This window comes from Balaenoptera acutorostrata, chromosome 14 (assembly GCF_949987535.1).
Source record: "Balaenoptera acutorostrata chromosome 14, mBalAcu1.1, whole genome shotgun sequence".
Taxonomy (NCBI): Eukaryota; Metazoa; Chordata; class Mammalia; order Artiodactyla; family Balaenopteridae; genus Balaenoptera; species Balaenoptera acutorostrata.
The window spans coordinates 11,837,258-12,281,221 of NC_080077.1; the positions used below are offsets into that span (position 1 = coordinate 11,837,258).

The window sequence follows — 443,964 nt, forward strand, 5'->3', positions numbered from 1 at the left end:
GCCCGTGGTGCACTCCCTGCGACACCGGTCATTCACAAAGACCTTGCAGAGGCAGCGGAATTTTACAATATCACCTCACTAGTAAAACTTGCAGAGGACAGAATTAGAGGAGACAGCAAAACGTCACAGCTGCGGGTGACGCACGTGCACCGAGGGCTCCAGGGTCCAGGGGCGGAGCTCGCGCAGACCGGGTCCACCAGGCCGACGGGGGGCGGCCGAGCAGCTGGGCAGCCGCATCGGCTCTTCCTGCGACGACAGGGGTGCAGAACAGGCGGGTTCCTCTAAGGGGTCCCCCAGGAGCTGCACGACTGCCCCGCCGGCCCAAGCAGGGAGCCCGGCGAGAAGGCCACCATTTTGCGAGAACGGGGTTCAAGGAAGGATGTGAGGAAGACAGTGTCCGCAGCTTTAGAAATGTTTTACCTTTTCCCAAGATGCAACGATCCGCCATGTCGAGGAAGCCTGACTGTGAGAAAAAATCTGCTTTGTACAATTTCTCGAGAGAGGTCTGGGTGTGACTCCTTTTGTGCCCTCGAGGTGGGCGGTGAGGGACGGGGCCAGCTGTCCGAGGCCTGGCGTCCCCACTCAGGAGGCCTGCTGCCCGGGTGGGCGTCCCCATAGGGACCTCCGCTTGGTTTTGCCAAGGGCCTCTCGGGCCTGAGGCAGGGCGCTCCTGACTGACCCTTTTAATCACCGAAGATACCTGAAAGGACAACGTTCTTTTTTTTTTTTTTTTAATTTATTTATTTATTTATTTTTATTTTTGTTTGTGTTGGGTCTTCGTTTCTGTGCGAGGGCTTCCTGTAGTTGCGGCAAGCGGGGGCCACTCTTCCTCGCGGTGCGCGGGCCTCTCACTATCGCGGCCTCTCTCATTGCGGAGCACAGGCTCCAGATGCGCAGGCTCAGTAATTGTGGCTCACGGGCCCAGTTGCTCTGCGGCATGTGGGATCCTCCCAGACCAGGGCTCGAACCCGTGTCCCCTGCATTGGCAGGCAGAGCCTCAACCACTGCGCCACCAGGGAAGCCCAGGACAGCGTTCTTGTTGCTACATAAACAGACTGTAACGGAGCCTGGGCCTCACTGGTGGGCAGTGGCAGCAGCGCCATGGCCCCGGGCTCTGGGTGCCCGCTCGTCACCGTGGCAGCACCAGGCCCTGGTCCTCGGGGCAGGGGGTCTGCTCTCCCTCCTCGATGTGGTGGGTTGGTGGTTCCTCCTGGCCTCCGCGTGTTCACTGCTTCCCGGGCCTCCTTCCTGACCCGGCCCGGATCAATCGAGGCTTCTCCATTTGTCATTTCCAGGCGAGAGCCCTGTGCATCTTTTCTTTCCCCGTGTGGACAGACCACACAGTGTTTTTACTTCTTACAAATGCTTGAAAGTACTGCTGCCTTTGGGGCTGGTCTGTTAAGTCAGTTAAAAGGAGGTACAAGTTTTGCCTCGTGGGACCCACCCGAGGGCTCGGGCGAGCTGGCGCCCATCCCTGCCTTGGTCTTGCCTGGGATGGAGGTCGGGGCGGGGGTGTCTGTGCAACCAGCTTCTGGAGCCGAGACTCCGGGTCACGTTGCAAAGCCGACGTTTACAGCACATCGCAAACATCTCTTTCCCACTGGCTCTCTAGTCCTCTTGTGTAACTATGCACGTCTCCCTGATATTTCTGGGGCGTTGGGGACACAGCCTGCACGGGCCCTGCTCCCTGACATGACGTTGGAGCTACTAGGATTCCTTTGAAACCTTCCTCGGCTGGTCGTGCGGCCTGTCAGTCCGGGGGGCCTGGCTCGGAGGGCAGCTCTGCTGCCTGACCTTGGGCTTCTAGGCAGGTCTGGCTCCAAACGCTTCCAGAGGCTTCTCGCCTGTGCCCTCTTCTCCTTTGCCAGTATTGCCTGATGAACCAAGTTCTGCAGCAACTAGGACTTACCTCCTCCTTTTTGTAAGGTCTGTTGTATGTTGCTAAATGTTTGGCTTCATTGGTTTATAGCAGCCTTTCTATAGGGCACGCTTAGCCCTGCTGACCCGTCCTCCCCGGAGCCCATAGGGGTGGACGGCCCCTTCTTGGCCCGTGGGGCCCTGCTGTGACCTTGACATAATACATAGGCTTGTGGCTTCTTTTTTTTTAATTTAAAGATATCAAGACTTAATTCACTAAAATTTATTCTAAGTGGATATTTTTACTTTTGTACTTCTTTAAGTATCCATATTTTATCGGCTTACACTTCATGCCTAAGTTTCCCCTGAAAATAGCAAATAAAATTGTGTACTTGTGGGGAAAAAAAAATGTTTAGGGTAATGGTTAAAAATGAAGATGCTAAAATCAGAGAGAACTGGATTGAGGTCCCAGCTGCCCCTACTGCAAGTTACTTCGTTAGGCCTGTTTCCACTTTGTGTCAGGGGGCTTATCATAACCTACCTCATAGAGTGAGTCAGTGTATGATTTAATTGGACAATACTGGAAAAGTCCTTAACCTGGTGCCTGGATTATTGATTTAGGATTTAGAATTACTCTTATTATTTAGGTCAATGAATACTCATAATTATTATTCTCAACAGGTTTTTTCAAAGTTTTAGTTTTTTTAGGACAACTAAATAGATTCACCGTATGAAGATGCAGAAAGCTTAAGCAATTATTCAAATGATTCAAATCTCCTCCTGTTTTCATCTTAATTGTCTGAAAAATTTAAATGAAATATTTGAGTCAAAACTAGCCAAAAATTTGCTTCAAGTGGGCCAAGTTTGCCTACCAGAGCAGCCATAGTTACTGTTTAATAACTTACACAAAGTCAGAGAATGGACCAGGCCTATGCACAGCCACTCCTGGGATCACTAAGGTATGAAAGAATATTCTCACTGACCTCATGGGTGCACCAAGTGGGATTAGGAAGAAAATAGGGTTTATTCCATCAATCCCACAAAAATGTCTCCTTCATTCTTCATAGCCACATGTTAAATTTATGAAAATTCTTCCATCTGTGTTTTCTTAAGATCCTTTTCTTTTTTCTTCACCATCTTCTGAAAGATTGTTTAACTTATATGTATTTACTCGCTGTTCTATGTCTTCTATAAAAAGCTTTTTTCAAAGAGGGAGAAAGGAAGTAAAGAAGCTAAGTAGAGAAAACTCTATTAAAATGTTTTGCTGTATCCAGCCATCAGCAGCTAGGTTATTTTTCAAATTTACATAAGGATTTATTATCATCTTGACTGCAATCATGTAGAAAACGAATGGGGTACAAAGTACATGAGGCTAATTTAATAAAACGAGCTTTCTTTGCTTGTGAAATCTTTGAAGAAAGGAATCATTAGACAGAGACTTGCCTTGTTTTCACCGAGGTCAGGAGGCATGTCAACTTGGAGAAGTGCCTTTGGCGAGAAGTCCTTAATTAGAAATTCCTCGGGAGCTGCTCCCAGTAGGTGCTTCGTAAGACGAAAAGACAAAATAACTTAGCAGGGAAGCCCTTACTAAAGGTAAGGTTACAACGTCCAGGTTCAGGTGAATGAAAGAAACAATTTGCTGACAACAAAAGAGCAAAGCTGTCATGATGGGGTGCTGGATTTTGAATGAAAGTCTCTCCATCATATTAGTAGTAAGTATCATTTTTGTTATTTAACTTTAAATATATACATTGACTATCTTGATTCTTAGGATAACTTGTATAGCGATATGAAATAAGTTCAAGTATTGCTCTGGTTAAAGGACTGAAACTTGTTAGAAAACATTCAATAGATCTATTTAATTTACCCTTGCAGAATCATGTAAGTCATGACTTTTAAAGTCAAGTAGTTTGCTTTTGCATCATGTATGAATGTTTCTCTAAATCGAATGAAGGCTTTGAATTAGACTATGAAATTGGAATTTTTCTAGAGTACTTTCTGAGTTGTTTTTAAAGATTTCCTCCTTCTTGACATCACTGACTTAAAACGTGATAGCAATGTTGATTAGGATGGTTTTGTACTTTTCATTAATTTCCTTAAAATATACCCATATGTGTTTAAAGTCTTTTTTTATAAAGTTAACAATTTCTTACCATTACAATCACTGTTAAAACACTAATCTATGAGAAATAAGCACTGTATATTGTGGTTGATATTGAGAAGCTCTTCATTTCACTTTAAAAGAAGAACCCCAAGAACCCCAAGTGATTTTGAATAGAAGAAAAGGTTGAAGACAGTATTGATTGGTTCTTTTTTCATTCTACTCTAGCTCTCATGGCTGGGAGTAAATTTATATCTGTTTATTGACACATTCTGTTGGTATGAAGAGGAAGAGTCTTTCCTTTATACACGAGTTATTCTGGGAGTAAGTAGATTTGGGGACTACACATTAATTATCATTTCAGAAAAGAAAATGCATTCTATTTTCCCCGGCTTCCTTGTTTTCACTGTATCTCTTTCTTGTGTGTTTATATATGGGCAGTCAACACTGGCTTGGGCTCGAGCATCTGCAGTGTGCCTGAATTTTAACTGCATGCTAATTCTATTACCAATCAGTCGAAACCTCCTTTCACTCATGAGAGGGACAAGTAGTGTGAGTACTAAATTATTTGAAATAATTTCAGTTGTTATGATCTAATATGTGTCATTGAAAACAAAGATGTGCTTCACTATGAAATTCCCAATAATCCTGGTTAGATTGAGGTTTGTTTCTCTGTAGTGAGAACACAGTGACTAAAACTGAACGTCTGAAATTGGTACATCTGATTTGTCTTTTGCTTTTGCCATTGACTCCCTACACGACATTGGACTCATTGCTCAACCTTCCCCTGATGCGTTTGCTTCATCGGAAAAGAAGAGCTAATAAGATTGACCTGACTCATGAAGATGGAAGTATTATAACAGCTTGAATTATTACAATTTCTGATTAAAAGGAGCTAAATAAGTAGATGAGCCAAATGCACTAAAGAAGCATCTCTCTGAGTTTTCAGCCCAGGAAAACAGTCACTGTACATAGATTTTAGTACGTAAATTTTAGCCCCTGCCAGACATATTGGGGCATTTCCTAATTATGTAGATTTCACCGTGTTGGGTACTTACCTGTGTTTCCTGCCAAACAGAATAATGCACTGTACAGAAAAATAAGACCTTCAATAACCCTTCTAGACTACATAATTTATTATATAATCATCTTCATAATTTTATGAATATTTAGTTGTAGATGAATATAGAGCCTTTCTTTGTGTAGTAAGGAATAATTTATAGACTACTTAAACCATGTCACTGAGGATGATGGTTACCATCTTCATTTTCTAAATTAGCTGAGGCATGATTATTAGCAGGTTTATTCTAGAGTTTTGGCTTATAGCCAGGCAACTACTGACTCAGTCACTTTTATTGAGTTGAAATTTCAGCAAAGCCAGTAATAACCATTTGATTTTGCTTGTTTAATTAATGGCCACTAATTTTTGTGTCATGTAGCCTCACCTTCAGTAATTTAGAGACAGGGCCTGAGTCTTGCTTTCTTAACTCTTATGACACTGTTATTGCTATGATTTTCCCTGAATAAGACTTTTAATTTTTGTTATTCTAGTGCTTCAGAGGACCATGGAGGAGGCAATTAGACAAAAATCTCAAATTCCACAAACTGGTTGCCTATGGGATAGCCATGAATGCAAGTAAGTGCTTGTTATTAATTGCCTGATTAATTTTATAATACCTCCCATTCACTTTATAGTTTTATTTCCTCCCTGCCAAAGACTCACCCTTAGGTAAAAGAAATCTTTGCCTTCCATCTGACCGTCCAAACCTTACATAAATGGATTTTTAAATTTCTGATTTATACACCTGCAGTCTTCCCTACCAAACCTTCAATTTGTCAAGGAAAAGTTTATGAAACTTCATTTTCATTTCTGAATAATTAAGCTTGTTGATAATACCATGGTAAAAACCCACTTGAAAAATGAACACCTTGTTAGTCACTATAATTCACATCAGAAATAAAATTGACCTATACCCAAAATCTCATTCAGTCATAGGAAAATGACTATCAAATGGTATTATGGGCAATAAAAAGAAAAAAGAAAAGCAAGATCATGTGAACAAGGTTCTGAATAGTACTGAGCTAGTGGATATAAAAGGATCTTGAAAAGATATGAAGCTTTATAGGTATATAAAGTGTTATCACTATTTCTTGAATAGAAAACAAGAGAATTCAAGATAAAGGCACTAGAAATTAGCATCAAAGGTCAAGGTTAAACTCTGGTGAGGAAGAAAGGAATGGGCAGTAACCAACTGGCTTGTGGTTTTGTTGGGCAACAAAGACATTGAAATAAAAGGCTATCTGAACAATAAAGAGTTATGATTCAGGACTGTTTACCTCAAACTAATTTAACAATAAACTTTTTCTCATTTGTTTTTATCCTCTCATGCATAAAAAATAGCAGAGTAAAAAGAACACTCAAAACAAATGTGGGTTTAATTAAGCAACAAGACATGACAGACGGTGCCCCAGTGCCAATTAGCACAACTTTGGGTGTGCGCTGAGATGTGTGGGGAGAGTTCCCTACCGGCTGTCTTCAATGCCAGATTAAACCAACCCCGGAAACGTTTGCAAAAGGTCTTTGGGGTCTGTTAAGACTTAAGCGTAAAAATACATCATGTCTTAGAGAACACTAGCGAAAGGATGGAGGACAAAGAACAGGGCTAATTCATGTTTGTGTTCCAAGGCCTGCAGTAGCGCTGAGTATATGGAGGTGCCAATAATCTTTGATGAATGAGTGAATGCGGGAAGGAATGAAGACTCAGGGAAGCAGATTTCAGCTCAGAAATGGAAGTCTTTGCCAGACCTTGAAAATTGTCTAAAATTAGAATGAGGGTCCCCTGAGAGTGCTGAGTTCCCTGTTGGGGGAGGTGTCCTAGTGGAATCCAAATTGCTCCTTGAAAAGCACTTCAGAGAAGGAATTCAAGGAATCTCTAGGCTTCCTTTAAAATCTTAAGAATCTTTAATTCTGTATTAAAAGAGGAGATGAAACACAGTACATGGCAGGAAGAATATGATCACTCTGCAATAGCTTTAAGGCAGAATTGGATTCTAAGAGAAAGTTACAAAGATATTACAGAGAGAAGGAACAAAAAACCCCACAGCATCAAAACAATCAGAAAAGAAATCAAAGAGTAAAGGAAAATATGTATTATGCAATAGGTTTCTCCTTAAACCTTTGGGTATGTATATTTCTTCATCTGGAATCATATATCAATAGTATACCTGCATCAGTGATGTGTACTGAATATCTCCCTCCCATGTGCAAGATACTCTGATAGGAGCTGTAACCTTCTGAAACTGGTACAGTCAGTAATGTTTTCAGAATGGAGTATAATTCATAGGGACAGCAGTTGACTAGAATCAGATAACCAACTTATTTTATACCCCTGCTAGTGATGGGTTGTGTGATCTCGGATAAGTTCCTTATGTCCTCCTCTGTGGAATTAAAAGAACAATAATTCGGGCTTCCCTGGTGGCGCAGTGGTTGAGAATCTGCCTGCTAATGCAGGGGACACGGGTTCGAGCCCTGGTCTGGGAAGATCCCACATGCCACGGAACAACTAAGCCCGTGAGCCACAACTACTGAGCCTGCGCGTCTGGAGCCTGTGCTCCGCAACAAGAGAGGCCACGACAGTGAGAGACCCACGCACCGCAATGAAGAGTGGCCCCCGCTCGTCACAACTAGAGAAAGCCCTCGCACAGAAACGAAGACCCAACACAGCCAAAAATAAATTAATTAATTTAAAAAAAAAAAAAGAACAATAATCCAATCTGTCCATCCTTGTAAGATGCGCAGACCATTTGTCAGGAGTGGACCTCTAGGAAACCGACAGACTTCAAGGTCATTCACTGCTGCTCTTGCAAAGAGAATCAGATCCAAGTTTAACACGGCCAGCAGGTTCCGCTCATCAAGCCCCGCCCACTGGCGCTCCTCCTCACCTCTCACCGCACCCCTTTGCTTTTCCCTAGCTCCTGGTGGTCCCTGAGCAGTCTGTGCCTTTGCTCTTGCTATTCCCTTTGTCCAAAATGCTTGTCCTCTCCTTCATGGGGTAAGTTGTTGCTGTACCCAGGACCCGTTGCCTGGCCAGCTTTCCCCTGAGCCTCCAGGTCTGGGCTATTGGCCCTCCTCACCTGCGGGTCCAGCCACACCTCCTGCCATATAGTACTATTTCTCAGACTCTGATCACCTTAAAATTTGCGACTGTGCCTTATGCCCCTTGGCTTTCCTGGTCCCGGTGCGTAATAGGTCCTGAACAAATTCGGTCAAACCTGAGGATGGGTAGAGAAGTCAGCTAGCAGGCAAAAGAGATCAAGAGAATTACTGGAAAAAGAGACAAGATGTGAGAGTTGCGGGAGTCGCCAGGGAACCGGGAGCAGTTTGGGGTGGACCAAAGACAGAGTGGGCAGTGAAGAGATTCAGAATGACGCCAGTCATCCAAGATCATCAGTTCGCCTTCTGCTATGACGAGACAAAGCAGGAAGCTCTTTCTCCTCGCCCTTTCCCTCACAGATCCCTGGAGAGAATCAAGTATTCTCTCTGGCCCTCTTCTGCTTGAGTCCCCACTGTTTGCCGGGCTCCCAAACATCTCCCGGGGCTGTGCCAGCAGGGTCTGACTGCTTCTGAGAGCAGATCCTCCTCATCTCCCACCTCCATGGCAACCAGCAGCGCTGCGGTTGTTTCCATTCCAGGCAAAGGCAGGAGGGTGGGGAGATGGCTCTCTGCTTCTCCCAAACCCTGACAAAGCAATTATTACATTTCACATTAACTACAAAACGCGGCTGGCAACTGTGCTTTTAGGAAAAAAAAATGCTAAGCCCTGGTTTCATAGATATACCTTTGCTTTTCACATTTTGTCCTTCCGGTGTATTCACTTGGGAGCAGCTGAAAATGTCCCCGTGCTTATTTTATTAGCGTCGCCCATTATGCTGCTTTTCAAATAGCCGACTGGCTTAATAGAGGTGTGTAACCTTGGAAGAAGTGCATCCACATCGAGGTTTGCGTGCCAGCCTCTAATTTCTCATCCATTCCCCTATAAGTTGAACTGCAGGCTTTAATTGGTCAAATCATTAAAGGATGTAATTAGGGCCTTGTGAAAGTAGGCTGGGGATGAGGAGGGAAGAGGCAGACAATGGTATCCATAATCAAGGGCATCGCCGAAAATGCAGTGACAGGAACTCTTCTTCCTTTGGCTTCCTGCCTTCCTGCATGCCTGCCTATGATAAGAGCTGCTGGAACCTTCTTCAACCACTAATAAATCATTTTCAGAGCCCTATAACCTCACTGGTATAAAAATCATAGTTTCGCAGCTTCTCCGTTATTAATGCAGATCTTTCTGGGCTCTCTGGTCCACAGTAGACCTTGAAGACACTTCCAATTGAATAGTAGTACTTTGAGCCCGAGCTTCCTTCAAGGGGTCTGTGAATAGTGACCAAGGCAGCTCTCTCTCTCCAAATTCTGCAGCTTGCATCTGCTAGGTTCCGGGGTAGACAGTGACCCACATGTAGCTCCTGATGAGTTGCTGATTAAACCTCAAGAAACAGAACACAGACAGGTTGAGAGAAACGACCTCAGAATCGGGGTGCTAAGAAAAAGTGATTTGGAGGCCTCACCACAGAGAACAGTCCCAGAGGCCCAAACTCTTCAGGACTTGATCCCAAAGGAATGGCTACTAGTTCTGCTTGAGGCACGGGGAGCTCCAAGGAGGCTCTCTACCCCGTCCTGCCTAACATGATTTAATGTGATTTACAAATGAGTGGCATGCACAGGAAGCCAGAGAATATGTGTATTCTTGCAGAAATCAGACCACAAATTTGAAAGTTTGGGGCCAGATTCTGAAAAGCAGAATCAAGAAACACAGCCAGGATTTGTCCCAGTGTCCTTCTTTCTAAAAGCTGCTTAATTAGGAGGTGACTAACTCCAGAATGACTGTTATCACTGACAGGCAGGCAGAAAGGTAGCAAGAACTGGCCACACTTCCAAGATTCTCCCTCAATTACACTCCCTTTGATCTCCTGAAAAAGAAAAAGAAGGAAAGAAAGAAGGGAAAGGAACTTTCTCAGGGCAACTGGCTCTAATTGTAGCCTTTATGGTTTTTTTGTTCACTCTTCAATAAAATCTCCTTATGTGAACTCAGAAGTTCACACAGCAATTAAATGTGCATTTGTAGTGTGTCTAAGATTGTGGCTCTCTTTTAACTGTAAAAGTACTTTGGTAAGAAAATAAAATTGTGGGAAGACCCAGTCACAGCATCTTTTCGTCTGGCATTAAGGTGGGATCTGGAAATGCGTACCTTGGGCTCTTCCAAGGGCTTTGGCAGAAAGTCCCCAGAGGCACCAGGAAGAAGGAACCTGTGTAGTTGGTGACACTGGATTTGCCGTAAGACTTAAGAAACCCCTTTGAGACAGTGTTGATTTTGAAAACATATTAAAGCATAAGTTTCATGTTTGCATTGCTCTCATATTGGACTACAGCTCCCTTTTAGATGACAAATACTCCCAGTTAACTTCAGATGGAGACACAGGAGCCAGACAGCTGGAAGGGAGCCTAGACGTCAAGGTTTAGTCCAATCCACACATTTTACAGATGAGAAAACAGGGACTGAAAGAAGTTAAGTAACTGAGAAGTATCCTCTTCAGTATTGTTTCTCCTACATGCTCATATCAAATCTAGTAACATGATATGATTTTGATGACTAAGAAAGAGGAAAATAAAACCATATCACTATTTTATCACATACTTGAAGCAACCGTCACTGTAAATATAGCATGGCTATTCATATTAAAACAACTAAAATGTATAAAGGGAAGAATAGGAAATATAATGTCTGAAAAAGAACAAAATCAGTATCTCTCCTGGTATCTATCAAGTCCCAACAGTCCTGGATTTGGTAGCTGGGATACCTTTGGTTCCAAGCCAAGATCACAGTAAAATTAGGGTCTGATCTAAGAGGAAATAAAACATTTAGACAAACAAAATGGGCACAAGCAGTATCCTCTCTGAGAATTCCTGAGATAAGTAAAATAAGATATTCTACTTTTTATTTTCTACCTGTGAAAAGAAAACAAAATGGAGGTAGCTGGAGCAAAGGAACATTTAAGACATGAATTTTAAAGTACATAAAAAAACTGGAAAGAATGATTTTCAATATATTCCCTCAGGAGCTACCTCTTGCAAAGCATCTTGGGTTTTCTTATACTACGTCATTAGTTTCTTCAGCTCTGTTATGGGAAACCTGGCAAGAAGAATAAATAAAGAGTTCAATATCTTTGCTCATTCAATAAATGTACTTAAATTTAGTTTATCAGTGTCAAATTCTCATGTGGAAATCAACCTAACAGAAAATAGATTGTGATCAACAACTCATTACATGGGAGAAAGATGTTATAGAACGTAGACTATAAAAGACCTAGAATTTATCCTGTGTTCCATTTCTGACCATCACATGTGGATTATGTAATGGTAAATACATCGCTTAATTTTTTGCTTGAAGCTCAGTATCTATTTCTGTAAAATGGGAACAACTGCTCTCTGTCTGGTGTGCTTTAGTCCACAAAGGGAGAATTGAAGAAAGCTAGGAGCAGAGGAGTGAGGGCAAAGGGATATAATGTAAAAGGAGTATTTACACCCACCTACAAAGAGGACTCCAAAGGTCATGGTCAGTCATCAGTCTTAGGAGCTATTTGACTCTAGATTAAAGACACCAAGTGAGCCATTCAAAGAGTCTAGCTAAGCCCTTAGGAGAAATTCATTTTCAGTAAACTGTAAGGGTATAACAATTATTGATTAGTGAAAAGCAGTATAACTTAAAGGTCAAAAGATGGGGCCCTGGAATCAAGCAAACAGGGTTTTATCCTACCTTTGCCATTAATGGACTACAGGTCTTTTAACTTGTTATATACTGGTCTGTAAAGTGGGAACAAGATTAATACCTGAGGATTACATGAGATCATATGCCTAAAGAATTTATAACAGTGTTTGCGGTATAGTAAGTATTCAATATATGTTAGCTATGAAAAATATTACCTGTTTTTTTCAAGACTTTAAGATACCAGAAAACAGCAATTAAAAATACTGGACAACGTTTATGTTCAATTTAGCAAATAGTTCCTATTTTATATACAGCATATTGCAAGAGACTGCTGCCGGGTAAGCTTTTCCAGCTCTGTGGACGCTAAGACCAAACAAGGCAGCCCCTTTGTAGATGTGGCCGCACATAGTAACAAATGGAACATAAGGAGGAAAGACACTGCCCCTGGGGTGCTAACCTCACCAAACCCGTAGGGAGACAGTCAACAGCACAGACTCAGAAACACTATAATGTGCTTTGCCTTCTTAAGTGAGCTTCAACCAAAAGTATATTTGCATTGATTTCTAACTAAAAGGCTGTAGAAAAATGTGCTAAAACACGTATTAGCAGGGAAAACACTACTCCAACAATGTTGTACGCAGATTGACTCCCTGGACCTTTCTCCGTTTCTGTAATCTTATGGTCACTCTGCAAATCATTACTAAGGACAGCCCGGTGCTAAGCATGTGCCAGGTGTTGAGGTTTCAAGATGAATGAGTCTTGAGGGGTCAAAGTCCATCAAGAAACGCAGGTATAAATAAATACTCAGAACCATAATATCTGGGAAATGTCATCAAGGTATGACATCCGTGCTTGTGGAACCGAAGAATGCTTGAGAAGAGAACTTTTGAATTGGGTCTTAAAGCGTGAGGACTACTTTGCAGGGCAGAAGAGGGAATGGCTCTGTTCAAAGAAACTCAGGTGGCAGAGAGAAGAGGCTAAATAGAAGATGTCATTTCTAAATGTATCTGATACTGGGACCAAATGCCACCGATATTCACAGAACTTTCTCCTGTTCCTTTTTCCCTCACTCCCCATACCTCAAGCCACAACTTACAGCCATGGAGGACCCCAGAATTCACCCACAACTGTAGAGATTTATAATAGTAGTAGCCTCTGCTGCTTTTCACTGTGGGTGCAGGAAAAAAAGAAAAACATATCAACTGGGAAATTATCTGTACTCTGGGTAATGAATTCTCATTTCACACTTGAATCTGATCCCAATGGCAAGTATCAACTGGCCACCCAGCAGGGCTTCCATTGGTAGGAAAAGACTCAGGATGTCTTTGTCTGGATGTTGTGACTGCTGGCTTCCCCACAGATTTCAGAAGACAGGGAAGAGTAGCATCGGGCACAGACTTCTTAGGCTGGATGATGCTGTGTTCTGAGCTTCTTCTCTTCATTTGGAATTTAGACATCACCAACTCCCAGAATTAGAAAGCTGAATTTTCTTCTTAAGGATATACAGAGAGGCTTAGTTCCATAAATACTGGCTTATTTCAGTCTACTAGGAATAACACATGCAAGTATATGTGTGTATGTGTACATGTAGGTATATATATACATGTACACTGAATTGTATAAAGTAAGAATAAAAAATATAAAGTCTGAAAGAGAACAAAAACACTATCTCCTCTGGTATCTATAACGTATGTCGTATGCATATATATTAGTGTGCATGATGCACAGTATTCTAAAAAAATGCTTTCTTATTTCTTGGGAAAAAAGGTGTGTGTGTGTGTGTGTGTGTGTGCACGCGTGTATAGGATGGAATACATATATATATATATATATATATATATATATATATGAAATTAGCTTGTATATCATAATATCTATTCCAGGTCCAGAATGATTATATGTTTATAATTAAATTATGGTGAATTGAAATTTAATTTATGTGAATATAATTAAAATGAATGTTGTGAATCATACAATATCTTCTGAAGTATTTGATTCATTCCATTCAAGACACTGGGAAAGATGCACAGATTACTCTTCCTTAGATATTGCAAAAACCAGAACAGAGAAACTTGACCAGATAGGCACTGAGTTTCTGAGTAACTACCAAGGAAGAAATCCACATGGTGCATGTCCCATGTCATCCCCGGCCCGTAGCCATCCACATCTTGGCGCATTTGTGTAACCTGGAACACTACCACTGGAGCCAATCGCCGGAAGCAGAGGGACTTGCAGCTGCACTTTCCAAACTTGGCGACACCCCAGATGAGACCTACCTCAACCCCATCCGGACCTTCCACACAGTGAGTTCTCCTTGCATGCCACCTAGCTCCTCATCCCCCAAATTCTTCAGGAATACTGTATTTCAAAAGCTTTTAATGAAACAAAAAGCTAGAGAGGTTTTTATGCCAAATGCTAACATCAGTTTCACCGTTTAAGAAAAGTTATTTTCTTCTGCCATCGGTGTTGCTGAGAAGTTACGAACAAGAAGAAAAACCGACGCCACTTAACTAGTTTATAGCAAAAAATAGTAAATACACCTAAACAAGAAATGCAATAACCTGTTAAAACCCTAACATTTAAATTTTTTCAAGTAGCTCATGATTAGATATTTTTTTGCTTATGTTAGAATCATAAAGAATGCGAAGTGCCATCCAAATTCAGGCAGGAGGAATTGGATGTCTTCATTGTCAGTTTGCACATTGTTTTCTGGATCCCTTCTCCTGTGCCATTTTTGGCACACGGGTGACTAGCTAGTTTGGCAAATCTGATGCTGGGCAAAGCGGCTAATTCCAGAATAAGACCCGCATGGCCAGTGACATCATTAATGCTAATTAGCTGTGTGCCCATGTGGGAAACAAAAAGAATACCCAAAGTGTAGCCACAGAAATCCACCTGTAAAGATTAAGACATTTCTCTCCTTTAATCCACCCTCTACCTCTCTCTTCCTGATTGATTTAAACGTTTGCTATGTACTACCTACTATATTGGAATACGTATCCAGCATGTTAACGAAGCTCAAAAATCTGTATTGCCCAAGAAGAGCCCCAAGACAATACTCTCCAGAATGGAAATTTCTCCACTACCATCTGGGCCATCCCTTTAAGTGACCCTTTTGCCCACACAGCCTTATTCGAAGAAGCAAAATTCAAAGTCTCTTTTTGGGGAAATTCTTCCATGTCATGTCCTCTAATTAGCTTAAGATGATTTTGAAAAGCAGGCCACTGATCAAGTAGAGCTACATTTTCTTAGCTGACAACAATTAGAAGCTACAGATGCCCTAAGCTTGTGGGAATGGAATGCCTTTGGTGCACTCATTTGAGCTGCAGGATTTGTCTGGGCATCTACTGGGGTTAATTCCTTTCCCCACTAAGGCTCCGGAAAATTCATTGCAATACACACCTGTGAATAAATCTCAACATTTTGAAGAGACTATGTAATAAATAGCACTTATTATAAATATTTTTAAAGCAATTTAACAAGATGATTAAGCTACTCCCTATATGGTTATTTCGTAATTTTAGAAGCAATATACTATCTAAGTACTAATTAAGTTCAGGAAACCCTCTAATTTGGGATATTTAGAGAAAGATGGGTATCAGTAACACAATGTGTACATTACAGAGTATTTCTAAAGAGACACAGTGGAATTGTTTAAGAGAATCATTGCAACTGAAACCAGTCTATAAATATGTCGTGACAAGTGAGAAGTGAGGATTTGCTTTAATAAGCAAAGATGAATGATTTGTAATTAGCACGTCATATGATGTAAACGGATTTCTAAAATGCCTGAGTACACTTGAAAAAAGTCTTTAAAATGTTTTACACATACCCCTTTCAATTTTATTTCCACTCTTTGCTCTATGAAGAAAAAATAAACAACAGAGAAGTCCCTGTCCAAATTACCTTAAGATCTCAAAGCAGCCCAAATTAATGAGATTTTACTGACAAAAGATATAGTGTGAGTTCACTGAGCTCATTGTTGTCTCAAAGATAGTAACACAATGTGTGAATACTAATGACTTGGCCAGAACATGGGAAACTCACAATAAAAACAAAATGCTCTGCGATTCACATTCTAAAAAGCTATTTAACCATCCTCTACACTCACAGGGCAGAATTCTGGCCTTTTGGCAGGGTCTGTCTGATAAGGATAGCTGTATCTTTATTGATCACCTGGGATTTACAAAGCCTTATTCCAAGCCTCCTGAGGTAACATGAAAGAAATGCAAGTCATGGTCCTTCCAATTAAAAAGCGAGAGCAAGGAATAACTGCCAGGGGAACAGAGTGTGCAGCTGCTTTATTAGGAATGCCCCTGAGGGACCTCTCCAAAAAAGTGTTTATTAATGTTAAGATGCAATTAAGCATGGACATTCTCATTTTTATTTTAAAAATTAAAAACTTGAAACAGCTTTATTTTGCAGTATTGTATCTTAAAATGCATTTTCATATATTGTCCTAATTTCAATTCAACATAATAACTTTGACATGACAGTTGATTTATACAGATGGAAAAAAAAATGTAGTTAACGAAATGGCATTGGGCAAAATTTGAGCAGAGTGAATTTCCACCCTCAGGTGGAGTAGAGGAAAGGGCAAGGAAGTTCCCTCTAGAAGTGTATGGGGATGCTTTTCAAGGCTAATATGCTTCTGATTAGAACATTTTGAATTGCTACCTGCTTGGACTCTCAAATATTGATCCTAAAATGGAAAAACAGGACTGAGACCCTAATGTCATGGTGCTTGTTTCTTTTAGAACACAATCACTGAGTTGCTAACGACAGTCGCGGGTATTACTGGCCTGTTGATCTCTCTGGCTTTGATCTTGATCATGACCTCTTCCACCGAGTTCATTCGGCAGGCGTCCTATGAGTTGTTCTGGTACACACACCATGTTTTTATCATCTTCTTTATCGGTCTGGCTATCCACGGGGCAGGGTGAGTCTTTATGGTGCTCAACGTGTAAGATTTTATCTCTGTGAAACTCAAAATAGTCTTAGAAAGTCTTTTGGATGGAAAAACATGACATGCAGGACTAATGGACACATAGAATGTATGAAAAAGCACATTCACTGTGCCAAACACCTTTTTTAATAATACTGAAAATAAGCAACATAGATGGTGAAGGATTATATTTTTCCTAACTAACTCTGTTGGAGAGTCTTGACATGTATATAAGAATTTTAATGAATGCTGAGTAACAGTAGATCTCTGTTTCATTCAGAACCTATTTCCACGATCCAATTTATATGGGATTCGTTGGGATATATATTTTTGACACCCAGAGTTTACTTCTGCTTGACCAAAATCATCCCAGTGTTGGAGAGGGGACAGTGTGTGAGATGGCCAATCTGGCCTAGGCTCTGCCACTAGTCTTCAGAGTGACCATGTGCAAGGCTTTCAATTCCCTGAACCTCAGTTTCCCTGTCTGACCTCTAGGAATCCTTTTTCCTCAAACATCCAATAAAATGTTGTGCTGGCATTCAACACCCGCCTGATACTCTTAATTCCTTCATCAGGAAGCTAGAGCAGCAGCACCTGAAGTATAGCACCTTCAAAGATAATGTTTTCAGTTCTTTAAATATTACCAAAATGGCTCTAGACCAATTAACCAATTGATGTCTGTAAACTAGGTTGTCCCATATTAATTATTTCATAAACTGATGCCCATTTTTCCCATGTTAAATTTTCAGAGTACATTTATGTATATGCATGATCAATTTGACCTTGAAAACAGTCCTGCCCAATAGAGACGGTGCTGTTATCCCCATTTCATAAGGAGGAAACAGATGTTCAAAGGGTTAAGTGATTCGCTCAAGATCCCAGGACAAATAAATGGCAGAGTCAGACCCAAGACACTGGTCTTCAGACAAACAAACCTTTACTCGTAACAAGCCCTGAAGATTGGGTCTCTACTTTCGTGAATAAACCATTCCTCGACACTTGCAAAACTGTGCCTGGTGATATTGCAAAGCCCTGTATGGCTTGCCAGAAGTTCTTCATCTGCTACCCACACTCACAGGATCCCATGTCCTGCACCTTGTTCTGCCACCACGGCAGCTGCTGAGTGCAGGGGTGCTGAGTCTCAGAGGTGGGCTCTGTTTCTGCCCAGACCTGGAAGGGCAAACACAAGGCCAAAGAGGCGGGATGGCCGAGCAAGTCACACACCACGCGGTGACTGTGGATCCCATGCGGGGCCCTCTGGGATCTCTTATCAATCCGCACCTCCCAGCAAGTCAACTGCGTCCTCCAGTCTCCCTCCCACACTAGAAGCACCCCTCATCTCAGCCCTCCACTTCTTGAAGGGGGTCGGAGCAGCTGCCACTGCCTCTGCCCAGTTAAGAGCTCCCCCATCATCTGTCAGCTTGTCTGACACACAGACATTGTAGGAGGAAGAATTGCCCCGGGGGTGTATTTTACCCTAAAGAACTGGCCATCCCTCTGCTAATCTTTAGAAACCTAGTCAGTCAGTGTTCATATTGACGCTGCTGCCTGGCTAAGGGCTTTCTAGCCTCTTTTAACTTTAAAATACCTGCAATTGACTCTTCTGAATGTGCCATCCCTCACCCTGACTTTCTGTATTTGGAGGGTGGGGTGGATGGTATGTAGTCCCCCAGCCTTCCACCCCGAAGACTGTCAGGCCTTCCTTTCTCTGTGGGTTCTTCTGCCGGTGCCAGGGTGTTAACCCCTGTAGTTCATTTGAGAGGCTCTTCATAATCCACATGTGTCTAGAAGAACTCTTCACAAAAATTACGCATGCATCGCCCTGATCCTTCCTCCCCGGCATTCACACCCTGGTCCATTGTAGAAGCACAAGAGGATTTCAATGGGCAGTGTTTCATCGGAGATATTTTTTAATATCCAAATAACATTTCATAAGATGAAATTTTTTTAGTCATTTTAACTTAGTTGGAAGGCTTATTTTGGGATAAGGGCCTCATTTAATCTTCTCAGCGTGAAGTATTCTACAGCTACTGTTTACAGCAAAAAGTAATTTGCAAATTCTGTACAAAAATGCCAAGAAGGATTATTGGAATGTGTTAAAGCCCACTAATCTTCTTATTTTGGGATGGCATAGATGAAGACATAAAAAGTTTTAAAATTTTTAAAAAGATACCTACTGCATTTGAGAAGTGTTCTGAGGTTCCTTTAGGTAAAATAAGAAATGTTGTCTAAGGGCTGAGAACGAAGGTGTTAAAATTTACAGATCCTTTTCCTCTGGCTCCTATTTTTTATTCACCCTTCCTCTGTCTGGGCGTCATTTGCTCATGGGAGATTCACAGATAGTTTTGCTCATCTAACTCAGTGGGATGTTATCCAGTTTGGATGACTTCCATAAAACAGACTGGGACAAAGGCCAGGATGGCAGTTCTCCAGGCTGTTTCCAAGGGCATTGCCATGCCCTCCTCCCAGGACCTACGATGCAAAAGGAGACGTGTTACTCCACAGGCTACCCAGGACCTGAGCTGTGTCATGCTAAATTTTCTCTGTGAGGATCATGTTCGTCAAAAGTTAATCCATGTATTTTACTCACAAACTGCTAGGAATTGAGCAACACCTGGATTTCATGACCTCAGCATCACATGCTTCACAGCCTGTGCACCAGTGGGTAAAGGGAGGAATTTGTACCTAAGCAAATTGTCCAGGGTCAATGGGTACTGCATCTGTAGCAAATATAGTATAGCAGGATCAGGACTTCCCTGGCAGTCCAGTGGTTAAGACTCCATGCTTCCACTATAGGGGGCATGGGTTCAATCCCTGGTCACGGAACTAAGATCCCACATGCTGCATGGCACGGCCAAAGAATGAAAAAATAATAATATAGCAGGATCACAGGACTCTTGATCCAGTGCTCCATTCACGAATGCCAGCTTCCTTTTTCACTCTCCAATTCAACAATATCATCTTGAAGGCACATTTCACACTGACCTATTTTTACCCTGTCAAATACTAAGCCTGCTATCGGTCACTGGGAGGAAAAATACCATTATTCAGGGCACTTCTTTTGACTTCTTCACTTGATAACTTCTAGGTGCTCAGAAACAAACCAGGAAGGGCAGAAGTTCAATAAATTTGCAAAAGACCCAAATAGTACAAAGTTAGCCAATTAGCCCAAATCAGCAATCAGGACAAGATGCAACCTAATTAAATTCAACAGTCTACAAAAGGATGTGTTCCAACAATTTTCCTTCATTATGAATTCTCTAATACAGACACTTTCAATTTAACACAAGATAGCACCGAAGGGCACTTCTTTTCTGGTATCTTCAAAGTTACTCGAAGCTTCTTAAATTCCTGTTTTTAAAGATGCTCAGGGAAATACACCCCAGCCCAGATTTCAAGACAGTGGAAATGTTATTGCAGAGTCCGTCGTAGACTATGTATCTGTGGCATCACAAGACTGCACAAAATCAATTTCAAATTTGGCGGTTTTGTTTTGTTTCGTTTTTAATGGCAAGTCGGATTGTTCGAGGGCAAACCGCTGAGAGTCTTCTGCTACACAACGTCACCTTCTGCAGAGACCACCTCGCTGAGTGGCAGACAGCTGCCCGGTGCCCCGTGCCTCAATTTTCTGGCAAGGAACCTTCGGTAAGAATGAGCCCAGGAGCTTTTAGAAATAGCTGTCGCCACAGTTAAAATAGCTAGAGCTTTTATATGCTTGAAAAAAGAACAGCCCGTGTCACCATGAGACAAAGCCAACTCTTTATTAAGTGTGCTAATGGAGAACTCGAGTTATGGATCATTTTACGAGAGGTTGCCTGCCAAAAGCACTTTGTTCATTTTGAAATGTGTTCTTGCACTTACACTTAAATATGGATGGCTGAGAGGGTGGGAATTCAGAGCCCCGCAAGCACAGTCCTGTCTCCAGAGGAGTCAGAAAGCTGTTTGGCTCACCTCCCTCTGCACTCAGCTCCCTACCCCCTGAACAACTGCCCTCTCCATTCTGAGAATTAATAGCATCCCTTCCCAAATGAACATTAGGCGACGACCAAATGAGAATCATGCCCTCTTTATAAGCTTGCCTTCTTTCTTTCCACAACTTTCGAGATGGAAAAAATTGAGTTTACGTGCATTTACTTCCTGTTCTAATTAAACTTTTACTACTGAAATAATGAGAATATTAGCCCCAAATAGACTTAATCAGAGTAGATGATAACGTCCACAAGATCTCAAAAGTAAAATTTCCAGGGTATGCTGTAAGCATGACACTTGGTGGCGTAGATAAATAGAAACAGTAATTCTCTTTGGTACCCTCACAGGTCTTAGAACAATGCAAACCTTGGGGCAGCTGGGTAATGCATGAAGGAAAGGAAATGAAGCCAGCAGATTAAAACAAGGAGGAAACAAGTACCAAAAAATATGTATCATTAAACAATGGGAAGATAGTTTTCAGTATATAAATGGTGAGGATTCGGGAAATTCTGTCATCAGCATATGAAGAATATAATGATTGACTTTTTCGAAAATCCTTAAGTCTATTAAATTAAGCGCTGGATTTTAAGAGTGGAAACAGCTAGGAAGAATGTTTAAAACCGAGAGAAGTAGAATAGATGTGTCCATTAGACTGTGGTTCTTTTAATGGCCGGTATAGATTGTCTCTGCCTTAAACCCAACCATCGGGAGCCACTACCCAGCCTGCATATTAATGAGGAACATGAATGCCTCTCTAAAATGTTCAGCTACAGTGTCTCCATAAAAAAATCAATACTCTCCCACACCTCATGAATACAGACTAGAGCCTGCTCCCAGCCGTGTATGCTGACATTCACTATCATGAAAAGGGGGGAAGGTACCCACCTCTCTGTTCACTCTCCCCTGCTATACTTCCTTGCACACCCAAACTCATGTTGTCACTCTTTCCCATTATTTTTAATGGATCCTGATTCAAAGCGTGTGTGGGCTCTGTAATTACCACTTGGCTGAGCTGTACGGTGTTCTCTCTAATGTCTTAGAGACACTGAATCCAAAAGGCATCCCAAGGACAAGTGCCCTCGCTTCACTGCACCACACCTACCCCGTCTTTGCAGGAATCCATCTCTTCCTCTTTGCCTCTCTTAACTCGGTGCATTTTCATGGTGCTTTTCTCAATAGAGTATTTATCAGTTCACCTTTAGGGGTGTACGACTCCCATGGTAGAGCTAAGGATGCTTTGTACATCACCTCATGTAAACTGAACTGATCAAAGGAAACAGTTATACTTTGCAATCCCCTTTTCCCCCACTTGACTCACTCCCCCTTTCTACCCAAACTCACAGACACATGCAAGACTCCAGACTCTATAAAATTCCTCATGCAATCCATCTCAAAAGATGCCTGGTCTTCCTTAGCCAAAGAAGCACCTTATTTCATTTAACTGCAACATTAACAAATAATAATAGTAATAAGACTGGCACTTTTTAAATTACTAGGGAACGATGTCAATGGTATAGGAAAAAGCTTTTAACTGAGGTAGAATCAGTTCAGCAAACTTTTGCCAAGTGGTTATTATATTCTTGGCATCGCAGTAGACGCAGGATTCAGGGATGTGGTTTCTGCTCCTGGAAATCTTATTGTCTAGAAAAAGAGGCCATTCATAAGCACATACATAAAATAAAATCAAAGCCAGCATGTTCTTATTTCTGGTAGGAATGAAAAACCAGGAGTGAAAGTGGAGGAAACAAGTTTCATTACTGCAGCTTTTAAATCAACATGGTTTTATTTCTATCATAAAATACTCACTGTACCATGACTTTTTGAGTATTTTTAGAGAAGAAAAAATAAAGCTAAAAATCCACAGGTCTTTTAACATTAAAGAAACTTAGATACTAAATAGACCTGGCCCTTTATTTAATAGATGGAGAAATCGAGGTCCAAGGAGTTTTTATTTCTTACCTATGGTCACAAAGGGCATTCCTAGCAAAATCACATCAAGGAGCCAGAGCTCCTAACTCTGTGGCCATGAACTTTCACCTCTCTACTCTTCGACATTCATTCTGAATCTCTGGCCTCCTTCCACTCCTCATTTTGTCAGCTCTCTGCTGCTATCTACAACTCTATGCCCCCGACATTGTGTTTATCTCTGTGAGTAGAACTAAAACATTTAAGAGCTTGGAGGGAGCCCAAATAATAATTTCCGTCAATTCTCCCATTTTATAAAACAGAAAATTTGAACATAAAAAAACCCAAGATTTTCCTAAAGGCATAGGGTGAGGGATGGTTACCCCAAGACCAGAAGCCAGGTCTTCTGGGTCCCAGTCCAAGTTGTACCTTGCCCCTCCCGCTCTGGGCCGTGTCTCCTTGCTCTTGCCTATCCTGGTCATCACTGCTGGGATATATATCTTTGAGTATTCATCTCTGGCCATCCTCTCCCTCCATCCCTACCTTCCAGGGGCCCCAGGAGTATCACAGTGTAACTAAACTGGGCTTTGTCCTCCTGGAGCAATTTATATACTAGATAGAGATAGAGCCAAGGATTAATAGCTTACATTCTCCTTCCTGACTAACCGTACAAAGAAAAATAATCCATTCCATTTTATCAACATGGAAAAAGCAGAGACCATGACTGACTTGACACCAACAAAATGAAGTGTATGATGTCGCAAACTTTCTAAAATGGGTGTGGAAGATTACTTGTAAAAATACATAGAAACTATGGGAGTGGTTTTGCTAATCTGTCTCTAAGCTCATATAGAAAGAATTGCATCCTTGTTATCATTTCTGTAAATATCCAAGCCAACTCCAAATATTTTTTGGTTCATTCGAGCATAAGAGACCTAAAGATTCACTGCTTTGGTCCAACCCCATCCTTCATGTCTACCCCTTCCCGCCTTATCCCTTCCTCTGATCATCCTCACCTCACCCACAGCATAGGTGGACAGAAGGTTTTATTCTCTCTGCTATTCTGAACACGTTGCTGAACCCCACTGAGGCAGAAAAGAATAAGTGGGTCAAATTGCTTTGTGTTGCCTACATAAATCGAGCCTTTATCAGGCAAACAAGAGGCTCCCAGGGAAAAAGCACAGAAGGTTGATGTAGGTGAGAAAAAGTGCCATGCAAACAGACCTAGAAATAAACAAAAGAGGTTTAGAAGAAACAGGAACGATAACAAAAGCAAAAATGATGCTGAAGGGCTTGTGACCTGTCAACAGAAAAGACGGAGAAGGATAATAGATAGGGGAGTAATGAACAAGGAAGGTGATGAGTCAGTCGATGAGGTTTCAGTGAATACCTGAGTTCAAGAGAAGGGGACACCCTTTCTGTTCCTGAGTTAGGATTCTAAGAGTGAGGTCGGTGGATCTAGAATTCCAAGGAGGGAATTCGGGGAAGTTAGGAGGAGGCTTGGGTTCTAGTCCTGGCTCTCTGTGACCTCCTTCTGTGTCCCTAGGCAACTCATACTCATTCCCAGAACGTTATGTTATTTCTTCTTTAAAAGAAGAACTAGACTAGATTTCCAAGAACCCTTATCATCCTAAAATTCAATGAATTCATGAATCTCTAATAGTTTGTAAAGTACGTACCCTTCCTAATGTCAGCATTGGACAGAAGGAAGCATGATTACATGGGAAGAGCACAGGCTGGGTGGTCAAGGCCAGTTCATGTCTTCACTGTGCACCTTGTTTATCACCTTTGTGACCCTGGACAATTTGTTTCATCTTGCTGAGCCTTAGTTTCCTTTTCTGCCAAATAAAGAGAATATCATATGCCTCAGAAGGTTGTTTGATATCAAACCTAGTATAAATCTTCAAAATTTTTAAGTTCCCATTCCTTCCCTTTTAGGGGAAGCACACACCTAATGCTGTTACCCAACCCATGGTACGAGAGTAGCCTGCTGGTAAACTGATCCTCAGTAAGGCAGATTATACTCATAAAAGGTTAACACAGAATGGAAAAGTTCCCTGTCAGAATTCTCCAGACAAGTGTTGAGGCTTTTGCTCTGATTCTGTAAACCTAGATTTAAAGTGTTGAGGAACTGGGGACTTCCCTGGTGTTCCAGTGGTTAAGACTTCGCTTTCCAGTGCAGGGGGTGTGGGTTAGATCCCTGGTCGGGGAGCTGTGATCCCACATGCCTCGTGGCCAAAACAAACACCAAAACATAAAACAGAAGCAATATTGTAACAAATTCAATAAAAAAAGACAAAAAAAAATGAAGTGCTGAGAAACTAAGTTTGTTTTATTCCATATAACATTGGCTGCACACACATGTGTGAGTGTGTGTCGGGGTGGGTGTGTGAGTTGCTCTAGGCAGATCCCCCAAGTTGTGATGCATTGTTGGCCCCAAAAATTACTATTCGAAACATTTTTTATTGAATTTTCATGTCCTGTTAACTCAGTAATGTGGTTTGTAAGCCTTTGACTTTGGCTGAGTTTGGGAGCATTTATGACCCTATCATATATAAGATAAACATCAATCTGCTTTCTATTTCTTTGCAAACGCAATTATTTCTAATTACATAAAAGCATCATTGATCAAATAAGCATAAAAACCAATACAGAAGAGTTTAGTCTCTTAAATAAGCTTGTAGACTTCAAGGAATACTTGAATGTTATAGTATTTAATACAAGGAGATATCTTGGTTGTTGATAACTGGCCCAAACTTAAAGGAAAATGTCTGAACTCCATCGTGTTACGTATTGATTGGTTCAAATTGAAGATATTTGGATTCTATTTTCATTTCCTTTTCCTCTCTCTCTGCTGCTCTCTGCAGGCTTGGAAATGGGTTTTAGGCCCTGTGGTCTTGTATGCGTGTGAAAGAATAATTAGGTTCTGGCGATTTCAACAAGAAGTTGTCATTACCAAGGTACGCATGTAGGTTTACGTCTGAATAAAAACCTGAGTGTAGATGAAAATTTTTTATTAGCCCAAGTTTTTAATTTGCCATTTTTATTGCAGAACCATCTGTAATTTAGAGGCTCATCTTCTGTTCTAATAATTTCTTGTATCCTGTGCATCTTTTAGTGAGGCTAATTTTACTGAAGACAGGGGTCAGGGCTCTGACTGGTACACAGAATTCTGATAAAGGTTATGGTACAGCCCTGGAATCATCTGTATTTCTCTTTATTTCAGTGTCTCTCTAGGAGGAAAACGCAGGAGGGCTGAGTATGCTTTACATGGATCATAGTGACTTAGAGTATAATCACTTCCTCCACAGCATAAAAATACGAATGTTGCAAACGCACAAATAACGTACATATATTTTCAAATACACACACTCTCACTTGGAACCACTAAACGGAAGATGCGGGAACAGGCACCCTCAGGTTCAAAGGGAGAAAGGGCACTGGGGGGTTCAAAATGGAGAGGGAGTGCCCTGCCCTAGGGAATGAAGGCATGGTGGTAATATTTTCCAATCTTGCCATCCCTCCTCACAGCTCTCCAATTTTTACCTCGTGCTGGAGGAAGACCTCAGCAGATAGATCAAGAATACATGCCTAGGAGGACTTCCCTGACTGTCCAGTGGTTAAGACTCCACGCTTCTACTGCAGGGGTTCAATCCCTGGTTGGGGAGCCAAGATCCGGCATGCTGCGCAGTGCGGCCAAAAAATTTTTTTAAAAAAGAATAAATGCCAAGGAGACTGAAAGCTTACCCCAAACTCTCCCCCTAGTTGTTTCAATCTCTTAAAAGAAATTCTCTGCTAACCAAACCCATGCAGCTTTGCTAATACAATATTAACAGAATACTCTGTCTCTTTAACTGTCTTCATGAAAGCAGATGCACAGAAATTGCTTCATATTTCTGTTTTAAACTGCTTCTCTGTTGCTGTTTTTAAGTTAAGCACCAAAGGATATCAAGCTGTATCAAGAGCCAGACAGTAAAACTTCTGGAAATCTACTCGAGCTGTTACTAGGGAGACCATTTAACAGCAGAATCAGAACGAGTATCAGTAGGGAGAGGAGAAACTAATGATTAAAATGCTGTGAAATTCTCTTCTGAATGGAAAAATACTGTCACAGTATCTAGACACTAGATTCTGCCCCCTTATACCTCCTGCCACAAAAGAAGACATGGGAGCCTGGAAACAAGAGGGAAGTCTAAGAAGGGAAATTAGTTCATTGTCTCTGATAAGTAGCAAGTTATAGAGCTCTTTAAAAAGCAATAGCCTTTGCATCACGCTTTCTTACATCTAAAACTCAGAGCCTAGGTAGGAGGTTGGACGAGACTTGACTAAAACCACACCAAATGAATAAAACATTTCAGAGTATGAAGGCTGTTTTTTACTTAGAATGAAGAAATACGAGGGTTAGTTCACAAAGAAGCAGGAAAAGATGCACATCATTGAAAACAGTAACAAACTGGACCTATATTTTAAAACACGAAGTTAATTCTGTGGCTATTTTGATAACTTTAAGCATAATTAAGTGCTATGGATGATATGCTAGTTTATATTCTCTTGGGCCTGAAATTAACTGTGCTATCGAAATCGTGGCCACTTGGGACAAACAGTCACGTGCTGGACACCACTTTGTCCCTGGATGCAGCTGCCCAAATTTCCTACCTAGCACGCTGAAGGAGGTCAATGTCATTCTTGCTGGAGTTGCCATCACTTTCATGTCCGGGTTGGAATGATTCTTGGAAACGCATAATGAATGGTCTATGTCAATTATACCTCAGAAAAGTTGATATAAAAAATTTAAAACCTTTGATGGAATGAAGGCCATTGTCTTATTATTTAACCTGAGTGAAAGAACCAACAACTCTCTTGCTGTGATTTAGGTGGTAAGCCATCCATCTGGAGTGCTAGAACTTCACATGAAAAAGCGTGACTTTAAAATGGTACCAGGGCAGTACGTCTTGATCCAGTGCCCATCCATTTCCTCGCTGGAGTGGCACCCCTTCACCCTCACCTCCGCTCCCCAGGAGGACTTCTTCAGTGTGCACATCCGGGCAGCAGGAGACTGGACAGAAGCTTTATGCAAGGCCTTTGGGGCAGAGGGACCGGCCCTGAAGGAGCCCTGGAGCCTGCCAAGGTGGGAGCCCATTTCTTTTTTATGTGTAAGTTAGAATATTATTAAAAATAAGGTCCTTTAGTGCATCAACATGCTAACAACTTCTGCAGTATCTTATTCTGTATGGTAAATTTGAATCCATTTATAAAATCTGAGAATCTCTATGAAAAAAATATAACTCAGTAGATTTCCATTAGGAGCAAGTACATTTCTTTAAAAAACAAATGTTCAATGAAGACAGGTGATGATCCAGGGAGAGGAAACATTTTGCTTTCCCAGGTCCAAAACATCACTTTGGCAAATTATAAGCAGCTTGTGATGAGTAAGGTAGCCCGGTGAACTTTTTGCTGTCACCGTCCGAGGTTTTTCAACTATATTTGTAAAGTTTGGTCTTCGTAAAAAGGATGCTTTACAGTCCAAATTAATCTGGCAGCCTCCATACACTGGAGAAAGAGCTAAACAATTAGACTAAAGCTCAGAAAATGACAAAATAATCTGAGAATCAAGAAAGTTAGTGGTGGTGTGCATTGTCAGTCCCACATGTGTGACTGCAAAAAGCATTAATTAACCTCCACTGTGTGCCAGAAATACAAAGATGGCAAAACATTGCCTCCATTCTCTAAGACTTCTGAGACCAACACTGGTGTGCAAACAAATGATTTAACTTTGCTACAAGGAAGATGGGTAGACCTGAGAAAGTGGAAGAGCACTGATGCCATCTGTAGTTTCCTAGAGTTGTCGTAACAAAGTACCATGAACCAAGGGGCTTAGAGCAACAGAAATGTATTCTCTCACAGTTCTGGAGACTGCAGGTCTGAAATCTAGGTGTCAGCAGGGCCGTGCTCCCTCTGAAAGCTGTAGGGAGGAATTCTTCCTTAGCTCCTCCCAGCTCCTGGTGGTTTGCCAGCCATCCTTGGCGTTCCGAGGCTGCGGCTGTGACAGTCCAATCTCTGCGTCTGTCATTACATGTTCTCCCCTCTTGTGTCTGTGTCTCTGTGTTTCCGTGGTCCCTTCTTACAAAGACACCAGTCATACTGGATTAAGGGCCCATCTTCCTGAATGACCTCGTCTTAACTTGATTACATCTGCAACAATCCTATTTCCAAATAAGGTCACATCCTAAGATAGGATTTCAACATATCAACCGGGCTAAACAATTGAATCCAAAACAACATCCTATTCAGAAAAGCCTGGGCATGCAACAGAAGTCCCAGTGTCCTTGGCTCCTTTTAGTAAACAATGGCTTAGAATCGATTCCCACTCTTGCTGCAGGATTGCCCAATAAGCACTCAAAGCCCATGTTTCGGGACCCAGAAAAACAGGGACACACACACAAAAAAGTTGAGAAAAACTTTGTGAAGGAATTTGGTATTTCAAAAGAAGCATCAAGACATCCCCTCTTCTGCCATCCTTGGAGGGTATCAGGAACTGCCAAGCAGTGGCCACGGCTACAAGACTTCGGGTGGTGAACCCAGTAAGGACACACTTAGAATGGAACTTCCTGAGGGCAAGAGGTTGTCCTCCTCTATACGTCCCATGCCTAGAGCAGTGTCTGACACGTAGTGGATACAGAGTAAATATTTGATGAGGAATGAATACCTGGACCCAATATGGCCGCTTCAACTCATTTAATTTAACAAATATTTACCGGTGGTAAACTAGGCACCAGAATAAATTTAAGGCACAGAATCTACTCAGCTTATTGTCCCTCCTCTGTCTTCCTGTGGGACACTGAACTGTGACCGTGTAGCCCTGGACTTGCTTGTGTTGAGTGGGCGGGAAGAGCCACAGTCTTCATTTCAAACACTGGTGCTAAAGAGCAGTGTGATGATAAACCAAGTACAAACATCATCTGTTCAGACTAGAGCCCCAAGTCACAAGACAACATCTGACTATTCCATTAAGACCTTATCCTTTTTATCATGGAAAGGAAGCCATGTAACAGAATTCTGAGGTTCAGAGTGTAGTGTGAATACTTAAAATCAGGAATGAAAGTAAACACACATATGCACACGCACACGCACACGCACGCACACACACAGGTCCCAGCCCTCCCTTGGCATTGCCAAGGTGGATACCTTCATCCTATTTGCTGGCCTGGTTTTTGCTCTGAGTGTATACAGTTGTCTGGCCTATCGACCAACCTTCCTCTTCACAAACCAGCTCGCATTTCATCCAGTCCCCCAACAAGAGCTTGGGAAGTGTTTCTCCGCAGTCGTTATGCATTCTTTCTTTTTGTTTTATTGAAGTAGAGTTGATTTACAATGTTGTGTTAGTTTCAGGTGTACAGCAAAGTGATTCAGTTATACATGTATACATAATACCTCTTTTTTTCAGATTCTTTCCCCTTAGAGATTATTACAAAATATTGTGTACAGTTCCCTGTGCTATACAGTAGGTCCTTGTTGGTTATCTATTTTATATACAGTAGTGTGTACATGTCAATCCCAACCTCCTAATTTATCCCTCCCCCTCTTTCCCCTTTGGTAACCATATGTTTGTTTTCTATGCCTGTGGGTCTATTTCTGTTTTGTATATAAGTTCATTTGTATCTTTTTCTTAGGGTTCCACCTAATATCGTATGATATTTGGCATGCTTTCATCTCCAGGGTGCATCTTCAGCGCAAGGCCTGACATGATCTGGCCCCCAGACTTCCCTGGGCACCCCTGCCCCACCTCCTGCTCCCTCGCTCACTCATCCATTCTTCCAGCCTCTTGCTTCCCTCCCACACCGAGCACGCTCTCCTCAGTGCCTTTGCCACTGCAGCTCCCTCTTCCTGGCACACTCTTCCCCCGGTCTCTGCTTGGCCGCCCCCTCACTACCCCCAGGTCTCTGCTCTAATGTCTCCTATTGAGGCCTTCCCTTCCCGTTTCCTGTGATCCAGCAACCCCGACAGACACTCCACACTCGTCTTGGTCACCGTGCCCCGCGCCTTACTTTCTTCCTCTCCACCTGACACACTAAATACCTGGTTGTTTATTTGTTTACCATTTATCTCCCCACGCGAGAATGGGGACTTTATCTCTTTGATTCACTTTGTTGTCCCCAGTGCCCAGAACAGGCCCTAACTCTCAGCTGGCACTCAATAAATATTTACCGAGTGAATAAAAATGAGTCGTTGTACACAGTGCAGCTTCCCTTCATTTGTTAACTTTGTTTGACCTCTGCCTCTATATATGTGTATGCATACGAAACCCCCCAAAACCTAGAATTTGTTTAAATCTTCAACACATGACAAATCAGAATTTTATTGAACTTCCTTCGATGATTTTACCTCTCAACATTGTTTTAATTTTGGATTAAATGAAACAATTTAGGGAGAGTACCATAATTTTTCACTGCTTTGCACCCAGAAAGGATTTAATCCAGTCCCAGGAACCTGTGAGACAAGCAGTGACTGAGGACCGCAAGAGGAGATGCAAAGCTTAGTGAAGAGTAGGGAAGCTCTTCCTCTGAACTCAGGAAAAAGGACAATGCAAGCTCTTTTAAAAGACTTCGCATTAACAGATACACACTACTATATATAAAAGAGACAAACAACAAGGACCCACTGTATAGAACAGGGAACTGTATTCAATACCTTATAATAACCTATAACGGAAAAGAATCTGAAAAAGAATAGATATATATGTATGAAAAAGAATAGATATATATGTATGTATCACTGAATCACTTTGCTGTACACCTGAAACAATGTAAATCAACTATACTTCAATAAAAATAAATAAATAAGATAAAAGACTTCACCTTCTGAAGTAAAATGGAGGAATTTCTCAGAGTCTGTGTTAGAGTTTTTAGCGATTTAATCTACTGCCCAGAGCCAAGGGTTCCAGCGTCCGACAGCCTAGGTTCAAAGCCCAATTTTGCATGGGATCTTGGAGGATGTAGGTAACATCTGCCTCAGTTTCCTCATCTGTAAGATGAAGATGAAAATAATAGTACATAAGTTCTGTTTAGGATTAAATATGACAGTCCATATGAAGCCCTTAGCATAATGTGTAGTAAAAAAAAGAAAAAAGTTAGCTACTATTGTTATTGGCAAAATAAGAAAGGTCATCTACCGCAGAGACGACAGTGAAAGTGCTGATGACACGGGAAGGACAACGTGGATGAATAAAGTTCATGGGTTCAGAGAGGCAAGACGGGAGGTTGATGAGGAGGTGGGCGGGTGGTGCTGCTGACGGGAGCAGCAAGGGCCAGGTGACGTGGCTGCTGGAAAGGGGACTCACTTCTAAGCTGCCGTATTAGAAACTGTATCCACATCAGACAGGAAGTAACTGAGTGAACTTGACAAACGAGAATTTGTGCAAAGGAAGCCAATTCAACATTGTGAGAGATGGAGATATTTTGGTACAAAAAAGAACAATTGGGGTGTCATGATAGCTAGATCAACTAGTTTAAGAGTTGAGAGGCAGGAAAGGGAAAACACGTGGTTTGTTTCTCAGGAAGGCAAAAGGCATGAGTTGTCAGAAGACAGATCCCAGTGAGACACGAGGAAAAACTGTCTAATACTTAGCCCTCCCTGCCCCTCTATGGAACAAGGGGCCCTACAATTCCACGTGGGAAAGTGATGAGTGATCAGGGATGTGAAAGGAGGGAATCTGTATGAACCAGGAGGCAGGACTCAATATTTCCTCCTGCTGCTTCCAGCTTAGATTCTCAATTTTAATTACGTAGAAATTTGTTTATTATGCATTTCTATGAATTATATGACACAATTCTTCTTTGGGTTTAATTGTTATCTTTTAGAATCAGTGTCAAATAAATCCCAAATACAACTAATTATAAAAACAATTAACAATAAGACATTTTAATCGTGGACCGTTTCATATTTTTTCTCTGTCTCTCAATTCCCCTTATCTATTTATAAAAGAATCTACCGTGGGCTGAGATACTAACCCTTTCTGATTGATGACCTTTTATTTTTTTTCTTCTATTTCCATATATCAATATGTAATAAAGCCTTATTAATTAAGATTAACTTGAGGAGAGTTAATTTGAATTGTTAGGAGGTCTGGCATATGGAATATTTTAAAATAAACCCAATTGAACTTTCATGAACACATAGTAAGCCCAAAAGGGGCAACCTCGGGTGCCTTCAACAGACACTCCTTAGGGAATGGTTATGAATAACTTAGAAGCTTCTTAATTAGCATATCTTTGTTCATATGTAAATGTGTGCTTTTGGAATAGTTGAGGTTATTTAATACATTCCATTGACTGAAATATTTTAAACATTCCCTTTACAGTTTATTCAATAAATTGTTATTGAACAACTCCATGTAAGGTGCTGGGATGCAGTGGTGGGCAAAGACAGACATGGTCCCTCCCTCTGCAGACCTGAGAGTCTAGTGACCAAACAGACACAAATTAAGTCATGCACGCACACACACACACACACACACACACACACCACCCAAAACAACTATAAAATTACAACTGTGATAAGGACTACAGAGGAGAGATGCATGGTGTTATAAATTATCTAAGAGGGGATTTAACCTAGTCTAAGAAATCTATGAAGACTTCCCCAGGGAAATGATAATTGGGATAAGACCTAATGGAAGGGTAACTATGAACCAAATAAGAGGATAGGAGAGAACTTGGGGCAGAGCGTTCCAAGTGATTAGTTGGATTATCACGTGCAAAGGCCCCTTAGCCAAACAGGGTCCTGTGTACGTTAAGAAACAAAAGAAAAGCCAGTGTGGAGAACTGGCCATGAGAGATGGAGCAGAATCCGGGGTCAGTCCATTTAGGGCCAAGTTAAAGACAACTGCACTTATTCAATGAATATGCATCATCCTCATAAAGAAAAATTTGCTAAGCAAAGACAAAACATCAGTGCAGCCCCTGGCCTAATTATCACAGATTTTTGAGTTCGCATAATCTAAAATAATGAGTTTTAGAAATTCCCCACAACTGACAAATTATTCCAAAATTATGTTTATTCCAAATGAATGGCTTCCATTAGACTAAAATTATATAAACATACGAAGAGGTGGGAACGGGGAGAACTGTATTAGCGAAAGGACAGATAAGCCTTCTAAGCCACCTTGATGATTCTGTTTTTTCCCTCTGAGGGCAGGTGGGGAAAAAAAGGAAAAGAAAAGGCATCTTCTACCAATCTTCATGATGCTTGAAGGCAAAACAAACTCTTGAGAACTGTGCCATGAGGCCGGCCACCATATCCCTACACTATGTGTGTCCAAATAGGGCATTCTCAAGCACAGAGCCAACTTCCCTGCACACATTTGCTAGCACATCCCATACAAAGCACTGGTCTAGGACGGCTTTATTTTCAAGAGCGGAGTGTTCTGAACGTCAACGGCACACTTTGTGATTGCAGGCTGGCGGTGGACGGGCCGTTCGGAGCTGCACTGACAGATGTGTTTCACTATCCAGTGAGCATGTGCATTGCCACGGGAATAGGGGTCACTCCCTTTGCCGCTCTTCTGAAATCTATCTGGTACCAATGTTGTGAGTCACAAACCCAGTGGAAGCTGAGCAAGGTATGGAAAATATCACCAGCTTACCCTTCCATGAATTCAAAGGTTCCACATCCTTCTATCTGTCATCTGCCGATTCCTGGGCAGGGTTTTAATTAACTATGAGGCATAAACTCAAGGATCCTTAACTATACTTATGTTCTTAAAAATCTCCATTCAGTATTACATTTATGAGAAGGGTTATGTCTAATCTTGTTAAAGATGACAAGACATAAATTTTATTGCTTCATTGCCATGACAGGACATGTAATTGCTCATGTCAGTAAAATATGGACAGGCTGCAAATGGCTATGTGACCGGCCTGCAGTGAGTACTATTAACAGGCAGCCTTAGACTCGAGCTTGATACTGTGGTTGCAAGTGTACGATTCAATATCTTCATCTCGTGGGCTCGGGGTCTTAATTGAGAAGCAAAAATGCCACGGTTGGGATTCATTTGTCTGCTTGCCTGGTGTTGCCATCCAGCTCCAAATCTCCTTTTTGTCATTTCTTGTATGTTCTCTGACTAGCTGCCTCCATGGTTCCCTTGCTCCCTTTGTGCATCCCGTGTTTGAACCCTCTTAAGATATCAGCAGACACTAGAGCAGCAGGAGAAAGGGAGCCATGCTGACACTAAATGGTGTCAACTCAGGAGGGCTGAGGACGTCAGGCCAACTTGGTTCTGGTCCTGGTTCTGCCACTTCTCTGATTGACACTTTGGCTGCAGTTTCCTCGTCTATCCCAGGAAGATGCTTGATTAGGTCAGCATGTCTGTGGGACGTTAGTCATATGAGAGGGTCCACTAAAGAGAATTGTGTAGTGAAATGATTTCAGAAATGCTGTCACAAATCCCCCTTTAGAAGATTCACATCTTCTGCTAGCCTATTAAATAAGTTCTGCAGAAAAGAACCTCATTCAGTTTCATTTCACCCACCCTTCCCAACCATATTTAGCCATGGAAACTTTCTTCATCTATCATTCTTTAAGAAATGGCACTTTGTGAAGCACTGGGGCAAGGCCAGAAGGGAAGATCTCTACAGGTGGGGCTTTCTCAGCCAAGAAATTAGAGTAAAATTAGTTATCATTTCATGAGTTTCCAAGTGACAGGTGCTTGACATATGTTTTTTCATTTTATTTTTATAATCTTCCCAACAACCTTAGAAAGTAGATAGCACAAGCTCTGTTTTCCAAATTAGGACTCTGAAGCTTTAGAGAGACTAAAGTCACTTCCCTGAATATACACTGTTAATGAAAGGCAAAAATCAGGGTTCGAACTCAGGTGCATCTGGCTCTCTGGTTTGACATAACCAACACATGGTAGGCATGGCTTCCACATACTGTATTGTAGGAAGACTGTGGGATTCCTGGTCAGAGAATCTACCTCAGCCTGATTCCACCCTCACTAGAAGCATCACCCTGAGTGCACCAGTTCACCTCTCGGAGCTAGGTTTCCTGATATACACGATGGGGAAATAAGAGTCCATATCCATCAGGGAGTTTTAATACCAAATAAGACAAATAAATAATGTAGAAACATTACTGTGTAAATGTGTATAAGATTATATTAAATGTGCATTATATCTGCCAAAGATATAAATAGATTACTAGTACTACTACTAATACTAATAGCCTAGATTAATCAATCATTGACTACCTAGAAGGCAGGGAGTTAGGCATTTTACACATACTATCTCACATCATCTTTACTTACCACTTTCCCATTTTACAGATGAGAAAACTGAAGCTGGATCACAGAGCTAATAGGAATGATAGAATCATATCATTGAATTGTTATAATACCTCTTTCAGATAGTAGTATCCTCAGATTACCAGTGAGGAAACAGAAGCACAGAGAGCTAGTAAATATCAGAATGAGAGTTTGAATCCGGGTTCTTCTTAAGCTAAATCCCATCTTCTTTTCTTTATACCACAATAAGATTAACCAAGTGTTTTAGTCTGTTCGGGCTGCTATAGCAAAATACCATAGATGGGGTGGTATACCATACATACAACAGAAATGTATTTCTTACAGTTCTGGAGGCTGGGAAGTCCAAGATCAATGCACCGGCATCAGACTTTGTATCTGATGAGAGCCCACTTCCTGGTTTATGGACGGTCATCTTCTAGCTCTAACTTCCCACTGCAAAAGAGGGCAAGTTTTTTGGACACTGATGGGCACTAATCCAATTCAAGAGGGCTCCACCCTTATGACCTAATCACCTCCCAAACTCCCCACCTCCAAATACCATCACACTGGGGATTAGATTTCAACATATGAATTTGGGGCAGGGGGCACAAACATTCAGTCTAGGGCACAAAGCAAGCAAAACAGACACTGTTTCATACATTTGGACCCCACTGCAAAGCTTTGTTATGGTTTATGTTGATTTCCCCATCTCTGTAAGCTCTTTCCTCTTGCTGTCTACCAAGTCAGACCCACTTATAGCAGCAGCTCATTGCTTCATGGTTCTCACTGTACAAAAGGTCACATTATGCTTCACATGGAGATGGTGATGGAATTGTGTGTCTCACTTTCATTCACTTATTCACTCAATGAGTATTTATGCAGCACCTACTATGTGCCAAGCCCCGCTCGTACTGACTGAAAAGCCTATCACTCTCCTCTCACCAGACTCGCAATACCTGACCCTTCTCTCAACATCCATTACCCCTGTGCTGTTCTGCTTTTATATCATTTATCCTTCTTTTTTGTTTTAACGTTCACAAAGTACTTTATTTCTCTTAACAGATTCTGAGCTCCTTGAGCGTGGCTTTTCTCGGTATCTCCATTATTAGAGAGAGATATATTTATATATGCACACACACTATAAATTTTGAATAAATCAATGAGTGAATAAGTGTCCACTTGGCCAAAAGAATTAACAAATGGCTTCTGCACAATTTTCTGCAAAATTCTAGGTTACTAAGATTAATTTTTTTTAAATTTAAACAAAAGACTATTAGTTCAGCAACTTTATAATTAAAATAATACATTCCAATTATTTTATCACAAATAGGAAAATTCTTCTAAGAATCCACAAAATCTTAAAGTCCATATTGGAACCCACAGAATATTAATACCACCTTCTCTCTCACCATTTCATTGTTATTCCTGGGCTGTTTATGGGTTTTCTCAAAGCTGTTTCAATGGGAGGGCTACGGAGTTACCACAACAGTATAAAACAGGGGCTTTGATCTTTAGTCCAAAGAACAGAAATCATAGAATTGGAAATAAAACACAATGTTTTCATGACTTATAAAAATTGGGGGTAATATTGAGACAACCCTCAACTGAAAATAAAAGCAGGAGTTATAGTATATGGGAGAAAAGAAGCTAAAAGCGTGGAATCACAAAATTGAAAGGGCTTGACCTCCCAGTTTTGCATAGGGCAATACTTAGAGTGGGAAGTGATTTGTCCAAAGTCCCTACCTGGCTAGCCACTGAGTCAGGACAGGAGCCTGTGTTTCTGGTTTCAAAGCTCTTTTATGAAAGAAGTGAGGTTTCATGCTACAGAAAGTTCAGGCTGAAAATCACACTTGACATCCACTTCCTCAGAATCTGCATGCTTGAGAAAAAGCTTAGGAAATTTCTCTGTTTTAAAGCAATTCTGTGTTTATTTGAGTACAGCTACATTAGGCTTATGTAACTAATATTTGTCAGGGCCACCCACATGCTTTTGAGACATAAATACTACTCCTTCCACTAAACTGTCAGCATCTCTATAATTTTTTAAGTGCGGGAGAGCAAAGCAGTACATTCTTATCTAACAGCATCTTCACAATTATAGATCTGGGCTATAGTCTTCAGAGTGTTCTTTTCTGCCACAAGGAAAGGGGAAAAAACAGCATAGAGGTTCAGAGCTGGAATTTTAAGCTTAAATAGTTAACTGCAATTGGTTGGGATTTTCTCCCTCCTGTGTAAAAGTTGGCATAAAGGCAGTCGTTTTTACAAACAAGCCTTATATTGCAAGTCTAGAGTAAAATATTTGCACCCAAGTTTTCTTAGTTGTGACCACTGCAAACTACATCTCTTTATCCTCTCCTCTATCACATTATTCTAGAACACTTCTAAGTAAAATGCAAAAGGATATCCAATAGGACTCCTGCATCTTCTTTGGGGTCATATGTAGCACTTTCTGTTTGAAGCTGGCGTTTTTCAAATTTTTTCTAGCTATGTGTTATTATTAAAGATAGTGGGGAAGAGGGGCAGAGGAAGAGAGAGAAGTGGTTAGGAGGAGACTTCCCAAGAAGGCAAAATAACGATAAATATAATGATGCCCTGCTGTGAAGAAAATGGGAAAAAGTTGTAATATATTAAAGGGATATTTCCAACCCAAGAGTAAGAGCCAAACTTCACTTAGTTGGAGGCAAATGAGAACACAACGGTCTTTTGGGATGAAGGAAGGGGGTGTGAGCGGCTGGGACATCCCTCTGATACAGTACGGAGGAAGCTGAGGGTTAAAATGCCCCTTGGGGATGAATGTCCCCCCAACTCCTGCCTAACGGGGATGATTAATTCTACATCACACTCAATTTGTGAAAAGAGCTCTTGAAAAAAGTTAGGACAGTTTGCTTGTGCAAACTGTCAAAATGATGAATGGAAATAGGTGTGTACAAACCGGGAGGGGGGTGCAGATTGCTGACATAAATGTATTGGCCTCCACATTTTAGTTCTCCTAATATCACAGCCGTGCAGTCAGAACCAAGAGAACAGCCAACTGGATGATTTGGTTCATTTTCTTAACTGCATATGTAATCTTCAGATGATAATAAAATAGATTCTAGAAAAACTGAGATAACCTAATTTCTTCATAAATTGTCTTCCTTCATCAGCTCAATAATACATAACCGTGATAATGAGTATTTATAGTGTGTCCCGCGCAGAATGGCCTTTGGGTTCTTAACCTAATATAATAAACAGATAATTCAAATAAAAAGACAGCATGGGCCAGTGGGAACAAGGCAAAGAGGCCAAGAAAGGCAAAAATCCATACTCTCCTTAAATATATTAATAAAACAAAGGAGGGCCTGCTCTCTTTTCTAATGAATGAAAAATGCATTTAATTTAATCTGTTTTGAGAAATTATTTACTTTCACTTTCCCTCACCCTGGCGCCCTGGCTACTCCTGGAATTGATCATCTCTGGTAACCGCTGAGAGTGTCCTGATAAATTGAACCAGGGAACATGAGGCCAGCTTGCATCTCCAGGAGACACACGTGCTTCTCACCTTTCACTGGGCAGCCTCAAAAGACTCCAGTCCCCCAGGAGGTCTCCCCATTGCCCTGTGGGGAAGTGACCAGTATTAATATTTTTAATATCTTGGTTTATTAACCACACAAGCCATACATGACTACAGGGTCTTTGTAAAAGATTCAAATAAAATACGCAGTCAAAAATCTCAATCAGAACGGACTTGTGGTTGCCGGGGTCGGGCGGGGGGTGATGGCGAGGGATGGACTGGGAGTTTGGGGTTGGTAGATGCAAATTATTACATTTAGAACGGATAAACAGCAAGGTCCTACTGTAGAGCACAGGGAACTATATTCAATATCCTCAGATAAGCCATAATGGAAAAGAATCTGAAAAAGAATGTATAATATATATATATATGTACAACTGAGTGACTTTGCTGTACAGCAGAAATGAACACAACATTGTAAATCAACTATACTTCAACTGAAAAAAAAAAGAATGTGTAAGCATGGCTTTACAGAGAGGAAAGTGCACTGTTCTGGGGACTCTTGCGATGAAAGATATCAAGACTTCATTTAGCTGTGTTTTTTTTAAACCTCATTTCTGTTTAGAAATAAATTGATTTAGCAGTTTGAAAAAAAAACTCCCTTTATTCACCTTCCTTCCCAAATTAACCACCACCACCACTTGGCCCTCCAGGGTTCTCACCTGAAGGGGTTGAGCACATCTTATTCCATTCCTTTCCTGCACTTTTGTGTACACATACACACCTACATACATATGCAAGGTGTTATTTTATTTTTACATAAATAAGGATGTGGGGATGGGGAAGGAGGGAGAGAAAGAAAGGTGTGCAATTTGTGTTTTTGTTTTTCATTCTAACATGGCCTGGAGCTCCTTCAGGTGTCACTGCCTATTTATTGACTTTATTTTATTTAGCGCCTTCAGTGAATTCTGTAGTATGACTATCTCACAATAGATTTTATCATTATATTATTAATGAACATTCCAGTTGTCCAACAACTATAATTTGAACAAACTGAGGCACAATAAACTTTAGGCCCCAGTAAAAGGGCAAAGCAGCAGCATAGCCATGAAATAGTTAACATTAAGGATAATGGCTTTAAAAAAAAGTCTTAAGGACTAAGAGTGATTGACAAAGGCTGGTCTTAGTCTTACAATGGATAATGGGAAAAACAGTTTTATAATTTTATTTCTTCAAAACCAGATGTGGAAGCCACGTTAGGGAAGCTTCTCAAAACTAGTTGCTTCAAAATCTGTTTGCTATTGTCTTCACCCACGATGACCTTGGTAACAGCAACCACAACATAAAAACCAGGACAATAATAGTTACCATTTATTGAGGAGGTATTATGTTTTCTAAATATCAGTCTCAGTCTTTATCTTTTCAAAGAGAAAAGTTCTCTTTTTGGAAAATAGTCATGATTGCCTCCATGGAAAGTCACCATCACCCTCCCTGATTGAAGCTTCTATCAGTTCTGTTACATTGTATAGGGAGTGTGGAATCTTAGCTCAGGCTACTATAACAGAATACCAAGGCTGAGTGGCTTAAAACAACAAACTTCTCATAGGTCTGGAGGCTGGAAGTCTGAAATCAGGGTGCCAGGATGATTGCTTTCTGGAGAGGACTCTTCCTGACTTGCAGATGGCTACCTTCTTGCTGTGTCCTCACATGACGAGAGAGGGAGCTCTGGTCTCTTCCTCTTCCTATAAGGGCACTAATCCCATCATGGGGGCCCACCCTCATGACCTCATCTAAATCTAACCATCTCTTAAAGGCCCCATCTGCAAATCATCACATTGGCAGTTAAGATTTCAACACACAAATTTAGGGGGGATGCATGCATACCATAACAGTGGGGAACATAGAATGCTGCCCAGGAGGAGGCAAGGTCACAGTGCAATCCCACTGGCCTCCTAGGGGGAGCTGTTGGTCAAGGTCAAGGTCAACCCTGGCACCCAACATGGATCTTATGGTACCTTTCACTAGTGAATGGGTTCCTCTTTCAGAACTACATCTTTATGATCAATACTGAGGTTTTGAGACCGGTGCTAGAGATTTTGGTTTCACCTCCTGTCAATAACCACCATCTCTATAATTCAGCAGTGACGGTGGACACAGACCCCCAAGTAAGGCAAGTGTCCCCCTTTGCTCTCTAATATAAACATGTGGCATTCATTCTGTAAGCTCCTCCAGATGACAGTGAGGTAGTAGCAATATCTCAGCTAACATCTCAGAGCACTTACTGCATCTTTAGACTTTGAGCTAAATGCTTCCATGAAACCTGTCCTTTCATCTTCAAAATAATCTCATGGATTATTGTTCTGTGTTTTTGTTTTTGTTTTGGGTTTTTTTTTTTTTTTTGCCATTTCAATGTGTGATAATCTAGACTCAAATTACATAACCTGCTCCCAGTTACACAGCTTGAAGGTGGTGAAGCCAGGAGACTAGGACAGGTTGCAGGACTCCAGGCTCACAATGTTTAACTACTATGTTATATTACACCTTCAACCTGCACCCTCATGTGCAATTTCCTTCCTTAGAAAGGAAAAAGCCCCTTGGGTGCTCTGGGTGATAGATAGATAGATAGATAGATAGATAGATAGATAGATAGATAGATAATTTTTGTCTCCATTCCATCCTCAGGAAATTGATTTTGGGTCTAAAGAAATAAATGCAGGTTGTATTTGAGGATGTGTCCTCCGCTGTGTTTGTGGGTACCTATCCAGGCCATGGCACGGGAACCTCTGATGGAAGAGTCTGGCGCTCTGGTAGTAAAATAGATAAGTAGCTTTTCTTATTTCATTTCCTGGAATTGTTTATCCAAAAATAGCATGGGGACATTTCCTACTGGGCCCAGATGACCTGGTCCACACTCTCTTAAAGAGAAGCCGAGGCTGTGGGAAAGGTGGGGATGAGCTGGAGCTGAGACCCACGCCCCCCCCAGATTGGCCATGGCTGAGTTTATCTGGTGGTTCGTGCTAGGAACGATGTGACAGCGAAGGCCTGTGACAGGCCACATGCATACAGAACTCCCTAACCCCATAACAACGTCCTGGAGCGGTGCCCTACAACATCTGGGGATCCATTAGATCTACAAAAATGTGTGGGCTGAGTCCTGTAAAAGAAAACTTCATTACTACAGAAGATCAGAACTTTTTCATCATTTTACTGAGGATGACTTTCTGTGTAACAAAACCTTTTAAAGTTACCTGAGGTATTTTAGGCCTCTGTTATCCACTATAGAATTCTGAAAGCCATGCTTTATACAGGTAACCGATTTTAGGGTGGTTTTATTTTTGGAGACTGAGGCGGGGCGAGAGTTGGGAAGCACAGATCACAGACGTGTAGCCTATTGTTTGGGACGTTTGTTCTACCATTGACCAGACCCTTCCTACTGGAGGAAACACAGAGGTGGGAAGCCTCTGTCCCTTCACAGTGAGCGACCCTCACTATTAGAAAGATGAAAGGGAGTCAAAGTAAATGTGCTTTTTCCTCTCTTCAAAGTCCGTTTTCTTCTTTTTCTGCCCGAAGCACTTCACCGGAGCCCATTCGGTGCCCCTCCATTGCCTCTTGCACCAAAGCTGCCCAGTGTCTCCTGTAAGTCAGTTACAGAGGGAAAAGCACACAAAGCCATTACAAGGAAGCAGAATGTATAAAAGGCTTGGCGAACCCTCAGAACACTGACACACAGCTAAGCCACAGGAAAGTAAGGACAGGAATGATTTCTGTTCGAAAGAATAAGGGTCAGTAAGTGGAGGAAGCTAAGATGTGATTGTTTTTCAAGTAAGGGTGATTGGGACTGGATTGGAAATTGACAGGTTTTTTTAAAAACACGATTTTTTGGTTTGTTGTTTCAGATGAATGTATTTTTAGCATGTTTCTTAAAGAGTGAAAATAATAGAAAATAAGTCATTGATGTTTGTTTTATACCAAATGCACCATTAATATTCTTAGATCAAACAAGCTACTAGGGGCAGGAAGTGGGGGGAGGAGCATAGGTGAGAAGGGCATTAAATTCAGTTAGTTGGTTTTTATTTCCACAGGGAGCAAAGCGAGTTAAAGGCAGGGCTAAGAGTTTGAAAGAGTAATTTAAATGAGGCACTATACAAGGTGGAAAGAAAGAGGATAGCAGTATTCATCACCTACATAGGATATAAAATCAGCCTCTGGCCTCCATTCTTCCTTCCTTCCCCTACCCCTCCCCGATTCACCGCCCAGTCTATAAAAATGCTGCCAGAATGGTCGGTCCAGGATCCTTCCTCAGATGACATCATTCCCCTGCTGGGCACCCTGCAGTGTCTCCCCACCTCACTCAGAGTTAAAGTCAGGATGGCCTCACAGCCCCCATCTGCACCTCCCCGCCTTCCCCTCAGACCTCACCTCTCGCTGCCCACCACCCCCTAGTCCCCTCCACCAGCTCCTGGCTCCTCTCTGACAGCTCCCACCCCGGGCCTCTCCCCTAACCATTCAACTCTCTCCACGTCTTGGATTCAATATCCCTCTTTCCTGGTCCATTTGACTCAATATTGCAGGACTTTGCAGTCTGCCTTTTTTTTTTTTTTTTTTTTTTCAGAGTACCAATCACCCTCTGACATAGGGTTATATATATTTTAGTTGTTAATTTATCATCTTTCTTCTCCCTCTAAAATGCAGACGCCATGAAGACAGGGAATTTTTGTCTCCTTTGTTTGCTCTTCTAGTTCCAGAGCTGAAAACAGTCTTGACACAGAGTGAGCATTCAGTATGTTCAGTACATTCAATTCAATTCTGTGAATCAACAAGGCTGAACACGATCATCAGGAGGGAACCACTGACTCCGTTTTACAGCTGAGAAAAAGCTCCTTTCGGGGTAGGGGAGCTAAGATACCTAGGGATTATTATTAGTCCTGAGATTAATATTCCAAGAACCCTTCCAAGCAGCAACTGTCCAACAAATATGTAGGCTCTAAGCTTTTGTTCTTCTTCAGTATTAATTTCATAAATTCCTGCACAAACCTGGAGAGAATAGGCAAGATACGTAGCCTTGAAACACGTTCTGTGATTTCTTTTTCCTCATGAATATGATCTGTTAATTAAATCTCGCCTGTAAATTTCATTATATGATGATGGTGAGCTTGCAGCCTGGCGGGGGAGGGGAGGGTGAGAACACTGGCTATTGGAGACGATATTTCCTGGTGGAGATCAAGGTCGGCCCCCTCCTCTATCTGGTTAACCAGCATCTCTTTTGGGAGGGGGTGCAGGAAAGAGCAGGGGGCTGTAGGGGGTAGGAGTGTGAGAAAAATAGGAGAATTAATAGATCTATCTCCCATGGTTTCTTCTAGATACAATTATCTGAAACTCAAAGCACAAAATCTAAGCCTTTATTTTAGCAAACCCAAACTACTACTCATCACATGCCATTTGCTAAACACAGAGAGTTAAAGAAAAAAAAGAAAAGAAAAGAAAGAAAAAAGAAATGTTCCTCAATGTAAATTCATTATAGCAGTTGACACACAACCTCTGCCACCACCCACCAGCTTCCTTGGACACTGATATGTCTGGCTGATGGGAAACTTCTGGCTTGTGTGGCTTGATTCTGCAATTACCATAATCTCCACCCTCCGGAGGTCATGGCTGGTGAAGTGGATTAGTGAACAATCCTTTGGGTCTCTGGAGAAGGTTCAAATCCAGAGCTTAGGTCATAAGTGAAGATGAAGGGCGTTGGTCTAACAGTTTATCCCCCTTTGGGAAGAGTGAAAGGCACAGCTAGTTATGATTATTAACCTCATTCAGAAGAAGCACAGCCAGGAATGGGGTAAATTGATCCTCATCCAGAGAAACTGGCAACAGCCCACAGGCTCCTGACTCTGAATTCATTCTGGGCCTTTTCAAACACAATGTGAATTTTTTCAAAAGAAATCACAGTGTGACTATTTGTTCACTGGCAGAGAGAAGCGTGTTATTTTGCAGAAGTGCCCATTTGGGCTCAAATAATTTAATGGAGATAAAGTAGTCTGCGATTATCAGCACATTATGAAAAGAGGGACAGATCTGTTTTCTTGCCTTCTCTCTTGCCAGGTGTATTTCTACTGGATTTGCCGAGATCCAGGAGCCTTTGAGTGGTTTGCCGATCTCTTACTCTCGCTGGAAACAAGGATGAGTGAGCAAGGGAAAACTCACTTCCTGAGTTATCATATATTTCTTACTGGCTGGGATGAAAATCAGGTACAGATAAGACTTTGAGAATGAGCAATATTATCTAACTTGTCTCATGATAGAGCAAAGAGAAGAGGAATAATTTCAATAATGATCTACACGGTTATCTAGCAGCATGAAAGTATTATTTTTATGTTCTTTAAAAGAAAAAGAGAATAAAATAAAACCAGATAAGAAAGAGCTATTCAAATGGTAGCAATAAAAGCTACAGTTAATTTGCTGAGGAATAGAAAAGAAGATTGGAAAAAAGGGGTTGGTTAAAGGGAGAAAACCCCAAGTTTGGAAATCCAAGAAAAATTATGTCATTAAAAGTTGCATTTGGGGCTTCCCTGGTGGCGCAGTGGTTGAGAATCCGCCTGCCAATGCAGGGGACACGTGTTTGAGACCCGGTCCGGGAAGATCCCACATGCCACGGAGCAACTAAGCCCGTGTGCCACAATTACTGAGCCTGTGCTCTAGAGCCTGTGAGCCACAACTACTGAGCCTGTGTGCCACAGCTACTGAGTCCGCGTGCCTAGAGCCCGTGCTCCGCAACAAGAGAAGCCACCACAATGAGAAGCCCGCACACTGCAATGAAGAGTAGCCCCCGCTCACTGCAACTGAGAAAGCCCACACCCTGCAATGAAGACCCAATGCAGCCAAAAATAAAAAATAAATAAAATAAATAAATATTTTTAAAAGCTGCATTTGAAATTTAGTAACATCAAGCAAACATTATGGATTGGCTATATTGTCTCGTTGAGTTCCGAATTGGTTCTAATTCTATGTTTTGAGCTGTTCAGAGTTAAACAGAAAAAACTGACAGGTGTTGACATTCAGCATTTTGTATTGTAAACCATGTGAGTTCCTACAAAAAATAATTATTATGAATACATGATTTATCTAGAGATTTATTTTTCTTAAGGCATTCTTAAAAATTGTGTGCACGTATGTTTATTCACCTAAGATCAAAATGATCTTCTGTTGGGGCAGGTGTTCTGCTGTGTCCATTAATATGTATTAATGACATATTAAGGTTGAGTTTACCAAAAATAATGCATATCAAAATATTGCACTATGGTACTATTTCAGTGTTGATAGTATTGAATGATAACTATTACATTTCCAATCTTTTCTAACTCCTCAAATATGGAAGGTAACAATGAAGTGATTACTAGATTATGACATTTATGTCCTAATCAGCACTTCTGTGACAGCTACTATAGATATTTAAGGAAAGTGTGTTTGAGCCAGAGATTTGCATTAGTTACTAAATTTACAAATGAATGCACTCCTGAGAGCCTCTCTCTCTCTCTGTCTCTTACACACACACACACACACACACACACACACACACAAATTGGCCCTATAGAACATCACTGTAATTTGACTCTGTGCTTCTGCAAATGAATAAGACTTTGCTTGAAATTCAGTAGCTAAACAATTTTTTAGGGTCTTATTTGCAGTCAGCCTTACATATTTATTCCTCTGGGATACTCTGAAATAGAGGTTTCCTGGGAATTAGGCTCGAAACATCTTCATGAATTAAATAATGTTAATTATATTTTCCAAACAAACACTTTTTTCTTATTCAAATGGGATTTTTGACTAATGATCCACTTGGTGAAGTACAAACACAGCCTTTGTCTTCTGCTTTCTGATCCTGTGCTGGCTCTTCTGCTTCTAAAGTGAATCGATCCCGAGTGTCCATCTAGGCAATCCCAATCACTTGGAAGTTGCAAGACTGAGGCTCTGTTTGATTTTGTGACAACACAACTCTACCCCATCCCATCCCTGCCACTTCCAAAAGTACGCTGTAAGAGATACTTTTCTTCTGGATACGAGCAAATTAAAATAGACATGTTCTTAAATTTTTGCCATGACATGTTGGAAATTCTTGAGATGCTTAAATTTCAGGACAAAATAATTGGTACATGCTGTCAGTCAGGAATCAAGAGGCTGTTTTAGAAACAGCCAATTGCTAAACTGAATTCAACAACCTCAAAGTGGCAGAATGACAAGAACAGAAGGGACAGATGGAAAAGGGCAAATTATTATTATTATGAAGGGCAAATCAACAGGGTTTGGAGATTAATTGAACACTGGGCTGAGAAATATGGAGCAAATATAATTCCAAATGTTTGAACATCAGTGATTGGTAGCTGGAAGGTACCACGGACGGAAGTGGGAAAAACTCTTTTTTCTACTGAATAATGCCCAAACTTCTTAGCAGATATTTCCAGGCCCCTCCTGACCTGACGGCAAAACCCACTTGTTCTATAGAATTCCCATCATTTTCCCCTGGCACCAGAGCCACCGAACAACACATGTTCTCCCATCACACCAAGGACTTTCTTGCTTCCATCTCCCCTCATACTGTTTCCTTTCCCTGACATGTCACTCAATGCTGTCTGTCCCTCCTGCTGCCTACTTCATGGAATCATCCTTTCAAGACCAGTCCCCACTAAGGCCTTCCCCAGTTCTCTTAGTCAAAATTACTTGGGGCTTCACCAGAGTAACGTGCTTACTTCTCCAGAGCACTTCGCTTCTGTCTCTGGTAAAGAAGGGTGGTGGTCTGAATCAGGGCATAGAAATTGTGTACATGGTCTGCCTCTCCCTCCAATGACCAGTGCCTCACAGAGCAGAGACCTTCTGTCTGTCTTCTTTGTACCACTCCATTCGTAGCCCTCTGCCTGCCTATGGAAATCACTTAACAGTTGTACGTGGAAGTAACTTGAAGTCACAAATTATTTGGAAAGTGAGATGATTCATTTTGAGCTATGGTGGTCAATTTGAAGGAACAAAAAGAATTCTACATAAAAATATGTTTGGGGAGTTTGAGATGAAGAACTCTACTCAAGCAGGAAGATGAAGGCTTGGGAGAGAAAGTTTGAATTCATCTTTGTAGATGATGCTAATTGGATTGTGAAAATGGAAGCTCTTTGGGGAGTAGTGTTCCGAAAGAGATGCAGAGAGCTGAGCTAGAGACTGGGAAGGCAGCTACATATCAAGACAGGAGAATATGATAAGAAAATAACAACTACTGTTCCTTTCTTGAATCAGAGAGAATTAGAAGAACTAGAACTTTGTAATGCAAACAGAATCAAGAAGAAGCAATGTTCAGCCACATGGTGGAGAAGCCAAGGAAAATAAGGCCTGAGTTGGTCATTAGATTTGGCACTTAGTCTAAAGGGAGTCAACTGTCTCTGCCTTCTTATTCTGCCCACTGCTGGAACCAGCTTCCTCTAGAGCACCAATCCATCCTACTGTTAAGCAAAAGGCTGTGGAGATGCAACACTGCCATTCTAATCTGGAGGCCAATACAACTCTGACCCTGAGTTCCAGTTCTGATAATGGGGCTTCCGCCAGTTTTCCAGGCTCTGTCCTCAACTACCACCTCCGTTCTTATCCCTGAACTCTTGTCTCATATTTCGTGCTTTGAAAAACTTGCCTAAGAAGGGGGTCCTGCCCCACTCTTGCCAGTTTTCCCTCTCTTGCCTGGAGTCCTCTTCCCAAATTCAGTTCCTGTAGTAGCCCTGCTACCTAGGCTCAGACTTGCCTGGTGCCCACTTCCTGCAGCCTGGATATCTGAGACTCCACCAAAGTCTGCCACCGTCTACTGCCTGTTAGGGTGCAGCCTCCCTACCCCTGGCTGCTTTCCTAGACTGATGTGAAGGCCAGCCGGGGAAGCCAGTCTTGCAGCAGGATCGTGGGGTAAGAGTTGGGCCCAGCAGGGCTGTTACCCATACTGGTCAGAGGATGTGAGCAAATGAAGCACCAAAGGGTAAAAACCCACGAGCTCAAGAGCTGTGGTGGGGTCTGAGCAGAGCAGACACATATCCCAGGCGGTAAGAAGCAAGAATCCTTCTTACCTACCAGAGTTGAGCATGGGCTGAAACAAATCATAGCAACTTAAAAAATCATCACTAGGCACGGCTATTCCCCAGGCTCTTATTTATCGACCACTTGATGCCTGGGCGCTTTCGTGAAATTTGAAGGCAAGCCGTTGGCCACAGGGCTCCAGCCATGCCCCTTGCTAGTTCTGGCCACCTCTCTGCTTGCCAGACTCAACATCCTCCCAGCACTTGAACCTGGACACAGACCATTTCACCCCAGTAGGCAGATCTCACCGTAAAATCCAGCTTCACCCTGGGCGTTTTCTATCACTTTAATCTGTCAGGGCCCTTCTCAAATCCCCAGGATTTACTGTGAAGTGAATGGGGACAGAGCTAGAGATTACTTTTTGAGAAATTCGGCAGAAAAAAAAAAAGGAAGTAGCTTAGTGCTTGCTTTCCTTTACCCCTTTTTGCTGTATTACTCTCATCCTTTCAAGAAAAATCTTCTTTCCAGGCTCACGTTTCTGCACATCAACCAAATAGAAGGCACTTTGTTTCAATAGTGCCCAAGGTAGACTACAAAGAATTTCCTATAAAAAGTTGTGTATTAAATCTACAAATGAGCATAATTACTTCATCCTTCATTTATTAGAGGTTCCTTTTCTTTTTCCTCCAAATGTCATCTGATACCACAATTTTTACTTTAGGCCTTTCACATAGCTTTACACTGGGATGAAAATACTGACGTGATTACGGGATTAAGGCAGAAAACCTTCTATGGAAGACCGAACTGGAATCACGAGTTCCGGCAGGTAGCCTACAGTCACCCCAGGTAAGGCAGCTCTCTCTCCTCTGCCTGTTGGGAGCCTCCGTGGAGAGACAAAGGCTCCATTGCTGCTGGAATGGAAAGTTCTCGCACAAACCGGTTAATCTGCAGCAGTGGGCATCTTGTTTAGAGATAAAGCATCCACCTTAGAAAAGGTGGTCATGGGATATTTCAGGAACCACAAACCTCTGCTTGAGCAGATTACAACATCTGACAATTATCAATTCCATTGAAATTTTTCACACTTAAACCCAATCGAAGATGGTATTTCTTTATTCTGAAGTTTTATTGAAGTATAGTTGATTTACAATGTTGTGTTAATTTCTGCTGTACAGCAAAGTGTCTCAGTTATACATATATATATTCTTTTTTATATTCTTTTAAATTATGGTTTATTACAGGATATTGAACATAGTTCCCTGTGCTGTACAGTAGGACCTTGTTGTTTATCCATCCTATGTATAATAGTTTGCACCTGCTAATCCCGAACTCCTGGTCCTTCCGTTCCCCACCCTCCCTCCCCCTTGGCAACCACACATCTGTTCTCTATGTCTGTGAGTCTGTTTCTGTTTCATAGATATGTTCATCTGTGTCATATTTTAGATTCCATGTATAAGTGATATCGTATGGTATTTGTCTTTCTCTTTCTGACTTACTTCGCTTAGTATGATCATCTCCAGGTCCATAAGATGGTATTACTTTTTTTTTTTTTTTAATTAATTTATTTATTTATTTTTGGCTGTGTTGGGTCTTCGTTGCTGCACACAGGCTTTCTCTAGTTGCGGGTATTGGGGGCTACTGTTCGTTGCAGTGCGTGGGCTTCTCGTTGCAGTGGCTTCTCTTGTTGTGGAGCACGGGCTCTAGGCACACGGGCTTCAGTAGTTGTGGCTTGCGGGCTCTAGAGCATAGGCTCAGTAGTTGTGGCTCATGGGCTCTAGAGCACAGGCTCAGTAGTTGTGGTGCACGGGCTTAGTTGCTCCACAGCATGTGAGATCTTCCCGGACCAGGGATCAAACCCGTGTCCCCTGCACTGGCAGGCAGATTCTTAACCACTCCGCCACCAGGGAAGCCCAAGATGGTATTTCTTAAACTCCCTGTGCCTTCAAGAAATCTTGGGTGAACACAGTTGACCTCTAATTACTCAACTGGAGAACTCATTTATGCCAAACTGTAAACTGTATCTAGCATATCTAGCAAAGCAGACAAAACTACTCTACAACCAAGCAGGGATTTGGGGTGGTAGTAAGGACCCAGGAACTGGAGTCCTAGTGCCTGGGTGTAAATCCTACCTCTGCCGTTACCACCAATTTACCTTGAACAGGTTATTTAGCCTGGCACTGACTTAGTTCCCATCTCCTTAAAGTGCAAATAATAAAACTGTTTACCTCCTAGGCTTCTGTGAGGATTAAATGTGAGAATACTTATAAGGAGCCTAAAACAGTGCTTTGAGTTCAGTAAATGTTAGCTGCTATCATTAGTATTATTATTTTAATTATTACTATTACTATTATCATTATATGTAGAGGAAGAAGAGCATTTGCTCTGGGACTATAAGGCAGGACTAAAGGCTGATTCTAGAAGATTCTAGAAGATACTGGCTATGTGACCTTAGACAAGGCCTCACTGTAAAACATGAATGATTCTATGCATCCACAGTGCTATTTTCATATTTTAAAGATGTATAGTATGTTGAAGAGCTTCATAAAGGACCATGCACTAATATAAATAGTTATTGTCGTTATTATATATCGCCTAAATCAGTCTTTGTTTCGAACCCAATCATCTACAGATCTTGAAAGTAGCCTGTCCTAATACTGTCTTTGTTTAAAGAATAGTTTCCACATTTGAGGAAAGTCCTGGAGGGAGCAAGGGAGTGTGCCACGTGGACAACTGGGAGAGAGCAAAAGGGCAGCACGTGCCAAGGCCCTGAGGCAGGATACACTGTTCCTGGCATGATCCAAGAGACCAGTGAGGTTGTGGAACACAGCAGTTGAATGAAAGAGTAGCAGGAGAAGGCGTTTAGGAGAGACAACTAGGGAACAGTACAGGTCATTTTATTTGGATTTTACTCTGAGAGGGGAAGCTACTTGAAGGATTGAGCGGAAGAGTGAAATAATCCATCCATTTTATGTTTAATTGGATCCCTCTGGCTGCTATAAGAGACGAGATTGTAAGGGGCCTTGGACGGAAATGGAGAGGCCAGTGAGGAGGTGGCCTGGATTCGGGGGGCCACGGTGGAGGTACTGAGAAGCCTTTGGATTCTGGATATTTTTTGAAGGTAGAGCCAGCATGACTTGCTAATGGGTTGCATGGGAAACATGGCCCAAGCTAGAATGGAGTTCCCACCAGCCGAGGTGAGGACAGCTGTAAGGAGTGGTTGGCAGGCACGGGATGTCAGAAGTCCAGTTTCTCAACATGTTTAGCTTTAAGACGCCTGTTATACATCCAGGCAGGGATGTTGAGTAGGCAGATGAATATGAGTCAGGAGTTCACGGGAGAAGTTCAGATTGGAGATACGTGCTTGGGAGGTGTGAGCATATAAACTGTGTTTGGGGCCATGAAACTAGATGAGATGGAGAAAGAAGGAAATATAGATTGATGAGAGTTCCAAGAACCACAGTGTTTGGAGGATAGGGAATTATATTGTCTATTTGCAGGTTATGGAGTTCAATATATATTACTCATCACTATTTTATTAATCATGTTGTTTAGGTCTTCTGTAGAACCCATTTTCTATCCATTTTATCAGTATTGAACCAGTAACAGTAAAAAAAAAAAAATCTACTAAGGTATTTCTGACTCATTTCTCATTTTCTGTGATTTCCCTGTTGTCTTCACATCTTTCCCCCCAGTTCTGGCACTGATGCTTTGTGGCCTTCCTTTACAGAGGTTATTGCTTCATTAAACTTTTTGTAGTTCCCTAGCATTTTTCTGCTCTCTGGAATACTTTTCTGGTGAATATTATTCCTCTTTTGGTCAATTTGAATGCTGTTTTATACTTTTTCTTATATTCTCTTTGTGGCAGAACTATTCTACTTTTTTAAAAAAAATTGTCATTGAATCTGTTAGACTTCCCTGGACCAGCTATTTGAAGGAGGTTTGGTGAGGAGGGAGGTGTGCAGGAGGGACCAAATGGCTGCCCAAGGTTCATAACCTATCCAATTCCAGGGGCTTCCTTTGTGTGAATTCACTCTGACCTAAACTGTCGTGCGCTGTGAGGCCCCCAGCCAACCCTTCTGCACCCTATGCCCAGGCAGCCTTTGGGAGAAACCCTGGATCCAAAACAGTGTTCACTGCGGAGGCTCTGAACCCCTGACCACACCATGCCAGTGTCAGCCCAGGGAAGAGACAGAAGGAGTGCTTGTGGGGACTTACTCCTGATCTTGAATTGTCCTGAGAATAAAAGACTTCCAATGGGAAAGGCCAAGAAAAGCTTAATCTTTGGCTTCAGGGTTAAGGGAAGGAGCGAAAGGGCCAGCTGTACTACCTCTTCCTCACCTCGGGCTCAGCTTCAGATGCCCTATAAGAGCTGGCCAAGCCCCGTGATATTCAGTAGCTAAACATTTCCCTATAAGAGCTGGCCAAGCCCTGTGCAAGTGGCCTTGGGACTCTGCAGGCACCACTCCTGAAACCCAGCTGCTTCATTTCACCTCTTGCCTTGACTCTTGCTGACATTTGGTCTAGAATCCGATTCTCGCCCTCCATCTGTCCAAATGTGGTGCTTTGAACCCATCCCGGCTTCTGGAGCTCAGAATCCAGTTCCTCTGTGCTCCTTACTCAACATCCAGTCTGGGCTCTTAGACTCCCAGCCTCCTCTGAGCCCCGAAAGTCACCCTTCATCTCACACCCATCCGGTACTTCTCATCCAGAGGCAGAGACTGGATTATTATATCTGCAGTTTCCTTTAAAAATTATAGGTCAAAAACTAACAAAATGTTACAAGCTTCTATGTTACAATCACATTGGTATTTTCTCCTTTTGGAAAAGTAAAAATCTATTCATCTGATAAATGTTTTACACTCAGTTTTCAATTATCATGGGGTGAATGTTCCCACGTTGCAGGCTTTTGGCACAGACACATATATTTTGGTTTTTAAGTTTTTATAGATGAGACTGCCCTTTGCTATGATTGTCCCTCATTGACTCCTCACACTGTATTTGTTTATTTGTGTTACACATGAAGTTTGCAGCCCAGTGGGAAGGGCTTTCAGACCAAACCATTTAACTATCTCCCTTCCCTCAGAAAGGTGTGAGCCAGAAACACAGCATCAAGAGACCGAGAGGGGAACTGAGTTTGCACGCACTCTATCTCCAAAATTATATTGCAGCGTGCTGAAAAGTGAGTCTGTCTGATTTTGCAGGGAGTGAAGAGCAGAGAAGAGTTTGAAGGTGGGAAAACTATGTAGCTGTCACTTTTCTCGTTGCCCTTGTGAGGAGTGTTTCCATTCCTTTTCAAAAGCCATAATCAACGTGTAGTACATAAATGTATCTGAAGCCCAGTTGAATCTTTCAGCACAGCTGAAAACTTGTGGAAACTCTCTCTTCCTAATGGATGACTTCATCTCTTCCAGAGTAGAAGAAGGCCCCAAGATTTGGATGTCACTGAATCAAGCCTCTATATCATACTCCCTAGCCCCAAATTCTAAAAATAGTGTATTTGTAATAGATTTGGACTCTAGAACACTGCAACTTGTTATATAGCTTCAACTGTCAATGTAATTAACATCAGACATGTGTAGGCAAAGATCAGTTATCATTTTACCCATGGAATGCCAGATGCCTGGGAAGAGACAAGTCACCAGTAAAAGGCTTAGCACTACTCTTCCAAAAGACCTTTTAAATGTCCTCCTTAAAGTTTTGTTTTCTGCTGTGTAAAGAAGATTTATGTTTAATGAACTTTTTAATGAAGAAATCTTAGAAAGAGAATGCCAATAGAATCTAATTTTTAAAAAAGAAAATCTAATATTGAGAAGTATTTCAATATCCTGGCCTTTGTCCAGATATAAATAAAACACACAATTCAATTATTGTTCTGCACAAAGGACAAAGTCACATTAGTTTTCCTCAAGATGGTTATTAAAGAGATAAACGGTATGTTTTCCCCTGATTATGTCAAGGAGATGTTTGTTCCCTCCCAAGCCTTCTTGGCTACTCTTATAAGACAGGTCTGTCCTGTCATTAGCTCAGACCTCTTGGCAAAGATGGGCCATAAAGAATTGGTGGATTTGTTCGTGGCCTCAGAAAACGTTCTTTGTTCTTGAGGGTCTTTGAAATAGGCTGTCAACCATTTCTACTCATCAGCATGAAGCCAAGGATTCTTAGGGCTTACTCTTTTAAGAACATTTACCTGTTCACTTAAAGCTGGACCCTGTTCTTGTTATAAGAAGAAGGAGTTGAATCAAAAGAATAAAGGGAAGAGGGGCAAAAATGTTTTTTTTACAGAACATGAAAAACAGCACCAAAAATAAAGCTTGAAGGGAAGCAGATCAAAGAGAACAGTGCATGCTGTAAAGGAAGCAGAACATTGCAATAATAACAGTAATAGAGAAACAAATTGATGGGCATCAAAATGAAAACAAATAAGGAAAGGGAAAGAAAAAATTAAAAAGAGATCAAAGACCAAGAGTAGAAAATAGGAAAGTATATTCTGTTGTTTGTATGTGCAATTAATTTTCATAATTGTGTCAGCTGTATTACAAAAACACAAGTATATTTTTAAAAGAAAATCAATAAATAGCAAGTGGATATGTAAAAAGTAAGTCTTTTACTGATACGGCTAAACTCACACACATGTGACAATTGTTGTATATTGCTTAAGTTAGACAAGCACAGAAAATTACTCTAAACACAAAAACAATGGAAATTATTGTCTTAATTAAAATATAATAGGTTAATTAAATACATACAGTACATACACTGATACCTATGTCTTATTAATCTTTAGAAATGTGTATCTTATACAAAAATAGAAGTTATATATTTCATTTTTTGTAGATGTTCTCAATATGTTCCCAAGCTTTTGGCAAATGTTCAGAAAATCAGGAAATCGTTTCCGAGAAGGTAGACAGAATGAAAATAAATATATCTTTATCACATCTAGCTACTTTTTTGATAAACACACATTATGCGTGTACCCAACCTTCTGGATTTGTAGATCAGTTGTTTTTAATTAATTGAATAAAATGATTCCATGACTTCAGTCTTCGATCTTACATTTCACGTAATATTTATAGTTTGCCACTTTTGACTTACCTACTAATAACCTCACCATGCCTTTTAGGCATAAAACTTTATGCAACTAATTACCATAAAAACTTTGAAGGTTTGGCCATTTTTTTTCGTAACTTCAGTAGAAGTGTTTCTTTTCTCTGGAAGGACAAAATAAAGAAGAATACTACCATTTGTTAGAACAGCACAACCCAACCCAACTGTGAAGGAAGGTGCCAATTTACCATAAGACTGGGAGCTTCTAATCCATGCTGCATGAATGTATTTTAGACCACCCATTGTTTTCAGAAATGTAAAAATACCTTTATACTAAATCGAGTAAATGTGTCCATCTGGAACCACATTTGCTTGTGTGCACACCCTCCAATTCTCATTTGTACGTGCATATGTGCAAAATGTTTTCAAATGATATTTTTAAGAAATTAACATTCTGATTATAGCACACAAGTCTGCCTATCTAAAAGGATATCCTAAACATTCCTTACATGACTAAATTGTTCAGAATATTCAAAGAAATAGACTTAAGTGGAAATCCCACACAAAATAAATTATAGCTTCATAAGAAAAAGAAAACCACCATAAACTTACGACTGGATATTATTAGCATACGTAAATATACCTTTGCACCAGAGGACATCCAGCCCTCCAGTTGTAATCAAGTGAAGATTCAACGAGAATTACTGGCATTATTCCATTTGTGGTAGGTGGGATTAGGGAGGTGGGTGAGGACAAGGTGGATTTAACACTATTCTGCAAATTTTCTTTGGTGATATTATCTATCAAATCATTAGATATGGCAAAAATATTTGGATATTTCTGTGTGAAGTATTTCAGTGTGAAGGTGTATATTTTTTAGTGTTTTATCAGAGTAGGGGAGGGGACAAGACTGGCAGAAACATGGCTCTACCATTCCCAGGGATCCAATGCTACGAGTCAACTGCTTTCATTTCTCTCCCCTCTTTAACCATGACATCCTCAAGGGCAGCAACTTTATCTGTGCTCCTCAGAGCCAAGCACAGTAACCTGCTTCAGCAAGTGAAGGGGCCCCAAGAAGGATGAGGAAGCTAGGACAAGAGTGCTGACTCGCCAAAGAAGATGGAGTCGGTGGGAAGAGCAAGAGGAGGGTCTCAGCCGTGAGCAAGCACCATTAGGGACGCCTGTAGCCCCTAAGCAACAACTGAGTAATTAGCATGCAGAGGAAAGTAGTAGAGCAGGCTGCTACAAATCAATTGGGAGATGGGTTTAAAAAAAAAAAAAGGCCAACACAATTATCATCTGTGGTTATGAAAAAGAAGGTGTTGTACAAAATATAATTATGTGTTGAATCATTTGGAGGCATTTCTAATGAAAAACATTCTCTAGGAAAGATTAACCAGAAGTTGTGTCCATTGTCTGACACCGAGCTTGTAGCTCTTGTTGTCTTCTTTCTAAGCCTCCATAAATCCATGGGAAGCTTCTGTTTATCGATTTTATTTGCAGAATGCACTCAGGGCATAAAGTAATTTGATTTTTTTTAAATGGGGTTTAGGGTCTGCCCCTACAGGGTTATAATTTACCAAGCATAAAAGCCAACACAGAAAAACAAACATACAATTTAAAGAGAGCAGGGCTCAAGGCAGCAGAACCTGGGAAGCCAGCAAGATGGTGGGATTACTCCCAAGCACACCCACTCTCCCATATATCTGCTGGGCGGAAATCTCCTGGGAGGTGACATTTCGGCTGCCTTTCAGGCATGGCATCGCTGAACTGTTATGAAAAATGCATCAAGCCCACAAAAAAAGAGCACAATAGTTATTTAGCAAATAAGAGGGGGACAGGAGGATTTTCTTTATGGTTTATCAGAGCTAAAACTAATGCTGTTAATGTTAACCATCTTTGCAGCTTGTGTAAAATTTGTCCTTTTCCCATGAAAGTCAGCAGCCCAGACTGACCAATGCCGCTAATGTTGTCCCTAATCCAGTGCCTCCCGTGTGTGCAAACTCTGCGGCTTGCAGGCTGTAACTGAAGAATAATGCCTTGTGTTTTTATACTTCTTTTAGAGAGAATCTTTTCTTTTTTTCATTCTGAGCAATCGTGGGTAATTAAACTTTATAGAAGAATTTTTTCTTTACCAACACCATTAGGGTTCTGTTGCAGTTGTCCGTTGCCTCATAAAAGAAAAAAAAAATGCTGCCGCATCTGTGCCTTAACCAGTTTGTGGGGCTTCTCAGCTCCATGCTTCACAGTAAGCCTTCGTGATGAGAAAGCTCCATACTTGAAACCACAAACGCCGAGGAGGGGAAGCAAGACAAGCCAAAGAATGCCATGTGTGGGGACAGTAATGCAGAGAGAGCTAGTGAACCACTGGCCCTTCTGCCTTAGTGGAAGGTAGATGATGAATGGCCTTTGTGAGACTTTTTGGTCATTGCATAACCATGACAGTCACATAAATACAGAAACGTGTGTACTCAAGCTGTGTAGTGTAGTAGCCACAACGTCACAAGAGGCAGGGTGACTGTGAACTGCTGTGGACACCAGTGGTACACCTGGCAGCCAGCAATCAGAATCCTTTGAAATGGAGTCTTAAAGGCAGAGCATCAAAGAGCATCTTCACGATCTGCAAACAGTCACCATGGCTGCAAACGAAAGGGCGATCTTCGCCTGTTGGGAATGGGCCAGTGGGCAATCTCTTTGGTGACACCTACACTAATGGAAAAATATCACCACCCATAACAATGTCTTTGAATGTAGATGCAAGGATGCCTCAGGGCAGCAGACTCCCCAGTGGGAAGCGTTTTGCCTGACCCGTGTATCATTCAAAATGTTGCAGTCCAGAACTCAAAAAACCCAGCGCAAGCGTGCTGATCCAGGACGTCTGTAATCACTGCTGGGTCAACAGCCCACATCGCATCTTGCGGTCAGCCTCGTGGAGCGGGCAGACATCGTGTGGGTCATAACGTAAGACAACGGTTCCCAAGAGCTCACCATGTGCTAAGTCTGGTCTAACCCTCACAGAGGCACTAGGAGTTTGGCATAGAACTGTCCCCATGGAGAGATAAAGAAAGGGGGGCTTTTAAGAGATGAATTAACATGCCTTAAGTTTCCCAGCAACGAAGTGGTGGAACCAGTAGCACTCTTAACCGTTGCGTGATGTTTCCATAAACACCTTGAAAGTGCTTCATTAAGTCATAAACATAATTTTTCCAGTGGGCAATACTTTCTGAAAAAATATTTTCTCAAATTTAGCCATGGGAATGATGTCTTTAAAAATAATACTTATACATTTTAAACATACTGTCATTTACAAATGAATCCACTTGATAAGTTCCTTTGAAGCTAGAGTTTGAAATGTAATTGAACCATCAATTTCTACCATGGATATTATGGTCCTGGGACACATAATTAAATGTGGATTCAATTCATGGCAGGGAATCATATTAATATACAAGCTAAGAAGAATGAGACTATAGAGGCATTTCCCAACAAAAACGGTCTGAGGAGGTAAAGGTGGTGTAGTGAGCTGGTCCCGGAGTCCAAGGAATTTCTCGAAGACAGTGTTCCTCAAAGTGTAGCTCATAGTGCCATGTGCTTTAATGTCACCTAGGGGCCTTGCTAAAAATGCATTCCTTGGATTCGAGCCTGGGACTCTATGTTTTAATAATCTGCCTAGATAACTTTATGCACAGCAAAGTATGAGAACTTTTGATCCAGACTAGAGCAACTAATTAAGCTTGTGCCAGAGATTGCAAAAATACTACAAGGAATAGTACAATGCAAGATAAGGGGAAAACATGGTCTCTATAAGTCCCTGTAGAGACCGGCCCCTCCCGATTTCCAGAGACAACCTGAATCCTGGTGCTGACTTATTGTTTATATATAACGAGAGCTGGCAGTTGTGTTTACAAGGGAGTTGAGCAGCCCTGGGATAGTCACTATATGCAAAAGTACCTCTTCAACACTGTTTTCTGAAAGGCCATAATTAGAGATGACAACTTTGGGGTGACTCCATTCTCAGCAATGTGATTTTCCTTTCCAACTCTTCTTTTTGACCTTCCTTGAAAAGTAAAGTAATTCCAAAGGGAGAAATAAACTTAAGTTGCTAGAACTTTTGTGTAAATGTTATCAACCATGAAAAGGCAGGGTTGAATAATAGTAATAACTAACAATTTTAAAACCTTTTGGAATGCATCATCTCATTTTGCTTTGGATAAAACATACCACGTAGTCGTTATTATCTTGGCTTTAATCATGCGGAGATTGAGGTTTAGAGTCTTACTCAAGACCACGCAGATAATAATGAGCGGAGCCCTTTATTCACTCCTTCAACAAACATGTATTGAGTGTCTACTGTATGCTAGATACTATTCCGAGCGGTAGGATTACAGTGATGAGTAAAACAGACCAGGTGCCTGCTCTCAGGGAGCTTGCATTCTAATCACCAATCCAAGAGGTGGACCAAAACTCCAGGCGATATCACCTCTATATTGAAACGCCCTCACCTGCCCTCATGGCCCCTGCCAGCCTCAATCTTCTTGGTCTCACCTACCTGTGTGATGCAGGGCATTACAGGACTCTGGGAACCTGTGGGAGAACGTGGTACTGAAAGGAGGAGAAAAAAGTCTAAGAAAAAAGGAAGTGGGTGGAGAAAAACAAATACATAAAGTCACAACCGCAGCTACTCACTGTCTGTATCATTCTGTCTCGGCTCCTGGCTGGCCTTGCCCTGTGTAACACGTTCTCCCCTTGTCTTACCTCTATTGCAGCAGTAACATTGGAGTGTTCTTCTGTGGACCCAAAGCTCTCTCAAAGATAATTCAAAGAATGTGCCGCTTATATTCATCAGCTGACCCCAGGGGCGTTCATTTTCATTATAACAGAGAAAGCTTCTAGACTTTGGAGGAAAAAATCCACATGTTGTGTGAGTGGCTACAATCATATAGGTCAAGAGTCGGGAAACTTTTCCCATAAAGGGCCAAGTAATAATTATTTCAGATTCCGTGGACCATATGGTCTCAGTGGCAACTACTCAACTCTGCCATTACCAGCACCAAAGTAGCCCCAGGACCTCAACAAATGGGCATGGCTGTGTTCCAGCAAAATTTTATTTATGGACACCGAAATCAAATTTCACAGTATTTTCTTCTGTCATGAAATCTTCTTTTGATTCGTTTTCAACAATTTAAAAATGTAAAAGTCATTCTTGGTTCGTGGGCTGTCCAAAAAACGGTGGGCCAGATTTGGCCTGTAGGAGGTAGTTTGCTGAGCCCTGATATAGGTCATCTTTCCCAAGCTTGTTTTCGTGCTTAACAATATGTCCAAGTGGAGACCAGCATGGCTGCTTGGCTCGAAGCCTCCTTTAGAAGTCATTTCAAATTTCATCTCCCTGATGGCAGAGACATCTGCCTTGTATCCAAACCTGATCTTTTCTGCTTTAAACTTAAGCTCCTTTGTGCTTTTTTCATCCTCTATAGATCTGAGAAATCACCAATGGAGGTTATCTTTCACAAAAATCCTTTCTATACTTGAAAATGATAATAAAATCATCCTTTACCTATCCCTTTTCTAGTCCAAACAATACTGAACTCTTAACTTTTCAGCCTAGGATATATACCCTAGCACTTCAATCATTCTTGTTGCCCTTCTTCAAATCCATTTTCATTTCTTCACATCCTTTTAAAATGTGTTGACTAAAATGAGACATAATGTTCTAATCGAAGCATGACTAGTAGTGGCTAGAAGTGTGATTTTTTTTTTTAGAGCTTGTGTGACATATGCTTTTCAATGCAACTAAATTCTGTTTGCCTCTCTTTCTTTCCTTGATTCCACATTCTTTCTCACTCTCTTTTAACAAATCTTTTTATTACTATCACATTTTGATCTATGATCATCTTGACACTTATACCCCAACTCAACTTCTGCCCCACAAACATACTGGGATTTTTTTTTTTTTATACTCACACTGAGCCAGTCTTTCCATGCCATGCAACTGTTTTACCCCCAAAGTGTTCACAAAATAATCCTCATAGGGTATAGTTTTCTCTACTATTATCAATTATTTTTTTAGAACTTTTCTTTCTAATATTTTGAGATTGTTTTCACGTCTAGCACCAGTGACTAATACTGGTATTTAGCTCAGGAATATCTATAGATTTAATTAGTGATATCTCAAACCTTTTGTTTAGATGTTCAAGCTTAGATTCTTTTGTTTGGATTCAAGTTATCAAATCCAAAGAACTCCATCATGAATTCTTGTAACTGCCTGTTACTGTGGGCACCCACTTGGGAATATGTTAACGATAACTAGCCATTGAGAATGGCACATTACCCTGTACTTTCTTCGCTTAAAAATAACGTCATATACAATGAAACAAAAGCATTTATTGAAATTAAAATAGACTGTGTTTTACAAGTGCTTCTTATCTTTGTAGACTGCCATTTTGCCATAGAACAGAATTAAATTGGTGTGACATGATTTGTTTTTACAAAGTCAGGCAACCACTTAAGTTCTTTCAGGTATTTCTAAATTATAAATTGATCATTTCTTTTACTTGATCCTCAGATATTCATGTTGATTCTATAATTTCTAGGGTATATCCTTAACTATATTCTAGGAAAAAGTTGGGTATATTCCCTGATGTCTCAAAAATTATTTCTACTAATTTTGCATTGGAATTTATTAGTATCTTTAAGTATTCCTTGGTGAATATTATTCAAACACTAATTTTAATATACCCAATCTTTCTGTCTATTTATTTCTCCATTTAAGCTTGATTCAGGCTTTACAACTAGGAATTTCTGCCGTCAAATGTATATATCTAAATCTTTAGCAGGAAAATTAAATATATTAAAAGATTTTCTCTTGATCATATTCAGTTATTACTTTTCTTTCCCTGTCTATTTGTAAATAAAATGCACTCTCTGGTCAACTAATTTTGTCTAATAAGTATACTTGTCATTAAAAATAGATTTCAATCTCTGTACATTTCTCTTAATTTTGTTATAAACCTAAAACTGTTCAAAAAATAAAATTTTTTGTTAAAAAAAGATTTTGCTGCATTTTAAAAAATCTTTGCTGTTTGCATCCCTTTTTAGTTTTGAGCTTTAGGTTACTTCTCTACATACTATGTAGAATCTGACCTATCTAGATAGAAAAATTACCAAAAAAGTCAGTAGATTTCTTTAATGCAGCAATAATCAAATAGGAAATGTGGATTTTTTAAAAAAGGAAATACTATATTCAAAATAGAAACAAAAATGTAGCAAACATAAATTTATTTAACAAGAATTATGCAAGATGACTTGATAATGAGCAAACATTTACAGAGAGATTTTTAAATGGTTAGAAATAGCATGTTCCTAAATAGGAATATTAAACATACCAAAAATATTGATTTGTTCCAAATTAATTAATAGGTTAAATAAAATTACAATCGAAAATTAAATTCTCTTTAAAACTTTTTGACATGGTAGATATGCTAAAGTTTACCTAGGAAAATATATAAGCAACAGAGAAGCAAAAACATGTGAGAAAGAAAAGAGCAAGCAAAGGGAAGAGAAGAAAAGAGGAGAGGAGAGAAAGAAGAAAAGAACAGAACAGAAAGGAAGGGACGAGAAGGAAGAGAAAGGAAAAGGAAATTCAACATCCAGAGCATCACTGTAAAACAGAAGACTGTAAAGTAACCAGAGAGAAAACGCTGTTACTTACAAATAAACAACAATAAATTGGACAGCTGCCTTTCAGAAGCATCAGTAGAGACCAGATGATACAGAAGTAATATCTTCAAAGTGCTGAAGGAACACTATTGAGAATTTTGTGTTTAGTGAATTTACTGGTCAAAAGTGAAGGCAAGGGCTTCCCTGGTTGCGCAGTGGTTAAGAATCCGCCTGCCAATGCAGGGGACACGGGTTTGAGCCCTGGCCCGGGAAGATCCCACATGCTGTGGAGCAACTAAGCCCATGCGCCACAACTATTGAGCCTGTGCTCTAGAGCCCGTGAGCCACAACTACTGAAGCCCGTGTGCCTAGAGCCCATGCTCCACAACAAGAGAAGCCACCGCAATGAGAAGCCCACACACCGCAACGAAGAGAAGCCCCTGCTCGCCGCAGAGCGAGAAGCCCGCGTGCAGCAACGAAGACCCAACGCAGCCAAAAATAAATTAATTAATTTAAAAAAAATAGTGAAGTCATAATACAGATATTTTCAAACAAAAGAAAATCCTGTAATTTATCTCCCTCACTGAAACAACTACAAAAGGATAGATTTAAGGAAGGAGGAAGTTCAGTTAGTGAGATACAAAAAGCAGTGATGAGCAAAGACAGTGAGAAATATTTTGTCAAATCTCTAAGCATTGGCTGTAAAAGAGAGAAATGATTATTTCAGAAGGAATGCTTTTAAAAAGCAAAACTAAAATACTGGATGACGATAATATGGAAAATGGGAAGATGACACTAGAATTGAGGGATTCTAAGGTCCATATAGAATTGTTCAGGAGGAGCCAAGAAATATTGACTAAATGTAGCCTTTTATTAAGTTCTATAAATAACTTTAAAAGGGATAACCTGAAATGGATTCCCTGCTCACCACCATTCCTTGTAATATAATTTCTCTATTCTTGAGTTTTTATTCAGCCTAAATGACTAATTTGTTGAATTAATTGTCAAGCAATATGTTTCAAGAAGGACTCATGAGTGTTATAGTCCCTGACTTAGTTCATATTTGAGAATGTCAGTCTGTTGCTTTTTCACTCAACTGACAGTTGGTTGCATCTGGTGCTCTTAGACCATATTCTTTTCCCCTCAGAAGTTTGCAGTATTACTGTGGTGTTTTCTGTCATCTAATATTGCTGTGGTGAAGTATGAGGCCAATTACATTCTTTTCCCTTTGAAAATAAATTCCCTTTTTTGCCTAGATGTCTAAATAATTCTTCTTTATCTTTGAAGTTCATAACTTTTTGGTAGTGAATACTTCATACTGATTTTTCCTGTATTACAGTGTGCTTTTCTGAATATTTTTTCTTCATTTCAGGAGAATTTTCTTGCATTAGGTCTTTGAATACACTTCTATTTCCTTTGTCTTCTTATTTCAGAGACTTCAGTTATCCCTATACTGGATCCTTTTTCTTGTATATGAATTTTTCTAATTAATCTCATTGTCTCTTTAATTTACTTGTGGCTTCTCCTATCTTCTTACTGGTCCACAATCTCTTTCTGAAATGCTTAGAGCCATATATGTTTTGGAATTCAAAATTATTTTGTATTGTAGAAAATAAATGTATATTTCATATATTGCATAAACTCCCAGTAGAATCAGGGGCAGCACCCAGCACTCAAAAGCTTTAATGATTTTCAATGAAAAGTATAAATATGAATATTCAAATTAAGTGGGATAAATAAAGATTTTAAGTAACTTCATATCTGTTCAGGACAGGTTATGCTGCCAAGTAGGTGACCAAGAAAAACCCTCTAAAATTCTTCATTTTTAAAATTTTGAAAGTTCAGCTTAGGGAGAGATTATGGGCTTGGAATATGCTTTCAGTAGTAAATATTACTGTTTACAATTTTTTAATTAGTTCTGTGAAGAAGCTGTTCGGAGCCCTTTGCTACTTTAGACCTGCAGTATCTCTGTTGATCTCATTTTGTTGTTTTATAATTCTGTCTTTTTTTCTCTTTCTTATTAAATTAATGTGCTCATTAAGTTCTCCATTACATGAAGGAATATTGAGGAATTACCTGAGTTATCATTTCTACTAGACTTGGTTAATTCATTCTTATGGTTGTTTTCTCTTTTTTCCTGTAGTATGTCTACAAAGTTGCTATGCTCCTTGTATTTTTTTTTTACCTTGTTCATGTTAGTTACTCTGTCCAGTTATTTTATTGATTCTTCCATATTATGAATACTTTCTTGGGGTTTTTTTTTTTCCATGCCATCTCTACAACCACCTTTCTCTCCCTCTCTCTCTTTCTCTCTCTCTCTCTGTCTCTCTCTACTGTAACAGCTTTACTGAGGTGTAATTCACAACCATAAAATTAACCCACTTAAAGTGTACTATTCAGTTGTTTTATATTAACAGAGTTGGGCAAGCATCACCACAATCAATTTTACAGCAGTTTTACCATTACAAAAGAAAACCCATATCAATTAGCAGTCACTGTTTAGAATGTACACTATATTCACGTACAGGTTTTTGTGTGAATCATGTTTTCTCCTCCAAAGTTTGGTTTAGCCTGAGTATTTCATGTTTTATCCACTTTTCTGTCATCTGAGAGAACAGTAGCTGGGTTGGAGCAGAGTGTAAGAGAGGAGGGAAGCTCAGCTTGGGTGGTGTACAGACTATCTTAGATTTCCTGGGCTCCATTTTATCTTCTAAGAGTATACTGACTGTCTTGTGTCTTGGTTTACTCCAACTAACTGGGCGAGGGAGGGTGTAGTGTATTTCCATGGGGAGATACTCCCAGGCTTCAGGCCATTTTGGGGGAGTTAAGTGTGAAGCTTGGATCTGTCTCTTCCAACAGGGAAAGTCAGCTCTATTGATTTCTTTCCCTCTCCATTCATAGCTTCCTAGTGGAAGAGGAAAAAGATAAGAATACCCTTTCTCTTCACTTCTTTCCAGAAATAAGAGTATTAGTGACTCAGGAGTGAAGCTTCAGAGGAGTAGAGTGAGGTAGAAGCCAAGTCATACTGTTGGTCTCCTTTCTGCTCCAGAATCCTCTGTGCCTTGTCTTGTGCACAAGTTTTTAAAACTTATTAGATTAGATTTGCCCTTTATTTTGTCTATGGGTGAATGTGTGTGTGACTGTGGCAGTATCAATCTACTCTCCGTGGTTGAATGTCCACAACGGTCTCTCTTAACGCACTCCAATTGGATTGTTTATCTCCACAGCTATAACTATTTTCAAGGGACATACCTGCAGAATGTGAAATTCAGCTCTTTTTTATTGTTAGCAGCAACTGAAACAGTTGACTACTTCTCCCTTCATTTGACTGTGGTGATATAGTAGCCCCTTAGTTTTCTTCTCAGGGTCCTCTGTCCAACTTGGAGTCTCCTAGGACTTGATCATAGTTCTTGCCTTCTTCTGTCTCCCCTCTACCCTTGACTGATCGCATACATTGCCGTGGCTTTGAACACTGTTTGCTGATGAGTTCCCAATTTAAAACTCCATTATAGACTTCTCCTTTGGATTCCAGTCTGATATATCCAACTGCCTGCTCCACCATTGGAAGTATAACAAGCATCTCAAATTTTACATATCCAAAACCAAACTCTTTATTTTTCTCCTCATAATCCTGCTCTTCCATGTTTTTAAGTTTCAGTTAATGCCACCGTCCTCTACCAAAATGCCTATGCTAAAAATGCTAAATACATCTAAGTCATCTTTAATTCTTCTCTTTTTCTCATCATTCCCTCAAATCCCTATCCCAAACCACTGTTTCATCATCTTATTTCTCCATCTTTTCCTAAAAACATTTCAGGAAAGCATATGTAGTGCTTTCATGACCTCAAATATGTACAATAGACACTTCCAGGTTAGTGCTTATCGATAGTCCAACTTCAGGCAATCTGTCCATACTTATAGGCAAAGCTGATCCACATATAGGCACAAAGAAAGGCCTGATCTTCAGGTTAACTAGTCTTTCCCTTCACTAAGAGGTGGATGACATCCTAGTTGTGCATTTCATCTACACAGGTCACCTTATTACCAAATAATCTAAAGTGTTTTCTTATACATCTATCAGCCATTATCATGCTGGAATTTTTTTCTCTCCTCTTTTTCTTTTTTCTTTTCTTGAATTCTTAAATTGTTCTCCCTATCAATTTTCATACGAATTCTGAATCTAAGTTGCTTTTTCTATTCTCTCCCTCAGACTGAACAGAAGAAAAGCTGCTTTAACAATTCTTTATCAATTCCAAACACCTTCAGTTTATTACAAAACTTCCTGATTGATCTTAAAGAAAACAGCTCAATAACGATCCAGTCTTGATTTACTGATTCAATTAAATAATCCACTAACTAAGGAAAGGACAATCACCATTACATTTTTTATGTGACAATCTTGTGCCACATCCTCCAAATCTCTAGCCAACTTAACTCAAAATTTAAATTTATTTTTTTAATGTTTGGAGTGTGTAGAAACAGCATCAACAATATATGGTGCCAATAAATAATTCTGGCAAAATGCATGAAAACTTTACCAAGAAAATTATGAAACCCTATCAACCATATCCTCATCACACTAACATGAACAGAGGTGTTACCCCTTTGCTGCCCCACCACCACCTTGAGACTGTGTGGTGGGGACCTGCCAAGTATTCTTGCCCTACACTAAACAGATATCTAGAAAAGGTTGAGAAGAAGGGCCTGGGGAGAGGGCGGGGAGGGAGGTATCCCAGAACTAAGATTGCTGAAGAAAAGGATTCTTAAATCTACATATAAAGTCCTGGGCAAGTTCCCAAAAGGCCAGTGTGTAAAACCAACCAGAATCAACAGCAAATGATTTGAGACTTGTACTCTGGTGAGGAATATTATCCAGTTTTCAGATTGGCCTCTGGGCTGCACACAAGTGAAGCATACCAGAATAGCATTGCAAAGGCTTTAAAAACTAAATTGATATTGGAACCACAAACCACAAAAGTGGGCCAGGATGTGTGTTCTGAACCCAAACCTGTTAACTGCCAGCTAAAATAGAAGATCTAAATAAGAACCAGAGTGTCATAACATTATACTCAAAATGTGCAGGATACAATCCAAAATTTTTGTCATACGAAGAACTAGGAAAATCTCAACTCAAATGAGAAAAGAAAATCAACAGATGCCAACACTAAGATGACACAAATGTTGGAATTATCTAACAAGAATTTTAAAGTAGCTATCATCAAAGGTTCCAACAGGCAACTGCAATCGCTGTGAAACAAATGCAAAAATAAATAGTCTCGGCAAAGACATAGAAGATACAAAAAGAACCCAATGCAAGTTTTAGAACTTAAAAATATAATAACCAAAAGAAAAAACTCACTAGATGGCTTGTGGTAGGTAGGATAAGGCCCCAAAATGTGCATATCCTAATCCCTAGAACTTGTGAGGGTCTTTGGCAAAGGGGAGTTAAAATTCTGGATGAAATGATGGTTGCTTTGAGATGATCCCCTTGAGATGGGAAGATCATCCTAGATTATCTGGGTGGGCCCAGTGTTATCAAAAGGGACTTTAGAAATGGAAGAGGGAGGTAGCAAAGTCAGAGTCAAGAAACAGAAGTTGGAATGATGTGATGGATGGCTCTGAAGGTGAAAGGGGCTGTAAGCCAAAGAATGTAGGCAGCCGCTAGAAGCTGAGAGAGGCAAGGATACAGATTCTCCCCATGACCCTTCAGAAGGAAGCACAGCCCTGCCAACATCCTGATTTTAATCCAGTGAGATTCATGTTGGAGTCTGACCTAAAAAAATTTAAGACAGCAAGATAGGGTTATGGAATTAAGAGATACAAACCGCTATGTATTGATATAAAATAGATAAGCAACAAGGATATATTGTATAGAACAGGGAAATATATCCATTATTTTGTAATAACTTTAAATGGAGTATAATCTATAAAAATATTGAATCACTGGGACTTCCCCAGAGGTCCACTGGTTAAGACTCTGCGCTTCCACCACAGGGGGCGTGGGTTCGATACCTAGTTGGGGAATTAAAATCCCACATGCCTTGCAGCACAGCTAAAAACAAACAAACAATGTTGTAAATCAACCATACTTCAATTTTTTTAATTTTAATTAATTTAAATATATATATGTAAGATAATAAATTTGCATTATGTTGTTGCAAGGTGCTAAATTTGGGGTAATTTGTTACAGCAGCAATGGCTAACGGATACAGATAGAAAGGTGCAATGTTATCAATGTGTCAATTCTCCTCAAAACAATCTACAAATTCTAAGTAACTTCAATCAGAATTCTGAAAAGGTTTTTTATGAATCTTGATAGGCTTATTGCAAAAAATATATATTTAGAAGAACACAGGAATAAGAATAACCCAGACGAAATTAAAGAACAAGAATCATCGAACATTTTCCCATAAAGGGCAAGAAAATAAATATTTTAGGCTTTGTCCACCTCTGTCATGTCTACTGCTTTGATTTATGATTCAGTCCTTTACAGATGTAAAAACCATTCTGAGCTCAAGGGGTGTATAAAAACAAACCACCAGCTAGATTTGGCCCATGGGCCATAGTTTGCCGATGCCAGAATTAGAAGGACGTGAATAAGCCTCACGATCGTATTGAGAAAAAAAAAAGGTGTAGAAGAATAGATATAGTGTGGAACTACTCAAATAAGATTATAAAACATGAGAAACAATATTACTTACTCATACACACAATCACATGCATGTAAGTGTACAGAAATGCACAGGAATTAAATTACGCACCCCATATTCAGAACACTGTTTCTGATAAGAGGAAAAAGACGAAGGACCTCAATAGTCTCAGTAATATTTATTTCTTAAGTTGAATTTTTTAATATGTATTACTTAAGCTGTAATTTTGTATGCACCTGGTATATTTCATAATATTAAGACATTCTTGGTAGCTTTTTGCTCTGCTAGGCAAGGGATGACTCCTCAAGTTATCAAGGGACATAGGGATTGTCCTCAGTGGATGGAGGTTGCCAAGTTCATCCTTCTTGAGGGTTTATGCACTTATCCCATATAGTAAAGATAAGGGTTTGAAAACACTTGGTTTTCTGGAACCCAGGCAAGCATGTTCAACTCATCATTGTGTCTGTGTCAAGGAAGCCTGGCTTGTCTCTCAACAATAGATGTCTAGAAATTTTCCAGAAGTCTGTGATGAAAGAGACCCAGGCTGTCTTAGCCTCTCCCACCACTGCCATCTCCCAACCCACATGATCACTTGCCCAGTCACTGTGGGATGCGGATTTTTAGGACAACACACCAAGATCCTCCAGTCCACAAAGATGTCCTTTTCTAACACTCCCTGTCTTGGCCACCATCACACAGTATTGAATTCTAGGACCCTCCACTCTGCTTCTATTCATTTACTTTCTTCAAACCCTGGAGTAAGTGTCAGAATATGGTAAAAACACAATATGGAAAGAAAATATGAGAAGGGATCTGGCACAAACCCCCCAAACTACAGCAGTTTGGGGGCCGAGAGACAGACCCAGCCTATGTGCAAGAGCAGCTGGGCAGGAAGACAAAGTGTAGTGCCCAAAGAAGGGCTGTGGGTTGGGCAACGGTGGACATTAAGACTTCCAAGAGATAGGCATGTCCCAGGAAGGAAAGTAGACCAGGGTAGTAGAAATCCCAGATGGGTAGCACATTGGATTGAGGATGGAAAGTGTCATCAACAGGAAGCTTCACACCCAGGAATCAGAGTACCGGCTGCAGGACTGGGTATCAGAGGCAGAGGTGCCTGGACTTGACTGAGGATGGCAGGGTAGCGAGAACCAAAAGAGAGCTCAGTTCTCAGCAGTGGAGCACACAGGAGCCCAGGAACATCACAGGGCTCTGGGGTCTGGGAAGCTGGGATATTCAATTCCATGGGATGAAGCGATGGAGCTGTTTAAATTCTGCCCATCTGTTGTCTGAATTGGTCCAGGAACCAGGGCAGAGCTCAGCCTTGCGGTGAATGGCAAGACCCAGCCTGGCTCCTGTGACCTGGGGAGAGTCACAGGAAGAGAAAGGGGAGGGCAGTGCCTGTTCCTCTTCTTCTTACGCTTGTCAATCTCCTCCCCGCTCTCCCTCCTGTCCCCACCCAGGTATTAATTATTTGTACTAACATCTGCAGCACATTGTTCAGATCCACTGCTGGTACAAAGAAAGAGTTACAAAATAAAGTCGTGTTATTGTATTTTTTTTAAATGGTGCATCTTGGTTTGAAAATTGCTTAAGTTTTGGAAATGTCTCTCCATCCAGCATGATTAATGGGATACATACAGGAGAGCAGCAGAGTGAGTGGAGAATTAGAGTTGGTGCCAATTCACCTCGAGGCATTTATCTTTGCTTTTTTTTCCCCTGGTGCCTGCACTGAGCCTGAGGGTAAGCTGACACTTTTTTTTTCTTTTTTAACAAATTAAGCTTCATTTTCCTTTTCGCGCGGGTGTTAAGAACCTTGAAAGGAATGAGCAATGTCTGCGGCCTCCAATACCAGCTGCTGTGACAGGGAAGAAAGAGGTGACAATGTCCCACAGATTCGGAAAGATTGTTTTAATGGGGCTGTGGCAGAGGTAACAAGCACAAAGATACTGTGCTGCCAGGAAAAAGCAGGTTCTCTCTTCCCCCAGCCTCGTGCTACATGATGTAACATTTAGCTTCTGGCTTAACGTGGCATCTCTTCCCGGCTTTGATTTATTCCCACTTTTGCAAATCACAGAGGTAGGAGATCTCATAGGAGATGCATTTAGAGCCGTCGTTATGGTTCATTGAGGAGCCAGGTTTTATCCCTACCAGAGGAGAATCTCCTGCATAGCAGGGTGAGTGACCTAGAATAAAAGGAAAAAAGGGGGAAAAAAAGAGAGACAGAGAGAGCAGGAATGTAGATGTTGCGCTGGGATGAAATTGTATTTACCTTGATTGAAAACTCTTTTATTATGAACATAATTTAGATCAGAATGGAAAACAGAACAAGTGGGCTCCTTGCCTGGACGGGAGTGTCGCTGAGTACACGGCCGCTACACTAATGTAAGTGCATATGTGATGACTGTTATTGTGTTTATATACGAAAGCACTCTGCTCCGTCAGAGGAAATGAAAAATATCTCCGTGGGTTTGCTCAGTCAGCTTCTTTAGCAGAAAATGCTTGGAGGTGTGGAATAGTAACAGTGGCCGACATGCAGAGTCTCAAAGAACTGTGCAGGCTTACCTGAAAGTCACATGTCCACTGGAAACAGTGAAATGCTGACCAGACCCTGGCATCCCCAGAATAGTTAATCCTGTATTGTGACTTGGGCGTAAGTGCTCCTTGAGCACGAATTATACCCACAGCTGATGAGTTGGGCAAAATAATGTGTAAGGCAGCAGTACTGTCTGCAAGGAGCTTACAGTCCAATTGAGCAGGCAAAACAAATACAGATAGAGAGATAATTAGAATGGCGGGGCGGGGGGTGGATTTCAAATGAATTACTGAAACGATCCAAATTCTAAGGGGAATATTCTAGGAATTTAGCCACTCTCTCCAGAATGTCTGTGAGTATGTGTATATATCTATACATATACACCTATATATTAACATTTTATTTACATAGATGACATATGTTTTTACCTTTTTATCCTAACACACTCAATTAGGAAGTCTCTTTTTCCTTATTTCTAAGACTTTCTCCATGTCAAAGCTACACTCCAGACCACAGAACTGAGAGATAGTGGAAGACTTTGTCTTCACGTCCCACTCTCCGCAGCATAAAGGAGTCTCTAGATGTTTTCCTTGTCAATTCAAGTTGTAATTGACGCCCCCCCAGCCATGCCCTCCCCCCATCCCCCGCACGGTGTGGACTAATGCTAGTGCTGGACGCGAAGTAAGGCTCAGAGGAGGGCAAAGAAAACAATCAGCTCCGAGCTTCCCCCTGTGCTAGAACCATGGAATGATGCTAAAGGTTTCACCTGTTATCACATCTGATTCATGGAATTTCAACAAGAGCAGGGGCCTTGTCTTATAATCAACACTGTATCCCCTCTACCTAGAGCTGATCTTGGCAGATAGAACATGCTCAGTAAATATCTGTTGAATGAATGAATGAAGGAATCTTTATAGCAAACTCTGTGAAGTGTATCATTACCTTATCTTACTGATGATGAAACTTCAACTCAAAGATTGAACCATCTGCACCTGGTCACACAACACATGGATACAATTACCTGTATTCAAGACTAATTAGGTCTGACTCCAAAGGCCAGCTTCTTTCCACATAAGCATTGTTGCTGAAAGACAGAAGGCCCAAGCCTGACCTCAAAGGGCTTACCATCAAATAGGGAAACAACACTTAGCATGTACAAGACGAGAACAAATGGCCCAAGGTAGGATGTGATTAAGAGAACGGACTGCTTGTGCAAATGCTTTTCCTGAGCCCTCCTCACGCTCACACAGCCCCAGCACCCTTTCTCTGGCAGCAGCTACTAACCTGCTTGCTCCCACATCTATACCATGAGGGGGAAGGAAACTAATTACTAACACACTTGGTTTTGTCTACCCATGTTTTCCCAGGGCAAAATAACTTACGAGTAAGAATGTAAACAAACATTTTAAACTTATGATACCAGTTTACACAAACTTTTTTTTCTGATTTTGCTCTCATAAATTTCTATCAGATGGGTCTGGAATACTCAGAAGAGTTCTCTGCCATTTTCCTCTCTTCTTGTACCAGCTCACTGTGGTGACATGTATTACTTACAAAAGGTCAGCCATGCCTCGGACCTGAGTTAAAGACACTGCTGACAGGAGACAGGAGGAGAGGGGTTAAGCACATAGAATCTGGGGTCCGATGCTACAGTCCAGATGCCAGTGAAATGTGTAAAATAACCACAGTTGTGAGACTCAGATGATAAAAAGATCAGACTGTTACCACTTTAACCCAGTGATAAATTTTAGTGTCACTAATGGTGCGACAGCCAGAAATTAGGTACCTCCCAATGTAATGTAAAATGAAATACACAGCAACGCCTGTGAAGCATTCTTGCTGGAATGTTCAACCTAAATCTAATTGGGCTTTTCAATACAGGGGATAGAGGAATAGGTTAGATGACACCACAGAAAACAATCAAACAAATACAGAAGGAGGGACATTTTAAAGATAAAAGACCTGCTCTCTTCAAGCCAAAGTCATGATTTAAAAAAAAAAAAGAGAGAGCAATGTTGTACTGTAAAAAAAATGAAAGGGAGGATTTTCTAGATCAAGAGATATTTAAAGAGACGTAATAGATGTGACAATTTAATTCTGGTTTAAACAAAAGAGCTATAAAGACATTTGTGGAGAAGAATTGGGGAAATTTGAATATACACTGAGTTTTAGATATTGGAGAATTGTCAAGGATGATAATAATGTTATGGTTATGTAGAAAATGTCCTTACATTTTGGAGGTGCATACTGAAATACTTAAGAGTGTAACGTCGTGATATCTGTAACTTAAAGTACTTCCGCCAAAATAAAAAAGACACCAGTGCAGAAAAGTATGAATAACTATTAAATATAGATGATGGGGACTTCCCTGGTGGCACAGTGGTTAAGACCCCGTGCTCCCAATGCAGGGGGCCCGGGTTCAATCCCTGGTCAGGGAACTGGATCCCACATGCCACAACTAAGGAGCTTGTGTGCCGCAACTAAGGAGCCGCAATTAAGACCTAGCGCAACCAAATAAATAAATAAATAAATTTTAAACATAAATGTAGATGATGGGTTTATGGGTAATTTTAATTCCAACTTTCTACTTTTTAGCACATAAGTTTTCGTAAAAAAGAAAATTTTAAAGAATGATATGATGCATGTGAATTGTTCAACAGAATTCCTGGCACTCCGTAAATGCTTATTAATATTGGCTTTTACTACGATTATTGTTTTTATTATTTCCAGCTGTCAGTGCTGCTACCGATGCCTGCCAACATTACCATGAAGTCCGCTGCCCCCCAAAGCCCAGAGCACCGGTGTCAGTGTGGACTGCTGTCTCCAGTCCCTGCCTAAACGCGGAAGCCAGTGTTGCTGAGGCCTGTGCTCTCAATAACCCGCATTTTGTTGTTGTTTTTTAGATTTTGGTCATTCTTAATGCATCCTTTTCCCTGGAAACTGGACCAGAGAAGAGTCTGTGTGGTGAGTCCTGGGCTCCATTCAGCCAACAGCTATGAAGATACTGATGGGCCAGCTGTGTTGGAGGCGGTGAGGGTTGGAGGAGGGAAGGGTCCCGGCCCAGGCTTCATCTTCCCCATGAAGAGACACCAGTGAATTTGGATATATTCCTCTTCCTCGCTCACTCTTCTCCAAGAAGGAGGATTGTTTTATCTTACTGGCAAATTCAGGAGCAAGCACTTAGGCATGGACAGTTCAGCCCCTGCCTGTGCAGGACACATTATGTGTTAGGCTTTCCACATGCCAAGGCTTGCTGGCAAAGGCTCTGTGCCTACAGCAGGAGCCTGCAGTGTCACCTGTGGTTGGCTGGATGTTTGTCCAGTTCTGAGATTCAAGATGGAAGTCCACGTTGCCACTCTAAAGCCATGTTCTTCGGTATTACAAAAAAACAACAACAAAACACCAAAAAAACTGCTATGTTCTCCTCCAGCTCCTTATTCCACTTTATTGTTTAGTTTCAAAGCAGATGGAAGAGAAAAGGAGTGTTATATGTCCATTTTCTCAAACCCAACATCCTGGGCCAAACACTTGAGCTTCTAAATTTCCTACTGAGGTAAGTTCTTTCCCAGATCCTAGATACACATTCTACACTCTAAGGCATGCAGATATGCCTGGGAATGCCTGAATATTAAGAAAACACAGTTGATTTGGGATTTCTGTTGTATGTGTTTTAACTAAGCTCAATATACTAGGGATTAGTAAGAATTAGTAAGTATAGAATTAATAAGTCCTTTAGTAATTACTTTTTCTATGGTCTGAGGAAAATGCTAAAGTTAATCTTTTTTTTTTAATTTATTTATTTATTTTTGGCTGCGTTGGGTCTTCGTTTCTGCGTGTGGGCTTTTCTCTAGTTGCAGCAAGCGGGGGCTACTGTTTGTTGCAGTGTGCGGGCTTCTCATTGCGGTGGCTTCTCTTGTTGTGGAGCACGGGCTCTAGGCGCTCGGGCTTCAGTAGTTGTAGCACACGGGCTCAGGTTGTTGTGGCTCGCGAGCTGTAGAGCACAGGCTCAGTAGCTGTGGCGCACCGGCTTACTTGCTCCGCGGCATGTGGGATCTTCCCGGACCAGGGCTCAAACACGTGTCCCCTGCATTGGCAGGTGGATTCTTAACCACTGCGCCACCAGGGAAGTCCAACTAAAGTTAATCTTGAAGTTGAAATGTCTATGACATACTGGATGCCCTTCCAGTAACCAGCTCAACCTCTTCCTTGCCTAATAATTTCAACTATCAGGAGATATATTTCCTAGGAGGATACGTCACCAAATTCTTAAGGTAAAACAACTGATACAGTGGATTTTGATACGAGCAGAAAACACCTAAACGTAAGCCAAATAAACTAAAGACAATGATTTTTAATACACTTTTAAATGTGGTAAAATATACATAAGATGTATCAACTTAGCTATTTTTTAAGGGTAGATCAGGGTTGTTAAGTACATTCACATTATTGTGCAACCATCACCACCATCCGTCTCCAGAACTCTTTCATCTTGCAAAACTGAAACTCTGTACCAAGTAAACGACTTCTCATTCCCTCCCATCCCCCCAAACCCTGGCTACCACCATTCTACTTTCTGTCTTTATGAATTTGACTATTCTAGGCACCTCCTATAGGTGGAATCATACAGTATTTGTCTTTTTGTGACTAAAGACAATTATTTTTAAGTGGCTTCTTTCCTGTGTTCTGCCCATCACTTATGTACACTTGGCCATGGGTATTTGCCCAATAACCCACCCAGCAATTGTACCAACACATAAGCCAGGCAATTTTACATTCAGAAGACCACCTCTTTCCACTTGACTTTTGCATTTAGCAATCACCATGTCAAATCAAGCCTCTGTGCCATAGCCTGTTTTCTTTGTTCAAAGTTAAAGTTGTAAGATCAAAACACTCTCCAATTTGTCTGTACCAATCTCTGGAAGCCTCCTCAATGTGGTATCAGCCTGGGTCATGGGCAGCAGACACCAAAAAGAGGGACCAAAGCCAGACTCAGAGAGTAAAAATAAGCAGTCAGGAGTCTGGAGACAAAGCCATCAACAAAAGATGAATGTCAACAGGCAACATCACAGACAAAGAAGTCTCAACTGAAGGAAGATCCACTGTGCATTTTCAGTAGCTCCGCTGGAGGACAGCAAGGTGTCACATGTGTCAGAGGGTGCCCTGTACCAGCAAGATGTGTCCAGTGTATAAGGCATATTAAGAAAATATTCTATATTCTCTACTTTTATTGTTTAATATTAAAATAAACTAAATCATATTTCTTAATCATCTCATTTCTACCAACAGAAGATAGCAAATCCAAAAGCTAAATGGAATCTCACTTAATTCAAGTGTTATTTATTCTACTTAAACACCTTGCTTTATATTAAAAAACAAAAACCCAGGTCTGAGGGCCAAGAGGGAAGAGAGATCTTTTGTCTTGGATAGTTGTTTCTCTTATGAAAAGTGATTCTGGGAATAAGAAGTCAAAACCAATTTGACCTTTGGCCCTGAAATAGCACACACTGAATATCATGAAACCATAATTAGAAATAGTGTTCAGGAACTAATAATAATGTATTTTTCAAACTGATATTACTGTATATAAAACTTTGTGATTAATTCTGGGTCCCAGAAGAATTAATTGTTTCTCACTTGGGGAAGAGTCTGCCTTTCTGTGCCTCAGATTCTTCATATTCTTAGTCAAGGCAGTAATTTTCAAAGTTCAAGTTTCAGAGTTCAGAGTTGAAGTCCTGACAGACATAGTCATTTTCATAATCACTGAAAAAAATCTTCCATTAAAGAATTAAGCAATTAAAACTTGACCTTACTTCATATGAAAGTGTCATGGTCCTGAAAATCGCATCTCTATATGTCAGTTCTTATATACCACTTGGGCACATCATTATTCCTAATATACAGTTTGTTACAGAACCTCAGAATGTTGGAGACAGAATTGGAAGCCAACTACAACAAATTCTTCATTTTTTAGTTGAGGAAACTTCGGTCCAGACTAGTTTAACTCAGTTAAGTTCATGTAACTAGAATAAAAATTCCCATCTCTTGAATCTTATTTCAAGCTATTTTCCTCACACCAAATAAAAATACCTAAATAGTGAGGAAAGAAATTGGTCTTTAGTTAGAATCCAACTCCTAAGACATTTCCAGAGTCCTCTTGCCTGACCAAATTTTTCCAAGATGAAGGATGCTAGTTTCGGATAGGAGCTAGTTTCATTAGTTGATTAGACAACTGGCTCAAAAATAGACTGTGTTGGCCATGATCCATGTACTGAAATGCCTATCATAACACCTGTGGTGCCCTTCGTAAAACAAGCTGCAATCCCTGGGGACAATAAACAATTAACAATTATAGGGACTTAATTTGAATCATGCCTGGGTCAAATTTAAGTTACAAGGCAAACAGCTTCAGTCCAACCTCCTGAAGTAAGGTAGATTCTATGATAAATTTTCAAGAGAGCAGATTTCCAGAGTCTGAATATATAGAGAAGCTAATGGTAAAAGGAAGAGATTTATAGATTCACCAAGAACCAGGATATCTTTTGGAAAATTAGAGTCCATACAGAAAAGAAAAAAAAAAAAAAAAAAACTAGGCTATCATCTGAGGTAAAATAGCACCAGACTGTTAAGGTTACTTTTCAAATTTCAGAAAGTTTAAGATTAAGAAATGGGGAGAAAAATGGCTAGAAACATAATATCTGAGTTATCCAAGATTCAAATAAAGCAATCAAGGAGGAAGTGCAGAACATATCTGAGAAAAATAAGGATATTAAAATAAGGATGCTGCAACCTAAGAACTAATAGATGGGAGAAGTGGTGAAAGACCAGTTCAGTGTGCATAACTGCTTCAAATAGACATTAAAGACTTACCAGACCAAATGGCCAGATGGAAATACATGGTAACAAATGAGGGCTGTGATATAATTAGCAAGTAAGGAACCAGATAACCTCTTGCTGCCAAACAAAAACTCCCTATAGGAAGAATATGGTGTAAGCACACGGGAGGGGATATGGCTTTGTATTTTAGGGCCTCTTAAACAAAAACAAGTTGCAGAACTTTATGAGCAAAGGAAATGTGATAGAATCACTGGGGGTAGAAAGCGCCATACTTAAATATCTAGATCAGAGTTTGGCAGATAACCGCCTGTAGGCCAAATCCAGCCTGTATACAGCTTATTTCTGTATAACCTGCAACCTAAGTGAAGTTTAAAAAGGAAATGTATTGTTTTAAAGGCATCATATTAAAAATAAATGTGCCTGAGTAGAAAAATATCAGTGATGTCATACATAGCAGAAAAGATGCAAATAAAAAAATTTTTAAACTAAAAAAAGAATCAGGACACATATCTGAGGAACCAACCCCAGTATTAAAATACTTGTTAGAAACAGGGGAGCCAGAAAGATAGCAAGAGAATCAATGAGACCAACTGAGTGATGATCACAATATAAAAAGTCCATGCAGGTCTGAAAAGGAGATAGCAGAATGAATCATCTTATAAAGGAAAGCATTAGTGACAGTGTCACTCCTAAATTAACTTTTGAAGCAGATCAGTGACAGATACAAAATCAAATAGCAATAAATAAACTAGATGTCTTGGCTGAATCAATAATGCATTTTGTCACAATTTTCTTTCCCAAACTTGAGTAATCACTGGAAATAAATGGGCTCTACCCAAGAGTTTAGAAGACATTCAAGGGTGAAATTTGGGATCCACTGAAACTTGTGTAGACAGATCAATTTAATGGAGCTGCTAATGTGACGAGCATTCACGAGTAAGGACCAAAGGGTATGATTCCCTGTACATTTAAGAAGAAGATAATCTGCAGAGTAAGGCAAGATAGCTTCTGAAAGGGATATTACACCTCCCTAATATTCTGATGGAAGCATGCAATAAATGTCCTCCATTTAAATACTCAGTAGGCCTGGGTGGGATACGAGTCCATGAAAAATTATGCATATTTGATATTTCTAATTACAAAAGCAATATTTATTCTTTGTAGAAAATGTGGAAAACACAGAGAAGCAAAATGAATTCAATTAAAATCATCCATAATCTAGCTAACCAGAGATATCCACTGTTGATATTTTGCCATATATTATTTGGGACCAAACACAGAATTTAATTAACTGTTTTATCTTAGAAGAGAACTGACACTGGCTCCCAAAAAGGAGAGAAGGGAAAGGAAAAATATTTTTTAAATTGTGCCAACTCACAAATGGATGCTAAGATCTTAACAAGAGACTGTTTACAATAAAATCCTCAGGTCTGCACATGACACTAAGTTCTTTTTAATAATGAAATATTATGCCACTTATGCAGAGGAAGCTGTGAAATTTTCACAAGACTGCATATGGGAGCAGAAGACTGGCAGATGAAATTCCTTATAGGCAAGTATAAGAGAATACATTTAGGGAAGTGTAAGACCAATTATCCTAGAAAAATGATGTATTCCAAGGTTTTAGTCACCATCTAGAACATGGAGCATGCCATCATTACAGACTGTACCTTAAAGACAATGTACTGATTCAACTGAAAGGCTTCCCTGGTGGTGCAGTGGTTGGGAATCTGCCTGCTAATGCAGGGAACACGGGTTCGAGCCCTGGTCTGGGAGGATCCCACATGCCGCGGAGCAACTAGGCCCGTGAGCCACAACTACTGAGCCTGCGTGTCTGGAGCCTGTGCTCCGCAACAAGAGAGGCCGCGACAGTGAGAGGCCCGCGCACCGCGATGAAGAGTGGCCCCCGCTTGCCGCAACTAGAGGAAGCCCTCGCACAGAAACGAAGACCCAACACAGCCAAAAATAAATAAATAAATAAAGATTAAAAATCATGCAGAAACCAATATTATACTCTCAGAAAGAACTGTATATCCACAGCTAGAGTGCTCTGTGCATTTTCAGTCCTGCCTTAAGAAGGGCCAAAATAATTCAAAGAAATGATCAAAGCAAGATAGGGGTAGGGAATTAAGAGGTATATTCTATGAAGAATAAAATAAATAAGCTAAAATGATGTACAGCACAGGAATATAGCCACTATTTTATAATAACTATAAATGAAGTATAATCTATAAAAATTTTGAATCACTATGTTGTACACCTGAAACTAATATAGTACTATAAATCAACCATACCTCAATTTTTTAAAATGCTCAAAAAGGTCAAAGAAGTGAAGACACTTGCCTATGAGAGTCGGTGATTGTAATTGGTATTCTCCAGTCTCCAAAGTCTAATTGTGATAGCTGAATTCTAAATGAAATGAAGTCTTTAAAATAGTGATATTTCCAGATTAGGTGACGCTTCTCAACCTGGGGTGCATGGACTTTAGAATGGCATGCACATTCTTCTATACATATGTATTTACATATATCTGTATGTAAATACATATAAATAAAAATTGTATATATTTATGATACATATATATTTCTCCTGTTGATCAGATGCCTAGTTACCATCAGATTCTTAACAGTGGTCATAACCCCAAAATCTCAAGAACTAGTGGTCTAGATGGTAAGGGTATGGATTCAGTCACTAATTCCTGGGAGCAGATCTTGAGGCTTGCAAGAGAAAGTTTTAGAATAAATCAAGTTGTGTTTACCCCATGAAAAATAAATGTGAGGAACTCATTTCCCTGAGAAAGGCTGTGGAAGAAGAAGACGTACACTTATGAGACTGTTTGAGGGAGATGTTTTAGGTAGATCTCTGAGTTCCTGATATTGGGGCTCCGTGAGGGCAAAGACTGAGGTCTCTTTTGTTTGCTGCTCTATGCCTAGTGCTTAGAACAGGGGCCTGGCACGTAGTAAGCACCCACTAAATACTTGTTGATCACTCAGGAGCTAGTGGGATCTTGCTGGCGCCATCAGAGGTAGCGCTGCCTGAATGCAGGGTCTTTCGCTGGGTGGCATTTCTGACATTCACAAGGGTGAGGCTCTTTCCCTCCTTCTCCCTTTCCCATATCCTCATCTCATTTTCTCACTTGATCATCTACCACCAGGAGGGCATCTAGATTGTGGAAGAGAACAGGCACCACATCAGCAAAGAACCTCATTATTTTGGCCTTCGAAGAAGACAGGAAAAAAAGACCTAGAAATGAAATATCAAAGAACTTATGAACATAAAACAGGTACCACTGTTAAATAGAACACTGTCAAGCAGATTAATTAGTTAACATTTGGAAAGTGCATTGAAGATGAAAATTGCCAAATAAGGGCTTTGCATGTTGAATCAGTTTCTCATTTGTTATAACTGGGTGGCATAAGAAACAATTTCACTGCCCAAAATGGGCTGTAGAAGGTCTTTGGCCCTCAGAAGACTGAGCCCAGCATAGCCCCGCTTTAGGATTTAGGGAGAGCATCTTCCCCCAGTATCTGCGAGGTTACAGCTATGGAGCTACCATCCCTGCTGTTCTCTGCTTTTGTTTGCCCATCCCTCTGCTACAGGCCTCTTGCAGGAGGCCTCTTAAGGCCAAGTGAAGGCTTTATAAATAGCTTTGTTAGAAGCTTCCAACCCAAATTTAGATTCTGTTAAAATGGGATTTTTAGCCAACCTTCCCTGGATGGATGGAATTCCATTCTTCTACAATATTGAGATATTGAGCTATCCAGGTATTCTTGAAACCCAGTAGGACGAGAGTCAGAGCTCAGCACCAAGAACTAGCTTGGCCTGTGCAGTCAGAACAGATACTCTCCCTGGAAGCAGGTGTCACTGAAGAGAGAATCCCGGATCAGAAATCATCCAGACTGGGTGGCTTATAGCATGTGAAACCAAATTCTTTCAGTATAATTTATCTCTGAAAAAAAAAGGGTTCTCGAGCTTCCCTGGTGGCGCAGTGGTTGAGAATCTGCCTGCTAATGCAGGGAACACGGGTTCGAGCCCTGGTCTGGGAAGATCCCACATGCCGCGGAGCAACTAGGCCCGTGAGCCAAAACTACTGAGCCTGCGCGTCTGGAGCCTGTGCTCCGCAACGAGAGGCCGCGATAGTGAGGCCCGCGCACCACGATGAAGAGTGGCCCCCGCTCGCCGCAACTGGAGAAAGCCCTCGCACAGAAACAAAGACCCAACACAACCAAAAATAAATTAATTAATTAATTAATTAAAAAAACAAACAAACAAAAAAACTGCAAATGAGTTTAAAAAAAAAGAAAGGATTCTACATGTTTGATGTAGTTTTATCTATTTATACAGGATTTTTATTTTGACCAATATTTGTTTTGATTTACTTAAGTTTTAAGATCCCTCCTACTTCCAAAAAGAACTGAGACAGCTTATAGATTAAAACAAAGTACAAAGAAACTAAAGCAGCCGGGGAGAAACTAGGACAGATAATGCATTCCTATGCTGGAATTCTTAGGACACAGTGAATATACTTTAGTAAAAAAAAAAAAAAAAAAAAAAAAAGTATTGGAACTGAGGTTAAAAAATCCTGGGCTCTAGTCATAACTCTGTCCCTAATGAACTGTGTGGTCTTATGCAATCATTATTCCACTGGCAAAATAAAGTCTCTCGAAGTCTTTTAATGTGATCTTTTAAAGTGTTTAAAGAATAACGTTCTGGCATTAGTATGTCAGGCAAAATGGAGTGGGTGAGGTTGTAGAGGGAACCGTTAAGAGATTGAAGTGTAATCCAGGTCCAGCAGGGATTAACAGTAGAAAGGGACAGAAAAGGAAGCAAAAAAAGCTGTTTAAGGAAAACTTGACAAAACTTGGAAATTGACTGGATATGAGAAGGAACAAGATGATTCAAAGATACTGTGAGTGTTTGTGGCTGGGAGCGTGATATCGCTGTGAGTAGGAAGAGGAAAATATTTCTAGGAAAGGAAGTGCAGCCAGGACTGCGCAGAGTGAGCTTGTCACGTGGAGTCTGTGATGACCGGAAGCCGTCCAAGGGAAATACCTGTCGTGGAGTCATGTCTGGTGCCAGCTGCACCCAAGGCAGGAGACACTCTCTCTGAAGTCATTAGTACTTCAGTGAAGGAGCAGATGAGCACAAACAGGAAGTGTACAGGGGAGTGGAGTGCGGAGAGCTGAGTCTTAAGTTAAACTGGTTACTCAGTACCAACCGAGCATTTGTTTCTGTCATTAAAGGGTTTTAATTTTTGCTCTTCTCAGGTATGTCCAATCCCATTCAAAGAGAGTGCCCGCTGGAGAAGACAAGCAGAGAGATGAGAAACTGAGTTTCTGATGGGTGTTCATCTGGTCTGATTGGCTGAGTTGTACTCTTCTAGCTTTCTTTCGCCTTTTATTGGATGGTACCACTTAGTCAAAGGTCCTCTTCTGAATGCACGTTGACACCGGGCAACCTGGAATTTCCTGAACTATGTAGGTAGACTCAGTGTGTTTCATCCAACTGTGTTTTATTTTCATTTTCCCAAGCCTGCCCCTGTCCATTCCAAGCTCCCGTGCTTCTAAGAGTCATCTTTTGTGCTGTGCTCACTGCCAAGCTTCTCCAGAAACCTTGGGCAAGTTAAGTCAAGAGTTTGTTAAGGTCTCTTTCCTCCCATTTATCAAGGGCAATTGCACAGATCCTGTATTCAACCCCCGTGATCTCTTCCCCTAGAACAGTACCCAACTTTGTTAATCCTCAGAGGCAGGTAGATAGTTCTGGGGTTTTCCATTGCAGGATATATACTACCACCAACATAATAAATTATAGAACAATGTACTAAACTACCAAAATACTCATCATCAAAAAAGAAAAGCATTTTTTATTTTCCTTTTAGTCTTTCCCCTTCTAATCTCGGCATCAAACATACCATAGTAAAAAAGAGGTAAATGTGTTTTATGTTAGAATAATAAGCTTCTCTGAATATAAACTGGATATCTTTTTGGTACGACAGACATTTATATAACATATATACTAATATATTATTATCAATATATTATAATGGAGTATTTTCCTGCAGGGTAGGCTGTAATGTATATGTCTTAGTAATTGTAAAACTTGATGTCACGGAAATCTAAAACATTTTTTCAATAACAGAGTATAAATGATATTTTTGAAAATTTATTTATTTATTTATTTTTGGCTGCACTGGGTCTTTGTTGCTGTGTGCGGGCTTTCTCTAGCTGCGGCGAGAGGGGGCTGCTCTTCGTTACCGTGCACGGGCTTCTCATTGCTGTGGCTTCTCTTGTTGCGGAGCTTGGGCTCAGTGGTTGTGGCACGTGGGCTCAGTGGTTGTGGCTCGCGGGCTTAGTTGCTCCACGGCATGTGGGATCTTCCTGGACCAGGGCCCGAACACGTGTCGCCTGCATTGGCAGGCGGATTCTTAACCACTGTGCCACCAGGGAAGCCCCTATAAATGATACTATCAATGTAGTTGATGTTAACATTTGCTAAACCAGCTTTTCTAATGATAGTCATTTATGACACAAATACAACAATAAGACCAGACATGGGAAGAAATAACGTGTGTAATAGAAAAGAAAGGAACACCTAAGGATATAAATTCGACATGATTTTGGCTTTCTTGGAGAGTTGTCAACGGTAGAACATTACTCCTGGTAGCTCTGGTGATCTAGGAAGAAGATTCTCCCGTCCACGGTTCTCAGTTACTCATGAACTGAAGTCAGTCAGGAACAAGTGGACGCTCAGGTCGGTTGGAGAACAGAGCAGCCGCAGCAAAATGGTTCTTCTCTCTGCACACTCAGAGGGCAAACTCAGAGGAACCAGTCTAAGGGCCGAAGACAGGGGAACTCCACCCATGAGATAAAAGTAAAAGAGAGAACGTGTGTGTTTGAGACAAAAAAAGAACAGAGTTGTAGGAGTCTCCAACGGAGAAGTATTAACCTTCGGAAGAATGAGATCCCTGTATTTCTCACTTCTAAGAATTATTTGCACCATCTCTGCCCTGACATATCATCAAATATTTATTTTGAATGTAAGTGGAAAGTTCTGAAAGTATAAGAGGAAAATTGCTAGAATTAGAACCAGTCGGTTATGTTGTCTCTATGCTACTTCCTAGCCGTGTGGCATGAAGCAAGTTATTTAACCTCTCTGCCTGTTTTTTTATTTGTTTTTTTTTCTTTTTCTTTTTCTTTTTTTATCTTTCTGAGCCTGTTTTTTTTTTAATCAGTAAAATGGGAATAGTAATTATAATGTGTCCCTTATAAAGTTGTTATCGAGATTCATGAGATAGTGTAGCTAGAAAGAATTTTGTAAATTTTGAGTGCTATGCCAATGGAAGTTATTAGCAATTCTCTAAGACCAGTGGCATGTATTTATCTATTTATGATTGATATTGAGCTCAGTTCACTTGGGGATGAGCAAGCTCACTCAGGCAGTTGTGGGGGTGATTTGGGAAGAGTTCCACCCAGCGTTTGGCGAGACAGGGTCTGTGGAAGGTGGCAGTGAGACTGCAGGAGGCTGCACGAAGGGGATCGGCTCCGTAGAGGGTGTCTCTGTCTGACCCTGGATTCCAATGGCCTTCCAGAAGTTACAGTGGTAGGGGTTTGGTGCCTATAACAAATGTACCTCTGGGTGGCTTCCTTGCTGGAGAAAAGGGGGTGAGAACTTCACTGATCAAGCGCTAATTCCCACCTCAGCCTGACCCCAGCTGCCACTGGGTGTCATTGTGAAGAATGACTGCTGGAGTCGTTCCACCCAGACCCTCTGGTGTCCCTGAAGGTCTCTGCACAGGGGTCCTTGGTCATCACTAGTTCAAAGGGCTGTAGACAAGAAAAATGGGAACAGTGACCAACAGGGTCTTATGTTTAGTTAGCTTATTTCATTCTGCTGACTCAGCCCGCCTCTTTTTTTTTAAATCTTTCTTTCCTTGCTCCAGGCCTTTCTTCTCCATGTTTCTCCTTTTTGTAAACTCTCTTCCTTCCTTTGGACTTCCCTCCTTTTCTCATGCTTTTAAATCATTCTTCTCCCTTTCCCTTTCCCTTTAAATGGTCATTGTATTAAATCAAAACATTTCAATATGTTGAATTATTTTCATATAAACATATTTTTGTTTATATGCTCTTTAGACTCTCTGTTCTTAAAACATATAAACAAAAATAATTTACAAAAAAATGAAATTAGGTTCATTTATTTAATGTAATGATCTTTTTTTTTTTAAGTCAGAGGCCCTTGATAGGAATTTGAACTTGAAGCAGTTTTAAGTGTTAAAAAGTCCACAACTGTCACCACAAAAAATTCCTGAAAAACTCCATCATAAAACATATCACAGTAAAGCAGATTGTATCATCCCATAGAAACCAGTTTGTAATTAGGGGTTGTGTTCTTGATCAAGGACTTAAATTCAATAAATCATAGATATGACCAACAATAAGTCATAAAGGAAAAGACACAACAGTAAAATTTTATAGGCATTTGAAATAGTAAAATTAGGCCCCAGGTCTTATAAAATGAGCAAAAGTAGAGCAAGCACCATGACTACGACAGGACCCTAACCTGCTATTAACTACATTGATCACATGAAAATACAACTTGACCTTGTCATAAATTCGACTAAAAATTAATATATATAATGGATATTAAACATTTAATTAGCAATAACTTTGTGTGCTGTCCTTGACTTGAGAAAAACTTTCTAGGGAGCCTTTGGGTGAGTTGAGCCTCCTTACAAAGCCAGCTGGTGAGCAGGGACTAGGGCAGAGCGTGGTGTTGGCCTTGGATGGGGTTCTGTTTTACACTCTTATTAGTCACTGAGACAAGTGAACATCCTGATTAAATTTGTAGGGGAGGGACTTCCCTGGTGGTACAGTGGTTAAGAATCCGCCTGCCAATGCAGAGGACATGGGCTCGAGCTCTGGTCTGGGAATATCCCACATGCCACGGAGCAACTAAGCCTGTGCATCACAACTACTGAGCCTGTGCTCCAGAGCCCGTGAGCCACAACTACGGAGCCCGCATGCCACAACTACTGAAGCCTGCGCGCCTTGAGCCCCTGCTCCGCGACAAGAGAAGCCACTGCAATGAGAAGCCCGCGTACCACAACGAAGAGTAGCCCCGTCTTGCCGCAACTAGAGAAAGCCCACGTGCAGCAACAAAGACCCAACACAGCCAAAAATAAATTAATTAATTTATTTATTAAAAGAAAAATTTGTAGAGGATGTTCCACAACTTTAAGATCTTGGTTAAAGTTAATAAGCATCAGAAGCTGGAAAAGTGGACGGACCTTAACAGAATGAGATTCAATAGGGATTTATGATGAGATTGTCATCTCAGTAGAAGAACAAACCGTGTATCATTATTATCAAAGAAACATTTCCTGAGGTCTCATCAAGCTAGGAGAAATACAACTGTTGTGTAAGAGGTTTAAAAGTAGTAAAAGGGCTGATCCTAGAGAAAGTTAATACCCTAAGTTAAAAGACATAAATAAACATAAAATAGACACATTTTGTAAGTATAACACATAGACATTAAATAGTCAATAAAAGCAGTAACTTAAGATTTGGGGGTTCCCCTAACCCCTCTGCCTACTGTAGCAGAGCACACAGCACCTGTGATGTCACCCAGTGTGACAATAGAGAGTGACATGGCTGTCTTCCTGCTCTGTGTGTTCCTTGTGTCTTCCCGTTTTCTACCAAGCTGACCAATAACAAGCCCTCAGTCAATGTTTGTTGAATGAAAGGACAAATGAACTCTGTTTTTCAGTGAGAAGCACTTGAGTAGGAGTCAAAAGCCCGGAGTTCTAAACCCCCCTCAACCGCTCACTGCAATTGGATCTGGAATAAGTTCCAGTGAGGAGGTCCCTCACCTTTTGAACGCAAAGGACCACATTTATTACTCCTTCCAATGTTGGGCTCATGCCACAAAAATATTGGACTGCCAAATCCCTTTCATTAGGCAATCCTTTATAGTTTTCTCTTGAGACAACCAGCGTTAGCACACTAAGTCTAAGATTATTGCCAAGGGCTGAAAAATTACATTTTTATAGTCTATACAGTTTATCATTGGTAAATAGTCCCCTTTTTAAAGGTGAAAACAGATCATTGCTACCCTTACATTACTATATTCAGAGTCTCCAAGGTGAAAGCAGTCTTGATGCTATCTGTGGGGCCTTCTCATCCTAACTTTGAAATCTGAATCATTTGGGGTGAGGACCTAGAGAGGAAAAAGCTGGGATATGATTAACAGTCTACATCCAAACATATGTAATCATGGATAATTATTTGTGAAATATAGGAAAAGTGAAAACAGGGTAAGAAAATATGAAAGGAATTATCTATTTAAATAGAAGTAAAAGGGATGTACATTTTTTAAAAAATCTCAACAGCAAGCATTTCCACGCACAACACAGAATTACCCAAAGAGACATCAGTGAATCACATGGTCCTCTAGAAGGGACTTGAAAAACACATGGTCCTCCCTCACCAGCCAAAGGGTCAGGAATCCATTCCATGGCGTTTCTGACTGGAGGACGCCAGCCTGGAATTTGATGAGTGAGACCCCAGGGCAATGCCTCCCAATCCAAATGCAGATGGAAAATACCTTAATCATGAGCTATATTCTCAGACGATGAAGAGTAGAGGGGAAGAGGAGCATAAGAGAAGGGGGAGAAGCAAAGCCACAAACACCGCCTTGCTGGGAGACGCAGGAGGAAGTACTGAAATGCCCCCCTGGAATCTAGAGGGAAAGGCCTAGGACCACAGCACACTCTAGGTCGTCCCCAGGTGCGACGCAGCTGCTGCAGGACTGGGAGAGCTCAGGAAACACGCTCTTCCTTGCTCCGCCTGAGCTGCCCCATTCATCCAATGGAGACAGCCATCTTGCCTCATTCAACTGGGGTGAAAGGAGGCATAGGTACTTTGAAAAGTTGAAAAAGTTGCTAAGCTATGGCTTTTAAGAAAGGAATAAACAGCTCTGTATATCTGGGGTGAAAGAGCACTTTTGCATAAAGGCTGGGGTGTGGGCTGCTGGCTGCCTCTTTAGCCCTACGACGCTCTGATCCCGGGGCCGGGGATGGCGGGTTCGCAAACCCATCACCTCCGGTGTTGTTGCTGCGCTTAGGAAAGCAGGCCTAGAAAGGGGAGCCTTTCCTGACAAGAGCTTTAAAAAAAAGAAAAAGAAGAAGAAAAAAAAAGTTTCCAAATTGTTCTTCCCTTTAAAGTACTAAGAAAAAATAAAAGAACTGAAAAAAAGGAAGACAGAAATCACAGAAGAAAATAAAAAGATGAGGGTAGATTGGAAAATGTGAAAAATGAGGGAAGAGAATAAGAAGGGGAGAGAGGAAAAGATCAGAGAGATAAAAGAGATTTGTGGAGAAGAAAAAAAAAAGAGAAACTGAGAGCAGATACAGGCCAACTTGAAAAGAAATGGAAGAACGTGTAAAAAAACTGACTTCACTGAGCACAGGAATAAAAAGCAATGCCAAATAAAAGGCAAAAGAAAAAAGCACTAAAATGAAAGAGCTATCAGAAAGGGAAAATGTCACGTAGAGATAAAAGAGATTTTTTAAAATGGGGGTAAAAAAATCCTCCAAACATTTTTATTTAGTTAGCCAAGGAAGAATATGAATTCAAGAGGATAGGGAGATAAGAAAAGAAATGACAAACAGTCATATAAGAAATTAAATAATATTAAAGAAAAAAACAAGGAAGAAAGGACACAAATGATTTTGGCAAAAGAGAAACTCTTATATAAGAAATTTCAGCAGCTAAATTAGGTTAAAAGCCCTTTGTAAACATCGTCCTCAATCAAAAGCATGTATTGAACTCACTTTGAACCTGGCAAACACAGGTAGGGAGAACACAGAGGCCCTTTAAAGAGGAGCCAAGACAAATCAGAAAACAAAAGTAGTTAACCTGGAATAAAAGCTCCAGGGCACACAAATCAGTCTTTTATCCTGTCACCTGACACAGAGAAGGCATTCTAAAAGTATCTGTGGAATGAATAAATGAATGAGTGGATGGATGGGTGGATGGATGATGGATGAATGGATTGACAAATCTATGGAGCTTCAGGAGCCTCCTGTGTGTCTATAACTCCTGATGACACAGAAACATTCTCTGCTCCCCCAATGTTATTCCCACCCCAATGTGGAAACTCCTCTTCCTCCTTTGTTCTGCCAGCAAAAATGACAAAATCTCTGTGATCCATGGTCTACTCACCAGGGAGTCATCCCAGCCCTATTTCCCATTAGCAGGGGAGAAGGGAAATGGTAAAAGTTTTTAACTTTTCAAAGCATTTCTAGAATAGCTCATTTTATCCCTGGCAAGTTGAGTGAGGCAACATAATTATCTTTCATTAAAATCAACTTTGAGAAGTCTAGTGGTCATTTTAATGACCCCAGAAAAAGAAAACAATACCGGTCATGGGATAAGAAGGGCTAAATTGTAAGATTCCCCCAACACCTGAATAAGAGAGATTTCAGCACTACTGTGATTGAAGACAATTTAGCTTCACTCAGGATTCTTTGAAAAAGTGAGAGGTTAGCTGGGTTTTAAAATTTGAAAAAAACAGGGCTTGAGGATATTAGACTAGGAAATGGAAAACACACAAGCATGAGTACCCACAATTATCGTACACTTAAAGCGGTCAAAATCAACACTGAGAATTCTAGTGCCATTTAAGTGGCCTTGAATGAGGACCCAAAAACTCTCTCCACTCACTTCAACTGTTTTCATAATAGAATCTACTTCCTACCTACCAAAGCCTAACACTAAATTTAGAGCATTTTTTTTTCCTTTAAGCGTTACCCTTTATAAGGCAAATACTGTGATAAACCTAGGGAGACACTAAGCAATAATTTAAAATGATTAAATGTGTATCAGTCTCAAGCTTGAAGTTATATAACTGCAAAGGATAGTTACAAAATAGAGTTTGTATTGCAGGGAGTGGTCCTAAGACCTGGCGAATTTTTCATCATTTCCTTGAGAGCCAGAAAAGCAATACCAACAAGTATGGCCAAGTTTCAAAAGAGCAAATCAGAGCTAGACAAATATGTTTTTATGTCATCTCAGAGACTTTTAAGTTGCATATTAAGTATGGCATATTTAAATAAATGCATTTAAATTTACGGCATGGTAAGCCATGTTCATTTCAAATTGTCAAGAAATGCATTAGTTAAATAGCATAGACTTGTCCTTCTAAAAAATATAATATTAAATTGGGAAATATTTTAAATAGGATTTTAAAGAGTTGCTCATATTAATGGAATTAATTACTGAAGGTTGTCATGTATACTATCAAGTTTCTTCTCTGTTTGAGAATAAATGGATTTCCTTTCATGTCTGCTTTCTTCAGATCGGAAATAATCCAGGTGTTGAGAGAGCAAGTGGTATGTTGTTACTACTCTAACTTAAAAAAAATCAAAATATTAATATCAGTTTCTAAAGTGAGTACAATTATTTAATTTATGTAATATGACTCATTTTCTAAGCTTATGCTACTGGAAATGGATATTATTATTCTCTTCAATTGAGCAGAGTTTAAACTCAGACTCACATATAAATCAGGGTCACAGAATCAGAAATTAAGATGGTTATACAAGAAGAGAATAATACAATGTTCTTGGAATTTGAAGGAACCTTGGCAATCATCATAGGTGCTTAATAAATATGTCAATTGGAAAATGTTACCAATAATGAAAAAAACTGGATTTTGAAAAACAGTGCCAGTTATATGTGAATCCATCCTAATCACTGGCTATTTTCAGCAATTCCTGTTTAAGTGGTCAAACTGTTTTTTGCAGTGTAAGGCAAAGAGGAACTGCACAATAACATACCCATGAGTCTGAATGAATTTTTGCTGTTGAATTTGTTGCTGGAAATCACTTTTTAGTGGCCACAGTCTCCTTCAGGAGCCTCTTAATGAGACCTAGGAGGAAAAAAAAGATCAGAAGATGATAAAAAAATGAAACTGCAAATGGTTTGCAGTTAGGCTGAAATGGACCAGAAACATTGATCCACTGACCTACCTAAAAGGTAAAACATTCCCTGCTACAAAGTGGACCTTTTCTCATCAACTTTTTAATAGCTCCTTAGGGCACTCTTTAACGCCACATAAAAAGTGTTTGCCACAGGAACCCTGGGGTACTAGAAGGTTGTAAGTGACGAGCTAATTCTCAGAAGAGTTTTGCCTATATTGGATCACCATAGTATCAAGTGAAGAGTGCCACAGGACCTCAGAGCCCTTTTCCTGCTGAAATTTACTCAGTCATGATCATCCTATCATTTTTTTTTTTAATGAAACAGAAATAAGTAAGTTGGAACATTCATCCCATACTGGGAAGCCAAACTATATTCATTTATATTATTTTATTATTTTTTGCCTAGTTGGCCATGTCTGCTTCCTGTTTGGGTAGTGAATGGAACATACTGACAGATGTGGAAGCATGATTCAAAACTCAACCAGGGCAGTTTTTCCAAAAAATAATTGAAGACTGCATTCAAGCCTGGCATATACATAGACACCTGCTGTATTTGCGTAGCCCAAGCTTACAGGAAGTTTAATCAATCATTTTCTGTGTGTAGAATTATCCAACCAGAAAACCATTACTTATTTCGCCAGAAAAAATAGTTTTGTTTTTCTTTGCTGCTGGATTAGTTGCATCCCATCTCCCACTCACCTCCCTCCCTCCACCAGCAAAAAAAAAAAAAAAAAATGTTTATGTCAAAATATATGGATCAATGTCTCAGTTTATAAACAATCTTGGCTTATTTTTAAATCTCCAAAAAAAGTAGATTCTGTCACTTCTTTTGCCAATATGCATAAAAATTCTATCTTCTGTCACATACCCCTTCATTTATATTTATTGAGTGTTCCTCACTATGCCAGGTGCTAGGAAACTAGTAAACAAAAGAGAGAGACAAATGTTGATTAAATAATCATAAAAAGTATGAATTACAAAAGTATGACTGAAGAAGGTGCTATATAAAAGGATAAAACAGGGGAACCTGATATAACTGTAGGTCTGGAGTGGTGATGGGTCAAGAAAGAAGCAATATTTGAGCTGAGATTTTAATAAATAGACATTAACCCAACAGAATTTGGGAGGGAGAGACAAGAGAGGGAAGAGAAAGTTGCAGGCAAGACAAAAACAACACGTGCAAAGGCCCTGGGGCAAGAGGGAGAATGCACATTGAAGAACAGAAAGGCTTAAGAGAATGTAATACAGAAAAAGAGTGAGAGGGTTGAATTAGCTGAGGCTGGAGTATGTGAGTTTTTGCAGACTTCCTAAGGAGTTTGATCTTCAAAAGCAACTGGAAGTCATTCAAAGGTTTCCAGATTCACATTTTTAATAGCTCATTCTGGGTACAGTATATTAGAGTGAGGAGGTCTTTCAGTTGACTTAAAACAGGTGACAGTAGTACCTGCTGTAAGGATAACAGTGAGTTAGAGGGGAGTGTATGCATTCCGGAGATATTTAGGCAGTAAAACCCACAGGACTTGGCCTTGTTAAATGAATACATGAAAGTATTAGTGAATCAGTCCTCAAAACAGTTCACATTCATTTACTCTTCCCACTTACCACATTGACTGAATTTTAGAAAAATTCTCTATACAAATGGTAATTTTTAAAAAGAGAAAGTATAAAGTACATCCAACATTAGTGTTTTATGAAAAAGAAGGCATGAGTCCTTATATCTTATGGACCTTATTTCAGGTTATAGACAAACCGTCTTTAATTCAGTTATTTTTCCCCTTTGAATATTTTTGCAAGAAACTTTCCCAGGTTTCTAATTCATTCCCTACATTTATTAACATGTAAATGTTAACAGCCTTCAATTTAGAGCCAAGCTACAGATCACTCTTAAAGTGTGTTCACCAGAACCAGCCTTTGTGGAAGTAATAGCTATTACTTTAAAAATATATTTTTTAGAAAGGAAACAATGGTTAAGCAATATTCAACAAGTTTCTTTACTGAAAGGCTTTTCAGAGCCTTTAATGTGCTAATATGCATTATGAATTTCCAAGAGAGAAACAGGTAGCACATCCCAACTCACGTGTCCATGGAATGCCTTCCACTGAGTATCTCAGGGATTCCATAAGAGCCTTTGGGTAAAGAGCTATATACATATTGACTCAGTTCCTTGAACAGGGTTTTGCATGAAACAGGTCTTTATAATTTGTTAAATGAATGAAGATGTAGATTACGACTTGCAAACTCTAAGTCTCAAACAGAGAGGGGGTTGGCAAATGTCCCAGGTCTCCACTGGGGGCAGCATTAGAAGGACAGCCTCTTATTACTCAGTTTCCAGCCAACTTGTTGACATGAAATATTCCTTTTTTTTTTTTTTTTTCCTTGAGAAGCCAGAATTCTGTATTTCTGCATGAAATTTCGTATTTAAAAAAATGTTTAATGCTATAGGTCAAACAGAACATATAGGTGACCAGTTTTCAACTTCAGAGGGCGGTATTTCTCCACTTTAAAGCAAAATTACAGGGCTTCCCTGGTGGCGCAGTGGTTGAGAATCTGCCTGCTAATGCAGGAGACACGGGTTCGAGCCCTGGTCTGGGAAGATCCCACATGCCACGGAGCAGCTGGGCCCGTGAGCCACAGCTGCTGAGCCTGCGCGTCTGGAGCCTGTGCCCCGCAGCGGGAGGGGCCGCGATAGTGAAAGGCCCGCGCACCGCGATGAGGAGCGGTCCCCGCACCGCGATGGAGAGTGGCCCCCACTTGCCGCAACTAGAGAAAGCCCTCGCACGAACCGAAGACCCAGCACAGCCAAAAATAAATAAATAAATAAATAAATAAATTTTAAAAAAAGCAAAATTACAATGAAGAGTCAGGACAAGCAACTCTAATGGAGCAACCAAGAATCCTTCTGTGAAATCCACAAATGCTTTCCACCCTTGTAAGGAACCCACAGTGTCCATTTGAGGAACATTAACTCCTTCATTGCCTGGAGGTATCATCAGAAGCCCGAAAATAGATAACTCACCAAATGATACTGTCAGACCCTGAAAGAAAGAATTATTTCATTTAAATCAGCACATTTTCTCCCTATTGAGGAAAGATCAGGTCATTCAGGAATAAATAGCAACGGAAGAGCAATCGCATTTGAGAAAGAGCGTTATTGTACCAGAGACCACACTTAGAGCAGCACAATCAGACCAGAGTTTAATTACAGGTGGGATTGTCAGATTGTTTGTCTGTTTTGCCTAAAGGAAGTAATGTCACTATTTAAAAGACAGTCAACTCTCAGGTATTTAGGATCTGATTCATCATTTTATTGGTGACCCAACCCCAAATTTTGTCCTTTCTTACTTAGAATACTTGTCCATTTCAATGCTAATAGGTGCAGACAAACGCAGACTTATCAAGTTTATATGCCTTAAATTGAACCAAAGATACACACACATACACCGTACATACAGCATTAAGTATTCTGTCGGGGTTTTTTTTCTTATTTGTGTTATTGCAGTAATGGTGCTTTATGGCTTATCCTTTGCTTAAAATTCTATTTGTATACCTTTTTTATCAGTTAGAAGTCCAACATGAATAGTGGGGGGAAAACATTATAGCACTGGCATGTTTCTATTTTGTAAAAATCAATTGTATTTTTAAATGAAGTGTAAAGTTGAAAAAGTGAGGGTTTTTTTTTTTACTGCTAATGGAACCATATATATATAACAAAACCTCTCTAACTAGAGATAACTTGTTTCATGACCTCAACAATCTAAAACATATCCAAGAAATTGAAATTGAACTAATAAGTCTATGAGAGCCAAAACAGATGATAACAAAAAATAATACCACGACCTCATGTTGCCACAGTGGGTTTTCTTTAAATCATTTTGAAACACCTTCATAAATATAATCTCATTTGGTTATTCTTAACAACATTGTAAGAAGGAAAGGGTTGGCAATATTATCCTCATTTTTCAGATGAGAAATGGAGGGTTACCATACAAGATTTCATCCAAATCAGGACATTGATTGAGGCCCTATTAATAATGACGCCAGAACAACAAACATAAACTGGGACGATCCCAGGCAAACTGGAACATACAGTCACCCTAGAAATATGGTGGCTCAAAGCCATGTCCTTCTCTCAGAGCTTATTTGCTCCTGTAATAGCTGACATGCCCCCCCTGTGAGGCAAGATGCTACCTGTAGCTGACAGGTGAGGGGTACAGAGTCAGCCTAGAAGGGCAGGGTTGGACCAGGAGTCTAACATAGATGAATTAGGCCAGTGGTCCAAATCATGGTCACCAGGGCACTTAATGAACTTGTGGCTAATGTCCGATTCAAATGTCAAATCAGTCCTCAGATCAAACACAGTGCCCAGACTCTGAGTCAGGCAATGGAAGAGTCCTCATAGCAGGGCTTTGTTCCCCAGTATTTCCAGTGAGTAACTACTCTGTGTTTGGGCTATGGGGATTGGTCAGGAGGGATAAGAAATGACGGAGAAAAAGACAGCAAAAGTCAAGAAGGTAAGTCTGAGACTATTAGAGGTAAAATTCAAAAGCAGTCCCCAATCCCAACACAGAGGAACAGAGCTTAACATTTAGGGATATGGACTGGGCATGTAAGCTGGAGCTTATAGGGAAGCAGCAGCTCTTGGGGCATTCACCAGGGCTAGGGACCTGAGGACCAAATATCAGATTTAGAGCACTAATACTAAACCCAGGAATGAGGCTTCTAATTTCTGCTAGGCTGGCAGCTAGGGGAAATCTTCAGAAAAAAGAAAGGAAGAACAGAGAGTCTCATAGGAGCCCCAGTTCTGACCAGTTCATCACCTGATCATCTTGGTTATTGACAGCAAGTGGCGAATGGGATGCTGCTGGACCCAGGCATTCTCACAGTCAGAGACCTGCTGACCAACTGACATCTGGGAAGAGGCAGATGCCCTTGAATGAGTGAACAGAGACCTGCATGGGTTAAGCAGGATTCTGAGTCCCAGTAGTTCCTGAGGGCCCTTGGTTAGATGGTACCTAATGGGCTTCTTGGCTCTAAAATTGGTTTTAAATGGTGAACCTTAACCTTCTTTTTCACAAAGCTTAAGTTATATGCTGTTTAAAAAGGTGTGGCCATATGTAATAGATCTTAGAAAGATGATCTGTCCAAAATAATTAACATGGAAAGACTTTTTGCTTTAAGAGTAAGCCCCCTGGGCTACTCAGAAGCTTCAATTATCCAGACTGAAGCATTCAAACATGTCTGAGAGCCCGAATTCCAGTGCAACCGAGGACTGTTTTGCTTAAAAAGATTAGAATCCCTCCAAAATTAGCATATATCTAAACACTTCTTAGTCTCCATTTGAACTTCCCACTACTGAGTTGTGACGCTTGGGGTAGCTTCCTGAAATGCTCTGGATCTCCTACTTTCATCTGGAAATGAGGGGATTAGACTCCTGAGATCAGGGGTCGACACACTATAACCCACCGGCTAAATCCAGTCCGATATCTGTTTTTGTTAATAAAGTTTTATTGGAACAGAGACACCCTCAGCCATTGACATATTGTCCTTGGCTGCTTTAAATCTACCATGGTGGAGTTGAGTAGTTACAACACACACTGGATGGCTCACAAAGCCTAAAATATTTATTACATGACAGAATATTTACTACTTTGCAGGAAAATGTTTGCCCTTACCTGACCTAATTATTCTTGATTTTATAAGTATAGACAGACAGATATACAATTATGGAAATCCATATATATATAATTTTAAAAATGTTCCTATTATTGGTGATTTCACTACCTCAGAGGTTAGGCTTCTCATTTATTCCCCGTCTCTCTCTGCTTCTCTCTAGCATTTTCTTACTTATCACAGCAATCACCTCTCACCTTGCTTGAAAGATTCTTCCTATCGCTTCATTTTGTGTCTGCTGTTCTCTCCCTGTCTCTCTCTCTCTCCCCCTCTCATTAAAGAGAGGGATAACCCCATATAACTAACAACCCCATATAACTAACAATGCTTCAAATTATTTTAAAAAGACAAAGGCCTTTGAAAATACTGTGACATGGTCTTTAAAACAAAGTAACCTGGTGGCGCAGTGGTTGAGAATCTGCCTGCTAATGCAGGAGACACGGGTTCGAGCCCTGGTCTGGGAAGATCCCACATGCCACGGAGCAGCTGGGCCCGTGAGCCACAGCTGCTGAGCCTGCGCGTCTGGAGCCTGTGCCCCGCAACGGGAGGGGCCGCGATAGTGAAAGGCCCGCGCACCGCGATGAAGAGCGGTCCCCGCACCGCGATGAAGAGTGGCCCCCACTTGCCGCAACTAGAGAAAGCCCTCGCACGAACCGAAGACCCAGCACAGCCAAAAATAAATAAATAAATAAATAAATAAATAATAAATAAAATTTAAAAAAAAAAAAAAAAAAACAAAGTAACTTTTTAAAAATAAAGCAAACAATACCAAAGTGGAGGAACTCTCTCCCTTCAACTAGCTCTCTTTCCTTTCAACGTCCTGCAGAAGGTCCCGAATGCACGCCCACCCACCTCAGTGTGTGGAAATGTCATGCTTGGTTTCCACAACTTGTTTCTCTGCTTTCACCTCATTCTTACGCCTTCAACTTTAAATTTCAGCTCTCAGTTTTCACGTTTATCTGCTGCACTGCTTCCCAAACCAGTGTCCCTGACCTTTCCCACATCACTTCCTGCTGCTTATTTTTCATGTTTTCATAGTCTCCTGATCATAATGGAAGTACTTTGGCTAAATCTTCTCTATCTGAAAATCTCTCCTATACGTTTGACTCCTTTTTTCTCCTAAATCATTTTAAATCACATCACAAAGTTCTATTTTTACCTTTTCTTTAAATATAGTTACCTCTGAGCATTAAAGGACTCCCACTTCTTTCCCTTGAATATCCCTGTATCGAATACCCACTTGGGCTACTAGTTATTTATACTTTAGCAGTCAGCACTGGGGCTCCTTTCCCAGTCTGCTGCCATTAGGAGAACTAAAGCAGAACGTTGAAACAAACCACAATGTGAATTTTTCTCTGTAGTGAATCTGAGAATGAGCAATCAACTTCCACTGATAACACAGCTCCGTTCATCCCATAATTATAGTCATGCCTGCTGTAATGCGGTGCTGGTGAAGGGAGGAGATGGAGGCAACTGAGAAGGTCTTTGTGCAATTTAGTTGAGCATCACTCTTTAAACCGCATTATCCACACTGACGATGTATATTCAGTACTCATCAAAAAGGGAACTAAGACTTGGGCAGGAGCATTTTAATCCTGCAGCACCTCAAATGCTATGTAGGTTCAGTAACTAAAGATAAAAAACTAACCTTGACCACTCAGTGTATGATAGTTCCCATGAATGCTAACTACTTTCTAGAATTATCTCTTGTAATCCTGCCCCAAACCACTGCCTATGTGCTTTAGGTTGTACACTGCACAAAAGTAGCAAATCTAAGGAGACTGTCACATCATAGCCATCTTATGATTCTGTAATTTTTTTGTATTTTTATCATAACTTTGTTAACTTCAGAGATGAGTGAGCTATGTATTTATTAAGGCAGTTTTGTGGCAGATGACTATAAAATGTCTTTTTTCAATAGGATTGGAATATTATCACTGTCTGATTGGACTTACGAAAGAAGAATACGTTTGATTATTAAAATATCTTGATGATCTAGCAAAATTCAAAATAACCTATGTTTCTAAATAAGAAATTGCTTTTCTCACTGAAGTCCTGCTTTGTATCTTAACATTTTATAAAAATCTCTATCAGCGTCAATACACTGCAGTTCACATACTCTGCCATGTGTTTTTTGTGCGAAGTGGGATTGTAGAGTTCCTATTTTAAACATGTAGGCACTTTCATTATGATACAAATAACTAGGTAGTAACTAATATTAATTTAGCATTAATAATATACAAAGCGAGTATTAAATTGATATAAATTAGAGATTACTATGCAATGATCTGCTAATTACATTAGAGCACTTGTTTGTTTGTTGCTATGGAAATTTTGTAATTAACTGCTATTAAACTTTTGGGCTTGTTATGTATCTTGTATTTTTAAATTTAATTTTTTAATTATTGTGATTAAAAATTCAAATCATGTATTATATTGTTGAATAATTTGATTTCTATTATTTATTCAGAATTATTTTATGTTTGTATCACTGTAATTAATGAGAAAAATATACTATACTAACTTCAAAAAGATGTTTTACTTGAGAGTGGGAACCTTTCTCTAATTTAGGCCAAGATGTCCTGTGAGCTAGCAGCAGCCCTGATTCCTCCACCAACCCTATGATGGAGAAGATATTATTTTTCTCTCTTTACACATGAGGAAAGAGAGGCTTAGAAATGTTAAATAATTTGCTCAGTGTCAGAGATAGCAAGTTATGAGCACAAGAATAAGCTAAAATGGGGAGTGACCATGTCTGTTTTGCTCATCACTTGGATTTCTATGCTTAGCACAAAGCATAGGCCATTAAATTCCTTTTAAATGGCTGAAAGAACCATGTGGCTTTGAGCAAATTACTTAAACTTTCTTAGTCTCTCTTTCCTCAACTGTTAACAAAAAAAAAGGGTAATAACAATACCTGCCTCAAAGGTCATGGTGAGGCTTAACTAAGAGCAGCCTTGTAAAGAACTAAGCACTCAATACATGGTAGCTATTCATGCCATTATTTCCTGCAATGTCCAGGGGCTACAAGAATTAGTCTCTATTTGCAAATTGGTTGGAGTCCTATTAAAAACAAGAAGACATTCACACAAATAATTAAAGCGCTGCAGAATATGAGTTTATCAGATTAGCCAATAGAAGGCCAAGCCTAAGGCAAAAAATGTGAAATAACCAACATTCAGGACACCTTATGTACATTTTCTCTCCCCTGGGGTCCCTCAGGAGCCCTACTGCTTGAATAGCTGGCGATGTGGAGTAGGTTGGCTTGAGAATCACCTCCTCAGTGTTGTCCTTCCTCCCTCCACAAGGGGGACTCTACTCCCTCCTCCAGTGTCCTCCAGGATGGGGATCTGTGTGTGTGTCCCTGCAGGACATTTGGTCCTGTGCAAAATGTCTGTAGGACATTTGGTCCTGTGCAAAATGTCTGTAAGACATTTGGTCCATAAGACATTTAGTCCATACCAAAGGTCCTTGAAATTTTTTCCTATCCAAAACATCCTTGAACGTGTTTGGTCCATGCCCAAAGGTTTTAGACAGGATCAAATTTCAAGGACCTTTTGTCTCCATGGCCATTTGGGGCAGAACCAAATGTCTGCTAACTGTGTGTGCAGGAAAGCAGGAACCATTTGAAGAGTCAGTTGTTCCTTTCCATTCTTCCTGCCCATCTCAACTACATTAAGTACCCAATTAAGGTTCATGAATGAATGAAAGAAAGGGGAATGAAATTACATACAAAACAGCAGAGATGTAGAAAAGACAAGTACGCAAGAGGAACCATGGGGAGGCAGTTCGCAAGTCCAGAACATAAATCTGTTCAGAGGGTTTTCAAAAGATAGATCAAAGGAAGTAAAACCTCCACCAGGGGCAGCTCTGGTCTGTTTAGCTATCAGCCACTTCATAACTTACTTGCAGCCCCTACCCTTGGATCTGCTTTGACAGGAGATCTTTAAATGTTGGGGGGAAATCACTTAACTGCTATCTGATTCTTCATCTGTAAAATAGAGCTAATGACACTGACCTTCCTCCTAGAGCTATTGTGTGGGATAATTAATTAATAATTGCAGACTCTTTTGAGAGTATAAAGTGCGACATAAATGCTAAGCATTATTTCCATACAGTCTCTGCTGGCTCTTCGAAAGTGCATTCTGGTCCCGTGCCTTTGATCTGCTGTTATCACCTGAAATAGAGCAAACAAAGCCTTTGTGTCATTAAGCAAATGCATAATGAATGCTATTCATTGTTAAAGGTTACTTAGCGCTCTAACTTTTTTTTTTCTTTTGAATAGGGACATTCTCCTGTGAGAGGATTATGTAAGCTAATAGCTAATGTATCAAAGGAAAGGGGAGAAAAGAAGCAGCCATGGCAACCAGAGCCACGAGGCCCACGCTTCGGCCTTCAGAGGAAACCTGTGTCCACCTCAGAGGGAGGATAAGAAAGAAAACCAGAGGGGAAGATAAGCAGAGGAGTCAGTGGTGGCAAATGGCAGGCCAGGGCCTGTGTCTCCTCCTCCCACCGTCTCTCAGCTTATCGCATTGAATACAAGATGCCATGTGCAATATTTGGGAGGGTGAAGGATTCATGCAAGAGTCAAGTTTCTCCATCGTTGCCCTTTTCCACAGGCCCCTCCATCTTCACTGGTGCTTTACTGGGGAGATTGTTTTGCTTTTGAATATAACCTTTTCTAGAGATAGAGGTGGGCAGTGCTGTGATCAGAAAGCCTTTATCCACCCCTGCGTTCCTACTGATGCTCGTTTATCTCCACAGAAACGGACCTCAACTCGAAGCCCTGCAGATACCAGTGCAGTTCATTTACTCCAGAAGCAATCGTCCCAAGGTTTTAAAGGTAAGCTAGGTGGCCTGATAGAGACACACTCTCCTCTAAAATGGGGAAAAGCTCAAAACTTGTAGATTGGTTCCTTTTATTGGATATTAAAATATTGGAACAGAATTACAATTCCCTTATGTGTTTCCTTTAGGTTTAGACCGAAGAAATATCGCGTTCATTGATTTGGTTTAGATTTTGCAGGTTTAGACTTTTATGCTCCAACGCAGTTTTAAGGTATTCGGTTATTTTACAAGTTAAATCTTTAAATGTTAGGGTTAACTTTTAAACCATGTTTTTCAAAAACTATATAAATTTACAGTGTACTCCTCTCCCTCTTTTCCTTTAAATAATACCCAAAACACAACTCTCACGTCCCCCTCTATGTTTTACTGCCTTGACTATAGAGATTTTATGTCTCTTATTTGGCATTGCTGTTTAGTGTCATTCCTCCGTAATTCTGGGAGGTTTTGCTGACCTGATTTTATTTCAGTATCCTTTGGAAAATCTATCTTCACTATGCTTAGTTAACTCAAACTTCAGCACTATTGGAAAAAGCTAGAAAATCTTTCTTAATGTGGAACAAGATCACCACCAAGTGGCCAGGCTGGGCATCCCTCCGTGCATCCTTCCAGATTCCGCCCCCCCACACACATTTTTATTTCATTGGATTATATAGAGCAGAAGTGTCCCTAAAGATAGCTAACCCAGCCCCTTCATTCTTCAGATGAGAAAATTGAAGGTCAGAAAGGTGAATTTCTTTGATCAAGCCCACAATGCCTCATGACATGCTACACTCTTCATTTTTTCAACATCAGTGGCTCACACCTGGGATTGAACTTCAGGGTCAACCAATCCAACCCTCTATCATACAGATGGGGAAACTGAGGCACAGAGTAGGGAAATGGCTTCTCAAGGATCACAGAGCTGATCAAATTTGGACAAGAACCCAGCTTTATTAACACTTAGCCTGGCAGTCATTCTCCTACTAGACCAGCCCCGTGTAAAAATGTTTTCTTTCGACGCCTTGATTTATCATAACTCTAGTCTTAATAGGTGACAGCAGCATCTGAGAATGAAGTGGTCAAGTTTTCCCTTCTTCAAAATAAGTCCACACCAGGGGAGCCCTTTGAAAGGCAAACTTCATTCTCATGAACGAACTGTTCCTTGTGGACAGGTGTAAAAATATTTCACCACTTTTGTTTATATGATATTTAGGAGGTGATGAATTTCAGTGAAGGGAATTAGAAATTCCAAGTGTATTCTTTTGGCTTAAGGAAAATACTTACCTCTAGCTCAAAACGTCTTGATTCTACGGTTTGACTGCAGGCATTAGAGAACTCTCTTTGGCAAGTTGGGAGGAGTCCTCACTGTCTTTGAACTCCCTTCCCTCTAACTTCAAAGTCATTGTAATAAAATAAGAAAGGTCCACAACACTGAGGATTCCTTATCGCTCTGAAAAACTCTGAGTTGCTAAGTTCTCAGGGGGAATAGGGTTTGCACAGGGCAGCAGGTGCTGTGCGTTCCTGCCCCACCCCGTGTCCCTGTGTCCTCCTAAGTTTACCTGCAGCTGTGATTCCAGGCGGACTGACAGCTTCCCCCCTCCACTGCTGTCCTGCATTTTGAGGGCTTGGGGGAGCTTCCCCAGCTTCTAGTGGGAAAACTATGAGCTGGGCTTCACAAAGTTTTTCAGCGTGTCCTCAGCGAGATTGAGGCTTAGTTGTCCTAGAGCCCTAGCATTAAACTACTCTTTAACCACATTTAATTAACTTTTCTCCCTTTCCCATCACAGGTTTCCCATTTCCTCCTCTGTGCTTCCTGGAATTACCTCCCATATAAACTACCTGCATCCACATCCTTGCCTCAGGATCTGATTTTGAGGTGCTACAGGCTACGATATTCATACTGTAAAGAAGCCCTAGTTCTGCCTTGGTGGCGGGACTGGTCCTCTAATAACAGTGTCTCCCAGTGTCCTTCAGCCTGGCCCTTGTTCCTGCACATGGGCAGATGAACCGTGAAGCTCAGGAAGTTGAAGCGACAGGCCTCGACTTGAGCAAACCTCTTGCAAGGCCCTGGGAGGGTCCCTGGAAATATACTCACATGGTTGTGCGTTTTTGTAAAATTTGCAAAAGTAGGCATTTTAACCACAGTTAAGACCATTGTCTCTGTCCAGGTGATATTCTGGTGGCCAAGACCACTTTGGGAGTCTGGCGAAAGTGGAAAGTGAGTTAGGAATACATATTTTAATTGAACTTTGGAAAGATGTTTTAGAACATTTCAGTAAAACAAATGCAAAATTATAGACTCCTGATTTGTATGAATATGGAGTAGGCTTTCTGTTATCTTTAAATGTGTGTATTTAAAGAACTGAAAGAAAATTTAGATTAAAAAATAGTGGGTAAGAAACAAAAGCAATAGAGTGATAAATAGAGCAATAAAGTCAATAGAAATTATTCTTATATCAAGAAGTGAATTGCAGGGCTTCCCTGGTGGCGCAGTGGTTGAGAATCTGCCTGCCAATGCAGGGGACATGGGTTCGAGCCCTGGTCTGGGAAGATCCCACATGCCGCGGAGCAACTAAGCCCGTGAGCCACAATTACTGAGCCTGCGCGTCTGGAGCCTGTGCTCCGCAACAAGAGAGGCCGCGACAGTGAGAGGCCCGCGCACCGCGATGAAGAGTGGCCCCCGCTCGCCGCAACTGGAGAAAGCCCTCGCACAGAAACGAAGACCCAACACAGCCATAAATAAATAAATAAATAAATAAAATTTAAAAAAAAAAAAAAAAAAAAAAAAAGAAGTGAATTGCAACCCAAAAATTCATCATATCAAATGCAGTAATTTATTAAGAGGAATAAATAAATTGAGTAGAAGTAATGAATAGGCTTATGGATTGTTTGATAACCCAATTAATAAAGAGAAGTGAATCATATGAATACATTGGAAAAAATTAAATATCTTGATTATTTGACACCAAATACTGACATCAGTGACTCTAATACAAACTCATAATACGTCATTACAATGAGGATGCCTATGACAAATTGGTTAACGAGTGTCATCAATTCAAAGTATTTAAAATTAGACACGGCACAAAAAAACTTGAAATGCCCTAAAAATATACAGATCATATATGCAAAAAGCTTAAAAGAGATTTTCCAAATTTGACAACAATCCTAACTATTTATATGATATTGCCAATAATGAGTTTGAAGCTGCAAGAAATGTTTCTAAACTATGAAAAATAAAAACCAAGTTTTAATCAATCAGAGTGGATCTCAAAACCTCCTCATATGAAAAAACCACTGAAGAGTTTGCTTCCAAAAATGTCAGGGAAAAATTATGAAAGCAGTTTGAAAGGAGTTAATTCGTAAAAGCATTACATTACTTTTCAGATGTTGTGATGTTTGTGCTATTTGTCACGCTTGTAATTTCTTTCATTATTCCAAATAAATAATGACTCTCATATCTAATTTTGTATTCATAATTTTGTATTCTTTTTCTTAAAGAAAGCCTCCCAAGTTGTATTAGCTTCCATATCTTCCCAAGACTCCCTCTAACAGTGAACATGATATACGAGACCTTAATCCTGCAACAGAAAAGAAGCAAAATGCTCTGTCTTCCACTTAATATACCAAGAATGGATATGTATCATGAGACTTCCCAAAATCAATTCATTTAAGAGAGTGAGAAAACAGTATATGATCTTTCTGTTATGACATGGATCATTATATTTTACGATAAATTAAGTTGGGACTATATACATTTATTCAAGAAAAGAATTACCCACCTACTATATTTGATAGTGAGCTACCCTGCTGGCATTTCCAAAACTTAGAAAGAAAGAAAAATGTCACATGAGTTAATCATCACAGGGGAATGAAGGAAAACTGACAGAGACCTTGGAAGAGTAGACCCCGATACACTTCTTAGGCTTAGGGGCCAATAAGAAAATAAGACGGTGTGTTACAAACTGCAGGTCAGAATCCATTATTGAGCAGTAGAAACTAATATATTGCAACAATCATTTTTTTAGAAAAAAAAAAGAATAGACTAGTTTAGGAAATAGATTGGATCACACATAGTTAGGTTAAGTGTTCTATGAAACGTCTGCGTGTGACAGTATGTGTGTACAGGGTTACAATGTAAAAGGCATTTTTTACTGTGGATCACAGTCTAAAAAGTTTGAAAAGTATATAAAAGGGATATGGAGTGGCTGCAGATTTCAGCATAAGAGAATAAGAATGACAGAAACGGTTACCAGAGTTCAGGTTGATTATTTGTGGCAGATTATTTGTAAATTCACTGGAATTTGGGAGGCATTTTTAATAGAAATAATAGTTAAAGTCATGATTGGATTCCTGAGTGAAACCACAGAAGCTTATTAACTCAAAATATAATATATAAATTATAGTATGATATGGTACAATGTGATAAAATATGATATGGTTAATATAATGACACTATGTAATATAATGAACACAATACAATATAAATTAATGATTACAGTTATTACAGCCCTAAGCCAGCACTCTCATTTCCCTCCCCATTGTCTCTCCCATGTGCAAGTCTCATAAGCAAACTGTTTTTTATATAGTCTACAATTACAGGATTTCAGTCACAATACTATGTGCATACATTTCAAAACACGATTTAACATTTTGTAATGATAATTTAATACTTTGTTTTGCACTGCCACTTGATTTGGTTTAATATAACTGTTACCTAAACCTTTCTGCCTAATTAGAACCACTCACCCTTGCTTGCCCTCACAAAAGAACAACAGAAGTATTGAATAGGCTAAAAGGAATAAGGTTTTTAAACTGGGTATGAGTAAGACCAAATGACACATTTGTTTTAAAGTGTAACATTTGTAATTCCAGCCTTAAGATAATCCTCTGATGTTAAAATTGTCAATGTCTCTAAATAATGAAGTAAAAGAATAAAAAGTCAATATGCAACAGCCAAGCTCAATAAAAATCTGCAGAAGAGAAAGTCATCTTTCATGACAGCCACAGAATAATAAATAGGCAGGTAATCCTCTGAGCTTACTTTGTCATATGTTACAACAACAATATAGGAACTACATTCTAACGGTTATTTGACTACAGTACCATAAGAGTATCAATAATTCATATGTTGATTATATGTAGCTTGATATAGATCTGCTAGATATGTGTGTTCAGACAGGAAGAGAAAAGGGAAAGAGTATTAACATTTATGAAGTATCTTCAATGTGTTGGGACTATATTTGGTCCATTATATGCATTATCTTATGAGGTAGAATGATACATAATATTTTATAATATGTTAATATTGCAAAAATTTTTGTAATGCTATAAGTTATCTGTTACTATACTCATAAAGATACTGTACTAGTGTTCTGTTGCTACTGTAACAACTTACCATAAATTTGTTGGCTCAGAACATAAATTTGTCTTCCAGTTCTGTAGTTCAGAAGGGTGAAATGGGTCTCACTGGACTAAAATCAAGATGTCACCAGGGCTGTGTTCCTTTCTGGAGGCTCTAGGGAAGGACCCTGTTCCTTGCCTTTCCATCTTCTAGAGTGTCCCCACACCTTGAAGGTTTTACCCGCTCGGCTCTTGGCCTTCCTCCTCCATCTTCAAAGTCAACAATATTCGACCACGTCCTTCTCACGCTGCTTTGTCTCTGGTTTTCTTTCAATTCCCTCTTCCACTATTAAAGGCCCTTGGGGTTACATTGGGCTCACCCAGATAATCCACGATGGGACAGTTTAGGAGAGGGGAAGTATAGTATGACAGAGGAATATGGTAACTTCAACAGCAGTCTGAAGGCACTGGGCTCCAGGTGGGCCGCAAGGGAAAGGATAGGGTGCCAACAGACCTGCCCTGGCCCTTCTCCTCTGACCAAGCCTCTCCATCCTTCTTCCTTCGGTTTTCACCGATCCCTTCTCAACCGGAGGAATAGGCAGCCAGCTGCTGTGAATAAATTACAACTCACTAACTCGCACCAACAAGAATGAGGATCCCAGGCCAGGTGTGTGCCCACCGGCACTGCCATCCTCCTATGGCCTCGGCCTACACTCTTTGGTCTTTGGGGCTTGAGCTAGAGATGCGCAAGGAGAGGGAACCTAGAACAGAGAAAGAAGGAATAGATGTGGCCTGACTGAGTGTCTAGTCCACCCCATAGTCCCTTCGCTGGGGAGGGACAGGGAGCTGTCACCAAGAGGCCCAGGGAGACCCATTTACTTGCTGTACACACAGGCTCCTCATTCACAGAGCAGTTTGTTCCCACGTAAATTTTTTAATGCATGGAAAAGCCTTAAATGCAAATGTATTCATATTCACAGTTTTATTTATTCTTAACCTTTTTTTCTCCCAATTAAATGTTGAGGCTTAAACTAATAAACAATTGATATAATATAAGCTAATTATTTTTGCAATGCCTTTAGCATATGTTGACATTTTCTTCATTCACAAAAAGATTTGCTTTATTCTGTAGGAAAAATCCCTACCCCCAGCTCTGAGTCATCCTGAGCGGTAAGGGTTGCCTGCTCTCACCACCTCATTAGGATACTTGACAACAGTTCACAGATCTTTGGGGATAATCAGCAGGCTTTCAAATACTGCCTGGAACAGTGGTAAACACTATATTTTTAAAGAATAGTGTAACTCTTACATGGTTCCCTCAGGCAATTAGCCTGTGTTGCTTGCCATCATTGCCCTGCTTCCATCCGCAAAGAATAAGCATTTGGTAATTCCTGGCCACATTTAATTTCCTCTGAAAATTCCCACATGACAGAAAGATACTGCTTTTTGTGGCTTTCAAGTCTCTTTCAGGGAACTGTAAAATGACAACCTTTTAGAATTAGCACTTTTTCTGTAAATAGACACTAAATTACTTATACCAAACAAAGTCACCTATGCATTTTCATTAAAATAATACTAAAATGATAAGTAATTTTCCTATATAACCATTCTGGGATTTATGAGGGTTAGAATTCTGTACTATAGTTTAGTAGAAATCACTTGTAGTTCTTCATCTGCAGTGATAGGTGGGGCTAGGAATTTCTGTATTAATTATAATATTTTAGCATATTAAAATTTATATCTAGATGAAGCAGATACTTCAAAGCTTCAAAACTCATGAAACTGCATATGTCTCTTTTAAGGTATAAAACTGTTTGCATTAATATGTGAAATACACTACTAAAACACCCCCTGCTGATTTCATAGGCTTTGCAGGGAGTTATGCAAAATTTTCTGAAAACTAAAAGACTGAGGATGAGATATTTATGATGATAAAAATTAGATCTCAAGAACTATTAGAAACTTGGAAGATTCTCTTAAGGTGGAATTTCTAAATTCAGTTCAGCAACTATTTAATACACACCAGAGGTAAAAGAGCCTAGCAGAGTCAGAAGACTGGAGTTTGAGCTGTGCCCTTGCTACCAGCATAGCAGGGCACACTGAATATCTTTATAAACCTCCACCACGGAACTGAAATGAGAATTAACTGAAGTAACTGTTTTGGGAATAAAAGGTCATCACCTCTCAAATATTGATTATAAGATGGCATGGCATCAGACAATAATTCTCATATTTAGATGTGGAAACAAATTCTTAGGAATCCACCAATTCTCCACGTAAATGTGTTTTTGCCCTTTAAATTTTTGTTTTGTTTTTATGTTAATGTTAATCTTTTAAAAAGTTCATGTGAGCACATTCTGGATCATCTGAATACCCTCCTTGTAACTGCCACGCAACATGTGTACTCATGATAGCATTAGTGCCAAGTAATTTGACTTCATTTGTTTCGAAGCTAATGAAAACAGACACAAGCTGACTTAACATGTAGCTTTCATGTTCCTGCAAGAGAAAGGCAAGCGACAATGGCAAAACTTCTGAACGAAGATTTGGTGGTAGTTTGGATCCAGAAAATTGATGAGAAAATTCAATCATTGCGTGGTACACTACAGCATTTGGCAAGCTGAACTTAAAAAAAGAATCCGCCAGTCTGCAACAAGAGCAGTGATTCAACATCATGCATCATTTGTATTGTTTTTGTAGCTTTAAATATGTATTTACTGTAATTGTGCTTTAGTCATATGAAAACTATAAACTTAAGTTTATATTCATATTCAGAGTCTATATATATATTTTTTAAATTAGAGCTTTTTTTTTTTTTAAACTTTGGGTTTATTTATTTATTTATTTATTTATTTATGGCTGTGTTGGGTCTTCGTTTCTGCGCGAGGGCTTTCTCTAGTTGCGGCAAGTGGGGGCCACTCTTCATCGCGGTGCGCGGGCCTCTCACTATCGCGGCCTCTCTTGTTGCGGAGCACAGGCTCCAGACGCGCAGGCTCAGTAGTTGTGGCTCACGGGCCTAGCTGCTCCGCGGCATGTGGGATCTTCCCAGACCAGGGCTCGAACCCGTGTCCCCTGCATTGGCAGGCAGATTCTCAACGACTGCGCCACCAGGGAAGCCCCAGATTCTATATATTTAAAATAAGATTATAAAAATTAAAATTAACATACATTAATTAAATAATTAACTTTAAAATAATTTAATACTTGAGGGGTGTGGCCAAGATCAGAACTCAGAAAAGAAAGAACTCAGGTTGTCTTCTCTCTAAGTCAAATGACCTCATCTCCCTCTATTTCTTCACATAAATAAGGATAATAATCTCATCCACATAGGACTGTTGTGAGGAATAAATGAAACAATGAATATAACTGTGAATGAATACCTTCCCAGCCCTTACTGTGGAAAGTAAGGGCTCTGAATCAAGAGTCTAGACTTTCAGCCTACATTTCTATGCCACCTTGGGCAAATCACCTTACCTTTATGGGAGTCACTTCCCAATATTCTAAAGCTAGGAGGTAGATCAGGTCAGATTATCTTACAGTTCCTTTTAATATAGCTATAACAGCAGGTGGTTGGGTTTTCCATTGGGATTTCAATGGACTCCTCATTTCCAAATCATACCCACAGTTACTTGGCTTTCCATTAGATTTATTTTAAACTTACTACTCTGAGAAATATAAAATTTTATGATTCACTTGTGACCAATGAGCAATTCACAAAAAAACAGGGTTAGAAAAGCTAAATTCTCCCATCTATCAGAGAGATTTTTAATATCTTTCTTTGCTTTGTTGTTTTCCATCCTAGGCAAGTCATATGACCTCTCCACTGCACTGCTTAAAAAGCAGGCTCTGGACACAGAATTGTGAATTTAAATCCTGACTCTACCACTTTTTATCTGGGCAGCCTAGGGCAAATTGCTGAACCTCTCTAAGCCTTTATCTTTTGTAACAATTAAGGAGATGATGGTCCTAAAGCACTCAGCTGTGAAGCCTGATACTTTGGAAAAGCTCAGTGAATGTTAGCTATTATCAGTATTATCATGTTTAATTTTCCTTCCCTTTCAGCCTTCGTTTTCCAGTTGCTACAAAGAGAGGCTTGCAGGATGAAGGGGCAATAAGAAAACTCTGGGGAGCTATGCAAGAGGCGACAAACAATACTCAATTCGTAGGCAGATTAGCAGAAAGAGCAGCCACCACACGCGTCAGGAAACTTAGATTGGATCTGGGTTCTACAGTTTTCTAGCTTTGTGAGTTTCATTAAGGTATCTCACCTCTCTAAAGTTTTTGTTTCCTCCGCTCTAAACGGAGGCTAGTAACATTTACCCTATTTATTTCACAACACTGTTAGTGAAAGGTTCAAAAACAAGTATTTGATATATACACGAAAACAATTCCTAAAGCCTGAAGTACTGAACAAAGCGGTTTTTCTAATTGATGACATTTTTAAGGGCCAGGACTTGGGTTCTACTCTGGCTCTCTCACGAACCACCTGTACTGATGTTGTTTAACTCCTCTGGGCCGCATTTACCTGCCAGATAATTATAGCTGTAACTGCCATCTTTGACTGCGGCTTTACCACACAGCATGCACTGCTCTACGTTCTGGATCTACACACCAGGAGACCTATCTCAACGCTACAATTTTAAAGCAGACATTAGGTTCACTTAACAGATTAAAAAAAAAAAATAGTAACAATAAGGCCAAGACAAGTTAGAAACCTGCTATCCCGCACCTGCACTGCTGAGGTAAAACACCTAACCATAAGAGAGTTATTAGCAATCAACAGTTTTGCCTCTAATCACCTGCGACCCCTCACAGAGCGGCTGTAGGTACGCCCATCCACCAGGAGAACTTCATCCACCAATCCCTGGATCCGCCCCTCCCCGTTCCTGCCCAGGCCCCGCCTCGCCCGGCCCCCCGGGCCGCTCTGGCCACCGCCCAACCACTAGAGGCCCGGCGCCGTAGACGCCTCCCCCGCCCTCACGTGCGGAAACCAGCGTGTACCCAGACCGCACCGCGCTTAACCGGACGGGGAGCATGCGCCATGTGTGCGTCCGGACTTCCTGTTCGCGTCCCATCGCTTCCGGCGGGGTATGTCTGACCAATAAGGTAGGCTCGGAGGCGGGCTATAGTTCTGCCCGGCTCTTCTCCCGCCTTCACTTAAGGAACCGCGGGGGAGGACCTGCGTGAGACCTGTGCGGCCAGGCCGGGGCTCATGGCCGCTTCCAGGACGCTCGGCACTTTTCGTCTCCCGCCGTTGCCCACGATTCGAGAAATCATTAAGTTGTTTAGACTGCAAGCCGTGAAGCAGCTATCCCAGAATTTTCTCTTGGACTTGAGGCTGACAGGTGGATGGCTTATCAGTGCTCCCTGGATGTCTTCCCCCCGCGTCCCTGGGGCGTGGGTCGGGGGGGGGGGTGTCGCGCGGACCCTGCGGGCGGGTGACGGGGGTCAGGCACAGGCGTGCAGTGGACTTAAGTCAGGCCCTTCTGCCGCTTTGAACTGAAAGAACTCCGGAGTCCCGCCGCCCGGGGAACCTGTGGAATGCGTTGTTTGCTCAGGGGTGTTTGCCGTGGGCTTTTGGAGGCAGGTTGTGCGGACGCCGAGCAAACACTAGGCGTAGAAGGGTTCGCGTTTCCTGAAAGGCGGTTTTGGAATTCGAGTCTCGGTGTGTTTACAATACGAAATACACTGCACGTGCTGACTAGATTGGCTTTTTATGCAGTTAAATTAGAGCAGGGATTTTATCAGTAACAACGTCGGAAGAGTGTCAGTTTCATGGGCTTCGTTATTTAAACGTTTACCTGTTGAGTCTAAAATCCTCGAGGGTGCAAATACTCATTTCGTAAATACATATTAAACCAGCCCCTATGTGCTAGAGGTGAAGATGGGATATGGGAGTGAGCAAGGCGAAGTCTGTCCCCAAGGAGCTTACATTTTAGTCAGTTTACATTCCCACTCCTGAAGTCACGTTTTATGAAGTAACATTTAAAGTACAATAAAATTCACCTGTTTGAAGCGCACAGTGTGATACATTTTGACAAGCGTGTATATTCGTTTAAGCTCTACCACCGTTTCTGAGTGCTGGTCGTTCTAAAAGATGAGACTTCCAAGAATACGATGTATATCAAATATGGCCACTAGTTCACGGTTGGAATACTTAACGTTTCTGAGGTTTTGATATTTCAGTCTGTTTGGCCCCTCTTCAGAAACTGAAAGGATCAGTAAATCACACCCCGAAAGTTCATTTTCTGTTAAATGAAGTACAGTCCACAAAGCATGGATAGGATGTTTTATTTTTTGGACATAGAATAGCAGTGTGGACAGATCGGTAGCAGTATAACTGGGTAAAAATAGCTTAACTTGGTTTCAGTTTTCTCATCTTTTAATTCGAGGAGAGCTCTACTATAAGAGCTTTAATAGGTTACCCACCTCTCAAATTCTTTGCTCCTGGTAGTAACCAGAACCAACCTTTTCTACTAGTCATCAGCTACATTCTAGGTATAGAGCCCCATTTTCAGGACTGAAAATACAGGTCTTTATATTTCCAAAAAAAATCCTTCATATACATTTTTTCATGTGAGTCTTTATTCACCTTTAGGAATAAATTCTGGAATCTAGGTACTATTATTCCCTCTTCTATAGGAACCAAAGTGAAGGGAAATTAAGGTACTTGTGTGAGGTGAGAAGCTCAGGTGTGAGCAGGGCAAGATGGAAACCCAAGCGTAGTGAATTGACAGTGCCTCTTTGATAGTCATTTGTATTTGAATGTTTCTGAAAAGTTTAAGGTGGAACGACTGTCCTACCTACTGTGATAGTTCTCCATTAAAAAAAAAAAATGAGAATATTAAATTCACTCCACGATACCTGTGCTTAATGCAGAATCTCTGTTCCCTCCGAGAGGCATTGGTCTTTAGTGGAGGAAGGATTGGCTTTAGGATTTACACCTGAGCTGGGGTCCCTTCTCTTCCATTTGCTTTCTAGGTAATCTCACCCAAATAAAATAATAAACAAGGAAACTGGGAAGTGTAGAGAAGTTAAACTAGGATAGTAGTTCTTAGTTAATGTGCTGTACGGATTTGCTGTGAGAAAGCATGTAAAGCACCTATAACAAATAGATGGTCAGTGGGTGCAAGTTTTCTCCTGGCACCTATTAAAGAGAAAACTATTTTTGGATGGTTGAGAGACTTTTTTTTTACTCTAAGCCTACAAGGGTGGGTTATCAATAATGGAAGCAAAAATGAGGCTGTACAGTATTAGTGAACAATGCAGTGAAGTGCTGGTATGTTTTCAGTGGCCAAATTTCCACTATCCCAAGAAGCCCAGTTGCTTGGATTTTAATATCTCAGTCAATAAAACCAGTCTATTGTTTGTTTTTCCAGAAGTGATGGTTGATTGCAGTGAATCCTCAGTAATCTGCTTTTCCATGATTTCTTAAGGTCTGCTAACTTAGAGAGATCGATTAATTAAAAAATTAATTTTCTCGTATCAACTTGCACGTTTGGAAAGCTTAAAAAACCTCCACTGCTAAGTGTCACTTTTTCCTGAAAATAACCAAGAATTCAAGTTTCTGCAAGTCTTATGAGCTAGGAACTTGCTGCCATTGCCATATTGACCACCAACTAGATACCTGCTGGTAAAAATAGAGACTGCCAGCACTTTTTGCTTCTGGATTTTTAACTAGCAGCACCGTGAATTCTGAGCGTGAAACTTGTCTTGCTTATTCAGATATTCAGTGTTCAACAACTGTAGAGAAGTGGTGTGTGCTTTTCCAGGCAGTTCTTCTTAGGAATTGATTGGTTTGGCAGAGGAACAAGTAGAAAAGACCATGTCGGCTAAATTTACGTTAAGGAAATTTGTTATGGTAATCTTGTTTTTATTAAGGGTTTGGTACAATTCACCAGTTATATGGTAGAATATTGAATGGCCACTATATGTTGGTTTAGGTTGAGTGTTAAATAATCATATAAATATTCTATATGTTATATATAAAAGATTAGTTGATTGAGTAATTGCTGATAAGAATTTGTGTAGATTATTTTTCTTTTTAAATTCCATATGTTGAAATTTGCCAAGGTAATCGACTGAAACTTTCTTTTCTCTAGATAAAATTGTAAGGAAAGCTGGCAATCTGACAAATGCTTATGTTTATGAAGTGGGCCCTGGGCCTGGGGGAATCACAAGATCCATTCTCAATGCCGGTGTTGCTGAGCTTCTGGTGGTTGAAAAGGATAGTCGATTTATTCCTGGATTACAGGTGAGATACTTGGTGTCTTTTTTAGGAGGCAAAAACTCAATATAAATCTTCAAACAACGATCCTTAAACCCCAGGGTACCCAAGGATTCTATAGTTTGCTCCTCCAACTGCAGCTCTCCAGGCTTCGTTCCAGAGATGCTGATTCCATAGTCTGGAGTGGTATAGGAATCTGCATTTCTGGCCAGCATGCCCACATGAACTGTTGGCCACAGCTTGAATAAACCTGCTTTATGCATTGATACCAAATAAACTAATTGCCTTGTGTGACCTTTTTTTATCTACTAATAGCTGTGCATGTCATGGCCCATTCTTTCAAAAATAAGTAAAACTAAGTAATGCCAATACTGACTTCTGAGAACCTCATTTAAATTCAGAAAATCATTTCTACAAGCAAAAGATGAAGACATATGCCTCATTGAGAGAGACTAATCGTTAAGCTTAGGAATTTGTATAAGGATTTTTTGAGTGAAGAAATTAAGTTGTGCCATTGTACATGTAGAGTTAAGATGAGGTTTAAATGAAATGATACCTGCATCTAAAACAGTAGGTGATGTCATATGGGAAATATTTGAAGGAATTGGGTGTGTTTCAACAGGAGAAGAGAAGCCTTGAGGGAGGGGATTGACAGCTGCCTATCAAAGGTTGTGGTGGGGAGGATCAGCTTGTTTTGGTCTTCTCTAGAAGAGAACTAAAACAAATAGGTAAGAATTGAGGGAGGCACATGTGGATTTAAAATGAGGAGGGACTTATATTTTTAAAACAGTGGCAAACAGTGGAACAGATTATATCAGGGATCTTGTAAAGGGAATTCTTCATGGGAGGCACTTAATGCCCTTAAAAGGGCCTTTGTTTGATTCCTCTGCAATTCTGAAACTTTAAAAGAGCCCTTAGCCTTTAGTTCATATGAGTAGCAATTTATTAGGCGAGTCCAGCAGAATAATAAAATTATCTACATTGTTACTTTCATACAAGAGGACAAATTGGTTTAAAATTAGGACATTCTGATGCTTTTGTATGTATTAATGGACGAATGTTTAATTTCTGTTAGAACAGTTAGAAAAAATTTGTTTGAAAATCTAGGGCTTTGTGTTCATGCCTCTGAATTTTTTTTAGAAAGCTAGTGATTTTTTTCTCATTATTTTGCTATTTCTAGTTTTTATGCTTTGAACAATTATGTATTTAGTTTCATCTAATTTTGCCAGCCTTTATTGATAGAATTGGTTTCAGATTTATAACTTTATTTGAGGAAAGAGCAGTGTATCAGTGGGAGGTGGAAGTGATAATATTGTTATTTTTGGTGAGAGCATAAGATGATAAAAATAAACTGAATAACACTGCGTAATTCCCTGCAGGTTTATTTATCTAACCCTTTTGTGGGCATAGAGAAGAAGACTCATCTGACTTTTTTCCCCTTAAAGGGACATCTTAACCCTAAATCTCACCGTCTCTTACATGTAATTCTTTCTCATTAGGCAGGGAGGTGAATCACATTTCTCATCGCCAGCTTAATTTATATATTCTCCTCTCTGATCTCAACTAAAGATCTTTGAAGACAGACTAAAAGACAACTGTACTCTTCTCTTCTCACCTGCCCCCCCCTCCCTGCCTACGCAGGTTCCCGCACTCCTAACCTCTGCCTTGTTTTATTTGTCTCATGAGATTTATTATCGTCTGACACACTATATGTTCTTATTTGTTGTCAGTCTCACCCCGTGGAATGTAAGCGCCATGAGGGTAGAGATTTTTGTTTGGTTTGTTCCCTGACATGTAAGAGTGCCTGGCACTCTTACATGTCAGGGAACATGTAATAGCAGGTGTTCAGTAATGTCTCACATGGGAGATAAAAAGGTGGTCTCTCTGTCTTTGTAGGGATCTATCTAATTAGCTGATTAAATGTGTTATTTAATGGTGAAAGTGAATAATTGTGTAGCATTGATTATCAAAAGAGTTTTGTACTTTTTTCCCTAACAATGAAGGTTGATTTCAAGGTAAATTACTGTGTAAGAAATGTGTATTTGACTTCTTTTTTGTTTCTGTAGGAGAGGCAAAATTAATTTTTAGTGTCTTATATGCAGGAAAGGAATTTACGTTAAAAAGAAATGTTGGGTACTAAAATATCAAATAGACTTCTTTTTCCTGTAAAGAATGTTTCATGTAAAACCACTTTCTTTTAGAGGTACTAAATTAATCATAAAACTCAGTGAAGGCAGAGGAGAGTGATCTATTTTAAGGATTCCATTTTAGTGATATCTAAGCTAATAGAATTACTTTTTAAAGAAATTGTAATAATTTATAAAATGTCTGCTAGCTGAAAGTATGTCATTTGTAGCTTAATTCAATTCTTAAAACATTATCACGAGGCAGCCTACGGGAAAGAACATAGTGATAACATAGGTTTCACTATCAGCATGTTGTAATGTAAGAAAACATGTCTAATACGTGGAAGCATTATAGTATGAGTTTGTAGCGAAGAACAGACTGTTAGCATCAAATGGCCTGTGTTTGACTTCAGGCTCTACTGTTTACTATTTATATGACTTTGGGCAGGTAACTATCTCTCTGTGCCTTGGTTTGCTCATAGGATTGTTATGGATTAAATGAATGCCTTATCTTAGTGGGCACTCAGTACAATTTTTGATATAAGTAATCAATTATCATCCCCATGCCTTGGGCACTTTTGTAATTAAGGATTGTTTATGAGACTGCTAATCGGGAAAGAGGTGTAGGAAAACAGTAATGTTATTCCTTTGGAGCACTAGAAAATCCCCAGGGCTGTGGAAACATTGGGACTTTCTCCAACTCATCAAACTAGTATTGGACATGTGGAGTTTCTTTCTCTTATTGTGGTTGCATTTTCTTGTGATTGTGCATAAAACTTAGTTTTTATCATGTACAGTTTATCAGGTTTTTTTTAATTTGATGCTTTTTACACCTTAGTTTTAAAATAATTGGCCAAAACTAAGAATTTCTCCTACATTTTCTTCTGGATGTTTTATCTGGATGTGGAATCTAAAAAAACAACAACAACAAAACAAAAGTGAACTCGTAGATGCAGAGAACAGATTGGTGACTGCCAGAGGCTGGGGGTTGGGCTTGGGTGAACTGGGTGAAGTTAGTCAAAAGGTACAAACTTCCAGTTATAAAATAAGTCCTGGGGATGTAATGTAGAGCACGCTGACTACAGTTAATACTGTACTGTACATTTTAAAGTTGCTAAGAGAGTGAATCTTAAAAGTGCTCATCACAAGAAGAAAAATTTGTAAGTGTGTGGTGATAGTTTCACAGTGTACACATATATCTAATCATTATGTTGTGCCCCGGAAACTAACATACTGTTATATGTTAATTGTATCTCAGTTTTTTAAAAAGTTGAATGCTAATTGACTTGAAAGCTTATTTCCTGAATAATGTACAAATTCTTAGAATCATAAGCAACATAAGATCCAGTGGTTTTCAAAGTTCACTTGACCCTAGAACAACACGGATTTGAACTGCAGTGGTCCACTTATACACAGATTTTTTTTTCAGTAAATACATGCAGTACTATACGATCTGAGGTTTGAGGTTGAACAGGTACAGAGGGCTGATTATGGGACTTGAGTAACTGTGAATTTAGGTATTCTCGGCAGGTCCTAGAACCAATCGCCTGCAGATACCAAGGGATGATTGTAAATGGGAAGGAGGAAAATAAAATCCCTCCAATTTTCCAAGTGTTGATTAAGTAGAGACCTTAATTTAGTAGTTAGAGTGCCTCCTGGTTGGTTTGCTCCAGGTGAGCCAAATTATAAACTCTGCCAGAACTTGCTCTCCTCTTGTTCTAAACATTCCATGACAAAACAAAAATAACAGTGAAAGGCAGAAGTCTCACTTTGATCTTCTTTTTGCACAATGAGAGGAACATGAACCTTGAATATCTACAAATCTACAGTTTGGAGTAAAATATTACAATAAATCTCTATGAATCACTAGGTAATACTAGTTCCTTACAATGAGCAGAAAAATTATGAAGGTATCTCTAAAATATTTTCAGTAAGGAAACTTGTTTAGACACTAATCTTAGCGAGATCATTCTAACTCTAAATTCTCAAAGTGGAGTCAATATAATTTGCTTCCTCCTTACCCCATCTAAGTGCATGAAATTTTAGCACTTAAATTTAATGCATGTTTCAGAGTCACAGTACTTTGAGAAATTTTAAAAAAAAAATGCCAAAACCCAAACTAAGAATTTCTCCTGTCTTCTAGAAGTTTCATAGTTTTAACTTTTACATGTAGGTCTGTGACACATTTTGAGTTAACTTTTGTGTATATTGTGAAGTAAGGGTAAAGATTTTTTTTTTTTTTTGCACCATTTGTTGAGAATATTATCTTTTCCTCATTGAGTTGCCTTGTTACTATTGTCAAAAATCAATTAGCTTTATGTGTGTTGGTCCATATCTGGACTTCCAATTCTGTTTTATTGATCTATAGGTCTGTCTTTTCACCAGTACCAATCTGTGTTGATTACTGTAGCTTTATAGTAAGACTTGAGAGCAGGTAATGTAAGTCTTCCAACCTTGTTCTTCTTTTTCGAAATTGTTTTTGCTATTCTAGATCCTTTGCATTTCCATATAGTTTAAAAATCATATTGGCAGTTTCCACTTAAAAAAAAAAAAGCCTCATGTGATTGCGATTGGATTAAAACTGTAGATCACTTTGGGGAGAACTGGCATCTTAATAGTATAGTCTCCTGATCCATGAATAAGATATATTGCTCCATTTATTAGGTTTTCTCTAATTTCTCATGGCCATGTTTTATAGTTCTTAGTAGACAAGCCTTGCACATCTTTTATCAGATTTACCCTTAACTATTTCATATTCTTTGATACTATTGTACATGGTATTGGTTTTTAATTTTAACTCCAAGTTGTTTGTTGTTACTATGTAGAAATACCTTTTTTTTTTTAGATATTGACTTTGTATCCTGCAACCTTGCTATACTCACTTATTAGCTGTTTTGTAGATTCCTTAGTATTGTCTGCATATATTAATATTTCATCTGCAAATAAAGACAGTTTCACCTCCTCCATTCCAATCTATTTGTCACTATTTATCTTCATCTTGCACTAAGACCTCCAGTACAGTGTTTAACAGAAGTGGTAGGAATAAACATCCTTGTCTTTCTCGGGTCTTAGGGGAAAAGCATTCAGACTCTTACCATTGAGTACGATGTTAGTTGTAGGTTTCCTGGATCTCCTTTTTCAGACTGAAGAAGGTCCCTTCTGTTCCTAGTTTGCTGAGAAGTTTTTTGTTTGTTTTAAATAATGAATGGATATTGGATTTGCAAGAATACTTTTTCTGAGTTTTTGAGATAATCGTATGGTTTTCTTTTTAATTTGTTAATATAGCGAATTATATTTATTTTTCTAATGGTAAATAAACCATCTGTAGAATCTGTAATGATGTCACCTCTCTCATTCCTGATGTTGGTAATTGGCATATCTCTCTTTACTGATCAGTCTGGCTACAGAGTAGTCAACTTTATTGATCTTAAACAAACAAAAACAGCTTTGGAATCGCTGATTTTTCTCTGTTGTTTTATTTCATAGATTTCTGCTCTGAAATTTTTGTTCCTCTTGCTTTGGGTTTAATTTGTTCTTTCTGTAGTTTAAGGTGGAAACTGAAGTCATTGATTTGAAGCCTTTCTTATTTTCTTATAGGTGTTAGTACAATAAATTTCCCTCTCAGTACACCTTTAGGAGAATCCCACAAATTTTGATATGTTGTTTTCATTTTCATTGCATTCAGAATACTTTCTAATTTCCTTTTTCTTTTTAATATTTTTTGAGATATTAAAGAAAGACTTTAGCTCCAATTTCCCTTATAGTTTCTTATTTGACTTGTGGATTATTTAGAAGTGTATCATTTAGTTTGAAAATTTGGGGGCTTTTCAGATCTCTTTCTGTTATTAATTTCTAATTCCATTGTAATCAGAGAACATACTTTGTATGAGTTGAATCATTTTTTCTTAATTCAGACTTGTTTATGGCATATGGAATATGATCTGTCTTGGTAAACGTTTCTTGAAAAGAATATGCATTCTGCTGTTGTTGGATGCAGCATAAATTTCAGTTAGGTCAGTTGGCATTACTCAAGTCTTCTGTCTCCTTAGTGATTTTCTGTCTACTTGTTCAATCATTTATTGAGAGAAAGGTATTGAAATCTTGTACTCTAATTGCAGATTTGTCTGTCTCTCCTTGCAGTCCTATGAGTTTTTGTTTCACCTATTTTTAAACACCGTTTTTAGGTGCATAAACATTTAGGATTGTTATATCTTTGTTATGGATTGGCTTGTTTATCATTTTGAAATGATCTTCATGATCCCTGGTGATATTCTTTCTTCTGAAATCTACGTTGTCTGATATTAATATAGCCATTCCATCTTTCTTTTGATGAGTGTTAGAATTGTATATCTTTTCCATCCTTTTTACCTATTTCTGTTTTTATATTTTAAGTGTGTTTCTCATAGGCAAGTGTGTAGTGGGTCTTGCATTTTTCCCACCACTCTGGCCATCTCTGCCTTATGTATTAGTTTTCTATTGCTGCTGTAACAAATTACCACAAATTCAGTAGCTTAAAATGACAAATTTTTCTCTTACAGTTCTGGGGGTCAAAAGTCTAAAAGCAAGGTCAGCAGGGCTGTATTCTGCTGGAGGCTTCAGGGGAGAATGTTTCCTTGCCTTTTTCAGCTTCTAGAGGCCACCTGCCATCATTAGCTCATGTACCTCTTGCTTCCACATCTCTACTATTGCCTCTAATCCTCCTGCCTCTCATCACCTTTGTGATTACCTTGGGCCCACTTGAATAATTTAGGCTTATTTCCCCATCTCAAGATCTTTAATCACATCAGCCAAGCTCCTGTTACCATGTAACATAACATAGTCACAGGTTCCAGGGATTAGGATGTGGATCTTTGTGGGGCCAGTAGTCAGTCTACTGCAGTTTATTATCTGTAACTCTGTATTTTATTATTTGAGTGGTTTATTGAAGGTGTATAGTATACATCTGTCTTTAACATATCCCAGTCTATCTTCAAGTAATTACGTATACCACTTCACGTATAGCATACAGATCTTACAATAGTATACTTGCATCTCTTCCTGCCAGGCCTTTGTGCTGTTGTTGCTGTATTTCTCCATATGTTGTAAAGTTCACAATACAGTGTTACTTTTTGTTTTAAAAGTCAATTCTATATTAAAGAGACTTAAATAATAAGCCAAAATTCTTACATATTTACCCATGTGGTTACTACTTTGAGTGCTCTTCTTCCATATTTCTATTTAGTATCATTTTCTTTCTACCTGAAAAACTTTCTTTAGCATTTCTTGTAGTGTGGATCTCCTGGTAATAAATCTTTTTTAGAATGTCTGAAAAAGTGTTTTATTTTTGCCTTTGTGTTTAAAAAACATAGTGTCAGGTTTTTGGGTTTTTTCAGTGCTCTTAAGATGTTGCTCTGCTATTACTTGTGTTGTTTCTGACCAAGAAATCTGCTGTCATTCTTATCTTTGCTTCTGTCTTTTTTCTCTGGCTATTTTTAAGATTTTTTTCTTTATCACTGGTTTTGAGCATTTTCATCATGATGTGTCTTGGTGTCATTTTCTTCATGTTTCTTGCCCGTGGGGCAGTGAGAGCTTCTTGGATCTGCAGGTTTTCCTGCACTTCCTGTTATCCAGTGTCTGAATATTATTGCCTCAACTATTTTGTCCATTTCTCGTTTAAGGCAAAAGAATGTATCTGGTCTCCTATATTTCATCTTGACCAGAGTAAGAAGCTCTAGGATTCTTCCTAAGCGTTAAGTTCTGTGTTTTATTTCATGGAATTTTGGAGATAGTAAGGCATTGATTATTGTTTGTATTACCTCTGGGATTTTATAATAGGTAAACAGAGTGATTATTTCTTCCTTGGTAGGCAAAGTAGAGAGTTCATGGCATTGAGAATCAAATAGGCTGATGTTCAAATATCATATATGTCACTTACTAGCTTTGTGACCCTGAGCTTGCCTTTGAATCTTTTTTAGCTACAGCTTTCTCATCTGCAGCATGGGAATGATAGTTATCTTCTGTGGTTATTACAAGGATAGATAGAAATTTATGTAAAGAGCTTGGCCTATTGCCAGTAGTCAATAAATGGTTGCTGTTATAATTATTCTCCTTCCCTGTCGTCTTGTAAAGGGACATATAAAGTAATCTAGTCATCCTGACAAAAGGAGCTGTTTTTAATCAGAGGTAGTAGAATTTTGAAATTCTTTCATTGCTAGCAAATTTTAAATAAGGAGGACTTTCTGTTGTGATAATTACATACTTTACACATGTAAGCTACTTGATGTAGATATAACCGTAGTCAATCATAACATAGACAACACTCAACCAATTAGCAAAAGGTGACTTACAGCCAAAGTGATTTCCTAGTCCACTGTAAGTCGTAAGTACAGAGATCAATGCTAGAAGCAGACCCACTGACAAGAGCAAGAAGTAACAATTATTACTGTGGCAGAAAGGCTATAAAAAGCAAATATAAAACTGAAAAAAAGCACAGCACTAAGGGATCATAACCATTGAGGCCGTTGCTCTACAGGCAACAGTGACCCAAGTCATCAAGAAAAGGGTGAAATTGGGTGCATGGTTCTTGGGTTAGGAAGAGAATTGTGCAATACAGTTTAGAAAGATTTCCATCTGTATGTTTCTGTTTAAGAAATGTTAACACTTAAAGGAGTTACATTGGTTGAATAGGAAATTTATTAAATCAAACATCTAATTCCTTGATGAGTCTGAGTAAGTGAGTTTCTACTGTACATGTTCTGGTCCTGTTTAAAAAGCAAAGCAGGCTGACTTTTTGAAATCATGCTGTAATCTTCACCCTTAGAAAAGTCATTTGTAAAATTATCTTAAATTCCTTTTGAATAATAGCATTAGTCTTTTCTGTGTGTTCTATATAATAAAAAAACTTTTTTTCACCTATTGTGTTTCATACTGTAGATTCATTATTGTATAGTTTGCCTAACAGTTTTGTCCAGCCCTTATTTCAACAGTGTTTGGGTTCCTACTTTGTGGCAAGTTAGAAAGAAGGTAATATCACTGGGCTGGGTAATTAATCCTTAGCCCACTGTACAGTGTTGGCTGCCATGAGCCCCTCACCATGAGAAGGTGGCATAAAACATACAAAATGGCTATTTGATACAGTTTTTTGTTCTCAAGGAATTGGTAATTGGGCATAAGTACCTTATAATTGGGTGTAAGTTCTTTCCTCATCAAATTAGATCACCAGCAAACTATCTAGTTAGACCATAGCTCCTTGCCCCCCACATAAAGCATTCACTAAGACTTTGACTTGTCAGAGGAGAGAGATTTTTAGGTGACCATGTGAAGAATACGTCTGCATTTGTTTTCTCACTTTTATTAAAGGCATTCTCTATTTGTTCCTTGTACCCTTTGCAAAACTTAATACCAGAAAAACACATGATCTCTTGGAAACTGGATATAATTACTTCCAATACTGAGTGAAAATGATATAATTCAGTATGTCAGCTGTGAGATCTAACATCTCCAGGATTGTTACGATGTAAAGCTCTCACGATTTACATACGTGTTTCTCCTATCATGGTTTGGCTTGCTTTCTTCTTTTACAGCCTTATTTAATGAATATTTTTTACTCAAAGCTTACTCATGCCTCATTTTGGAAGAATATAGGATTGGAAACTAAAATAAAAATGATAGAACAATTTGAGTGTCTGTATAAATACCCATTTGGCTGTAATCAAGTGCATGCATTCATAGTCAGCTGTGCCTTTGAGCACATTATGAGGCAACACCTCCAGTGTTTTGAAGTGTTATTCTTGAAGGGTTGTAATAGTGATCTTTCCCACCCCTTCGTCATTCCCCAAATATCATTATGATAATGAAAACATTTTCCTCTATTACTGGTTAGTTAGAAGGTCTTTCTGTGTCATTGCTGAATATCATCAGGTGTTGAAATGGCTGCTGTCTGTAATCATACTGTCATTTCAGTTTGTATAACATTTTTTTTTTCCCTCCATAATTGCTTCAGGGCCTTCCCATAAAACTGAACACCAGCATTCATTCCTTCTGCAGTGGGGAGTGGGAAAGGGGAAGATTAAGCTACAGAGTGGTCCTGGAAAAGGTAGACCTTTTAAAGAACAGGACGACTTGCTGTTTCACTGACACTTAAGCCTGAAGGGGAATCCAAAAAAAAAAAAAGCAACTTTAAACTTAGGAAAGGAAGGTGAATGTGTATTGCATCAGGTTTCTGGTATGCAGCTGTGTGTGTCAGTGTGGAAAAAATTAACATTTCAAACTTGGTTGAGTTATCAGAGCATGTAAATTAATGCCAAAAAGCCAAATTTACATTGACATTGTGAAACAAGCTTTTAGTTCTGCCTCTTCGTTTTTGGTATGCTTATTTGTTTTAATTATGTGAAGCATAATTATAGAAAAAAATTTAAAAGTTCTTCATTGATGGTAAATGCTATCATTAAATACACAGTTTTTATACAGTAAGAACCTGTCCCATAGAGAGCTATCTCCTTTTTTATTTTTATGGTATATTGAGGTTATTATATTTTCTAAGATTAATTGTCTGGAACTCATCAGATTAAGTTTTAGCAAATCATGGTAACTTAAAAGAATCCATAAGTACATTAATATTAGAGGTACGCGATTATTTTTGCTAAACTACCATGGCTAGATGTATCGAAGTAGATGATTCCCAGACTTAAAATGTTTAGCCTCTAATTAGTAAATGCTTTTCAGGTATGCATTTCTCAAATTCTAATTGATTTATCAGTGAAGTAGATCTTTGCAAGTTTCTGGACCCTACAAATTTGGGAGCCCCAAATCTCACAGGCTAGGAGAGGAGTTTTCCAGCTTCACAGAAAACTGCCATTTGAGCATTCACTTATTCATTCGCTTATCAAATATATATGAAGCACCTACTATGCACTATTGCAGCTGCAGGGGATATTAAGGTAGATAAGAGACAGGTGCCCGTAAGGGGCCTATGTTGTTGCAGGGAAAAGAAACTTAAATACACATAATTGTAATACACAGTGCTCTAGAGAAGCATGTGCAAGGCACATTGTTGACCCAAAGGTGTGAGTGATCTACAACTGGGTGCCCTGGTCCATGTCTCCCCTCTGGCTTCTGTGGTGGTGCTTTCGTCCTTCCTCAGTTGCCTGAGTTAGTGAAGAGGAGAGTTAGGAGAATTAGTTAGCTTTAATTGAGCTAGAGAAGAAGGTCCAAGGGATGCTCAGGGCACAAGTTCCTTGAATTGGAGCCAAGGTTCTCTGAGCTCCCTGAGCTGAGATTTAATGTGGGAAGAGGGTTACCTCTTCCTTTGTAACCTACTTTAGATGTGTTTGTTTTCATTGATTTTAGTCACTCCTGCATGTTGAGCTTTATAAGCTCAGGGATTGCATCTGTTTTTTTTGTTGTTGTTTGTTTTTTAAGTAAGGACTTCAAGAATCAAGTTTTGTGTTGGGTCCAGGGCACTTAACACAATGCAAATTTATAGATGGCTTAGCTGTAAGGCTCTTTTTAGTTAGGTGCCAGTGCTTCAGTATTGTAAGAGCATTTCTTAAGATGTGATGCGAAGGTGGATGAGATGGAGGAAAAAAAAAAAAAAAGATAAAGGAAAGAGTACTTTTTTCCTTTATTTATTTTTCTTTTTTACTCGGAAAAACTGAAGGAAGAGGAAGGAAAGCAAATAGTGGAAGGTAGAAATAGGCTGGGAGGTAGCTTTTGTTAAAACATTCAGGGTAATTCATTAGGTTGAAAGTGCCTGTGGGTCAGAAGTACTTTAGGGGTGCTCTGGTCAGGGGAGTGATTCAGAGTGCCATGTACAGCTTGGCGATGGCACGTGACTTTCTGCTTGTTGGACGCCAGTCGTCGATTAAGTTAAAGATCTTGGTAATATGTAGAATCCTTTGTATATACTTAGGCTACAAAGATTTAGTTGAACTAAGTCCATCTTTCCTATGATTTGCTCCTAATTAATTCTCAGTATTTCATTATCATGTCCTTAGTCTCTAATTTATTTTTTATCAATAATTTTTAATTGAAGTATAGTTGGCTTACAATGTTGTGTTAATTTCTGCTGTACGGCAAACTGATTCGGTTATACATATATATACATTCTTTTTTTTATATTATTTTCCATTATGGTTTATCACAGGGTATTGAATATAGTTCTCTGTGCTACACAGTAGGACCTTGTTGTTTATCCATCCTGTATATAATAGTTTGAATCTGCTAACCCCAAACTCCCAATCCTTCCATTCCCCACTCCCCCTTCCTCCCTTGGCAACTACCAGTCTGTTCACTGTGTCCGTGATTCTGTTTCTTTCAAGATAGGTTCATTTGTGTCACGTTTTAGATTCTACATGTGTTATCATATGGTATTTGTCTTTCTCTTTCTGACTTCACTTATTAGTATGATAATCTCTAGTTGCATCAGTGTTGCTGCAAGTGGCATTATTTCGTTCTTTTTTGTGGCTGAGTATAGTATTCCATTGTATATATGTACCACATCTTCTTTATGCATTCATCTGTCGATGGACATTTAGGTTGTTTCCATGTCCTGGCTATTGTGAATAGTGCCACTATGAACATTAGGGTGCATGTATCTTTTTGAATTATAGTTTTGTCTGAATATATGCTCAGGAGTGGGATTGCTGGATCATATGGTAATTCTATTTTTAGTTTTCTAAGGAACCTCCATACTGTTTTCCACGGTGACTGCACCAACTTACATTCCCACCAACAGTGTAGGAGGGTTCCCTTTTCTCTACACCCTCTCCAGCATGTTATTTGTAGACTTTTTAATGATGGCCATTCTGACCGGTGTGAGGTGGTACCTCATTGCAGTTTTGATTTGCATTTCTCTAATAATTAGCAGTGTTGAACATCTTTTCATGTGCCTATTGGCCATCTGTATGTGTTCTTTGGAGAAATGTCTATTTAGGTCTTCTGCCCATTTTTTGATTGGGTTTTTTTTTGGTTGTTGAGTTGTATGAGCTGTTTGTATATTTTGGGAATTAAGCCCTTGTGGGTCACATCGTTTGCAAATATTTTCTCCCATTCTGTAGGTTGTATTTTTGTTTTGTTTATGGTTTCCTCTGCTGTGCAAAAGCTTGTAAGTTTGATTAGGTCCCATTTGTTTATTTTTGTTTTTATTTCTGTTGCCTTGGGAGACTGCTTAGTCTTTCATTTAAAAAGACAGGTAAGAGTTGAGTTTTTGCTAAATCTGTACAGAAATACAAGTCATTCTGAGGGTCAGAATTAAGATAATGTATTATTTGTGATGTTATAAGCTATTGTTATACTGTTATCTGCCACTATCCCCAGTCATTCTTATGTGTTGAAAGTCAGACACCACAGTTGCCTGTTGCAGTGGACACAGCATGCTATTAGTTCATTAACGATCATTCTTAGTCTGGCTTTTCAGATTTATTTAACAATGCACAGACTTGAAGAAAAAAAATTAGTTCTACTCTTCTCCAAAGTGTATGAGCTCATTTTATTGACCTTTTTGTAAACTAGATGCTTTCTGATGCAGCACCTGGAAAACTGAGAATTGTCCATGGAGATGTCTTGACATTTAAGATAGAAAGGGCTTTTCCAGAAAGTCTCAAAAGACAGTGGGAGGATGGTAAGTGACTTTGGGTTGGTTTTCTTATTTTCTTTTGTAATTATTTAGATCACAGATATTTATGTTACTTATTATACATTATTAATGTTTATTATATATTTATATTAAAAATTAAATGAATAGAATTAAATAGGTAATGTGCATTGCAATGTTTTTCTGCTTTTCCACTTTGTTCCAAAGTAAGATAAAGTAATTTGATTTTATAATTCTAATTTATTTACCCGATATTTTTCAAATATTTTGGGTTCTGTTCAAATAAACTTTCCATTTTTATTATACCATATAAGGATGGAATGAACTATAAAGTGTTACTTTTTCCAAATGGTGAAAAAAGAAGTGTTTTAGGGAACCAAGCTGTACCCACACCTTTCTAACTTTATTTCCATTGTCTTTCACATTCAATGACTAACCAAGGCACTCTTCATTCACAGACAGTGTTTACTGGGTACCTGCTATGTGCCGGCTCCTTGGAATACGTAGATAAATGGGGTGTGTTTCTTGCCTGTGAAACCCCTCAGAACACCTGGAGGAGCGATTCTGGCATGCCCCCGTGGCTGCCCCCCTTGTCTCTGGCCGCTGCACGCCAGGCTCCTTCAGAGACACCAGCGCTGCCCGTCTCCCCCTTTCAACCCTCTGTCCTCTTCTCGGCACCAGCCTTCAGGTTTCTGCCTGCCCAGCCCGTCACAGACACAGTGACAACCGACCTAACTGCCTGCTTCAAACCATCTCAAGTTCCCTGGCATTAATCTGACTGTTACTGTCTTCTAGACGATTTCTCTGCTCATGTCTTCCCTGATACCAGGCCCTCCTATTCCTCCTTTCACAGTGTTGGGAGCTTTCTCTAACTGTTCTTTGCTGGTGGTTATTTTTCCACCCACATCTTACATGTTGTTTCTGCGATGGGGGGGGGAAGGGGTGGAATCTGCTGTTCTCATGCAGCAGGTTTGCCTGGATTTCTCCTCCCCTGTGGTCTCACTTACCACGTATATGCTGCACACACTTAATCTTCATGTCCAGCCTGTATCCCCTGCCTGGGTATCTGACAGCTTCATCTGGGTGCCCCGTAGGAACTTTGACCTCATCATGTCCAAAGCAAATGATCTTTTCCCTCAAACCAGTTCTTTTTCATGTTTTTCCTAAGCCAAAACCTGAAGACTTTGACTGACTGAATAGTAATTAGGTAGAATTTTTTTTCCTTGATAATTCAAAGCGGATTGTGAGAAAACATTGCTTCTGAAGAATAAATGGACTGGAAAATACTCAGCCATATCTTTTTGTATATTTTTGTTTGATGCTGTTAATATCCAGTTTGATTTTACTCTTAGCTAAAATTGTATTCAGAATATATTGATGAAATAATCATTCCAAGTTATTTTTCTTATGCCAACCAGATCCTCCAAATGTACATATTATTGGAAATCTGCCTTTTAGTGTATCAACTCCACTGATTATCAAATGGCTTGAAAACGTTTCTCATAGAAATGGACCTTTTGCTTATGGCAGAACCCAGATGACTTTGACTTTTCAAAAGGAAGTGGCAGAGGTAAGTTTTAACATTTTCTGGCTATTTTATCATGTGATCAAATTACCAAACAAAACAAAAAGAATGTGATAATTTGGAGTTGAGAAAGGGAAGGGGGCTGCATGTCTTATTATTCAATAGATAGACTTTGATTCAGCTAAGCCTGCTAGGCATTCCCATGGCTGGAGTGTTCCAAGTTTGTCTCTCTAGAAAATAAACCCTCAGGGCAGATGAGAGCAGTTTTTGAAGTGCAGAGGTTTAAGGAGGGAGTCTATAGACTATAAGCATTTTTTAAAAAATTTCATTATGACATAAATACGAAAGAGTATATAATGTATATGCATGGCTTTGTGTATGTATGGCTTAATAAAAAGAACATATGAATCTCTGCCACCCAAGTCAAGTTAATAATTAAATGACAGACATCTTTGACACCCTCTTGTGTACCTCATTCTGATTACATCTCCTGTCCCCCACCTGCTACCAGGATAATCTGTACCATGAGTTTGCGAATTATTATTCCCTGCATAGCTTATCGCATAGATTCTTATCTGTATAATTAATATACTTTAGTTTTGTCCATTTTTTAACTTTATACAAGTGGGTTCATACAACGTGTATTCTTTGTATTCTTTTTATCCTGATCTGCTCATGTTCATAGCTGTAGTTTATTTGTACAGCTATTTACTACCCACTCTTTGACTATTTATCTATCAGATTTATCTGTCCATTTTTCTGTTTTGGGACCCTGCATTAGTTTTTTTTTTTTTTAATTTTTTAAATTTTTATTTATTTATTTATTTATTTTTGGCTGTGTTGGGTCTTCGTTTCTGTGCGAGGGCTTTCTCCAGTTGTGGCAAGCGGGGGCCACTCTTCATCGCGGTGCGCGGGCCTCTCACTATCGCGGCCTCTCCTGTTACGGAGCACAGGCTCCAGACGCGCAGGCTCAGTAATTTTGGCTCACGGGCCCAGTTGCTCCACGGCATGTGGGATCTTCCCAGACCAGGGCTCGAACCCGTGTCCCCCGCATCGGCAGGCAGACTCTCAACCACTGCGCCACCAGGGAAACCCCCTGCATTAGTTTCAGTGTTTCATTATCACAAACAAAACTGTCATGAATGTTCCTATTTTGATGTCAGCTGGTGCACATAGGCAAGATTTCTTTAGGGTATAAACCTGAAAGTGGCAATGCTGGATCATTCTGCAGCTTTAAATTTACCACTCTTTTTTGCAGTGTCTAATCCGTTGTTAATTTTACTCAGTTTATTTTTCATTTCAGATATTGTATTTTTATCTCTAAAAGTTTCATTTGAGTCTTATTATATCTTCCCTTTCTCTCATTATGTTCATGCTTTCCTTGGCATCCTTATGCATATGTATAATATTTGTAATGGCTATTTTAAGATCTTTACCTACTAATTTCATTACCTCTGTCATTTCTGTACTGTTTTACCAGTTGACTTTGCCCACCCTCTTTGCCATGGGTGCCATTTTTCCACTTCTTTGCAAGCCTGATAATTTTTGACAAGATACTGGATATTCTGAGGTTTTTGTTTTTTTAATGTTGGGGATGCTTCTGGCATCTAGTGGGTAGAGGTTAAGGATTCTGATAAACATCCTTCAGTGCACAGGACAGTCCCCCACAGCAAAGAATTACTCAGCACTAACCAGCCCAAAATGTCAATAATGCCACAGTTGGAAAAACTTTGTTTTAGAGTATTTGGCTATAAAATCCATCACAAAAATGTAGGACCCTTTTGTGTTTGTTAGAAACTCTAAGATGACATCCTCTTTTTCCTGAGGTCCTAGTCATCTCCTCCTCGTGACTCGGTTAATTCTCTTCTGTTGGTTTGAATTGAGGCCATGCTAATAGTTCTCCTTGTTTTCTTTTTTTTTTTTTCAAACATCTTTATTGAAGTATAATTGCCTTACAATAGTGTGTTAGCATCTGCTTTATAACAAAGTGAATCTGTTATACATATACAATATGTTCCCATTTCTCTTCCCTCTTGCATCTCCCTCCCTCCCACCCTCCCCATCCCACCCCTCTAGGTGGTCACAAAGCACCGAGCTGATCTCCCTGTGCTATGCGGCTGCTTCCCACTAGCTATCTATTTTACATTTGGTAGTGTATATATGTCCATGACACTCTCTTACCCTGTCACATCTCACCCCACCCCCTCCCCATATCCTCAAGTCCATTCTCTAGTAGGTCTGTGTCTTTATTCCCGTCTTGCCACTAGGTTCTTCATGGCCTTTTTTTTTTTTTTTTCCCTTAGATTCCATATATATGTGTTAGCATACTGTATTTGTTTTTCTCTTTCTGACTTACTTCACTCTGTATGACAGACTCTAACTCCATCCACCTCATTACAAATACCTCCATTTCATTTCTTTTTATGGCTGAGTAATATTCCATTGTATATACGTGCCACATCTCCTTTATCCATTCATCCAATGATGGACACTTAGGTTGCTTCCATGTCCTGGCTATTGTAAATAGAGCTGCAATGAACATTTTGGTACATGACTCTTTTTGACCTATGGTTTTCTCAGGGTATATGCCCAGTAGTGGGATTGCTGGGTCGTATGGTAGTTCTATTTGTAGTTTTTTAAGGAACCTCCATACTGTTCTCCATAGTGGCTGTATCAATTTACATTCCCACCAACAGTGCAAGAGGGTTCCCTTTCCTCCACACCCTCTCCAGCATTTATTGTTTCTAGATTTTTTGATGATGGCCATTCTGACCGGTGTGAGATGATATCTCATTGTAGTTTTGATTTGCATTTCTCTAATGATTAATGATGTTGAGCATTCTTTCATGTGTCTGTAGGCCATCTGTATATCTTCTTTGGAGAAATGTCTATTTAGATCTTCTGCCCATTTTTGGATTGGGTTGTTTGTTTTTTTGTTATTGAGCTGCATGAGCTGCTTGTAAATCTTGGAGATTAATCCTTTGTCAGTTGCTTCATTTGCAAATATTTTCTCCCATTCTGAGGGTTGTCTTTTGGTCTTGTTTATGGTTTCCTTTGCTGTGCAAAAGCTTTTCAGTTTCATTAGGTCCCATTTGTTTATTTGTGTTCTTATTTCCATTTCTCTGGGAGCTGGGTCAGAAAGAATCTTGCTGTGATGTATGTCATAGAGTGTTCTGCCTATGTTTTCCTCTAAGAGTTTGATAGTGTCTGCCCTTACACTTAGGTCTTTAATCCATTTTGAGTTTATTTTTGTGCATGGTGTCAGGGAGTGTTCTAATTTCATACTTTTACATGTTCCTGTCCAATTTTCCCAGCACCACTTATTGAAGAGGCTGTCTTTTCTCCACTGTATATGCTTGCCTCCTTTATCAAAGATAAGTTGACCATATGTGTGTGGGTTTATCTCTGGGCTTTCTATCCTGTTCCATTGATCTATATTTCTGTTTTTGTGCCAATACCAAACTGTCTTGATTACTGAAGCTTTGTAATATAGTCTGAAGTCAGGGAGCCTGATTCCCCCAGCTCCATTTTTCGTTCTCAAGATTGCTTTGGCTATTCGGGGTCTTTTGTGTTTCCATACAAATTGTGAAATTTTTTGTTCTAGTTCTGTGAAAAATGCCAGTGGTAGTTTGATAGGGATTGCATTGAATCTGTAGATTGCTTTGGGTAGTAGAGACATTTTCACAATGTTGATTCTTCCAATCCAGGAACATGGTATATCTCTCCATCTATTTGTATCATCTTTAATTTCTTTCATCAGTGTCTTATAATTTTCTGCATACAGGTCTTTTGTCTCCTTAGGTAGGTTTATTCCTAGATATTTTATTCTTTTTGTTGCAATGGTAAATGGGAGTGTTTTCTTAATTTCACTTTCAGATTTTTCGTCATTAGTGTATAGAAATGCAAGAGATTTCTGTGCATTAATTTTGTATCCTGCTACTTTACCAAATTCATTGATTAGCTCTAGGAGTTTTCTGGTAGCATCTTTAGGATTCTCTATGTATAGTATCATGTCATCTGCAAATAGTGACAGCTTTACTTCTTCTTTTCCGATTTGGATTCCTTTTATTTCTTTGTCTTCTCTGATTGCTGTGGCTAGGACTTCCAGAACTATGTTGAATAATAGTGGTGAGAGTGGGCAACCTTGTCTTGTTCCTGATCTTAGTGGAAATGGTTTCAGTTTTTCACCATTGAGGACAATGTTGGCTGTGGGTTTGTCATATATGGCCTTTATTATGTTGAGGAAAGTTCCCTCTATGCCTACTTTCTGCAGGGCTTTTATCATAAATGGGTGTTGAATTTTGTCAAAAGCTTTCTCTGCATCTATTGAGATGATCATATGGTTTTTCTCCTTCAATTTGTTAATATGGTGTATCACATTGATTGATTTGCGTATATTGAAGAATCCTTGCATTCCTGGGATAAACCCCACTTGATCATGGTGTATGATCCTTTTAATGTGCTGTTGGATTCTGTTTGCTAGTATTTTGTTGAGGATTTTTGCATCTATGTTCATCAGTGATATTGGCCTGTAGTTTTCTTTCTTTGTGACATCTTTGTCTGGTTTTGGTATCAGGGTGATGGTGGCCTCGTAGAATGAGTTTGGGAGTGTTCCTCCCTCTGCAATATTTTGGAAGAGTTTGAGAAGGATAGGTGTTAGCTCTTCTCTAAATGTTTGATAGAATTCGCCTGTGAAGCCATCTGGTCCTGGGCTTTTGTTTGTTGGAAGGTTTTTAATCACAGTTTCAATTTCAGTGCTTGTGATTGGTCTGTTCATATTTTCTATTTCTTCCTGGTTCAGTCTCGGCAGTTTGTGCATTTCTAAGAATCTGTCCATTTCTTCCAGGTTGTCCATTTTATTGGCATATAGTTGCTTGTAGTAATCTCTCATGATCTTTTGTATTTCTGCAGTGTCAGTGGTTACTTCTCCTTTTTCATTTCTAATTCTATTGATCTGAGTCTTCTCCCTTTTTCTCTTGATGAGTCTGGCTAATGGTTTATCAATTTTGTTTATCTTCTCAAAGAACCAGCTTTTAGTTTCATTGATTTTTGCTATTGTTTCCTTCATTTCTTTTTCATTTATTTCTGACCTGATATTTATAATTTCTTTCCTTCTGCTGGCTTTGGGGTTTTTTTGTTCTTCTTTCTCTAATTGCTTTAGGTGCAAGGTTAGGTTGTTTATTCGAGATGTTTCCTGTTTCTTGAGGTAGGCTTGTATTGCTATAAACTTCCCTCTTAGCACTGCTTTTGCTGTGTCCCATAGGTTTTGGGTCGTCGTCTCTCCATTGTCATTTGTTTCTAGGTATTTTTTGATTTCCCCTTTGATTTCTTCAGTAATCACTTCGTTATTAAGTAATGTATTGTGTAGCCTCCATGTGTTTGTATTTTTTACAGATCTTTTCCTGTAATTGATATCTAGTCTCATAGCATTGTGGTCGGAAAAGATACTTGATACGATTTCAATTTTCTTAAATTTACCAAGGCTTGATTTGTGACCCAAGATATGATCTATCCTGGAGAATGTTCCATGAGCACTTGAGAAAAATGTGTATTCTGTTGTTTTTGGGTGGAATGTCCTATAAATATCAATTAAGTCCATCTTGTTTAATGTATCATTTAAAGCTTGTGTTTCCTTATTTATTTTCATTTTGGATGATCTGTCCATTGGTGAAAGTGGGGTGTTAAAGTCCCCTACTATGATTGTGTTGCTGTCAATTTCCCCTTTCATGGCTGTTAGTATTTGCCTTATGTATTGAGGTGCTCCTATGTTGGGTGCATAAATATTTACAATTGTTATACCTTCCTCTTGGATCGATCCCTTGATCATTATATAGTGTCCTTCTTTGTCTCTTGTAATAGTCTTTATTTTAAAGTCTATTTTGTCTGATATGAGAATTGCTACTCCAGCTTTCTTTTGATTTCCATTTGCATGGAATATCTTTTTCCATCCCCTCACTTTCAGTCTGTATGTGTCCCTAGGTCTGAAGTGGGTCTCTTGTAGACAGCATATGTATGGGTCCTGTTTTTGTATCCATTCAGCCAGCCTGTGTCTTTTGGTGGGAGCATTTAATCCATTTACATTCAAGGTAATTATCAATATGTATGTTCCTATTCCCATTTTCTTAAATGTATTGGGTTTGTTATTGTAGGTGTTTTCCTTCTCTTGTGTTTCTTGCCTAGAGAATTTCCTTTAGCATTTGTTGTAAAGCTGGTTTGGTGGTGCTGAACTCTCTCAGCTTTTGCTTGTCTGTAAAGGTTTTAATTTCTCCATCGAATCTGAATGAGATCCTTGCTGGGTAGAGTAATCTTGGTTGTAGGTTTTTCTCCTTCATGACTTTAAGTATATCCTGCCACTCCCTTCTGGCTTGCAGAGTTTCTGCTGAGAGATCAGATGTTAACCTTATGGGGATTCCCTTGTGTGTTATTTGTTTTTTTTCCCTTGCTGCCTTTAATATGTTTTCCTTATATTTAATTTTTGACAGTTTGATTAATATGTGTCTTGGCGTGTTCCTCCTTGGGTTTATCCTGTATGGGACTCTCTGTGCTTCCAGGACTTGATTAACTATTTCCTTTCCCATATTAGGGAAGTTTTCAACTATAATCTCTTCAAAAATTTTCTCAGTCCCTTTCTTTTTCTCTTCTTCTTCTGGTACCCCTATAATTCGAATGTTGGCACGTTTAATGTTGTCCCAGAGGTCCCTGAGACTGTCCTCAGTTCTTTTCATTCTTTTTTCTTTATCCTGCTCTGTAGTAGTTATTTCCACCATTTTATCTTCCAGGTCACTTATCCTTTCTTCTGCCTCAGTTATTCTACTATTGATCCCATCTAGAGTATTTTTAATTTCATTTATTGTGTTTTTCATCATTGCTTGGTTCCTCTTTAGTTCTTCTACATCCTTGTTAAATGTTTCTTGCATTTTGTCTATTCTATTTCCAAGATTTTGGATCATCCTTACTATCATTATTCTGAATTCTTTTTCAGGTAGACTACCTATTTCCTCTTCATTTGTTAAGTCCAGTGTGTTTTGAGCCTGCTCCTTCATCTGCTGTGTGTTTTTCTGTCGTCTCATTTTGCCTATCTTACTGTGTTTGGGGTCTCCTTTTCACAGGCTGCAGGTTCGTAGTTCCCGTTGTTTTTGGTATCTGTCCCCAGCGGCTAAGGTTGGTTCAGTGGGTTGTGTAGGCTTCCTGGTGGAGGGAACTAGTGCCTGAGTTCTGGTGGATGAGGCTAGATCTTGTCTTTCTGGTGGGCACGTCCACGTCTGGTGGTGTATTTTGTGGTGTCTGTGGCCTTATTATGATTTTAGGCAGCCTCTCTGCCAATGGATGGGGTTGTGTTCCTGTCTAGCTAGTTGTTTGGCATAGGATGTCCAGCACTGTAGCTTGCTGGTCGTTGAGTGAAGCTGGGTCTTGATGTTGAGATGGAGATCTCTGGGAGATTTTTGCCGTTTGGTATTACGTGGAGCTGGGAGGTCTCTTGTGGACCAGTGTTCTGAAGTTGGCTCTCCCACCTCAGAGGCACGGCCCTGATGCCTGGCTGGAGCACCAAGAGCCTTTCGTCCACACGGCTCAGAGTAAAAGGGAGAAAAAATAGAAAGAAAGAAAGAAAGAGGCTATAATATAGTGAAGTAAAATAAAGCTATTGTAAAGCAAAGCTATACAGACAAAATCTCACCCAGAAGCATATACATATACACTCACTAAAAAAAGGAAAAGGAGAAAAATTAATATCTCCTGCTCCCAGAGTCCACCTCCTGAATTTGGGATGATTCGTTGTCTATTCAGGTATTCCACAGATGCAGGTACATCAAGTTGTCTGTGGAGCTTTAATCCGCTGCTCCCGAGGCTGCTGGGAGAGATTTCCCCTTCTCTTCCCTGTTCGCACAGCTCCTGGGGTTCAGCTTTGGATTTGGACCCGCCTCTGCGTGTAGGTCGCCTGAGGGCGTCTGTTCCCCGCCCAGACAGGACGGGGTTAAAGGAGCAGCTGCTTCGGGGGCTCTGGCTCACCCAGGCCGCGGGGAGGGAGGGGTACAGAGGAGGCGGGGCGAGCCTGCGGCATCAGAGGCCGGCGTGACGTTGCACCAGCCTGAGGCGCGCAGTGCGTTCTCCCGGGGATGTTGTCCCCGGATCCCGGGACCCTGGCAGTGGCGGGCTGCACAGGCTCCCGGGAGGGTTGGTGTGGAGAGTGACCTGTGCTCGCACACAGGCTTTTTGGAGGCGGCAGCAGCAGCCCCAGCGTCTCACGCCCGTCTCTGGGGTCCGCGCTGATCGCCGTGGCTTGCGCCCTTCTCTGGAGTTCGTTTAGGCGGCGCTCTGAATCCCCTCTCCTTGCCCGCCGCGAAACAAAGAGGCAAGAAAAAGTCTCTTGCCTCTTCGGCAGCTGCAGACCTTTTCCCGGTCTCCCTCCCAGCCAGCTGTGGTGCGCCAACCCCTTCAGGCTGTGTTCACGCCGCCAGCCCCAGTCCTCTCCCTGCGATCCGACCGCAGCCCGAGCCTCAGCTCCCAGCCCCGCCCGCCCCGGCGGGGGAGCAGACAAGCCTCTCGGGCTGGTGAGTGCTGCTCGGCGCCGAGCCTCTGTGCGGGAGTCTCTCCGATTTTCCCTCTGCGCCCCTGTTGCTGTGGGATCCGCGCTGATAGCCGCGGCTCGCGCCCTTCTCTGGAGTTCGTTTAGGCGGCGCTCTGAATCCCCTCTCCTTGCCCGCCGCGAAACAAAGAGGCAAGAAAAAGACTCTTGCCTCTTCGGCAGCCGCAGACTTTTTCCCGGACTCCCTCCGGGCTAGCTGTGGTGCGCTAACCCCTTCAGGCTGTGTTCACGCCGCCAGTCCCAGTCCTCTCCCTGCGATCCGACCGAAGCCCGAGCCTCAGCTCCCAGCCCCGCCCGCCCCGGCGGGGGAGCAGACAAGCCTCTCGGGCTGGTGAGTGCTGCTCGGCGCCGAGCCTCTGTGCGGGAACCTCTCCGCTTTGCCCTCCGCACCTCTGTGGCTGCGCTCTCCTCCGTGGCTCTGAAGCTTCCCCCCTCCGCCCCCCGCAGTCTCCGCCCGCGAAGGGGCTCCTAGTGCGTGGAAACCTTTCCTCCTTCACGGCTCCCTCCCACTGGTGCAGGTGCCGTCCCTATTCTTTTGTCTCTGTTATTTCTTTTTTCTTTTGCCCTACCCAAGTACGGGGGGAGTTTCTTGCCTTTTTGGAGGTCGGACGTTTTCTGCCAGCGTTCAGTGGGTGTTCTGTAGGAGCAGTTCCACGTGTAGGTGTATTTCTACTGTATCTGTGGGAAGGAATGTGATCTCCGCGTCTTACTCTTCCGCCATCTTCCCTCCCTTCCCTCTCTCCTTGTTTTCTTAACTTTTGGATTTGTCCTTGGTTTTTTTTTTCTCAGCTGACATGATTATTATGGTATTTCTGTTCTTCAGTAACACAAAAGAAATGCAAAATACTATGTACTCTGATTCTTTGGGGGTAAAGAACAAAGGAACAGGCTGAAGAGGTGGGGTAACATTTTCAATGACTCAGTGTCAGTTGTGCTTATTAATAATAGTGTTGCTTCCACTTAACCGTATGCAATTATTTTTCTTTAACAAAAAGTTGATTTTAGTTAAATTTTAATATTAATATTGAGAAGAGTTTATATTGAGTCTGCAATTTACGGAATGCTTTAGAAGTGTAGATAACACTGCTCCTCTGACGATTTTCACATTTTTGCAAGTGAAAGTTTCAATGGGAGACTAAGCAGCATTCTCTTATATAACCTCTGTTTGTTCTTGACACTGTCATATTTGTAATTTTGTATTTAGCCACAGAAAGCACTTTTAAACATTTGCTTGGCTTGGCTTTGTGAGTTACAGAACAGAAATGAGCGTGTTCCTCCTAAGACTACAGGGTGTAAATTTAAGAATTCAGCTCACACATTACGAGGCGTGTAGACAGTTTAAAGTTACAGCTCATAAAATAGAATCAGACTGTGTAGCAATAAATGAGGCCTTAACAAATCTCATCTAACCTCATAGATGATGAAACTGAGGTTCCAAATAGTTTAATGTCTTCCAAAGGTTGTGGAGCTAGTTACAGGGAAAGCTGAACTTGAACACAGGTCATATGTTTTCTGCTGAAGTCACGATGCTCACGTTCTTTCTGTGACCGGACCTATGGTCTTTTCTTTCTGGGTCCAGCATCAGCCTCTTCATCTCCTGCCATCTCCAGGGGACCCTGACTGGTTAATGGTCACATCCCTGGCAGGGAGGGAATCACCTCTCCATTAATTATCTCGTTCTCATCGTCCCTGGTGTTTGGCTGTGCAGCTTCTCAAGTGTAAGCCTAATTTTTCTCTTTGTACTTAAAATTATTTTAGATGAATAGGAAAATAAATAACACTGTCCTTGTGAATTCTTTGACCCGTTGTTTTTCTTATATTCAATCAGAATTTTTTAAAAGCTCAAGGGTTAAGAGTTTTCCTTTTTACTGAAAAATTACCTGGTTTGATTCCCTGGGCTTTTGCTTTTCAAATCTATCCTGTGATGGAGTTTGAATTTTCATAGCTTTATCTGTAATACATCTATCAAAGAAACATCAATTCATGTTTGAATGGTTGATCGACCATTTAACTCATGCTAGCGTTTAATGAAATCTCTTTGCAGAGCTTTCTGGTTTGTGGCTTGAATTTTTCCTTAATAAATTAGGGACAGGTATGTGTGCTGCTTTCTTCTAAGTTATAAGATAGGATTCACATACTTTCATCTCCACAGCCTGTGTGTATTTGCTACAAAGATTGGATGGGTTACATTGGATGGGTGTCCATCAGGACACCCCTTCCCCTGGCAGAACTGGATACGTAGCACTCTAGGTGAAATATATTATACTTAAATGTGTCTTTATAGCAAATTAGCTTACCATCCATGCCTCCCTGGTTTGCTTTTTGGTTAAAGTGATTTTTAAATTCTCTTCAGTGGGAACACACCTTTCAGATGTAAAGTAAAATACTGGAAGGAAATCCAGGATGAGATAATTTTTTAAGTCTGGGCATTTCTTTTGGTTTATTTTCTAATTTTGTGATTATGTTCATGCTGCATTTTAGTTTTACACAACTGCTTTGAATTGTGCCAGTTTGCACAATGCATTTTAAAAATTTTGAATCTTATGCCAGTGGTAAAGTTCCTTTTTTCTTTATAAAGAACTAGAAATATTTTTGACCATTTGATCCGTAAGCTTATTCTTTAACTTAAATCTGTACTTCCATTATTTGTCTTTGTTTTTGGTATTTGCATGAGAATATGTACAGTTCTTGGCTCTACATGTTAGTAAGGAAGAATTTATTTTGTTATATATACTGTAGCAACTCATCACTTGTCTTGAACTTGACTTCCCGGTAATTTTAACTGTCCAAATACAGACAAGAGCCAGGTAATCTTTACTTTAGTAAAAAGGGTTGAGATGAGGGATGGCTTCTAAGTAACAAAATATGCTACAAAATATACGGTTAACTTTGCCCATAGGAAATTTTCTCAGCATCTCAGATTAAAGCCTATTTTTAAATCTTACCTAAGGCAAAGCTTTTACAAGCCAAATTATGTGGTGTTCATGCCCACAGCTGGTTAGAAGCAGCAAAGTATAAGGGACTATTAGAGTTTGACACGTGACAGTGAAGCAGGAAAGAGAAACACCCAGCACAGTAAATATATTGGGTTGGCCAAAAGATTCCTTTGGTTTTTAAGTAAAAATAAAAGACACATTTTTCATTTTTACCAAGAACTTTATCGCACAATGTACTCCACTACCTTCTGCCATTTTTCAGGCAACTTCACAATTCCATCTTCCCAAAACTTTTTATCTTTTTGAGCAAAGAACTGTTCCAGGTGCCTTTTACAGTCTTCCAGGGAATTGAAATTTTTTCCATTAAGAGAATTTTGTAAAGACCGAAATAATCGGAAATCCAAAGGTGCAACGCCTGCTGAATATGGCGGAGGAATCAGAACTTCCCAGCCAAGCTGTAACAGTTTTTGCCTGGTCATTAAAGAAACGTGGTCTTGCATTGTCCTGATGGAAGATTATGCGTTTTCTGTTGACTAATTCCAGACACTTTTCATTGAGTGCTGCTTTCAGTTGGTCTAATTGGGAGCAGTACATGTTGGAATTAATAGTCTAGTTTTCTGGAAGGAGCTCACAATAGAGGACTCCCTTCCTTTCCCACCATATACACAACATCACCTTCTTTGGATGAAGACCAGCCTTTGGAGTGGTGGTGGTTCATTTTGCTTGCCCCACAATCTCTTCCATTCCACATTATTGTGCAGTATCTACGTTTCATCACCCACCACAATTTGTTTTAAAAACGGAGCGTTTTCATTACATTTAAATAGAGAATTGCATGCGGAAATACAGTCAAGGTTTTTTTCACTTAACTTATGTGGTACCCAAACAACAAAGCATTGAATATAACCAAGCTGGTGCAAATGATTTTCAACACTTGATTTGTATATGTTGAGTATGTTGGCTATCTCCTGGGTGGTATAACGTTGAGTTCTCAATTTCTCGATTTGATCACTATCAACTTCAACTGGTCTACCTGACCGTGGAGCATCGTCCAGCGAGAAATCTCCAGCACGAAACTTCACAGACCACTTTTGACACATTCGATCAGTCACAGTACCTTCTCCATACACTGCACAAATCTTTTTTTTGAGTTTCAGTTCCGTTTTTACCTTTCTTGAAATAATAAAGCATAATATGCCAAAAATGTTGCTTTTTTTCTTCCATCTTCAGTATTAAAATGGCTACACAAAAATTTTGATAAGTTTTTTTCAATGCACACTGATATGACAGCTGTCACAATCTAACAAATCTGTTTTGAATGTAGTTAAAGACAGCTGAGTGCTACTAGAGCCATCTTGCGGTGTGGGGGGTAACAAATGAACTTTTGGGCCGACTCAGTAACTCAAAAAGTGCTCCGTCTTTGACTGTTTAGTAGTACGGCACAGCCCAGGCATACCTGGCCCCAGTATTATTCCAGTAATTGTTGGTATTTGTAATGTGGACTGTATCATTCAGAAGAGATTTAGAATGTCCAGGGAGTTCTAAGAACATAGAGAAGCAGAATACATTTTAGAAAAATAAGTATGCCTAATTTTTTTATCCACCACTCAGCTTTGTCCAATCTTAATGTATTGCCGTATTTTTCATATATTTTTTAAGAAATAAAATAGATATGTTTGGAGCCCTCTTCTATCCCCCTTTTCCCTCCTATGAATTGAGCTGTCTTAAAATTGATATTATGCCCATGAACATGTTTTGCTTGCTCTACAGATATAGATAGATAGATATACACATGCACATAGAGAGTAAACAATAAGAAATAATCTTTTGAAGTTTTTACGTGAGTGGAGTCATACTGTACATATTTTCTGTCAATTATTGTTTACTCTATTTGGGATTTATGTTGGTGTCTCTTGTTATTCATTGTAACTATTATTTAGCATTCCATTGTCAAAATTACCACAGTTTAATTATCTACCTATTGATGGACCTTTATGTTTTTCCACTTTTTTTAGGATACTACATATAATGTTGCAGTGACTATCCCTGTACATATCTCCTTGTGAAGCAGGTCTCTAGGATATATTCATAAAGGTAGACCTAAAGGATCATAAGGGTTTACCCAACTTTAGCTTTAATATATATATTGCCAGATTATAGAACACAGTGCTTGTACCAATTTCCCCTCTCACTAGCGGCATATGAGAATTCCTGTTGCTCAGTATTGTTGCCAGTATTAGGTTCTGTCAGGTTCTTTTTCTGTTGTTTAAATTTTGTTCATTTCGAGATAGCCTCAACCACCAGAGGGCAGACAGCAGAAGCAAGAAAAACTACAATCCTGCAGCCTGTGGAACAAAAACCACATTTACAGAAAGATAGACAAGATGAAAAGGCAGAGGGCTATATACCAGATGAAGGAACAAGAAAAAACCCCAGAAAAACAACTAAATGAAGTGGAGATAGGCAACCTTCCAGAAAAAGAATTCAGAATAATGATAGTGAAGATGATCCAGGACCTCAGAATAAGAATGGAGGCAAAGATTGAGACGATGCAAGAAGTGATTAACAAAGACCTAGAAGAATTAAAGAACAAACAAACAGAGATGACCAATACAATAACTGAAATGAAAACTACACTAGAAGGAATCAATAGCAGAATAACTGAGGCAGAAGAACGGATAAGTGACCTGGAAGACAGAATGGTGGAATTCACTGCTGTGGAACAGACTAAAGAAAAAAGAATGAAAAGAAATGAAGACAGCCTAAGAGACCTCTGGGACAACATTAAACGCAACAACATTCGCATTATAGGGGTCCCAGAAGGAGAAGAGAGAGAGAAAGGACCAGAGAAAATATTTGAAGAGATTATAGTCGAAAACTTCCCTAACATGGGAAAGGAAATAGCCACCCAGGTCCAGGAAGCGCAGAGAGTCCCATACAGGATAAACCCAAGGAGAAACACGCCGAGACACATAGTAATCAAAGTGGCAAAAATTAAAGACAAAGAAAAATTATTGAAAGCAGCAAGGGAGAAACGACAAATAACATACAAGGGAACTCCCATAAGGTTAACAGCTGATTTCTCAGCAGAAACTCTGCAAGCCAGAAGGGAGTGGCATGATATACTTAAAGTGATGAAAGGGAAGAACCTACAACCAAGATTACTCTACCCAGCAAGGATCTCATTTAGATTTGATGGAGAAATCAAAAGCTTTACAGACAAGCAAAAGCTAAGAGAATTCAGCAAAACCAAACCAGCTCTACAACAAATGCTAAAGGAACTTCTCTAAGTGGGAAACACAAGAGAAGAAAAGGACCTACAAAAACAAACCCAAAACAATTAAGAAAATGGTCATAGGAACATACGTATCGATAATTACCTTAAACGTGAATAGATTAAATGCCCCAACCAAAAGACACAGACTGGCTGAATGGATACAAAAACAAGACCCATATATATGCTGTCTACAAGAGACCCACTTTAGACCTAGGGACACATACAGACTGAAAGTGAGGGGATGGAAAAAGATATTCCATGCAAATGGAAATCAAAAGAAAGCTGGAGTAGCTATACTCATATCAGATAAAATAGACTTTAAAATAAAGAATGTTACAAGAGACAAGGAAGGACACTACATAATGATCCAGGGATCAATCCAAGAAGAAGATATAACAATTATAAACATATATGCACCCAACATAGGAGCACCTCAATACATAAGGCAACTGCTAACAGCTATAAAAGAGGAAATCGACAGTAACACAGTAATAGTGGGGGACTTTAACACCTCACTTACACCAATGGACAGATCATCCAAAATGAAAATAAATAAGGAAACAGAAGCTTTAAATGACACAATAGACCAGATAGATTTAATTGATATTTATAGGACATTCCATCCAAAAACAGCAGATTACACGTTCTTCTCAAGTGCGCACGGAACATTCTCCAGGATAGATCACATCTTGGGTCACAAATCAAGCCTCAGTAAATTTAAGAAAATTGAAATCATATCAAGCATCTTTTCTGACCACAATGCTGTGACATTAGAAGTCAATTACAGGGAAAAAAACGTAAAAAAGACAAACACATGGAGGCTAAACAATACGTTACTAAATAACCAAGAGATCACTGAAGAAATAAAAGAGGAAATCAAAAAATACCTAGAGACAAATGACAATGAAAACACGACGACCCAAAACCTATGGGATGCAGCAAAAGCAGTTCTAAGAGGGAAGTTTATAGCTATACAAGCCTACCTAAAGAAACAAGAAAAATCTCAAGTAAACAATCTAAACTTACACCTAAAGAAACTAGAGAAAGAAGAACAAACAAAACCCAAAGTTAGCAGAAGGAAAGAAATCATAAAGATCAGAGCAGAAATAAATGAAATAGAAACAAAGAAAACAATAGCAAAGATCAATAAAACTAAAAGTTGGTTCTTTGAGAAGATAAACAAAATTGATAAGCCATTAGCCAGACTCATCAAGAAAAAGAGGGAGACGAATCAAAAAAAAAAATTTTGTTCATTTCATGAATATGAAACTGTATCTCATATGGTTTTAATGTGCATGTCCCTAATCTGTAATTTACTTAATAGTTTATGGTTATGGTTCATTTGGGTTGCTCTTACCATATTTCTCATCATATTTTCTATTAGTTGTTTATCTTTTGATTATTGAGCTATAGGAGTTTCTTCTAAACACTAATCCTTTGTCAGATATGAGTTTCAAATACCTTGTCTCGGTCTGTGACTTACCTTTATAGTGTTTTTATTATACAGAAGTTTTTAATTTAAATAGAAAAAAATATATCAGTCTTTTCTTTAATGGTTTCTGCTTTTTCATTATTATTATTTTATTTTTAAACATTTTTATTGAAGTATAATTGCTTTACAATGGTGTGTTAGTTTCTGCTTTATAACAAAGTGAATCAGTTATACATATACATATGTTCCCATATCTCTTCCCTCCTGCATCTCCCTCCCTCCTACCCTCCCTGTCCCACCCCTCTAGGTGGTCACAAAGCACCGAGCTGATCTCCCTGTGCTATGTGGCTGCTTCCCACTAGCTATCTGTTTTACATTTGGTAGTGTATATATGTCCATGACACTCTCTCACCCTGTCACATCTCACCCCTCCCCCTCCCCATATCCTCAAGTCCTTTCTTTAGTAAGTCTGTGTCTTTATTTCCATCTTGCCACTAGGTTCTTCATGACCCTTTTTTTTTTTTCCCTTAGATTCCATATATATATGTGTTAGCATACTGTATGTGTTTTTCTCTTTCTGACTTACTTCACTCTGTATGACAGACTCTAACTCCATCCACCTCATTACAAATACCTCCATTTCATTTCTTTTTATGGCTGAGTAATATTCCATTGTATATACGTGCCACATCTCCTTTATCCATTCATCCAATGATGGACACTTAGGTTGCTTCCATGTCCTGGCTATTGTAAATAGAGCTGCAATGAACATTTCGGTACATGACTCTTTTTGAATTATGGTTTTCTCAGGGTATATGCCCAGTAGTGGGATTGCTGGGTCGTATGGTAGTTCTATTTGTAGTTTTTTAAGGAACCTCCATACTGTTCTCCATAGTGGCTGTATCAATTTACATTCCCACCAACAGTGCAAGAGGGTGCCCTTTTCTCCACACCCTCTCCAGCATTTATTGTTTCTGGATTTTTTGATGATGGCCATTCTGACCAGTGTGAGATGATACCTCATTGTAGTTTTGATTTGCATTTCTCTAATGATTAATGATGTTGAGCATTCTTTCATGTGTCTGTAGGCCATCTGTATATCTTCTTTGGAGAAATGTCTATTTAGATCTTCTGCCCATTTTTGGATTGGGTTGTTCGTTTTTTTGTTATTGAGCTGCATGAGCTGCTTGTAAATCTTGGAGATTAATCCTTTGTCAGTTGCTTCATTTGCAAATATTTTCTCCCATTCTGAGGGTTGTCTTTTGGTCTTGTTTATGGTTTCCTTTGCTGTGCAAAAGCTTTTCAGTTTCATTAGGTCCCATTTGTTTATTTGTGTTCTTATTTCCATTTCTCTGGGAGCTGGGTCAAAAAGAATCTTGCTGTGATGTATGTCATAGAGTGTTCTGCCTATGTTTTCCTCTAAGAGTTTGATAGTGTCTGGCTTTACACTTAGGTCTTTAATCCATTTTGAGTTTATTTTTGTGTATGGTGTCAGGGAGTGTTCTAATTTCATACTTTTACATGTACCTGTCCAATTTTCCCAGCACCACTTATTGAAGAGGCTATCTTTTCTCCACTGTATATGCTTGCCTCCTTTATCAAAGATAAGGTGACCATATGTGCGTGGGTTTATCTCTGGGCTTTCTATCCTGTTCCATTGATCTATATTTCTGTTTTTGTGCCAGTACCAAACTGTCTTGATTACCGTAGCTTTGTAACATAGTCTGAAGTCAGGGAGCCTGATTCCTCCAGCTCCATTTTTCGTTCTCAAGATTGCTTAGGCTATTCGGGGTCTTTTGTGTCTCCATACAAATTGTGAAATTTTTTGTTCTAGTTCTGTGAAAAATGCCATTGGTAGTTTGATAGGGATTGCATTGAATCTGTAGATTGCTTTGGGTAGTAGAGTCATTTTCACAATGTTGATTCTTCCAATCCAAGAACATGGTATATCTCTCCATCTATTTGTATCATCTTTAATTTCTTTCAACAGTGTCTTTTAATTTTCTGCATACAGGTCTTTTGTCTCCTTAGGTAGGTTTATTCCTAGATATTTTATTCTTTTTGTTACAATGGTAAACGGGAGTGTTTTCTTAATTTCACTTTCAGATTTTTCATCATTAGTATATAGGAGTGCAAGAGATTTCTGTGCATTAATTTTGTATCCTGCTACTTTACCAAATTCATTGATTAGCTCTAGTAGTTTTCTGGTAGCATCTTTAGGATTCTCTATGTATAGTATCATGTCATCTGCAAACAGTGACAGCTTTACTTCTTCTTTTCCAATTTGGATTCCTTTTATTTCTTTTTCTTCTCTGATTGCTGTGGCTAACAATTCCAAAACTATGTTGAATAATAGTGGTGAGAGTGGGCAACCTTGTCTTGTTCCTGATCTTAGTGGAAATGGTTTCAGTTTTTCACCACTGAGGACAATGTTGGCTGTGGGTTTGTCATATATGGCCTTTATTATGTTGAGGAAAGTTCCCTCTGTGCCTACTTTCTGGAGGGTTTTTATCATAAATGGGTGTTGAATTTTGTCGAAAGCTTTCTCTGCATCTATTGAGATGATCATATGGCTTTTCTCCTTCAATTTGTTAATATGATGTATCATGTTGATTGATTTGCGTATATTGAAGAATCCTTGCATTCCTGGAATAAACCCCACTTGATCATGGTGTATAATCCTTTTAATGTGCTGTTGGATTCTGTTTGCTAGTATTTTGTTGAGGATTTTTGCATCTATGTTCATCAGTGATACTGGCCTGTAGTTTTCTTTCTTTGTGACATCTTTGTCTGGTTTTGGTATCAGGGTGATGGTGGCCTCGTAGAATGAGTTGGGGAGCGTTCCTCCCTCTGCTATATTTTGGAAGAGTTTGAGAAGGATAGGTGTTAGCTCTTCTCTAAATGTTTGATAGAATTCGCCTGTGAAGCCATCTGGTCCTGGGCTTTTGTTTGTTGGAAGATTTTTAATCACAGTTTCAATTTCAGTGCTTGTGATTGGTCTGTTCATATTTTCTATTTCTTCCTGGTTCAGTCTCGGCAGGTTGTGCATTTCTAAGAATCTGTCCATTTCTTCCAGGTTGTCCATTTTATTGGCATACAGTTGCTTGTAGTAATCTCTCATGATCCTTTGTATTTCTGCAGTGTCAGTGGTTACTTCTCCTTTTTCATTTCGAATTCTGTTGATTTGAGTCTTCTCCCTTTTTCTCTTGATGAGTCTGGCTAATGGTTTATCAATTTTGTTTATCTTCTCGAAGAACCAGCTTTTAGTTTCATTGATTTTTGCTATTGTTTCCTTCATTTCTTTTTCATTTATTTCTGATCTGATCTTTATGATTTCTTTCCTTCTGCTAGCTTTGGGGTTTTTTTGCTCTTCTTTCTCTAATTGCTTTAGGTGCAAGTTTAGGTTGTTTATTTGAGATGTTTCCTGTTTCTTGATGTAGGCTTGTATTGCTATAAACTTCCGTCTTAGAACTGCTTTTGCTGCATCCCATAGGTTTTGGGTCGTCGTGTCTCCGTTGCCATTTGCTTCTAGGTATTTTTTGATTTCCCCTTTGATTTCTTCAGTGATCACTTCGTTATTAAGTAGTGTATTATGTAGCCTCCATGTGTTTGTATTTTTTACAGATCTTTTCCTGTAATTGATATCTAGTCTCATAGCGTTGTGGTCAGAAAAGATACTTGATACGATTTCAATTTTCTTAAATTTACCAAGGCTTGATGTGACCCAAGATATGATCTATCCTGGAGAATGTTCCATGAGCACTTGAGAAAAATGTGTATTCTGTTGTTTTTGGGTGGAATGTCCTATAAATATCAATTAAGTCCATCTTGTTTAATGTATCATTTAAAGCTTGTGTTTCCTTATTTATTTTCATTTTGGATGATCTGTCCATTGGTGAAAGTGGGGTGTTAAAGTCCCCTACTATGATGGTGTTACTGTCAATTTCCCCTTTTATGGCTGTTAGTATTTGCCTTATGTATTGAGGTGCTCCTATGTTGGGTGCATAAATATTTACAATTGTTATACCTTCCTCTTGGATCGATCCCTTGATCATTATGTAGTGTCCTTCTTTGTCTCTTGTAATAGTCTTTATTTTAAAGTCTATTTTGTCTGATATGAGAATTGCTACTCCAGCTTTCTTTTGATTTCCACTTGCATGGAATATCTTTTTCCATCCTCTCACTTTCAGTCTGTATGTGTCTCTAGGTCTGAAGTGGGTCTCTTGTAGACAGCATATATATGGGTCTTGTTTTTGTATCCATTCAGCCAGTCTGTGTCTTTTGGTGGGAGCATTTAATCCATTTACATTTAAGGTAATTATCGATATGTATGTTCCTATTCCCATTTTCTTAAATATTTTGTGTTTGTTATTGTAGGTGTTTTCCTTCTCTTGTGTTTCTTGCCTAGAGAAGTTCCTTTAGCATTTGTTGTAAAGCTGGTTTGGTTGTGCTGAACTCTCTCAGCGTTTGCTTGTCTGTAAAGGTTTTAATTTGTCCATCAAATCTGAATGAGATCCTTGCTGGGTAGAGTAACCTTGGTTGTAGGTTTTTCTCCTTCATCACTTTAAGTATATCATGCCACTCCCTTCTGGCTTGCAGAGTTTCTGCTGAAAGATCAGCTGTTAACCTTATGGGGATTCCCTTGTGTGTTATTTGTTGTTTTTCCCTTGCTTCTTTTAATATGTTTTCTTTATATTTAATTTTTTTCCACTTTTTTAATAAATTTATTTATTTATTTATTTATTTATTTATGGCTGCATTGGGTCTCTGCTGTTGCATGCTGGCTTTCTCTAGTTGCAGCGAGCAGGGGCTACTCTTCGTTGTCGTTCATGGGCTTCTCATTGTGGTGGCTTCTCTTGTTGTGGAGCATGGGCTCTAGGCATGCAGGCTTCAGTAGTTGTGGCTCGCGGGCTCTAGAGCACAGGATCAGTAGTTGCGGCGCACGGGCTTAGTTGCTCCGCGGCATGTGGGATCTTCCCGGATCAGGCCTCAAACCTGTGTCCCCTGTATTGGCAGGAGGATACTTAAACACTGAGCCACCAGGGAAGTCCTGTTTTCACTTCTAAGTTCTTTTCCCTTTGAATTCTTGACTTCCTCATTTTACTGTAGTTTACAGGTATTGTGTCCTTTATAAATTGAAGGTTTGTGGCAAACTTGTGTTGACCAAATCTACTGGTGCCATTTTTCCAACAGCATTTAATTTGCTCACTTTGTGTCTCTGTGTCATATTTTGGAAATTCTCAAAGTATTTTTTTTTCACACACACACACACACACTGTATTTTATTTTTACAAGAGATAAATAGACTGACACCAAGCATTGTACATGGATGACCACAACAAAAGCAACAATGATTGCAATTACCAAACATGAAACACACTCATACTATGTCATAATATTGACATTCAGTCCAGTAGTCCTCCACTGTAACAGCTCCTTTACTTTGCAGTGAAAATTGATTTGTATATTCTTTGCCTCTGAGTCCTTGTGGGATTTTTTTTTTAATTCAGACAGAAAGTCACAAAAATTATACTCATCCTCATCAGTTCACTCAGTCCCATGTAATTAATTTTTTTTCATCTTGATCTTTTGTTAGCACTTTTATGAGTTCATCAGTTTTTCATTAGAGTTCTGAAAATGCTTATTCATTCAGTTCAGCAGTACAGTCAGTTACCAGAAACGTGTACTTGTCAGAGTCTTTTCCATGAATTTCTTGAAGATGAAACCCTTTTATAGGAACATATTTGCAAAATCATCAGAGTACACCCAGAACTGTGTAAATGACAAAAGAATTAAAAATGACCACTGTTAAAGATTTGATGAAAGTTCATAATAATGCAGTTGACAAGAAAATTAGTTGTTTCTGAGATATACATTTTAAAGTAATAACTAGGATTATTACTTATAACATTATACCAGAACATATAAGATTTTTAGAAATTTCATGTAATGTCTGAAACATTTATATTAACATATTTCCATACAAATAACCCAATGAAAGTTTAGTATTAGTTGTTTTGTTTGTTGTGTTATACTGCAGGTTCTTATTAGGCATCAATTTTATACACATCAGTGTATACATGTCAATCCCAATCGCCCAATTCAGCACACCACCATCCCCACCCCACCGCAGTTTTCCCCCCTTGGTGTCCATATGTCCATTCTCTACATCTGTGTCTCAACTTCTGCCCTGCAAACTGGCTCATCTGTACCATTTTTCTAGGTTCCACATACATGCATTAATATACGATATTTGTTTTTCTCTTTCTGACTTACTTCACTCTGTATGACAGTCTCTAGATCCATCCACGTCTCAACAAATGACTCAATTTCGTTCCTTATTATGGCTGAGTAATATTCCATTGTATATATGTACCACAACTTCTTTATCCATTCGTCTGTTGATGGGCATTTAGGTTGCTTCCATGACCTGTCTATTGTAAATAGTGCTGCAATGAACATTCGGGTGCATGTGTCTTTTTGAATTACAGTTTTCTCTGGGTATATGCCCAGTAGTGGGATTGCTGGGTCATATGGTAATTCTATTTTTAGTTTTTTAAGGAACCTCCATATTGTTCTCCATAGTGGCTGTATCAATTTACATTCCCACCAACAGTGCAAGAGGGTTCCCTTTTCTCCACACCCTCTCCAGCATTTGTTGTTTGTAGATTTTCTGATGATGCCCATTCTAACAGGAGTGAGGTGATACCTCATTGTAGTTTTGATTTGCATTTCTCTAATAATTAGTGATGTTGAGCATCTTTTCATGTGCTTCGTGGCCGTCTGTATGTCTTCTTTGGAGAAATGTCTATTTAGGTCTTCTGCCCATTTTTGGATTGGGGTGTTTGTTTCTTTAATATTGAGCTGAATGAGCTGTTTATATATTTTGGAGATTAATCCTTTGTCCGTTGATTCATTTGCAAATATTTTCTCCCATTCTGAGGGTTGTCTTTTCGTCTTGTTTATGGTTTCCTTTGCTGTGCAAAAGCTTTGAAGTTTCATTAGGTTCCACTTGTTTATTTTTGTTTTTATTTCCATTACTCTAGGAGGTGGATCAAAAAAGATCTTGCTGTGATTTATGTCAAAGAGTGTTCTTCCTATGTTTTCCTCTAAGAGTTTTATAGTGTCCAGTCTTATATTTAGGTCTTTAATCCATTTTGAGTTTATTTTTGTGTATGGTGTTAGGGAGTATTCTAATTTCATTCTTTTACATGTAGCTGTCCAGTTTTCCCAGCACCACTTATTGAAGAGACTGTCTTTTCTCCATTGTATATCTTTGCCTCCTTTGTCATAGATTAGTTGACCATAGGTGCGTGGGTTAATCTCTGGGCTTTCTATCTTGTTCCATTGATCTATGTTTCTGTTTTTGTGCCAGTACCATATTGTTTTGATTACTGTAGCTTTGTAGTATAGTCTGAAGTTAGGGAGTCTGATTCCTCCAGCTCCATTTTTTTGCCTCAAGACTGCTTTGGCTATTCAGGGTCTTTTGTGTCTCCATACAAATTTTAAGATGATTTGTTCTAGCTCCGTAAAAAATGCCATTGGTAATTTGATAGGGATTGCATTGAATCTGTAGATTGCTTTGGGTAGTAGAGTCATTTTCACAATGTTGATTCTTCCAATCCAAGAACATGGTATATCTCTCCATCTGTTGGTATCATCTTTAATTTCTTTTATCAGTGTCTTATAGTTTTCTGCATACAGGTCTTTTGTCTCCCTAGGTAGGTTTATTCCTAGGTATTTTGTTCTTTTTGTTGCAATGGTAAATGGGAGTGTTTCCTTAATTTCTCTTTCAGATTTTTCATCATTAGTGTATAGGAATGCAAGAGATTTCTGTGCATTAATTTTGTATCCTGCAACTTTACCATATTCATTAATTAGCTCTAGCAGTTTTCTGGTGGCAGTTTTAGGATTCTCTATGTATAGTATCATGTCATCCGCAAACAGTGACAGTTTTACTTCTTCTTTTCCAATTTGTATTCCTTTTATTTCTTTTTCTTCTCTGATTGCCGTGGCTAGGACTTCCAGAACTATGTTGAATAATAGTGGTGAGAGTGGACATCCTTGTCTCGTTCCTGATCTTAGAGGAAATGCTTTCAGTTTTTCACCATTGAGAATGATGTTTGCTGTGGGTTTGTCATATATGGCCTTTATTATGTTGAGGTAGTTTCCCTCTATGCCCACTTTCTGGAGAGTTTTTATCAGAAATGGGTGTTGAATTTTGTCAAAAGCTTTTTCTGCATCTATTGAGATGATCATATGGTTTTTATTCTTCAATTTGTTAATATGGTGTATCACATTGATTGATTTGCATATATTGAAGAATCCTTGCATCCCTGGGATAAATCCCACTTGATCATGGTGTCTGATCCTTTTAATGTGTTGTTGGATTCTGTTTGCTAGTATTTTGTTGAGGATTTTTGCATCCATATTCATCAGTGATATTGGTCTGTAATTTTCTTTCTTTGTAGTGTCTTTGTCTGGTTTTGGTATCAGGGTGATGGTGGCCTCATAGAATGAGTTTGGGAGTGTTCCTTCCTCTGCAATTTTTTGGAAGAGTTTGAGAAGGATGGGTGTTAGCTCTTCTCTAAGTGTTTGATAGAATTCACCTGTGAAGCTATCTGGTCCTGGACTTTTGTTTATTGGAAGATTTTTAATCACAGTTTCAATTTCATTACTTGTGATTGGTCTGTTCCTATTTTCTGTTTCTTCCTGGTTCAGTCTTGGAAGGTTATACCTTTCTAAGAATTTGTCCATTTCTTCCAGGTTGTCCATTTTATTGGCATAAAGTTGCTTGTAGTAGTCTCAGGATGCTTTGTATTTCTGCGGTGTCTGTTGTAACTTCTCCTTTTTCATTTTTCATCTTATTGATTTGAGTCCCCTCCCTCTTTTTCTTGATGAGTCTGGCTAATGGCTTATCAATTTTGTTTATCTTCTCAAAGAACCAACTTTTAGTTTTATTGATCTTTGCTATTGTTTTCTTTGTTTCTATTTCATTTATTTCTGCTCTGATCTTTATGATTTCTTTCCTTCTGCTAACTTTGGGTTTTGTTTGTTCTTCTTTCTCTAGTTTCTTTAGGTGTAAGTTTAGATTGTTTACTTGAGATTTTTCTTGTTTCTTTAGGTAGGCTTGTATAGCTATAAACTTCCCTCTTAGAACTGCTTTTGCTGCATCCCATAGGTTTTGGGTCGTCGTGTTTTCATTGTCATTTGTCTCTAGGTATTTTTTGATTTCCTCTTTTATTTCTTCAGTGATCTCTTGGTTATTTAGTAACGTATTGTTTAGCCTCCATGTGTTTGTCTTTTTTACGTTTTTTTCCCTGTAATTGACTTCTAATGTCACAGCATTGTGGTCAGAAAAGATGCTTGATATGATTTCAATTTTCTTAAATTTACTGAGGCTTGATTTGTGACCCAAGATGTGATCTATCCTGGAGAATGTTCCGTGCGCACTTGAGAAGAACGTGTAATCTGCTGTTTTTGGATGGAATGTCCTATAAATATCAATTAAATCTATCTGGTCTATTGTGTCATTTAAAGCTTCTGTTTCCTTATTTATTTTCATTTTGGATGATCTGTCCATTGGTGTAAGTGAGGTGTTAAAGTCCCCCACTATTACTGTGTTACTGTCGATTTCCTCTTTTATAGCTGTTAGCAGTTGCCTTATGTATTGAGGTGCTCCTATGTTGGGTGCATATATGTTTATAATTGTTATATCTTCTTCTTGGATTGATCCCTGGATCATTATGTAGTGTCCTTCCTTGTCTCTTGTAACATTCTTTATTTTAAAGTCTATTTTATCTGATATGAGTATAGCTACTCCAGCTTTCTTTTGATTTCCATTTGCATGGAATATCTTTTTCCATCCCCTCACTTTCAGTCTGTATGTGTCCCTAGGTCTAAAGTGGGTCTCTTGTAGACAGCATATATATGGGTCTTGTTTTTGTATCCATTCAGCCAGTCTGTGTCTTTTGGTTGGGGCATTTAATCTATTCACGTTTAAGGTAATTATCGATACGTATGTTCCTATGACCATTTTCTTAATTGTTTTGGGTTTGTTTTTGTAGGTCCTTTTCTTCTCTTGTGTTTCCCACTTAGAGAAGTTCCTTTAGCATTTGTTGTAGAGCTGGTTTGGTTTTGCTGAATTCTCTTAGCTTTTGCTTGTCTGTAAAGCTTTTGATTTCTCCATCAAATCTAAATGAGATCCTTGCTGGGTAGAGTAATCTTGGTTGTAGGTTCTTCCCTTTCATCACTTTAAGTATATCATGCCACTCCCTTCTGGCTTGCAGAGTTTCTGCTGAGAAATCAGCTGTTAACCTTATGGGAGTTCCCTTGTATGTTATTTGTCGTTTCTCCCTTGCTGCTTTCAATAATTTTTCTTTGTCTTTAATTTTTGCCACTTTGATTACTATGTGTCTCGGCGTGTTTCTCCTTGGGTTTATCCTGTATGGGACTCTCTGCGCTTCCTGGACCTGGGTGGCTATTTCCTTTCCCATGTTAGGGAAGTTTTCGACTATAATCTCTTCAAATATTTTCTCTGGTCCTTTCTCTCTCTCTTCTCCTTCTGGGACCCCTATAATGCGAATGTTGTTGCGTTTAATGTTGTCCCAGAGGTCTCTTAGGCTGTCTTCATTTCTTTTCATTCTTTTTTCTTTAGTCTGTTCCACAGCAGTGAATTCCACCATTCTGTCTTCCAGGTCACTTATCCGTTCTTCTGCCTCAGTTATTCTGCTATTGATTCCTTCTAGTGTATAGTTTTCATTTCAGTTATTGTATTGGTCATCTCTGTTTGTTTGTTCTTTAATTCTTCTAGGTCTTTGTTAATCATTTCTTGCATCTTCTCAATCTTTGCCTCCACTCTTATTCCGAGGTCCTGGATCATCTTCACTATCATTATTCTGAATTCTTTTTCTGGAAGGTTGCCTATCTCCACTTCATTTAGTTGTTTTTCTGGGGTTTTTTCTTGTTCCTTCATCTGGTACATAGCCCTCTGCCTTTTCATCTTCTCTATCCTTCTGTAACTGTGGTTTTTGGTCCACAGGCTTCAGGATTGTAGTTTTTCTTGCTTCTGCTGTCTGCCCTCTGGTGGTTGAGGCTATCTAAGAGGCTTGATGGGAGGCTCTGGTGGTCTATATTTAATTTTTGATAGTTTGATTAATATGTGTCTTGGCGTGTTTCTCCTTGGATTTATCCTGTATGGGACTCTCTGTGCTTCCAGGACTTGATTAACTATTTCCTTTCCCATATTAGGGAAGTTTTCAACTATAATCTCTTCAAATATTTTCTCAGTCCCTTTCTTTTTCTCTTCTTCTTCTGGGACCCCTATTATTCGAATGTTGGTGCGTTTAATGTTGTCCCTGAGGTCTCTGAGACTGTCCTCAGTTCATTTCATTCTTTTTTCGTTATTCTGCTCTGCAGTACTTATTTCCACTATTTTATCTTCCAGGTCACTTATCCGTTCTTCTGCCTCAGTTATTCTGCTATTGATCCCGTCTAGAGTATTTTTAATTTCATTTATTGTGTTTTTTTTTTCATGCAAAGTATTTTTGCTTTTTATTTATATGGAATCAAATTTATTGTTTTTTTCTCCTTTTTTTTTTCACACACACACACTGTATTTTATTTTTACAAGAGATAAGTAGACTGACACCAAGCATTGTACATGGATGACCACAACAAAAGCAACAATGATTGCAATTACCAAACATGAAACACACTCATACTATGTCATAATATTTACATTCAGTCCAGTAATCCTCCACTGTAACAGCTCCTTTACTTTGCAGTGAAAATTGATTTGTATATTCTTTGCCTCTGAGTCCTTGTGGGATTTTTTTTTTAATTCAGACAGAAAGTCACAAAAATTATACTCATCCTCATCAGTTCACTCAGTCCCATGTAATTAATTTTTTTTTTCATCTTGATCTTTTTTTTAAATTTAGTTACACCCTTACAATTTTTTTTTAAATTTTATTTATTTATTTATTTATTTATGGCTTTTGTTGGGTCTTCGTTTCTGTGCGAGGGCTTTCTCCAGTTGCGGCAAGCGGGGGCCACTCTTCATCGCGGTGCGCGGGCCTCTCACCATCACGGCCTCTCTTGTTGCGCAGCACAGGCTCCAGACGCGCAGGCTCAGTAATTGTGGCTCACGGGCCCAGTTGCTCCGTGGCACGTGGGATCCTCCCAGACCAGGGCTCGAACCCGTGTCCCCTGCATTGGCAGGCAGATTCTCAACCACTGCGCCACCAGGGAAGCCCTTGATCTTTTGTTAGAACTTTTATGAGTTCATCAGTTTTTCATTAGAATTCTGAAAATGCTTATTCATTCAGTTCAGCAGTACAGTCAGTTTCCAGAAACGTGTACTTGTCAGAGTCTTTTCCATGAATTTCTTGAAGATGAAAGCCTTTTATAGGAACATATTTGCAAAATCATCAGAGTACACCCAGAACTGTCTGTAAATGACAAGACTTAAAAATGACCACTGTTAAAGATTTGATGAAAGTTCATAATAATGCAGTTGACAAGAAAATTAGTTGTTTCTGAGATATACATTTTAAAGTAATAACTAGGATTATTACTTATAACATTATACCAGAACATATAAGATTTTTAGAAATTTCATGTAATGTCTGAAACATTTATATTAACATATTTCCATACATATTTCCATACAAATACAAATATAAGATTTTTAGAAATTTCATATAATGTCTGAAACCTTTATATTAACATATTTCCATGCAAACACAAATATAAGATTTTTAGAAATTTCATGTAATGTCTGAAACATTTATATTAACATATTTCCATACAAATAACCCAATGAAAGTTTAGTATTAGTTGTTTTGTTTGTTGTGTTATACTGCAGGTTCTTATTAGGCATCAATTTTATACACATCAGTGTATACATGTCAATCCCAATCGCCCAATTCAGCACACCACCATCCCCACCCCACTGCAGTTTTCCCCCCTTGGTGTCCATATGTCCATTCTCTACATCTGTGTCTCAACTTCTGCCCTGCAAACTGGCTCATCTGTACCATTTTTCTAGGTTCCACATACATGCATTAATATACGATATTTGTTTTTCTCTTTCTGACTTACTTCACTCTGTATGACAGTCTCTAGATCCATCCACTTCTCAACAAATGATTCAATTTTGTTCCTTTTTATGGCTGAGTAATATTCCATTGTATATATGTACCACAACTTCTTTATCCATTCGTCTGTTGATGGGCATTTAGGTTGCTTCCATGACCTGTCTATTGTAAATAGTGCTGCAATGAACATTCGGGTGCATGTGTCTTTTTGAATTACAGTTTTCTCTGGGTATATGCCCAGTAGTGGGATTGCTGTATTGTGTTTTTCATCATTGCTTGGTTCCTCTTTAGTTCTTCTACGTCCTTGTTAAATGTTTCTTGCATTTTGTCTATTCTATTTCCAAGATTTTGGATCATCTTTACTATCATTATTCTGAATTCTTTTTTTTTTTTTTTTTTTTTTTTTTTTTTTTTTTTATTTTTTTTCCACACACACACACACTGTATTTTATTTTTACAAGAGATAAATAGACTGACACCAAGCATTGTACATGGATGACCACAACAAAAACAACAATGATTGCAATTACCAAACATGAAACACACTCATACTATGTCATAATATTGACATTCAGTCCAGTAATCCTCCACTGTAACAGCTCCTTTACTTTGCAGTGAAAATTGATTTGTATATTCTTTGCCTCTGAGTCCTTGTGGGATTTTTTTTTTTTTAATTCAGACAGAAAGTCACAAAAATTATACTCATCCTCATCAGTTCACTCAGTCCCATGTAATTAATTTTTTTTTCATCTTGATCTTTTGTTAGCACTTTTATGAGTTCATCAGTTTTTCATTAGAGTTCTGAAAATGCTTATTCATTCAGTTCAGCAGTACAGTCAGTTACCAGAAACCTGTACTTGTCAGAGTCTTTTCCATGAATTTCTTGAAGATGAAACCCTTTTATAGGAACATATTTGCAAAATCATCAGAGTACACCCAGAACTGTCTGTAAATGACAAAAGACTTAAAAATGACCATGGTTAAAGAGTTGATGAAAGTTCATAATAATGCAGTTGACAAGAAAATTAGTTATTTCTGAGATATACATTTTAAAGTAATAACTAGGATTATTACTTATAACCTTATACCAGAACATATAAGATTTTTAGAAGTTTCCTGTAATGTCTGAAACATTTATATTAACATATTTCCATACATATTTCCATACAAATACAAATATAAGATTTTTAGAAATTTCATGTAATGTCTGAAACATTTATATTAACATATTTCCATACATATTTCCATACAAATACAAATATAACATTTTTAGAAATTTCATGTAATGTCTGAAACATTTATATTAACATATTTCCATACAAATAACCCAATGAAAGTTTAGTATTAGTTGTTTTGTTTGTTTTTTTATACTGCAGGTTCTTATTAGGCATCAGTTTTATACACATCAGTGTATACATGTCAATCCCAATCGCCCAATTCAGCACACCACCATCCCCACCTCACCGCAGTTTTCCCCCCTTGGTGTCCATATGTCCATTCTCTACATCTGTGTCTCAACTTCTGCCCTGCAAACTGGCTCATCTGTACCATTTTTCTAGGTTCCACATACATGCATTAATATACGATATTTGTTTTTCTCTTTCTGACTTACTTCACTCTGTATGACAGTCTCTAGATCCATCCACGTCTCAACAAATGACTCAATTTCGTTCCTTTTTATGGCTGAGTAATATTCCATTGTATATATGTACCACAACTTCTTTATCCATTCGTCTGTTGATGGGCATTTAGGTTGCTTCCATGACCTGGCTATTGTAAATAGTGCTGCAATGAACATTCGGGTGCATGTGTCCTTTTGAATTATGGTTTTCTCTGGGTATATGCCCAGTAGTGGGATTGCTGGGTCATATGGTAATTCTATTTTTAGTTTTTTAAGGAACCTCTATATTGTTCTCCATAGTGGCTGTATCAATTTACATTCCCACCAACAGTGCAAGAGGGTTCCCTTTTCTCCACACCCTCTCCAGCATTTGTTGTTTGTAGATTTTCTGATGATGCCCATTCTAACAGGAGTGAGGTGATACCTCATTGTAGTTTTGATTTGCATTTCTCTAATAATTAGTGATGTTGAGCATCTTTTCATGTGCTTCGTGGCCGTCTGTATGTCTTCTTTGGAGAAATGTCTATTTAGGTCTTCTGCCCATTTTTGGATTGGGGTGTTTGTTTCTTTGATATTGAGCTGAATGAGCTGTTTATATATTTTGGAGATTAATCCTTTGTCAGTTGATTCATTTGCAAATATTTTCTCCCATTCTGAGGGTTGTCTTTTTGTCTTGTTTATGGTTTCCTTTGCTGTGCAAAAGCTTTGTAGTTTCATTAGGTCCCACTTGTTTATTTTTGTTTTTATTTCCATTACTCTAGGAGGTGGATCAAAAAAGATCTTGCTGTGATTTATGTCAAAGAGTGTTCTTCCTATGTTTTCCTCTAAGAGTTTTATAGTGTCCAGTCTTATATTTAGGTCTCTAATCCATTTTGAGTTTATTTTTGTGTATGGTGTTAGGGAGTATTCTAATTTCATTCTTTTACATGTAGCTGTCCAGTTTTCCCAGCACCACTTATTGAAGAGACTGTCTTTTCTCCATTGTATATCTTTGCCTCCTTTGTCATAGATTAGTTGACCATAGGTGCGTGGGTTAATCTCTGGGCTTTCTATCTTGTTCCATTGATCTATGTTTCTGTTTTTGTGCCAGTACCATATTGTCTTGATTACTGTAGCTTTGTAGTATAGTCTGAAGTCAGGGAGTCTGATTCCTCCAGCTCCATTTTTTTGCCTCAAGACTACTCTGGCTATTCGGGGTCTTTTGTGTCTCCATACAAATTTTAAGATGATTTGTTCTAGCTCCGTAAAAAATGCCATTGGTAATTTGATAGGGATTGCATTGAATCTGTAGATTGCTTTGGGTAGTATACTCATTTTCACAATGTTGATTCTTCCAATCCAAGAACATGGTATATCTCTCCATCTGTTGGTATCATCTTTAATTTCTTTCATCAGTGTCTTATAGTTTTCTGCATACAGGTCTTTTGTCTCCCTAGGTAGGTTTATTCCTAGGTATTTTATTCTTTTTGTTGCAATGGTAAATGGGAGTGTTTCCATAATTTCTCTTTCAGATTTTTCATCATTAGTGTATAGGAATGCAAGAGATTTCTGTGCATTAATTTTGTAACCTGCAACTTTACCATATTCATTAATTAGCTCTAGCAGTTTTCTGGTGGCAGTTTTAGGATTCTCTATGTATAGTATCATGTCATCCGCAAACAGTGACAGTTTTACTTCTTCTTTTCCAATTTGTATTCCTTTTATTTCTTTTTCTTCTCTGATTGCCGTGGCTAGGACTTCCAGAACTATGTTGAATAATAGTGGTGAGAGTGGACATCCTTGTCTCGTTCCTGATCTTAGAGGAAATGCTTTCAGTTTTTCACCATTGAGAATGATGTTTGCTGTGGGTTTGTCATATATGGCCTTTATTATGTTGAGGTAGGTTCCCTCTATGCCCACTTTCTGGAGAGTTTTTATCAGAAATGGGTGTTGAATTTTGTCAAAAGCTTTTTCTGCATCTATTGAGATGATCATATGGTTTTTATTCTTCAATTTGTTAATATGGTGTATCACATTGATTGATTTGCGTATATTGAAGAATCCTTGCATCCCTGGGATAAATCCCACTTGATCGTGGTGTATGATCCTTTTAATGTGTTGTTGGATTCTGTTTGCTAGTATTTTGTTGAGGATTTTTGCATCTATATTCATCAGTGATATTGGTCTGTAATTTTCTTTTTTTGTAGTGTCTTTGTCTGGTTTTGGTATCAGGGTGATGGTGGCCTCATAGAATGAGTTTGGGAGTGTTCCTTCTTCTGCAATTTTTTGGAAGAGTTTGAGAAGGATGGGTGTTAGCTCTTCTCTAAATGTTTGATAGAATTCACCCGTGAAGCCATCTGGTCCTGGACTTTTGTTTGTTGGAAGATTTTTAATCACAGTTTCAATTTCATTACTTGTGATTGGTCTGTTGATATTTTCTGTTTCTTCCTGATTCAGTCTTGGAAGTTTATACCTTTCTAAGAATTTGTCCATTTCTTCCAGGTTGTCCATTTTATTGGCATAAAGTTGCTTGTAGTAGTCTCTTAGGATGTTTTGTATTTCTGCGGTGTCTGTTGTAACTTCTCCTTTTTCGTTTCTGATTTTATTGATTTGAGTCCTCTCCCTCTTTTTCTTGATGAGTCTGGCTAATGGCTTATCAATTTTGTTTATCTTCTCAAAGAACCAACTTTTAGTTTTATTGATCTTTGCTATTGTTTTCTTTGTTTCTATTTCATTTATTTCTGCTCTGATCTTTATGATTTCTTTCCTTCTGCTAACTTTGGGTTTTGTTTGTTCTTCTTTCTCTAGTTTCTTTAGGTGTAAGGTTAGATTGTTTACTTGAGATTTTTCTTGTTTCTTTAGGTAGGCTTGTATAGCTATAAACTTCCCTCTTAGAACCGCTTTTGCTGCATCCCATAGGTTTTGGGTCGTCGTGTTTTCATTGTCATTTGTCTCTAGGTATTTTTTTATTTCCTGTTTGATTTCTTCAGTGATCTCTTGGTTATTTAGTAACGTATTGTTTAGCCTCCATGTGTTTGTCTTTTTTACGTTTTTTTCCCTGTAATTCATTTCTAATCTCATAGCGTTGTGGTCAGAAAAGATGCTTGATATGATTTCAATTTTCTTAAATTTACTGAGGCTTGATTTGTGACCCAAGATGTGATCTATCCTGGAGAATGTTCCGTGCGCACTTGAGAAGAACGTGTAATCTGCCGTTTTTGGATGGAATGTCCTATATATATCAATTAAATCTATCTGGTCTATTGTGTCATTTAAAGCTTGTGTTTCCTTATTTATTTTCATTTTGGATGATCTGTCCATTGGTGTAAGTGAGGTGTTAAAGTCCCCCACTATTATTGTGTTACTGTCGATTTCCTCTTTTATAGCTGTTAGCAGTTGCCTTATGTATTGAGGTGCTCCTATGTTGGGTGCATATATATTTATAATTGTTATATCTTCTTCTTGGATTGATCCCTGGATCATTATGTAGTGTCCTTCCTTGTCTCTTGTAACATTCTTTATTTTAAAGTCTATTTTATCTGATATGAGTATAGCTACTCCAGCTTTCTTTTGATTTCCATTTGCATGTAATATCTTTTTCCATCCCCTCACTTTCAGTCTGTATGTGTCCCTAGGTCTGAAGTGGGTCTCTTGTAGACAGCATATATATGGGTCTTGTTTTTGTATCCATTCAGCCAGTCTATGTCTTTTGGTTGGGGCATTTAATCCATTCACATTTAAGGTAATTATCGATATGTATGTTCCTATGACCATTTTCTTAATTGTTTTGGGTTTGTTTTTGTAGGTCCTTTTCTTCTCTTGTGTTTCCCACTTAGAGAAGTTCCTTTAGCATTTGTTTCTAGGTCTTTGTTAATCATTTCTTGCATCTTCTCAATCTTTGCCTCCATTCTTATTCCGAGGTCCTGGATCATCTTTACTATCATTATTCTGAATTCTTTTTCAGGTAGACTGCCTATTTCCTCTTCATTTGTTAGGTCTGGTGTGTTTTGACCCTGCTCCTTCACCTGCTGTGTGTTTTTTTGTCTTCTCATTTTGCTTATCTTTCTGTGTTTGGGGTCTCCTTTTCACAGGCTGCAGGTTCGTAGTTCCCGTTGTTTTTGGTATCTGTCCCCAGTGGCTAAGGTTGGTTCAGTGGGTTGTGTAGGCTTCCTGGTGGAGGGGACTAGTGCCTGTGTTCTGGTGGATGAGGTTGGATCTTGTCTTTCTGGTGGGCACGTCCACGTCTGGTGGTGTGTTTTGGGGTGTCTGTGGCCTTATTATGATTTTAGGCAGCCTCTCTGCTAATGGATGGGGCTGTGTTCCTGTCTTGCTAGTTGTTTGGCATAGGGTGTCCAGCACTGTAGCTTGCTGGTCGTTGAGTGAAGCTGGGTTTTGATGTTGAGATGGAGATCTCTGAGAGATTTTCGCCGTTTGGTATTACGTGGAGCTGGGAGGTCTCTTGTGGACCAGTGTCCTGAAGTTGGTTCTCCCACCTCAGAGGCACAGCCCTGATGCCTGGCTGGAGCACCAAGAGCCTTTCATCCACACGGCTCCTTTGCTTTTTGTTTCAGTCTTGCTGGCTCTGGGTCTTCTTGCCTTGAGTGACTCCGTGGGCGGACTGTCGCTCAGAACCCAGCACCGGCGCCTCCTGTGGCGGCCCTGGTCGGGAGGCCGCCTGCTTTTTCATTATTAAGAAATTCTTCCTTACCATGGGAGTCATAGATATTTACTTATAAAAATTAAAAATTTTTCACTTACTGTTAATTCACTTGGAATTCATTTTTGGTTGTGATGTGAGATATGGACCTCCATTGTCCTCCTTGTAGATTCCTGTTTACACCAGTATCGCTGAAGGATCCTTCCTTTTCCCACTGGCAGCTGCTACCTCACATCTATCACAGTTCAAATGTCCACATGTGCTTGGGTCTCTTTCCAAGGTTTTTGTTCCATTGGTCTGTTTGTACCTCTAGCAATACCGTACTGCCTTAATTTTGATATCTGGCAAGATGAATCACCCCCACCTCATCTCCACACAGCAGCCCCTACCCCCTGTTCCCCCTGCTACTGATGTTCTTCAGGAGTATCCTGGCTGTCTTGGCCCTTTGCTTTTTCATATAAAATTTATATGGAATTTAAAGTTCTTTTTAAAAATCCTTTTGGGTTATTGGTTGAAATTGTATTTATGAGTTAATTTGAATATACCTAATTTTAAAATAAAAATGTTTGGGTGCTTAAGAGAATAAATTCCTAGTTTTTTATAAAAATTAGTTGTCAAAAACAGCCAATTCTTCAACAGTTCTGAATATTCAAGGTTTTATTACATTTAAATAAAGAAAAGCACACCACTGAAAACTTTCATTCAGATATTGGGGTAGTTCATAAAATTAACGCACCTTTAGTTCTTCATTATTCTTGCTAATTTTTTCATTTATCAGTATTTATTGATTACTTGTTTCATACAGTATCTTCATAATATAACAGTGGTTTGAAAATCCCAACAGCCGTGGTAGGGAAGTTTTCTTATATGATTTTTTTGAGTGCACTGTATATGATATAATTCTTGCTTCTTAGATGTACCTCAGTTAGTACTGGAGGAAAATATTCTCCATGTTGGCTTTGTATCATGTCAGATAGCCTATGCTTTTAAAATTTATCTCAAAAAATCTACCTAGTGTTCATAGATAATGAATGAATTACTTGCTAAAATTCCTTTGTGCCCTTGTGCAGAGACTTACAGCCAGTACAGGAAGCAAGCAGCGTAGTCGCCTTTCCATCATGGCCCAGTACCTCTGCGATGTTCAGCACATCTTTACAATTCCAGGTCAGGCTTTCATCCCCAAACCAGAGGTGAGTTTCTTTTTGTTTGTTTTAGTATACCAGAATTAGGATGTTAATTGTAATCTTTGCTCCTGTGAGGATATGTCATAGGAAATTATCTCTAGAATCTGATCTTATATGCAAACCGTACCATACCTTTTTCTTTACCTCTCCTAAATGAGAACCATAAACATCACAGTATGAATAGTTCTTATTCTAATTTTCTTCTCCTTCTATAGTATGACCAAATGTCTAGGTTTATCCATGTTGCCCTGGTGGTGCTATTATCATTATTATTATTATCCCCTTTTACCCTTAAAAGTATCCCAGTATTTAAGATGAGTTATATGGTCACCCAATACTCAAAAAAAGAAATCAGTATTTCTTTGTGATTTCTGTTGGAGACTTCTAACTAAAGTTACATCAAACATTATTTATCTGTTTATTTTTATTGAAATATATTTGATATTTAACATTGTATAATTTAAGGTATACAACATGTTAACTTGGTACATTTATATATTGTAATATAGTTGCCATTGTAGCAATAATTGGCACCTCTATCTTATTACATAATTATCCTTTCTTTTTTGTAGTTGAAGTAATTAAGTTCTAGTCTCTTAGCAAGTTTGATTATAATACAATATTGTTTATATTAACTGTACTGTGCATTATATCTCTAGGGTTTATTTACGACTCATTGTAAGTTTGTACCTTTAAACAGCTTCCTGTCCCCCCCTCCCCTGGTAACCACCATTTCACAAGTCTGGCTTTTTAAAATTCCACATGCAAGTGATAACATACAGTACTTGTCTTTCTGTCTGACTTATCTCACTTAGCATAATGTGCTCAAGGTCCATCTGTGTTGTCACAGGTTGTTGTGTTGTCAGGGTGTCCTCCTTTCTTATGACTGAATAATATTCCATAATATATGTTTATAAAATATACACCACATTTTCTTTATCCATTCATCTATTGATGGACATTTAGGTTAGTTTCCATATCTGGCTATTGTAAATAATGCTGCAGTGAATACAGAGGTACATGTATCTTTTTGAGTTAGTGTTTTCATTTTCTTCAGATAAATACCCAGAAGTTGAATTGCTGGATCATATGGTAGATCTGTTTTTAATTTTGCGGGGAAACTCCATACCATTTTCCGTAGTGGCTGCACCAACTTACATTCCCACCAGCAGTGCACAAGGGTTCCCTTTTCTCTACATCCTCACCAGCACTTACCTCTTATCTTCTTGATAGCCATTCTAACAGGTGTGAGGTGATATCTCATTGTGGTTTTCATTAGTATTTCCCTGATGATTAGTGATGTCCAGCATTTTTTCATGTACCTGTTGGCCATTGGGTTATCTTCTTTGGAAAAAAGTCTATTTAGTTTTTCTGCCCATCTTTTAATCAGATTATTTGGGGTTTTGTTGTTGTTATTGAGTAGTAGGAGTTCTTTTTTTTTTTTTTTTTATTAATTAATTTATTTATTTAGGCTGTGTTGAGTCTTCGTTTCTGTGCGAGGGCTTTCACTAGTTGCGGCAAGTGGGGGCCACTCTTCATCACGGTGCGCGGGCCTCTCACTATCGCGGCCTCTCTTGTTGCGGAGCACAGGCTCCAGACGCGCAGGCTCAGTAATTGTGGCTCATGGGCCTAGCCGCTCCGCAGCATGTGGGATCTTCCCAGACCAGGGCTCGAACCCGTGTCCCCTGCATTGGCAGGCAGATTCTCAACCACTGCGCCACCAGGGAAGCCCAGTAGGAGTTCTTTTTATATTTTGGGTATTAACTCCTTATCCAATATATGATTTGTAAAAATTTCTTCTCATTCTGTAGTTTGTCTTTTCATTTTGTGAATTGTTACTTTTTCTATGCAGAAGCTCTTAAGTTTGTGGTCCCTTTTGTTGATTTTTGCTTTTGTTCTTTGTGCTTTTGTTGTTATATCCAAAAAAAATAATTGCCAGGACCAAGTGGAGGAGTTTATTTCCTACTGTTTTTTTCTGGGAGTTGTGTAGTGTCAGGTCATGTGTTTAAGTGTTTGATCCTAGAAAGGAGTCCAATTTCACTGCATGTGTTTATCCGGTTTTCCCAACACCATTCATTGAAGAAACTATCCTTTCCCCATTGGGTGCTCTTGGCTCCATTGTCAAATATTAGTAGATCATATAAGCAAGGGTTTAATTCTGGGCTCTCAATCCTGTTCATTGGTCTATGTGTCTGTTTTTGTGCCAGTAACATACTGTTTTTTGTTTTGTTCTGTTTTGTTTTTACTGTAGCTTTGTCGTATAGTTTGTAATCGGGAAGTATGATATCTCAGAAAGTGTGATGCCTCCAGCTTTGTTTTTTTCCTCAGGATTGCTTTGGCTATTCAGGGACATCTGTGGTTCCATACAAATTTTAGAATTCTTTTCTCTATTTCTGTAAAGAACACCATTGGTATTTTCATGGGGATGGCATTGAATCTATAGATGGCTTTGCGTAGGATGGACATTGTAATAATATTAATTCTTCAAATCCATGAGTATAAGATGTCTTTCCATTTGTGTTTTCTTTGATATCTTTCAGCAAAGTCTTGTAGTTTTCACTGTACAGATCTTTCACTTCCTTGGTTAAATTTATTCCTAAGTATTTTATTGTTTTTGATGCTATTGTGAATGGATAGTTTTATTTCTTTTCAGATGTTTCATCCTTAGTATATAGAAATGCAGTTGATTTCTGTATGTTGATTTTTGTGTCTTGCAACTTTACTGAAATTGTTGATTACTTCCAAGAGTTTTTTGGTTGAGTCTTGGGGATTTTCTATGTACAAAATCATATCATCTGCAAATAGTGACAGTTTTACTCCCTCTTTCCCGATTTGGATGCCTTTTCTTTGTCTTGTCTAATCACTCTAGCTAGGACTTACAATACTCTGTTAAATAAATAAGAGTGGTGATAGTGGGCATCCTTGTCTTGTTCCTAATCTTAGAGGAAAAGCTTTCAGGTTTTCTCCACTGAGTATAATGTTAGCTGTGCTAATGTTGAGTGTATATATATTTACAACAAATGTTATTTGTTGTTTGTGGTCTTTATTATGTGGAACTATGTTCCTTCTATACCCAATCTACTGAATGTTTTCATCAGGAAAGGATGTTGTAATTGTCGAATGCTTTTTCTGCATCTAGTAAGGTGATCATGTGATTTTTATCTTTCATTTTATTAGTGTGATGTATTACATTTATTGATTTGTGTATGTTGAACCATCCTTACATCTCAGGGATAAATCCCACTTGGTCATGGTGCGTGATCCTTTTTATGTGTTCTTGAATTTGGCTTACTAATATTTTGTTGAGAATTTTTGCATCAGTATTCATTAGGGGTATTGGTCTATAGTTTCCTTGTGGTAGCCTTATCTGGCTTTGGTTTCAAAGTAATGCTGGCCTCATAGAATGAGTTTGGAAGTATTCCCTCCTCCTCTGTTTTTGGAAGAGTTTGAGAAGGATTGGTGTTAATTCTTCTTTGAATGGTAGAATTTTCAAGTGAAGCCATCTGGTCCTGGGGTTTTCTGTTTTGGGAGGGTTTTGATTACTGATTCAACCTCTTTGCTCACTATTGGTCTGTTCAGATTTTCTGTTTCTTCCTGATTCAGTCTTGATAGGTTGTGTGTTTCTAAGAACTTATCCATTTCCTCTAGGTTGTCTAATTTGTTGGCATGTAGTTTTTCGTAATAGTCTTGTATGGTTCTATGTATTTCTGTAGTCTCAGTTGTAATGTCTCCTTTTTCGTTTCTAATTTTATTTATTTGAGTCTTCTCTTTTTATCTTAGTCTGGCTAAAGGTTTGTCAATTTTTTAATCTTTTCAAAGAACCAGCTTTTGGTTTTGTTGATTCTTTCTATTGTTTTTCTGGGCTTCATTTCATTTATTTCCACTCTGATCTTTATTATTTCCTTTCTTCTGCTAACTTTGTTCTTCTTCTAATTCCTCGAGGTATAAAGTTAGGTTATTTGAGATCTTTCTAATTTCTTAATATATGCATTTATTGCTGTAAACGTCTCAGAACTGCTTTTGCTGCATTCCATAGGTTTTAATATGTTGTATTTTCATTTGTTATTTGAGATAATTTTTTATTTCTCTTTTGATTTCTTCTTTGACCCATTGGTTGTTCAGAAGTGTGTTTAGTTTCCACATATTTTTAGATTTTCCAGCTTTCTGCTTGCTGATTTCTAGTTTTATACCATTGTGGTCAGAAAAGATAGTTGGTGTGATTTTCATCTTCTTTAATTTTCTGAGATTTGTTTCATGCCCTATCATATGATCTATACTTGAAAATGTTCCATGTGCACGCGAGAAGAATGTGTATTTTGCTACTGTTGTGTGGAATGTTCTTCATATGTTTAAGTCCATTTGTTCTACAGTATGGTTTCCAGCATTTCCTTGTTGATTTTCTGTCTGGATGATCTATCCATTGCTGACAGTGGCATATTATTGCATTGTTGTCTATTTCTCCCTTTGGATATGTTAGTACAGTAAGTCCCCTACATACGAATGAGTTCCATTCTGAGAGTGTGTTCATAAGTCCAATTTTTCCTAAGTCCAACAAAGCCTAGGTACCCAACTAACACAATCAGCTCTATAGTACTGTACTGTAATAGGTTTATAATACTTTTCACACAAATTAATACATTTAAAAAACCCACAAAAAATTTTTAAAAATACTTTTAATCTTACAGTACAGTGCCTTGAAAAGTACAGTAGTACAACACAACAGCTGGCATACAGGGGCACGTTCGCATCTTTGAAAGTTCGCAATTTGAAGGTTTGTATATAGGGGACTTACTGTATTTGCTTAATATATTTCAGTGCTCCAATGTTGAGTGTATATATATTTACAATTATTATATCAATATCTTCAAGATGTATTGACCCTTTTACCATTACATAACAACCTTGTTTGTCTCTTGTTATCATTTTTTGGCTTGAAGTCTATTTTGTCTGATACAAGTGTGGCTCTACCCACTTTCTTTTGGTTTCCACTTCCATTCCTTCACTTTGAGCCTATGTGTGTCTTTAGAGCCGAAATGAGCTTCCTGTAGGCAGCATACAGTTGGGTTTTGTTTTTTTAATCCATACAGTCATTGTGTACCTTTTGATTGGTGAATTCAGTCCATTTATATTTAGAGTGATTATTGCCATACAAGGATTTACTGCTGCCATCTTACCATTCGCCTTCTGGTTGTTTTGTATCACCATTGTTCCTTTTGCCTCTCTGTTTCTGTCTACCTTTCTAATGTGGTGGGTTTCCATGGTCATTTGCTCAGTCTTCCCTTTTTTATCTTTCATGACTCTACTCTAGAGTTTGGCTTTGTTATTGCCATGTGGCTTACGTAAAACATCTCAGAAACAAAACACTTCTTTTTATGCTGATAGCACCTTATCTTTGTCTATAAAGTTTCCACCCTTTCACTCTTCCTCTTTTATATCTTTGATATCTCACTTCTTATGCTGTGAATTCACTGAGAAATTGTAATAGCTATATTTATCCTTAATATTCTTTTCCTTAAGCCTTTATGCTATAATTGTGGTTAACACACCTTTCTAATATAAAGTTTTCTAATTCTGACTGTTTTTCACCTTTGCAAGAGTATTGTGTACTTTCAGTTGCTTTTATGTCATTATTAGTGTCCTTTTATTTTAGCTTGAAGAATTCCTTTCAGCATTTCTTGCAAGGCAGGTCTAGTGGTGAACTCCCTCAGTTTTTGTTTGTCTGGGAAAGCCTTTATTTGTTCATTATACTTGAAGGATAACTTTGCTGGATAAAGTATTCTTGGCTGGCAGTTTTTATCTTTCAGCACTTTGAGTATGTCATTCCATTCTCTCCTGGCCTGTAGTGTTTCTGCTGAGAAATCTGATAGCCTAGTGGTGGTTCCTTTGTAGGTTACTTTGTTTTTTTCTCTCCCCTGACCGCCTTTAAGATTCTTTCTCTATCATTTATTTTTGACAGTTTCATTATAATGTATGTTGGATAAGGTCTTTTTGCATTGAGGTGATAGCTTCTTGGACATGTATGCTTAATTCTTTCCCCGGGTTTGAGAAGTTCTCAGCAATTATTTCTCTAAATACATTCTCTGCTCTCTTCTCCTTTAGGAAGACCGATTATTCTTTTTTTTTTTTTTTTTTTTTTTTTTAAATTTAAATTATTTCTTTATTTATTTTTGGCTGTGTTGGGTCTTCGTTTCTGTGCGAGGGCTTTCTCTAGTTGTGGCAAGCGGGGGCCACTCTTCATCGCGGTGCGCGGGCCTCTCTTGTTGCAGAGCACAGGCTCCAGACGCACAGGCTCAGTAGTTGTGGCTCACAGGCCCAGTTGCTCCGCGGCATGTGGGATCTTCCCAGACCAGGGCTCAAACCCGTGTCCCCTGCATTGGCAGGCAGATTCTCAACCACTGCGCCACCAGGGAAGCCCCGATTATTCTTATATTTGTTTTTCTCATCATATCTGATAGCTCTCCTAGGCTTTCTTCACTTTTTAAAAATCTTAGTTCTCACTCCTGAGTCATTTCTAAATTCCTGTCTTCCAAGTTGCTAATTCTTTCTTCAGTCTGATCTGCCCTATTTCTTAAGCTCTCTAATGTATTTTTCATATCATTCATTGAATTCTTCAACTCCAGAATTTGGTTCTTTTTTAAAATTTCAATCTCTCTGGTAAAGAACTCCTTCTGTTTACTCATTTTATTCCTGAGTTCATCGAATTGCCTTTCTGAGTTTACTTGTAGCTCATTGAATTTCATCATAACAGCTATTTTGAATTCTTTGTAAGTTAGATTACAATATCCTGTGCCTTTGAGTTTAGTTACTGGAGAATTATCATTTTCTTTTTGTGAATACCATATTACCAGTTTTTCATCGTGTTTGATGAATTGTGCCTCTGCCATCTCATTTGAAGTAGCACACTTAGTTTTACTTTCATTAAAAGACTGGCAAATAGAAACCCTTCTTTTGTTTTCCAGGAGGTGGCGCTATAGCTCAAGTTTTTGGTTTCTCTTGACCTGATCTGGCTTTGGGTCTGCACTCTGAAGGGGGTGTAAAAAAAAAGTTCGGTAGAAAAAGTCGGTGGCAGAGCGGTGGAAGGTTTGGGCTTAGCACCTGAGGCTCTGAGTGCTCATAGCCCAGGTCCTCGAGTGGGGGCCCTACCCCTTGCTGAAATCCCAAGGCAGACAGCAGAGAGCAGCACCTTCCATGCACTCTGTTATCCCTGTCTGCCTCTTTCCCTTTCCTCTCCCTTGTCCCAGTCATGGAGGTCCCTCCTTAGAAATCCAGGTGCTGCCGGAGAGAAGCAGGTCCATCTAGTTGCGATCTGTGCAGCCGGGAGGTCAGTTACTCGCCCCTTTCTCTTTCCACCTCCTCTGTGAGGGAAGTCACCACTGTCCTGGTGAAAGCCCAGCACGTTGCTGTGTTGCTCTAGGGAGGGAGGGGGACTCACTCCCGAGTTCCTCCTTCTCACCTCCAAGCTTGTCTTTATCCTGCTCCGGTGGCGTGCCTGGCTCTCCCTGTGTCTGGCTGGACCTCCGCAAGTTCTCTGTCTCCCTGAGCGTCTGCTGCGGTTTTCAGTCGCCAGTTTCACTTCCCCCCGCCCCACCCCCATCAAGGTGCTGAGTGTGGGGCAGGCTCACTGCCTTCCTGGGGTCCACAGCCCCCTTCCCGGTCCTGTCTGTCTACTTCCTGAAGCACAGGTGGGTGGAAATCTCCTGGTTGGTCCGGTGTAATGTGCAGAGGCACCTTTTTCTGTTCGGTTATGAATGATGAATTGTATATAAAAGGGGAGAGAAAAAGAGACAACTCGCGCTGCCAGGATGCTGATGTCACTTTAAAGATCCGAACATTTTATATTTGTCATGATTTTTCCCCCACTTTTTTGAGAGACCTTGTTTTGACAGTATTACTTGTGATCAGTCATCTGTGGAAAAATAGTTGGATATTAAACTAGACTCTGACTATTATATGCTAATCACAGAAGAGTAAGTGCTAATTACAGAAACCAAGCTTCTCTGACAAAAGTACAAATCAGTAAGCCAGTGTCTAGTTTAGCAGAAGCACTGCTGGATGAGTTACTACAGGACGCGTGCTATAAAAACTTACGTATTTCTTCATTGAAGATATACTGAGCCCCAGCCGCATGAAAAGCCCTAGCTAGGCAGAGAGGGGGTGGTGACAGGAGTGGGAGCCCAGTCAGACATCTGCCTTCAGGGACTGCACAGCTAGTGAGGAACAGATTTCTTCTTGCTGAAACTCTCAACTCTAAAGTCTTGCAAAGTTTCCCTTACATTATTTGACATTCGCTAATATAAGTAGATACCGTGAAAAAATTATGTGGTTTTTAGACTTAGGTATAGATGTAAGTTATAGATTTAGAATGGAGCCCCTGACCAATAGTGTTTGACCTGTTTGTACAAATTGAACCGTGATCTGAGGCATCTCCATGGCCTTTGCTGCCACCTTCCACGTCCTCTGCCATGTTGTCGACCACAGTTAGCCATGCTTTCAGGTGACTTTAGGAATTCAGTCCATCCTCCGCTTTTATAACAGACTTAGTTGTCAGCTTTTTCTAAATCAAGGTCAGTATTACCTCCCTTCAGCATCTCAAGCTTTCAGGTATTATAAATGACTTCTTCCAAAATAATAGATCCTGTTAGATCCTAGACAGAACTTAATGACTGGAGATACAGATCATGATCAGATTTAACACAGTGGTGCTCTCAGGGACTTTTTATCCTCGAATAGGTGGCCATTGTAATGAAGAACACCAAGTCACCATGTAGCCTCTCTTCTCGTAGTGCATGTATATGTGTATATAACGTTTTCAATAGTATAGGAGCCAGTTATATCAGAAACCACTGTCTTTACTTTTAGGCTTTTAAAGTTATGGTGATTGCTGTAATCCAGAATCTTTAGACATCTGAATTTTACCAAGGGTTTCTCAGGGTAGATATTAGAATATTTTTAGTGGAAAGTTTCTAACTCTTTGTTTTAGTTACCTAGTTGAGAGTAATTGATGGTGTTTAGAGGTTGTTGTCAACTTTATCTTTGATTTAGGGATAAGATCCACGTATAGTTAAAGTACTTTTCCTCCAGGATTAAGGTCTTATGAAACTATTATTTGTTAAAAAGCTAGCTGTGTCTTTGATTCTCTTTTTGTTGAGGATGTTTGCTTTTTGGCAAATTAAACATACTCATAGCAATTTTCTGTATGTGCTTTTTCATCATGTTGTAAATACTACATGCAGAGGATTTATTTTTAATCTAGGAAAGCAGTTTTCAAAGAGGAGAGAGAATGTATTATGATAAAGGAAAACAATAAATCAAATGATTAAATTTTAGTTGTAAAAGAATATGCTGCTGCTCTGAAGTAGTTTTACCATATTAGGGCAAATCAGGAATGCTCTGAGGAAAGCCAGAAAATATTTGACTGATAGTTACATTGAGCAAATTTTTAAAAATTCATTTTTTTAAGTAAGAAAGGGGAAGAGTTTGTACAGAGATGATAAAAATAACAGTACACGGGTGTCCCTCTGGCTAAACCCTTTTAAACGCAAGAAGAGAAAGTCATAAACATAACACAGGTAAAATATGCTCAGAAAAAAATTACTAAAATTCAATGCTTATTCTCAACCAAAACTCTTAAGAATAGATATGGAGAATTTCCTGTGTGATATTAACAAGAAGGGCTTATTTATAACCATCTTAAGATTTTTCCTGTGAGAATCAGTTAACCCTTCTAATTATCAGTCTTTAAATTAACTAACTTAATCAAGCTTTAATGGCAGAACTCTCACTGCTGTGGAGCTATTACAACTACACCCTGCTCTGAGTAGTTGAGCTCAATTCTTGCCAAATTCTTCCCTCTCATTAACTTCTCTAGCCCAGTCCCCAAAGTTTGAACCCCAAATTCTTTTCTATTTACAGAAAATACAGCCTCTTAGGTTCTTAAAATTAGACTAACTGGTCTACTCTAATGTTTCTTAAACTACTAGAGTTTGTAGTATATGGATTTTTAAGTTAGAATTTTTTAAATTTTGTATTTTAATTTCACTGTTGAGATCATAAAATTATTTTACCAATTAGAAAACAAAATGTCTCTTTTGCAGTGCAAATTCACAGTTGAAAAATGCTTCCATGAGAACGTAAGACTTGTTTCTGAAGTTTCTCAAGCTGGCATCTGAAGACCCCTGAGAACTCATATATTTCTGGGGTTCCACAGTAATTTTTATTTCAACTAGTCTGCACATTACAGTCGGCCCTCCGTATCCACGGGTTCCACATTGGTGGATTCAGCCAACACCCAGATTAAAAATAGTCAAGAAAAATAAATTCCAGGATGTTCCAAAAAGCAAAACTTGAATTTGCCAAATATAGGACAACTATTTATTTACATACCATTTACATTGTATTAGGTATTATAAGTAATCTAGAGATGATTGAAAGTATATGGGAGGATGTGTGTAGGTTCTGTGCAAATGCTATGCCACATTATATAAGGGACTTGAGTGTCCTCTGATTTTGGTATCTGTGGGGTTCCTGGAACCAGTCCCCCACGGATGCTGAGGGACAACCGTACTCAAGTGTGAGAAATCCTGAGCCATTAGCTAGTCCCTCAAAATTCTCTGTCATCTTTTTTCTTTTATAAATTGTGGTCATGGCTCTGGTGATTTAACATCCTTCCCACACCACTGTCCTGTACCCCAACCTAGTAGAAAAGTCACTTAGGTACAATCTGAGAATTGCAACAGGCTCTTCTGATTGATACAACAGAGGCAGTACACAGTAGTGGAAGAACTAGAAGTACTTTGAAGTCAGCTGGACCTCCTGGAATTCCAGCGCTCCTAGTTATGAGAACTTGGTCATGTTAATAAGCTGAGTTTTAATACATCAAATTGGGGCTATAATGCCACCCTTGAAGGATTGTTGGTGAGGAATAGAAATAGTCAATATACAGTGCCTAACAGGAGTATCTCACACAGGGAGGCAGTCAGTGAACGGTAGATCTTACTGTTATGATTATAAACAAATATTTATGGACTAAGTTGTTATCCTGATATAATAATGTGGATTATAACTTTTAAGACATACATATAATTTATATATAGTTTTGTCTATTTAGAAGTATGGCACGTGGAGCAAGTAACTCCCAAACATGGTAGAGATTTAAAGCATAAGTTGTGTCAATACAATCTTAGATGAATTAATGATGCTACGCCTGTGACATAAAGAAAAGGTCAGCACTTTGGGGCATCCACGCATGACCTTTGAGAACAGCATCTTAGAAGCTTTCAGCTACGCTTGCCCCCAGCTATTGAGGCCTCGACCTCTGGTGAAATGAGCTTAGTAAATGGATGGGTCCACATAAGAAACAGCCATTTTTCATGCTTTTGTGTCTTTTGAATCTGATATTGAGGCTGTTACTTCTGCTGTCTGTTACCCTGTATTTGAAAATCCTTTGGACATAAGGTCAGAAGACTAATATTTTTCTGCTTAACTAATATTCTTTTGTATTTGGTCTGGCTTCCTAGAAGCAGAGATTGGGGTAAGGATTTTTGGGAAAGTGATGTATTGAGGAGACTCTGATGAGAAGGAGTGAGGGAAGCAGGCCAAGGCAGGGGGGAGAAAAGCTAAGCGAGGATATTGTTTCACTTGGAGACTTAGCTTCAGCCTGGTCCCCCAGGGGTCCCAGCATAAGGTCTGAAGGGGAGCTCTGGGGCACAAATTGCCCCACAGGTTTTGTCCTCCCTTGAGGCAAGGGGCAGCTGTTGTACCATTGTCAGTCGGTCTGGCTCCTGGCCACCTCTTAGGGACAGTCGGTGCCCTCACCTTGCAGTAGAGGCAGCTCCACATCTGTGAGCCATGAGCACCCAGCGCTCAGAACAGCTGGGGGATGGGGGGGCGGGGCAGTGTGGCACCAACAACGGCCTCTGTTGGTCTCCTCCAGGAGACAAAGCTATCAGATTCCTTATGCGGCCTTCTCCGACTTGGTTGTGTGGGAAGTTCTATACTACATTTCATGTTTAATTGCTTTAGCAACCTTCAACCAGGATTATTTAATAGCATTCTTTCTCTCTTCCTTTTCTTTGTAATTTTAACCTTTCTTCTTTATCTTTTGGTTTTTCTATTTATTGGGCCAGCAGTTTTATTGTAAGTTGACTCAAATGCTTTTTGAAAGTGGATGAGTGTAAAAGAAAAATAAATATGTAAACTAAAAACCAGTTTTATAATTGGAAAAAATACCTGAGTTGTCCTCCTTAAAAATCAGATAAAATAAGTGTTGAATAGAAATAAGCGTATTTACTGTTACAATCTAATTTAACATTAGTTATGCTTTCATATGTATTCAAGAATAAAATAAGCAATAAGTATTATAAATCCAAGGAAGGAAGAAACAAAATTGCATTTTTGCAGATGACACTTTTTTTATATGTATAAAGCACAATGAAATGAACAAAATTATTGGAGGTAACAAAGAGATATGCAGCAGGGTTCTACAGAATTATAGGCTATGATGGAAATCCTCAAATGTCAATAAAGTTAGTATATTCTCAAGTCATATAGCTAAAAATATAGATGGCATTTGTTTAGAAAGTATTTTGACCGCTCAAAAGGAATATATACTTTCTATTTTTTTTTTTAATTTTAAAAAAATTTTTGGCTGCGTTGGGTCTTCGTTGCTGCGCACGGGCTTTCTCTAGTTGAGGCAAGCAGGGTCTGCTCTTCATTGCGGTGTGTGGGCTTCTCATTGCGGTGGCTTCTTGTTGCAGAGCACGGGCTCTAGGGCTTCAGTAGTTGTGGCGCATGGGCTCAGTAGTTGTAGCACACGAGCTCAGTAGTTGTGGCTTGCGGGCTCTAGAGCACAGGCTCAGTAGTTGTGGCGCACGGGCTTAGTTGCTCCGTGGCATGTGGGATCTTCCCGGACCAGGGCTCAAGCCCATGTCCCCTGTATTGGCAGATGGATTCTTAACCACTGCGCCACCAGGGAAGTCCAGGAGTATATACTTTCAATGCCTTCCTAATTCCCATGTGAAATCGTACCTTTATTTTAGCTATTCTGTTAATATGTAATGATGATGATACAGAAGAGAATGATCTACCAAATAAAATAGGTATAAAATATTTTAGTCTGTATGTCTGTATGCACAATTCAAAATTATTTACTCACATAAAAGATAACTTCCCATTTCATGAGTTATTAATGTACAATGAAGTAGCCTTTTTCCCCTTTACCACTGTATTATGAACAATACCTAAGCGTAAATGAACTAATAAATTGTTAGAAACAACAGTGTGCAGTGTTACCTTTGCACATTAGAAAATTCAATTTTTATTTTCTTATAAAGTGTTTGAATTACATATCATAATTTAACATCTTTTAAAGCATCCTTTATTCTTTAAGAATTCTTTTCACATCCATTAACCAATTGAAGCAGCTCATTTATAAAAACATTTTTGTTAACATGAGTCAAACCTAAAAGAAAAAAAAAATGACAACTTGAAAGTAACCTTTATCATCTAGATACTAATCAGTGCGATATTAAATGATAGGGGTAAATCAAAAATGATAGAGGTAAGTGAACTTAATCTGGAGAATCCTCTTATTAGCAGCCAGAATAGGGCAGTTCTTAAGCCATTTTAAAACAAGCTCTTCTTGTTTTCACTTAGCTTGTACTTGATGCTTTAAAAGTCCTGGAGGTTTCAGTTTGGGTTTGGTTTGGTTTTGCTTTGCTGCGGTAGCATTTACCGATCTGTAGCATTTACCAATTTCTTTTCTTTATTTCTGCCTAATCTTTGAATGCCATATTATATGGAGATATTTTTCCTAAAATGTCAACAGAGCCGGGAGATCACAGTAGGCGGGGACTTGGGGTGGCTGGTTTGGGCATCCTGTGAAAGAGGCGGACAGCTCTTCTGTGCGTCGTCAGGCGTGGGCACATAGAGGGGCTTGAAAACACAAGCGGGTTACCATGGGGTCGCCGAAGAGAGGGAGCCAAAGCAGATGGTGTCCTGGGTTAACACCAGGACAAGGTGCTTTTTATACTTGGCCATGGAGTTCTTTTATAAAATCCAATGAAGTACCAGTTAGGAAGATGTACCAACAATTTATCTTAAAAAGGAAAAAAAAAAAGCCATCAATTAATTGCCATATTAATATAATCAGAACCTCTTTCCATTATAAACCTTTAGATAAAACATGACAACAATAATGGAAAAATCGTCTAAAACAGATATAATTGTACACGAAGTTTGTTGGCATTTTGAACAACTTCATTTTTTAAGTATTTTACATTCTTTGTAGAGAAAGGTAAGCACAATTCTTGTATTTAATCTAAAATAAAGACAAAAATCACAGCAGGCACCTAAGTCATGTGCATCACACGGTTATTCACACATAATCCTTCAGGCTGTATGCTGAACGGTCCTCTGGCTGTGTGATGGAGACGTGCTGCTGCTTGGATGGGTGGAGCCAAGCTTCCGAATTCTCTTTTATACAGGATGTGCAGAAAATCATGCCAGAGATAAACAGCAGCATGGCCGAAATGAATCCAATGTAGACAGCTCCTCCGGGTTCATGTTTGTTGCTTTCTGGAACCGTCACATCCACAAAGTTTGCTATGATCTCCTTCGTGTACCACACCGTCGGTATTAAACCAGAGACCCCCGCAGACAGGAAACAGACTCCCCCAGCAAAACAGGCGTAACCCTTGGTTTCCCTGTCCACTCCTAAACGAGTGCATTTCATCCCGATTGTGGAAGTGCAGATCCCCACAGCAGACAGGACACAGGCCAGGACCATGGCGGCCCGGGCGGCCTGCACGTGGGTGGGGAGGGCCAGGACGGAGTACTTCAAGGTGCAGCTGAACATCCCGGTGCTGTACCACGTGCAGTCCATCCACAGCCCTTGCAGCTGCACGATGGCTGTGATGATGCTGGAGCCCGCATCCACGTGCACCTTCCAGTTGGGCAGCAGGGTGGCCATGAGCACTCCAGAGACCCCAGATAAGGCCAGGGCAAAAGCAAGGAGCTGGAGACCCGCCGAGGTCATGACGTCACCGTTACCTTTGTCCTCCTAGAAAATCCTGATGGCTCTCGGTCAGAATTGTAGCTATTTCTGTACGGTGGAGAACCAAGTAACAAAAGGCTGGGGAAAGAAGACAAAATCAGGGTTGAAAGAAAAAAAAAACAAAAAGACTTCTGTGTACAGTGGGAGCTGAGAACCCATCTGAACAGGTCCCAGCAGTGGATGAGGGCACTGCTTCCCAGGAGCAAAGCGCACACCAGGCCCCCAGAGGCCGCCCTTGTCCTGAGTGACTTTGCTTGGGTGCTGCTTGGTACATGGCATAAAGGAGCGGGCTGTCCACTTTGTTCTTTTATGTAAAATTTAAACTCTACTGAAGTTGTCTATGTGCCTTGTTAGGAGATTTAGACATGGAACGCCAGCTGTAGGATATCTGATATAGAATTTTAATAGTATTACAGGTTTTAAAAACTTATTTCTAGTTAAAGTACTCTATAGGTAATAAGGAAGAATAGTTTAAACCCACCTGTTAAAAATGATTTATAAATATATATTAGAAAAGTTTGAAGCACTCAAAAAATGATTCTATTTTTAAAAATGTATCGGACACTCTCCGTGTGTCATTCACGTGGCCCAGGTGAATTGTTTAAGAAGGAGAAGAAAGTAGTAAAAGAAATCAAAGCCACTGGCATAATTATCTCTAATTTCCAGCTTGCAAAATCCTTACCTAGGTGAGCAGTTGTTTCCCTTCAGGTACAGGTTACTCAAAACTGAAACAATTAAGCCACTGTCTTTTGCTTAGGAGAATGTGAGATCCTTTCTAGTTGGGACCAGAATCGTTCCCTGACCCAAATGAAGTAGTCTGCTGCAAAACCGGTTATTCAAAACGATTTAGAAGTAGTGACATTGAATCTTGCAAATACATACCAGCAGTAACCACATTATTATTTGTATGAGAGAGATTCAAAAATAATTTACACTTTTTTCCTTCCTCCCTTCCTTCCCTCCCTCCCTTCCTCCCTCCCTCCCTTCCTTCCTTCCTTCCTTCCTTCCTTCCTTCCTTCCGTTTCATAAGAGGGAAAAGATAGCACTTCCTTTGTGACGTGCTGTGTTTTAATCAGGCAGTACTTACTGCTTTCTTTGAGGAAAGTATAATGGTTTCTGAAATACAGCAATATTGACCTCTTTGTGTTTCTGAATTAACATTTGAGTGATGTATTAGAATGGCTCTATCATGATTCATATATTTGTCACAAAAGGCAGTATGAGCTCTGAATCTAAAGCACTTGGGTCACATCTTGGCTTTCCAGAGCCTCTCTGTGCCTCAGTACTCTCTTCTGGAAAGCAGGGAGGATTATAGTCTCTATATCATGGAGTTAAGTACATGAAAGAATTTTAAAGGGTGTAGAACAATGTCTAACCCATAGAAAGTACTCAGTAAATTACAATTGACATTGTTATTAGTATTTCTAAAATTTATATTATGTCACGTGACAATTGATATTTAATGACATCTGGATTTTTTTTTTCCTCTTCCTTCCTTAGGCCGATTTCATTTGTTTTCATAGGAACTTAGAGCTGAAAGAAACCATAGATGTAATCTTGGCCATCAGCGTTGTTTCAGATTAGGACACTTAGGTAGTAGATCACCCCACGCCACACAGACCCCAGCGGCAAGATCGGCAGTGCCCACTTCCCCACCTCTTCCCACCTCACTGCACCCTGCACCCTTGTCCCCCTTTACCACAGTAATTCCGGGTGAAATCCTCCTGTGTACTTCCTGTGGGAAGCAGGGAGAATGCTACATCTAGAGACAAAGCACCGTTAACCATCCCCTCACTCACTCCCTTTCTCACACAGAAAAAAAGACTCCAGAGGGAATTAATAGAGCAAATGAGCAAATGGCATAGCTTCAGAGACTCACCAAGGAGGTTGATGCCTGGCTTTTGTGAAATATCTGCAGTAATGTGAATCCATGCCTGTGTTACTTTTAATACAGTTGTATAGTTTAATGTAGTTATAACATTGGTTCCCTAAGAGGTTAAATCCTGGGCTATCTGAATTCCATTGTTCTATTTTTGTTCATAATCTTAAAATGTAAATTCTATAGTTTCAGGAGATTTCCCTGAGATTTTGAATTCTTAGAGTCAGTTTCACTATAAGAAGCATCAGAGTGCCTTGGCTTTGCCTGCCATCCTACAGTTCCTTCTTTTTCTGTTTTCCAAATTTCTTTTCATATCTGAGACCAAAATAGAACGAAAGTTAAAGTTTCTAGAAAAAAAAAAATGAAGCACATGTTTATAATTTCATAATAGCTGTTTTCAGGTTTGGGTTTTAACATTTCAGACTCCAGCCAGCTCGCTCAATTACTGCCTGCCCGGACCATTTTCGGCTTAAGGGGTTCTTCAGGAGCGAGGCTACTGTTAGCGTTCCCTACGACCGTCTCCTTTCTTTCTTTCTTTTTACTTTGGTTGAGTAACCTTTATGTGCTGATCAGTCTCTGCTCAGCTTCCCAATTATAACTCTTTTCTTCCCATTAACCAATACATTTTATAAATTCCAGTGTAATTCAGACTTGGAGACAGCTTGTTCATCTTAATTAACAAGTGCTGGCAATGATAGATTACAGATGGCCAAAATCCGTGTAAACAACGTGACATTGCATTCACGTAGCGTAGTGCTCACTTACTACTGAGTGTTGGACTTCAAGTGCTTTCTTCTGCATGGAGAACTTATGCAGAAAGGATTTGTTCTCCAAAATGAAGGTCACTCTTTTCCCTTTATAAAAATACACTGGCATCTTAGCTATATTGCTGTGAAATCTTTTTTTTTTTTTTTTTTCCCCTCCAGCCACAAGCATGGTACAGTTTGTGGCCTGTTCTCTCAGATTTCTGTCTCGTAGAGAATAAAGGCATACTTTGTTTCAGCGGTGGTGGTGGTGGTGATGGTGGTGAAGTACTGTGAAAGTAAGCATGGAAAACCGTTCTAAATGAGAACTCTCTCGGGGTTCCAAAATCTGTTGCGTATAGAACAGGACCTATAATGTTAAATTTATGAGCTATTTCCCAAAGAAGTTCTGACCTGGATTTCGTTAAAATGTAAAGTCAGTTTTCCAGACAAGATTTATTTATATCAAATCTAGTATTTAAAAACAGATTTACAACATACAGTTCAAACCAAGTTATACTTGAAGATCTATATTTAGGTCCCGAAGCATTGTGGAAGCTTCTCGTTCTCCATACCTTTTGTCAGCAGCCTTCAGTGACTTAACTCTCTTCTGTCAGCTGTCTTCAAATGAACCCCAATAAGATATGATGAAGAGGAGCCACGTACCTGAGGCTCAGTTCACAGCTTCTGAATATTAGTGATGAAGCTCCAACAGGTTAACTTGCAAGTAGCAAATAAAGAGCAACGTAGGAATCCGAGCGGGGAAACTGCTGGTGGTGCCAGGAGATAAATACCAGGTCCCCCATCTCATTTTTTGAGCTGGGGGAGAATTAAGAAAAGAGAGGCGGGGGAGGGAGGGAGTTGTTGTTACAACAGGCTTTGTCGAAACCTGAAAGCTGAAAATGCTTCTGTGTCACTATATACGGAGGAGGAATTATCTGGGTGCTCACAAAAAGACTTTCTTTTCTTTTAATATTTTAGTCCATAGTTATAATTTATTTTTGAATTTTTATCTATGTTGGAGGATACCGTTTATTATTTTATGTCCCCAATTAAAGAATATGGTCTGAAATATTTTTCACTAGACTGTGCTTTGCAAATGATAGTTAATTGAGACTATGTTTATTCTGGTGCTTCTGACTTGTCTGAAATCAAGATTTACAAAATTGGTAACTTTCAAACTAAACATTCAAAAGACAGTTTTATATATATCTTGATAAAAGTAAAAAGAAAACCCAGCAACAGCTGTTGACTAGAATCTGAGCAGTAAACCTACAAGTATTTTTTTTTTTTTGGCGGGGGCAGGGGGGGTATCCTGAATTTTCTATTAATCTTTCCACTGAGAAAGATTTCTAAAGTATAATAGATAGCTAGTGGGAAGCAGCCACGTAGCACAGGGAGATCAGCTCGGTGCTTTGCGACCACCTGGAGGGGTGGGATAGGGAGGGTGGGAGGGAGACGCAGGAGGGAGGGGATATGGGGGGATATATGTATACATATAGCTGGTTCACTTTGTTATACAGCATAAACAAACACAACACTGTAAAGCAATTATACTCCAATGAAGATATTTTTTAAAAAATGCATGTTTCGGTTATCTGGTTTTTTCTGGATTTTTTGTTGTTTTTAGTTGGTTTGTTTTCATCTTTTCTAAGTCTGGCATTTAGCAAGATATGTATTGTTTTCTCCTCTTAGAAATCTAATGCCTGTGGATTTGTTTTTTTAGCCATAGTGTTGTAATTTTGCTTTATAAACTTACTTTCTTATTTAATTTCATTGAGATATATAAACAGTTCTTTGTCTAAGTACTGAGTGAAGTAGAGTTGAATTTCAGGCACTGACACTAACAGCATTGTTACTACTGCTGTATCAAGAAATCCACCAGGGGCTTCCCTGGTGGCGCAGTGGTTGAGAATCTGCCTGCCAATGCAGGGGACACGGGTTCGAGCCCTGGTCTGGGAAGATCCCACATGCCGCGGAGCAACTGGGCCCGTGAGCCACAACTACTGAGCCTGCGCGTCTGGAGCCTGTGCTCCGCAATAAGAGAGGCCGCGATAGTGAGAGGCCCGCGCACCGCGATGAAGAGTGGCCCCCGCTTGCCACAACTAGAGAAAGTCCTCGCACAGAAACGAAGACCCAACACAGCCATAAATAAATTAAATAAAATAAATTTAAAAAAAAAAAAAAAAAAAAAAAGAAATCCACCAGATCCCTTCAGTGTCTTGGCTTGTTTTGCTCCTTGCCGCGGTTGTCGTGCAGACTCACCTGTGCTGGGGCTGACTGGTGGCCGGTGGAGGGGCCCGTCTGCTCCCAGCTCTGACCTCCAGCAGAATGCAGCTTGCTGAGGGTAAATGGGTTAAGCATGCTTTAATGTACATGGTTATTTTCAAACCCTTTTTGATTATTTTTCTGCCTTGATGAGAACACTAATCTTCTAGTACATTAGCTGCCTGTTTTAAAAAGGCAAACTTCTGAAATGCCAAGAACTTCCATTAACTACAGGCCTTTAACCCAAGGCAGAATTTCTTGTATAAGAAAGGAGCTAGAAAGTAGAGGTGTATAGAGAAATATAATTCATTGACATTATTATCTACTTTCAATGTGGATATTAAAGAGAATTAAATCTTTTAAGTCCTGAGGCTTCCCTAGATAACTCCTTGTTTATCTTTACCTTAGTTTAATGTCTCTTCTCCAGCCCTCCCCGCTAAACACCCAAGTTTTGTATTGGGTTGGCCAAAAAGTTCGTTCGGGCTTTTCCGTAGCATCTTAACAGTTGTAAAATTTTAAACATCCAACCGAATATGTCCAGCTGCCGATGTGACATCAGTGATAGACATCTCAGACCTAATCAGGGACAGAACTGAGCTCTTGACTCCCCACACCAATTCTCCCCAGTTTCCCAGTGTCCATTAACAGCAAACTCATCCTGCCATTTGGTAGACCCTGGATCTTAAAAACATCCTTGATTCCATACCCAAGAGCCATTCAATCAACAAATCCTTTTGTTTCTAAACTTCAGAGTAAATCAAGTATCCTACCATCCGAGCCCCTCTACTGCTTACTCTGGCTGAAGACCTCTAGAATGTAAACGGCACAAGGGCAAGGATTTCTGTCTTGTTAATTGCCAATTCTCCTGTGCCAGGAATGGTGCCTGGCTTATTGTAGAAGCATGATAAATATTTGTTGAATGAATTCAGAAGCTGATTTTGAGTATATAAAATAACAATAATACATTACCTTTACATGATTAAAAGTATAATTTTGTCCTTTTTTAAGAGACTGTCATTTTAAGTAATTTTGCAACTCTTTAGTTTTATAATCTTGATGTAATAATAATATCTACCATTTATAAACTGCTTCCTATATGCTAAGTACTGTTGAGGTATTTAATTCTTAAAACAAGCCTATGAGATAACAGAAATCCTAATTTTACAGGTGAGAAAACTAAGCTCCAGAGAAGTTAAATAACTTGACTAAGGTCCATAATATGAGTAAGTAGCAGGAATGTGGGATTCAGGCCCAGAATATTGTGATTTTTGAAACCCTTATATACTCATAGCCCTGCCCTGCCCCCATTTGGAACAGAATGTGTTTTTAAGTCTCATTATAATGAGTCGTTCCTTTCAGTGGTAGTCTGGATTAAGCTGTGGAAACAAATGAACTCTGACATCTCTGTAGCTTTACATATAAACATTTGCTTCTCACTCATGCCAAGTCCATGAATGACTGCAGAGTAGCTGGCCGGTGACTCAGCAGTCCCATCTGTTTTCTTTAAATGTTTTTATTTATCTGTTTTTAAGAAGAAATTACATGTGATTCCCTTAGTGTGTTTTTCTTAGTGATGATACTCTGGATAGTCAAGACAAGCTTTTCTTTTTCTTCTCAAAGAATCGGTAGTTTGAATGAATGTTTGAGAAGTAATAACAGTACCAAACCTTTGTGGGAAGTAGTTCTCCAGACCTGTCGCTCACCCCTGTCCACACGTGAGCATCGTCTAGCTTTAGAAAAGCCCTGAGGCCCCGGCCCCGCCCAGTGGCTCTTAATTCAGTTGTCAGGGGTGATGCCCAGTCAGTGTGTGTTTAAAATGCCACCCCCTTAATTCCCATGAAAAGTTAAGGTTCTGATTTTTTAAAAAACAGCAGCGTCTTTTCTCATTTGCTTTCTCTTCAACCTTGAAAGTAATTAAAGTTCAGAGTAAGATTAAGATAGTTACCTGTTCCAGTCCCACAAATTTAAAGTGACTGACTTCATCTTAAAATAATGTTTTTCTTCCGACTCAGTCGTGGGAAATTAACAGTATCGGCTGTGAGCACAATCAGTGCATGATTTCCTCCGTCTTTATGGTGATTTTAGTTTTAAAATAATGCTTCAGGCTGCCCGAAGGCTTTATCTTTTAGAATCGGTAGTTTGTAGGCTAGTTGATTATAGTGAGGACCGTGTTACAAATGAAGATGACTGTTCTCTGGTTGCTGTGCGTTCCCAAATGTCTCAAGAGGCCATCCTGGCTCCATGGCTCTGTGCAAGTCGTGTGTGTTTCTGCTTGTAGGTTGCACTGCCATTTGCTCTATTTATTTGTTTTGACAACATTTTGTTGCTCCTTTTTATGTCTTCATGTGAAAGGATCTTGAGGATTTGTTTTCTATGTCTTTATCACATTATTTTAGAATATTAAGGCTGTCTTGGATTTTGTGGTGACACTTGCAGATCAGCCTAGTTTTTTCAGCCTCATAAATAATGCAAGTATGTATTTGCTGTGGCCTCGCCATTGCATTCTCTTTGCACATTATTTTGAAGAGCAGGACTTCTTTTAAAAACGTCCTCACTTATTGGTAGCGTCTCAGATTGCGGGCTGAACACCCCTCGTCCAGGCCTGGCTCTCAGCTCACCACCCTCTCCTCCTCCTCCCTTCGTCCTCTTTGTCTTCCTTCCCTGTGACTCTCTCCCTCTGCCCACTGGGTCTCCTACATTTCAGTCCCTGCCCACACTCTAGGGTCCTCGGTGGGTTCATGTGGACTTTGTGATGTTGCCAAATTAGAGAGCTTGCATCAGTTTTAATCATTTCTCTTACTTACTTACTTATTTATTTATTTAAATTTATTTATTTATTTATTTATGGCTGCGTTGGGTCTTCGTTGCTGTGTGCGGGTTCTCACTGCGGTGGCTTCTGTTGTTGCGGAGCACGGGCTCTAGGCGTGTGGGCTTCAGTAGCTGTGGCTCAAAGGCTCTAGGGCACAGGCTCAGTAGTTGCGGCACACAGGCTTAGTTGCTCCGCGGCATGTGGGATCTTCCTGGACCAGGGATCGAACCTGTGTCTCCTGCATTGGCAGGCGGATTCTTAACCACTGCGCCACCAGGGAAGCCCTCTTATTTATTTTTATATCTCCGGTTACATACATAGGAGGTCCCCCAAACCTCCACGAGTTCAACTAGTAAAATCAGCATGTAAAGGAGGAGATCCAGTAGCTGTGGAATTCATCTTTAAAAAGACACAATGTCTTTCAAGTCAGAAACAGGAAGAGCAGGACAACATGAACACATTTAAAGAATAGCTCTGCAGATGGAGAGCTGGCCTGGGTCCTGAGGGCACAGGGACTAGGAGCATCTGGTACCCTGTACCTTGTGCCAGTGAGGGGCCGGTGGCCACTGCAGCAGCATCTGTATGAGTTGGTTCCCATTCCGTGCCTCTGCACAACCGTCTCAGCATAACAGAGCTTCTTAGGTGGTTGTTATAGGAAGGGGATGTACTGACTAGTCAACTTGAGTGTCTCTTTGGCAGTTACGACTCATTATGAATGAATATATTTGCATCCATATTTGTTTATCAATCTTTTCATAATAGTAATATTTATAGCGGCAGCAATTGAGTACCTTGTGAGTTTGCTTAGATTGAAACCGTCCCCGAGGAGTTCCCCTGTACTGTGGACGTGAAACCGGAGGTCGGGCCCTCGCTCTCGCCCCCTGGGCTGCTACAGCAGGGATCCTCCCCTGGCAGGGGCCTCCCCACCCGCACAGAGGGGGACACAGTCCTGACACAGTTAACACAGGCGCCTCCAGGTGCCGCCCTGTCACAGACACCGAAGTCACGGTTTGTGGGAAGGTCCTGGTTTCAGAAGGGTGTTTTCCCTGTGCTCATTCGGGAACTGCAGGCTACGAATGACAGAAAATCCTAACCTGGCGTTTGTGAGTTCTCGTCCCTCTTGTACTTTGTTTAGAATTAAGTGTTCACATCCCTGAAAGTGTTTCCTTTCTTGGGACCAAGAGACCCTCATTCACCTTGTTGTTGTTGCTAGTAGGCATAATTTACATACATACCTATATTTACATATACAATATACACAGTAGAAAGCTCTCTCCATCCCCTCCCCTCACCCTGGGCACCTCTTAGGCTTATTTCTCATCGTGCTGTCAGCTCACCCTGTCATTCTCTTACATCCTTGTGCTCTGAGAGGAAACACTGACAGTTTAAAATCTGTTCTTTTTGTATGATTCCAAGGAGGAAAAGCGAAAAACCATTCAGACATCTATGGGAGACGAAAGGTGTGGTGGAACATCTGCAGAAATAAATATTGTTTCAATAACAAACACAAATTGTAAACTTTAAAGAAAGAACTCTAGGTCCTAACAGTCAGTCTTCATGGAATACCTTGGTTTGGAATACCTGGAATGTTGTTGGAGTGTTTGAGTTGTAAGGTTTTACGGCGGAAATTCTGTCCTTAAATTGGGCTTGGGATGAGAATTATGGGTAGAATAAAACAGTTCTAGGAAATGTGATCTACATGTTTGTAAATATTTTGTTTTTCTACAAGATGCATAATTATAATAGCGTAGGCAGCAGTGACTTGCGACTGCTCCCCTTATTGGGGGGAAGTTGTAACTGCAGGGCCCATGACATTCTAATGGAGACTGTCCTTAGCTCGGCATAGGACCCTGAGGAGTAACTAGACACTGGTGGGTGGAGGAACCAAGCATCCCCCAGCGTGCTCACCTTACTCTCATCTCACCTGACACTGAGTGTGACTCTCCCAAACTCCTGACCCCGTGTTCCATCAAGTGGTGCTGACCTCCTCAGAATCGCTGGACCCTTCCCATTCCCGTCTGCACGAGTCTGTCTGAGACAATACCACCTTGAACTGTGGATCCTTCTTGTATTGTTCTTGGAGTCTTTCTGATTATTCCCTGTAGTCATTCTTTGTTCTCATCATTCCTTCTACTGTCTCCCAGTTATGGTTATATCTTGGCTAAATAGACTGTAACTTCCTAATCGTTTTTCCTCTCCACTGGCTTATCCTTTAATGGTCTCGAACACCATGGGAGCTCTTGAAGACCGTTTCTTAGATAATGGCCAGTATTGTTTCTGTACCTTTTCATACGGTAGTTACTGAGCTCTTTGGCATATTATGATCATCTCAAAGTCAGAAACTGGGCTGTACAGTCTTCGGTGTTCCCTGTACCACGTTGATTCAAGGTCTGACTTAGCAATCTCTCATATTTAAGATTTAATAGCTTCTTACCCCAGTTCTCTTTATGAGTCCACAGTGCTGCTGAGCTCATAACCAGTCACGTCCTAGACATCCTGGCCTGGGAAATGGGACATCCGCCTCCAGCCTGCCTGTAGCCAAGGCTGCTCATGTTGAGAAGCATAACCTTAGCTTTGTGCAGCATTGACTTTATAGTGGATTGGAGAGGCAAATACTTAAAGTCGTTATAAATCCTCTAATTTGAAATTTTAGTAGGTCATTTTGGTATACTGATAGGCTGAGTTTGGAGAGGGGCTGGCAACATTTAAACTAGAATTTTTAAGTGCATCTAGTGCCTATGTACTGATCTCTTTTTTGTAATCAAACCCTTTAATGGACTTAAAACTCAAGGAAAAATAATGGTTGTAATTTTAAATAAGCATTCATTTATGAGTAAAAAGCATTTTTGTATGTTACCATAGTTACCGAGCAGCTTTCCTGTGGTTCTAGAGAAAATGGGCTCTGTCATACAGAGTAACTCTGAGAAGTGCGTTTGGAGGCAGGAGTAGAAGAGAGGGTGGTACAGGTTTCCCAGAGAAGCAGGACATGTTACAGGAAGAGCCTTTTTGACGCCGAGTTTTATGTGGTCCTCCACTAAATAGTAACTATTTGATTGTGAGTGGAAATTTTCTTTTATCCGAAAGACACTATTAGCCAACTTAACTGGGTGTCAAAATTATAATCAAACTTTAGAAGTCTACCGCTACAGTGTATACGGGGTGCTGCTGTATTTATACGGGGTTTTAAAACTTTATTTAAATAAAAACATTAGACGTTGCCTGTATTTGCAAACATCAACTGTATCTCAAAGGAATAAAATCAGGCAAATAAAGATGAGGCCAAAATTTTAAATCCAAAGAATCTGGAAGTGGCAGTTTCTGTACTGGAAGGAGAATGCATCTATCCCTGTTTTTGTGCCTTTGGTCTTAATAGTATTTGAACATTAGAGTTTTGATATTTCATGGGTTTAGGGTTGGGTAGGGTTTAATTTTATCTCATAATTTACTAAAAGATTATTTTCTCTGGAGACTGGCAGGCCGCTCACTGTGGAAGAATCCTGTCAGAACTGACTAACTGGGAAGGATTGGACTGAAAGGGTTGAAGGACCTGAGTCATAGAGGGCTGGCAGAACGAGAGGTGGGGACAGGAATGCCAGCGAGCGCAGATGGTGGGAAGGGGTGGGGCGAAGTCAAGAGAATGGTCTAGAACAGTTGAGTTCACTTCTGTCCGTTTTTCCTTCCACAGAAGTGCTCTCACGTGAAGAAGCATCTTTCATCCCTCCCTGGAGGGGTGCCCCTGTCCACTTAATCCCCGAGTCACCTCCCCGGTCCCGGGTGCTCTTCAGGGACTCTCTTCTCTGTACCGACCGCAAACCTCTCTGGGACTCCTGGACCCTGTTCCATGGCACTTTTGTGATGGTCTAAGGAAAGTCCCGGCCTTTTAACCAAAACACTTACTTTCCCACAGGAATTATTTGTTAGTGAACTTGGAGAAACACATAGAACACAATTTGAAAAACTATTAAAATTTAATAAGAACGTTGAGATGGTCACTCTCTGCAGTGGAATCACAGCTCTTGCACCAAAGGTGTATAATCATCACTAAAATAGTCTGAAGGCTGAGGGACATTTCGGGGAGCATTTTCAGGCAGAAAGTCCTCTCCATTGGCAGTTTTCACTCGACTGCTTAGAACGTTCTCAGCGTTTGCCAGCCTCAGTGACTGACAATGGGGAGGAGGTCTGGTGGGGCGGCTCAGACCCCGCAGGAGAAACGCCACTCACACCTCTGAAAGCCCATCCCGTTGGCCATCTTTGGTCCATCTCGTCCACATAGTCTCACGTCATATGCCAGTATTTTCCCTCCAACCTAAAAACAAAAACAAAACAAAAACTTCCCCATCCTCATATATTACAGGCCCATTTTAAGGAGTTTTGTAGCCACAAGGATCTTTAGGAGCGAGTCCTCCCAAGAGAACATGATAACCCCTATGGAATTTGAAAATATATAATTCCTTCTGAAAAGCAGTGGTACAACCCACACCACACTTCATAAATTGCTGTACTTTCTTAGCCTTTGTAGACTCTGTGTGATGTTCTGAGTAGCAAGTTTAGCAATAATCCCTTAGCGACCAAAGCTTTTGTAAATTATGAATAGACTTCCCATTTCCTAGACCATGGTCTCTGCCAGGCTTTTGTGTGGGCGATAACTGCTTTGACTCCATTTCTCCGTTAGTCTTTACTTTCAGTATTTTTCTATTGTTATTTTGAATATATCCTTGTGAATCACCATAAGTCCATTTTTAGAATAGGGCAGGGTATATAAATCTCTTATCAGATATGCCTGAAAAGTTTTATTTTCTGATAAAGAATTTCAGCCACCGGATAGCAGCTTGACACTTAAACAGTAATATTTTTGGTGGTTTCCATTCTATTTGGATCCTGCCTGTGCCTCTTGGGGCATTTAAATTAAAGTCGCTACCAGAAAGTTATGTGGCCGTGCAGACAATGAGTATGAATTCAGTCCAGCTGATTAATCAGTGTCTCTGACACTCTGGGGAGTTTAGTGCTAAGTGGTCCCTGGGGGCCCATCTGCCGTGTCTCTCTGGTTTGAAGTCCAGCCTTATAGTCAGAACAGCGGCTGCAGCTTATCTTCTACTCATTCAAAAGCTAAATAAAATATTCTAATGCTGTTATCTGCCTACTGACTTTAATGATTATTTGGATGGATCTTAAAAGGCCACTGTAAAACTGCATTCTAAAATTAAGTGACCATCAAGCACAGGCCTAGTGGATGTCATTATAGAACAGATGCAGCCAGCTGTGAGTTCTCTGCGGCAGCTCAGATGCAAGCGTAGCATCTCACACGCCTGGAGAAAATGAAACTGAAGTCCACATGAAGGGTTGTTCGTGAAAACCATGCTCTTGATGACCTGTCCTCCTGTGTTCTACAAAGATAAATCGTTTAATATATTACACCAGGCAGTAAAATGTTTGTTTTCTGACCATGAAGGTGGACTCAGGCGTGGTGCATTTCACCCCCCTGACCCGGCCCCGGATAGAGCAGCCATTCAAGCTGGTGGAGAAAGTCGTTCAGAATGCCTTTCAGTTCCGAAGGAAATACTGCCATCGAGGGCTTGGGTAAGAACGCTTCTCTTCCTTTTCAGTAGCACCCTTTACAAACTCCTCAATCACCTTCAAAGATTAAGGACTTTGTTTTTATGATTGTTCAACCTGCCTGTAAATATTACTCTTAGTTCAGATCCTGCGATGAACAAACCTTGATGGCCACTGAGGAGAAAGCAAAATGTTGATTTAACCTCAGATGCCACCGAGAGGTTCTGTTTGGTTTGGTCGTAAGTACAAACTAAAACTGACATCACCCAGTTTATAGTGAGCCTGTACTGGGGAGGTCATGACCCCTCACTCAGGACTCAGACCATCTGAACTGTTTTCAGTCTCGACACTTCTGCCACTAAATGTGTGGTGTTTTCCCCAACACCGACAAATTTCCTAACTCTCCAGACAGCACCTGGGCGTCCTACAACTTAATTCTAGTCCGGTCACTCACTCCCTGGCATTAGCACAGCCCCTCAGCTTACGGGCCCAGTGCCGCAAGGCTGTCCCCACTTCAGTCGCCAGTCGCGGGTCCCAGGTCGCAGAACTCACTGTCATGTATCAATTTTAAAGGCTGCGACCCAGGAACTACCAAGTGGGAGAGAGGCACAGGGCACCGTACGGGGAGCAGGGTGCACAGCTTCCGTGCCCGCTCGAGGTTTCCCACCCTCCCAGCACCTCCGTGTGTTCACCCACCCCGAAGCTCTCCGAACCCCATCATTTGGGGGTTTTATGGAAGCTCCATTACCTAAGCAGGATTGATTAAATCATTGGCCTTTGGTGATGGAGCTCAGTTTTCCAGGAGTGGAGCTGAGAGGTCCATCCTGCAGTCACGTGGTTGGTTCCTCTTGCCACTGTTCCCCATCCTGAAGCTTTCCAGGGGCCACCAGGAGTCGCCGCACGAGCACAGAGCTCAGGTGTGGTTGAAAGGGGCTTGTTACGAGTAACAAAAGGTGCTCCTGTCACCCCTGTCACTCAGGAAATTGCAGAGATTTTAGAAGCTCTGTCTCAGGAACCTGGGACAAAGACCAGAGATATATTTCCTACCATCACACGAGCTAGTGGATTTTAAATGCTTTCTTTCCATCCAGTTGTTATATCTCTTGAAGCTTTTAAAGACGTACTTAGAAGAAGGAAGCAAATGTAACTTCTGAGTAGCCAGGACAGTGTCTCGAGGTATCCACATGAGCACGTTTCCATTCAGCAGCGGCTCCTGTGTTCTGCCGTGGGCGCCGCTCTGGCCAGGCCCTGAGGCGCATCCGGAAGCCCAGACAGAGAAGGCGGCCTAAGAGTCTGCGGCCTGATGGCCCTGAAGTCACCGCAGCAACGTGTCACGTCCGGTGACAGCCTAGAAAGTGGGTAATTAGGCCCAACTGTAGTCTGTGTACGAAGGCAGGAAAGTGTATGTGTATTTTTAAAAGATTTTCATCTAATACAGTCAACTTTAGCTGTTTAAGGGGGTTCAGCTTTAGTGGCCCGTACCTCTTATTTTCTAAGAATAGCTCCATTTCAGTCCTCTCATTCGTGAAGGATCCCTTTAGCACATGAAACTACTTTAGGCACAGCTAGACGGCTGCATCCTGAATCCACTGGAATCCACAAAGCACGCTCTTGAGGATGTGAGAGGGCTGATGGAAGAAACCTCACCCTGCCGTTTGTTGGCTCTAGTTAGTCCCATGTTCATACTTCAGCGGAGTCCTGCTTCTCTAGCTGGGGACAGGGGCGCCACTGGCGATCCTCGTGCTAGTCAGAATGAGGGCACCCCTGATACGCTGCAGCACCCCACCCGGCCCCCGCCAGGATGCACGACTTGGCAGGTAAAACACAAGCTGGATTTCACACACGGTGTGACCCCTACAGTTGTACATGATAGCTCTGATTCATGGAGGGAAAAAATGACAGAAAGTACATCCTACTTGTAGAAGTCCTGGAATTGGCCTGAGCCTGGAGTTGGCCCTAGTGTTTCCAAGACAACCCCCCAGCTAAGTGATGGGCCCCGTTTACTTCACATGCACGGGCCCCTGTGCAGATACGGACCACATCTTGTGACCCACTTTGACCTTTCGGTGTCCTTCAGTCACACCACACCACAAATCAGTCCCAGATCATAGTTAGAAACTATGATCAGACCCCTGCTTGCCATGAAACTGAACTCAGCGATCTCAGTCAGCTCACCCTGAGAACGTAGGGACACGCGGCTCCTGGTTGCGAGGACCATCGGCCTGTAAGAAAAAGTCAGTCTCCTCTCGCCACAGTGTCTTCCGAGTCCTCTGAGACTTGAGAGAAGAAAATAAAATCCAGGTGTAGCTTTGCAATATTTCAGTCAGTCACTTGTACTATTCATTTTAAAACAATCATCTGATTTAGACGAAATTTAAAATGTATACTTTGAATCAATTTTAAAGATGCTTCAGATATCTTAAAAGAGGAAAATAACTTTCTATTTTCACATGAACTGTTTTCTAACTTTGCAAAGAAAGGTCATTCTTTTGGGATGAAGAGGTCCAAAGGCTGGTAAGTTCAAGTTACAGAGAATCAAAAGTGCACCAGAAATAATACGCAATTTTTATATTAAAATGTGAGGCACAGCAAACTGATGTTTCTTTAAGAATGCAGCTGAGCATATGATAAATTTACCTTCAAGATACATGTATTGCTTGAGCTTTAGAAACTCTCTTCTCACGTGCACACACCTTGCAGGTCCGATCAGCTCTGCCTCCAGTGGTGGTTCGTACCTGCTGCCTGGGGGTGCAAGCAGAATCCTCCTCCGCTGGCTTGGGGTCCCGCGGGGCTCTAGGGAGTGGAAGAAGAGCCTCTGCAGAGTTGTCAGTTGTCAGAACCATGCCGGTTTCAAATGAGGGTAGAAGGAAGCATGATGACTGGCAGAATTTAAGTAAAATTCTGATTTTTTTCTCTTCCTTTCAGAATGTTATTCCCTGAAGCTCGGCGATTAGAAAGCACTGGGAAACTGTTACAGTTGGCAGATGTGGACCCTACTCTTCGACCCACCCAGCTCTCTGTCTCACATTTTAAGAGCCTCTGTGACGTATACCGAAAAATGTGTGATGAAGACCCACACCTCTTTGCTTACAATTTCAGAGAAGAACTCAAGCAAAAATCAGAAAAAAGGGGATGACAAGGAGAGTTACAGACTGTAGCTGCTACTTCAGGGGCTGGCAGCCAACTGGATGTTGATTTTCACAGTGTTGAACTTCTCATGTGTGTGCTCCCCAGTGTGACTTACTCCCCTTTTACAGCTTGGTAAGGAGAATAAATATCATCAAATAAGGTACAGTACAAGCTTTCTTTTAATATATATACTGCATAGATATGACATGTTTAGTATAAACAGCATCTATTACAACCTTACAAAAATGAAATATCTGCACATTGTACCCCTAACCCACATTAGAATAATTTAAATATGCTTTAAATAAAGCAGAACCTAATAGCTCAAAGAAAATGCCCAGAGGATTGGAAAAAAATGACCTTTCAAAAGCTATTAATCACAACTTCCCCACCCTTTTCCACATAAATTAATTAGAACGCAGTTTCATTTTAAGGATTCTAAGTCATTTTGATACCTGCTCAAAAGGGATATAAACTAAGTAATTTACAAATTCTGACCAGTTTAATCTAGTTTTCTGATCCACAATAAATTAAAATAACTTAAATCTTTACAACTATTTGTGGGAAAATGTATACTGCACAAAAGCCAATAATGAATAGTTTTTCTGCAATTTCCATTTTACCCCCAGTTTAAAAGTGAAACCAGCAACTTAACCCATATCTGGATTGACCTGTATTATGCCTTTCCATGGCTCTCTGTTTCATAAAAACACTCCTCGTTGACAACTGACGTTAAGCTCTGGACGCTGAATTCTCGCTCGAGAACAGAGCTGAGATCAAGGCTGGCATTTTCCGATTGGCTGTCCAGGGACTGGTGACGCATCTGCGCCTGCAGCAGAGTTCCCCTGTCCCTCTTGGTGCTGTTGGCTTTTCGTTTGATGGCGCAGAAGTGCCCGCGGACCAGCTTGGGCTGCCCGTCCTTGCCGGGCGGCTGTTCAGCTGGCCGAGCGTCCGGGTCCTCCGAGATCCTCAGTCTCTGGAACTGGATCTCGATGTCTTTGGTGGGGCTGCCCTGCTTCCCAGTCTGGGGGTCGTCCTCCTCCTCCTCCTCGTCGTCGCTCAGAATGTCGCTCTCTTTGATGAGGCTGTCGGAGAAGTCGGCCAGGCCCTCGTGGGGGTGTTTCCGGGCGTCCTCTGTGCTCCCGGCCGGGGGGCAGCCGCTGCTCTGGGTGCCGCTGCTCAGGCTGCCCTCGTCCGAGTCCAGCGAGCTGCCCTTGCCCGGCTCCCCGGGCCACTCGCTGCTGGAGGAGTTCTTAAGGACTTTTAAGGACCGGGATGAAGCTGCAGTGAGAAAAGCACATTTTCCCTTATGACAGAGGAACCCATTCCACAATGTGTTAATTTTTGCCTTGTAGGTTATCAGATTTAACATCTTAATTAACATTTTATCACCTCACTTCAATCCTGGGACTATCCTGGGACTTGGGCAAAAAAAAAAAATGTAGATACTGCAAATATGGACATTTTTAAATTTATGTTTATTTGAAATTTTAAGTTGGAATTTGGCATTTTTAGAGGACCAATTACCAGAGCTTAATGACTGAGAACAGTAAGCTATAAACTATCATAAGGGCTAGGATTCTTATTACTAATGAATAAATTTAAAAGTTAGTTTTACAGCTAATTAATGAATAAATTAGCTCTTGCTAATGAATAAATTTAAAAGTTAGTTGCTAATAAAATCTAGGTTCCTTTCTTTCACTAAAGTACTTTGTAGTTTGAGAACTAAGATTACACCATGTTTCTCTGCCCACCTTCTCACCTGTTTATTTCCCTTGCTGCTCAATTAAAAGTACAAAAATGCTTTTTCTCTCTCATGAGAACTGTCTCTGCTGGAATTTCTAGCCAACTTTGAGATTTAATGTGAATATTGAATCGTGTGTGCGTGTATAATTCCTTTCTCTTGGGTTGAAGGGAAAGGGGGAGCTCAGTTGTGTTTCTGCAGACAACAGTGTATTTTTGATGGCTATAGCTTATTTTGCCAATAGAGGAAAAAATAGAAAATATATGGTAAATTTGAGGAGGTCAAACTGTGACCAAAAAGAAGAGATACATTTTGTAAGACTAAAAACTAGATCGATGATATTAACAAAATAGTTAACATAGAAAGAAGGTTCTAAAAACTTAAGCTGAAATTTTAAAAACAGGCAGAAAGTTGAAGAACAGCATGATTTGGAATGTTTACCTGTGGACTTATTAAGAATGAGCATTAGCGAGCATTAGGTTTCTTGACCTTAATTCACTGAGTATTGACCTTCTAGAGGCCTTGCACTGTTCTGGGCACTGGGAATGCGGCAATGAGCAGAACAAAGTCCCTCGACTCCCGTACATCCCAGTGGAAGACAGACAGAAGATGGTAAGTGCAGACTGTGTCAGCAGGTGAAAGACGAAGGATTTGGATTGGGGGTGCTTAGGTTTTATAAAAGGAGGTCTGGGACCAAGCATGTTTAGGTTTCTTAAAAGGAAATAAAATTGCCGCTACATTCTCATGTCACCCTATGTATTGGGTGTCTGGTTTAGAGCTTACAAAGCTACCACTGATAATTTACAAAGTGATGACTTGCTGCTCTATTCTGAAAGCATACATCCTTGCAGAGGAGCTCGTCATGTTTTCCTGAATAAACCCAAGGCTAGCAGAGTTCTCACCTAATTTCGCTGAGACAGGAACGCGGTTCTTGAGGGGTACCAGGCGATCTTTACATGTTTTCTCCAGAGGTAATTCACACTTTATGTGACGCCTGAAGTTTTCCCTCAGAATAGATCGAATCACCTTGACAATGTTGCTTTTGCTTTCGTTGTCACTGGCGGGGAGAGAGAAAACATTTTGTAGTGTCTGCTGTCTCATCCTGCTTCTGTTCCACTTCTCCTGGTCCTCCCGTGGCGTGTGACTGCTCCCAGGACAGACTGACAGCAAGTCACACAGCTTCTGTGTGCCTCGGTCTCTCGTCATTTACAAAAGGAGCGAGAATTGATCGTTTTTGAACTTCCTTCAAGCACAAAGATTTGGATGTATATTTAATCAATGTATATTATTCTCCTAGAGCCGCAGTTGCCAGTTTGGAGAGGGTGGGTGTGATCCTGAAGTCATCAAAATTTAGGAGGGCACTAAAAATAAACCCACTTTTAAGAGAACATAATTCTGTCTTATGCCCATTGGCTTTAATTTTTGGAAGTCAGTAATACCTGCAGCACAACTGAAAGATGGTTTCTGGCCGTCCTTCTATTTCTGACTTTGTGTGGATCAGCTCCCATAAGGAATTATTTTCTGTCCCTGTGTAAAAAGAAACAAGGGGCTGCAACTTTGCCAAAGATGCTGTGGTAAAGGACACTTGTGCAGCTTAAAAGCCACAATTTAGTAACTTTTTTAAAGAGTTAAATACTCCCCATCCTGACTCTCATCATTTTCTTCTCTGGCTCCTTCTATGTATGACGTTCACAAATAGTTACAAGAAGTTAAATACCTTTTAGTTACTTTGTACACTCCCTGCTGAGGTTTCCCATCCATCTTAGTGCTTTCACCCGACCCTGGATTCCATCTCTCTGCCAAAGAGGTTAAATGGATCCCATTTTTCAACCCCATTCCTTAGAAGGAACAGTAGGATGTGCTCAGGCCCTTGAGGTAAAGGAGTCCAGCCCCAAACTCAGTCATGGTCCAGGAAACGAGCACTTCCAACAAACACTGAACAGGGACCCAGAACGTCACCGCGGGCCTCAGCCTGCTGTTCCGTTGCTTAACCAGAGGCACTGCCACCAGAACAGGGTTATTCTAAAAGGATCTCTGAACATTTTCCACAGTGGAAGATGTTTTTTCTTTTTTTTATATCACCTGTAATAAAGCTTAATCTTAAGAAATTTTCTGGTGTATCAAAATGTGTGGACCTTTGTTTCTTTTAACAAATTTTAGAGATAGATATTATCCCTAAAATTATTAAAATAATTAGAAATATTAGATATTAGGATATTAGAAAAATGTTGAAAACCATCGACAGTGAAAATAAGGAAACAATAGAGAGAGATATTTGGCAAAGAAAAGCCATCCGCTAGCATTCACTTTCTCCAAAATCTGTAAAGAAACATCACAACAATCTCTCTTGTCCTCATTTTCCTTGCCTATAAAATAAAATACCAAAAATTATCCCCAGGTTCTTTCCTACTTTTTTATTCCACAGTTTAAAAAGTCCCTTAAAATGCTTTTTCTGGCACTTGTACAACACACAACAATTACCTGCTGTATTCCCCAGTCTGACTTGAAGCGCGGATATGGGGATCAACCAGCGAAACTTAAACGTATCCAGGTCAGCAGAGTTGTGTGCCGGCCGGGAGTTCGACGGCTGCAACGTGAAAGCCCACCAAGAACAGTGTTAAAGCAAGCTCGCTCCCGCGGGCACGTGCGCGCACGACAGAAGCTGTGAGCTCACCCTGGTACAGACCTGCCACCATGTGGGGCTCAGGGTGCAAAAGGGAATCAGGTCGGGTGTGCTCCCAGCTCTCAGGGCGCTCCCAGACTGGGGACAGGGCAGAGTCATGTTTTGGGAAGCAGAAAGTTCTAGATCTTTAAGCAAAAATGACAAGCAAGCCTTCCACGACCCCATGTTACCTCTAAAAAAAAACCCAAAATTATACAGACTCAGGTGTATGGAGAAAACATGGACCATTTTTAGGGATAGAAAAGCTGGTTTTCTCTGTAGGGCCCAGCATGGGTATTTGTCTACATCTTCTTTTAAAACAGACGTCTTTGGTGGGGAGGATAAGAAACACCTTGAGTATCTGATGTAGTTAGTTACCTCCGGAGTAAGTCGCATCACTCAGTGAGGCCTTGATCCTTAGCAGGCTTCCCAGTTCAACAATAGCAAGATACAGGCATGAAAAAATAGCTTTAATTAAAATTAATTCATGTCTTACCAATTTCTTTTTCAGTTTGCAGTTTTCTTTATAAACCAATATGACGGCTCTCTTAAAAACTAAAGAAAAGAAAAGAGAAAGAAAAGTCTTTCATTATTTAATACAAACTCTCCCAAGGTTGAACTGTAGCTGAATATTTTAATAGAACAAAGCTCTACAAGATCCCACGATGCTGACATGAGTGAATAAATGGTACTTCCTTCCGTTCATATTTGAATTATGCACAAGTACCTGCTAATTTAAAAGCCATTATCTGAAGGAGATCCTGGCATTTTGTTTTCTGAATTCCTGTTTTGTTTTATTGAAAGCTGAGGACATGGTGTTCGTCTCAGTGAGAATACACGGTCTATACCCACTCTCCCGGCTGTCCAGGAGAATTAGGACATTCTGAAGTGCAGCAAACTACTAAGACAGCAGGTTTCAAAATAGCCTCGGGAAGATCTGTTCCTGTAACACGTGGTGAGATCCACTAAGCCAAGCAGCAGAAGGGAGGAGATCATGAGCATGTAGGGCAAGAGTTCCAAAGAGTTGGAAGCTGTCCACGTTAAGTCAAAGGCATTAGAGCAATGATTCTAAGTCCTTCTGGAAATCAGGAGTTAGCTGGGTTTAGCAGGTTCTTCATTCTTGACAGCCTCTTTTAAGTTTACATTCTTTTGAATGGAGTACTAACCGAATACTGTGAGCTCGAGGTCCTTTCTGGCTTTTCCTAGAGACAGAAATGGATTCAACCAGGACACTGTAGAGTGCATCAGAAGTTCCCCCATTGAAAGTTCTGTGACCTACATGGCAAAAACAGGAGATCAAGAAGACGTGGAAACCCTGGGGGGAGGCTGTCTCATATGAGAGAGGGATCACACGTGTATGGTCATTGCTAAAACACAAGTACGTTCACTTTGATTTTTATGGTTCCTGTAAACATGGGGCCTTAAGTAGTAGCGGTTTTGAAAATATGAGCTAAGCATCAAACTGTTTGAAAAATAAACGCAAAGGCATTTTGCTCCGATGCACACATTGTGGGTGAGACATGCCTCCTGCCCTGTGGGATGGCATTCCTTCCACCCCAGTGTCAAGGTTCATCCCAAGTGCCTTTGTTAACATTTCATCCAAGACCTAGTATGCTCACTGCCTCTAATCCCAAAAGCACACTAGGCCTGCTAATAAAAGAGGTACCAACGTTGAAACTGATTGTAATCATAAAAAAAACTGAACTCCAGCTGTTTTCTGTTCTTGCCTTTTTCTATTTAAATTATATTGCTTCTTATACGTAGGCTTTTTAAAGCTCAAAATTCTAAATTTAGTAATCCAGCCAGAGAAGAAAAATAGAGATATTGTCAAGTTCCACTTAAACTACTTTTATAAGTAAGGAGGTAGCCACCGGTATTTGAGGTTAGAAAAGAAAAAAACACAAAGGAAAAGCCCTTAATTCTCTCCACATGCTGACTGCCACTGCCTTTATCCATCCTAGCCCCGCCAGTTTTTTGTTCCAGCCTCTGGGATCTGTCCTAACCTCACACTCCACGGAAAAGCAGGAAGAGGTACAGATACGAACTCAGAGATATTTCTTCTTTTTTTAATACGATATTAACCGGACATAAGGTTATATTTTTAAACCAATGTAATCAATTTTATGTTACATTTATACCTAAGTTGTGAGGCTTGTTATAAGCATTAAGATCAAAAAGAAAATTTTAGGCATTTTCTCCTGCAGGAAATCCCTAACAGCATGACCTGGTCTGGAGGTCACCCCCAGATCCAGTGGTCACAGGCATTCAGCCTCTCGGAATCTGGAAGTCCTACTGACCTCCTTCTCTGTTCCGCTCTGCTCTGCTACCAGCTGGTCAAACACCGTCCCGTAATCCTCATATATCTTCTGCATCTCGTTGATGTGGCTTGCTACTTTTTCCATTGCCTTTAGTGCTTCTGCAAAATATGCAATCATATTTATTTTATAATTTTGGTTTGTTTGAAATCCTACCCAACAGCAATAATGAAAAACCTCAAGATTCAGGGCAGAATCCGAGACCAGTTCTTACTAAGAGCAGCATCATTCAGGTATGATGCAAAGAGCCCATGGCAATCTAGTTATAATCATGAAGAACAGTAGAATTATCTTCCACCTCAAATTCTCTTTGAAATGAGGCAGAGTACAAGTAAAAAGTATCACTAATAATAACAGCTATTTATTGAGCACTTCCTATTTGGCATGTTCTATTACGCGATTTATGTGAAGCATCTCATTTAATCCCCACAGTAACTCGATGACTGTAGGACCTGTTATCAATCCCATTTTACAGATGAGAAAACTCAGGTGCAGAGGGGTTCAGTTTTTTGCCAGACTTCCAAAGACAGACGTAAGGAGTGGAGCCAGAATTAAAATCCGAGGCTGACTGGCCACAGGATACCTGCTTTTTTAAACTTTGCCTCTCCACCATTTACTGGAATAGTGATCAATGACAATTTTCTTAACAAGAACTTGCAAGAGCCTCTGTAAATGCCCAGTTCCCAGAGCAATTGTTTGTATTTATGCGTGGGACAAAATGATTTCATCAAAGGCAAAAAGAAAATTTCAAGTCACCTCCAAATTCACTATTTTTCATACTTTGTTCTTCTGATTTGGTATTTTATTTCAGTCTGGAGGGACGATGGGAAGGCAGTTTTTTAACCCCTTTTAAAGATCATCTTAATGCAAAGTGAACTATTCACACAGTATTTGAATGCTAATCATAATTTGTATCATTTATGTATAAGCTTTAACTTTCATACAAAAAATTATCCTCATTACTTATGATACAAAAGTATGCTTGTCACAGAAAAACAGCTAGTTTCATTTACACTCTTCTTGGTGTTTGCTATTCAGTAATACTAATATTTATTAATAAGTTTGTTTCCCTCTCCATGTGCTTTACTACAGGTACCGTAACTGGACCTCCTAGCTTTGACATGTGGAGAACAAATCACTCTTTCTCTGCAATCCAAACAGCAGCTCTTTAACGGATACTCTATTTACTATCAAAGTGAGGGGCTCTGTGTATCTGACAAATTTGTATCTTAGGCCAATAACTTCTGAGGTTACAAAAGAAGACCCCTCCGCGTCAGCCGTAAAGCTTCACGGGTCCTCGGGAGCTGGTTTCAGAGTCAGGCTCTGCTCAGAGCCGTCCACAAGGTGGCGCCTCACACAACATATTTGATCAGCTGCACTTGGGCAGCAAACAACACAAAACTTCACAAAGTTGTAGGAAAACAGGCCGGGGTTTTGGTCCTGGCAGCACTGTTTGTTTGTTAACCACGTGACCTGAAGTAATTTATTTCAACTCACTGAGCTTAAATTATCTTCTTTGAAAAATGAAAATGGACACATCCCTCCAGAGGCTATTCCAGTGAGAGAATTTTTGCCAAGATATTTTGCCCACCTACAGGGATGGCCATACTACCTGGCTATTTTCACGTACTAAAATGATACCTAAGGTTAACAGTCACAGTACTGACGACAAATGTTCCAGACGTGAAAGCAAGCTGGGGAGGAGGGGAGCGCGTGGCCTGGCGGGTGGCGGCGGCCCCGTCACGACCTGGGCCCCCGCTTCTCACCTGTCAGGTGATGGTGCTCTTCGCTCTCGTGGTCTGTCAGGGACACGAGCTCCTTGAGCAGCAGCGGGTACTTGAGCACCCGCTGGACGGGCTTGATGAGGTAAGACTCCAGCGTGGAGGAGTGCTGCTTGGTGGGGTTCCGGGCGTCCAGGAAAGCCTTGAAGGCTTTATCAGTTTTAGCTACAAGCAGATGCATTAAAAGACCCTTAGAAGAGCACAGGAGGATGAAGTAAACTCTACTTCATGTAGGTTTTAACGGAATTACAGACGATCCACCTCGACAGTCCTCCGAGTGACATCCTTCAAGAAAAACCCAGATGCACCCGTGGGTCGGCTGTCAAGGTGGATTCAGCACCGCCGCTCTGTGATGAATCCCATGAGAGCTTAAGGGAGCTTATAGGCTGCCAGAAGAGTTCCAGCCACACGCCAAAGAGGAACATCGAGTCAAAATGCAGGAGGGTCTGACGTTAAAGGCGCATTCACATGCATACCCATGAGAGAGACTGGTATAGGTGCCGAAAAAGTGAGTTTCAAACAATTCATAAAGCCACAAAACAGTGTATCCAAACCCTATGCCATAGCCCCCAAAAGATTCATACAGCAAAACAAACCAGTATTTTTTTTTTCACTGACCTAGCACAAATTGTTTCTTATTCTATACACTTGAGGGCTATCTGTAAAGCAAGCTTTTTTTCCTTTAAAAATAAGTTGATAAGCACTGCAGCCTCCATCTCTACAGTTCCAAGCAATCGAACCCTTCCACCAGATTCAGACCCCTCTGGGTAGTGAAAACCACCTCTCTGTTCCGTGTCACGAAGGTACACACATGAACCCAAGTGCTTTCAGTTTTGAGGGTGCCAGTGGACACCCCAGCTGTTGCTTTGGATTCCACCTGCTGGCACTGGTTGACCAACTGTCGGAATTCAGTCAATTTGGATGAAAACAAATCTTTATTTGGGGTTTTGTACAGAGGCAAAATATAACTTGTAGGAGATGCAGTACCATTTTGAATGTGGCTACTAGACAAAGTGGACGGTGAGATGATCCTTCATCTTTGTGGCAAAGAAGGAATTGAGCAAACCACTGGTATGCTTTTAATTTACTACACTGTCGATAAGGTGTTCATGGGAGGAAACTAGTTCTTTCTGGTTTAAAGAACTAGAGAAGACAGATTGGGCTCTGTCTTGTTGACCTGAAGCACTCCAAGACTTCCCTTTTTCAACTTGAGCCTGTCCTAGGATTTAAACCAAATGGCAGAACTGCATCAGTGGACCTGGCTAAACACCATTGGTGTCTGGATGAACCCTACGCTCCCTCCACGACAGTACAGAGAGGCCATTCCCCAGTTCTGAAAAAGAAACACGGAAGAGCAAACTCCGGATTCGTTCTGGCAATGCCATTAAGGAGCATTTGATGACAGATAGAAAGGGCTTGGAATGTAGCTTGGCTCCTACTTCCCTGTTGACACAACTAAAAAAGTTCCAGTACAGAATCCCCTCAAACACTCGCCATCGTCATGCAAGACAGCCCTGATTCACTGGGCAAATCATAACGGGAGTGAACTACACGAGGCCAACCTTAACTCTGAAGAAGGCATTCAAGTCCTGGAGAAGTCACTTTTTATCCTGGGAATTTATAACAGTTTAAGCTTCAGTAGGTTCAGATCCTATTTCCAGGTACACCTGAGAAAATGCAGGTAGCCTCGTGACCTTCCCTGGAGACAGTTCAGGTGACCATAAATAGGATTACATATATTTTCATAAGACGCCTTCCACTGTAGGACCCATGCAGAACAGGAACAACCCCTGGGGACCTGTGTTTGTTTGATGTTCTCCGTGCAGACTGAATTACTGCTGCTCATGACCTTGAGCTTAAAGGCCTCCTCTCATCTCTGCCCCAGAAATGAGAATTCCAAAGAATGGGATAGAAAAATATCTTCTGAAAGAGACAAATCTGAGAATTCTAATCTCATACCTAAAGAGGTGTGTGATGACTGAAAGAAGCCTTTGGTAATAACAAAACCTCAGTTGAGCATTGCTAGTTTAGGGTGTGATAAAAGAAATGTTCACATATTGAGGTCTGGGGAAGTCATTCTGGCTTATACACGAGTTAACTTTAATTTAATGTAACTAAAACAGCCTGCTTGTGTCCTAGCAAACATACACTGTACATCTGCTTTAATTATTAAAGAAAAGGGTGCACTGACCAGAAGTAAAGAATGTCCATGTTAAAATTAAAGATTAAATGCCTCCCTTCCTGGGATGCCAATGCTGGTCCTCCTTCCATGATAAGACTTCCTTCCCAGGTGCCAAGGCCATACCGACTGGCTGTGTACGTGCTGATCTGGTTTTCCTGAAATCTTGAAGGAATGTATCCCTGACTTGTTTGATGCTCTTTGTTCTGACAAGACATGAAACTGTGCTGACAGCCCTGCTTCTCCGGAGCAGATCCTCAGCGTAATCAGAGAAGCTGTCTGCTGGGCTATACTCCTCAGTCTGGCTCAAATAAAACTCTTTTCTATTCCTACTATAGATTGTTGATTATTTTTGTCAACAGGTTATTACAGGAATAGCTTGAACACTGGGTTGATGACAATAGTGATGGTGACTGCGGCACAAAAACTCCCCCCAGCACTCCTACACCTGGAGAAGGTCACTGCTGCCATCAAATCTCTGAATGTGCTTCCCAGGATGGGCTGACTGGCCGGCCCGTCACTGAAAGCCCAGGCAGATCAATGTGTTGGCCACCTGCCCCCAAGCTGACCCACTGCAAGTCGGCGGCCAAAGCTCAGGCATCTCGCTAGCTCCACAGAGTAATGTTTGCTGTTGACATGAAGGGGAACAGCAATGCAGGTTGGTCACCCAGGTCCACTTGGACTTTAAAAAAATAAAAATCTTCAATTAAAGTCAATAAAATAAGATGATAACAATGTGAAGAGACGAAAGGTACTTCAGTGACAGAATATGGCCTGTGATAAGCACCTGTTTCACCAAAGAGGCTTTAATTTTAGTTAACACACTTCTTGTGAGTTTGGTGGTTGTTGTTTGGTGGTGGTTTGTTGCAGTGGATCCTCGGGCTTAAGAAGAAGGTTAACGAGAAGGAAAGAAGGGACTTCCCTGGTGGTGCAATGGTTAAGAATCCGCCTGCCAATACAGGGTACACGGGTTTGAGCCCTGGTCTGGGAAGATCCCACATGCCGCAGAGCAACTAAGCCCGTGCTCCACAACGACTGAGCCTGCGCTCTAGAGCCCGCGAGCCACAACTACTGAAGCCCGCACGCCAAGAGCCCGTGCTCCACAACAAGAGAAGCCACCGCAATGAGAAGCCCGCGCACCACAAAAAAGAGTAGCCCCCACTCGCCGCAACTAGACAGCCCGTGCGCAGCAATGAAGACCGAACACAGCCAAAAATAAAAATAAATTAATTAATTATTAATTTTTTAAAAAAAGAAAGAAAGAAAATGGCATACATTGCTTTCTACCCCCTCCAGCGGCTTACATGGTTGGTTAAAAGTTTTTAGAGCAAGGCATTTGGTGAAAAAAGAATCCAGATGCAATTTAACAGCAAAGTGACACGTGGCAAAGCAACATCTCTGCTGTTTGGTACACACATTCACTGTCACCAGTACACTGAAATAAACTGAAAACTTAATGTTTGTCAATTTCAAGGCCAACAATGGAGCATAATCCATTAAAATTACACTTATCCCTACTTGATGAATACAAATTTACTCTTTTAAAAATATATATATATATTTATTTATTTGGCTGCGCTGGGTCTTTAGTTGCAGCATGTGGGAACTTCGTTGCTGCATGTGGGATTTTATTAACAATTACAATTTCAAAAGTATAGCTATAAAAGGTATGCGCAACTTACCCCTCTCTAGAACCTTCTGTACTTTAATATGATTAGCACAGAATCCGCTATACAGTTTAAAGTGGTCCGCGTAATAAAGGAAAGAGCCTCCAAGGGAAAACAGTAGTTTCTAGAAGGAAAGAGGAAAAGTTACATCAGGCGTGGTTTAATCAATGTCTGTCTGCTGGCTCTGGCATGGTGCCTGACCGCTTTGCTGTCTCCACGGCATTCGTCTTTCGGACACCAGAGCACTAATGCCTCGGGGAAGGCACTGACTAAAATCAGCCCAGGGCGGCCCCATTTGCCCAGTAGATGGAGAACAGCCCAGGCGTCTGAATCAAAGAGCTTCAGTTTGATTGAAAAGTTTCTGGCAGCAGAGCCTGTTGACACAGTGCGCAATCAAGGACAAGAAAGAAAGTTCTATAAAAAATACATCTGACACGGTGGGATATAAATAATCTGAGAGGCTAATTAATAAAGCTGATTCTGCATTACTTGGAACGAATGATGCTTGCTATGTACTTCCTTGGTCCCTTTCTACTGCCTTCCGCCTGTCCTTCCCTGGAGGGACCTCTTGCCAGTCACCGACGGCCACACTGGAGACAGGGCTCCGTGGAAGAGGAGGCTCTCTCAGAACCAGTGAAAACCTAGGCGTTCCTCCCAGGGTCACGTGACCACAGAGATGCAGAATCGGATGCAGGAGGTGCTCCTGCCTCAGAAGCAATCGCCCTACAGATCCTCCTGTAGAGCTGAGTAAGGAGCGTGCATGTCCACAGCAGGCAGACTCCTTAAAAGCTGTGCTGCCCAGACGTCTGAGTCGCAGAGCATTTACTCTAGGGAGAAATGGAGCCTTCTTTTACCACCTGCCAGAGGAAAGCCATGCAATGACAGTGCTAAACTTATCTTTTCAATAGGGGAAAGGGACAACACTTTCTCTTCAAAGGGAGAATTTTGCACTGTTCCCACCTATTTTTGCTTTAAACCTAAGTCTAAAATACTTACTCTAAACTGCGAGGGGGTTTCAAGTATGTTAAAGTCAGATGATGCTGAAATCCCATCCTCCAGAGTCTCCAGAAATACCTTTTGAAATTCAAGCATCTCTGGCAAACTTCCAAAAAGGGACTCCATCTAAGTGAAGATCAGAATTTGAAAAGGGGGTATTAGCAATGAAGACCTAGACACCACTCTAAGTCCCAGATGCACAAATGAATCACAAGTCATTCCCCAAGAAGGAGACAGAAGTGAAGCCTTTAAAGAAGATGGCATATTCAGTAGGGGATATAGCTCATACACAGAGACTTTTACTGCCCCGGTCCCTGTAATACTAAAATAATTTGAAGTGGATGTCAAGTTTTCAGAATTCAAACTGGGGGGAAAATGGAAAGAACTAATTACTGTGATTTAACATTAAAAAGTCATGTATTAAAAAGTAATTTGGGGGACACCTTCTACTACAAAAGGGGCACGGTCATTTAGAACTCTTGCCACTGTGTTTCACGGGATGGAGGCCACATAAATGGCTTTGAAGGAGGCCACGCTTGGGTCTCTCTGAAGATCCTGAAGTCTCAAATGTTCTTTGGGGATCAGTAGATAAAATCTAGGTCTGCTAAAAGGCAAACTGAGACTAACCTATGGGTCAATGGACTAAGGGAAGGTATTTACCTCATCTTGGGTAAGAAAGGTCTCACTTTGAAGTGGCTCCAAGTATAAGTCAAAGAGGCAGCTCAGATCCTGAAAGACAGAAGAAGAGAGTCTTTAACCCTTAAGTCTCCAAAATACCCAAGCGTTTCCAGCAGCCCGGGCTGCAGCTCAGACTCGCATTAGGAACGATGAAGTTTATGTCTGGTTGAAACGCTTGGCCCTGAAAGTGGTGTTTCCTGCTCAGCTAATGCAGAGAGGTTAACAACACAATGCGACCAGCAGCTGGATTCCACATTTTTCTTTATAGCTCGATCACCTACTCTGTGTATTTGAATATCTTATTGGCAGACCAGGATCTTTCCTTCGGCTGCTGCAGCAGGAACACTCATTTCCCTTCAGAGAAGTGAGTTCTGGCCAGGTACCTCTGTCAGGTGTGGCCATATCCGCTGGCCGACCTGGCTTCCTTCTCTGCCTCAAAGAGCAAGGCGACAGCTCCAGCATGGACACCGGAGCTGACACGGACAGGGCAAGATCTGGAGAGCTCTTCAGCTTCGGGGCTGACGCATGAGCAGAATTTCAAACTCCCATGCTCAAATGCAAGAAAAAATTTCTGAAGATGAGCAGTCATAATGTTTACAGTCTAGGCCATCTTTGAATCTCCAGTAAACTGGGCTCCAACAGTACACAAGAGTGGGAGTTGACTGTATTTACAAAACTCGTTAGATAAAGGCTTTTTTAAAATAATTTGAAGCCAAGATCAGGATATAATTTAGTGATAGAAAAGATTTCTTTTTCTTGTTTCATTTATTCTGAAGAATTCTGAGTCCCAAACTATGAGAAGTAGGTGACTATGTCTGCCTCATTTTACAATGGAGAAATCCAGCTCTGGAGAGCTTGGTAAAGCCAGAAGCCTCCAGAACCTTGTGGTGTAGGTCCTGAGAGCAAGTGGACAGGCCTGTGACACTGAGTGCTTCACAGTCAAATCTGCCCTGGCCTTCCCGACCTCCCCAGACCCCACGGCGGCTGCTGCAGAGCAGGGAGAGGTGAGAAGTCACCGAATCTTATCTCAGGGAACACGTGAATGCTGAAAACGCCAAGTCATGTGCAGAGGTCAAGGTTACAGAACAAGTAAAAGTCCATGTGGAATGTCAGCAACAAAAAGAAATTAAAAAATGAAAAAGGTGTGTGTGTGTGTGTGTGTGAATCACCATAGGCACCGGGCGCTGGTTATTTTGTCAGAGGCAGCGGGGCTGTGGTCCCTCCCTGCGCCGGTCACTGCCGCCCAGGAGCAGTGACGCACCGAGGGAGGCCTCGCTGAGCCGCGGAGCCAGAGCCGCAACATGGGGGCCCCAAGGAGACAAAGGGCAGGACTCTCGCAGAGAGAAGGGAGAGCCATCCTTTGTATGCACTTCGCCCAGAGCATCCATCTCAGTCCTAGACCAGCGTCACGATGCAGTGGCCCTCCCGTTCAAAGTGTCTAACAGTAAAGTATAACGACAGCAGTGACAAAAATAAAAAGGGACTTGGATTCCGCTCTCAACTATGCCCTCGACCCTGCAGGTGAGAACACCACGGCCATCATCAAGCTGCCACAGCGCACACAGCTGCTGGGCAAGGTCACTGTCGGAAGCCCCTGGATGTTCACTTCATCTCCCCACATTCGATGCAGGAAAAGACACAGTGGGAAGTGAAATGAAACTGCCATCTCTGCAGTTTTCCTTTCTCCCCTACGGGACCAAAAGAAGAGGCTACGGGTAATTCTCCTGGGCTGCCTGTGAATGAGGCTTTCGGCAAAGTTCAGATAAAATGACAGTGATGTTAATGAAAGGGGAAGCTCAGATAAGTCTCGTGGAGAAAGGAGGTGAGAGCCGTGTGTGTGTGTGTGTGTGTGTGTGCGCGTGTGCGTGTGCGTGTGCGTGCGCGCCAAGGCTTAATTCACGGACACAGTGTGTTAGGTTAGAGCTGGAACAAGAACACCCCTGTCTCAGACCCCAGACGAGGGGCTTGGAGGGAGCCGCCCAAGGCCACTGCAGCAGGTGAAGGCAAGGCCAGGCCTGGATTCTCAGCTCCCACACTGCTGCCAGCAATTGGCCGATGAGATGAGTTTAAAACCATTCCAAACCGTCAGCAAATACTTAAAGCAAAAGAACTGTCTTCCCAGGCACCTGCATTTTTTGTAAAATGTTTCTCCAACTACTAACTGAAGCCTCTGAGATGAATAAATGAACTCCCCGGGTAGCGAAAGGTTCGGCCGCTGCTCCGTGTGATGGCTGGGGACGCCTGCGAGATGCCCGGCACCTCCACCGCAGGGCTCTGTCCCGCGCGGTGACCGCCTGCGCTCCGGAGCCCGTACCAGCAGCTGCTTGCAGACAAGCTGTTCCCTGGCTCCTCATCACCTAAAGTGATCTCCGTTCCCCCTTTCCCTAAACCGGTACAGGCCCCCTTCCCACAGATTGCAAATGACAAACCAGAACATCTGTTTCCATAGTGAAAGCTACCTTGGTAACAAAACGACCGGGGAATCTCATTTTTGCAAGCCCTCTCAGCTCTTCCGTCCTCTCGCCCTCGCCTTCAGCAACTCGCCACTTCAAGGAGCAGGCATCTCCCTCGTGAGTGGCAGGGTCCCCGGCAGATACCTCGAGACCCCTGCCAACATACATACAACTAGCTGTCACACGAGGGGAGCAGGAAATTGTGACAGCATCTTCTGTTACCTTCACATAGGACTTCTCTGTGTCCATGAGCTCCTGGATGACTTTTCGGAGGCGATCTGCATCCGAGAGGTGGCGAGCCAGCGGCCTCGGAGGCAGGTCCTGACTCTCCCTTGGTCCTTCCATGCCGTTGGTCTGGGTGTCGTTATAACTCCTACAGAGCGCGGCGATCTGCTCAGCACTCTGGGAGGGAACAAGAGGCACAGGACGTTCTCCATCATTATCAACAGCCCACCAAAGACACAGGGGCTCTCTCTTCGCCCAGCGCCCTCTCAGGAGTCTCACGGGGCACTTATCTAAGGCATCCGGCTTCATTCATCTCAAACCACGCTGGCTACCATTCAAGGTTCTGGTCGTGAAGATATGAACTTACACTTGTTCAGAACTTACCCATGATGCTTTTTCGCTTTCATAGTAGCTGTTTGACAGATGCTTCTTTAGTGCTGAGACTAGAGAATAAGGCACAGAGCTAACCCTCTGCAATACAGTTGAGGTTGCTCTAAAATCAAGGTCATGGCTCTGTGAGAGCACAATGAGAGACAGACTCATTTGGGCCACTCTGTCCCCTCAATGGCTGGCCTAACAGAGTTCAGTTCCCCCACTAAACGGCCCTGAGAGACTCAGGGACGGGGCAGCAGTTTTAGGATGGCCTGACCACAAGGGGCTTAGATCTGCCCCCCAGTCCAGCCCTGGAGCTCTGCAGCCTCGGGCCAAGTAGCAGCATTAGGAGTGAGAGTTTGAGCTGCTGCATCAGCCAGGAATGGTGGTAGAGGGCAGGATGTGTAGGAAGGATAAGGTCCCCACGCTGAAGGGGTGCAGAGCCCAGTGGAGGGCACAGATGGGGAGCAGATGACACAGGAAGCCTGGTGAGGCTCTGTGGGAACCCTCACGGAGGAGGGAGCCTTGAGCAGCCTCTTAGTAGGAAGCAGACGTGTCAGACCCAGGACGTGGGGGAAGGGAGGGTTCTCATTGCAGGTAGTGGGAATAGAATCACACAGGCTGAAGAACGAGAAGGAGCGGGAATGTCTGTGGGGATGAACAGCCTCCTGTGCAAGTTACTGCTCAGATTTAAGCGCAGCATGAAAAGCCCTCTCCGGGAGAACCCATCTGTACACTCCTGCCTCAGGCTGGTGGTTTAAGGTCTCAAATGTGTCTCCTCCTATATGCCTCTACCTGCCTGGAGCATTATCAGATTACGTTCAAAGTATCTTTTTTATTTCTCTTTCTTCCCATTCCTCCCACACACAAGTTCCAGCCCATCAGCCTGTAAGCCAGTCAAGGGCAGGGTCCTGCCTTTCTTTGTCATCGCCCCCAAGTGCTCAGTGTTGAGTCCACCTCTGTTGCACTGACGTTATTATTGAATAACAGAGCAGCTTAGTCCCAACACGAATGACCGATATCCATCCATCTTTGGCAACTTTCTGTCCCTCAACTAAAACTCTCCTTTCTTCAGCTAGATGTCTCCATGCCTGATCTCCATCACGCTGTCTCGGGTAGAAAGCTGCACCAGTCAGAAGCACCTCTTCATTCTCATTGAATTCATTTTCTTTGCCTGGATATTTCAGAACACTAACAAGTCACACAGCACATTGGTCAACCTCAGTGGCCAATTTGTTACAAAAGCTGTCACCTGACACACTGAAGTGCCTCACAGTAAAAGTAGGACACCTGCCCTCCCTTCTTCTCTCCTTCCCTGTTCTACGCCCCACCCGCCTTTCCTCAACACAGTGTCTTCATATGATGGAAACAGACAACATTGACACTTAGCAGTGATCTTCTGGCTCGACTTTCAATTCAACCTGGTGGGAACCAACTGAGGACCTGCTCTGTCTCCAAAGAAATAGAAACCAGCCCCTGCACAAGGAGATGAGACTTGCCAAGAAACACCAAAGCGCAGCCTACGGCAGACTGGAAACCAACACGAGCTTATGTGGAACAAACGAGAAACGTGACACACGTTAGACGAAGGGGAGCGTCACGTTGGAACAGGCTGTCTGGAAGGCTTCAGTGAAGAGCGGATTGTAACTGGTCCTGGAAGGAGCGTGTACCAAGGCAGAAGCACGGAACGAGCCAAAGGCGGCAGCTGGAGGGGGATGGTGGCGGTGGAGGGATAAGCCCAGTAACATAAAGAGCCCAACTCAAGGCGCGGGGTGAGAGCGGGGCCCCCGCAGATGTCTACAATGAGAACTCCCAGACTGCTGGCCTGTTTCATATAATTGCTTCTCCTGTATTTTGACATTAATCTTGGTGCAAAAGTTAAATCAACCATGTAACAGATACTAAACCTCCAACAGACACACAGAGACATCTGAAGTAATTTACTTCTAAAACAGTTAAAGCATGTGTAAGCACTAATGATCCTCCTTAAGCACACATATTATCCCCTTGTTTTTATCCTTAACTGTAACACTAGCATATTGCTGGTAATGCCTATCAGAAGATGTTCATTCAGAGTAAACTTTCAAAGAACAAGAAAACAGACGTGGGGCTTCCCTGGTGGCAGAGTGGTTAAGAATCCGCCTGCCAATGCAGGGGACATGGGTTCGAGCCCTGGTCCGGGAAGATCCCACGTGCCGCGGAGCAACTAAGCCCGTGAGCCACAACTACTGAGCCTGTGCTCTAGAGCCCGTGCTCTGCAACAAGAGAAGCCACTGCAGTGAGAAGCCCGCAATGAAGAGTAGCCCCCGCTCGCCGCAACTAGAGAAAGCCTGCGCGCAGCAACAAAGACCCAATGCAGCCAAAAATAAATAAATTAAATAAATTTTAAAAAAAAGAAAACAGACATGGATCTTAAAGCACCACTTAGAATGCAACTTGACCTATCAAAATGTCTCATAACATGTTTGAAACAACCAAATCTCATGATTCATTATTGAAAAAACTCCAAACTGTTCGGTCATGCCCTAGAAGCCTAACGACACAGCAAAAGCCAAACAGAGCAGTGCAGCCAAAAGGTGGCTTTCCTTCTCTTCTAGGACATGAGCCTCACAATGAAGCACAAGGGAATATAACCAAACCACCCCCAATCCTCTCCTCCTCCTCCTGCTCCGCACTAGACTTCAACCCAGGTCACACGTTTGCTCTTTGGGAGGAGCTATTAAAAAACACCCATGGCTGGACCAACTGAATCAGAATCTTTGGGGCCCCAGGTATGCTGCTGTGTGACTCACATGAGAACTACTGTTCTACCCATCAGTAGAGCGAGCATTCTGCTTGCAGTTTCTGGGAGGATCATGTTGTCCCCAGGGTCTGCACCACAGGATGGCCACGTAAAAGTTATGTGGACTGAGCTCACAAGAGGAAATAGACAGAATCACACCTGTGCGCCTGGCGTTCTGGGTTTGGCTCCACTAACAGTCAAACAGCCCAAGATAATAATACTGAGACTCTCAAACTTACTTATGTGAAATCTCTATACCGGTATTTGCACCACAAGCTCAGACAATGCAATTTTGCAATCCTGAAAAATAACAGTTTCCAGGGCTGTAGAATCCAAATTAATAGCTCACATATACTGTATAAAATAAGATCTGACAAAATGCACCATAAGTGAAATGGCAGCTGGTGAGATTGCAGCTTTGCCTTGCTGGGATGTCAAAAATCACACCTAACAATGCAGTGTTAAAATAACGAGATTTTAAAAATAAAGTATCTTGCCATTTTAGAAAATCAGAATTCATGTTGAGAACGCTTCTGGTAAGATTAAGTTGGAAAAGTAAATGTTAGCTGAGAGTTTCATGGCAAATGTACTTTCAAAGGTACCATAATGAAGTGCTCAAGTGCTACAAAGTCACCTTAGCTGCTGTCTAGGGAAGGTTGTGAGGATTACCAGGCATCAAACAAGGCAGAGCCACTAAAAGGAGAAGAGTAATTGTAACTATGTTTTTAGATCGTATCTGAAAGAGTCACTTGGTTGGTTATATTTCATTTCCTCCGTTCTTAGCGATGGTTATAAAATTGAACTGCTTAAGGTAGAATTCTGGGTGTATCTGATAAGCAATTTCTAGGAACAGAGACTATTTTGGTTGGGATATTTTCACACGTACGCGTGGTGATGGAGGTGAAAAGCACAGACAAGATTGAGGGGAACCGAGTTCTAGCCCTGGCTCTGCCCCCAGTCCTCCACGCGTGCTGGGCAAGACTCATTTCTGCACCTTCAATTTCCTTATTGATGAGAGAGAGGAAGCATTACCTAGCCCATCAAGTAACCCCTCAAATTGCCATTTGGACCACGGAGAAAGGGGAACTTGGATTTGTTGAGCACTTGCTGTATACAAGACAAACCCAGGGGGCGGTGTTCTCCTAGAACTATCAGGCATTCGGTCCTTACGATGCGACCGGCTGAGATTACAGGTGCCGAGTGCGAAGGCAGCACCTGACGGCACAGGATCCTCCTACTCTCTAGCTGTCTGCACGGTGCCGACCACTCCCTGGGTACCTGGCAGAGCACGGGCAAAACAGGCTTGCTGCTCCGGCTGCCTCTGCCCACAGTGCCGTCAGGGCTCTCCCGGCCCCAGGAGAATCCAGACACCCCCCAGGCGTGCCTGGGATGCAGCCACTGGCTCCGGAGGCCGTCTCTGCTCAGGGAAGCAAATGCAGCTCCCCGCATCTGCACACGACTGTGACTTCTGTTAGGCTGATCCCGGCTCCCCTCCATCCCCAGGGATGCTGCTTTTACAGCAAGAGACAGATGTTCACAAATCAGGGCTGGGCATGCATGCGGATTCAGTAGCCAGACAGTGGGTGCTTGTGCAGAACAAAAAACACACTGGAACTTGAAACTCAGACTCGTATTTCCCAGTTCGTAGTGATCAATGCTGAGAACCTTGGGTTCATCGGGGGCCTTGCCTTTTATAAGAGAGCATCAAACAGATCTTTTCTTCATGAATTCATTTTTAAAATTTAATGAAAACAGATTTCCCTAAAACTATGCTCTATGAAAAAGTAGTGATATTGACCCACAAAAATTTTTTTCAGGCTTTTAAGTTTTCACTAAGGCTGATCCCTGCTTGAAAGTGATTTGATCTCATTTATAGATGAGGAACATCTCACTCAGGACCTCTGAATTAAGTCGCTCTTCCGTGTTCTCACCAAAACCAAACAAACAAAAAGTAACTATGTGCGGTGATGGGTGTGTTGATAAACTTGACCGTGATAATCATCACAACGTACACGTATATCAAACCAAGTTGTACACCTTAAATAGATATAATTTTTAATTGTCAACTATACCTTGATGAAGTTGGCAGGGAAAGACATCTAAAACAGAGTTATCTTTGTTTCTGTGTCTTAAACGTGTGAATACGGACACCTGCTTCCCTGTATTAGGGCTGCAATGTGTCTCTTTTTCAGGAGCCCCATTTCTTGGGGGTGGCAATGAAACTGCCCAGGATGACCAAGTGCCCTGCCCCAGATTCTCTCTGGAGGAAGGCGGGGGCTGAGCCTTTTTCTCAAACAAGCTTGGAATCCCGTAGGTGACCCTTTTAACCTTGATTTGGCTCAATACCTTTCATCCGCAGCATCAAAGCTCCTCCTGGCCTGGATTAGTTAAGATCTGCTCCCCTGAGCATAACTATTCTGATGTTTGCTTTGCTCTTCTTTGAAGGCATTGCTACCTGAGGTTTTTCAATTTCCCTGTGGGTTTTGAAACCCAAGTTGGGATAAGTACATCACATTATCCAGAACTATTCCCGGACGACGACTGAGGTTTCGTAGCTACTCCGTGAAATATCAGTGCCCATCAGGAGCCCTGCACCTCGTCAGCAGCTGAGCTCTGCCCCATCTTTCCGGGCTCAGTTTGCAGTCCTGTCCTCACTTAGGGGCCTCGGGTACTGCAAACTCTTCTGTCAAAGGCATCTGTTGTCTGACTTGGACTCCAAAAACACTTTCAGCTGAAGAAGAAAGGTTTAAAAGTGCTGCATAATTTGGGGGTAACAGTTTGCAGGGAAATGCCGAAAGGTAAATGACGGCATTTGCAGTGTGCTCGACTTTTGAATCCCTGGTTTAGAGGAAAAGGAGGTTAACTTAGAGGGGAAGTCAGTAATGGACTCAGCCAAGACACGGACCTAGAAGGGAGGGTACCCCATACTGCTTGGTTAACTGGTCATACACAGAATGTGACCCCCAGCTGCCACCCACGTCCTCCTCTCCCTCCCTCACACAGACCAGCTCTCCGCTGGGCCACCGACGGGGGTGGAAGCCCAGGCTGGGTCACGTCTGCAGAGGCTCATCCTACCAGGATACCAATCAGAGGAACCAGATTCTACTATTTCTACCATCCCTAGAAAGAATGCCGGAAAACAAATGAAAAGCTGTAGGCCCTGGGCAAACAGTCAGTTGTCCTCAGGGACAGTCTAGGCCCGGAGAGGTGTGATTGCATAGTGTGTGCTTGGCTGTGCTCATACAGACCCCCCAGTCCGCTGTCCGGAGCATGAGAAGTCACATCAGTAAATCACCGCAGAGTGCGGCTGTGGAGTCAGCCATCCCATCCTAGCAAATTAAGTCAGAAACGCTCCCTTTGGTGAAAAAAAAAAAAAAATCTAAAAATTGTACAAAGGACTTTTTCTCCATTGACTCTGTAATCCATTAAAGTCTCTAACTTACAGAAAGATCTGACATTATCCCCAAATGTTCCCAGCAGAGGGAATCCAGAAGGATCACCAAGGGTTAATGGCTTCCCCGGAAAGGCTCATGGGCAGAGAGACAGACAATGGGCTGGATTCCAGGTAAGCTGGATCGCCCATGTACAGGTCCAGCCACAGACACCCCGTGCTGCCCCACCTCTGCCGGGTCAGGATTCCTGGCCTACACTCTGCTCCGCGCTCAGAGGCGGCTGGCAGGGCCCGCGGGCTAGGTGAAAAGGGTCTGGTCTATCCTAGGGGGGGTCTCAGCAGAGGGGGAGGGAAGAGGCGGGGAAGAGGGTCGTATTCACCACCTTGGCAGGGTGAAGGGGAGGTTACAAACAGACCCAAGATGATTATTTTTATACTAGGGGACAGTCATTCACTTTATAGTGATACAATCCTTGGATTAAAAACTCTAGAGAAATGGCCTGAGATTTCCTTATACTTAACAAAATGGTACAAGAAGAATGAGAAAATGTGCATAATCTTTTCTAGACCAGACAGTTCTACTTCCAAAGGCAGAATGGAGATTTAAAAATGTAAAATTAAATGTAAACGTATCAGATGAGAGTTCTTATTTTATGCTGAAAGGCAAAGATTAACCTAAATTATGGTACAAAAATGCAATGAAATCTATGCAGCAATTACCAATGATGGGAGAAATTGGCATCTGTTGACCAAAAAAGGACATGATTTATTGGAAAGGGAAGAAGGTAGGTCTGAATTTTGGAAAGTAACTTTTATGTATATCTACTGCATGTAAACATACGTGCATAGATTTTTCTAACGGAATAATATATATCATAAATGCGGTGGTTAACACTGCATTTCAAGTTATTTTCATTTTAATCTTTGGCTTATCTATATCTTCCCATTTTTTATAGTGGTTTAATTTTTAAAAGAAATTTCTTAATGGAATCCTTTCCTGACGCTTTACAAAAATGATTTGAGGCAGAGGAAGCCTATTTCTAGGAGGACACAGTGATGGACGAGACTGACACAGTCCTTGGGCTCACAGCTCCCAGAGTTCGGCTGGGAAGAAAAGCTGGCAGCGAGTCAGTCAAGGTCGATTGGTGCCCAAAGCAGCGCAGGGGTCCTGGGAACAGAACAGAGTGACTTTCTGTGGGCGGAGGACGGTCAGGGAAAGCAAGGTGGAAGCTAGGATGGCCTCAAGGGAAACAAAGTTACCTACCCTAAGTTCTGTTGTTTTTACAAGTGTAGAAGGAGAAATTTCCTCTGAGTTCCCTGAAGCAAGGGCCAGAAAAATCAAATTCCATTTATTTACTAACTTTTCGTTGAGCACCTCCTCCATGCCAGGCTCTGTTCTAGGTGCTGGAGATGAAGCTTGAATACAAAAGAGGAAAACTCTGACCTTCACGCAAGAGTATCAGGTGGAGCGAGAGGAAGGGCAGAGAGAGGCAACAAGGACACGGATGGATGACAAAAAGTGGAACCCACAGTATCTGGACAGAGGCACAGGGCTCTGGGGAAAACCGAAACGAGAGGAGGCTATGGAGGGCCGGTGGGATGGGCTGCAGCTTCACCAGGTGGGCAGAGAAGGAGATGAACTTCACCTTTGGAGAGCGGCCGTCCAGAGAGCGCACAGCGTTTGAGAAGCAGAGGGCATCTGTGGGTACCAAGCAGGAAGCGCCCGTCCTCAGGAGACACACCCCCGGGAAGGCGGGTGCGAGCTGTGAGCCCGGCGGTGGGGAAGCACCACGTGTGTGGTTCTGTGGCTCCCAGGCCAGAGTCACCGCCTCGGGGAGGGAGCCATCGATCCAGAGCCCGTGCGAAACAGGCGTGCTGGCTGCCTCTGCTCAGTTTCCTTATTTAACTGGAGTTTGGTCTGAATTCAGGGATGAATAAGACACGCTCTCTCAGCCAAGGATGTTTCAAGGGCTAGAGCAGCATTTCTACACGAGCAGGTGCTTCTTTCACATAAAATACCGGGTGTTTCAATATCACTCTTACGTAATTCACAAAAATCGGCTCATCCTATCTAACAGATCCTGTGCCAGGTACTGCGTTCTCTCTTTCCCATTTTTCACCCAGAATGAAAGATATGGCTTACTTCTGACGTAGAGTCAAACCTGCGCATCAAGGAAGATGCGTGTGGGCCAGAATTTTTCCTTGACTTCTGAGTGCAAAAATGGTATAAAAGAGACTCTTATGACCCCACTCTGAAACAAGCAGGTGAGCTAAGGGCGGACCATCAGAGCAAGAGTCAGCAAACTATAGCTTTCAGGCCAAACCCAGCCTGCCTGCTGTCATTGCGGATAAAGTTTTATTAGAACTCGGCCGCGCTCACCCATCTGCCCATGGTCCGTGGCTGCTTCCGCACTGACATGCAGAGGTAAGTGGTTGCCAGAGCCTAAAATATTTACTACCTGGCCCGTCACAGGAAAAGTCTGCCAGGCTCTGATAAAGAGCTGAGCCCAACCAAAAAAGATTTCTCTTTTGAAATTCAGTCTGAATTAAAACTTGAAATAACCTATAAAACTTTATTCTACATTTTTCAGTGAGTAAAGTGTATATTAAAAAAATGGCTTCTACATGTCAATTGTCTACAGACTCCGGATGACATCTTAATTCCCGTAAGATATAAACCATTTTATGTAATATGCTTTCAACTGTGTCAAAAACCAAACAAAACAACACCTGCGTGCTCACCTGGCTCAGATCCAGGGCTCAGAGAAATGACTCAAATTCTCTTTAACAGTTTTTGCTTTCTTTTGTGTGGCTTTCTGATGGATGGGAGAATTCAGTTTACTTTTCCTGTGACTTGGGGCATTAAGGTCTATTGTGATTATACCATTTAACATTTATTCTAAATATGTTTATCTAGGTCAAGAAGTCTCTAAACCAGTATCTTTCAACTCACAGTTTGGAAAACATATACTTGCCTATCTATGACTTCTCTGTCTTATCCTCACTCACTTTCCCATCCATAGGTATTTATCTCAGGTCTTAGCTCCCTCTTAATTCTCTTCCTTTGGTTTTCTCTCACAGCCTACTTTTGTTCTGATAATCACATAAATCAGTTTAACCTTGTGTATTTACAGTAACTCTCCCTTCAGTGGTTTATGTTTTCATTGAACCCTATTATTCTAGTTGGTTTTGTTTACTGCCGATTTTTCCAAACACAACATTTCTATTCAAGAGTTGTGCCTCTAACTTTATTCTTGGCGACTGATAATATATTATTGAGCAGTTTTTGCAGCAAAGGTCTTTATGTGCTACATATTCTGAGAATTTACTGAGCTGAGAATTTTTTCTATCTTCGTCACTGTATTTGAAGAGAAAATGTGTCAATAACAACACCAATTGTAATTAAATTCTGGAGAGACTAGAGCTTTGAAAAATCTTTGTTAGTCTCCAATTTCCTGGGCAGGTAGAGTCTCTACTATAAACAGAAGACTGAGAACGACACAGTTGAATCCTGGAAGGGGGCCCCGCACACTGAGGTTCAGCAGCTCAGGCTGTGTTTGACTCTGCCTAGGACAGCTCTGCCCACCTACCTAAGCCCGGACTGTCCCCCAGCTGAGTCCTCTTTCTTTGCCCTGGTACCTTGAGAAGTATATTTTCTTTCTAGTTGTAATCTACAAGGGTTCCTGGTTGCCTTACCTAGAAAACCAAAAAGCAGGGCAACACCTGCTTCCCAGCTGCAGACCAAGCCCTCAGCCCTGGGAGCAGTTCTAAGATTCTCAGAAAACTACAATTCAGTTGCCCCTATCCCAGTTCTCTGATGATACTCCTTGGGCACCTTAGATCAGCTTCCAGACTGTCGTAGCGTTACATCTCAGCCGGCTCTAAATAGTTGGCCTGGTCTACCTTCTTGTGGAACATAAGCCTGGGGCCTCCACACCCTCCCAGACTCCCCTGACCCGTAGGGAAGTGGGGATGGTGGGGGCTTCACAGCAGCACAGAGTAATGCCGTCATCTTGTTATCTGCCCTTTGTTGCTCTTAACGCACGTAACCCTACCAGTGTCCCAAGTAGTCTTCTTATTAAATATCATTATTGTTGCCACATAATAATTTTATCTTAGGAAATATTTTTGTAGGAATCCACAAGATAGACACTACTAGGACACGTTTACTGTTGTTAAAAGGTGCCCTTTTTTTCCTGCAATGTTTCTCCCAATACCAAAGAAAGAGAGCAGGAAAAACAGCAAATAAAGCAGAAGCAAGCAAGTGTACAAAAGTTTATTTACAAATCAAGTGTTTTCTTTTTTTTTAACCCTTTGGGGATGGGATTTTTTTAGGGGGGAGGTCTACATAAATCCTACAAGGAGTGAGCTCCCATGGAAAACCCAACATTAAAAGGTACGTTCAGATCAGGAAAGTTATAAATTTATGGAGAAATGTTCTCTAGGCATTACTGACAAAAATTATAATTCAATATTACTAGACCCTCTGCGCTATGCAGATATACCCAGGGTGGGACTCTCAGCTACTAATGCACTGGAGATCCAGGAAGAAGACACCCAACCAGCTCTGGGAGAGAAGAGCAATTCTGTTCAGATATAAGTGGTCTTCTCCAGTATCGCTGTACTTTCGTGTACCCCCAACATACAGTTTTTAATGTTTTTTTTAAAAGACCAGTATCTACTAGTTATACTGTATTATTTTAATGTTAAGGTTATTATATAGTGACAGATTTTAAAACATGAATTTTATCTATTGAAAAACAAGTTGGAGGTGAAAATATTCACATATGGCCTGCACCTAGTACAAAACTACACTCCAAATTATCAGACTAATCACTAGTCAGATGCAAATATCAGATATTAGTACTTGGTATTCTGGGACTTGAGAACTTTTCTGCAACAGATTTCAAATTTGTTGATAATAACAACTCCACAAATCTCATTATAGCTCTATGAAATAGATTCTTTAAAGGCCAAAACAAAACAAACAAAAACAAAACAACAACAAAATAACACATGCACATTGCTTAACCACATTTGTAAATTAAGCTAAAGAATCAAAAAGTTGTGTCCGGATTTCTAACAACATCATACCCGCAATTGAATAAATAGAGTTGCTCTGCCTTTAAGTCAAGTACACGTCTCTGGTATTTAAATGCACCGTTGTTCATCTGGTTTCTCCCTTTCCTCTATAATCAGCACCACGTTCTCCTTACTGGTCAGATGGGTGGAGTGGAAAGAATGGACTTTAGCATCCCGCAGAGCTGGCTGTGAACGCCGCCCCACCACTGACCGGACCAGCAGTTAGCTCCTCCCATCTCAGTTCTCTCCCACTAAAAGGGGCTCGTGATATCTACTCAACAGGGCTGCTGTGGAGAAAATGGGGTTTGAATGAGATGCTGTATATAAAATTCACAGTGCACGCTAAGGGCTGAGTATCACATGCTAAGGGCAGCTTGCAAAGTCCTTTCACTTCCATGGAACTGTCATGGCAATATAATCCCATTCTTTTTTAGTGAGTAAGGATATAAGGGCCTCAGAAGGTGAGATGATTTTCCTAAAGTCCACTAACCAGTGAGAGTGAGCGAGGCTCTGGCACCCAGGGCCACCTCCTGCCTGGTCCAGCAAGTTAAGCGATCAATCTCTACTCTTCAAACTAGTACAGCAGGGGATGAAATCCTTCTAGTGAACCCTCTTATTTTTCTTATGTATCTCACCCTCCTAATGCGAACGGCAAATGTGCGGTTTGGAATAGCCTTGGCCGTGGGGATGATCAGAGCCAACCGAAGGTGACAGCAATGCTCAACCCCTGGGGAAGGAGGCACAAAACAGGCAGCACGCTTGCCTCTACCCCGTAACCACTCTCCAGAAGAAGCCAAGCCGTGGTTGCCCCCACTGGGACAGGTAGACGGGCACACGCTCTGATTTGGGGGAATGCAGGGAGCCATTTCCCTGCCTGAATTTGGTGCAAATTACAAATTCTTAAAGAACTTCCCTGGGCATTTCGACTTTACCATTTACAATCTCTTGCTGCCTCTTAGAAGCAGAGCCGTCATGGATGCCCAGCAAACCAAGGTGGCCACCTAGACGGATCGGCACATGGGGCCCCCGCTGCAGCTTCAGGAAGACAGCAGCCCACCCTCCTCCCCATGCCCTCTCGAGGCTGGTACCTTCGTGACAGCTTAACAGTTACACTGACTTCCAATGAGTGCTGCTGCACGAGGTTTCGTGGACCAGGACGCCCCACAGTCACTTATGAAGACTGTCACGGCGTTAGGGACAAAGGGTCCAGGCGCTGTGATTTGTCTGAAACACACCACACCCACTTCGTGCATAAAAAGGCCTGGATTTTCAGTTCTAATATTCAGCTGAAAATAACGTTTGGAATTTGGTTTCCAAAAAAATTGCAGCTTTGGGGAGAAAAAAATCATAACGATATAACAATATAAAAAAACATAACAATATAAAAAAAATCAAATTATTTGTTAAAATCCCGACAGCCTTACTTGGGTGTGGGTGTGGAGAGCAGTGCATGTCCGGCCCCATCCTGATGCCTGGAACCCCCAGGCCATGGGGCCGGGCCAGGCTTCTCATCTGACTATCCTTTATCTTGTGACTGTATGAACCGAGAAGGGAATGGATTCTAGAAAATTCCAAAGCCAGCTCAAAGCAGCTTGAGAGGTGGAAGACGGCAGGACTCCTCAAGCTATGTGACACTTGTGGCTTCTAAGCAGTTAGAACGAAACCCCCAGCCTGTGCCAGTGCCAGGCCAGGACTTCCTAAGCAGTTGCACATGGAAGAGCTTCCTCACCTGACATCTGTTTTCTGAAAACACAAGAGAACTTAGGTGGCAGCCAAGGATCTGAGAGCGTGAGGGAAGGTGAGCCACGGGGACGAGGGGGGCACTGGAGGCTGAACCAACAAAATAAGGGAGAAGGAGGTGGCGACGAGCGAAAGAATGAAGAGGAGAAGTGAATTGGGGGGCACCTGTAAAAATACACCTCCCATTTTCTCCGGTCTCCCATGTTAGTGACAAATACATTTTTCTTGGCCGTTTAAAAACATTTTTTATTTTGAAACAATATGAGACTTACAGAAGAGCTGTAAAGGACAGAGAGTTCCTGTATTATCTTTCCGTCAGTTTCCCCTAATGTTAACATCTTATAGGTCAAATACAGTTTTTGTTGCCCTGTTCTTCATGCTATTATCAAGAACAGCAGGAGATTGATTAACAAAACTAATAATCCCTTCTTTACTCTCAGCAGTTGGAAGCCGGGATCTGGGTGAAAACACTAACGCCTGCTTGTGCGAAGGGCTCCCAGGCAGAGTCCCCCGGCTCCCCACCTCCCCTCCGCCAGCCGCCCAGCCCCAAGGAGGGTGGCATGGAAATCTACTCAAAGAGGAGAGCACGGGGGAAATTGCCAAATGACTCGGAACCATTTCTCAGAATTTTTTTTTTCTTTTTAAAAGTGAAAGCGGCTAACCCGTGGGGCTGGGACATTATCAAAAGGTGAGAATCTGCTATGAGTAATGAAAGGCACAAAAAAGCGCTCAGATTCAAATACACCTTCGCTGACCCAGCACAATCAGAGGGTTCATTCGACTACCATCTGTACGTACACAGAACATTTAAAGGACTATCTCGGAGCTCTCAACAACGGCTCACAGCTGAGAGCACCTTTGCGAAGGAGATTTTAGTAAAGGAATGAACAAGCCAGTGTGATGCTACCCCCATTCTTGGCAGATATTACAGATAAGACGGATACAGACTCCTGGTGCCCAAGCAGTGGCCAGCCAGAATTAGGTTGTAACCATGGCTGTAAATCCTTCCGAAGAAAGGGAAGGAGCGAGCAGCAGCTAAGACCCAGCTCACCTGCTGATGTGGAAGCGGCCGGGGTGATGCTCTCAGAGGAGAAACACAGGGGCTGCCTGATCACCCCCCAGACAGAGCACGCAGACCGCCCCTCCTGGTCCTCAGACAGCGGCTCACTTGACAAAAATGAGTTTTCCACAATTTTGCTTTGGAATCAAAATTTAAATTTGTGTCCCCCCCAAATCACTTTTTTTTCACTAATTACAGAAAATAAAACTTTTTGAAATGCTCTGACAGCAGCACACAGTGTTACAGTTGGTGTCAACAATCTAGGGATGTCTGCCCACCACCATCAATATGGCCTCCTTGTCTCAACCTAGCAGTGTTTTGCCATCTAGGGAGGGGTTGTTACGTATCTGATGGTCCTCGATCTCCTAGCACATTAAAAGAATCAAGCACTGATAGCCAACCCCACCCAACCAATTAGACTTGAAGATGAAAACAAAGTTCAAATGTCACTTGACTACACAAACGCAGTGCTTTACTTATTGTAGGTACTTGATAATTGATTCTGTCATGTCCATAATATTAAGTCAAGACAGAAGCTAGATGATTCAGATGTTCACTCCAAGTCAGAATTCTGAACCCAGAGTTCATCGATTCCTAAGGGGGAATCCACGGATAAACATCATAAGATCAATGAGCTCCCTGGAATTGTGGGTGACTTTTTACGTATGCATTTGAGCAATTTTCTGAGCGTCCACAGATGCTCGGAGCCAGGACGGGCCGCCAAAACGGACAGACCCAGCCCCCAGCTGCACAGACACAGATGTGTGATGACTTATCCAAGGACAAAGGGACTTCCTTGTGAGACCTGGGGCAAAATCCCATGTGTCCTTCCTCTGAGACCACCTTACGTCCAGGAGGCTTCCCCTGGGCATACACAAGAGCCTGCAGACGGCGTTTACTGAGGTTAGGGTTTGGCCTGAGAAACTCAGACTCCCTGCTTTCTTCTCCTCCAAAAAGCAAAGCTATACTCAAGTCTCTATAGCTCTCTATGTCCAATCCAGGAGGCCCAGAAAGAAAGATGGAGAAATAGAAGGCCGAACGCCAAAGAGGATGAGGATGGGGGATTGATGGAGGTTACGACCTCCCCCACCACGACCGTATCCAAAAGCACGCGGTCCACTCCTCGGCCAGCACAGATCACAGGGAGCTTGCCGCCCAGCCCCCTGCTTGGCTAGTCCGGGCGCCAGGACCGAAGGAGAGACCTCAAGGAGCAGGCGGAGGGCCCTGCCCAGCCCCGAGGTGCGGGGGGCCGGCGGGCTACTCTGTCTGCCTTGGCAAGGACCAACACATCCCTCTGCGGTCGCATCCCAAGGAGGACAGGAGCGAAACCGCAGCCCCCGCTGTTCCGAAGGGGAGGAAGAGGAGGGAGGGGCCCGCACCAGAAGTAAGTGTGGCGAGCGGTCATCGGGTTAAGACCCGGCCTGGCCCCGCAGCCTCTCTGTCGTCGGGGTCCACCCTGGGGGGCCTTGGCTCCGGGGAGCCTCCAGGTGGCTCTCCGGTGAGTCAGCGCCCGCAGTGTGCGGAGGGGCTGTGCTCACCCGTCAGCAAGTAGAGCCAGAGCGCGTCTACCTGCCGGGCCCGACGGCACGGCCGCCCGCGGACGACTCCCGCCGCTGCCGCTCGGGGCCTCCGCCTCCTCCTTCCCCACCGTGTGACTCCGCAGATGCCTCGCCATGACAACTTCTTCTTTTGCCCAGAAAAACAGGATGGAAAGGGAGAGCCTGGAGGAGAGCGAGAAAGCAGGGGACGGAGGGCTGGGGACGACGGAGGACGGAGTGAAGGAAGAGGCCAGAGGGACACGGAGCCAGCGAGGTCACAGGAAGCCCCGCCGCCGGGGCACAAAGGGAAGGCGGCTGAGGGAGCTCCCGAGCCCTTCCAGCCCCGCGGAGCAGGGGCGCGGCTGCCCCAGGCCTCCCCGAGCCGAGACCTGCGCCGTCAGGCTCCCCGCGCCCTGCCGCCTGCGCACGGGCACAGCCCACGTGAGCGCAGGGCCCCGGCCCCCCGGGCGAGCCAGCCCCGCGTCGGATCTCTAGGAGCCCCCAAGGCAGAGGCTCAGGCCTTTGGGCCCTCGTCAGGCATCACCCAGCTGGGGGCAGTTTCTGGGTCTCCGGCCCCAGGTGGCCCACAGCTCAGCCAGCAGTGACAGCCCCTTCCACTGGCCGGTGTGTCCCTGGACAGACCCCTAACACAGACCCCTTTAGGACCACAGCCACGTCGATGGGGGTAGGGGCTGTGAGAGGAAGTGGAGAGAGAGGCCAGCACCACTGAGATTTCTTCCCCCTGCCACCGTGTCCCCTCTTCCACTGGGCACGCCCTCTTGTTCCAGACTGCGGCCAGGAAGCCACCCACGCGGCGTTTTCCCGCTGCAGGGCGCGATGCCACCCCACGCCTCAGCTCGCAACGGGCCCTCCCACTCCCGGCGCTGAGATCTGGTTTTCTTTCTTTCTTTCCTTCCCCCATTTGACACTGTGAGTGGCATCGAACCCTGTGGGACAGAGTGTATAAATGATCCCTGGCCACAAAGAAGACAGGGCTGTCCCTTCCTGCCACTCCAGCAAAGACATGGCATCTCCCGATCGAGGACGGACCAAGAAGAGCAGGGGGCTAATACCCTGCAGCTAGGAAAATGGGGAATTAAAAAACAAACTGGATTTGTTTGTTTTGGATTAAATCCAGCAAACTACAAAGAAATCAAATGGCCTTTCAGACGCCAATGAAAATGAATCCCAGTCATTTCAAACAAGTTCACCAACTTGCCCCCAAGTCCCTGCCAAAAGGAAGTAGGGTGCTAGAAATGTAGAACAGTGCATTGGAGAGCTAATGGGGAACTCAGCTCTACTGTGATCCCTCCCAGCCTGTGTCCTTCTGTGCCCTTGGTGATTCTCTCTGCCCTGAAGTGATGCCTCTCTTCCAAAAGGCGAAGAGTCTGCAAGACCTCCTAAGCATCTGTCATTCACAGCTCACTCCTGCTAAGGATAAAGGCAAACCTAACATACACTGCTTTTATTCAGTCATTTGAACGGCCCTTTAGAACAGGTCATCAATTCACAACAGTCTACCTAAGAAAAATAAGCTAAAAGACGGGCAGGCTTTGTCTCCATGCAGATGACAAAGAGCTAAGAGGACTCCATGGCCAAGGCCCTTGGTTTCCAATTCTTTTTTATCTCAGGGGACAGCTCAGCAGGATTTGACCACAGACACTAACTTCAAGAAGACTGGGTAGGCAGCCTTGTGGCTAAGTCATGCATTAGGTGAGCAGAGTGGGAAAGCATTCAAAACATGCAAATGTATGAGCCACATCGGGAAGGGGGTTTGCTGCTCACCTAATAATCTCTCCTGTCTGGGCTTCTAGTCATCCACGATCCTCTCCACTACACAGGCTTGGAGCTATTGTTATTTTTACTTACAGATGAGGACACAGAGGCTTAGAAAGACCAGGTACCTTGCCCCAGGGCACGCAGTGGTAAAGCCTGGTGGCCCAGGATACAGATTCAGGTTTCCAACTACTGAGATCAAGAGTTCTTTCTATTATACCACTACCTACAAGAAAAGGCTACCTGGAATTGAATCACTGTGAAAGATTACTGTCTCACTACTGGGGAACATCAGCCCCAAATCGTTTTTCAGGGACAATGGGTTTGCCTTGAGGATGCAACCTCCCTGTTCATTCCTATAGGAATTATGTCAGATAGCATGCATTTAGAAATAGGCATGTTTAGTTTTTGAAAAAGGATCATGATTATATTAATCTATTCAACAGCAGCCATAGAGAAAGACTACTATTTACAAATAAATTCTATTTTCGCTGGACTTTTTAACAAAAGCATCTTACAACCAAGAGATCCTGAAAAAATGCAGGACACTCAAAGAAAGGTAAGAAAGATATGTAGTTAAAAATGCTGAAAACTAAATCACACGATCCACGAATCTTTTTCTTTTCCTGTAGCTTCTTAGAGATGCAAGCTCTTAAAAGCAATTCATGCAAAAAACTCAAAAGGTTAAGCTAAGTGGGTGAGCAGGCATTAAATATTAAACGCAAGTTATGTTCATGCTGGTACCGAAACCTAAACATCAGTGCATGTCCCTTTTTTTCTACCTTGAACAAATAAACAGGACAAAATATATTCTAAACATGATTAAATTGCTAAGAGCACAACACACAGTTGTCAAGGCTATATGTCTCCAGATCCTCAGTGCTCTCTGTTCTATCAACACAACGCCTACAAACTGCAAAAATAATCACTGCCAAAGCTACCCTAGGTGATTACATAAACTTTTTCTAAAAAGCTGAAAAAAAATATTTAATCAGGAATCACTAAAGTAAAACACTGCTTACCTTATAGAAAACGGGTTTCACTCTTGTGGATTTTCTTTTACAGCATTAAGCCCAATACAAGTATGTACAACACTCCAAGAAAATTTGACAAAGCATAAAATTATTTACTGTCTTCAAATTATCCTTCTCTCTTTTCAAACATATTTTACAGAGTAAATCTTTGAAATTTCCTTAGGACTTTCTGATATCTTTCTATTTCAAAAGGACAAACCATTTCAGAGATCCATTTAGAGACCTATGCATCCTTGGAATGAGAAAGGAAAAGTTGACAGTGCCACCGAACAACTAGTATCCAAAAGAAATTCTCTTAATCCTGAGCTGTAAAGAGTGCTTGAAGATTACTGCCATGATCCCTTCCGGAAAGAAAGGCTTATCTTGTCTGCATAACAGCCTTTAGACATTTTAGAGTAAAATCAACTTTCAAGACAGAGAAAAGAAAACCATGCAAGCATGCCTACATTTGGATCAGAATGCACATCCCTGAGAATCAAAGCCCTTGTTTACTTACATGCTGTACATAGAAAGGAAAAGTTCAAAGAAACCTGCACCCTCTGGGAGAAATGATTCCATCTAAGTCCGCTGCTGGGAAATGAGTAAGACACACGTTCTCTCTCACTCTCACCCCAGGCAGTGAAAAAAATCCCAAACTGTTCTTTCAAGTCACATTCACAAGGGCTTCCTAGCGCCACCAAGCTCTTCCTCCAAGGCAGCCTGGGGGTTGGGGAAGGCTCACCCCCTTGCTCTGGATTTCCACCCCATGCCCTGAACCCGCCTGCTCTGGGAAGGTGCCAGGTTAGGGCACACAGGGAGACGGCAGAACCACGAAGTGCCACATCTTCAGAGCCAGCTCAGAGGGTGGCAAACAAAGCAAGCGGCACTTCTGTGGTGACTGCTTTACACACCTCAAGTTCCCAGAACAAACCAGAAACTCCTTCAACCCCCTCACCTCCAAAGGAACTGTTTATTCCTTTCAAACCCCAAACTATTACAGTAGTGCGAGCTGATTGCTAACAATACTGAAAAAAAAATTCCCCACACCGGAGAGGTTGACAGGGGCACACAAAGAGCTGTGACAGTAATAGGCACCCTTGAGGAGAAAGAAGGCAATCAATTATGAACCATTTGCAGAAATTGCGGGGCTGTCAAAAGCCCTACTTACAGCTGTGCTTCATCAAGCCAGGCTGCGTTTGATTTTCAAGGGAAATTATTCCTGTTTCTCAAGTGTAGAATATTGTTAGTAAAAATATCCCAAACAGCCCAGGTTCAACCAGGGTCTTATCTGAAAAGAAGTTAATGACCCCTGAGAAGGCTGACGGGCCAGCATGAGAAGCCCAGGAACCAGAGGCAGGTCTCCCCTCTGGGGCGTGACCACCTCCTGTGGGCACCATGGGACAGCGCCAGGGCCATCCCGAAAGACCCAGGACCAGCACCCGCTGGACAGGCATCCTAAAACTCCCAAATCACAGTTTGGAAAATAGAAAAGCATTGCTTTTAGATATAACCTGCTGTTTCTAGGAGGCTAAACATAATAACAGAAGAGAAATTTTATTTTTTAATTCTTCAATTCAAAACTTCCTTTTCACTACTATCCATCACAATGATCACTTTTGATGATCACAGATTCTTTTTTCCCCAAGGAACAAAGAATATGTAAACCGAGTAGCTGCTAGGCATCTGCTAGGATTTTTTTAAAATATACTGAAATCCATTATTATAGACAGATATCTTCAAATTTGAAAAAGGTGAGCTGATAACTGCTCTAGACTTGAGAGGAATCTGGCAGCAAATGCTTAACATGCTAATATTCTTTAATATTTTTTTCTTCTGTGTTCCTTGGTATCCTTTGCTTTCTCCTTTAATCATCTTAGCAATGAAAATTAGAGCTCAGAGAGCTCCAATTTCAAGCTGAACTGCAGCTTTCACTCCTCTTCTAAATTTCTAACTGATGCTCCAATGTTCATCTTATAAACCTTTGTTTAGTTATGATAGGCATTAAGAAATAGAAATGGAAATAGCCTCAACATGGTAACTTTCTGCAGATTTATTTGATTGAATCTTCACATAAAATAAAACCTGGAAAAGAATTTAATTTCCTCCTTAAGAATTTTAATGGGGAACTCAAACATCGTACCAGAGAGGAAACCATTATCCCTAATGGCGTTAACGATCTCCCCAAAGCTGCCACCTGCGCCAGTGCCTCACAGCCACGCTGACCTTAAATAGAGAGCCTAGCTTCTTGAGTGTTAACTTAGCATTTGCCTTTTTTAAAAAAGTCAAGACAAAGCAATCCAAACACATCTATTCGATGCTCTAGGATCCACTGCTTCCAAAAAAATGATGAATTTGAGCTACAATATTGGGTTCCCACAAGTAAATAACCCACCAGAGACAGAGCAGAAAGACTAAAAATGCTGATGACTGCAGTTTAGTAAAAGAAATTGCTTCCTGGGGGCATAACCAGGCCAGTGCAAGTAGCTGAGCATTTGGTTTGTATGAGGAATTGAGAAGAAAGAAAAGGGAGATTTTGGAGGAGGTGGATAGGGAATGGGGGGGAGGAATTCAGGGGGTAAGAAAGGGAAACAGAGAGAGAGGTGAGGCCAGGTGCCAGTGGCCGCTTGAACCTGCTCTGAAGCTGGCAGGCTCTATCTCACCCAATCCACCCATCCCACACTGATCACCACCAGTCACCTGGGGCTGGGCCAGTGGCCAGTCATCCAAGGACCGGCTCCTAGGAGTATTAGTTGAAACCCAACTGGGGTGTGGTCCTGCTGTAAATTTTTTTAAATACCCGTCATTGTTTATATTTCCTCCATTCTTGTTTTGTATTTAAGACAAAAGGAAGAAATATAAAACAGAGTTATAATCTCAAAGTCAGTTAAAACTGGACTGTGTACTTACGAAGATCATGTCAGACAGACAACTTCTGAAAGGAGAGCTAACTAAGAGCAGTTAAAAATGTAGGAGAGGAATCGAATGTGACAAGGGTTGGTGAGGATGTGGAGGAACTGGAACCCTCGTACGCTGCTGGTGGGAACGTAAAACGGCGCAGGGCTGTCTGTGCAAGCCAGTGGGGCTGTTCCTCAAGAAAGCTAAACATAGAATTACCACATGACCCAGCAATTCCACTCTGAGTGGCATACCCAAAAGAAGTGAAAACAAGGTCTTAAACAGATATTTGTATGCCAATGTCACTGCAGCGTTACTCACAACAGCCAAACGGTGGAAACAACCCACGTGTCCATCAATAGATGAATGGATAAACAAAATGTAGTGTGTGTATATATATATATATATATATATATATACACAATGGAATATCATTCAGCCATAAAAGGAGTAAAGTTTTGATACATGCTACCACATGGATGAACCTTGAAAACATTATGCAGAAACAAAAGGACAAATATTATACGATCACACTCACATTAGGTAACCAGAATAGGCAAATGAGACAGAAAGTATAACAGAGGTTTCCAGGCGACTAGTGGGTGGGATGAATGGGTGGTTATTGTCTAATGGGTACTGAGTTTCTATTTGGCAGGATGAAAAAGTTCTGGAAATGGATAGTGGTGATGGTTTGCACAATATTGTGAATGTTAATGCCACGAAGTGTACACTTAAAAATGGTGAAAATGGCAAATTTTATGTTTTATATATTTTATAACAAAATGACAACATTCCAAAAATAATTTATCTTCAGCCAAAAATAAATGTAGTAAATGAACACAATAGTAATTTTTATGTGACACTCAGAACACCTGAGCTTAGATTTTCCTCGTCAAACCATCCTAGTATACAAATGGCCACGTTTGCACTACTCTTTGGTGGCATGCCAGAAGTCATGGAAGGCAGGAGGTTGGGCCAGGGTCAAGGATTCCTACTAGTACTTCGCTTCAAATAAAGAAGGAAACTATTTTCTTTAAAGAAAAAAAAAAAAAAAGTTTGTATTGACTGTTGTACCTAGGGATAGGATAACTCCATCTTTTTCTCCCCACCTCAGGTGCAGGTGGGAATTAACACTCGCCTGCCAGGTCCTTGTTTGAGATTTGGGACAGCATCTTACCCTGAACGTCTGCTCCTTCTTCTCCCTGTGGGAAACCTGATCCAGCGTGCCATCAGTCTGACTCCTTTTCAGGCCAGTTGTGATGTCAGGGACGTTGCTGAAATCTGCATGAAAAGTGACAAAAACATAGGCGAGTTTGGCCATCTGCAAAGAATAGTAGTGACTGACTTAGAGGCTCAGATAGAGAAAGAGAGGGAAAAAAAAATTAACTAACAACCTAGAAGGCAGGACATCATTGTCCTTAGTGGTACTGATGTTAACATATGCATAGCTGGTCTTCTGAAACAGATCTGGGCTCTGGCTAAGTGAAGAAGCAGCATCTGCCTGTTTTGGTCAAAGGAGGCCAATGACCAATCAAAACAATGACTTAAATGCCTGGCCACTCTTGTCACTGCCGTGCAAACTTCACTAAGTACACTATTATACAGTGTTGGTACTTCCCTTCCTTTATTTTTGGCTAAGTGAGGGCAAAATCACCAGGGACACCTGGGAAAACCAATGATGTAACACCATAGATTCTTATTACTATCCACAAATTGCTCATTTGCAAGCATAATTCTTCTTTTTCTGGCATCGACCACAATTGCATCCTAAATTGAAAGTCCCAAGAGGAACAGTAAACCTTTGTTAACTTCCAGAGTAAGGGTTAAGAAACAATATAGAAGGTGAGTAGAGCATGTGGCTTTCCAACCTACACTTATACACATATGCCATCCTCAACAGTTCTTTCCAGTGGTTCTCAAATTAACAAATTCAAGAAAGATGGAAAGACCAGCCTCTATCAAAATATTACACAGATTTTCATTCTAATTTTTTTATTTGGTAGACTATATCCTCTCAACTAGGTGAAACCAAATGGTTTCTGATCTCAGTCAGCTACAAAAAGAAGTCATCGATCTCATACCTGTCTGAGTCGATCTAGGCAGAAAAGTCATGGATAGACATTGGCAAACCATCCAGCATGATGGAGGCGAGGACAGTGGTCTCCAGGAGACCTTTAGAAGCTATGGGAGGAGGCTGATGGAACTCATGGACAGAAACTCTGGTCCATGATCCAGGCTGATGTCACCAATCACTACACAAGAGGAGACCTAAAGAAAATGTCGTAACGGTCTACAGAATTCTGGAGCTCCAATTTCTTCTTCCTTTTACTTCTTCTAACACCTTAACCCTGCCCAGAAAAGGACCACGCCGTCTATTTCACATAAGGAGATACAGACAAGGGAGGTAGGAAGGCTTTTGTGTCTTAGGTGACTGGGTAGATGGGAAGAGTACGGGCTGGGAGTGGGAGTCACAAGCTCAGCTTGGGCAAAGCTGATTTGCAGATGCATGTGGGTCATTCAGTGAAACATACCCAGGAGTCCAGTAGCGCAAGAAAGGTCTGCACAGGGACGTGGCTTTGGAGCCATCATCATACACTTGGCAGTGAAGCCACGGGGATGGATGGTGTCTCCAGGGAGAATGTGCAGAATGGGACATGAAGAGGCCCAGGGAGAGAACCCTGGAACCTCTAAGGCACAGTGTGTCGGACAGGAGGTACCTCTCTCTTTAGAGAGAAGCAACAGCCAGAGAAGCACAAGGAAATCAAGAAAGAGCAATGCCACAGACGCCACGCAATGTAAAAATACATTACCTAGGCAACAGAGTCAGATTTGCATTATTGCTGCCTTTACCTTATAAATAAAAAGCTCCAATATTTCCAAAGAGTTGTATTAAGTACAGGAAATACAACACACAATCAATGCATTTATTCGTGATGATGATTTCTACAGCGCCTGCTCTGTGTCAGGTATGTACTACGTTCTAGGGATACAAAGATGAAAGCGACCTCAAGTCCCCTGAAGAGCTCAGAGACGGCGCGGCCACAAGGAGCCTTGGAGCCCGGAGGCGCCAGATGGATATGCTGGAGAAAATAACATGGTTGATGTCAAAAGCGGAAGCGAATTCTGAGTCATCTCTTCAATATATTCACACAACTTTGGAACTTCCTTAAACGCTGAAAATTCCCAGAACCACCTTTTACCTCTTACAAAGGCAAAGTGTTTTCCTGCTAGCAGAACATGCCATGCCCTTCCTCTCAAAATCCTGCTCACCCCAGGACCAGAGGCTTTACTATGAATCGGTGAGGCTCTGCAGGCACCTTTGCAGCCCCTTAACTGCAGGGAGGCCCCTGGTGTGGCCTGGGTCCTCTGTGAGGCAGGGTTTGGGCAGGAAGGATCATGGGACCCAACTCCCACCGAGGCTGGCCCCGGGGACCCCTGCGAAGGCAGCTCTGCAAGATAGGACGTCTCGAGCTGTTCCGCCACCCAAATTTCAAGAGGTTGACTGGCAGCTGGGCATCGACAGAGCCTCGGGGGTGACTGATTCCCCTTCCAACCCCACCAGCAGGGCGCCCGCGCTGTCCTGGAGGTGGCAAAGCACGAGGAAGCCTAGCTCGACAGTGTCCACGGCTGCGGACCTGGGTCCAGGAGCCTCAGATTTCAACTGGACCTGCATCCCTGTCTGTAAAAAGCAGTGTGCCCTTCACGTTCTTTCTAGAGGAGAAATGAGAACAAAGTAGGTTCTGGAAGAATAACAGACTGGCTGAAAAAAAAGTGCAGGCCGGTGAAATTCGAATCTTTACAAAGTTCTTTTAAACAGGCACCGCACTGACGTCCTGTCCTGGGTGCCAAATGCCTATGCATAGCCCCACTTACACTCTGCCCACATCCTGAGCGCCAGCTGCTAGAGTGAATAAATATATCCTTCCCCTCCCAGCCAAAAACTGGCTTCCCACCTTGGGAGAGCCTCCGTGCGGCCCTGTTCACTAGACACATGTTGGGGCACTGGATCCCTACCAGGGAAGACGGGGCATGTGTTACCAGGGCCGTGACACCGCCCACCCTGGGCTCAGCTACTGCAGGACAGATGTTCAGACGCGCTCCGGAAGAGTCTTTAGCCAATGTGATTGTAAATAATGAAAAATAACAAAATTACAAATCCAAGTCAAGACATCTATTTATAACTGGTGAATACACTCTGTCTTTCTCATCTTATTCCTTGTGAAAATTAACAATTTGAGGTGAGGTCTAGCAATTTGAAACATCTAGCATCTAACTCAGCTGACATGAGCTTCTACTCAGCAGGTGAGTGAGCAGAGCTGTGACTTTCCAAGTCACAGGCTCTGTTCCTCCATGTGGACCACTCGGTCCATTTATTTATCCCCTGGTCGGATGGGGGCTGAGTACTGCACACCCACAGAGTACCAGGTGCTGTGTCAGATGCCATACACGAGACCAGCCTCAGACATCTTTCTCCTTTAAAACAAACATTTTTGGAGAGTGACGACACACTGGGCAGGCTATCCCAGAAGGTGACTGACCCCCGCTCCCCTGCACACCCTATCGTTCCCCACAGACAACAAGGGAAACACCAGGCTTCAGGTGCGACACGCCCTAGTCACTCAGTGTCTTCCTGTTCTGAGCATGAGTACAGACCCCACAGGTATCACAGTCGGCCAAGTAACTGGCAACCCCAAACCCTTTATAATTAAAGGTCAAAACATGTGTTCAAGTAACATCCTGGGTATCAACTTAAAAATGGAAACGTTAGGATAAATGCTAAAGTTAAGGTCGCTTCACCCATACAGCTCACAACGTGAATTCAAAGTTTGCATTTACGTCACTTCCAAATCCAGTTTAGCACAGTTAATATGCAGGAGAGTGGGCTTTGCCATTTATTTCCCCCAGGCCTGTAAGAAGCAGCAGGCTATCTGGGTGCTAAGTCTGATGTGTGCAAAGGGGACTTCCAGGAAATAGGTGTCACTGGGGGTCGGGAAGAGGGTTTGGTGGCGTCCCTGCCAGTCTCCCACCTGCTGCTTACTCTTCAGGAACCTCTCTGCTCAGCAGGCAGCTAGGATGTTGGGCTCGTCCGGCTGATGCCATCCCATCACCCCGTCTTGCTGGGTGCTTCCTCCTTACTCAACCAGGCAGCACGGGCAGAGGCAACAAGTTCTTCCCAGTCCCCGACACCCGCCCAGGTGGCCGCCAGCAGCGCCCAGAGACACCAGGCAGCTTCTAGCTGTAGGAGGCGGGCGAGGTGCTCTTCCCGGGCGGCAGCCAGACAGCTGGTTCCCAGAAAAGAGAGAAAGTCTGAGCGTGCCTCTGTGTTCTCAGGAACAAAACTGTAAGAGGAATTGAGTTAAAATCTCGAGATGACATCAATCCCGAGGCCAAAAACAAGAAACTAACATGAGAGGAGAGCATTTGTTTCCCCCTATTTAATACAGTAAGACTTTTTTGAGAAATAAATGATGGTAGTCACAGCATCAGGAAAAGCTCTGCTTCAATTTGTGGGTTGAGGAGTCATTTGAAGGAAACTGAAAGGATAGGCAATGAGAACAGGAATTATTTTGAAACTACGCTTTTTGTGCTTCAAAGCATATTGTACACTGATTCTCAGTACTATACGCTCCAAAGCCCCCCTTTTGCTAATATATACTTTTACTAGCCTGAAATAAAATTCCTTCTTAACGTAATCTACCTCCACACATAATTTCACAAAAAAATAATATATGCCTTAATAGTAACATAAGGAGAAAAATAAATGGAAAGTAACAATTTTTTTAAAAATATGTATTTCAGTATGTAAATGCGGGGGTACAACCACTCTAGAAACCGTGACGAAGTTGTGCAAAGCCTGCCCCACAGAGAATCACGGGGACTGTCTCAGCTTCATCACACACCCAGGCCGGGGTGTCTTGGTGGAGATTTAAATGCCTACGGGGCGCTGCCATCACACCTACGGGGTGACATGATTTTCCAAACGGGCAGAGACATTTGACAAAGTTCTGAACAAAACAAAGGTCAAACTCCCGTTGATTTATTGGGTTGATGCACTCCTATAAAATTCAAAGTACCCTACAGCTGAGGGAAAAAAAATAATTTGTGTTCACTTGTAAAATGGAGCTGGTTCTTTTTTTTTTTTTTTTTAAATTTTGTTGGCTTTATCTACATTTATTAAAGCAACTCTTTTTTTTTTAATTTTTTTTTTATAGCTACTTTATTTATTTATTTATTTTTGGCTGTGTTGGGTCTTCGGTTCGTGCGAGGGCTTTCTCTAGTTGCGGCAAGCGGGGGCCACTCTTCATCGCGGTGCGGGGACCGCTCTTCATCGCGGTGCGCGGGCCTTTCACTATCGCGGCCCCTCCCGTTGCGGGGCACAGGCTCCAGACGCGCAGGCTCAGTAGGTGTGGCTCACGGGCCCAGCTGCTCCGTGGCATGTGGGATCTTCCCAGACCAGGGCTCGAACCCGTGTCCCCTGCATTAGCAGGCAGATTCTCAACCACTGCACCACCAGGGAAGCCCCTGGAGCTGGTTCTTGGCTCAAGTAATTCCACCATGGTTTTCACCTACATGAATGTCCGGGAGAACAGCTCTGCAGTGTGAGGGACTGACTTAAACATGCAGGACCGCCAGCACCACGGCCCCAAACACTAAATGCCACCTTCCCCCAATTCATTATGAAAACCAAAAACAGACCCATAAACTTCCAAAATGTCACTGGTGGGCAGTACCCTCGGCTGCTGAGAACTGTCTCTGCCCCTCTCCACGGCCAGGACTTCAACTTCACCTCTGGGAGGGTCAGTGACATCAGAGGACACCGAACGCACCAAAAAGCACACAGCCCAGAGCAGGTGCAAAGGGAATATTAGCGCCCTCACTCCCTGAAAAAAGGAGATACACTCACCAGAGCAATTTAAAAGACAGCATTTCAATAAATAATGTAGCATATTTAACTGGGGCTCTCATCTTGGGATCAAAAATGTTTTATTTGATTAATCATCAGCCCTTAGACCCCCTCTGAGGTAAAAACTACAGAACGATAATCTTCTATGAATGAAGATGACTGAAAAAAAAAAATCTAAAAAATAATATCAAAGAAGTTACAAGTAAATAATAAATGATTTAAGTTTTCAACCACATAATGCCCTGTGGCATCAAAGTTGTACATCCTTGACACTTAACAGTTTTATATCTGCAGTCATCCCCCAGTATCCGAGGGGGAGTGGTTCTAGGACCTGCAGGGAACCCAAATCTGAGGATGCTCAAGTCCTTTACAGCACAGAATAGTATTTTCCATCCACTGTTGATTAACTCCGAGGATGCAGGACCTGCACATACAGAGGGCCAGCTGTACTTATTTATAGTCACAGTTTGATCTACAGCCATACCACCCAGAATGTGCCCGATCTCATCACATACACAGTTTGTGTGAATTATGTTCTTAATCTACTTGATTTATCCAATTTCTCTATTCAATTTCTCAGAATCTCTACTATGTAATTCCATAAATGAACAGCTTGTAAAGAATCAACGAATTTTACATCTGAAAAGAATCTTAGGAAGTATCCAATTCAATTCCTTCATCTGATGTACCTTGTGTTACTTAAAAAAGTGTGAGTGTAATTTTAAGAAAAGGTAAAGATTTTGGTAAATCAAGGCCGCCAGTAGAAGGATATAGCATTTTGTAAATACAAAATTACAATTTTTTTTCAGTTCTCCAAGCTTCACACACTATATACAATTCTGTGTTAATGCTTTTGACATAGTTTATCTCGGTGTCAAGAGCACATTGAGCATTGAGTTCATTTGCACAGAAAAGCTTAAAAATCTCTCAATTTTTAAATATCAATTTGCAAACTTTGTATAGCATTGGTTATTCTTAATTAACTCAGATTTCCCTAAATTTCACTCATGCTTTTACTTAAAAATGCAATGGTGTGTGACATCTTTCATTAGTGACATTTGCTGTGCTCTGTCATCCAAGCAAATATCAATCATCATCGGTCAGTGAAAGAGAATGAAAATCAAACCATTTAAATGAAATAACAGAAGGACTACTCAATGAGAGAAAAAAATAACCGTATTTGTTGACCACATTCAAAGGCTAGTCAAGTCTAACCTGTACCATGATCTGTACGAGATCACCATTACTTTATGTTCTTCTGATGTAGATAGAAATTGATCTACTTTTCAGAAGATATCTGGGACTCTACAATTCTTTATTGTTATTATTCTTTTGTCAAGGAAATTCAAGGCAGCAGTATGAATGTCATTGTTAAGCTTGCAAAGAGATAAATTCTATCATAACATAAATGTCATGCCAGAAAAAAATGTAATTTCATAAATCTTCCAAGTGCACTTGACCTGAGGTCACATTCCAATTGGTAATGTTCTTGACAATGCAAGGTCTCTGGCGATAAAAGAGAGAAGTAAATACTGGTAGTAAATGTTTCTTAATAGCAGGCTGCCATGATTTGATTCAATTACCTTGTGATAAATACTCTCAGCATCTGAAAGAACATTTAGAGGAACAGGACCATGGCGGGTGCTTTCATGGTGGGAATGTGCTGCAGGCCACCTCCACGCTCATTATAACATGGCGGAGGGAAAGGCCTTCCTGGAAGGGGGGGGGGGGCGGGGGGAATGCAGGTGCACCCATGCTCTCGGGATCCAGGAGGCTATGGCAGTGCAGGGGGCCTCCCATGGTACCTTATCCGGGTCCCTGATGGAAGGTACAAAGTCAAAGGCAACAGGATCTTCAGCCAGAGTTTCGTTTCCACCAGAAACTGGCCCCTGCAGAGCTGGGAGGACCACCCAGATGTCACAGTCAGGGACATGTAACAGACACCGCTGTATTTCTGACACTTAAAGAACTTTGATAGAGAAGAATTTAAGTTCAAAACCCTTACAAACTACCTAGTTGGAATTCTACTTAAAGACCCTGAGGGACTTCCCTGGCGGTCCAGTGGTTAAGACTCTGCGCTTCCATTGCAGGGGGCGTGGCTGGCTTCGATCCCTGGTTGCGGAACTAAGATCCCACATGCTGCGCGGCGCGGCAAAAAAGGAAAAAAATAATAAGAATAAAATAAAAACATTAAAAAAAAAATAAAGACCCTGAGAAGAACCCTAAAAACTCATGACTCGCAAGTTTCTATTGGGGGATGTGCTGTAAGAAAAAGGAAACCTGAGAACCACCTCCTTTCAGGAAGTGCTACTGTTCTGTGGGATTAAAAGAGGGTTAAAAAAAGAACAGTATTCGGCCATGAAAAGGATGAATGAATGAAGTACTGAGTCACGCAGCAACATGGATAAAGCTAGAAAACATCACGCTAAACAAAAGAAGGCAGACACACAGGCTACCTATTGTACGATTCCATTTCTATGAAATAGCAGAATAGGCGAATCCACAGAAACAGAAAGCAGACGCATGGCTGTCGGGGGCTGAGGGGAGTGGAGGAGGAGGAGTGACGGCTGAGGGCACGAGGGCTTCTTTTCTTTTCTTTTTTTTTTTTGCAGTGATGAAAATGTTCTGGAATTAGATAGTGGTGATGGTTGTACCACTTTGCAAATATACTAAAAACCACTGATTTGTACACTTTTAGAGGTGACTTTTATGGTATGTGAATTACACTTAACTTTTTAAAAAGAAGGTGAAGATGTCAGTGCAGATTTTACAAGAGAGAAATTAGAGTTACAATAAAACTCCACCATAAGTGGGTTCCAAAGAACCAAATCACACGAAATACACAGCTGCATTACTGCAAGGTTAATGAAAATCAGTGTGAATCATCTAAATAAATAAATAAGGCGCAAGAATAAAGATAGCAAAACTATTACTGAACAATCGACCTCTCCCTGCACTAAGCAAGCCCCAAATGATCACAAGGCAGTTAGTTCCTAATCGCCACCCCCAGTGCCCAGATAAGAACCCAGATAAGATGACAAGGGCCGTTATCAATGCAGTTGCATCTAAATTTGCTGTACTGCAGGACACATTATTATTGGGTTTTACTCTATGTATGTTAATAGAGGAATATTTAAAAGGAAAAAAAAAAGTGGTTAAAATCCAATTCCCCTACATGGAGGGAAAAACAAGAAAATACAGTTCTCTCCCTATCTACCATTGACCATGACCTTGTCCAAGTTACTAGCAACTTAATGTGTCTCTGTGCCTTGATTTACCCAGCTGTGAAAGTAAAATGATAATAACACATCTCTGCTCCATAGGGTGATGTAACGGATAATTAATGCTCTTAAGGTTCTTGGTGATCTTTATATTTGAGACAGCCTGTTATTATGACGAAGCCTTAACAAACACCTTCTCTCCAGCAGTCAAGACCTGATTCTATTTAAAGAGGTAATGAGATCTGCTGCAAAACCAAATGGAATGCTTGATCCATTACTTTGCTTTTTTCACTTCATAAACTTGTGTAAAATAAATGCACATTCCTGTAGTTGTTTAACTTGGTGCTTTAATCATATTGAATAACTGAATTTTAGAAAAAGAAAAAATGCTAAACTCTTTTATCCGATCCTTCATTCTAAGAGGATTTAGAAAAGGAGGAGTTAGAATAACCTGCCCAAGGTCAAGCATAAGGCCTGGAGCTAGAATCCAGGTCCCAGACCCACTGTCTTTTATAAACATTAGTACCCCCAAATTAAACTTAAAACACATCTATCAGCATTGACTGTGGTTTTGGTTTATCTGTCAAAACAAACCCATGGGCACCAATCAACGCATTAAAGTCGCAGAGCAGTGCAGACCTAGGACTTGATCTGCAGTCACGCCCTTCGGAGCCGGGGTGTATGTCATGGGCCATCCCAGAGTCCCTTAGGCACGTGGGCAAGTGAGCAGAGCCTTCAGCTCTGGGGAAGTCTCAGCACAATTCCCTTGCAACCAGATTTATAAAAAGAAATCTGGGAAGCTTCAAGGTACACTCCAAGGTTGCTTTTTATCCCCCAGAACCCACACTTGGGACGCTGCCTTTCCTTGCTAGACACGCCTATCAACCTGCCTTTCACTTAATAGACAGTTGAGTGAAATACCTGCTATTCACTAAGAAGTGTGCTCGCTGCTGTGTCCGAAACATCTTTGTGTTCTTAAAAGTCCCTGTTTTTCAAGGGATTTTCAGTCTCTTGAAAACAGTACGTAAATTATGACAAGCACACAGAGTGACACTGCAAGGCAATAAATCTTAACTTCCACATCAGGTATACAGACAAAATGCTTTCAGAGCTCAGAAGAGGAAGAGCCCACGATCCCTCCAAGGTGACACGCAGGCAGCCCCCCTACTTCTTACAGAATACAATCCTGAAAGTAGGAAAACTGAGTTTATAGGTTCTGGGAAGACTTCTATTCCCAGGGAGCTAAACAAATTATAATATTCCTATTTATACCTCGGCTTTTAAACACACCTGATACATGTCTTAATCTCCTCCTCCTCCTTCCCCAGGGAAGGCACATGACCTGTTGAAGATCAAATAACATCCCCAAGGGGGCTACAGGCTCACCAGCCCAAACACACCTGACGACTGGCATTTTGGGGTCACAGGTATTAAGCTATGAAACCAAGGCTTCTTATCAACATTTTTCAGGTCCCTTTTCCCCTCATTTTTATAAAATAATAATGACAAAATTCAATAAACATTCACATAATTTTGCGGATACTACTAAACAAAGATGCCTAAACCTCGCAGAAAGGTGATGTGGTCCTTCATCAACTGAAACATGAAAGTCAGAATTCGATGCACAAATAGCGATTCAGGAGTAAATAATTAGTGCTGGAAAGGTAAAGGCAGAAAAGCTGACAAGAGCATGCCCTTCTGTTTAGAAGCTTCGAAGTGCTTCGCTGGAAACTCCGGATTCCCTCAGAAGCCCGTTGGGAAACTTTGGGGAGGAAGGAACATTCTAGAAACTGCTCCACGTGGCACAGCATCTGCCCCCGTCCTGGGGCAGCTGGTCAGGGCTCCTCACAGAAGACACAAAATAATTTTGCTGACAATTGCATATGTCTCTTAGCAAATAAATTTTCCCAGAGCTAAAGGGATTTGCATGGGATTGGACAATTTATAAAAAGAGAAATCAGAGCTGAGTCCTGTAGGATCAGAAATAAATTTATAAGCTGCAAAAATCATAACTGAATTGTTTGAAATGAAAGGAATTAATTTGCAGCACTTGAATTTCAAACTTGATTGTTTTCTCCTATAAACAAACATGTGTTTGCCTTACACGATGAGTGAAAATCTTTAAAGTCGGCAAGTTGTCATTCAAATCTCCTCTTTTTCCCTTTATGTGGTTACCTTTGATGAGTTGTGGGATTTTATGGATGGCTTTCAGTATAAGCCATTAAAACCATTTGGAAACAGGTGGGATATTCACTATAAATATAGAGGCTTAACACAAGGTGTTCCAAAATGAACTCCTGGTCATCTGCCAAAACCGCTCCACAGACAGCTTCCCCATCTTAATTGCTGACAACTTCATCCTTTCCGTTGCTCAGGCAAAACCCGGGAGTCCTCCTTGGCCTCCTTTCCTTCCCTCACACCACACAGCCATCTCTGAGCAAGTTCTGTTGGCTCCACCTCCACCGTGACCACTGAGAACAAAGCCACCATCACCTCTCGCCTGGTCACTGCAAAAGCCTCTGTCCCACCCTGGCCTCCTACAGTCCATTCATTCTCAACAGTCACTGATTCTTTTAAAACACTGGTCAGATCACGTCACTTCTCTGCTCAGATACATGGGATGGTCCCGCGTGTTCCCCAGAGTCAACGTCAGACCTTGGGAACACACTTAGGAAGTATCCAAACAGCTCTTCTGCAATGGTTATTTCAAGAAAAAACACTTATATGGTGTTGCAAGCTGAAGCAGCTGCTTTTTTTTCACAAAACACAATTTTTACTCAAGAAAACGATAGAAAATATTTTTTTTTAATGAGCAAAACGAGCCTGTCATTTCCAAGGGGAAAAAAATGACAGTATTTGTAGATATAATTCAAACTTTCCAGCAAAAATTGGAATTTTGGGAAATGGTGTTCACCACCATGAGCTTGACAGCTTCCCAATACTTTCCAATGAGATTGGAGGTGATATTAATGAATGTGATTTTTAATGTTATATAATAAAATGTTCATATTTGAAAGGTTTGCATAACCAAGTGACCTAATATTTTGGAAATAACCATTGCATGTTATAAAATAATACATGAGTAAAAGATCCATTCAAAGTGCAGGATAGGCCAATGGACTTTAATGTGACAAAGTAAGGAAAGTCCACCAATAAGGTTTCAGATTCCACATTGCAACTAACATTGAAGGAACTACCTCTTGTTGAGCTTTGGTGTAATATTAAATAAGAATATCCACAACTATATGAAAGGATTATTAAAATACTCCTCCCTTTTCCGACTAGAAATCTATGTGAGGTTGAGTTTTCTTCAAATCACTTCCACCAAAACAACACAGTGCAACAGACTAAATGCAGAAGCTGATGTAAAAATCCAGCTGTCTTCTATTAAGACATACATTAAAGAACTTTGCACAAAAGTAAAACAATACCACTCTTCTCACTGATATATACATGATTTTGGTTTGGAGAACTAGTTCATTTTTAGAGATATGCTTATTGTGTTAACATGAAGTGTATTCATTGTTGTTACGTTAAAATAAACTTTAATAGATTTTTTTAAATTTCTCAGTTTAAATTTCTAATATACTAAATACGGATAGATAGTAATACAGCTAAGCTCTTTGGAGTCCCAGATAACTAAGCTCTCTGGGGTCCCTGATAACTTTTTACAGCAAAGGATCTGGAGACCAGCAAGTTTAGCAACTGCAGAATCAGAGCCATTATCATGGTGGACTGATTATTGTCTATTCACACATCTACCCCTCAAAGTCTGCCCACCCCGAAAGTGGGGACTGTGGTTCTTTATTTTGTATCTCTGCCATCAAACACAGTGCTTGACGCATAAACACAAATATATTATCTTACTGGTTCTGGAAGTCAGAAGACTAAACTTGGTCTGCAGGGCTGTATTTCATGTGGAGGCTCAAGGGGAGAATGTTTCCAGGCCTTTTCCAGCTTCCAGAAGCTGCCTGCATTCCTTGGCTCACAGGCCTGCATCACTTCAATCTCTGCTTATGTCATCACATCTTCTCTGACTCTCCAGCCTCTCTCTTATAAAGACCCTGTGATTAGGCCCGTCCAGATAATCCAAGATAATCTCCCCATCTCAAGGTCCTTAATTTAATCACATCTTTGAAGTCCTTTTTGCCATGTAAGTTCCTTTTGCCATATTCACAGGCTCCAGGGATTAGGATGTAGACATTCCTGGAGGAGCCATGATTCTGCCTACCACAAGCCATGTATGAAGATAATGCAGTTAAAGCCAAGGAGAAAATTACCCCACCATTTCCCCCAACGTTTAAGAGTCTCCAGGCCAGGATGAGAAAGAAACTAAGCACAAAGATTACCTCTGGGAGAGAAACTGGGTGGCCAAGGACAGGGTGGGAGAAATTTATCTCTTTTATTTGTTTAACTAACACTTACATGGCCTTTACTCTGTGCCAGGCACAGTCTAGTTCTTTCCAGGTATTAGTTCATTGATCCCATGATCCAAAATCCTAAACTACTTTACAGTTGCAAAAACTCAGCACAGAGAGTGTAAGTGACTTGCCCAACCAAGGCCACACAGCTAGTAAGCGGGCGAGCCTGGAGCCAAGGCTCGCACCCAGGGTGTCTGGCTAGTGTCCGTGCTCTTAACCACGTGACTACATAGCTTAGGCGGACTTATCTATCACAGTTTAACCTTTTATACTGCTGGAATTTCGTATCATGCCCATGTATTACCAATCCAAAAAAATTAAAGATACAGCCACATATAGCTGTCTCTAGAAGTGAGAGCTAAAAGGGAGATGTCTATACTTGGTCCTTCCTGAGTCTCAATTCCTTCATACGGAGGAATAAAGTCAGGAACATAATTCATTTACAAAAGAAGGGGAAGAAAAAATGGAAATGCAGACAAGCATCATTTGGCAATCAGTACTGGTAACATCCACAGAAGAGTCAGACCTTTTTTCTTCCTTTTATGTAACAGGCTATGTAACATTTCCGCTTTCCAACAAACAAGCATCATTTGGCAATCAGTACTTGTAATATCCACAGGAAGAGTCAGACCTTTTTTTTTCCTTTTATGTAACAGGCTATATAACATTTCCTCTTTCCAACAATAGGTAACAGTTTTATACAACTACTACCTCATAGAGACCTGGCTCACTTTGCATGAACAGGAGACTGTATTTGATCCAATCATCCCAACTTTCAAATGGCTATTAAAAGTGATACAGCCAACAGAAATTGCATGCTGTGTTCTTCAGAGAATTCTGTAGATTTTAACCTGAAAGATGAATTTGCATGTTACGTTAGGACAGAGAACACAGGACTGGTTTTACTCAAAATGCCAGCAAGTTTTATTCACCAGCTTCTCCCTCAGTTCGGACACTGTCTCATCCTCGGTGCTACGGGTATCTGCTCACCACCAGCCGGCCTGGCCTGAGGCCAGCCACGTCCCTAAAGGGGACCTGCAAGGACCACGCTGCTAGTGGACACAGCGTCACGATGTTGAGGAGCACTTTGTTTTTCTGGGCACTGATAGTAATTCACTGATTCACTCTTTCCCCAAAAAACATTTATTTGAGTCTTTATTTTACAAGGGACTTTGGATCATTAAAAATAACAATACTGTAAGAGCCAAAGGAATGAAGCTCTAGCAGTGGAATAATAAAGCCAATATGCGGAAGGTGGAGTATCTACCCTGGGAGGATTTCGAGCCACACTTTAGTGTTCCTTAAATGACCAGACAAATTCTCTGGTTTTTTTTTTAAGGCAGGGGAAAGTAAGGCAATACTCGCTAGTTTCTTCAGCTACCTGCCATGATATATTTGTTAAAAACCCCAGGAATTCAGGGTTTTAATACAATCTGGCCCCAACAGACTTTCCAATGTTATTTCCCACTCGCACAGAGCCAGGTGACCTCTGCTTTGGGCCTGTGTCGCAGGTCACATGCTCTCCATGAAATGCTCTCCCGCTTCCACCACACACCTTCCAATCCACAACCTGCCCACTTAACATGCTCAGATCAAATGCTAACCTTTCTCCAATTCTCACACGTCTCTTTGGGGACCCCTTGGCAGAAACAAACAGAAAAATCAGTGGGAATTCTACCTCTGAGGTGGACCTCTAATTCTCTTCATTGAAAAGTTTTTTTTTCAAACGTGAATTATTATTTGCAAGTGTTTCACTTTTCCTACTCAACTATAAGCTCCTTGAAGGTAAAAAAAAAATAACAACTGACTCATTTTTATATACCTGCAACATTTAGCAAAAAGTTGTTTATTTGTTAAACAAGTGAATAAATGAATGAATATGGGAAAGAGGAAAACAAATTCCCCAATAACAACACTAAGCTTCATAAGGGAATTAGCACCCAAGGACCATAGTTACCGCTAACAGAAAGCCACATTGCTCACTTCTGCTGATGAAATTGAAAACTACCTTCGGCATCATCATAAGAAACTATGAACTCTGAGAGCAAAGTTCTCTGTGTCGTGGTAAAATCAGTATTTCCCGCCCAGATTTAAAAAAAATTTTTTACATACGCCAACCATCTTTAAGAACTCGAATATGTTTTGACATCTGGGGATCTGGGGTGTCAGCCAGAGAGACTCAGTAACAGCAGTTTCACACACAAACAGGGCATTTTCTGAGCTCATTGCTCTTAGTCATCCCAAACCAGGCTATGGGAGCCGAAATGCCCTCACCCTCATAAACAGGAAAAAGTGGGTTCACCACATCAGAGCTGGCTCTATAATTCTTCCCCTGGTGAAAGCTGTATAATGGACACATGCATTCCCGGGAGCAATTCATTCCGAAGAGCAAATTTGCATCTAAGTGGCTTCTGGTAGACTAAGTCTCTACACTACTCATACAGCAATTTAAAAAGAGTGATTCGAAGTCGGGTGGGGAATTAAAAAAAGAACCTCAGGCTGCAATTACCTTCATCATCCAGTAAGAAGCATTTGCCGGGCTAACATTATCTAAATGGAAGCAGGAACATAGGTCTTTTCTATTTTCGTCTCCTGTTAAATATACCCCAGTCCTAACAAGGCCACATGAACAGCTGTTTATAGATGGAGAATACATTAATGCCACATCAAGTTCAATGTTTACATAAAGGCTTTGCTCAGGAAGTCTATGCCCGATAAGACTCTCTTAAAAGCTTTTGAAATTTTTCAAAAGATGGCATACACTGGAAAAGGGATTTTCAATATAAATCAAAAACAGCATTAACAGGAACCCAACATCAACAGGGCTCGCACGTCTGATGCCTTCAATAGTGGCCTTGTTGCCTCAAAAATAACATCGGCTTCTCTGGGGAATTCCAGCGGTAAAACTAATTCTCTCTATAAAAAGTCCTTACAGACGATATTTCCTCTCAAGTCAAATACAGCCTCTATACATTTCTTCTCTCTCTCTCCTAGAGAGAACTAGAACAGAAATTCAAACGCTTACAGGCAGGAATCAAATGGTCATTCATTTCTAAGGATACAAAGGAACTTAGTACTGAACACCCATCACTTCTCTGCCCACTCCACTTCCCTGCCCATTCCACTCCCCACAGCGTCAGGGGAATATCACAGCAAAGCCGTTGACTGTTGGAAGTTCTTTGCTTCTCAGTGTATCAATCCACTGAATGGGACTGTCTCCTGAGGGTGGGCTGAGAACCAATGAGGGGAACTGCTCATTTGAGAATACTGTGTGCTGCCTCCTGATTGCACTGAGGACAGTGGTGGGCCTAGGGGCATGGGATTCCCTGATTGAGAGACTATCAGCACACAGGCATAATCGCTGTCATTTGCTGAGAACTTTATACACATTATCTTGTTTAATTCTCAAGCGCTGGGCACAGAGGCGTTCAGGGAAGGATAGGTCCTACTGCTGAGGATCAGACCACCTCCTTCAGACTACTGGCCTTGACAATGTGAGTGAGCCCGGGTCCACGACAGAGCTGGCACTACCCCAGACTACCTGAAGGGGGCTTTCTGATTGCAGGACCCAGCAATTGGCATTTTCACAAGCTCATCGGGTGAGTCTTAAGCACTATGAAGTCTGAGAACCATTTCCTTAAACACTATACACATCCATGAGTCTCAAACACCACTAGGATGCTTCTTTTCTAGAAAAGCATGGAACCTGAACAGCAACTCAATCCCTGCCCGAGTTCCATGGGACTTGTCACCACTACCACCGTTTCTTTCACTCACTTATAGAGGGGTTTTGTTTTTGTTTTCCCCAGCTCAAACCTAATCAAGAGACTAAAGCTAACAAACATGAATTTCTGGATACCTGACTAAAACCAAAGGAGACCAGAAGTCCTAAACTCACGTCGCTTACCCTCCGGTCTTGCATATTTTAAACACCCAATAGGGCTCAGTGAATATTCAGCCCAGACAGTTAAGATATACCCAAAACAGCTGCTGAGGGCTTCTTCTTTCTCCACCTTCTGACGTTCTTACAGTTTCTATTCAAAACAAACAAACAAACAAAAACACCAGGCCTTCCCTTCCAGAGAGCCAGCTGTGTGGTTTTTATCAACAGGCAAAGGATTGGCTTCTTGGGAAAATAAAACAGGGAAAGCTTCCTTCTTTTCAAGTACCAGGCTGCCTTTGGTAACGCTGAGAGCACATGAAATTTAGGGAAAGGCAGACTCTCAAATGACCACTCCTAAGTATCATTCCAAGTTGTATGAAAAATTGTTTTTCAAAAATCACTTAAATTCTTTTATTTGTGTAATTTTAAAACCTTTTTTTTAGCATGAAAGTGGGACTACTGTTTCCTAATTCATCACCAAAGCAAGTCAAGGTGACCTTCAATGAGGCAGTGAGCTCACGGGATGGGGGGAGGGAAGGGGAGACTCCCGTATTCAGGTCTCCTGCCCCATAGGAGCTGGGCTGGACCTGAGCAGACACCGACTAGCTTAAGCTCACGGCGGCCCGTTGCGCAGGGACGGAAGCCTCGTCTTCCAGATGAGGAATCAAGGCTCGGTGTCCTCATTCGGGCTCCCCCAGACGCAGAGTCTGAGCCAAGGTCGTGGGTACAGAAGTTTATCTAGAAGGTGATCTCAAGAAGCCCAAGCGAGGGAGTGAGGCCAGTGAGACCAGAGGGCAGAAAGCCCATAAAAGGTGTGAAATGAGGTTCCACGTGCAGGAGCAATCAACTCCACAGGGGCCTCTGAAGAACTGGGGGGTGCACCCCAGAACTGTCTTGGCAGGGGATAGCGCAGCTGGGGTGTCACCCACCGATGCCCACTCCCCCCTGGCTGAGCGCTGCCCCCAAGGTCACACAAGCTGTGAAGGGCACGCCCGGACTCAAGCCCAGGTGGGACTCAAAGCCTGCCTGCCTGTCACCACGCCATCCACCCCCCACTTCCACGAACATGGGCTTCTCGTGCCATCACGATGGTAGGCTCAGCTGAGAGCTTCCCTCTTTTCTCTCTCCTCTCCCTTATCTTCTTCCCTCCATCCCCCCGACACGCCCCCGACCTTAAAAACGGACACGCTTCCTTCTGAGATGTTCACTCACAGGCATTTAACTTCCTTCACAAGCTACACAACTACTTCAAAAAAGAAAATAAACAAAGGGGCAGGGGGGTGGGGGAGGGAAGGACTGGGAGTTTGGGGTTAGCAGATGCAAACTATTCTATACAGAATGGATAAACAACAAGGCCCTGCTATGGAGCACAGGGAACTAAATTTAACATCCTGTAATAAACCGTAATGGAAAAGAACATGAAAAAGAATGTATATATATGTATAACTGCATCATTTTGTTGTACAGCAGAACTTGACACTGTAAATCAACTACAGTTTTAAGAAAAAAACAACAAATTGATAGAGAAAAAAAAAAAGAAAAGAAATAAATTCCATATTTGCCAAGCATTTGGAAAAGCAGTCCATCGTGGCTGTTTTGTTTCCAACACAAGCACATTACTCTGGAGCAGTGGAGGGGACAGACGGTAAATCCCTGGGGAGAAGATGCTTCATGCCCACAGAGCACGGTCTCACCAGGAAGACAGGGTGGTGATAACCCATCCAGGGAAGGATAAGCAGAGGTATGCACTGCATCGTGCGGGTACCTGTGGCATACACAGTTCAGACCAGGGTGGAAAAGCCCTGCCACAGGCTAAGCTAAGCCACCTGCACACACTGACACAGGTATCCTTAGGTAAGTTACAAAACTGTAACCCACAAGAATGGGTCCCTAGGACAAGAACTCTAGCAGCCATCTAACATATCCAGGCCCTCCTCTTATGCTGTTTCCTTGCCAAAAAAAGTGAAAAGCAAGATTAACTGACCTGCTTGATCCTTAACTGTTTGGGAAAAAAAAAAAAAGGTAAATTTGCCTCTTTTGCTACTTTCTATAGAAATTCATTCCTCTAAGTACCAAAAGTGTTATTGATTCTGCAGTGATTTCTTATTATGATAAAATACATAGAGATATAACAGGCAGTGAATGTATCCCTCAAGAATAATGAGTCCAACGAGTGGACGCACGATGTCTTATGTAGAATACTCAGACCTGTAAGAGCAGCCCAGGGTGGCTGAATGATGGCCCTAATATAACCAAGTAATTAATTAGTTCCATCATAATTTTGGTTTTATGACACTCACTTTTATATGTCAACAGTCAATGTAATGGCATTTTAAATTGGAGGGAAACCTCAAGAGAGGAGGAAAAGGCAGTATATACCTTACTGAATCACAAATCTTACAATCTGATTTTTTAATTCCAAAAATGACCTAATAAACTTGTTTTATAATTAAATTGATCTTAACAGCTTCTCTTTTTGTTTTTCATTCATTTTTGGTAATCATGCAGAGATTTCCATTGGAAATCTATTATCATTATAATTAAGTATAAAAATTACTTTGTGTGCTTGTAACATAAGACCTCACGCTTGGTCTCCTATGGGGGCTTGGCCAGCTCCCTCCAGGGGTACAGAAGGAAACCACAGGTTTTCAGTGTGAGCTGGAGCCCCTAATTTACTTGACTACAAAATATGAAATATGCACGAATAATAAACTCAGAAATTCAAACCTTCAAATGACTGCCTTACATGGAAATCTCACCTTCAGAAAAATAAGCTGGCATACAATTTTTCATTTTTAGGCCTTTACAAAATTTTAGAATTCATGACCTACATGAAAAGTTCGCAGTTTATTGAGGAAGCAGTACTCAACAAAAGAGTTAAAGAACTGAATTGCATCAACCCTTCTTAGAACCCAATAAATTACTGCAAAATGCCTTTGCCTTGGGCTTCCCTGGTGGCACAGCGGTTGAGAGTCTGCCTGCCAATGCAGGGGACACGGGTTCGAGCCCTGGTCTGGGGGGATCCCACATGCCGCGGAGCGGCTGGGCCCGTGAGCCACAATTACTGAGCCTGCGCGTCTGGAGCTTGTGCTCCGCAACAAGAGAGGCCACGACAGTGAGAGGCCCGCGCACCGCGATGAAGAGTGGCCCCCGCTTGCCACAACTAGAGAAAGCCCTCGCACAGAAACGAAGACCCAACACAGCCAAAAATAAATATAAAATAAAATTTAAAAAAAATAAAAAAAAATTAAAAAAAGCTTTAAAAAAAAAATGCCTTTGCCTTACACTCAATTGAATAGAAAAATCAACTTTGGCATTTATGCTGGCTTTCATCTCCTTCAGTAACAAAGTAATTACAATACTAAATATCATGGGTGATGTTTTTTTTAAGACTGCAATTTTCAAGAAAGTTATTTTGTGCAAAAACCATTATTTTCTGTTTTCACTAAAAGAGATAATTACTAAAATGCATGGAATTTTATATCAAATCTACTTGGTTGGCATCTGTGTTCTAAGAAATGAGAAAACATTCTTTGAATAGCTTAAATAATCTCAGTTTGCAAGCAAAATCACAGCCTAAAAATATTAGCTGGTGATACCAGCAATGAAGGAAGAAAGAACAAAACCTTACCATTTGCCGTATCCTTTTTAAAGTTATCCAGGAATTCCTCCAGGAGTTGGGACTGGTTAGGAGGGGGCAGCAGACCCTTCTGGTCCCTTGAGAACAGGTCACTGTCTGACCAGGAAGAACACAGAGTTGCTTTTGTGTCTGGCGGCCTGGCAATCAGAGTGAGCTCGACACTCTTCTCAGAAAACAGGGCCTCCATCTGCTTGAGGTCAAGATCAGACACGGCTTCCCCATTTAAGGTCATGATTTCATTGCCCTTTCTCAGCCCTGAGGAGAAAGGGGACACGGAGGAAGAAGAGAGAGAGATATTACTGAGAGAAACATTTTAAGATGAAAGACGGCTGCAAACTCAAACCGTCTAGCGTTCTCAGGGACTGTTCTGTTGCCACTTTAAAAGAAAGCGCCAAAATGTGTAGTATTCGGATTCCACTGATAACAAATTTCAGCTCTCTCAGACTAGTATTAGCAGAAATAGCTTGAGAGTCACTCAAATTAATTATTCCTCTACGTGATGTTCAGTGCCCTGGGAAATAACATTTGCCTGTGTCTGTCTGCCTGGCCAGCTCCGTCTGTACGTACGTATGCATGTGTACTGTGTGTGTGTATACTCTCTCTCTCTCTCTTTCAAAACCACACACACAAATTCTCTCTCTATATATACATATATGTGTGTATGTATGTGTATGTGCATACGCATTTTCAATTCAACCATTAAGTTTACTTTCTTTAAAATTCTAGGAGAAATTGTTCTCTGACAAAATCATAAGAAAATTTCACTAGCCAGACTGCACCGCACTGCACAGAATTAAGAGAGAACAGAGACACCGTGAGCCACACGGACCTTCCCCATACGCCAGGCCATCCGGGAGGACATCACTTATAAAAATGCGGCAGAGATGCTGACGTTCGTCCACCTGCGCGGTCACTGCAAACCCTAGGGATGAAAATAAAAGGAGAGAACAAGTCTAAATTCATCACACTAAATCAATGGGCAGTACTTCCTTGACCATCTATTCTCAGAAGTATGGTATGTTTAGAAAGTCTAAATTACAACTATTTTGATATCTAGCAGGGGCAGAAAAAGGGGAATGTGTCAGATCTAAAGGTGTAAGAAAAATGAGTGCACAGCCTTATGCAAAAGTTGAGACAATATATCCATGTTCAGAGCAGCATTATTCACAACAGCCAGAAGGTGGAAGCAACCCAGCTGTCCATGGACAGAGGAATGGAAAAACAGAACGTGGTAGAGACGTACAATGCAATACCTTCACTCAGAAAAAGGAAGAAAATTCTGACACACGCTTCAACACAAACCTTGAGGACATTATGCTACATGAAATAAGCCAGCCACAAAAGAACAAATACTGTATGATTCCACTTATATGAGGGACTAGAGCAGTCAAATTTATAGAGACAAAAAATGGAAGGTTGGTTGTCAGGTGCTGAGGGAAGAAGGAACGGGAAGTTATTGTTTAACAGAGTCCCGGTTTTGCAAGACAAAAACAGTTTTGGAAATAGAGGCTGTTAATGGTGACACAACAATATGAATGTATTTAATGCCGCTGAATTGTCATTTTAACCATTCTTAACAATTGTTATGAAGGTGAACTTTATGTTATGTGTAGTTTACCACCATTTAAATTTTTTTTAATTTTTTAAAAAATTTGAGACAAAAAATAGTCTTATTAAAATAAAGTAAGTTCGCTTCAATACAAAATACTTGTTCAGAAACAACTCTATATGGGGCTAAGCAATTTAAGTAGGTGGAAAAATACTTGAATGGATACAGTGCTCGCCCGAAATAGGACTACATGAGACAACCAGGAGAGACAGCCCTTCTCTGAATGCATCGCCCTCTGTACTCCATGCCCTTGTCTGTGATTCCATGGTGGGAACACACGTTTCCATGTCTTGGTCCCATAATACTGGGAGTTCCTTGACAATAGGAAGAAAGGCATGTCGCCTGTTTCTTCTGGGCTCAGGCAGAGCCCAGAAGATTGTGGTCACCAAAAAGTTATCTTTTCAAGTATCTTCCTTCAGTCATTCAAATGCAAAGAAGATTCACCAATGGAGACTGTGGAGAGTAAAGGCCAATAGAAACATAGACAAAATGCTCAGTGGGCTTCAGAGGAAAAACCAACATAACACTTGGGGCCAAACAGATGACGTAAAATTAAGAAACAAAGAACATGTCAATTTTATCAAGTAAAAAAAAGAACAAATCATAAAAAGGAAATCTTAACATATTACAATGACTAGGATTTAATCAGCCTGAGTCATTTTAAGGAGAATAATTATGTCAATATATCTAACACGAAATAATCTTTCTATGGAGATATTTACTGACCATTATATAATTATCAAGTTCCTATGGTAAAAGGCAAAAGATAGGAAGGAACTTTAAGACACGAGCACAGTCTACAAAGAGCTGAAAGCCAAGTTTAAACACAGACAGAAATGCAAGAATTAAACGCTACGCAGTGAATGGCTGCTTCCTTGAAGGCACTGTCACGTGGAACCTCTTAGCCTCAGCGTCCTGAACTGATAGAATTAAACAAATACCACTTGCTTTGAAACCTTCAGCCTTCAAGAACCAGTCACCTCAAGATCTCAACATCATGACCTCAGTTTCAACGCAACTGTTCCTAGTCCTCTTTTCATTGCTTTTGGTGCCGCCTGTTGCAGCACCAAGAGCAGAAGCTGGAGATGCAATCGCTCTCGTTAGGTGTGGTTCTCAGCATTACAGGCATGTGTGCTTGTTTGGGGGTGTGTGCACGAAAGAGAAATGGACAGATGTGACTTTGAAGGGCCTCCTGAATCAAACCTTGCCCTGAAAACCTTTGTGCTATTGAGGTTCAGAACTGAGCTTTGGTGTCTGAAAGTTCCCAAGAAACAGTAAATAGAGTAGTTTCATGGTCTTGGTTATTTCTCTATAAATAGGAACAAATTGATATACTATATTAAATGGAAAACAAAACGTTTTCTTCACAACAAATAATGCACTGAAAAATGCCGTCTGTAATTTGCATTTGCTAGTTAGAAAGAAGGTCAAAGAGGTGAGATGGCTGAACTTTGCATAAGTAATATTTTATAGTTTCAGAATTCTCAACAGGAAGAAGAAAACTCTTGCCCAGAATCCTAGGAAACTGCCACTGTTCAGTTATAATCACAGCCTCCTGCATCACTGAGGAGTCTTTTCTCCATATTTTTAATGGATTTTTGTTTTGTTATCTCCCAAGTTAATACTGCACCTAGATATTAAATACAGTTGGTCAAAAAATAAAACTTATCTCTTTGTGGGGGAAAAACGTATTCGATGTATCTAATGTTGAAATGGAGAAAAGGTTTAATGTAAAAAAATACTTTATATTGACATTGAAATGGAGAAGAGGGGCTTCCCTGGTGGCGCAGGGGTTAAGAATCCTCCCGCCAGTGCAGGGGACACGAGTTCGAGCCCTGGTCCAGGAAGATCCCACATGCCATGGAACAACTAAGCCCGTGCGCCACAACTACTGAGCCTGCGCTCTAGAGCCTGTGAGCCACAACTACTGAGCCCACGTGCCACAACTACTGAAGCCTGTGCGCCACAACTACTGAGCTTGCGCTCTGGAGCCCACGAGCCACAACTACTGAAGCCTGTACGCCTAGAGCCCGTGCACCACAACGCAGAGCAGCCCCCGCTCACTGCAACTAGAGAAAGCCCGGGTGCAGCAACAAAGACCCAATGCAGCCAAAAATAAATAAATAAATAAAGTTATTTTTAAAAAAACAAAAAAAGAAATGGAGAAGAGATTTAATGTTTAACAAAAACAATCTTTATATTAACTGAGTAACATCCCATGGTGAGAAGTACTATATTAAATATAAACCCATTATGTAAGTTAAATAAATAAAATGCTATGAAGTGATTTGGGTAACACTGACCCTTAATTGTTAAACTGAAGGCAAAGCAATCAGATAAGACTTCTTCAAGAAAGTCAGACTTTTAGTTAGTTCTTGAAGGACAGGTAGGATTTACACACTCAGAGAGGAGGGATTGGGGGAGGGAGAAATGAGGGGAGCCGTCCAGGTGGGTGAAAAGCTAAGAGCAAAGACACTGAGACAAAAAGAACTGTTACATGAATCAGCAGTTAATCAGCTCAGAACCGCCTCCAGCACACTATAAACCCACTGTGTTGTTATTATCACCATCATTTCAAATTTCTCTTCAATTTTTACATTCACTCCTTTTAATTACTTTGGCATTTTTCCCTAATAGTAATGCATACCTTTTTAGCCCACTGATATAAATCAATAGAAATGAAGAAAGAGAAAGGAAGCTCAGAAACTACTGTCATAGTTTCTGAAAATGTAAAGAAAAAATATTAGGTCCAAAGATACTGGGGCAAAGCTAGGCAAGGACGGACCAGACGGTTCTCTGGTGAGGGAGCTCCTTATCCTTACCGAAGTCAGACACACCCCCGGTCTTTGTGAGCTGCACGTCATAAACACTTAGTGGAAACACTTCTATTTCATCATAAACCTACAAAAGGTAAAAATCAAAATCAGAAGATTTGATGTCATAATACCTGGAAATTTATTTTGATTGTTTCCAAACTAGATGCCAATTTAAACAGAATTTTCCTCCCAGGTTACATATTTTTAAAATTAAGGGGCCACGGACGGGGTTCAGATATCCCTTTCTGAAGCCAAAGCCCACTCACCTGCTCTTGCATATATTCATATGGTGCAGGAATACTGTACTCAACGTTCTCGTCCACTAATTTTCGAAGTTGTAGGCCATAGTGGCTGGGTTCCAACTGCCTCATCTACAAAGAAAAAGACAATTATTCAGATGTTAAATGTTCTTTCTAAATGCATCACTGTTCATTAAAAATCAAAGTGGAAATTTCTAAAAGAAATATATAATTTGCTGAGTTTAAATCTACATAAGAGCTCAAATTTAAGTATGCAAAAAAGAAAAAAAAGGGACAAGTAATTATTTTTAAGGTTTTCTCTAAATGATACCGCTTATCACTAAAAGCAAGAGAGGTAATTTGAAGACGTATGGTCATAGATATCTGATAGTAGAATATATCTTATCATCAGCAAGTGCTCTGTTTTTATAGATTGACTGCACCTAACTTTAAGTTGTTTCCTGTTACTGAAGTAGGGAAATCTGTGAAATGTCAACCATCTCATATTCTACAGACTTCAGAATTAGGAATTTCCTATTCCAACCACTTTTCACAAGGAAAGGTGTATACACGCACACATTCTCTCTCAGACACATTTTCAACAATGACAAATTATCTCAGGCCTCTGTTCTAATTGGGTCTAATTCACCCACTACTTCTGACCTCCTCTATCCCAATACTTACCAACTTAATAAGTAATATCATTGCTATCGAACAATACTGTTTGCTGTCTGAATAAACACCTGACATAATGGAGTGAAAGGAAATTAAATTCATGATTATAACCTGTGTGTATAAATGTCTGGAATCCTAAGGCGTAAGTCAAAGTGACAAAGCAGGACTGAAATGAACAATGATCTAGTAAGTCAGTGTTCGTGGTAAAGAGTTACCAAACTCTACATGACTTTTTTACCATTTCATGTATTTGCATTTTCTCTGCAAACTTAAAAATATTTCAGCTCTACTGCGCCATCTGGTGGCCTGAAAGCATCTGATTTGATGTTGCTGAGTCCGCTTCATGGATCTCAGAGGGCTCTCTTGAAAATGTATCATAAACTTCCTTTTCAAAATAAAAACCAGTTTGAATAATGAATAAAACACCATCTCATAACAATCTCCATGAAGCAACTGTGGATGGTACCAAGTAACTCATTTAATCTAGAGAAACTTGATAAAACTATTTAGGATCAAATCAAAATAATGCAAAGTTTATACCACTTTCTCATAGAGCACCATCTCTAAGTACCCTAAATAACAACAGCCTTCATAATTATCCCAGACATAGAGGTATATATAGAATTCCAGTAAGATAGCTCAGGTTCTTCATGAAGGCAAGGGGTCATGACTTATCCTTCTAAGACATGAAGGAAGAGAATGCTAACAATTAATGTGTTAATTAACAAATATGTTCACTGGTTCCTTCGTGTAGAAAGTGAGGTCTTAAACACCACGCAAATTTAGAAGGCACAGGAGGGCAATGTTAACGATTATTTCCATTCAGAAGTATATTTCTACCGCAAAATCCACTACCTTGCACGCCAAAGTCAGAATATCTTCTACTCTGTGTTCCGGCTTGATCATCACGGTCACAGCTTGATGATCCTGAAAGTGAACGTCAGTCTGGCTCTCCCATGAGCCGTCTCGGGGAACACGATCTACTGCTGACCCGTATATGTGCAGCAGGTCCTCCACCTGTTTTTAGATCCCAAAGGAAAAGGTGGGCAGACTTGATAAGCAAATGAGAGAAACTATTGGGAAAATGCCCCCTTAATTTATAGTTAGCCATTTCACACTCCTCGCATCCTGGCTTCTCATGACCCTCTGGGGCAGACAAGCCTGGGATTTCCTCATTTGTTTAACCCACGTGCAACTGAAGCCCTGGGAGGCTGAGCGAAGTCAATCAACTCCTCCTCCCGAGCTCTAGCCACTATGCCTTAGCCCAAGTTAGAACACTGCAGTCACTGACTGCTCTAGAAATTGCCGGCTGACTGGGGCACAGTGAAATCTGCATCTAAGCCACGATCCCAGTGAATTTCAGATACTCTCTCGTCCACGGCCTCTGACACCCGCCTGCATTCTAACCATGAACTGTGTTTAACTTAATCCAAGCACGTTTCTCTTCTCTCTTATTTCTACTTGTTTTTTTAAATTAACCCTTAATCCTGGGCTAAATGGTTTTCCATCCTTCAGCTATTTCACATCTAGACACACTTTTAGAAATCATCCCCAACCATACCACCCTTCACAAACTTTTCCCAGGGAAGTTTTGTTTCCTAAACGTCACCATCACAGTAACTCCATGACCTCACGCTAATATGTACTTCTATAATTTATAAACAAAAATAAATAACATTTATTAAGCAACTCAGAAATGTTTCCCTCTGCTTAGGTTCTCACATTAGTCTGCTGGTAAAGACAAGACTTGGGGATTTAAATCAAAAGACTGATGTTCAAGTCACAAACTCTACCACTTCACCAGCAGTAGGACAGGACATTTCCCTTGCTGAGCCTTGACTTCTATTTTGTAAGAGGGGATACTGTTAATATAATACAATTGCTTAAGTTTATTAATTAATAATACAAATTTTGTGAGCAAAGGAGATCATAGAAGTCAAAACACCTTACACACCAGAAAACGTTACATTCAGATCCAACACTATCACATTATTATATCCCACGTATCATACACTAAAGTTGTCATTGATGCTTGACTTTACTTTGAATTCTATGCATTTTTAAAAAACCACAAAGCAAAAGATCCTCCTGTATAGGATCAAAATACTAGAATACATACAGTAAAGAAATTAAAAAAAAACCAAAACAAAACAGGTTTAGGCAAAGAAAGGGAAGAATCAATCTTCCTGTGTTGTCTTTTTAAATGCAGTGTTCATCATTAAAGTGGCATTTCTGGGGACCTCCTGGTGGCTCAGTGGTTGGGAGTCTGCCTGCCAGTGCAGGGGACACGGGTTCGTGCCCCGGTCTGGGAAGATCCCACATGCCGCGGAGCAACTAAAGCCCGTGCGCCACAACTACTGAGACTGTGCTCTAGAGCCTGTGAGCCACAACTACTGAGCCCACATGCCACAACTACTGAAGCCCACGTGCCTGGAGCCTGTGCTCCGCAACGAGAAGCCACCGCAATGGGAAGCCCGCGCACCGCAACGAAGAGTGACCTCTGCTCGCCGCAACTGGGGAAAGCCCACGCGCAGCAACGAAGACCCAATGCAGCCAACAATAAATCAATAAATAAATTTATTTTTTTTAAAAAGTGGCATTTCTGGATCTGTCACTTTCTGTACATTTTCCTGGAAAGATGATCACAGCCTAGAATGAAAATGAACCTCACGTGCCAAAGCAAAAGGAAAATAAAAAGAGAGAGAGAGAGACAGAGGAGCAGAAGCCCGGAGCCAAGGACACAGGGAACCAGTATGGACGCCAGTTTCCCCTGTAGGGTCCCATCTCACATGGGTCACGTTTTCTTCTCTGGTTAAATAAACCTCCAGGCACTTCTGCTCATTTGAGCAGTGACTTCAACCACGTGCATCAGCAACAAGCTGGTACTGCCTTAAAAGCCCAGCAGAGGTCACTGTGGAGTAAGAAACCACAAAGAGCCAGTCCAAGAGGAAGTCACATCGTCCTGACTGCCACTGCCAAGCAATTCAGGTCTGCACTTCTAGAGCAGAACAGGAAAGGCGTGATCTAGGATGGACCGCTGGGGGAGGGGCGGGGAAATACAAATTCACAACTACCCTCCCCTGCCCTCCTATTCCCATCCCAGAGAGACCGTACTACACACTGCCAGTTCACTCACCATTCACAACCCTCTGAGGCTGGCACTGTCCCGACCCTCCATTTAACAAGTGAGAATCATGAGGCTTGGAAAATTCTAGAAACCTGCCCAAGCTCCCACAGTAGGCTGTGACTGTCGTACTGTGGGGATCTGAACCCTGGAACCCGGGCGTGAGCCTCCGCTCCCCGCCACTGCACTACAGAAACACCAGCCCGGCAGTCAGTTAGCTCTTGCAAAATGGACACAAGCCAACCTTCTGGACTCTTCGGCGTTATTCTGGATGCACACCATGTTCTGGCTCCCCTGACAACCCCACAAAGCGGCAGCACTCTCCTGCCTCCAGAACCCTGGTCACCTCCACTTCCTTCACCTGCTTTACCCTCCTCACGGCTTCTGTGCTGAAACCACATATACCTTTCAACCTTATTTCAAACACTACCCTCCCCTCTTGTGAAGTGTCTCCTGCTCTCTTCGCCCCCTAACCCCAATTCCACTCAGACGCATCTACACCCCAATGTCCCGGAACAGCACTCAGCGAAGCCCAGCCCACTTGACAGTCATTTCTAGGCTGCTCCCACGCCCCCAGGTGCTGAGATGAATGACAACAGAGGCTCCGTCTTTCTCATTCTCAGTCTCTTTCAGCCCTCCACACAGTAAGTCCTGCACCCAGAACACACCCAAGCCATGGATGCTGAATTGGATGCAACGAGAAATTCACAGTCACACAGAGGCTTGGAAGGTAAAGGCTGTCCATTTTCAGTATCCTATTCGAATCTATTTACACAGTGTCAAGTTCTTAATCCTCCCTAAAGTTTCAAGAAAAAGAACTAAGAGCGGATTACTGAAGGGGAAGAAGTTCTAGGCTAGGGAAAAGTGTGCAGGCAAACTAAGAGATGCAAAGGACAAAAGAGATGTTCATATTCTATTCGATTAAACAAGGTTTTGTGCCTACACATGCTCTGAGGAATCATTTCCTTGAGTCTACACTGTTGACCTAAGATCAACTGAATGACAAATGAGAAGATGCCTATCAAAGCCAAGGCCATGGAAGGTTCAGATCCTCTCAAGAGATCCTACAGTGAACATTTATGTGTAACTTTTCTCCTGTGCATCTCACACACTCTCACACACACACACCCCCTAGAACTGTACGCAATTAAAGAAAGGTAAAATCTGGCTATTCAAAGGAAGCAATGAGGATGTAGAATTGATTCGTTAATTAGAACTAGAAAAAGAAAAGGCTACTTGGTGCTTACAGATCTCCTAGGCTGTTGGAAGATGTACCCACTTGGAGAAAAAAACTGGATTGATTCCCTCAAGGGTCAATGTTATCCATGCTGAAATCACATGCTTTATTTTCAATAAGCCAGATAAAATATTCTCCTACATTGTTTTTCATAAAAGGAACAGGGAATCGTGAAAATAAGCCCAGCAAGTTGATGTATCTGGAAAACTCCTTTCTCCACTTAGCCTTAAAGGTGCTACATTAAATTAATCTTCTAACCACCCACCCAGAAGTCCCCAGTTGGCTACCGTTGCACACTCCCCCACCCACTCCATCTCTCCCTCCCCACAGAATTAGTTTCCAATCAGCCTGCTCAAGTTTTCCAGTTCCTGGAGAAGACAAGCGAAACAGCAAAAAATATAATAAACAGACAATGTGGGTCAAATCCCAGCCTTGTCAGGGCTGGTTATCTCACGTCTCCGGGCTTCTTTCTATTTCTTCACCTTTACAAGGGGCTAAAGCGCGCCAGCCTCATGGAGAAATCAGGAGACTGGTGTGAGGAATGGCATTTGAACGAACTACATAAACTGTAAAGAGCCATAAACAATGTAAAAGGTCTTTTTTGAAGTTCAGTGTGGACTGTGGAATTACACTATAGTAGACTTGACCACCGTAATTCAACAATGGCCACTATAAAGAACTGGCATGAGAATCACCCCTTGTTTCAAAACCCTGGGGAATCATGGTGACTACGGGTGCCCAGACCACCGCGTGGTCCAGCGCTGAGTGGCCACGCACGAAATGCAACATCACTGAACTGCAGCCGAGGCCACTGCGGCCACTACAGTTAAGGTTTGCAAATCACTTCCGCCCTCAGGGTAGGGCAACTTCTACAGAAGCATTTCTTATTACTATCGTATTAATGGTCCTGAAAGCACATGTCAAATTACTTCTGTCCCGTGTGCCTCAAGGAGAGAAAATTGAAACTCCGTGGGTTCTCACAGCAGATGCTTTTGGATCAAATGGCTCATAATTACTGCTTGGATCACTGAAGGGAAGTGAGCAGCAAAATCACAATCTGGCTGTCACAAACAGGCCCACACCACGGTCGCCGATAAAAGGAAGGTCTATTAGCAAGTGAGATGAGAAGAGAACACAAAAGGAGTTATGCGCTCTTGGCTGTCTTAACAACAGCAAAATGTCACAGAGGAGGTGGTGTTTATTTCCTTCTTGGGCCGAGGCCCAAACATCAGTTGATATGAAAGGGAAACAAAGACCTATCTATGTACTATCCATCTGTGCACGTACAGATGTTATGTACGGTTCCAGACTAAATGTTCTATTTAAACAGACCAGAGTTATGGTCAAGAGTAAGCGGTTTCATTCATAGCTTCCATTTAAAAAAAACAACATTAGCGGGGTTTTTTTTCCAGTTTGGAGCTAACGACTGATGTGACAATACTTCATTCACTCACTGCCGCAGAAAGTTGGGACACCCCAAGCCAATTTTCCAGGAGAGAGAGCCAAGGCCCGGGGCTCCACAGCAACTGCAATGAAGCCCCTGGGGTAGCTGCCTTCCAGACCCTCAGTCAGGGATTTGTTGTCACAATCTCCATAACAAACATCTCCCTTCAAACGCTGATTGAGACTCATTATTACTCACAAAGAAGTACCCTAGGAAAAGCTTTCATTTTTGGCTGGCCAAAGTGTCCTTTAAAAAATGCTCAAATAAGACTGGCCTTATTCCAACCTTAACAGATTTCAAATTAGGGTGACTCACTGTTGGACTGTTATATGATGCACCGATTGGAATAGAATATTTTTAAATACCCGTGACCCCTCCTCCCTCCCAACACTCAGGAATGACTGCCTTTCTGTGTGACGCTAATGGACACAATACACTGTTTACAAACAGACGTTTTGTGCAAGTTATATTCTCCAAGAACGATTAGCAAAGGAAAACAAGTGGAATGAAATATTAATTATTCAACCAGCTACAGGCAGAATTTTAAGTCCCAGAGACATAAAAAACCAAATACCCTTCATTCTATCTGCAACTCACTTAAACCTAGTTATCTGAGCACTACAGTACAGAAATGATAAACACACCATTAAAATAGCCCTATATGTCAAAGGAATTTCTGCACTGTTGCTACAGCAGAAGCAATGTTTAGTTAAAACAAATAGGGATAAATGTTTAAATACATACGCCTAAAAAAAAAAAAAGATGCAATAATTCTCTCCTCTCACTCGTTCCAGCGCCAGTGGGACTTGTCAATTAAATCACAAGAAGATCATTTGGTAATTTAAGCCCAATTTAAATAAACACTAAGCTTAATTCTGACCATTAATGGCTATTTTAGCAAAAATTTATTTTCAAAGTCCCACATAAGTTCTGTTAAGAGAAAGTGCTTTGATGATACAATTTCTAAACTCTCAAAGTAGGAATTTTAAATTGTTATTTAATGCTGGAAGACATACGAAAATTATGGGTTTTCATTGCAGATCAAACAGCTCTTCTCAACCATTAAAGGGCCGCATCTAATATAGACAATTAACAGGCAATTTATTAAGCAATATTATATCCTTAGCAGTGAGCCATGGACTGAGAACACACACACAATCAAGGGTCCTAGTTACCAGTTTGCTTGGGAGACACGACATATACACTTGGTGGGATGACTAACCACAAAAGATTGTAAGAACCAAGCAAACAATAGTGATGTAATTTCTTTTAATCAAGTAAAATCCCTGGTGGACAGTGTATTTTGATCTGATTTTGAAATAAGCTCTGCATGTATATAGAAATAAAGGGGCAGGGAATGGAAATTATTCATTATGAAAAGTCCACCATTTTGATGGTATGTTTTATAAAAAAGGAAGGTATGGATCTGGCTTCCTCAGGGCCCCGTTTGGTCAAAGCTGGCCAAAGGAGGGCACAGAGACCAGCCAGAAGCAGTGTCCACGACACAGCCTCCGGGCACAGGCACCCCATCTCATGACCTGCCCTCTGGCAGCCCCTGACCTCTGTGAGTGGGAGGTCAGGGTAGGGCTCTGAGCAGAGGTTCTCTACCCCGTTTCAGGACACCTCGGGCAGAGCTGCCCCCCCGAGTGGTCTCTATAATAACCATGTAACTGAGCCCATGCTCAGCACCCACGGTTGGGCCAACCTCCCATGGAGGCAGAATAGGTGGTTGTCTGTGGTGTATATTTTAGGATCACCAGAAAGTTCCTCACTCACCTCCCCCCAGACCCATCACTGGGTCTAACACTCCACCATTCCTCAGATTTTTCAAACTATGGCCAATTCACTGAATTATTCCAATTAATTTAAGTAATACTGCCTACTTCTGCAACAGCATGTTAAGTTTGTCCAAGCCGTTAAAATCATGTTTCAACCTCAACAAAGAGTTTAGAGGTTTATTGGACATAAAACCTAAGAGAAAATGATTTGGTGAAGCAGATGATAAGAGAAATAGATCGTAACATGAAACACAGCTTTAAGGGGAGACACAGCTTTGTGTCTTTGAAAAAGACACAAAGAAGAGGCATGAGCTCACCCAGACCACCTTCACCCTATTCCAGAATTCCACTCACAAATGGTTCTGAGGATCTACTCGGTCAGAAGCTGTCCTGGGGACTAGACGGGGCCCCTGTATTCAGCTCCACTGAGGGCACCAAAGGCTACTGATTCGCAGCATGATGTAATATGTGTGTGAAGCCCCCTGACACCCGGAGAGGAAAACGCAAGTTTGGATTCACCAAACTCTCAAATGATGGTAAGAACTGCTGAGGAATAGGGCCGAATAAATGAAAGTTGCTATTTTGAACTAAAGTTGCTTTAGAATACCTATACCACTTTGAAGATGGAGTTATCATGAGTTTAGATACCTTCAAAAATACTTGGCATTCTGAAAATCACATCTTTTACCTACTCGGGACCATCTGAGTTCTAACTTTACAGTATTTTCAACAGATTCAGGTAAAGATTCAGAACCAGCATCCCCTCATTAACTTAGCATTTGTGTCATCCAAGTAAAAATAAGATGGCTGCCATCTATGGCAACGTTTACCTCACTGGAGTTATTGGAGCTTTGAGGTAGCTGAGTTCCAGAAAATCCATGGCTGTCACTTGAATCAAATATCTGATAGGCAGGAGGGAAAAAAAGACTAATGAAATGGCTCTGCAATATTCGTGTGGCAGCTACCCTTTCTCAGTATTGAAAAATTTAAGGCCTATGACATTTGATAACATCTTCATATTGCAATGTGTACTATTTACTACTCTACTACATTTAAAGTTTTAACTTTAAAGTTGCTTTTTTTTCTTCCCATATGGTTACATATTTTACTTTTCTATGATATATATTATTCAAGTCATCCTGGATATTCTTTTTTTTTTTCCAATGTGGTTTTTTTTAAATTAATTTATTTATTTATTTATTTTTGGCTGTGTTGGGTCTTCGTTTCTGTGCGAGGGCTTTCTCTAGTTGCAGCAAGCGGGGACCACTCTTCATCGCGGTGCGCGGGCCTTTCACTGTCGCGGCCTCTCTTGTTGCGGAGCACAGGCTCCAGACGCGCAGGCTCAGTAATTGTGGCTCACGGGCCCAGTTGCTCCGCAGCATGTGGGATCCTCCCAGACCAGGGCTCAAACCCGTGTCCCCTGCATTGGCAGGCAGATTCTCAACCACTGCGCCACCAGGGAAGCCCCCATCCTGGATATTCCTGATGCTGCTTTTCCAAGAAGTACACGTTTCTGAAGACGTAGAAATCAAAGTTGGCAAAGCCACCAAAATCAAGCTTATAACTGTTTTTTAAATGTGCATAGAAGAAATATTGGGAAGAAATAAAGCTAAATATTAAAAGTGGCTGTGTTTGGGTAGAGGGACTAGGAATAATTTCCTTTACTTTTTCCAATTTTTATCTTCTAGATTTTGTAGTAGAACACTAAACATTAACAAACAGGCCATTTACACATTTACAGATACCTACTACCTCAACTTCATTCAGTTATGTAAATACCAGTGTCACATCTTTTTAAAACAAAAATGTTCAACCAAATGCTTTTGTTTCTCAAGAAATCTTACATTAAGGACATTTACTACATATGATGGGGTAAAGACCATATTAGGGTCATATCTAATTGCTAAATGTCAACATTTTATAAGCAAATTATCAAGATATTTATCGTTGTCATTTAATTATACAGAATTGGCTACCTTGATTAAAATCAGAATTTGCCTCAAAGACATTATTTAAACTTCATAGAAGTTGAATTCAAAAACATAAGCCCAGCATTAGCCAACGGTTTATAGTTAACTATAGTCTATAAGGAAGAAATATGTTTCCATTTTTAACCAACAAATGATTACTTTCACAACTGAAGTACAAACAGAACCACAATTTTTTTTTTTTAATAAATGTATTTATTTATTTTTTTGGCTGCGCTCGGTCTTTGTTGCTGCGCGCGGGCTTTCTCTAGTTGCGGCGAGCGGGGACTACTCTTCGTTGCGGTACGCGGGCTTCTCACTGCAGTGGCTTCTCTTGTTGCGGAGCACGGGCTCTAGGGGCGTGGGCTTCAGTAGTTGTGGCACGTGGGCTCAGCAGTCGTGGCTCGCGGGCTTAGTTGCTCTGCGGCATGTGGGATCTTCCTGGACCAGGGCTTGAAGCCATGTCCCCTGCATTGGCAGGCGGATTCCTAACCACTGCGCCACCAGGGAAGTCCAGAACCACAATTTTTAAACGTGATATTCTTTCCAGTTGTGAGTATACAAAAACAGTGGCCAAATAAAAGGGATTCCACGTGAGTTTGCCCTCTTTCAATCAATCAACCCATGTCCCACCACCTCCAGCTTTATTGTTTTAGGATTACAGACGGGTCAAAGAAGTTGATTCTATCCCTGTTACTCATCTATTTCACAAAACTGTTACGTACAATCAAATGTGTATATCTATATAAAATTAGAAAATAAAGTTCATAAAATGTGACCCTCTCTGCCAGCATATTCAGAATAACAGCAACCCGCGAGAAGTAAAAACAAGAACTTCCTTGGACTTCGTCACAACTCACTTCCCAACTCACTTAAACGATCAGATCATTTTGTGATAGCTCATCTTTTCAACAGTCTTCCAAAAAATAATAATCCTAAAACATATCGCTCAGCAACATAAAAATCATTATCATATACTGTACTAACAGCATTAGGAAATACTTCAGATATGAGTGTTCAAAATGTTCTGAAAACAATTCACTATCCTTGGGCCACATTTCAACAATACGCACTCAGGCTATTTTTAACTTGACAAAATGTTGGAAGAGCTGCCTTTCCTCCAGAAAACTAAGCAGCAGCAAAGGCCCCGGGTTGCAGCACATCCAGGTAGACCCAGTCCCGGCCCCGCCCCTCGGCTGCTGCGTGAAAACGGGAAAGGAAGCGACTCAACCTCTCCCGGTCCCAGGCTCCTCCTCTGTCAAATGTGATGACAAAACGCCTACTTTGTGTCATAACGATGAAGTCAGCAAAGCGTCTGGCACCATCAATAGAATTTAGTTGCTGCTACTCTATTATTAATTTTACATGTTGGTTTTTGGGGCTTTTTTTTTTTTTTTTAGTATATTTACAAAGTTGTACAATCATCACCACCATCTAATTCCAGAATATTTTTTTATCACTCCCCAAAGAAACTCCATATCCACTGGCAGTCATTCCCTATGCGCCCCTCCCCGCAGCCCTTGGCAATCACTAGTCACTTTCTGTCTCTATGGATGTGCCTATCCTGGACGTTTAATGTAAATGGAATTATAAAACCTGTGGCCTTTTGTGTTTAGCTTCTTTCACTTAGCATCATGTTTTCAAGGTTCATCCACGTGGGAGCAGGTATCAGCACTTTCTTCCTTTTTTTTTCTTTAATATAAAATCTGTGACAATTACTTCTAAAGGTTTCTTTTCTGACGATTCTTATTTTTGTGTTCCCGTGCGCTGCAGATGTGAGCAAGGTGAGAATACCTCTTTGGGAGTGCCAAAAAGAGACTGAGCAACTTGTGTGTTTCCATTTGGGGAAAAAAATCCAGGCTAAGACTGCATCCCTTTGAAGGAACTTTTATCTCATTCTGAAGGGTGATGAACACTTATGATTTATGGCATACCAAGGATTTCCCGGCTAGGTCTGCTGTCCCTCCCACGCTGGCAAACTCACCTGAGTTATAGATGGTCTTTTCTCCTTCCCTTTTCTTGCGAGCGTGTCCAGCCCTTTTAATGAAGAAAATAAGCCCTTCTTGTGTCTTCCTCCCTGGGTCAGTGAGAGTGCTCTCTTCCGGAGAGCAGAGTCACCTCTAGAACATACCTAATTCAAAACAATTTAGAAAAATCTTAAGGTGCCATTATTTGGATGACAGAGAGAATTAACCATTGCCCTAGAACGGGGGTAAAGCCCTGCTTGCTATCAATGTGTTCTGAGCAGCCCCCAAAGCTGCTGCAGGTCTGACATACCAGGACTGCGCCCACCACAGAGATGTCCCTTATCTGGATAAACACGTCTAGTTACAAGATTCACATCTCTTCGGGGTGGGCAGCAGGGTCAGCACAACCACCCTCGGACCACCCGCCACCCCCCCGCTGAGCTAGTACTATCCACAGAAGCCACCTGCACAGGAGCGATTTCAGAAAACCCAGTGGGGCTCTCGGGAGAACAGATCAAACAACCTTCCGTCAGCCCTTTAATTCTTCACACCATTGTTGCTACTCCTCGGGGATTCCACCTTCCTGACTGTACGAGGTGGAACAGACAGAAGGGCAGACGCAGATGTGAATATTTCATAACTGTGTATTAGTAGTTGGATTCCGAGAATGAGCAGCAAAGAAGCTGGGATGCTGGGACTTCACAGCAGGACGCCAATCATCCCTCCCCCGGCGCCCGGCCCCTGGGTGGCCCTGGTCAGTTACTGGCTTAAGTCACAGCAGAGCTGAATGTCAACAAGCTGGAGAAAGGTGAGCATCCGCAGTGCTCCCCCTTCACGCGGCTGAACAGCCTTCCTCGGAAACTCACCAGAGCGTGGAAGGAGGAAACTGACAAGACGCCCAACCGGCCCAGGGCCAGCTTGGAGGGGCGGCTGGCAGCAGCAAGGAGGCTCTTGGGGTTCGGCAACTCCCCGCCTTGCAGGCTGGCCAGATAGCAGCGCATCCTGAACAGATCCATGTGAAATTTCTCCAGGTTCTGCTCCCACTGCTGGATCTGTTTAAGCAAGAATAGGACTAATTTAAATAAAAATGAGAAGTGCTCACGGGTCAAATTGAAAACGTGACCCCTTTCACAAACTTTAAGGAAAAAGTCATTTCAGCTGCTGTTGCACGGTTGAAATGAGCCTTCGCTGCTCACCTCATCTCAAGCCCTCCCACCCAAACACACGGGGTCAGACCGCACTGTACTTCATCAGGACGGCCAAAGACAAAAACAAAGCTGGTGGTCCCAATACAGTGCCATGCCACGACCTCTGGAGAACTCTAGCACTGAAAACCAGGCTGACTTAAGGCAGGATGCACAATTGCAAGTCAGTTACTTCACTTTGTTTCATTTACATTCACAGCCTCTGATCTTATCAGATTAACTGGTCTGCACACAAACAGATGCTAGCTGAATGGAGGCAAGCGGCTGCACGTTTCTGTACATTCTGAGAATGACTTAAAATAACAAGCAGATGAACCTAGGCATAAGGACAAACAGAGCTTTTACTCCTATTTTAAGTATATTAGAGAAGAATCACCATCTACACATCTTTATTAAGACACATATAATTATTTACACAACAGAAATTTCTACGTATTCTTCAAAACTTAAGTCATGAGTTGGTAAAGAAGTACAAACTCTGGGGGCCACTCTCCCTTCTTCCAAGAATGTCAAAGTATGTTGCGTGTAAGTATTACCTTCATTTAAACATAAACGAATAGGTGAAGAAAGGCTCTAGTAAGTTGCCAACGTAGGGATTCAGAAGAGAACAGAAAGCAGGGCTTCAAATGGTATTCAGAGCAATCTCTCAATTCAAGAGAAGGTCTGTAGTGAAGGCTTACAATGATTCGGTACAAGAATTGTGTCATTTCAGTTGCAACAACTGCATCTCTAGTTTTGCCAAGTTTAGCACCCAAACAGATCCTAAACTTTCACAGTACACTTCCCAGGTCAACCCGTGATACTGGATAAATGATACTTTGAAGGATCTCTGACATTTAACACTATGGTCCCCTCAGTCTCTGCCCAGGGAAAAGCAGGACAAATTCTGGGTGCTCCCTAGACCCCCTCCAAGTTCTCTGTATCCATTTCTTAGGAAGGTCACTGCACAACTTTTCCACATAAAAGAAATACGATGGCTACAAGGTCTAAACAAATAATTTGTTGACCCGTCATACTTTGTCTGCAAAACAACAGAAGTCCCAGAGTGCACTGAAGAATCTCAATCTCCAGTTTAACTTCATTTAAGATGCTGTATGGCCTTGCTAGTGATGTAACAGCCCACTCATGTCAGCCTTGAATCAATACCAGAAGGACCTGTTGGCTTTTACAAGTGAAAAATGCCCAGCTCCACTGCCTGAAGAGTCTACTGATTAGGCATGAGGCCCAGAAAAGCTGACACTTCAAAAGCACCTGCAACAACTCTGGTACCCAGCCTGAGTGAGGACCACTGTTCTAGACTAACATGGCAGTTCAAATTGAACTGCAAATCTCTTCATGGTCTTGCCATGTTAGAGGGTTCTAGATTCCAGAAGTAATGGATGGGTATTCTGTAACCATAAACTACACATACGAGGAGCAATAAGTCCCAGCAAAACTGTACTCCCAGTTCTGTCTCACAAATATCTTCACTAGCTGACACCTGAACATCCACAACTTAGATGCATTCTTTTGTCTTCTAATAATATGCAGATACTCCTAGGTTGGGTAGTGTATTAAAGCTTATCCCTCATCTATAACTCCATGTGAAACAGCTTATGAGATGCTTTCTAGGGGTTCTGGAGATGGGGTGGTGGGGTATGAAAGGAAAGAAAAACAGTGAGTCATTGGATACCAGACAATAAAGGAGCCCATGCCATCCACAGAGGAATAAAAAGACAAAATACCAAATAAAATAAAACCCAGGTCTATGCCAATCGCTACAGATCAGGGAAGATGACAATCTCTCATATTTTCACTGACTTCTGCAGTTTACAAAGATTTTTAAAGGCATCATTGAATGTATTTAAATGACTACACATCAAAGCACCACTGGAAGGAAAAGACAGTTCCATCCTAAACAATACACAGGGAATCTTCAAATTTTGCCAGAAACATTTTATAATCTTCAGCACACCTAGACCTCTCTACCCAAAACCTGGGACAAAATGCAGGTAAGTTCATAGGAAGAAAATGAATTCAGATGCTTAGGTTTGTTGAAAGAAAGAAGGGGCTGGGAGACCCCAAAAGCCCAAAGCAGACCTTACAAAGATCAAGAAGTTTGTTAATATATGTGATTATGTTTCAAGAGAACTAGTATCTCAATCAGTACTGCACACTGTAGAGAAATTTTTTAATCTGAACTTAGTAGAAAATGCAAATGAGAATGGACTTTATGACTTCTCCATTTCAATGATGTTTCCTGTCTTTATCTTGACTGAGCCATGGGGTGCCCAGATGTGTGGTCAAACACCAATCCGACTGTTTCTATGAGTGTTTGGGATGGGATTAAATGGGTAGACAGAATAAAGCAGACTGCCCTCCCTCATGTGGGTGGGCCTCATCCAATGAGTTGAAGGCCTGGCTAGAACAAAAAGTCTGACCCTCCCCAAGCAAGGAAGAATTCTCCTCTTGCCCGATGGTCCTTCAAACTGGGATATCGGCCTTTTTCCTGTCTTTTGACTGTAACTGAAATACTGGCCCATCCTGGGTTTCCAGCCTGCCAGTCTTCAGATGCAAACCACACCATCCGCTGTCCTGGGTCTGTAGCTGGCTGACTCACTGCAGATCTTGGGGCCTGCCCATCTCTGTAATCACTTGAGCCAACTCCTTATAATAAATCTCTTTACAAATATATTTTTCACACGTCCTATTGGTTCTGTTTCTCTGGAGAACCCTGACTAATACATCCTTCATCCCACAGAGCTCTGTGGCAGAGTAAGCCATCATTAGTCACACAGCTAGTCCATATTTAAAGACAACATTTATCTTATTTTTAAGGTCATGGTTCTTTACGGAGAGAATCGGAGAGAGTGTTCAAATGAGGATCTGTGGTTGGATAAGAAACAATGAAATATTTGATTTTTCTATCCACGGACTCACCAAAGTTGTAGAGAAGGATGTGGGAGAATATGCAGGTAAAAGTCCAGTGAGGACATGGATTCAGGTGCTTGGGTTACTTAGAGGGAAGAGAGAAGTACAAAGGCCAGACCCAAAAGCTCAGTACAGACCTTGCAATACTGGGGAAGTCTGTGGACACAGGCAATGAGCTTGCAAGGGAGTTAGGGTCGCCACACCCTCATTTCTCAGCAGAGAATACTGAGGCCCAGGGAGGGAAGTGACTTGACCAGGGCCACACAATAAGCCGGCCCCTCCAGGTCAGCCAAGGCCCAAAGCTGATCCTGATGGGAACAACATGTGTGAACAAGCTTCAATCGAGCACTTAGAATGCAGCCCCTGAGCCCCTGGTCCTCTCGCTCACAAGGTGGGTATCGTGCCCTATCCAGTAATTACTTAGCAACTTTCAGTTCAATTTTCATCTAATCGTCAACTGTATTTCTCCCCACAAATCCCCAGGTGTTCTACAGAGAAGATGTAAGACTATCCACACTCTCATCTGGGTGAAATCTTGCCTCTCAATTTCCTACCAGCCTTGATCTTCAAGTTCAGCCCAAATTTAATGTTAACTAAAAGGAAAAACATTTTATTTTTATCCCTTTATCCCTCAAAAGATGAGATAAGGATACATTTTTCTTAAATGAAAGGGAGAAATAGAAGACAGTTTTGTATCTATGATACATACTACTGCAGTAAATTTCAACCATCGTCACCAAAATAGCAATATTATCCAACCTCACACTTATCAGGGAATTTCTGGAGATTTTTTCCTAATATGATCAAAAATGAAAATGCCCCAAATCAATTCCTTTAACCCAAGACTGTTTTTTTCCCCCTTTTTCCTACATTCCACAAGTACTGATAATCGCCCCAGACATTTATTTCATCAGGACATGAAAATCAAAACTCAACTTCTATGGAGCTTGAGCTTTCATTTCTTTAATACCTGTGCACAAAACACAAAAATAACATGAATGAAGAAAACCCACACAAAGGAAGTTTTCATTATCTTTCATTTGTAAAAGAAAAATTATTAACAAAAATTAAGGAGGAAAACTCCCATTTTTAAGCACTGACACAAATACAATGCAAAAGTTTCCTCTTTACTGCTAATATAGCTATATTTATTTAATGAGCTCAGAAAGGCTATGGTCTGCTCTAGAAAGTGGGAGGGGAAGGAGATGAAGGTTCATGCTAAAAATAACAGATGAATAAGTGATACATAAAAAAGATGACGAGTACATTCCTACCACACCCAAAACTCCTAGAAAAATATTTTCTGCCGTTTAGTCATTCGATCACAGTATTTGGTCATTTGTCCATTTCTAGGTTGGTCCTAAAAGATAATTAGTTTTTCCTTTCTGGCAGAGTAAGTTGAAAAACTCCCATGCAATATTTTCCAAGCACTAAAACCCACCTCCGCAGAAGAACCCAGCTAGTGACACAGAAGACACTGAAGTTAACTGGTAGTTAGAATAACCAGCCACAGGTTTAGAAAATCCGTTTTGTTTTGTTCTTCCCTTTGAGATATAATTCACATGTTAGAAAATCCACTCAACGAGTGCATTCATAATAAATACATTTCCCATCAAATCAAGCTGAAAAATCCAAGTTATGAAAAGAAGTAAATTAAGGATTAATTTCTACTTTACACAAAACCATTCATCACATGGTTCCTTAGCAAGTGAAGCACAGTCTGATTCACTAAAGTCTTACTGAGAGGCTTGATTTGGTTAGGAGCACAGATTTGTGTTCAAGCTCTGCCACTTGACAGCTGCGTGACATTGGACCATTTCCCTCACCTCTCCCAGCGTCTAACCGCTCATCCATCAGGTGGGTGATACAGTCAACTTGACCGCACAGAGTTACTGTAGAATCATACAGGATCCTGGCCTGAGATAGGAGCCTTGAGAAGTAGACTCGGAAACCATGAGGATGGAGAGCGAGGCAGAAGAGACGATGTTCCTTGGGAAATGAAGGAGTGAAGCCTGAAGGAAAGTAGCCAGGAGCTGGTGAGGGGCTGGGGTGGGGACCAGCCCAGGGAAGAGGGAAGGAGACATAGATGTGTCCACTCACTACCTGGAACCAAGTACCAGAGAAACAGATGGGGAGAAAGTTACCCACCCTTTGGGAGCTCTTATTTCATCCTAGGAGCAACCTTATACACAAAGGGATAATTACAAAACAATGTGTGAGATAAAGAGAGACCCTGAGAATTATGGGAGTATAGAAAGGTGCCTGATGGCGAGGTGGGAAAGGGGGTCAAGGGCAGCTCCTTGGAAGAGCTAAACCCTTCATCACAGACAAGCAGGGGTGAGCCTGATGACAGGGGCAGGTGGCATGGGGCAGTTTGCATGTGTGGTCTACATGGGTCCTCTCTGCCTGAGGGAAAACCCAAAGAAAGAAGTGGAACCTACAGGAAGTGTGGTGTTGTAGCTAAAGGTCGAGGTGGGGAGAGGTTGTCAGGGACTTTATCTTGTAAGCAATGGGGGAGGCCACTGGGGGATTTTTAATCCTGGTAATCCCATGGTCAGATTTGCTTTTTAGATGCAAACCTCTCTGACCTTGTGCAGAAGAGGCATCTGAGGAAGGGCAAAACCGGTAGCCTCTGCAGCCTTACAGGGAAGAGAGAAGACAGTCCTGCCTACACCCCTCATCTCTCACCACCTGCATATCGTGTGCTGAAAATTCAAACTGCCAGGGTGACCGCAGCATTTCAGAGTGCTCTGCCTTGGCTCATGCTGACCCCTGGCCTGGAATTTCCTTCTCCATTCCTCTCCTGATTAACTCCTCATTCTTTAAGAAGCAATGCAGGCATCCCTCCTCCAGGAAGTCCTCCAAGACTACACAGGAGGCTAAACTTCCCGTGTATCTTCTATAACACTCTGGAATATCATCTGCTCTGAATTCATTCTATTATGTTGAAATTATATGCTCAGCTGTCTGTCACTCTGCTAGACTGCGAGCACCCTGAGGGCAAAGACAGCATCTTCCAATTCCCAGTCTGCACCCTCGCCTGGCCCAGAGTCTGCACTTAGTAAACGTTCACTGAACTAGACTGAATGTTAATCTCCTGCCCTCGGCCCCGTCCACCACGTCCCTGCGGCCTGCTGAAGGAAGGCTTGTCCTGGCCCAGCTCCTCTGTAATCTGGCCTTGTCTCCCTCAAACCCGCTTCTCGAAAACCCTCCGATGCTTTATTGCCCAAATGGCTTCCCCCCACACCTCTCAGATCACATTTTCCCCGAGGCTTTGTTCATTTTTTTCCCTTCACCGCAGTCTCCGATTGTCTAAGTTCAATCCCTCCTCTTTAAGATTTTCAAACTTGAATATTGAAAATGAAGCCTGCGGTGGTTCACAGAACCCAGCGCAGTCCCAAACCCACCCGCTGACAGTTTGTTCCTCCCAAGATACCACCTCCCTGCTCCCCACATCCTCCCTCTCGGCCTCACTAACCCCGGGAAGTGAGAAAGACCCAGAGAGTCGGGATGGGGAGGGTGAGACGTCTGGGAAGAGGCCAAGACCCGCCTAAGGGCGGGGAGGTTTTGTCCTTGTTCACTTGTTTAGAATAACAAACGGAAAGAAAAGGAAAGTACTAACTGGACTTAATTTACAGCTCTTTCTCCCTCAGGACTTCAAAAGGAGTCCAACACGTGGAAGGTCTTGCCCAAATGCAAGTTGCATCATCCTGCCCCACAGAGTCGCCGAAAGGCCCAGGGACAAGCCCGTACGATGGCCGCTTTTAGGGGCCATTAGGCAAAGCATGTCCCCTCACAGCGGTATGAAACTCAGCCGTTACTACCGTGATAGTGTCTTTTTATCTGGAAAGGGCATTGACAATGAACTCCTCTGCCGCAGCACTTCAAAGAAAACCTGTTCCAGAGACTTTCCTCTCACATGATGTAATATGCACTCAGTTCAGCTGTTACAAGGCTGTAAGTGACTATATCTGAGTTTCTTGGGATCTCTGGGGGAAAGCGCTATGTAAATAAATATTTTCTATTATGTAAAATAAAATATAGTGAAGTTGAGCTTTTTAAATGGTAACTGGATAAAACACAGCTCAGTACTTTAGAGAAAACTATATACTTATGGGATATGTAGGAGATCAGGTTCTTACTGATCTTGATCTGTAAATATCTTTGCCTTTGTAGCATCACAGAACATTCTCTAGTCCAAAACCATCTCATAAAAGCAATTCTAAGCATGTGCTTGTTTCCCGCCTTAATGCTTCATACTCTGTGTCTGCAAGTAAAGAGCAAACAGCTCTCTTCACAACCATCTGGCAAAAGAGTTAAGGACAGTGGGTATAGCAAATATAACTCATGTTACCCACCACCAGCCTTCTGGGAAAACATAGATAAATTACAACCTTAACAATTGCCAATATGGTAAGGAGAATATTTTCAGGTGGAATGTCTAAAGATCAACCCAAATTGTTTCTTACCAGACATTCAGAAGTGTAATATGAGAAGGTGAATGGGTGCAGGGGAGGGGAGTAGGGGAAGGGGTGAGAGCAAGGGGGATGGGGGAGGGGAGAAGTGAAATGAAAAATCAGCAGTATTAGGACAGTGTGCTTAAAATAACTGATGTAATGATTCTGTCGAAGAATGCATAATGGGCCACAAGTAATAATTACCCTTTCTTTAAAAAAGCTTCTCTTGGTACTTCCCTGGTGGCGCAGTGCTTGAAAATCCTCCTGCCAGGGCAGGGGACACGGGTTTGAGCCTTGGCCTGGGAAGATCCCACATGCTGCGGAGCAACTAAGCCCGTGAGTCACAACTACTGAGCCTGCGCTCTAGAGCCCGTGAGTCACAACTACTGAGCCCGTGAGCCACAACTACTGAAGCCCGCGCCTACAGCCTGTGCTCCGCAATAACAAAAGCCACCGCAATGAGAAGCCCGCGCACCGCAACAAAGAGTAGCCCCCGCTCGCTGCAACTAGAGAAAGCCCGCACGCAGCAGCAAAAACCCAACGCAGTCAAAAAATTAAAATAATTAATTAATTTAATTTAATTTAAAAAAAGCTTCTCTTCAGGCCAACCGACCACCCTAGACCCTTGGATTTATGTAGGGATTTATGTGAAATTAATTCCCCCCTCCCAAGAGAGAAGAGCACCACTTTTGACATCATAAATTAAGCATTTACCAACTATGAAAAAAGAAATAAAGTTACCTTTAATGAAAATTTAAATTTTTAAAAAATGTTTGCTTGGACTTCTTGTGGCCTTAAAGAGAGAAAGAAAAAGGAGGGGGTGGAAAAAAAGGCCAGGAGCATCTCAGTGTTGCCCAATTTCCCTTTTCTCTCCCTGGACCTAAACATTTGACAACACACGAGGACCTGAAAACTCCAAGTTGGGCATCCCCTCCATGGGACTAACGTATGACTTTGAAGTTAAATTTCAGAGAGCCAGTAAAAGTTAAAACCATACCTTCTCCCACTACAATCAATATGAGATTTTTAATTGGGGCACTTGAATCCATGAGTTGCATCTCTGATGACAGACTTTCAGATCCTGGAAATTCAGGACCCCAGGGGAGACGTAGTACAGAGAAAATGCAGGAAAAGCTATTTCTCCTTCTCCTCAAGCTTTTTGATTTGTCGTGTAAATGTGACAGAGCATCACATCGCTTCATGCCCCAGACAGAAAGCTGCGTGGTCAGGACCTGTCTCAAGACTGGCCCTCTTCCCAGACATGAACAGGGTGAGGCTTCTGGGCAGAAGCAGACCAAAGGCAGAGATGTGTCTGTCCCCAGAAGCTGCGTCCTTGTCAAAACCCCCCAAACCCTTCCACTCCCTCTATTCTCCTTGGCAGTTTCAACTTCCCTTTCAGTTCCTTGGAAACACTATTTTGTAGTTTGTTAGGTGGCACTCCTGAAATAAACAGTATATTCTGTTTCAATTCAGGAGCACAGGAAACTCTCTTTAATATTCTATGAAATTAGAGAAAATGATGTACTCTGAAAAACATTTTCCATATAAATTGTTAAGCTTCTGCTGTGTTACTCTGGGCCAGGCCTTCGTAACTGCACATCCAGATCAGGGCCCTTCCACCACCCACACTTTCCCTACTTCAATCTGCCCTCACCAGCGTCACACCACCGCCAAGCCACTGCCAGATTAATCTTCCAAAGATAACGCATTCATCACGATTTTCGTCCCAACTTAAAAACCTATATGCCTCCCTTAGATCTAGAGGCTATAATAAACCTTATATCCCAGGGTTATTTTTAAGACCCTGAAAAAGCTGCACCAGTACCTGTCCCACCAAACCACCAGCTATTCATCACTTCCTAGCCCACACCTCTACTCCCATGTGCTCAGGGGCCTCAAGCAACCACTGTTACTCCTACGGTTGACCCTTGAACAGTAAGGATTTGAACTGCACGGGTCCGCTTATATGCAGATTTTTTTTTAGTAAATACTACATACTACAGTACCACACGATCGTGGTTGGCTGAATTCAGAGGGCCGACTATTATAAGTTAAACACTGGAGGGTTGGAGCCCCTAATCCTTGTGTTATTCAAGGGTCAACTATACCTCCAAATTGTCCTACCATGCGCCCCACTCTCCTCCCAGCCTGGATCAGCTTTCATACCAACACGCGTCTTACCAATTTTTTAAGGCCATATTCTTCCAGGAAGTCTCCTCCATCTCCTCTAGATCATAGCACAGCTCAACCTCTGATGCCTCATAGCATTTGATGACTATGCTGGTTGGTACTAACTTATACCATTCTAGAATATTCTTTAGTTTCATGTTTATGAGGCCTGCTTTCTAACTAAATAATACATTTTTTAGAAACAGGGTCCATATTTTATAATTATTTTTATTTTTTGAAGCTATAGGCATCTGTTAGGCATGTCGATATCTGAAGATGGACAAGTAAGCGAGAGGGAAGAATTGGGAAGGGAGAAAGACGACACAGGATATCAGAAAAGGAGAAGCAAAGATGGATCCAGGTATCAGCAGAAGATCTGTCTCAACTGTGCCATCCTTTAGAAACACTTGATGAAGGGGCAAGAGATGGGAATTACTCGGTTATTTTACTATTGCCAATTGATAAAGCCCAAATTCTTAGTGTAACACAAATATATCATTTGAATGCATGCCTTTCATCAGTTTCTTATTTACAGCCAGAAATTTCTTTCTACACATTCTAAGTTCTTCGTATATATGCAGGCAGAAAAAAAATTCTAAGCGAGGTTAAATATTCAAACACAAATAGAAGATTGATAATGTACTGTTTGATTTGTGATTTAAGTCAAACGCTATTATAGGGAAAATTCTTTTCTGATGGGGTGTCCAAATTGTTGTATTGCCATGGAATTTTTTTAAAGAACCTGGTCTCTGTATAATAATTCACAAAGTAAAAAGAATGAAAAATTCAGGAACACGCCAACCCATCTTCGCCCTATGCCTCTTCAAGTTCCCAAATCATCTGACACTGATTTTGAAGGGACTGTAGTGGATACTGTTGTGCACCACCAGACCTCCCTTTCAAGACAGAGGCATTCTTTCCCTTAGCTGCTCATGGCGCAAGAATGGGAACCCACTTCCTCTGAAGGCAGCTGCTTTGACCAGTAGACATGGCATGACACGGCATGCCTCACTGGAAGCAAGCAATTCTGAATGGCCACCCCAGCTCCCAAGCCCCCTGTAGGATCAGCTCAACACAATTCAATGAGTCCCTCCTTAATCCTGCTCCCTCACTCCCTTAACTCCTGAGAACGGTCCTAATAAAACTCCTCACATGCGAATGTCTACCTCAGTGTGTTTCCCAGGGAAACTGAATGAAGAGAGGGGTGCTAGAAATTTCACCGACACTTGTGTAAGTGCTCAGGCTGTCTGAGTAAAGGAAAATAGAAACTAAGCTTCTCCCTCTCCTCTAAAATGCAAACAGCATAGGAAGTAGCTGTTTAATTATTATGTGAATGTGGAGACAGGCCAAAGAAAGCATCTTCCTTAGCACCTTATCTGTTATACACAGAAAAAACAAACCAAAAAACCAGTGGTTTTTTTCTAATCCACAGACACAGGAACAGCTGTAATATACCAAACTACTCTTTCACAGCCATCTTCTGTATTAGAATCATACGTGTCTAATCTTCCAATAGTTTTATCATATAAATTTTCTTCCGAAAGTGCCCATATATGAGAGAATCATCCAGGCAAGGAGCTACTCAACATGAGGGAACAAGATTTGGTCACAAAATGTTCCAGTGTACATATACAGCCACCAAAGGTTGCAAAGCGCATCCCATCCCTCATACGACAGAAGTGCAGCCATTAAGTACTTGAACCAAAAAGCCACAGAAACCACTCCCCGCAGAGGTGTGGGAACCAGCTCCCCCGTCTGAGTTTGCCCGGAGTGACGTAAGCAATGGGAGGAAACCCCTGTAGATGTACCTGGTTTTCTATGGCTTTCCTGTTCTTCGGGTCGCTCACCACGGACAGCTGTAACTCTGCCATCTTCTTCATCTTGCTATCCATATCTATCTTCTGAACGAGGTTCCTGGTCTGGTTCTTCAGCAGCCGAACTGTGTCCTCCTTGCCGTGCTTCTTGGAGAAAAGGGACGCGCAGGCCGAGTGGATGGCAGTGACCCAGTTCTCCAGATCCGTCTGGCTGGTGGCCTAAACACGGGGGGCAAAAAAAGTAATTTGGAATTGTTTCACCACGAAAGTGTTCTCCAAAGCGGCAGGCTGGGCTTGAATATGTAAAACCCCAAAGTACCTTCACTTCATAAAAACTGTTTAATTTTAAAAACACACACTCAACACAGGTCCACAGGCTTCCTTTACTCCAGAGGGCCCGTGAGAACATCGAGGGTGTCACATGGCCCCAGATAGAACGGGAAGACAGACTGCTGATAGGATCAAGCTGTACACCAGCAACAGGGGAGTGATAAGAAAACCAGGGTATATCCATGCAGTGTACATCATGCCGCTCTCTAAAAAGCCGTTTATCATCATAATTTTAACAGGATGAGAAGATACTAGGGCTAAAATGTTACATTTTGAAGCCTGGATATGAAATTTCATCTATGGTATGGACTCGATTATGACAAATAACAATAAAAGAACATTTCGGGGAGGACACAATAATATTAAAATAGTCGTCTGTGAATATTGGGAATATGGATAGCAGTTTTCTTTTTCTGCCCTTCAGTACCTTCAGACACAATGACCATATAGTATTTTCATATAAGAATATTTTATTTTAAAAAAAGTAAAGAAAGTCTGAACAAAGCAGAATGGGCAAAGATGTATGATTCTCAGCAGGATGAAATGCACGTTCAGTTTCCCCTGATGCCCAGAAATAACCACACACGTTCACACCACGAGGTTAATCCTCCAATGACCTGTGGGATCGTACAATGGGAACTACTGGGAAAATTTCTTAAAAACTAAGGATATGTTTCCTGAATCACAAAAGAAAATATTCATTTCATACTTGCCCCTAAATCCATGCAGATTTAGTCCAATGTATTTACCTTTCCTACAATTCATATGAACACCAGTTTGTTACTTTGCTTTAAAGCACCACAGAAAGTTCAAGTAAACCTTTCTGTTAAAAGAAGGAAAATCAAATCTTAGGCCCTGACTCTTTTCAGTCAGGTCAGGTTGAGGACAGCAATAGGCTAGGGGCCCAGGGCGTTTACCAGGTTAGTGCTGGGAACTCCTATGGCCCAAAACACTTCAGAGAATTCTAGATTCCAAAGAATCTAGAATCAAAGGGGCCCAAAACAACTATATTGTTCTACAGGGGCCCTGGGGGCAGCCAGGACCAAGTTCATCAGAGACCTAAATCCAGGACCTAGGAGGTTTTCCATGAAGCTTCCAGCCAGGTAGAATCGATAGCTCATGCTGTGTCTACACCTAGTACTGGGTTTGGATTCGGAGGCATTTCAGAAGCACACTTCACTTCCTGGCTCTCACCCCCACTTCTCTGGAGTTAATTAATAATAACAACAGTCATAATAGTTAGAATTTCTTTAGCACTTAACACATGCATATCATATTGTTTACCCTTAAAACAATCCTAGAAGCTATTATTATCCTATGGGTTGAAGGGTCTGAAGCTCAGAGAAGTTCAGTAAGTGTTGCAAGATGATGTGCAGACTCAACGAGAGAACCAGGACCCACACCTCAGCCTGACCCCTCCTTTGCTAGAAAGATTCTAAGAATCATAGCAGTAGATAACCTGAATCTTAACGTCCTAAGACCACTTCCACAGGGTAATGAGACCCTATAGTATTTGTCAATGAGGGTTTTCCTGAAAAGCTTCTTCACTTCCACTGGGATTTGGGAAGAACTTAAGCCTCTACTGTCCATTTTCTCTGGGTTTTCACTTAAAAACTTCCACTCTGGGAACTTCGGATCTTGTACTCACTAGATCACGGACTACTCCAGAACAGGATCGTAATTTTTCTCTCTTTGTATCCTGAAGAGCAGCCCAGGGGCTACAGCCTGGCATTTCATGGGCGGGCACCCAAGAAGTGCTTGCTGGATGAATGACTGCATTTGCAATGACCCTGCGGCACCTGGCAGTCAGCAGAGGCCAATTCTCTTGCTTAAACCTTAATCCAAAGTCTGACAGCTTTTAGTCTATTTCAAATTGCTAAGCTGTGCCTCCTAATTCTGGTCCTTCTCATCCTAGCAGGACACAAGCCATCGCCTCCACCCTCCATTTAGAAAGCTCAGCAGATGGGCATCATAGAAAATCTACAAACAACAAATGCTGGAGAGGGTGTGGAGAAAAGGGAACCCTCTTGCACTGTTGGTGGGAATGTAAATTGATACAGCCACTATGGAGAACAGTATGGAGTTTCCTTAAGAAACTAAAAATAGAATTACCATATAACCCAGCAATCCCACTATTGGGCGTATACCCAGAGAAAACCATAATTCAAAAAGACACATGCACCCCAATGTTCACTGCAGCACTATTTACAATAGTCAGGTCATGGAAGCAACCTAAATGCCCACTGACAGACAAATGGATAAAGAAGATGTGGTACATATATACAATGGACTATTACTCAGCCATAAAAAGGAACAAAATTGGGTCATTTGTAGAGACGTGGTTGGATCTACAGACTGTCATACAGAGTGAAGTAAGTCAGAAAGAGAAAAACAGGACTTCCCTGGCGGCGCAGTGGTTAAGAATCCGCCTGCCAATACAGGGGACACGGGTTTGAGCCCTGGTCCCGGAAGATCCTACATGCCGCGAAGCAACTAAACTAAGCCCGTGCGCCACAACTACTGAGCCTGCGCTCTAGAGCCTGCGAGCCACAAATACCAAAGCCCGTGCGCCTAGAGCTCATGCTCTGCAACAAGAGAAGCCACCGCAATGAGAAGCCCGAGCACCACAACGAAGAGTAGCCCCCGCTCGCCGCAACTAAAGAAAGCCCACGCGCAGCAACGAAGACCCAACGCAGCCAAAAATAAATAAATTTATTTTTTTAAAAAAAGAGAAAAACAAATATGTATATTAACGTATATATGTGGAACCTAGAAAAATGGTACAGATGAACCGGTTTGCAGGGTGGAAATTGAGACACAGATGTAGAGAACAAATGTACGGACACCAAGGGGGGAAAGCGGGGGGAGGGGTGGGGAATGAACTGGGAGATTGGGATTGACATGTGTACACTGATATGTATAAAATAGATAACTAATAAAAAGTAAAAACAGAAAGCTCGGCAGTACCTGGAAAAGGTAGACATCTCCAAAGGAGTTGCTGAGGCAGAAGACATTTTCCTTCTTGGGGTGTTCTGGGACGGCCTGCACTATGCTGTCTTCTGCAAACAGGGCACACCGAGGGGCACTCCTCGGATCTGTGGCATTCTTCCCGTAAGTCTCGTAAAACAGCAGGGCGCACCCTGTGGAAGAGAGAAGCACTGTCCTTATCACAGGTCCCGAGGATCTACCGAGGAAAGGAATGAGAAGTAAAGGATGCGGACAGACGGAAGGAAGGAGGGAAGGAAGGAAGGGGAAGGGAAGGAGGGAGGAAAAGAAAGAGAGAGAGAGAGAAAGAAAAGAAGAGAAGAGAGAAGAGAAAAGAGAAAAGAAAAGAAAAGAAAAGAAAAGAAAAGAAAAGAAAATGACTGAATGAGACTATTTATCACAAAAGGAAATCTTGGTATCCAAATTATGCCTAGTTGTGTTAGCATCAACCCAGATGAAAATGAGATGTTTCTTGTAATGGTAATAATGGTAATAACAATACCAAGCATTTACTGTTGCTTACTCTGTGTTAGAAATTCTTCTAAGTATTTCACATGCTCTGGTTTATTTGGTGCCCAAAGCAGCCTTAGAAGGCAGGCACAGTTATTAGTCCCATTTTACAGATGGAAAGCCTGAGAGTTTACACCACTTTGCAGGTCCCATAGCTGGACTGCAGTGGAGCAGGATCTGAACCCAGGCACCCTGGCCGCAGAGCCCTCCTTCATAACCACAGCACCACACTTCTTAGGAGATCTAAACACAGGAGACAGAAGAAAACCCCATATTCATTAACTAAGCGAACTTCTACACTTACAATGTGGGGTCACAAGAAACTGAGTTTACCTGGGGCACTTTGCCATTTGTGAGAAAGTACCCAGTTTATTCTCCAAATGCCACATAGAATAACTTAATTTTAATATATTCTCTTATCTCACAGTGATAGGAAATATTACTACAATCTTGCTAATTTAGATTGAGAGGAAAATGAAACTACATGTCCCTGTATTTTAAAATAATACCCTAAAGTGCCACTACATATGCTTTCAGGTACATAGTTTTCCCCTAATAAGCTAATAAGATATTGTAGGCAGAAGTTACTAGGGGTCTGTTTTGATAATTCGATAGGAATGCTTTCTAATGAGACGTAATTTTTAAGCAAATTCTAAAATGCTCACAAGTATGTTTACTTGTTGAATATCCCTTAAAACCTTCAACCAATCAACATTTTTGAGCACTTCTCATGTGCTGATGAATGATATGGTACCATCATGATACGGGCACCATCCCTTGCTTTGAACATATTGGGCTGGCCGAAAAGTTCACTCCGGTTTTCCCATAAGATGTTACGGAAAAACCCAAATGAACCTTTTGGCCAACCCAATACTTTTCACACCGACAGTTAAGGAAGCAGTAGCCTGTTTTCCCCTGCATTGTAAATGGATGGGGTCCACTTCATGGCTGCTTTACCCTACTACTTTATGAGTCTTCATTCATAAAAGTTTACATGTTTTGAAAACTATCTCATTCTTACCAGTTTCACTTCTTCCAGATCTTAACTTGGACGAACAAGTTTATATAATGGAGCCCAGCGTAGCACAGAAGCCAGGAGCAAAAAAATGCAGGACCCTAGCTCAAGACAGCACGTTCTCCCTCCATGGTACTTTCTGATCTCAAGAAGCACTGAGCGATCTCTCCTCCCATAATCAAAACTCACCCAAACACAGAAGCTGTGAGAGCCTCTTAGAACAAGGGAAAGGAGCAAGAGGTTTATGGCCAGAGCTACTGCGGCAGGTCCGAGCCTGTCTTTTCTTCCAGCCACTAATGGACTTAGAAATAATCCCCAAATCTTTCCATCAGGAAAAGCCTGTGCGACATCCCATGACCATGGGACCCGAGGACAACAGAGCAACACCAGCTCCACCCAACTCCAAATTCTTTCCAAAGGGTTAATGTTCACCTCCCAGCGCCCCTAATACTGAGCTCCCAGGGGCGGTGGTTTGAATCGCGGCATCTAGAGGAAATGAACGCAATCTTGGGCAGATGCCAGAACACTGCCAACCCTAACAGCCCCCAACGCCCCACCCTGACAGAATGCAGCTCTCCCGTGAAAGCGTGAAACCAAAACAGGACATTTCACTTTAGAACCAGGCCAGTATGTCAAAGAATTTGCAGAATTTTGTTGCTATCGAATTTAAGGAACAGGAAATCAGTCGTAAGTCTATTACATCGAGTTTAACTTAATCTGCACCTCTGACGTGGGGGCAATGAGGCTGATGGAAAGGGGCTGCACGCCTATGTCAGCAGAGCCTCCTGTGCCCACCCCAACCCCAATGCTGTGGCCGTCAGCCCTGCCCAGCCCACCCTCCCCCGCCAGGAGCTGGTGTCAGCCTGGGCAGTTGTCAGTGGAAGCAAAAAGAGAAAACAGATCAGAACAGCCCTGGAAGCACAAGAAGAGAAGAGGCTATATTACTAGAAATATCACCAGTGAAAGGAGAGAAATTAGTCTCGGTCTCCCTTCAAATCCACCTTCTCAACCCACACTCATCCGTCCTTCCCTGTCATGGGCAGAATGACCAGCATCTTAAACTTCCTTTATGAACACCCCTCCTGACCTTGGTTATGTATTGTGTGTTTTGAGGGACAGCTTTAACCCCCTTGCCAACTATTCTGCCCAGGAAGTTCCCTGTGAACCGCACGAAAATCCACTCACTGGAAAATACAGATGGAAAGCAGAATTACCCTTGTTAAAAATTTATTACATCCTCCGAACCCTAAAAAACATTTGCGCCCTTAGCATACCTATACATTCAATGTAGGTGGGCAACCAGATGGTTGGCTGATAGCCGCTGTCTCTGAAAAACAATGTTTCTACTTTAGTTACATAGAAACTCCAAGGATAATTTAAAAATTCTGCTTAAATGTACGTGTGTGTATATATATACACATATATGTTTTTAACTACGATTAAACCAAATAGTTAAGTCCAAACATTACAACTTGGATTCTAAGCCAAGAAAGTTGAATTCAACATATTGAATTCCCAGAGGAAAGAGGTGTAGAAAACCACATGGAAAAGGTTATGCTGGGAAAAAAACATCTCTATCCCATGCCTTTCCTTGGCTGCAAAGGAAACAAAGGGATGTGTGCTTTACCCCTACAAAGCACCCTTTATCCACGGGTCTTCAAGTGTTTAACCAGCAAGGGCCCAGGAAGGACTGTGGATCTTACAATCGTCAGAGACAAGTCAGGACCATCCCTGCCCCCGAAGTCAGCAACCAGAAGTTCCCCGGCTAGCTGCCAGGATGGAAGACAGGGTCTTGGAGACGCCCTCTTCCAAACTTAAGTGATCCCTGCCTGAACTTCCCCCTGGAAGCCTGCAACACTCTGGCATTGCACAAATGTCTCCAGTAGCAGTGAACTCAGGAAGGCAGTGGGTTTGATTTTTTTTTTTCTGTTGTATTTTTTACATTAATTCACAATCAGCTTGTCTTCAGTTATTAGTCCTATCCCAACCTCAGACGAACCAGAATAAATTCAGTGTCTCTTCTACAAGACTGACACATCCTATGCATGACACATTCTAGAATACAGTGCACCCATTCTAAATACCGCCCGAATGGGATGCAGCTTCAGGCTTTGAGTCACAAACAATTCCAGACGCTCATTCCCCTGAGGGGACATTTTTCACTCCCCTCTTCAGCTGGAACTTTTACAAGACCCACTGGCTCGTCTATGAACAAGTCTCCTGCAATATCCTGCCCCTGAGGAGAGAAACGGCCAACTCTGACCAGGGCAGAGGCAGGGGGGAATGATGGAGCTGCAGACGACATGACACCTCTAATGATGTAGCCAACAACCATGTGTGCTCTTTAAATCATATTTACTTTCATTTTAGCCTCATCACAGCGGAAACCCATTCTGAATGGCCTGCCAATCAAACCCTCAAATCTTTTTCACTTGTAATACTTTGCGGCTATACCTCCCTATCCTGTACTTGGGTAGCTCTTTGATTATTAAACCTTAAAGTATCACTTATCCCTTCAAAATGTTATCTTGCTGGATTTGACCCATAATTCCAACCTTCCAAATCTCTTCCGTCATCCAGTAGAAAACCCCGCCTCCCCAGTACACCCAAACTGGGTAAGCGCTTTGCCTTCCTCAGCCACAAGGTATCATAAGGATCCAAATCCAGAGGCTGGAAAAGAGGACTGCATCCGTGTGGGATGCTGGGTCTTGGGTTTTATAAACCCTCCAGTTTGCTAGGGAAAGGAGATGAGATGCCTTCACGGGTATACCTTTCCCAGAGGGGCTTCTGGGTAATTATCAATTGATGCCAGCTCCCCAAGGCTCACAGTTTCTAAATATGGGGAGCGCCGCAGACAGCTCCGGGCCTTTCACACTCGCTGTGTGCAGATGTGATTTCTGTTTCTGCCTTCTCCCATAACAAGGAAGGGTCGTGGCCGCTAATGAGGTTTGACTTCGCGCACCACACCAGGTTCCGCTGACAATGAGTCACAGGACAGCTGTGAAGAAATGCCAGAGGCTGTGGGGCTGCTCTGTGCGCACATCTGTATAAATCAACATGATGCTGACTCAGAGCCTTAGATCACTTCAAATAATCTATCCATCCACAATGAGCGAGGCGATTATAATTTTTAAATGGCAATGCTTGTGAGAAAACTTGATCGACTTAACAAAGCACATGCTTTCTCCTATTTCCTCTGCATCAAAAAAAGAAAAAGCATTTGTTGGTGACAACAATTAAGACTCTCAGTTCATAAAGGCGAGGTGACACAAATCAAATAATGCAGATGAAATTCTTAGTTGTACAAGCTGGGAAGGATACCTCTTTGGAGTTTTGAACATGCACAGAAATTCATGATCTATATTCCAAATAACTAAACTACGTTTGGTAACTTATTTGGGGCTCCCCTCCCACCCTCCAGATGCAGGAAAAGTATTAAAGAATGGTACAGAAATACCTATAAGATAATGAGCAATAGTTATTAAATTCAATCATTACTTATGAGAATGAATAATGTATACGAATGTTAAGTGAGCCATATTATACAGGTTTGAGAAGGTATTTGTAGGAAAGCAGGCTGGTAGATTCTGGATCAGATGCCTTCACATGAACTCAGGTCAACACTGCACTCACTGACACTTCCTAGGAAAGAGGACAGCGGAGGAAAGGACCCCAGGGGCTCTCTGGGTGGTGACGATCACTTACCTTTAAGTGTCACCCAGTACTGTTTCCATTTCCTCCGAGCCACCAGCTCCAGCTTCCTTTCCTTCTGCAGAGTGACGAGGGGTTTGAAGAAGAGCCAGCCGGCTTTCCGCACCACCCCCTGTTCCTTCTCAAAGAGCAGGTCCAGTTGCTCCAAAGAGCTGAGCGAATCGCTGCTGGATTCGGCGGTCTCTGAGGACGTTTCGAGGTTCTCCGTGTTGGTCCTGCTCATTTCCAGCTCTCGCATGAAATTCTCGTAAATGTTCTGTTGGAGTGGATCGCTGCCGATCGCGTGAGCGGATTCGCTTCTGTGGGACAGGATCTGAGCCGAGCCCCCTGACCACAGGGATGCAGATGCCTGGGAGGGCCCCTGCATGTCCACATTCAGCCCATCCGAGCGACTGTCAAAGTAGTCACTGCCTTCCTTGGATCTCGGCTCCTGTGAGCAACATAGATGACCACTCATCAGAGGTTACATATGACCAAAGCACCCCTTCCCCAATACGGCATACGTGTTAAGAGTGTGGTTTGCTAATACTACTGCTGCAAAGCAAGATTCTTTTTTTTTAAAATGCATCTTTAATCATCAAGTCTGAAAATCAGAAAGAATTATAGAAACAGTATTGCTCAACCCAACGTATAGCCCGCGGAATCAATGCTTAAAAAATGTAAACCAAATAACCCTGACTATCCTAAATCTAACCTACAGTTAGCATCAAAAAATGAACTAGCATATTCAAAACACACTAGCGAAGATTTCTGGACCGATACTTCTTTGCTAATTGTGAATCAGTATCTTCCGGGAAAGAGTTCATGTTCTTGCAGTCTTGTTTTTCTTCTGGATCATTTTTAAGCTAAATTAGAAAAGCACTAGTTCCAGGATCAAGGAGGGTGTGGTTTTATACAAACTTTTCTTCCTCTCCCCACAGTGAACAGTGTCTCAGCTTCTCACCCCCTTCCAAGGTCTAGAGATTGAGATCTCTAGCATCGTAGTTTCCTTCTTTGGATAGTGAAAACCACGCACCTGGGGTTCCTTAACCACAAAGGGTAGTGGTTAGCAACTGCAGCTTTTACTTCGTAACAAATATTTTTTACTTTGGGAATTCTTTCAGGAAAGGAATGTACTATTAATTCATTCACATTGTTTTATTTGAACACCTATTTTATTTTAAGCACTGGGAATACCAAAGCATGATTCTTTAATATTTATTCTGCCACAAAATCAGACACAGGCAGTTCTAAATAAAATTAATATTTATTCTAATAACCGCTGCCCCCCTGAGGACAACATGCACTGAACAGTGAATTGGCCGTGTACAGAGATGAAAACACAAAGGTTTCCTCTCACGTCTAGATTAGAAGTCTAGACATTCAAGAAGAATAACTTGCATAGAGGCCATTCATTGGTCAATAGCAGTAAGGAAATTTTTCAGCAGAAAGTGAGCTAATTTATGACTTAAAAGACACTGACATTGCAAACTTACAGCTTAGATTAAGGCAACTCTGCAGAGAGACGCCACTCATCTACTCAGAGGCTAGCGGGTTTTCCTTCTCCATTAAAATAAAAAGGAGGGAAAACAGGATCAAGGACCATTGACTAAAGACCTTATTTTGAATATTCCCCTGTGTGGAGGGGTTTTCTTTTCAGAAACTTCATCCAGAAATCAAGTCGCAATTAGTTGCTATCTTTTGCAGGAAAATCATCAATAGAAAAGTGCTTCTAAATACCCAAGGGCTATAAGCAACTGAGCCCCAAACATAGCTATTACTAATGAAAATATTATCTTCCGCTCTGTTTATACTATGCCCCATAGTCAGATTTATTTATACACTGATGCTGATGCAAGAACAGAGCAAATAAGCCAGCTGCAGTGAGTCACTTGGACAGGAAACTTTCAAAATAGTTTAAGATTTTTTTTTCCTTTTCAATTGTCACTTTGTTGCTCTTCAAAAGTTCTTAGGAGATGAAGGAATACTTCTCATTTAGCTAGTATTGACATTATTTCAGCTATAAATAGGACTCTCTGACTCACAGCCCCAAAACACTGGGATTGCCTCTGGTACCCAGCTAGAGCTATAATGGGGTGTTTCAAACCAAGTGGAGCCCTGCCAGAGAAAGGCATCAAGTGGCAAACTTAAGTGTAACCTGTTAGCACTCCTGACATTGTTTCTCATAAGAGGGAGACTTAAGTCACAGCGCTAACTTTTAAACGTTCAACTGGAGCAAAGCAAGACAAAATTTCCTCCTTGACAAATGGAGAGAGATCGCATTTTAGCATCCATAACTGATTCTTATACACAGACATGAACTTTCTTGGTCTCTAATAAATTTGTAAAGCATCCTATCTAGAATCCTAATAGCTAGTGACTCATTTTCAGGCTAATAGGAAGGAAGGAAGGAAGGAAGGAAGGAAGGGAGGAAGGGAGGGAGGGAGGGAGGGAGGGAGGGAGGACAGTTCCTAAATAGTCTCAGCTGGATTTCCTGATTACTGCGTTATGGGTGTAAAACTAAGGTGCTATGCTAGACATGTACATAAAGAAGTCTGATTTCCATTTCCACCCCTACTGGATAATCGTAAACAACGGATAACATAACGATGACAAGAGCATTACAGCAAAGAGTAGAGAGGAATTCAAGAGATGTCACTAAATTCCTTTGGAGCTAAAGAAAAACTCTTATCACTATTCCTCACTCTCTAGGAAAAAGTACCAAACTTACCACGTCATTCTTCATATGCTATTGTCCTTTTCACAGTAACGGCCACTGGTCCTCTGCAGAAATTCCCTGTGACTATGTAGCCCTCAAAGGGCAGTGACAGCCTAAAATTAAGATGGTCAGAAAGCCGGAGTCTCTGTGTCCTGAATCTCCTCTGTAAGAAACTCTGCAGTAGTAGTCACTGCTACCCCTCAAATATATCTGGTCCTCCCCTAGGGTACACGGCAGGACCATTTCCTACTCCCCACCCCCCTCCCTTGGAGTTAGGCAAGGCCATGTGACTTGCTTTGGCCAATAAATGCAAACAGAAGTGAAATGTGTCACCCCTGAGTGGGCGCTTCAAAAGCCAACACACGGTTCTTTCTCCCTCTGCCACAGAGGCTTGCTGTGTGCCAGGTGGTAACTGCTCTGTGGACCTGGGGTCCCAGAGGGGAACAACGCAGACCAGAGAACAATGCAGCTTCAATGAGACATAGACTTTGCTTGTGCTAAACCTCAGGGAATTGAGGGCTTTCTGTTACCTCCGCATAACCTAGCCCACCCTGACTGAAAGAATGGAAAGTTTACCCAGGACAGGAGCAAGGCCTCACAGGTCTCAGCAAAGCTGCGTTAATATGAATAGTTTACCAGCATCAAACACATGCTCTTCTCCAGCACATGTGGGTTCCCTCCCCCTCCCTCTAGCTTTGAATAGTGTGATATTCTTTCTCAGCTATGTAAGTTTTTCCACTGATTAATCTGCTTTCAGGCTCTAACTCCCCGAGTGGTTGAAAGCCCTATAAAAAAAGGACTGCTCTTTTTACATCACTTTTTTCTAAAAAGTCAAAACAAATATGTCTACCCATCATAGGAAGATTTTCCAAGGCTAAGCCCTGCTGGCATACAGAAGTCTGTGTGTGTAAGAGGATAAGCATTTGGTCCTTACTCTAGTATACTGTCACAAACTTTGCTTGCTATGCACTGACTACATTTTTTAAGGATCCAAGCTTTGTCTTCACGTTCAATTGTAAAAGAAAAACAAAGGCCAGAGTTCCCTGGTGGCCCGGTGACTCGGGTTCAATCCCTGGTCAGGGAACTGAGACCCCAGAAGCTGCATGGTGCAGCCAAACAAAACAAAAAAACAAAAAACAAAAAAGCAAAGGCATGGCCAATGGAAGTGGCATACTTACCAAAAAAGTACATTTTGCTCACCTTCATAAATTATCAAAATTTGACACAAGCAAAACTCAAAAGCTGCCTTCATAGGCCACTTTTCAAAACTACAAGATAGTTTATTATCTTACTATTCAGTAACCCCCAAGTAATTACTAGTGGCTATCAACAGTACCTTGGCCATGTGGCTAGGTGGAAAAGGCACACCTTTGAGCTTTAGCAGAAGTGGCTTTGGCCCTGGCTTCTCCCCTAACGAGCCATGTGTCTTCAAACTCCTTGAACATTAGTTTCTTCATTTTAAAATGAGGGGGAGTCCTTTCTAGCTTTCAAATTCAGATTCTTTGATTGTAACCAGTCTGTTCTTAACTTCACAGGCTTACAGATCATCCAGTTAAATCTTTGGATGATACAGACTTGAAGGAGGTTCACTTCCCAGGGTGGCTGGGCAGCAAGGTCCTGCATGGGGCAGAATGTGGTCAGTTCACAGTGGCAAAGGGTCTGCTTTGGACCTGAATGGAAACGGAATGAGACACAGCAGAGCCGGGCGTAAGCCAGGCCTCAAGCACAGATGAGAAACATGCAAATAAGAGATGTGGAGGAACAGGCTTAAGGGCCGCAGCAGATGAGAGCTGAACACTAGTCGACAACACAACACTTGCATCAAACAGACGGGAAAGCTGTCTGTGTGGGACTGCAGCTCCCCAGAAAGTAGGAGCTCTCTCTCCAATTATGCTTGACTGCTGTCAGTTGTTTGGGAAATGGCAGCTGAGAAAAAAAGGTCAAAGAAATCTCTACTACAGCACTTAGCAGTTTAGCATGAAGAAGTAACAAGTAAGGAGGGAGCAAATGACTACATTCAGGGGTATGAAGAGTTCTATAATAGGACAACAATCATCTATTCTTCATCTCTGTGTAGAGGAGGAGAAGAAAAGGGCACAAAGTACAATTTGGGGGCAGGGGGGCATGGACCTTATACATAAGAAGGAAATAACTAATGGTAAATTTTATAGATCTGAAACAATCTGCTCAGGGAAGTTATTTTCTATCCCTAAAGCTCTATGTAATTTTATAAGTATATATCTATCTAGGATGGTTTAAATGCAATTCTACTAGAGACAAACTGGTCATTCAAATTTCCTTTAACAATCTGACTTATATTGAGTTTAAAAAAAAAACAAAACACTTTCTCCCTTCTATAAATAATTAAAAGTAAAAACAAACAAAGAGCAAGCAACTGAAAACCTAGAAATCTCGTTACCTAAGAAGGCAAACTATTACTTTCCTTCCTGATGTCAAAGTCATTTTGTTTCCCCCGTTCAAACTTGATATGCCATTACAAGGATTACTGTCATCATGATTCTTATTTTCTCAACATCATCATACTTTTGCTATTCCATGTACTTAGGTCAAGATGTTTTCAAACTGTTAGCTGCCCCCATGAGGAGATGGTGGAATTATACATATAGATAGATGACCCACATTTTTTCTCCCGATGTACCAACTGAACAACAGGAATTTTAATTTCTCCAAAGTAATATCGAGCTCAGCAAGGCTACTCATCCAAAAATGACGATCTCTCGCTCTTCCTTTCTGTTTAGGCTTTAAGAATGAGCTCTAGCAAAATACTCAGATAACCAATTCATTGGGGAAGTCTCTCCAACGCTGTCCTTTCTAAGAACCGTTTGGCCAGGTCTTGGGATGCAGCCTGTGGGGTTCATACCAGAGTCCGGGAGACGAGACTGGACAGAATCCGGGAGACTGAAGTCGAGGGTTAAGAGTGAAAATGCACATCTGAAGCAAAAGGAAAACAAGCACGCACGCGCGCACACACACACACACACACACACACACACCCCTGCAAACAAGATGTGCCGTGTCTTAGGCTAAACTCCTCCCTCTCACGGGCTCATTTAAGCCTCAGGACACGCTCTGCAGTAGCTTCTGCTAACTTCCCCATTTTGCAGATAGAAAACCGAAGAGCATCTTTCCCGGCGCTCCAAGCCTGACTCACCTGGAGTCTTCTTTTCTTTCTGGAGAGGCTTCCCGTCCAGTCGCTGATGCGGCGCATCCTGGCTTTCAGGGTGTCCTTCTTGCAGGGCTCCTCGCCCAGGGCCCTGGACTTGCGGCAGGGAAGGGTGAAGGATGCGAACTGCCCGGGCTCCCCGCGCTCCACGCGGGCCGGCACGTCCATGTCGGAGGCGAAGGAGACGCGGGCGCTGAGGCTGGCGCGCGGGCCCATGTAGTCGTCGGAGAGCCGCAGGGCCGCAGGGCCCAGGCTCCCCAGGGTGGCGTCCGGGTAGGGTTCCCGGAGGGACGAGAGGGAGGCGCTTTGGCTGAAAGGCTTTGGGGCGTCCCTGGGCGGGAAGCCGGCGTGGAGGCCGGGCTCGGGCTCGGGCTCCGGTGTGCCGGGCGCCGCGAAGGAGCCCTCGGCCTCGCTGACCTCGCCGGCCGGGCCCCAGGGCGAGTCGTACCAGGAGGACTCGGAGCTGAGCGAGCTGCCCTTGCTGGAGCGCGGGCGCGCGGCGGCGGTGGGGGAGGCGCGCGGGCTGGGCGGGGAGCCGGCCGAGTAGCGCAGCAGCTGCACGGGGCCGCCCGAGGCCCCCGGGGCCGCCGCGCTGTGCGGGCCGCCGCTGTGGAATTCCACCCGGAGGCAGCCGTCCAGCTTGCCCAGCGTCTTGATAAGCACCCTGGGGCTCTTGCGGTCCTCGCCGGGAGGGGTGGACGCGACGCTCTCGTCCCTGCCGTAGCAGTTGAGAAGGTGCCCATTGCAGTCCCTCGAGGCCGCGTGGTTATCCGCCGGTGGGTGCCCGACGTAGTGGAAGCCGTTCTCGGGGGAGAAAGCAGCATCGTTGCCCTGGAAATCCGATCCCGAGGCATTTGTCCTGTGCTTGGAGTAGGCACTGCCTTTGGAGACTTTGCACGAGGGGCCACCCGGTCGGGATGCATAAGGCTGATTGCTCTTGAAGTGAGAAAGGCAGCTTCGGGCCAGCGACCTGGACTTGTACCCGGCTCCGCTGCTTCCGTGACCCCATCCGTGCAATGACTTGTCATCCTTTGCATGAAGGCCACGGATTTTCAGGGAGCAAGGCTTTTGCTTAGCACCAGTAATAGTATTGCTATGATTTTTAGATCCTTGAAGGGTGTACTGACTCTCGGAGTTCCCCATTTTAACCTAAATTAAGAACAGTAGCAGCAGTAAGAGTCACGACCTAAATTACCTTCCACTATGACAGAACTTTCTAAAAATACGTTCTTCACATGACAAAGGAACCAAGCAACTTCTTTCTGAATCTGACACAACTCAGAGACATAGGGACAAGAGTGACTTACGGAATTGGTTCTCCTCCTAAAATGCAGGTCATCAGACAGATAAACAGTACTGCCCGCTCCTGTGCTAGTGATTTTAAGCATACAATCTGTTGTCTGATGTTAATTCAGAAACTGAACAGGCATAGGAATCAGCTTAAGGCAGAGACCTCCTATAGGCTTGGTATTGGGAGGTTTTGAACCAATGATTCTTGAAGAGAAAAATGAGGGGAAAATATCTTTACTCTGTCACTCCAATGTAATGATTTTTCAGTGACCACACAGATATATTTTCATTATATATAAGCTACTGGAAGAGCTCATACCATACCCCAGTATAAGTGATTACTGCTGAAAAATGATCACATTTGTAATAACATGACTCTGGGTACCATACTATGTTGGAGCTTTCATGTACCACACAGAGTAGGATATCAAAAAGGATAAGGAGTAGAAGTTCTCAACTAAACTGAGATGGAAAAAAGGGGAGGAAAATACAAGCTCTCATTTGGGACAGAAAAACATTTTAATGAAACATCTCTAGAGCTTTTCTAAAGACTTTAAGGGTTCTCACTTTAGAACCTGATAATAGAAAAATGTCTGAAGCTGACTTGTTAGAATGTGAGTATTAAAAGAAAAAAAACCCACTCTCACCACTATGATTCAACGTAGTTTTGGAAGTTTTAGCCACAGCAATCAGAGAAGAAAAAGAAACAAAAGGAATCCAAATCGGAAAGAAGTAAAACTGTCACTGTTTGCAGATGACATGATACTATACATAGAGAATCCTAAAGATGCTACCAGAAAACTACTAGAGCTAATCAATGAATCTGGTAAAGTTGCAGGATACAAAATTAATGCACAGAAATCTCTTGCATTCCTATACACTAATGATGAAAAATCTGAAAGAGAAATTAAGGGAACACTCCCATTTACCATTGCAACAAAAAAGAATAAAATACCTAGGAATAAACCTACCTAAGAAGACAAAAGACCTGTATACAGAAAACTATAAGAGACTGATTAAAGAAATTAAAGATGATACAAACAGATGGAGAGATATACCATGTTCTTGGATTGGAAGAATCAACATTGTGAAAATGACCATACTACCCAAAGCAATCTACAGATTCAATGCAATCCCTATCAAGCAACCAATGGCATTTTTCACAGAACTAGAAGAAAAAATTTCACAATTTGTATGGAAACACAAAAGACCCTGAATAGCCAAAGCAATCTTGAGAATGAAAAATGGAGTTGGAGGAATCAGACTCCCTGACTTCAGACTATACTACAAAGCTACAGTAATCAAGACAGTCTGGTACTGGCACAGAAACAGAAATATAGATCAATGGAACAGGATAGAAAGCCCAGAGATAAACCCATGCACCTATGGTCACTTTATCTTTGATAAAGGAGGCAAGAATAGACATTGGAGAAAAGACAGCCTCTTCAATAAGTGGTACTGGGAAAACTGGACAGCTACATGTAAAAGAATGAAATTAGAACACTCCCTAGCACCATACACAAAAATAAATTCAAAATGGATTAAAGACCTAAATGTAAGACCAGACACTATAAAACTCTTAGAGGAAAACATAGGCAGAACACTCTATGACATAAATCACAGCAAGATCCTTTTTGACCCACTTCCTAGAGAAATGGAAATAAAAACAAAAATAAACAAATGGGACCTAATAAAACTTAAAACTTTTGCACAGCAAAAGAAACTATAAACAAGACGAAAAGACAACCCTTAGAATGGGAGAAACTATTTGCCAACGAAGCAACTGAGTAAGGATTAATCTCCAAAATATACAAGCAGCTCATGCAGCTCAATATCAAAAAAAACAAACAACCCAATCCAAAAATGGGCAGAAGACCTAAGCAGACATTTCTCCAAAGAAGATATACAGATTGCCAACAAACACATGAAAGGATGCTCAACATCACTAATCATTAGAGAAATGCAAATCAGAACTACAGTGAGGTATCACCTCACACCAGTCAGAATGACCATCATCAAAAAGTCTACAAACAATAAATGCTGGAGAGGGTGTGGAGAAAAGGGAACCCTCTTGCACTGTTGGTGGGAATGTAAATTAATACAACCACTATGGAGAACAGTATGGAGGTTCCTTAAAAAACTAAAAATAGAGCTACCATACGACCCAGCAATCCCACTACTGGGCATATACCCTGAGAAATCCATAATTCAAAAAGAGTCATGTACCACAATGTTCACTGCAGCTCTATTTACAATAGCCAGGACATGGAAGCAACCTAAGTGTCCATCAACAGATGAATGGATAAAGAAGATGTGGCACATATATACAATGGAATATTACTCAGCCATAAAAAGAAATGAAATGGAGGTATTTGTAATGAGGTGGATGGAGTTAGAGTCTGTCATACAGAGTGAAGTAAGTCAGAAAGAGAAAAACAAATACTGTATGCTAACACATATATATGGACTCTAAAAAAAAAAAAAAAGGTTCTGAAGAACCTACGGGCAGGACAGGAATAAAGACGCAGACGTAGAGATTGGACTTGAGGACCGGGGAGGGGGAAGGGTAAGCTGGGACGAAGTGAGAGAGTTGCATGGACATATATACACTACCAAATGTAAAATAGCTAGCTAGTGGGAAGCAGCCGCATAGCACAGGGAGATCAGCTCGGTGCTTTGTGACCACCTAGAGGGGTGGGATAGGGAGGGTGGGAGGGAGACGCAAGAGGGAGGGGATATGGGGATATATGTATATGTATAGCTGATTCACTTTGTTAATAAAGCAGAAACTAACACACCATTGTAAAGCAATTTAAAAAAAATAAAAAAAATAAAAGAAAAAACACTGTTAGATTCTTTCAATTCTCTTTAAAACCCCAATTTGCTTAAGGAGTCTATTAGTTAAGCCAAATTCAAGGTGAAACTTGATCCAAACCTCCCCCCGCACCCCACCCTCAGTTTTTTATTCTAACCAGTATACCACTGTTTGAGGCAAGTTGGAGGTGATGCTTCCAGTCATGTTTCCACATATATGTAGTAGGTTTTTCATTTTAACTCTTTTGTTCCTAAGAATGTACAGCCACAAAATTCAAAAGGGCTGACGTTTCTTTGGTGGCAATTATCAAACACAGTTTAAAACGCAAATAATGGGAACAAATAATTAAACCTTTACTAATCCCCTAAATCACAGTCTTGCAACTAGACATGAACCGCAGCTCCCAGGATCAGGACCTACCTGCAGTCTGGTTTGTGCGCTGAGGGAGATTAATGGTCAGTCGACTTGACAGGGCCCTGGGAGTGAGGCAGCATGGTTAGCAAGTGAGAGGAGTGAGTCCATGAAATGATCCTGAAAAACAGAAATAGGAGTAAACTCTGTCAAAGCCTTTTACACCCATTAAACGAAGGTTTCATGTAAATTACCTGAAGAAACAACAGGTGCCCAGAGTCCCTGTCAAAATAATAAATGGAATGTCTGTGAGCAGCGCCATCCATCGGGGTTGTTTGGAAGATGTGAAGGAAGCCAGGACCAACCCCTCCCCCCACCCCTCCCCCACCCCTCCCCCCACCCCCTTGCAAAGGCCTTTCACTCCACACAGTCTGCATTCAAATGTACGCCTTTGTTTCAGGGGAGAGCAGGTGAAAGTGCTGCCCTGAGTCATGGCTCATCTGTCACCACCGCTAGGAAAACAACTCGTAGAAGCATCGTCCTGGTGTGGCGAGAAGAGGTCCCCGTTCCCCCTTTGACGAAGCAGCAAAAACACAACCCAAAATGTAGAGTCACAGGGAAACAGCCCTTGGCTAAAATAATGCGTGTCAGAGAGGCGGACCCGGTCGATGAGATGAAAAGGTTTTCCCCAGCACCTTTTTGGGTCTCACTGCGCAAGGCTACAGGCAGGAAGCCCACCTTTGAGGGAAAGAGGGGGGGCTTGGGGTGCTGCCATCTGGCTGTGCTCACTGCCGGACACAAAGCCTTTATTTCTGCCACAGACAGAGCGAGCAGAGCAGTGAGGGGCCACTAGTGACTTTTTTCCTCTTAAAAAAAAATTTTATTTGTAATTGTGGTACAACACATGTAACATTTACCATCTGAACCAATTTCAAGTGTACAGACAGTAATGCGAAACACGTTCACATCATTATGCAATCCATCTCCAGAATGCTTTTCATCTCGCAAAACTAAATCTCCGTACATCAAACAACTCCCCACCTCACCCTCTCCCCCATCTCCCCAGCCCCTTGTAACAACCATTCTGTTTTCTGTCTCTATGAATTTGATAGCTCTAGGTACATTATGTAAGCGGAATCACACAGGATTTGTTGTTTGTGACTGGCTTATTCCATTTAGCATAACGTCTTCGAGGCTCATCTGTGTTGCAGCATGCATCAGAATTTCCTTCCTTTTTAAGGCTGAATAATATTCCATTGTATGTGTACACAATTTGTTTATCCATTCATCTGTAAATGGATACCTAGAGACCGCTTTCTACCTCTCGGCCGTTGTGAATAATGCTGCTATGAACATAGGTATACAAATATCTCTTCAATACTCTGCTTTTACTTCCTTTGGGTATATACCCAGAAATGGAATTGCTGGATCATATGATAATCCTATTTTTCATTTTTCAAGGCGTCACCATACTGTTTTCCATAGCAGCGGCCCCATTTTACGTTCCCACCAACAGTTCACAGACTTCTAATTTCTTTACATCTTCACCAATACTTGTGATTTTCTATTTGTTTGTTTTATATAGTGGCCATCCTACAGTATGAGATGATATCTTACTGTGGTTTTGATTTGCATTTCCCTAATGATTAGTGATGTTGAGCATTTTTTCATGGTTTATTAGCCACTTGTATAGCTTCTTTGGAGGGTTCGATGGTGACTTTTAAAGTTCGTGAAGCACTGGCACGGGACCTAAGTATGTCCAATGAGGCCAAAGACACAAGCCTATCTGGGACGATCCACACACAGACATTTTAAATTGACAAAAAAATTTTTAAATGTCAAAGATTTCCCACTTAGGCATCAGCAGGAGATCTAACAGTCTTTATAAAGACTGAGGCCAGCATCTAACTAACTAGGTCTGAAATGGTACCTTCTACATTACTGACCACACCTTCCCGTGAGCAGCTCTCCCAAACATCTAAAAGGCAGGAGAGCCACTGGTTGAGCTGAGACTAAAAAGTGGCCCCCGTGATACCTCTGACACGGGAGCTAGAACACAAGAACCCCACCTTTTGAAACTTCAAAACCTGAGTTGTCTGTCTTTTCTCAGCTACACTCTTTTAACATAGGAACTAAAAGTGGCCAGAGAAGCTCCCAGCTGCCGGGTCTGAGACCTCACACAATAAGCTGATGGGCGTGAGCCTTTGTGCTTGTGTACTTTCATCAAGACCAAGGTCTGGTGATGACCCACAGGTGAAAGTCTCCTGGGCGGCTCTTTGTCAGGCCCTTCTGATCCCAGGATCACGTGCCCAAAGACGAGCTCACACAGCACTGGCTCGAGGCCCCCAACCCAGCGGCATAAAGCTGCCACTGTGAGAGGGTCCCGCTGGGTCAGCCGCTCAAGGACACACAAAGACAGGGGTTCAAAGGCGCAGAATGGCTCAGGGTTGGAAGTTTATGCCCCAGCAGCAGACTGTAACCTCAACTTGTCTTACTCCTTTTGAAGTTAAATAGCTTAATTTTAAATTTCATGTCCTATTTTAAAACACACAGCCCTGAACCCTGTCCTTTCTGAGGCGCTGTCCATAAGGCCTGCAACTGCGGGGCTCACAGAAGCATTTAATAAACACCTGTTGAATTGAATGAAAGCAACTTCACCTGTTAGAAGGTTGATCTGGGCACAAACCAAGAGCAGGAATCATCCCAACAGGATCTGGCTGAAAGACTGATGTTATTAATCCATGAGGCGATGTCTCAATAATTAACACAGTACTGCCTGGAGAAAAGCCGAGAGGCGGATACAACGTGCAATGTGACATGTGCACGGTGCTGACCAGCTGTTCAACATCCCTAGTCAATCAATCCCACAAAAGGAAAACAGCCTTAAACTGTAGCAATAAGAATTTATCTAATATTTATGAGGAATTTATTGACAGAGAAGGGTAATCTCTGAGGGAAACTTTAGATCTGTCCCTGAGGAGTTTGGCAAATTGAACTGCTATTTATCTGTCATGCTTCAGCTGTGATTTTTTGTCTGAAAGCAAAAGAATAAACAGGTCAGGTTTTCTGCAACCCTGACTCTCTGAACTCTTTTACTAAGGGAATTTTATGGTAGTCAAGTTAAAAAAAAATTTTTATTGATAGAAAGCAGGCTGACAATATCAAAATGACAGATTTCCCGTGAAATTTTTTTAAAAGCAAAGAAATAGCTAAAAGCCCCCAATAGAAAAAAGCATGCACATTGGGTACACTAACCTGCAGTAATTAATACATATCAGGTACACTAATGTACAACAAGGCCCACAGTTGACCCAGAGAAAATTTAAGTGACGTTACTCAAGAATAAATGAAAGGGTGCTAAGACTGTGTGTACTTCACAAATATTCTATGCTGTGTATACACTTTTTTTACAATTATTTTTTATTTATTGAATAATAATAATAAAATATTGGAATTTTAAAAAATTGATCACAATCTCCTGAACCTAAAAACAACCCTTGTCTTTTGTTTTCTACATTCCCTTCCAATCCCCAATCTTATGAATATGCTATGTAGCTTTTTAAGCTAAAATCACAAACAAGAATGGATGTTTTTTCTTTTTTTTTTTTAAATTGAAGTATAGTTGATTTACCATGTTGTGTTAGTTTCAGGTGTACGGCAAAGTGATTCATATACATATGATTCAGTTATATATATGTATTTATATGTATATATATATATATATATCTCATATATACATTCTTTTTCAGATTCTTTTCCCTTATACTTTATTACAAAATATTGAGTATAGTTCCCTGTGCTGTACAGTAGATCCTTGTTATCTATTTTATATATAGTACTGTGCATATGGTAATCCCAAACTCTTAAACTTTTTAAAATTGCAATCAATTACCACCCCAGAAATGTCCAGCAATGTGGAGGAATTCTACAAATAACGTCATCAGAATCCCAGCAGCCACTGTGACCTACTGAATCTCACAGCAGGAATCTTTTAGGAGGAAATTCAAGATTTACCTTTTCTTCACTTGCCTTGAGCTTGGGCTTGAACTGATGTGTCAGATTGCCAAATTCTCTGCTTCCACGTAGTATAGAGTTCAGAGCAAAGGAAACTAAAATCCTCCAACTCTGCTTGGTCTCCGCCTGTGCCGGCTGCCCAGATGGAGCAACTACAGGGAAATCAGAGACGAACCGAGCAGGCCAGATGGGGCTGTGAGGAGGGCTGGGGGCTGACCGGTGATGGCAAGCAGAACGGAGGCGTGGGGACACGGAACAAAAGCCAGACTTACGGCTTGGCGAGGCAGTTAAGGGGAGCTCAACAAGATATCAACAAGGCTTCTCACGCAATTTTAGAAAGATTTTTATACTGAAAGAGGAGCCTCATCATTGGACAAGACAAACATTTCAGAGAGTGATGAGAGCTGGAAAAAAAGATAAGAAAAGGACTAACCATTAATCATAACAATATCTACTTGGTCCCCTTTACTTAGGGGTGGGAGGCTGAGGGGAGCTTCACTCATTAAGGAGACAAATCTCAGAATCCTTGTCTGGTTTGTGTCACAGAACTTGGGTTTAAGACCTGCTTCCAGCTCTTAAATAGCATGTGAGTTTCAGGTCGAACTACTTATGCTTTCTGAATCTCTTTTTCCCCATTTGCAACTTGAGGATAAAAGTATCTGTCCTACCTACCTCATGGATAGAGAATCGAGTGTGGAAATATATGTGAAACCACCTAAAAAACTGTGAAACATAAATATACACTACTATTATTAATTTTTAGTGATAAATTTAACTTGGTGTACTATGATATCAGATCTTATAACAGTCTGCTGTTTCATTTTATTAACTATTAATCGGTACATTAATTATTACATATGTTTATATATATAAATTTGGAACTTTCCAAGTTCCATTGTTAGCACTGATTTTGATTTTGATCAATTCCCCAATGATTACAGCATATAAAACTATCTAATTTGCCACACGTGTCAAATGTCAACAGAAACAATGACACAAACCATGTACTTGTATTATTACATGCTAGAAAGTGTAGAAATGTAACCTAAGTGTTCACTGAACAACTGGCGAATCTCAGCCACGGCGATCTTGGTCCCCAGGGGACATTTGGCAATATCTAGAAACATTTTTGGTTGTCACGCTGGGGCACTGGCACCGAGCAGGTAGAGTTCAGAGATACTGCTAATCATCTTACAACGCACAGGACAGTCCCCACAATAAATAATTACTTGACTCCATACATCATTAGTGTTGAGGCTGAGAAACCCTGCCTTAAAATGTTACTGCCTGTCTCATTACAAACACTAAAATACAAGAACAAATATGCCGAAAAATCTAAAACCAAAGCATTCAAACTCTGTCAAGGACCCAAACTTACTAACAAACTCTGTAAATACGGCCGGAACCTGCTTCTCCCATCTTGCCTCAAGGAAGTGCACTCCAAATGCACGGATACCCGGACTCGAAGGAGCTCATTTCTAATCATAAGAAAACTTGAACCCAATTTGTATGAAGAGGCAGGAGAAAGGAACATATGGTCTCCACAGGAATAGTGCTGAGGGAGAGAAACCCTTATAAATAAAGTGGGCAGAAAGCGGGCCGCTGCTAAGGGCCTCAAAAGCTAAGCGTCCATTGTGGAGCCCCATTGGGTCTATTTCAATACAGCAGGATTCCTTCCAAATGCATATTAACAGATGAAAAGACAAACCAATCTGCAGCAAGGGATGCCTAACAGGACCTCAGTCGACAAGCATGGCTGGTATTCAGCAGGGGAAAAGCAATAAATTCCACAGAGACAATAGCCCAGCTTTTTGCATAGTTCATCACCTTAGTAAGCCAATTTCTCGCAAGCAGGGTCTCAGCACTCACACCTGTTTTCATAAAAAAAAAAAACCTTTAACATCTGCAGCATTGCTTACAGAAGTGTTTGTCCAAGGGTTCATGATGCACTGTTGGCTCATGAAATTCATTTAATGATTTAATACCGGTATTTTCAAAGGAGTAGAATAGAACAGAACAGAATAGAATAGAATAGAATAGAATAGAATAGAATAGAATAGAATAGAATAGAATAGAATAGAACAGAATAGAATAGAATAGAATAGAATAGGAATGGAGCAGAGACTGTAATAAAATAGAAGATAGAGAATTGTATCCCAATAATGGTAAAAATTGTTCTATGACATTAAATTTTTTTGTGTGCTTGTATGTTTGCCTGTATACTGGGTGGTGAAGTAAAATTATATCTCCTTGAGTAACGGTCTGAAAAAAGAACTTGAAAACAATGATTTATAAAACCGCAAGCAGCAGTTTCAGCAGAATGGCACACCCGTTCTAATAAGACCCAAGTCTAGAGAGTCTTGAAACATCCAAGAAAATCATCACCCAAGGCAAACACTTCAGGTAGAGAGAAGAAGAGCGAGAGAGAAAAGGACTCTCCGCTATTGATGTGCAGTTCTGGGCACCACATGTGACGTCCTCACCCTCCTGCAGGCTACAGATTAAGAGAAACTTTCATTGGACGTTCAGACCCTTCCTATGAAAGTTAAAAATGACCCCATAAGGAAGTCAGCCAAAGAACTGAGTCTTGAGGATGTGTGAGATTCTGCTAGATGAGGAAAGAAAAGGACGTTCCAAGGAATAGAAAACAGCACATCCAAAGACACGGGCGCTCCAGGACCACTCGCTGAAGCCGTACGTGACTGAATCAACGAGTGAACTAAGCAGAGAAAGCCCCCAGCTTGCTCAGGAAAGGTGACAAGGGCAGCAGGGGCTGAGCACAAGTGTCAGGGATAACGTTGAGAGAGATGAGGAGGAAGAGGTAAGAGGGGAAGGAGGGATGAGGGAGAGGAGGCCGGGGGAGACCTTGCCTGGCCCTGCCCATCACCCTTCACGCCCTCCCCACTGTCCCCAGGACCACCACACATGAGCCATCTCCTAGGGACACTCTGGGACACCATCTGGGAAGGAGGCCACAGTAATCAGTAGCTTGAAGCCCAATGTGGGAGGCAGTGTTGGCAAAAGAAGAAAATGTCCTTAGTGTTCGCAGAAACTTGGGAACTGATGTGAAATAGGAGTTCCACTCACCAAGTCAACTTGAATTTCCGCAGACCCGCCTATACATCCACCCGTGTGCTGGGCACGGGAGAGAAACAAGAGTGATATATGATCTGATCCCTTCCCCAGAGGGGCTTATCAGCTTGTGTAGGAAGGGGGAGCAATGATTAACAGGAAACATTTGTAGAATCAATAAGCGAGTTTACAACAACTTTAACAGCACTGAGTTTATGAGAGACGTGGTGAGACCAACAGTCCCACAAATATTACTGGTATGTTTCTGGAATGTCAGTGAGTTGAGAGGCCCAGCTACCTCTGAGCCGTCACAGAAACTGAAAATATTTCAGGGGTTTTTTAAAAATCAACTTTTCAATAAAAATTACAGAACTAACATAGTCTAAAATAAAACCATCCGTGTAAAGATAAAACTTTTTTATTTTTCTTTCAAAAATTATCAAAATGTATCTCATACATTTTCATCCCTGTTCTTTCTAGCACAGTAGCATGGATTTATTTATTTATTTATTTTTTTGGTATCAAATGTTGGGACTTCCCTGGTGGCACAGTGGTTAAGAATCCACCTGCCAATGCAGGGGACACAGGTTCGAGCCCTGGTCCGGGAAGATCCCACATGCCGCGGAGCAACTAAGCCCATGCGCCACAACTACTGAGCCTGTGCTCGAGAGCCACAACTACCGAGCCCACGCTCCACAACTACTGAAGCTCGTGTGCCTAGAGCCCATGCTCCGCAACAAGAGAACCCACCACAATGAGAAGACTGTGCACCGCAACGAAGAGTAGCCCCGGCTCGCTGCAACTAGAGAAAGCCCACGCGCAGCAACGAGACCCAACACAGCCAAAACTAAATAAATTAAATAAATAAAAATTTATAAAAAAAAAAAATCGCTGACCTTAAAAAATATATATATCAAATGTTGAGTCCCACTCTGCATTTTCTCCCAAGTGTACTTCAAGTCTCATCCACAATTTGGCCAACAGCCTGGTCTCTACAGACCTTATACTGCTTTGGTGACGGCTGGAACCAAAGATGCACAAGATTCAAAATGGTTAGCATGACTTTTAAATAACCCTCTTTTGTAACTTGGGATTCAAAATGGTTTGCATGACTTTTTTTTTTTTTTTTTTTTTTTTAATGAGGATCTTGAATCAGATGCGTATGTTTTTGATTGATTGATTGATTGATTTTGGCTGTGTTGGGTCTTCGTCTCTGTGCGAGGGCTTTCTCCAGTTGTGGCAAGCGGGGGCCACTCTTCATCGCGATGCGCGGGCCTCTCTCGTTGCGGAGCACAGGCTCCAGACGCGCAGGCTCAGCAGTTGTGGCTCACGGGCCCAGCCGCTCTGCGGCATGTGGGATCTTCCCAGGCCAGGGCTCGAACCCGTGTCCCCTGCATTAGCAGGCAGATTCTCAACCACTGCGCCTGGTTTGCATGACTTTTAAATAACCTCTCTTTTTTAACTTTTAGGAACATGAGCCATTCCACAACAAGCGAGTTCAGACATGGGTAGGCACCTCCCAAGCTTCAGACCAAGACGAAAACAGCAGACCATGCATCGGAATCCCAGGCTATAACCACACGGCTTCTCATTGACTCGGAGACCAGTCTGTAAGGCACGTGCTTCAGTAAATCAGAAGCAGGCATCGCACTCCTAAACCTCAGTCATGTTCTGTGAACAAAATATACCATGGTCATTGTACCAGGTTATTCTTAGCAAAGTATTTCTTCATTATATACTGTTCCATTTAAGTTAAAAAAAGAACAGGCTTAAACCACACATTTCTCCCCTCATTTAAACAGGGGCTTTCCTCACCCTCATAAATGTGTAACTATTTTTCTTCCATTCGGCTTGTAGCCTGATTGAAGCCTTCATTTCTTTTTTTTTTTTTTTTTTAATTTATTTATTATTTATTTATGGCTGTGTTGGGTCTTCGTTTCTGTGCGAGGGCTTTCTCTAGTTGCAGCAAGCGGGGGCCACTCTTCATTGCGGTGCGCGGGCCTCTCACTATTGCGGCCTCTCTTGTTGCGGAGCACAGGCTCCAGACGCGCAGGCTCAGTAGTTGTGGCTCACGGGCCTAGTTGCTCCGCGGCATGTGGGATCCTCCCAGACCAGGGCTCGAACCCGTGTCCCCTGCATTGGCAGGCGGATTCTCAACCACTGCACCACCAGGGAAGCCCGAAGCCTTCATTTCTATAAGTCTATGTCTTAAAGCCACAATATAAGTTGTTCTTGGGCCTGAAGGTAAAATTAAACCAATCACTGCTGAACTTTTCCATAAATCATACATTATTCAAAATAAACCTGATAAGATTTTAGCTACTAACTTTACAGAAACTTTCAGGAAAAAAAAAAAAAAAGAATAGCATTAGTACATATAGTTTAAATTTCATAATTTACAGGAATTGAAAAGTTTTGATACCTCAAGTAGATGGGCATGCAGAGAGACAGGGAAGGATTTAATATATCCTGAGATGCTGTGTGCCAGGGCTACCCAGGGCACAAGAACCCCAAGAGCTTAGCTAATCATCCCTGTTTTATAGGAAAGGGAATGTTAGCCTCCAGGGATTAAATAATTTGACCAAGATCCCGAAGGGGCAAAGGTAGAAATCCAACCTGGATTTCTTTAATTTTTAAAAAAATATATGTATTTACATCAATACAATTTTAAATGTTTCTGTACTTTTTAAACCTGAAAACATCCCATATCTTTTTTTTAAAAAGTACAATCTAACTTTCAGTTTCCTCCTTTAGAAGAATGATTGTGATCCATGCCCCTTTCATAAATACCTTTCCCTAGCGGTATCCGTTCTCCAAGCAGCAAAGGCTTCCACAGCTGGGGATGGGAACATGATAAAATGAAAAACTACAATTTTAAGTTAACTTAAGAGCTGGAAGTTTAAAATGTAGTTATTCTATTCTGCTGCTTTGCAACAACACTGCACAAACGAGAGTTTTGTTTTCTTGATAGTTTAAGCTACATGGTCATTATTCTAAGTATCAAGACCATAGAATAACCAAGGGGAATCTTCCTGAAGTTTCCATTTCATCTAATGCTAAGTAATTTAAACATTGTTGCCATAATAAAGAAACATAGAGCATGAAGTAAAATATAAAATTTACATTTTGAGATAAAACATAGGAAGTCAATGATATTTAGCATTTACATTAGGTTGCTTTAGCTACCTCATCGGGTATCCTAAGTAGGATATATTTCCATTGAATAATGTGATAATTGTTTCCTGAGCAACTAGTCTGTGCTAGAACTGTTCTGGGCCCTGGGATATAGCAATAAATACACCTCCCCCCCCCCAAAAAAATCCCTTTCATGAAGCTTATATTATAGTGGGGAGACTGAACGATAAACCAAGAAGGTAAGTAAATTATATATTAGAAGGTGATTAAGTACTTTAACAAAAAAATAAAGGGTGAAGGGGGAAATAGGCAATGTGGGGAGAGGGGAGCTACAGGTTTAGAAAGGGGAGCAGAGAAGTCCTCATGACTGGTGACATTTAAGCAAGGACTTGCTGGAGGGGAGAACATGTGGATTCTGGGGAAAGAAAGAGCCTCTGAAGCAGAGGACAGAGGTGCAAATGCCCAGACTGATGGACATGCAGGAGGTCAGCTCGGCTAGAGCAGGAGCCGTCAGAGGGGACGAGGAGCCAGAGGGCGCAGCCGAAGGGACATTGTAAGGACTCTGGCTTTCACACTGAGATGGCAAGTCATGATTAGAGGGCTGTGAATAGAGAGGGCTCATCATGGGGCATATTTCAAGAGGACCCCTGCAGCTGCCCCGGGGATCTGGACAGCTGGCAGCAAGGGGGAAGCCAGGGCCTGTTGGGCTGGGAGGGTAATTCACATGAGAGGTGATGTGGGTTGCACTCAGGTGGGAGGGTTGGGAGTCTGGAGACAGGTGAAGGGAGAGCCAACAGGAGTCTCAGGTGGTTGGGAGTGAGCGGTGACAGGTCAAGGACGACACCGCGATCTTCAGACTAAGCCACCGGGAGAATGGGGAAGGCCGAGCAGAGCGGGCTTGGGAGGAAGACAAGGAGGTGGGGTCTGCTTTTGCCAGGTGGGAGATGCCCACTGGACATCAAAGTGGCAACGCTGAGTAGACACTGGGATTTAGGAGCCTAGAGTTCCAGGGAGAGATGGGCCTGAGGTACAAATTTTCTATCACCCACGTGAAGATGGTATTTAAAACATACACTGGGGCTTCCCTGGTGGTGCAGTGGTTAAGAATCCGCCTGCCAATGCAGGGGACATGGGTTCGAGCCCTGGCCCAGGAAGATCCCACATGCCACGAAGCAACTAAGCCCGTGAGCCACAACTACTGAGCCTGCGTGCCACAACTACTGAAGCCCGCGTGCCTAGATCCTGTGCTCCACAACAAGGGAAGCCACCGCATTGAGAAGCCCGTGCACCGCAACAAAGAGTAGCCCCCGCTCTCTGCAACTAGAGAAAGCCGGCGCACAGCAACGAAGACCCAACACAGCTAAAAATAAATAAATAAAAATTAAATAAATTTATTTAAAAAAAAAAAAACATACACTGGATGAGCTCCCCGAGGGAATAAGTAAACAAAGGGAAGAGAAGAGGCCCAAGGAGGCCCGGTAGTGCTCCAACACCAAGAGGCCAAGAAATAAGGAGAAACAGGAAGAGCGGTCAGTGGATCCAATTAAGAGGAAACCAAGAAAATATGTTGCTGACAAAGCCCACTGAAAAGAGGCTTTTCAGGGAGGAGATCACGAGCAAGTACCAAATGCTTCTGATAGTTCACGTAACAAGGACTGAGAACAGAGCCCTGGGCTCAGCAACGTGGAGGCTATCGGTGAACTTGACCGGAGCAGAGTCCAGGTGGAGAAAGCTGGGTTGGAGTGAGTCTGAGGATGAGGTCCATGAAACTGAAGATGGTGAATAGAGACAACTCGTCAAGGAGTTTTACTGTAAAGAAGAGAGAATCAGGCGGTAGGAATCTAAAAAAAGTGTGTGTGTGTGTGTGTGTGTGTGTGTGTGTGTGTGTGTGTGTGTGTTCAGAAAAAATCCGAGAATTTGATGTGGCAGGAGAGAGAGGGGAAATTCTGGTGTTGTCCTTTATTAGCCAAGGGGGAAGGAGGCTTCTCCCCAAGCCTGTTTATTATGCCCCCGAGGGGGAACTGGCCCTAGAGCCATGACGCTCTACTATTAGAGAAACTTCAGAAAAACATCTGAGAATAATAAACACACGAGGTAAGGCACCAGGACAAAAGGGTATCAACTCTAGAAAGGAACTTTTTGGCAAATTATTTCTCACTGTGTCTTCTTATAATTTCCAGTTTTTTTTTTCTCTCTAGGTCACATGTAGGGTAGAAAAAGTAAGTCAAGGTTTTTGCTATGTTCCGGTTACTTCTGGGTTTGGGGGTTGTTTTGTATTTAACTTTTGATTAATTTGTGATCATGCTATCAATTGTCAATGGAATATATATGTATATACATATATGTGACTCTGTGTGTGTGTCTGTGTTCCATGAATGTGGGTACACTTTTCACGAAGCTCTTTACTCTCTATTACCTTTTGATATCTGGGGTTTTCTTGGCTTATGTCTGTCTGTGAACAATGCTGCCTTTCACTTGTCACTCTACCTTCCAGGAGTGGCTACAGATGACTTGAAAACAAATCTATTTTCATTCTCTCCACTCAGAGTTTCTTTTCATTGGCTTTAATGGTATGGACTTTTAGCTTTTGTCTTTCCCAGCCCATACACTCTGCATCTCTTTAGCCCTTCACATCTCAGCAATCCTACTCAATTCTGCAACTAGAGATGTGTCAAGGTCAAGTACAAAAACAGGATGGGGATTATTATTGCTTTCCAGTGCTGTCCTAAAGATACCCAGGATTTCTAAACCTTTATTTAAGTTTTAGGAACACCCTGGACCAACTTCATCCCAACACTATCTGCAGCACTTACCACGTCCCTTTCCTAGAACAAAATGATTACTTAGTCTATCACTTTATATGTAAAGTTTATTTTTCCAAAAGGGCCTTACATTACCTTGGCACCAAAGCTAAAGTCCATCTGCTGTCTTCTGTTCCCTTCCAGAGCCTCTCTTGTCAGGCACAGAACTAATGAAAACGTCAGTCTTCTATTAGAGTGGGATCATGGGGAAAAAACCTCTCAATATAAGGCCACAAAGAGGGACAGATTGACAGATGAAGTCTAGCCAAAGCTGCCTTGTCATATAGGTTAACACATGGGCACCTAACTCTCTCTCTGGCAATAGTTAATGGGAATGATGACCATCGACTGAGTGTACAGCTTTGAACTTCATTAGGATCCAAGAAAAACAAAAGTCTTTGTCTTGTCTCTGACTAGAGCTTTAAGCCTGTCTGGTTTGGTAAGTAATTAAGTATGTAAATCAATGAAAGAAAGGAAGGAAGGAAGGAAGGAAGGAAGGGAGGGGGAGGGAGAGAGAGAGAGAGGGAGGGAGGGACAGAGGAAAACGGGTACGTATGTGTCAATTTATAAAGATATATCAGAATGAGCCAAAGTATTCCCAATTAAAGAAACAGGTAGTGTAGGGAAAGACCAACAAGATAACTGGTATCACTTCCCAGCTCGGCAACCAACCTTCTCAGCAACTTTGGACATGCCATTTCATTTCTGTAGATTTTCAGTTGTCCCATTTGAAAAATTGCCTAAGGTCCCTTTTCAACTCTGCAATACTACAGACTATAAATAGCTGACAATAGAGTGTACGATGTATTCCTGGGATACTGACATTAACACCTCCTAGCATTTGGGAGTCCATCTGAGATAGAACTGAATAATCAAAAGACACTCAACCCACCATTACTAAAATTCAAACTGTTATAAACACAATGTTTAGAACCTTTCTGTGTCAACAGTCAGAAATTCAGGTTTATCAACTACTAATATTATTTCTTTTCCCTGTCTCTAATATTATTGCTATTTCTTTTGAGTCCATACCTTTATCTAATTTTTTTTTTTTTTAGTTTTTCTAGTAAAACCATTTTATCTTGTTCCTTATTTAAGGAACACAATTATAGATGACAAATGCAAATTATTACTTATTTATTTATACTTATTATTACTCCCCTTTTAAGGGATCTCACTAATGGGGTTTATTATCTTTATGTAAATGAGTCTTACAAAGTGGGCTAAACCTGAAGGCACAGACAGACACAGAAAGGGGCCCCATCAGATATTTAAGGAGTGTGAGCTTTTCCCTCTAGGCTTCTCTCTGTGTTGTTTCCACATTCATTCGATAGCTGTTGAATAGGAAGAGGTTGTAGGGACCCTACACTAACTTTATACTTCTGAAAAAGGGAATATGGCTCTTCCCAAACACAGTCTTGGACCACCAAGACAGAACCATCTGCTCTACTTAGTGGTTAAGTGAAGGACCACTTCAGAAGGATAATCTCTTGGCAAGGAGCCCAGCCCTTATCTCGCACTTCCAGGCATCCTAGATCAGGCCTGGGGTAAGGAGAAGGCTTTGCAAGTCACTCCCTCTGCACTAAAGTATTGAAAGAAAGGTGTTATCTACTTGCATTCAAAACACCATGTCAGTATGGAGTGGAGTCAGAAGGTTCTTCAACAGACTTCAGTTTCTGTCTACAACCTCTGGTGAAAATCAAAGTGGTTGACATGTGTTAATGTGACTACACAAGAAGACAGGTGGGGTTTGCTCTGTCCCTGCTCTACGTGGCTGCTGGCTCTGTCACAGCAGCAATTTCTACATTCAAAGGAAGAGCAAGAAATAAAACACTACCAGCATTTCTATTAGTTCTAACCTACCTGGACAGCACTCACATTCCTCCATCCCTAAAAGACATTTCTGTAAAGGAAGACACACATTGAAGGGGCACACACATCACCCACCCTAAAATAACTCATAACCTCATTCAACTGAAAGTAAGTACAAAACTAGAATCCCTAAGTATGACGGAGGGCCACAGTGAAACGCTGAGACGTGTTAGGGAAAACTCTAGCAGCTGTTCTGCAGTACACTGACTTTCCAGAAATTCTATAAATAATCTTCCAAGTTACAATGACTTCAAGAAAGCTTCCTATTTCTGTCTCTCCACCTACCAATTTTCCGAGAATTACATGCTTGGCCAAATTAACATAAAGCTGAGGGAAATACTCTGCCGAGCGGGGTTGCTCAATCCTTGCTGATAAACTCAGCGCTCAGACAAACGCCTAATGAATGAGCCGCCCCTGAGGGATTATGACATGAATCAATCATCCTACTTAAATAAAGCACTCCCCGCTGCCCCCCTCCACACACACACAGATGATGAAGGATTCCCTTTCTTTCTCAGAAAGTTGGAGACAAAAGTTAAGGATAAACATGAATAAAGAGTGAACATCAAATTACAAGTCTAAAAAGAAACTCTTAAACCAAGGAGCTCACTCAAGCTCAGAAGTAAGGCCTGAGGAAGTTACATAATGAGCAGGAAACTATAAGATATAATCTCTGCGCACATTTTCATTTCCCTTCGTGCCCTGAAAGAATTAACTGGTAAAGATAAGGTCATAGGCATTAGTGCTTTCACATGGTCAGACTGAGGAATGGCACTTTCTTGAGATAGCAGGAAAAATAAATCCATACAACGTATACCATCAGCTTTGGGAGAGAGTTAATTAGTAAAATGGGACGGGCAGCTGTGATAAATCACCAATAGGTGTGTGAAAGCATATAGACACTCAACTTGAAAGGGACTGTTCCCTCATGCACACCAACGTGGGCAGCCCAAGTACAAAATAATGTAAAACAAAATTCAGCACATGATGACATGTTACCAAAAGGAACATTTCAAGAAACACTGATATTTCACATATAACATGAAGTCTCAACTGCAAAAGGGGGAAAATAAACATTTATACCCTTACCTTTGCCAGAACTTTGGATGCAGCCAGTTCTTCTCAGGCTCTCTTAATTAGTCCACCAAGTTTCCCAGAGTCAAGGTCTATATACACATCCGTGGACTCCCTCTTCTTCCTGCTCACAGTAAGGCAGGAAACAACGTCTAACACTTCAAATGCTCGGCCGTTAAGAGCTAAAAAGAGATCCTGTGCAACGCTGGATATATTTTTGTCTGCTAGCTACACACCCTCATCATGTTCAATTTTTTCCATTGGTGGAGAAGTATGATGCAGACTTAACCAGAAAGTGGTTTTCCATGGGCTGCCGGCAGCGATTAGGCAGGACAGCCTGCCATCAGGGCCTCGGAGCCGGGCTCGCCCATGACTGCGCTGCTGTTGGCCTCGCATTCCAGAATTACCACCAAAGTTCCGTAGGAACACGGCTCCAGAGTTTGCTGAATAAAGGTTTACTCACTTGAAGGGAGCCTCAGCTGCTTTTTTAAGCCTTCTCAGCAGGAAGAATACACACCTACCATCCTTGTGTTTAGAGCGGTAGTAAACATTCTATCTCCAAAACCACAGCTGGAATGTGACGGTCATAAAAACTCTGCCTCAAGAGCAGCCCTTCAAAATAATTTTGTGATTTGCAAAATAGCGGGTGTAATACTTACTCTGTGTGCCTTGCTGGAGTTGCTTCGTTTCTCAGTGAAGTAGCAGTGCCCTACAGCGCCCTACGTCGGAAGTCCCTGTTATCTCAAAAGGTCGCTATTTTCTCAAAAATTAACATTGAATTGTTAAAAAAAACAGAAAAAGGGATAGACCAGAGGTTCAAGGGTTAAGTTTTGCTGTACCTTTTGATGAAAGACCTTCCATTTAAAGTATGCCCAAAAGATAAAGCAACATTTTCAGATCATTTTATATTAGTTACTGGGGATGGAGGGGTTGCCAAATGGGAAAACAAGGTTACATCTGTGGAGCAGATTTTCAATTTTAATTTCAGTTTCAATTTTTGAAATTATAGTCCATAGAAGAAAACAGTTTAAGCAGAAGTTTCCAAGTTATCCTGGACAAACACATGGCAAGAGTTTTTTAAGAAAATACTTTTCATAAAAAAATGTGAATGGCTCTATACGTGCAACAGACAAGATTCTTACATAATGTTAAAGATTCTAGTTTAGACATATAAGCTTTTAATTCCTTATCGTGCATGGAAAATGAATATATATGTACACATGCATAATCTACACATACAGGTGCACACATGTGCAAACAGAATGCTGTTTCCATATAGTTTCCATGTAGTTAATACATGCTTGAAAATACACTTTCTTAGTTGACAAATAATAAGGGCCATTACATAAGATCATCAGCCCAATAGTTATAAAAAGTATTCTAACCTCCACAAAAACTTAAATTAGTGAACATAGAACCAAGGAATTTTTAGTGCTGGTGGAGAAAAACTGAAAAATTCCTTGCTCCAAGCCCCTCAGTTAGCAAATCAGAAATGAGGCTTTAAGTGACTTGCTCAAGGTCAGCAGCAGGCAGCAGAGCCAGGTCCTGCCACCCAAGTAACCACAAGTCAGAAGGTTGCCAGGGAAGCCAAGTCACATAACAGAAAACATGGGAATTCCCAAAATATTAATTTGACGTGTGTCTGTATTTAAAAATTCTCTGGGTACATACAGAAGAAGCAAGTATGCTGTTTAAGTCACTTAGCTCCTATTTCTTTAGATCCAGCACCATCATTTGTTACCAAAAAAATTAAGTAAAATAAAATATCAGCCAGCATTAAACAAGCATATGTTTTCCAAACAACCTTAAGACAGAAGAACTGCTCCTTGATGTGAAGGAGAGGAGGGGAATTATGTCAGAAAGAAGGAAGTTTTAAAGAGATATGTTTCTGAGGGTGGAAAAAGTATCAGAAGAACAATTAATTGCGTGGAAACAGTTGCACATCCCTATTATTCTTAAGACAATTCTGACCTTTTGATACATTTTACAGGTAGATTGCTCTAAGCCAGAACTACCCAAAAGACTGACTTATCTCTAACATTCCTCAGACACTTCCAAAGGGTTTGCATTGCCTGGTTCCACTTTTTATCACTGAGGTCACCCAAATAACTTTAGTTCTATGAATTTATAGAGTCACTTGGGGTTTCAAACTATGTCAGATTTTTCAAGTTCTTTAGACTTTGTCCATCTACAGCAAAATACTCTCAGTTTAGCACTCCATCCTAAAATTACAAAACCCAGCATATTTCCACATCATAAAACCTAGACTTTCTTTCTAATGCCTCATTCTGACATAATAATATAACTGGACGTATGCATTAACAGGCATCTAAAACTGAATTCCTTGGCAAAGATCTCTGAGCATTATGTAAATTACTACTTAAGAAGTATTCTATCCTCAAACACACCATGCAAAATGACACATGTAAAAGCAAATATAGCAAAATGTTAACAATTATAGAATTCAAGTGGTGGGTTTATTGTTCACTATACAATTCTTTGGACTTTTCTGTATTTTTGCAAATTTTCTTAATAAAAGGTTGGGGGGAGATTGGGATTGACATATATACACTAACATGTATAAAATAGATAACTAATAAGAACCTGCTGTATAAAAAAAGTTTTGCAGGGCAGAAATTGAGACACAGATGTAGAGAACAAACATATGGACACCAAGGGGGGAAAGTGGCGGTTAGGGGTGGTGGTGAGATGAATTGGGAGATTGGGATTGACATGTATACACTGATGTGTATAAAATGGATGACTAATAAGAACCTGCTGTATAAAAAAGTAAATAAAAAAAAAAACAAGATACATGCACCCTAGTGTTCACTGCAGCACTATTTACAATAGCCAAGCCATGGAAACAACCTAAATGTCCATCAACAGAGGAATGGATAAAGAAGATGTGGTCCATGTATACAAGGGAATATTAGCCATAAAAAAGAATGAAATAACACCATTTTCAGCAACATGGATGGACCTAGAGATTACCATACTAGGTGAAGTAAGTCAGACAGACAAAGACAAATATCATATGATATCCCTCATATGTGGAATCTAATTTTTAAAAATGATACAAATGTACTTATTTACAAAACAGAAACAGACTTGCAGATATCAAAAACAAACTTATGGTTACCAAAGGGGAAACATGGGGCAGGTGGAGGGATAAATCAGGACCTTGGAATGAACATACACACACTACTATATATAAGATAGATAACCAACAAGGACCTACATAGCACAGGGAACTCTACTCAATATTCTGTGATAACCTATACGACAAAAGAATCTAAAAAAGACTGAATATATGTATATGTATAACTGAACAACTATACTCCAATAAAATTTTTTAAAAAAGAGTGAAGCCATATATAGCTGAGACCACTCCTTTTTTGTTTATTTATTTGTTTATTTATTTATTTTTGGCTGCATTGGGTCTTCTTTGCTGCGCGCGGGCTTTCTCTAGTTGTGGAGAGCAGGGGCTACTCTTCGTGGTGGTGTGCAGGCCTCTCACTGCAGTGTCTTCTCTTGTTGCGGAGCATGGGCTCTAGGCACGTGGGCTTCAGTAGTTGTGGCACGCAGGCTCAGTAGTTGTGGTGCACGGGCTTAGTTGTTCCACAGCATGTGGGATCTTCCTAGACCAGGGCTCGAACCCATGTCCCCTGCATTGGCAGGCGGATTCTTAACCACTGCGCCACCAGTGAAGTCCCAAGCATCATTCTTTATTGATAATCTATAGTCAATTCTAAGGGCTTCATCTGGATATATATATATACAGATATATACACACACACACATATATATGTAAAATATAATAGTAATAATAAATAAAGGCTAAAAACATAAATTACTTTTACCCAAACAGGATTCCAAAAGATCAAATAATCTCTCACAAATATAAACATCCACCTTTGAGGAAATTACACAAATGAGCAAAAAACTCCACAACACGCTCATGTGCTGAAAGAGCTTTTAGTCTGCTGCTGATGGAAAAGCAATACTTCAAATAACGTGGGTTGAAAAAACATGGAACTTGAGTAATGTCATTGCAAAAATGTCCTAGGATGAAGGCAATACCAGAAGAAAATGAAACCTGCAAAATATTCATGTGAAAACCCTAAAATCCGAAGAAATATTACTTGGGGAGGTGACTTTTCTCCCCCATTTCATCAAAAGGCACAAGTCGAACAAGTCTTTTTCAAAAACCAAATGCTTCTGAATTAGACCAGAGACAAGTGAAAGCATGCATGGTTGGCCTTCATATCCAAACTGCCGTGAAGGTTTTACCGCCCATGTGTGACACTGAAAACCCACACAAGTGTACAACTGACACGTACAATTCATTTGCTACCAGTCATTGTTCCCTGGGGGCCGGCAGAACAGCTCAGGGCCCAGTCATTAGCGCCCCTCTGCCCTGACCTCAGACCCCGCTGTGTGATATCGGACACATCACCTAACTTAGCTTCTCCATCTACAAAATGGGGATGATATTACCTACCTCACAGAGCTGCTGTAAGGATTAAGTAAAATAATACATGTTGATTGTTTAACACAGTGCCTGTCTGAGAATGCAAACTCCATAAAGCAGAGATCTTGTTAAAACTGTCTACTGTTGGGCTTCCCTGGTGGCGCAGTGGTTGAGAATCTGCCTGCTAATGCGGGGGACACGGGTTCGAGCCCTGGTCTGGGAGGATCCCACATGCCACGGAGCAACTGGGCCCGTGAGCCACAATTACTGAGCCTGCGCATCTGGAGCCTGTGCTCCGCAACAAGAGAGGCCGCGATAGTGAGAGGCCCGCGCGCCGCGATGAGGAGTGGCCCCCACTTGCCGCAACTGGAGGAAGCCCTCGCACAGAAACGAAGACCCAACACAGCCAAAATAAATAAATAAATAAATAATTTTTTTAAAAAAAAAGGTTAAGATGGTAAATTAAAAAAAAAAAAAGTGTCTACTGTTAAGTCTAGTACTTTAAAATGTAACTGGCCATGATGAATAATACCCAATAAATATCCACTGAGTCAGTGAATGAATGAATGAATGGGAGATGACAGTGATGATGGCAGTGGGGGTGAACATGCAAAGGAAAGAGCATCTGGGAATTCCCCGGCGGTCCAGTGATTAGGACACTGTGCTTTCACTGCCGAGGGCCCGGGTTCAATCCCTGGTCGGGGGACTAAGATCCCGCAAGCCCCACAGTGCGGCCAAATAAATAAATAAATAAATAATTTAAATAAAATTATTAAAAAGAGCATCTGGTGCAGTCTATGTCTTTGTGTCGGAAGCCTCTAAAACCCTTTATTTAAAATAAGCCACCCACAAGTTCTCAATGCCCACTGAGCCCAACTTTCAGAGTTTCCACTTGAAATTCCCCAGTGGTTTTCCTGTAGCGTTTCCCATTCCAGGATGCTTCGGCCTCAAGAAGATGCCTGAGCAGCCCACGGCCATGCATCTTTAAAATCAGTCGACTTTAAGATAATTCAAAATGTAATGCTACCATGGTACACACTGCTTTTAAACCACAGCTTCACAAATGTTGATTAAGAAGAAAATAGAGGGCTTCCCTGGTGGCGCAGTGGTTGAGAGTCTGCCTGCCAATGCAGGGGACACGGGTTCGAGCACTGATCTGGGAGGATCCCACATGCCGCGGAGCAACTAGGCCCGTGAGCCACAATTACTGAGCCTGCGCGTCTGGAGCCTGTGCTCCGCTACAAGAGAGGCCGCGATAATGAGAGGCCCGCGCACCGCGATGAAGAGTCGCCCCCACTTGCGGCAACTAGAGAAAGCCCTCGCACAGAAACGAAGACCCAACGCAGCCATAAATAAATAAATAAATAAATAAAACCCAAAGTTTAAAAAAAAAAAATTTATAAAAAAAAGAAAATAGAGTGCCCCCATAGAATCAATGAAAAACTTAGTATTTATTAAGTGAGAACAAAATAAAGAGCAAAATGAATTTTTAACTTTTTAAAAGCGAACTGGAGGTGCCTACAAAATTAAGTCAATTTTAAGATGCTTCAAAATGCAATACTGGGGGGTTGGGAGGGAGGTCCAAGAGGGAGGGGATATAGATATAGAAAAAAAAAAAACCAATACTAGCATGGTATGTATTGCTTTAAAACCACAACGAATCTAAATTTCATAATACAATCTTTTTCTAAGCATTTTAAAGGCATCAAATGTGCAAAAGAAATTTTTTAATGGAGACAATTATCATGAAAATGAGAGATTTTATGGTGTAAATGTTGATAAAGTCCAAGTGGTACCTTACATTCCATAACAAGCTAGCTCTAATAATTTGACCAAATGACCAGTTAATTACTTTTGTAAGAATGAGCAAATATTAAGTGATGTAAAAATTAAGATTTAAAACAAATTCTTAAAAAAAGTTTTCCTTTAAAAGGCCTTTTTCTGTAAGTCCTTATATCCAAATTAAATACACTTTGACAATTAACAGTTACTGACAATGTATAAAATGCTAAATTTTGAAATTAAATAGAATGCTTTATAACAAGGAACAGGTAAAATTTTTATATAAATGACAAAATCTGTATTAATAATCATGTTACCAAAAATAAAACTACAAAACGAGTTTCAGCTAAGGTAAAAATAAAAAAATTTAGTAGAAAATAATCATTTAGGAATGATGCTTGCAAAATCCTGGCTTATAAATATTAACCACTAGACACATCTGTTTACATTTTTGAAGGGTTATATCAGAATATTTAAGAAAAGTACAAGCAATCTGCCCAGAACTAAATGTAATTAAGAAGCGTTATATTCTGCCTCTCACTCCACTCACAATATTTTCTTTTTAGGGACTGAGGTGAAACTGTTTTAGCTGAAAGGTTCCTAATCAGTTTAATTCAGAGAATAACTGAATCTGAGTTTTTGAAGAGACCGTGCAGGTGATCTATCGAGCCTGGTCCTGCTTCTAATTTGAGAACCGCCTCCAGTATCCTGACAGATGGGCCCATCTCTTCTCCCTAAATACGTGGAGTGATGGAAAGTTCACAGCTCTATTAGGGAGCACATTCCACTGTGAAGTAACCAACTGATAGACGAGAACTCCTTCCCCGGCCTTTAGATCAGCCATCCTAAAAATTCCACTAATTAAGTTCAGTCTTTCTGTCATTATCCACACACATCCTACCCCCCTCTTCCACCCAATCACCCTCCAAAAAAACTGAAGTCAATGTTCACGGTTCTTCCCTGCTCTCTCCATCCCTTTTAGTTTATCTTCACCATGAAGCCAGAACCACCTTGTAAAACAGAACAAACAGACAACACCAGATTATGTTTTTCACTAAAAATTAAATGCACATGTTAGAGAGTCCTAAGGCTTCAGTCTTGTGCCTGAGGGAGCCCAGAGCACAGCTCTCTTGGTCACCCCACTCAGGATAAACGAGGCCACAGGCCCTCTTTGGTGCCCCAAAATCTAGGGAACACTGGGGCTCCAGTGGAGAAGGCAGAAAGGAACCTAGTTCCAGAGTCCCCATGAGTGTGCAAATTACAGACTGTTGCCAGCCCACCGGGCAGGAGACCCAACAATTGATCTTAAGGAAGGCAAGGGAGTTTGCTGCTGAAAGAGAAGAAATGGCCTAAAATAAAAGCAAAAGAGTGGTCTCTGAACACAGAAGGAAAATTTTACTATCCAGAGGAGGGATCAGTCTCATACCTCCTGGGCTGTTTAAAATGTATGAATCAAGCAGGCCTGGGTGCTGCGTGCTTAAGAAACAGAAACCATTTGTTTGTAAATGAAACGCGTGCACGTATTCTTCAGCACACACCAAAATGCTCTGTTCTGTTTTTTTTTTTTAAATATGAAACTCTACAGAAATATCTTTCGTTTTTCCACTACTGATACAGAAGTAGACTGAACCTTTTCACTTTTCTCCTAATTCTACCAGAAGTAAAACAACTTAAGTAAATGAAAAACTCATTTCATTTTCAGTGTCAATCATGGCAACTGACACTCAGCGTCGGGGAGACTGCGTGCGCGGTGAGGACTGTGGCAAAGCGGCCCACGACGATCCGGCCCAAAGGGCTGCCCGCCGCCCCCCCGCCCCACCGCCCCAGGAATGCAGAACCCTGGGGATGCTGCCAGCTGAACCACTTTCTTAAAAAACACTGAAACTGCTACTTTTAGGTAAACTTTTCCATTTTTAAAGGTAGGCAACTAATTTAAATATCCTGAAAACACTTGTCAGGGACATATTTTGCAAACCCATCAAAGCTTGTCCACAGCCCAGAACCAGCCAGAAGCCAACCAGTTTGCAACCTCGGATGTAAATGATACACCGCAAACAGGAAAATTTCAAATCCTGAAAAACATTTTCAAAGGAAACAACCAGCAGTCCCAGCTCCCTGTCTGGGGGAGGCTAAGTCCTGGGTCCCCATCCATCTCTGCACAACCAGCTTGGCCAAGACACACAGATGGGCAGGACTGATTTTGCAGAGAGGGTCACATCTACAGAGGGGGCATCATAAACGACCATACAGGCCACGGCACCCACCTTCCTGGTGAGTGGAGGAATCCTTTCTACGGAACTCTTGATCTGCAGCCAACGAGCCTCGGGACCTCACATCTGCCCGGAAGTTCATTACCACGCAGGGTCACCCCTCTCACTTTCCCAGAGCTCCTGAGAAAGTCCCGCCTTACATGAAACCCAGAGTGGCTTCCTCCTGCTGCTACTCACTGGTCCTAGTGTTTCCTCAGAAGCTGATCAAGTGCGCCCCACTGGCCCTGCTCCCCTTACGAGTGAAGGGTGGGTAGCACATTCCCTACTAAGCGTACTACCTTCGACACTGAGTATTCTATTCTCTTCATCATGAGCAGTAGGACACTATTTCCAAACATTTCTAACCCTGATCACTCTCCTCTGGTTATCAGTAGCCTTAAACCTAAGGTCTGGAAGGCAAGGAAGAAGGAAACCAAGGATTAGACAGCACTGTGCCAGGAGCATTACCTATATTTTAATATTTTATATTTGATTCTCACAGCAATCCTCTTTGATTTGTATTATTATCACTACTTGGCAGGTGAAGAAACTAAGTCAAGTAATTTGCTGACGGCCACAAAACTATTGGGTTGGCCAAAAAGTTCGTTCATAACATCCTTTCCATAAGATGTTACAGAAAAACCCGAACGAACTGTTTGGCCAACCCAATAGTACAACCGAAAAACTCAAAAAGTCTGCCTGATACCAAAGAGACAACAGCATTGCTATACTTATGGAAAATGGCATATCTATAATGCTTTCTCGTTATAACTTATTAAAATGATATATAATTATAAGCTAGTCTATTCTTTCTGGTGATCTCAGGAATGGACTGCTGTCTTCATCCACATTAACGCAAAAACAAATTCTCAAAGTGGGTCACCACTTGATAAACAGTATCCAAATACATTATTTTAAAAACCTAGTTAATGTATTTCATATATAAAAATCCAAGTATATACTAAATAAAATAGAAATTCATATAACATGTGTATGAACATACTTAATCACACTCAATGAGAAAAATGCTTTTCTTACTCCTGTTTTACAGAAGAAGAAACTGAGCCAGGAAATGTCAGAGACAGGAGTCAAAGAACACAGGCAGTCCGACTCCCCAAAAATCTAGACTTTAGATGTTTCAAACAGGTGTCTTTCAGTCATGGTTTTTGAACTTCATGGAAACATAAATGAAACACCTCTCCAAGGCTAATTGGATATTCCTTCTGAACATTCTAATGTAGATGATATAAGGGCAGTCAACACAAAGGTTACCAAAGACCATCAAGATGTGTAACTTTAATATGTGCTATATTTACAAATAAACCCAGAAATGTTAGAAAACATCCTGCTTACAGGGAACATCATGTTAAACATGATAATTCTATAAGGGAACAATTCACATTTTTAAAACAGTTAACTAGGCAAACTGAGTCTTCAAAATCTCCTCCAGAACGAACAAATTTCTCACCACGTGACACTGACAACTTACACAGTGAGCTTCACTTAGCTGCTGAACTCATTATATGTTTAGTCAAACAATATCTGTGGTGCAACAGACAGCGTTCTGGCTGTGGAGTCACGTGAGGAACAAGACAGACACGTGTCCTGAGCTCTTGGATCTTCTGCTCCAGTGACAGTGGTCTGGACAACGAGCCAATAAATAAGTACAGGAAGGAGAAAACTGTCAGGTAGGGACAAGTACTTTTCAGAGAATTAAAATAGAGTGATGTCTGTTGGTGGGAACGTAAATTGGTGCAGCCACTATGGAGAACAGTATGGAGGCTCATTAAAAAACTAAAAATAGAACTACCATATGATCCGGCAACCCCACCCCAGGCATATATCCAGAAAAGATGAAAACTCTAATTTGAATAGATACATGCACCCTAATGTTCATAGCAGTACTATTTATTTACAATAGCCGTGACATGGAAATGACCTAAGTATCCATCGACAGATGAATGGATAAAGAAGACATGGGGTGGGTGTGTGTGTGTGTGTGTACATACACACACACACACACACAGACACACACACACAAAATGGAATATTACTCAGCCACAAAAAAGAATAAAATAATGCCATTTGCAGCAACATGAATGGACCTAGAGATGATTATATTAAGTGATGTCAGACAGAGAAAGATAAATCTCATATGATATCACTTATTTGTGGAATCTAAAAAATGGTATCGATGAACTTATTTACAAAACAGAAACAGACTCACAGACATAGAGAACAATCTTATGGTTTCCAAAGGGCAAAGGGGCTGGGGAGTGGGTGGGGGGGGGGTGGGGGGGCAGGTGGTAAACTAGGAGTTTGGGAGTGAGAGGTACACACTCTACTAAATATAAAATAGATAACCGACAAGGGCCTACTGTACAGCACAGGGAACGTATTCAACATCTTAGAACAACCCATCATGAAAAAGAATCTTACAAAGTATATATATGTACCTAAAAAACTGAATCACTGCTGTACACCTGAAACTAACACAACATTGTAAATCAACTCTACTTCAATTTAAAAAAATTTTTTTAATAAAAATAAAAGTAAAATAAAATAGAGTGATAGTGTAGCAGGTGGCTGGGTGGCCACCTCAGATTGGGTGCTCGAGAGGCAGCTCCCTGAGTTGAGATCCAAAGGGCGCAAAGCGGCCCAGGAAAGATGAGACGGATTGCAGCCTGGAGAGCTTCTGCCCGTGTCTGTGTGCTTCACCAAAGCAAGCATGGACTGCAGACACGGCAAACGCTTCCAGGGAATTACTTGCAACCATTCCAAACACTGCTTTGGGAACTGCTCAGCTTTCCTGCTGTAGCACTTACCCTGCAATGACCAACACATCTACCAGTAAGACGCCCCAGTCAGAATGAAACAGCCTTCACATCGGAGTTGGAGCCTTACCTTTCCTCGGTGGTTTCCTAGTGTCTGAGTCTCCTGAGCTGTCCTGATCTTACCACTGCAACTAGAAACGACAGACCCTAGTCTGTTCTTCAGCAGGAGGTCCTAGTTGGCTTGGAGTTCAAGTACATGCTTATCAGTATTTGACATCTACAGAAAAGGAAATGAACACTTCCCAGGCTGCAACTTCTCCACCTAAGCTCCCAGAGAAGATGGACATATGCTCTCCCACATAGAGAGGGTTAGCCGGCGTATCAAATTACAGGGCATTTGTAATAAGCCCCTCAGATTGGGCGCCCGCTGCCTGCAGGACCCTCAGACCAGCACCTGAGGAACCCACGCCACCTTTCCCCACTCAGGTACGCATACAAAGAGCAATTAACAGAGCTACGTGGGAAACAGACATATAAATACAAACTGCCAGACATTATCGCCTTTGAGATGTACAAGTGCCTCGAGCTTACCCCCAGAGGAAGTGTGGACCACACTTGGTGTAATCATTCATTCATTCATCCGGAATGAGCTGGCTGAAGAGGTGTCTGTAATTCAAGCACAAAGCCCTGGCAAGAGAAAACAAAAACACAGAGGTGGTGAGAAACAATTTTTCAAAAACCAGAATTTTATAACGAAAGCTCAGTTTCTCAGCATTCTGCCCTATCTTGGGCTTGATACAAAAAGGGAGCATCTAAGAGAAAAATCCAGCGCTAAGTGATTAACTATAAAGGAAATGTGAGGGTCTTCCCACATCCTAATTGGAGAAGCAGATTTACTGCTTCACGCTATAACTTTATACGGCCAAGCCATTTTATCGATAGATACATGGAGGGAGGGAAGGAAAAAGGGAGGGGAGGGAAGGAAAGACAAACGATGGAGGGGGGAAGAGGAAGGGAAGTGGGGGAGATAGATAGATGGATGGTTAAATAGAACAAGCCTACTGTTATCAAGCCACTATTCCACCCTCCGAGGATACAGCAATAAATAAGAGCGAAAGCCTCTGCTCTCACTGAGCTTTATTCAAATGGGAGGAAGCAGTCAAACAAACAGGTAAATAAACAAATAAGAAAAATATTCTAGAGTGATACTTGCAATGCAGAGACATACAACAGGTTGATGAGCTACTGAGTGACAAGCATCTAATTTACACTGGAAGGTCAAGAAATGGCCCCTGAGACGGCAACCAGGCTGAGATCTGAATGCTATTTCGAAATTATGGAAATGATCCCCCAGACAGAGGGACCAGCCAAGACCCCTATAAGAACCAGCGTGTCGAGAGCAATTATCACAGGGTGTGGGGCAGAACCCACACGCAAGGGAGCGGAGTCAAAGGACCAGAGTTTCGTTACTAATTAAGCAGGTGGCTTCTGGGTCCTCTCATATTATGGAGAATATTATGGAGAATAATACTTTCCTCGTATGTCTGAAACGCTGCCCAGGGACATATTAAAACTCATGGCCCTGTTGGTCAACATACCAAAAAGCACCTCTGTTTTCTTTCACTGTTTAAAATGTTACAGGGATTGGGACTTCCCTGGTGGCGCAGTGGTTAAGAATCTGCCTGCCAATGCAGGGGACACGGGTTCGAGCCCTGGTCCGGGAAGATCCCAGGTGCTGCGCAGCAGCTAAGCCTGCAACTACTGAAGCCCATGAGCCTAAAGCCCGTGCTCCACAACAAGAGAAGCCACCGCAGTGAGAAGCCCGCGCACCGCAACAAAGTAGCTCCCACTCGCCACAACTAGAGAAAAGCCCACGCACAGCAATGAAGACCCAATGCATCCAAAAATAAATTGAAAAAAAAAAAATGTTACAGGGATTGCTTTCAGAGAATGAGACTTGTCTCTCTCTTTTTAATTGAACTATAGTTGATTTACAACATTGTGTTAGTTTCAGGTGGAGACTTGTCTTTTTACAAAGCATCATCTCACCTCTGCTATGTACACAAGATGCTACGCTGTGGGAATAACTGCGTATGCGGCTCACAGTTCACAATCCTTGATAAAGAACGCAGACTGGGGCTTCCCTGGTGGCGCAGTGGTTGAGAGTCTGCCTGCCAGTGCGGGGGACGCGGGTTTGAAGCCCTGGTCTGGGAGGATCCCACAGGCCGCGGAGCAACTGGGCCGGTGAGCCACAATTACTGAGCCTGCACGTCTGGAGCCTGTGCTCCGCAACAAGAGAGGCCGCGATAGTGAGAGGTCCGCGCACCGCGATGAAGAGTGGCCCCCGCTTGCTGCAACTAGAGAAAGCCCAACACAGCCATACATACATACATACATACATACATAAAAAGAATGTAAGCAGACAAGAATATCATTTTTAAAAAAATTTTTTTAAATAAATAAATAAATGAACGCAGACTTTGGAGCCAAAGGATCAGAGTTCAACCCCCAGCTCCCCCATTACCACCTGAGTGACATTATTTAAATTGTCTGAGCCTCTGGTTTCTTCAACTATAAGATGGAAATGATATCTATTTTGCAGAGTTATTCTACCTACTTAATAGGATAGTGCACATAAAATACTTAATAAAGTGGTTGAAAAATGTGAAATACTCCAAGTGGCGATAAAGTACTTTCATTGTAAACCGTAGCTATTGGGAAAGGTGTGGTTATCAATGATTCATGCTACAGAAATACACCTATATAACCAGGAACAGTGGCGATAATGATTTTCATTTAGAGATCATAGAATAGCCTATGGGTGGACCTTTAAAAACCAGCCCAACTCCCTCTCTCTACAAGGGAGAATTTAAAGCTTAAAGAGGTAGACTGATTTGCCCAAGGTGACATAACTGGTTTAGAGAAAATTTTTAGAAAGCTAAATAATAGATATGTTTGGTCTAGAAGGCCTGCCTTATAAGATAAATCCTAAAGAGACATAAATTTTGAATTCTCTTTGTAATTAACCCAGTATGGACAAGAAAATATTACTGAACAGAATGGAAAATTAAACAAGCTTTGATGAACTCTATCTAAATACATTATACTGACAATTTTTAAAGGCCAAAAATTACTGTATCTTACTGATGGCCTGAGAGATGGTTATTTCCTAACCAAGAAACTATAAAATATAATACCTGCCACACTTTAATTTTTTTCAATGATAACAGTAGATATTGAGTCTCAAGCACCTACTATGTGACAGAAGTTTCCATACATTCATTCTGAATACTTTGCCATTTCATGCATGTAATAGTCTTTTATTCTCCACACCCTTTGTACAATATTACTGTGTTCTGCTGGAGAACTCCTAATTACCCCTCCAGATCAAGCTTATCTCCTCTTCCATGAAGCCTTCCCTGATCTCCTACTTTCCTCCTGCCAAGACATGAAGTGTTATGCTCCCCTCCTTCACCTCACTACGCTAAGAAAGGCAGCCATGTTGCAATCATTTCTTTTTCACTTGTCTACTTCTAGAGTAGACGTTGATTACTTTGAATGTAAAGGGCTTATCTTTGTTTTCCTGATGTCAAGCACAGTGCCTTACACATGGGTGCTGAATAATTGTATGCCAAATGGATCGATGGAAGAATTGATGCCTTAAATTGCTAAGACAGCATGATTTAATTTTAGACTAGCCTTCTTTTCCGTCCCATCACCATGACTTAAATTCCAAATAAAGAGTTTACAGCTTAACTACTGTGAGAGTTAACATTATGTGTCAACTCAACTAGGCTATGGTGCCCAGATGTTTGGTCAAACACCAGTCTAGATGTTGCTGTAAAGGCCCTTTTTAGGTGGAATTAACATTGAAATCAGTAGACTTTGGGTGAAGCAGATTATCCTCCATAATGTAGGTGGGCCTCAGCCAGTCGGCTGAAGACATTAAAGCAAAGACGGAAGTTTTCCGAAGAAGGAATTCTGCCTCCAGATGGCAATGTAAAAACCCTGCCTGGGTTCCCAGCTGCCTGTCATGCAGAACTTGGACTCAAGGCTGCAACATCAACTTTTGCCTGAATTTCCAGACTGCTGGCCTGCCCTATGGATTTCGGACTTGCTAGCTGCCCCACACCCCAATCACGTGAAACAGTTCCTCAAAATCTCTTGATAGATAGAGGAAGGAAGGAAGGAAGGAAGGGAGGGAGGGAGGGAGGGAGGGAGGGAGGGAGGGAGGAAGGAAGGGAGGAAGGGAGGAAGGAAGGAAGGAAGGAAGGAAGGAAGGAAGGAAGGAAGGACGGACGAGGCAGGCTCCAGTTGTTCTGATTCTCTGGATATCCTGATTAATATAATTACTAACCATTTTGGACTAAAATGATTTTCGGCAGGATTATAGAAGTTTATAGTACATCAGATTAAACCCTGTTCATTTTGCAGATGAAGAAAGGGAAGCCTAGAAAGGATAAATCAGACCTGCCACATAGAGAGTGGGAGAGAACTTGGACTGGAACTCAGATCACCAAACAACGACCTTGGCTCTGGTCCCAGAACAGATGACAATGGTTTCATCACAGTGACAAGTGAGCGGTTGCCCAAGTGCTCTTCCTTGGATCCCAGGGTTCCCTTCCTGACCTTTTCCACTCTCTGTATGTATTCTGGAGTCACATGAACAATTAGCTTTCATCTAGTTGGATGGACTAGCTTCAATAAGCAGATATTCTCTCAACGGTGTAGACTGGATTTAGCTGCCGTCTAGAGCCATGTTTTCAGGTAATTCAACAATGGGACAGGTACTGCAATCTCCTGCAACTCCAGAAAGGTCTAAGAGGGCCCTGTGTGTAAAGTCTACGTGATTCAAGGCAGTGCTGGGTAAACTACATCTACCGTAAAACTCTAGTGATTCTACATTATTAGTTACACAAAGAGTATGCTTATATCTATGACAGCACGTAGTAGCCTGTGTAGACAAAATCATCCATCAACAGATTTCACTCATGCGCTTTTCAGCGTGGAAACCTGCCATCCTAAAGCCCCTGAGCTGCCTGCTTGTCACCATGATATCATTTTAATTCATGAATATAGCTTACATTTTTCTCTTGAGTTTTGTGATGAAAAGCTGCCCCCACACCTTCCCTAAAGGCTGAATGTAGTTGAACCTTCAGCTACATAACAGTTAAAAAAAAAAAAAAAAAAAGGGCCACACCTAAAGAAAGGCTACAACATTCATCAATCTAGAAGCCTGTGGTCAAGCCCTGGCCTAAGTTCCCAGCGCCCAGTGTTTATAAAACTTTCACTGCTGGGCCAACCAGGTCAAGGAGAAAGTGCTGGGGAAGAGAAAGATAAATTACTACTTCACCATGCCTTGAAAATAGGTGGCTTGCTATCCAACTAGGTAAGAAGAATGCATTTCCCGCTGAGAAATCTCTTTAAAATTCACGCCTTCTTCAGATTAAATCCCCTTTGTAACTACCATCTCTCTGACTAAAAACATGTCTTCAAGTTTCTGGGTTTCCTTTAGCCTCGCTCTATCAGGGAGGCAGTTTATCAATTCAGAGACTCAACCCAGTGTTTGTAGTAAAACAATACAGCAAGTGGGAGGTGTTCCAGGAGCCAGAAAGGGGCTAGGAGTAAACGGAACTCCTGTCTCCATGAACCCCTCGTGTGACCCAGGTCTGCCCCACCTGACGGAGCCCGCCAGCATCTCCATCCACAGGTGGATTATTTCGTACCTCTGTCTCTCGGGCCCGTAGTGATTTCAGAGACATGATGAACAAACCCCTCTGAGACGCCTACTCCAAGGTGGGAGGAGGGATGTGCTGGATGCCTTCATTAAATGACAATTTTCACCAGCTTCTCACACCGACACTAACACACTGTTCCTGCACAAAGAACTCATGGAATCAGATGCCGCCCTAGACGACGGTACAGCCGCCCAGGAGACTATAGCATGTTAGAGAATCTGCCCTCCTGACAAAGGGGTGATTGATTACAATGAAAATAGGCAGTTTCGGTCTACCCTCCCCCAAGAGCAGACTTCTGGACCCACGGAGCACAGCATTCACTGCTTACTCTGAACCAAGTCACAGCAAGGCCCTTGTTATTTATAAAACAGCTCATATGAAACACCAAAACAGAAACAAAAACAAAACAACAGCTGGAAGCAGGACGGGGCGTATCCATTTGGGCCACTGTATCCCCTGGGCTGGTGAACCTGTCAGCCAATCTGGCCTCTGTTTAGAGTAAGTGTTCCCTGGGATTCCCACAAAGTTCATGTATCCAGAGAGAAAATTCGAGGATGCCAAAATAGGCGCATTATACCTTGAATGCCTACGTGCAGGTCATTTATTCAGTTAATTCAATTCAATTCAAGAAGTATCTGTTGCGGGACTTCCCTGGTGGTCCAGTGGTAAAGAATCTGCCTTCCAATGCAGGGGATGAGGGTTTGATCTCTGGTTGAGGAACTAAGATCCCACATGCCGCGGGGCAACTAAGCCCTCGCGCCACAACTACTGAGCTCACGCACCTCAACGAGACGGAAGCCCACGCGCTGCAACGAAAAGATCCCGTGTGCTGCAACTAAGACCTGACGCAGCAAAAATAATAAATAAAATAAAGTAAATAAATATTAAAAAAAAAAAGAAGTATCTGTTGCACATCTATTGTGTTCAAGGTACTACGCTAAGTGTTGGGAACACGATGGTGATCAGAAGCCTGCAGACAGCCTGGTCCAGCCTGTAAATAAACAAGCCATCAGTCACAACACAGCGCGGAGACGATTACCGTCCAGAGGGGCAGATGCTATGGAAGCACACAGGGGTGGCAGCAAGAGAAGACACTGCTAAGCATCCTAGCCCATCCCTGGCCAAGACAAAAGAAACTGATTTAGCATTGACGTCTTAAAGCCACCACTGAATTCTGGCTTCTAGACGAAGAGATGAGCCTCATCCAGTTGACTGACACTCAGCGAGTGACTTTCTTCATGAGATAAAGGCAATGTAATAGTTCCTAATCACTTCCAAAACCACAGCATCTATGCACCACGAATCACACACATCCAGCATCAGGGCAGGCTCGCAAACCATTTATGACACAGCCTCGGGCCTGCGGAAAACAGAAATGAGTCAGGCAACCACCTCAGACATAAGAAACTCAAAACTATGTGGGGCAGAGACCACCTGGATGATCATGGCAGGAGATACCTGCTTCCCTCTTGCTCTCTCCTGAGAAATAATTGTCCCGTCCACCTCTACTTCTTCCAGCCCTATCAGCACTCAGAACCATCCTATCATCATTCCTAGCACCTCTTGAAGAAGAGAGGAGAGAGAAGAAAGGCAGAGGATGACTCATAAACAAACAAAACAGAATGTTTGTATGTGGAGGTTGGGGCGTGGGGCGTGTGTTAAAAAAAAAAAAAGCAGCAGGGCCTCAGTTAACCGTCTTTTTACATCCTTATCCATCCATCATGTTCTCCCTCTTACTTGGTTACCAACACAAGCTAAGCTAAGCATGATAAGGCTGTTATATGGATAACAGGCAAAATATCCCATTTAATAGCTAAAGGAATGACGGAAGGAAATGACATCCATTCATTTCTTACAAGAACAGCTTACACTTGTACAATATCACCATTTCCTTTATCCCATCCTTAGAATGAGTTCCTTTACAGTAACTGAAGAAGCATAGGGATGAAAGAAGGAAATAAATGAGATCAAATGAGGTACCGTTGAATAACTATTAAATTAACAAATCAGCACAACACAATAGCTTATAAAAGGTGGCATGATCACAGATATAGGGAACAAACTAGTGGTTACCACTGAAGGGAGGCAATACAGGGGAGGAGGAATGGGACATACAAACTACTGGGTATAAGACACACTACAAGGACGTATTGTACCACGTGGGGAATATAGCCAATATTTTGTAATAACTAAATGGAGTGCAACCTCTAAAAATTGTATTTAAAAAACAGGTGGCATGAACAACAGAAAACACATGTAGAAGTTACCCTACAATATGGATTTAAATGCTCCTTTAGTGAAAGGGAGAAAAAAAGTGAAAGGGTCTACTGACCTTAAAATAGGAAATAAACTAGAAAGGGCATGCACCTGAAAACGGCACACGGTGGCAAGGTGATTCCAGAATCCCTGAATTTAAGTAGACTATGGAACGATCTGTCCTTGAATGCTTAATATCACAGGCTGCCACCAAATGATGACTAAAATAGTTCGGCCTCCTGAACTTTTACAAATCTGCCACACTTTTCCTTCCTGGAAACAGAGCACAAGCTAATGCTTCAATGGACAAAGGAATATTTTCTGACTGGCCCCGTCCCTGTGGACCTCCAGGAAACAATGATCTCAGAGTCATGAGCTTCGCTGAGAAAGTTCATGCCGTAGAACCTGCCAGAAAAGCACCAAATTCATCCCAAGCAAGACTCGTTTCAAGACTGCTTTAGCTGTTCTCCTGCCCTCAGGTGACATCTCACAGGTTCATCCTGAAGGCTGAGGATGTTGTTCAGGGAGTAAAACATTATCTCAGATGATACTTGATAGCAACACACTACATAGCATGTTAATGTCACTATAACCTAAAAGATGCCACACCTGACACTTGAAGAAGTCATGTTGTTTTTACCTAAACTTCTGTTTAAACTCAAATTTTTTTAAATGGTTTTTTTTTCATGTTATTGAGCGTGAGAGGTTTTTAAAAAATATTTATTTATTATTATTATTATTATTATTATTTTTGGCTGCATCAGGTCTTAGTTGCGGCACGTGGGACCTTTCATTGTGGTGTGTGGGTTCTTTGTTGCGGTGCACAGGCTTCTCTCTAGTTGTGGCACACGGGCTCCAGAGCACAGGGTCTCTGTAGTTGCGGCACTCGGACTCTCTAGTTGTGGCACACGGGCTTAGTTGCCCTGCAGCAAGTGGGATCTTAGTTCCCCGACCAGGGATCGAACCGGCATCCCCTGCACTGCTAGACGGATTCTTAACCACTGGACCACCAGGGAAGTCCCTAAAGTCAAATATTTAGGAAAAAGAAAACGTGGGCTATATACACCTTGCCCACAAAGATGAATACTTTTACTTCCAGAAATAAAGAATGTGTAGGTCTTACAGTAAATTCTCTTTTGAACACCTTTCATAAATGTTTTAATGTCCTCCCACTGACAAACAGTACACGTGAAATAAAGAGGTACCAGCTCACAGAGAAGGCTCTAGTGATTCTGTGTCACTGGTATGGAAATCGGAGATAAGGTTTCGCACAATGCAAACAAATACAAAAAAATGACAGCCACGGTATAGGTGATGAAGCCTTTCTGAAAGGTGAGAGAAACACTTGACAGAAGGCTGCTTTAGTTTTTGATTCATCAATTAATTTTGCAAAACGAAGCACATGTGAGAGTCCCCAGTGGTCAAACAGCAATGGCTGTTTCATTCCATTATTACAGGAATGAAATGTAATGACCCAAGAAATAAACCAACATCAGAAACTTTTTGAACAAAGCAAACAGTAGGATCCATAAAATGCAGCCTATGGTTTCACACTACGTATATCTGAATCTCCGGCTGTACTGACTGTAGCCGACAAATAACTCATTTTAATTTAGTAACATTTAAGTCCCAGTTAACAGCAAAGTGTGATGCTGGGCACCATGAATGAACCAAAGATGAATCAGACCCGGCACCGCTTATCAAAGGGCCTAGAGTTAGCAAGGGAGAAAAGACAGCAAAGACATTATACGTTATACAAAGAGGCAGGAAAAACTGGACATGTGGGATGGGAGCAAGATGGCACTGTGAAGAATGCCAGAAACTTCCCTTGGTTTTAAAAAAAAAGAAAAAAGAAAAAACACCAAAACAAAACAAAATCCATTAAATCTATCCAAAACAGGCATTCTCAGTAGCAACACCACTCAGATCATCAAGCCAAACTAGAGCAAGAGGATTTGAGTCCAGCCTGAAAGGAGAAGAAAACACACCTAACAAAACAAAAACAAACAAAAAACCTCTACCACGAAACAAACTACAGAACTTTTAAAAAAAAGTGTGGAGGTTGCAGGGCATCTATTTCCAAAGATAAAGGCAGACCCTGCATCCACAGATGAGACAGGCTGGGATCAAGAAAGACGGCCCAGGGCTTCCCTGGTGGCGCAGTGGTTGAGAATCTGCCTGCTAATGCAGGGGACACAGGTTCGAGCCCTGGTCTGGGAAGATCCCACATGCCACGGAGCAGCTGGGCCCGTGAGCCACAATTGCTGAGCCTGCGCGTCTGGAGCCTGTGCCCCGCAACGGGAGGGGCCGCGATGGAGAAAGGCCCGCGCACCGCGATGAAGAGCGGTCCCCACACCGCGATGAAGAGTGGCCCCCGCTTGCCGCAACTGGAGAAAGCCCTCGCACGAACCGAAGACCCAATACAGACAAAAATAAATAAATTAATTAATTAAAAAAAAAAAAAAAAGAAAGACGGCCCAGGGGTGATACCCACCAGAGCATCGCTGGGCGCAGCTGGGGAGCAGCTCAGACAAGAAGGTTGTGACGCGGGGCTGGGCTGGGCAGAGCAGGACAGGCTTGCCTGTGGACCTGGCCTTGAAGAACTGTCCAACTTGGACATGGAACTGGGGAGGCCCTGCGTTGTCATAAGGAGGACAGCATGGATGAAGGACAGAGAGACCAGGAAGCCCAAGACCCACATAAGACACAGAGAAGCATCAAGTGTGATGAAGCACAGCATGGAGTGAAGGCAGAGAGAGAAGCAGATGAAGACGGAGCCCCTCCAGCCCAGGCTGCCACCTGCCATGAGACAGTGACCGCAAAAGCAGCCGTGACCGCAAAAGCAGCCGTGCCCGCCAAAGCAGCCGTGCCCGCCAGCAATCCACGAGCCCCTCCCACTGGCGCTAGCCCAGCACCATTCATCAACATGGAGCGAAAAGTAACTGTAGTTCATAATGATGAAAATTAACAAGGCAATCCTAAAGCGTTTGCAAAATAGAAGAGAGCTCATTCATAACAAGGCTGGAGCATACGGTAAGGAGTTAGGAGAAAACCCCTTGACAATCCTGACTTTGGATCGTTTATCCACCTCTCTAAACCTGATTTCCATCCATGCAAAATGGAAATGATGATGACACCCACCTCCCGGGACTGTTGTGAAAGCAAAATGAGAAAATAATCTTTAAATTACCTGACATGGGGCTTAGTCCGAGTCAATAAATGTTAAATAATAGATGTTAATTCTCTCTTCTTGTCCTGGTTTCTGGGATGTAGAAAGAAATGCAGGCTTTCTTCCACAGGGAGCAGCCACGAATAAAAACTTTGCATTATTTTTAATAAGCACAAGGCTAGCAAGATGACTCAGTAATACCAAGTAATACCTCAAAGTCCGTTACTAACAAATACTGTAAAACATTTTTTAAAAAATATTTCTCTAGGAACTGAGTAAGTGGGTAAATGAAATATTAAAAGGAAAATGTCAATTGGGAAACTGGCACAATTTGACTTGGAGATTATTGTGTTTCAATATCTATAGTAATATTCTGAAACTATTTTCATAATATTCCAAAATCAAGAGTTATTAAATTAATTGGGGCACTGAAGCCTCCTCCAACCCCAGACCACCAAGGGAGCCTTTTGAACGGGCAGTTAATTGTACATCTGTTTCTGAGTTTAGCATCAGGCTGAGCCCTATAGCACCACTGTTCTTTAGAAAAAATTACCCATCACTATGAAAGGTGCTCAACACACATTAGGAGGTTGTAGAATACACAGCTTCCGGTCCTTTGGGCCCAAAGTAAAATAAACTAGGGGAATTGTTGAGAAATGAGCATAAATCATGGCAAATTTATTAAATGTGAACTCTGTGTATGCAAAATAAAAAGGATTGGGGGCAAGGATATGAATTTCAAGTTCTCAGTAGGTTGATGTGACTGAGGGCTTTGCTATGCTATTTTCCTAATTTTGCTCTTCCTACGGCCAACCATTCAGCGATCAATCTCCACCTTCTCTCCTGAGACCAAACCAGAGCGTCCAATTAGCATCAAATTACAGTTACTGTACCTAAACGATTTGTACATCTCTAAACAACTATAATCACAGAATTTCCTTAGACTGAAAGTACTTCAGACATTTAATTTTAATTACTTCAGCATGGAATCAGCAACATATTTCCCACAGGTATTTTATTACCTGTTTTTCATGAGGATGACTAACCAAGATGTCAATTAGAAAATGGCTGTAAATGGAGAGGGGGTGGGGGCAGGACAGTGACCTACGCATTTATTGATTCTTACAATGTGAAATACACTTACAGGGACAGTCTAGGAATATAATTTGAGTCAAAATTTTACGGCCCATAATGAATGTTCCATTCCCTTTCTACCTCTTAGACCACCCACAGGAACTCTACCACCCATGCCTCAGACCTCAACCCAACTGCTATTAATAACTCCTTCCGGCTCAAACCTAAACTGCTGGATGCCTCCCAGCCTTGTCTACCACCTCACTCCTAATGCCTAAGGCGTCCTGTCTGCCCTGTCCCCGCTAACTCTATCACCCAGATTCTCTCCTTTGCCATTATTTTTTTTTCCTACAGTTATCATGGTTTATTTTATTTTATTTATTTATTTTGGCTGCATTGTGTCTTCACTGCTGCGCACGGGCTTTCTCTAGTTGCAGTGAGCAGGGGCTACTCTTCCTTGTGGTGCGTGGGCTTTTCATTGTGGTGGCTTCTCTGTTGCAGAGCACGGGCTCTAGGCGTGCGGGCTCCAGTAGTTACGGCACGTGGGCTCAGTAGTTGTGGCTCACGGGCTCTAGAGTGCAGGTTCAGTAGTTGTGGCACACGGGCTTAGCTGCTCCGCGGCATGTGGGATCTTCCCAGACCAGGGCTTGAACCCACGTCCCCTGCATTGGCAGGCGGATTCTTAACCACTGCGCCACCAGGGAAGCCCCATTTTGCCATTATTTTATACTGATTCCTTTGTCAAGTACTGTTCTCACTTCATTCGAAAACATAGGGACTCCCAAGTGATATTAGGCAAGGAAAGAAGAGGTAGAGTCATTATATCCTCAACTCCCAAGGAAACGAAAATAAAAAGACAAAGATGAAGTTTTCTTCAACAGTTGGTTGCTGGAATTTTTTTTTTTTTTTTTTTTTTTAGTTCCTACGTAGTGACACAAAAAAGCCAATATTCTATTTAGCTTACCTTTCATCTTTTTGCTGTAACAGAACTCGACTTCATTAAAAAATATTTCTATGGCATTAAGCATGCTCTTGAAAATCTTCTGTATGAATTAGCCAGAGGGTTTTTTAACTTTATACACAACTTGAATATTTAATCCAACCCAGTCTCCCCTACTACCTTACACTCATTCCCATCCCACAGTAGGAGCAGAGAGCAATCTGGAGGAGCTGGAATCACATTCCCAATCCAGTGTGTTCTGGCTCCGTATCCCCCCGACACCCCACTATCCTTGCCCAGAACCGCACCTGCTCTAGCATCCTTATCTAGAGCTGCTCTGAGAGCCAGTCCTTCTCTACCATTTTACCAGCCACGCACTCCATCCTCCAAGTCCCCCAGGCCCTGGTCGTGAGATCAACATTGGTGGTCCATCTCCAGCTCTACTGACAATTCTCTGAGATTCTAATAACATTTTAAATAGCACTGGGATCAGTTCTCAAGACAGAAAGTACCTCAATGACAGTTTAAGAACTAACAGCCTCTTAGTCCCTTAGAAAGAACTTAATAAACATACAAGAAAAGGCGTATTGGTACCAACAAGGACCTACTGTATAGCACAGGGAACTATATTCAATATCTTGTAATAACCTATAATGGATAAAAATCTAAGAAAGAATAGATACGTATATGTGTACAACTGAATCACTTTGCTGTACATCTGAAACTAACACAACATTGTATATCACTATACTTCAATAAAGATTTAAAAAATTGTTAAAGGCGTATTGATAATAATAATTTGAAAAACATGTTAAAGAAACTTATCAATACACTCAACTTATTAGTTAAGATTAATATGCTTAAACCTTATCCAGATATTTTAAAGTCATGGTACATTAACTATTTTACAAAAGACTAACTTTGGAAGTAAATTAACTCTGATACAGAGAGGCGCTCATGACTAAGTTTATCATCAGGCATCGTGCTTTGGTTAGAACCCTTGTAGCCACATTGGCAAATCAATAATATCAGCTGTTGATCAGGCGTGAATTAATAGGATCTATGTAGGACCTGGTACCATGATGACATTGTCAATACAGGACTGCACCTGCCATGGGTCTTCTTTCAGATGATAAAATCAGTATTTTGGTTCTAGGTGGATCTAACTAACAAGTCACTTTGGGAAAAGCACCCTTTAGGTCTCTTACTCTGTCCAGACTCACTTGGCATTTTCCACCTACCAGCCTCAAAGGATTTTACAGGGATTACTGATGTCTGAAAATCTTTCATCTCTGGGGATGAAAGGTGCTAATGAGTATTTGTTGGGAAGCACTCCCACACTGCCCTGTAGGAAGATTCAGAATTCTTCTAAGGGTGTTTACTGCAGGTAGGGAAATGTTACCTTTGAGGTGGAAATTACAGTGGACTTTTAATCACGGGGAGGTGGGGTTGCTCACTGCTGAGCAGAGACCCGGCACCCTTCAATTCTCATTTTTCCTCAGCTGCTACACCGGGTGTAACCTTGAGCCTCACCCTCTTGCTCTGGGAATCCAGGTTCAGTACACAGAGTCCCAGTAGAAGCCAAACTGAAGTGGAAACATTTGTATAATATCACGATTATACAAAGTGGGACTTGGCTATAGTCTCAGGCCCTTCTATAAAAGGACTTAGTCAATCTGAAACAGGAAAAGTACCAGGTACAACTAAACATGGATAATAATACAGTCTAATACAGGGTCTTTCTAAAGTCTTTTAATTTCTAAACTTTAATAACAGATTTTAAGCATAACAAATATCAACTTATGAGTGGCATCTAAAAGACTTAAGTTCCTAATAGGGAATATGGATTTGAATTTTGCTAACTACAGACCATTTCCCCTCAGTGAACACTGTTCATTTATCACGGAATCTATAAGAAATACTCTGTACGCAACTTCTCCACCCTCCGTCCTCCGCTGGATTCCTTGACTCCCCTCCCCCCACCAATTCTCTGCCTCCTTCTTGAGCTCCTCCACCTCCACCCACCTCCTTGGATGTTCCTCAGTCCCAGCCTTGGTCCTCATCTTGTCACCTTTGATATTCTCTTCCTGGTGACTTCATGGCTTCCACTCTCATTGATGGCAAGTGAGTCTCCTTCTCCAGCTTTAAATGGAAGAGATGGCTCTTCTCAGCTCCAGATGCATTTAGAGAGCTACTAGTTGTGCCACCTCGAAATCAGGATGACCCAAACTAAACTTATACATTATTCCAACCCTACCCTGCACCCAAGTAACCCGGTTCTGGGTACCCAAGCCAGGACAACGGTCCCTCCAGCGGGCTACTCTCACAAGATGCAACGCCATCAGCTACACTAGTCTTGCCTGGCCTTTCCCTCAGTTTGCACATCCAGGTGTCAGTAGACCTCCTGCTCCCTCAGTGTCTCTTTCACATGCCTCCCTCTCCTCTGCTGCACTGCGTTCATGCATATCCCAGATGACCCTCTTGTTTCCTACAGGAATACCCCCAGGCCTTCCTCCATCCACAAATCTCTTCTCCAGTAGCCAGAAGAAAATTCACAAATCGGATCCTGTGACGCTCCATCCCTTACAACTAAAAATCCCAAACTTCTTTTCAGGGCACACAAAACTCAACTGACCCTTCCAGCTCCTGCCCGGCCAGCCTCCAATGCAAACTCCTTACAGCCCATGGCATCCTGTGTTCTCCAGTGCCTACATGGCTTTTGCACAGCTAGAATGCTCCCCTCTGCTTTGACTGCTCAGCAAATTTCTCCTCATTCTCAAAACCAACTTACGTGGTTCTTCTGAGATGTCCTCGCTAACATCCTAATAAATCTTTACTTCCAGATATATCACTGCACCTTCTACAAATCTCTGTTCGCACACTTACTACACTACACAAATTCTTTGCTCATATGACCATCTGTTTTACTAGGGCACAAACTCTGCTGTGAGTCTGTTCTTACTTCAGCATTACCTAACACAGGGCATGATAAAGACTATATGAGCACAGAGTGTTTGCTGAATGAACAAACTAATCAACACAGACAAGTCCCAGAAGATAGTTGTCCTAAGGTAATAAATCCACGCTGAAATGCTGCTTCCACTTTCTTCCTAACATCCATAAATCCAGTTATTTCCGGCTCAAGAGTCTCCTTATCTTGATGAAGATTCCAAACAGACATGTCCCAAAGTTGTCTACAAAGCCAGGGCATCCCTATTCATTTCTATAGTACGTAAGCACACGTTCAGAAAATATTTCTTATACGTTCAAAGCCCAAGCTGAACCACAAGGCTCCGTAGTGAAGACACATAAATAAAGGTGCTTTCCTGGGAACTAAGTCTCCAGCCACACCTCAGGGCATCATCATACCAACATAAATTGCCCTTTAAAAGAGTAGGATGATCAATTTGCCCTAATATTTTTAAGGCCTTTTGCCCTTAGTTATTTATCATTTCCCTGTTTAACACATCATAAAGAAATTCCTGTGGAACTGCCTTCGAGTCAGGAAAGATATGCTTACCAGATATATATTTCAATGAATACTGACTGCACGGTATAGGATTTTTTTTAAAAGAGCCAAAGTAAGCCAAGTTTCATTTCACAAAGGAAGTAACTGTCCAGATAGCAAACTGCAGACAACACACACGATGGCAAAACTCATAATACAGGTAAAAAACAGCAAGACAATTTATTTCTTCAATATCTCTATTGTTTCAATTTTTTTTAATAAACATGCCAATTTTTAAAATAAATTTATTTATTTATTTATTTATTTTTGGCTGCATTGGGTCTTCGTTGATGCGCACAGGTTTTCTCTAGTTGCGGCTAGCGGGAGCTACTCTTTGTTGCATTGCTCGGGCTTCTCACTGAAGTGGCTTCTCTTGTTGCGAAGCACGGGCTCTAGGCACGTGGGCTTCAGTAGTTGTGGCACGTGGGCTCAGTAGTTGTGGCTCTCAGGCTCCAGGGCGCAGGCTCAGTAGTTGCGGCGCACGGGCTGAGTTGCTCCACGGCATGTGGGATCTTCCCGGACCAGGGCTCGAACCCATGTCCCCTGCATTGGCAGGCGGATTCTTAACCACTGCGCCACCAGGGAAGTCCCTCAATTTTCTTCACTTAAATCATAGTGGGAAGCTAGACAGTGACTCAAAACCGATGACAAAGCAAATCGTCTGCACTTGTCTTTATTTTTCTAATTAAATGGCTGCTATACATAATATTAACATAAAGTAGGGTGTTTCTTCTATACTAAAATTACTGTGTACAACTACATAGACCATCAATCTTTTTCTACGCCTCTACCATGTACTGGTAATTCCTTGTTATGTCCATTTCTTATTTTCTTTTGGTGTCTAACTTCAAACAGGCACGGATGGTTACCAAGATTACACACAAATATATGCTGCTTTACAGCATCTTTGATAACCATTTCTCCAAAGGTGTGCCATTATTTTCTTCCAGTGAATGAAGCTCTAGTTCTTCTCTGACTGAACTTGAATCAAACAATGGAAAATCAGGCTATAATGTTTACTAACAGCTACCAGTCGCTATAAAGGATGGTATGATACCAGGCAGGTTCTCACTCACAGAATTTCCTGAAGGGGGAAATGGAACGAAAATAGAGTATCTTGCAGTTGAGAAGTCAACAGAAGAGAGAAAGTGCTCTCTGGGGAAGGGCAGTCCTGGATTCAAATCGTGCCTCCACCACTTTCTTAATCAGGACTGAGATCCCTACCTCACAGGGCTGTGGTGATTAGATGGTCAATGTGTATTAAGCACCCAGCACAGAACTCTCCTCCAAGCTCCAGGCTGTCTACCTGCCACTTCCACCAGGCAGTCTCGAGGGCAATGAAAACTCAACACTCCCTCACCCCCAGCTCACCTCCAAGGCCTGTGATGGTCCCTCCTCAGTATCTTCCCAGCATACTCACCTCCCTCCACCCCCTCAGCTGCCACCCAGCCCACGACACCAACTCTCCCCAATGTTAATGCAACAGCCTCCCAACTGGCTTCCCCAAATCCACCTTTAAAACCCCTTTGGAGTCTTCCCCATGCTCTTGGATGAACACCAAGATCCTTAATAGGATCTACAAAGTCTTGCAAAGACAACCCTTACCTGCCTCCCTGGCTCACCTTCCTCCATTCTCCTTCCTACCTTCTTACACTACAGCCACACTGCCTCCTGCCTCAGGGCCTTTGCACACACCACCACTCCTTTGCTTGAAATGGAGGGATCTTCTTTATTCCCTACCCCACTCCCGGCCTAATTATTACCTTTCCTGAACCTCAAAGCTAGGTCAGGTCCACCTCTCAATGAAGCAAATGCTTCGTCCTTCAAAGAACTTTTCACAGTTGAGATAGTTTATTTTTACTTATGTAATTAATCAATGTGTATCTCTTCTACTTCACCCTAAACTCAAAGGAGGGTAGGGAACTAACAAGTTTTACCACTATCTTAGTTTAGGTGTTCCTGAAACAGAGCCTAAGAGAAGGACTTGTGTACAGATGGGTCATTTGGAAGGTCATCCAAGAGGAAGGAACAAGAGAGAGTAGAGAGGGTGAAACAGGGAAGAAGGATGAGTTACCAAGGCCAACACTGTGGACAACAGGGTATCAATCCCAGGGTATCCTGGGAGCCATGCATATGTCAGCTGGGATTGTCCCCTTGCAGGAAGGAGGCAGAAGCATCTGTCTACTGGCTTCCATACCCTCCGGGTTTCAGGCTGTGGCCAGGGGTGTTAACTCTCCCATCTCCGGTCTGCGCTTCCATACCAAGTGGGCACCCACAGCATCGGAACCAGGGCAGAGAACAGGTACAGGGTGGTCACCACAAAGGGTATCTCAGACACACTGACCACCCCTCAAAGCTGTGTCTGAAAATGAAGGTGGGTCATGAGGCTGTGGCTCAGAGAGCTGGCGTCCCCATGCCCAGCACAGAGCCTGGTTCCCCAGAATCTCATCAACAGTGGTGGTGGTGGTGGGTCTCCAAATCATAATCGTTTTTCAGATAAACAGGACTTCTTTCCAACAGCACTGGTAGAGTATAAAAACAAGTTTGGGAAAGAAGAGAAAGTTAATTCTGCTATGATGTCTTAGAAGGTCTCTCCACAAGGGGGTACTCAGGATTGGGGGAGAGGGGTTCCTATCATAACAAAAAGAGTGTGAAGTTTTATACTGTTGCAATGAGAAGAGTGATTATGTGTTTCATAGTGTATGTAGCTACATTTCATAACTTGGGCATACTTCCCAAACATTATGTTTGTCTCTAGGACATTTAAGAAATTATGTTTGACAGGGGACTTCTTTGTTTTTCCATAATCTTAAAAAATCATTTTTTAAAATTTATTTTTAACATCTTTATTGGGGTATAATTGCTTTACAATGGTGTGTTAGTTTCTGCTTTATAACAAAGTGAACGAGCTATACTTAGACATATATCCCCATATCTCCTCCCTCTTACGTCTCCCTCCCACCCTCCATATCTCACCGAGCTGATCTCCCTGTGCTATGTGGCTGCTTCCCACTAGCTATCTATTTTACATTTGGTAGTGTATATATGTCCATGCCACTCTCTCACTTTGTCCCAGCTTACCCTTCCCCCTCCCCGTGTCTTCAAGTCCATTCTCTACATCTGCGTCTTTATTCCTGTCCTGCCCCTAGGTTCTTCAGTACCATTTTTTTTTAAGATTCCATATATATGTGTTAGCATACGGTATTTGTTTTTCTCTTTCTGACTTACTTCACTCTGTGTGACAGACTCTAGGTCCATCCACCTCACTACAAATAACTCAATTTCGTTTCTTTTTATGGCTGAGTAATATTCCACTGTATATTTGTGCCAAATCTTCTTTATCCATTTATCTGTCGATGGACACTTAGGTGGCTTCCATGTCCTGGCTATTGTAAATAGAGCTGTAATGAACATTTTGGTACATGACTCTTTTTGAATTATGGTTTTCTCAGGGTATATGCCCAGTAGTGGGATTGCTGGGTCGTATGGTAGCTCTATTTTTAGTTTTTTAAGGAGCCTCCATACTGTTCTCCATAGTGGCTGTATCAATTTACATTCCCACCAACAGTACAAGAGTGTTCCCTTTTCTCCACACCTTCTCCAGCATTTATTGTTTCTAGATTTTTTGATGATGGCCATTCTGACTTGTGTGAGGTGATACCTTTATTCAATATCTTATAATAACCTATAATGGAAAATAATCTGAAAAAAAATATATATATATATGTAACTGAATCACTGCTGTACACCTGAAACTAACACGATATTATAAATCAACTATACTTCAATTTAAAAAAAAGGGAGCTATGTTCAGACAGTAGAAAGCAAATATTATATTTATGTTTAACATAATGGGAGACTCTGAGGTGAAAATGGCCTTAAGACATTGACTAGGTTATACAGCTGTATAATCCTCTTCTTAATCCTAAAGCTTCTATAAATTCCTTAAGATTCCTTAATATCTTCATGGATGACTGTTAGCAACCAGTAAAATGTTGCAAAATGGGGCACTTACACATACAGATCATTTCGGTCAAATCCTTTAAACTTAAGGACTTTACCTGCTTAAGACTCACAGATTAAACAAAGATTTAGAGAGTGTTTATTACACACATGGACCTCACTGAGGTTGTGTGGAGACGTAAGAAGAATAGATTCAGTTCCTGGCATAAAAGGATGATCTAGAACAACCTAGGCCAGGAAGTGGACCTAGATTCAAATGATAATGGCAGGGTGAAAAGCAAAATGTTATTTAAAACCAAAACTAACTGCCACCACTTCTGTCTCCTGAAGAAGTAGCACAGTTCATATCTGTGGAGACATCAGTCTTTCAATTTCTCCTTTCCATTGAGCAGATTCATGAAGGAAAGAGAAAGAAAAAGCAGAAATTTCAAATCCTTTCTCGGGTCTTCCATGCATATGAAAGGTGAGTAGAGAGCCCTTTGTCTTTTTTTTTTTTAATTTAAGTATAGCTGATTTACAAAGTTGTATTAGTTTCAGATTCTTTTCCATTACAGGTTATTACAAGATACTGAATATAGTTCCCTGTGCTATATAATAGGTCCTTGTTGATTATCTATTTTAGAGAGTCTTTGTCTTTAGCAGTTAATGGAAAGGGGCTCCAGAAAGGGAGAAAGCCAGGAGATCCACGCCAACAGTTAAGGAAGAGAGAGACCAAGCAAAATGCCAGGAGCCTGGGAGCTTCAGGCAACTGTGGTTGTGAAATCCCAGTGGTGGGATGGCCAGAGGTCTCCTCGAAGAACTGACAGCGTGACCTTCGACTTCAAGATGTTACACTGCTGCCTGTGAACGAGGTAGAAACTAACGTCCTCTGTGCCAACTCTAGAGTGAGTTCCCAGCGCGCAGCTGGATCTTCCATTGGCCCTGCTAACTGAGGTAGTACAATGTCGTGGCGGCACCGTAAGACACCGTGCGGGTCCTTTTCCGAGAACCCTGCAGCTCCAGCAGGTTGGGAAGATCGTAATGGAAATACTGGTAAAGAATTAATCAAAAAAATTTTTACTTCACCGTAATCGTTAGACCTCAGGAAGGTATGCAAAGAAGAATTTCACCAAATATAGTTTTTAAAGTTTATTGTTAAAATCCGGGCTCGCGGGACTTCCCTGGTGGCGCAGTGGTTAAGAGTCCGCCTGTCAATGCAGGGGACACGGGTTCGAGCCCTGGTCCGGGAAGATCCCACATGCCACGGAGCAACTAAGCCCGCGAGCCACAACTACTGAAGCCTGCGTGCCACAACTACTGAAGCCCGTGTACCTACAGCCTGTGCTCTGCAACAAGAAAAGCCATTGCAATGAGAAGCCCACGCAGCGCAACGAAGAATAGTTCCCGCTCGCTCCAACTAGAGAAAGCCCTCACGCAGCAACAAAAATCCAACACAGCCAAAAAAAAAAAAAAAATCCGGGCTTGCTTCCCATTTCTGAAGTCTATTACAAAGGATAAAAACTAAAGGAAAACCAGGGCCAAACAGGAAAGACACACTAGAAATACAATGCAGAAGTCCCATAAAATACTGAAGCCTATCCACTGAAAGCATCCCTGGTGGGTCCCCTCTGAAAGTCTGCACACGCACACCTACCCGCTCCTCGCCTGGGAGAAAACTCTTCCAGGCCATGGCAGGGCACCAGCAGAACCGCACAGATTTAATTTCTGCCCATGCTCCAGGCCTTCACAGTCTCATGTGTGATGTGATGTTATCAATGAATAACAAATATCAACAAAACATGATGTAAATGAGAATCTGACTGAGAGGCTCAAAATTAGAAACAGTGAGACATCTTCATGGTGAGGCTAAAAGTGGTGGCGGGGGTGGAGGTTAGGAAGAGGGGGCGGGGAGGGGAGGGCACAGTCCCAAGTGGGCCCAGAACTACTATGGATGGCACGAGAGAGACCATTATTCTGGAACCACTTCAGAGATCAGCTGGACTTTCCAAAGTTCAATGCTATCCAGTCTAAAGGACAGGAGCAGGACTTTCAGACACATATCCAATACCTTGTCTCCAAATTACCAATACTGGGTTGGCCTTAGAGGCCAGGTTATGAACACAAATTAGCAGCATGACCGGTTGCCAAATCTGCTTAGCGCCTGTTCCTGCCCAGATTTCAAGCCAGAGTCACCACGCCAAAAAATAAGCTGTTCCTCCTTTTCACTAGATCATTGTTAGAATTCATAATAAATTTGCACTTACGGAAGTTATCCTTTTGTATTACAAAAAAAATAAGGTTATTTTCACTTGAAAATAAGAAGGTCATATAAGGGCAAGAGAAAGGAAATGCACAATTATTTGTGCGTAGTAGAATATGCATTGTTAGAATATAAGAAAAACTAGAAGGAAATGGTTTAGTAGTGTGTACATATGAACAAAATTAATTTTGCCAGTATCCTACTCTGGAGACAGGAGGGGAGGAGGAAGCGGGGAGAAAAGGGGGAAAGGAATGAGGGGGAGAGGAGAAAAATGAAATGAGATGCTTATCTTCACCACAGTAGGAACTAGAACTGGGGACAAATATGTAACCTAAAAGAAACATGCCTTGTTTACTTTCAGTATGCTCGCACACAAGTTATTAATTACACTGGCCATGAAGTATAATTATGTAACCCAGTTTTAATGTTCAAACCCAGTTTTTTTTTAATGAATCTTTATTGGAGTATAATTGCTTCACAATACTGTGTTAGTGTCTGTTGTACAACAAAGTGAATCAGTCATATGCATACATATATCCCCATATCCCCTCCCTCTTAAGCCTCTCTCCCACCCTCCCTATCCCACCCCTCTAGGTCATCGCAAAGCACCGAGCTGATCTCCCTGTGCTATGCTGCTGCTTCCCACAAGCTAACTATTTTACGTTCAATACTGTATACATGTCGATGCTACTCTCACTTTGCCCCAGCTTCTCCCTCCCCACCAACCCCGTGTCTTCAAGTTCATTCTCTATGTCTACGTCTCTCCTTCCCTGCCACTAGGTTCATCAGTACCACTTTTTATTTTTTTTTAGATTCCATATATATGTGTTAGCATACGGTATTTGTTTTTCTCTTTCTGACTTACTTCACTCTGTATAACAGACTCTAGGTCCATCCACCTCACTATAAATAACTCAATTTCATTTCTTTTTATGGCTGAGTAATATTCCATTGTATATATGTGCCACATCTTCTTTATCCATTCATCTGTCGATGGACATTTAGATTGCTTCCATATCCTGGTTATTGTAAATAGTGCTGCAATGAACACTGTGGTACATGTCTCTTTTTGAATTATGGTTTTCTCAGGGTATATGCCAGTAGTGGGATTGCTGGGTCATATGGTAATTCTATTTTTAGTTTTTGCAAGGAACCTCCGTACTGTTCTCCATAGTAGTTGTATCAATTTACATTCCCACCAACAGTGCAGGAGGGTTCCTTTTTCACCACAACATTCCCAGCATTTACTGTTTCTAGATTTTTTGATAATGGCCATTCTGGCCGGTGTGAGGCGATACCTCGTTGCAGTTTTGATTTGCATTTCTCTAATGATTAGTGATGTTGAGCATCCTTTCATGTGTCTGTTGGCCATCTGTATATCTTTTTTGGAGAAATGTCTATTTAGGTCTTCTGCCCATTTTTGGATTGGGTTGTTTGTTTTTTTTGATATTGAGCTGCATGAGCTGCTTGTATATTTTGGAGATTAATCCTTTGTCAGTTGCTTCGTTTGCAAATATTTTCTCCCATTCTGAGGGTTGTCTTTTCGTCTTGTTTATGGTTTCCTTTGCTGTGCAAAAGCTCTTAAGTTTCATTAGGTCCCATTTGTTTATTTTTGTTTTTATTTCCATTACTCTAGGAAGTGGGTCAAAAAGGATCTTGCTGTGATTTATGTCAAAGAGTGTTCTTCCTATGTTTTCCTCTAAGAGTTTTATAGTGTTGGCCTTACATTTAGGTCTTTAATCCATTTTGAGTTTATTTTTGTGTATGGTGTTAGGAAGTGTTCTAATTTCATTCTTTTACATGTAACTGTCCAGTTTTCCCAGCACCACTTATTGAAGAGGCTGTCTTTTCTCCACTGCATATTCTTGCCTCCTTTGTCAAAGATAAGGTGACCATATGTGCGTGGGTTTATCTCTGGGATTTCTATGCTGTTCCGTCGAGCTATATTTCTGTTTTTGTGCCAGTGCGCTACTGACACTGTGCCAGTGTCCTGATTACTGTAGCTTTGTAGTATAGTTTGAAGTTGGGGAGCCTGACTCCTCCAGCTCCATTTTTCTTTCTCAAGATTGCTTTGGCTATTCGGAGTCTTTTGTGTTTCCATTCAAACTGTAAAATTTTTTGTTCTAATTCTATGAAGAATGCCACTGGTAGTTTGATAGGGATTGCATTGAATCTGTAGGTTGCTTTCGGTAGTATAGTCATACTCACAATACTGATTCTTCCAATCCAAGAACATGGTATATTTCTTCATCTTTTTATGTCATCTTTGATTTCTTTCCTCAGTGTTTTACAGTTTTCTGAGTACAAGTCTTTTGCCTCCTTAGGTAGGTTTATTCCTAGGTATTTTATTCTTTTTGTTACGATGGTAAATGGGGTTGTTTCCTTAATTTCTCTTTCTGATTTTTCATTTTTAGTGTATAGGAATGCCAGAGATTTCTGCCCATTAATTTTGTATCCTGCAACCTTACCAAATTCATTGATTAGCTCTAGTAGTTTTCTGGTGGCACATTAGGGTTTTCTATATATGGTATGTCATCTGCTAACAGTGACACTTTTACTTCTTTTCCAATTTGGATTCCTTTTATTTCTTTTTCTTCTCTGATTGCCATGGCTAGGATTTCCAAAACTATGTTGAATAAGAGTAGCGAGAGTGGACATCCTTGTCGTGTTCCTGATCTTAGTGGAAATGCTTTCAGTTTTTCACCACTGAGTATGATGCTTGCTGTGGGTTTGTCATATATGGCCTTTATTATGTGGACGTAGGTTCCCTCTATGCCCATTTTCTGGAGAGTTTTTATCATAAATGGGTGTTGAATTTTGTAAAAAGCTTTTTCTGCCTCTATTGAGATCATCATATGGTTTTTATTCCTTAATTTGTTGATATGTTATATCACATTGATTGATTTGCGTATATGGAAGAATCCTTGCATCCCTGGGATAAATCCCACTTGATCATGGTGTATGATCCTTTTAATATGTTGTTGGATTCTGTTTGCTAGTATTTTGTCGAGGATTTTTGTATCTATGTTCATCAGTGATATTGGTCTATAATTTTCTTTTTTTGTGATATCTTTTTCTGGTTTTGGTATCAGGGTGATGGTGGCTTCATAGGATGAGTTTGGGAGTGTTCCTCCTCCCTTATTTTGCAAGAGTGTGAGAAGGATAGGTGTTAGTTTTTCTCTAAATGTTTGATAGAATTCACCTGTGAAGCCATCTGGTCCTGGACTTTTGTTTGTTGGAAGATTTTTAATTACAGTTTCAATTTCACTACGTGTGATAGGTCTGTTTATATTTTCTAATTCTTCCTGGTTCAGTCTTGGAAAATTGTACCTTTCCAAGAATTTGTCCATTTCTTCGTGGTTGTCCATTTTAATGGCATATAGTTGTTTGTAGTAGTCTCTTATAATGTTTGTATTTCTGTGGTGTCAGTTATGATTTCTCCTTTTTCATTTCTAATTTTATTGATTTGCACCCTTTCCCTTTTTTCTTGATGAGTCTGGCCAAAGGTTTATCAATTTTGTTTATCTTCTCAAAGAACCAGCTTTTAGTTTTATTGATCTTTGCTATTGTTTTCTTCATTTCAATTTTCTTTATTTCTGCTTTGATCTTTATTTCTTTCCTTCTACTGACTTTGAGTTTTCTTTGTTCTTCTTTTAGACTTTAAAATAAAGACTGTTACAAGAGATAAGGAAGGACACTACATGATGATCAAGGGATCAATCCAAGAAGATGATAATAACAATCATAAATGTTTATGCACCCAACATAGGAGCACCTCAATACATAAGGCACATGCTAACAACCATGAAAGGGGAAACTGACAGTAACACAATAATAGTAGGGGACTCGAACCCAGTTTTAATGTTCAAACCCTGTCAAGCCTCCACCTGGAGTTACTCAAAAGAATTTTTCCCCCATTGAGAAACAAAGAAACAAAGTCTCCCAACACAGTAATGAAATTCCAGAACCAGAGCTTCCTTACGGTGTCTGCCAGCTCTTATACTACATTTGGTTCTGGGCCAAACCGAAAGTTCTGAGGAGGTCAACTCTTCAAATCCCAGCCCAAAATATAGTCACAATTCACAATTAAAGCACAGGCAAGCCAGATACATAAACTTATCAGGGTTTTATGTTTTAGCAATGTTCATGAGACAATATACTTTTCTATGAGTTATGCGATTTTCATATCCTAAGGCTGTAAAAGCTAGACGACAAGTTTCAGGTTTAGTTCTTAAAATAAGGCACTTGTATCTCACATTATTTGATTCTACTCACCAACAACATTGACATTCCCACACTGGCAACGGAAGTCTTTTGGGAATTACCAAATCAACACAGCGTCAAAGAAGCTTTAAAAAATGTACAGATAAATTTGTAGATTGTTATTAAAACCCTACAACCAAGACACTAGGCTACTTACTCATTCATAGTAATCAAGAGAAAATGATCTATATTCCAAGCTGTAGGATATCTAGCCTTTATGCATGAGGTGTACACTGGTCTATTATTTTCCTTCTAAGCTTCTCTGTATCTTCCACAGGACAATCGTGTGGAATTCCAGATAAATATTTTTTCCATATGTATTCATCCATCATTTCTACATGATTTCGACTTTCTTCTATTTATTACTTTTATCCAAGGCTTCACCACCTTATAGCCACATATACATTGTTTATTTTTTATAGTTATAACATGCATGCAATAAAAAGCACAAATCTTAACTGCACCTTTCCATAACTTTTACATATGTATATACTCATGTAACTATCAACCAGATCAAGATATACTGCAGGAAATGTACAAACAATTGTTCATGTCCATACACACATGCACACACCCATCTACACACACACACAAACACACACTCCATCCCTAGGATCACATTAAAGCTGTGGTATAAACAAACAGGAAAAGAGGTCAACCACAATATGATCAACTGTTAAAACAATTCTTTTTAGTCGACTGTGGAAAAATAAAGTATTTAAAGTATCATTTACAATTTGATACAGAGATCTTGTTACTGCATTTCTAAGTCTTGAATCATTACCCCTTTTATTAAATTATGTTGCCTTGCCACTAAATCTGAACCAGTTATTTTCTTAAAAAAAATAAAAAGTTACAAGTCTCAGAATGAGAGGAAATATTTGCAAATCACATAGCCAATAAAGGACCTGTCTCCAAAATATATATAAAAAATTGGCAAAACCCAACAATAAGAAAACAAACAACTCAGTTTTTTAAATAAGCAGAAGAGCTGAACAGACACTTCACCAAAGAAGATATATATGGATGGCAAACAAGCACATGAAAAGAAGCTCAACATTATTAGTTATTCAGGGAACGCAAATTAAAACCACAAGGAGATGTCACTATACACTATGAGAATGGCTAAAATTTTTAAAAAGTAAAACAAACTGATAACACCAAAAGCTGGTGAGGATATGAAGCCACAGGAGGTAGGGATGCAAAACGACAGCCACTTTGGAAAACAGTTTCACAGTTTCTTATAAAGCTAAACACACATCCACCATATAACCCAGCAATCCCACTCCAAGGAATTTACCCACTGAATTACAAACTTATACTCGCACAAAAATCTGTATACAAATGCTTATTCATAATTGCCAAATATTACAAACAACCAAAATGTCCTTCAACAATCAAATGATTAACAGTGGTACATCCATACAATGGAATACTATGCAGCAATAAAAAAAGAACAATTTATTGATTCACCCAATAAACTGGATGAATCTCACATGCATTTTCCTAACTTAAAGAAGCCAGACCCCCCCCCGCTTCAAAAAAAGGCTGCATGTTTTTTGTTTTGTTTTTTAATTTTTTATTTATTTATTTATTTATTTATGGCTGTGTTGGGTCTTTGTTTCTGTGCGAGGGCTTTCTCTAGTTGTGGCAAGTGGGGGCCACTCTTCATTGCGGTGCGCGGGCCTCTCACTGTTGTGGTCTCCCTTGTTGCGGAGCACAGGCTCCAGACGCGCAGGCTCAGCAATTGTGGCTCACGGGCTTAGTTGCTCCGCGGCATGTGGGATCTTCCCAGACCAGGGCTCGAACCCGTGTCCCCTGCATTGGCAGGCAGATTCTCAACCACTGCGCCACCAGGGAAGCCCGGCTGCATGTTTTATAACCCAATTTATATGACATTCAGGAAAAAACAAAATTCTAGGGAGAGAATCAGTGGTTGCCAGGGAGCAGGGGACCACACAGAGAATTTTAGGATGATGGAAATGTTCATTATGACACTGGGATGGTGGATACATGACCCTATGCCTTTGTCAAAACCCATATAACTATACACCACGAAGAGCAAGTTAAACTCTTATGCAATATTTTTAAAAACTCAACCAGAGTGTCAGAGGATCTCAGGATGGGATGCAGGCTATATGAAAGGAATGTAACAAATGGATGACATAACTTCACTACAGTTGGTGGGGGAAAGGAGCTGATCTAAATATCTTTGGAGCCCAGTATTTTAGCTGACACTATAAGCTAATGACAAGACCAAAAAAAAAAAAAAAAAAAAAATGTGTAAACACTGAACACTGTACTGTGATTGGTAAATGTGTCGCTCTCAAGAGTACCAGTTCGGCAATTCTGAAACTACTTTACATATAAACCAGGATTAAACAAATTCACGAATAAACTGGAGATAACGGAAGCCAAGATTTTCACTGTCGGAAAAAGAAGCTACGAAGAAGAAAAAGGGGAAGAATAAAATGAGCCTTGTGCTTCTGGATAATAAATATAAACAGGGAAATAGATATAAAAATAAATATAGATGTGTGTAGGTTCTGTGATATCAGTATGAACTCATGTTTATTTTAATATATATATAGACAGATACAGAAATACAGATATAAATGTAAAGTCAGAGCTACCAGTGTGAACTCATGTTTATTTTAAGGCAGAGAAAGAAATACAGGTAATGTGTATACTTGGATTAGTATATATACAAACATTTCCTCGCTCTGTTCATTGAGAGTGCCTAAGACAAGCAGCAACACTCCAGTAGCAATGAGCACACCCAGTACCCAGGTCCTGGTTTCTAAATACCATTTTCAACTAAAGGCTAGTTCTAGAGCTGGAGTAGGTAAACACTGAAGATGAACCTGGTACATCCTATAGTGCCAGAACACCAAAAGGAAAAAGGAGCCAACCTGAAAGAGTTTTCAATCACCACATTTGGAACAATTTGAGCAACATAATAATGATAGTATTGGGTTACAACCCACAGGATAAAATAAATTACCACAAGCCCATACTGATACACAATAAATAAATAACTGAATAAAGAAATAAATAGAGGAGAAGGAACAAATCTTCATGACAAAAGACTTGCAAGAATGAGAGATATAGGAAATCATCATTAGAACAGCACAGTCATGGGACTTCCCTGGTGGTCCAGTGGTTAAGACTCCGCACTTGTACTGCAGGGGGCACAGGTTTGATCCCTGATCGGGGAATTATAATCCCGCATGCCACGCTTGGCCATGGAAAAAAAAAAAAGAACAGCACAGTCATATTGCTCAGGCTGGATAAATACTAAAGGCAGTGGGCAGTGGGTGAAGCTATAGAGAAAAAGGATTTTTGCAATGCCTCAAAGTACATCACCCCAAATTTATTAAACACTGTGCTAGTTTTCAGATACGACCACAAATTATTTGATACTCCTCCCTCTAGAAGGTGGAGCTAAATCCCCTCCCCTTGATAGGGGCTGGACTTGGTGACTTCCTTCTAACAGAATATAGAAAGTAAAAAATAGTTACTACACTATGGAGAAAGCTGGCTGACAACACTTTAACCAAGTGACCAAAGTATAAATCATGTTGACATCACGTGTCCCTAATATCATGCAAAGAAAAGGGCACATTGCCTTTATGATATTCTGCTCAAAATCCATAACCTCAGTCTAATATGAAAAAAATAAGAGGTCAACACAAATAGACGGACATTCCATGAGATTCCTGACTCACCCAAAATGTCAAGGTCATAAAAAACAAGGAAAAACCAAGACATAGTCACAGATTGGGGAATACCAAGAGATATGACAACTAAATGGAATGTACAATCATGAACTGGATCTTGGAACAGAAAACATATATTAGTGGAAAAACTGGGGAAGATCTGTCGTTTAGTTAATAGTACTGTATCAATGTTAATCTCCTAGCACTACTGCCTGAAATATCTTTTTCCTCTCCACATTGCATAGTCAGCTCCTAATAATCTTTCAAAACACAGGTCAGACGTCCTCTCTTCCAAAAAGTCTTTCATGATCACATACACTCTCTCTCTAGGTTGTTAGATACCATTTCTCTGTGCTTCTATCATAACCCCTTATCTCAGTATTGTACTGTTTTTTCCTGATTAACATCCTACAGGGACTTATAGTATAAAATGTATCCCCTTCTAATATAATTATCTATTTGTTCCTCCACTCAAACTTGGAATCCCTGAGGAAGACAGGATAGTGGGTGGCTATGATGAGCTTTGGAGACCAGCCTGATCTCAGTTCAAACCCCAGCTCCACAACTTTCCATGTGATCTTAGGTACGTCATTTAAATCTTTCAGAGCCTCAATTTGGCACATTGGTAAATAGACCTAAGACAAAGAGTAGTTTGAACACTTAATGAAATAATGTACATAAGGTGATTAGCTTAGTGCTTGTATATAGTATGTTTTCAATATCAACTGTTTCCAATCATTTTTATCAGTGTCAAGGACTAAGGCTTTTATTCCAGTGATTTGTATAGTGCCTGGCAGGTGTTATGGACTCAGTAATTTTTTTTCTAAGTAAATAATTAATTATTAACATTAACACTAATAAACATTCATCCAGTATCTACTTCACATATTAGCAGTCTTTATCTTCAAGGGTTTTACAGGCTAGAATTGCTTCTCTGGCTGCACATTAAAATCACCTGGGGAATTTTTTTTTCGAATTTTATTTTATTTATTTTTTATACAGCAGGTTCTTATTCCTTATCTATTTTATACATAGTAGTGTATATATGTCAGTCCTAATCTCCCAATTCATACCACCACCACCACCCCCTGCCACTTTCCTCACCTGGGGAATTTTAACAACATACTAATACCCAAGCCCCAGGCTCAGAAATTCTGTCTTAACTGGTCTGAAATGGGGCAGGTTGAGAAACTCATCTAGTTGGAGCAACAGGAAATATACATTAAAATACATGTAAAGAAGTAACAGCACCCCAGCAGGTACACCTAGCACCCACATCTTGGTTCCTAATACCAAGAAACAAGGGCTCCTTGGAGAAATGACTGATTCCAGGACTGGAGCAGGAAAAACCCACCATGATGAGTGTATGTCGAAGGGACACAAAAGCCAACTAGAAGAGTTTCCAATGGCCAGAGCTGGAACAATTTAAGCAACAAAATAAAGTAGTACTAGATTATAATCTAAAGTATAAAATAAATATCCATGAATCCATACTGATATAAATAAATGATTGAATAAATAAGTAAATGTGGGAAAACAGACAACTCTCCTGTGAAGAATTAAAAGAATTTATGTAGATACTTTGACTCACTCAAGGGGTGGAGCCTGACTCCCACTTTTTTTTTTTAAATTAATTAATTTTTTATTTTTGGCTGTGTTGGGTCTTCGTTTCTGCGCGAGGGCTTTCTCTAGTTGCGGCAAGCGGGGGTTCACTCTTCATCGCGGTGCGCGGGCCTCTCACTGTCGCGGCCTCTCTTGTTGCGGAGCACAGGCTCCAGACACGCAGGCTCAGTAACTGTGGCTCACGGGCCTAGTTGCTCCGCGGCATGTGGGATCTTCCCAGACCAGGGCTCGAACCCGTGTCCCCTGCATTAGCAGGCGGACTCTCAACCACTGCGCCACCAGGGAAGCCCCTAACTCCCACTCTTTAAGTGAGGGCTGTGTAAAATGACTTTCTTCCAAAGAGTACACTATGGTAAGAGAGAGAGAAAAGAGTAACTTTACAGTCGAGAAACCTGCCAAATACTACTTCAAGCCAGATGGTCAAAGTTAACATAAACTGTGAAAAGTCATACTGATAATATGTACCCTTGATATCATGTGATAATTATGGCTTTTATATTTGTAATCTTCTTCCCCAAAACACATTAGCCCGGCCTAATCAGAAAATTAAGAAACATTTTACAGGGACTTCCCTGGTGGTCCAGTAGTAAAGAATCCGCCTTCCAATGCAGGGGATGGAGGTTCAATCCCTGGTAGGGGAACTAAGAACCCAGATGCTGTGGGGCAACTAAGCCCGTGCACCACAACTACTGAGCCCACACGCCCCACAGCCTGCGCGCCACAACTAGAGAGAAGCCCATGTGCCACAACTAAGACCTGACACGGCCCAAAAAAAAAAAAAAAAAAGAAAGAAAGAAACATTTTACAAAACATCTGACCAGTACTCCTCAACTCCTCAAACTGTCAAGGCCATCCAAAACAAGAGAAGTCAGAAAAACTGTCACAGCTCAGAGGAGGTTAATGAAACGTGATGACAAAAATATAACATAACGGGGTATCCTGGATGGGATCCTGAAATAGAAAAAGGACATTAGGGCAAAACAGAAATTCCGAATAGAGGAAGGAGGAGTTTTACTTAATAACAATGTATCAATATTGTTTCATTAGTTATAAAAAAATGCACCACAGTAATGAAAAATGTTAAATATAGGGGAAACTGGGTGTGGGGAACTCCCTATACTATCTTTGTGATAATTCTGTAAAACTAAAACTGTTTTACAAAAAAAAGTTTATTAAAAGAAAGTTGACCAAGAGATAAATGGATGGTATCTTGACACTGTGGTTGGTCACAGTGCAAAGAAACTGCTGAAGAGTCATGAAAATTGTCAGAAAAGAGGTGGGCTGAGATTTGGGGAAAAGGCAGGTGTTAATAAAATCTCTGAAGTCCCAGGACCCAAGAAAGCAATAGCAAGGAGACATCAGAACCAGTTCGGGAGGAGCACAGAGCATACAGGAAAAAACTAAAAGACTGTTTGAACAAACAACTTGTGAAATAAAAAAACACTGAAAGAATGTAGTTAATTTTGACTGATTTTTAAGGCCATAGAGGCTCAATTCTTTACCATTCTCTCTCTAACATGTTCATTCATTAACAACCCAAAATGTTCTCTCTCCTTATACAATAAAAGGTTTTTTCAAATTAAATATGTGTATTAAGAGAGTGGGCAAGAATATCTCATGTATGGAATCCAAAGCTGTTTTCACATTTCAGAAGATGGACCCCCAAACTTGAATTGAAAAGTATTTTACGGATTTTGTTTTCATCACTGAAGATATAACACGATACTAAAACATATTAATTCAGTCTTATTTAACCTTGCTTCCTACAGTTGATCCCTTGGGGATTTTGCAGATAATCAGCATGTCCTTATTAGTTTTCTTTGGAAAACTTTTGCACAGAAATATGATAATACTTCTGACACATGAGAGGAATTTGGACTCTTTAAGCTGCTGTTAAAGTCCAGGACTTTGTCACAAAAGGAGTTGTCAAAGCTTGGAAAATATACACAGACCAGAAAGTTACACTTTCTTATTCTAATGAAATACATTCTGGAATGGTCAGTGAGCCAGACAAATCTCTTCTAACACAAAACACACCCAAACAATGACTCCCCGGGTGGAGGGAATGGCTTCACAGGGTAATTCCACAGCCAACAATACTGTTCCACTGCTTCCTGCAAGCGCAGAACGTTCTCCTCCACCTCACACACAAACTACAAAAAATAACATTCTAAATTATTTCCTCAGTGTGTACACAGACCACAGCAATTAAACCAATGTCTCTAACTAAATTCTAGGCTTGAAGATGTACATCCCTGCCTTCTCTTCCACAAATGTCATGAATGCTAACATGAAACGGCACTTTACAACAGATACACACAATCTTAATACCACAGCAGATCTTTTGTATCACAATTCCAATATTACATTTTTTAAACTTTTTTTTAATATAGAACAGAAATCACTTTTATGCCTATGAATACTTATGGTATACCACTACCAAATGATTTCTCAAGTTCCTTTTTGCCCCTCACCTAACTTCTATTTCTGAGATTGTCTCTAAGCACTATTTAGCACCAAGTGACAATAATAGCTTTTTTAAAAATGCAAAACAGGGGCTTCCCTGGTGGCGCAGTGGTTGAGAATCTGCCTGCTAATGCAGGGGACACGGGTTCGAGCCCTGGTCTGGGAAGATCCCACATGCCACGGAGCAGCTGGGCCCGTGAGCCACAATTGCTGAGCCTGCGCGTCTGGAGCCTGTGCCCCGCGACGGGAGGGGCCGCGATAGAGAAAGGCCCGCGCACCGCGATGAAGAGCGGTCCCCGCACCGCGATGAAAGAGTGGCCCCCGCTTGCCGCAACTGGAGAAAGCCCTCGCACGAACCGAAGACCCAACACAGCCAAAAATAAATAAATAAATAAATAAATAAATAAATAAGAAAATCCTTTAAAAAAAAAAATGCAAAACATAGGGACTTCCCTGGGTAGCTCAGTGGTTAAGAATCCGCCTGCCAATTCAGGGGACATGGCTTCGAGCCCTGGTCCAGGAAGATCCCACATGCCACGGAGCAATTAAGCCCGTGCGCCACAACTACTGAGCCTGCACTCTAGAGCCTGTGAGCCACAACTACTGAGCCCACAAGCCACAACTACTGAGCCCGCGTGCCACAACTACTGAAGCCTGCGCACCTAGAGCCCGTGCTCCACAACAAAAGAAGCCACCGCAATGAGAAGCCCACGCACCGCAATGAAGAGTAGCCCCCGCTCGCTGCAACTAGAGAAAGCTCGTGTGCAGCAATGAAGACCCAACACAGCCAAAAATAAATAAAGAAAAAAAATAAATTTATTTTTTTTTAAATGCAAAACATAAGAACGATTTGTAGACTGTTAGAGCTGAAAGGGGCTCTGCAGACCTTCCAGTCCAGGATTGGCAGGTAAGAAGTATCCCTATATTATCCCCAGGTAGACATCAATAATCAGTTATGATTCTTTCCCACTTTATAGTATTCTAAAATACTAATTGCCAATGTACAGAAATCTGATGTAAATATCCACATCCAAACATAAGCTAAATTAGGGTGATTATTCACATTACAGCTGAATGTATATAGTACTTTAAAACAACAAATTTTCATTGGGTGATATATTTTAAATGATACTTGCTTTTAATACTGATTTACAAAAACTACCTTAAGGCCACATATAACAAATTCACTTAGTATAACGGTTAGACTTACTATTCAGCAGAAAAAGAACTTGGAAAGGCAGTATTTTCAAAGTTTTCACAAATTTATTTTATTTAATGTCTGAAAACAATCAGTAGGTTTATCCTCCTCTAAACCATACACAGATTTTAAAACACTTTAGCTCCAATACCTTCATTCCCATCTTCCATGTTGTCATCTGGTATTTTACATCAACCTGTTTTAATCACCCCAAGATTAGTAAATTTTTTTTTTTTAACAATCTGATGCTTATAAAAATGTATACATGTTTCCCGAAGTCTTTGCTCATCATGGCTTCTGACATTCCATTTCTTCCTTTCTTTCAATTTCAATTTTTCCCTTTAGGTCTGTGCGTGGTAATCTCCTCCTCTGTGAGTCTGAAAATGTTTTGCCCTCAACTCTTAAGTGACAATCTAAATGGGTATAGATATCCACGTGATCTTCTGCCCTCTCTTATTGCTAATGAGGAATCTGTAGTCAGTAGAACGGCCTTGTCTTTGTAGATAATCTAGCTTTTCTACCTGATTCTCTTAAGATGTTTCTCTTCAACTCTGGAGTTCTAAAGTTTCATGTAACTTACACATAAATTCGATTTTGTATTTCCTGCCCATGATTCAGTGTGATTCTCCCAATATAACAATGTCTCCTCTGTTGGTTCTGAAAAGATTATCTGCTATTATCTTTTTGAATACTGGCTCTTTCCAATTTTATTCTCTTCTTCTAGACTCCTGTTAGCCGCATTGGACCTTATTCTATCCTGCATGTCTCTCAATATCTTGCATGTTTTCAATCTCTTTATTGCTCTGTGCTACATTTGGGGTAATCAGCTCCAATCTCTCTTTACATTTCCTAGTTCTCTCTTCAGCTTTGCCTACTCTGCTATTAACTGTCTACTGAGTTTTTAATTGCAATAAGTTCATTGTATTTCTACAAGTTCCATCTGGTTGCTTTTCAAATAAATCCATGCTCATTTCATGGTGTCCTATTACTTTTATTCTCAACCTTAATTAATTTTCATGTACGTATTTCATAATTCCTTTCAGACTTTTTTAGTATCCTAAGTTCTTCCCATACAAATACTATTATTGGTTGTTTCTTCTGCCTCTTCAGAGTGGATTCCTTCTTCACATTGTTTGTAATTTATGACCATGAGCTACTCTTCAGAGAAAATTGTTTTTCTGTGAATCTCATGTTGTCTGTCCCTGTGATTTCACCTGTCAAAGGCCAGTTTTTAAGTTAATTTATTAGCTTCCTACTATCCACAGACAGCATGGTAGCTGATGAAAAGAGAGAAACTGGTGTATCTGAATACTATCTTCCTCCATTACTCAGCTTCTCATTCTTTTTTTTTCCCCTTGAATGTTAAGTCTTGGTTGTGTAAGTCAAAAGGAATAGACATACAATAATATCAGAATATCATCAGGAAAGGTCAACTGGCTTTCACCCAGAGGCCTCCCTGGACCCCATCATCTTAGTGAATTCCCCACAGACCAGAGGATGGCTGTAGCTTAGAAGAAGAGAAGGACCAGAGGACAAATCGCAGCAGTACATGGAGAGTGGGAGTGCAGCCCAGGGGAGGAACCTCATAGCCAAGCTCACAGAGACAGTCAGCCTTCTAACTCAGGGGTCCCCAACCGCTGGGCCAGAGACCCGTAGCAGTCCGCAACCTGTTAGGAACCAGGCCGCACAGCAGGAGGTGGGCAGCGGGCTAGCGAGCAAAGCTTCACCTGCCACTCCCCATCGCTCACTTTACGACCTGAAGCATCCATCCCCCTGCCCCATCCGTGGAAAAACTGTCTTCCACAAAACCGGTCCCGGGTGCCAAAAAGGTTGGGGACCGCTCTTCTAACTGATGATGGAAAACGTAACTCTCCAGCACGCCAGGGCATCTGCACCAGCGGGACTCACCCAGCAGATAAACACAGGATGGCAAATCACCATCAGGAGGGTTTGTTGAACTTGGACACAGAAGAAGTGGGGTTAGCTGGATAAAATGAAAATATAATGCCATCAGGCTAAAAGAGTTGATATATTCAACCTCCCCAATAATTCCTGGCCAAGGAAACAGAAATGTTCCAAGTTCATTAGATGTATGAACAGTGTTAGGTTATATACCCAGATCTTGCAGGCCTCTCTATCAGGTGACTCTGCACATCTCTGCTCTGATGTGTTGTGAACTGTTTTCTAGTTCAACTCTCAAAGGAATTCCCCTTGTTTCTAAATCACTGAGAAAAAGGATAATCATTTTTTATCCGTAAACACTGTCAAACTTGTGTTTCACTAATGACAAAATATATAATAATATGTTTTTGTAGTATTTATTTCGAAATAGTTTCAAGCCTACGTAAAAGTTGTAAAAAGAGTTTAAAGAACTCCCACACGCCCCTCATCTGGATATCCACTTTCTCCAAGTATCACCATTTTACCATATTTGTGCTCTCTCTCCCTCTTTGTGTGCAAGCTTCAGAGTAATATCTTGATAAATATATTGTATTCTTATCACCTGAACTAAATATTTCCTTTCTAAACGTAAATAATATTTCCTTAATGTTTCAATGCTTTGGATGCCCAATGTCATGGTAACAACACATTTTTATTCTATTATACCATAAAAGGTACAGAAGATTGAGATGAATTTGCAGTAATATCAGGATATACTCTGCTATATTCTGTTAGATGCTAAATTTACAGCAGTCAACAAAACAAACGTAATCCCGCATTTATGGAATTAACAGAATATTTCCTAAGATTTACTTTTATCAGAGAATTTATGGTTAGGCAGATTGTGGAGAATGAAGATATTCCTGTGCTGTATATCACACCATCAATTCCATAATCCTTCGAAAATTTACTGTTTCTTAAGCAGAGTCAGGAGACAGAGTATTTAGGGCTTCCCTGGTGGCGCAGCGGTTAAGAATCCGCCTGCCAATGCAAGGGACACGGGTTCAAGCCCTGGCCTGGGAAGATCCCACATGCCACGGAGCAACTAAGCCTGTGAGCCACAACCACTGAGCCTGAGCTCTAGAGCCTGCGAGCCACAACTACTGAGCCAGCGAGCCACAACTACTGAAGCCCGTGCGCCTAGAGCCCGTGCTCCACAACAAGAGAAGCCACCGCAATGAGAAGCCCGCGCACAGCAACGAAGAGTAGCCCCCACTCGCCGCAACTAGAGAAAGCCCGCACGCAGCAACAAAAACCCAACGCAGCCATATACAAATAAACAAATAAATAAATAAATATTGCTTTAAAAAAAAAAAAAAAAAAAAGACCCATAGCTGAAAAGAGGGCATTTTAGGCCAAGAATACCTTGCCAGTAGACATCCAGGAAACACAGTGGTTTAGAAGAAAGAACGCGTGCTTTGGAACCAGGTGGACTAAGGTCTCCATCCTGGCTTGGTTTTTTTTTTGTTTTTTGTTTTTTGGGGGGGGTTTTTTGGCTTACTTGTTATTAATAGTGCATTTTTGCCCTTGGGCAAGTTACTAAGATTCTTTCCTTCTCTAAGTAAAATAAATGTGGAGAATAAAACCAAACTTGAATTGGTAAGAGGATTAAAAATAACAAACCAGCACGTAACATGTGCTCCACCACCAGCACCAATGGAGAAGTCCAAACGGGATCTTACTCCCCGGGGTGCAGGGCATCTGGAAAGCTCTCCCTTTCCACTGTGGACCTGTACCCTCACTGGGGTCTTTCCTCCAGACTCTTGTCTTTGGCACCCAGAAGCTCCAGTCTTCTTATTCTCCACTGGAGACCATTTGCTTCAGTTACAGAGAGTGAAGCAGTGCGTTGAGAAAGTGTGACTGCTAGAACTACCAAAAACTACTCAGCTTTTACCTAAATAAGACACTCATCATAGTGTTATTTCTCTTATCGTGACATATATTTAAAACATGTATTTTCCTACAACTACCACATAATTTTCTGACAAACCAGATTTTTTTTGTAAGTTAAAAAGACAATTTGAAATGAAAGTATCTTGTTCGCCCTGAAGTCAATCATTCAAATTTGCTTTCCAAACAAATGTTTATACCAAATTTTTTTAAGTTCTTGCTCTCTTTTTAAGGACTGCTATTACTTCAAATTAGAACTATTCTGATCAGTGAACCAGTTATAAAACTGGGGGTTACAATAGGTGGTTAAAACATACACTCAGAACAAGGTTAGCTGCTGCTAATGCAACAGACATGCCAAGACTTTGCTGCAAGTAAAGTCAGACAAACTTCCCAGACACAGCCAAATCTAACAATAATTACAGCACTAATGACGCATCGCTAATGAGCAAGCTTGGCAACTAAGTGGGCACAAATTAGGAAAACATGGAGATTAAACAAAGTGATATTCCATTATCTAACTTTTTTTTTAAGATTTCAACAAAGTCTAGGTATGAAATGAACTATTTGTAGAAGCAGCCTTTTGTGAAAACACACTGCCTCCCAGGCTCCACCCTGGAAACCATCTCCGGGTTCCCTCGCCCAGGACAATGACGGCAGGAGTGCAGTCCTGGACTCCACGGCCAGGATCTGCAAGCTCAAGGTGATGGAAGGCCTTGCTCCGAGTTCGCAGGTGCATTCGGCACCCTGTCAGCATGATCACGCAGCCTCTGGTTCTGAGCTCAGACCAGGTGCCGTGGGCTCTTTCAACGAGTGGATGGAGGATTTCAAGAGCGGTTTCTGCTCAAGCACACACTGAGCTTGCTTGTTTGTTGCGCCATTTACCACGCTATAAAAATATCCTAGAGCAATTCAGCCAAAACTCTCCCACAGTCCTCATGCTACCTTCCCGAGACATCAGGGCCTTCCGAGCCTGCCTTGCCAGTGCCAACCCCTGCATCCTCCGGCCTCCAACCCTGCCACGCTGGGCTGTTTTCTGAGTCCGTCATCCCAAACACACCTGCCCTCACATCTTCCCTTCTCTTACTTCTTCCTCTTCCTTTCCGGGCCGTGCTTTTCTCCTTGCAGCCTTGTTCATTCCTTTGCTCTCTTCTTCTCTGTGCACGGTCTACTCCAAATATTCTCTCTCATTACAAAGGACAGCAGCAGATCGCAAAATCAGAATTTTTGAATCATCCCGGCTTAGCCAGCCTAATGCCAGTGTTTGCCATTCAGTTCTACGGGACTCGGTCATTAGCACTGAGATTGTATTGACTTGCAATGTTCACCTGTGTGTCGCTTTTACTTTCCTTGCTGACCGAATGGAGAGAAAGCACCGGGGGAGAATCTGTGTCCTCACACAGCTCTCCTACTCTGCCTTGCAAGGGAAAGCACCTTCCTTCACTAACCACTCTCTTTATACCATGTGTTTCCCATCTCATGGGCTTCTCCGGGGCTTGAGAGAAGACAGAAGAAGAGGAGGAGGCACACGAGGTGGTGTGGCGTTAGGATTTTTTTTCCTCATTAAGCTCAGGTTTGGGGGGGGGTGGGCAGAAAGATCTTTGGGGGCTGGACAACCAGCCCCTGCTGCCTCCGGGGCGAATCTGGGACAAGGAATTGCTGAGAGGAACAAACGGCACGGGGAAGAGGCGGATGGATTAAAAAAGGAGAGAAGATACTGTGTACCCCAACGCCAGACCAAATCGGAACTCAGCATCACCACCACTCTTTCCGTCTCCCTTCCTTACCCCAAACACACGTCTTCACAGATCTGACTAAAAAAATCTCTTTCGAGATGCATTTCACAGACCCCTACAAGTCTACTGCCATCGCTAGCTCACCGTGAGTTTCCAACAAGAATAAGCCACAGTAACAAATCCAAATCCTGGTGGCAGTGGCAATGGGGGGTGGAGGGGGGGTGACTGCCACACAGAAGAGGGGACTGTCCCTGCCGAGAGGCACAGGGGTATCCAGGGGAAGCTCCCAGAGAAGCAGAAACACTTGAGAACAGTGTGTGAGCAGACCCCGTGCACTCACATCCTCTGGGTCTGTCCACCTGGCAGCTCTAGACTGCAGACAGGGCATAGAGGCTGCTACCCTCCCAGGCTAGCGCTAGAACCACAGGGGGGGAAATTCAAGACTAGAAACAGCAAAGCTGGAAACAGGAAAAGAAGCCAGCTGTGCTTCTGGAGGTGAGAGCTTTCCTTCGCGGGAGTCAGCGGGGTGGGGAGGGAGGGGGGACGGGGCGGAGGAGGCAAAGATAAGGGGCAGGAGTGGAGTGGGCATGGGGCGTCCCAGGGGAGATGAGTAAAGAACAAAGTGCAGAAGCCCCGAACCCTCCAGGCCCTTCCCCAGCCATCTCCCTCCCCTCTTCTCTCCCACAAAAACAGAACTTTTAAGGCTGGGAGTCACAGCAGAGGGTTGGACCCATTGGCTAAAACCAAGAAACTGGGCACTAAACCTGGGAAAAATCCCAGTGTGCACGTTGAAGAGGAGTTCAGGGTACTTTGGCATCTCCACACCTGAAAAGGCAGCTCCCCAAAGGGGTCAGATGCACTTAGAGGCACCACCCCCCTTCTCTGACAATTATGTAGAGAAGGAGGGGGTCGCAGGCTACTTACAGAAGGCTTATTTTGAAAGCTGTCTCTACAACTGCAGAGAAGATCAAAGCCAACCCTCCCAGCTTATCAATGGAGGTCTTCATTCCTTAAAGCAAACCAACAAGTGAGGATCACAAGGAATTTGAAGAAAACTCCGCATATGAAAGAAAAGGGTCATAACGAACACACACAACAACTGGCCCCAGAGAAAACATAATTAGTGGGACAGAAGAAAACTTTAAAAAAAAAAATTCTAATCAGTATCTTAGGACAGGTTTGAAATAATATTGTGTCCTAAAGCAAGACCAGCTGCTATGAAAAAGCAGCAATCTGAGAAAAAGAACTCTCCAGAAGAGAAAGAGAGAAAAATAAATTTTAAATGATTAGTATAAAGAAACTTCAATGGATTTGAGAAATAAAACCAATCACACTAATACCAAAGCTGTGAGCTGGAAGACAATATCGAAAAACATCACAGAGCAAAACAAAAAGTTAAGAGACAGGGATAATACATCCTGAGGTCCGACACCCATTCGAGATGAGTTTCAGAAGCAGCTAAACAAGACAATAAGGCAGGGGGGAAATGAGAGTGTGAAGAAAGTCTCCCCCAGATGATCAAAGACATGAGCCACCACGCCGAAAGGGCCGCCGAGCATTCCCAGTGGATGAATGAAAAACAGCCCAGTTATGTGAATGCAGCATCACCCACGAGCCTCTTCGCACCCAAGGGGCTCGACCACATGGCCGTACCACGCACTTTAGAAATCAAAGATGACCGTGTGGTTCAACTGCAAGAGAACCAAACCATGAATGAGAACACCTCGCTTCTGGTCTTGGCTCTAGGAACAATCTGTGTGATTGTACAGGACTTGTAACTCTTATATGGCTTCTCCAGAAAACGGAGATAGTCACAGACCCACCTTCTCGCAACTCTCCCTGGTTATGTGGCTGATACTATAAATGCAAACAATTCAGCAAGCAGGAAGAGTCATACAAACCTAAACTGTTCCTGGCAACATCATACTTACGTGCATGTATAGGGATTGCTATGGACTGAATGTTTGTGCCCCCCTCCCCCCAAAAAATCATGTTGAACCCCTACTCCCCCTCCAATGTGACGGTATTAGAAGGTGGAGCCTCTGGGAGATGCTTAGGTTTAGATAAGGTCACGAGAGTGGAGCCCCTATGACGGGTACAGTGCCCTTATAAGAAGAGACCAGAGACCTTGTTCTCCCTCTTTTCTACCAAGTGAAGACACAGAAAGAAGGCAGCCGTCTGTGAACCAGGAAGTGGGCTCTCACCACACACCAGATCTGCTGACACCTTGTTCTTGGACTTCCAGCCTTCAGAGCTGTGAGAAAATAAATGTCATTAAACCACCCAGTCTATGGTATTCTGTTATAGCAGGTGGAACTAAGAGATATAATTTAAGGCCTGCTTCCCATTTATTGTTACCTATTAGCATTTCAACTGATATTCACAAGATGCTATTACAGCCATCTGATTTTCTGTAATCCTTCAAAACCAAGCCATGCCCCTCAAGTACACAGTGGCATGCACCCTCTAGGCCAAGAAGCCTCTCATATGATGTTTCCTGTATGCAGAGTCTATCCAGGATTTGGAATGAGAACAGTAAGAAGAGACCAAGGAGGTCAGAAGATCTAGGCTCAAGTCCTGGCTTGGAACTAACTAGCTGACTGGCCTGGAAGAAATTGCTGGGCTTCAGATTCCTCTGAAAGCTGAGGGAGTCGGACTAGACCAGCGAGAGCCTGCTGGCTGCACAGGGAATCACCCCGGGAGCTCCTGAGACCCACCCCCGAGACTCCAGGGATGAGACCAATGGTGTCTTCGTTTTAAATTCTCCAGGTGACTCAGATGTGCAGCCAGTGCTGAGATCACTAGACAAGAAGGTCTCTAAAAGCGCCTCTAGCTCTGCGGAAGGCAGCAGAGGGCGCGGGGAGAGCAGTCAGCAAAACCTGGTTTCAAATCCACTTTCTGCCCCCTTGCCGTCCACGTGACTCTGAGTAGGTCTCTCTCTCCTCCTGGAGTCGCGCCTTCCTCACTTGTACAATGTAGATAACAATGCTTCCCCCGTAACATTATGAGGCGGAAATCAAATCACGCAGGTGAAGAACCCTGATACAGCCACTGGTACTTAGCAGGGGATCACAAAATGTAATTATTACTATTACAACTCTCTAATTAAAGAAACTACGGGATGAGTGAACTAAAAAGGTCACTGACATCCTCAGGTTCCCTGCTAACATAGGATGACCGATGGGATCCTGCCTGCAGTTTAACCCTGCTAAGGAGGCAGCTGCTAAGGGATGAGCTGGGAGTCCCACCTGCCACGTGGACCAAGCCCTGGACAGGCAGGAGGTGGGGGCAGGGCAGCTGCCTGCAACAGGATGGGTGCAGGGAACCCACACCCACAGGGAAGCCGCAGGAAAAGACTTTCCTCTCCCTAAAGGAACAAACACTGTAGATAAAAAGTCTATGAAAAAGCAGAATAAAGCTGTAACGCTGGCTTCTGGCCAATCTGCCAGGGTGAGGGAACAAATTCCCATACAAAACTGTTTTAACTGAGACTATTTGTTAATTTATTTGAAAGCAACCTGGGGCCAGCACACCACTTATTTTCCTCTCATGCTAAAAATAAAAGTTTCTAAAAAAAATAAAAAATAAAAAATAAATAAAAGTTTCTAAGCTGCCCTAATTGGGACTACCGTCACACAGGCAATACGATATCTCAGATGAAGAAGGGAAAATTGTGAAGAAGTTAATTTTAAAACAAACCTTATTGTTCATATTTTCACCGAAGTGTTATAAGAATTTATACGAGAGAATGTCTATATACCAAGTATTTGCTGGTAATGAAGTTTATGCATTTTAGACACTCATATGAAAACAGTCATGACCAAATCCAAGCTGTGAAATGAACATGCAGACTATTTTTTAGCCTGCATTATTCCTTTTTAAAATTCTTCTTCCACTGATCACACTAAAACTCAGAACAACACAAAACCCTCCCTGTTTTACAAATTCTCAACATCATTTTTTCAACCACACCCTTTTCTTTGGAATACAGGATCAAGCCAAAAATCATCTGGCTACATTCAGACCCATGGAAAGGACTGCCATTCTTCACAGATTTTGAACTCCTTTTCATTTCATTTTTCCAGAGACTAAAATAAGCAAAGCAGCCTTCAATTCACCACAAACATGAACAAGTTTTAGAAAGTTTCCCCCAAGTCTGGGGATGGGCGGAGGGACAATTTTTTTGAACCATTTTCTATCATTCAAATGGCCAGAAACAGGATAAAAGCCCCACTTGAATGATAATGGGGTTTAATTGGCTTAGACCAATTTGGTTTTCACCTTTAATTTTGGATTCAAATTCCAGCTTTGTCCAAGAAGTGAAAATGAATTTGGCAAATATACCCCAGCGCCCAATTGGCATTTGAACAATGGGCAATCTGGACACTGAAATCTACATCTTAAAAAGGAGGGATCTGGCCGAGTTGAGAAGCCTGAATGGCGGCTGGCCTCACCCTGTCCCGCATTACAAGGCCTGTGCTCTCTCAGGATAATGAATTCTGCCACAAAAAAGAGCGTGGGGCATACTTTGATATTTTGCCTTCATTTTCATTTTCATGATATGAAATAAACACATATTGTTTTACTTCTGAAAGTTCCATTTCTCTTATTTAAAAAAAGAAGAAATTATGCTATTACTGAAGGTAACACAACGCAACAAGAAGAAACCCAGGACCCCCCTCTCGCTTCCTCCGCACGCGTTAAGCCTCATTAAATGTCTTCTTGCCTGACGTTTGTGCAAGTTGCCTCCAGTGAGCCCATCTGGTCACTAAGACAAGTTTTCAATGACAAAGGCTCCCTAACAGCTCCATTAAAGGCCTGAGTGGCAGTGAGGAATTCCCAGAGGTAATGAGATTATTCTAATCTCTGACTGATGAAGTATTTATCTAAGTACGGAACAGATATGAAGACTAATCAGAGGGGGGTGGGGGGAAAGATGGGAAAGTAATTACCAGACAGAGAAGAGTATGCATCTTCTTTGACACAAGAATACCTCAAGGTCATAATTATCATGGAAATTTTATACAATTCCTCAGAAAGTGCCTCTAAAATTTTATCAGGCAACAGTCTAGGCAAGAAATTCAAAGTTAATTGGTTTTGGTCAAAGGTTACTTTGCGATACTAAATTACAGTACAAATGGTCGTCAAATTGAAGTTTGGGGAAATGGTTAAATTAAACGTGGACCGGGGTGAGTTTAAACTGCGTAAAACGTTTTCCATCCCCAGGGGCTTCCTAGTTACTTGTCCGTCTTCTGGATGTAACACATCTTTCCAAATCTTTTTGCTTCCGGGAATAAAGCTCAGAGGAGGTAAACCGTTTTCTCGGGGCACTCCCTACTGTATTCCGGAACAAAGACAAGTTACATTAAACTAATGAAGCTCAAGCTTCAGGGCTCCTTCTAAAACCCTGGGAAGGGCCCCAAAATATGTTCACAAGTGTTCTTGTAGAAGTTACAGAAGAAAGATCTCTTCTGTATTCTTTTTCTTAAGGAGAACCTCAAATTGTATGAGCTTGAGGTCCAACAAAACCTGGATTTCCCTGGACCTACACCCCTCTCCTCACTTCGTCTTCACTTCGTTATCCAGCAGCTTCTGCAAATGAGACACGGGAGGGAGACTATTACAACTCTCTAATTAAAGAAACTTCGGGATGAGTCAACTAAAAAGGTCACTGACATCCTCAGGTTCCCTGCTAACGTAGGATGACCGATGGGACCCTGCCTGCAGTTTAACCCTGCTAAGGAGGCAGCTGCTTCCTTGTCTCAAGGGAGACAAAAAAGTAGCACACTCTTCAGGACACCACCATGGCCATCAGGATTCGTCTTCCAGACATGGCCCAGGTAAGACTTCAAGGACTATCTTACTTCTCAGGTTGGGAGGGAGGGCAGAGAAAAGAGAGGAGCTTGATTATTGCTAAAGAGGATGAAAACACAATTCTGGTGATTGCAGCTTTCTCATAGGACTGACCAGAACATTATTCTTAAATTGAAACCTCAGCGTATGTCAATTGAACTCCCCATGGTAAACAGTGCACAGGGGGACATGGCTTCTTTTTTATGATTTTTTTTAAATTGTGGGAAATTATACAGAACATAAAACTTGCCATTTTAACCATGATTAAGCACACAGCTCAGTGGCATTAAGCACACGCACCCTGCCGTGCAATCATCACCAGCAACCATCTCCAGAACTCATTTCATCTAAACGTTCTGCCCGCTAGACTGTAACTTCCACTCCTCCCAGCACCAACCAACCATCCTTCTACTTTCTGTCTCTACGAATTTGACTATTCTAGGTACCTCGTATGAGTGAACTCATACAGTGTTCGTCTTCTTGTGACTGGCTTATTTCACTGAGCGTAATGTCTTCAAGGTTCATCCATCTTACAGCAAATGTCAGAATTTCCTTCTTTTTTAAGGCTGAATAAAATTCCATTGTATGTATATACCACATTTTGTTTATCCATTTATCTGTCCATGGACAGTTGGTTTGCTTCTACCTTTTGGCTGTTGTGAACAACACTGCTATGAATGTGGGCACACAGATACCTGTTTGACTCCCTGCTTGCAATTCTTTGGGGTGTATACCCAGAAGTGGAGTTGCTGGATTACACAGTAATGCTACTCCACAGTAATGCTACTCCATAGCAACTGCACCATTTTACATTCCCAACGACAGTGTACAAGGTTTCCAAATTCTCCACATCTTTGCCAACACTTGCTATTTTCTGGTGTTCTGTTTTGGGTTTGGGGGAATTTTTTGGTAATAGCTACCCTGATGAGTGTGAAATGGTATCTCATTGTGGTTTTGATTTGCATTTCCCTAATGACTAGTGATGTTGAGCATCTTTTTATGCGCTTGTTGGCCATTTGTACATCTTCAAGTCCTTTGTCCAGGGGGACAGTTTTTTGCTCAATATTTTGGACTTCTCTCTCCCACCCTCCCACTGCCACCCCCCAAGACCAAGACAGAAAGCTTCTGTCTTCTGACAGACTACTTAAATCATCACAAACAGAATGTTGGTAGAAATATGAACAGTAAAAGTCATTCTGATGTGGTCTCAGATGGAAGTGAGCAAAGGCAATCCTTATTATAAAATGACAAAGAAAATGGCTGAATTATGTTTGTGTTCCAGTGTTTTGTGGAAGGTTGAACTTGCGAGCAACAAAATTGGACATTTAGCTGAAGCAATTTCTAAGCAAAGTGTTGAAGATGCATCTTGGCTCCTTCTGACAGCTTCCAGTAAAAGGCAAGAAGAGAGAAATGACTTAAATATGGAATCATTAAGCAGAAAGGAAGAAGAACTTAGAGATTTGGGGAATTCTCAGCCTATCCACATTGTAAAAAGTGAGAATATTGAGGGAGTGGCCAAGTTGCCCTCTGATAAGGAGATTCTAGGATCAATCCTTTCAAGATAGTGGGAGAACTTTCTCAAAGGCAATTCAGAGGTCATCAGAGCTTCCACTCCCAGCACAGGCCCTAAGAGCAGGGGCCCAGGGTGAAAGAGGAAAACATGGCCTCCTCCACCTACATACCAAAGGACAGGGCTGGCTGGAGCCGGGGGGCCACTATCTCAGCCCAGGAGAGCTGTGGGCATGAGACCCCAGCCTGGAGAGCCTTAGGGCCCCAACAGAGAGCCACTGCAAAGGCATCTTGCCAAGCCATTGTGGTGACATTACCACCCCAGTGACCTGGAAGGCAGAGCATCAAGTCAAAGAGGATTATTCTCCAGCCTTAAGGTTGAATGTTGTTTGCCCTGTTGGAAGACATGGGACTTGTTACCCTTTCACCTTTCCTACTTCTCCCTTTGGAATGGGAATGTCTACCTTTGCCTGTCCCACCATTATGTTTGGGAAGCAGAAAACTTGTTTGGTTTCACAGGCTCACAGCTGAAGAGGAATTTGCCTCAGCATGAATGGTACCTTGAGTCTCACTCATATCTGACTTACATGCTATTTAGATGAGATTTGGACTTAGATTTTAAAGTTGATGCTGGAATGAGATAAAACTTTTGGAACTATTGAGATGAATGAATGTATTATGCAGGTGAGAAGGACATGAATTTTGGGGAGCCAGTGCAAATTCATGAATGAATGAACATCTGTGGGCCCCCCCAATTCATATGTTGAAATCCCAGGCCCCAATGTGATGGAATTAGGAGGCTGGGCCTTTGGCAGGTGGATAGGTCATGAGGATGGAGCCCTCACGAATGGAATTAGCACTCTTATAAAAGAGGTTCCAGAGAACTCTCAGCCTCATGTGAGGACACAGTGAGAAGAGGGCTGTCTATGGACCAGGAAGCAGGCTCTCACCAGACTCAGAATCTGCTGGTGCTTTGATCTTGGACTGCCCAGCCTTCAGAACTGCGTAAAATAAATGTTCTGTAAGCCACCCAGTTATGGTATTTCGGTTACAGCCCAAACTGAGACATCACTTACTATGGCTCCCTATAGCTGTTCGCCTCATTCTTTCCAAACGCTTCTCTAATGAACTAGACTGTCCTGAGTTCCACGCCCAGCCTGGACGATTTCCTCCTGGGCTCACAGACCACTGGAAGAGCCCAAGAATCACCATTAGACCCATGTAGAAGCAGCATCATGAAGGGTTTTCCAGAAAACAGAAGGGAAACTTCAAAATAATAAAGCAAGACAGCTCAGTCACCCAAACCAAGGCTTTTTCATAAAGGGAAAAAACTACACAAACACAGACAACAGAAACACCAGAAACGGTGCTCCGTTCCAATCTCATTACAGTCCGTGGAAAGAGGCACCTCTAAGAGAAGTGAAGGGCACCGTACAGAGCCCAGCAGGAGGTCCTCACCTCCAGAAGCAGCCCCCAGGAGGGAACTGCAGCTGGAGGTGACAACACAGAAGAGAACGTTCTTGTCATCTTATGTAGCATGCCCACTTTATGCACTCTGATCCCTCTGTTTGGGGGTGAGGGGGGTGCAGGAGGAGCAAATGCGAGCAGTGCCCCCAGAGGTGTACCACGTGGAGGCCCTGAATGTGTAGATGTGGGAACTCAGGGTACATGGTGGCCTGACTGCTCCTGAGCATTTCTAAGCCCAGGAGAGCCTGCATCCAATTTCCCCCAGTTACCTACGGCTGAGAAATACGATGTTCATCCCCCAGATCAACGGCAATCAAATTTCTAAGTGTTTGCTGAGAAATAACCACGAACCTTAACTTACTATTCAGGGTGGTACAGGGTATGAAAGTGATTTATGACATCTGCTTCTCATGAGCTTATATTTCAGATTGGAAGATTGTACGTATGTTATATATAATAGAAGATTATAAACGTCGTACATAAATAGAAGATTATATACAATATTTTATATTCTATATAACAGATTACACATATATAGGAGAAATAGACAATATGATACATTATATATTATATAATGGAAGATTATATATTATATATAATTGAAGAAAGTAATATACGTAATATATAATAGAGGGTTATGTATAGTCAATACATATTTAAGATTGTATAGATTATAGATTATATATATTACATATATAATAGAAGATTTTATATATATTTTTGTAAATGAAACCTGTAAATGTGTAACATGATAGTATGTGAAACTGGGTCTTGTATACTGAGTGCATGAGAAAGGGGGGGAGAAACAGCCTTATCCACATGACCGACACCATCTTTCCAGAGAAGAGCAGTTTGAGAATCCACACTCTAAATTCTATCTTTCAAAATGAGTCAAGGGCTTCCCTGGTGGCGCAGTGGTTGAGAATCTGCCTGCCAATGCAGGGGACACGGGTTCGAGCCCTGGTCTGGGAGGATCCCACATGCCGCGGAGCGGCTGGGCCCGTGAGCCACAACTACTGAGCCTGCGCGTCTGGAGCCTGTGCTCCGCAACAAGAGAAACCGCAATAGTGAGAGGCCCGTGCACCGCGATGAAGAGTGGCCCCCGCTTGCCGCAACAAGAGAAAGCCCTCGCACAGAAACGAAGACCCAACACAGCAAGCAAGCAAGCAATCAATCAATCAATCAATCGATACAAAAAAAAACAAAAGCAGCCCGATTGGTATTTCATTAAAAAAAAAAAAAAAAAAGAGTCAACTTTGGGGGACTTCCCTGGCCGTCCAGTGGTTAAGACTCCGCATGCCTAATGAAGGGGACACGGGTTCGATCCCTGGTTGGGGAACTAAGATCCCGCACGCTGCACTGCGCAGCCAAAAAAAAAAAAAAAAAGTCACTTGTTTCAAATATTTAACATGACAAATATAAAATGCTGAGGGCGGAATTCCCTGGAGGTCCAGTGGTTAGGACTCAGCACTTTCACTGCCGAGGGCCCGGGTTCAAGCCCTGTTTGGGAACTATGATCCCACAAGCTGGGAGGTTCAGCCAAAAAAAAAAAACAACGAAGCTTAGGAATCAAGATATCTTAATTTATTCAGTTTAAAGATGCTATGGTACAATGAAGGCTATAATTACATGAGAGTAAGTAGTCGGGAACATAGATTTTCCTTCTCATTGGCTTCAATAAGATCAGAATTAAAATCATATCTTTTTTTAAGTATACCCATATACCTCAATAAAGATTTTTTTGAGCAAATCTCAACATCAAACTGCAGATTTATATAAAATTATAAATGAGTACCCACTTTACATCAGAATTTCTAAATAGAGACAAATTTCCTACATCATTTAAAATATGATTATAATTGCCAGCAACCAGGTGAGTGAACTTGGAAGCGGGTCCTACCTCAATTGAGATCTGAGATGACAGCATCTCTGGCCAACAGACTTGAACCAGAGGCTCCCAGCAATGCTGGCCACGTTCCAGACCCACAGAAACTGTGAGAGAATAACTGGTCATTGGTTACACAGCAATAGATAACTAATATAGTTACCCTTTCACAAATTATCTTATCAAGATACAATGCTTATATTTCTTTCCGTTTTTAAATTTCCATTTCAGACTTTGAAGTACTCTATTATGCAGAACTGAATAGTTAATTATGTTGTATCACTGTTGTAGACAATGAACTGAATTTAGTAAAATGTGATTCAAAGAAAAAAAAGAAAGAAAAGAAAGAAGAGCTCAGGACACACAGAGAGACACCAGGCTGCGCCTGTATAGAGGGATGACCATGTGAGGAGGGGGCAAGAGGGCGGCCGTCCGCAAGCCAAGGAGAGAGCCTCAGATGAAACCAGCCCCACCAGCACCTTGATCTTGGACTTCCAGCCTCCAGAACAGAGAGAAAATACATTTATGTTGTTAAGGCCAACAACCAAAACAAAATAGGACTCTATTATAGGCCATACTTTAAGATTCAAAACGAGATAGGATCACTGAAATCAAATCTGATAATCTATCCAAGGCAGAAGCAACTTGCTTTGGCATCAAGACAAAGATTACAACCTATGCCGCCCAGGGACAAACTGCTGAAGGAGGCCCAACAGCACCAGGGTCAGGCCTCCTGAAGATGGGGCCAAGGTGGGAATGGAGACCCACACCACCGCTCCTGACTCACAGCAGGAAGTGAGTCAGGGTCACGGGAGCTGGAGGTGGCCATCCCATTCCTGAAGTCATTATCCTCACGGCGGGGACAAGGATGCTGCCGGCTGGTCCTAAGACAGGCCCTGGCCGTGCAGACACCGAGAGGCTAGCAGCCTCTCTTACCTTTGGTAAGGGAACCAGGGCAGAGCCCTGGCCATGCAGACACCAAGAGGCTAGTAGCCTTTCTTACCTTTGGTAAGCGAATCAGGCTGTTGTTTGGTGCAGAAGTGGAGCGGCGCTCAGCCTGACCCACTGCCCTGCCCCAGGGCAGTTTGAGAATCCACGATTTTTTTTTTTTAATGCAACATACAAACTTTATTTAACAGAAGTAACAGGTCAAGTCAAACAGGCACTTACATTAAGAGAAAAACTAACCAGAGGAAATTTTATCTTAAACACCTTCCAGGAACCTATTGGCAGCTGCATTTCCCCGCGCTCTGCTGCTGTGAAGAATACAGCTCACACCCAGGTATGGATGAAGCATTTGTACATTTTTCAAGTAGAAACACAACGGAACACAACTTTATAAACACATATCTATTAAATCTGAAAAAGATTTATTGAGGCACTCCACACCTACATGATCCTGCAGCCTGTTTATGTTTCCCAGATTTGTTTTTCACCTCTAGCCTCCTTTTCTAAATCTACAGTTTCTCAAAAACTTCCTTACTCTACAAGAATGTGAAACCTGCCTACCTCTCAGAGCTCCCCCTTCACCTCAACCAGCACTACCTTCCAGGGCACAGCACTGAAAACTAGAACAAAGAGCAGGACACTACTAAGATCTTTCTACCCCAGTGCCCCAAGCAACACTAGAGACAAGGAGGTCTGGAAGCCAAAGAGAAGGTAGAAAAGATGTGAGGTCAACACACAAGTAGAAATTCTACTGGAAGTCTAACAGCTCACTCTAGTTCCAATACTATGCAGTTTATAAAGTCCTTCATATACATTAACTCCTAAGTCTTCCCAACAATCCTTTTTCACGGCCGGTCCTGCAACTACTAAGTAGTGAAGCTGGGATGTAAACTCATGCCTGTAGTCTGACAATACTTAGCACATCACTTCTGAAAAATCTCCAATTCATACCAGAATGCCTGAATACTCCATTTCTTCTCATTAAATGAATGGCAGTAAAAAGTACTGGTATCTTTGATCGTATCTAGGAAACTACATAGTAAGGAAAGAATGAGAATGAGAGGAAGGTCAACTGCAACCCTTGACAGTGGCTGCCGTAAACACACCCCCATCTACCCAGGAGACAACGAAACACACACCTCACAGAGCCGCTCCCACAGGAAGTTCTTCATCACGTAACCTAAATCCCTCTGCCTTGATTTAAGTCCATTTCCTCCTGACCTTTGCTCTACAGACCATATAACCCTCCTCTAACCATTCATCGCGATCCCGTTTACTCTTCATTTTCCAAAGTCTAAGTCAAGGTTTTTTAATCTATTAAGATTATTTATGAGTACATAAGCACCGCGGTTTTTTTCACACTAGCTTCTTACTTTAGCACTGCTGTGTCATTCAGTATCTGCAATACTATGTTGAATAGAGAAGAAAGCAAAGGAAAAACGCACTCAGCCTGGGTTTCACTCAGCACTGTCTCTGCCTTCGCATCCCATCCCCAGCTGGCCACAGGGGACGACTGTTGAAGGGAAAGTGGACGTCTCTCCCTTTTTGCCATCTACTCAAATGCAGGCGGCATTAGGAACAAAGAGCCTGTCCCTTTAACCCCAAACTTCCCATCTCAGGGATAAGAGAGGGAGGGCAGGGCAGGCAAAACCCGGTCCACACAGAACCAGCTGGCAGATGGTGGGTCAGAGGGCACCAGGGGCTGAAATGCTTCTCACAACAGGTGGGTAATCTGAAGGATGACGGGGGGAAGAAGGCTTAACAAAGCCTGGAGCAGTTAGACTTTTCTTAAATTTACTGTGATCCATATTGCATGGGCATGTTCACTTTGGAAAAATTCACCAAGCTGCCCACTATGATTTGTGCCCTCTATATTTTAAGGAAAAGGTTTTTTAAGTGCTCTTCAGTTAGTAATTCAGCAAGAGAGAGAATTCTCCAAATCAAGCTCTTTTCTCCTATGACTGGAGAAAAAGATTGCCTCTTTTTTCCTAAAAGTAAAAATGAAGAAACAAAGAATTCCTTAGGACCAGCTAGGTATTGTAAAAACAGGATAGAGAACAAAGATCCAGCCAACCATAGCTTCAGATAAAGATGCAGAACAGTAATGGATACAGAAGAAGTAAGGACTCAGAAACAAACCCTGAAGAACAAAGAGAAAACTATTCACGCTGACCTACAACATTAGGGGAAAAGAATATTTAGTTGTGGGTAACAGAAGTGGGCTGGAATTTTTTTTTTTTTCAGGACAATAGAAACCCAGAGAAATTTTAAAGACTTACTCATTGGAAAAAGATAATTGCTGAGTTTTATGACCACGGGGAAAGGAAAGACGGCAATATTCAGTTTACTTAGGGCCCAATACATGCCAGGTATAGTGCCAAGCTCTTCATATCATTTAAGGCTCATGATTAAATTTGAATTATGTATTTTATTGTTCCCATTCTACAGAAAATGGAGACTCTCATATGCTCTGAAGCAGAAGCTCCATGAAAAAAGGAACTCTGAGGCAAAGCAGCTTTTTTCATTTTTCTGATGCACTGAGTTGTAGGAGTGTAGCAAACAGCCAAATGAAGATATCCAGCTGGAAGCTAAAATCACTGGACCCGGAAGAGAGGTCCCAACTAGAGGTGTATTAACTGGGCAGTAATGGACATGTATAAATGGTAGTTGAAGTTGGGCAAAAATATGGTTATCCACTGAAGAGGATCCGGGATGGCTCCCTAGGGAGAACATCAATTTGACAGTGAGAAGAGGAAGAAGAATCTGAAGGAAGCAGGAAAGGAATGATGAGCAAAGAAAGAAGAAAGCCAAGAGAAAGGGGCTGGCCCAGAAGTCAACTGCAGAAGATGCTTCAAGAAGGGGCAAGAGACAAGAGTGTTCAAGGAAGCAGACAAAGCTGCTCTGAGAAAGATGCACAGGAACATCTCATGTACAAAATTTCTTCTTCTGAGTATAACTCATATCCGGCACAGTTCTTTTTTTTTTTTTTTTTTAATAAATTTATTTATTTATTTATTGGAGGCGTTGGGTTTTTGTTGAGGTGCACGGGCTTCTCATTGCAGTGGCCTCTCCCGTTGCGGAGCGTGGGCTCTAGGTGCGTGGGCTTCAGTAGTTGTGGCTCACGGGCTCTAGAGTGCAGACTCAGTAGTTGTGGCGCATGGGCCCAGCCGCTCTGCGGTATGTGGGATCTTCCCAGACCAGGGCTCGAACCCAAGTCCCCTGCATTGGCAGGCGGATTCTCAACCACTGCGCCACCAGGGAAGTCCCACAGTTCTTCTTTTTAAATAAGAAGCTAAGGCTTTCTACTCTCTCTTTTTTTTTTTTTTTTTTTTGGCTGTGTTGGGTCTTTGTTTCTGCGCGAGGGCTTTCTCCAGTTGCGGTGAGCGGGGGCCACTCTTCATCGCGGTGCGCGGGCCTCTCATTATCGCGGCCTCTCTTGTTGCGGAGCACAGGCTCCAGACGCGCAGGCTCAGTAGTCGTGGCTCACGGGCCCAGTCGCTCCGTGGCATGTGGGATCTTCCCAGACCAGGGCTCGAACCCGTGTCCCCTGCATTGGCAGGCAGATTCCTAACCACTGCGCCACCAGGGAAGCCCTCTACTCTCTTTTAATTTTTATTTATTTATTTATTTTTAAATTTTTAAATTTTATTTTATTTATTTTTTTTGGCTATGCTGGGTCTTCACTGTGGTGCGCAGGCTTCTCATTGCAGTGGCTTCTCTTGTTGCGAGGCATAGGCTCTAGGCGCGTGGGCTTCAGTAGTTGCAGCACGCAGGCCCTAGAGCGTGCAGGATCCAGTAGTTGTGGCATGCGGGTGCTGGAGCGTGTGGGCTTCAGTAGTTGTGGCGCACAGGCTCAGTAGTTGTGGCTCGCGGGCTCTAGAGCTCAGGCTCAGTAGTTGTGGCGCATGGGCTTAGTTGCTCTGCGGCATGTGGGAATCTTCCCGGACCAGGGATCGAACCCATGTCCCCTGCGTTGGCAGGCAGATTCTTAACCACTGCGCCACCAGGGAAGTCTAGTCTTTAACTTCTTTGTTATCTTTAAACTTGAAACACTTGCTGGGCTTCTATTCTGGATTTCAGAACCAAGGGGCTACACCAATTACAAGATTAGGGAATATCATAAAATAAAATGGATATTTTAAGCCACATATAATGTTGCTCAAAAGCATAAGGCTATATTTTATCATTTTAACTATTGCCTTGGAGGGAGAAGCCAGTTGCCCTGAGGGAATTCGGTAGCATAAAACTTAGCCACAGCTCCTGAAAGACCAACGAAGTGGTACGGGGTAACAACACGATACTTGGTCTTTTGGGGCTGCATTCAAGTGGGGCTTAGGCAGTGCCGCAGACATCCTGAGGCCACTGTTGCGGCAGTGAATACACGTGTACTCAAAAATGGGACCCATGGGACTTCCCTGGTGGTGCAGTGGTTAAGAATCCGCCTGCCAATGTAGGGGACACGGGTTCGAGCCCTGGTCTGGGAAGATCCCACATGCCGCGGAGCAACTAAGCCGGTGAGCCACAACTACTGAGCCTGTGCTCTAGAACCTGTGAGCTGCAACTACTGAGCCCACGTGCCACAACTACTGAAGCCCGCGCGCCTAGAGCCCGTGCTCCACAAAAAGAGAAGCCACCGCAATGAGAAGCCTGCACACCACAACGAAGAGTAGCCCCCACTCACCACAACTAGAGAAAGCCCACGCGCAGCAACAAAGACCCAACGCAGCCAAAAATAAATAAATACATAAATAAATTTATTTAAAAAAAAAAAAAAAATGGGACCCAGCCATATTATCCTATTCCCAATGTCCAGTAAGGGAACTGAAAAACCTGGAAAGAAGGAAAATCAAAACCGGTTTAAACAAATGTGTGTTTAAGATACAATGTAACAGGGCTTCCCTGGTGGCGCAGTGGTTGAGAGTCTGCCTGCTAATGCAGGGGACACGGGTTCGAGCCCTGGCCTGGGAAGATCCCACATGCCGCAGAGCGGCTGGGCCCGTGAGCCACAACTGCTGAGCCTGCGCGTCTGGAGCCTGTGCTCCGCAACGAGAGAGGCCCGCGCATCGCGATGAAGAGTGGCCCCCGCTTGCCACAACTGGAGAAAGCCCTCGCACAGAAACGAAGACCCAACACAGCCAAAATCAATCAATCAATCAATCAAACATACGCATCTGATTCAAGATCCTCATTAAAAAAAAAAAAAAAAAAAAAAAAAAAAAAGATACAATGTAACACTCACACATTGACAAGAGTGCCAACACAGAGAGGAAATGCAAATGAACTACGGTCCTGGAATTTCAAACTACAATAACTTAACATATAGCTTTCTTTAAATGTAAAGACAGAAAATATTAGGGAAAATGATTCTTTTATGTGCCAAAAATTCCTTTAGTCTATATACAACACAAATATTAAAAATAAAATCTCCTGCGTCCCAAGAAGATGAAGAAATGCAGAGATGAAGAAAAAAATCTCATTCTCAAAGGATTCTCCCTAAATTATTTCGGCAGATGCCTCAATTCTCCATTTAATCTCGTTTGTGTGTAAACAGAGATTTAACGATTAATGCCACACGTGACATAGATTACTGTCAGCATCTGCATTTTTCAAATGGAAACTCACTGAGTGGTCCATTTCATGGACCACATGGTGAGTGGGTGGTGGAGAAAGGATCACAACATAATCTTTCCAAGCTTTAATTCCCGTCCACAGAAAAGCAGGTTCACACAGGCTTAAGACACATTGTGTACAAGGAGAAAACACACAGAGGCAGTTAGGAAAACATGTTGGCAAAACGGCTTAAATTGTTCTCCCTAAACATAATTTCCTTTCTCACATTAGCGAAACCTCACTGAATCACAGGTATTTCCCCCACAGATCTTCTATTCTATAGGCTATAAAGTATATTCTATATTTTTAGAGACTCTTCTGTCCTCTGCAGTATTTACAAGAGGAGTGAATTTTCTACCTCGATTAATATAGCCCCTGGTCTCCCCCTACACACCTCCAAAATACAAATTAAAATAACTTTTCATAGATCCTTCAAATTAAATATATGATATTTGTTCCTAGAAATTTTCTTTCTCTCAACTCCACCCAGAAGTAAGAAAAGTGAATAAGATAATTCAAATTAACAAAACTGTGTTTTAATTTTTAAGTCTATGACACAGAAATCTGATGTTTAGTTCTTTTTAAATATACGCTCTGCAGTTTCTTAATTTTAAGAGGCCAGAAAGCTACGATAATATCCAGATGAACGATCTCTTCATTTTCGAAAACAAAAACTCTTCTGTAATTTGAGACAGCTAATTAAAAAAAAAAACCAACTGGAGACAAACTATAAGATAGAAAAAAATTATTTAAAATATCAGCAACAGTGACTGAATTATTTACAAAGATACAGTTGGATTTGACTTGACTAATTCTAATATATACCTAACACATGCAGATGCACATATGTATTTAGTCTTTTTAAAATGACGAGGGCTTCCCTGGTGGCGCAGTGGTTAAGAATCTGCCTGCCAATGCAGGGGACACGGGTTCAAGCCCTGGCCCAGGAAGGTCCCACATGCCGCAGAGCAACTAAGCCTGTGCGCCACAACTACTGAACCTGAGCTCTAGAGCCCGCGAGCCACAACTACTGAAGCCCACGTGCCACAACTACTGAAGCCTGGGTGCCTAGAGCCTGTGCTCCACAACAAGAGAAGCCACCACAATGAGAAGCCCGCGCACCGCAACGGAAGAGTAGCCCCCGCTCGCCGCAACTAGAGAGAGCCTGTGCGCAGCAATGAAGACCCAACGCAGCCAAAAATAAATTAAATAAATAAATAAATTTATAAAAAATAAAATTAATTAATTAATTAATTAAATAAAATGACGAAATAAAACAGAACAATTAAGTAACACCTTTAATCAGCTAACTTAGTTAACAACGGGAAGAATTTATAAATGTGCATTTTCACACTGGAATTTCCAGCACACTGTCAAAGGGTTAAATGTGTTAGAAGATGTCCTGTGAATACCAACTGCTTGGCATTTCATGAAAACTCTTAGCCATGTATGACAAAGGGAAATAACAATAGTCGGGGAGGACAAAGACCCTCAGGGGAACTCACTTTCCTAAAACCATGAATGCATTCTCAAATTTTAAAACTTATGGCAGTCTATTAGACATCATTACCATGCCAGAGACGTCTTTACTTATTATTTCCCAGGTCTTCTAACAAGAGACAGCACAGATCTTGATCTAAACACAGTAAACTCACTGAAATGAGAGGTTTGATCTCATTATTTGGAACCATGGAATCTCCCTGGTTGAGACATAAGCCCAGGGCTGCACTTATCCAAAACATTCATAGTAAACAGCGGAATCCAAAATCTAATGTCCATGCTTATAGAAAAATAGCTTTCTTCCAAGACTTATAAATGAGTATTATTCCACAGAAGTGAGGGCAAATTAGCTAAAACACTCATCCACAATCACGTGATGAATCTGATGAAATCGTGGCTCGACGAGCATTCCCAGTAGTATCCACTGCATCCAACTGAGCAGTGGATGGACAGTACAGGAGACCTGGGACTCGGACGCAGGATAAAAGCAGAGATCATCAACTAAATCCTTCTTACAGCTGGCCACCTTAATCTCTTCCGGGAATCAAAATGTGATTAGTAACAAAATGTGAGCAGCCATCACAACAGTTTTGAAAATCAAGTTCTTACCAACAGAAGGAGGTTCCATTTTAACACCCTAATCTGCTTCCTTGTTTTCTAGGAAAAAGACCCTAAGATTCATCGCAAGTTGGCTGTAGCTGAGGGATAAAGTGGATGTTGTGGATTTTCTCCTCTACATGAAATAATGACATTCAAAGAAGTTCTAGCACCAGATGGGGTGCGGGGGCGGGAAGGGGGAGTGAGGAGTGGGAGATGGGAGGGGAGAGGTAAGAGGGGGTCCTCTTACCCCTGGACCATCTCTCTACTTGTGTATTACAGCCAATCTCCCAAAGGCTCCTTAGAAACATGATTTTATCAGCTAATCTCTTTCCAAATTGCTCAACTTCTCCCTCTTGATCAGGACCTGCCTCATGTCCCATCCCCGATCTTTCATCATCCCTCTCCAGCTGCACCCCCACTGCTCTCCCTCCTTTCTCAAGCTGTGTAACTTTTAGAAAGTTATTGTAGAGTAATATAAAAATCACTTCACCCCCACTTGCTTGTATGGGTGGTAACTATGAGACTTCCAAAGAGCAGCAAATCCGTATGTTACATGCAGTTCCTGAGTGTAGAAAAAGATGGAAAGGCTATCAATTCCTTTCATGAACCCTAATGCAATAGCTGAGAAATGAGGAACAATTACTATTCCTACTTTAATGGATGATATGATGTTAGCCTAGAAAATCAAAGATAGTCAGCTGAAAATGTGTTGGAATTATTAAGCAAGTTCAGTAAGGGGACCATACAGTGAATAGACAAGATGAGTAGGCTTCTGATACATATGAGTAATAACCACTTAAAAAGTGAGGGGAAAAATCCTTGTTCCATCACCCGCAAAAATTACTAAATAACTAGAAATTAGTGAGAATGCATAATACCTGTAATAAAAACCTATTAAAATTTTACTAAAGGACATTAAGAAGATTTAAAAAGTTCTGAGACAATCTATGTCCCTTGGTAGGAAGATTCAAATCATAGGAGGTCAATTCTCTTAAATTACTATACATTCAGTGCAGTCGCAAATAGATTTTTAAAATGATGTGACTGATTCTAAAGTTCATCTGGATGGCTAACTTTGTAGAAAATACCAAGAAAAAATATTTTGAAGGGAAAAAAAAACAAGAATAACATGAGAGCATTTGCCCTATCAGATAGCAAAATATTCTATAAATTTACAATAATTTTAATAGCTTACTACCAAACAGAAATATTCGAAGTCCAGAAATAGATACAAAGTTATATGGAGATTTAGAAAATGATAGAGGTGGCATTTCAAGTATATAAAGAAAAGATGGGGACCTCCCTGGCGGTCCAGTGGTTAAGACTCTGTGCTTCCAATGCAGGGGGCATGGATTCGATCCCTGGCTGGGGAACTAAGATCCCACATGGTGTGGCCAAAAAAAAAGAAAAGAAAAAGAAAAAGAAAAAAGAAAAGATGGGTGCTAAAACAACCAAAGTTAGAACAACTAAGTTTTTTCTTCCCAATGCTTTGCTCTGTCGTACAGTTTCACCCGTGTGTAAAACCAGCAGCACACCTGTCTCTCCCAAATCACATATGGTACCAAAGCCCAAAGGTGTGTGGGAGCTTATTACAGCCTCTCACCAAGTCCCTAACCAGGGGTGAGTGCACGCTTGAACCAAGCCAGAATCAAAGCCGTACATTTTAACCTTTAGGTTCTCGTGGGAGCAGCCAAGGTACCACCTCTCCACTTTCAGAGACTGGCACCCGGGCCAAGGGGCCACACAGGCTGCCACCTGAGTCACGGCTGGGTCCATCCCGCCAAGCCTGCCAGCCCCTGCTTGGATGTCCCCACCTCCAGCGTGCAACCTCTTTGTTACAAAAACACTTCCGGTCCTCCTTCAGCGGTGGTCTGTTCCCTTTGGAATGACAATTAACCACGGTGAATTCTGCAAAGAAAAGTAACATCCTACTCCTGAAATGAGAGAAAAAAAAAAAAAAAGAGAAAATTCCCATTGCAAAAGGATGATTCTTAATGGGAAACTTGGGAAGAACTTGGGGAAAGCAGGTCAGAAATGATTCCAAGATCATCTGTATTTGCTGAGGAATAAATAAAAGTTTTTTATCATCTGAAATTCTGAACATGTCCCTGAGGTGAAGACTGTGTAGCATTTTGTGATGTGACAGCTTACCCAGGTCTTAAATATTCCTCTCAATAGAGGCTCTTTTTTATCTAGTACCTGGTAGCCAAATCCATGCAGCACTTTGTCAGAGGACAAAGTAAAATGCCTGCTTATGAGCTATTTTATGTTTCCACATGGAAATCCAACCTATCGTTATCAGAGCTCCAGCAGGGCTGCAAGGCGCCTCTGAGCAGGAAAGTACTATAAAAGAAGCCGATTATATTTCCGAGATGGGATCACTGAGAACGTATAGACCAGTTAATGCTCAATGTTCTTCGTCCTCAGAACTGCCAAAGAGGCTTCCTTCCAGCCACTCAATAGCAAAAGTTCCAAGTACTTTTCAGAAGGCTCCTAAGGTGTTTCTTCTTCCTTTTTTTTCTTCGGGGGTGGGAAAAGGGGAGTGGAGGGCGTCACATGCATTTGTGTACGTGCAATGAAAATAGATTTTTAAATGTGCTTGGCAAAGCTGGCAGGTACTAGTCTAGCTTCAGTGGTCAAGATGCATATACTTTCAAGGAAATTAATTTTAACTTTGATGAAAAAATGTACAATGTGTATGAGCACACATTAAATAAAAAATGACCTTAAAAAAAAAAAAGGTTCTATGGGATGCTCAATAACTAAAATAACATTTAACAAAGTACAAGCTGAGTCTGTGAGCACTTCACCGTTCCAGCTCCATCTCCTAATCCATAGGACAAGTGCCAACAAGGAAGCTCTCCAAAGTTCAGTCACCTATAAATGTCTAAGATCCTAATTTTCAAACATTTGTATTCCCCACTCTGCCCCTGCAGGACCCAAAAGGGAAAAGAAAGTCAGGGCCATTGGCTTAGTAAAATGAAATCCTGTCTTGGCTCTCCTATGATTTCACTTACTTTTTATAGCTTGGCTTTCAAACGTAGTAATTGCTTTCTTTTTTTAAAGACATGAATTTATACCACATTTAATTTGAGTGTCGCTATATATAGATTTTGGTCTACTATAATAGCAAATTCATAAGATCCCACCCCTGAAGACCTAACTATAACAGCAATTTAGGGATAGGATTGTCTTTTCCTATAAAGCAAAATTATTAAAGTGATCAAACATAATGTGTCCATCTGCTACCTAAAGACAATTCCTAAACCCAGCTTTTATGACACTCTCAAAATAAAAAATGCACAATCTCTTCCAGGAAATCTGTGGTCTGAAAATTCTATGAGATTAAAAAAATTATATCATGTTGTCTCATGTCTGTGAGCTCTTATATTCTCTGGTTCAGATACTGGTACTTTAAATCTTACAGTTAGAAAAGCTGTAGACTTTTCTAGACTGCTCTCAATTCTCAGAAAACAGATATAGAATCCACTTTTGTTCTTCAATTACTCTTCAATTTCTCTTACCAGAGAAAAGTGGTAATAGTTCCTTTTCCCAGAATCATGAAGCTGTAGGTAAGAAGAGCATGGCGCAGTCCAAAGAACACGTGCTCTGGAATCAGCCTGGGTCAAAACCCAGCCCCACTGCTGAATCCCTCACCCCCTCCAAGCCCATGTCCTCCTCCGCGGGCTGGGAGGGGATGCACTCTGGGGAACTGCAGAGTTAAATGAGATGATGGCATCGTGGACTCCTACAAAGTCAACGAGATGAGGATGTTGCTGATGATGAAGCAGAGTCTTGGAAATACTTTCTCCAATCCCTTCACTTTTCAGAGGAAGGTAAGTGAGGACCAGAGAAATTACCGCACAAACCAACAATCTACATCTCAGTAAGTGGCTTATGAAGCAGGACAGTCTAAGGCTTCAGTTAGGACTTCTAGATGTGATGAACAAAAGCACAAAACTACTCATGCTCACGAGGGCCTCTGCCTCCAAGGAAGGTTGGCCAAAAACTCACTATTGCTGAGCATGTACAGAAGGAAGAACTTTCCCCACAGGAGAAGGCCCCCAAAGCCTGATGGGCTTTTATTTGACTTCAAATATCTCTCCATCTTTGCTTGGCCACTTAAGACCATTCACTTCCAGTTGGTTTCAGGCCAGTAAGCTGCCCAACGTATCACGGCACACACAGACGTGGTACGATTCCCACCTGCACTTGATCCCATGCACAGACCAGGCAGACCTGTATGGAAGTAGCTGAAAAGGACAGAGGTTCATGATGGAGAGGCAAACTCCCGGCTGCTCAACTGAAAATTTTCAGAAGAACTCTTAAACTTCCAATCATAAAGGCCCCTCACACTGACATCTCAACAATCTGCATCTTGGCCAAATGTGGCACCTCCGATCTCACTCCAGGCTGAGACCTGGCTTAAAGAGAGCCAGGTGCCGGGTACAGATAGCATCTATAGCTGAGATTCCCCAACCCCCAGCTCAGATTCTCCTCCAAAGTCCATTTCCTGAAGTAGCTGTTAGTAAATCCAAGTCAAATTCAGACATCTTGAACAAAGAGGAAAGGAATGCAGATCACAAAATAAAATCATATGCCAGGAAAAAATAGAGCAAAAACTGGGCTCCTCCTTCTCTTTCAATGCCCTTGTTTGAAAAACCACTTCTTCAAAACAGAAGCCAGAAATGAGGAAACCTAAGATGGATATGAAAATGAATTCACTTTATACACATCCACAGAGACAAAGCCAAAGCCAAAGCCAAACCCAGAACATGACACAAGTAAGCCCAGTAATGCCTTACTAAAAACCATCATCAGTTCCACCGGTCACTAAGGGGAGCTTATACTTAAGCAGTACTCTACCATCAGAGTAAGCTTTTACTTCTCAAAACTCCAGAAATTTGACAACAAAAGACATTGTATTGCTTCTGCAAGACAGCCCCCGGTGGTTTTCCCTGCGAGGTAAGAGCTGCACTAACACAGCTCAGGCTTAGTGGTTGTTTATATCTCTCCTCAGCATTAAACATATCAGAGATGAGGTCAATGAGCTCTTCAAGAACCGGCCAGGCACACGCGTCCACACAGCACACCCAATGCTGTTTAGTCACCTTTAAACACGGTAAGCTTTCTTCAACTCTTAGTAGACAGCTCACCACATCGTACCTTTCCTTTTTATCTCATTTATATTTCCTTCTCAAATGATTTTGTGGCAAATTATCAAGTCTTGAGAGCTACATCGAGACTAGCGAGTTCCTTTTCATAAGCTCCTTTGGACCGATAATACAATAGGGGAGGGAAGTAAAAGCAAGAGTTATCACTCGTGATTCTGCAGATTCTATTAGCTGGTCCTTAAACTGACAGCGAGGCCATGCTGAGCAGCTTTGGGTGCTGCAGGAGTAGCAGCAGCAGAGAGGGATGGGAGGTCAGGGACTAGTCTTTATCTGAACCATCTTTGTCAACTCCTGCACCTCACACAGTACTGATATGTGTGATGTGTGTTGTGTGTTGAATAAGGGAATACGTGAATGACCAGACTGCACTGTACATGCAACAACAAGAGTGGGGAGACTTGAATTTTAGTCCTGTCTTTGACTGTGAAAAGATGTACGACAAAAGATGTGGTCAAGTCATTTAACCTCTCAGGAATTGCTTCCTTATCTATTTCAATGAAGCAATTGGACGGATGATATCAAAAGATCCTTATAGTTCTTAGATCCTATAAACTTTTATTATTTAAAGTCTGGTTACATAACCACCTCACATCTATTAGGATAGCTACTATTAAAAAAAAAAAAAAGAAAGAAAATAATAAGTGCTGTAAAGAAATTGGAACCCTTGTGCACTGCTGGTGGTAATGTCAACTGGTGCAGCCATTGTGGAAAACAATATGGTGACTCTTTAAAAAATTAAAAATAGAATTACCATATGATTCAGCAATTCTAGTTCTGAAAGCAGTGTCTCAAAGAGATATGTACACCCATGTTCACAGCAACATTATTCACAATAGCCAAAGGATGGATAAATAGACATTTCTCCAAAGAAGACATACAGATGGCCAACAAACACATGAAAAGATACTCAACATCACCAATTATTAGAGAAATGCAAATCAAAACTACAATGAGGTATCACTTCACACTGGTCAGAATGGCCATCATCAAAAAATCCACAAACAATAAATGTGGAGAAAAGGGAACCCTCATGCACTGTTGGTGGGAATGTAAATGGATACAGCCACTATGGAAAACAGTATGGAGGTTCCTTAAAAAACTAACAATAGAACTACCATATGACCCAGCAATCCCACTACTGGGCATATACCCAGAGAAAACTGTAATTCAAAAAGACACATGCACCCCAATGTTCACAGCAGCTCTATTTACAAGAGCCAGGACATGGAAGCAACCTAAATGTCCATCAACAGAGGAACAGATAAAGAAGATGTGGTACATATATACAATGGAATATTACTCAGCCATAAAAAGGAATGAAATCGGGTCATGTGTAGAGGTGTGGATGGACCTAGAGAGTGTCATACAGAGTAAACTAAGTCAGAAAGAGAAAAACAAATATCATATATTAACGCATATATGTGGAATCTAGATAAATGGTATAGATGATCTTATTTGCAAAGCAGAAATAGACACAAAGACGTAGAGAACAAATGTATGGATACCAAGGGGGAAAGGAAGGGGGAAGCGGGAGGAATTGGGAGATTGGGATTGACACATGTACACTGCTGACACTATGTATAAAATAGATAACTAATGAGAACATACTGTATAGCATAGGGAACTCTACTTAATGCACTGTGTTGACCTAAATGGGAAGGAAATCCAAAAAAGAGGGGATATATGTATATGTATAGCTGATTCATTTTGCCGTACGGTCGAAACACAACATTGTAAAGCAACTATACTCCAATAAAAATTAATTTTAAAAAATATACATTGGGACTTCCCTGGTGGCGCAGTGGTTAAGAGTCCGCCTGCCAATGCAGGGGACATGGATTCGATCCCTGGTCCAGGAAGATCCCACATGCCATGGAGCAACTAAGCCCGTGTGTCACAGCTGCTGAGCCTGTGCTCTAGAGCCCGCAAGCCACAACTACTGAGCCCACGTGCCACAACTGCTGAGGCCTGCATGCCTAGAGCCCATGCTCTGCAACAGGAGAAGCCACCGCAATGAGAAGCCCACGCACCACAATGAAGAGTGGCCCCCGCTCGCTGCAACTAGAGAAAGCCTGCGTGCAGCAACGAAGACCCAACGCAGCCAAAAATAAATAATTAATTTAAAATATATATATATATATACACATATATATGTAGATAGATAGATAGATAGATAGATACCATATATTTGTAGGGCCCAAGTGGCCCAGGTATTTGAAGTGGGCATGAAGAGATTCCAACTTCTGCTCTAAACAAATTGTGAGGGTGGAATATGTTATCTGAATATGTATTCCAGCCTTTTATGAATGAAAAGTTTCAAAGTTTTATCTAGCAGATAATCACCTAATTATTCTGAAGCAAAACAGGAAATACAGTAGAATGTATACATCTTCATCTGATGATATTAAAATTATTCTTTGACATACAAAAAACAAAAAAACAAACAAAAAGAAAAACAAAGGATGGAAAAATCCAAGTGTCCACGAATGGATGAATGGATGAACAAGATGTGGTATATACATACAATGGAATATTATCCAGCCTTTAAAAGGAAGGAAATTCCCACACACGCTACAACAGGGATGAACCTTGAGGACATTACGCTGAGTGAAATGAGCCAGTCACAAAAGGCCAAATACTGTGTGACTCCACTTCTATGAGGGACCTAGAGGAGTCAAGTTCATAGAGACAGAAAACAGATCGATGGTTGCCAAAGTTGGAGGGGAGGAGGAACAAGCAGTTACTGTCTAATGGGTACATAGTTTCAATTTTGTAAAATGAAATGAGTTCTGGAGATGGTTGATGGGGATGGTTGCACAACAATGTGCTTAAGGCCACTGAGCTGTGCACCTAATAATGGTTAACATGGGAAATTTTATGTGATAGAGACTTTATCAAAATTAAATTTTTTAAGTTAAAAAAAGAATGACATGGGGCTTCCCTGGTGGCGCGGTGGTTGAGAATCCACCTGCCAATGCAGGGGACGTGGGTTCGATCCCTGGTCCGGGAAGATCCCACATACCGTGGAGCAACTAAGCCCGTGCGCCACAACTACTGAGCCTGCACTCTAGAGCCTGCGAGCCACAACTACTAAGCCCACGTGCCACAACTACTGAAGCCCGCGCGCCTAGAGCCCGTGCTCCGCAACAAGAGAAGCCACCGCAATGAGAAGCCCGCGCAACACAATGAAGAGTGGCCCCCGCTCGCCACAACTAGAGAAAGCCTGCGTGCAGCAACGAAGACCCAACGCAGCCAAAAATAAATAAATAAAATAAATAAATTTATAAAAAAGGATGACGTTTATGGCACATAAATTATACCTAAATAAGCCTGATTTTAAAATAAAAATACGTTTTAAAGTTCCCCTGACAGTTACCCTTTCATTCTTCAAGTCAACAAATGTTTACCAATCACCCACCGATCTGCAGCTGGTATGCATGGGCTTCTTCAGATGCTCTTCCGGCAGGAACAGGGAACGCCCTTTCACTCCCACTCTATGGAAAGTGTGGAAGGAGGTAAGGAACCGGGGCAAGGCTGCTCAGCTAGGAACTAGTACAGCCAGCAGGGAAGACCCAGGCTGACTCCCAGCCACATCCTACCCTCACCTTGCTACCTTTTCTAATCTGCCTGCCCTGCTCTGCAAACGAGGAAGCAGAGGCTCAGAAAGGTCAAGTCACTTCCCCAAGATTCCACACCTAGCCAGGAGGCCCAAGGCAAGAAGTCAGGTCAACCAGTTATCAGTCTTCTGTTCTTTCCAACATACCAGAGAAAAGCACATGTGGGGAGAAAAAGTACCTCTGGGGTCCCACGGCCATTTCCAAGGCAGTCCACCTCCACCATTTTCAACCTTCTCCCCATGAAGGACTTTCATTTAATCATTTGCCATTTAATTTTGTTTACTTAATTTTTAATTTCATTTAAGTCACTTCCTTTCTTGTTCTCTCATTCTTTCAACAAATCATTTATAAGAACTTAGTTTTTCTTTAAAAAAAATATCATCTGGACACACATTCTCCCTTATAGCTACCCATTCATTACTCAATCAGTAGATATTTATTTAGTCACCTACTAATTTGGATGCTATCAACGTGTGTTTCTTGAAGGACTTTTCCGGCAGAGACAGAAGGATCCTCAACATTGCCACTATTCAGAACTGTCACAAAGCAGTCAAACAAAAATACTATCAGAACACAGCCAAGAGCCGAAATGCATGGCAGCAATGATAAAGTTCCCCAGCTCAGGAGGAGAAAGTCCATGTAAATTCAGCAGCAGCTTTCACTCACAATCTCAACATTCCAGACAAACTTTCCCAGTAACTGGGACCCCGGAACCACTGAACATTTACACAGCATGCGGGCTTTTCTCAGAGCAAGTCTGTGAGGTAAGTGTCAGTACCTCAATTAAAAAGGATGCGAAGGTGCAAAGAATTCAATAACTTGCCGAGGTCACAGAGCAAACGATCATTCTAGACTCAATCTCAGGTCTACAGGTCACATACAGGTGACTCATCTGGATTTAAAAAGTGCATTTTGTTAAGACTAGTGGAAACGCAAATATATCATCTATTTACTCATCCAAACAAACTACAGGGACAGAGCCCAAAAATAGAGACATAGCAGAAGCCAAGAAAAAACTACTAGGCATATTTTATCAGTCCTGCTTGCAAGGAGATTACCATCTAGAAAAGGCAATGCCAATCTTATCTTCTAGGAAGATAAGAAATGCTTGCAAGCAGATTTCAAATAAAGATACAACAAGAAACCTGGGACATTCCCAACCTGAGCTAGGAGTAAGTGATAAGAGGCCAGACAGTAAGTGTCACAGACTGGAGAAAAGAGACTGAAGTTGCCCTTGAGACACGGAAATACGGAGAAGTGGGTGGTAACTGGGAAGGCACCCAGCAGAGGGAAAACACACCCACCCAGGTCTAGAGCTGGGCGACCCAACAGAGGTAAAATGTTAGCTGAGCATATAACTACATTTTCTAGTAACTATTTTGAAAAAAGCAAAAAGACGCAGGTGAGATTGATTTAAATAATCTCTCTGAATCCAATGTATCCAAATTATTATCATGTTAACATGAAAAAAACATAAAAATTATTAATGAGGTAGTCCATTTTTTTTCCCCAGGAAGTTCTCAAAACCCGGTGGGTGTGGACTTTGCACTTAAGAGCACACCTTAGCTGCACTGGCCACACGTGACTAGTGGCTACTGATGAAGAAACTCAAGTCTAGAGGCAAGTCAGCCAGGAGCGGGTTTGGGGTTTTTTTTGTTCCTTGTTTTTTTGTTTTGGGAGGGTAGTGACTAAACCAATTAGGTCAAAGCAAGGACTTCAAGAGAAATCCTAAAGAGAGGCCTTAAAAAGTCAGGCTGGGTTTGGACTTCAGCTGTTCAGGAATGGAAGGAAGTCGGTGATGTTCTAGAACAGACGACATAAAGTAAGGTCTTTGTACCAAACACTGAAGCTACTGCCCCAGCCCCGAGATCTCAGGCTCTCAGGGGCGGCCGCTCCCTGGATTCCCCTCCAAGTGCCCCTCCACCTCCCTCACTGGGTCCCTCCTCCTTCAGCCCCTTTCTGAGGGGCCCTGCTGACCCACCTCGTCTCCCTCTATCACTTGGGCACCTTTCATTCCCAGTCATTTCCATGATGACATCATCACCAAGTGTAAGCCCCTTGGCCCCTTAGTTTTCTTGGATAAGCTTTATTAGTCCCCCCCCGAAGTAAATTCCAAAGCCCATCTCCCACCCCGGCTCCTGGCCTGGCCGGTGCCCCTGGAGACTGCCTTTAGGTGTTACTGCCTTTGGGGTGGAGGTGTCTAGGAAGTCCAGTTCTCTAACATTCCTACAGCCCCTCTGCCGCTTCCCACTGTGATTACTGACGTGATACGAATTTTCTAGCATCTCCTACAGAGGCTGTCCCAAACTTCTGCATCTACCAAAGTATCCAAAGCCACCCTAAAAGCCCCTAATGCTCAGCCATAACTCTGCCTCCTGTATTATTTTAAAAACACCTTTCCTCAACTTCCTTTCTCCAAAGCTCTGTCTGTTCACCTGGCCTGCCTGCGGCCAGCCCCAAAAGTCACGCCCGCACTGCCCAGGCCATCCTCCCGTGCTCCTGACCCAGATGAACCACTGGCCACTCCCCGTGGGCATCTTCACTCCAGCCCCTCCATTTCCAATGCGGCTGCTTCCAAACACGCCCGGATTTCCCCTGCACTGGACAAGCCTCTCTCAGCCCTGTCACCCTCTCGAGCCACCATTTTTCTTTTTTGTCGCCAAAGATCTTTCCCTCAAAATTTCTTTTGAAAAAAAGCACGCCTTCACTATCTCTACTTTGTCACACTACTCCTCACAGCAAGAAATGGGGCTTCCATTCCCAATTGCTCTTGGAAAAGTTTCCAGTGATTTCTAAACTCTAAATTCAATGCCCTTTTCTCATTGATTTGCAACCAATGCAGAGAACTCATAAGGAAGAAAGTAAAAAAAACCATCTCCACACTCTGAGATACTCACCTGTAACATTCTGGTGACCATCCTTCTCCCATCTGTCTATACGTACACACACAAGTGGTTTTTCACAATGTTTTTTCTTAGACATTTTGTAAGCGGTCTTGTTTTTTATTTACGTCCCACCCACCTCCACCCATAGTACCAACTTCTCTCTTTCCAAGCAGCATTAACATATATACAAGATTTTTTTAAATCATTTTATATCCTCCACTATCAGGATCCTATTATATATACATGGTTCCTTGCCTCTCCTTTTCTCGTGGGAATCGTTCCAAGTCAAGTGGTACTGAAACCCAAGGCATGGCTGTGCCACGTTTTACCCAACCATTCCCCTGCTGAAAGCATCCACTTAGTTTCCAGTTCTTTCCACTACAAACAATGCTGTAATAAATATTCTTGTACAAACAAATTACATACAGCTGCTTTTATTTCTATGGGATAGAGTCCCAGGGGGGGCACTGGTGGGTCAAAGGCTGTGTGCGTTTCAAATTTTAATAGACTCCGCCAGAACTCTTTCCACAGTGGCTATTCCCACCAGCAACGCTGGAAGACTGCCTTTCCCCAGCATTCCTGCCAGCAGGAGATAGTGTCACTTTAAAACTGTTTGCCAGTCTGATGATCTGCTATACACAAAGCTGAAAAACTCTCCCTCACCGCCCACCCTGCTCCACGGCACTCAGGAAATTAACTCCCTTCTCTGGCAGCCCTTTCTGAGCCATCTCCTCTGACTCCTGTCTTATTTTACCTCCAAAACTTAAACACAAAACAAGGCTGCCTCTCTGTCCTTTCCTCTCCTCTTCACATGCTCGTCTTTGACAATCTCATTCTTGCACAGGGTTTAGCCATCATTTCTAGGAGCTGAATCCAGATCTACAAAGCCAGCCAAGACGTCTCTCTTGAGCTCCGGATTTCTAACTCTTCAGGGGACATTTCTAACTGTTCATGGAACACAGTGCCTACGGATATCTCAAAAATCAGGAGGACCATCTCCAAACTCTCCTTGACTTGCTCCAAACCTACCCCTCCCCCCTGTGCTCTCAGCAGCACCATCTTTATCACAGGTACCCAGACCTGAACATCATACTTTACACTTCCCAGCACTTTGCCCCCATATCCAGCCAGTTGCCCAGTCTTGGCAGTTCTCTGTTCTCTTATCCAGTGGCTGCAGACTCTCCTCACAGATCACCAGGATGCCTGCGACAGTCTGGCTCACACCCCCCAGCTCCAGCACACACCCCCGACCCTGTCAATCCAACCCTCCGACGCCTCCCCAGCTGCTTGCCAAGTTGAGCCCAACCTAACCACAGTGTCACGAACTTCTAAGCTCTGTTCCAATCTACTGCCCAGCCTTTCCACTGACAACCCCTTATACTCCAAACTCAACAGGAGCAAGTCTGGTAGCCTTGAGGGAGATCCCTTTCAGATAAGGAGAAGAATTCGTGGAGAAGGAACAGAAAAAGTAAACAGATGCAGACTGGAATTCCCTCTGCCTCCCTGGCACTGCCAAGGAAATGTCTTTCTCTCTCTTAGCTTTAAATAGAAAAAATATTAGGTAAAAGAAATTGGATAAGTAAATGAAACATACTATATAAAATGACAGAAACTACAATAAGACGTATGTGTACACTCCAAAATGCCCAAAAACTAAAGACAGAAGAACAGGAAAATCATCCGCCATAGTCCAGAGCATTCTACATTTATACAAATACCAGAGACTCATTTTACAATCACATCTGTCTCAATAGAGTTTCATGAATCAGATATTCATAAATGACTGTCAATAAAACTCAGCAAGAGAGCAGAGTTCTATTATATTACACTCTAGTAGGAAAAAAAAAAGTCCACTAGTGTGAACTAAACAAAACTTACTAAATGAAACCTGAAGGGACAAAACTCAAAAACTATTTGTCATAATAATTCACGTTTAAATTAGTCATTTGAAAATGAAACAATGAAAATGACTACTTAATAAACCTTCAGTTGACGCCTATGAGTTAAACTTTGTCCTGAATAATTGAGGAAATATAATAAAAAATTAAGAGACAAGCTCAGTGACCTCAGAGAGTACAAATACTAACTAGGGAGATGAAACATACACCTAGGAAATGAAATAAAGGATGAAGACATGTATTGTCAAGGGCAAAAAATGGATAGAAATGGAATAAGAAGAGCATGAGATTAGTTACAATAGATTTTCTGAACTCTGGTACGTGGAAAAGGTCCCCACATGATTTGTGTCAAAGCAAACAGAATAATGATCTGCTCCACCTAAGTTGTTTCAAAAAAAAAACAAAGCCTGCCTAACAGTATCTTCAATGTTTTCTAGCCTAGCAAGAACGATTAGAATCCAAGTTTCAATCATACTTAGCACTTTGGAAAGACTCTGTGAGCGCTGCTCCAGCGCCCGGGACTCCAGCCTCTTCTGATGGGAAATGTCAACAATCAATCACACATGCTAATGTTGGATGCAGTGTCACAGATCATTTAAACAGCTGTCAGAGCCAAGCGGCGCTTCAGAATTCCATATGGCTTGTAAAATGCACATGTGCTTTCCACCCTGCCCCCTCTCAAGAAAGAACCAGGAGAAAAGGTATGAAGTCAGCCAGACTGGGACCCAATCCCAGCTCTGTGCCTCTGTATCCTCATCTACAATATGGATTTCCAGTATCCTTTTCACATACTTGTGGGCAGCGTGAATTTTGAAAGCCCTAGCACAGTGCCTGACACAAGAGATGTAGCACGTGTTAGTAACCAGGCCTTTCTTCTCTTCCCTTAGCTCCTCAGCCTCTCACAGCATGCCATTTGCAAAATACAGAGCTCTTAGGAATTCCCTGGCGGTCCAGTGGTTAGGACTCCGTGCTTCCACTGCAGGGGACACAGGTTCTATCCCTGGCCAGGGAACTAAGAACTTGCCAGCCGTGCAGCATGGCAAAAACAAACAAAAAACCTAAAAAAAAAACAAAAAACAAAAAACAAAAAACCAGAGCTCTCTCAGGCACACATTTTAAAGCAAGAGAGAGAAAACTCTTTGCCAAACGCTGAATAGGGGGAATTTGTAGGTATTTTATGACCTGCTTTGTGGACTACCTAAGGCACACACCCCCTTAGCGGCACAGACCAACTCAACTGGCTGCGGACCCCAAACCCCAGCTGCACTCAGGGGGTGTGAGGGGCGTCTTATGCACAGAGAAAGCCTGGGGCCTCGAGCCCGAGGCGGGGCCGGCACCAAGGTGTCAGGAGCGAGAGAAGAGAAGAGCAGAAACTCAGATGCCCTCGCAGCCGTGCACGCTCACCAGGTGGGAGAAGCTGGGCAAGTAGCTTAACCTCTCTCCCCTCTGTGCTCTTACGTGAGTCAGGACTCACTCGAAGGTCTCTCCTGGTATTTTCAGATTCAAATAGATCAGGGACTCCAATGCAGTGTGAGATTTTAATGTGGGGATGTGTGTACTATTTCTATGACAGCATCACAATCTGTCCTGTGGTGACTTCTGTGAAATATCATTATGTATATTATAGAATCATGACTTGGAGGGCTTCGGTTGTGACTCTGCTTTTGTTTTTTGTTTGTTTGTTTTTTAATTTTATAGCTACTTTATTTATTTATTATTTATTTTTGGCTGTGTTGGGTCTTCGGTTCTGTGCGAGGGCTTTCTCTAGTTGCGGCAAGCGGGGGCCACTCTTCATCGCCGTGCGCGGGCCTCTCACTGTCGCGGCCCCTCCCGTTGCGGGGCACAGGCTCCAGACGCGCAGGCTCAGTAGTTGTGGCTCACGGGCCCAGTTGCTCCGCGGCATGTGGGATCTTCCCAGACCAGGGCTCGAACCCGTGTCCCCTGCATTAGCAGGCAGATTCTCAACCACTGTGCCACCAGGGAAGCCCTCTGCTTTTGTTTTTAACATCCCACCCACCCCACACAGAGGTAGAAAAAAATACTTTTTTTTTTAAAGTCTATATTCAATCTAAAGCTCAAAGGGAGGAAAAAAAATCAAAATATGTAAGGATTATCTTTCTTTTCCTGCTCTGTGATCTTCCTCTTCCTCAGTGAAATCTCACAGTAAAGAACAGGATGAAAACTGTGGCCCTCAGGTGAAGATCTGTGCAGTAGAAAGTGAACAGGATGATATAGGGGGTGGGTTGGTGGGGGGCAGGGGAAAGGACGAACATAAAACATTTGTAATAAACTGGCCAGAAGAAAAGATGATCTCTCTGAATTTGCAGGCTCTACTCAAACACTATATGTTATTTATTAACCACTCCTTTTTTTCTTTCTATAAAGAAATTCAGTACAGTATCAGCTTTGATATATTTACAATACTCCACTTGGAGCAAGTCCAGAGTCTACATTTGGTTTTAAAAGAAGTTTCTTCCTGCATAGAAGCTATCTCAAAAAGCCAAAACACACATTCAGAAAAGCTGAGCCTCTTGTTAACATTTTCCAAGCACACAGTAGCTATGCACCATTTGCTACCCACCAGAACCCCTCCAAAAGTATCACAAGGCTGCCAATTTCCCCATGCATATATAAGAATAATCCTGAAAAAGTGTCTGTTTGCAGAAGAATTCCATTTTTACTGGTATGCCAATCAAAAATTTACTGTCTCCCCAGGGAGAGTTCACTGGTTTTAGTGACTTGGCCGAATATCAAAACAGTTGTAATTAAATGGATTTCAGAGAGACAGATAAGGTATAAAAACTGAGGGTGATCCCAAAGGAACTAAAATTATGCTTAGCACATGTTTAAATTATGTACTAGTCATAAGGCAAAGCACTGTCAGACACGCCTCTGAGGAGAAAGAAGGATCAACTGACCCAAGGAAGGATGCTCTGAAGATAGGCCATTTCAGTCCAGCGCTGGGAGCGACTGATGACTACCTACATTTTTCAAAATAAATATTTCACACCCAATCATTTAAATATAAGAAAATCTGAAAAGCCACACAGTCTCAATTCAGTTCATTTGAATCTTAAGTTGAGATACTCAGAATGCAGCAGGTCTATGGTCAGGTCTGAGAGAGAGCTTTTAATTCAACAGATGAGGCACAGACTAAATGATCACCTGTCCAAAGGTTTTCTAACTAATGTCAGTTCCACAATGACACTCCCACCCCTTCATGACAACTACGTCTTACAAATTGAGTGGCTACCTGCAATATCTAAGGAGGTCATAAAGTGCTCACCCAACACAAATATGGCCTGAAAATAACTGCTTCCAAATTTAATTAATTTCTTTAACCTCCTTCCCAGGCTTAAGAAAATGAAAAACCTGTTGATTTATGTATATAACAGTATAACGGTATCTCCCAGATCCTCCAGGCCCCATCTCTAGGGAAACTCCACCCAGAACAAAGCTGGTCACCTGTGATTCAAAGGGTATGTTTATAACATTTCCAAAGATTTTATTTATTTATTTATCTATCTATTTATTTATTTATGGCTGCGTTGGGTCTTCGTTGTTGCGCGCGGGCTTCCTCTAGCTGCAGCGAGCGGGGGCTGCTCTTCATTGCGGTTCGTGGGCTTCTCATTGCGGTGGCTTCTCTTGTGGCGGAGCATGGGTTCTAGGTGCGTGGGCTTCAGTAGTTGTGGTACATGGGCTCAGTAGTTGTGGCTCACAGGCTTAGTTGCTCTGCGGCATGTGGGATCTTCCCAGACCAGAGATTGAACCCGTGTCCCCTGCATCGGCGGACAGATTCTTTACCACTGCACCACCAGGGAAGTCCACAAGAGATTTATTATACTAACACAATTGTAAAATTTTAAGGATGATCATGGGTATCCCAGGAGTAGAGGGCACAGGCTGAGAGAAACCGTAGGTATGATCATCACATACACATTTGACCCTTGAACAACCCAAGGGGTAGGGGCACCAACCCCACGCAGTCAAAACTCCCTGTATAACTTTACAATTAGCCCTCCAGCTGTGGTCCCACATCCACGGATTCAACCAACCGCGGAGAGTGCAGTACTGCAGTGCACATTGATTGAAAAAAAATCTGCATAGAAATGGACCTGCGCAGTTCAAACCCATGTTATTCAAGGGTCAACTGTATTTTCAGTCACTTAGCAGGAACACTAACATCTAGGTAACGTGTGGAGGGCTGGTAAAGTGGCACTTGTTTCTATATGGTTAAGAGCGAAGCAAATATCAGTGTCTGTCAACTTCCAGAAGCATCAGGTACCATGCCTGGCTATCCAAGCTCCTGAGGTCTCAGGGACCTCAGCCCAGAGCCTCCAAGAGCACATCACCTCCCACCTGCGGGTTAACACCTAAAAGTCCGCTCTCAGAGCGCCAGTCTTGTCTTCACTTCAGTCCGTCAAACTTTTTCAAAAAACAGTTTGCTACTTCCTATCTCCCCTCCCCCTCAGCCCTTTTTAAGATTCCTTCTTAAAGGAGAAACAAAAAAGGGCTGCAGCACATACATACACATTTTAGAAAAACTCCCCAGGTGATTAAGAAGACCCTTCTCCCCAGACTGAAAACCTCTGCTTTAGCTAAACGTTTCTGCTTCAGAAATATTCTAGAGGTATCTAGCTAATTAGCCATCCATCCATCCGTATCTATCCATCTAATCTATCTACCAACCTTTCTAGAGATATCGAGAGAGACAGAAAGAGAGAGACACACACAGAGAGATCCCTAGAATGGATATACATGTGTGTATGCACACAGGTGCACGCACATGCCTGTGCGTGTGTGTAGAGAGATCCCTATATACTGAGGGATATTTATCCCTATATATATAGATGGATGTGTGTATTTAACTTTGACAGGTGAGACATATTTTGCCTTGTGGCTTAGTATACCTATATGTGATGATGCATTTTATTTGTTAACTTGCACAGTGTTTGCGAATGAGATTAACATTTAAATCGGTGCACTGTCGATAAAACAAATGGCTCTCCATAATGTGGGTGGGCCGCATCCCATCAGTTGAAGGTCTGACTGAGAACAAAAAGACCAGCCGGAGCAAGAGGGAGTTCTCCGGCAGACTGCCTGCAAACTTCATGTGAACCAGGCTGAGTCTCCAGGCTGTCTGCCCACACTGAGATTTTGGACTTGCTGGCCTCCATAATCACATGCAGCCAATTCCTTATTACAGAATTCTTTCTGTATATAGACACATCCTATTGATTCTGTTTTCCTGAAGAACTTTAACTAATACTATATATATATCTCCCTATCTATCTACCTACCTATCTATATCATATATATACATCCCTATATACATCCATATGTTTGTATGTGTACATATGTATATTTATATATATATATACACACAAATATATATTAAACTAAAAAGTTTCAAGAAACAATATCCTTGCTACATGCAATATATTTAGATACTTTTTTTTTTAACTTTTCTTTCGTTTATTTACCAGATATATTATAAAATCCATGTTTGGTACCTTGTCAAGGATTATCCCAGGCCTTCTGATCAAATGTAAACTATAACACTTAACACTTAAAAGAGAAATTTTAATAGTGCATCCTCCATAAATTCACAGTAAGCACATATTACGTTGAAGGCACAGAAATAATCCAGAAAGCACATGATGCATTTCTGAAGCTAAATCCTACAGTTAGCGGGGAGGTAATTACATTCCTAAAATATATTTAGATACTTTCTATTCAATACTATGCTATGTCATTCCATCTCATGTGTGTCTTAATATGAGTCTTAGTCAAACAAAAAATGTCAGAAAGTTATTGGAATTTTTTTAAAAGTCTATCACTAGAATTAAAAACAAAACTAACGGGTTTCCCTGGTGGCGCAGTGGTTGAGAATCTGCCTGCTAATGCAGGGGACACGGGTTCGAGTCCTGGTCCGGGAAGATCCCACATGCCGCGCAGCAACTAAGCCCGTGTGCCACAACTACTGAAGCCCGTGTGCCTAGAGCCCATGCTCTGCAACAAGAGAAGCCACCGCAGTGAGAAGCCCATGCACCGCAATGAAGAGTAGCTCCCACTCGCAGCAACTACAGAAAGCCCACGCAGCAACGAAGACCGAAGGCAGCCAAGAATAAATAAATAAAAAATAATTAAAAAAAAAAAAACTAACCACTAAACTGATGTCACTACCTGTGACTTGTTTGAAAAACACTGTTTTATTCAAAAGGCTGAGCACTTCTACAGTGTCTGCTCCTGGATTTCCCACTTAATCAACGGCAGAGATTGTTCCATTCTTATGGATATTTAGTTTCTTTCTATTTAGATCTTTTCTTCTAAGGAGAATGAGCCAAGGAAGAAGAGTGAAAATAAAGGTTTCAAGAAACCCAGAACAGAGACTCACTGAGTACCAAAGTCTAGTTAAAATTAATTCACAGTTTCCCTTAAAGCTGGTTTTAGGGTTTCCATAAAGTGGTTGACAAAAGGAATGAAGAGCAAATAGGCAGACATCTCTGGACAGTTGTGATGTCTGAGATCTTTCATTCTTTTCATTAAAACGTTGGTACTGCTGTTCTCCTTCTTATCTATTTTCCAGTAAAGATTCTGAAATCCAATTTTAGGCATGACCATCAGACTTTCAAGAACACTTTCAATTCAATTACACACACCTGCTGAATCCAAAGGCAGTAAGGCACGTCCCTGTTACCCACGTCGTCCCCCTACCCTCCACCCATTTCCTTTCTTACTAGAATTTCCCCATTTCTCACCTGAAATGAGCTGTAAAACTTTTATATTACCGTGAAAGTCTCAGACTCACTTCCTGCCTATTTATATAGCCTAAACACAGTTTCCTATATTAAAAAAAAGCACAACCTTACAGTTAAGTCTCTTGGTTAGACTTGTTCAACTCCTGAAGTAATAGTCTACAGTTTCAAGAGTACGTAGAATCAACGGGAAAATGACAAATGCCAGGAGCCTTAGAAATCATCTCTTCCATTGGATTTATCACTGTTTTAGGGTCTTCAGAGAGACCCCAGGATGTCTTCCATCTCCACTCCAGGGGAACAAGACAAAAAGATACACAAGAGGGACTTCCCTGGTGGTGCAGCGGTAAAGAACTGCCTGCCAATGCAGGGGACACGGGTTCGAGCCCTGGTCCAGGAAGATCCCACATGCCGCGGAGCAACTAAGCTCGTGCGCCACAACTACTGGAGCCCATGCGCTCTAGTGCCTGCGTGCCACAACTACTGAGCCTGCGTGCTGCGTGCCTAGAGCCCGTGCTCCACAACAAGAGAAGACACCACAAAGAGAACCCTGCACACTGCAACGAAGAGTAGCTCCGGCTCGCCGCAACTAGAGAAAGCCCGCGCACAGCAATGAAGACCCAACGAAGCCAAAAATAAATAAATATATTTATTTTAAAAAAAAAGATACACAAGAGACACAAATCCTTTTATCCTCTACCTCTGCTGTCATTAACATAATTCCAGTTTCTCTCTTTTGTATTTTGGAGTTTCACACAATATGTATTTTGGAACAAAAGATTCCTGTGATTTCAAACATTTGAAAACCACTAGTATTGTACCATTTCACAGATAGGAAAACAGAGCCCCTGAGAAGCAGACTGGTATACACGGAGCTACATCTCCATTCACTGAACCTCCAGGGCAGCAGTTCTACAAGTGTGGTCCAGGATCAACAAAAGCATCATCCCCTGGAAACTTCTCAGAAATGAAAATTCTCAGGCTGATCCCAGACCTACTGAACCAGAACCTGTGAGAGGGGTGCCCAGCAATTTGTGTTTTAACAAGCCCTCCAGGTGAATTTGATGCCCTAAAGTTTGAGAACCTCTCTTCTGGAGCAATCCCAACGTTTTCCATTATTCTCTTCCTATTCTTATTCTAGTTAGTCCCACATCTCTACTGCAGTACACATTCAGCAACTGCCCCAGAAATACTGAACCTAACTGGAAAGTCACCCATTGAAAAAGTCAAGATATCACGAGAAGGTATTTAGTCACTGCTAGTGCAGTCGATATATTTCTTTTCTCACCATAAGAAGACTCACATCCAAAGAGTCAAAGTTTCAATGTTTTCTAGAAAATCCTAAAGATGCCACCAGAAAACCACTAGAACTAACCAATGAACTTGGTAAGGTTGCAGGATACAAAATTAATGCACAGAAATCTCTGGCATTCCTATACACTAACAATGAAAGATCAGAAAGAGAAATTAAGGAAACAATCTCATTTACCGACACAACAAAAAGAATAAAATACCTAGGAATAAACCTACCTAAGGAGGCAAAAGACCTGTACTCAGAAAACTATAAAACACTGATGAAAGAAATCAAACATAAGGGCTTCCCTGGTGGCGCAGTGGTTAAGAATCTGCCTGCCAACGCAGGGGACACGGGTTCGAGCCCTGGTCTGGGAAGACCCCACATGCCATGAGCAACTAATCCTGTGCGCCACAACTACTGAGCCTGTGCTCTAGAGCCCATGTGCCACAACTACTGAAGCCCGCATGCCTAGACCCCATGCTGTGCAACAAGAGAACCCACCGCAATGAGAAGCCCACGCACCACAACGAAGAGTAGCCCCTGCTCACCACAACTAGAGAAAGCCTGCACTCAGCAACAAAGACCCAATGCAGCCAAAAATAAATAAATTAAATAAATAAATTTTTTTAAAAAAAGAAATCAAAGATAATATAAACAGATGGAGAGATATACCATGCTCCTGGATCGGAAGAATCAATACTGTGAAAATGACTATACCACCCAAAGCAATCTACAGATTCAATGCAATCCCTATCAAATTACCAATGGCATTTTTCACAGAACTAGAACAAGAAATTTTACACGTTGTACGGAAACACAAAAGACCCCGAATAGCCAAAGCAATCTTAAGAAAGAAAAACAGAGCTGGAGGAATTAGGCTCCCTGACTTCAGACTATACTACAAAGTTACAGTAATCAAGATAGTATTGTACTGGCACAAAAACAGAAATATGGATCAATGGAACAGACTAGAAAGCCCAGAGATAAACCCACGCACATATGGTCACCTTATCTTTGACAAAGGAGGCAAGAATATACAATGGAGAAAAGACAGCCTCTTCAATAAGTGGTGCTGGGAAAACTGGACCGCTACATGTAAAAGAATGAAATTAGAACACACCCTAACACCATACAGAAAAATAAACTCAAAATGGATTAAAGACCTAAATTTAAGGCCAGACACTATAAAACTCTTAGAGGAAAACATAGGCAGAACACTCTATGACATAAATCACAGCAAGATCCTTTTTGACCCACCTCCTAGAGTAAGCAAAATAAAAACAAAACTAAACAAATGGGACCTAATGAAACTTAAAAGCTTTTGCACAGCAAGGGAAACCATAAACAAGACGAAAAGACAACCCTCAGTATGGGAGAAAATATTTGCAAACGAAGCAACTGACAAAGGATTAATCTCCAAAATATACAAGCAGCTCATGCAGCTCAATACCACACACAAAAATAAACAACCCAATCCAAAAATGGGCAGAAGACCTAAATAGACATTTCTCCAAAGAAGACATACAGATGGCCAACAAATACATGAAAAGATGCTCAACATCATTAATTATTAGAGAAATGCAAATCAAAACCACAATGAGGTATCACCTCACACCAGTCAGAATAGCCATCATCAAAAAATCTAGAAAAAAAAAAAAAAAAAAAAAAAAATCTAGAAACAATAAATGGTGGAGAGGGTGTGGAGAAAAGGGAACCCTCCTGCACTGTTGGTGGGAATGTAGATTGATACAGCCACTATGGAGAACAGTACGGAGGTTCCTTGCAAAAACTAAAAGTAGAACTACCATATGACCCAATAATCCCATTACTGGGCATATACCCTGAGAAGACCATAATTCAAAAAGAGACATGTACCACAATATTCACTGCAGCACTATTTACAATAGCCAGGACATGAAAGCAACCTAAGTGTCCATCGACAGATGAATGGATAAAGAAGATGTGGCACATATATACAATGGAATATTACTCAGCCATAAAAAGGAACAAAACTGAGTTATTTGTAGTGAGGTGGATGGACCTAGAGTCTGTCACACAGAGTGAAGTAAGTCAGAAAGAGAAAAACAAATACTGTATGCTAACGCATATATATGGCATTTAAAAAAGTGGTACTGATGAACCTAGCGGCAGGGCAGGAATAAAAACGCAGACATAGAGAATGGACTTGAGGGCATGAGGCGGGGGGAAGGGGAAGCTGGGATGAAGTGATAGAGTAGCATTGACTCTACTACCAAATGTAAAATGGATGGCTAGTGGGAAGCTGCTGCATAGCACAGGGAGATCAGCTTGGTGCTTTGTGACCACCTAGAGGGGTGGGATAGGGAGGATGGGAGGGAGGCTCAAGAGGGAGGGGGTACGGGGATATATACACATATAGCTGATTCACTTTGTTGTACAGTAGAAACTAACACAACATTGTAAAGCATTTATGCTCCAATAAAGATGTGAAAAAAAAAGTTTCCATGTTTTCAAAGAATAATTCAAAAGAGCAGAATTTACTAGCATTTTAGAGGTTAAACCTCAAAAGGGCTGAGCAATGCTAAGAAACTTGTTTCCAGAAAACCAGGATCGTGGTACCCTGGACCGTCAGTGACCAATACCCACTGAAAAGAGGACCAAAGAGACAAAGTGATGAAACACGGGAGGATTATTAAACCATGAGACAGCTCTTTCCAGGAAAACCTGGTTCGGATACCTCAGAATAAGTAGGAACGTGACTACTGCTCGCCCCAGCCTTTGATCATTGATTTCGCTGCACCTCGAACTCTGTGCGGTTCGCGGCATAGGTCAGCCATCTACACAGGTGAACCCGCTGACCTTCTGCAAAATAACCATGGAAGAGGCACCCATGCAGGCTAGCTATCAGTGATAAGCCATCTCAATTTCATGCGATTTTAACAATTTTTGAGAATGCCAAATGAGAAATTACATGAGGCTTCAACATCAAAAACTATGAGGCATTACTGTTAAAATCAACCTATTTGAACCCGTTACTCACTTTTCCTTTATGAAGTAAAATCTTTTCAACTAGTCTTTATTAAGCACTTAAGAGATGAACCTTCATCTTGAAAAGTAAGGATACACTAAAGTGGAGAGGCTTGCAGAATGCGGGCAGGGCAAGGTGTACATGAGGAAGAAGCCTTTTAGCTCATTTCCTGAATTGAGTAATATGAGTAGTGTGATTGGCTAACAAAGAACATAAACATTGCCACAGGCTTTGCTCATTTACTTGGGATAACGGAATACCTTGCAATAATAATGCTTTGATAGGTAGAGCTTTCTTCATCTCTAAGGAGCATCTCCCTACACCCACCCCACCCAAGCTCCTACCTGTTTGCATGTACTTGCAGAAACCCACACACTAATCCAGCGAAGACACAGACTTGAGAACCAGACTTCAGACCACAATTTAAGCATGATTTCTATCTGACTAAACAGTAAGTTTTCTTTTCTTGGATGCTGTCATTGCAAGGCTGCAGGTACCTGCCCTTATAATCGAGGGTGCATTTGCAAGCATGGCCCACTGTCTTCCAATAGAAAGTCAATCGTAGGCCCCAAACTACCATCTTTGTAGACACATGACTAACTTCTTCCACTGTTTGGATATAATCAAGCCCAAAATATATTTTGAATTTCATGGACATCTGTTTTATAATTATTTTGTTTATAATACAAGTTGATACACTTTAAAGATGTCAGTTTTTTTGTTTTAAAACAATTATTATCAAAAACATCACAGTTATTTATAACAGAAAGGCAGGACAAAGCTATGTTTCCTCTTACACAAAATAAAGGCGTGAACTAGATTGCTTCTAAGATTCCTTTCCGCTCAAATAACGTATACAGTACCCTCTAATCTCCCACTCACACCTAATTAGGAAAAGGTCTATTTATCTTTGCACAGATGACACAATCTGTTGTAACCCACATAATAAGCTCCAGTTGTAGGCCATTCTCTCCATGTAAAGTTGTACATTCCTTTGGGCAGGCTCTAAAGTACACAAGCTAAGAAGTTGTTATTGCCTTTGCTAATTCCAAAATTTCATAGGTTTAGTTTCCTTTCCCATAGAAAAATCTAAAACATTTCATGGTTTGTTTGTTTTTTTAAGTAATTGACATGTTTTTATTTATTTATTTATTTATTTATTTTTGGCTGTGTTGGGTCTTCATTTCTGTGAGAGGGCTTTCTCTAGTTGCGGCAAGCGGGGGCCACTCTTCATCGTGGTGCGCGGGCCTCTCACCATCGCGGCCTCTCTTGTTGTGGAGCACAGGCTCTAGACACGCAGGCTCAACAGTTGTGGCTCACGGGCCTAGTTGCTCTGCGGCATGTGGGATCTTCCCAGACCAGGGCTCGAACCCGTGTCCCCTGCATTAGCAGGCAGATTCTCAACCACTGCGCCACCAGGGAAGCCCAACATTTCATGGTTTTTTGATGCAGTCCTCCTAACAGGCCCTCCTAATTTTTTTTTTTTTTTTTTTATGGCTGTATTGGGTCTTCGTTTCTGTGCAAGGGCTTTCTCTAGTTGTGGCAAGCGGGGGCCACTCTTCATCGCGGTGCGCGGGCCTCTCACCATTGCGGCCTCTCTTGTTACGGAGCACAGGCTCCAGACGCGCAGGCTCAGTAGTTGTGGCTCACGGGCCTAGTTGCTCCGCGACATGTGGGATCTTCCCAGACCAGGGCTCGAACCCGTGTCCCCTGCATTGGCAGGCAGATTCTCAACCACTGTGCCACCAGGGAAGCCCCCAAGTCCTCCTAATTTTTAAGCACAGAGAAAAAGTCTAGAGTAAAGAATTCTGGGATGTAGGCCTCACTCTGCTTACCATTAACTTCTTCCAATGGGGAATTAAAGCAGGTCATTTAACTTTCCCAAAACATCAAGCTTCTCTTCTGAAAAATGGGTTGAATTAGATGAGTTCTAAAGGTTATTCTGTTCTGTAATGCTCACTGATATATAACTATTAAAGGAATATAGCAGAGTTTGTGATTTGGGACCACAACATTTTCAATATGCATATGACTATAAACCCTCATGTCTGTATCACCACTATTTACAATTTTTTTTTAAAGTTTGTCATCTCTTCTACTGCACACAAATATAAATGTACTTTTACACTTTGAAATTATTCAAGAATTTTTAATGCACTCTACAAATGTTTAAAGGTTCTCCTTTAGACAACAGGACAATTATATGAGGTGTTATTTGATGTTGACAACAAAATGTGGATGTGCCCATCCACTTTCAGAACTACCCACTGACTGATCTGCTGAAAATTCCAAATGCTGGCTGCCAACTCTGTATATACCATTCAAGTTTTAGTGAATTTTCTAACTAATGAGATTTATCAAGCCATCAAAATTTAGCTTCTGTGACAGATAGGTTTTCAGAAAATGCCATACTACAATGACATTCTCCTCTCAACACACACCAAGACCCCAGAAATGTCAACCGCCCTTCTGGACTCAATTTCCTCACACATTTACACTAATGACTGAGGTGGAACTTATTACAGTTGAATTTAGTGACATCTCTACATTGTCTAAAGACAATGTCTATTGTCTTTAGACAATGACTTGTCTAAAGACAAGTCATTTTAAAACTCCAATTACATGGAAAGCTGAAATACAACTAAGCAAAACACTGCCTGTTAGTATTTCTTAGGAAATGACTTACCAAAGAGATAGAAATGCCTCCTCATTCATAGTCATTGCAAAGTAGATGTTTCTATGTAGATTGAAATTTTCCCTACTGCTTTTCACTATTAATATGCTTATAATTAATATACTTAACAATTTTTTTCTTTAGGGACCTGATGTTTCTTTTTAAAAACAGTGCCTGTCAAACCACAAATCATGGATCAGTCTGAAATAAGGAAAACTGTGCTGCATTTCTCTGTAGCTAACCTCCAAATCTCTTGCCCATCCCCGGCAAAAATTAACATGGTTACGTTCTCACAGTCCTATAGGAGCCGTTTCAGACGGGGATCCTGCGGCAGAAAGACGTGGGAAAGAAGATCTGGGTTCGGCTCTGCACGCTTCCTCTCCAAGCTGAGTGTCCTAAGAGGGCAAGTCTCACCTGAAGGGCAGAGTTTTTCAATGTACAATCAAAGAGCCACCAGCCACACCTGGTGGGCCTGAATAACTGCACCCTAGACCTCCAGAATCATCTCAGGGTGACTTTCAGAAACCTGCATTTTAACAGGCTCCCAAAGTGATATTTATGCAAATTCAAGGTTGAGAACTCCCATCACTGGCTTCATTCTCTCCATCTATAAGTGAAGGTAACAAGACTTGACCATTATCTCTAAATTCTCTTCTGGATCCTCTTCACAGTCTGTCATATTAAGACTCAGCAATGCCATCATTTTACCAACATTCTCATACGGCTTTACCCTGGGCCCAGTGTGGCCACTTTCTTCTATACAGTCTACATGGCTACTTTGTTCTACATATATTCTGTGTGGCTACTGTTTATATCTATTCTATGTAGCTACTTTGCTCTACATATATTCTATTTCATGGCTACTTTGTTTATATATATTCTATGTGGCTTTGTTTATATATATATTCTATGTGGCTTTATTTATATATATATTCTATGTGGCTACTTTGTTCAACATATATTCTACCTAGCTACTTTGTTCTATATTCTACATGGCTACTCTGTTTACCTACAGTCTACACGGCTATTTTGTTCTACATCTATTCTACACGGCTACTCTGTTTATATATATTCTACATGGCTACTTTGTGCTACATATATTCTATGCCTGCCCTGCTCTCCCTTCACCACCTCCAATACAGCACTGATCTTCCTTCAGTTTCTTCCCCAGGCATTCTTCTATTTCAACACTGAATTCCCCTCCATCCAGTTCCAGAGGCCTTGAAATCCATACTGTCCACAGCCCCCAAGATCACAGGTAGCTACCTCCTAGCAATGTCTCATTACACATTCTGGATTTACCAAGACCCTACAAGTTCACCAGCACCGCCCTCCTTACTAGTGTTGGGCGATGGTTATCTGTCATCTAGTAAGGCTCAAATGCCAGTGAGCTAATAGCATATTGTAAATATACTACTTTTAAATTTTTATAAATTTTTCTTCTGCTTTCTTATATCCTACTGCTGCACAGAATCATTGAGTTTTGTAACTGAAAGGATCCCTAAAAGTCATTTAGTCCAATATGACTCCCCTGACCACCAAAGTTCAAATCAAGAAATGGAAACCCAGAGAGAATGTCACGTTTTATTCAAGATCACAGCTATTTTTGGCAAAACTACCCAAAATGCAGAGCTCTTAAATCTACCCAAAACCCAGAACTCCAATTTTGTTTTCTTTTGTTTCTTTCCAAAACAGTATCCTGACTACTTGGATTATTACCTCTGACTGGACAAATACCAAGAACAATCCAATCAAACACATACAAACATCTTTCAAATAGTTAACTCCTTGTTGCCTATCAGAATGGAAAAACGTGAAGGCACTGATAAAAGTCATATGTGTCCCCAAACACCACAAACAGCAAACCTTATGGAATGAGCACTTTTATATAGTTAATAAGGAATCCAACTGGGGGCAGGGGGAGGAAGCAGACACATATACAACCATTGTGTGGGCAATGCAGCCATTCAGAAGATGAACCCCAAGAATGGTGAGGACAGAGCGTTACATTTCAAGAAAAAATGAGGGGTTAGGAGAAGATCAGGGAGAGCTTCAGAAGGATGACATTTAAGATGAGTCTAGCAGGCTGAGGAAACCAGTGCTCTCCAGTTATAATAATAAAATTCTGATTTTTTTAAAAGTGACCTGCTAGCAGGGGTTGGTGTATACATAATGAATGGATCCAGTCCATGGTATTTCTCATTTTCTTTTACATCTTACGTAAAATGAAGTTATGTGCCCACATGATATGCAGTGCACTTCCCAATGAGAAGTCCAACAGACAGTTGTGAAGGGAGAGTTATTACAGATGACTGTTTCATAGAATGATTAGGATCTTCCAGAGGGAAAGTTCAAAATGGACCCGTTCAATGGGTAAATATTCTGGTTTCTGATTTGGCTAACATTCATCAAGGCTTCATGTTTTCATACGGTAGGTACTGATCCCACAAGTTTCAAATGCCACCAGCACACAGGATAACTTAATTCATTTCAGTGTATTCCGGATGTGTTCTTCCTTGGTTTCTGTTCATATGTATAAATGCTCTCTTATGAAAGTATGATAAAATCCATTTTAATCCAGCCTCATGGTTATCCAGAGTGGTAAGGGTAAATGTGACTGTTATTCTATCAACCAAGCCCAGGCATGAGGCCTAAAGAGGAAGGTTAATAAGAATTTGATGCCTCAGCTGCCAGAAGACATTGGCACTCATTAGAGAATAATTTTATTTTCTCCCTGAAGAATCTAAGGCCCTCAAATGCTTAGCCAAGTTGCCAAATGAGTAAAAGGTATATTCCAGACCAGAGTCTAGATTAGTACACAGTATAATGATATTGCTACTACTCCACACTTCAGATGGAGAAACCTTTATTTTTTAGCACCTTATTATTGATAAAGAGTCAAATATTTGGCAAAGGGTCACTCAACTTCATAATCACGAAACAATTTCAAACACGTAGAAATTTAAAAACAATTTCCATGAGCACTTCCTGCATTCTATCGACCACCATTTAAGAACAGCCACTAAGGAAGGCACCATGCTGGCCCTGGAAGAGGTACAAAAATACACAAAGCACTCCCTGTGTGATGGAGAAATTGCCCACAACTAAATATCCCACGATGAATGCCACAACTGATACAGACCACATAGGACAAAGTGCCTGGAAGCACAAGAAAGAGTGCTTCACACTCAGAGGAAAGGCTTCGCTGAGTCTCAATAAAAAATGATGAACAGTTGACCAAACAGGGAAGAACCATCAGAGGGAAGGACAGAGAGAACAGGGCAAAGCAATGGAAAAGGAATGGAGTATGACCTCTACTTTGCCAGCCCAACTCCCAGCGCCATCCTGCTCACCATCCTTACTTTACATAATTTGACACAGCCAGCTCCGATCCACAGGGAGGGAGGAACTAACACTTCCTGAACTCTCATCCTGGCCGGTAGGGTTCTAAGCACGTTATGTTAATTAGTTCATTAATTTCTCAATTCTCCAAACAATCTTCTATGAGGAAAGCACTGCTGTCACTCTGCTTTTAGATGTAAATCCTGAGGCACAGAACACTCTTTACAAGACAAAAAGCTATTTTGAATTTTTAAAATGATAACAGGGACTTCCCTGGTGGCGCAGTGGTTAAGAATCCGCCTGCCAATGCAGGGGACACAGGTCGAGCCCTGGTCCAGGAAGATCCCACATGCCGCGGAGCAACTAAGCCCACGAGCCGCAACTACTGAGAGCCCGCGTGCCACAACTACTGAAGCCCGCGCACCTAGAGCCCGTGCTCCTCAACAAGAGAAGCCACCGCAAGGAGAAGCCTGCCCCCGCTCGACGCAACCAGAGAAAGCCCGCATGCAGCAACAAACACCCAATGTAGTCAAAAATAAATAATAAAATTTTTTAAAAATGATAACAAAATACTGCACAAAAATTCATCACTATATTTTAAAGGTACTTTAAAGGATTTGGGGAATCCTTAACTTTTACCAGTTTGAGAAGATTTCCAAGCTTATTTTCTATATGTCATTTCCCAAACTACTGATGACGAAATTCTAGTTTTCCATCCGATTCCCAATGCAAAGGAATCACTTAGTAATGGGAACTCTTAAAGAACCATGTCCAAGAGACACATTCAGAAATCTAACCGTGAATTTAAAAGAAACATTGTAATCCAACACCATGAAAACACAATGAAAGCTGCAGTCCAGAGTCTGTTACTCAATCTGCAAACCTCCTAAATGGAAACGAAGCAGACCCATTTCCAGCTGGATGGAATGCCTGGAGAGGAGTGCGCTGGATCCCAGGCCAGATGGAATCCAAGATAGGAAATACATTACACGCTCCTGGCAGGGAAACTTCTTGAGCACCAGCCTATGTCTCCTGACCTCAGTCTGTGGGAGGGCTTCAGATGGGGCACTTTTTGTTCTTTCTTAGAATTCTGAACTAACTCATAAAAGCTTTCAAATTCTACATTGTTTTTTTATTAAAATCCTCAATTCATTTACGATTAGAGACATGCTAACAGTTGAGACAGAATGGGAGAGAGGAAGGAACACGCAGTCAGACAGACCTGGGTGAATCTCAGCTGTGCAACTTCCTGTGTGAACTTGGGTGAGGGGCCCCCGCAGGTCCCCAGCCTTCTCCTTCTGCATTGCTGAGGTCTGTGAACATCCTTAACTGGATCTACTGCCCCTCGTCCACCACACTCTTCCTCGCCAAGTCCATCCCACCTCCTTCAGATCTCAGGACTCCGTCCTCTTGTGTTTTCCCACTGCCCAGTCCAGCTGCCTTTGACCATCCGCACGATTACAACTGACCATCTTTCTGCCGGTCTTGTTTTCTTAAATCCACTCACCACACTCTAAAGAGGGACTGGTCGAAAATGCAAATCGTTCCTCTGCCTAAAGCCAAAGTGACTTGCTTTTATGTCACTTGTCTTTCTTCTCCACTTGAAGAAAGTCCTCTTACTCGAGTCCAGAGACTCAAGATACTTAATACACTTTAGGGGTCACCAAATACCTGTTCCATGTGGAGGGACAGTTGTTTAGGCTTCGGTTTCCTCCTCATTCCACGAGAGCCTTGCTGCTCTACTCAGAGGAATAAATGGGGTGATGCATACAGAAAGCCAACACAGTGCCTGGGGGGCACTTCCCACCACACTGTCTAACTCTTGTTACCCTTCAGTGTTCTAAAGTTTGCAAAGTGCTTTCACACATGTGAGCTCATTCAATCCTTCTAACAACTCTGCGACTCAGGAGGTTACAGGAAGAAATTCAGGCTGGTGGTGTTCAAGGCTTGCAGAATCAAGGCTAGTCTGTGGACAAACCTACTGATTCCATATCCTGAGTTTTTCTACTGATGCCTCTCTGTCAGGAGTTCTGGCTTCTTTTACAGAAAACATTTCTTTTTTTTTTTTTTTAATAAATTTATTTATTTTATTTATTTATTTTTGTCTGCATTGGGTCTTCGTTGCAGTGAGTGGGCTTCTCATTGTGGTGTATTCTCTTGTTGCAGAGCACGGTCTCTAGGCATGTGGGCTTCAGTACTTGTGTCATGCGGGCTCAACAGTTGTGGCTCGCAGGCTCAGTAGTTGTGGCTCATGGGCTCTAGAGCACAGGCTCAGTAATTGCGGCACACGGGCTCAGTTGCTCCGCGGCATGTGGGATCTTCCCGGACCAGGGATCGAACCCATGTCCCCTGCATTGGCAGGCGGATTCTCAACCACTGCGCCACCAGGGAAGCACAGAAAACATTTCTTACCCAACTCTTCCATCAAGTTTATCTAACACTTTTATTGCATTTAAGGAATACAAACACATAGGCCAAATTCCACTATAATGGACTCCAAGGACTTTGGTTTGTGCTATATCAAATAATTACTTTAAGTAAGTAAGCTTTCAACTGGCTCATTCGTTCATTCCTTCATTCAGCAAATATTTATCACCTGCCTACTTCACACAAGGCATTGTGTTTGGTGCTGGGACTCTTCCGTTTCCCTGAGATATAATTAGTCTATACCTTCAAGATTTCCCAACTGAAGCCAACAATGGAACATATAGAAGCTTGAATACATAGAAGCACTTGAATAAATACAGCAATGAACTAAGAGCCAGGGAATCTGAGTGCTCATCTTGGCTGAGCTCCTACCTAAGCTCTGTGACCTTGGACAGGTCCCTGGTACTACCTTTCCTTACCTATAAAATGGGAAAATTGGTCCATATCATCTTTAAAGTTATTCTATGCTATGAATTCTAGAGAGTCCAGGATTCCGTACAATTGTCAAGTTCTTTTGACGTTTAATGGTATACGATTTTATACCACCATTTTATAAATTTTGGTGAGATGATCCACATACAGACTTTAGCTGGACAAATATCTCTAGATTGCCCACAAATTGTTAGAAGTTCGAAACTATATACAAGTTTGGAGCATTTTTCAGAACCTTACAGCCAACTGAGCTTGCAAACTGCCTCCACATAAAAACTGCATTTTCTGTAATGTGTAAACTGCAATCTTAAATGCCGATCTCATTTGAAGAACCTAAATAAATTAGATTCAACGTCTTCTTTCCCGACATTCTTTTTTTAATTCTGTGATGTGTCACTTGAGGATGACTGGTGCTTGTGTACAGAATGGTACTTCAACCAATGTAGTAACACATGTTCATGTGAGCAAAGCTCTTTATGGCCTTACTTTTAAGAGTCTTATACCCTTGTCTCTCACATCAAATCATGATTAGATGCATAAACCTTAGAGCCTTGAAAGGCAGTCAGCTGAGGAGGCCCACCACGTGCCGGCACACATCTCGGATGCCCACCTGTGAACTTACATCCCCAGATTCTTCCCTGTAATCAAGGAGAAGACACCTCTTACGTCTGGCTGTTCAAGAGTCACTTGAACAGCCAGACATAAAAGCAAACCAAAGCACAGGCCTATATCCTGACTTAGGCGAGGAATCTGCCCCTAAACTCCGGGCTTCTTTCTAGACGTCTGTAGAGACGGTGCTTTCTTTTCTCTCATTCAAGGAATCTTAACTGAGCTCCTGCTCCGTCAGTCTCTGTGATGGGTGCTGAGTTGGGTAAATTAGAAAAGGCGGCCCCTTCCAGCGGAGAGGAGGGCACCAGGGGCTTGGTGAGTGGAGTGTAAGTTGGATTTCAGCCTCCACTTGCCCACTGGACAGGATGACCCTGTGCAGTGAACAACTCACAGTTTTACAAGGTGGCATGGCCAGGGGTGTTTAAAAAATCACGTTCTAGTAGAGACGATGACTACTAGAGAAGAAAGAACTCAACTGCCGAGAGATAATGAGGAAGGAGAGCTTGCTAGAGAATGTATCTGACTGACACGTGAAGGACGTGTGGGTAATCAACAGATGGGCAAGTGGAGCTAGAACAGTATAAACAGAATGATGCTCATTCATTCCAGACAGGGGTCTGGAAATGACAACTTGGAAGGAGTCTGATGAGGCTGTGTGTGTGTGTGTGTGTGTGTGTGTCTGTGTGTGTGTGTGTGTGTATGTGTGTGTAAGGGGGAGGGGGGAGGCGAGACCTGGGGAAGAGTCAGGAGAGGAGGCTGGAAAGGCAGGCAGTGGCCAGGTGATGAAGCATTTTATATGGCAAATTAAGGTGTCGAAACCGGATTCGGAGATCATTAGGGGCTCGTTTTGCCGCTGTAAATAATAAACTCTTCTTCGATTATACCTTGCCCTGTTTTTTCACATTTACCAATCACAAGGTAATTAGGGGCTCTGATTCCCTAAAGCAACAAGTCTTACCCTGTAAGCTGAGCAGGTAAAATCCAATGGAAAAGAAGTCTGCTTTCAGCACAGCACCAATCTTGATACTACATTTTTAGAACATAAAAACCTTAAAGAATACCAGAAAAGGTTTTTAAGTGTGTACGTACACACGTTCTATTGGTTATGCTCAAATGATAAGACCAGAAATTGACACTTTTTATTGAGCTTAGGCCTGAAATATTTATAGCATATGGTCTGCACCTGTAAGAAACTTGGAAGACTTTAAAAACTTTTATTAGAGACCCTCCAGCCTAAATCTACTGGAGAGGGACTGGAGATTACCAGGTGCCTTCCGTTAAAATAATTATGTCAGCGGCATTTGAGGGACGCGAGGTAGAACGGGTGAATACGCATGAGAAGAGAACCCCAAGACCTTGGCCACATAGTGAATAAAGGTCTTATCGCGACGCAAGGCTGCCTAGATTACAACTGTCACCAGGCGGTCTCTCACAGGGTCCCCGCAGAGGCGACGCGAAGGGAATTATCGTCAGGACCAAGCAGCCTCCCCTCCCCCCAATTAAGTAAAGTTACCCTATTTTGCTATTTTAAAAAGTATTAAGACGCGTGGAAGCTCATCATGTTAAGTTTCACCGTTTCTTAAAGAGAAACGACGCCGTGCAATCGTACCCCCCCACCCACCCACCCCGTACCTTTACGCCGGCTGCCGGCCGTCAATTGTTGGAAGAATGGCCTCTTTTCTTTCTAAACTGTTTTTGGTAAATATGATCCGTTTGCGACACGACGTGTCGGCTTTCCCAGAAACTTGGCACCTGGGCCCCTCGGAGCAGAGCCAGGCGGGGGCAGCGGCGAGACTCCTGCCCTTCCCGCCCGGTGGCCCCGGGCTTGGGGGACCCCTGGGCTCGGCGACCTGAGCCGCGGGCGCAGGATCCGCTCCCCCAGGACCTTCCAGGGCGCTGGGCCACCGCACCCACGAGACCGGGCTCGGGGCGCGGAAGCCCGAACGCGGGGGTCGGGCGGCCCAGGGGCACCGCGAGGGCCGGTGATCTGGAAAGCGTTTCCTCCGCCCGGCCAGGCTGCGCGGGGGTCCGGGACGCGCCAGGGAGCTGCCACCCGGCGCCGGGCTGTGCCGGCTCGGCGACCGCAGCCGCAACCCTCGGCTCACCGCCCGGGGCAGGCGCCGGAGGGCGCGGCGAACAAAGCCGAGGAGGTGGGCCGCCCGCCCCGAGCCGGGGTCCGGCCTCGGCCCCCGCCTGCCCCCTTACCTGGGTGGAGCGCCCGGCACCCGCCCGGGCCCCGGCCGGCGACACGGCCGTTCCCGCGGGGTCCCGGGGGCACGCGGGGCGGCGCCGGCCGACTTGGAGAAGTTGCCAGGGTCACTCCGTCCCCCGCGGGCGCTGAGCCTCCGGCCGCCGCCGCTACCCCTCGCCTCGCGCGCAGCGCCTGTGGCGGCGAGAGCGGCCGCACCTTCCTCCCCGGCCGCTGGGCCCGCCTCCTCCCCGCCCCCGCCGCCCAGCCCAGCCCAGCCCAGCCCACCCCCGCCATCCCCCATCCTCCCATCCCCCCCCAGCAGTCCCCCCCGCCCCCCCGGCCCCGCGCCGGCCCGCGCCCATCCCCCGCGGCGCCCACCGCGCCAGGCCCCCGACCCCGCAGCCGGCTCCCGGGGCGGCCCGCGCTCCCGCCCGCGTCCCCCGCCGTAGCCTCCTGCGCTTTCTTTCCAGGACTTCCCAACTAACCGACACCGAGAACTCCACGAGCTTCGAGTAAGCGCCTGCCATGAGCTCGGCGCTCTGCCTGCCATCGTGGATGCGGTGCGTAAGGTCCAGTTCCTTCCCCGAAGAGCTGAGAGTGGGAAGACGCTTGCTCGGGTACCACTAAGGACAGAAGCAGGCGGAATCTGAAGCCTCGTGCAGGCAGGAGAGACTGCTCGCCTCCTAACCTTCCTGAGAAGAGAGGAGCCGGAGGGTCCAGGAGAATTCGGACTTCCCAGGTGGAAGCTGCAGGGTTTATTGGAGAAACCTGGGGAATCCGGAGGGCCCGGATGATGGGGAGGGGGAGGGCGCTTGGGAGAAGCGGGAGTGAAGGCTGTGTTCCCACCATCTCGGTGCCTGCCTTTACAAAGGCTCTCCCGTAGAGAGGAGCGGGAAGGGGGAAGAGTTCGTGTGCTAGTGTGGGTCCCGCAAGGAGCAGGCGCCAAGACAGGACTAGATACGGAAGAATTTTCTTAGGGGAAATGGCTGTGGGATTAAACGCCAAGGGATTCCAGAGGGCCAGGTTTCGCGCGAGTCTGATCCCAGTGAAGGAGAGAGGGAAGCAACACCCCAGCCTCCCTGCAGCCTCAGGAAGATCATGCGTGAGTCCTACACCCAAAGTTACCCATCACAGGGGGCCCAATTCTCCTTGGTACCCACCTACCTGAGCATCCGTGTCTCTACCAGTCCTTAGCTGGGAGCAGCCAGATGGGAAGTGTGGCCTTGGACACAAACCCAGAGGTGAATTTCAGAGCACAACAGCCAGGGCCCTTCCTCAGTTAAACTCCCAGAAAGCTGGAAATGGTTGGAGATCTTCCAGGAAGATTCCCACAGCTGGCGATTCCGCAGTCTACAAGACACATGGAATCAACTTTCCCACACACACCTACAATTTTTAAATGAAGCCTCAAGGGTTTGCTGTGTTCAGACATACCTGGCTCTCCACTTTCTACTGCCACAGGCTCTGTCCACACTGACCCCTCTCCACTACATAGGCTCTCCCTGGTCCTCTCTCCACTCGGGCACACGTGGCGGTGCCTCGGGGAATGCCTCCCACTCCAGTCACCCTCCAGTTCCCAATTCAAGCGTCACCTCCTCTAAGGAGCTTTTCCCCCTTAGCAAAGAGCTACCACCCTAGGATCTTCTTTATATGTTTTTCACCCTTGCTTCTTATATCATGTTTTTTCATGCTGTTTCACAATGTTATTTTTTTGTTTTCGTTTTTTCTGATTATACAAGTAACATGTTCATTGCACAAACTTGGGACATATAATCCAAATGTCTCCAATTCCCCCAGTCTTCAAGGGACACCTTCCCTTGATAGATAAGTAATCAGAGTCTGAGCCCCATTCCATGTGTATCAGTCTGGATCCAATCAGAAGAGAGAAACCACACAGCAATTAAGCAGTAAAAGTTTAATAGAAAGAATTATTAACTATGACAGGATTTGGAGCAATGAGGGATTGACTGGTTAGAAGTAAAGAGAATGCAAAAGAAAACAGGAACAGCAGATACAAAGATTTTTAAAGCAGCCACTACCCCTGGGGCCGAGATAGAGCACCCAAGAATAAGCCTTCCCCTACCCCAGGCTGAGACCCAGACCTTGTTGGGGAGAGCACAGCTGTGGTTCACTAAGTGCCAGGGAAGTCACTGTGGTATCACGCCAGTGGAACTTGCTGGAAATCTACCCTCTAGGGTGTGGGGAAAGTTGTACAGAGGGAGATGTCTCATGGAAGCAGTTCGCTGCAAAACCACCCAGAAGGAGAGGTGCCAGAAGCAGCCGGTGGCCCCTCGGTGCTGCCCTGCACTGCAGGATCCTGGCGCTGGAGAAACCCCTCAAAGTGCAGGAGCCAGCCAAGCAAGGCAGCTGGCAGGCAGGGTTCTGCCCTCCTGCAAGTTCTGCCCCACACCCTGTACTGACAAAGCTAATGACGAGGCAGCTGGCAAGGGAAATTAACATAAAAGGCCCAGATCCCTTTTTACAGAGACGGCAAAAAGGATGAATTTGGAGCTGACAGGCAATGAGTCAGTGGCGGGGCAACCTCAGAAAGTCCAGGCGTTGTCCAGCTTCCCCTCCCCAAATATGCCTGCACGGTCTCTCCAAATCTCGCCCTGCTGGCCCTTCTTCCCTCCACTGGCCTTTTCGTTGCTGATTCCTGCTCCCCCTGCTGCAAGTTGCCTCTTAGCATTTTCTCCCCCAGTTTTGCCCTAAGGGGGAGGCGTGGCCTCTTCCTTGCCTCGCTTCTCACCGCACGGCTGTGACCAAGTTGTGAGGTCACAGTTCACATCAGATTGAACAGACGTCCTGGGGAAACGGAAGGGAATTACAGAAGGGGAAAAGAAAAAAGCGAAAACCAGATAATGGTCCCAAAGAGGCGAAACCATCCAGAGGCTCCCTCTCCTTAGTCCAAGCCCCATACAGGGCGCCAGTGTGCACCCCCGACCGGCGTCCAGGCCGCAATGCCATCAGGGCCTAGCGAGGGAGAGAAAAAGTGTCTCCACACCCTCAGTCTTAGTGCCACTCCAGTAAATAAAAATAACCTGCAGAGATGAAGCTCTGTCTGCAGTCAAGACGAACATTCGCATGATTAGGAAGTGAAATTAGCCCCCAACACCGAAGCTCGTTCGGTTATTAATCCATTTACGGAGCCTTTACTCAGCACCTGGCACCGTACCGGGCAGTAGGGATATAAGCTGTGTCATCGTTACAATCTGAGGGAGACAGATAGTAAACAAATCATTTTACAAATAGTTCTGTTTGTGTCTCTGCTAAAGATGCAGAGCATATAATGAGAGTTAACCTAGCTCTAAGGGATTAGAGGGGGCCCAGCTGAGCTCTGAAGGATGATTGAGTTGGATCGATCATTCCAAGTAAAGGGAATGGTGACTTTGAAGCTCTGAGGTGCGACAGAGCTGGGCCCACTGCAAAGGAAGGGAGTAAGGACAGAGCAGCCAGAGATGAGGCCAAAGAAGCAAAGAAGAGCCAGTCACGCATGCTTTTGTTGGCATGTTAAGAATTTTGGATCTTATCCTTTGAACAATAAGAACCTTCTGAAAGGTTTTAAGCACCAGTGTAGCTGGGGGGCGGGGGGCTGGAGAAGAGACTGGAGGGTATATTTGGGAAGGGTATGCAGAGAATATATACAAGACTAGTGTTCAGAACAGAGTTTGAACCTGGAGATGAAGGCAGAGAAATAACCGGCCCGGAGTAATCCGGTCTCACCCAGGGCCTGGCTGAGATGCCTGCGGGAAAGACTGGGAAAGAAACAGAACTCTCGCGAGATGGGGTCGGATCAGCAAAGAAAGCTGAGGGGGAGGAGCCAGGGGGCTGGGGGACCATCAGGAAGTTATGCTGGGTCATCTTCATTATAAAGCAGGGTCGCTTCCCTGTAGAATAACCAAGGGCCCAATTAAAGCAAACCTACTCTCAAAGATAAACTCAAATCTCCACCCCTGGCAGAGACCAGAACAGCCTGTTTTTAAAAGAGGCGGGGGCTTCCCTCGTGGCGCAGTGGTTGAGAATCTGCCTGCTAATGCAGGGGACACGGGTTCGAGCCCTGGTCTGGGAAGATCCCACATGCCACGGAGCGACTTGGCCCGTGAGCCACAACTGCTGAGCCTGCGCGTCTGGAGCCTGTGCCCCGCAACGGGAGGGGCCGCGATAGTGAAAGGCCCGCGCACCGCGATGAAGAGCGGTCCCCGCACCGCGATGAAGAGTGGCCCCCACTTGCCGCAACTAGAGAAAGCCCTCGCACGAACCGAAGACCCAACACAGTCAAAAAGATAAATAAATAAATAAATAAAAGAGGCGGCCCCAGTGTCATCACCGTCCACTCACTTCATAGCCACCAAAACTCTTTAGCTACAGTATCCTAGTATTTACCAAAAAGTTAAATATTAGCTGTAACCCCCCTCCCTAGAAATAACCATTCTGTCATATTCTCTTGCAGACTCTTCATACTTAAATTACTCAAATCTAAATTCCTTGAAGTCAGGGATCAGCCCAATTCATCTTTTTATCCCCAGTAACTTCGTACATTTTCTGGCACCTACATGGTATCTAGCAATGTTAGCAGAATTGAAATTCATTTGCACAATCTTTCCAGTACTGGGCAGTATTTTGTTGCACTTTCTGGTAGTAGGACACTTCAAAAAACAAGACATCCTTCCTCTGTACTATGTCAGAAAGAGTTTTCTTAAAACACCTTTCTAGTTTTTGAAAGTTTCCTGTTTGTTTTGGAAGTTGTGGGGGGTTTTGTTCTCTTTTCTCTTTCCCAAAACCTGAGGAAAGAGAATCTTCTTGCCAAGTAAACTCTCTGCCTCAGCCCGGGCCCCGCCAGAAATGACATTAGACACACACACACACACACACACATACACAAACACACACACAGTGGAATACCAGTCAAGAATGACTGCGTTTAATACCTATCTCCACGGAGCTCAAATTCACTTTTACAGCTTGTTTGGGGGCGAGAAGGAGAATCCCAGCGACGGCTACTTCCACCAAGTGCTTTTCTATTACTTCATGCCCCAAACTAACAGGCTCGATGCAGCCTCGCTCTCAGTGCCCCAGGATCCAGTAAACAGACAAAGACCACACTGACTCCAGCCCAGCGTAGGCAGGCATCTCTGCCAGTGGGTCAGGCTAACTGTGGAGAAGTCAGAGGATAGCCTTTTCAAGGGAGGTTGCATCTCTCCTTTCTGAAGATCATTGGCGGAATACAAACGATTCTTTTAGCGGCTGTTTCAGGAGCTTGCACGATCTACTTCACGGCACTTTTCAAACTCCTGAAAGAAAGGAGGCAGTGGGCCTGATTACAATTCCAAAAAGCTGCGTTTAACCCAACAGTCTGGATCCACCCTGCACTGCCTGCAAACCATTTGCACACGTGTATGATGTACAGTGGGAGGCGAGGCGGTACACCTGCTCACAGGGGTGATGGATCTTTCTTTCTCTTGGATTCCTTTGACCCATTTTTCCTTTCTGCTGGCAAGTTACTAGAGGCTGACTGATATATTCTTGAAAGAAAAATGAAAAACCAAATGTCGCCTGATAGGATTACTACCCCATGATAAAAGGTCTATGTTTGTTTAGAAGATTGCTCAAGATTCCAGGTCTAAAAATCTCATTTAATCCCACAGAGACTCTCTCTTGGCCAGGGCTAATCCTGTCTCTATTCCATCCCTGAGCTAAAAGGCATCTCCCCACATCTCCAAAGAGGAAACAGAGGTCCTCAGTGCTCCCTGGGAAGTATGCTGCTCATATTTGTGAGTGAGCTTTAAGTGGATCAGCCCAAGTTACCAATGCACTGGTCTGGCTCCTGTGTAACCCATATGCAGACACCCTCCAACACCCAGTGAAAGACTTTTAACCTTGGGCTTCACTCTCAAAAGGCATATCCTTGAAAAAAAAAAAATGCCTGTGACATTAATTGTTCTAAGTTGATAAAATTCATGTTATTTTAAGTTTGTTTCATTTTTTGTAATTTATAAATAAACTAAGTCTGATAAACATATCTGAAAATGTAAAAGTTAATATTTTCTGAATCAAAATAAAGTACCAGTTATAATGCTTATAATACCTTAAAGATGTCCAGTCAATTCTTGCTTGCCAGCTGGTTACATAGCCAGCCTTTATTTTCACTGGAGCCCTCAGCCTAGGAAATGTGTTTGCTGAACCCATAAACTTTCCATGAAATGCAAAACGTACACAATATGAGCAAGCCTTTTCTCTCAAGTTTCCCTTTATGGCCCTGAGTTCCACTTTTTCAGTTCCCTTGTGCCATTAAACTTGTCCTTGGACTTTGTTGCAGGTTCTCTGGTTGGAGTCTTCCTGAATTCCTTGTCCTTCCTCCCGGCCCTGTTCACTCTGTTGGGTCATTTCCCCTCACCCCTCAACATCACAGTCTTCCTAACTTTCTGTTATATAACTAATAATAATAAGCTGCTGCTTATTATTATTATTATTATTGAAAGTATTGGGGTTTGGGATTTGGATGTCACAGTTCTAAGTGGGTCAGAAAGGAGGAAAAACAGATCAACTTCTGCTCGTGGACAAAGGTAATTTAAACCACATCTGAAGCTGAGGGTTGTTGGCGTGGAGCCATCTGATGTATGGACAAGATCTTCACAAGGGAAGTGAGTTTTGAACTTAAACCACCTAGAGAATGGACTTCTGCCAGGATATTAGAACTAACAGCTTTCTCCTCGTAAGTAGAGCTATGAAATCCGTTTAGGCATACCAGTGTGTAGTGAGAATGAATCACATTAACTGTTATGTACGTCCTCTAAAAGTTATAATTTGGTGATGATGTGTAATTTGTGGGTTTCAGTTTCAAAGCTGGGGTATTAAATGAGCTAAAACCTGACCTTGAGCTCAGATTTACATGCTTGCCAATTTCTCCTTGGTCCAATACATCTCAAAAGAAAGGAAAAGAAAGTCTTAGGATATCCTATAACAATTATAGTAAATATTCATCAAATACATCCTATACATCACAAACTTACATATATATGAAATAAACATATTTGCATGTCAGTACCTATAGACTTACTTGATTCTTTTAACAGCTTCATTCTATTGCATTTTTAAAAAGAAATTTACAAACTTTGGTGATAGAATGGGGAAATCGTGTCATGCAGAAAAAAAACCTCTGCTTTTTAAACTCTGTATCTTGCACATTATATACTTATTGAATTAACAGATATGTAAATTAATAAATCTTTATTGTCTTAAGTTAGAGTAATTATACCTTGACCTCGTGGCTACTGTTTGCTTTGTCACCCTTACTTTCTCATTAGAAGCTTTAAATAAGCCACAAGCTTTAAAATCCACACTCCAGGCTTTTAAATTAGATACAGTTTTCGATAGGACTATATATAACCTTTCTATAAGAGGTTAGGTTTGTATCTTTACACTGTAAAGGGCAAGTTTCCATAAAAAAATTTTTTAAATCACTTTGGCTTTCAAATGTTCTCTTCTAGATTTTAAAACTACCATCAACATCTGTAGTGGTTCCCCAAAGTTACAGGATTAATGAAATCTTTCTGCCCACAATTTTTCCCTGCTATTGTGTCAAGAGTTTTTGAAAATATTTCTATTTTACCATTTTTTAAAGGAAAAGAAAGAAGAAAAAGAAACATAGTTGTTGTGTACTCTTTATGCCTCTGGAATAATCTGCGTTCTTCCTCACCTCCACCTTCCATCCCCTTCTCCCAAGAAGGGATGGGGAACTCTGTTTGCATATTTTATTATTATTCCAGGTCATTGTAATGAGAGTCTCAGCAAGCACACTTTCCCTTGTGGAATTCGCTAATAAAAACAGACAGCCAGTTTTAAACAGGCAGCGCCGAGAATAGGAGACAAGCAGAAGCTGGGTGCAGGGAGCTGCTTTACTTTTTAACTCTGGCCTCACAGACTGCCTTTTTCATCTGCGAATATATGCTCTTAGCCCGCGGGTCCATAAGAGAATTTATAAAGCAATTTTGGATCCTTTGAAATAGAGGGACCCAATTTGTCACACGCTTTTGACAATTTCTTTGTTCAAGTATTGATACAATTTCCTACAGCAAGAGGATATTATCAATTTGTGCAGAGTCCTACCTGGACCTGAAATTCACCTGAGAAACGCACCAACCCCTGATGACGCTCATTAACCAGCAGTGCTCCCGTTGCTACCTGCTTGCACAGAAACCCGAAGGCGCTCCAGGTTTACCTACTGCAGGAGGAAGTGGCTGAGAAATCCATCTTCTTTTCACTGTGATGAGGTCGTGAGAAACAAGCCATCCTGAGGAAGTGCTAGAGGTACTTTTGTGTCTCCCCAGCACCATCCCAGGGGCAAGCTGAACAGAGGGGCGATTGACGGGCAGTGGTGGAGACCTGCTGTTAGCGCATCTGTCTACCAGCTCCTGCGAAAATAAGCCAAGGAACAAGCAGTAAGTCTAAGAGTCACCCAAGTGCTTCACAGCCTCACACCCACCACCCTCAGCCCCTTCCCTGCCTGCTACCCCCAAAGAAAGTTACATTTTGTCCCTATTTCATTTCCAATCCAACATAATCCCATCAAAAAAAAAAACTTACTAGTGGGGCAACACCCCTCCACCCCCCCAAAAAAGAATCCAGAGAATGATTCCACGCTACCCTGACTCCCAGCCCTGGAGGTGTGGCCTTTATCCACCCACCTCGCCATTGTGATGCCTCCCCAGACGTCCTCCTCCTCTACCCCGCCTCCTGCCTCAGTCGGTAGTATCCCTATTTCCCAAGCTGCTGGGAGCCGCCTTTGACCTCTCCTGACCTTCACTCCCACCACCATTTGGTCTCCAGCCTTCACCCTGTTACCTCCTAGACAGTTTCCAATCCTCTCTTCCTGTCCACCGCCACACCCAGCAGCGCTGCCCAGACAGTTGCAGCCAACTCCCCGTAACGCTCTCACGCTTCGGGCAGAAATGGCATCTGTCTGAGCATCTTCCAGGAGCTGTCTGGGTGGAACCAATGCTTCCCAAGCATT

The 443,964-nt window shown here is 41.7% G+C and overlaps 4 protein-coding genes and 1 pseudogene across 9 annotated transcripts; 3 read left to right on the forward strand and 2 right to left on the reverse strand.

Annotated features, from left to right (window-relative positions):
- Window positions 1-3,524: 3,524 nt before the first annotated feature.
- Window positions 3,525-61,332, forward strand: NOX3 (NADPH oxidase 3). The gene is made up of 14 exons (XM_057528053.1): window positions 3,525-3,569; window positions 4,187-4,282; window positions 4,400-4,510; window positions 5,510-5,594; window positions 13,927-14,076; window positions 15,639-15,658; window positions 16,527-16,708; window positions 20,230-20,359; window positions 25,456-25,548; window positions 27,463-27,716; window positions 34,043-34,205; window positions 45,457-45,603; window positions 50,117-50,241; window positions 61,206-61,332. Exons 1-14 carry the CDS (start codon window positions 3,525-3,527, stop codon window positions 61,330-61,332), a joined length of 1,728 nt encoding a protein of 575 aa, XP_057384036.1.
- A 53,745-nt stretch (window positions 61,333-115,077) lies between these two features.
- On the forward strand, window positions 115,078-201,590 carry TFB1M (transcription factor B1, mitochondrial). Its single transcript, XM_028167454.2, has 7 exons — window positions 115,078-115,275; window positions 118,033-118,184; window positions 131,774-131,882; window positions 133,274-133,425; window positions 170,037-170,156; window positions 198,351-198,478; window positions 201,380-201,590. Exons 1-7 carry the CDS (start codon window positions 115,143-115,145, stop codon window positions 201,588-201,590), a joined length of 1,005 nt encoding a protein of 334 aa, XP_028023255.2. The 5' UTR covers window positions 115,078-115,142.
- On the reverse strand, window positions 184,525-187,092 carry CLDN20 (claudin 20). Its single transcript, XM_007186130.2, has 2 exons — window positions 187,082-187,092; window positions 184,525-185,280 (listed from the first exon to the last, which is right to left on the reverse strand). The coding sequence occupies exon 2, from the start codon at window positions 185,182-185,184 to the stop codon at window positions 184,525-184,527; it is 660 nt and encodes a 219-aa protein (XP_007186192.1). The 5' UTR covers window positions 185,185-185,280; window positions 187,082-187,092.
- A 669-nt stretch (window positions 201,591-202,259) lies between the features above and the next one.
- On the reverse strand, window positions 202,260-435,173 carry TIAM2 (TIAM Rac1 associated GEF 2). 6 transcript variants are annotated; one of them, XM_057528048.1, is made up of 29 exons: window positions 434,969-435,173; window positions 338,140-338,235; window positions 326,285-326,393; window positions 310,371-310,481; window positions 305,834-306,994; window positions 299,958-300,393; window positions 294,710-294,882; window positions 291,407-291,631; window positions 279,724-279,909; window positions 278,875-279,021; window positions 275,754-275,825; window positions 268,196-268,357; window positions 266,693-266,797; window positions 266,433-266,511; window positions 262,831-262,923; window positions 261,993-262,256; window positions 241,110-241,213; window positions 218,281-218,460; window positions 215,588-215,656; window positions 214,928-215,053; window positions 213,947-214,055; window positions 210,071-210,250; window positions 208,287-208,405; window positions 207,156-207,264; window positions 206,486-206,544; window positions 205,809-205,914; window positions 204,767-204,854; window positions 204,230-204,384; window positions 202,260-202,864 (listed from the first exon to the last, which is right to left on the reverse strand). In XM_057528048.1, exons 5-29 carry the CDS (start codon window positions 306,986-306,988, stop codon window positions 202,260-202,262), a joined length of 5,106 nt encoding a protein of 1,701 aa, XP_057384031.1. In that variant the 5' UTR covers window positions 306,989-306,994; window positions 310,371-310,481; window positions 326,285-326,393; window positions 338,140-338,235; window positions 434,969-435,173. The 6 variants fall into 6 exon arrangements, with proteins under 6 accessions (XP_057384031.1, XP_057384030.1, XP_007186191.2 ...); XM_057528047.1 differs by lacking the exon at window positions 326,285-326,393; XM_007186129.3 differs by lacking the exons at window positions 326,285-326,393; window positions 338,140-338,235; window positions 434,969-435,173 and adding an exon at window positions 318,939-318,957.
- On the forward strand, window positions 264,608-264,788 carry LOC114238348 (small integral membrane protein 30-like; annotated as a pseudogene).
- Window positions 435,174-443,964: the final 8,791 nt, after the last annotated feature.

Excerpts from the sequence above, each read along its gene's own strand:
- TIAM2 (XM_057528047.1), bottom strand. The coding sequence starts at position 306,988 with ATGGGGAACTCCGAGAGTCAGTACACCCTTCAAGGATCTAAAAATCAT. Across the intron at positions 204,855-205,808 it reads CAGACTGGGGAATACAGCAG|GGACAGAAAATAATTCCTTA; the intron begins GTAATTGTTGTG and ends CTTTTTACACAG. Across the intron at positions 202,865-204,229 it reads TCCTGTCTCAGCGAAATTAG|CTTCATCCCGGTCCTTAAAA; the intron begins GTGAGAACTCTG and ends TTCTCACTGCAG.
- NOX3 (XM_057528053.1), top strand. The coding sequence starts at position 3,525 with ATGGGGTGCTGGATTTTGAATGAAAGTCTCTCCATCATATTAGTA. Across the intron at positions 3,570-4,186 it reads GTCTCTCCATCATATTAGTA|CTCTCATGGCTGGGAGTAAA; the intron begins GTAAGTATCATT and ends ATTCTACTCTAG. Across the intron at positions 20,360-25,455 it reads TTTCTGGCAAGGAACCTTCG|GCTTGGAAATGGGTTTTAGG; the intron begins GTAAGAATGAGC and ends TGCTCTCTGCAG.
- CLDN20 (XM_007186130.2), bottom strand. The coding sequence starts at position 185,184 with ATGACCTCGGCGGGTCTCCAGCTCCTTGCTTTTGCCCTGGCCTTATCT.
- TFB1M (XM_028167454.2), top strand. The coding sequence starts at position 115,143 with ATGGCCGCTTCCAGGACGCTCGGCACTTTTCGTCTCCCGCCGTTGCCC. Across the intron at positions 170,157-198,350 it reads CTTTCATCCCCAAACCAGAG|GTGGACTCAGGCGTGGTGCA; the intron begins GTGAGTTTCTTT and ends CTGACCATGAAG. Across the intron at positions 198,479-201,379 it reads TACTGCCATCGAGGGCTTGG|AATGTTATTCCCTGAAGCTC; the intron begins GTAAGAACGCTT and ends TCTTCCTTTCAG.